At 47.7% G+C, this 576,716-nt stretch overlaps 1 protein-coding gene across 1 annotated transcript; it reads right to left on the bottom strand.

Annotated features, from left to right (window-relative positions):
• Positions 1–95,454: 95,454 nt before the first annotated feature.
• LOC138498205 (GTPase IMAP family member 6-like) lies at positions 95,455–414,481 on the bottom strand. Its single transcript, XM_069622087.1, has 7 exons — positions 414,077–414,481; positions 374,637–374,732; positions 334,489–334,719; positions 243,366–243,388; positions 225,809–225,861; positions 109,636–109,695; positions 95,455–100,203 (listed from the first exon to the last, which is right to left on the bottom strand). The coding sequence occupies exons 1-7, from the start codon at positions 414,248–414,250 to the stop codon at positions 99,548–99,550; spliced, it is 1,293 nt and encodes a 430-aa protein (XP_069478188.1). The 5' UTR covers positions 414,251–414,481; the 3' UTR covers positions 95,455–99,547.
• Positions 414,482–576,716: the final 162,235 nt, after the last annotated feature.

Raw genomic sequence — 576,716 nt, 5'->3', positions numbered from 1 at the left:
TTTGATTTATGTTGCACCCTATGTTGCACCCTATGGTCGCTAATTTGGACTACATTTGATTTATGTTGCACCCTATGGTCGCTAATGGACTACATTTGATTTATGTTGCACCCTATGTTGCACCCTATGGTCTCTAATGGACTACATTTGATTTATGTTGCACCCTATGTTGCACCCTATGGTCGCTAATTTGGACTACATTTGATTTATGTTGCACCCTATGGTCGCTAATGGACTACATTTGATTTATGTTGCACCCTATGTTGCACCCTATGGTCGCTAATGGACTACATTTGATTTATGTTGCACCCTATGTTGCACCCTATGGTCCATAATGGACTACATTTGATTTATGTTGCACCCTATGTTGCACCCTATGGTCGCTAATGGACTACATTTGATTTATGTTGCACCCTATGGTCTCTAATGGACTACATTTGATTTATGTTGCACCCTATGGTCGCTAATGGACTACATTTGATTTATGTTGCACCCTATGTTGCACCCTATGGTCGCTAATGGACTACATTTGATTTATGTTGCACCCTATGTTGCACCCTATGGTCGTTAATTTGGACTACATTTGATTTATGTTGCACCCTATGTTGCACCCTATGGTCGCTAATGGACTACATTTGATTTATGTTGCACCCTATGTTGCACCCTATGGTCGCTAATGGACTACATTTCATTTAAGTTGCACCCTATGTTGCACCCTATGGTCTCTAATGGACTACATTTGATTTATGTTGCACCCTATGTTGCACCCTATGGTCTCTAATGGACTACATTTGATTTATGTTGCACCCTATGTTGCACCCTATGGTCGCTAATGGACTACATTTGATTTATGTTGCACCCTTGTTGCACCCTATGGTCTCTAATGGACTACATTTGATTTATGTTGCACCCTATGTTGCACCCTATGGTCGCTAATGGACTACATTTGATTTATGTTGCACCCTATGTTGCACCCTATGGTCTCTAATGGACTACATTTGATTTATGTTGCACCCTATGGTCGCTAATTTGGACTACATTTGATTTATTTTGCACCCTATGTTGCACCCTATGGTCTCTAATGGACTACATTTGATTTATGTTGCACCCTATGTTGCACCCTATGGTCGCTAATGGACTACATTTGATTTATGTTGCACCCTATGGTCGCTAATGGACTACATTTGATTTATGTTGCACCCTATGTTGCACCCTATGGTCGCTAATGGACTACATTTGATTTATGTTGCACCCTATGTTGCACCCTATGGTCGCTAATTTGGACTACATTTGATTTATGTTGCACCCTATGTTGCACCCTATGGTCGCTAATGGACTACATTTGATTTATGTTGCACCCTATGTTGCACCCTATGGTCGCTAATGGACTACATTTCATTTAAGTTGCACCCTATGTTGCACCCTATGGTCTCTAATGGACTACATTTGATTTATGTTGCACCCTATGTTGCACCCTATGGTCGCTAATGGACTGCATTTGATTTATGTTGCACCCTATGTTGCACCCTATGGTCTCTAATGGACTACATTTGATTTATGTTGCACCCTATGTTGCACCCTATGGTCGCTAATGGACTACATTTGATTTATGTTGCACCCTATGTTGCACCCTATGGTCTCTAATGGACTACATTTGATTTATGTTGCACCCTATGGTCGCTAATTTGGACTACATTTGATTTATGTTGCACCCTATGTTGCACCCTATGGTCTCTAATGGACTACATTTGATTTATGTTGCACCCTATGTTGCACCCTATGGTCGCTAATGGACTACATTTGATTTATGTTGCACCCTATGTTGCACCCTATGGTCTCTAATGGACTACATTTGATTTATGTTGCACCCTATGGTCGCTAATTTGGACTACATTTGATTTATGTTGCACCCTATGTTGCACCATATGGTCTCTAATGGACTACATTTTATTTATGTTGCACCCTATGTTGCACCCTATGGTCGCTAATGGACTACATTTGATTTATGTTGCACCCTATGTTGCACCCTATGGTCTCTAATGGACTACATTTGATTTATGTTGCACCCTATGTTGCACCCTATGGTCGCTAATGGACTACATTTGATTTATGTTGCACCCTATGTTGCACCCTATGGTCGCTAATTTGGACTACATTTGATTTATGTTGCACCCTATGTTGCACCCTATGGTCGCTAATGGACTACATTTGATTTATGTTGCACCCTATGTTGCACCCTATGGTCGCTAATTTGGACTACATTTGATTAATGTTGCACCCTATGGTCGCTAATGGACTACATTTGATTTATGTTGCACCTTATGGTCGCTAATGGACTACATTTGATTTATGTTGCACCCTATGTTGCACCCTATGGTCGCTAATTTGGACTACATTTGATTTATGTTGCACCCTATGTTGCACCCTATGGTCGCTAATGGACTACATTTGATTTATGTTGCACCCTATGTTGCACCCTATGGTCTCTAATTTGGACTACATTTGATTAATGTTGCACCCTATGGTCGCTAATGGACTACATTTGATTTATGTTGCACCCTATGGTCGCTAATGGACTACATTTGATTTATGTTGCACCCTATGGTCGCTAATGGACTACATTTGATTTATGTTGCACCCTATGTTGCACCCTATGGTCTCTAATGGACTACATTTGATTTAATTTGCACCCTATGTTGCACCCTATGGTCTCTAATGGACAACATTTGATTTATGTTGCACCCTATGGTCGCTAATTTGTACTACATTTGATTTATGTTGCACCCTATGTTGCACCCTATGGTCTCTAATGGACTACATTTGATTTATGTTGCACCCTATGTTGCACCCTATTGTCTCTAATGGACTACATTTGATTTATGTTGCACCCTATGGTCGCTAATTTGGACTACATTTGATTTATGTTGCACCCTATGTTGCACACTATGGTCGCTAATTTGGACTACATTTGATTTATGTTGCACCCTATGTTGCACCCTATGGTCGCTAATTTGGACTACATTTGATTTATGTTGCACCCTATGTTGCACCCTATGGTCGCTAATTTGGACTACATTTGATTTATGTTGCACCCTATGTTGCACCCTATGGTCTCTAATGCACTACATTTGATTTATGTTGCACCCTATGTTGCACCCTATGGTCACTAATGGACTACATTTGATTTATGTTGCACCCTATGTTGCACCCTATGGTCGCTAATGGACTACATTTGATTTATGTTGCACCCTATGGTCGCTAATTTGGACTACATTTGATTTATGTTGCACCCTATGTTGCACCCTATGGTCTCTAATTTGGACTACATTTGATTAATGTTGCACCCTATGGTCGCTAATGGACTACATTTGATTTATGTTGCACCCTATGTTGCACCCTATGGTCTCTAATGGACTACATTTGATTTATGTTGCACCCTATGGTCGCTAATTTGGACTACATTTGATTTATGTTGCACCCTATGTTGCACCATATGGTCTCTAATGGACTACATTTTATTTATGTTGCACCCTATGTTGCACCCTATGGTCGCTAATGGACTACATTTGATTTATGTTGCACCCTATGTTGCACCCTATGGTCTCTAATGGACTACATTTGATTTATGTTGCACCCTATGTTGCACCCTATGGTCGCTAATGGACTACATTTGATTTATGTTGCACCCTATGTTGCACCCTATGGTCGCTAATTTGGACTACATTTGATTTATGTTGCACCCTATGTTGCACCCTATGGTCGCTAATGGACTACATTTGATTTATGTTGCACCCTATGTTGCACCCTATGGTCGCTAATTTGGACTACATTTGATTAATGTTGCACCCTATGGTCGCTAATGGACTACATTTGATTTATGTTGCACCCTATGGTCGCTAATGGACTACATTTGATTTATGTTGCACCCTATGTTGCACCCTATGGTCGCTAATTTGGACTACATTTGATTTATGTTGCACCCTATGTTGCACCCTATGGTCGCTAATGGACTACATTTGATTTATGTTGCACCCTATGTTGCACCCTATGGTCTCTAATTTGGACTACATTTGATTAATGTTGCACCCTATGGTCGCTAATGGACTACATTTGATTTATGTTGCACCCTATGGTCGCTAATGGACTACATTTGATTTATGTTGCACCCTATGTTGCACCCTATGGTCTCTAATGGACTACATTTGATTTATGTTGCACCCTATGTTGCACCCTATGGTCTCTAATGGACAACATTTGATTTATGTTGCACCCTATGGTCGCTAATTTGTACTACATTTGATTTATGTTGCACCCTATGTTGCACCCTATGGTCTCTAATGGACTACATTTGATTCATGTTGCACCCTATGTTGCACCCTATTGTCTCTAATGGACTACATTTGATTTATGTTGCACCCTATGGTCGCTAATTTGGACTACATTTGATTTATGTTGCACCCTATGTTGCACACTATGGTCGCTAATTTGGACTACATTTGATTTATGTTGCACCCTATGTTGCACCCTATGGTCGCTAATTTGGACTACATTTGATTTATGTTGCACCCTATGTTGCACCCTATGGTCGCTAATTTGGACTACATTTGATTTATGTTGCACCCTATGTTGCACCCTATGGTCTCTAATGCACTACATTTGATTTATGTTGCACCCTATGTTGCACCCTATGGTCACTAATGGACTACATTTGATTTATGTTGCACCCTATGTTGCACCCTATGGTCGCTAATGGACTACATTTGATTTATGTTGCACCCTATAGTCGCTAATGCACTACATTTGATTTATATTGCACCCTATAGTCGCTAATGGACTACATTGGATTTATGTTGCACCCTATGTTGCACCCTATGGTCTCTAATGGACTACATTTGATTTATGTTGCACCCTATGTTGCACCCTATGGTCGCTAATGGACTACATTTGATTTATGTTGCACCCTATAGTCGCGAATGGACTAAATTTGATCTATGTTGCACCCTATGGTCGCTAATGGACTACATTTGATTTATGTTGCACCCTATAGTCGCTAATGCACTACATTTGATTTATATTGCACCCTATAGTCGCTAATGGACTACATTTGATTTATGTTGCACCCTATGTTGCACCCTATGGTCCCTAATGGACTACATTTGATTTATGTTGCACCCTATGTTGCACCCTATGGTTGCTAATGGACTACATTTGATTTATGTTGCACCCTATGGTCTCTAATGGACTACATTTGATTTATGTTGCACCCTATGGTCTCTAATGGACTACATTTGATTTATGTTGCACCCTATGGTCTCTAATGGACTACATTTGATTTATGTTGCACCCTATGTTGCACCCTATGGTCGCTAATGGACTACATTTGATTTATGTTGCACCCTATGTTGCACCCTATGGTCGCTAATGGACTACATTTGATTTATGTTGCACCCTATGTTGCACCCTATGGTCGCTAATAGACTACATTTGATTTATGTTGCACCCTATGTTGCACCCTATGGTCGCTAATGGACTACATTTCATTTAAGTTGCACCCTATGTTGCACCCTATGGTCTCTAATGGACTACATTTGATTTATGTTGCACCCTATGTTGCACCCTATGGTCGCTAATGGACTACATTTGATTTATGTTGCACCCTATGTTGCACCCTATGGTCTCTAATGGACTACATTTGATTTATGTTGCACCCTATGTTTCACCCTATGGTCGCTAATGGACTACATTTGATTTATGTTGCACCCTATGTTGCACCCTATGGTCTCTAATGGACTACATTTGATTTATGTTGCACCCTATGTTGCACCCTATGGTCGCTAATGGACTACATTTGATTTATGTTGCACCCTATGGTCGCTAATGGACTACATTTGATTTATGTTGCACCCTATGTTGCACCCTATGGTCGCTAATGGACTACATTTGATTTATGTTGCACCCTATGTTGCACCCTATGGTCGCTAATTTGGACTACATTTGATTTATGTTGCACCCTATGTTGCACCCTATGGTCGCTAATGGGCTACATTTGATTTATGTTGCACCCTATGTTGCACCCTATGGTCGCTAATGGACTACATTTGATTTAAGTTGCACCCTATGTTGCACCCTATGGTCTCTAATGGACTACATTTGATTTATGTTGCACCCTATGTTGCACCCTATGGTCGCTAATGGACTACATTTGATTTATGTTGCACCCTATGTTGCACCCTATGGTCTCCAATGGACTACATTTGATTTATGTTGCGCCCTATGTTGCACCCTATGGTCGCTAATGGACTACATTTGATTTATGTTGCACCCTATGTGTCACCCTATGGTCTCTAATGGACTACATTTGATTTATGTTGCACCCTATGGTCGCTAATTTGGACTACATTTGATTTATGTTGCACCCTATGTTGCACCCTATGGTCTCTAATGGACTACATTTGATTTATGTTGCACCCTATGTTGCACCCTATGGTCGCTAATGGACTACATTTGATTTATGTTGCACCCTATGTTGCACCCTATGGTCTCTAATGGACTACATTTGATTTATGTTGCACCCTATGGTCGCTAATTTGGACTACATTTGATTTATGTTGCACCCTATGTTGCACCATATGGTCTCTAATGGACTACATTTTATTTATGTTGCACCCTATGTTGCACCCTATGGTCGCTAATGGACTAAATTTGATTTATGTTGCACCCTATGTTGCACCCTATGGTCTCTAATGGACTACATTTGATTTATGTTGCACCCTATGTTGCACTCTATGGTCGCTAATGGACTACATTTGATTTATGTTGCACCCTATGTTGCACCCTATGGTCGCTAATTTGGACTACATTTGATTAATGTTGCACCCTATGGTCGCTAATGGACTACATTTGATTTATGTTGCACCCTATGGTCGCTAATGGACTACATTTGATTTATGTTGCACCCTATGTTGCACCCTATGGTCGCTAATTTGGACTACATTTGATTTATGTTGCACCCTATGTTGCACCCTATGGTCGCTAATGGACTACATTTGATTTATGTTGCACCCTATGTTGCACCCTATGGTCGCTAATTTGGACTACATTTGATTAATGTTGCACCCTATGGTCGCTAATGGACTACATTTGATTTATGTTGCACCCTATGGTCGCTAATGGACTACATTTGATTTATGTTGCACCCTATGTTGCACCCTATGGTCGCTAATGGACTACATTTGATTTATGTTGCACCCTATGTTGCACCCTATGGTCGCTAATGGACTACATTTGATTTATGTTGCACCCTATGGTCGCTAATGGACTACATTTGATTTATGTTGCACCCTATGTTGCACCCTATGGTCGCTAATGGACTACATTTGATTTATGTTGCACCCTATGTTGCACCCTATGGTCTCTAATGGACTACATTTGATTTATGTTGCACCCTATGGTCGCTAATGGACTACATTTGATTTATGTTGCACCCTATGTTGCACCCTATGGTCGCTAATTTGGACTACATTTGATTTATGTTGCACCCTATGTTGCACCCTATGGTCGCTAATGGACTACATTTGATTTATGTTGCACCCTATGTTGCACCCTATGGTCGCTAATTTGGACTACATTTGATTAATGTTGCACCCTATGGTCGCTAATGGACTACATTTGATTTATGTTGCACCCTATGGTCGCTAATGGACTACATTTGATTTATGTTGCACCCTATGTTGCACCCTATGGTCGCTAATGGACTACATTTGATTTATGTTGCACCCTATGTTGCACCCTATGGTCGCTAATGGACTACATTTGATTTATGTTGCACCCTATGGTCGCTAATGGACTACATTTGATTTATGTTGCACCCTATGTTGCACCCTATGGTCGCTAATGGACTACATTTGATTTATGTTGCACCCTATGTTGCACCCTATGGTCTCTAATGGACTACATTTGATTCATGTTGCACCCTATGGTCGCTAATTTGTACTACATTTGATTTATGTTGCACCCTATGTTGCACCCTATGGTCTCTAATGGACTACATTTGATTTATGTTGCACCCTATGTTGCACCCTATGGTCTCTAATGGACTACATTTGATTTATGTTGCACCCTATGTTGCACCCTATGGTCGCTAATTTGGACTACATTTGATTTATGTTGCACCCTATGTTGCACCCTATGGTCGCTAATTTGGACTACATTTGATTTATGTTGCACCCTATGTTGCACCCTATGGTCGCTAATTTGGACTACATTTGATTTATTTTGCACCCTATGTTGCACCCTATGGTCTCTAATGGACTACATTTGATTTATGTTGCACCCTATGTTGCACCCTATGGTCGCTAATTTGGACTACATTTGATTTATGTTGCACCCTATGTTGCACCCTATGGTCGCTAATGGACTACATTAGATTTATGTTGCACCCTATGTTGCACCCTATGGTCTCTAATGGACTACATTTGATTTATGTTGCACCCTATGTTGCACCCTATGGTCTCTTATGGACTACATTTGATTTATGTTGCACCCTATGTTGCACCCTATGGTCTCTAATGGACTACATTTGATTGATGTTGCACCCTATGTTGCACCCTATGGTCTCTAATGCACTACATTTGATTTATGTTGCACCTATGTTGAACCCTATGGTCACTAATGGACTACATTTGATTTATGTTGCACCCTATGTTGCACCCTATGGTCGCTAATGGACTACATTTGATTTATGTTGCACCCTATAGTCGCTAATGCACTACATTTGATTTATATTGCACCCTATAGTCGCTAATGGACTACATTTGATTTATGTTGCACCCTATGTTGCACCCTATGGTCTCTAATGGACTACATTTGATTTATGTTGCACCCTATGTTGCACCCTATGGTCTCTAATGGACTACATTTGATTTATGTTGCACCCTATAGTCGCTAATGGACTAAATTTGATCTATGTTGCACCCTATGGTCGCTAATGGACTACATTTGATTTATGTTGCACCCTATAGTCGCTAATGGACTACATTTGATTTATATTGCACCCTATAGTCGCTAATGGACTACATTTGATTTATGTTGCACCCTATGGTCGCTAATTCACTACATTTGATTTATGTTGCACCCTATGTTGCACCCTATGGTCTGTAATGGACTACATTTGATTTATGTTGCACCCTATGGTCGCTAATTCACTACATTTGATTTATGTTGCACCCTATGTTGCACCCTATGGTCGCTAATGGACTACATTTGATTTATTTTGCACCCTATGTTGCACCCTATGGTCGCTAATTTGGACTACATTTGATTTATGTTGCACCCTATGTTGCACCCTATGGTCTCTAATGGACTACATTTGATTTATGTTGCACCCTATGGTCGCTAATGGACTACATTTGATTTATGTTGCACCCTATGTTGCACCCTATGGTCGCTAATTTGGACTACATTTGATTTATGTTGCACCCTATGGTCGCTAATGGACTACATTTGATTTATGTTGCACCCTATGGTCGCTAATGGACTACATTTGATTTATGTTGCACCCTATGGTCTCTAATGGACTACATTTGATTTATGTTGCACCCTATAGTCGCTAATGGACTACATTTGATTTATGTTGCACCCTATGTTGCACCCTATGGTCGCTAATGGACTACATTTGATTTATGTTGCACCCTATGTTGCACCCTATGGTCTCTAATGGACTACATTTGATTTATGTTGCACCCTATGTTGCACCCTATGGTCGCTAATTTGGACTACATTTGATTTATGTTGCACTCTATGGTCGCTAATTTGGACTACATTTGATTTATGTTGCACCCTATGTTGCACCCTATGGTCGCTAATGGACTACATTTGATTTATGTTGCACCCTATGTTGCACCCTATGGTCGCTAATGGACTACATTTGATTTATGTTGCACCCTATGTTGCACCCTATGGTCGCTAATTTGGACTACATTTGATTTATGTTGCACCCTATGGTCGCTAATGGACTACATTTGATTTATGTTGCACCCTATGTTGCACCCTATGGTCGCTAATTTGGACTACATTTGATTTATGTTGCACCCTATGTTGCACCCTATGGTCGCTAATGGACTACATTTGATTTATGTTGCACCCTATGTTGCACCCTATGGTCGCTAATGGACTACATTTGATTTATGTTGCACCCTATGTTGCACCCTATGGTCTCTAATGGACTACATTTGATTTATGTTGCACCCTATGTTGCACCCTATGGTCGCTAATGGACTACATTTGATTTATGTTGCACCCTATGGTCTCTAATGGACTACATTTGATTTATGTTGCACCCTATGTTGCACCCTATTGTCTCTAATGGACTACATTTGATTTATGTTGCACCCTATGTTGCACCCTATGGTCGCTAATTTGGACTACATTTGATTTATGTTGCACCCTATGTTGCACCCTATGGTCGCTAATTTGGACTACATTTGATTTATGTTGCACCCTATGGTCACTAACTTGGACTACATTTGATTTATGTTGCACCCTATGTTGCACCCTATGGTCGCTAATTTGGACTACATTTGATTTATGTTGCACCCTATGTTGCACCCTATCGTCTCTAATGGACTACATTTGATTTATGTTGCACCCTATGTTGCACCCTATGGTCGCTAATGGACTACATTTGATTTATGTTGCACCCTATGTTGCACCCTATGGTCTCTAATGGACTACATTTGATTTATGTTGCACCCTATGTTGCACCCTATGGTCTCTAATGGACTACATTTGATTTATGTTGCACCCTATGTTGCACCCTATGGTCTCTAATGGACTACATTTGATTTATGTTGCACCCTATGGTCTCTAATGCACTACATTTGATTTATGTTGCACCCTATGTTGCACCCTATGGTCGCTAATGGACTACATTTGATTTATGTTGCACCCTATGGTCGCTAATGGACTACATTTGATTTATGTTGCACCCTATGGTCGCTAATTCACTACATTTGATTTATGTTGCACCCTATGTTGCACCCTATGGTCTGTAATGGACTACATTTGATTTATGTTGCACCCTATGGTCGCTAATTCACTACATTTGATTTATGTTGCACCCTATGTTGCACCCTATGGTCGCTAATGGACTACATTTGATTTATTTTGCACCCTATGTTGCACCCTATGGTCGCTAATTTGGACTACATTTGATTTATGTTGCACCCTATGTTGCACCCTATGGTCTCTAATGGACTACATTTGATTTATGTTGCACCCTATGGTCGCTAATGGACTACATTTGATTTATGTTGCACCCTATGTTGCACCCTATGGTCGCTAATTTGGACTACATTTGATTTATGTTGCACCCTATGGTCGCTAATGGACTACATTTGATTTATGTTGCACCCTATGGTCGCTAATGGACTACATTTGATTTATGTTGCACCCTATGGTCTCTAATGGACTACATTTGATTTATGTTGCACCCTATAGTCGCTAATGGACTACATTTGATTTATGTTGCACCCTATGTTGCACCCTATGGTCGCTAATGGACTACATTTGATTTATGTTGCACCCTATGGTCGCTAATGGACTACATTTGATTTATGTTGCACCCTATGGTCTCTAATGGACTACATTTGATTTATGTTGCACCCTATAGTCGCTAATGGACTACATTTGATTTATGTTGCACCCTATGTTGCACCCTATGGTCGCTAATTTGGACTACATTTGATTTATGTTGCACTCTATGGTCGCTAATTTGGACTACATTTGATTTATGTTGCACCCTATGTTGCACCCTATGGTCGCTAATGGACTACATTTGATTTATGTTGCACCCTATGTTGCACCCTATGGTCGCTAATGGACTACATTTGATTTATGTTGCACCCTATGTTGCACCCTATGGTCGCTAATTTGGACTACATTTGATTTATGTTGCACCCTATGGTCGCTAATGGACTACATTTGATTTATGTTGCACCCTATGTTGCACCCTATGGTCGCTAATTTGGACTACATTTGATTTATGTTGCACCCTATGTTGCACCCTATGGTCGCTAATGGACTACATTTGATTTATGTTGCACCCTATGTTGCACCCTATGGTCGCTAATGGACTACATTTGATTTATGTTGCACCCTATGTTGCACCCTATGGTCTCTAATGGACTACATTTGATTTATGTTGCACCCTATGTTGCACCCTATGGTCGCTAATGGACTACATTTGATTTATGTTGCACCCTATGGTCTCTAATGGACTACATTTGATTTATGTTGCACCCTATGTTGCACCCTATGGTCTCTAATGGACTACATTTGATTTATGTTGCACCCTATGTTGCACCCTATGGTCGCTAATTTGGACTACATTTGATTTATGTTGCACCCTATGTTGCACCCTATGGTCGCTAATTTGGACTACATTTGATTTATGTTGCACCCTATGGTCACTAACTTGGACTACATTTGATTTATGTTGCACCCTATGTTGCACCCTATGGTCGCTAATTTGGACTACATTTGATTTATGTTGCACCCTATGTTGCACCCTATGGTCTCTAATGGACTACATTTGATTTATGTTGCACCCTATGTTGCACCCTATGGTCGCTAATGGACTACATTTGATTTATGTTGCACCCTATGTTGCACCCTATGGTCTCTAATGGACTACATTTGATTTATGTTGCACCCTATGTTGCACCCTATGGTCTCTAATGGACTACATTTGATTTATGTTGCACCCTATGTTGCACCCTATGGTCTCTAATGGACTACATTTGATTTATGTTGCACCCTATGGTCTCTAATGCACTACATTTGATTTATGTTGCACCCTATGTTGCACCCTATGGTCGCTAATGGACTACATTTGATTTATGTTGCACCCTATGGTCGCTAATGGACTACATTTGATTTATGTTGCACCCTATGTTGCACCCTATGGTCGCTAATGGACTACATTTGATTTATGTTGCACCCTATGGTCTTTAATGGACTACATTTGATTTATGTTGCACCCTATGTTGCACCCTATGGTCTCTAATGGACTACATTTGATTTATGTTGCACCCTATGTTGCACCCTATGGTCGCTAATGGACTACATTTGATTTATGTTGCACCCTATGTTGCACCCTATGGTCTCTAATGGACTAGATTTGATTTATGTTGCACCCTATGGTCGCTAATGGACTACATTTGATTTATGTTGCATCCTATGTTGCACCCTATGGTCGCTAATGGACTACATTTGATATATGTTTCACCCTATGTTGCACCCTATGGTCTCTAATGGACTACATTTGATTTATGTTGCACCCTATGTTGCACCCTATGGTCTCTAATGGACTACATTTGATTTATGTTGCACCCTATGTTGCACCCTATGGTCTCTAATGGACTACATTTGATTTATGTTGCACCCTATGTTGCACCCTATGGTCGCTAATGGACTACATTTGATTTATGTTGCACAATATGTTGCACCCTATGGTCTCTAATGGACTACATTTGATTTATGTTGCACCCTATGTTGCACCCTATGGTCGCTAATTTGGACTACATTTGATTTATGTTGCACCCTATGGTCGCTAATGGACTACATTTGATTTATGTTGCACCCTATGTTGCACCCTATGGTCGCTAATGGACTACATTTGATTTATGTTGCACCCTATGTTGCACCCTATGGTCGCTAATGGACTACATTTGATTTATGTTGCACCCTATGGTCGCTAATGGACTACATTTGATTTATGTAGCACCCTATGTTGCGCCCTATGGTCTCTAATGGACTACATTTGATTCATGTTGCACCCTATGTTGCACCCTATGGTCGCTAATTTGGACTACATTTGATTTATGTTGCACCCTATGTTGCACCCTATGGTCGCTAATGGACTACATTTGATTTATGTTGCACCCTATGTTGCACCCTATGGTCTCTAATGGACTACATTTGATTTATGTTGCACCCTATGTTGCACCCTATGGTCGCTAATGCACTACATTTGATTTATGTTGCACCCTATGTTGCACCCTATGGTCGCTAATTTGGACTACATTTGATTTATGTTGCACCCTATGTTGCACCCTATGGTCGCTAATGGACTACATTTGATTTATGTTGCACCCTATGTTGCACCCTATGGTCGCTAATTTGGACTACATTTGATTTATGTTGCACCCTATGTTGCACCCTATGGTCACTAATGGACTACATTTGATTTATGTTGCACCCTATGTTGCACCCTATGGTCTCCAATGGACTACATTTGATTTATGTTGCACCCTATGTTGCACCCTGTGGTCGCTAATGGACTACATTTGATTTATGTTGCACCCTATGTTGCACCCTATGGTCTCTAATGGACTACATTTGATTTATGTTGCACCCTATGGTCGCTAATTTGGACTACATTTGATTTATGTTGCACCCTATGTTGCACCCTATGGTCTCTAATGGACTACATTTGATTTATGTTGCACCCTATGTTGCACCCTATGGTCGCTAATGGACTACATTTGATTTATGTTGCACCCTATGTTGCACCCTATGGTCTCTAATGGACTACATTTGATTTATGTTGCACCCTATGGTCGCTAATTTGGACTACATTTGATTTATGTTGCACCCTATGTTGCACCATATGGTCTCTAATGGACTACATTTTATTTATGTTGCACCCTATGTTGCACCCTATGGTCGCTAATGGACTACATTTGATTTATGTTGCACCCTATGTTGCACCCTATGGTCTCTAATGGACTACATTTGATTTATGTTGCACCCTATGTTGCACCCTATGGTCGCTAATGGACTACATTTGATTTATGTTGCACCCTATGTTGCACCCTATGGTCTCTAATGGACTACATTTGATTTATGTTGCACCCTATGGTCGCTAATTTGGACTACATTTGATTTATGTTGCACCCTATGTTGCACCCTATGGTCGCTAATGGACTACATTTGATTTATGTTGCACCCTATGTTGCACCCTATGGCCGCTAATTTGGACTACATTTGATTAATGTTGCACCCTATGGTCGCTAATGGACTACATTTGATTTATGTTGCACCCTATGGTCGCTAATGGACTACATTTGATTTATGTTGCACCCTATGTTGCACCCTATGGTCGCTAATTTGGGCTACATTTGATTTATGTTGCACCCTATGTTGCACCCTATGGTCGCTAATGGACTACATTTGATTTATGTTGCACCCTATGTTGCACCCTATGGTCGCTAATTTGGACTACATTTGATTAATGTTGCACCCTATGGTCGCTAATGGACTACATTTGATTTATGTTGCACCCTATGGTCGCTACTGGACTACATTTGATTTATGTTGCACCCTATGGTCGCTAATGGACTACATTTGATTTATGTTGCACCCTATGTTGCACCCTATGGTCTCTAATGGACTACATTTGATTCATGTTGCACCCTATGGTCGCTAATTTGTACTACATTTGATTTATGTTGCACCCTATGTTGCACCCTATGGTCTCTAATGGACTACATTTGATTTATGTTGCACCCTATGTTGCACCATATGGTCTCTAATGGACTACATTTGATTTATGTTGCACCCTATGTTGCACCCTATGGTCGCTAATTTGGACTACATTTGATTTATGTTGCACCCTATGTTGCACCCTATGGTCGCTAATTTGGACTACATTTGATTTATGTTGCACCCTATGTTGCACCCTATGGTCGCTAATTTGGACTACATTTGATTTATGTTGCACCCTATGTTGCACCCTATGGTCGCTAATTTGGACTACATTTGATTTATTTTGCACCCTATGTTGCACCCTATGGTCTCTAATGGACTACATTTGATTTATGTTGCACCCTATGTTGCACCCTATGGTCGCTAATTTGGACTACATTTGATTTATGTTGCACCCTATGTTGCACCCTATGGTCGCTAATGGACTACATTAGATTTATGTTGCACCCTATGTTGCACCCTATGGTCTCTAATGGACTACATTTGATTTATGTTGCACCCTATGTTGCACCCTATGGTCTCTTATGGACTACATTTGATTTATGTTGCACCCTATGTTGCACCCTATGGTCTCTAATGGACTACATTTGATTTATGTTGCACCCTATGTTGCACCCTATGGTCTCTAATGCACTACATTTGATTTATGTTGCACCTATGTTGCACCCTATGGTCACTAATGGACTACATTTGATTTATGTTGCACCCTATGTTGCACCCTATGGTCGCTAATGGACTACATTTGATTTATGTTGCACCCTATAGTCGCTAATGCACTACATTTGATTTATATTGCACCCTATAGTCGCTAATGGACTACATTTGATTTATGTTGCACCCTATGTTGCACCCTATGGTCTCTAATGGACTACATTTGATTTATGTTGCACCCTATGTTGCACCCTATGGTCGCTAATGGACTACATTTGATTTATGTTGCACCCTATAGTCGCTAATGGACTAAATTTGATCTATGTTGCACCCTATGGTCGCTAATGGACTACATTTGATTTATGTTGCACCCTATAGTCGCTAATGGACTACATTTGATTTATATTGCACCCTATAGTCGCTAATGGACTACATTTGATTTATGTTGCACCCTATGTTGCACCCTATGGTCGCTAATTTGGACTACATTTGATTTATGTTGCACCCTATGTTGCACCCTATGGTAGCTAATGGACTACATTTGATTTATGTTGCACCCTATGTTGCACCCTATGGTCTCTAATGGACTACATTTGATTCATGTTGCACCCTATGGTCGCTAATTTGTACTACATTTGATTTATGTTGCACCCTATGTTGCACCCTATGGTCTCTAATGGACTACATTTGATTTATGTTGCACCCTATGTTGCACCCTATGGTCGCTAATTTGGACTACATTTGATTTATGTTGCACCCTATGTTGCACCCTATGGTCGCTAATTTGGACTACATTTGATTTATGTTGCACCCTATGTTGCACCCTATGGTCGCTAATTTGGACTACATTTGATTTATGTTGCACCCTATGTTGCACCCTATGGTCGCTAATTTGGACTACATTTGATTTATTTTGCACCCTATGTTGCACCCTATGGTCTCTAATGGACTACATTTGATTTATGTTGCACCCTATGTTGCACCCTATGGTCGCTAATTTGGACTACATTTGATTTATGTTGCACCCTATGTTGCACCCTATGGTCGCTAATGGACTACATTAGATTTATGTTGCACCCTATGTTGCACCCTATGGTCTCTAATGGACTACATTTGATTTATGTTGCACCCTATGTTGCACCCTATGGTCTCTTATGGACTACATTTGATTTATGTTGCACCCTATGTTGCACGCTATGGTCTCTAATGGACTACATTTGATTTATGTTGCACACTATGTTGCACCCTATGGTCTCTAATGCATTACATTTGATTTATGTTGCACCTATGTTGCACCCTATGGTCACTAATGGACTACATTTGAATTATTTTGCACCCTATGTTGCACCCTATGGTCGCTAATGGACTACATTTGATTTATGTTGCACCCTATAGTCGCTAATGCACTACATTTGATTTATATTGCACCCTATAGTCGCTAATGGACTACATTTGATTTATGTTGCACCCTATGTTGCACCCTATGGTCTCTAATGGACTACATTTGATTTATGTTGCACCCTATGTTGCACCCTATGGTCGCTAATGGACTACATTTGATTTATGTTGCACCCTATAGTCGCTAATGGACTAAATTTGATCTATGTTGCACCCTATGGTCGCTAATGGACTACATTTGATTTATGTTGCACCCTATAGTCGCTAATGGACTACATTTGATTTATATTGCACCCTATAGTCGCTAATGGACTACATTTGATTTATGTTGCACCCTATGTTGCACCCTATGGTCGCTAATTTGGACTACATTTGATTTATGTTGCACCCTATGTTGCACCCTATGGTCTGTAATGGACTACATTTGATTTATGTTGCACCCTATGGTCGCTAATTCACTACATTTGATTTATGTTGCACCCTATGTTGCACCCTATGGTCGCTAATGGACTACATTTGATTTATTTTGCACCCTATGTTGCACCCTATGGTTGCTAATTTGGACTACATTTGATTTATGTTGCACCCTATGTTGCACCCTATGGTCTCTAATGGACTACATTTGATTTATGTTGCACCCTATGGACGCTAATGGACTACATTTGATTTATGTTGCACCCTATGGTCGCTAATGGACTACATTTGATTTATGTTGCACCCTATGGTCTCTAATGGACTACATTTGATTTATGTTGCACCCTATGTTGCACCCTATGGTCGCTAATTTGGACTACATTTGATTTATGTTGCACCCTATGTTGCACCCTATGGTCGCTAATTTGGACTACATTTGATTTATGTTGCACCCTATGTTGCACCCTATGGTCGCTAATTTGGACTACATTTGATTTATGTTGCACCCTATGTTGTACCCTATGGTCGCTAATTTGGACTACATTTGATTTATTTTGCACCCTATGTTGCACCCTATGGTCTCTAATGGACTACATTTGATTTATGTTGCACCCTATGTTGCACCCTATGGTCGCTAATTTGGACTACATTTGATTTATGTTGCACCCTATGTTGCACCCTATGGTCGCTAATGGACTACATTAGATTTATGTTGCACCCTATGTTGCACCCTATGGTCTCTAATGGACTACATTTGATTTATGTTGCACCCTATGTTGCACCCTATGGTCTCTTATGGACTACATTTGATTTATGTTGCACCCTATGTTGCACCCTATGGTCTCTAATGGACTACATTTGATTTATGTTGCACCCTATGGTCTCTAATGCACTACATTTGATTTATGTTGCACCTATGTTGCACCCTATGGTCACTAATGGACTACATTTGATTTATGTTGCACCCTATGTTGCACCCTATGGTCGCTAATGGACTACATTTGATTTATGTTGCACCCTATAGTCGCTAATGCACTACATTTGATTTATATTGCACCCTATAGTCGCTAATGGACTACATTTGATTTATGTTGCACCCTATGTTGCACCCTATGGTCTCTAATGGACTACATTTGATTTATGTTGCACCCTATGTTGCACCCTATGGTCGCTAATGGACTACATTTGATTTATGTTGCACCCTATAGTCGCTAATGGACTAAATTTGATCTATGTTGCACCCTATGGTCGCTAATGGACTACATTTGATTTATGTTGCACCCTATAGTCGCTAATGGACTACATTTGATTTATATTGCACCCTATAGTCGCTAATGGACTACATTTGATTTATGTTGCACCCTATGTTGCACCCTATGGTCGCTAATTTGGACTACATTTGATTTATGTTGCACCCTATGTTGCACCCTATGGTCTGTAATGGACTACATTTGATTTATGTTGCACCCTATGGTCGCTAATTCACTACATTTGATTTATGTTGCACCCTATGTTGCACCCTATGGTCGCTAATGGACTACATTTGATTTATTTTGCACCCTATGTTGCACCCTATGGTCGCTAATTTGGACTACATTTGATTTATGTTGCACCCTATGTTGCACCCTATGGTCTCTAATGGACTACATTTGATTTATGTTGCACCCTATGGACGCTAATGGACTACATTTGATTTATGTTGCACCCTATGGTCGCTAATGGACTACATTTGATTTATGTTGCACCCTATGGTCTCTAATGGACTACATTTGATTTATGTTGCACCCTATAGTCGCTAATGGACTACATTTGATTTATGTTGCACCCTATGTTGCACCCTATGGTCGCTAATGGACTACATTTGATTTATGTTGCACCCTATGTTGCACCCTATGGTCTCTAATGGACTACATTTGATTTATGTTGCACCCTATGTTGCACCCTATGGTCGCTAATTTGCACTACATTTGATTTATGTTGCACCCTATGGTCGCTAATGGACTACATTTGATTTATGTTGCACCCTATGGTCGCTAATGGACTACATTTGATTTATGTTGCACCCTATGGTCGCTAATGGACTACATTTGATTTATGTTGCACCCTATGGTCTCTAATGGACTACATTTGATTTATGTTGCACCCTATAGTCGCTAATGGACTACATTTGATTTATGTTGCACCCTATGTTGCACCCTATGGTCGCTAATGGACTACATTTGATTTATGTTGCACCCTATGTTGCACCCTATGGTCTCTAATGGACTACATTTGATTTATGTTGCACCCTATGTTGCACCCTATGGTCGCTAATTTGGACTACATTTGATTTATGTTGCACCCTATGGTCGCTAATTTGGACTACATTTGATTTATGTTGCACCCTATGTTGCACCCTATGGTCGCTAATGGACTACATTTGATTTATGTTGCACCCTATGTTGCACCCTATGGTCGCTAATTTGGACTACATTTGATTTATGTTGCACCCTATGGTCGCTAATGGACTACATTTGATTTATGTTGCAACCTATGGTCGCTAATGGACTACATTTGATTTATGTTGCACCCTATGGTCGCTAATGGACTACATTTGATTTATGTTGCACCCTATGGTCTCTAATGGACTACATTTGATTTATGTTGCACCCTATGTTGCACCCTATGGTCGCTAATGGACTACATTTGATTTATGTTGCACCCTATGTTGCACCCTATGGTCTCTAATGGACTACATTTGATTTATGTTGCACCCTATGTTGCACCCTATGGTCGCTAATTTGGACTACATTTGATTTATGTTGCACCCTATGGTCGCTAATTTGGACTACATTTGATTTATGTTGCACCCTATGTTGCACCCTATGGTCGCTAATGGACTACATTTGATTTATGTTGCACCCTATGTTGCACCCTATGGTCGCTAATGGACTACATTTGATTTATGTTGCACCCTATGTTGCACCCTATGGTCGCTAATTTGGACAACATTTGATTTATGTTGCACCCTATGGTCGCTAATGGACTACATTTGATTTATGTTGCACCCTATGTTGCACCCTATGGTCGCTAATGGACTACATTTGATTTATGTTGCACCCTATGTTGCACCCTATGGTCTCTAATGGACTACATTTGATTTATGTTGCACCCTATGTTGCACCCTATGGTCGCTAATTTGGACTACATTTGATTTATGTTGCACCCTATGGTCGCTAATTTGGACTACATTTGATTTATGTTGCACCCTATGTTGCACCCTATGGTCGCTAATGGACTACATTTGATTTATGTTGCACCCTATGTTGCACCCTATGGTCGCTAATGGACTACATTTGATTTATGTTGCACCCTATGTTGCACCCTATGGTCGCTAATTTGGACAACATTTGATTTATGTTGCACCCTATGGTCGCTAATGGACTACATTTGATTTATGTTGCACCCTATGTTGCACCCTATGGTCGCTAATGGACTACATTTGATTTATGTTGCACCCTATGTTGCACCCTATGGTCTCTAATGGACTACATTTGATTTATGTTGCACCCTATGTTGCACCCTATGGTCGCTAATGGACTACATTTGATTTATGTTGCACCCTATGGTCTCTAATGGACTACATTTGATTTATGTTGCACCCTATGTTGCACCCTATGGTCTCTAATGGACTACATTTGATTTATGTTGCACCCTATGTTGCACCCTATGGTCTCTAATGGACTACATTTGATTTATGTTGCACCCTATGTTGCACCCTATGGTCGCTAATTTGGACTACATTTGATTTATGTTGCACCCTATGGTCGCTAATGGACTACATTTGATTTATGTTGCACCCTATGTTGCACCCTATGGTCGCTAATTTGGACTACATTTGATTTATGTTGCACCCTATGTTGCACCCTATGGTCGCTAATTTGGACTACATTTGATTTATGTTGCACCCTATGGTCACTAACTTGGACTACATTTGATTTATGTTGCACCCTATGTTGCACCCTATGGTCGCTAATTTGGACTACATTTGATTTATGTTGCACCCTATGTTGCACCCTATGGTCTCTAATGGACTACATTTGATTTATGTTGCACCCTATGTTGCACCCTATGGTCGCTAATGGACTACATTTGATTTATGTTGCACCCTATGTTGCACCCTATGGTCTCTAATGGACTACATTTGATTTATGTTGCACCCTATGTTGCACCCTATGGTCTCTAATGGACTACATTTGATTTATGTTGCACCCTATGTTGCACCCTATGGTCTCTAATGGACTACATTTGATTTATGTTGCACCCTATGGTCTCTAATGCACTACATTTGATTTATGTTGCACCCTATGTTGCACCCTATGGTCGCTAATGGACTACATTTGATTTATGTTGCACCCTATGTTGCACCCTATGGTCGCTAATGGACTACATTTGATTTATGTTGCACCCTATAGTCGCTAATGCACTACATTTGATTTATATTGCACCCTATAGTCGCTAATGGACTACATTTGATTTATGTTGCACCCTATGTTGCACCCTATGGTCTCTAATGGACTACATTTGATTTATGTTGCACCCTATGTTGCACCCTATGGTCGCTAATGGACTACATTTGATTTATGTTGCACCCTATAGTCGCTAATGGACTAAATTTGATCTATGTTGCACCCTATGGTCGCTAATGGACTACATTTGATTTATGTTGCACCCTATAGTCGCTAATGCACTACATTTGATTTATATTGCACCCTATAGTCGCTAATGGACTACATTATATTTATGTTGCACCCTATGTTGCACCCTATGGTCGCTAATTTGGACTACATTTGATTTATGTTGCACCCTATGTTGCACCCTATGGTCGCTAATGGACTACATTTGATTTATGTTGCACCCTATGTTGCACCCTATGGTCGCTAATGGACTACATTTGATTTATGTTGCACCCTATGTTGCACCCTATGGTCGCTAATGGACTACATTTGATTTATGTTGCACCCTATGTTGCACCCTATGGTCTCTAATGGACTACATTTGATTTATGTTGCACCCTATGTTGCACCCTATGGTCTCTAATGGACTACATTTGATTTATGTTGCACACTATGGTTGCTAATGGACTACATTTGATTTATGTTGCACCCTATGTTGCACCCTATGGTCTCTAATGGACTACATTCGATTTATGTGGCACCCTATGTTGCACCCTATGGTCTCTAATGGACTACATTTGATTTATGTTGCACCCTATGGTCTCTAATGGACTACATTTGATTTATGTTGCACCCTATGTTGCACACTATGGTCTCTAATGGACTACATTTGATTTATGTTGCACCCTATGTTGCACCCGATGGTCGCTAATGGACTACATTTGATTTATGTTGCACCCTATGTTGCACCCTATGGTCTCTAATGGACTACATTTGAGTTATGTTGCACCCTATGTTGCACCCTATGGTCTCTAATGGACTACATTTGATTTATGTTGCACCCTATGTTGCACACTATGGTCTCTAATGGACTACATTTGATTTATGTTGCACCCTATGTTGCACCCTATGGTCGCTAATGGACTACATTTGATTTATGTTGCACCCTATGTTGCACCCTATGGTCGCTAATTTGGACTACATTTGATTTATGTTGCAACCTATGGTCGCTAATGGACTACATTTGATTTATGTTGCACCCTATGTTGCACCCTATGGTCGCTAATGGACTACATTTGATTTATGTTGCACCCTATGGTCTTTAATGGACTACATTTGATTTATGTTGCACCCTATGTTGCACCCTATGGTCGCTAATGGACTACATTTGATTTATGTTGCACCCTATGTTGCACCCTATGGTCTCTAATGGACTACATTTGAGTTATGTTGCACCCTATGTTGCACCCTATGGTCTCTAATGGACTACATTTGATTTATGTTGCACCCTATGTTGCACACTATGGTCTCTAATGGACTACATTTGATTTATGTTGCACCCTATGTTGCACCCTATGGTCTCTAATGGACTACATTTGAGTTATGTTGCACCCTATGTTGCACCCTATGGTCGCTAATTTGGACTACATTTGATTTATGTTGCAACCTATGGTCGCTAATGGACTACATTTGATTTATGTTGCACCCTATGTTGCACCCTATGGTCGCTAATGGACTACATTTGATTTATGTTGCACCCTATGGTCTTTAATGGACTACATTTGATTTATGTTGCACCCTATGTTGCACCCTATGGTCGCTAATGGACTACATTTGATTTATGTTGCACCCTATGTTGCACCCTATGGTCTCTAATGGACTAGATTTGATTTATGTTGCACCCTATGGTCGCTAATGGACTACATTTGATTTATGTTGCACCCTATGGTCGCTAATGGACTACATTTGATTTATGTTGCACCCTATGTTGCACCCTATGGTCTCTAATGGACTAGATTTGATTTATGTTGCACCCTATGGTCGCTAATTTGGACTACATTTGATTTATGTTGCACCCTATGGTCGCTAATGGACTACATTTGATTTATGTTGCACCCTATGTTGCACCCTATGGTCTCTAATGGACTACATTTGATTTATGTTGCACCCTATGTTGCACCCTATGGTCTCTAATGGACTACATTTGATTTATGTTGCACCCTATGGTCGCTAATGGACTACATTTGATTTATGTTGCACCCTATGTTGCACCCTATGGTCTCTAATGGACTAGATTTGATTTATGTTGCACCCTATGGTCGCTAATTTGGACTACATTTGATTTATGTTGCACCCTATGTTGCACCCTATGGTCGCTAATGGACTACATTTGATTTATGTTGCACCCTATGGTCGCTAATGGACTACATTTGATTTATGTTGCACCCTATGTTGCACCCTATGGTCTCTAATGGACTAGATTTGATTTATGTTGCACCCTATGGTCGCTAATTTGGACTACATTTGATTTATGTTGCACCCTATGGTCGCTAATGGACTACATTTGATTTATGTTGCACCCTATGTTGCACCCGATGGTCGCTAATGGACTACATTTGATTTATGTTGCACCCTATGTTGCACCCTATGGTCTCTAATGGACTACATTTGATTTATGTTGCACCCTATGTTGCACCCTATGGTCTCTAATGGACTACATTTGATTTATGTTGCACCCTATGTTGCACCCTATGGTCTCTAATGGACTACATTTGATTTATGTTGCACCCTATGTTGCACCCTATGGTCGCTAATGGACTACATTTGATTTATGTTGCACCCTATGTTGCACCCTATGGTCTCTAATTTGGACTACATTTGATTTATGTTGCACCCTATAGTCGCTAATGGACTACATTTGATTTATGTTGCACCCTATGTTGCACCCTATGGTCGCTAATTTGGACTACATTTGATTTATGTTGTACCCTATGGTCGCTAATGGACTACATTTGATTTATGTTGCACCCTATGTTGCACCCTATGGTCGCTAATGGACTACATTTGATTTATGTTGCACCCTATGTTGCACCCTATGGTCTCTAATTTGGACTACATTTGATTTATGTTGCACCCTATGGTCGCTAATGGACTACATTTGATTTATGTTGCACCCTATGGTCGCTAATGGACTACATTTGATTTATGTTGCACCCTATGGTCGCTAATGGACTACATTTGATTTATGTTGCACCCTATGGTCGCTAATGGAGTACATTTGATTTATGTTGCACCCTATGTTGCGCCCTATGGTCTCTAATGGACTACATTTGATTCATGTTGCACCCTATGTTGCACCCTATGGTCGCTAATTTGGACTACATTTGATTTATGTTGCACCCTATGTTGCACCCTATGGTCGCTAATGGACTACATTTGATTTATGTTGCACCCTATGTTGCACCCTATGGTCTTTAATGGACTACATTTGATTTATGTTGCACCCTATGTTGCACCCTATGGTCGCTAATGGACTACATTTGATTTATGTTGCACCCTATGTTGCACCCTATGGTCGCTAATTTGGACTACATTTGATTTATGTTGCACCCTATGTTGCACCCTATGGTCGCTAATGGACTACATTTGATTTATGTTGCACCCTATGTTGCACCCTATGGTCGCTAATTTGGACTACATTTGATTTATGTTGCACCCTATGTTGCACCCTATGGTCGCTAATGGACTACATTTGATTTATGTTGCACATTATGTTGCACCCTATGGTCTTTAATGGACTACATTTGATTTACGTTGCACCCTATGGTCGCTAATTTGGACTACATTTGATTTATGTTGCACCCTATGGTCGCTAATGGACTACATTTGATTTATGTTGCACCCTATGTTGCACCCTATGGTCGCTAATGGACTACATTTGATTTATGTTGCACCCTATGTTGCACCCTATGGTCTTTAATGGACTACATTTGATTCACGTTGCACCCTATGGTCGCTAATTTGGACTACATTTGATTTATGTTGCACCCTAGGGTCGCTAATGGACTACATTTGATTTATGTTGCACCCTATGGTCTCTAATGGACTACATTTGATTTATGTTGCACCCTATGTTGCACCCTATGGTCTCTAATGGACTACATTTGATTTATGTTGCACCCTATGTTGCACCCTATGGTCGCTAATGGACTACATTTGATTTATGTTGCACCCTATGGTCGCTAATGGACTACATTTGATATATGTTGCACCCTATGTTGCACCCTATGGTCTCTAATGGACTACATTTGATTTATGTTGCACCCTATGTTGCACCCTATGGTCTCTAATGGACTACATTTGATTTATGTTGCACCCTATGGTCGCTAATGGACTACATTTGATTTATGTTGCACCCTATGGTCGCTAATGGACTACATTTGATTTATGTTGTACCCTATGTTGCACCCTATGGTCGCTAATTTGGACTACATTTCATTTATGTTGCACCCTATGTTGCACCCTATGGTCGCTAATGGACTACATTTGATTTATGTTGCACCCTATGTTGCACCCTATGGTCGCTAATGGACTACATTTGATTTATGTTGCACCCTATGTTGCACCCTATGGTCGCTAATTTGGACTACATTTGATTTATGTTGCACCCTATGTTGCACCCTATGGTCGCTAATGGACTACATTTGATTTATGTTGCACCCTATGTTGCACCCTATGGTCGCTAATTTGGACAACATTTGATTTATGTTGCACCCTATGTTGCACCCTATGGTCGCTAATTTGGACTACATTTGATTTATGTTGCACCCTATGTTGCACCCTATGGTCGCTAATGGACTACATTTGATTTATGTTGCACCCTATGTTGCACCCTATGGTCGCTAATGGACTACATTTGATTTATGTTGCACCCTATGTTGCACCCTATGGTCGCTAATGGACTACATTTGATTTATGTTGCACCCTATGTTGCACCCTATGGTCGCTAATTTGGACTACATTTGATTTATGTTGCACCCTATGTTGCACCCTATGGTCGCTAATGGACTACATTTGATTTATGTTGCACCCTATGTTGCACCCTATGGTCGCTAATTTGGACTACATTTGATTTATGTTGCACCCTATGTTGCACCCTATGGTCGCTAATGGACTACATTTGATTTATGTTGCACCCTATGTTGCACCCTATGGTCGCTAATGGACTACATTTGATTTATGTTGCACCCTATGTTGCACCCTATGGTCGCTAATGGACTACATTTGATTTATGTTGCACCCTATGGTCTTTAATGGACTACATTTGATTTACGTTGCACCCTATGGTCGCTAATTTGGACTACATTTGATTTATGTTGCACCCTATGTTGCACCCTATGGTCGCTAATGGACGACATTTGATTTATGTTGCACCCTATGTTGCACCCTATGGTCGCTAATTTGGACTACATTTGATTTATGTTGCACCCTATGTTGCACCCTATGGTCGCTAATGGACTACATTTGATTTATGTTGCACCCTATGTTGCACCCTATGGTCGCTAATGGACTACATTTGATTTATGTTGCACCCTATGTTGCACCCTATGGTCGCTAATGGACTACATTTGATTTATGTTGCACCCTATGGTCTTTAATGGACTACATTTGATTTACGTTGCACCCTATGGTCGCTAATGGACTACATTTGATTTATGTTGCACATTATGTTGCACCCTATGGTCTTTAATGGACTACATTTGATTTACGTTGCACCCTATGGTCGCTAATTTGGACTACATTTGATTTATGTTGCACCCTATGGTCGCTAATGGACTACATTTGATTTATGTTGCACCCTATGTTGCACCCTATGGTCACTAATGGACTACATTTGATTTATGTTGCACCCTATGTTGCACCCTATGGTCTTTAATGGACTACATTTGATTTACGTTGCACCCTATGGTCGCTAATTTGGACTACATTTGATTTATGTTGCACCCTATGGTCGCTAATGGACTACATTTGATTTATGTTGCACCCTATGGTCTCTAATGGACTACATTTGATTTATGTTGCACCCTATGTTGCACCCTATGGTCTCTAATGGACTACATTTGATTTATGTTGCACCCTATGTTGCACCCTATGGTCGCTAATGGACTACATTTGATTTATGTTGCACCCTATGGTCGCTAATGGACTACATTTGATTTATGTTGCACCCTATGTTGCACCCTATGGTCTCTAATGGACTACATTTGATTTATGTTGCACCCTATGTTGCACCCTATGGTCTCTAATGGACTACATTTGATTTATGTTGCACCCTATGGTCGCTAATGGACTACATTTGATTTATGTTGCACCCTATGGTCGCTAATGGACTACATTTGATTTATGTTGTACCCTATGTTGCACCCTATGGTCGCTAATTTGGACTACATTTCATGTATGTTGCACCCTATGTTGCACCCTATGGTCGCTAATGGACTACATTTGATTTATGTTGCACCCTATGTTGCACCCTATGGTCGCTAATGGACTACATTTGATTTATGTTGCACCCTATGTTGCACCCTATGGTCGCTAATTTGGACTACATTTGATTTATGTTGCACCCTATGTTGCACCCTATGGTCGCTAATGGACTACATTTGATTTATGTTGCACCCTATGTTGCACCCTATGGTCGCTAATTTGGACTACATTTGATTTATGTTGCACCCTATGTTGCACCCTATGGTCGCTAATTTGGACTACATTTGATTTATGTTGCACCCTATGTTGCACCCTATGGTCGCTAATGGACTACATTTGATTTATGTTGCACCCTATGTTGCACCCTATGGTCGCTAATGGACTACATTTGATTTATGTTGCACCCTATGTTGCACCCTATGGTCGCTAATTTGGACTACATTTGATTTATGTTGCACCCTATGTTGCACCCTATGGTCGCTAATGGACTACATTTGATTTATGTTGCACCCTATGTTGCACCCTATGGTCGCTAATTTGGACTACATTTGATTTATGTTGCACCCTATGTTGCACCCTATGGTCGCTAATGGACTACATTTGATTTATGTTGCACCCTCTGTTGCACCCTATGGTCGCTAATGGACTACATTTGATTTATGTTGCACCCTATGTTGCACCCTATGGTCGCTAATTTGGACTACATTTGATTTATGTTGCACCCTATGTTGCACCCTATGGTCGCTAATGGACTACATTTGATTTATGTTGCACCCTATGTTGCACCCTATGGTCGCTAATGGACTACATTTGATTTATGTTGCACCCTATGTTGCACCCTATGGTCGCTAATGGACTACATTTGATTTATGTTGCACCCTATGGTCTTTAATGGACTACATTTGATTTACGTTGCACCCTATGGTCGCTAATTTTCTACTACATTTGATTTATGTTGCACCCTATGGTCGCTAATGGACTACATTTGATTTATGTTGCACCCTATGTTGCACCCTATGGTCGCTAATGGACTACATTTGATTTATGTTGCACCCTATGGTCTCTAATGGACTACATTTGATTTATGTTGCACCCTATGTTGCACCCTATGGTCGCTAATGGACTACATTTGATTTATGTTGCACCCTATGGTCGCTAATGGACTACATTTGATTTATGTTGCACCCTATGTTGCACCCTATGGTCTCTAATGGACTACATTTGATTTATGTTGCACCCTATGTTGCACCCTATGGTCGCTAATGGACTACATTTGATTTATGTTGCACCCTATGTTGCACCCTATGGTCTCTAATGGACTACATTTGATTTATGTTGCACCCTATAGTCGCTAGTGGACTACATTTGATTTATGTTGCACCATATGGTCGCTAATTTGGACTACATTTGATTTAAGTTGCACCCTATGTTGCACCCTATGGTCGCTAATTTGGACTACATTTGATTTATGTTGCACCCTATGTTGCACCCTATGGTCGCTAATGGACTACATTTGATTTATGTTGCACCCTATGTTGCACCCTATGGTCGCTAATTTGGACTACATTTGATATATGTTGCACCCTATGTTGCACCCTATGGTCGCTAATGGACTACATTTGATTTATGTTGCACCCTATGTTGCACCATATGGTCTCTAATGGACTACATTTGATTTATGTTGCACCCTATGGTCGCTAATGGACTACATTTGATTTATGTTGCACCCTATGGTCGCTAATTTGGACTACATTTGATTTATGTTGCACCCTATGGTCGCTAATGGACTACATTTGATTTATGTTGCACCCTATGTTGCACCCTATGGTCGCTAATTTGGACTACATTTGATTTATGTTGCACCCTATGGTCGCTAATGGACTACATTTGATTTATGTTGCACTCTATGTTGCACCCTATGGTCGCTAATGGACTACATTTGATTTATGTTGCACCCTATGTTGCACCCTATGGTCGCTAATGGACTACATTTCATTTATGTTGCACCCTATGTTGCACCCTATGGTCGCTAATTTGGACTACATTTGATTTATGTTGCACCCTATAGTCGCTAATGGACTACATTTGATTTATGTTGCACCCTATGTTGCACCCTATGGTCGCTTATGGACTACATTTGATTTATGTTGCACCCTATGTTGCACCCTATGGTCGCTAATTTGGACTACATTTGATTTATGTTGCACCCTATGGTCGCTAATGGACTACATTTGATTCATGTTGCACCCTATGTTGCACCCTATGGTCGCTAATTTGGACTACATTTGATTTATGTTGCACCCTATGGTCGCTAATGGACTACATTTGATTTATGTTGCACCCTATGTTGCACCCTATGGTCGCTAATTTGGACTAAATTTGATTTATGTTGCACCCTATGGTCGCTAATGGACTAAATTTGATTTATGTTGCACCCTATGGTCGCTAATGGACTACATTTGATTTATGTTGCACCCTATGTTGCACCCTATGGTCGCTAATTTGGACTACATTTGATTTATGTTGCACCCTATGGTCGCTAATGGACTACATTTGATTTATGTTGCACCCTATGTTGCACCCTATGGTCGCTAATTTGGACTACATTTGATTTATGTTGCACCCTATGGTCGCTAATTTGCACTAAATTTGATTTATGTTGCACCCTATGGTCGCTAATGGACTACATTTGATTTATGTTGCACCCTATGTTGCACCCTATGGTCGCTAATGGACTACATTTGATTTATGTTGCACCCTATGTTGCACCCTATGGTCGCTAATGGACTACATTTGATTTATGTTGCACCCTATTTTGCACCCTATGGTCTCTAATGGACTACATTTGATTTATGTTGCACCCTATAGTCGCTAATGGACTACATTTGATATATGTTGCACCCTATGGTCGCTAATGGACTACATTTGATTTATGTTGCACCCTATGTTGCACCCTATGGTCGCTAATTGACTACATTTGATTTATGTTGCACCCTATGTTGCACCCTATGGTCTCTAATGGACTACATTTGATTTATGTTGCACCCTATGGTCTCTAATGGACTACATCTGATTTATGTTGCACCCTATGGTCGCTAATGGACTACATTTGATTTATGTTGCACCCTATGGTCGCTAATTTGGACTACATTTGATTTATGTTGCACCCTATGTTGCACCCTATGGTCGCTAATGGACTACATTTCATTTATGTTGCAACCTATGTTGCACCCTATGGTCGCTAATGGACTACATTTGATTTATGTTGCACCCTATGTTGCACCCTATGGTCTCTAATGGACTACATTTGATTTATGTTGCACCCTATGTTGCACCCTATGGTCGCTAATGGACTACATTTGATTTATGTTGCACCCTATGTTGCACCCTATGGTCTCTAATGGACTACATTTGATTTATGTTGCACCCTATGGTCGCTAATTTGGACTACATTTGATTCATGTTGCACCCTATGTTGCACCCTATGGTCGCTAATTTGGACTACATTTGATTTATGTTGCACCCTAGGTCGCTAATTTGAACTACATTTGATTTATGTTGCACCCTATGATCGCTAATGGACTACATTTGATTTATGTTGCACCCTATGTTGCACCCTATGGTCGATAATTTGGACTACATTTGATTTATGTTGCACCCTATGGTCGCTAATGGACTACATTTGATTTATGTTGCACCCTATGGTCTCTAATGGACTACATTTGATTTATGTTGCACCCTATGGTCTCTAATGGACTACATTTGATTTATGTTGCACCCTATGTTGCACCCTATGGTCGCTAATGGACTACATTTGATTTATGTTGCACCCTATGTTGCACCCTATGGTCGCTAATGGACTACATTTGATTTATGTTGCACCCTATGGTCTCTAATGGACTACATTTGATTTATGTTGCACCCTATGGTCGCTAATTTGGACTACATTTGATTCATGTTGCACCCTATGTTGCACCCTATGGTCGCTAATTTGGACTACATTTGATTTATGTTGCACCCTATGGTCGCTAATTTGAACTACATTTGATTTATGTTGCACCCTATGGTCGCTAATGGACTACATTTGATTTATGTTGCACCCTATGTTGCACCCTATGGTCGCTAATTTGGACTACATTTGATTTATGTTGCACCCTATGGTCGCTAATGGACTACATTTGATTTATGTTGCACCCTATGTTGCACCCTATGGTCGCTAATTTGGACTACATTTGATTTATGTTGCACCCTATGGTCGCTAATGGACTACATTTGATTTATGTTGCACCCTATGTTGCACCCTATGGTCGCTAATGGACTACATTTGATTTATGTTGCACCCTATTTTGCACCCTATGGTCTCTAATGGACTACATTTGATTTATGTTGCACCCTATAGTCGCTAATGGACTACATTTGATTTATGTTGCACCCTATGTTGCACCCTATGGTCGCTAATTTGGACTACATTTGATTTATGTTGCACCCTATGTTGCACCCTATGGTCGCTAATTTGGACTACATTTGATTTATGTTGCACCCTATGTTGCACCCTATGGTCTCTAATGGACTACATTTGATTTATGTTGCACCCTATGTTGCACCCTATGGTCTCTAATTTGGACTACATTTGATTTATGTTGCACCCTATGGTCTCTAATGGACTACATTTGATTTATGTTGCACCCTATAGTCGCGAATGGACTACATTTGATTTATGTTGCACCCTATGTTGCACCCTATGGTCTCTAATGGACTACATTTGATTTATGTTGCACCCTATGTTGCACCCTATGGTCTCTAATTTGGACTACATTTGATTTATGTTGCACCCTATGGTCGCTAATGGACTACATTTGATTTATGTTGCACCCTATGTTGCACCCTATGGTCGCTAATTTGGACTACATTTGATTTATGTTGCACCCTATGTTGCACCCTATGGTCTCTAATGGACTACATTTGATTTATGTTGCACCCTATGGTCTCTAATGGACTACATTTGATTTATGTTGCACCCTATGTTGCACCCTATGGTCGCTAATTTGGACTACATTTGATTTATGTTGCACCCTATGTTGCACCCTATGGTCGCTAATGGACTGCATTTGATTTATGTTGCACCCTATGGTCTCTAATGGACTACATTTGATTTATGTTGCACCCTATGTTGCACCCTATGGTCGCTAATTTGGACTACATTTGATTTATGTTGCACCCTATGTTGCACCCTATGGTCGCTAATGGACTACATTTGATTTATGTTGCACCCTATGTTGCACCCTATGGTCGCTAATTTGGACTACATTTGATTTATGTTGCACCCTATGTTGCACCCTATGGTCGCTAATGGACTACATTTGATTTATGTTGCACCCTATTTTGCACCCTATGGTCTCTAATGGACTACATTTGATTTATGTTGCACCCTATAGTCGCTAATGGACTACATTTGATTTATGTTGCACCCTATGGTGCACCCTATGGTCGCTAATTTGGACTACATTTGATTTATGTTGCACCCTATGTTGCACCCTATGGTCGCTAATTTGGACTACATTTGATTTATGTTGCACCCTATGTTGCACCCTATGGTCGCTAATGGACTACATTTCATTTATGTTGCACCCTATGTTGCACCCTAAGGTCGCTAATTTGGACTACATTTGATTTATGTTGCACCCTATGTTGCACCCTATGGTCTCTAATGGACTACATTTGATTTATGTTGCACCCTATGTTGCACCCTATGGTCTCTAATTTGGACTACATTTGATTTATGTTGCACCCTATGGTCTCTAATGGACTACATTTGATTTATGTTGCACCCTATAGTCGCGAATGGACTACATTTGATTTATGTTGCACCCTAAGGTCGCTAATGGACTACATTTGATTTATGTTGCACCCTATGTTGCACCCTATGGTCGCTAATTTGGACTACATTTGATTTATGTTGCACCCTATGTTGCACCCTATGGTCTCTAATGGACTACATTTGATTTATGTTGCACCCTATGGTCTCTAATGGACTACATTTGATTTATGTTGCACCCTATGTTGCACCCTATGGTCGCTAATTTGGACTACATTTGATTTATGTTGCACCCTATGTTGCACCCTATGGTCGCTAATGGACTACATTTGATTTATGTTGCACCCTATGGTCTCTAATGGACTACATTTGATTTATGTTGCACCCTATGTTGCACCCTATGGTCGCTAATTTGGACTACATTTGATTTATGTTGCACCCTATGTTGCACCCTATGGTCGCTAATGGACTACATTTGATTTATGTTGCACCCTATGTTGCACCCTATGGTCGCTAATTTGGACTACATTTGATTTATGTTGCACCCTATGGTCGCTAATGGACTACATTTGATTTATGTTGCACCCTATGTTGCACCCTATGGTCGCTAATGGACTATATTTGATTTATGTTGCACCCTATTTTGCACCCTATGGTCTCTAATGGACTACATTTGATTTATGTTGCACCCTATAGTCGCTAATGGACTACATTTGATTTATGTTGCACCCTATGTTGCACCCTATGGTCGCTAATTTGGACTACATTTGATTTATGTTGCACCCTATGTTGCACCCTATGGTCGCTAATTTGGACTACATTTGATTTATGTTGCACCCTATGTTGCACCCTATGGTCGCTAATGGACTACATTTCATTTATGTTGCACCCTATGTTGCACCCTATGGTCGCTAATTTGGACTACATTTGATTTATGTTGCACCCTATGTTGCACCCTATGGTCTCTAATGGACTACATTTGATTTATGTTGCACCCTATGTTGCACCCTATGGTCTCTAATTTGGACTACATTTGATTTATGTTGCACCCTATGGTCTCTAATGGACTACATTTGATTTATGTTGCACCCTATAGTCGCGAATGGACTACATTTGATTTATGTTGCACCCTATGGTCGCTAATGGACTACATTTGATTTATGTTGCACCCTATGTTGCACCCTATGGTCGCTAATTTGGACTACATTTGATTTATGTTGCACCCTATGTTGCACCCTATGGTCTCTAATGGACTACATTTGATTTATGTTGCACCCTATGGTCTCTAATGGACTACATTTGATTTATGTTGCACCCTATGGTCGCTAATGGACTACATTTGATTTATGTTGCACCCTATGTTGCACCCTATGGTCTCTAATGGACTACATTTGATTTATGTTGCACCCTATGTTGCACCCTATGGTCTCTAATGGACTACATTTGATTTATGTTGCACCCTATAGTCGCTAATGGACTACATTTGATTTATGTTGCACCCTATGTTGCACCCTATGGTCTCTAATGGACTACATTTGATTTATGTTGCACCCTATGTTGCACCCTATTGTCTCTAATGGACTACATTTGATTTATGTTGCACCCTATGGTCGCTAATGGACTACATTTGATTTATGTTGCACCCTATGGTCACTAATGGACTACATTTGATTTATGTTGTACCCTATGTTGCACCCTATGGTCGCTAATTTGGACTACATTTCATTTATGTTGCACCCTATGTTGCACCCTATGGTCGCTAATGGACTACATTTGATTTATGTTGCACCCTATGTTGCACCCTATGGTCGCTAATGGACTACATTTGATTTATGTTGCACCCTATGTTGCACCCTATGGTCGCTAATTTGGACTACATTTGATTTATGTTGCACCCTATGTTGCACCCTATGGTCGCTAATGGACTACATTTGATTTATGTTGCACCCTATGTTGCACCCTATGGTCGCTAATGGACTACATTTGATTTATGTTGCACCCTATGTTGCACCTTATGGTCGCTAATGGACTACATTTGATTTATGTTGCACCCTATGGTCTTTAATTGACTACATTTGATTTACGTTGCACCCTATGGTCGCTAATTTGGACTACATTTGATTTATGTTGCACCCTATGGTCGCTAATGGACTACATTTGATTTATGTTGCACCCTATGTTGCACCCTATGGTCGCTAATGGACTACATTTGATTTATGTTGCACCCTATGGTCTCTAATGGACTACATTTGATTTATGTTGCACCCTATGTTGCACCCTATGGTCGCTAATGGACTACATTTGATTTATGTTGCACCCTATGGTCGCTAATGGACTACATTTGATTTATGTTGCACCCTATGTTGCACCCTATGGTCTCTAATGGACTACATTTGATTTATGTTGCACCCTATGTTGCACCCTATGGTCGCTAATGGACTACATTTGATTTATGTTGCACCCTATGTTGCACCCTATGGTCTCTAATGGACTACATTTGATTTATGTTGCACCCTATAGTCGCTAATGGACTACATTTGATTTATGTTGCACCCTATGGTCGCTAATTTGGACTACATTTGATTTAAGTTGCACCCTATGTTGCACCCTATGGTCGCTAATTTGGACTACATTTGATTTATGTTGCACCCTATGTTGCACCCTATGGTCGCTAATGGACTACATTTGATTTATGTTGCACCCTATGTTGCACCCTATGGTCGCTAATTTGGACTACATTTGATATATGTTGCACCCTATGTTGCACCCTATGGTCGCTAATGGACTACATTTGATTTATGTTGCACCCTATGTTGCACCATATGGTCTCTAATGGACTACATTTGATTTATGTTGCACCCTATGGTCGCTAATGGACTACATTTGATTTATGTTGCACCCTATGGTCGCTAATTTGGACTACATTTGATTTATGTTGCACCCTATGGTCGCTAATGGACTACATTTGATTTATGTTGCACCCTATGTTGCACCCTATGGTCGCTAATTTGGACTACATTTGATTTATGTTGCACCCTATGGTCGCTAATGGACTACATTTGATTTATGTTGCACTCTATGTTGCACCCTATGGTCGCCAATGGACTACATTTGATTTATGTTGCACCCTATGTTGCACCCTATGGTCGCTAATGGACTACATTTCATTTATGTTGCACCCTATGTTGCACCCTATGGTCGCTAATTTGGACTACATTTGATTTATGTTGCACCCTATGGTCGCTAATGGACTACATTTGATTTATGTTGCACCCTATGTTGCACCCTATGGTCGCTTATGGACTACATTTGATTTATGTTGCACCCTATAGTCGCTAATGGACTACATTTGATTTATGTTGCACCCTATGTTGCACCCTATGGTCGCTTATGGACTACATTTGATTTATGTTGCACCCTATGTTGCACCCTATGGTCGCTAATTTGGACTACATTTGATTTATGTTGCACCCTATAGTCGCTAATGGACTACATTTGATTTATGTTGCACCCTATGTTGCACCCTATGGTCGCTTATGGACTACATTTGATTTATGTTGCACCCTATGTTGCACCCTATGGTCGCTAATTTGGACTACATTTGATTTATGTTGCACCCTATAGTCGCTAATGGACTACATTTGATTTATGTTGCACCCTATGTTGCACCCTATGGTCGCTTATGGACTACATTTGATTTATGTTGCACCCTATGTTGCACCCTATGGTCGCTAATGGACTACATTTGATTCATGTTGCACCCTATGTTGCACCCTATGGTCGCTAATTTGGACTACATTTGATTTATGTTGCACCCTATGGTCGCTAATGGACTACATTTGATTTATGTTGCACCCTATGTTGCACCCTATGGTCGCTAATTTGGACTAAATTTGATTTATGTTGCACCCTATGGTCGCTAATGGACTAAATTTGATTTATGTTGCACCCTATGGTCGCTAATGGACTACATTTGATTTATGTTGCACCCTATGTTGCACCCTATGGTCGCTAATTTGGACTACATTTGATTTATGTTGCACCCTATGGTCGCTAATGGACTACATTTGATTTATGTTGCACCCTATGTTGCACCCTATGGTCGCTAATTTGGACTACATTTGATTTATGTTGCACCCTATGGTCGCTAATTTGGACTAAATTTGATTTATGTTGCACCCTATGGTCGCTAATGGACTACATTTGATTTATGTTGCACCCTATGTTGCACCCTATGGTCGCTAATGGACTACATTTGATCTATGTTGCACCCTATGGTCTCTAATGGACTACATTTGATTTATGTTGCACCCTATAGTCGCTAATGGACTACATTTGATATATGTTGCACCCTATGGTCGCTAATGGACTACATTTGATTTATGTTGCACCCTATGTTGCACCCTATGGTCGCTAATTGACTACATTTGATTTATGTTGCACCCTATGTTGCACCCTATGGTCTCTAATGGACTACATTTGATTTATGTTGCACCCTATGGTCTCTAATGGACTACATCTGATTTATGTTGCACCCTATGGTCGCTAATGGACTACATTTGATTTATGTTGCACCCTATGGTCGCTAATTTGGACTACATTTGATTTATGTTGCACCCTATGTTGCACCCTATGGTCGCTAATGGACTACATTTCATTTATGTTGCAACCTATGTTGCACCCTATGGTCGCTAATGGACTACATTTGATTTATGTTGCACCCTATGTTGCACCCTATGGTCTCTAATGGACTACATTTGATTTATGTTGCACCCTATGTTGCACCCTATGGTCGCTAATGGACTACATTTGATTTATGTTGCACCCTATGTTGCACCCTATGGTCTCTAATGGACTACATTTGATTTATGTTGCACCCTATGGTCGCTAATTTGGACTACATTTGATTCATGTTGCACCCTATGTTGCACCCTATGGTCGCTAATTTGGACTACATTTGATTTATGTTGCACCCTAGGTCGCTAATTTGAACTACATTTGATTTATGTTGCACCCTATGATCGCTAATGGACTACATTTGATTTATGTTGCACCCTATGTTGCACCCTATGGTCGATAATTTGGACTACATTTGATTTATGTTGCACCCTATGGTCGCTAATGGACTACATTTGATTTATGTTGCACCCTATGTTGCACCCTATGGTCTCTAATGGACTACATTTGATTTATGTTGCACCCTATGTTGCACCCTATGGTCGCTAATGGACTACATTTGATTTATGTTGCACCCTATGTTGCACCCTATGGTCGCTAATGGACTACATTTGATTTATGTTGCACCCTATGGTCTCTAATGGACTACATTTGATTTATGTTGCACCCTATGGTCGCTAATTTGGACTACATTTGATTCATGTTGCACCCTATGTTGCACCCTATGGTCGCTAATTTGGACTACATTTGATTTATGTTGCACCCTATGGTCGCTAATTTGAACTACATTTGATTTATGTTGCACCCTATGGTCGCTAATGGACTACATTTGATTTATGTTGCACCCTATGTTGCACCCTATGGTCGCTAATTTGGACTACATTTGATTTATGTTGCACCCTATGGTCGCTAATGGACTACATTTGATTTATGTTGCACCCTATGTTGCACCCTATGGTCGCTAATGGACTACATTTGATTTATGTTGCACCCTATGTTGCACCCTATGGTCGCTAATGGACTACATTTGATTTATGTTGCACCCTATGTTGCACCCTATGGTCGCTAATTTGGACTACATTTGATTTATGTTGCACCCTATGGTCGCTAATGGACTACATTTGATTTATGTTGCACCCTATGTTGCACCCTATGGTCGCTAATTTGGACTACATTTGATTTATGTTGCACCCTATGGTCTCTAATGGACTACATTTGATTTATGTTGCACCCTATAGTCGCTAATGGACTACATTTGATTTATGTTGCACCCTATGTTGCACCCTATGGTCGCTAATTTGGACTACATTTGATTTATGTTGCACCCTATGTTGCACCCTATGGTCGCTAATTTGGACTACATTTGATTTATGTTGCACCCTATGTTGCACCCTATGGTCGCTAATGGACTACATTTCATTTATGTTGCACCCTATGTTGCACCCTATGGTCGCTAATTTGGACTACATTTGATTTATGTTGCACCCTATGTTGCACCCTATGGTCTCTAATGGACTACATTTGATTTATGTTGCACCCTATGTTGCACCCTATGGTCTCTAATTTGGACTACATTTGATTTATGTTGCACCCTATGGTCTCTAATGGACTACATTTGATTTATGTTGCACCCTATAGTCGCAAATGGACTACATTTGATTTATGTTGCACCCTATGGTCGCTAATGGACTACATTTGATTTATGTTGCACCCTATGTTGCACCCTATGGTCGCTAATTTGGACTACATTTGATTTATGTTGCACCCTATGGTCTCTAATGGACTACATTTGATTTATGTTGCACCCTATAGTCGCTAATGGACTACATTTGATTTATGTTGCACCCTATGTTGCACCCTATGGTCGCTAATTTGGACTACATTTGATTTATGTTGCACCCTATGTTGCACCCTATGGTCGCTAATTTGGACTACATTTGATTTATGTTGCACCCTATGTTGCACCCTATGGTCGCTAATGGACTACATTTCATTTATGTTGCACCCTATGTTGCACCCTATGGTCGCTAATTTGGACTACATTTGATTTATGTTGCACCCTATGTTGCACCCTATGGTCTCTAATGGACTACATTTGATTTATGTTGCACCCTATGTTGCACCCTATGGTCTCTAATTTGGACTACATTTGATTTATGTTGCACCCTATGGTCTCTAATGGACTACATTTGATTTATGTTGCACCCTATAGTCGCAAATGGACTACATTTGATTTATGTTGCACCCTATGGTCGCTAATGGACTACATTTGATTTATGTTGCACCCTATGTTGCACCCTATGGTCGCTAATTTGGACTACATTTGATTTATGTTGCACCCTATGTTGCACCCTATGGTCTCTAATGGACTACATTTGATTTATGTTGCACCCTATGGTCTCTAATGGACTACATTTGATTTATGTTGCACCCTATGGTCGCTAATGGACTACATTTGATTTATGTTGCACCCTATGGTCGCTAATTTGGACTACATTTGATTTATGTTGCACCCTATGTTGCACCCTATGGTCTCTAATGGACTACATTTGATTTATGTTGCACCCTATAGTCGCTAATGGACTACATTTGATTTATGTTGCACCCTATGTTGCACCCTATGGTCTCTAATGGACTACATTTGATTTATGTTGCACCCTATGGTCTCTAATGGACTACATTTGATTTATGTTGCACCCTATGGTCGCTAATGGACTACATTTGATTTATGTTGCACCCTATGGTCGCTAATTTGGACTACATTTGATTTATGTTGCACCCTATGTTGCACCCTATGGTCTCTAATGGACTACATTTGATTTATGTTGCACCCTATGGTCGCTAATGGACTACATTTGATTTATGTTGCACCCTATGTTGCTCCCTATGGTCTCTAATGTCCTACATTTGATTTATGTTGCACCCTATGGTCGCTAATTTGGACTACATTTGATTTATGTTGCACCCTATGTTGCACCCTATGGTCGCTAATGGACTACATTTGATTTATGTTGCACCCTATGTTGCACCCTATGGTCGCTAATTTGGACTACATTTGATTTATGTTGCACCCTATGTTGCACCCTATGGTCGCTAATTTGGACTACATTTGATTTATGTTGCACCCTATGTTGCACCCTATGGTCTCTAATGGACTACATTTGATTTATGTTGCACCCTATGTTGCACCCTATGGTCTCTAATGGACTACATTTGATTTATGTTGCACCCTATGGTCGCTAATTTGGACTACATTTGATTTATGTTGCACCCTATGTTGCACCCTATGGTCGCTAATGGACTACATTTGATTTATGTTGCACCCTATGTTGCACCCTATGGTCGCTAATTTGGACTACATTTGATTTATGTTGCACCCTATGTTGCACCCTATGGTCGCTAATTTGGACTACATTTGATTTATGTTGCACCCTATGTTGCACCCTATGGTCTCTAATGGACTACATTTGATTTATGTTGCACCCTATGTTGCACCCTATGGTCTCTAATGGACTACATTTGATTTATGTTGCACCCTATGGTCGCTAATTTGGACTACATTTGATTTATGTTGCACCCTATGTTGCACCCTATGGTCGCTAATGGACTACATTTGATTTATGTTGCACCCTATGTTGCACCCTATGGTCGCTAATTTGGACTACATTTGATTTATGTTGCACCCTATGTTGCACCCTATGGTCGCTAATTTGGACTACATTTGATTTATGTTGCACCCTATGTTGCACCCTATGGTCTCTAATGGACTACATTTGATTTATGTTGCACCCTATGTTGCACCCTATGGTCTCTAATGGACTACATTTGATTTATGTAGCACCCTATGGTCGCTAATGGACTACATTTGATTTATGTTGCACCCTATGTTGCACCCTATGGTCGCTAATGGACTACATTTGATTTTTGTTGCACCCTATGTTGCACCCTATGGTCTCTAATGGACTACATTTGATTTATGTTGCACCCTATGTTGCACCCTATGGTCTCTAATGGACTACATTTGATTTATGTTGCACCCTATGGTCGCTAATGGACTACATTTGATTTATGTTGCACCCTATGGTCGCTAATGGACTACATTTGATTTATGTTGCACCCTATGTTGCACCCTATGGTCGCTAATGGACTACATTTGATTTATGTTGCACCCTATGGTCGCTAATGGACAACATTTGATTTATATTGCACCCTATAGTCGCTAATGGACTACATTTGATTTATGTTGCACCCTATGTTGCACCCTATGGTCGCTAATTTGGACTACATTTGATTTTTGTTGCACCCTATGTTGCACCCTATGGTCTCTAATGGACTACATTTGATTTATGTTGCACCATATGTTGCACCCTATGGTCTCTAATGGACTACATTTGATTTATGTTGCACCCTATGGTCACTAATTTGGACTACATTTGATTTATGTTGCACCCTATGTTGCACCCTATGGTCGCTAATGGACTACATTTGATTTATGTTGCACCCTATGTTGCACCCTATGGTCTCTAATGGACAACATTTGATTTATGCTGCACCCTATGGTCACTAATTTGGACTACATTTGATTTATGTTGCACCCTATGTTGCACCCTATGGTCTCTAATGGACTACATTTGATTTATGTTGCACCCTATAGTCGCTAATGGACTACATTTGATTTATGTTGCACCCTATGTTGCACCCTATGGTCTCTAATGGACTACATTTGATTTATGTTGCACCCTATGGTCTCTAATGGACTACATTTGATTTATGTTGCACCCTATGGTCGCTAATGGACTACATTTGATTTATGTTGCACCCTATGGTCGCTAATTTGGACTACATTTGATTTATGTTGCACCCTATGTTGCACCCTATGGTCTCTAATGGACTACATTTGATTTATGTTGCACCCTATGGTCGCTAATGGACTACATTTGATTTATGTTGCACCCTATGTTGCACCCTATGGTCTCTAATGGACTACATTTGATTTATGTTGCACCCTATGGTCGCTAATGGACTACATTTGATTTATGTTGCACCCTATGTTGCACCCTATGGTCTCTAATGGACTACATTTGATTTATGTTGCACCCTATGGTCGCTAATTTGGACTACATTTGATTTATGTTGCACCCTATGTTGCACCCTATGGTCGCTAATGGACTACATTTGATTTATGTTGCACCCTATGTTGCACCCTATGGTCGCTAATTTGGACTACATTTGATTTATGTTGCACCCTATGTTGCACCCTATGGTCTCTAATGGACTACATTTGATTTATGTTGCACCCTATGGTCGCTAATGGACTACATTTGATTTATGTTGTACCCTATGTTGCACCCTATGGTGTCTAATGGACTACATTTGATTTATGTTGCACCCTATGTTGCACCCTATGGTCTCTAATGGACTACATTTGATTTATGTTGCACCCTCTGGTCACTAATTTGGACTACATTTGATTTATGTTGCACCCTATGGTCGCTAATGGACTACATTTGATTTATGTTGCACCCTATGTTGCACCCTATGGTCTCTAATGGACTACATTTGATTTATGTTGCACCCTATGGTCGCTAATGGACTACATTTGATTTATGTTGCACCCTATGTTGCACCCTATGGTCGCTAATGGACTACATTTGATTTTTGTTGCACCCTATGTTGCACCCTATGGTCTCTAATGGACTACATTTGATTTATGTTGCACCCTATGTTGCACCCTATGGTCTCTAATGGACTACATTTGATTTATGTTGCACCCTATGGTCACTAATTTGGACTACATTCGATTTATGTTGCACCCTATAGTTGCTAATGGACTACATTTGATTTATGTTGCACCCTATGTTGCACCCTATGGTCGCTAATGGACTACATTTGATTTATGTTGCACCCTATAGTTGCTAATGGACTACATTTCATTTATGTTGCACCCTATGTTGCACCCTATGGTCTCTAATGGACTACATTTGATTTATGTTGCACCCTATGTTGCACCCTATGGTCTCTAATGGACTACCTTTGATTTATGTTGCACCCTATGTTGCACCCTATGGTCTCTAATGGACTACATTTGCTCTATGTTGCACCCTATGGTCTCTAATGGACTACATTTGATCTATGTTGCACCCTATGGTCGCTAATTTGGACTACATTTGATTTATGTTGCACCCTATGGTCTCTAATGGACTACATTTGATTTATGTTGCACCCTATGTTGCACCCTATGGTCTCTAATGGACTACATTTGATTTATGTTGCACCCTATGGTCGCTAATGGACTACATTTGATTTATGTTGCACCCTATGTTGCACCCTATGGTCTCTAATGGACTACATTTGATTTATGTTGCACCCTATGGTCGCTAATTTGGACTACATTTGATTTATGTTGCACCCTATGGTCGCTAATGGACTACATTTGATTTATGTTGCACCCTATGTTGCACCCTATGGTCTCTAATGGACTACATTTGATTTATGTTGCACCCTATGGTCGCTAATTTGAACTACATTTGATTTATGTTGCACCCTATGGTCGCTAATGGACTACATTTGATTTATGTTGCACCCTATGTTGCACCCTATGGTCGCTAATGGACTACATTTGATTTATGTTGCACCCTATGTTGCACCCTATGGTCGCTAATGGACTACATTTGATTTATGTTGCACCCTATGTTGCACCCTATGGTCTCTAATGGACTACATTTGATTTATGTTGCACCCTATGTTGCACCCTATGGTCGCTAATTTGGACTACATTCGATTTATGTTGCACCCTATGGTCGCTAATGGACTACATTTGATTTATGTTGCACCCTATGTTGCACCCTATGGTCGCTAATGGACTACATTTGATTTATGTTGCACCCTATGTTGCACCCTATGGTCGCTAATGGACTACATTTGATTTATGTTGCACCCTATGTTGCACCCTATGGTCGCTAATTTGGACTACATTTGATTTATGTTGCACCCTATGGTCGCTAATGGACTACATTTGATTTATGTTGCACCCTATGTTGCACCCTATGGTCGCTAATGGACTACATTTGATTTATGTTGCACCCTATGGTCGCTAATGGACTACATTTGATTTATGTTGCACCCTATGGTCTCTAATGGACTACATTTGATTTATGTTGCACCCTATAGTCGCTAATGGACTACATTTGATTTATGTTGCACCCTATGGTCTCTAATGAACTACATTTGATTTATGTTGCACCCTATGTTGCACCCTATGGTCGCTAATTTGGACTACATTTGATTTATGTTGCACCCTATGTTGCACCCTATGGTCGCTAATGGACTATATTTCATTTATGTTGCACCCTATGTTGCACCCTATGGTCGCTAATGGACTACATTTGATTTATGTTGCACCCTATGTTGCACCCTATGGTCTCTAATGGACTACATTTGATTTATGTTGCACCCTATAGTCGCGAATGGACTACATTTGATTTATGTTGCACCCTATGTTGCACCCTATGGTCGCTAATGGACTACATTTGATTTATGTTGCACACTATGTTGCACCCTATGGTCGCTAATTTGGACTACATTTGATTTATGTTGCACCCTATGTTGCACCCTATGGTCTCTAATGGATTACATTTGATTTATGTTGCACCCTATGGTCGCTAATGGACTACATTTGATTTATGTTGCACCCTATGTTGCACCCTATGGTCTCTAATGGACTACATTTGATTTATGTTGCACCCTATGGTCTCTAATGGACTACATTTGATTTATGTTGCACCCTATGGTCGCTAATGGACTACATTTGATTTATGTTGCACCCTATGTTGCACCCTATGGTCTCTAATGGACTACATTTGATTTATGTTGCACCCTATGGTCGCTAATTTGGACTACATTTGATTTATGTTGCACCCTATGTTGCACCCTATGGTCGCTAATTTGGACTACATTTGATTTATGTTGCACCCTATGTTGCACCCTATGGTCTCTAATGGACTACCTTTGATTTATGTTGCACCCTATGTTGCACCCGATGGTCTCTAATGGACTACATTTGATCTATGTTGCACCCTATGGTCTCTAATGGACTACATTTGATCTATGTTGCACCCTATGGTCGCTAATGGACTACATTTGATTTATGTTGCACCCTATGGTCTCTAATGGACTACCTTTGATTTATGTTGCACCCTATGTTGCACCCGATGGTCTCTAATGGACTACATTTGATCTATGTTGCACCCTATGGTCTCTAATGGACTACATTTGATCTATGTTGCACCCTATGGTCGCTAATGGACTACATTTGATTTATGTTGCACCCTATGGTCGCTAATTTGGACTACATTTGATTTATGTTGCACCCTATGTTGCACCCTATGGTCTCTAATGGACTACATTTGATTTATGTTGCACCCTATGTTGCACCCTATGGTCTCTAATGGACTATATTTGATTTATGTCGCACCCTATGGTCGCTAATGGACTACATTTGATTTATGTTGCACCCTATGTTGCACCCTATGGTCTCTAATGGACTACATTTGATTTATGTTGCACCCTATGGTCGCTAATTTGGACTACATTTGATTTATGTTGCACCCTATGGTCGCTAATGGACTACATTTGATTTATGTTGCACCCTATGTTGCACCCTATGGTCTCTAATGGACTACATTTGATTTATGTTGCACCCTATGGTCGCTAATTTGAACTACATTTGATTTATGTTGCACCCTATGGTCGCTAATGGACTACATTTGATTTATGTTGCACCCTATGTTGCACCCTATGGTCGCTAATGGACTACATTTGATTTATGTTGCACCCTATGTTGCACCCTATGGTCGCTAATGGACTACATTTGATTTATGTTGCACCCTATGTTGCACCCTATGGTCGCTAATTTGGACTACATTTGATTTATGTTGCACCCTATGGTCGCTAATGGACTACATTTGATTTATGTTGCACCCTATGTTGCACCCTATGGTCGCTAATGGACTACATTTGATTTATGTTGCACCCTATGTTGCACCCTATGGTCGCTAATGGACTACATTTGATTTATGTTGCACCCTATTTTGCACCCTATGGTCTCTAATGGACTACATTTGATTTATGTTGCACCCTATAGTCTCTAATGGACTACATTTGATTTATGTTGCACCCTATGGTCGCTAATGGACTACATTTGATTTATGTTGCACCCTATGTTGCACCCTATGGTCGCTAATTTGGACTACATTTGATTTATGTTGCACCCTATGTTGCACCCTATGGTCGCTAATGGACTATATTTCATTTATGTTGCACCCTATGTTGCACCCTATGGTCGCTAATGGACTACATTTGATTTATGTTGCACCCTATGTTGCACCCTATGGTTGTGGAAACAATAAAATTGACATGAGGCCGGGAAGCCCAAAATGGAAACACACCAACACAGGTTACAAAGGACCATATAAAGCGCTTTATTTCAAAGATTCAAAGTTACCAAAGTATCAAAGTCAATTGACATGCGAATAGCTATTCGGCTCTCTGACTCACATACGAACCTCCAACGATAAGGTTCGTACCGCAAGTGGGAGAGACCGAATATCTGGATGCTCTGGCTTTTATACAGTTTATACCACATTGGCCAGCCCTCTTGCAGATTAATAATTCCTGGAACTGTGGCTAGGGTTCGTAGCCAGGTCGAACATACAATTTACATACATTAGATCAGTTCCGCTGATACAGTTACAGATTTACAAGAGGTTGAACAGAGGACAGGGTCTTAGTTCATGACCCTAACAAGTGGCCTACGGACATATTGTTTATTCACGTGTGCGGAGGTCAACATGGCCGAAGTCTTTTACTCGCAATGTCATTCGGCCTCCATTTTGTGGTTCGGGGTGACTTCCACACTGCAAGAATACCTAAAATGGCGGCTAGATCCAAGATGGCGGCTTACACGATACATTGAGGTCAAGACCTTGCCGCGGAACCTATGTTCACAATGTTCTTTTAGACAGCTTGGCGTAGGCCAACATACATTTAAACAATGCGATTGGGGTCACAATATTATATCGATTTCCACAGACCCTCCTTTTGGCCTATGCCAAGTGCTAAAACACAATTTTTCCAGTACTTTTGAAAATACTTAAAGGCATTATCTTTTATAGGTTCCGCATCATTGTCTGAAATATCAATAGCCATAAGGTCGTTCATAAGAACTTCTTGCAACATGAACTCTTTAGATGCTGTCTTCGGTGTGTATATTTTACGCCCTATTGCGCTCATTACCTGAGCACAACATCCCCCCATCATTCCGCATATACTTGGGAGGCATTGAAAACAACAACAAAGGAATAACAGAGTCCCTATAATACCTAAAATAACAGAAAGCACCTTCCACCCCCAAAATCGCAGAGAATCCCAAAACCAAGTACTAAGGCTCCAGTCTCCTACAGGGATATGGACTTCAGAACTGAGAATGTGTAAGTTCTGAATTGCTTTAAATATGGTTGGTGAAGAATCTGGTACGAAAACACAGCAAGCGGACCCCACTAATTTGCATACTCCACCTCGTTCAGCTAAAATGACATCTAATGCCATTCGATTTTGTAATGCTACCAATCTTATCGCCTTTTGCTCTAAGGTCATATTGTAGAGTATGTCCGTGGTCCGGTTGATCGTTTTCTCCAATACCCTCGCTAGTCCCCTAATGTTTTCCGAATTTGCTATTTGTCCCCAGAAAGGGACTACTGATTTGGCTATATCCCCGAACACTTGTCCGGGGGTATCTCCATCGCTATCTCGTCGTGGGCGAGCCTTAGATACCTCTAAGGTACTGGCTACAAATACACCTGGTAATAATATCCCTAAGTAACAAGTTCCCTGCCAATCTTTAGGCAACCAGGGAAAAGCTAAACTACCACAAACAAAATAAACGGGTCCCCCTACATACAAAGGCCTATTTTCCCCAGTCAAATTTACAATATTTACACAAGGCTCGAAATCTCCCATTGGCCTAGTGCCATTTCGTTGTACACAGAAAGAGACAGAATCAGGATTGTGATTTATAGAATAAGAAGGAGGCATGGCATCCTTATTGCCTATCGGAGCCATCTTGAAAGATACTAGATTTTGAAAAGGAAAAGAAAGTTTATCAGACGGCCTAATAGAAGCGATGTTAGGTCTACTCCTATTCGCAAAAAGCGAGCATCCCAGGGGAGTCAATTCACGTCTCTCAAATTCATTCAAATTAGTGCCATCGAAGTTCCCTGAGATGCTATCATTCCATCGGCCAAAGAAAAGTGCTCTAAGAGAAGCATAGCAGGAGGTCGTCAGAGGTAAGGGATGTATATACCATCCCAGTCCCTTGTTCCCATGTTGTGGCAAATGCGTGCAAACCCAACAATTACTCTTATTAAATATTGCATGCGTAGCATTCATCACTATCATCAGAGTGTTATTATGATATTTCTGTCTATGCCGAGAGTCCCTAGGGGACAGGGTATGAAGGTGTACAGAGGGAGTCAAAACAGTTGGTACAATTTCGGTCGGTAACAAAGGCTTCAAAGGATAAATGTCTTCAAAGTACCATAGTCCCACGGCAGCAGTTGCAAAACTAACAATTATTAAAACAAGAACACAACAGTACGTTTTCAGGGCCCAGGAGCATTGTCCATTGTTCGAATTGGTCACCTCTTTGTTTAAAGGTTCGATACGAGGAGCAGTGGTGAAAGCGGCAGGCATCATGCTTGTCCCGATCGACGGCCCCAAATGTTCGTTTGCTGGCGGCACTTCGGCCGAGCGACTTCTTAGTCCTTCCCAACCCTAGCCAACAGAACCCTCCCTTTCTTTGTTCACAAAAAAGGGAAAAGATAACAATATTTTCAATTCACTTCTTTTTCTTCCGATGCACGATGGTCGTGCAGCAATTTTTCCCGTGGTCGAAGGTTGTACCTGATGGTACTCAAGTTTGCTGAATCCAAAAGCAAAGTATCGTCGCTCCCTGAGGGGAGCGTCGCGTCGGTGGCGACGGAAGTCGCAGAACTCGAAACAAGATTTTCCGGAAGTGATTGATCAAGAGAGTGTGGAGACAAGATGGACGGTTCCCCGAGCTCCTCGGGCTCAGAGGACTTCTCCGATGCACTCACAGCGCTGCCTGCTACTCCGGGATCAGAGATCGTAGCATCAGCGAGGGGTTCTGTTTCTTCTGTAGCGTGTGGCGTCGGGTGAGGAATCTTCTTCACATGCGTTGCATGTATCCAGTGTTTCTTGCCTGCCACTCGTACTGCCGTTCTGGTGACCAATAGGACCTGGTAGGGTCCACGCCAGCGAGGCGCGAGACAGGAAGACCTTTCGTAGGCCTTGACCAAGACCCAACTTCCTGGCAATATATCGTGTCCTGGGCCCGTAAACCGTACAGGTAAGGCAGCATTCACCTGGTGGTAAATGAAATACAGGTTTTTAGTCAATTGATTACAGTAGTCTACGAATAATACATTCTCCACATCCCTTAGGGCTTTAGGTTTAGGGAGACCCCAAATATTGGCGGGTCTTCCCATCACTACTTCAAATGGAGAGAGCCCAGTTCTAGTCTGGGGTGTGGTGCGCATTGCTAACAAAACAATAGGTAAGGCATCTGGCCATTTCAATTTAGTATCGGCACATGTTTTTGCAAGCTTATTTTTCAGTATACCATTGTGTCTTTCTACCAACCCCGCACTTTGAGGGTGCCTAGCTGAATGAAAACGTTTCTCTATTCCTAAGGCAACACATATTTGCAACATTACGGCTGCGATGAAGTGGGGCCCGTTGTCCGACCAGATTATCCTCGGGAGCCCGAAACGAGGAAAATATTCTTTGACCAAGATCTTTGCGGTCGTCATGGCGGTAGCATCTTTGACGGGGAAAGCCTCGACCCATTTGCTAAAAGCACAAATAATAACAAGAACATATTTCAAGTTGTTACAACGCTCCATTTCAATAAAATCAAGGTGAATGGTTTCGAAGGGAACAGAGGGAGGTCCGAAACTTCCCCTTGGAGCCGCTGTCCCTTTACCCACATTGTGCTGTAAGGAGATTATACAATTCTGGACATATCTTTTTGCTGTTTCCAAAATCTTATCATTTACCCAAACCTGCTGTAGTATTTTTACAATCTGCTGGGCACACACATGTGTTGGGCCGTGTGCCATCGTAACCATTGCAATTACATAAGAATCTGGAAGCAACCATTTCCCGTTAGATGCGTCCACCCAACACCCTTCGTCATCCAATTTCCCCATGCCTTCAGCCCACTTCCTAGATTCATCAACAGTGGCATCAGTCTGAATATCCCGTACAGACCCAATGCCTTCATCTATTATACAACCATCTCTCACTTCCCTTGCGGTATACATGTCTGTACTAAGGTCTGTGGCTGTTTGTCTAGCTATCGAGTCTGCAAAAGCATTTCCTTTGCCCACATCGTCTATGACCTTACGATGAGCTGCACATTTCATAATCGCTAGCTGTTTAGGGAGTGAGAGTGCTGAAAGTTACTGTACTATTAGGGGACCATGCTGAATCTTGGTCCCATGTGAGGTCAGGAACCCTCTTTCCGACCACAATTTTCCGAAGTTGTGAGCCACCCCAAAGGCGTACTGACTATCCGTGTAAATATTAACTCTATGCCCTTGGGAGAGTTCACAAGCACGGGTCAATGCTATAATCTCTGCGGCCTGCGCAGAGTTATGCGGAATCCTTTTAGTCTCTATGACCTTATTCAAGGTCGTAACTGCATAGGCAGCTGTGGATGTGCCATTCGGAAGTTTAAAGCAGGAGCCATCACAAAACAGCTCCCCTTCCGCATTTTCCAAAGAAGTATCTGAGAGGTCTATTCTGCCCTTCGTTTCTTGTTCGGTGGCATACAGGCAGTCATGTGATCCATCATCACCGCAAGCAGTAGTTTGCGGGAAAGGCAAAAGTTCAGCCGGATTGAGAACACAACACCTTTTAATTTGGATATGAGGAGCAAATAGAACTAATTCGTACCTGGTCAACCGGGCAGAAGTAAGGTGTTGTGTTTGAGTTTTGTTCAATAGAATATCGACAGAGTGAGGTACCATCAAAATCAAATCGTGGCCTAGAACCATCCCCTCACTCTGTTTTACAGACGCAGCAGCAGCAGCAACAGCGCGCAGACATCGCGGCAAAGCACATGCAACAGGATCGAGGGCGGAGGAATAATAGCCGCATGGCCTATTCTTCCCTCCATGTTCCTGTGTTAACACAGACAAAGCACATCCATTACATTCATGCACAAACAAGACAAAGGCCTTATCGTAATTTGGTGTACCCAGAACCGGTGCTGAACACAGCGCGGCTTTGAGAAGCTCAAATGATCGTTGTTGTTCCGATTCCCATGGCAGTGGCAGAGAAATGCCCTTCTTCGTCAAAGCCAACATCGGTTTTACCACTAGGGCAAAGTTTGGGATCCACATTCTACAGTAGGACGCCATCCCTATCAGGGCTCTGACTTCCTTCTGCGTTTTTGGGACAGACATGCCAGAAATGTGTTTGATTCGTTCAGGTGTCAATCTTCTCCCCTCCTTTGACAGGAGGTAGCCTAAATAGGCGACTTCCTGGCAACAATATTGAAATTTTTTAAGTGAAGCTTTGTGACCATTTTCAGCTAAATGAACAAGCAACAATATAGTGCCTTCTCTACAAGCTTCCTCAGAGTCTGCAGCCAGGAGCAAGTCATCTACATATTGGAGCAGCGTACAAGTAGGTGGCAATTCAAGGGTGTCGAGCTGCTCTTTTAAAGCCCTACTATAGATACTAGGACTTTCAGTATACCCTTGAGGCGCCCTTGTGAATGTAAACGAGCGCCCCCCCAAGGTGAACGCGAACAAATACCTGCTCTCCTCATGTATCGGAATACTAAAGAAGGCGTTTTTTAGATCTACGACGCTAAAGTGCGTAGCCGTAGCAGGGATCATTGTTAAAATCGTCGTTACATCAGGCACGATTGGAAATTGTGGGGCCACTACCCGGTTAATAGCACGAAGATCTATTATAAACCGGTACGGAATTGCATTGTCGCCTTTCTTATATACCGGCAAGATCGGGCTGTTACATAAGCTACCTGTAATCTCTTCGATCACTCCACGATGTACAAAATCGGAGACAATGCATTTCAAAGCGCGCTCGCCTTCGATCGAAATTTTATATTGCGGAATGCGCGGTAGCTTGACCCCATGTTTTAATACTATCTTTACAGGGTCAATGTGCAAAATCCCGACATCATTGTCGTCTATTGCCCACAAGCATTCTGGGACAGTGTCAAATTCAGGAGGTAGAGGTCGGGTCAAGTATTGGGAGTTAAAGGGTTGCTGAGGTGAAACTGTCAATCTTATTCCGTCAGGGGAACAATGAATCACTGCATTCAGTTTCTTCAACAAATTCAACCCCAGCAAGTTTTCTCCACAGTTTGAAGTAAGAAGAAAAGGGCACTGGTCAGTAAAAGGACCCAAAGAGACAGACACCGGCGCAGAGACCGGACAAACAGTTGGTATGCCAGAAAACCCTATAGAAACGTTTGTTTGCCCTGACAGGGGAATGTTTGGAACCCGAGAATGGTCAATGGAGCACTTCTGTGCTCCAGTGTCAATCAAGAATTGGTGTTTCCTATTCCCTACCAACAGTTCAACATAGGGGCCCTTCTGAATAACGGGAATAGGTAGTGGTTCCAAACGCTGCTTTGGGCAATCCTAGTAAGGCAGGACTTCATCAAAGGGAAGTTCCTCAGAGAGATAGACGGCGGAAGGGTGATCAAATATATTTCTCGAGTCCATACTCGGAGTCTGATTTTCCTGCGAAAAAGGTTGCTGGGGATTTCGTAAGAGCTGACCCCTATCAGGGCCCCCCGCACCAGGGCGGCCCCGCGGTCGCCTACCCATACCTCCAAATGTGCCTCCTGACCTCTGACTGAGGGCAGGGCATTGTGCCCGCCAGTGACCTTCCTGGCGGCAATAAGCACACTGATTAATATTTATAGAATTTGGAGGAGTATTTCCTCTTGGAATGTACTGACCTCTGGTTTGCGTCGTACCTCCTCTAGGGTTTCTAACAATTTGTTGCAATAATACCTTAGTTTTCAGGTCACCTCTTCTTTTTTCGATTTTCTCTTTTTCGTTATTAACCCGATTCTCATAATACTGAGCCATATGCAAAACCTCTGACTGAGATTTTGCCTGCCAAGCGCTCTCTGAGGACATAATTTGTGACTGGATGTCAGGCAACAATCCACACACGAATTTGTCCACAAACAACCTCTTCCCCGACTCGGTACCCAAATCCTGTCCACTAAAGTCGGAGAATACTTGTTCAAACCTATTAAAGAACTCGGTGGTACCTTCGGTTTTCCCTTGGACACAGGCAGTAAGCTTGTCCCAAATAATCCTTTTCTCCGGAATTATGGTTTTTAATTTGGCAACTATTCTATCGGGTAAAGTGAGTATTACCTGGGGTGGTTTCTCACCAGCTGGTCGTTCCCCATCTAGTCTAGTTAGATTTACCCATGTATCCCCTAACCCCGGCACATCATCTACTGTCCGTATTTGTTTCCATACATCAATAGGCAAAAGTACTGGAAACAATAAATCCATGTCACTCAAGGTGAACACAGAAGACTGCAAAACGGATTCGATTTCTTTATAAAACCGAGTCGGGTTCTTCCTAATATCTGGTACCGATTGTCTGATCGTGTTCACTTCCTGTCGAGAGAACGGGACGTGAACAAACTGTGATACATAGTGTGCTGGGATATCCACCGCGGGAGCACCAGTCGCCGCGTTGGCGGGGATTTCTACTTTTGGGACAAGGGTCGGAGGGACCTCTCTCATAGGCAACTGAGATACCGGGACCTCCGACCGCTTACTGAGTAATAAGGCCAAATCGAGCGCTAAGGCAGCTGTAGAGGTGTCGGGCGAAAAAGCTCTTTTACAAATACCTATTAACTCTGTGGGGCAACCAACCTTCTTTCTTATACATTCTTCCTGTAAATGCTGTACCATCACTTGAATTACCTTCCTTTGCATTTCTACCGTATATTGGCTGTATGTATCGTATACCTCATCCGGCGGTATCGATGAATCCGAGATCCATCGGACCGCATCTCTAGTGCAAATCCGTACTTCCTCGGGTGCTGATCTTCGGCACGAAAGGAACCGTTTCTGTACATATATTCTATCGTCTTCATCATCCTCATTTCGCAATCTTTCAAAATCCTGTCTAAACTCAAACAGTCTATCGACATGCCCATGTACCTTCTGTTCGGTATCCCTCGAGAGTGCTAAATCGTTCAGATCTCTCACCCCTTGTGGGAGATCCGAAGTCTGCAATCTACCCCACATTACACCTAAGTGAATCCCCAGTCCTTCAATAAAAACGTTTTTCTCGGGAAAATCGTGCAAATTAGATAATGTTGAAAATGCATCGTTTTGATCACCCTTTTCCATGCAATGTTTAGCCCAAGCAAATAGTTCCTGTTTCCTGCCCGCAGGAACAGTACTACGAGTCACAATTTTCGACCTTGCACCAAGGTCTAATTCAACAGATACGGGACTCCCCGGAATCGAAAGTGTAGGGGAACCTAACAAAGGTGCAGAGAAAAGAGGTAGTGTAGCAGACGGAATAGACAGAGGAGCGGCGGCCAAAGAACTGGGAACAGCAGGCTGCGCAGGGGGAGTAAGAATAGCAACAGGAACAATAGCAGGAACGGGCAAAGCGCCCGCACCAGGAGCATATGGAGGTGGCGCTGAAGAGTCAGGCCTCCGTTCATTTAATATCTTTTCAATAAACTCCTCAGAAACGTGAAAATCTTTAGAGGGGTAAATTTTCTGGACTCCGAGCGAGAAGGCTCTATCCATTCTCTGGGTTTCATCTAATCGTTTTTCCTTGTCATATAACAATGCTTTTTCGGCATTCGTCTTATGACGTCGTGCGTGCTTATCCCTACTCTTAAGCTGCTGTAATGCTTCCTTTTTCCAATTTTGTAACACATCGAAGGCCGCTGGCCTAGCCTTCTTTTTAAGCAGAATCGACTCTAAGTATTCAATACGGGGGATCTCAAAACTACCATTGATTGGCCACTGAAATTCGGAGGCATTTCTGGTCTGTCTGTGCCAAATGTCATTAAATACAATACTACCAATGCCATACTTACAGTACATAGTACACGCCGGTGACCCCTCCTGTGGTGCCGGACGGCTAAATTCAAAGGATTGTCGATCGCTGCGGAATAGAGCCCTAAAGCAGCTAGACAATTTCCCAGGCATTTCTCAAAGACTTGGTGTTACCTGGTCCAATAATTGTGTCTGCAGATACAATACGCCAAATTCAAATGTCAGGGTTAAATTAAGAGCCGGGTCACGACTGCACCTGACCAAACCTAAGGAGGACCGTACGGTTTTCAAAGGACTTCAACTAACAAATTTTTACCTGTGTTTAGTGGTTTCGGCAAATCTGCCCGCCTCAGATTTGGACCCTCGTCAAGATGCCGTGTCAGACCGCACAACTATCGCCCAAGGATCGGATCGTGCAGCGCTGCCGAGGTATCGCGTCTCGATCGGTCGGGCCCGCAGAATCACACCGTCCGATCCCGATTCGATAGTCTGCGTCAACCTTCAATGATCCGGCATCAATCTTGAGGGTCCCTATTCGGGCGCCAACTGTGGAAACAATAAAATTGACATGAGGCCGGGAAGCCCAAAATGGAAACACACCAACACAGGTTACAAAGGACCATATAAAGCGCTTTATTTCAAAGATTCAAAGTTACCAAAGTATCAAAGTCAATTGACATGCGAATAGCTATTCGGCTCTCTGACTCACATACGAACCTCCAACGATAAGGTTCGTACCGCAAGTGGGAGAGACCGAATATCTGGATGCTCTGGCTTTTATACAGTTTATACCACATTGGCCAGCCCTCTTGCAGATTAATCATTCCTGGAACTGTGGCTAGGGTTCGTAGCCAGGTCGAACATACAATTTACATACATTAGATCAGTTCCGCTGATACAGTTACAGATTTACAAGAGGTTGAACAGAGGACAGGGTCTTAGTTCATGACCCTAACAAGTGGCCTACGGACATATTGTTTATTCACGTGTGCGGAGGTCAACATGGCCGAAGTCTTTTACTCGCAATGTCATTTGGCCTCCATTTTGTGGTTCGGGGTGACTTCCACACTGCAAGAATACCTAAAATGGCGGCTAGATCCAAGATGGCGGCTTACACGATACATTGAGGTCAAGACCTTGCCGCGGAACCTATGTTCACAATGTTCTTTTAGACAGCTTGGCGTAGGCCAACATACATTTAAACAATGCGATTGGGGTCACAATATTATATCGATTTCCACATGGTCTCTAATGGACTACATTTGCTTTATGTTGCACCCTATAGTCGCGAATGGACTACATTTGATTTATGTTGCACCCTATGTTGCACCCTATGGTCGCTAATGGACTACATTTGATTTATGTTGCACCCTATGTTGCACCCTATGGTCGCTAATTTGGACTACATTTGATTTATGTTGCACCCTATGTTGCACCCTATGGTCTCTAATGGATTACATTTGATTTATGTTGCACCCTATGGTCGCTAATGGACTACATTTGATTTATGTTGCACCCTATGTTGCACCCTATGGTCTCTAATGGACTACATTTGATTTATGTTGCACCCTATGGTCGCTAATGGACTACATTTGATTTATGTTGCACCCTATGTTGCACCCTATGGTCGCTAATTTGGACTACATTTGATTTATGTTGCACCCTATGTTGCACCCTATGGTCGCTAATTTGGACTACATTTGATTTATGTTGCACCCTATGTTGCACCCTATGGTCGCTAATGGACTACATTTCATTTATGTTGCACCCTATGTTGCACCCTATGGTCGCTAATTTGGACTACATTTGATTTATGTTGCACCCTATGTTGCACCCTATGGTCTCTAATGGACTACATTTGATTTATGTTGCACCCTATGGTCTCTAATTTGGACTACATTTGATTTATGTTGCACCCTATGGTCTCTAATGGACTACATTTGATTTATGTTGCACCCTATAGTCGCAAATGGACTACATTTGATTTATGTTGCACCCTATGGTCGCTAATGGACTACATTTGATTTATGTTGCACCCTATGTTGCACCCTATGGTCGCTAATTTGGACTACATTTGATTTATGTTGCACCCTATGTTGCACCCTATGGTCTCTAATGGACTACATTTGATTTATGTTGCACCCTATGGTCTCTAATGGACTACATTTGATTTATGTTGCACCCTATGGTCGCTAATGGACTACATTTGATTTATGTTGCACCCTATGGTCGCTAATTTGGACTACATTTGATTTATGTTGCACCCTATGTTGCACCCTATGGTCTCTAATGGACTACATTTGATTTATGTTGCACCCTATAGTCGCTAATGGACTACATTTGATTTATGTTGCACCCTATGTTGCACCCTATGGTCTCTAATGGACTACATTTGATTTATGTTGCACCCTATGGTCTCTAATGGACTACATTTGATTTATGTTGCACCCTATGGTCGCTAATGGACTACATTTGATTTATGTTGCACCCTATGGTCGCTAATTTGGACTACATTTGATTTATGTTGCACCCTATGTTGCACCCTATGGTCTCTAATGGACTACATTTGATTTATGTTGCACCCTATGGTCGCTAATGGACTACATTTGATTTATGTTGCACCCTATGTTGCACCCTATGGTCTCTAATGGACTACATTTGATTTATGTTGCACCCTATGGTCGCTAATTTGGACTACATTTGATTTATGTTGCACCCTATGTTGCACCCTATGGTCGCTAATGGACTACATTTGATTTATGTTGCACCCTATGTTGCACCCTATGGTCGCTAATTTGGACTACATTTGATTTATGTTGCACCCTATGTTGCACCCTATGGTCGCTAATTTGGACTACATTTGATTTATGTTGCACCCTATGTTGCACCCTATGGTCTCTAATGGACTACATTTGATTTATGTTGCACCCTATGTTGCACCCTATGGTCTCTAATGGACTACATTTGATTTATGTTGCACCCTATGGTCGCTAATTTGGACTACATTTGATTTATGTTGCACCCTATGTTGCACCCTATGGTCGCTAATGGACTACATTTGATTTATGTTGCACCCTATGTTGCACCCTATGGTCGCTAATTTGGACTACATTTGATTTATGTTGCACCCTATGTTGCACCCTATGGTCGCTAATTTGGACTACATTTGATTTATGTTGCACCCTATGTTGCACCCTATGGTCTCTAATGGACTACATTTGATTTATGTTGCACCCTATGTTGCACCCTATGGTCTCTAATGGACTACATTTGATTTATGTTGCACCCTATGGTCGCTAATGGACTACATTTGATTTATGTTGCACCCTATGTTGCACCCTATGGTTGCTAATGGACTACATTTGATTTTTGTTGCACCCTATGTTGCACCCTATGGTCTCTAATGGACTACATTTGATTTATGTTGCACCCTATGTTGCACCCTATGGTCTCTAATGGACTACATTTGATTTATGTTGCACCCTATGGTCGCTAATGGACTACATTTGATTTATGTTGCACCCTATGGTCGCTAATGGACTACATTTGATTTATGTTGCACCCTATGTTGCACCCTATGGTCGCTAATGGACTACATTTGATTTATGTTGCACCCTATGGTCGCTAATGGACAACATTTGATTTATATTGCACCCTATAGTCGCTAATGGACTACATTTGATTTATGTTGCACCCTATGTTGCACCCTATGGTCGCTAATGGACTACATTTGATTTTTGTTGCACCCTATGTTGCACCCTATGGTCTCTAATGGACTACATTTGATTTATGTTGCACCATATGTTGCACCCTATGGTCTCTAATGGACTACATTTGATTTATGTTGCACCCTATGGTCACTAATTTGGACTACATTTGATTTATGTTGCACCCTATGTTGCACCCTATGGTCGCTAATGGACTACATTTGATTTATGTTGCACCCTATGTTGCACCCTATGGTCTCTAATGGACTACATTTGATTTATGTTGCACCCTATGGTCACTAATTTGGACTACATTTGATTTATGTTGCACCCTATGTTGCACCCTATGGTCACTAATTTGGACTACATTTGATTTATGTTGCACCCTATGTTGCACCCTATGGTCTCTAATGGACTACATTTGATTTATGTTGCACCCTATAGTCGCTAATGGACTACATTTGATTTATGTTGCACCCTATGTTGCACCCTATGGTCTCTAATGGACTACATTTGATTTATGTTGCACCCTATGGTCTCTAATGGACTACATTTGATTTATGTTGCACCCTATGGTCGCTAATGGACTACATTTGATTTATGTTGCACCCTATGGTCGCTAATTTGGACTACATTTGATTTATGTTGCACCCTATGTTGCACCCTATGGTCTCTAATGGACTACATTTGATTTATGTTGCACCCTATGGTCGCTAATGGACTACATTTGATTTATGTTGCACCCTATGTTGCACCCTATGGTCTCTAATGGACTACATTTGATTTATGTTGCACCCTATGGTCGCTAATGGACTACATTTGATTTATGTTGCACCCTATGTTGCACCCTATGGTCTCTAATGGACTACATTTGATTTATGTTGCACCCTATGGTCACTAATTTGGACTACATTTGATTTATGTTGCACCCTATGTTGCACCCTATGGTCGCTAATTTGGACTACATTTGATTTATGTTGCACCCTATGTTGCACCCTATGGTCTCTAATGGACTACATTTGATTTATGTTGCACCCTATGGTCGCTAATGGACTACATTTGATTTATGTTGCACCCTATGTTGCACCCTATGGTCTCTAATGGACTACATTTGATTTATGTTGCACCCTATGTTGCACCCTATGGTCTCTAATGGACTACATTTGATTTATGTTGCACCCTATGGTCACTAATTTGGACTACATTTGATTTATGTTGCACCCTATGGTCGCTAATGGACTACATTTGATTTATGTTGCACCCTATGTTGCACCCTATGGTCTCTAATGGACTACATTTGATTTATGTTGCACCCTATGGTCGCTAATGGACTACATTTGATTTATGTTGCACCCTATGTTGCACCCTATGGTCGCTAATGGACTACATTTGATTTTTGTTGCACCCTATGTTGCACCCTATGGTCTCTAATGGACTACATTTGATTTATGTTGCACCCTATGTTGCACCCTATGGTCTCTAATGGACTACATTTGATTTATGTTGCACCCTATGGTCACTAATTTGGACTACATTCGATTTATGTTGCACCCTATAGTCGCTAATGGACTACATTTGATTTATGTTGCACCCTATGTTGCACCCTATGGTCTCTAATGGACTACATTTGATTTATGTTGCACCCTATGGTCGCTAATGGACTACATTTGATTTATGTTGCACCCTATGTTGCACCCTATGGTCGCTAATGGACTACATTTGATTTATGTTGCACCCTATGTTGCACCCTATGGTCGCTAATTTGGACTACATTTGATTTATGTTGCACCCTATGTTGCACCCTATGGTCTCTAATGGACTACATTTGATTTATGTTGCACCCTATGGTCGCTAATGGACTACATTTGATTTATGTTGCACCCTATGTTGCACCCTATGGTCTCTAATGGACTACATTTGATTTATGTTGCACCCTATGTTGCACCCTATGGTCTCTAATGGACTACATTTGATTTATGTTGCACCCTATGGTCACTAATTTGGACTACATTTGATTTATGTTGCACCCTATGGTCGCTAATGGACTACATTTGATTTATGTTGCACCCTATGTTGCACCCTATGGTCTCTAATGGACTACATTTGATTTATGTTGCACCCTATGGTCGCTAATGGACTACATTTGATTTATGTTGCACCCTATGTTGCACCCTATGGTCGCTAATGGACTACATTTGATTTTTGTTGCACCCTATGTTGCACCCTATGGTCTCTAATGGACTACATTTGATTTATGTTGCACCCTATGTTGCACCCTATGGTCTCTAATGGACTACATTTGATTTATGTTGCACCCTATGGTCACTAATTTGGACTACATTCGATTTATGTTGCACCCTATAGTTGCTAATGGACTACATTTGATTTATGTTGCACCCTATGTTGCACCCTATGGTCGCTAATGGACTACATTTGATTTATGTTGCACCCTATAGTTGCTAATGGACTACATTTCATTTATGTTGCACCCTATGTTGCACCCTATGGTCTCTAATGGACTACATTTGATTTATGTTGCACCCTATGTTGCACCCTATGGTCTCTAATGGACTACCTTTGATTTATGTTGCACCCTATGTTGCACCCTATGGTCTCTAATGGACTACATTTGATCTATGTTGCACCCTATGGTCTCTAATGGACTACATTTGATCTATGTTGCACCCTATGGTCGCTAATGGACTACATTTGATTTATGTTGCACCCTATGGTCGCTAATTTGGACTACATTTGATTTATGTTGCACCCTATGGTCTCTAATGGACTACATTTGATTTATGTTGCACCCTATGTTGCACCCTATGGTCTCTAATGGACTACATTTGATTTATGTTGCACCCTATGGTCGCTAATGGACTACATTTGATTTATGTTGCACCCTATGTTGCACCCTATGGTCTCTAATGGACTACATTTGATTTATGTTGCACCCTATGGTCGCTAATTTGGACTACATTTGATTTATGTTGCACCCTATGGTCGCTAATGGACTACATTTGATTTATGTTGCACCCTATGTTGCACCCTATGGTCTCTAATGGACTACATTTGATTTATGTTGCACCCTATGGTCGCTAATTTGAACTACATTTGATTTATGTTGCACCCTATGGTCGCTAATGGACTACATTTGATTTATGTTGCACCCTATGTTTCACCCTATGGTCGCTAATGGACTACATTTGATTTATGTTGCACCCTATGTTGCACCCTATGGTCGCTAATGGACTACATTTGATTTATGTTGCACCCTATGTTGCACCCTATGGTCTCTAATGGACTACATTTGATTTATGTTGCACCCTATGTTGCACCCTATGGTCGCTAATTTGGACTACATTCGATTTATGTTGCACCCTATGGTCGCTAATGGACTACATTTGATTTATGTTGCACCCTATGTTGCACCCTATGGTCGCTAATGGACTACATTTGATTTATGTTGCACCCTATGTTGCACCCTATGGTCGCTAATGGACTACATTTGATTTATGTTGCACCCTATGTTGCACCCTATGGTCGCTAATTTGGACTACATTTGATTTATGTTGCACCCTATGGTCGCTAATGGACTACATTTGATTTATGTTGCACCCTATGTTGCACCCTATGGTCGCTAATGGACTACATTTGATTTATGTTGCACCCTATGGTCGCTAATGGACTACATTTGATTTATGTTGCACCCTATTTTGCACCCTATGGTCTCTAATGGACTACATTTGATTTATGTTGCACCCTATAGTCGCTAATGGACTACATTTGATTTATGTTGCACCCTATGGTCTCTAATGAACTACATTTGATTTATGTTGCACCCTATGTTGCACCCTATGGTCGCTAATTTGGACTACATTTGATTTATGTTGCACCCTATGGTTGCTAATGGACTATATTTCATTTATGTTGCACCCTATGTTGCACCCTATGGTCGCTAATGGACTACATTTGATTTATGTTGCACCCTATGTTGCACCCTATGGTCTCTAAAGGACTACATTAGATTTATGTTGCACCCTATAGTCGCGAATGGACTACATTTGATTTATGTTGCACCCTATGTTGCACCCTATGGTCGCTAATGGACTACATTTGATTTATGTTGCACACTATGTTGCACCCTATGGTCGCTAATTTGGACTACATTTGATTTATGTTGCACCCTATGTTGCACCCTATGGTCTCTAATGGATTACATTTGATTTATGTTGCACCCTATGGTCGCTAATGGACTACATTTGATTTATGTTGCACCCTATGTTGCACCCTATGGTCTCTAATGGACTACATTTGATTTATGTTGCACCCTATGGTCTCTAATGGACTACATTTGATTTATGTTGCACCCTATGGTCGCTAATGGACTACATTTGATTTATGTTGCACCCTATGTTGCACCCTATGGTCTCTAATGGACTACATTTGATTTATGTTGCACCCTATGGTCGCTAATTTGGACTACATTTGATTTATGTTGCACCCTATGTTGCACCCTATGGTCGCTAATTTGGACTACATTTGATTTATGTTGCACCCTATGTTGCACCCTATGGTCTCTAATGGACTACCTTTGATTTATGTTGCACCCTATGTTGCACCCGATGGTCTCTAATGGACTACATTTGATCTATGTTGCACCCTATGGTCTCTAATGGACTACATTTGATCTATGTTGCACCCTATGGTCGCTAATGGACTACATTTGATTTATGTTGCACCCTATGGTCTCTAATGGACTACCTTTGATTTATGTTGCACCCTATGTTGCACCCGATGGTCTCTAATGGACTACATTTGATCTATGTTGCACCCTATGGTCTCTAATGGACTACATTTGATTTATGTTGCACCCTATGGTCGCTAATTTGGACTACATTTGATTTATGTTGCACCCTATGTTGCACCCTATGGTCGCTAATGGACTACATTTGATTTATGTTGCACCCTATGTTGCACCCTATTGTCGCTAATGGACTACATTTGATTTATGTTGCACCCTATGTTGCACCCTATGGTCTCTAATGGACTACATTTGATTTATGTTGCACCCTATGGTCGCTAATTTGGACTACATTTGATTTATGTTGCACCCTATGGTCGCTAATGGACTACATTTGATTTATGTTGCACCCTATGTTGCACCCTATGGTCTCTAATGGACTACATTTGATTTATGTTGCACCCTATGGTCGCTAATTTGAACTACATTTGATTTATGTTGCACCCTATGGTCGCTAATGGACTACATTTGATTTATGTTGCACCCTATGTTGCACCCTATGGTCGCTAATGGACTACATTTGATTTATGTTGCACCCTATGTTGCACCCTATTGTCGCTAATGGACTACATTTGATTTATGTTGCACCCTATGTTGCACCCTATGGTCTCTAATGGACTACATTTGATTTATGTTGCACCCTATATTGCACCCTATGGTCGCTAATTTGGACTACATTTGATTTATGTTGCACCCTATGGTCGCTAATGGACTACATTTGATTTATGTTGCACCCTATGTTGCACCCTATGGTCGCTAATGGACTACATTTGATTTATGTTGCACCCTATGTTGCACCCTATGGTCGCTAATGGACTACATTTGATTTATGTTGCACCCTATGTTGCACCCTATGGTCGCTAATTTGGACTACATTTGATTTATGTTGCACCCTATGGTCGCTAATGGACTACATTTGATTTATGTTGCACCCTATGTTGCACCCTATGGTCGCTAATGGACTACATTTGATTTATGTTGCACCCTATGTTGCACCCTATGGTCGCTAATGGACTACATTTGATTTATGTTGCACCCTATTTTGCACCCTATGGTCTCTAATGGACTACATTTGATTTATGTTGCACCATATAGTCTCTAATGGACTACATTTGATTTATGTTGCACCCTATGGTCGCTAATGGACTACATTTGATTTATGTTGCACCCTATGTTGCACCCTATGGTCGCTAATTTGGACTACATTTGATTTATGTTGCACCCTATGTTGCACCCTATGGTCGCTAATGGACTATATTTCATTTATGTTGCACCCTATGTTGCACCCTATGGTCGCTAATGGACTACATTTGATTTATGTTGCACCCTATGTTGCACCCTATGGTCTCTAATGGACTACATTTGCTTTATGTTGCACCCTATAGTCGCGAATGGACTACATTTGATTTATGTTGCACCCTATGTTGCACCCTATGGTCGCTAATGGACTACATTTGATTTATGTTGCACCCTATGTTGCACCCTATGGTCGCTAATTTGGACTACATTTGATTTATGTTGCACCCTATGTTGCACCCTATGGTCTCTAATGGATTACATTTGATTTATGTTGCACCCTATGGTCGCTAATGGACTACATTTGATTTATGTTGCACCCTATGTTGCACCCTATGGTCTCTAATGGACTACATTTGATTTATGTTGCACCCTATGGTCGCTAATGGACTACATTTGATTTATGTTGCACCCTATGTTGCACCCTATGGTCTCTAATGGACTACATTTGATTTATGTTGCACCCTATGGTTGCTATTTTGGACTACATTTGATTTATGTTGCACCCTATGTTGCACCCTATGGTCGCTAATTTGGACTACATTTGATTTATGTTGCACCCTATGTTGCACCCTATGGTCTCTAATGGACTACATTTGATTTATGTTGCACCCTATGGTCGCTAATGGACTACATTTGATTTATGTTGCACCCTATGTTGCACCCTATGGTCTCTAATGGACTACATTTGATTTATGTTGCACCCTATGGTCGCTAATTTGGATTACATTTGAAAGAAAAGGGGGGTTTTTGCTCTCCAGCTGCGCACTCACAAAAAGTAAATAAGCAATTGCAATTATATATGAATAGTTTTAATGCAGCCTGACACGTGTTTCGAGCTGAACGCTCTTCTACTGAGGCTTAGTCTTGGCTTGGGCTAGTTGTAATTACTAAATTTGAGGTATAATCATTCTGACAAAAAATTATTAAAATTGGTCAGGGGCTCCCATTAGTTTGCAAGTGCACGGATGAATTGTCAGTAAATTATTAGCTTGCAGTGTGTTCACTGCTAAGTGAGGAGAAGGAGCCTCCTATGGTCTCTAATGGACTACATTTGATTTATGTTGCACCCTATGTTGCACCCTATGGTCGCTAATGGACTACATTTGATTTATGTTGCACCCTATGTTGCACCTATGGTCGCTAATGGACTAAATTTGATCTATGTTGCACCCTATGGTCTCTAATGGACTACATTTGATCTATGTTGCACCCTATAGTCGCTAATGGACTACATTTGATTTATGTTGCACCCTATAGTCGCTAATGGACTACATTTGATCTATGTTGCACCCTATGGTCGCTAATGGACTACATTTGATTTATGCTGCACACTGTTTTTGTTCACTGTTTTTTGCCCCATTGCTGGATTTTCAAACCCAGGTAAGCCGCAATAGCTGCCTCAATCCACCTACACATTGCTCTGTACCCTTTTTATGACCTCCTCACTGAGTTAACAAAACGTTCCTGCCAGGCATCTATTCAATTCTGCTGAGAATCATTCTCCACCTCTTCAAATCTGCATGCCCGCATAGCTCTGCCCCCAGCACTGTCTGCCCAGACTACACCTTACCCCACCTCATAGAGCCCAGCAACACCTTCATGCCTCCACAATTCTTTCCTCCAAGCCTATCAGATAGGCTCACTAGATTACGGTCCAGACTACCTAGACTACACGAGCCCCGAGCCAGAGATTCCACCCAACCCAAACTCACCAACCGAAACACCATTAGCACATGCGCCAACCTCACACTAAAAAAACTCCAACCTCAGTCACTCAACACTATTACTAGCAAAAACAAAGCACGCATTACAGCGACTACCCCCACCCCTACAAAAACCACCACACCTCCGATTAAAGGGGCCCTCATCAATGCACGTTCCATAATTGCCCATGCAACGGACATCGCAGACCTCATCATAGCCGAAGACCTAGACTTCCTAGCCATAACAGAGTCCTGGCTCCATGCAGCCGCAGGCCCTGCCCTATCGCTAGCCATCCCCAATGACTATACCTTCATCCGAGCAGATAGAACTGAATCTAGAGGCGGAGGCCTGGCCATCATCGCCAAAACCTACCTCAACATCAGACTAGACTCCGCTACACACCTTCCATCATGCGAAGCACTCACAGCCAAGCTACCCACTGCTAACTCGCAAACAATATCCATTCACCTACTTTTTAGACCGCCTGGACCCCTGGGATCCTTCGGGGAAGACCTCAGTGCTATCCTCACCGATAATCTAAAAAATTCCTTGCAATGCCTCCTCCTAGGAGATTTTAACCTAGGCTACAAAGACCCCAAAGACCACCAGGCCACCCTCATTAACAACACCTTGTCCGAACTAGGTTTCACACAAAAAGTATCCAGCCCTACCCACAACAAAGGAAGAACCCTCGACTGGGTAGCTGTCATGATCTCTGCTTCCAAGAGGTCAGGACTTGCCCAACTCCCTTGGAAGCAGACCCATAACCCAGGTTCCGAGCGCCAGCCGGTCCCAATTGGGACCTTTTGGACTCTGTCCTGGCGCCGGTGGCGCCAGGCTCATAAATGTGCCCAGTCCCAGCGCTGGAAGCGCCGGGCTCATAATGCTTGGGTGGACTTACCTGCGGCAGACCATGCTGCTTACTTACCTGCCAGTTGAGCCTCTGATCCTCTTCTGTTTGGGACTACTTTTCCTGTTGGGTGGGGCAGGAGCCACTCCCTAGGTTCAGAACCCTGGAACTCTTCTGGAAAGCAGGGACTCTTTTCTTTCCTAGGCGTGGCTGTGGAAGGAGACATCTAAGCACTACAGGAGGCTATTTAAACCACACCCGATGGATGAATCTTGCTTTGTGTTATTCTGCATCCTCTGCAGCAGAACGCTCATCGTGTCTTCTGCATCTGATCCTGGGCCTAAGGAAAAAGGCTTACCATCCTGAATCCAGTCTTCAGCAACACCTATAAAGACATTTGAATTACTCGAAACTTACCGTGCGTGAAGAAAACGACGGACAGCAGTCCTCTGAAGTCAAGAGGCCTGCTTCCCTTATCCAGTGAGGAAACTGGTTTCAGCACCCTGCTCCGAAGCAGATGGAGAGCATGGCGTTCACTTACTTAAGGTGAGCGCGTTAACCTTTGGGGTCCTACAGGAGAAGAGAAAGGGAAGAAGAGAGAGACATTCAATAACCCAGTTCATTAATCCCATATTTTCTATCTGCAGACACCTTACCCTTCAAGTCAGACATACAGTGCACAGGGGTCCAGCCCAAAGAGCCAGCCGTGTGTTACACATCACCTTAGAAGATACGGTATACGCCCAGTCAAGACCGGCGCCTCTACGGGAATCAGGTGAGCGTTACAGAACACAAAGCCTACCACAAAACTCCCGTCCAGGTGCTATGGAAACCTCGGATACCGACCAGCTAGCCCAGTTGCTTGGGGAACTAAGGGCAGAAGTGCATGCAGCCCGTCAGGAAACCAACGCTCTAAAAAGGGAACTGATTATTTCCAAGGAGCGAACAGATGATCTCGCTAGGCAATTGCTACAGTCACAAGCCGGACAGACCCCGTTACCCGCATCTGGGGGAAATCTTCCTTCTACATCCTCTATGAGTCCAGTGCAGATCAACCTACATGGGAATGTACCTCTGGCTCCGCCCGAACGATTTTCTGGTGACCCAAAGAGGTTTGCAGTATTTATCAATCAGTGTCGGTTGCATTTCTTATGCCGGCCAGCAGCATTTCCAACTGATCAGGCTAAAGTAGCTTTCGTGCTTTCGTACCTTAGTGGTAATGCGGCAGACTGGTCGATCCCTCTAGTAAATTAAGATGATCCGGTCCTCCATGATTTTCAAGCTTTTCAGCTCAGTATGGAAAAACTTTTCGCAAGACATTCACAGGGGCAGGCTTTGGACAATGAGCTTCTTTCGTTGCGACAAGGTAATCAAGACCTTTTGGCTTATATTGCATCTTTCAACAGACTGATAGTGGAAACTCAATGGCCTGAGGACAAAAGGATTACGCTGTTTTATAGAGGTCTATGTGGAGAGCTCAAAGATGTGTTAGCCCAAGTAGTGAATCCCCCACAAGATTGTTCGGACTATATAGATTTAGTTGTTCAAATAGATCACAGACTGCAGAACAGGAAGGCTGATCGTTCCAAGTTTGATGCTCGAGTATTTTCCAAACCGCCAACTCCTTCCAAAGGAGTAGACTCTGGGGAACCCATGCAAATAGGGGGCCTTAAAGGTCCTCTAACACAAAAGGAGCGGGAAAGAAGAAAACAGTTGCAATTATGCCTCTATTGCGGAAACTCAGGGCACTTTCTTCGAGACTGTCCGGTGAAACCTGCCAAGAAGGCAGTAGGAGCTGCAGTTACCAAAGTTACAAACTCTGAGCAGGGAAACGACCTCGCCCGACAAGAATAGAGGTCCTCTTGCCGAGCGTGAAAACCAGTTCCGTGACCTCGCATTTCGTGATACCTATGGTCCTCATTAGCCCTGATAATCCGGATCGATTACATGCAATTGAAGCTTACGTCGACAGCGGTGCCATCGGCAATTATGTGGATCATGCTATGGTTTTGAGGATGAATCTAACTCTTTGTCCCAAGGCTGTAAAGGACGTCATTACTACGGTGGATGGAACGGCGATAGCCTCCGGACCAGTAACGCATACCACTCAAGAAGTGACGCTCGTAAGTCAAGGTGGACACCATGAGAAGATCGTGTTCGGTGTGATCAAGGCCCCTCAGTTTCAGGTTATTCTAGGAATTCCTTGGTAGAGAAACACAATCCTCTGATCGATTGGCGAGCAAGAACAGTCCAGTTTCCAGAATGTGTCTCTACTTGTCATCCTCCACCTGGTGTTGCACTGGCAACTACTTCTTCAGAGACGACTCCCCAGTTACCTCCCGAATACCAAGAATACCAAGATGTTTTCCGGAAGGATCAGGCTAACTCTCTACCTCCTCATAGGTCTTATGACTGCCAGATAGACCTGATACCTGGATCTACTCCTCCTTGTAGTAGAATTTATGCCCTCACCGAGCCTGAGAACCTTCACCTTCGTCAATACCTGGATCAATACCTGGCAAATGGGTTTATTCGTCCTTCCAAGTCCCCTGCTTCTTCAGCTTTGTTCTTCGTTCCAAAAAAGGAAGGAGACCTTAGAACTTGTATAGATTATCGCTCCCTGAACCAGATCACCGTCAAGAATAGATATCCGTTACCTTTGATCCCTGAACTCTTGGACCAGGTCAGAAAAGCATGCATATATACAAAGTTGGACCTTAGAGGAGCCTACCATTTGGTTCGAATAAAGGAGGGCGATGAATGGAAGACGGCCTTCCGCACCAAATATGGGCTATTTGAATATCAGGTCATGCCCTTTGGACTTTGCAATGCCCCGGCCGCCTTTCAATATTTTATGAACGATGTCCTCAGAGAGCTCATAGATGTGTGTGTTGTTGTTTACATTGACGACATCCTCGTTTATTCTTCATCGGAATCTGAACATTGGAAACACGTAAAAATGGTCCTCGAAAGATTGCGTCAACACAAACTTTTCGCTAAGTTGGAAAAATGTGTTTTCAACGTGACTGAAGTTGAATTCTTGGGATTCATATTATCACCTAGCGGAGTACGTATGGATTCAAAGAAGGTCGATGCAATTCTCAAATGGCCATCACCATCCTCCATAAAAGGTGAGCAAAGCATGTTAGGCTTCGCTAACTTTTACCGTAGGTTTATCCCCGAATTTTCTCGAACAGTCCAGCCCATCACTGCATTGTTAAAGAAAAACAAACGTTTTGAATGGTCTACCGAGGCGGAACAAGCTTTCCAGGATTTGAAGACTAAATTTATCTCTGCACCAATCTTAAAACACCCTCGCCCCGAACTCCCCTACATCGTGGAAACTGATGCTTCAAGCCTTGCCATGGGGGCAGTTCTATCACAAAAGGACCCGGTAACCAATCAGTTGCATCCTGTGGCATTTTGGTCCCGCAAATTCTCGCCTCCTGAAATCAATTACACGATTACTGACAAGGAACTTCTGGCTATCAAGTCTGCTTTTAAGGCTTGGCGGCATTATCTGCTGGGGGCCCGACACACCGTTACTGTGATTACGGATCACCGAAACCTGCAATATTTGAAAACTGCAAAAGCCCAATCCTCTAGACAACTTCGTTGGGCATTATTCTTTGCCGAATTTGATTTTATAATTACCTATCGACCCGGTACAAAAAACGGTAAAGCCTATGCCCTTTCTCGAATGGGAGTGGAAGAACACTTGATCAACCCTAAACCTGTACCTATCATTCCCGAACAAAGAATCCTGGGTGTAATCGCCACACAATCCATAGAGGAAGTTAAGGATAAAGCCAGGCAACTTGTAACTCCAGCAGACATACAGAATTGGCCTTTAAAGGGAAAGGACTTTGTAGTAAAGGACAACTTGTTGTATTTCCAAGAACGATTATACCTACCCAGCACAGATTTACAGAAAAAAGTAATCTCTTGTTATCACGATTCTTTAATGGAAGGACATCCCGGTATGACCAAGACTTCAGAAAAGATCAAGCGCTACTTCTGGTGGCCGTCTTGGAAAAAAGATATCAGAGACTTTATAATGTCCTGTGGAGTATGCGCCCAAAACAAGAGTCAAAAGGAAAGACCAGCAGGCCTCTTACGCCCTATTGACATCCCACCTCGCCCTTGGCATACGCTTTCTATGGACTTCATCACCGATCTACCTCCATGCTCCGGATACAATACGATTCTAGTAATCGTGGACTTATTCTCCAAGATGGCGCATTTCATTCCGCTCAAAGGCTTGCCAACAGCAGCAACTCTGGCCCGTGAATTTCTGGAAAACATCGTCCGACTGCACGGTTTTCCTTCGGTTCTAATATCGGATTGTGGTAGTCAATTTATTTCTCATTTTTGGCGAAGTTGCTGTCGGTCGGCTCAAATTGATGTGAGACTATCGACCAGTCACCACCCTCAGACCGACGGACAAACCGAGAGGACCAATCAAACTCTGGAACAGTATTTACGCTGCATGCTGCAACAAACTGAAAAAACTTGGAAAGACATACTTTGGATAGCCGAATATGCCTACAATACTCTGTCCATTCGGGAACTGGGAAAACCCCGTTTTTTCTTTTATACGGCAGTCACCCTCGAACCTCGGAGTTGGATCCCCTCCAAGATCTTGAAACACCAGCAGTAGAATACCTGCATGCTACAATCACCCAAGCCTTTAAGGAAGCTGTTTCTCACCTTCAAAGGGCTAAAGAACAATACAAGAAAGGAGCAGATCAACATCGGAAGGAAGCCCCTCAATATCAAGTAGGGGATCAAGTCTGGTTATCTACCAAATATCTACCTCTAAAAGGGCCACGTACATTCAACCCAAGATACCTTGGTCCCTATTCCATCACTACCATAGTAAACCCAGTAGCGGTCAAGTTGGACTTGCCCCCGCACATGAAGATTCATCCGGTCTTCCACGTCTCTCTATTAAAACCCGTGCAACCTCAAACCCGACTAACTAAATCTCCAAAACCTATCCTAGTTGATGGAGAACTCGAGTTTGAAGTCAAAAGCATTCTGGACTCCAAGATCTCCAAATCTAAACTATTTTACCTAATTGACTGGAAAGGCTACGGCCCCCAAGAGAGATCCTGGGAACCTGCTGAATATGTCCACGCTCCTCGCCTAATCAAACAATTTCATCGAACATTTCCTGACAAACCCAAACCCCCGGAGAAGCCCAGTTTGGGAGGGGCCTTGAGGGGGGGTACTGTCATGATCTCTGCTTCCAAGAGGTCAGGACTTGCCCAACTCCCTTGGAAGCAGACCCATAACCCAGGTTCCGAGCGCCAGCCGGTCCCAATTGGGACCTTTTGGACTCTGTGGCGCCAGGCTCATAAATGTGCCCAGTCCCAGTGCTGGAAGCGCCGGGCTCATAATGCTTGGGTGGACTTACCTGCGGCAGACCATGCTGCTTACTTACCTGCCAGTTGAGCCTCTGATCCTCTTCTGTTCGGGACTACTTTTCCTGTTGGGTGGGGCAAGAGCCACTCCCTAGGTTCAGAACCCTGGAACTCTTCTGGAAAGCAGGGACTCTTTTCTTTCCTAGGCGTGGCTGTGGAAAGAGACATCTAAGCACTACAGGAGGCTATTTAAACCACACCCGATGGATGAATCTTGCTTTGTGTTATTCTGCATCCTCTGCAGCAGAACGCTCATCGTGTCTTCTGCATCTGATCCTGGGCCTAAGGAAAAAGGCTTACCATCCTGAATCCAGTCTTCAGCAACACCTATAAAGACATTTGAATTACTCGAAACTTACCGTGCGTGAAGAAAACGACGGACAGCAGTCCTCTGAAGTCAAGAGGCCTGCTTCCCTTATCCAGTGAGGAAACTGGTTTCAGCACCCTGCTCCGAAGCAGATGGAGAGCACGGCGTTCACTTACTTAAGGTGAGCGCGTTAACCTTTGGGGTCCTACAGGAGAAGAGAAAGGGAAGAAGAGAGAGACATTCAATAACCCAGTTCATTAATCCCATATTTTCTATCTGCAGACACCTTACCCTTCAAGTCAGACATACAGTGCACAGGGGTCCAGCCCAAAGAGCCAGCCATGTGTTACACATCACCTTAGAAGATACGGTATACGCCCAGTCAAGACCGGCGCCTCTACGGGAATCAGGTGAGCGTTACAGTAGCAGACCATAACTGCGCGGCACTCATCACCAATAACTCACCTCAATTTTGGTCTGACCATCACCTCCTCTCCTTCTCGCTTGAAGCCTCAAGCCCCATAACCAACTTAACATTAGCCGAAGCCATCCTAACGAGAAGCAAGAAAAATATCACAGCGGAAAAACTGATCCCACTCATCCTCCCCACGCTCAACCGACTCCCTGCTTCCAACCCTTATGACCTCGTAGAAGGATACAATAATACCATGCGCACAGCCTTAGACTCCATCGCACCCCTTAAGCTCAGAAAAAGCAAACCAAAAAAGCACCTTAACCAATGGTTCTCCAGCCACCTTAAAGCGCTTCGACTAGAAAAAGTAAAATGGAACAAATCTGGAGACAGTCTCCCACTGACCACAACAAGTTATTATTAAAATCAAGGCCAATTACAAAAAAGAAATTATAGCTGCCAAACAAGAATCCTATAACCAGAGGATCGCACATTCCAACTCTAGTACCAAAGAATTGTTTACAATTATCAAAGAATTGGAAACACCAGTACCTGTCCCAGATACTTGCGTGAAGAACAAACAATGGTGCACTAGTGTCCAAAATGCACTAAACAACAAAGTCCTAGGCCTTCAAACCAAAATTAAAAATAAGAAAGATTCCCTCTCCAAATCAACCAACCCCAGTAATACCCCCCCTAGTACTCCACCCACTCACATCCCACCCAACAGTACTCGCTTTAGCTTCTCCAAAGTCACTACCCTAGAAGTGGAAAAAATCATTCTTAGCCTCAAACCTTCCAACTGTAAAGGCGACCTCTGTCCCCCACAAATCATTAAAGATGCGGCAAGAGACCTTTCGCCATTCATCACCAGACTCATCAACGCCTCATTCGCCTCAGGAACAGTCCCCAGCAACCTCAAAGAGTCTTGGGTCCTCCCCCTCCTTAAAAAACCTTCCCTTGACCCCTCTATCCCGACCAACTACAGACACATTACCACCGTCCCCTTCCTGCTTAAGATACTAGACAAGACAGCATACCAACAAATCCAAAAACACCTGGAAACTAACCACCTCCTAGGTACGCGACAATCAGGCTTTAGACCCCTACATGGGACTGAAACAGCCCTCATTGATCTGAAAGCCCAGATAGACACTATCAGAGACAACGGTAAAACTGCACTACTTCTCTTACTAGACCTCTCTGCGGCGTTCGACCTAGTTGACCACAAAATCCTTTGCAATCATCTAGATTCAGCCGCGCACTTCTCTCAAGAAGCCATCAGATGGATCGAGTCATTCCTCAGCAACAGATCCATGCGTGTCTTCTCCACCACTGCCGCTGCCGACCCCATCCCCATCACATGTGGAGTCCCTCAGGGCTCCTGCGTCTCCCCTACTCTGTACAACGTGTTCACAAAGCCCATGTTTGATGATCTAGATGGCCTGGGTATCACCTACACTAATTACGCCGATGATACCCAGATCCTCATCCCGCTGACGGGCGACTACAACCAGGATTTGGCCTTGGTGAACAAGGTGTACCTCATCATCCAGGCATGGATGGCTTTGCACAGTCTATGCCTGAATGATGACAAGACGGAACTCATCATCCTTGGGTCCTCTACAAACATAACCAAATTAGACCAAAACTATACCAACTTCATCATAGACGGGAACCCGATCAAGGTTGCCAAAGAAGTGAAAACTTTAGGAATATACCTCGACTCCGCCCTAACCTTCCATAAACAGGTTAGTTCCATGGCATCTTCCACGGTCTACACATTTAAGCTTATAAGAGCTGCCAAACCCTTCCTATCTTCCCAGAGTTGCATTACACTAGCCAGAGCCTTGGTATTATCCAAACTGGACTACTGTAATGCCCTCTACGTCGGAGCCAGCAAGCAAATCACAAACAAAATTCAGACGCTCCAAAACAACGCTCTCAGAGCTACGCTTAACATCCCCAAGAGAGCCCACATAGCCAACATCCGGAAATCCCATAACTGGCTCAACACCTCAGACAAAATCTTGCTCAAAGTAGCATCGCTAACGCACAAATGTCTGAACAACGCTGCCCCATGCTACCTTGCAGACAGAATATGCAAATACACCCCCAACAGACCCACCAGAACCTCTAACGCAAACCTACTCATAGTCCCTAGGTACAAACGCACTAAAATGGGCGGCAACAGCTTCCAGGTGAAGGCACCCCAACTTTGGAACGCCCTACCACCATCCCTTAGGTCACCTCAAACCTTTACTCACTTCAGACGCAATTATATCCAATGGATAAAGAACAAAGAGCTCTAATTCATCTAACCCAACACCACACGGCCGCCAACCTAGAACGAATGCTCATCTGCAAACTCCCTAATATATCTGCAATGTAGGTATATGATATGTATAAGCTGTAAGTGATATGTATATGATATGTATAAACTACCTCACTGTAACACTGCAAGTGATATGTATAAGATATGTATAAGCAACCTGTAACCAAGCTTTGAATAATCTGCTGCTCATGCGCCCTCATACTCTCGGGTCTGGCGCGCAATACAAATGAGTAAACTAAACTAAACTAAACTAATGCATCTGCTTAATGGATGGAATGTTCAAGGTTAATGCATTCTGCTAATGGATGGAATGTTCAAGGTTAATGCATCTGCTTAATGGATGGAATGTTCAAGGTTAATGCATCTGCTTAATGGATGGAATGTTCAAGGTTAATGCATCTGCTAACGGATGGAATGTTCAAGGTTAATGCATTCTGCTAATGGATGGAATGTTCAAGGTTAATGCATCTGCTTAATGGATGGAATGTTCAAGGTTAATGCATCTGCTTAATGGATGGAATGTTCAAGGTTAATGCATCTGCTAATGGGTGGAATGTTCAAGGTTAATGCATCTGCTTAATGGATGGAATGTTCAAGGTTAATGCATCTGCTTAATGGATGGAATGTTCAAGGTTAATGCATCTGCTTAATGGATGGAATGTTCAAGGTTAATGCATCTGCTTAATGGATGGAATGTTCAAGGTTAATGCATCTGCTAATGGATGGAATGTTCAAGGTTAATGCATCTGCTAATGGATGGAATGTTCAAGGTTAATGCATCTGCTTAATGGATGGAATGTTCAAGGTTAATGCATTCTGCTAATGGATGGAATGTTCAAGGTTAATGCATCTGCTTAATGGATGGAATGTTCAAGGTTAATGCATTCTGCTAATGGATGGAATGTTCAAGGTTAATGCATCTGCTAGTGGATGGAATGTTCAAGGTTAATGCATCTGCTTAATGGGTGGAATGTTCAAGGTTAATGCATCTGCTTAATGGATGGAATGTTCAAGGTTAATGCATTCTGCTAATGGATGGAATGTTCAAGGTTAATGCATCTGCTTAATGGATGGAATGTTCAAGGTTAATGCATCTGCTTAATGGATGGAATGTTCAAGGTTAATGCATCTGCTTAATGGATGGAATGTTCAAGGTTAATGCATTCTGCTAATGGAATGTTCAAGGTTAATGCATCTGCTTAATGGATGGAATGTTCAAGGTTAATGCATCTGCTTAATGGATGGAATGTTCAAGGTTAATGCATCTGCTTAATGGATGGAATGTTCAAGGTTAATGCATCTGCTTATGGATGGAATGTTCAAGGTTAATGCATTCTGCTAATGGATGGAATGTTCAAGGTTAATGCATCCTGCTTATGGATGGAATGTTCAAGGTTAATGCATTCTGCTAATGGATGGAATGTTCAAGGTTAATGCATCTGCTTAATGGATGGAATGTTCAAGGTTAATGCATCTGCTTAATGGATGGAATGTTCAAGGTTAATGCATCTGCTTAATGGATGGAATGTTCAAGGTTAATGCATCTGCTAATGGATGGAATGTTCAAGGTTAATGCATCTGCTTATTGGATGGAATGTTCAAGGTTAATGCATCCTGCTAATGGATGGAATGTTCAAGGTTAATGCATCTGCTTAATGGATGGAATGTTCAAGGTTAATGCATTCTGCTAATGGATGGAATGTTCAAGGTTAATGCATCTGCTTAATGGATGGAATGTTCAAGGTTAATGCATTCTGCTAATGGATGGAATGTTCAAGGTTAATGCATCTGCTAATGGATGGAATGTTCAAGCTTAATGCATCTGCTTAATGGATGGAATGTTCAAGGTTAATGCATCTGCTAATGGATGGAATGTTCAAGGTTAATTAATCTGCTTAATGGATGGAATGTTCAAGGTTAATGCATCTGCTTAATGGATGGAATGTTCAAGGTTAATGCATTCTGCTAATGGATGGAATGTTCAAGGTTAATGCATCTGCTTAATGGATGGAATGTTCAAGGTTAATGCATCTGCTTAATGGATGGAATGTTCAAGGTTAATGCATTCTGCTAATGGATGGAATGTTCAAGGTTAATGCATCTGCTAATGGATGGAATGTTCAAGGTTAATGCATCTGCTTAATGGCTGGAATGTTCAAGGTTAATGCATTCTGCTAATGGATGGAATGTTCAAGGTTAATGCATTCTGCTAATGGATGGAATGTTCAAGGTTAATGCATCTGCTTAATGGATGGAATGTTCAAGCTTAATGCATCTGCTTAATGGATGGAATGTTCAAGGTTAATGCATTCTGCTAATGGATGGAATGTTCAAGGTTAATGCATCTGCTAGTGGATGGAATGTTCAAGGTTAATGCATCTGCTTAATGGATGGAATGTTCAAGGTTAATGCATCTGCTTAATGGATGGAATGTTCAAGGTTAATGCATTCTGCTAATGGATGGAATGTTCAAGGTTAATGCATCTGCTTAATGGATGGAATGTTCAAGGTTAATGCATTCTGCTAATGGATGGAATGTTCAAGGTTAATGCATCTGCTTAATGGATGGAATGTTCAAGGTTAATGCATCTGCTAGTGGATGGAATGTTCAAGGTTAATGCATTCTGCTAATGGATGGAATGTTCAAGGTTAATGCATCTGCTTAATGGATGGAATGTTCAAGGTTAATGCATTCTGCTAATGGATGGAATGTTCAAGCTTAATGCATCTGCTTAATGGATGGAATGTTCAAGCTTAATGCATCTGCTTAATGGATGGAATGTTCAAGGTTAATGCATTCTGCTAATGGATGGAATGTTCAAGGTTAATGCATCTGCTTAATGGATGGAATGTTCAAGGTTAATGCATTGTGCTAATGGATGGAATGTTGAAGGTTAATGCATTCTGCTAATGGATGGAATGTTCAAGGTTAATGCATCTGCTAGTGGATGGAATGTTCAAGGTTAATGCATCTGCTATTGGATGGAATGTTCAAGGTTAATGCATCTGCTTAATGGATGGAATGTTCAAGGTTAATGCATCTGCTTAATGGATGGAATGTTCAAGGTTAATGCATCTGCTTAATGGATGGAATGTTCAAGGTTAATGCATCTGCTAATGGATGGAATGTTCAAGGTTAATGCATTCTGCTAATGGATGGAATGTTCAACGTTAATGCATCTGCTTAATGGATGGAATGTTCAAGGTTAATGCATCTGCTTAATGGATGGAATGTTCAAGGTTAATGCATTCTGCTAATGGATGGAATGTTCAAGGTTAATGCATCTGCTAGTGGATGGAATGTTCAAGGATAATGCATCTGCTAATGGATGGAATGTTCAAGGTTAATGCATCTGCTAGTGGATGGAATGTTCAAGGTTAATGCATCTGCTTAATGGGTGGAATGTTCAAGGTTAATGCATCTGCTTAATGGATGGAATGTTCAAGGTTAATGCATTCTGCTAATGGATGGAATGTTCAAGGTTAATGCATCTGCTAATGGATGGAATGTTCAAGGTTAATGCATCTGCTAATGGATGGAATGTTCAAGGTTAATGCATCTGCTTAATGGATGGAATGTTCAAGGTTAATGCATCTGCTTAATGGATGGAATGTTCAAGGTTAATGCATCTGCTAATGGATGGAATGTTCAAGGTTAATGCATCTGCTAGTGGATGGAATGTTCAAGGTTAATGCATCTGCTTAATGGATGGAATGTTCAAGGTTAATGCATCTGCTAATGGATGGAATGTTCAAGGTTAATACATCTGCTTAATGGATGGAATGTTCAAGGTTAATGCATTCTGCTAATGGATGGAATGTTCAAGGTTAATGCATCTGCTTAATGGATGGAATGTTCAAGGTTAATGCATCTGCTTAATGGATGGAATGTTCAAGGTTAATGCATCTGCTTAATGGATGGAATGTTCAAGGTTAATGCATCTGCTAATGGATGGAATGTTCAAGGTTAATGCATTCTGCTAATGGATGGAATGTTCAAGGTTAATGCATCTGCTTAATGGATGGAATGTTCAAGGTTAATGCATTCTGCTAATGGATGGAATGTTCAAGGTTAATGCATCTGCTTGATGGATGGAATGTTCAAGGTTAATGCATTCTGCTAATGGATGGAATGTTCAAGGTTAATGCATCTGCTTAATGGATGGAATGTTCAAGGTTAATGCATCTGCTTAATGGATGGAATGTTCAAGGTTAATGCATTCTGCTAATGGATGGAATGTTCAAGGTTAATGCATCTGCTTAATGGATGGAATGTTCAAGGTTAATGCATTCTGCTAATGGATGGAATGTTCAAGGTTAATGCATTCTGCTAATGGATGGAATGTTTAAGGGTAATGCATCTGCTTAATGGATGGAATGTTCAAGGTTAATGCATCTGCTTAATGGATGGAATGTTCAAGGTTAATGCATTCTGCTAATGGATGGAATGTTCAAGGTTAATGCATCTGCTAATGGATGGAATGTTCAAGGTTAATGCATATGCTTAATGGATGGAATGTTCAAGGTTAATGCATCTGCTTAATGGATGGAATGTTCAAGGTTAATGCATCTGCTTAATGGATGGAATGTTCAAGGTTAATGCATCTGCTAATGGATGGAATGTTCAAGGTTAATGCATCTGCTTAATGGATGGAATGTTCAAGGTTAATGCATCTGCTTAATGGATGGAATGTTCAAGGTTAATGTATCTGCTTAATGGATGGAATGTTCAAGGTTAATGCATCTGCTAGTGGATGGAATGTTCAAGGTTAATGCATCTGCTTAATGGATGGAATGTTCAAGGTTAATGCATTCTGCTAATGGATGGAATGTTCAAGGTTAATGCATCTGCTTAATGGATGGAATGTTCAAGGTTAATGCATTCTGCTAATGGATGGAATGTTCAAGGTTAATGCATTCTACTAATGGATGGAATGTTCAAGGGTAATGCATCTGCTTAATGGATGGAATGTACAAAGTTAATGCATCTGGAGTGCTATGTCCATAATAAAGGCTTTTGGTGTCAAATGGATGTTCTTGTTTATCTTTGTTCATGAGCCTGGCACCCAAGGCGCCAGAACAGTGTCCGCCCAGGTCTCCTGTGCATGCTACCCCTGCATGCTTGTGCCCCTGACTTCATGATCATGACAATTACCAAGCAAATTCCTATTTTGCATCTGTCCTATTAAACCTAAACCTATGTTCTGATTGAGAGCAACCCCTTTGCCTAGAAGTCTACCTTTTATGTGCCTCTGTCCTTGTCACTATTGTAAGTTATCGCAGTTATCCACCATTTGTAACATGCCATTGTATATATGACCTTGTATATATATGTAACTATGATCTGCTGAATAATCTGAGGTATTCAATGTGAACCTATACTATGTTAGATATGTGGACAGCTGCCTCAGGGCTACACGGTGCAATACAAATAAATAAATACAAAATACAAATACAAATACAAGTAAGCTAAACCCCCTCCCTGAAGCTGCCTGTCATTGTAAGCCCCAGTGTAAACAAATGTCCATTTGCTTCAGTCGGAGGTACGGCAGTGTGCCGTTGTCCACATCTCTTGGGCGTTATTGTTTGGGAATATTACCATAGGAGACAACGGCGTCCCTACCGGCGCTCAATCCTATAGCGGGCGCAGCCGGACCTGTGCTCGATCACCGCAGCCATAAACAGCCTGCGGGCCACCGTACATTTCGTTAGGATTTGACAGAGACAAAGAAGTGATGCCTATCTGGCACTCCTGCCAGTATGAAATGAAAAATGCAGAAATATCAGAATCTGCAGCAATTTATATGAATTATCACTAGAATAGACTTCAAGAAAAGGGCCCAGTACCGCAGAATAACCTGTGTGACGTTCTCAATGAAGTATCCTGTCCTTGCTTTGTCCAATGTAATAAGACTAGAAGCACACCTGGGTTTAGAAAACTAAAGACTCCACAAGCTCATTTTCCCTGTCCTGATGAAGGCTCGGCACTAATAATGAGAAGACCAAGGTTGGATGCGGTCTATCTCTACTGTATGAGCCGAAAAGCACTGTGTCGACATTATCCTTGCATGATCATCCATTACAAATGTATACTCTAAAGGTGACAAGTAGAAAGCAATTTACACAGGCAAGAATGAGAGTGAAGAAGAAAAGTCTAATAGATAGTCCGTAGACAACTACAGAGGGTACAGACTATAATAGAACAATCACCTATATATGCCCCTGTATATGAGATCCTCCTCATTGGCACACCATCACCTTCCTTTCCCCTCACTCTCTGTCCGGCCTCCCTTGGCCCTCCTCCTATCCCTACCTGCGAGGCCAAGAACCTTGGTGTCACCTTTGATGCAACACTCTCCTTCTCCGCCCACATCGCTGATGCATCAAAAAAGTTAAACTTCCTACAGCACCTCCTCAGAGGTATTCTTCCTTTCCTCTCATTCCCCCAGAAGCTCACTGTCTCCCAAGCTCTGGTTCTCTCTAAGCTGGACTATTGCAACAGCCTCTTTCTTAATCTACCTACCTCTACTCTCCGCCCTTTACAACTTATCCAGAACAGGACTGCAAGACTTGTCCTTGGCCTCAAGCCCTGGGATCGTATCTCTCCAGCTCTGAAATCTCTTCATTGGCTCCCAGTGGATGCAAGGATTAAATTCAAAACCCTCTGCATTGCCCACAAGGCTTTCTGGGGCCTGGGTCCAACATACCTTCAGCTATCCCTCCGCAAATACCTCCCATCTCGAGCACTCCGCTCCTCTACCTCTAACTCCCTCATGGTCAGTCGTTTCTCTAAGAAAAGAGCTGGGGTAGATCTCTGTCTTCGCCTGGGGCCTCCCTCTGGAACAGCCTCCCTGCCACTCTAAAACTTGAGGAGAACCATCTCCGGTTCTGGAAGCACCTCAAAACCTTCCTCTTTGCTTCTGCCTTCTCCTCCCCCCCTGTTGATTCTACTCTCCCTCAGCACCATGCACCTGGCCACCCTCTGTCCTCTGGGCCCAGGTACCTGCTCTTCTTGCCACCCTCAGGCACTGCCTCCGGGCCACCCCCTGTACTGGGGTCTGTATCTGTACCCATACAGCCCTCCCCTTTTCTTCCTGCACTTTCAGACCTACACGGCCTGCTGCCTTAAACCCAGCACTTGGAACTAGCTGGCTGCACTCCCATTGTTTGTTTCCTTTTTATTTATTATTTTATTATCATTTTTGTTTTTTTTTCTCCCTCTCGCTCCGCACTCTCCTTTTGTTCCCCCTTCATTGCACTTCTCCCCCTTCTCCCTCTACCCTGCACTTGCACATTCTCAATGTCACTGGGCCTAGTAAGATCGTTGTTTTTGTTCTTCCCTGTTCCCTTTCCCTGCCTGGTCGTGCTCTGAAACACTTGTGTATGAGCGCGATAGAAATAAAATATCAATCAATTAATCACTATGGCATATATGACTGTTTCTCCACTATTTTTGTGATTCCATTTTTTTGCGTTGTGTTAATCTGTGTAATCAGTTGGAGAAAGCTACATGAACTTACACACTCGATCAAAATCAGAGTAGTTGATACTCTTTGATACACTGTAACTGGTTTTTGGTAGATGAACCCAGAATATATGTATTTATGTATGTATAAGAAAATGTTTTAACGTGACTGTATTGTTTGGTACATGTTGTATGTGTTTTATAAAAAAGGAAAAATAAATGACGTGAAAAAACAGGCACCTAAATAGAGTAAAAGAATAAAATATGGGTTTTTGTTTAAAATTATCAAGACGTCAAGGTGTGGTTAATGAAAGGTTAATGGATCGTTAATCTCTGGATGATGACTAGGCTCTGATCATTAAGAATCAGGAGAAAGTCTGTCATGCCCCCTTTTCTTGTTTATCTAATGATACAAGCCCACGTTCCAAGTAACCTGATGGCCTTCTACGCCCTGGACCCTGCCACTCTCAGTCACTATTCCCTCCCCTCGCCACCCACCAACCCCACTCACTTTATTGTTTTGGCGGTGTCTCAACCACTGCTGATGCTCCAGACTCCTGAGCACCATGGAATGGAAGGGAGGCTCAGTGCTGTAATATTGACTCTGGGCTGTTAACACCAAATCCGGCCCACCTGATCAGATATCATTGCTTAAATACAAATCATACGTACACGCAAGCCAAAACTGTTGGCATTGCAATGGCTTGTTTTAGACAGGACTCCAGTGCAAGAAACAGATGCGAGGACACACATATTGCTTATAAATCAACTGGCTGAAGACACAAATTGTTAAGAGATTTTTATTACAAGAGGAGCTCATTTACAAAGGATGCATAGATGTAGCACAGGCAGTCACTATATAGCACAACATTTGGTGTTATAAAAGAAAAGAAAAGAATAATTATTATAAACTTTGTGATAGAGCTAGATTAAAGAGTTCCAAAGAGGGTATGTTTTGGAAGGTAGTTGACTGGCATGCCATAAGGAGTGTGATGGCAATGGGTGGGTACATTGCCAAGCACACCCATAGGATGGGTGCCCCACCTCACATCCCATCTCTGACCTATCTGTTTTCCAATGCAAGATTTCTGGGTTACACAACTGCCAAAATGTACACGCATTGGCGATGCTAGTAGTTTTGGCGTTTTGTGTTCTTTGCATTTTGCAAATATAGGCATCAGGGTGCAAGGAGGAGAGTGCAAAGTTTTAAAGGAAGGTGAAATAAGGGGTGCAGGTGTGCAAAGGAATGAGAAGGGGAAAAGAGCAAGGGAGGAAGCCAATGATATAGGGAGACATTGATGATGTGCAAGAAAATGAGACGGGAATAGAGCAATGGAGGAAGACATTGAGAGAGGGTGCTGATGATGATAAGCAAGGATTGAGAAGGGGAATAGTGCAAGGGAGGAAGTCATTGATGGAGAGTGACGATGATGATGAGCAAGAGAATGAGAAGGGGAATAGTGCAAGGGAGGAAGGCATCGATAGAGAGTGACGATGATGATGAGCAAGAGAATGAGAAGGGGAATAGTGCAAGGGAGGAAGGCATCGGTAGAGAGTGACGATGATGATGAGCATGGAATGAGAAGGGGAATAGGGCAAGGGAGGAAGCCATTGATGGAGAGTGTCGATGATGATGAGCAAGAAATGAGAAGGGGAATAGTGCAATGGAGGAAGCCATTGATGGAGAATGCCGATGATGATGAGCAAGAGAATGAGAAGGGGAAAAGTGCAAGGGAGGAAGTCATTGAGCAAGAGTGCCGATGATGATGAGCAAGAGAATGAGAAGGGGAATAGTGCAAGGGAGGAAGTCATTGAGCGAGAGTGCCGATGATGATGAGCAAGAAATGAGAAGGGGAATAGTGCAAGGGAGGAAGTCATTGAGCGAGAGTGCCGATGATGATGAGCAAGAGAATGAGAAGAGGAATAGTGCAAGGGAGGAAACTATTGATAGAGGGACGCTGATGATGATGAGCAAGGAATGAGAAGGGGAATACAGCAAGGGAGGAAGCACCAAATTAAATTTACTAACGTTGTGTGCCGGCGGCCACAGCGGCTTGCAATGTTGTTAAGCCTGCTGCTGGCAGCCGTCACATAATGTAGTAAAATGAATTCGGTGAAAGCAAGCCGCCGCCGACGGCAGCACCATTCATTTTACTAACATTGCAATTTATGTGCCGGCGGCGGCTTGCAATGTTAAGCTGCCGCCAGCACATACAAATATCCTGCCTCTTCTTCCTTTTCCAGTGTGGCCCTCATAGCTGGCTAGCCTGACCGGCATTCAGGAACTCTGTCCGCCTTGGAAAGCGCGGGCATTTAGCTTGCCCACAAATGAAGTTACTGTCATTAATTTTAAAATTCCCATTATTCAAGTAAGAAGTAAGTCTTACATTGAAGTAAGTGTTCGGGCACTTTTAGCATTACCAATTGTTGCAATTATTGAACTGGAACATAATGGGACTCATTTGGTGCAACTATTATCTCACACTTTTGTTAAGCGGGGAAGCCAGGCTTAACCCTCAGGCCTCTTGAAACCAAACACAGGTGCGAGCACCAAGCACAGCAGACGGCACAGCAGACGGCGTAGGTGGGTGCACCACTTCAGGGCAGTCTGGGGCTGCAGCCATTTCCCCCCACATCATTTGAGCCCCAAGACGCAAAGGCATAGGTTTCTGGAATAAGTGCGTCACAACTTCCGAGCAGCAGGTTATGTCTTTCTTGAGGTCAGCTGCGAATCTCTTCTACCCGGATCCATGAACGTTTGAGGACGGTGGCCTAGGCGGTTTGGAGGGTGGCACAAAGAATTTGCGAGTGTAACGTGGGTGTGTGGTGCTGCGATGCGGTGCACAGACAAAGAAAGCTTTTAGAGGATAATAAGGCGAAACGTTCACCACCTCACCCCTATCTCATATACTTGAACTGTCTCTTTTTGTCCATATAACGACGGAGGAATTGAGTAAATGAAAGTCAAAAATGGCAGCCATGCGGCACAGAGGAGAAACGCAATTTGTTTTTTAAAAAAGCCCTGTTGATTTATATGCTGCAAAAAGGGACAGATGACTTAGTTAATACAAGGCTGAAACTGGGTGGGTGTGGGGGCAAAGTTGACTTTGCTCTCTTTTTGTGGTCTACGTAATAACGGAACAAACCAGTTACACTACATATTTTAAATTTGAACGGTGCAATTTCTCGATTTTGCACCTAGTGCAAACTTTTTAAAATGCAACCTTTGAAGTCCAATGTCACATCAGCTCCTCTACAAACCACTGGATAAGATACCAAGTGTGCTCACCCCCTGTCTTCATCCTGTTGTGTTCACCCAAGCAAAGTCCGCGTATGTACTTGGTGCGTAAAACTATCCTGTACTAACTACTCTGTGCTGTGCAGAGGAAACTAGAGAGCCCTGCTGGGATTCCATTTCTGGTCCTCCCTACCTCATTGAGGGGGTCATGTCAGCACACATTGCTTTACATAGCTCTCTCCCTCAGAAACTCTTGTCCAGTCACATTCTCCCGAGGCATTGGGCTGAGCACCGTAGCAGAGTAGAGGATTCACACCACCCGCAGGAGGCATGCAGCTGACTAATGTCCGCTCTGCCTGACGCAAAAAGTTCCCCTTTTCAATGACCTACTTCTGGGCGGCATGTGGCAGAAATCTGTACATTCCCGGCATTGGTTAAAGTAAGAGCTCGACCTCACCGGAATTAGTGCGTGACACAGTTTGTTTATTTTAACTTGGAAATAGTGGCGTACTTTTTTTCCCTGGGCTCTGGTCCAACATCATGTCATGCTGGGTCTGCCAAGTAATGCTTCCAGGTTCCTGTTACAGAATCCTGCAAGGAAAACCGCCCCGAGGGGCACCCCATGGGAAGGCAGCCGCTGGGCTCCTTTGCTCGGCGGATGTCACATAAATCAGGGGCTGGGCTGGCTGCTGATTCATCCCAGTGCACTGAGGCTGAAAATCACATTTATTTTGAAGTCATTCCCTTTTGACTCGCTCTGCTGCAGCATAAAAAGAGCCTTGTGTTTCTGTCATTTTCTTGGCTTCTTTCCAAGTCTACTACATTCAGCTTCACTGATGGTGAAAAAATAGACTGTACGCAAAATGTCGGTTCTGAGTTTCCCTTACAATTCTCACTGGACTGGTGCCTTCCCAGCAACGCACAAACAGTGCCTTTTTTCGGCGATTCAGGGTGAGGGGCGGTGGCGGGTGATCTTCCATCAGCCGAAATTAGCACCTCAATGTGCAACAAATTAGCATAATTTTGCACCACGCAGGTACAATTTGCGCATGTCTAAAAAATCTCCCTTCTTAAAAATGTAAAAGAAGGTGGTTGAAGCAATGGCCGGAAGGGGTAGTCACATCAAACTTGCTCAACAAATTGCTGCACCCTGTCAGCAAGGCATAGTAATCATACCAAATGTCATACCATATTAATGGACATGTATAAAGCACACCTCTAACATTTACATGTAAATGACCTGGTGGCAAAGGGTATTATTTTTAAAATGTACCGGGGGTAAGGGAGTGGATAGCCTTACAGTACAGCCTCTGCCACAAGTGACATCATAATGTGTGACATCACAGGAACTTAAGTGCCATTGTAGGTATTTGGCTGAGGGCAGCACATTGACAAAGCCTTGTTTTTTTTCAAGGCAGTGATTACCGCCAAAACTAAAAAGTGATGGATGGAAGGGTTTTCATTAATCATAACAGCTGGCTTTGCTTTGGGCAGTCATTCATATGAGAATTATTTTAACTTATGTGAGCCATTACAGAGGTGGACCAGCCATTTTCAGACCTATCTTGACTCTGCTACCAACGCGATCAGTGCAGTCAGAACTGATATGGCATGTCTTTTTATGGAGAGCTAGATTAATTTCTGCATAGCTAGATACATTTATTAGATAGCCTGACAAAATATTGCAGAAGAAACTTTACTGGTGCATAGTCAGACTTATTATTGCATACTCTGATCATTTATTACCTGGGTAAATTAATTTGTGGCACAGCTATATTCATTTTAATGTATAGCCAGATACATTATTGCATACATAGATGAACTGCTTGTTGGTTTACCTACATTAATTGTTTCACCTCTCAATTAACTGTTGTATACAAAGATGTGCTGTACAACTGCATCTCAATCTTTGATAGCAAGATCAATTGTTTCACATCTAGACTAATTATTGCATAGCAATATTAATTTATTAGATCTCAAGATTAATTATTGCATTAGTAGAAGAATAGAGTAGGTACTGTTATGACAAACTGAATGAGCACATTGTGAATTCTTGACAGAATTGCATGCAGCCCAATTCAGACACACATGTCAGGAAAGCACGTAGCTCAGAAATTGGCAGCAATACAGCAATACAAAAGAAACCAACACTACAGTGGACAGTTTTCCCTCCAAAACCAGTTTGGCTGTGACTCAGATGGCGATGCGATAACGTTAGTACAGTTGCCAACATTCCGTAACTAAAAAGATGTAGAAATGTTCAAGTTTCAAAAATATTAATTTGCATAACAATGATGACATCACAGGAAACTACAAAACATACATTGTTGGCCCCATTGAAGCATTCTAAAATACAGTTCTTCAAATGTTAAAAATGTGTAATTTTGAATAGTAAGTTAACATTCACAGAAGGTAATCACACAGAGCTGGTACGTTATGTACGTAGCGTTTGCCACTGCTCTGTAGCAACAGCCCAGGCAGTACATATTTATTGCAAGTTGAACACTGAATGGCATGGCTAATGATACCCCCCTCAGTCTGATTACAGGCAGATGCTGTGTGATGGTGGTACGCTCTGCCGGCCAGAGTACAGGGCAGAGTCACATAGCTGTCAGGTCACTGGATTGGTCTGAGCCCATCACTCAAAGTAATCACCTACCAGCCCACCGCACAGACAGACTAATGTGTTGCATGCTTTGTCCTGCAGCCTGCCTTAGAGTCACATAAATCTGTAGGGTTGGCAAGTATGTTAGTATAATGAATATATGTTAGTATAATGAATACAGTGCTGGCACGGCAGCGGCTTTAAATTAGGGAAAGTAAGCAAGCCGCAGACAATATGTGCCGGCTTCCAAACCTGTGTGGTTTGTTTCATTTAAGTTCCCCTGTCGTTGACTGCTTGCAATTGACTTTTGATTTTATGTGGGGCGGGCCCGGCTGTATAACAATGAAAGACCAAGCAACAGTTAAAGCACCTCTTGACTGCCCCAACAGGTAGCAGATGATTTCTGTGTGTGTGTGTGTCTCCTTTATTGCGTGGGGGAGGGGCTTGGCTTCTGTGGAAAACTACCCACTGGTCTGTACTGCAGGGCAGCGAATAATACAGTGATTGTCACTGAATAATACACGTCCCGATATTTGCCTCTTTCCCCCTCTACTGTCTCTGTGGAGTCACCACACTGCACCATTACAGCATCCATTTTGTCCCCGCTTCACGAGACAAATCTGGGACCGGACCTGTGTGTGTTGTCAGGATAGATAAAATGTGAACCTGGGCTTTGTGGGACGAAGGGAGTGTTTTATAATCAACTATTTTATTACATTTTGTCTTTTATAGATCATGTGGGGGAGGGATTGAAGGCATTTTTACTTCCTGCTGTAAGATAAGTCATCACCGGTTCCATGTGCCCCCGACCCCAGCCAGTGTGTCCATGTGCCCCTCGTCACTGTGTCCATGTGCCCCTTGCCCCTCGCCACTGTGTTCATGTGCCCTCCTGAGCCCAGTTTACAGCAACAGCTTATGGAAATTAAACTGCTTAAATTAACCACAGGCAGATGAAACCAAGTCATTTGTGGCCTGCAGCCTATACATTTTCCAATGCATTTAACAAGGATTTTACATTGTGACACGACATCATGTAAACTGCTCCTTGCCCGAGCCTCACACTCAGCCTGGGCCTGCTGCGGCCTACAGAGCTAGTTCCTAGAGTACCTTGGGCCTGGGTCCAAATTACCTTCAACTCTCCCTTCCTAAATATCTTCCTTCTCGAGCACTTCGCTCTTCCGCCTCCAACTCCCTCAGGGTCAGCTGCTTCTCCAAGCAACGAGTTGGGGGGAGATCTCTCTCCGCAGCAGGGGCCTCCCTCTGGAACAGCCTTCCTGCCTCCCTGAAACTTGAGGAGAACCATCTCCGGTTCCGGAAGCACCTCAAAACCTTCCTCTTTGCTTCTGCTTTCTCTCTCCCTCTCCCCTGCTAAATCACTGAAACTGTACTGAATCAGCAACTGGGCCACTCACCAATCTCGGTCCTTGGCCCAGCCACTCTCCCCTGCACTGCCTTCCTGGCAACCCCTGCACTGCGGGACTGTCTCTGTATCCCTACAGCCCCCCTTCCCAGCACTTGTCCTGCACTTACCTCGCACTTGCCACCAGCTGGCCCTTATTATTTATCCTGTTCATTACTAACCCTGTACTGCACTTTCCCCTCTCCCTTTCCCCCTTGCACTTTTCCCGTCCCCCCTACCCATGCACTTGCGCGATCTGAATGACACCTGGCCTAATAGGCTCGTTGTATGTCTCCCCTTGTTCCCCCCTCCCCTCCCTGCCTCGTAACACTTGTGTATAGGCGCGTTACAAATGCCATATCATATCATACCTAGGGCAATGGTGCATAACATGCGTCCCTCTGAGTCACAGAAGGTTAATGATGAATCGTTGCCGGGCCTAAAGTCAGTCTCTAGGTCTGTCATGTGCAAAGCCTCTGTGGTCCAGTTAATCTTTGCATGATATGTGCACGCCAGAACTCTAAAACTCTATTAAAAATTAATATGGTCTGGTGTTGCACAAATGAATCTTTCTGACATTTTGTTATTATTTTCAGACCTGCATGTTCGTGTGGGAGTTCCTTCCTTTCTGTGTTCTCAACGCCAGCAAACAGTACCACCATTGGGCAGCTGACATCCAGCCTTATCTGTGACCGCTGTGAGAGGTAAATGAACGTGAAGGAACATATTGAAAATGTACAGCATATGTTAATGATCTGATCTGTTATTCCATATCTATTTATGCATTTCAGCCTTGTCCTAGTTGTTCCAACACTAAAGATGGCTGTTTCTCTTCCATTTAATCAGAGAATACCACAAAATTAACTTCAAACTGTATGACACTGAACGCATGCTTCACTTCAGTTTTTTGGGACCCACGGGTTTCCTTTTTTATTAGGGGCAGAATTTGAACAGGTTACAACTGTTAATCTCTCAAATGTAAAGTATTACCCTGACAGATAAATACTTGTAACCACTGCTTAGGTATGTACTCAGTGCTCCAGATAAGATTTTGAAGTGGGACTATTGTATTCCCTATTTTGTAAACTTGGAAGTAAAATGATTTTTAGGGAGTAAAAATGTAAATCTAGTTCCCCAAGGCAGTATTTTGTAAGCAAGTAAAAATGCTTTAACTGAAAAATGGAAAGGTTTTTCCAATAAGTATGTTGCACCTAGTTACTCATACACATTAAAGATCATGTGCATGTCTACCGATCGAGCAGTAATAATAGTACTTTCTTCCTTTGGAACTACGTGCACTACCTCTCCAAACATCCATGCAGCTGTGTGCGTGAAAGCAGGGGCTCAGGGTCCACAGTGCTTGTTTCCTATTTTTTGTTGGGAGTATTTGTAATCTGTTTTTCTTTTTGGGGAGTACTCGCTCATTTTCAGGGAGTACAGTGATAAACTTGTAAGCCAAAGCAATACATTTCAGATTTGTCTCCTCTTTGGTATTCAGCGGAAGTGGTCCTCCAAAGAAGTGTGAAGCACAAAAGAAGTCGGGAGGACACTGAGGAATCCATCATTTGCTTGAATAATAGCTTCTGATTTAGCAGTACTAAAAGAACGAACATGTCTATGTTAGGGAGAATTCTCTGTTTAGGCTGAATTTCCTAACCTAGTGAGTCCCCCAGCGGCTTTGCTGGATTTCTGGAGTTTGTTTTTTTCCATCCTGCCAAGAGTGAGACTCTTTTCTCCCACTCTTGGACATGAATGTGGTTAATTCCTTGTAATGTCAATGTGTTCTATGGGCTATGGGGTCTTTTACTCCATAGGGTCTCATATGTTTTGCTATGTGTGTTACAACGCACCCTCCGTGCCGTAACACAGGGGCATCCTAGCGGACCTCCACCATAGACTCCATACCCGGGGACTGACTACTGTCTCCCCGGGCATGTAAAGTCACCATTGGCTTTACTAGACCTAACTTTACTAACAGAACTAGTACAAACCATCCTATTGTGGACGTACTAGTAGGGGTAATTCAATTACTCCTGGGTCTGTTATTCGAGGGGGCACTGTCCCGTCCCCCCTCGTCGAGTTTTGGCTGGTGGCAGTGGAAACTACTTGTTATATTCGACCCCGAATATAACCTTATGGGATTCTTCCCATTGTTGGAGATTAATACTTTTTCTCGTTAATCTCTAACATACCACCGGTTTACTTATCTTAAATAAGTCTATCGGATGGTATTTTCTGCCAGAACTCGGTTTTTAAAATGGCGTCTGTGTTCGTCTCTGTGACTCCTAAACCAAAGGTTGAGCCCTTTGTTCCACTTTTGGCGGGCCTCTACACAGAGGCCCTCCAAAGTGGTGCCATTCTGTCTGGGTACCACAGGGGGTGTGGGAGGGGGTTTAGGCACCCTGGAATGAGTTGCCTTGCCAACTCGAGTCGCACTCTGGTGTGATTGGCCCAAGTGGTGAGCCACCCCGCTCACCACTTAGCGTGTTTTGATTGACAGCTAAGCTGAATGAATGGGGGTTTTCTGCATAAAAACAGGGCTTTTGGGACTGGATCTTCAGAAGTCGCCACAGGACCTAAGAATCCGATGAGGGTAAAGCTGAGCCGACCTGCAACGACGACACCTCCGGTGGAGCCCTGCTGAACCGACTCACCACTTCCCGACGACAGAGGGGATCTCCCTGCCGGAGAGTCTCTTCCCCTGACTGGTGGGAACAACCAGTCCCCCTTTGTTCTTTCTTCGCTCCAGGACGCAGTGGTCGAATTGCCCGTGCAGAGCACCTCGGCAACCGGATAGCCACTACCCCTGTACCGCGACCAAAAGGTGGTGCCTTGTGACGGAGCACTCCGCGGCTGGTCTCTTCCCTGGTGGTGCAACGATCTTCAACTTTCCTTCGACGACGAGATCATCTCTTCTCTTGGCAAAGCCCCGACGTGCATCCACCACCAGGAACAACTGACCCGCCGGAGCTGTCTCTCCACAAACAAGGTACTGTGTCCGCCTGGCTTCCCTTTCTGCCGGATAGAGTGAGGTGTCTTAATCCTCGCCTCTCTATTGGGTCGCCTCCAAGCTTTCTTAACTTTCTGTTCTGAACTGGTCCAATCTTTCCATAACAATTTGCGATAAAGACTCGAAGCGCATTTCCACTGAGACACTTTTTTTGGGACATATCGCCTTGCCTCTCTCCGAGTGGGCCTGGCCTCTGGACTTTGTGATCTGCAGTGGACCCTGCCTTACTTGCCTTGCATTTGTTCGTAAAAGTGTTGGTGCCGAGTGATTTCATAACCTGCTTTTTTCTCTCCCGTCCTAACGAATACTAGAGTGCCATCTAGGTTAAAGCATACACCTCTGTCTGCAAATAAGTGATGCCGTTGAACCTAGACTTGTCGAACTATTGTTAGGGGGATTGATCTTTTTCTTATAGTAATTGTGATTGAAGTTGTTTGCCGTATTAGTGCCCGAGTGTTTTTCATAGATGTGTTTTTATAAATAAATAACTATATATCTTTACACCGAAGCCTTGTTCCGTGTTTGCTTGTTCTACTGTGTAAATTGCCCTATTTTGTATACTCCACATACTGCCTAACTCTTCTTGAGGGAAGTCTGACTGCTCAGCCACAGCTACCAAGTGAATCTGTGTGGTACAGACTGCTACCAAGTGGGTTTACTGCCAAACACCTGTAGTCCTAAATCTTTTGCAGTGGTCCCAGAGGGCACTGCACAGGTTTCCGCCTAACAGTCTACACCTACAGGAAAACCCAAGGATCCAAAACAGAGGTCAATCGTTGATATGTTTTTTTCCAAAAGCAAGAGGAGCTGGCCCTACTCCAGGCTCTGATTCAAGCAAGTGCAAGAGGTCTGATGATACCTCAAGTGGCAGGTCAAACACAGCTGCACATGTTGTCCAACCATCGGCCAGCACATCAACTCTTGCTGGCAGCAAAGCTGCTTCTTCAGGTGCAGACAGTGCATCTACATGTGCTAACATTGGTTCACTATCTTCACATGCTGACTCTTTGTCTACAGCTCCATCTTCCTTGGCTGACATAGCATCTCCTTCATTTGTGGTGGCCACTGAAGGCACTTGTTCACGTGCAGACATTGCTGTGACGGTTTCACGTGATGCTGATGACCCAAGCAACACTCCAACGTTCCTGGATAGCCCTGAGTGCTCTTTCAACCCTGATGTTGAGGATTGTTCTTCCCGTATTGGCATGTTTGATGATCCTCCCACTGTTGCTTGCTCTCCCAACATTTCACTCCTCGGGGAGAGCACAAGCAGCTCTTGGTTGCATAGCGATAACAGTATGCAGATGTGTCTAGCTGAGCAGGGCATTCAAAGAAGATCTCCAGCTCCCAACTTAGATGACCGTGTGGTGACTGATCTGTCCCCAAATCCATGCAGTGACCCTGTACAGCCAAACCTTCCTACATACCCTGTAACTGGTTCCCGTAAGTTTAACAGAGACTACAAAACATATCCTTGGGTGGAGTATTCCGTTCTGAAAGATAAAGTATACTGCTTTGCATGCAGACATTTGTATGTTCTAGTGGAATTCATCTTGTGAATGTTATATTGTGTCACTGGGTGCATGGCAGGCCGGCTGAAGATGTGTGGGGGCCCAATTGAATTTTAAAGATACACCACCAGTCTTATGAAAGTTATAACAGAGTGTCAGCAATGGACTCTTGTGGTGTAGTAGTTTAGTGTTATCCCTCAGGGATTTAGGTTGTTTGACTGACGTACAATATCACGGTGGAATTAACCACAGTCATTAACCCCCTCCCACTTACCTTTTCTCCATCCGCTGCCTCTACTGTACCCGGCAGCGTCAGATCCATCCCGTTAACGCGGTTTGGATCTGACGCTGCAGGTTCCCTTTTCTTCTTTTTTTGGTTGGGTGCCCTGCCACCAATGCTGAGGAAGCGGGGGACACGCCTGCACCCGCAGAACCCAAAAATACTGAACTTGGGCTGAGGGGGCCACCCCTGCAACCACTGCTCTTCATGTTCGGTATCTTTGGCTTCAAACTAATGGTGGTGACCAAATTTGGTCAAATCTATAATTACAACAAATTTCTTTAAACAATTTGCCTGAAACGATCCCTCACAACCACTATTCACCCTCCCTTCCCCCCACCCCTTTCCTTCAGTTGTCATGTCCCCCCCAACATTTTCAGCAAAGTTACTCCACTGCTTCCGAAGCAGCGGTGCCACAGGGAGCACAATACTTTCAGCACAGAAAAGCTGCTGTATTACATCTGCCTAGCACTACAGGAATGAACACTTTGTGACTTGTCAATTGTGTGGCACAGCATGTCCAGTTGTCATGCCAACCACCAAGACTACTTTTTAGAACGCCTTTCTTATTGTAGGAATGATTTAGCAACATGTGGTGGCTTATGCCACCAAAAAGCACCAACACCAAAATGTATCAATCATAACCACTGGCATTGCTCAGGTCACTCTTCACTTGCTAACGTAAGCACACCTGCCCAAAACTGCTAGACCACAAGGCCTAACAGTGTCTAGTGTGGCTGGTATGTTTCTTGTTTGTTTATTCATTTATAATGTTTTGCAGTGCAGAGGGCGTCTGGTCTAGCAGCGAGATGGAACTGCACGGTTTGGTGGCAGAGCCAAGACTCGTGGCTGCTCTGCTTCTGTAATGGCACAGGCATAGTGAAGCATTCTGCCATGGAAAGCTGCCCAGAGCAATGATAGTAGTAACGTTTAATTGAATGCCCTCGATTCCCCTCCAGGATTACTTTCTTTTTGCTAGCATCTACACTCACATGCTTAATGGAGCAGAGTGTGCACTTTGAATGCACACTCTAAGGGCCCTGTGCTGGATGGTGCAGCTTCTGCAGAATTGGGTGTGAGAGCAGCACCCCCCGCCATGCCTGGGTGGGCAGAGGCTCCCATCTCCGCTAGGAATGATGGGAATAATGGTTACAGTCCCACAGATCATAAACATACTTTAGGTGACAGGAATCAGCGTGTGATCTTAGGCTTGTGATGTCAGCAAGGGGGGCAGGGCCGGGAAGATGGCAACGCGGGGTCTCCATGGCTGTATCGCCCTCAAGGTGCAGCTGCTATGTCTGAGCGAACTCCCCCCTGCCGCTGGCAAGGCGTCCTTTCCAGGGGTTTGAGGGCAGGGTGACCTTTGGTGGGCTAATTTCCACTGCTCCCCCCTGCTGGAGCCAGGCCTGCCATAATTTAAGTGCAGTGGTTACATGGTTATTCTTCATGGTGGAAGCCCGCCAGGAAACTGCTGCGGTGCTGCTGCACGGCCCAGACATGACACATTATAAGAGTGACACCAGTAGGGCCAGCATCGGGAAATAGGGCCCGTGATGGGGTGTCAGGCAAGGGGCGGGGCTGGAACTCTGGAGGTCAGACCGTGTAGGGTTACTTGAAGAAGCTGAGCATGGAGTTAGCGAAGCCTCGCCCAGGGCTCTCGTGCATCTGGGGGGCTGTGAAGCAGGATCCCCCATTCCCATGCACCATCCGGTCTATGACCCCCAGGAGCTCGGAGACCTGCCGCTCCTGCTCTGCCCCCTCTGCCTTGTTATTGAAGGCGCAGACGCGACCCCCAAAGGCCTCAATCAGACGCCTCAGCCTTTCTTCCTCCTGAACAAACTCCTGGATGGGCTGACCGTCCAAGTCCTGCTTCCGTGTAAAGAGCACCACTGTGTACTTTGCTGCCTCCTCCCCGAATGCATCCGGGATGATCTGCACGGCCTCCGCCTCTTCCTGTGTGAATCTTCCCACCTGCAGCACCAGCAGGATGGCGTGGGGGCCGGGGGGGCACAGCCCCACGCCCTTCCGTACTTCTCGGAGGGTCTCCTGAGGAGTGGCTCGTGTGTCGAATACACCGGGGATCTCCACTACCGTGAGCCGCCTGCCACCCCGGGAGGCGGTCGCTGCCGCACACACCTCTGTCACTGAGCGGCAACTTGCTCTGGGTACAAAGACCCTCCTGCCCAGGATGCTGTTCCCGGAGGCGCTTTTCCCGACTCCAGTTTTCCCCACGAGGACCAGGCGCAGGTCACCCTCCGGTGTCTCTGTGGAGAAAACAATGTGGCAATTAGCAATGCATGTAGGGCCCAGTCTCCAGCTCAGCCAATCACACCGGAGCGTGTGCTAAGCACTCTCTCGGAAGTGACGTCGCCGGTCACAGCACTTGCCATTCTATCTACGCTTTTTACATTTCTAGCTCCTCTGTAAAGTAGCAGAACACTGAAGAAACTCAAACATGTACTAATGTGTAGCCGGCTGGAAGGCACCGGATGAATAGAATATCCCCTCCTTCCAGCGCCTTTAAGACGCCCACACACCACACACAGTGCTTCAAGTGGGATTAGAAATCAAGGGGAGCTCTCGTAAGGGGGTGTGCCTATAAGCCAAGCCACTTACTGAGAGTCGGCCCCCTCGCCTTGCGGGGATGGGGTGGGCTGCTAAAAGAATTAGACCTGGGGCACACTGCCATTATTAAAAGGAGGGGTTGGGTGCACCAAAGGTGTGACACCAGTATGCCCCTGCTCACACGCAGCAGGCAGCCCTTTCATTCAAGGCACCGTAGGGTTAAAAAGCAAGGGCTCCTTCAGGAAAAAGGCCTGTCTGCTGCTGATGGCTCTGTACTCTAAAACAGGAGGAGGGCTGCACTTCCCAACTCTCCCCCTATTTCTAAGTAAATAATCATCACCCAGCATGAAGCAAAGGCAGCCTTTCCCCCCCTTCCTCTCACATCTTTCACCCCTTCGTTCTCTGACCTATTGTATTGTCACACCCTTGTGTAGTATATCCCTGGTCTTTCCATTGTTCTGTTTTCTCTACTTTACCTTTGCATTGCCTGCATTCCTCTCCTTCTAGGTTCCTGTACTGTTGGGTTGGGTTTCTGTACTGTACTTTGACACTGGCATTATTCTTTCTCTACTGTGTTGACATTGTGTTGTTCTCTACATTATTGGCATTCCATTGAATTGCCTGCCTTCCTCTATGTCTAGGTTCCTAGTTGTTTGCTGTGCATTTGTTGTGTTGGATTTCGGTACTGTACTTCGACACTGCTGTTGTTTTTTCACTATTGTATTGACATTGTGTTGTTCTCTACTGTTTTGGCATTCCGTTACAATGCCTGCATTCTTTACTTCTAGGTTTCATTGGTTGTGTATTGTGGTTTGTTGATGGGGTCTGTATTGCATCTGATTTTGTAGATCTGTTGTTTCTTCTTCTGTGCTGTGCTCCCCTCTCTGTTGTGCCCCCCCTTGTGCCTCCCTCCTGTCTGCCCCCAGCGTTATCCCCCTGCTTGAGCTCTCTCCCCTCTTTCCGCCATGCAGCCTCTATGGTGCTCTCTGTCTCTCCTATCTTCTCTAACTGCTATTTTATCGACTATCCTGTCCCTCTCATTAGGTCTAGCAGTAAGTAGCTCAAAAGGGACATGCTGGAACCAACCCAGGCCCCCCTATCGTTGATAACTACACCAGTGCTTCCTCCAGATTGACCCTTACCATATGATCTCTATTCTCTCTCCTTTATTCTCATCTCCCATTAATGGTGGCACCCGGTGGGCAGCCCTCTTGGCCCCCATCCACTCCTCTAAGACCACATTAACGTCTGCTTAAATGGCACTGTCATGGTTGAGGGCCCTCTGGCCAATCTCCTCCTTTTTGATATACGCTTCCCGCACCTTATTGACTTCCTTTCTTCTCCTGCTATCCCTACTTACCCCTCTCTGGTACCTCTGCTGCCCCCTTCCTCTCCCACCTCTCGGACACCCTCTCCTTCTTCTTTGGCCACCCTGTTGCCCCCTTCCACTGCCACCTCTCTGGCACTCTCTTCTTCCTCTCTGACTACCCTGCCATCTCTTCTTTCCTCCTCTGCCCATTCTCGGGCACCACCAACACTTCCGCAGGGCATACCTTTGGCTTGTACCCATCCATGGAAGTCCTTCAAAGGTGGCAACCTGTTCCACATTGATACTCTCAACTCTCGCTCCTCTGTCAAACACTCCTCTGACATCTGCCATCCCCTGGAAGAGCTTGATTTAAATGTACTCGGTCTCACAGAGACTTGGTTCATGGCCAGCTCTGTCATAAGTTTTGACACTCCCCTTCCTGATGGCTACAAGATCCTCTCCGAACCCAAAAACAACCATAACGGCCGGGGTGTAGCACTGATTTTCACGGAGTGGATCCCTGCTTCTGTCATTCCAATGCAGGACTCCTCCTCCTTTGAATGCCTGGCCTGCAGGCTCTCTATCTTCTCCTGGCCTCTCTCTCACTGTGGCCACTATCTACAGGCCCAGTCGCCCTCTTCCTCTCAGAGTGGGCTGACCTGTCCTCCTCCCTCGCCTCTACCTCTCAACTTCTACTGCTCAGAGACCTGAACATCCACCTGGATAACACCAGCCCTTCTTCAGGACTCTTTCGGAACCTCTGCGATTCTCTCTCTCTATTCTTCTCTCCTGCCTGACTCACTCTGCAGGGCACACCTTGAATGCTCTTATCTCTTCAGACCTCTCCCTCTCTAACCCTCTCGCCACTCCTCTCTTTTGGAGCGTAAACCTTCTTCATTCCTCCCACCTCTCTCTCTACCACTCAGGTCAGCCCACTCCAGCACTGCCGCCCACCTTCTCGGTCATCCGGCCCAGGAAGCGTGAGTCAGTTGATGATTTTCCTGCTACTTTCTCTCCTACACCTTTGGCTGACTCACACCCTGGCACAGCCCTCTCTAACATTCATCTCTCTATCTCTAACACTCTGGATGTCTTTGCCCCTGTCATGAGGATCCGCTTGAAACCCACATCCAAGTGCAACTCTTGGTATGAATCCAACCCTTAAACGCAAGTGTAGGGTGGCTGAGAGGAAGTGAAGGGCATCAGGCACACCCCCTGACAAACTGGCATGCTGCCTGCTCCAAAGGCAGTACTGTCCTCTCTAAGAAGAAAGCCTACAACCAAGCCCACGTCTCTGCAGCATCTAACAACTCGGCTGAACTTTTTAAAATCTGCAAGGAGCTGGCCAACCCAGCTGCAGTCTCTACCGCTCCTGTTCCCTCCCAGGCGCTCTGCATGGCTCTGGTTTCTCATTTAACCACTAAATATCAGGACTTCCTGTCCACTCACTCTTCCTCTGCCTCCTCTTCTTCCTCCTCTACCACCCCTGACCCCTCGTCGGCTATTTCTCTTTCTCCTCCTTTCCCCTGTTGACCCCTGATGATATTTCCAGACAAGTCGGATCTATGAACGTCTCGACACCCTTGCTCCAGCCTTGGCTGATTTCTGCAATCACTCTTTTGCAAGTGGAACCTTCCCTTCCCCCTTAAGCACTTCCTTGCGCACCCCCTTCTAAAGAAGCCCTTTGCCGATCCTTCCTCTGTGGCTAACGGCGCCCGATCTCCATCACTCCTTTCCTGGGCAAACTCCAAGAAAAGCTGGCCATCTCCCAGATTAATCTTCACGCTGAATCTGTTGTCTGTCTCCACGACCACCAGTCTAGCTTCAGAGCTGCCAGAAGCAGGGAAACTGTTTTCCTGAACACCTGTGAAGACTGGCTCTCTAATCTTAAATCTAACGTTCCTTCTGTCCTCATTCTCCTCAATCTATCCTCTGCTTTTGACACAGTCACCCACGCCATCCTGCTCAATCACCTTGGTAACAACCTGGGTATCACTGGTCAGGCCCTGGTCTGGTTGACCTCCTTTCTCACAGACCGACCCTCCAAGGTCCAACTTGGGTGTTTCCTGTCTTCTATCTCTCTCTCTACTTGTGGTGTTCCCCGGGAGTCTAACCTTTCTCCCTGGCTTTTCAACCACCATCTGGCACCTCTAGCCCACTGCATCTCTACATTCTATTCTAACTTTCAGTGTTATGCGGATGACACTTAGTTCTCCTTCAGGCTCCCCTCAGCCACCTCTACTCCTTCTCTCATACCAGACTGTGTGGCCGCAATTTAGGAATGGTGTGCCACCAATGATCTCTGCCTCAATGCCAGTAAAACTGAGATCCTCCTCATTGGGACGCCTGCTCCCTCCTTTCCTCTCTAACTCTGGCCCCTCACCCTGGGCCCTCTACCTGCTCCATCCTGTGAGGCTAAGAACCTTGGGGTCATCTTCAACGCCATCTCTTTCTCTCCTCACATCTCCGACGTCTCTAAGAAGTCACACTATCAACTTCACCTCCTCAGATGTATTCTGCCCTTTCTCACTTTCCCCCAGAAGCTCACTGTCTTCAGAGCTCTGGTCCTCTCTAGGCTGTAGTATTGCAAAAGCCTCTTTCTAAATCTGCCTGTCTCTACTCTTCAACCTTTACAACTTATCCAGCACAGGACTGGAAAGACTTGTCCTTGGCCTCAAGCCCAGGGATCGTATCTCTCCAGTTCTGAAATCTCTACACTGGCTCCCTGTTTCTGCAAGGATCAAATTCAAGACCCTTTGCATTGTCCACAGGAATTTATGGGGCCTGCGACCGCACTACCTCCAACTTTTCCTTCCTAAAAACCTTACTTTGCGAGCCCTCTGCTCATCCACCTCCAAATCTCTCAGGGTCAGACGCATCTCCAAGCAGTGACTGGGGGGTAGATCCCTTTCCTCTGCTGGGGCCTCTCTCTGGAACAGTCTCCCTGCCTCTCTCAAACTTGAGCAGAACCACATCCAGTTTCGGAAGCAACTCAAGGTCTTCTTTTCCGCTTCCGCTTTCTCTCTTCCTTGCCCCTGCTGATGTCCCTGACTGCTCCGCACACTGGTCACCTGGCCACCCTCTGAAACTTGGGTTAAGGCTCCTGCATGTCCAGTTGCCCTGGCACTGCCTCTGGGCTCCCCCAGCACTTAAGGGTCTGTATCTGCAACCCTACAGTCCCTTGTCTCTCTGCACTTATGAGCCACCCGCTGGCTGCACTTATTGAGTTACCTGAACTTCTCCCTCCCTCTCTCCCTGACACTTCTCCCCTCCCTCCTCCCTGCACTTGTGCGATTTGAATGACACAAGGCCTAGTAAGATTATTGTTTTGTCCTCCTTCTGCCCCCCCCTCCTTGTCTTGACTCACCTAGAAACACTTGTGTACAGGCACGTTATAAATGACTTACCATATCATATTCTTTACTCAGAAAGAACAGGAGAGTGAGGCAGTCCAACCCTCCTCCTGTTTGAGTGCATACACTTGCTTCTTGCACGTGCCAGTAGTTCAATTTATTTATTTTATTTATTGAGCATTTGTAGGGCCCCTACGTGTTTCTAGGAGCCACAAGACAACAGGGCAGGGGGGAACGAGAAGGATATACAAAAATAAACAGTCCTACTAGAACTTGTCAGATTCAGATTGTGCAAGTGCAGAAAACAGGAAGTGAAGGGAGGTCAGGGGGAAGGTAAGCGGAGTGGGGCTGCAGGAGGGAGGGGGCCCCAAGTGCTGGGTAATTGCTGGGGGGGGGGGGCAGAGAGGGAAAGTGCACAGTGGGCAGGATAAAGGTGCCAGAAGGCAAGTGCTGGAAGGGGGTGCTAAGGCTGATTGGATGCTGCATGGTTATTGCAGGGGGGGAGCCCAGAGGGTAAGTGTGTGAGGGGACCGGATAAGAGGGGACTAGTGTGAGGATGGTGTGAACCAGACTCAGTAGTCTAGTCAGGGAAGGGTTCCGCTAGAAGGGGGTGCTCAGGCTGAGTAGGTACTGGCTGGTAATTGCAGGGGGAGCCCAGAGGGTAAGTGTGTGAGGGGACCGGATAGGAGTGGTCTAGTGTGAGGATGGTGTGAACCAGACTCGGTAGTCTAGTCAGGGAATGGCGCCCAAAGGCAAGTGCTGGAAGGGGGCTGCTGAGGTTGACTGGTCGTGGGAGGGCCTGGACCCTGTATGACTCAGAAGGGACCAGGCAGTCAGTCTCAGCAGCAGGAGTGCTTTAGCAAGGAAGGGGCAGAGGAAAGGAGGAGGAAAAAAAGAAGGTCTTGAGAAGCGTCTGGAATTTAAGGAGATCCGGCTCAAGTCTGAGAGGGTCAAGGAGTTCATTCCAGAGGGAGGCTCCTGCCGAAGAAAGAGATCTACCCCTCACCCTCCACTGAGAAATGTCTCACTTGCAGAGAGTTTTAGAGCTAGAGGACCAAAGGACCGAAGGACACTAGCGGGGAGGTATTTAGGGAGAGAAAGTTGGATGGAGCATGATACCAGGCCCCAGAAAGCCTTGTGCACGATGCAGAGGGTCTTGAACTTGATCCTTGCATCCACTGGGAGCCAGTGGAGGGATTTTAGTGCTGCAGAGATATGGTCCCTGGGCTTGAGGCCAAGGATAAGTCGTGCAGTCCTGTTCTGGGTTAGTTGAAGAGGGCAGAGGGAGGAAAGAGGCAGATTGAGAAAGAGGCTGTTGCAGTAGTCCAGCCTGGAGAGAACCAGAGCTCTAGAGACGTTGAGCTTCTGGGGGAACGTGAGGACGGGGATAATGCCTCTGAGGAGGTGCAGCTTCTTGGCAAGGTCTGTGATATGAGATGAGAAGGAGATATATGAGTTGAAGATGATACCCATGTTTTTTGCCTCACTAGAAGGTGGTGGGAGGGGGCCCAAGAGGGGGCCAGAGAGTAGGGGGAGTAAAGGGGGGACAGAGATCATTAGCAGCACACAATTCCAGAATAGCAGTCAGACAATCGGGAATGAGAGAGGAAGGAGAGAAGGTAGAGGAGGGAAGCTTGAAGAAGAGCTGTGTGTTATCAGCGTAACACTGGAAGTGAGAAGAGAAGGCAGAAATCATGTAGGCAAGAGGGGCAAGGTAGATGTTGAAAATCCATGGCGAGTGGATAGAGCCCTCAGGAACGCCGCAAGTGGAGAGTGAGGTATAGGAGAGAAAAGGGCGCAGTTGAACCTGGGAGGACCGATTCGAAAGGAAAGTGGCCAACCAAGCCAGTGCCGGGTCGGTGATACCTAGATCATCAGGGAGTCAATTTAGGATGATGGCATGATTGACAGTGTCAAAGGTAGAGGACATATCAAGGAAGATGAGGACAGAAGGAGAGTTGGAGTTAAGGTTTGAGAGCGAGTCTTCACACGCCTTCAGGAGAGCAGTTTCCGTGCCTCTGGCAGCTCTGAAGTCAGACTGTTGGTCGAGGGGACAGCCATCAGATTCAATGTGGTTGATTAGTTGGGATGAAACACTTGTGTGTAGGCATGTTATAAATACCATATCATATCATATCATGTGACTAACGTCTCCAAACATTTGACCAAGAAGGGGGTAGTGGAGATAGAGCAGTAGTAAGCCAGGCAGGAAGGGTCCTTAGAAATCATTTTTAGGAGGGGGTTCACAAAGGAGTGCTTGAGAAGTAGTGGGAAGGAGTCAGTGGCAAATGAGTGATTGCAAAACTCAGCCAAAGAGGGAGTGAGGGCAGCAATATTGCCTTTGATAGTTCTAGAGGAGCAGGGAAGCACCTGTTTGGAGGAGACTTTCATAGAGTAAAAAGTCTTCCTCATCAGATGCCATGGGTGAGAAGAAGGAGAGTAGGAGGGAGAGGGGCCAAGGGAGGCCTAAGTGCAGGTGGAGGAGGGAGGGGAGTAGAGGAGAGTGACGACAGGATGTCCTGAGGTTTGGTTGTGAAGTGGGAGGCCAAAGCCATGCAGAGGGCCTGGACAGGAAGAGAAGCAGTAGAGACTGCAGTAGGATTGGCAAGTTCCTTACTGATGTTGAAAAGTTCAGCCGTGTTGTTGGTAGTCCCAGAGATGCAGGCTTGAATATGGGCCCGCTTCTTGGACCGGATGGAGAGTCTGTAATGCCTTTGGAGCAGGTGGCAGGCCTGTTAGTCAGAAGATGTGCGATAGGCCAACCACTTCCATTCTGCGACTCTGCTCCGGCATTTCAGCGAGGCTAGGTCGGGATCATACCAACTGTTGCACTTGGAGGCAGGCCTCATGCGGATCCTCGTGGCAGGGGCAAGGATGTGAAGGGTGTTGGAGATGGAGAGGTGAAGGTTAGCAAGGGCTGAGTCAGAGTGAGAGTCAATAGCAGGGGCGAAGGGGGGAATAAAAGTGGCAGCAAAAGCTGCTACTTTCACTCGCTTTATTGGCCGACTGGCAGCATGGGGAGAGGCTTAGTTGCGGAGCAAAGGAGCTCCAGGTGAGAGAAGAGGAGCGAATGATCAGACCAAGAGAGAGGAGTACTGAGAGGGGTAGAGAGAGAGAGAGGTCAGCTGAGATGAGCGCATCCAGAGTGTGCCCGGCTGAGTGAGACGGACCAGAGGGAAGAATGGTGAGGGTGAAAGAGTCACTAAGTTTGGGAAGGGTAAGGCCGCATCAGAAGAGTCGAGATGAATTTTGAAATCTCAGAGGAAGAGAAGCATAGAGGTAGAGGTCAGGAGAGAGGAATTAAGGTTGGCCCACTCTGACAGGAAGAGGGAGATCGGCCCCGGGGGCCTGTAGATAGTGGAGAGAGTGAGCGAGAGGGTAGGAGAGACACAAAGTTGCAGACAAGGTATTCAAAGGAGGCGTAGGGTTGAGTGGGTATGAAGGAAGCAGGGACCTATTCAGGGAAAATAAGGACCACTCCACCGCCAGAACGTTTAGGCTTGGGCATGGAGAGGATCTTATAGCCCTCTGGGAGTGTCAAAAGCAGTAACATAGCTGGCTTGAACCACGTCTCAGTTAGGGCGAGGATGTCGAGGTCAATGTCTTCACATGCCTTTTCTTTTTTTCTAATCCAAAGTGCTGACACCTGCAAGCAGCTCGTGCAACCGTGTAGCCACTATGTGGGCTGCCTGAGGTGTCTGAATGGCTGCGACTAGTCGGAGTGGGCCCTGGTAGGGCCCTGGCTCAGGAGCCCTTTCTGAAGACTGCCGGAACTCACTCTGGCAAGCCCCGGCCCACTTAAACCCCTGAGGACACATTCTAGGCTGGTTACCTAACAGACTACCCAGCAGGGCTTTAACTGGACCAGGGCCAAGCCCTAGCAAGTCTCCAGAAAGGGCTCCCGAGCTGGGCCCTGCCAAAGCCCACCGCGACTAGCACCAGCCACACCGACACCTCAGGCAACCATGTACCCAAAGATAACTCTGAACTCCGAAACAGGAGGAAGGCCCAGGCTCTCCTATTATTTCTGAGTAAAGCGCCATCAAGCAGCACAAAGGCCTTTAAACAAGGCTTCATGAAGCATGCTGACTATTTACTCAGAAACAAAAGGAGAGACTAGGCCCTCCAGCCCTCCTCCTGTTTCTGAGTACAGAGTCATCACACAGCAGGCAGCCCTGTCATTCAAGGAGTTCATGTTTTTTAACCACGCAGTACCTTGAATGAAGGGGCTGTCTGCTGCGTGTAAGAGATGGGGTACACTGATGTCACACCTTTGGTGCCCCCAGATAAGGTGATAATGCCAGTGTACCCCAGCCCTCCTCCTCCCATTGGCGAGGGGGGGGGGCTCTCATTCGGGGGTGTGGCCTAAGTACACACATACATAGGCCACACCCCCAATGAAAGCTGCGTCGATTTAGCATCCCACTTAATCCACTGCTCCCCACTTGCACGCCCCTTCCCTGACTTACCCCGCTGTCGGCAGTTATCTTCCATGGTCCGATTTAAGACGGTCTTGCTGATTTTTGACCCTGTTCAGGAAATAGATATAGACCCACATGAAACATCACAAAGGTAAAAATACTGCACACAACTCTACAGGTATTGGGGAAGGACAGCAGGTTTTATTTTGATCAATTTATATGCGATCAAAAGCGTATTCAGTGCTGACAGGATTTACGGATTCACACAATCTTTCAGAGGCGACTTGTGCATATTTTAACTGGAGAGGGGGGCATGAAGAATTACTACAAATACCGAACATAGCGAAGGAGCCTGAATCAACCATGGGGAATTCGATTGAGGCTTGTCCCCCTAGGAAACTAAAGGTACATTGGGTAAAATGTCGCACAGTATGCAGTCAGTTTTGCAAATCATCAAAAGTCCACAGGAGCATTTTCCGACACATTTTTTTGATGCCTTTCCACCACAATATATGCAAGTATAAAAACCAATTCTATCGCTTATTGTGTCCATGCATGTCCATGCTGGCTGCACAAATAGATGCTAGTATTGCCATATAGAAACATACTCGTGTTTCCTTTGAACATAATAGCAGTAATGATACTATAAGAAAACATGGCCATGTTAGTTCTGCCAATATAGCCCAGCATTCTCATGTCAGAAAACACTTCTTTTGGCTTTGCCAGTAAAAATACCATGTCATAGTAAGGAACCATGTCAAGACTGGCTGCACCCAAGTAGGCCAGTGTAGCCACTAAATAGCACTTAACATATTTGCTTTAAAATTGAAAAATCACGCCACAGTAATAATACATGGCCAAACTGGGTGTCCCAAATTAGGCAAGTCTAACCCCTTAATAACACTTATCATGATTGAGTCCCAGTAAAAGATACCTTGCTGCGGGGTTCAAAGGCAGCCCCCAGTCAAAAAGGAAACCACATTTGGCTATGTTGGGCCTAAAAATGCAGAAACACTATCTAGAAATGCAGAAACACTGTCTTAAAAGGCAGAAACACTGTCTATGAAATGGGAAAGCATAATTTTCCCTAGCCGACTGAAAGGATGGCAGTTCATTTCAATTGCAAAGTAGGACAACACTGTTTCCTTGGATAAAACAGAGAGGCCATAGAAATGTGGGCCTTATGCAGATTGAAAACCAGGAACATGGAATATGAAACTACACAGCAGAAGGGAATTCAACAGCCACATCAAAAGGCTGTGTCCAGAGAAATAACATTAAATGGGCTTCATATTTGAGTGACTAGGCTAAAGGCCTTAAACTACTTTCCATCACGTGTGACTGATGTTTAAAGTCTTGCTGACACAGAGAGCAAAGAATGTAGGGTAACTTTAAAAAAAATAAAAGCATTTACCATGGAAAGGTGTGCACTTGCAGCTTAGAACAACGAATCTCCAAGTGCCAGAGTCATGTGAATATATGTTAGGATGTAAAGATGAACATTGAAGGCATGATGCAAGATATTAAAAGGCCTCATGTGTAACAGAAATTGTAACCCGTAAAATCACCAGTTTCTATTCAGAAGAATTGGAATTAGTTTCTGTTCAGCACACTCAAACAGTGCCCTTCCCCCTATAATCTATCTATCTAAAACATATTTATGAAGCCACAGCAATGACCAGGAAGGAATGTATGGTGGTGAAGGCCAGCAACTGGGTAAATAAAGGCAGCCATTAAAGGGGAAGTTAGCTCAAAAATGTTATTGTCTCAATCGATCGGGCATGTATTTTTAGGCATACAGCAATCAATCTCAATTTCCTATGCATCTTACCTTAGTTTTTCTCACATTTACACATGCAAAAACAACGGCTTGTGTGTCACCATCTTGTGCTAATCTTATCCGTTGATAAATCGTCTTAAGTTCAAGTGCCCTCGCTGCAGTAATTCAGATCACCTGCCACTCAAGCTGACATCACGAGAAGCTTACACCTATTTTCACAACGCCAATGCACGTCTATTGTCAGCATCCTCTTTGCGCAATCTATTGACGTGTCTCAATGGAAATGCCAAGATGCCTCTTTCCTCGCAAGTGTAAACAAACCCTTTCTGATCACACAGTGTTGGAGTTTATTTTTCCTTTGTTTCAGCGTATTTCGTTTCAAGCCTCTGTAAATTGATTCTGTTCTGTTCAGCCATCGTCCTTTCTTATATTATGTACAAATGTCTTAACCAAACCATATTTAAATTCTACTGTTACAAGGCTTATTTTTCACATGGGTCAATGCAAAATTTCAAAGTTTGTGGCTATTCTTGGCTTTGCACTAAGGGTTTTTGTAACATGGCAGTAGATTCTCTTCTCCTTCTACAATTGTCGTTACTGCATACAAACAGAAACATTATTATTTTACTGTCTGTTGATTTTGTACTTCATTAATATTCAGCAACTATGGCAACAACTCAGCCCTACTAGTACAAGCCCGAATATTTAGAAGAGGAACTGCTTGAAAGAGAAAGCAGCCGAAATGATGGGGAATCGGATGAGAGTTGTGCTGATCAATCACCGGAGCCTGACTCCAGTCGCATGGAAGATGTTTCCACCTGGTGTACCTGCGATCGTTGTGAGGTTATGCCAACTGAGGTGGAAAACTGCTGTTGCAGAGAAAACTTTGGATGCTTGGCAAACATAGCCGAAGACCGAAGAAGACACACCACCGCTATGCGTTACCCTGCTGCATGACGTCAGGGCATCCTGCCTCGCAAGATCCGTGTTGCGGATGATGATGGTCCTTATTCACAAACTTCGAGCAACAGTTTGCCCTCGTTCGATGAGGAATACCTGCTAGTGTTGTTTGAGTCATTCGCAGGACATTTCCCAGCAACTCCAGGCAATACAAAGGATATTTACATAAAGTCCCTCCACCGTATTTATAAAATGTGTAGTTTGTTTGTGCAATTAGCATTACCAAACTAAATAAAAAATAAAACACTTAATATAAATAGTTGTGTTGGGATGGAGATGAGCCTATCCCACCCCCCTAGATGCTTCCAACTAAGGCAAACACCACATGACGTGATATGACATACAAGGGGGGAGTACTCCGCACTATCAGGCAACATGTAGAGGCTCTGTAGTGCATAGGAGTAGGTGCATGGCACTAGAAAGCTGACTCCCTCGAATCCATTTTATATTAGGCCCAGAAGGGATAAGCTGCAGGGCTTGCACTGTTCACATTCCTGTTTCACAAGAGCCCTGTTCCCACGGAACACTACTTCTCCTTCGTCCCTTTAGTGTTGCAAATATTTAGTATCTTCCAACGGAATGCGCACTGCAAGAGCGTGAGACAACACCAGGCTCCGCGCTGTGTCCATTCATCACCACTAAACTGCCATTAGGCCTCTAACCCCCACCCAGCCTGGCCAGAGCCAGCCCCGCACCACTGGCTCAACCCCCACACCTTTGCATTCCCCGATAAGCACACGACCCGTGAGTCCCAAACACAAATCAAGGGTACACAAAAGATCCAAGCATGCTCGGCTGTATTTCTTTCCAACATGAGCACATATCCCCTGTAACATGAGGTACCGGGAGGGATAAATTAAAGATCAAACCCCATTGTGGAGACCTTGGGTGCGGGAACTGTAGTATCAATGAAGTCTTCAATGTGTGGGTCAGCATGACTGCATTTTATCCTCCCTTAGCCCTGGCACCATTTCCCTTGCTGCCCAGGTGCCTACCTATTCCGGCTTAGCATGTTTAGTTTAGATAGGAACAATGTATTAATGTATTAATGTGTACCCCGACCTTCACCGTCAGGATGAGGCCAGGTGACCACATGGACCCACATCAACAGGGAAACACCAACCAATTACTGCCTGGCATCCCCTTTCGAGCAGGCTCATGTATATGGTGACTCAAATCAGTGGCACCCATTTTGTACTATACGTATGACGCATTTACGGTTTTAAAGCCCATGGTTGTGACTGTAATAGTTTGAGAGATCTCAAACAGCAGAGTCCTTTGCTGATATTTGTATCGTGTACAATTAAATCTGCTGGCCTATATCCCTAGCGGGTTGTTGTTATTCACATCCACACACCCTCCAGTATCAATAGCAGTTGGCACCTGTGGCCTTGCACACCCGAGGGGGCTGGGTAGATGGGAAAGCCAAAGATGCCGAACACCATGTACACTTCAAGGAGTTCCTTCACTCAGTGACCATTGTCCACATGACCACCCAGACCTAGTGTCTCCGGACTCCCCTTTGAAGAGACCGTCCCAGCAATCAACATATGTGTGTGTCCTTTGACTATGTTCCGGGCCTATTGCACTTGCCTCATCCCCCCTCCAGCATCAATGGCAGTTGGCACCTGTGGCGGTGCGCTCCCGAGGGGCCTGGGTGGATGGGAATGAAGATGTCAAACATTGGCATCGAGGCTGAGTGGGTGTGAATGAGCATGTCAGACATTCACACACACCCACTTTTGTAAGCATTTATAAACACCTTGATATTTACCAAGAGAACATCTCTGCAATCTACAAAGGATATCGTCATCCATCCACTTGTTACCTGGCTTGCTGAATCGGCTCATCTGTTCCGCCAAGTAAGGGTTGGTCAACTATTTGTTTCTGTAGTTTCATTGTTCGCTGCTCGGCAACATTCTATTGCTTTATACTCAATGTACACAGTATTCTCATTTTTATTTATCTCAAAGACCTCACCATTATCGAACATTTTATGAATTTTTATCTCTGTAATTGGCACATAACATTACAGAGCATTCTATCCGAATGTTTTGAACGCATGTTTTATTTTGGTGGTTCAAAGTTTGTTGAATATACTAGTAATACGTTACAGCTTGCGGTAGAACAATGTGTTCAGACTAATTTGATCACTGTAATGATTAGACCAGGTTACAGGGTGTTTAAAAGAAAAACGCAAAACAAAGTTCAGATGGATGCTTTACTCACAGTGATCATTTATGAACTGTAATATTTATTTATATTTTTTACAGACAATCTAACAATGCCTTCATGTATCGTTTTGGGCTGCTCTAATATCAGTCATGTCAAATCTCCAGGCACAGTGCTGCATTTATTCCCAAAGGATATCGATTTAATAAGAAGCTTGCTTTTAAATTGTGGATTTCCAGTGCCCGAGAGTGAAAGTAGAGCTAAGGAAGCACTTCTCAGATGAAATGTACAAACCATCAAAGTACACTAAAGAGTGTCGCCCCAGACTCCTTTGTAAATGAATTCCCAATGCAGTTCCAACTGAAATTCAGCACACGCTGGCTCTGGTATATAAAAAAGTGGTCTGTGTACATATGTCTTCTAAACTATCTTTCAATCTGGTGAAATAGTGGGTGGAAAAGGTAACATGATGAACGGTTTTGAGTTTTTGGGGAATATTTCCATTGATATTATATTACACAAGTTGCCTGTCATCTATACATTTTTCACTTTAGACTACCTTTCGTATCCACACTTTCGATACTCTCATAAATCAGTGCAATGGGAGCCTTTCTAAAAACTTACATAGTATCCTTTAAAAATGGGTTAATTTAATAATCTATTGGTTACCATGTCTTTCTTTCCGTAGAACTCACTGATGGAAGAGCGGACCGTTACCACCGAGGAAACCACAGACATGTTGAATATTCAAATGCCATGCACATAAACCTATTTCAGAGCATTCAATGTGGTCTAAACTTATAACTCTAATGCTCCTTTTCTATTGGACACTGTTATTAATATATAGATTCAACATCAAACACTTTTCCGGAGTCAACAGCAACCTCACTGACCTATCAAGTAATTTATTTATATTAATCCGTTGGATGCGACTGAACACCACATGCATGTGGCCTACTTTGAATTTAAACATAATAAAGGTTATTATGTATAATATTAGCTATTGATACAAAGTGGCATGTAGGATTGTATCTCAATATGTATCATCGTCTGAATCTTATGTTTTCAGTTTAATTTTGCTTTTACATCCTTATTATAACAATTGCTAGGTCACAGGGGGACGCTGGAACTTCAACGACATTCACTTCCTCGACTTCAACCAGTCTGCGGTATGAGGTATGAGAATTTGCGTTATATTAGTAGTTGTGCATTAACAATATTTTGTTTGAAATTAACATACGTGCTAATGTTCAAACAATTTACAATACTGTCAGTAAAGTGCAAAAAATCCAACAGCCTTTTATTAATTGCCTATAGACATACATCCATGAAATTAAACCTGTAAGGAAGCAGGGGCGATTGTCCCAGTCTCCTAAGAGGTTCAGGATGAGACAGAGGCTTCAGGGTGTGTTGTAGATGCTTGGGGATGCTGTAGGGGAAGGGAGGTGCCAATAAAAGCTGTAGTGTAGGCGAATTAGTGCATGCACAAGGACACATTGCTTAAGGGGTGAAACGTCATTTTAGAAGTAAGCAGCCATCTTGAAATTGAGACCTAGCGCTGCAAAGCATCCAGGATAGTGGGCCCAGGCAACAGACGCGGAGACAGGATTGTGCACACGAGAACAGATTACAACATGGGCAGTGGTAAGAAATACCAGAGCCCCAGAGATTCCATTGTTTCGTTCTGGCAGCACTCATACCCCAGGAGAAATGTGCCTTGAAAGGCCATGAGGGGGCTGGGAGCTCTGTACGGAGAGTTATCCAATGAAAATGAGGGCACAGGCCTCCAACCTTCCCCAGTCCCATATTTTAGTTATAGGGCTAGCATTCCCGTCCCAAGGCCCCAGCATTCCAAGGTACCAGCAGCCCCACACCACCAACCATAAAGCTGTTAAAACCCCCAATCGAACAGAAAATATCAAAACGATTAGGTCACGTGATTTGTGATGCGAGGTGCCGAGAGGGGCAAAACAACAAATCTGAACCGAGGGTGGGGAGATTTGGATGGGCGCTGATGCATCTTGCAATGGAGCTGGGGTTTGTAGAATGTGATGACCTTGAGAGTCTCCTCCTAGCCCGTGTCTGCAGTACCAGGTGCACTGTAGGTTAGAGATACCGAATGCATTGTCCTCTTTATTCCTAAACTGCCAATTATGTTTACGTGCCAGCTGACGTGCAAGGAGGAGCCCACGTGGAAGAAGATGAACAGAAGAGGCTGGGATCAACGGCCTGGCATCCCGTATGGAGCAGGTAGCCTATGTATAGGGGCACACCAACCAGCCATTTGGCATTTGTAACCTATGTAACTTACATCACTGATGACATTGTGTGCTCTCTTAAGGTACTGCTCATGCTTATTTTGACAGAACGTTTCGTAGCAGCAGAGTTCTTTGCTGGCACATTTTTATTTGTGTGGAATTAAACTTTGTTCTCCTTGCAAGAGGTGCGCCGGGCCTTTTTCCCTGGTGGGGCACATTTCTTCTGGTGTGAGCGCTGAGGGACTTCTCTACAAACCCTCCAAAAAAATACCATTAAACTGAAATTCATGTAATCTTTCACTATATGAAAATGTTCTGTTTTTGTTAATAACATTTACCTGCCTACCCAATGCCGGTTAACATGTGGATATTGTACCATGTGTAAATTTGCAAGTGAAGCTACACAAGAATTCAAGGATCGGAATGGGAAACCTGTGAAAATCAAACAAGCAATTAATTGCAGAACTAAGTATGTTGTGTATAGCATTTGTTGTGTTTGTACTAAAATATATATAGGCAGTACGAAACGAGAACTTAGAACAAGAATACGAGAACATCTCAGGAAAATAGGGAGTCAAGATCCTACCTTAGCATTGGCGGCCCATTGGCAGAACTCACACCAAATGGACGATAAGAAACTGATCAAATTTGTTGGGTTACAAGTCACACTGTCTAAAAGAGGCGGGGATAGACTAAGAGCCTTACGACAAGCAGAAGCCAGGCTCATCTGTTACTTTGACTCTACGGTAACAGGCCTGAACAAAGATACTGAAATGGCATCGTTTTTGTGAGTGTGGTTTATGATTGTACTAATATATGTGATGGATAAGACTCAACAAACATTCATGTTTAAATGATGTAATACGATTAATGTAGACAGCTAATAAGGAAATTATTACTTTGGAATCACACATAAAGTATTTAACAATATATGACCTTAATTACATATCTGACTATAATGTAACAAAGGTGAATTGCTTAGGAACTCATCAAATGGAGTGGTAGAAGGGGGAATACACATTCTTAGACATTCATTAAAGGGATAATAAATAAAGGGAACCTCGCCGTCATGGAAACCATCGCAAATAAGGTAGTATAAAATGGCACTCATGGCTCCAGTGACGGCACTTAGTTACGTCTGACACACAACACAACATTATATTATTGACAATCAACAGAAACCAGCATTAATTCGTGTAATTTTGATACTATTCAGTTCTTTAAAATTAATTAGATTAAGAATTTCGCATAACCAGTAGCATGGCATCTAGACCATAGAGACTACAAAATGACGAGAAGAGCACCGCGTCACTATGGAAACCGCTTTAAAAAGGATTTCCAAAATGGCGACGGCGTCCGTAGGAATGCCAACGCGAGTGAACTAGTTGCAGGAGGTAAGCGAAACGTACAGATTCGAAGTAAATAGGATTGAGATCTTTTGTTTAATAAGAGCAGTACAATAGTACAATTGAATTACAAAGACTTGAATAACTGTTAAGAATTTGGAGATCTGCTCACGCATTTTTAAGGAAATGTATGGATTTACATTACGGTAACATAGCAAGATAAAAATAAAAATGAGTAAACGATACAGGAAGCTCATTATATGGTCTGGATTAATATTCAAGTAGGAGTAAATATTTATCTTTCTGAAATGAATATAGTGGATTAAGCAGACCAATTATATGTAATTGACAGAGAAGGAGCTTGGGATTGAACCCAATTAAACCGAAGCAGAACAACTTAATCAGTGGACAAACTAATAGCAATTGGGTAAGTGAACATGTGGTTAAGAACATAACAGAGCTAATTATAATAGCACTAGCATTTGGCAACCAGTACTAACAATGTTGTATTTCTCTCTTTCTCCATTTAGTTTATTTACTTATGTATCATTTTTATTTTATTTACCTATTTGCTTTGTTGTGTATATGAAACTGAATCAAAATATCTTTTACTTTCGGTTTGTTTTCATCCCTTTTTACCCACCATTTCGCTTTTTTGTGTGTTGCACAATGTATTTGCACAAATGTGATTTTCTTTTATGACCTATACAATCCTCCCCGTTACCAACCCCGAATCTCTGTCTTTAAATATCAATTGGAATACTTTTGATTATATGTTTTTGCGGGGGGTTATTGTGATTGGGGGAACGTTTTGAACATATGTATATTTTGTTATATGTAAAAGACAAATCAGTAATGGAATGATAATATGCACCGAAGTAGCACACTTTTGAAAAAAGGCTTAATTAAGCCGAAACACGTGTCAACAGGGCAATTTTTTCTGATTGAACCTTTGATTGAATAAAACGTACAACTTCTGAAAATTAATCAGCGCAGAGTCACAGAGTTATTTCTTCATCCAATGTATTTTCAACGGTATAGGCTTGATACCGATAATTCAGAGGGATTGCGACATCATGAGGGAAGTGTAATCCTCAGATTATGTTAACAAGATTTATAACAATATAACCAAAAGAGATATTAAGGAGTCACCCACGTGACCAGCTGTAGAAAGTGCAAGCCAATATTATATCTTATATACAGGTGCACTGTAGGTTAGAGATACCAAATGTATTGTCCTCTTTATTCCTAAACTGCCAATTATGTTTATGTGCCAGCTGACGTGCAAGGAGGAGCCCACGTGGAAGAAGATGAACAGAAGAGGCTGGGATCAACGGCCTGGCATCTGGTAGGGAGCATGTAGCCTATGTATAGGGGCACACCAACCAGCCATTTGGCATTTGTAACCTATATAACATATGTCATTGATGGTTCTGTGTGCTCTCTTAAGGTACTGCTCATGCTTATTTTGGCAGAACGTTTCGTAGCAGCAGAGTTCTTTGCTGGCACATTTTTATTTGTGTGGAATTAAACTTTGTTCCCCTTGCAAGAGGTGTGCTGGACCTTTTTCCCTAGTGGGGCACATTTCTTCTGGTGTGAGCGCTGAGGGACTTCTCTACAAACCCTAAAAAAAAATACCATTAAACTGAAATTCATGTAATCTTTCACTATATGAAACTTTTCTGTTTTTGTTAATAACATTTACCTGTCTACCCAATGCTGGTTAACATGTTAATCGCAATGTTTTGTAGGATGATCTCACAACAACTCCATGTGACATCTTGGAAGGCTATAAGGTAAAATCTAAAATTAATAATTTTAAAACGCCACATGTACATAGTGTTCGACTTTATCTTGATAAGAATGTACAAATGGTATTACAATGACTAACCTTATCGTTTAAGGTCGGTGATCATTTAAAACAACTTTGTCAAGTAGTACTTTGTGAGATCAAAGATTGTAAAATTAAATCTGTTTGACAAAACATGTCCAAGGAATGTAGCACTGAAGGGGTCGAAATTGTAGAGACACATGGACCAGAGGTGTACATAACATATTGTAAAATTTCAGTTATCATCTCATTTGATTGGCATGTCATTTATAATATGTTTTAATGTTTTACGTACGTAAAGTAGGTTCTATTTGTAGATACGTATATATGTTTCTTTAAGTGGAAAAGAGAATTGCTTGGTTCATACATTGTCAAAATGCTGTTTTTCTGATCTTGTGGTTGTCAAATCGAAGTTGACTGTTTCAAGGCAAATTAAAAAACCAAGAGTGAAGGACCCATTGGTCCTTCACAACTCCACCATACCTGAGCTGGACCAGTAGGCAGGGTCTGTCTAACTCTGTAATTTCATGTATCTGCACACCTGAAGTAGCCCCCGTACCATGAGGTGCGGCTTTACCAGACTGAGTCCCTACGATTACTCTGACCCACTAAAGTGTTAATTTGCTCCAAGGTCCACCTGGATGTTGTAACCCGTATGCGTGGTCTTGCACTGTTGTAGAATGTCATTTCACACTTACTGTAACTAGCGCCTCGATGCCGCGGGTTTTGTGCGCTGCTATAAAAAATAAATCAAATAACAAACCTGTTATGATGTTGCTTGCTAAACCAATGTCACTTGGGAGCAACTACATTTTGTGGCACAGCATGGTCCACTCAAGTTTGAGAGTCGTGATGCATCTGCCAGTGGCCGGAATATGAATTGAATGTCACCAGTGAACAATGGAAAGTAACCATGGACCATTGCTACATTACAAAATGTCACCCTGATGAAACTGACAACACAGACGATATATGGACATTGCTTGCAGACCCATTGACACAATCACCACCGTCTAAAAAATGTCCATCGAAGAAACTTTCAATGTTCCCTTTTTCTCCAATTCAGGTGGAAAATCCCGAAAATCACAGCCCAAAATAACTGAAGCATCTTCGCAATTGATGGACGAATGTGCTCATGATCTTGACTTCTGTATTCCTATTGTGGAGTACTTGTCCACTTACCATCGAATCACAAACCACTCTGCTGCTGGATGATTGGCTATTAAAGGAGCCAAAATACATTGTATTCGACTGCTGCCTGCTAGAGTTTATACACATGATTAAATGTGATCATAAATTACATTGGAGGATATGTGGGGAGCCATTGGTGTATTTGACTTGTGTAGTCAAAGGCACTAACCTGAACATTCAGGCTAGATGTGTCCATCATCATAATGCATTTTCATGGTCAGCACAACCTATGCTTGGAAAGGTGCCTGCTGGAATTGTACTTTGTTCATCTGCTTTGCTGTTCAGCGGATCAATGTTCAGTAAAATGTCAAGTTTCTGTCAATTTGTGGGACTTGAGTTCCTTTCTAAAACTCAGTACTACAATTATCAGAAGGATTTCTTGTTCCCTGCTGTTAGCCAGGCCGGGGAACTCAAACACTTATCAATCGACAGAACACTTGCTGACAAAAGGGTCAGGCTTGCTGGCGATGTACAGTGCGACAGTCTAGGTTTTTCCGCTAAATACTGCACTTATCACTTTTAAGACATGGAAAGCAAAAAAATGGCTTCATTAAATCAGTCAAACCTCTGGAATTCAGGGGAATGCAAATAGACCTGTTAGCCATTGACAGGCACATCGGAATATCAAAGGCCATGCAAGACCAGTTCCCAGACGTACAGCATCAATTTGATGTATGGCACGTTGCAAAATCAATTCCTAAAATAATTGCAGCTGCTGCCAAAAAAAGGGCACAGAAAACATTTTAAAGTGGTTAAAGTCTATCAGTAACCATCTTTGGTGGAGCTCAAAATCTTGTGATGGATCTGTACAAATTCTACTTGAAAAATGCCATTCAATGCTGCATCATTGTTCAAACATACACTCGGTGAGAAAACAAACATTTCCATGAATGTGGACAAGGACCTTTGAGAAAGGAGCAGGAACGTAAGAAAAAGTGGTTGGTGTAAGGTTCCCCTCCTCATGCAGCACTCAGGCAAATTGTCTACGACAAAACACTTTCAAGAGACTTGAAGGGACTCACCGAATTCTGTCACACTGGAGATTTGGAGGTGTTCCATAATATGTGCCTAAAGTGCAGGCCAAAAAGGATGCATTTTGGCATAGACGGTATGGAGCCCAGAACAAGACTGGCTGTATTTGCACACAATGAGAACGGTGGTAGGGAACAAGAAAAAACTGCAGGAACTTTTGGGATGCTTCGTTACAACATAGCAAACAGTGGGTGGATAAGCCAATATTCCAGCAAATGGATTTTGAATTTGTGAAAGATCTGACATTGACTGACAATTACTGTGCTGGCCATGCATAGGCATGGAATGGCTCCAGACTTTGTTTCCAGGACCCTGTCATTGCCACAGAACATTGCAAAAGAGGTTTGTACTCCACAATGTGAACTTGTTTATTTATTTATTTGTAATTCTTATATAGCGTTACTCGTCTGTGGGCCTCAGAGTGCATGAAGAACAGAGACAGGAATTACAAACAAAAGCAAAAGGGAACATCAAGAGGTCCGGGGATCACAAAAAGTAGCAATGTGAAATATAAGTGTTTAGTCTGGGTATAAATTGAACAAATGGGTTTTAAGACGTTTCTTAAATTCCAGACAGGACTTTGAGTGCCTGAGTTCAAGCGGGAGTTTATTCCAGTGCAAAGGCACCTGTACATCAAAGGTAGAACCACCATATATTTTTAAATTGTACCTTGATTGAGTGAGTTTTAGGGGGTCCTAGGATCGCAGGTTACGACCCCCTGGGATAGTGGTAATAGTGGTAAAGCGGTTTAGGAGATATTGTGGGGCTTCATTGTGAACACATTTGTAGGTCAAAGAAAGCAACTTGTGCATGACCTGTTGTTTAAGGGGGAGGCAGTGTAGGCTACGGCTGGCATCTGTGATGTGTTCCCTACGAGATAGCCCATAAACGGCTCTGACGGCTCAGTTTTGGGCAACCTGCAGTGACTGAAAATTCACCTTGGAGGTCCCCACCAACAAGTTGTTACAATAATCAATGCGTGAGTTGATTATGGCAGTGGCGAGGAGAGACCTGTGATTCAGTAATTTTGAAATATAACCACAGGATGCCTGAACAGTAGCGACATGGGGTTTCATGGACAATGCTGCATCCAATGTCACTCCTAATGTTTTTACCTTGCTGGATACCTGAATTTGATTGCCTGCTATTAAGAAGGTTTTGTATTACAGAGACAATTTGTGTAGTCTTTGCTCTGAAGCTAGTATCAGGAGTTCCGTCTTTTCGGGATTAAGAGCCATAGAATTTATTATCATCCAGTCTTGGATGCTGTTGTAGATACGATTGATAGTGTCAGAATCCAAGCTATGGCAGCCGGTTAGCTCAAGTACAATGTGTGTGTCATTTGCATAATTCGCCAGCTGGACACCAAGGCTTTCCAGTAATGTAAGCAGTGACATAATATAAACATTGAACAATAAAGGGGAGATGCAAGACCCCTGGGGGACTCCATAGGTCATACGTGTTGGTACTGAACTGGCATGCTGTACTGTAACTCTGGTGCTCCTGGGGCCAAGCAAAGAAAGAATCCACTGAGCAGCCAGTTTAGAACACTGGGCCAGTTCTCTTAACCTGGTGATCAACCAGGTCAAAAACTGCTGAGAGATCCAGCATCAAACGAAGAGCAGGTTTTCCTTTATCAATGATACAGGCAATGTTATATTTAAGATCTGTCAGTGCTGTTTCTGTGCCATGCATATGCCTGAAGCCTGATTGCCGGTGGTTCAAGATACTATTATTTTCAATGAAATCTTGAAGTTGTAAATATGCCACACGGTCAAGAATTTGTAATAGAAAAGGCACGTTGGTGATAGGTCAATAATGTTCAAGTACATTAGGATCCAAGCTATTTCTTTTGAGGAGAGGGGTAATCCAGGAATCCTTTAAGATCAGGGGAACTGAGGATTCTGCAAAGGATAAGTTAATCAATGAGTTGTTAATGCATGCCTTAAAGATGGCCGAGGGACAACTATCACCTAGACAAGATGTTGCTTTCATGGAAGTCATTATTGTGCAGATTTCTGCTTCTGTGCAAGGTTGGAATTGAAAGGCTCAGTGAGAATTGGTTAATATGGGGGAAACCTTAGGCTGGGGATAGCGGGGAAGATCAATGCGCATATCCCTAGACTTTAGTTGCTGAGCTAATATAGATGGCTGGTGCATTGAAATCTTAGTATTCATTTCCTCATAGATAGATTGGCACCAAGCCTCATCCTTGGGAGCAGTTGTCACCTTGGGTATGTTCCCCTCGAACTATTTGAGAATAGTAAAAAGTTCAGGTGAGTTCTAGTGGGCCAAGGCAATTGTGTTGTTGTAGCTTTGGCATATAGCTGTAACAACTGTGGACTTCAAGGATTTAACTGAGTTTTCACAAAGCTCTAGTAAGAGGGGGGGATTTTTCCTCCAGGCTCTCTCAGCTTTACGCTTGGCTTGATGTAGAATAGTAATCGAGTCTCCAAACCAATCACTTTTATTAACATTGGTCTTTACAAGTTTCAGCTTTCTGGGAGCTAACATATCAATTATATCAATGATAGTGTTGGTAAAATGAGAGGCAAGGCTGTCGGCATACGAGAAGGTGTTAACTGGAGAACGATTAGCTAGCAGATGAATTGCCAAAGCTGCAGGAGTGACTTCTTTAAGGTTTCTCATGATGACAGAGTGTTTAGGATGAGACTCTGCAGGTGGAAGGTAAGCAGCCATAGAGAGTGTACCGTGCACTGAAAAGTGATCAGACCACGGACATGGTATAGTGTTGATATTTGACTAATTGATGGGTAAGAACCTCATCAATTCTGTGTCCATCTCTGTGGGTTGGAGCGAGTAGCCTCTGAGAAAAGCACATGGTATGAAGGGCTGAGAGCAACAAGATGGGCAATTTGTCATGTGCATCATTAGCCCAGAGATTAAAATCCCTGAGGACAATGATTGGGGTGGTTACCCCAGTCACTTCTATAAGTAGATTAGTAAACTGCTCCTAAAAGAGAGGAGTGACAGAGGGTGGTCGATAAATTACCACAACCGTAAGAACAGGGGAGGGATGGGTGTTCACATGAATATCAAGGGTGTTCCTGGCAATAATAGCTACCCCCCCCTCTGTGAACACCGCAATCTGCCCTGAAGATACAGTAACCAGGAGGAATTGCAAGGGTTTCAGCTGTGGAGATAGTGTTGTTTAGCCATGTTTTAGTAACAGCCAGAGGGGCCGATTCATGGAACAAACGTGCGCCGAAAATCTAGGCGCAAGCATGCGCAAGCGGAAAAAAACAGGCGCACACGCACGCGTGCGATTCATGGAAGTCCCTGCGCGTGTTCACCGCGGGATGTGCGCCAAACCCGTGCATGGCGCACAAGTCACTGCAACATCGCGAAAGGCGTGCGCGACGGTGCGCGACGCGCACAGTGAAAGCGCACGACCTCAGCGCACACACCAGAAAGTGGGCGGGACATGGGGCGTAACGCGCGGAATGGGGAACAACACGCGAAAATAAGGGCGTAACTGGGGATGTACTGCACGGAAGCAGTGGGAACGCCCACACGCACTCGAACCACACGTATTCATGGAATGGAATAGGGCAAACCCACGCACAGCCAAAGCCACGCACAAGCTGAAACACGGCCGCCACACGAAGGCAGGCGGTAGAGTCCCAGCGCATCAAAAAAGTGGCGCCGCGGGAAGTAAAATACGCGAATGAGCGGGGTACGTGTATTACGGGGGTGCGCGGGAAGTTCCACACGCGATTCGGCCGGGTACGTGGATTTCAGGGGTGCGCGGGAAGTTCCACACGCGATTTGGCCGGGCACGTGGATTTCAGGGGTGCGCGGGAAGTTCCACATGCGATTGAGCGAGGTACGTGTATTCCGGGGGTGCGCGGGAAGTTACACACGCGATTGAGCGGGGTACGTGTATTTCGGGGGTGCGCGGGAAGTCAAATATGCGATTGAGCGAGGTACGTGTATTCCGGGGGTGCGCGGGAAGTTACACACGCGAATGAGCGGGGTACGTGTATTTCGGGGGTGCGCGGGAAGTTACACACGGGTACGTGGATTTCAGGGGTGCGCGGGAAGTTCCACACGCGATTTGGCCGGGTACGTGGATTTCAGGGGTGCGCGGGAAGTTCCACACGCGATTGAGCGAGGTACGTGTATTCCGGGGGTTCGCGGGAAGTTACACACGCGATATTATCAGGGTATGTATATTACAGGGGTGCGCGGGGAGCAGCACACGTGAATTGCACGTGTGGGTCCTCCCAGGTGTACCCTCTACACCCTCCACGGCCCCTGCAGGTGGCTCACACCACAGGGGCCTACCCAGCACATGTCCTGCAGGCACCCCATCCACCATGTCCATGCCCACCTGCCAACCCACATATCAACTAGCACTACTGCCCACCAACGCATGTCCCCCTGCACCCCCAGCCACCAGGGGCAGCCTCCACCAGGCCCACACCCATGTCTCCCACCACCCCCATGCCCCCAGTCACCAGGGGCAGCCTCCAGCAGGCCCCCACCCATGTCTCCCAGCACCCCACCCCCCAGCCACCAGGGGCAGCCTCCACCAGGCCCCCACCCATGTCTCCCACCACCCCCACCCCCCAGCCACCAGGGGCACCCTCCACCAGGCCCCCACCCATGTCTCCCACCACCCCCACCCCCCAGCAGTGCAGGGGCAGCCTCCACCAGGCCCCCACCCATGTCTCCTAGCACCCCCAGCCACCAGAGGCACCCTCCACCAGGCCCCCACCCATGTCTCCCACCCCCCCACCCCCCAGCCACCAGGGGCACCCTCCACCAGGCCCCCACCCATGTCTCCCACCACCCCCACCCACCAGCCACCAGGGGCAGCCTCCACCAGGCCCCCACCCATGTCTCCCACCACCCCCACCCCCCCAGCCACCAGGGGCAGCCTCCACCAGGCCCCCACCCATGTCTACTAGCACCCCCAGCCACCAGGGGCACCCTCCACCAGGCCCCCACCCATGTCTCCCACCACCCCCACCCCCCAGCCACCAGGGGCACCCTCCACCAGGCCCCCACCCATGTCTCCCACCACCCCCCCCACCAGCCACCAGGTGCAGCCTCCAGCAGGCCCCCACCCATGTCTCCCACCACCCCCACCCCCCATCCACCAGGGGCACCCTCCACCAGGCCCCCACCCATGTCTCCCACCACCCCCACCCACCAGCCACCAGGGGCAGCCTCCACCAGGCCCCCACCCATGTCTGACTCATGTTCCCCACCACCCCCACCCCCCAGCCACCAGGGGCAGCCTCCACCAGGCCCCCACCCATGTCTCCCACCACCCCCACCCACCAGCCACCAGGGGCAGCCTCCACCAGGTCCTCCAGCCTCCACCAGGTCCGACTCATGTCTCCCACCACCCCCACACCCCAGCAGTGCAGGGGCAGCCTCCACCAGGCCCCCACCCATGTCCGACTCATGTCTCCCACCACCCCCACACCCCAGCAGTGCAGGGGCAGCCTCCACCAGGCCCCCACCCATGTCTCCCAGCACCCCCACCCCCCAGCCACCAGGGGCAGCCTCCACCAGGCCCCCACCCATGTCCGACTCATGTCTCCCACCACCCCCACACCCCAGCAGTGCAGGGGCAGCCTCCACCAGGCCCCCACCCATGTCTCCCAGCACCCCCACCCCCCCAGCCACCAGGGGCAGCCTCCACCAGGCCCCCACCCATGTCTCCCAGCACCCCCAGCCACCAGGGGCACCCTCCACCAGGCCCCCACCCATGTCTCCCACCACCCCCACCCACCAGCCACCAGGGGCAGCCTCCAGCAGGCCCCCACCCATGTCTCCCACCACCCCCACCCCCCAGCAGTGCAGGGGCAGCCTCCACCAGGCCCCCACCCATGTCCAACTCATGTCTCCCACCCCCCAGCACTGTGGGGCACCTGCCAGCAGGCCCCCACCCATGTCCAACTCATGTCTCCCACCCCCCAGCACTGTGGGGCACCTGCCAGCAGGCCCCCACCCATGTCCAACTCATGTTCCCCACCACCCCCACCCCCCAGCACTGTGGGGCACCTGCCAGCAGGCCCCCACCCATGTCCAACTCATGTTCCCCACCACCCCCACCCCCCAGCACTGTGGGGCACCTGCCAGCAGGCCCCCACCCATGTCCAACTCATGTTCCCCACCACCCCCACCCCCCAGCACTGTGGGGCACCTGCCAGCAGGCCCCCACCCATGTCCAACTCATGTTCCCCACCACCCCCACCCCCCAGCACTGTGGGGCACCTGCCAGCAGGCCCCCACCCATGTCCAACTCATGTTCCCCACCACCCCCACCCCCCAGCACTGTGGGGCACCTGCCAGCAGGCCCCCACCCATGTCCAACTCATGTTCCCCACCACCCCCACCCCCCAGCATTGTGGGGCACCTGCCAGCAGGCCCCCACCCATGTCCAACTCATGTCTCCCACCCCCCAGCACTGTGGGGCACCTGCCAGCAGGCCCCCACCCATGTCCAACTCATGTCTCCCACCACCCCCACCCCCCAGCACTGTGGGGCACCTGCCAGCAGGCCCCCACCCATGTCCAACTCATGTCTCCCACCCCCCAGCACTGTGGGGCACCTGCCAGCAGGCCCCCACCCATGTCCAACTCATGTCTCCCACCCCCCAGCACTGTGGGGCACCTGCCAGCAGGCCCCCACCCATGTCCAACTCATGTCTCCCACCACCCCCACCCCCCAGCACTGTGGGGCACCTGCCAGCAGGCTCCCACCCATGTCCAACTCATGTTCCCCACCCAACATGTCATCACAGTCCAGATCCCTGGTCTCTATGGTCAGCCCCCAAATGCAAAACACACACCCGAGTATTGCATCCACCCACTCATATTTTGCAATTACATCACAGAACACCAATTGCAAGTTCCAAAACAAACACATGTCCCTCACATACACCCAATGGGTGTCAGTGATTCTCAAAACACATAACATGAAATGCATGAAAACAATGAGATACCACACATTGAAGTTCAACAAAAAAATAATGTATTAAAGGAAAGATGAATAGAAACAAAAATGAAGAAACAGAAATGTGAATGTAAAAAAATGAAAAGAAGCATGTCCGTTCAAAACTTAAAAAAATAAATAATATAGAAATCCAAAGTAATGTAGTATAAAGTCAATGTCCACCAAACAAAATCCAATGTGAAATAAAAACAATAAGCCATTGATCCATGGAGAATGTGAAAAAAGAAAGTATGTACAAGTCCACAACTATGTACAATGCAAGAAGCCAGGGTCCATTATCCCAACAAAATAAAGGAAACCTAACTAACTACACTTACTAATAAAAAAAACTATATACAAAAATGTGGCCAATGTCCAAAAGGTCCAAATGAAATAAAAACAAAAATGAAACTTAACACTATCTACATAACTATGTACAAGGGCAGCGGGCTAGTTCCACGGCTCACTTCTGGCGTGGCCCAACCGCTGCCACACGGAAGACACTTTTTGTCCTAGGTCCTCCTGCCCTCCGGCCGATGCCTGCCCCTCCGATGTCGAAGGCCCCGAGCCTTCATGGCTCCCACCATGGTGCTGCTGCTGCTGTGCCTCTGCCCCTGCACTGCCTCCTGCTGCCTGCACATCCTCCGCCGGCTGGGGTGCAGTCGTTGACGTGGCCACCCCTGCTGGACGTCCGACTCCCGACTGTGGCAGGGATGCCTCCTCCACCAGCCTGGCCGCACCGTCAGAGGCAGCTCCACAGGGCACCCAGGTGACTGATGGGTGGGAAGATGGCACAGAGTACGACTGGTGCGTAGGGGGTCCAGCTGAGGAGGGGGTCATGGCAAGCCCCATCAGACAGAGGAATCCGGCCTGGGTGACCTGTCCCAGCAGGCTGACCTGGTCAACGAGCCATTCGAGATGACGTGCAGTCTCTTCATGAAAAGACTGCAGGTCACCTCGCATGGCCCGTTGACGCAACGCCACACCAGCCAGGACAGGCTCAACCCAGGCCTGGATAGCCACGTCCGCAGGCAGAGCAAGGCCAGTTGACGTCAGCTCATCCCCTGCCTGAAAACTGGTCTGGACATAGGCATCCCTGCTGGTGCAAGATGATGCAGGGACAGGATCAGGGACAGGATTGCACACAGGCACCTCCGCGGCGGCCTGTGCTGCCTCCTGTCCCTGGTCCTGCACTGCACCACTAGCACCAGTGGGATCCCCACCCCCAGACCCCGTCTCCTGTGCTTGCACGGCCTCCTTCTCCACCAAACCCCCCACCAACCTGGATGACTCTGTGCCATCTTCCCCCGTTGGGCCCTGTGGGGTCCCAGCTGCCCCTTCTGCTGCCGAGGAGTCCAACTGCAACCTCCGCCTCTTGGACCTCCCCCCGGCAGCTGCGGCCTGGGACGCGGCACCGGACTCCTCACTCCCCGACAAGATGACAACACGGGAGGGGAGCCGGGCCTTGCGTCTCCGGCTGGCGGTGGGATCCCCGCTGCTGTGCTCCACAGCACCTTCTCCGCCCTCTTCATCAGTTGACGCTGCAGACAGGGAGAAACAAAACACACGCATCAGGGCACTGTACAATGGACACATACACACATGATAGTTGTACATGAGTGGCATTGGCAAACCTCAGACATGTCATCACGATCCCCAACACACATGTCATTACAACTCGCACACACGAGCCATACCACAGCCATTTCGCAACTGCCAACACCATCCATACACATACAACAGCATGAGCAGGCAAAGGTGAGCCAGACATCACATGCAACACAGGAAGTGCACCACACATGTACACACACCACCACACTTGCATGCATGTGTACACATCTGCCAAGTGTCGCAGTGTTCAGACGGGCATCCATGTCACATCTGCCCATCAGGCTTCCACTTAAAGCTGTCACATGCATCCATGTTGCATCACTGTTGCACCCTTGTCAAATACACACACATGCACATGTACACAGCGCTGATACATGCAGCTGAAAACAACATACATGTGTGACATCACGGACATGTCTACTCACATACACATTCATACAAACTTGTGTGCCCACACAACTGCATTTGGCATGCAAGCCCACACACACAGGCACCATCCATGTCTCACACATTACAGCCCTCGCATGTGTCAGCCCCACGGCCCTGTACACCCGCACCCATACTCGACCCCATACAAACAGATGTGCAACCTGCACACTACTGAACAATCACCACACGCACTGCTCACAATCAGGATGCATGTACACTCACCGCTCGACTCCAGACGGGTCTGCCTCTCAAGGACCTGGACGTGGAGCGCTGGGGATATGCGTTCCAGGACCCTCATCTGTTCTTCCGACAAGTGGCCACGGCGCCCCTTGGCATCCGCTGCCTTCAAGAGGCGCCGGGCCTTGTTCAGGGTCCTGGACCTGAAGTCCTCCCAGCGCTTCTTGACATGTTGGAAGTCGCGGACTGCCACCCCCTCCGCGTTGATGGCAGTCACGATGTCAGTCCAGATCCGAGTCCGTCCTTCCTTGTCGGCACGGGAACTTCCGAAGAGGGCATCATACTGCCCCAGGACTTGCTCCACCAGGACACCAACTTCGGTGGCACTGAAGCTGGTGCCCCTCTGCCTCTCTGGCCGGGGGTTGTCAGTGGTCACAGATGGAGTTTGCCCCGACATGACAACCCCAGAGGCAGGAGTGGGTGGGCAACTGGGTCCTGGGGCTGGGCTGTGGAGCGATGGAATCCCAGTCGGGAGTCTTTGGTTCCAGCAGGGGTGGTCACACCAACAGCACCCCTGGCTGATGTGCAGGCAGCAAATGGCAGAGCACGTGGGCAGCAGGCAGTCAGGCAGCAGCAGATGGCAGGTGGGAGCGTGCTCGGGGCTCTGGGGGGCAGTAGTTCGGCTTTCTGGGCAGGAGCGTGGTCTTCCGTGTGCTTACGCGTGGCCAGCTTAATACGGAGTGATTTGGCACGTGAAAATTCTGCACGTCAGCGTGTAATTCGAGGAAAGGCCCTTAGCGCGTAAGCGCGTCTGCACGCATACGCAGTTTCATTGGACCAAAGGCCCTCAGCGCGTGAGCGCGTCTGTGACGTGACGTGCGAGGGAGTATCCCTCATTGCACGTGATGACAGTACACACGTGGATTCCAACCAATCGCGTGTGAAAGTTCACGGGACCCCGGAACACACGTACCCAGGCCAATGGCGTGTGGAACTACCCGCGCACCCTGAAACACACGTACCCAGGCCAATGGCGTGTGGAACTACCCTCGCACCCCGAAACACACGTACCCAGGCCAGGCCCCTCCGATCACACGCGATGACACCCGAATACGGGAAACCAACGAGTCCGCCCACACGGAGGCGTCCCGCGCCCGCGCACAGCATAAAAGTGCGCGCAAACAACAAACGCGTATATACAGCGACGATGAATGCCCCATTTGTCGCTGCACTGGTTGTGGGACACCGCAGGAGGAGGAGAATAGCCAGGGCACGCATTTTTGCACCACGGACAAGCCTTTTTGGGATGCCTGACGACCAGGTCTACGGCAGGTATAGGTTTCCACCCCATATCATCCTAGACCTGGTCAGGGAGTGGGAAGATGACCTCACATCCCCCACCCTTTGCTCCCAAGCATTGAGCCCCTTGGAGAAGCTGCTCAATGTCTTGCATTTTTTGGCCACTGGGTCGTTTCAGCGGACCACTGCCATAGTGGGGGGGGTCTCACAGGCCACGCAGTCACGCTGCCTACACCAGGTACTGGCAATCATGACAGCGCGCCCCTCAGTCCGCAGGCACATATACATGCCCAGAACACCCGCAGAAAGGCAGGCCGTTGTCCTGGATTTTTTCAGGGTGGCACACTTCCCCAAAGTGCTCGGTGCCATAGATTGCACCCATGTGGCCCTACGTCCACCTAGGGCCACTGAGCACATCTACCGAAACCGCAAGCACTGGCATTCCATCAATGTACAGGTGGTATGCGATGCAAAGGGAATCATCACCTCTGTCTATGCAAACTACCCTGGCTCCACCCATGACAGTTTCATATACAGAATGTCCGCCCTGAGCCGGGCCCTGGAAGCTGGGCAGCATGGTGACACATGGCTCCTAGGTGAGTACAAATGCCCTTGCACATGCATGCAAGTCACACACAGACAAATATACCAACCCTAATAATCTCAACAATTATCACCTCCCCAGGGGACAGTGCCTACCCTCTGAGCAACCACATGATGACGCCAATCCGCAACCCCACCACACCACCCCAGGTAAGATACAACGCTGCCCATATTGCAACCAGGGGCATAGTGGAGCGCACATTCGGAGTGCTCAAGTCACGTTTCCGCTCCCTTGACCGCTCTGGTGGGCAACTACTCTATGCACCACCAGTTGTGTGCAGGATCATTGTGGCAGCATGTGTCCTGCACAATGTTGCAACACGGCAGGGTGTCCCGGTGGACATGGTGGTGCCCCCACATCCCCAACCACAGGCACAGGCGCTGCCCATGGGAGGGGACAGGGCACGTGGCGAGGTAGCCCGGACCCAGCTTGTGGCCACATTTTTCACCTAAACTCCCACCCCTGCGGAGTGCACACAGGCCTGGCACATACCAGGTGACAATCGATGATGACAATGTGACAGTCAACTGTCACAACCCTACCACCCTGAGATAGTTGCCATGGAAGTGCCACATCGTCTGCATCCCTAGCTACTTAAACACAAGCTATCCTGTGCAACCAAAATGCACACATATGACATGTGACATGACATGAGCCATACACAAGTATTCAAAGGCACAATGAGGCAGTGGGGGGGAACAAGGGAACACAGAGAACGGTACTACTAGGCCAGGTGTCATTGAGATTGTGCAAGTGCAGGGGTAGGGGGAAGGGAAAAGTGCAAGGGGAAGGGTGGGGGGGAGTCCAGTACAGGGGAAGTAGGCCAAAAAAATAATACATAGGTCGCCTGGTGGCAACTGCAAAGGTAAGTGCAGACAAGTGCTGTGAAGGGAGGGCTGTAGGGATAGAGAGACAGTCCCGCAGTGCAGGGGTTGCCAGGGTGGCAGTGCAAGTGGACAGTGGCTGGCCCAGGGACCGAGGTTGGTGAGAGTGTCCCAGTTGCAGCTCCTGTGCAGTTCCAGTGAAGAATTCTGCAAGGGAGAGGCAGAGAGTAAGCAGAAGCAAAGAGGAAGGTCTTGAGGTGCTTCCAGAACTGGAGATGGTTCCCCTCAAGTTCAAGTCAGGCAGGAAGTCTGTTCGAGGGGGAGGGCCCTGCTGCGGAGAGAAACCTACCCCCAGCTAGTTGCTCTGAGAAGCGGATGACCTGGACATGCAAGGTGTGCATCACACACACCTGCAAAACAGGCCATGGCCATCACTGTCATGTCAGTCAAACCCTCCCAAACATCAATATGACATGGCAAGCAATACCCATACACCAACCCAGTAACGATAAGGTACACATTGCCATGTCCTAAATGTACAGTGGCATCGGACAATGATGCCTGACCCGGAATCCGATGAAATGACAGACCAACAAAAAGTCCCACCCAAAATACGTCGATTCAAAATGCATTACAACAGTCGTAGACGTAACATCACAATGAATGCCTGTCAATATGCACATTATGCATTGCAAAATCAACACTGCAGCTCATGTGTGCAGTGTCCTACTCCTGCATCACACTGCTCAGCGCACAGCACAGTGAACAGCCATTGCGTGTGATGCACACCCTGAGCATCACATCTAAGTGACAGACTACATCAAACATCAAATTAGGCATGTACTGGAACCATAATCGGTCACAGAACATGTGCTGCCGAAACACAGTGGGCACCAGAAGGCAAACAGTGTACACGTGGATATGCAAGGGGGGGGAGTACATGGAGTGCATCCGAGTGCAAGTGTGTGGTTCTGCAAGGACATGCACTCCACATATGCATGTGCACTCAAGTAAAAATCAGTGTTCCCTACACATCACATGTGAACATCCACCATGTGTACACCCCAGCATGTCAAACCACTACTATCCCCTCGCACCTGAAAGGAAAACACAACACATGAACAGGGATTGATCAGCAGAACACAACATGTACATAGGACAACAACATTACAATGTCAGAGTTCCCATCACACTGCAGGGCAACGCAACTATCAACAACAACCCCCCCCCCTCGCAAATGACCATGCCCACTGAACAACTGCACCTGGGTCATGGGGCCTCCAACCCTCATTCCCACCTGGCCACAGGATCACCTTTACCCTTCGTGTCCATCTCCCACCTTGTGTGTAAAGAGATGCCTGAACCCTCAGAATCCACACTCATTTCCAAAATCACATAATCCAAGGCATGAAAAGGAACCCAAACACCCTCCAGTAGATGACTTGACGTAGCAGTACGTCACAAAGGCCAAGTACTACCACAATGATGCAACAACCAAGGTAGCACAGCAAAACAATGTCACGACAGGATGTGAGACATGTGTGGTACATGACATAGGATGATGCACCATGAATGGATGTGTACTGTCACAGGTCCCCTGTACAGGCGCCGGAGTCTCATGAAACAACCACCCACACCATGTCCCGGGGGCCTGCAAGGTCAAACTCACACAGGCCCCTGAGATCCTGGTGGGGAATGAGGTTCAGGGATATGCAGTCGGGACAGGTGTAGACACACTGGATGACTGGAATGCGTGGCAGGTGAGGGGAGTAGGAATGAAACATGAAACCAGGGAATGCACGAAAATGTACAACCTGCATGAACACATGCACAATCCTAACAAACTTGGACATCATTGTCATGGCCTTCTGAAGTCCAGGCTCAGGAGTGGTACGAACCAACCACCCCCTCTAGGGTTTTGGCGCCTGCAAGTTCGGGTCTTACACAGGCATCCGCAACCCCAGTGGGGAAAGAGGGTCAGGGAACATTGCTTGGATAGGCATGGGAAGCAGGAACACACGTCGGTCTCCACGAAAGGCACGTACAGCGAACTGCTGGGCCCGCTCACCTTTAACCCGTGCTGAGGGAAAACGCACGCGCGCGTCACGTCACATGCGGACGTGCACTTTTTCACGTTTGATTACGCGCATTACACGCGGACGTGCAGTTTTTCACGCGCGCTTACGTGCATTACACGCTGCGTGCAGATTTTTCACGTGCCTAATCACTCCGTATCAAGCTGGCCACGCGAAAACACACGGAAGACCACGCTCCTGCCCAGAAGGCCAATTCACTGGCCCCCAGTGCCCCAAGCAGCCTCCCACATGCCATCTGCTGCTGCCTGCCTGCCTGCCTGCCTGCCTGCCTGCTGCCACCGTGCCCTGCCATTTGGTGCCTGCACATCAGCCATCTGCAGGGGTCCAGTTGCTGTGTCCACCCCTGCTGGTACAGAAGAGTCCCGACTCAAATGACATCGCTCCACAGCCCAGCCCCAGGACCCAGTTGGCCACCCACTCCTGCCCCTGGGGTTGCCATGTCGGGCACATCCACATCTGACACCAGTGGCAACCCCCGGCCAGAGGGGCAGAGGGGCACCAGCTTCACTGCCACCGAAGTTGGTGTCCTGGTGGAGCAAGTCCTGGGGCAGTATGATGCCCTCTTCGGATCGTCACGCGCCAACAGGGAAGGACGGGAGAGGACGCGGAGGGGGTGGCAACCTGCACCATCCAGAAGGTCAAGAAGCGCTGGGAGGACTTGAAGTCCAGGACCCTCATGAAGGCCCGGCGCCTTGTGGAGGGGGGCCGGGGCCGCATGAGTTCCATCCAGTTGAGGGTCCTGGAACGCGCACACCCAGCGCTCCACAGCCAGGTCCTTGAGAGGGAGACCCGTCTGGAGTTGAGCGGTAAGTGGCCAAGCATTGCTGTGTGAGACAGGGCGTGTTGCGGTGTGCTGGTTCTCTGATACTTGCCTGCATGTGTGACATAGGCCATGTACGCATGTATGTGTGCAGGAACATCATGGTAATGCATGTGCGACCTGTAATGTGTGAACCGCATGGTTGTTGCATGTGTTTGAATGCGACATGGGGAGCCCTGTGCAGATTGCACACATGACAGCATGGCAGTCTCTGTTCCTGGACATGGGTGGGGGCGAGGGATGGGTGCTGATGCCAGATACATATGTGGTATTCATGTCTGTGTGCCTGACCTGCGTGTCTGTGACTTGTGAGTGCCATGGATGCATGACACATGTCTGTGACAATGTACTGATTCACTGATGCAGCCTAGTCATCCCTGTATGCACTGTGATTGGGGTGTACGGGGCCAGATGGATGTGACTGAGGTGAAGTGTGTGCATGTGATAGGCATGACCCATGATGCATGTGAGTCCCATTACATTGTATGATTCGTGAGTCCATTGGACATGCATAGAAATGTCCATGGCACGCAGCATGACTGTCACTGTGTGTGTTTTGCCTGGACTGACACATGTGTTGTGGTGTGACATGATGGAAGTGTACTTTGACAGTGGCACTCATCTGCTATTGCTTCCTGTCTAGGGTACCATTGTACAGTACCCTGATGCTTGTGTTCTATGTCTCCCTCTACGCAGCGGCTAGTGAAGGAGAGGGTGTAGACGGCGCTGTGGAGCAAGGCGGCAGGGATGCCCCCACGGCTGCAGCGGAAGGGGTGGGTGAGCCCCCACAGGGGCTTGCTACGGCAGTAGACGGCAAGGTGCCATCCAGGCTGGTGGTTTCCACAGAGGAGGAGGAGTCCGCCACTGAGGCGCACATGGGGCCTGGTGGGGGCTGCCCCTGGTGGCTGGTGGGTGGGGGTGCTGGGAGACATGAGTCGGACATGGGTGGGGGCCTGCTGGAGGCTGCCCCTGCACTGCTGGGGGGTGGGGGTGGTGGGAGACATGGGTGGGGGCCTGGTGGAGGCTGCCCCTGGTGGCTGGGGGGTGGGGGTGGTGGGAGACATGGGTGGGGGCCTGGTGGAGGGTGCCCCTGGTGGCTGGGGGGTGGGGGTGCTGGGAGACATGAGTCGGACATGGGTGGGGGCCTGCTGGAGGCTGCCCCTGCACGGCTGGGGGGTGGGGGTGCTGGGAGACATGGGTGGGGGCCTGGTGGAGGCTGCCCCTGGTGGCTGGGGTGTGGGGGTGCTGGGAGACATGGGTGGGGGCCTGGTGGAGGCTGCCCCTGCACTGCTGGGGGGTGGGGGTGCTGGGAGACATGGGTGGGGGCCTGGTGGAGGCTGCCCCTGGTGGCTGGGGGGTGCTGGGAGACATGAGTCGGACATGGGTGGGGGCCTGCTGGAGGCTGCCCCTGCACTGCTGGGGTGTGGGGGTGGTGGGAGACATGAGTCGGACATGGGTGGGGGCCTGGTGGAGGCTGCCCCTGCACTGCTGGGGTGTGGGGGTGGTGGGAGACATGAGTCGGACATGGGTGGGGGCCTGGTGGAGGCTGCCCCTCGTAGCTGATGGGTGGGGGTGGTGGGAGACATGGGTGGGGGCCTGGTGGAGGGTGCCCCTGGTGGCTGGGGGGTGGGGGTGCTGGGAGACATGGGTGGGGGCCTGGTGGAGGCTGCCCCTGCACTGCTGGGGTGTGGGGTGGTGGGAGACATGAGTCGGACATGGGTGGGGGCCTGGTGGAGGCTGCCCCTGGTGGCTGGTGGGTGGGGGTGGTGGGAGACATGGGTGGGGGCCTGGTGGAGGGTGCCCCTGGTGGCTGGGGGGTGGGGGTGCTGGGAGACATGGGTGGGGGCCTGGTTGAGGCTGCCCCTGCACTGCTGGGGGGTGGGGGTGCTGGGAGACATGGGTGGGGGCCTGGTGGAGGGTGCCCCTGGTGGCTGGGGGGTGGGGGTGGTGGGAGACATGGGTGGGGGCCTGGTGGAGGGTGCCCCTGGTGCCTGGGGGGTGGGGGTGCTGGGAGACATGGGTGGGGGCCTGGTTGAGGCTGCCCCTGGTGGCTGGGGGGTGGGGGTGCTGGGAGACATGGGTGGGGGCCTGGTGGAGGGTGCCCCTGGTGGCTGGGGGGGTGGGGGTGGTGGGAGACATGGGTGGGGGCCTGGTGGAGGCTGCCCCTGGTGGCTGGGGGGTGGGGGTGCTGGGAGACATGGGTGGGGGCCTGGTGGAGGGTGCCCCTGGTGGCTGGGGGGGTGGGGGTGGTGGGAGACATGGGTGGGGGCCTGGTGGAGGCTGCCCCTGGTGGCTGGGGGGTGGGGGTGCTGGGAGACATGAGTCGGACATGGGTGGGGGCCTGCTGGAGGCTGCCCCTGCACTGCTGGGGTGTGGGGGTGGTGGGAGACATGAGTCGGACATGGGTGGGGGCCTGGTGGAGGCTGCCCCTGCACTGCTGGGGTGTGGGGGTGGTGGAAGACATGAGTCGGACATGGGTGGGGGCCTGGTGGAGGCTGCCCCTGGTGGCTGATGGGTGGGGGTGGTGGGAGACATGGGTGGGGGCCTGGTGGAGGGTGCCCCTGGTGGCTGGGGGGTGGGGGTGCTGGGAGACATGGGTGGGGGCCTGGTGGAGGCTGCCCCTGCACTGCTGGGGTGTGGGGGTGGTGGGAGACATGAGTCGGACATGGGTGGGAGCCTGGTGGAGGCTGCCCCTGGTGGCTGGTGGGTGGGGGTGGTGGGAGACATGGGTGGGGGCCTGGTGGAGGGTGCCCCTGGTGGCTGGGGGTGGGGGTGCTGGGAGACATGGGTGGGGGCCTGGTTGAGGCTGCCCCTGGTGGCTGGGGGGTGGGGGTGGTGGGAGACATGGGTGGGGGCCTGGTGGAGGCTGCCCCTGCACTGCTGGGGGGTGGGGGTGCTGGGAGACATGGGTGGGGGCCTGGTGGAGGGTGCCCCTGGTGGCTGGGGGGTGGGGGTGGTGGGAGACATGGGTGGGGGCCTGGTGGAGGGTGCCCCTGGTGGCTGGGGGTGGGGGTGCTGGGAGACATGGGTGGGGGCCTGGTTGAGGCTGCCCCTGGTGGCTGGGGGGTGGGGGTGCTGGGAGACATGGGTGGGGGCCTGGTGGAGGGTGCCCCTGGTGGCTGGGGGGGTGGGGGTGGTGGGAGACATGGGTGGGGGCCTGGTGGAGGCTGCCCCTGCACTGTCGGGGGGTGGGGGTGCTGGGAGACATGGGTGGGGGCCTGGTGGAGGGTGCCCCTGGTGGCTGGGGGGGTGGGGGTGGTGGGAGACATGGGTGGGGGCCTGGTGGAGGCTGCCCCTGGTGGCTGGGCGGTGGGGGTGCTGGGAGACATGGGTGGGGGCCTGGTGGAGGGTGCCCCTGGTGGCTGGGGGGGGTGGGGGTGGTGGGAGACATGGGTGGGGGCCTGGTGGAGGCTGCCCCTGCACTGCTGGGGGGTGGGGGTGCTGGGAGACATGGGTGGGGGCCTGGTGGAGGGTGCCCCTGGTGGCTGGGGGGGTGGGGGTGGTGGGAGACATGGGTGGGGGCCTGGTGGAGGCTGCCCCTGGTGGCTGGGGGGTGGGGGTGCTGGGAGACATGGGTGGGGGCCTGGTGGAGGCTGCCCCTGCACTGCTGGGGGGTGGGGGTGCTGGGAGACATGGGTGGGGGCCTGGTGGAGGGTGCCCCTGGTGGCTGGGGGGTGGGGGTGGTGGGAGACATGGGTGGGGGCCTGGTGGAGGGTGCCCCTGGTGGCTGGGGGGTGGGGGTGCTGGGAGACATGGGTGGGGGCCTGGTTGAGGCTGCCCCTGGTGGCTGGGGGGTGGGGGTGCTGGGAGACATGGGTGGGGGCCTGGTGGAGGGTGCCCCTAGTGGCTGGGGGGGTGGGGGTGGTGGGAGACATGGGTGGGGGCCTGGTGGAGGCTGCCCCTGGTGGCTGGGGGGTGGGGGTGCTGGGAGACATGGGTGGGGGCCTGGTGGAGGGTGCCCCTGGTGGCTGGGGGGGTGGGGGTGGTGGGAGACATGGGTGGGGGCCTGGTGGAGGCTGCCCCTGGTGGCTGGGGGGTGGGGGTGCTGGGAGACATGAGTCGGACATGGGTGGGGGCCTGCTGGAGGCTGCCCCTGCACTGCTGGGGTGTGGGGGTGGTGGGAGACATGAGTCGGACATGGGTGGGGGCCTGGTGGAGGCTGCCCCTGCACTGCTGGGGTGTGGGGGTGGTGGGAGACATGAGTCGGACATGGGTGGGGGCCTGGTGGAGGCTGCCCCTGGTGGCTGATGGGTGGGGGTGGTGGGAGACATGGGTGGGGGCCTGGTGGAGGGTGCCCCTGGTGGCTGGGGGGTGGGGGTGCTGGGAGACATGGGTGGGGGCCTGGTGGAGGCTGCCCCTGCACTGCTGGGGTGTGGGGGTGGTGGGAGACATGAGTCGGACATGGGTGGGGGCCTGGTGGAGGCTGCCCCTGGTGGCTGGTGGGTGGGGGTGGTGGGAGACATGGGTGGGGGCCTGGTGGAGGGTGCCCCTGGTGGCTGGGGGTGGGGGTGCTGGGAGACATGGGTGGGGGCCTGGTTGAGGCTGCCCCTGGTGGCTGGGGGGTGGGGGTGGTGGGAGACATGGGTGGGGGCCTGGTGGAGGCTGCCCCTGCACTGCTGGGGGGTGGGGGTGCTGGGAGACATGGGTGGGGGCCTGGTGGAGGGTGCCCCTGGTGGCTGGGGGGTGGGGGTGGTGGGAGACATGGGTGGGGGCCTGGTGGAGGGTGCCCCTGGTGGCTGGGGGTGGGGGTGCTGGGAGACATGGGTGGGGGCCTGGTTGAGGCTGCCCCTGGTGGCTGGGGGGTGGGGGTGCTGGGAGACATGGGTGGGAGCCTGGTGGAGGGTGCCCCTGGTGGCTGGGGGGGGTGGGGGTGGTGGGAGACATGGGTGGGGGCCTGGTGGAGGCTGCCCCTGCACTGCTGGGGGGTGGGGGTGCTGGGAGACATGGGTAGGGGCCTGGTGGAGGGTGCCCCTGGTGGCTGGGGGGGTGGGGGTGGTGGGAGACATGGGTGGGGGCCTGGTGGAGGCTGCCTCTGGTGGCTGGGGGGTGGGGGTGCTGGGAGACATGGGTGGGGGCCTGGTGGAGGGTGCCCCTGGTGGCTGGGGGGGTGGGGGTGGTGGGAGACATGGGTGGGGGCCTGGTGGAGGCTGCCCCTGCACTGCTGGGGGGTGGGGGTGCTGGGAGACATGGGTGGGGGCCTGGTGGAGGGTGCCCCTGGTGGCTGGGGGGGTGGGGGTGGTGGGAGACATGGGTGGGGGCCTGGTGGAGGCTGCCCCTGGTGGCTGGGGGGTGGGGGTGCTGGGAGACATGGGTGGGGGCCTGGTGGAGGCTGCCCCTGCACTGCTGGGGGGTGGGGGTGCTGGGAGACATGGGTGGGGGCCTGGTGGAGGGTGCCCCTGGTGGCTGGGGGGTGGGGGTGGTGGGAGACATGGGTGGGGGCCTGGTGGAGGCTGCCCCTGCACTGCTGGGGGGTGGGGGTGCTGGGAGACATGGGTGGGGGCCTGGTGGAGGGTGCCCCTGGTGGCTGGGGGGTGGGGGTGCTGGGAGACATGGGTGGGGGCCTGGTGGAGGGTGCCCCTGGTGGCTGGGGGGGTGGGGGTGGTGGGAGACATGGGTGGGGGCCTGGTGGAGGCTGCCCCTGGTGGCTGGGGGGTGGGGGTGCTGGGAGACATGGGTGGGGGCCTGGTGGAGGCTGCCCCTGCACTGCTGGGGGGTGGGGGTGCTGGGAGACATGGGTGGGGGCCTGGTGGAGGGTGCCCCTGGTGGCTGGGGGGTGGGGGTGGTGGGAGACATGGGTGGGGGCCTGGTGGAGGCTGCCCCTGCACTGCTGGGGGGTGGGGGTGGTGGGAGACATGAGTCGGACATGGGTGGGGGCCTGCTGGAGGCTGCCCCTGCACTGCTGGGGGGTGGGGGTGGTGGGAGACATGGGTGGGGGCCTGGTTGAGGCTGCCCCTGGTGGCTGGGGGGTGGGGGTGGTGGGAGACATGGGTGGGGGCCTGGTGGAGGCTGCCCCTGCACTGCTGGGGGGTGGGGGTGGTGGGAGACATGGGTGGGGGCCTGGTGGAGGGTGCCCCACAGTGCTGGGGGGTGGGGGTGGTGGGGAACAGGAGTTTGACATGGGTGGGGGCCTGCTGGCAGGTGCCCCACAGTGCTGGGGGGTGGGGGTGCAAGGGGACATGTGGCTTGGCTGGGGGGCATGGCCATGGTGGATGGGCTGCCTGCGGGACATGACATGGGGTGCAGGGTAGTCCCCTGTGGTGTGGGATGCCTGCAGAGGTCGTGGAGGGGGTAGAGGGGAGACCTGGGAGGACCCACACTGCCAATTCACGTCTTGAACTTCCCGCACACCCACGTAATACACTACCCCACTCGCACAGGCCCTTTCGCGTGTGGAAACACCGCGAGCCCCGGAAATCCACGTACCCAGGCCAATCGCGTGTAGACTTTCTCGCGCACCCCTGAAATCCACGTACCCAGGGCAATCGCGTGTAGACTTTCTCGCGCACCCCTGAAATCCACGTACCCAGGCCAATCGTGTGTAGACTTTTAGACTTTCTCGCGCACCCCTAAAATCCACGTACCCAGGCCAATCGCGTGTAGACTTTCTCGCGCACCCCTGAAATCCACGTACCCAGGGCAATCGCGTGTAGACTTTCTCACGCACCCCTGAAATCCACGTACCCAGGCCAATCGCGTGTAGACTTTCTCGCGCAGCCCTGAAATCCACGTACCCAGGGCAATCGCGTGTCGACTTTCTCGCGCACCCCTGAAATCCACGTACCCAGGCCAATCACGTGTAGACTTTCTCGCGCACCCCTAAAATCCACGTACCCAGGCCAATCGCGTGTAGACTTTCTCGCGCACCCCTGAAATCCACGTACCCAGGGCAATCGCGTGTAGACTTTCTCACGCACCCCTGAAATCCACGTACCCAGGCCAATCGCGTGTAGACTTTCTCGCGCAGCCCTGAAATCCACGTACCCAGGGCAATCGCGTGTCGACTTTCTCGCGCACCCCTGAAATCCACGTACCCAGGCCAATCGCGTGTAGACTTTCTCGCGCACCCCTGAAATCCACGTACCCAGGCCAATCGCGTGTCGACTTTCTCGCGCACCCCTGAAATCCACGTACCCAGGCCAATCGCGTGTAGACTTTCTCGCGCACCCCTGAAATCCACGTACCCAGGCCAATCGCATGTAGACTTTCTCGCGCACCCCTAATATCCACGTACCCAGGCCAATCGCGTGTTGACTTTCTCGCGCACCCCTGATATACATGTACCCAGCCCAGTCGTGTATGGAAACACCCGCACACCCCTGGAATACACGCTCCCAGCTCTGCGTTTGCTGCTGCCCTTTGTGCTGGGTTGGGGATTTTGATGGCTTTTCCCTGCGCGAGAGGCGTTCTTGGAGGCGTGACTGGCGCTGCTGCAGGGTCGCTGCGCCACTGTGCGCCACGGCTGGTTTTGGTGGCTGGAATCCATGAATACGCTGTGCGTGGAAATGGATTTTAGCGCACGCAGCTGGCGCAGGGATTCGCACGCGCACACTGTGCGCCAGCCGCTTGCGCCACTTGTGCGCTGGATTCTATGAATTGGCCCCTTAATATCACATGATGCCTTATTAAGATGATCAAAAATCTCAATCTCATGTTTGGGTAAGGAGTGAGTATTAAGGAGGCAAAACGGCATATTGAAGTCTAGCCATGGTGAACTAGATTTCCCTAAGCACGTGGGTGTGGTAATAACTACTATTTTCTGCATATGAGAACCCCAGTTCTTACCTACAAAACTGCAGGAGGCAGGGAGGGATGCCCAGACAACCCAGACACAAACCGGCACTCGAAAGGTGAAACATTGACTTCCAGATTTAAATAGTTTTTAGCTGTCTTCAAAAATGTATTTGTCTTCAATAAATGTATTTTTTTTGCTCATGTAATCTTGTGAACTATGCTTTCATGCTTTGATTTTACTGTTAATTGCTTTATATTACTTTTCCTCTATGTCATTTATATATATATTCAGTAAAAAAAACTTTGTTAAAGCGACGTTATGGTTAAGTTGTGCTGCTAAAAACCTATGAAATTAAGTGAAAAAAACTTTGTTAAATGGATGTTATGGTTCCAAGTAAAACCGAAAAACCCCTGAAATTCTCCAGCTATGCTAAGCTAAGCAACCATAACTCGCGCCAACACCGTGCACTACTAAGACTAACACCCAGGACATCAAAGATGACATCACTAATGTCATTGACTGTACCCACGCTGAGCTTGCGTCCTTGTTCGCGAACACTGTCTGAGCCCCCGGACATTTGCAAAGTGCTTTTTTGAGTAATCCAAGGTATTTCACTGTGAAACTGCTCCCTTGCTCAAGTCCCAGACAATGAACCCTTTTTGGGTGTTCGAAGTGTTCGAGGACAGCGCGGGTGTTTGCAATGCGCACACCAGCACCCCCCATAAAAGGCCACACCCTAGACCTGCACCTCATTCTGCTTTTGGATTTCCAAAACAGAGCATTGCTGGATTGCTCTTTCGTGTTCCTGCATTGCTAACTTCTTGATGCATCCTGAGAACTTTGGAGATGACATCCGTGGCTGCTCCTGCTGCTCTTGCTTCTGGCTCAGCACCACCCCCACCCCCTCCACCACGTCGCCAAGGGCCTGCAGAGGAGAACAGGCATGAGGATGTAGGGGAGAGTGATGAAGAGGATGAAGTGGATGAGGTAGTGGAAGTCCCTACTACTAGTTCTCACCTTGAGTCTTGGGTGTGAAGGTTGTTTACCACTCTTGATGGACTACCAAAAGCTTGTGCAAAGAAGGTTTGCAGCACTCATTGTGACTTAGTACTGAGTTGTGGCAGACCGGGTATTACAGCTACAGTACTACCTCAATGAAGCGACACCTAAAGTCATTCCACGGTGGGCCTATTTATAACGTTGTACCTTACGATAAATGTAGTAGGTTGAGTTCCTCTGCAGCATCCTCTGTTTCCGCTCCTGCCACCACAAGAAACACTCCTGTGGGGCAGCGTATCCCTCCAGCTACCTCCCAACTGCCTCGCAGGCCATACGTGACACTGTAGGCCCTTTCCTTTCAAGGGTCACAGTACTATGTATGTACTGCGACGCAGTACTCTGCAGGGGGGTGACCGTTCAAAGTGCTTTCGAGGCTGCGGTCAAGGAGCATGATAAGGTCTGCCAACTACCCGATTAAGGCCCACCGTACATCTTCCTCTCTCCACTTGCCCTTTCTTATGCCAGTGGTTGGTGCCCCTTCCTTACCCTCCTTTCCCTTCCCTTCCTTTCCTTGTGTGTCGTGTTTAAAAAAAAAATATATAAAACATACCACCCCAAAAAAGGCTCTTTTCAGAGCCACCTTTCACAGTTTAAAAATAGAAGTAGCAAATAAATAGTGCAGGGCCCTGTGAATTTGTTTTTAAAGTCTGTGGACAGTTCGCGGACATTGAGACATTTGGGGTGCTACACTATCAAAACCATTGCACTCCGGCAGTAAGAGGTGGCTCTGAAAAGAGCCTTTTTGTAGTGTTTGTTTTGTGTTTCAAAAACTTCAACACCTACTGGAAAAGGATTGCTATAATTTCAAAAAAGGTTGCAATGCATTTTGTATATTTTGCAGAAAAATCTGATTGCCAACATAAGTAAGATGACTCCATCTCTGTGAAAAATGTGTGTACTACGAAACATAATATTTTCATATTATGAGACATGCCAACAACTATCCAAAAGGCACAAACAGCCTTGTTGACATTGCGCCTTGCTTTCTCCATTTGTGGACCAAATGAAGAAGAACGCAGCCACATTTGTTTGTGCGCAATACGAGAAACAATTATTCTGGAGTTTGGAAACATGTCCATCACTTCCCCAAGTCCTTCTTTCATTGCAAATTGCAAAGAGATTCCAGACACATGTCCTAAACTGTTCCCTCCACAATGAATAATAATAATGGGCCTCATTCCGAGATTGGAGGTAGCTATGGCGCTATTTGCACCATGGCTGCCTCCAATAATGGGTCCGGCACTGGTCTTGTTCAATGGGGACTTACCGGTCCATTCCGACCCTGGAGGGACCGGTAAGTCCCCTTTGAACAAACCATTCCCCATTCCTATTTGAGCCACCATAGGGCTCAATGGGAATAAGGAGGGTGCTAATAACGGGCTCGCTAGCAGTAAGCCTGTTATTAGCGCCCTGGTCCCTTAGCGGGACCCGTAAAGGACATGTGGTCCGACCACACGTCCCTTACGGTTCCTGCTAAGGGACCTCGGAATTGGCCGGTAGGGGATTACCGGCACCGGTGTCCTTACCGGTGCCGGTAATCCCTTACCGCCCAACTCATAATGACCCCCAATGTCTGGATGACGCTGTGTCACCAAAGTAGCACAAAGAGGTACCAAATCTAGCCACTTTATTCCGCGCACTCCATGCCAGTGCACTTCCACATGAGGGAATCCAAGATGTGTAGCCACTCCACAGCGATCTGCATGCACGTACAACCAATTTATCCATGAGTCTCCCAAAATCCAGACAATCTGCCTTCTGAAAGACACAGCCATAACTATCTGCTCTCCTCTCAGGAAACAGACTTTCTGACAAAGTCTCTCCTTACACATCACACCCACTAAACCTTATTGACCAATCCCTTGCCCTGCTAAGTCTAATTTGCATTCGTCTCAACCTGAAAATCCCTGTATGTAATACACGTGCTCCGCAAACAGCCGCGGTGACCACTGACATATCGTAAAATCTGAGAGTGGGGAATGAAAATTTAAATAGTGTGCCCCCTTTCCCCTTCGAGGTTGGCTCTGAAAAAAGCCTTTTTTTTGTAAAGGTGCTTGTAAACAAACAACTTTATTTTTTTATTTTTTCATATTTGCATCTTATTCACATTCTCACAGACTTATAGGAATCATTTCAAAACATTCCTTAGATTCCACAACCAAATAGCATTTCCAATAGTGGAGAGAGAAATGCCATCTGCATTGAAAAAGTTAAAAATCTGAGGATTAATGTTGTCATTGTCAGAGGAGAACATTTCACAACTGCAAAGAAATGCCAACATTCCCCTGTTAACAACACACCTTCCAACATTTTTCTGGGGACATAGAACATTTGGATTTATTCCATAGTGCTCTAGGTGTTATATGAGAAAAAAAACACCTTCACATTAGGAAACAACATCATCAGTTGCTGCACCAACTTCTTTGAGTTTCGAAGCAAACTTCCCGCACTAATATATCCCAAAAACTCTCCTCCACAGTGCAGTATCAAAACATCAGGACTACCAACAGTAGCCATATCTCTGCACAAATCAAAAAAAGCCTGCAAATTACAATTTGGCACAAGATCTCCAGAAATGCCTCTTCCCGCAGCATACCTCTTCAGATAATGCACACAAATATCTCCCACTATCCACACAACGATACTCTGTCTCTCTTCAACACTAGCCATCTTCACTACACAGCAAACAAAGGAATGGAAAAAACAATAACCCTCCCTTCCTATACAACACAGTGTTAAAATGTGATTGGCTAATCCTCAATATACTCCCATTTTCATGCAATGCAATGCAGCCACCTAAGCCCCGGATGTGGCACGCCCTTTCTGCAGACAGCCGCGGTGTCCGCGGAGCACGTAACACTGGGGCAGCCATTCTTCCCTTTCCACTTCACTCCCTGCACCATTCACTCATTGGCTACTGTTAAGCAGTCACCCAACCATCCACCAATCACATCAAAGAACTCCTCATCTAACTCTGTCATCACAATCCAGCGCTTTAGATCACTCTCAGTACAAGTCTCTTGTCATTGGAAAGCACCTACAGCAAAAACTACTGTAAAACACCCCACGATTTCTGCTTTCAGTTTCATGTACAGCCATGCGCATGAACACAAACTACAGGTAGGAATACTTTCTGCACAGTACATATACAGCTCTTGTATAAATGCATATAAACAAGGTTGTGTAACCACTGCCACCTATTTAGCCACATTTCAACCATAATAGCATTTACTGCATTATAGTGCATAGGATGTACATACAATTTCCTTTCTATACATTCTGCATATTTAACATACATTCTATCATGTGTACTTCCTTTAGATATGATTATAATAGTAATCACACACAACACACACAGCTATCTAACAAAGGGTCATTTCATGTTAAAATATTGGACAAATAACAGTATAATTATAGGAGAAGGCTTTCTAGTGTATTATAAAACGACACGCAGCCAGGATGAGTACATGCATCTTTATTTATGCACACAGATAGCCAATATCATTTGAAAGGCTCCCAACTGAAACAACACCACTGCCTCTACAACTATTCTTCCAATCTAGACAGATATCTCATTCCAGCTGATTGTCCATTCCGTTTTAGTATTCACAACAGCATTCAACTATGCACAGGTGCAGTCTTGTCTATCACATCATGTACAGCTATGTCCAGTGTTATAAAGCAAGACAAACAACATCTCCCTCCTTCCCTTCAGTCTGCAACACAAGTACCAGATCCTTCATTGAAACCCTTACTTTATTTCAGACTCTCCCATCTGCAAGCACCACAGGATCACCCAATAGTTGCTGAGTAATAAGCTGCTGAACCCATCAAATCCTTCTGCTTTATTTCCCACACCTTCACAAATGCATACATTGCACACTTTTCCATACAGTTCCTGCCATTTACCCTGGAAAAATAGCAAAAAAAGCATACAATTATTGCTTCTATCTCCTAACATCAAATAACACTGCCTTAAGAAGCCAAGTGTGCTCTGTGCGCTTTCTGTTGTAATAATTTCTAAAGCACATTCAACTAACATATTCTAAGTAAAATTTACAGAATGCACATAAACAAAAGGAAAGTGCATGTACATGCAATGCACAGATATCTGAAGCTACTACTACTGCAAAAACAAAGAAATAAATGTCTACATTAACAATAGTGCTATTAACACACATATTTACTAACTTCTTTCTTTCCCAATTGCAGTGAACACCACTCTCCTGAAAAGCAGCAGGGTCTGAAGTACGAACGAGAACTTAGAAGAAACCTACTATTTCCATCCAAAAAAGTAAGTGCAATACTGCCATAATGTTCTGTCACTCAAACACTGTATAATGCTAGTATTCTAGAACAAACAATTGTATTAACCCTGTAACATTAGATTTAGTATTAGTGTTTCCCCTCACCAGCTGCATACTTTGTATTGTCATCTGAACACCAGTATAGTAACACACAAATACAATAATAGCCTTCCCAACCTGAAGTAGCAGCCCATTGCACAATCACACACCTCTACATACATCCTTACCATCATACTCAGACACTCATGCACAAAGCACACATACACTGCACAAGATCCCAACCCACACTTTCTTTTTTTCTCCAACAGACCCCAAAGAATGCCTACCAAAAAGCAACTTCGTAGAAAGCAACGCAAAAGTAAACAAAATCAAAATAAAAGTGTACAAAATAAACATCCACCTCTAGCAGAATGTATACAAAAAGTTCAAATAAGACAGCTAGTACAGTCACTAAGCGAAACGAAAGCAGCTTCCAGTAAAGAAACTTTGACTCCTCTTTCAAAATGTAAAACTAAACAGGAGGTTTTTAGAAAGACTGCAGCTACCACTAGTGCTAAGACTGCACCTATCAATCTCGATGTAACCACAAGTAAGCATACCAAAACAAATATTGTACCAAAAATGTTCCACCACAGAGTCCTTTAAAAACAGGAGAGAAATCACACACAATCCTTAAAACCTACCATAGAAAATGTAAACTAGAAGCTCTCATAGACAGTGCAATCCTTCTCAAAAGGAAATTATTTATTTTAGTTTTAAACAGAATGAAATCACTAACAAAACTAAGTACTAGACTATAAAAAAAACTTCTCAATAAACGGAATATCAACAAAGATAGCAGATCAAACACCTGTGGAGGTGACTGGAGTCACACCACGAGCACAGAACCATATTTCAATTAAGAAGCATACAAACCAAAAGCAAATAAACCCAATTGTCATACATAGCAGTGGACGAGGATATGAAACACTTAATAATACCATTATGGAACAAGAAACACTGCTCACAAAAATATCCCCAGAAAACTCAGTATCAACTCTCCATTCCACTCAACCAATATGTCCAGTCTACAAATGGCCGTGCACGTCAATGTGTAACATTGCCAAAACATCTTTAAAATCTTTACGCCAGTTCCTCAATCAGTATGTGAAAGGGAAAGACAAATTCAAAATGAAACTACTACAAAATATGGACTCCTGTCCAGTTCGCAAATATACAGGACTACAAAGACATTCATTAGCCTGCATTTCTGGACCTATTTGCAAAAGCACCTTCCACCATATCAAAATGATATCAACACATCATTCAACTATAAGAAATATTTTACAGCCAAAGAATTACTAAAAGAAATAGAGAATATATCCAGAGAAAATATTTTGGAAGTGAAAGCCACTTACAAAATGCAATAGCTTTACAACAGACTAGCAACAACTGTACAGATGGCAACCTTCTACTACACACATACAAAAAAGAAATACTAAAGTTTAAAAGTATATCAGTTGAAGTACCAAACCATGTGTGTGTGTGTTGCCACAGGACTTTTTTTAAAAATAGCACAAAACTGTAGACATAACGTACAAAATAGAAGACAATGAAGATTCCAATTGATTTGAATTAGCTCTCTATCTTATAGCAGACAACAAATTCAAAATGACTGACCCCTTTATACTTTAGAGTTACTGCACTGCAAAACTTGACAACAACCAAACAACTTCACGTGCTATCACAAATAACTTGGAATTATTCCCACTACCAAAACCCCAGCAACAACTCAACTTATATGAGAGCATCATAATTTAAACAGTTCACCCATTTCAAGCAATAATACGCCTTCAATAAAAAACAGCAAAAGGATCTCCCTCTGAATTAGTGAAAGGCATTTGTGGCAAAGTAGTTTATTTGCCATTAGACCTCAAAGAAAATGTACACACTCTGGGAGTACAACGTCCAATGGATCAATCTTTAATTATCTTAATAAATGGCATACCTACAAAAGACAAACAAATTTGGCAACAACTCGTGAACTTACATAAAGTTAGAGAAGCCCTGCAATATCTGGAAGACAACAATGAATACTACAAAGAAATTAATATTGAAGAAAACCTGAGGGAAACCATTGAATTAATTCAAGACTCATCAGAAACTGGTAAATTTCAGCTTCTAGATCCTGCTACAGAATCCAATATTTTAGACAATTATACAATTCACCCGTTACACTCTAAAGACACCATAGATGATGCACTGGAAATGTACCAAATGCGACAAGCCAAAGGATCTCCAATCAGCATATGGGAAAAAAGTATAGAAGCATGTACCTTTCCTCTACTCTTTCCTACTGGAAAAGGAGGAAGGTACGATTATAGACCAAACAAAATGTGGAATACTTATTCCATCTTCTCTTTGAAAGTGAACTTGCAACTCTATGCTACGGAGTTGCACACACATTGAAATCAGGTACCCATTTTCAAAATATGTCAGCTCCGCAATTACTACAAAAAGTGCAAGAAAAAGATGAGGTTTTACAGTCAAACATTACAAATCCTTTAGCAAACATGTGTGGTACAAAAGAATACTGGTTCTGACGTCACAGAGATATGCGCTTTATGATAAGAAACCTTGGCCCACCCCTTGGTTTGTGACATTAAGTTGTGCAGAATATGCATGGGACGATTTACACGATTTCCTACGCATAGCAAACAAAAACAAAACAAACATAGATATAAAAACACCAGGAGAACTATGCTCTCTAGATCCTGTAAATGTATCAAGATATTTCCATAATTGCTTCATTGCTATGCTACACTTCATTTGTAATACTACTGTTCCTCCCCTCGGATAAGTTCAACACTTCCTTTGGAGAAAAGAATCCAAGCCAGAGGAGCACCACACATCCACATGCTTTTGTGGATTAAAGATGCTCCTAAATTTGGTCAGGGCAGTGATGCCACTGTTTTGCAGTTCATCCAAAAATATGTCATTTGTGAAATCCCTTCACAAACAACACATAGTGACCTTCATGCACAAATTTTACAATTTCAAAGACACAAATGTGTGAAGTAATGTCGCAAATATAAAAACAAATTGAAATACTACACGAAATACTGCTTTGGTTTCCCTAGATCAGTTTCAACAACAGATCAAGTAAACAACTTCATGTCTTAAGTTAGTCATAGTGTCAAAGGTAAATCACCTAAGAACATGTATTACATAAAAAGAACAGAAGAATCAAAACACATCAGTGATTACAATGCAATCATTGCCCTCCTATGGAATGCAAATATAGATGTGTAGTACATTGCAGAAAATTCCACTACAGTTGCAGTATATGTCACAGCCTACTTAACCAAAGCAGAATAAACAGAGCTTCAAGCCCTCTGGGATGACATATCATCTGACAAAACACAGTCACAGAAATTGTACAGCTTAGGCATAACAATTCTCTCCCATAGAGAATGTGGCTGCTATGAAGCTGCAGACCATTTAACCGGTACTGCCTTGTATGAAAAATCTGAAAATATAGTACAGCTAAGTCTTGGTCCTGCTAAATCTAGAAAAAGAGTTCTCAAAACATATGATGACATAGAAACAATAGCCACAAATGATCCGAATAGCCAAGACATTTTGAAAAACAATTTACTAGACACATACTAACCAAACAGGACTACCACTTTGGAAATCATGTGTCTATACAACGTAGCCCAAAACTCCACATACAATTTTTTTTATATTAAACCAGATGAAAAGAAAGGTAGATACAGAGTAGCAAATTGTGAAGGCAGCTTAGTGAAACTTACCAAACGAAGTTTAATTAATCATATCAAATTGTCATTAAAAACTCCTCAACATAAAGAACTGTATTACATGTCCCTACTACAACTTTTTAAACCATGGAGAAAAGAAGATTTACAAGATACCTTTGACTTCTATGAAGACTCTTTCAAAGCAAATGAAAGCACTATAACAGACATAAAATTTACACAGTACAAAACAATGTTGCACAATGAACAGCAACATGAAGAAGAACTCCAGGCCCAACTAGACGTGGACACTCCTGACAGTAGTCAACCTTCTGTAACAGGAAGCCAAGAACCACTTGAACATCCACTAATAGCAAATGAGGCAGAAATAGCCATGACAGAAGCAGAAAACACCATGTGTCAGTATGAGCAATCGACTGAAGACTTTGCTGTACTGAACTCACAACTAAACAATGAGCAGCGTAGCATTTTCCAAGAAGTAAGAAAACAAATTGAACATGGTGTGCAACATGAAAGTAAAAACTGTACCTGCCGAGACTACAAACCTATACTGCTATATGTAAGTGGTCAAGCTGGTTCAGGCAAAACATTCTTAATCAAAATCATGAGCAAATTCCTCCAACAAATGACAAACAGCAAAGTGGCAGCTGTTGTAACTGCCCCTTCAGGTTTAGGTGCCAACAACATAGGCGGTGTCACTTTACACCGATTACTACTCCTTCCAAAAGAACACCAAAACAAATTAGACTATTACAAACTTTCTACAGAAGCTGCAATGGAACTACGCAGAGTTTTCAAACAAATGAAAATGCTGCTAATAGATGAGGTGAGCATGGTCTTGTAAGAGGATTCAATTCAACACTACAGCTAAGTCAATGCCTAGTCTAGAATACTGAATGAAAACCCTTATTGATATATCTTTATGTCCAGTTCATGCGTTCTGGATGACTACCCCTATATAACACCCCTCTCTTGGAATCCTCCTGACCCCACTGAGCCAAGAAGTAGTTCTGTTTTGCAAGTTAAAAGGTTTATTTGATAGATTAAACAATAGATATATATATCACACTTTATAATTTAATAATTGAATATCACACTTAATCTGATATGATAAAGATTAACAACGGAGAATCTGGCACTAGCACACTTTTTATAATCACTAAGGAGTTGACATGAAATGGATAAGGTAGCACACTGGTAAATAGGTACAGAAGTATAATGTGGTGGAGAATGCTTTATAGGGTTCAAGGAAATGCAAGGTTGAATGAATGAAATGCAGTATAGAAAATACTCAATATGATTTCAACAAAACAATGTAATCACTTTTCTCTGGCAATCCCCTCCCCCCTTTGATGCAAGGCAAGGAAATGGAAGGAAGCACACAGTTCTCAGAAATGCAATCAACTGTAATTCAGTTCCCCCAGCAAGCTTAGACTACAGAAGTTTGAAAACACAGGCAAAATGCTTTTATATGTGCTGGCAATGATGTGAAAAATATATGCTAAAAATGCTTTTAATTCCCTCTAAAGGTTCAGGGTGAGTGGTATATACTTAATACTAGTCCAGGCTCACTCTTGCAATGATTCAGGAATGACTGGCAGGTTAAACAAATTTCTGGCAAATGGAAGGCAAGCAGCAGCAGATTTTTACACGTGAAGAAATTAGCAAATCGCGGCAAAATTCGCGAATGCGCCGGGCGCTATTACAGAGGAACTACAAGGACTATCACTATCATTTTGGGGTCCTAGGAAAGCCTAGGATCTCAGCTTCCAAATGAAAGTTACTGCAAGTCTCTAAGACAAACGGTCGCGGAGATATGAGCGATTTTGTAAAGGTTGTTTTTCAGATTTGAAATTTTAAAAGCTCAAAATGACAAGTGACAGATTTTGCAGCTAGAATGACAGGTGACAGATTTGGAAATGACAGGTGACAGTTAGGTGGCAGTTCTACTTAGATTAAAATAGATTGAATTATATTATTTTAACTAAGAGATTGGTTCTGCACAGTTCTACTATGTACTCACACTATATTCTTGAATTAAATGGGCCTCATCACGGATCTGGTCAGGTTTTGGACTGGACTCCGGTTCAGCTCTCTGGTTCAGCTCTCATTGGCCTGGGTCAGCTCTGCTCTCTCTCTCTGGGTACAGCACTGCTTCTGGATTCTGGAGATTGAAGTCTCTAGTTTGGCTTTCTGGAGGTTGATGGAGGTAGAGTATGGATTTTTCCGGCAGAGCTTCCAGCTGCAGATGGAAATGAAGGTCTCTACCTAAGTTTCAGTGGTCCATTTATATGTTCTGCAAGTGGGTGTGTGTGTTGGTCATAACTAAACTTGCCCCTCTCACTTGTCATTGGTCAAATTTCCATTTCTCCCCTGATTGGGGGAGCTAAGTTGTGTCAGAGTGATGTCAGCCATTTATGATCTCTTGAAAAAACTCCCCTGTCATCTGTGCACCCAAATCTATATATGATCAAAATACATATTTCACAGTTACACAGTTGTTTGAAATTACATACCCATGTCACATATCACATGAGGTATACTCTGTCCCAAATCTGCTGTTTCTAAGAGCTTGCATTCAAAAATGGCAACTTTTAGCACTTTTTAATGTGCTAAACAACATTGGATCTTCATTAAATTTTATACAACTGTTCCTCACATATCTACCCACATACCAATGCATTTTCGTTTGTCTAGCTGAAACAGGGAGTCTGTAATATTAATAAACAGCAGGGTTTTGCCCCAGAAAATCACACAAATTGGAGTTTGGGCTTGAATTAAAGGTACATTTTTTAAATTAAGGCTCTCAAAGTTATAAATGTCTGTCATTTGATTACAAAGAGTTATCAGTGTTTTTGTAAAATATATATTTTACTTTCAATTCAGTCCTCAGAGTGTTGGAGTCCGCCCCCAAGACTTGGGTGGGTCAGTCACATGCCTTCTGGCAGGCAGGCCTTTGTTGACAGTAAAACAGTCAAAATCAACATATTCCTTTCAGAGGAAAGGGTCCTTTGTGTGGTGTCCGGCAAGCTGACATCAGGAGGCCAGGGAGCCACTTTGCATTTAATTAACAGAACCCTGTGATTTCCTGGCTTCTTGTGTTGAGTTCTGAAGTGTCAAGAGTTCTCAGGACAGGCAACCCCTTTGAACCTTTGATGAAATAAGACCCCTTTCTTTGCACTAGACAGTTTTGCAAGACAGCTCTCCTGTCAGAGTTTAGACCGCTAGCGCCACCATCAGGATTTTGTGGTTACTGCATCCATCCTTGGGATTTTTTTTTTTTTATTGATTCATTTCAGCAAGTGATATTACATGGAGTATATCGTCCATGTTCAGGACATGGCATTGGTGTGTTTCTGCAGTAAAGTAATTCTGTGCCCATGATTTTGCCATATTTGACATTCAAGAAAAATGAATTCCCAACAGTATGGGTTTGCTTTTGGCAATCAGCATTGCCTCTCTGAGCTCACAACATAGGCGAAATGGGATTTTCCTGTGCATTTTCTGGGAAGCTCTGGCCATCATGATGTTTTCCATGTCAGTACTGCACAGTTTTGAGGTAGGGCTCGGATGCATGGGTAAATACATCCCACAAGCCCCCCTTCTTGCGGTGGCCATCTGATCGTTCACTGGTGGGACCCGCAAGATCTGGGATGTAGTTCTCATCTTCTTCCGGTAGATGGCACAGTTCAGCATATTTTCCTCCATCCGGTACTGGTCGATCGGTTCTCCTCGCCGGTCCTGATGGGAATATTGGGCGGTACCCCGGGCCCATTGGATCTTCGTCCCTGGGTCATCCACCTTGTCTCCGGTTCATCCTCCTTGGCCCGTCTCCAGGTTTTCTTTCTCCTAGGACGACAAAGGAAGAGCGGCAATACCTATTCATGGACATTTCCACCACTGTTGAGATAGTGGGGCAGCATATGCATTTCATCATAACGAAACATTACATTCTTATTTTGAAAAAAAACAGTATAACTAAGAGACAGTTTCATGCAAATCACAATATTTTAGAGACTAGATGTGGTATGTTTTATGGTTGGAACTGAATTAGTCTGAGACAGTACCCGCTAGGATTCCAGAGGATTCCTCCAGTTGTTGCAGAGTGTGCCTGGGATGGCAACATTTCAACTGGTTTATGTGGACCCACTTGTCTTCGCCCGCTGCCAAAGGACCTTTGGGGATGTGGATTTTGTAGGCCACAGGGGAGATTTTGTCTATGATCTCAAAGGGTCCCTTCCATGTAGGCAAAAATTTGCGCTGCTTGGCCTGGTTCCTTTGGAAGTTGTATAGATAGACCCGGTCTCCCACCTGATATTCCTTCCTGGAAGTTTTCAGGTCATAATGGGTCTTCATGCTATCAGCTGATCTTTCTAGATTCCGCTGAGCATAAGCAAAAGCATGTTGAAGGTGTTTCCTTAAATTCTCCACATACTCATGAGTTGTGGAGGCATTTATCAGTGTCTGCTCTTGGGTCCTGTAGAGCAAATGCTGAGGAAGCACCATCTTGCGTCCAGTCATCAACTCAAATGGTGACATTTTGGTTGCAGATGAAGGGGTAGATCTGATAGCCATTAGGACCAGAGGTAATCGGATATCCCAACTTGGCCCAGAATCTGCCACAAACTTCTTTAATATGCTCACAATTGTCCGGTTATATCTCTCTACTGCCCCAGAAGAAGCTGGTCTATAAGCAATATGCAGCTTTCTCTTGACCCCCAGTATCTCCCACATCTTTGTCATTACTTCACTGGTGAAGTGGCTACCTCTGTCTGACTCAATCCTTTGAGGTAGACCAAAACGGGAAAAGATGTGGTTAATCATCAAGGCAGCTGCAGTTTCTGCCTTGCAATTTGGGGCTGGGAGACATTCCACCCACTTGGTAAACAAGCATGTCACAGTCAACATGTACTTATTCCCCCTAGCCGAGCGAATCACAGGGCCTACAAAGTCGATTTGTAAATCTGACCCTGGCAGTGTCATTCCCCTCTTTTGTAAAGGCGCCCGGTGGGTGAGGGATGTCGGCTGAAATTGTGCACACACAAGACAAGACCCTTCAAATATTGGTTGAGGTCCTGGCCCATGTGTGGCCAGTATGCAACCTCTCTTAAGATTTCCAGTGTTGTGTGAAACCCCCTATGACCGGTGGTGGCCGCATCATGGGCGTGACTTAACATCAGGCTTCGGAATGAGGTAGGAACCACCCACTGATCGTGGCCAGCTTTGGATTTCCTTACCAACAAACTGTCTTGGATCCGGAACATTTCTGGACATTTCATCAACACTCTTAGGTCCTCTTTCCCAATGTAATCGGTATCCGTCAGGGGAAAGTTCTCAGGGTCCTCAAGGTGCTGGTAAAATTTACCAATAATTGGATCCCCCTTCTGAGCGGTAATCAAATCAGCATCAGGGGTCTCCTTACTCCATTGTACAATTGAAAGGTCGTTGTGAGCATTTGTCTGGGACCTAGTGATAGCAGTGACCTGGATTTCCCCCAACAGGGACTCAATCTCAATTAGATCCCCTTGGATGGCCCCGGTTTTGGCCAGCTGATCAGCTAAGTCATTTCCAGTTTTGTCTGGTCCCTCTACTTTGGAATGACCCTTGATCTTCTTCCAATAGATGGTCATTCCTTTCGAGGTGACCAGATCATCAATGTTTTGGATCAACTTCCCATGTTTCAAGGGTTTGTTGTTAGCACATAACATGCCTCTGGTTTTCCAATTAACCAGGTGCTCCACGAACCCGTTCCGTACATAATCCGAATCTGTGATTATGACCAGTTCGTGGAGTTGATGCTGGACAGCAGTGAGGATGGCCTGATGCACAGCCATCAATTCTGCCACCTGACTACTTCGGGGACCAATTTTGTATCCAGCGGAGGATTCTGGGGATTCATTCACCCATGCATTCCCTACGCCGGCCACCAATTCTTTCTCCCCGTTGTTGTCAACATGGTAAGAGCATCCATCCACATACACAGTGGGCATTCCCTCACACTTGTCTTCTTCAAAGACTTTGTGGGGGGAATTAAGGTATGCCTCCATGTTGTCCTTTATTTTTAGACTTTCGTCCTCGAGACAGCTTTCTCTGGCACAATCATGCAAGTCAGCCAGACCTTACGCGAGGGGACTCTTCTTGTTTTGGCCATATTGGACCTCCACAGGAAAGCCTTGCATTGACAGAATCCAGGAAGTAATTCGGGAATTACTCACATTTCCGGCCCGGATTCTGTCACTTTGGAGATATTGCAGAGGCTGGTGTGGAGTCTCCACTATGATGTGTTCCCCCTGGATAAACGGGCGGTAATTCTTCAATGCCCACACCGTTGCCAGGAGTGCCTTCTCACAATCGTTGAATTTTTCCTCCACAGAGGATAAAGTTTTGCTCGCATAGGAGATTACTTTATTGACCTTGTCATGCTTTTGGTATAATACTGCCGTCAAGCACGTATTAGAGAACCATGTCTCCAGGAAGAACTCCTTGTTTCTGACAGGTTAAGCTAGGCAAGGCGCTTGTGAGAGGCTTCTCTTGAGTTGTCTTACTGCCTCGGATTGTTCTGGACCCCATTCCCACTTGACCCCCCCTTCAGGAGATGAATTAGGGGTCTGGTGATCTCTGCGTAGCCCTCAATGAACTTTCTGCTGTAATTAGTCAGTCCAAGGAGGCTCCTTAGTTCCCGCAGAGTTGTGGGGTCTTTCAGTTTCTGAAGTGCTTCCACTTTCTTTTCCTGGGGACAGAGACCCTGAGGAGTAATCTCATGCCCCAAGAAATTAACACGGGTTCTACACCACTGTGCTTTCTGAAAGGAAAGTTTTGCTCCGGCGGCCCTCAACTGTGTCAGAACATAACGGATCTCCGCTATGTGTTCCTCCACAGATGAACTTTTGATGAGGACATCATCTACATAAGCCAGGTTACCCCTCGCACCCAGGTCGGGCATGGCCTTATGTAGGAAAATGTTGAATTCATTGCCGGAGTTGAGGTATCCGAAGGGAGTCCGGGTCCATGTGTACTGCTGGCCCCCAAAGGTAAAAGCCAGTGTGTATTGGTCATCCCTGCTGACAGGCACGGTCCAGTATCCATTGGTCAGGTCTATTGCAGTGAATACCTGTGACCCCTGAATCTGGGCCAGCCCTTGGTCAATGTAGGGAAGAGGCCATCGGGAAGTATGGACCCGTTTGTTGAGCTCCCTGAGGTCGGCGCAGAGTCTCCACTGCCCGTTTGTCTTCAATATTCCCAGCACCGGATTATTGAAGGTGCTGTGGACTGGACGGATTATTCCCCGGGACTCAAGGTTCTTAATTATTTCAGTAAGGGACTCCATTGATGCGAGAGGCAAGCGATATTGCTTCACAAACATAGGAGTCATGCCAGGGTCCGTGGGGATTGTTGTTGTGTGGATGTCAGTGCGACCACAGTCATATGAGTCTACCGCAAAGAGATCTTGGAAATCCAAGAAAACTTGTTTCAACTTTTGCTTTTGTTCCAGAGTCACACAGGCATCAGCTAGGTTGACTCTCTCTTCCACCATCTGCCTGAAGCCTGGAAAGACTTCTGGTTTGGCTATCTCCGCGGCCTCCTCCAGCTGGGTGGAGAAGTCCCTGGTCAGAGTGCTGATTTGGACCGGAGGCTTCAGGTGGGAAAGGCAGCCCTCATGCACCTGGAAAATCACCTCATCCCTCCTGAAGTCACAAGTCACATCTTCCTTACCATAGGGGCAGGAAGTGTACACCAGGAAGTTCCCCCCATGCCGGGTAAAAATCCTGTCTGGTGTTGTATGATCCTCACTGTCACTGTCAACGCAGTCCTTGGGGATTGGCCCTAACAGTTCGTTACCTAAATCAATGGAAAAATGTCGGTCATCAACCGCCATTCCAATAATGGTGCCTGCGGCTAGAGTAATACCCTTTAAGTCGCTGTTATCCACCTCTATTAGAATGGTGTCATGTTCTATGTTGACTAATGGAGTTGGGTTTACCCCAACCCTTGCTGTTGGAGAGAAGCATTTAGATGTATGTAAGCATCAGGGTTTTTCAACTCTTGTCCCCTTTTAACTTTCACTTCCAGGGAGAATTGTCGGGTCCTTTCTGGGATGGTGACTTCCTCTTTAACCTGAATTTCAACTGCATAAGGTAGCAATTGAGCTGACCTAAATGCTTTTTCTGGATCATCAAAGCTCATGGGATTATCCGCTAATCGGGACCAAGCTTTGAAGTTTATTAGGTCCAAACTAATGGCAAAGCGATTGAGAATGTCACTGCCTAAGTAAAAGGCGGCAGGGACGTCTCGCACGACCCAACAATTGTGGACTATGCTCTTGTTGCCAATGGAGATTTTGAGCATACACCTGCTTGGCAGGAGATGTTTGGAATTAGGTGCTTCCAGGTCCATTTCCCATTTGTCTATCAGTTTGAAGGTGGGAATGGCTGGATCCTTTGGGAGTTGGCGAAACATGGCTTCGCTGATGAAGCTCTTACCGTTGTTCACACACACTCGAGCGAGAACAGAGTCCTTCCCATCATTTAACTGAACAGGGATGAACAACTGCTCTCCAATTTGCTGAATATCAGCCAGGCTTTGAGCTGATTTCACATCTTTCTGGACTATAGGAGTGGGAGTTTCTGATTGTGGATTAGTATAGAATTTCAGGGTGTTTCCTTCCAGTGTGGAATACCACCTTAAACTGGAAGGAAGGTTGATTTTCAGAAATAGAGAGGACCCCCCATCACCAGTCTGTTGTCCTACTGCTATTACTGTCACGTCTGGAATTTGGTTGTTCTGGAAGTGAAATTCTACTTGGTCAGATTTTTGTTCAACCATGTGGCATGTGTCGTTTAAACTAACATGGTTAACGCTCTGTTTTAATTTTATGGGTCGGCTAGTCTGGGTCCAGAGGACCTTGTTTACGCAATCTATTAGGGGTGACAACCTTCTCAGGAGGTCATTCCCTAGTAAACAAGGGGTGCCCTCTGGGGTCACAACTATGACCGGGTGTTTCAACTTGTGTCGCCCGATCTTAATGTCCAAGTCTGCAGTCCCCTCAACGGGAATTTCCTTCCCCGTCAAAGTTCTGCAGTTGTCCAGGAAGAGAGGTGAGAGGAATTTGGTAATTCTCTCCCCTTCCTGCATTCAGTTCGTCAAGGGCCCTTCTGGACAGAAGGGTAGCTTGAGATCCAGTGTCCACCAGTGCCGAGATTGTACCCTGCCCCTGTACTTGTACCGGGGCATAATATCTTCCCTCCTTCTCCTCAAGGGGACACAGATAATGTACATTTTTGGACAACTGGTGGGCTAATTTTCTGGTTTTGGACATTGCAAGAGAAGAATTTTGGGCAGAAGTCGGTGGAGAGCCTTGGGAATCTGAAAGAAAAATTTGGCAACTAGAGATCAGAGCCATTGTGGGTTCCCCTGGTTCCTGTTCTGGGCCGCCCACCCCTTTTTGGAGGCAGTCCCCAGGATGGGTTTGAACCAGGGGATTTTCTTGCTGTTGGTTCTGGGATGAGATGGTGGGCAGCGGTAGCTCAGTCTCCACATCTCCCCAGTCTGGATTTGCATCCCTAGGGACCCATTTTTCTTTGGGAGGAGTTCCCCCCCTCTCTGAAGGAGAAGATCCTTTTCCCAGGATCCTCTGAGGATCCCTCTCCCTCAAATTGGAAGATCTGTACCTCCTCCTCAAACTGAGTCTGTTTGGGTCTTTTGTTTCTCCTACCCCCCCTCTGCTCCTTAGGAGGCAGACTTTCAGGGGCAAGAGATTTTGTTTCCGGTTCCTGGGTTTCCAGGGGCTGTTTACAAGTGAGGAAGGAAGCTTCCTCCAAGGCTTTACGCCCCCCTTCCCCTTGTGCCTCCTCCCTGGGAACCGGTGTGTTATCGGGGTGCTGTCCCCGTCATTGTTCTGGAGCACCAGGTCCAGAGTTGGGTGAGTTCTGTGCTGGCATGCTGATCTGAGGGTTCTGCTGAGCCCTCAGTATGTGACCCAGATCCCGCGCCATGTTTTGAACCTGGCGCTCTAACTGGGAAACCCGCTCAGGCTGATACGGGGCCCTGTTTTCTCCCCTGGGCTGATCCCGGGAAGGGTAGCTATCCCTTCTTTGGTAGTACCCCTGGTTGGGAAGATTTTGGTACCCCTCCACCCTTGGTCTCCCCTCTCCCGGATTCAGTGGTCTGGGCTCAGGGAATTGGGGAAAGAAGGATGGATGGTTTTGGGGCTGAAAGCCAGGTGGATATCTGGGGAAGAAGTTCTGCCCAGGGTTTGGTACATTTCTGCCCTCCTGTGGGAAGTTTGGAGGGAAGTTCCCTGGGTTCGGTGCTCGGTTGGATCCCCCCCCTTGGGCTGGGGGAGTCCACACATAACCCAGGATTGGACTGTTACCTTTGTAGCGAGGACTTACATAGTCAGGAGAGCAAGGGACCCCATTGGGGGGACTACCTCTTTCACTCCCTGCCTGTGACTGTCCCGAGGGATTTCTGGGCTTAGGATTATTAGGTGCAGGTAGGTTTTTAGGCCCCCCCATCTCCAAATCCAAAACGCTGGTGACCTTTACCTCTGCCACCTTAGCAGCAGCAGGGATGCTGTTGGCTTTGGGGTTTTTCTGGGCATTACTTTTGCTATCTACCGGTTTCTGCACCTCATAGATCCGGGTAGCCTGTTCAATGACCCAGTCTAAAGATCTTTTCTCGTGAAAATCCCTCACGAGCTGGGTCATGATATATTTGGGCAAGGCATGGAAAAACGTATTAATAAATTCTCTGCTATCCGTGCGCACCCTTCTTGTGGTCTGTGCAAAAGCACGCTTTAACTCCTGCACAAATTCTTGTGGGGCCTGATCCTCCCCACATTGTAAATTGTAGGCTGCCTTGCGAGCCTCTTGAGGATTTCTATGAATGGAAAAATGTTTCAAGATGGCCGCCTTATAGGTGGACCATCTTAAATGATTTTGGTCCTCCAGCCCCGCAAAGAAACTGGAGTATTCCGGGGAGAAGGTCCACTTTACATATTGAATACAGCTTTGGCTGTCCTTCAAATGGAAAGTCTCCATCATTTGCTCAAACAACTCTAAGTGCTCCCAAACAGAATACTTAGCGTTCTTATGGTAAGGTGTGATGACGCTCCTGATCGCCTTAATCTGCTTTAAGGGGTCCTTAAGCAAGGCCCTTTTTGCCTTATTGGCCTTTTTGGTTCGGGTAACCCTTGTCCATTCGTCCTCGGACTCAGAAGCACTGCTCCCAGAGGTTCCTGTCTGATCTTCCAGGTTTTCCCGGATTCTGCGAGCCTAGGAATGGCTGGCAGAATGTGGGGACCTGGTCTCCTGTGTCCTGCGCAGTTCAAAGGAATCTTCAGATTCCTCCTTGCTGCCAGGATTTGCTGGGTACCCCCCCCCCCACTGACCTAACTGGGCAGAGGTTTTCAGGATGCCCTTAATGGGCCTATTCTCCCGGGGTTCCCCACTGAATTGCACCATGCTTGGGTGCCCATGCCCAGATGCCCGCCCATCCATTCCTGGGAGGTACTGGCCTATGAGCCCTATGCTTCTGGCTGGATAGTAATCTGCTATCCCTGTGGCCCGGTGCTCATGTGCGCCAGGGGACATGGGGGTGACAGAGTCCAGGGACTGAGAGAGATAAAGGCCTCTGGTATTAGGGCTCCTGAGGTTATGCTCAGGAGTTTCCCTTTCCCAGCGAACCTGGTCTCTATCCGCCTCTGCTCCCTGTTGCAATGCAAGAGCCTGCGCTTTCAGTTCCTCAGTTAAGGCCTTACTCGACTCTATCAGTCTCTCCTGCATCGCTACCTGTTGCTGGAGCCTCTCATTGTGCTGGCAGAGAGCCTCATTTTCCCTCTGTGCTTCCTGGTTGGTCCTGGAGAACTGGGCCAGTCTTTGCTGCAGGAGGTTTATCTCCTGAGCTGTGTCCCTATTGGCCTGCTCCTTTCTTGCTAGAGCATCCTCCACCCTCCTGGTGTGCTCTGACAAGTTCTGGTTTTCTTTTTGGAGGTCACCCGGCCCTTGGAGGGCCAGGTGATTTTCTTCCATTTTCCTTTTTAAATGGCAGACTTCCTGGCCTAAGGCGTCTCTTTCCTGACTAAGAGCCTGCATTTGTGCCGCCAGGTCATCCCTCTGCCTTTGAAAGGCACCAGCTTTCTGGCGCTCCTGGTCAAACTCTGTCTGGGTATCCAGGTCTTTCAAAATCAGTTTATTGCTCTCTGCCTTCTCCCTATCTAGGTGGCTTTGCAGGGTGACTACCTGCTCAGCACATGCCCTATTTAAGTCTAGCTGTTGCTCCAGCTTTTTCTGGCTTTGCAGTAGGGAGTCCAAACCTTCTTGGTGTTCCTTCTGCAAGGCCAGAAATCTGGTATCCTGTTCTGACTTTTCCTTTTGCAGCACATCCATATCCTCCTTTATTTTAGTGATGTACTGTCTGGTCTCATTTTCTGACTCCTGGCTTCTGTGCAGCCTTTGCTCAGAAGAGTCCAGATCAGATTGGGCCTTCTCTAACGCCATCTGTTGCCTTTTTGCCAGATCATGGCCTTCAGCACATTTATTCTGTATGGCTCCCATATATAAATATAAATATGCCGCTATCCTAACAATCTTGTCATGTTCATCTTTGGCCTTAGGAGCCATATATAGTTCACTCAGGGCCACATGTAATGGACCCTGATCTCTCCATGAGTCTGACCCTGTTTCAGTGACCTGTCGCGTGATGGCCTGCAACCAGGCATCCTGGCCCTGCTCAGCCCATTCACCTCTCACAAATAGTTTATGTAAGAAGTGCTCTCTGGCTATTTTCATATCTACCAAGGTCGTCATTCTAGAGATTGGTCTCTGTCCTGACTTACAGAAGTTAGTATTTTATTTTTGCAGAACAGAACTTTTCTTGGAGTGTCCCTTTTGAGGAATGCTTCACAGCGTAATGCAGCGTGGTGATCCGACTGGATGTATGTATCCCGTCAGTTAGCACACTGTATTAAGCTGCACACGTGGTATTCTAACCCAGACGTCCGGCCCGAGCTCCCAATTTGTAAGAGGATTCAACTCAACACTACAGCTAAGTCAACGCCTAGTCTAGAATACTGAATGAAAACCCTTATTGATATATCTTTATGTCCAGTTCATGCGTTCTGGATGACTACCCCTATATAACACCCCTCTCTTGGAATCCTCCTGACCCCACTGAGCCAAGAAGTAGTTCTGTTTTGCAAGTTAAAAGGTTTATTTGATAGATTAAACAATAGATATATATATCACACTTTATAATTTAATAATTGAATATCACACTTAATCTGATATGATAAAGATTAACAACGGAGAATCTGGCACTAGCACACTTTTTATAATCACTAAGGAGTTGACATGAAATGGATAAGGTAGCACACTGGTAAATAGGTACAGAAGTATAATGTGGTGGAGAATGCTTTATAGGGTTCAAGGAAATGCAAGGTTGAATGAATGAAATGCAGTATAGAAAATACTCAATATGATTTCAACAAAACAATGTAATCACTTTTCTCTGGCAATCCCCTCCCCCCTTTGATGCAAGGCAAGGAAATGGAAGGAAGCACACAGTTCTCAGAAATGCAATCAACTGTAATTCAGTTCCCCCAGCAAGCTTAGACTACAGAAGTTTGAAAACACAGGCAAAATGCTTTTATATGTGCTGGCAATGATGTGAAAAATATATGCTAAAAATGCTTTTAATTCCCTCTAAAGGTTCAGGGTGAGTGGTATATACTTAATATTAGTCCAGGCTCACTCTTGCAATGATTCAGGAATGACTGGCAGGTTAAACAAATTTCTGGCAAATGGAAGGCAAGCAGCAGCAGATTTTTACACGTGAAGAAATTAGCAAATCGCGGCAAAATTCACGAATGCGCCGGGCGCTATTACAGAGGAACTACAAGGACTATCACTATCATTTTGGGGTCCTAGGAAAGCCTAGGATCTCAGCTTCCAAATGAAAGTTACTGCAAGTCTCTAAGACAAACGGTCGCGGAGATATGAGCGATTTTGTAAAGGTTGTTTTTCAGATTTGAAATTTTAAAAGCTCAAAATGACAAGTGACAGATTTTGCAGCTAGAATGACAGGTGACAGATTTGGAAATGACAGGTGACAGTTAGGTGGCAGTTCTACTTAGATTAAAATAGATTGAATTATATTATTTTAACTAAGAGATTGGTTCTGCACAGTTCTACTATGTACTCACACTATATTCTTGAATTAAATGGGCCTCATCACGGATCTGGTCAGGTTTTGGACTGGACTCCGGTTCAGCTCTCTGGTTCAGCTCTCATTGGCCTGGGTCAGCTCTGCTCTCTCTCTCTGGGTACAGCACTGCTTCTGGATTCTGGAGATTGAAGTCTCTAGTTTGGCTTTCTGGAGGTTGATGGAGGTAGAGTATGGATTTTTCCGGCAGAGCTTCCAGCTGCAGATGGAAATGAAGGTCTCTACCTAAGTTTCAGTGGTCCATTTATATGTTCTGCAAGTGGGTGTGTGTGTTGGTCATAACTAAACTTGCCCCTCTCACTTGTCATTGGTCAAATTTCCATTTCTCCCCTGATTGGGGGAGCTAAGTTGTGTCAGAGTGATGTCAGCCATTTATGATGTCTTGAAAAAACTCCCCTGTCATCTGTGCACCCAAATCTATATATGATCAAAATACATATTTCACAGTTACACAGTTGTTTGAAATTACATACCCATGTCACATATCACATGAGGTATACTCTGTCCCAAATCTGCTGTTTCTAAGAGCTTGCATTCAAAAATGGCAACTTTTAGCACTTTTTAATGTGCTAAACAACATTGGATCTTCATTAAATTTTATACAACTGCTCCTCACATATCTACCCACATACCAATTCATTTTCGTTTGTCTAGCTGAAACAGGGAGTCTGTAATATTAATAAACAGCAGGGTTTTGCCCCAGAACATCACACAAATTGGAGTTTGGGCTTGAATTAAAGGTACATTTTTTAAATTAAGGCTCTCAAAGTTATAAATTTCTGTCATTTGATTACAAAGAGTTATCAGTGTTTTTGTAAAATATATATTTTACTTTCAATTCAGTCCTCAGAGTGTTGGAGTCCGCCCCCAAGACTTGGGTGGGTCAGTCACATGCCTTCTGGCAGGCAGGCCTTTGTTGACAGTAAAACAGTCAAAATCAACATATTCCTTTCAGAGGAAAGGGTCCTTTGTGTGGTGTCCGGCAAGCTGACATCAGGAGGCCAGGGAGCCACTTTGCATTTAATTAACAGCACCCTGTGATTTCCTGGCTTCTTGTGTTGAGTTCTGAAGTGTCAAGAGTTCTCAGGACAGGCAACCCCTTTGAACTTTTGATGAAATGAGACCCCTTTCTTTGCACTAGACAGTTTTGCAAGACAGCTCTCCTGTCAGAGTTTAGACCGCTAGCGCCACCATCAGGATTTTGTGGTCACTGCATCCATCCTTGGGATTTTTTTTTTTTATTGATTCATTTCAGCAAGTGATATTACATGGAGTATATTGTCCATGTTCAGGACATGGCATTGGTGTGTTTCTGCAGTAAAGTAATTCTGTGCCCATGATTTTGCCATATTTGACATTCAAGAAAAATGAATTCCCAACAGTATGGGTTTGCTTTTGGCAATCAGCATTGCCTCTCTGAGCTCACAACATAGGCGAAATGGGATTTTCCTGTGCATTTTCTGGGAAGCTCTGGCCATCATGATGTTTTCCATGTCAGTACTGCACAGTTTTGAGGTAGGGCTCGGATGCATGGGTAAATACATCCCACAGTCTCCAACCTAATTTTGCCTTTGATTCACCCCAGATTACAAGAGGTCCTCAAAACAGACTATGAAGGGCTCTTTGGAGGAAAATACATTATTGTTTTCGGAGATCTTCTTCAATTGACACCAGTGAAAGGTGAACCTATTTTTAAAACCTTAGGGCACAAACTGTGCCATAAAACTCTCGGCAGCATAGGAAATGTCAACCTTTGGCAACATTTCCATTACAGAAAATTAACTGAAGACTTGTGTCAGTCTGCAGACCTCACTATCAAATTCAGAAAGAGTACAATCAAATGGCTCACAGAGAAAGATATGTAACCCTCACCCTCCAACTGTTCTAACTCAGCCCTGCCTGCTTGCAATGTATTTTTGATACAGTTTTGACAATATGTAAATATCTGTAAATTACAATATATTGTCTACACTTATATGCTGTTATACATGTTCTATGTCTTACTTTCATCCTGTACGCGCAGGGAAACCTGTCTCTACCTTGGCTTCCGTAACTTCTGTAACCAAGCTGTAAGCTCTCTTTTCTCTTGCGCCCTGATACCTCAGGGTCCGGCACGCACAATAAATAAATAAACAAACAAACAAAACAAAACAAACAAACATACGCCAACATTTTAAAAAGTATTGGAATTGGTATGCTATCTCAAGCACAATCTATATTAAAAACCAGGCACATCCATGCACTCTATGGCCATAACACATGTGCTACTGATGTCATGGAACAATTAGCACACAAAAATGTAAACTGTATGTCCTTGATGCCAACTCTTACAAGCTGTGCACAATTCAATGAAACAATGGTGAAAAAAGAAATACAACCAATACTTCAAATTAGCTCCACAGACAAACTGGACGTACATGGTATGACACTACCCATGTGTCAACAAGCCACACAAGACTAAATACCTTGGAAAACTCTATCTCTAACACAGCTGGGTTGGAGAAAATATTAAAATTATCTCTAAACTGTAGACTAATGCTTAAACGTAACCTAGACGTGGACCAAAGACTAGTTAATGGAGCAGTTGGTACAGTTGTTGGTTTTCAAACATACCCACGTGACAACAACATTCAGTTTGTCAATATTCTCTTTGACAAACTATCAGAAGTTAAAAGGATAGTACTCTCAACAGCCCGCTTCCTTCTTTTCAAAGACATGTATGTACGCAGAGAACAATTTTCGCTGACTCTAGCATACAGAGTCACCATTCACAAATCACAAGGTCTTACCCTAGATAAAGCATTGATAGATATTGGTAGCACAGTCTTTAAAGAAGGCATGCATAGCACTATCACGCTTACGGACACTTGACAGACTATTTCTTATCAACTTTGATGCAAGTAAAGTAAATGCTGATATTCCTTGCATTCTAGAATACAATAGACTGCGTTCACTCTACATCCCCATCTAAAAACCTATCCTGTTCCACAAAAAGCAAAACGCTGTAAAAGAAACTAATTCAGACTGAAACGATGCAGGATCTCACAGCAATTCCTCCAAAGAAAGTAAAAGAAGCTAATATTTCATCAATGACCACAACTAAAGAAGAATCTACTACTCTAAGTAACTCAACTCAACTACCTCTTCAAAGAAGCAACGCACACTCCGAACAAATGACTTGGACACCGAACTGTCAGGTCCATTCAAATTTTCAAATACAACTCATGTAAATTGCTATGCAAATGTAGCAATAAATATTCTATTCCAATTGCCACCAATTTCTGACAACATTTACTTACACTGTACAGACCAATTGTGTTTGCAAATGTTAGTCCTTCATAGAAATGCAACCAACATTCCTGACAACACTTACAGTGTTTTTGGAATAAGGCAGGAATTGGACTACTGTGCTGGAATGGTCAAATTTACTATAAACACACAAGAAGATCCACAAGAATTTCTAATGTACATACTGCATGTACTAGGAAACAAAAACATACCTATTAATGAAATCTTCCAGATTTCATACATGTGGAAACATACATGCACTCTTTGCAGCCATGTAGTACAAGGAGACGTTCCTAATGAACGCTTTGTACATGTATCCATACCTAACTGTAAATCAATTCCATTTCAGCAACTTGTACAAAATGCAAACCATAGCAGATTATGTGCTACCTAAAATTCATATAATCGCTCCACCTTACAAATACAGACACATAGTAAATACGTAATAGTAATGCTTTTACGTTACAATGCAGATGGTACCAAAAACAACTGCAAGCTGACTGGATTCACACATGGTCAAGTATCACTTGGTAAGAAAACCTTCACAACAATAGGTATAATCTACCATTCAGGAACCACAATCAATGCAGGTCACTACACTGCATATATAAAAAAGAAATGTGGATGGTTTGAATGTAATGATACTACCATTAATCTAAAACAGAGATTACCAGAAAATCTTGTAAACGCTTACTTAATATTCTTAAAACCAAAATTTAATAAATAATCTGTCTATGAAAATAAACAAAACTTCAACTTCAAAACTATGAACAGTTAGAATACACCAACAGGTATCTAACTGCCCCGAGATTCTTCAACAAGCAAACCGATAAATTAATGCCACTAAAATAAAACAAGAAATAAACAGAATACACCAACAGGTATCTAACTGCCCCGAGATTCTTCAACAAGCAAACCGATAAATTAATGCCACTAAAATAAAACAAGAAATAAACAGAATACACCAACAGGTATCTATCTGCCCCAAGATTCTGCAACAAGCAAACCGATAAATGAATACCACTAAAATCAAACAAGAAATATACAGTTAGAATACGCCAACAGGTATCTAACTGCCCAAAAAATCTGCAACAAGCCAACAGATAGATGAATACCACTAAAATGGAAAAACAAATAAACAAAAAGAATACACCAACTGCTATCTAATTGCAAGAATACTACCACCACTTCCACATCAAAAACCATACACCTATTCAATTCCTCCTACTGAAAATAATGAAAGAAATATATTGTACCACAACATAGAAAGTTTTTTTTAAATTTCAGCAGACCCAATGATTTAATAAACAAACAAAGGAACTGAGCAAATTACAGAGTACACTGGTTTGAACTATAGTACTTCTAAAGTACTAACTATGAGAGTTCACAAAATACAGAAATGTCTATTATGCAATGCAATAACTCATTATGAACCAGCTACACTAACATATGATCTTTTCTTTTATCACAGAGATTGAAAAAGAATGTCTGCTCCAATTATCCATGTCATGAAAAAATTGCATACGGCCACCAAAACTCAAACAGTAAGAATATAATGATTGGACTCACAAACACCACAGCATAACAAACCCATTCAAGCAAACACCTGACCAGAGACCACAATCCAAAATGTTTGCTTCCATGGGTATCTTATGCTGCAGTGCTTGTTGCCAAACCCTTCAATCTTGACTGCATGGCCTAGCAAAAATTCTACATACAGCCTCTACAAAGGAAACAGTAAGTATATAATAATTAGACTCACAAACACTGCAACATAACACAGCCATGCAAACAAAGACCACACCAATAAATACAACCCAAAATGCCTAGAGTCTTCAATACCAACATTCTAAACACAACCCAACAAACAAACTAACACACATCATCTCACTATTCTATAAACACGATTACACTACTGCCAATCAGTACACACATTTTGGAAACATATTCCCTAAGCAGCCCACACACGACAGTCAAAATGTTTGGTAGCATGGGTGTGTTATGCTGCAGTGGTTGTGGCTGGGGCCCAGAGTCTTGGGTGCTTGGCCGTAGTGTCTACTGGGCCCGCGAATAACTGCGGTGACATCAAGGCCTTCTCCCACCTAAACAAAGACAGCATTTGACCCATCCCTCACTCCCCCACCCTGTCCAGCCACTCCTACACACCAACACACTCCCCAAAATTGGATTTATGATCAGTTCCATGTCGCACTGCTCGCATGGATCCAATATGGCGGGTGCATCGAAACAATGTGACGTACCTCACGCTTCACCCCAGCCAATCAGCGAACACGTCACATGTCCGCGGACATGACGCAAACAGAATACCAATTGATGTCCGCAGAGCGAACAAGGAAGTGTGTCCATGGAGCGGACATAGATATCAGACATTTTTTTAGACCTATTTTGTGGTTGTTTTAAAAAAAACTACTGGATGGATTTTCACCAAACTTACAAAAGCACGCTTTCGGACCAAGGCGCTGCTCCTACCGCAAATTTGGTGAAAATCCGTCCAGCATTTTGGACTGTAGGCGCAAAAGAATTTTTTCTCCATTCAGTCTATGGGAAAAAAAGAAATTTTGGGACCCCCCCTGGACCGAACCTCACCAAACTTTGCAAAAAGATTCATAGTGGACCATATACTTTTTCTTAGTTTGGTAAGGAATCATCCAGGGGGAGCGAAGTTCTAAGCCGCTCAAAAAGTGTTCTTCCTATTGGTTTAACAACTTAACCATAACTACAGAGCCACTGCCGTGGCCGTGTAATATATATATATATATATATATATATATATATATATATATATATATATATTACACTGCCACGATAGTGGCAGTGTAGTTATGGTTAAGGTGGTGTTTCCATAGGAAGAGCACTTTATGGGCAGCTTATAACTTCGCCCCTCTGGACGAATCCTCACCAAACTTGGCAAAAAATTATATGGCCCACTCTGAATTTTTATGCAAAGTTTGGTGAGGATTCGTCCAGGGGGGAAAAGTTATAGGGGGGGTGCCAAAATTTCTGTTTTTCCCCCCAAAAAATGTGCTTGCGCCTAAAGCCCAAACCGCTGGACGAATTTTCACCAAATTTGGACCAGGAGCAGCGGCTTGGTCCCAAAAGCGTGCTTTTGCAAATTTGGTGAAAATCCGTCCAGTAGTTTTTTTTAAAATGACCAAAAGATTAGTGATATCTGTGTTCGCTTCGCGGACACACTTCATTGTTCGCTCCGCGGACAGGACGGTGATTGGGCAAGCAGCTTGCGTGATGTCCACGGACATCTGACGTGCTCTCTCATTGGATGCGGTGAAAGCGTGCAGTGCGTCTGGCTTTAAAGACGCCCGCCATCTTTCTTTCCCGCATGAGAGGCTTTGTCAGGTCAGCAGGAGCATGTCTGTCTCCTGTTCCTCCCACCTCCCGCTCATGCCCCATGTCTGCCCCACTGCCCGCTCATGCCCTGTATGTCCTTTCTGTCCCTCCCACCCCGCTCATGCCCCGTGTGTCTCTCCCCTCCCCCCACACCCCGCTCATGTCCCGTGTGTCTCTCTCCCTCCCCCACCTGCCGCTCATGCACCATGTGTCTCTCTCCCTCCCCCCACAACCCGCTCATACCCCGTGTGTCTCTCTCCCTCCCCCCACCCCCCACAAATGCCTCATGTGTCTCTCCCCTCCCCCCCACCCCCCGCTCATGCCCAGTGTGTCTCTCTCCCTCCCCCACCCCAGCTCATGCCCCGTGTGTCTCTCTCCCTCCCCCCACCCCCCGCTCATGCCCCGTGTGTCTCTCTCCCTCCCCCCACCCCCTGCTCATGCCCCGTGTGTCTCTTTCCCTCCCCCCCACCCCCGCTCATGCCCTGTGTGTTTCTGCCCTCCCCCCACCCCCCACTCATGCCCCGTGTGTCTCTCCCTCCCCCCCATCCCCCGCTCATGACCTGTGTGTCTCTCCCCTCCCCCCACCCGCATTCATGCCCCGTGTGTCTCTCCCCTCCCCCCCACCCCCCGCTCATGCCTCGTGTGTCTCTCTCCCTCCCCCCACCCCCCGCTCATGCCACGTGTGTCTCTCTCCCTCCCCCCCACCCCCCGCTCATGCCCCGTGTGTCTCTCCCCTCCCCCCACTCCCCGCTCATGCCCCTGTGTCTCTCCCCTCCCCCCACCCCCGCTCATGCCCCGGGTCTCTCACACCTCCCCCCACCCCCCGCTCATGCCCCATGTGTCTCTCCTCTCCCCCCCACCCCCGCTCATGCCCCGTGTGTCTCTCGCCTCGCCCCCACCCCCAGCTCATGCCCCGTGTGTCTCTCTACCTCCCCCCACCCCCCGCTCATGCCCCGTGTGTCTCTCTCCCTCCCCCCACACACCGCTCATACCCCGTGTGTCTCTCTCCCTCCCCCCACCCCCCACAAATGCCTCATGTGTCTCTCCCCTCCCCCACACCCCCCGCTCATGCCCAGTGTGTCTCTCTCCCTCCCCCACCCCCGCTCATGCCCCGTGTGTCTCTCTCCCTCCCCCCACCCCCCGCTCATGCCCCGTGTGTCTCTCTCCCTCCCCCCACCCCCTGCTCATGCCCCGTGTGTCTCTCTCCCTCCCCCCCACCCCCGCTCATGCCCTGTGTGTCTCTCCCCTCCCCCCACCCCCCACTCATGCCCCGTGTGTCTCTCCCTCCCCCCATCCCCCGCTCATGACTTGTGTGTCTCTCCCCTCCCCCCACCCGCATTCATGCCCCGTGTGTCTCTCCCCTCCCCCCCACCCCCCGCTCATGCCCCGTGTGTCTCTCTCCCTCCCCCCACCCCCCGCTCATGCCACGTGTGTCTCTCTACCTCTCCCCCACCCCCCGTTCATGCCCCGTGTGTCTCTCCCCTCCCCCCACTCCCCACTTATGCCCCTGTGTCTCTCCCCTCCCCCCACTCCCCGCTCATGCCCCTGTGTCTCTCCCTCCCCCCACCCCCCACTCATGCCCCGTGTGTCTCTCCCTCCCCCCCATCCCCCGCTCATGACTTGTGTGTCTCTCCCCTCCCCCCACCCGCATTCATGCCCCGTGTGTCTCTCCCCTCCCCCCACCCCCCGCTCATGCCCCGTGTGTCTCTCTCCCTCCCACCACCCCCGCTCATGCCACGTGTGTCTCTCTCCCTCCCCCCCACCCCCGTTCATGCCCCGTGTGTCTCTCCCCTCCCCCCACTCCCCGCTCATGCCCCTGTGTCTCTCCCCTCCCCCCCACCCCCGCTCATGCCCCGGGTCTCTCACACCTCCCCCCACCCCCCGCCCCATGTGTCTCTCCTCTCCCCCCCACCCCCGCTCATGCCCCGTGTGTCTCTCGCCTCGCCCCCACCCCCAGCTCATGCGCCGTGTGTCTCTCTACCCCCACCCCCCGCTCATGCCCCGTGTGTCTCTCTCCCTCCCCCCCATCCCCCACTCATGCCCCGTGTGTCTCTCCCCTCTCCCCCACCCCCCGCTCATGCCCCGTGTGTCTCTCTCCCTCCCCCCCACCCCCCGCTCATGCCCCATGTGTCTCTTCCCTCCCCCGACCCCCCGCTCATGCCCCGTGTGTCTCTCCCCTCCCCCACCCCCCGCTCATGCCCTGTGTGTCTCTCTCTGTCCCCCCCACCCCCCGCTCATGCCCCTTGTGTCTTTGCCCTCCCCCCACCCCTGCTCATGCCCCGTGTGTCTCTCTCCCTCTCCCCCACCCCCCGCTCATGCCCCGTGTGTCTCTCCCCTCCCCCCAACCCCCGCTCATGCCCCGTGTGTCTCGCTAACTCCCCCCACCCACCGCTCATGCCCCATGTGTCTCTTCCCTCCCCCCCACTCCCCGCTCATGACCCGTGTGTCTCTCTCAAACCCCCCCACCCCCCGCTCATGCCCCATGTGTCTCTCCCCTCCCCCCACCCCCGCTCATGCCCCGAGTGTCCCTCCCCTCCCCCCACACCCCACTCATGCCCTGTGTGTCTCTCTCCCTCCCACCACCCCCGCTCATGCCCTGTGTGTCTCTCCGCCTCCCCCCACCCCCCACTCATGCCCCATGTGTCTCTCTCCCTCCCCCCACCCCCCGCTCATTCCCGTGTGTCTCTCTCCCTCCCCCCACTCATGCCCCATGTGTCTCTCTCCCTCCCCCCACTCCCACTCATGCCCCATGTGTCTCTCCCCTCCCCCCACCCCCCGCTCAAGCCCCGTGTGTCTCTCTCCCTCCCCCCACCCTCACTCATGCCCTGTGTGTGTCTCCCCCTCCCCCCACCCCCCGCTCATGCCCCGTGTGTCTCTCTCCCTCCCCCCACCCCCCGCTCATGCCCCGTGTGTCTCTCTCTCTCCCACCCACCCCGCGCTCATGCCCCTTGTGTCTATCTCCCTCCACATCCCCCACTCATGGCCTGTGTGTCTCTCCCCTCCCCCCACCCCCCGCTCAATGCCACGTGTGTCTCTCTCCCTCCCCACCACCCCCCGCTCATGCCCCGTGTGTCTCTCATCTCCCGCCCACCCCCCGCTCATGCCCCGTGTGTCTCTCCCCTCTCCCCCACCCCCCCGCTCATGCCCCGTGTGTCTCTCTCCCTCCCCCACCCCCCGCTCATGCCCCGTGTGTCTCTCTCCCTCCCCCACCTCCGCTCATGCCCCGTGTGTCTCTCTCCAAACCCCCACCCCCCGCTCATGCCCCGTGTGTCTCTCCCCTCCCCTCACCGCTCCGTTCATGCCCCGTGTGTCTCTCCCCTCCCCCCCACCCCCGCTCATGCCCCGTGTATCTTCCCTCCACCCACCCCCCGATCATGCCCCGTGTCTCTCCCCTACCCCCCACCCCCCACTCATGCGCCGTGTGTCTCTCCCCTCCCTCCCACCCCCCGCTCATGCCCCGTGTATCTCTCTCCCTCCCCCCACCCCCGTCCATGCCCCGTGTGTCTCTCTCCATCCCCCACACCCCCCGCTCATGCCGTGTGTGTCTCTCTCCCTCCCCCCAAACCCCTCTCACGCCCGGTGTGTCTCTCTCCCTCCCCCCACCCCCCGCTCATGCCCCATGTGTCTCTCCCCTCCCCCCCACCCCCGCTCATGCCCCGTGCGTCTCTCCCCTCCCCCCCACCCCCCGCTCATGCCCCGTGTGTCTCTCTCCCTCCCCCCACCCCCCGCTCATGCCCCGTGTGTCTCTCTCCCTCCCCCACCCCCGCTCATGCCCTGTGTGTCTCTCTCCAACCCCCCCACCCCCCGCTCATGCCCCGTGTGTCTCTCCCCTCCCCCCACCCCTCCGTTCATGCCCCGTGTGTCTCTCCCCTCCCCCCCACCCCCGCTCATGCCCCATGTATCTCTCCCCTCCCCCCACCCCTGATCATGCCCTGTGTCTCTCCCCTACCCCCACCCCCCACTCATCCCACCCCCCACTCATGTCCCATGTGTCCCTCCCCTCACACCCGCCCCCCGCTCATGCCCCATGTGTCTCTCCCCGCCCGCCCACCCCCGCTCATGCCCGTGTGTCTCTCTCCCTCTCCCCCACCCCCCACTCATGCCCCGTGTGTCTCTCCCTTCCCCCCCACCCCCCGCTCATGCCCCGTGTCTCTCTCCCTCCCCCCACCCCCCCGCTCGTCCCCCGTGTGTCTCTTCCCTCCCCCACCCCCCGCTCATGACCCGTGTGTCTCTCTCAAACCCCCCCACCCCCGCTCATGCCCCATGTGTCTCTCCCCTCCCCCCACCCCCGCTCATGCCCCGCGTGTCCCTCCCCTCGCCCCACACCCTGCTCATGCCCCGTGTGTCTCTCTCCCCACCCCCCACTCATGCCCTGTGTGTCTCTCCCCTCCCCCCACCCCTCCGCTCATGCCCTGTGTGTCTCTCCCCCCCACCCCTGCTCATTCCCTGTGTGTCTCTCCCCTCCCCCCACCCCCGCTCATGCCCCGTGTGTCTCTCTCCAACCCCCCCACCCCACCCCACGCTCATGACCCGTGTTTCTCTCTCCAACCCCCCCACCCCCGCTCATGCCCCGTGTGTCTCTCCCCTCCCCCCACCCCCCGCTCATGCCCCGTGTGTCTCTCCCCTCCCCCACCCCCGCTCATTCACCGTGTGTCTCTCTCCCTCTCCCCCACCCCCTGCTCATGCCCCGTGTGTCTCTCAACTCCCCCACACCCCCCGCACATGCCCCGTGTGTCTCTCTCCCTCCCCCCACCCCCGCTCATGCCCCGTGTGTCTCTCTCCCTCCCCCCGCTCATGCCCCGTGTGTCTCTCTCCAACCCCCCACCCCCCGCTCATGCCCAGTGTGTCTCTCCCTTCCCCCCACCCCTCCGTTCATGCCCCGTGTGTCTCTCCCCTCCCCCACACCCCCGCTCATGCCCCGTGTGTCTCCCCCCTCCCCCCACCCCCGCTCATGCCCCGTGTATCTCCCCTACCCCCACCCCCCGCTCAGGCGCCGTGTGTCTCTCCCCTCCCCCCTACCCCCTGCTCATGCCCCGTGTGTCTCTCTCCCTCCCCCCACCCCTCCGCTCATGCCCTGTGTGTCTCTCGACCCTCCCCCCACCCCTGCTCATGCCCCGTGTGTCTCTCCCCTCCCCCCACCCCGCTCATGCCCCGTGTGTCTCTCCCCTCCCCCTACCCCCCGCTCATGCCCCGTGTGTCTCTCTCCCTCCCCCCACCCCTCCGCTCATGCCCTGTGTGTCTCTCGACCCTCCCCCCACCCCTGCTCATGCCCCGTGTGTCTCTCCCCTCCCCCCACCCCGCTCATGCCCCGTGTGTCTCTCCCCTCCCCCCACCCCCCGCTCATGCCCTGTGTGTCTCTCTCCCTCCCCCCACCCCCCACTCATGCCCTGTGTGTCTCTCTCCCTCCCCCCACCCCCCGCTCATGCCCCGTGTGTCTCTCCCCTCCCCCCACACCCCGCTCATGTCCTGTGTGTCTCTCTCCCTCCCCACCTGCCGCTCATGCCCCATGTGTCTCTCTCCCTCCCCCCACACACCGCTCATACCCCGTGTGTCTCTCTCCCTCCCCCCACCCCCCACAAATGCCTCATGTGTCTCTCCCCTCCCCCCACCCCCCGCTCATGCCCAGTGTGTCTCTCTCCCTCCCCCACCCCCGCTCATGCCCCGTGTGTCTCTCTCCCTCCCCCCCACCCCCCGCTCATGCCCCGTGTGTCTCTCTCCCTCCCCCCACCCCCTGCTCATGCCCCGTGTGTCTCTCTCCCTCCCCCCCACCCCCGCTCATGCCCTGTGTGTCTCTCCCCTCCCCCCACCCCCCACTCATGCCCCGTGTGTCTCTCCCTCCCCCCATCCCCCGCTCATGACTTGTGTGTCTCTCCCCTCCCCCACCCCGCATTCATGCCCCGTGTGTCTCTCCCCTCTCCCCCCCACCCCCCGCTCATGCCCCGTGTGTCTCTCCCCCTCCCCCCACCCCCCGCTCATGCCACGTGTGTCTCTCTCCCTCCCCCCACCCCCTCTCTCCCTCCCCCCACCCCCCGTTCATGCCCCGTGTGTCTCTCCCCTCCCCCCACTCCCCGCTTATGCCCCTGTGTCTCTCCCCTCCCCCCACTCCCCGCTCATGCCCCTGTGTCTCTCCCCTCCCCCCACCCCCCACTCATGCCCCGTGTGTCTCTCCCTCCCCCCATCCCCCGCTCATGACTTGTGTGTCTCTCCCCTCCCCCCACCCGCATTCATGCCCCGTGTGTCTCTCCCCTCCCCCCACCCCCCGCTCATGCCCCGTGTGTCTCTCTCCCTCCCCCCACCCCCCGCTCATGCCACGTGTGTCTCTCTCCCTCCCCCCCACCCCCCGTTCATGCCCCGTGTGTCTCTCCCCTCCCCCCACTCCCCGCTCATGCCCCTGAGTCTCTCCCCTCCCCCCCACCCCCGCTCATGCCCCGGGTCTCTCACACCTCCCCCCACCCCCCGCTCATGCCCCATGTGTCTCTCCTCTCCCCCCCACCCCCGCTCATGCCCCGTGTGTCTCTCGCCTCGCCCCCACCCCCAGCTCATGCGCCGTGTGTCTCTCTACCCCCACCCCCCGCTCATGCCCCGTGTGTCTCTCTCCCTCCCCCCCAGCCCCCACTCATGCCCCGTGTGTCTCTCCCCTCTCCCCCACCGCCCGCTCATGCCCCGTGTGTCTCTCTCCCTCCCCCCACCCCCCGCTCATGCCCCATGTGTCTCTTCCCTCCCCCGACCCCCCGCTCATGCCCCGTGTGTCTCTCCCCTCCCCCACCCCCCGCTCATGCCCTGTGTGTCTCTCTCTGTCCCCCCCACCCCCCGCTCATGCCCCTTGTGTCTCTGCCCTCCCCCCACCCCTGCTCATGCCCCGTGTGTCTCTCTCCCTCTCCCCCACCCCCCGCTCATGCCCCGTGTGTCTCTCCCCTCCCCCCCAACCCCCGCTCATGCCCCGTGTGTCTCGCTAACTCCCCCCACCCACCGCTCATGCCCCATGTGTCTCTTCCCTCCCCCCCACCCCCGCTCATGACCCGTGTGTCTCTCTCAAACCCCCCCACCCCCCGCTCATGCCCCATGTGTCTCTCCCCTCCCCCCACCCCCGCTCATGCCCCGAGTGTCCCTCCCCTCCCCCCACACCCCACTCATGCCCTGTGTGTCTCTCTCCCTCCCCCCACCCCCGCTCATGCCCTGTGTGTCTCTCCGCCTCCCCCCACCCCCCACTCATGCCCCATGTGTCTCTCTCCCTCCCCCCACCCCCCGCTCATGCCCGTGTGTCTCTCTCCCTCCCCCCACTCATGCCCCATGTGTCTCTCTCCCTCCCCCCACCCCCACTCATGCCCCGTGTGTCTCTCCCCTCCCCCCACCCCCCGCTCAAGCCCCGTGTGTCTCTCTCCCTCCCCCCACCCTCACTCATGCCCTGTGTGTGTCTCCCCCTCCCCCCACCCCCGCTCATGCCCCGTGTGTCTCTCTCCCTCCCCCCACCCCCCGCTCATGCCCCGTGTGTCTCTCTCTCTCCCACCCACCCCGCGCTCATGCCCCTTGTGTCTATCTCCCTCCACATCCCCCACTCATGGCCTGTGTGTCTCTCCCCTCCCCCCACCCCCCGCTCAATGCCACGTGTGTCTCTCTCCCTCCCCCCCACCCCCCGCTCATGCCCCGTGTGTCTCTCACCTCCCGCCCACCCCCCGCTCATGCCCCGTGTGTCTCTCCCCTCTCCCCCACCCCCCGCTCATGCCCCGTGTGTCTCTCTCCCTCCCCCACCCCCCGCTCATGCCCCGTGTGTCTCTCTCCCTCCCCCACCTCCGCTCATGCCCCGTGTGTCTCTCTCCAAACCCCCACCCCCCGCTCATGCCCCGTGTGTCTCTCCCCTCCCCCCACCGCTCCGTTCATGCCCCATGTGTCTCTCCCCTCCCCCCCACCCCCGCTCATGCCCCGTGTATCTCTCCCCTCCCCCCACCCCCGATCATGCCCCGTGTCTCTCCCCTACCCCCACCCCCCACTCATGCGCCGTGTGTCTCTCCCCTCCCTCCCACCCCCCGCTTATGCCCCGTGTGTCTCTCTCCCTCCCCCCACCCCCGTCCATGCCCCGTGTGTCTCTCTCCATCCCCCACACCCCCCGCTCATGCCGTGTGTGTCTCTCTCCCTCCCCCCAAACCCCTCTCAAGCCCGGTGTGTCTCTCTCCCTCCCCCCACCCCCCGCTCATGCCCCATGTGTCTCTCCCCTCCCCCCCACCCCCGCTCATGCCCCGTGTGTCTCTCCCCTCCCCCCCACCCCCCGCTCATGCCCCGTGTGTCTCTCTCCCTCCCCCCACCCCCCGCTCATGCCCCGTGTGTCTCTCTCCCTCCCCCACCCCCGCTCATGCCCTGTGTGTCTCTCTCCAACCCCCCCACCCCCCGCTCATGCCCCGTGTGTCTCTCCCCTCCCCCCACCCCTCCGTTCATGCCCCGTGTGTCTCTCCCCTCCCCCCCACCCCCGCTCATGCCCCATGTATCTCTCCCCTCCCCCCACCCCTGATCATGCCCTGTGTCTCTCCCCTACCCCCACCCCCCACTCATGCGCCGTGTGTCTCTCCCCTCCCCCCACCCCCCACTCATGTCCCATGTGTCCCTCCCCTCACACCCGCCCCCCGCTCATGCCCCATGTGTCTCTCCCCGCCCGCCCACCCCTGCTCATGCCCGTGTGTCTCTCTCCCTCTCCCCCACCCCCCACTCATGCCCCGTGTGTCTCTCCCTTCCCCCCCACCCCCCGCTCATGCCCCGTGTGTCTCTCTCCCTCCCCCCACCCCCCCGCTCACCCCCGTGTGTCTCTTCCCTCCCCCACCCCCCGCTCATGACCCGTGTGTCTCTCTCAAACCCCCCCACCCCCGCTCATGCCCCATGTGTCTCTCCCCTCCCCCCACCCCCGCTCATGCCCCGCGTGTCCCTCCCCTCGCCCCACACCCCGCTCATGCCCCGTGTGTCTCTCTCCCCACCCCCCACTCATGCCCTGTGTGTCTCTCCCCTCCCCCCACCCCTCCGCTCATGCCCTGTGTGTCTCTCCCCCCCACCCCTGCTCATTCCCTGTGTGTCTCTCCCCTCCCCCCACCCCCGCTCATGCCCCGTGTGTCTCTCTCCAACCCCCCCACCCCACCCCACGCTCATGACCCGTGTTTCTCTCTCCAACCCCCCCACCCCCGCTCATGCCCCGTGTGTCTCTCCCCTCCCCCCACCCCCCGCTCATGCCCCGTGTGTCTCTCCCCTCCCCCACCCCCGCTCATTCCCCGTGTGTCTCTCTCCCTCTCCCCCACCCCCTGCTCATGCCCCGTGTGTCTCTCACCTCCCCCCCACCCCCCGCACATGCCCCGTGTGTCTCTCTCCCTCCCCCCACCCCCGCTCATGCCCCGTGTGTCTCTCTCCCTCCCCCCGCTCATGCCCCGTGTGTCTCTCTCCAACCCCCCACCCCCCGCTCATGCCCAGTGTGTCTCTCCCTTCCCCCCACCCCTCCGTTCATGCCCCGTGTGTCTCTCCCCTCCCCCACACCCCCGCTCATGCCCCGTGTGTCTCCCCCCTCCCCCCACCCCCGCTCATGCCCCGTGTATCTCCCCTACCCCCACCCCCCGCTCAGGCGCCGTGTGTCTCTCCCCTCCCCCCTACCCCCCGCTCATGCCCCGTGTGTCTCTCTCCCTCCCCCCCACCCCTCCGCTCATGCCCTGTGTGTCTCTCGACCCTCCCCCCACCCCTGCTCATGCCCCGTTTGTCTCTCCCCTCCCCCCACCCCGCTCATGCCCCGTGTGTCTCTCCCCTCCCCCCACCCCCCGCTCATGCCCTGTGTGTCTCTCTCCCTCCCCCCACCCCCCACTCCCCACTCATGCCCTGTGTGTCTCTCTCCCTCCCCCCAACCCCCGCTCATGCCCTGTGTGTCTCTCTCCCTCCCCCCACCCCTGCTCATGCCCCGTGTGTCTCTCCCCTCCCCCCCACCCCCACTCATGCCCTCATGCCCCGTGTGTCCCTCCCCTCCCCCCCACCCCCCGCTCATGTCCATGTGTCTCTCCCTTCCCGCCCACCCCTGTTCATGACCCGTGTGTCTCTCTCCCTCTCCCCCACCCCCGCTCATGCCCCATGTGTCTCTCTCCCTCCCCCCACCCCCCGCTCATGCCCCGTGTGTCTCTCTCCAACCTCCCCACCCCCGCTCATGCCCGTGTGTCTCTCCCCTCCCCCCACCCTTCCGCTCATGCCCCATGTGTCTCTACCCTCCCCCCCACCCCTGCTTATCCCCTGAGTGTCTCTCCCCTCCCCCCACCCCCGCTCATGCCCCGTGTGTCTCTCCCCTCCCCCCACCCCCCGCTCATGTGCCGTGTGTCTCTCCCCTCCCCCCACCCCCGCTCATGCCCCGTGTGTCTCTCTCCCTCCCCCCCACCCCCCCGCTCATGCCCCATGTGTCTCTCTCCATCCCCCCCACCCCCCGCTCATGCCCCGTGTGTCTCTCTCCCTCCCCCCAACCCCCGCTCATGCCCCGTGTGTCTCTCCCCTCCCCCCACCCCCGCTCCTGCCCTCATGCCCCGTGTGTCCCTCCCCTCCCCCCCACCCCCGCTCATGACCCATGTGTCTCTCGACCCTCCCCCATCCCCGCTCATGCCCCGTGTGTCTCTCTCCCTCCGCCTCACCCCCGCTCATACCCCGTGGGTGTCTCCCCCTCCCCCACCCCCCGCTCATGCCCCGTGTGTCTCTCTCCCTCCACCCACCCCCCCGCTCATGCCCTGTGTGTCTCTCTCCCTCCCCCCACCCCCCGCTCATGCCCCGTGTGTCTCTCTCCCTCCCCCCACCCCCCGCTTATGCCCCGTGTCTGTCTCCTGTTGCCCCCCACGCCCCGCTCATGCCCCGTCTCCTGTTTCCCCCACCCCCTGCCCCGTGTCTGTCTCTGTTTTTCCCCCACCCCCCGCTCATGCGCCGTGTCTGTCTCCTGTTCCCCCCAACCCCCCGCTCATACGTCGTGTCTGTCTCCTGTTCCCCCCAACCCCTGCTCATGCCACGTGTCTGTCTCCTGTCGCCCCCCCACCGCCCGCTCATGCCCGTGTCTGTCTCCTGTTCTCCCCACCCCCCGCTCATGCCCTGTGTCTGTCTCCTGTTGCCCCCCGCTCATGCCCCGTGTCTGTCTCCCCCCACCCCCCGCTCATGCCCCTTGTCTGTCTTCTGTTCCCCCGCTCATGCCCCGTGTCTGTCTCCTGTTCTCCCCACCCCCGCTCATGACCGTATCTGTCTCCTCTTCCCCCACCCCCTGCTCATGCCCCGTGTCTGTCTCCTGTTGCCCCCCACACCCCCTGCTCATGCCCCGTGTCTGTTTCCTGTTCTCCCCAGCCCCCACTCATGCCCCGTGTCTGTCTCCTGTTCCCCCACACCCCACTTATGCCCCGTGTCTCTCTCCTGTTGCCCCCACCCCCCCACTCATGCCCCGTATCTCTCTCCATCCCCCCCACCCCCCGCTCATGCCCCGTGTGTCTCTCTCCCTCCCCCCAACCCCCGCTCATGCCCCGTGTGTCTCTCCCCTCCCCCCACCCCCGCTCCTGCCCTCATGCCCCGTGTGTCCCTCCCCTCCCCCCCACCCCCGCTCATGACCCATGTGTCTCTCGACCCTCCCCCATCCCCGCTCATGCCCCGTGTGTCTCTCTCCCTCCGCCTCACCCCCGCTCATACCCCGTGGGTGTCTCCCCCTCCCCCACCCCCCGCTCATGCCCCGTGTGTCTCTCTCCCTCCACCCACCCCCCCGCTCATGCCCTGTGTGTCTCTCTCCCTCCCCCCACCCCCCGCTCATGCCCCGTGTGTCTCTCTCCCTCCCCCCACCACCCGCTTATGCCCCGTGTCTGTCTCCTGTTGCCCCCCACGCCCCGCTCATGCCCCGTCTCCTGTTTCCCCCACCCCCTGCCCCGTGTCTGTCTCTGTTTTTCCCCCACCCCCCGCTCATGCGCCGTGTCTGTCTCCTGTTCCCCCCAACCCCCCGCTCATACGTCGTGTCTGTCTCCTGTTCCCCCCAACCCCTGCTCATGCCACGTGTCTGTCTCCTGTCGCCCCCCCACCGCCCGCTCATGCCCGTGTCTGTCTCCTGTTCTCCCCACCCCCCGCTCATGCCCTGTGTCTGTCTCCTGTTGCCCCCCGCTCATGCCCCGTGTCTGTCTCCCCCCACCCCCCGCTCATGCCCCTTGTCTGTCTTCTGTTCCCCCGCTCATGCCCCGTGTCTGTCTCCTGTTCTCCCCACCCCCGCTCATGACCGTATCTGTCTCCTCTTCCCCCACCCCCTGCTCATGCCCCGTGTCTGTCTCCTGTTGCCCCCCACACCCCCTGCTCATGCCCCGTGTCTGTTTCCTGTTCTCCCCAGCCCCCACTCATGCCCCGTGTCTGTCTCCTGTTCCCCCACACCCCACTTATGCCCCGTGTCTCTCTCCTGTTGCCCCCACCCCCCCACTCATGCCCCGTATCTGTCTCCTGTTCCCCCCACCCGCTCATGCCCCGTGTCTGTCTCTTGATGCCCCCCACACCCCTGCTCATGCCCCTTGTCTGTCTCCTGTTCTCTTCACCCCCTCTCATGCCCCGTGTCTGTTGTTCCCTCTGCCCCCCGCTCATGCCCCGTGTCTGTCTCCTGTTCCCCCCACCCCCCGCTCATGCCCCGTGTCTGTCTCCTGTTCCCCCCACCCCCCGCTCATGCCCCGTGTCTCTCCTGTTGCCCCCCACCCCCGCTCATGCCCCGTGTCTGTCTCCTGTTGCCCCCCTCTCATGCCCCGTGTCTGTCTCCTGTTCTCCCCACCCCGCTCATGCCCTGTGTCTGTCTCCTGTTGCCCCCCATACCCCCTCATGCCCCATGTCTGTCTCCTGTGCCCCCCTACCCCACGCTCATGCCCTGTGTCTGTCTCCTGTTGCCCCCCACCCCCGCTCATGCCCCGTGTCTGTCTCTGTTGTTCCCCCCACCCCCCGCGAATGCCCCGTGCCTGTCTCCTGTTCCCTCCACCCCCCGCTCATGTCCTGTGTCTCTCTCCTGTTGCCCCCCACCCCCCACTCATGCCCTGTGTCTGTCTCCTGGACCCCCCCACCCCCCGCTCATGCCTCGTGTCTGTCTCCTGTTCCCCCCACCCGCTCATGCCCCATGTCTCTCTCCTGTTGCTCCCCCGCTCATGCCCCGTGTCTCTCTCCTGTTTCCCCCACCCCCACTCATGCCCAGTGTCTGTCTCCTGTACCTCCCACCCCCTGCTCATGCCCCGTGTCTCTCTCCTGTTGCCCCCCACCCCCTGCTCATGCCCCGTGTCTGTCTCCTGTACCCCCCACCCCCCGCTCATGCCCCGTGTCTCTCTCCTGTTGCCCCCCACCCCCCTGCTCATGCCCTGTGTCTGTCTTCTGTTCTCCCAACCCCCCGCTCATGCCCCGTGTCTGTCTCCTGTTCCCCCCACCCCCGCTCATGCCCCGTGTCTGTCTCCTGTTGCCCCCCACCCATGCCCCGTGTCTGTATCCTGTACCCCCCACCCCCCGCTCATGCCCCGTGTCTCTCTCCTGTTGCCCCCACCCCCCGCTCATGCCCCGTGTCTGTCTCCTGTTGCCCCCCACCCCTCCGCTTATGCCCCGTATCTGTCTCCTGTTCCCCCCACCCCCCGCTCATGCCCCGTCTCTGTCTCCTGTACCCCCCACCCCCTGCTCATGCCCCGTGTCTCTCTCCTGTTGCCCCCCACCCCCTGCTCATGCCCCGTGTCTGTCTCCTGTACCCCCCACCCCCTGCTCATGCCCCGTGTCTCTCTCCTGTTGCCCCCCACCCCCCTGCTCATGCCCCGTGTCTCTCTCCTGTTGCCCCCACCCCCTGCTCATGCCCCGTGTCTGTCTTCTGTTCCCCCAACCCCCCGCTCATGCCCCGTGTCTGTCTCCTGTTCCCCCACCCATGTCCCGTGTCTGTATCCTGTACCCCCCAACCCCCGCTCATGCCCCGTTCTCTCTCCTGTTGCCCCCACCCCCCGCTCATGCCCCGTGTCTGTCTCCTGTTGCTCCCCACCCCTCCGCTCATGCCCCGTGTCTGTCTCCTCTTCCCCCCACCCCCCGCTCATGCCCCGCCTCTCTCTCCTCTTCTCCCCACCCCCCCACTCATGCCCTGTGTCTTTCTCCTGTTGGCCCCACCCCCCGCTCATGCCCCGTGTCTGTCTCCTGTTGGCCCCACCCCCCGCTCATGCCCCGTGTCTGTCTCCTGTTGCCCCCAACACCCGCTCATGCCGTGTCTCTCTGTTGTTCCCCCCACCCCTCTGCTCATGCCCCGTGTCTGTCTCCTGTTCCCCCCACCCCCACTCATGCCCCGTGTCTGTCTCCTGTTCCCCCCACCCCCCGCTCATGCCCCGTGTCTGTCTCCTCTTCCCCCCACCCCCCGCTCATGCCCCGCCTCTCTCTCCTCTTCTCCCCACCCCCCCACTCATGCCCTGTGTCTTTCTCCTGTTGGCCCCACCCCCCGCTCATGCCCCGTGTCTGTCTCCTGTTGGCCCCACCCCCACTCATGCCCCGTGTCTGTCTCCTGTTCCCCCCACCCCCCGCTCATGCCCCGTGTCTGTCTCCTGTACCCCCCACCCCCACTCATGCCCTGTGTCTTTCTCCTGTTGGCCCCACCCCCCGCTCATGCCCCGTGTCTGTCTCCTGTTGGCCCCACCCCCACTCATGCCCCGTGTCTGTCTCCTGTTCCCCCCACCCCCCGCTCATACCCCGTGTCTGTCTCCTGTTCCCCCCACCCCCCGCTCATGCCCCGCCTCTCTCTCCTCTTCTCCCCACCCCCCCACTCATGCCCTGTGTCTTTCTCCTGTTGGCCCCACCCCCCGCTCATGCCCCGTGTCTGTCTCCTGTTGGCCCCACCCCCACTCATGCCCCGTGTCTGTCTCCTGTTCCCCCCACCCCCCGCTCATGCCCCGTGTCTGTCTCCTGTTGGCCCCACCCCCCGCTCATGCCCCGTGTCTGTCTCCTGTTCCCCCCACCCCCACTCATGCCCCGCCTCTCTCTCCTCTTCTCCCCACCCCCCCACTCATGCCCTGTGTCTTTCTCCTGTTGGCCCCACCCCCCGCTCATGCCCCGTGTCTGTCTCCTGTTGGCCCCACCCCCCGCTCATGCCCCGTGTCTGTCTCCTGTTGCCCCCAACACCCGCTCATGCCGTGTCTCTCTGTTGTTCCCCCCACCCCTCTGCTCATGCCCCGTGTCTGTCTCCTGTTCCCCCCACCCCCACTCATGCCCCGTGTCTGTCTCCTGTTCCCCCCACCCCCCGCTCATGCCCCGTGTCTGTCTCCTGTACCCCCCACCCCCCCGCTCATGCCCCGTGTCTTCCTCTTGTCCCCCCTCCTTTGATGCCCCTTGTTGACCTCTTGTTCCCCCCACCCCCTGCTCATGCCCCGTGTCTTCCTCCTGTCCCCCCACTCCTCGCTGATGCCGTGTTTTCCTCCTGTTCCCTCCCACCCCCTGCTCATGCCCCGTGTCTTCCTCTTGTCCCCCCCTATGATGCCCCTTGTTGACATCTTGTTCCACCCACCCCCCGCTCATGCCCCGTGTCTCCCTTCTTCCCCCCCACCCCCACTCATGCCCTGTGTCTTCCTTTCCCCCCCACTCCCCGCTCATGCCCCGTGTCTCCCTTCTTTCCCCCTCTACCCCCCGCTCATGCCCCGTGTCTCCCTTCTTTCCCCCCCAACCCCCCGCTCATGCCCCGTGTCTGCACTGTTGGAACAGGGCAGACACGGGGCATGAGCGGGGGGTGGGGGCCCCACCTTGCCCTACCCCCACTCATGCCCCGTGTCTCTCCTGTTCACCCCCACCCCCACTCATGCTCCGTGTCTGTCTCCCTCCTTTCCCCCGCTCATGGCCCGTGTCTCCCTTCTCCCCCCCACCCCCCGCTCATGCCCCATGTCTCCCTTCTCCCCCCCACCCCCCGCTCATGCCCCATGTCACCCTTCTTTCCCTCTCATGCCCCGTGTCTCCCTTCTTCCCCCCACCCCCTGCTCATGCCTGTGTCACCCTTCTTTCCCGCTCATGCCCCGTGTCTCCCTTCTTTCCACCCCCCGCTCATGCCCCGTGTCTCTCTCCTTGTCCCACACCCCCCGCTCATGCCCCGTGTTTCTCTCCTTGTCCCCCACCCCCCGCTCATGCCCCCTGTCTCTCTCCTTGTCCCCCCACCCGCCGCTCATGCCCTGTTGTGTTCTCTTCATACACCCTGCCTTCCCTTTCCCTGGTGTCCATCTTGGAAAAAGATTTTCCTTCCTAAACCGGGACGCCTGCCTGCAGCGTCCCGGTTTGGGAAGAAAAATCTTTTTTTTTACCACCCCGGGTTCCCACTTTGAGAACCTAGGATGCTAGTGGTCTTCCTCCATTGAAAAGGACGTTATGGTTACGTTGCACTAATAAAAAACTATAACATTCAGTAATAAAAAAAATGTGTTAAAGTGACTTTATGGTTAAGTTGCACTAATAAAAACCTATGAAATTCAGTAAAACAACTTTGTTAAAGGGACATTATGGATAAATTGCACTACTAAAAACCTATGAAATTCAGTAAAAAAACTTTGTTAAAGGGACGTTATGGTTAAGTTGCGCTACTAAAAACCTATGAAATTCAGTGAAAAAAACTTTGTTAAAGGGACGTTATGGTTCCAAGTAAAACCGAAAAACCCTTGAAATTCGCCATTTATGGTAAACTAAGCAACCATAACTCGCACCACCACCGTGCACTGCTAAGACTAACACCCACGACATCAAAGATGACATCACAAATGTCATTGATGACATCACATGTGTATGTACCTTTCATGAAATATGTGTACAAGGGATTCCTATTATAATGTTGTGAAAAAAGTGTCAAGGATCATTGCAATAAATATCATACCCTAATTAGTGCATTGAACGATGCATTGATATAAATAGCATTCTATTACGGGGTTCTATCTAGTATACTAAGCTACTGATACAGAAACATAACATGGTGTGCAGTGTACAAGATGAAGGTATAATATTCGTAATGTTAATATGTTGAATAATGAAATGATAATTGTTTTCTTAATAGATTTTTGTGTACTGTGAAATATGTAATATGTAGCTAATAAAACCCATATATTACATAATTGCATTACTGTAGACAAAACCCAAAGAGACAAGAACACATACCAATATACATATACATAGGGTAAATAGCAGCTTTGAAACAGAGCAATCATTTATTTGCATGAAAATAATGCTGTCTTTAAATCCTGTGTCTTCCCCTATGTATATGTTTCATATGATGTGACTGGACTCTAAGGGAATCACTATAAGAACCTACTTGTAGGATACGTCTACTAATAAAATACAATTTTTAGTTTCTGACTGTTACTGAAGAAAACCATGTGGCCTAGATATGTCAGCAAAAGAAAAAAGAGTGAGCCAGACATGTGATGTCATCAGTGATGTCATCAATGACATTTGTGATGTCATCTTTGATGTCCTGGGTGTTAGTCTTAGCAGTGCGCGGTGGTGGCGCGAGTTATGGTTGCTTAGCTTACTATACCTGGCGAATTTCAAGGGTTTTTCGGTTTTACTTGGAACCATAACGTCCCTTTAACAAAGTTTTTTCACTGAATATATATATATATATATATATATATATATATATATATATATATATATATATATATATGTACATATATATATATATATATATACACTAAAAAAAAACTTTGTTAAGGGTACATTATGGTTAAGTTGCCCTACCAAAAACCAGTGCACTTCACTAAAAAAACTTTTCAAACATGCCATTATGGTTCAAAGTAAAACCGAAAAACCCCTGAAATTCGCCAGTTATGGTAGGCTAAGCAACCATACCTGCCCTCACCACTGTGCACTGCTAACACTAACACCCAGGACATGAAAGATGGTATCACAAATGTCATTTATGACATCACTGACGACATCACACGTTTAGCCCCTTTGTTTTTGTTCACTACCATACATATATATATATATATATATATATATATATATATATATATATATGTATATTCAGTAAAAAAAACTTTGTTAAAGGGATGTTACACTTCACACTAAAACCGAAAAACACTTGACATTTGCTAATTATGATAAGCTAAGCAACCATAACTCGCGCCACCTACGTGCATTGCTAAAACTAACACCCAGGACATCAAAGATGACATCACAAATGAACCCGTAAAATTCACAGTGAATTTTACCCGTAAAATTCACAGTGAATTTTACGGGTTTTTAGTAGGGCAACTTAACCATAATGTTCCTTTAACAAAGTTTTTTTTTACTGACTTTCACAGGTTTTTTTGAAGGGGAACTTAATCATAACATCGCGTTAATAACGTTTTTTTGCTGAATATACACTATCATCATGTGATCTTGGGAGATATGTAGTATAATTTACTTACTTTACAGACATGTAACATAGGACATACAGAACCCCCCGCTATTTATATTTGAAAGGCACGGACTGAGCGCCTGTTTGCGGAAGGACGCGGACGAGATCAACAGCACCCAAACAGTTAGGGGGTATCTGAAATTGCACTATTGTCTTACACAAAAAATGCTCAACTTTGAAAAAGGACACATAAAGACATTATAAGTACTAATAAATAAATAGGGAAACCTAAACAAAAACAAGTATGCCTCCAACATAATTAACTCACCGAAAACTGTGCAGCCAGGACCGACAGTAGACGCACACAGTACAGTATAGGCAAATTACAACAAAATAGTAAGTGAACTTCATATTTCTTATATGTGTGTGTATTTTTTTTGGTATGTGGGAGAGAAAAAATAATTTCTTTCTGTTGTTTTGACACAGAAATGTGCAGAAGTTTGGAGTGGCTGGAGGAGAATTTTCTGATTGGGGAAATGTCCGAAGATAGCGATAATAATGGTACACATTGCTCTGCATAAGCAAAATAATGGGCAGTATTTTATGGGCATTTAACACATATATATTTATTTTTAACAGACCAGGAAAAAAAAGAACAAAGGCCAACAAATGACACAGAGGAAGACAGGCTGAAAAGGATAGAACTGGAAATGGACACACTAAATGACAATTTTAACAGTTTAAGGCAATTTGTGGAGGAATTTGTGAGAGGAAAAATATGTTATCACTGTCCCGCCTGTACCTGCCCCCTTCTCCATTCCCTAGTGAACCATCCCCAAACCTTCAAGAAGAAAATAGACGTTTTGATGAAACATCCATCCTTTCTTCCCCTCACAAATCATCCCCTCACAACCAGCCCGTGTTGAATCCTAATTCCCCTATATTCGTGTCAGTATCTGCTTCCCCCTCTATTACTGTTGATTGAAAGTGTGTGTGTTTTTAGAAAGTTTTTGTATATTAGTTGTAGTTGAACTGTTTGAGGATTTTTTTTTTTTTTAAAGACTGTTCGCAATAGAATATGGATGTTCTAACGGCAATACACCTACCCGTACCAATGCCAACCAAGACGAAATTGATCTTAGAATGCACCATCTGTGCAAGTTGTGCGTAAGTAAACAGAATGGGGCGTCCTAAGGACATTATACCTCTCCGTACCACTCACAAACGAGATAAAACATGTTCTTAGAACACACCAGGTGTCCGGGATGTCTGTAAATGAGCAAAATGGAACCGTCCGTAGAACCGGCGCGGTGGCCGGCATGTTCGTAGTCAAACAAAATGGATGTGTCCAAAGGACACTGGACCTGTCCGTACAGTCATCAGATCATGTATGCACATGTGCAGTACACCCATAAGTAAAGCGAAGATCGCGCCTGTCCCTAACTGTCCATCTCACTTGTGTCGCACTTTTAATTAGTTTCACTGACCATAGGACACTTGCGCGCATTAACACGTTTGTTAGTCTGCATTTGCTGTCCAGCATGCACCCATTTCCCTCGCGGATGTGTTCAGGACGTCATCATGTGACCACACCCACGCTGAGTGTGTGGACTAATTTGCGCAATTTGTCTGCTTCCGCTACATTGCAAAAGAACTTATATGCACAAGGGAAATTATTTCACAGCATAAAATCACCATTTGACATGTCCCATACAATAGCTGTACCTATGGAGGTATTGTTTAACATTTTTGGAACGCTTTTGTGTGATGAAGATGGTCATGAGCCGCACCCCTCCACCCCTAAAAATGGCCACACCCCCGAGCTCATCTTCATTGTGCTTCTGGCTATAGCAGATTGAGTTGTGCTGCCTTTACTGCTGTAGTGACCAATAGGAAACTAATTTTTATGGCATCCATGGCTACTGTTGCTTCATTAGTCTCAGCACCACCCCCAAACCCTCCACCGCCACCACCTCCCCAAGGTCCTGCAGAGGGATATACGGGTGAGGATGTAGAGATAGAGGAACAAGAGGATGAAGAGAATGAGGTGGAGGAACTCCGCACTACAAGCACTCGCCGGGAGTTGTGGGTGTGGCGGTTGTTTTCCGTTTTTGGGAAGGTACTAAAAGCACGTGCGAACCTGGTCAGGTGTCACCAGTGCCAGGTGGTGCTGATTCGCGGGAGACCTGGTGCGTACAGATTTGGTACAACAACCATGAAGCGACACCTAACTTCGTTCCACAGTGCAGACAATCGCAAGGTGGTACCATGTTGAGAACGTAGTAGATTGAGTTCCTCCACAGCATCCTCCGTGTCCGATCCTCTCACCACAAGAGACACTCCAGTGGGGGAGCGCATCCCTCTAGGTGCCTCACAAGACATTCGCAATGCTTTTGACCCTTACCTTTCGAAGGTGACAATAGTGTGTATGTATTGCGATGCAGTACTCTGCAGGGGGGAGAGTTTTTGAAGTGCTTTTGAGGCTACCGTCATGGAGCACCAGAAGAACTGCCTCCTACCTAAGTAAAGCTCACCCTATATCTTTCTCTCTCCACCTGCCCCTTCTTATCCCCGTGGTTGGTGTCCCTTCCCAACCCTCCTTTGCCCTCCTCTCCTAGTGTGTCGTGTGCTCAAAAGCAGTAAAGTGGAAAACAACAGAAATTACAAAAAAGCATCTTTTCAGAGCTGCCTTTCTCAGTTTAACAATCGAAATAGGAATTAACCGTTGTAGGCTTCTGCGCATTTTTTGAAAAGTCTGCAGACAGTCGTAGGACACACAAAAATGGAGGGTGCAAGCAGAGCAAAACCAATGGATTATACGCTGGGAGTAAGTGGTGGCTCTGAAAAGAGCCTTTCGGTGGTGATGTGTGTGCCTCAAAAACTGTAGATTGGGAAAAACGGATTGTCATATAGGTTACTATTAATCCAAAAAAGGTTGCAATGGATTTTGTGCATTGCGAAGAAAAATCTGATTGCCAGCATATGTGAGATGGACTCCATCTCTGCGAAAAAATGAAAGAGCTGCAAAACAAAATGTTTTCATTGTGGAATAAGGACATGCCAACATCTCTTAGAAAGGCACAAACAGCCTTATTCACATTGTGCCTCACTTTCTACATTTGTGGACCAAATGCAGAAGAACGCAGCCATATTTGTCTTTGTGCAATACGGGAAAAAACTATTTGTCAATTTGGAAACATGTCCATGACCTTCGCAAGTCCCTCCTTCATTGCAAATTGCAAAGAAATTTCAGAGACATGGCCTAAACTGTTTCCTCCACAATTAATGATAAATATATCAGGATGACTGTGATGCTGGAAATGTATCAGAGGGACAGGGCCTCTGAATCCTTGTCCTTTTCTGCCTTTTATCGTGTGTTCTGTTATGTTTTCTGCCCAGGAATCCATTTGGGACTCCTGGCAGTGCAGCTCTCTCTTTTGGTTTGGTGAACAGACCCATGGGATACCCTTATGGCACCCCTGGGTGGGGGTACAACCCTGTGCCCCTAGTGTATGTTTTTGGGCACCTGTGGGTGGCCCACAGAGCAGGGTATGGGCTGGTGGCAGCTCCATGCTGAATTCGACAGGTGCTCGGGGTGTCCTCCATTTTGGGATACCCAGGCCTTGCCATTGGGATCAGTTGATTCCTGATAGAAAACAAGATGGCCCCTGTGGCCTCTTGCTTTCTATTGCCTGTTGTCTTGTTTTTCCCAAAGTCCTGGGAAGCCCTGACTCTGTCCCTTCCCCCTGACCTGCTGTTGGGTGGAAGTTCCATATATGGTGTTGTTGTGAAGGCCCAGCTAGACTGACTGGAGCCTTCCCTTTGACTGTATGTTGTGGGTACCTCCTGTGGGTGGGACCTGGGTGAATGGAGTGTGTGACCAATATACACTCCTTGTTGTGGTTGTCTGGTTTCTGGCATGTGAGACAAAGACTGAGACAGCCCTGCCCGAAACTGGCCTGAATGCAGTGTGTAGTGTTGAATGGCTGGGTACTTGTCCCAATCCACATTCCTTGTTGTGAGTGTCTGAAAGGGAGGAGTGTGGCCTGAATGCACTGTGTGCCTGATTGGCTGACTGACTGCATGAATGCCCTTCTGTGTGATTGGCTGCTGTGTGTGTGCCAGCAGTGTGGATGAGAGACAGAATAGTATATCTGGGGACCTCTCACCACTGGAAATTGTTCAGAAGCATTCAGAAGCTGAGTCTCCACTCAAGAGTAACTGGATTTGCTGATCCTCGACGTCCAGCTGGAAGAAGAAGACTTGCTGTGGCATTTGCTTCGACGGAACTGAAGGTTGTCGAAATCGTCGAGGACTGACCCGAGAGAGGACCTGGCTAGGCGCCCTCTTCCCGTGCTCCGAGGGACCATCGAGCACCGCTGAATCTTCGCCGAAGCTCCCTGGACGCCAGACCATCGAAAGGCTGCCGACCGGAGAAGGGGACTGCCGAGGAGACCGAAGTAAAGCACCCGGACATCGACGCCGTCGAAGTCCATTGCCGTCGACCAGGGTTCGCAGGTCTGTGCAACCGCTGGAGGCCCGTCGAAGTTGTGTTGCCCAGCCGTGGGAACCACTCGACGCCGAGCCACCGACGACCGGAGCCGTCCGCTCCTTGCCTAAGAACATTTGACTCGAAGGACTCCCTCGTCCGCACCGTCGACCGCTTTTGTCCTGCCGGAGAAAGTCGAGGACGACCAACGCGCCGAGGAGAATCCGCCGGTGGGTTTCCCGCCACCTCACGACCCCAAAGACCCGAGCGACTCGACGCCCTTGCTGGGCCACCGTCATTCACAATCTTTGCGGTCCAGAACTAGTGTCGCCGAGGTGCCCCGCACGCCTCCTCCTCGCAGGACGCCGACGTCTCGACGCTGACGAGCAGCGCTCGGATCGAAGCCTGCCGCCTCATCGACGCCGTTCTACCTTGTTTGTTGTCGGACGTTCGACGCCCCGTGTCTCCCGCTTGAAAGGGAAGGCATTCAAGAAGGGCCGTCGATTCCCCGACACCGAACACCGAGTTCCTCGACGCTTCTCGACGCCTCTCGACGATCCGTGACTCCTGCTTTAAAGGGGGTCATTCAAGAAGGATCTGTTGACGCCTCTTCGAAGAACTCGACTCCACCAGGTACATTGGGGGGGTAAAAACATTATAGGAGAGAAATAGACTATTGAACAATATATGGACTGGGCTGGTGTTATATCTCTTTATTTTGCAGGTTGCCCAGGTGGGGGGATCTCCACACAGAACTGTGTCCAGTAGCCAGGGCCAGTATTCTGCCTATTGTTTCAACCATCTGTTATCTCTCCTCTCTCTATTGCTGGTTTCCTGCTTATTGATCTGTGTGCCATTTTTACAGTATTGTGAATGCACTTTAATGAGGTCTAATATTAGTGGTACCACTTTAGAATTGTAGATATTTACCATTGCTGATTTTCCTGAGCACAAAGTGCGTTATTGTGATAAGTGTACATAACCCTTGAATATTAATTATATAAAGACTGTGTTTTCAGTAATACAGTGTGTGGACATTCCTTTGTGGGGGCTTGGGGATACACTGTACTTAAGAACCAGCCTGCATCACCTCCTGAGAAGCTAGGCCTTGATTGCTCGTCCATCGTTACCATAATAGAGAATCTTGGCTGGGGTCCTCTGTGCCTCTCCTCTACCATATAGAGAGCGGAAGTACAGACCCCCCCACCGGTCTTTACAATGACGCTCTGTCCGTAATGTAGCACAGAGAGGTACCAAGTCCAGCCACCTGATTCCACGCACGCCATGCCATCCTCGATCTGCACATAGACCGCAACTTTCTGCATGCACCTTCAACCAATGTATCCATGAGTCTCCCAAAATCCAGATAATCTGGTTTCGAGCACACAGAGCCATGGCTGTCTGGTCTCCTGTCAGGGAGAAGACGGTCTCACTAAATCTCTCTGTTCAGAACACACCCACTGAACTTTACTGACCAATCCCTTCCTCCGCTCATTCTCATTTGCATGCGTCTCCACCCCAGAATCCCCGTTAGTAATATGCGCTGCCTGCAAACTACTGGCATGTACGCGGACACGTACAGGATCAGAGCGTGATGACTGTACATTTAAATATTATTCCCCTTTTCCCCTTTAAGGAGGGCTCTGAATAGAGCGGTTTTTTTGGGGGGTTTTGGGCAGATGCCTTACAGACACCTGTTATTTTGTTTTTTTAAAATATTTTTTGTTCTTAGTTTACTCCTACAACCATTACAGAACCTTATCTAAAGCAAGCCTTACATTCCAAAAGAACATGGCATTTCCCAAAGAAGATAACGCAACACCATCTGCTTCAATATAAGACGCATTACTGGGAACAATGTTCTCGTGGCTGCAGAAAAACATACCAGCGCGTAACATGAAAGCACGCATGCCACGATTGATGTTACACCTACCAATACTTTGATCAGCACAGAAAACGGAACTGTTGTCCCATTTGCCTCTAGGGAGTAACCCAGAAAAAATTACTTTTGCAGTTGGAAAGATGTTAATGACTGCTTGAACCAACTGTTCCAAATCTTCCAACAAAGTACGTGAACTCACATAGCCCAAATGGCAAGCACCGTAGTGCAAAAGTACTACATGAGGAGTGGTCATCGTATGCATGTCTCTGCAAACTTGGAGAATTGCCGCAACATTGCAATCACTCTCAGCGCTCCACACCACCTCCACTCCTCTCACATCGAAATGGTGTGCCACATGCCTACTCTCGGCCTAGTGCTGTAAACCATGGACAAAAATATCTCCAAGCACCAAAACCCTGACCCTCTCCACCTCTGCCATCTTCAGTATACGCACCATCTTTCGACACAAAAGAGTAATGTGAACATCTAATTGGCTGATGCCTACAGTCCCCTTTCCATGCTGGATTTGCTGTAGAAACCTGTATGTTACACGCCCTACCCGCAGACAAGCGTTGTCTATGTGCGGCACGTAACTCTTACCCAGTCCTTCTACCCTTTCCACATCACTCGCAAATCCATTCCCTCATTGGACACAACGAAGCAGGCACACAACCATCCACCAATCACATTCAACATCGCTAAATCTAACTCCGTCATCAAAATTTCGCACTTCAAATATACTATTGATGACTCTGAATGGAAGTCGCATATCACTGCAAAGCACCTACTTCACAGTCTTCTGTGCAAGTGTCACGGATTTCTACGTACAGCTCCATGCATTCGCACATGCATGAGTATAAAGTACAGGTATGCATATTTTAATCAGAGAACGTGTGCAACCATTATGATTTTATTTATACAAATTAATTCCACTAAATCTTCATAGCCAATGCATACCAACCCTCCCCCTTTAAGTGCAAGATGTTCGATTTTTCATTGACAAACTGCACTACTTCTTACTGTCTCCCGCATAACCTATACATACGTTACAACCATCCCTATTTAGCATGAAACTCAATTTTCCATTAGAAAATGTCTGAATTTTGTACTGTGTACCGCCTACATTAATGCTACTTGCAATGCGATCGTATGAGAAAAATAAACGCTCCTGATTGCTGTGGTGACATCTCCCTCCGAGGGTCTCCCGATTTTTCGGAATCGTACTTATAATATGAAAGTAGAGACATTTTTTCTATCTACTATAATGACGTATCGCTTACAAACCTCTCTTCTATAGATAATACAGCTTTAAAAAAACAAGGCATTTTCATAACCTAAAAATTGTACTAATTTCTGAAGCACGTGCAACTAACATACTACAAATACCATAAAAGGCAGCACATAGTGAAGTGAAATGCACACATGCACTGTGTTGAAATATCAAAGGACAAATACTCTGACGAAAGATGCAAAATTAACATGTACAGTAACATCACTGCTTTAAACACACAAAGTTACTAACTTGTTTTTTTTTACAATCGCAGTGAAGACCACTCTCCTGAAAATCAACAGCATCTACATTGCAAACGACATATCCGAAGAAACCTGGTCATTTCGCAAAAAAAGTAAGTACAGTACTACTTTTATATTCTACCTATTCCTCAAAGAGACTGTGTGGGTTATTTATTTAATTGGCGCACCAAAGCAAACATTGATTTCTGAACCATTCTACCCACAAATCCCCATTTATTAAACAAAGAATAACAGGCAGAATGGCTCACAAATCCCTGTGTGTTTGGAACTCAAATAACATACAGAATCCTTAGAATGTTAGTACTAGAAAATAAATAGCTGTTTTAATTTTATGCCATTACGTTTACTATTAATGCTTCTCCTCACCACTAGCCCACTTTGTACTCTCATCTGAAGTACATTGTAGTAGTATACAAACAGAATAATAGCCTTCCCAAATCATTGTAATAGGCCAATGCACATTCACACACCACCACAAAGAGCTTCCCCATCAAACTCATGCATGCATGCACACAGCACACATACATTGTACAACAGACCAAACCATGCCTTCTTTTTTCAACAGACCCCAAAGAATGCCTATCAAAAAGCAAGTCCGTAGAAAGGAACACAGAAGTAGAGCAAATAAAAATAAAAGGGTCCAACCTAAGCATCCATATGTAGCAGAGTTTGTAGAGAACGTTGGAACAAAACAGCTAATACAGTCGTTTAGCGAAACAAAGGAAGCTTCAACTACCAAAACTTTACCTCCTCCATCAAAATGTGGCATGAAACACAAAAGTCTTCACAAAAAATTGGCCACCAGTACTGCTAACAATGCTCCTATTAATCCTGATATAGTAACAAGAACCCATAGTAAAAAAAGTATTTTAGCAAAAATGTTTCACCACAGAGTCCTTCAGAATCTAATAAGAAGAGGACCGAAATCATTCTCAACCCTTAAAACCTACCGTAGAAAATTAATCCTACAAGCTCTCGTGGACAGTGCAATCCTTCTCAAAAGGAAGTTGTTTATATTAGTGTTAAATAGGATGAAATCACTAACAAAACTAAGTACCAAATTACAAAAGAAACTCATCAATAAACGGAATGTGAACAAAAATAACTTCTTACATATTTGTGGAGGTGAATGGAGTCACACGACAACCACAGCACCATATTTTAATGAAGAAGCATACAAACAAAATCAAACAAACACAATTGCCATCCATAGCAGTGGACGAGGGTATGAAAAAATCAATAATACCATCATGGAACAAGAAACACTGCTTAGAAAAGTATCCCATGAAAATTCAGAATTACTTCTCAATTCGACTGAAGCAGACCGTCCAGTATACAAATGGCCGTGCACATCAATATGTGCGATTCCTAACAAATCTTTCAAATCTTTACATCAATTCCTCAATCAGTATGTAAAAGGTAAAGACAAAATTAAAATGAAAGTGCTGCAAAATATGGATATCTGTCCAGTGCCCAAATACACAGGACTACAAGGATGAGCATTTGACTCACCTGGATAAGGTGTTGCAGGCCTTGAAAAGGGCTAACCTCAGTAACAAGGCCAGCAAGTGCCAGATAGCTCAGGGGAAAGTCACTTATCTTGGTCATGAGGTAGGAGGGGGTCAAATCAAACCTCTCCCCAGTAAGGTACATGATTTACATGACTGGGACACTCCCACTACTCAAACCCAGGTTTGAGCTTTTTTGGGTCTCACTGGGTATTACCGTACATAACTTCATGGCAGACTATGGATCAATAGCTGCCGCTCTAACAGCTCTGACTTCGCCCAAACAACCAAGAAAAGTTAATTGGACCGAAGACTCTCAGAAGGCCTTTACTTGCTTGAAGGAAAGTCTGTGTAGGGTACCTGTGTTGTGTGTGCCTGACTACAGCAACCCTTTAAACTGATGCCTGCGATACCAGAATTGGAGAAGTCTTGTCCCAGTTAGATGACAAAGGGAGGGAACATCCAATCGTATTCATCAGTAGACAAATAAAGGGTAGGGAACTTAGGTGGGCTATGTTAGGGAGAATTATCTTCTAAGGCTAATTTACCTTACCTATAGAGTCCCCCAGTAGCTTTGCTTGATTTGAAGGGTTTATTTTTTTCTCCTGCTAAGAGTGAGACCCTTTTTCCACTCTTAGACAGATTGCTGATGTGTGTTTTAGGCTATTTTTGTGCTTATGGTCTATGGGGTTTGTCTCACAGCAGTGACACAGGGGTGTCATAGCGACCACCAAACATAAACTCCATACCCTGGGACTGACTACTTTCTCCCATGGCATGTAAAGTTACCATAGACTTTACTAGTCAATAGTTATGAACAAAACCAGTACAACCCATCTTACTATGGAAGTACTGGAAAGGGTTAGCAATCTTTCCCTGGTGTTCATTTCGAGGGGGTACCGTACAGTCCCTCTATCTATAGTTTCTGGCTGGTGGGATTGGTTACTACTGTAAATATTCTACCGCAAATATTTTCCTATGGGATTTTCCCATTGTTCGAGGCTACCACTTTTACTGACAGCCTCTAACATATCGCTGGTTTATTTTAATATTAACTTTACTCCGGTAGGTTTATATTGCCAGATCTTTAGTAATATTCCTTTCTCGTGTCTTTTTCTGAAAGCCTAACCCAGGTCGGGGATCGTTTGTTCGTCCTTTTGGCGGGCTTCTGCACAGAAGCCCTCCTTTCGGCGCCACTGAGTCTGGGGTAGACAGAATGTGTGGGAGGGGGAATAGGTACCCTGGACAGGGTTACCTAGGCAACCCAAGTCGCACTCTGCCCTGATAGGCTGGGGGGTTATCCCGACAGGATAGCCCCCCCCACTGTGTGAGTGACAGCTAGGTTGTATTAATGGGGGGTTTTCTGCATAAAAGCAGGGACCTGAGGCCTGGAGGACAAGACGTCACCACTGGAACTAAGAAGCCGAAGATGAGAGAAGCCAAAGACATCTGCAACGACTGAACCACCGGTGAAGCCCTGCTGCAGATCCTCACCACTTTTCTTCAACGACTCGAGAAGATCTTCACCTGCAAGAGTCTTCTTCCGTTGTGCTGGTGGGGTCAACCAGTTCGCCAATCGCCTTCCAGGACCTGTCTTGGTCGAATCACCAGTGCCAAGCACTAGGAGACCGGATAGCCAGGCACCCGTCCACCACGACCGTGATTTAAAGGAGCGTACCTTTTATTTTGTTTTGCCAGCACTGCGGCTGGTTTCATCCCTGGGCAGTGCAATAACGCGAACCTTCCTCCACGACAAGAGCCTCTCTTCCTCTGCTGGATCTCCTGTACTGCAAGAACTGCCAGGAACAACCGCCACCGCAGGAGCCTCTTCCACTTTTAAGGTACATTGTTCTGCCAGGCCTCCCGTTTCATTGGGTACTGCTAAAGGTGTTTTAAATACTTTACTTACCTTCTGGGCTGGCCGCCTTTTCGTCTAACATTATCTTTCTACGTCCTGCAACCACCTTTTCAATCGTTTAACAAATACTTGACTGCAGCTACTAGAACATTTTGAACCTAGGCACTTTGCCTTGTACCATTGACTCTGGCACAGGCCTATTGACTGGGTAAATCTGTTACGACTGCCTTCTCTAGATTGTTTCTCATCAAGAAATGTGTTGGTGCACCTAAACTCTTATAACCACCTATCCTTCCCATTTATATATTGCTGAAGGAACAAGTTACTTACCTGTAACTGTTGTTCTCCAGCATGGGTCTGGCATGGATTCACATGCTCATGAATATTCCCTGTCGTCAGGCTGGGAATCCTCGGTAAAGAAAAAAATCAGTATCAGTTTCATTTCTGATCTGTCTTTCTTAGTAGTAACCAATCACTGATCTCTGGGTCATACTGCCCCCAGCCAATGACTGCCCTCTACCTAAGCCCCGCCTCTGGCAGCCATCCTCAGATTTGGTAGCACGCAAAGTGGCAGTATGACCAAGTGAAGAGCCGCAGAGGGGTAGGCGGGAGGGTTCGCATGTGAATCCATGCCAGCCCATGCTGGAGAACAACAGTTACAGGTAAATAACTTGTTCCTTCTCCAGCATGGGGTCTGGCATGGATTCACATGCTCATGAATAAAATAATACATAGCAGTACACACATGCACAACCATGGGAGGTGGCAAAGGCTCAACATTAAGCATTACATCCAAAACTCAACAGTAAGCAATTCTTACCTAATCACCATGCTCACCTTAGGCGAACAGGTTGCGCAGCACTGCTTGGCCGACCCTGGACTCCTCCCTGGAGTCCCGATCGACACAGTAGAATCTTGTGAAGGTGTGCGTCGACCTCCACGTAGCAGCCCTGCAGATGTCCAGCAGGGGCACACCAGACAGGAACGCTGTGGTAGCAGTGATCGCTCTGGTCGAGTGGGCTCTCGGATGGCCGGGCAGTGGTCGGTTTGCCAACCGGTGACAGTGCATGATGCAGCTGGAGAGCCATCTGGAAATGGAAGTCTTCGAGAGAGCCTTCCCTTGGTTCACAGACCCAAAGTTCACAAACAGCTGTGACGTCGTCCGAAAACTCTTTGTGCGGTCCACGTAGAACTTCAGCGCTCTAGCTACATCCAGCGAGTGCAAAGTCCTCTAGGCCGGCGTCGAAGGCGACGGAAGAAAACTGGTGACACCAAGGGCTCGTTAAGGTGGAAGTCCGACGGCACCATGGGCATGAAGGAGGGGTGCGTCCTCAGCACCACCCTCGTGTCATGAAAAGTCAAGTATGTAGGCTTGCAAGATAGGGCCTGGATCTCTCCCACTCTTCGTGCGGAGGTGATGGCCACGAGGAACGCTGTCTTCCATGACAGGAACTTCAAAGGCGCCGAATGCATAGGCTCGAATGGGGCCCACATGAGCCTGGTCAGCACCACATTAAGCTCCCACGCCAGGGCAGGAGTCTTCACTGGCGGGAACGATCGGAATAGTCCCTTCATAAATTCCTTCACCAGGCGATGAGACCACAAGGACGCCCGTCCCGTAGTCCTGGTATATCGGGAGATGGCAGCCAGATGTATTTTGATGGAGGCGTGAGCCAGTCCAGCTTTGGCCAGTGACAGTAGGTACGGCAGTACTTGAGGGGCCGTAATCGGCAGAGGGTTAATCTTCTGTGCACGGCACCAGACAGAGAACTTCTTCCACTTATGACCGTAACACTTGAGAGTTGAGGACGCCCTGGCTTTTGCAAGAACCTCTCTGCAGTCAGTCGGGATATCGTACCCTCCAAACTCTAGTGCAGCAGGAGCCAGGCCTGCAAGTTCAGCGACTCCGGGTCGTGATGAAGAATTGCGCCTCCTTCTCTGGAGAGAAGATCCGCGTCCACCAGCAGCTTGACTGGTGAGGACGTTGACAAATCCAGAAGGTCCGGGAACCAGATCTGCCTCGGCCACGCCGGTGCGACGAGGATCATTCTCCACCTGGACTTCTTGAGCTGGTTGATGAGGTGGAGCAGCAACGGCAACGGAGGGAACGCGTATAGAAACAGGCCGTCCCAAGGGAACGAGAAAGCATCGCCCATGCTCCTCGAGCGGTGGGAACCTGCTGGCGAACCTCTGGCACTTGGAGTTGTCACCATCGCGAAAAGGTCGAAACGGGGTTTGGCGCATCGTCGAAAGAGCCGATCCACCTGGTCCTGATGTAGTTCCCACTCGTGGCATGAGCGCATCTCCCTGCTGAGTGAGTAGGCGATGGTGTTTTCTATTCCTGCCAAGTGGAAGGGAACCATCCCCTGGGCGACGGCCCAGTGCCACAGATCCTGGGCCTCTTTGGATAGGGCTGGGGATCTGGTGCCTCCCTGCTTCCGTATTTAGAACATTATGCCTTTTGGTCGCTTTCAGACCACATTTGAACTGTGTTGTGCCTTTTGGTCGCTTTCAGACCACATTTGAACTGTGTTGTGCCTTATGGTTGCCTTTTCAGACCACATTTGAACTGTGTTGTGCCTTATGGTCGCTCACTCCTGCCGCCTCAGGCTAGGTCCACCCAACTTGACTGTGTCCTCCTCCTCACACAGCCCCGCCCAGCATACAATCATGCCCACAGTGTCCTGCAAGCCCACCACTGCCACCACCACACTGCTCACTCTCCCCGCTACACTCACTGCTCTACAACTCTATACTCCCACCCATCCCCACATGCCTACAACACTAAGCCCACTCCCCTACCCATGCATCCCGCTACCCCGGATACCACTCTAACCATGCCACCTCGCACACCCTCTGGCGCAATTATGCACAGACGAGATAGGCTTAGAGCTTGCACACAGACCACAGAACTTAGCGCACTACCCCTTCCCCACAGAACACAGAAACTATAGATTGAGCTCCTGCACAACTTCCAATCGCTGCTCCCGCATGGGACCCCCACTCTCCCACAGCCCACCATCCACTAACCACGCCACACCCCACAATACCACCTCACTTAACATATCAGCTACGACCACCACTCACACTCCCACAAACAAACCACACACACCCAACATCAAATGTGCCCTGCTCAATGTCCGATCACTCCCAGCTCACGCATCTGATATTCATGACCTCATAACCAACAATAACATTGACCTATTAGCCATCACTGAAACATGGTTACATGAAGCATCAGGCCCCGCCGTTGCTCTTGCACTACCACCTGGCTTCACCATACTCAGACAAGACAGGCCAGATCGAATAGGAGGCAGAGTAGCCTTCATCTAAAAGGGAAACCTCCAGCTCCGACCTGTCAGTCACCCCTCGACCAACAACTCTGACCTCTTATCGACCAAACTCACACTGTCACCCAACAGCACCATTAACATTCACCTACTATACCGCCCCCCAGGCAACACCCTAGACTCCCAGGACAACATCATCCATATCCTCAGCAATAATATCAAAAGCTCCACCAAAACCCTTCTACTAGGAGACCTCAATCTCAGATTCAACGATACCAAGGACAAATCTGCAGCCACTCTCAGGAACTTAATGACCTGGGCTTCACACAAAAAGTAGAAAGTCCTACTCACGCCAAAGGCCGCATCCTTGATTGGATTGCGGACCATAACTGCCTCTCCACTATCACCTCTAACTCCTCATTGCCCTGGACTGACCACAACTGCATCGAGTTCTCTATTCCTATCACCAAAAACCACAAAACTCTGACCCCTGCTAGCGCTGCACAAGTCAGAAGCTCAAAAAAACTCACAGAGGATAACCTGCACCCATACCTCAATACCCCTGAGTTAGCTCCCCCATTCGCTAATGACCCCAATATCCTAGCAGACATATACAAAGATGTCATCACCAAAGCTATCAATGAAATAGCACCACTCGAATGGAAAAAAGAGAAGAAATCTCTACACTCCAACTCCTGGTTCACCGAAGAACTTCACTCAATGCGATCCCACAAAAGAGCAGCTCTAAAGAACTGGCAATCCAACCCATGCAACAATACCAAAAACAAATTCAATTTAATCTCCCACCAATACAAGATAGCTAACAACGATGCCAAAGCCAACGCTTTCAACACACGAATCTCCAATGCCAATTCACACTCTAAAGAGATCTTTGCCATTTTCAATGAGCTTATCCCCCCCCCCCCAATACTCCAGACGAAATAATCAAAGATGAAGCCTGGTGTACCAGCATTCAAGCTGCCATGCTACACAAAATTGACCTTCTCCAAAAGAAAATCAAAGACCACTGCAAAGCACTTCCCCAACAGACAGGAACAAAACCCACCAACACCCCACCCATCTCGTCCAAGCCCCCCATACTTGACTTCTCCTTCAGATACGTCACTGTATCAGAAGTCATCAACCTACTGAAAAATCTCAAACCTTCCCCATGTAAAGGCGATATTTGCCCACCAAAACTTGTAAAAGACTGTGCAGACTGCTTTGCGCCGCTCTTTACGGCATTCATCAATGCGTCCTTTAAAACCGCCATCATCCCAGCTAACCTCAAAGAGGCCTGGGTCCGGCCTCTCCTAAAATAACCTACTCTCGACCCCTTACAACGAAACAACTATAGACCAATAACCACGGTGCCATTCCTCCTGAAATTACTGGACAAAGCGGCACATTGCCAAATCCAACACTTTCTGGAAACCCACTCCATCCTCGGGACTAGGCAATCAGGCTTCCGGAAAGGACATGGCACAGAAACAGCCCTGGTGGATCTTAAGAGTCAGATCACCCAAATCATGGACACAGGCAAGCCTGCTCTTCTGCTCCTTCTAGATCTCTCAGCCGCTTTCGATCTGGTTGATCACAAGACCCTCACATCACACCTCACACACTCAGCCAACTTCTCTAAAGAGTCAGCTCTCTGGATCACCTCTTTCCTAGAGGGAGAGGGAAGAGCCATGAAAGTCTTCTCGGATATCCCCAATGCCACCCCCACAACAATCCACTGCGGGGTCCCTCAAGGATCATGCACTGCACCCACACTCTACAACTTGTTCACCAAGCCCCTCTTTGACAAACTCGACTCATACGGCATCACATACACAAACTATGCAGATAACACACAAGTACTTCTACCCCTTTCAGGATCATACAATGAAGACGCCACGGCTCTCCACACAATCTACTCCACCATCAAGGCATGGATGGCAGTTAATGGCCTTTGGCTTAATGGAGACAAGACTGAAATCATGATATTAGGTCAACAGAACACCCTAGACAAACTTGACAAACTGTACGCCAACTTCTCCATTGACAACTCCATCATCCCCGTATCCACTACCGTAAAGACTCTGGGAGTATACCTTGACTCCTCACTATCTATGACTAGACAAGTCAGCGCAATCACTTCCTCATCTGCGCACACCACCAAACTCATAAACGCCATCAAGCTGTAACGCTCACCTGATTCCCACGGAGGCGCAGGTCTGGCTTCGAGTGCTGATGCTTCTTCAATGGTGAAGCGCAGGGCTCTGAAGATGGACAGGAAGGGCCCTCTACTCTGGCTTCTCCGGCTCGCAGGAATATTCCCCTGTGCGTGAAAAGGGAGTATTACCTACTGACTGAGTTATGCTCGAGCCTCCCACTCTCTCCACGATACCCTTCCACGATTCCCCGTGAAGTCTCATCTTAGGGTCAGGAAGGATGAGCTCTCCATCCTGCTTCTGATGCAGGGGCGCGTTGAAACCCAGTTACTTCACTGGATTGAGGATTTGTGGGAGTTCAGGTAAGCTTGACTATTCAGGTAAGGCTTTGTAAAAGTTCTGTTGCAAGTTCAAAAGTCCAAGCTTAATAATAATGTTCATTGTCTTTTGCAGCAAGCGCTAATGCTTATGTTTTTTTTCCCCTTAGGGGCCGGGGTTCGGAATGCCGGAGATATGGCACCGACCCGAAGTGAAACGTGCAGTTCCAGTTCCAGTAAATGGCAGGTTAGATCTGGATGAGCGCTCGGGAACTGTCTTTGCTTACGCTCATTCTATGTCTTTGTCTTTTTTCTCCATAGGGGCCGGGGTCCGGAAAATGCCTGGAAGCGGCAAGACCCGAAATGAAATGGGAATGACCCAACAGGTAAGTCTTATTCCCTTCCTTCTCTCACCTCTTATTCTTGTCTTTTTCTCTAGCCTCTGGGAAGTGGCTGTGTATCCGGATGATCGCTGCTGAAGATGGAGGAACCCAGGAAAGGTGAGTGAAATGCAGCGCTGCAGCGATCGTAACGAAATGCTTTTAAAAAATAATGTCTTCCCTTTCAGGATCGTCGGTGATGTCTCTGTGGTGCAGATTCAGCTGGTAAGGTCTCTTGTCTCCCTTTGCAGGTGATCCAGGATGCTTTTCCTTCTTCTGTTCTCTTGTTCCCTTCCTTTGCAGGTGATTCAGGATGCTGACAGGCGTGGCTGAAGTCCAGATGCAGGAGCTGACACGGTGAGCGTCCAGCTGCGAGGAGCAGAACAACGCAAAGCATGAGTTGCTGATTGGGTGTGGTTTAAATAGCTTTGAAAGAAGTTCCCAGTGTGTATCCTTCCACCGATCAGGTATGTATCTTTACCCGACCACACCCGGGTGGAAAGTAGTCCCACAGGTAAAGTAGTTCCATTCAGGCCTCAAGAGGGCCTGGATGTAGCAGCATGGTCTGCATCAGGTAAGTGCACATTAAAACACTTGAACACATGCCTAGCTTTATGAGCCTGGCACCTAAGGCGCCAGGACAGGGGTCCAACGTGAGCCTGGCGCCTAAGGCGCCAGGACTGCGTCCAAAGGGCCCCAGTTTGGGCCCGCTGGCACTCTCCTGGGGGAAATGATGCCTGCCTCTGGGGTTGCTGGGTGGGACCTGGCTCCTTGGAGGTAGGCATCATGACAGTACCCCCCCTCAAGGCCCCTCCCAAGGTTCTTCCCTCCGGGGGTTTGGGCTTGTTCGGAAATCTCCGGTGAAACCTTTGCACTAATCGAGGTGCGTGGACATGGTTAATAGGCTCCCACTATCTCTCCTGAGGTCCATATCCCTTCCAGTCAACAAGATAGAAGAGTTTCGACTTTACCACCTTGGAGTCTAAAATGTCTTTAACTTCGAATTCTAATTCCCCTTCAATATGAACTGGATCTGGAGGCTTGGACAATCGGGTTCCTGGTTGTACTGGCTTCAAAAGTGATGCATGAAAAACTGGATGAATACGCATGTTGGACGGTAGATCCAGTTTAAAGGCCACTTGGTTGATTATAGCTTTGATGGGATAAGGTCCTATGAATCTGGGATTGAAGGTTCGCGGGCCCTTGAGGGGTAAATGTTTAGTTGCTAGCCATGCCTGGTCTCCTACTTGGTAAGGAGGAGTTTTACTTCGGTGCAAATCAGCGTTTTCTTTATACTTTTTCTTGGCTTGCTGTAAATGAGTTGCAGCTTCTTTGAAGGCTCGGGTTATTGTGGAATGCAGATGATTTACTGCAGGCATTTCCAGGGTCAGAGGTGGATCTAGGTCAGAGGTCCGTGGATGGTGACCATACAAAGTATAAAAGGGGGTTTGTCCGGTTCCCGAATGCACTGAATTGTTGTATGCATATTCTGCGATCCAAAGGATGTATTTCCAATTTAACTCGGATTGGTGTAACATGCACCGAAGATATTGCTCGAGAGTCTGATTGGTTCTCTCGGTTTGTCCGTCGGTCTGGGGGTGGTGGCTGGTGGATAACCGCACATCTATTTGTGCTAGTTGGCAACACTTCTTCCAAAAATGTGAGATAAACTGACTTCCACGATCCGAGACTAATATGGAAGGGAAACCATGTATGCGAACTATATTCTCCAGGAATTCCTTGGCCAAGGTGGAAGCTGAAGGCAAACCCTTTAAAGGGATAAAGTGGGCCATTTTGGAGAATAGGTCCACAATTACAAGGATTGTGTTGTAACCAGCACAAGGAGGCAGATCAGTTATAAAGTCCATTTGACAGGGTGTGCCATGGCGCCGGTGGAATATCCAAGGGTTGAAGTAGGCCGGCTGGCCTTTTCTTTTGAGCCTTGTTTTGGGCGCAAATTCCACAAGACAGTACAAAAGACTTTATGTCTTTTCTCCAAGAAGGCCACCAGAAGTGGCGTTTGATTTATTCCTCCGTTTTAGCGATACCAGGGTGTCCTTCCATTAAAGATTCATGATGATGGGCAATAACAAGTTCTTGCAATTCTTTACTTGGCAGAAACAACCGCTCCTGGAAGTAGGGTAAGTCATCCTTAACGGTGTAATGAGGACCCTTTTGACTCCATTCCAGTAAGGTTGAAGAGTCTAGAAGTTGTTTTACTTGCATTTGGATATCCTCAATAGTTTGCAATGAAGTTAAGCCTAAGATTCTTTGCTCAGGTATGATGGGCACAGGTTCTAAGCTCGAATTAGGTTCTTCCATGCCAATCCGGGATAAGGCGTCCGCTTTTCCATTCTTGCAGCCAGGGCGATAGGTAATTACAAAATCAATTCCGCAAAGAATAGAGCCCATCGGAGTTGTCGTGAAGATTGAGCTTTGGCCGTTTTTAAATACTGTAAGTTTCTGTGGTCCGTAATTACGGTGATGGTGTGTCTTGCCCCGAGAAGGTAGTGACGCCAAGCCTTGAAAGCAGATTTGATGGCCAGTAACTCTTTATCGGTAATTGCGTAGTTGATTTCAGGAGGAGAACATTTTCTGGACCAAAAGGCCACTGGGTGTAGTTGGTTAGTTTTTGGGTCTCTTTGCGACAGGACAGCTCCCATGGCCGAACTGGATGCATCGGTTTCCACTATGTACGGGAGATCTGGGTGCGGGTGCTTCAATACAGGTGCAGAGGTGAATTTGGTTTTCAGGTCCTGGAAGGCTTGTTCGGCCTCAAGAGTCCATTCGAAGCGTTTGTTTTTCTTTAGGAGAGCGGTGATGGGTTGGACTGTTCGTGAAAATTCCGGGATGAATCTTCGATAGAAATTGGCAAAGCCGAGCATGCTCTGAACTCCCTTCACCGAACTTGGAGATGGCCATTTGAGGATGGCGTCCACCTTTCGCGAGTCCATTCGGACTCCTTGAGGTGTCAGGATGAATCCGAGAAACTCAACTTCTGTGGTATGAAAAACGCATTTTTCGAGTTTTGCAAATAATCTGTGCTGGCGCAGTTTCTCAAGAACTGCCCTAACATGTTTTCTGTGATCAGATTCTGAAGAAGAGTACACCAGGATGTCGTCAATGTAAACAATGACACAGACATCGATAAGTTCCCGAAGAACATCATTCATAAAGTACTGAAAGGCAGCAGGTGCATTGCACAAACCGAAGGGCATCACCTGATATTCGAAGAGCCCAAACTTGGTGCGGAATGCAGTCTTCCATTCGTCGCCTTCTTTTATGCGCACCAGGTGATAAGCTCCTCGGAGATCTAACTTGGTGTACACACAAGCGTCTTTCACCTGGTCGATAAGCTCAGGGATCAAGGGCAGGGGATAACGATTCTTAATCGTTATTTGATTTAGGGCGCGATAGTCTATACACGTTCTAAGGTCGCCTTCTTTTTTCGGCACGAAGAACAGAGCTGAAGAGACAGGAGACTTGGACGGGCGAATAAAACCATTGGCTAGGTACTGATCTAAATACTGACGCAAATGCAGGTTCTCAGGTTCCGTAAGAGCATAAATCCTACTACAAGGTAGTTGAGCTATGGGTACCAGATCGATTTGGCAATCATAAAACCGATGGGGAGGTAACGTGTTAGCCTGTTCTTTCTGAAAAACGTCTTGGAATTCTTGATATTCTGACGGTAGCTGTACAGGGGTGGAAGTTGCTGAGGCTAAACCCATAGCTGGATTTCTTGGATAACAAGTTGGTTCACAATCAGGAAAACTTATCTTCTTTGGTCGCCAGTCAATTCTGGGATTATGTGTTTCTAACCAAGGAATTCCAAGAATTACTTGAAATTGTGGGGCCTTGATCACATCAAACACGATTGCTTCCCAATGTCCATCCTGACCCACCAGTGTCACTTCAACAGTGGAATGCGTTACAGGCCCTGAGGCTATTTCGGTTCCATCTACTGTAGTAATGACATCTTGGGTTACTTTCGGGCAGAGAGGAAGCTTAATCCTGGAAGCCAATTCACGGTCTATGTAATTTCCAATAGCTCCACTGTCGATGTATGCTTTTATAGCATGCAACTGCTGAGGCTGTTTTGGGTCCACGAGCACCATTGGCATGACAAAATGCGAGGTCAAAGAGTTAGTTTTCAAGCTCGGCAAGCGGACCCCTACGCTTGCCGGGCTACGTCGTTTCTCGAATCAGGTGTCACTAATTCGTTATCAGTAGCTCCAACCACCTTCTTAAGTGGTTTAACTGGACAATTTCGAAGAAAGTAACCGGAAGTCCCGCAATACAGACAAAGTTGCATTTGCCGCCTTCTCTCTCTTTCTTTCTGCGTTAATGGACCTTTAACACCACCGATTTGCATAGGTTCAGATACGTCGGTACTCTTGGAGTTAGCGTGGGTTTTGATCGGTGCTCGGTTTTCATACTTGAACCGATCTGCTTTTCCATTTTGAAGTCTGTGATCAAGTTGAACCACCAAGTCAATGTAGTCTGCGCAGACCTGGGGTGGGTTTACTATCAGAGCTAGAACATCCTTAAGCTCTCCGCGCAGGCCTCGATGAAACAATGTGATCCTTTTGCTTTCTGGCCATCCAGTTTCCACAACCAGTCTGTTAAAGGTGGCTATGTAGGACAGAAGATCCTGATTACCTTGTCGTAAGGATAGCAGTTCGTTATCAAGGGCCTGTCCTTGAGAGTGTCGAGCGAACAATCTTTCCATGCTGGCCTGGAAGCCCAGAAAATTCCGGAGAATGGGATCATCCTGATTTACCAATGGAATAGACCAATCGGCAGCACTGCCACTGAGGTAAGATAGTATAAAGGCTACCTTGGTCTGGTCATTAGGGAAGGCTCCGGGTCTGCATAGAAAGTGTAAACGACATTGGTTCATAAAGACGGCATATTTCTTGGGATCCCCCGCAAAACGTTCAGGCGGGGCCAAAGGCATGTGTCCAGGTAGATTAATTTGTACCGGGTTACTCAAACCCATTGATGTGGAAATGTCTCCGGAATTAGGTAAAGGAGTGTGCCCTGCCTGGGCCTGTAATAACCTTTTGGCTAGGTCATCTGTTCTTTCCTTGGATAAGATCAGTTCTCTTTTGAGAGCGTTAGTCTCCTGGCGGGCTGAGTGCACCTCTGCCCGTAATTCCCCCAAAAGCTGGGCCAGCTGGTCAGTCTCGGAAGTCTCCATAGCGCCCGGGTGGGAAATTGTGGGTAGGCTTCGCGTTCTGTAACGCTCACCTGATTCCCACGGAGGCGCAGGTCTGGCTTCGAGTGCTGATGCTTCTTAAATGGTGAAGCGCAGGGCTCTGAAGATGGACAGGAAGGGCCCTCTACTCTGGCTTCTCCGGCTCGCAGGAATATTCCCCTGTGCGTGAAAAGGGAGTATTACCTACTGACTGAGTTATGCTCGAGCCTCCCACTCTCTTCCAACCCTCCACGATACCCTTCCACGATTCCCCGTGAAGTCTCATCTTAGGGTCAGGAAGGATGAGCTCTCCATCCTGCTTCTAATGCAGGGGCGCATTGAAACCCAGTTACTTCACTGGATTGAGGATTTGTGGGAGTTCAGGTAAGCTTGACTATTCAGGTAAGGCTTTGTAAAAGTTCTGTTGCAAGTTCAAAAGTCCAAGCGTAATAATAATGTTCATTGTCTTTTGCAGCAAGCGCTAATGCTTATGTCTTTTTTCCCCTTAGAGGCCGGGGTTCGGAATGCCGGAGATATGGCGCTGACCCGAAGGGAAACGTGCAGTTCCAGTTCCAGTAAATGGCAGGTTAGTTCTGGATGAGCGCTCGGGAACTGTCTTTGCTTACGCTCATTCTATGTCTTTGTCTTTTTTCCCCATAGGGGCCGGGGTCCAGAAAATGCCTGGAAGCGGCAAGACCCGAAATGAAATGGGAATGACCCAACAGGTAAGTCTTATTCCCTTCCTTCTCTCACCTCTTATTCTTGTCTTTTTCTCTAGGCTCTGGGAAGTGGCTGTGTATCCGGATGATCGCTGCTGAAGATGGAGGAACCCAGGAAAGGTGAGTGAAATGCAGCGCTGCAGCGATCGTAACGAAATGCTTTTAAAAAATAATGTCTTCCCTTTCAGGATCGTCGGTGATGTCTCTGTGGTGCAGATTCAGCTGGTAAGGTCTCTTGTCTCCCTTTGCAGGTGATCAAGGATGCTTTTCCTTCTTCTGTTCTCTTGTTCCCTTCCTTTGCAGGTGATTCAGGATGCTGACAGGCGTGGCTGAAGTCCAGATGCAGGAGCTGACACGGTGAGCATCCAGCTGCGAGGAGCAGAACAACGCAAAGCATGAGTTGCTGATCGGGTGTGGTTTAAATAGCTTTGGAAGAAGTTTCCAGTGTGTATCCTTCCACCGATCAGGTATGTATCCTTCCCCGACCACACCCGGGTGGAAAGTAGTCCCACAGGTAAAGTAGTTCCATTCAGGCCTCAAGAGGGCCTGGATGTAGCAGCATGGTCTGCATCAGGTAAGTGCACATTAAAACACTTGAACACATGCCTAGCTTTATGAGCCTGGCGCCTAAGGCGCCAGGACAGGGGTCCAACATGAGCCTGGCGCCTAGGGCGCCAGGACTGCGTCCAAAGGGCCCCAGCTTGGGCCCGCTGGCGCTCCCCTGGGGGAAATGATGCCTGCCTCTGGGGTTGCTGGGTGGGACCTGGCTCCTTGGAGGTAGGCATCATGACACAAGCCTTACCTCTCCAAACCTAACTGCCTCTCTATAGCGAGAGCAACCATTGGAGCCAAACTGGACTACTGTAATGCTCTCCTAGCAGGAACATCAGCCAAAAACCTAAACAGACTACAAGTCACGCAGAACAATGCTTTCTGGGCCGCTCTCAGTATCCCAAGAAGAGAACATATCACCCAGGCCAGGCACTCAGCACAATGGCTCCCGGTCAAAGAGCAGATCACTCTCAAAATCCTCAGACTCACACACAAATGCCTTTCTCTCTCCACCCCCTCCTATCTATCAGAAACCATCTTCAAACCATCCTCCTCCCGTCCCACCAGGACGCAATACTCCAACCTACTCTGCATCCCACGCATCAAAAAAGCCAAAGCCGGAGGCCTAAGTTACCCCTACATCGCAGCCAAGACTTGGAACGCTCTCCCTGCAGACATTAGAGCAGAAAACTCACTCCCTATTTTTCACAGGAAACTGAAAACCTCATTCCTTGCAAAATAATAGGAAACCATCAGGAATCCTTGTAAATATACTGCATTGCTAATGTGTACATGTCTTCTGTAAATATTTTTATTTGTATGTAAATATTGTATCCTATGTAACTAAGATATTGTCTGTAACACTGTAACAAGCACCACGATGCCCCTGGGCTGATGTGCGCTCTACAAATCTGAATAAAAAAAAAAAAAAGGATATCGTGGTGGTGTTGTCGGTGAAGATCCTCACCACTTTGTCCTTTAGGGACGGGAGGAACGACTTGAGCACCCAGAACACTGCTCGGAGCTCCAGAATGTTGATGTGGAGAGACCTCTCCTCCGGGAGCCAAAGGCCTCTTGCGTGGAGATCTCCGGTGTGGGCCCCCCAACCCTCCAGAGAGGCGTCCATCGTCACCGTCTCCTGAAACGCCGGGGTCTGAAAGTCCGTGACTGTAGTGAGGTGCGCACGGGTACCACACCATAGGATCGCCTGACGGAACTCCTCGTCGAGAAGGATCCTGTCTTCGAAGCAACCCGTCGCCTGAAACCAGCGGGCATCGAGGAACTCCTGTAGCAGACGCATCCGAAGTCTGCAAAGAGGTACAAGATAGATGCATGAGGACATCATCCCGAGGAGGGACTTGATGGACCTCACCCTGGCCACATCCGTGGCTAGCAGGCGCCGCACCTTGCCCAGAATGGCCTTCGTCCTCTCCTCCGACGGGGAGGCCAATTGCCCCACTGTATCGAGCTTCGCTCCCAGAAACAGTGCTACTTGCGACAGAACCAGGTGGGATTTGGGGTAGTTGATGGCGAATCCCAGTTCCGTGAGCAGCCAGACGGTCCTCGTTGTGTGTTCGACGGCAAGTTCTCTTGTCCCTGCCCGGATTAGCCAGTCGTCCAGGTAGGGGTAGACGTGGATCCCCTGCAGGCGGAGCCGCACCGCCACTGGTGCCAGGCACTTGGTGAATACCCTGGGCGCCGACTTTAATCCGAACGGCAGGGCTCTGAATTGGTAGTGGCGTCCCTGAACCACAAACCTGAGAAACTTTCTGTGTCCTTTTAGAATGGGGATGTGGAAGTAAGCATCCTCCAGGTCCAATGACGATAGGAAGTCGCCGTCCTCCAGCTGTCCCAGCACGTGCTGGAGGGTGACCATCCTGAATTTCTGCACCTTGATGTACTTGTTTAACTGACGCAGGTCCAGGATGGGGCTCCAACTGCCTGTCTTCTTTCTGACGAGGAAGTACCTTGAGTACACTCCGGAGCCCCAGAGCCTCCTGGGGACGAGCTCGATGGCACCTTTCTTGAGCATTGCCCTTACCTCCAACAGCAGTTGAGGGACATGATTCTCCTTCCTGGCCACGGGAGGAATGCGAGGACACTTCTTTTGGAATTCCAGCGAGTGCCCGTTGGCCCGGGTGTCCAGCACCCAACAGTCGGTGGAGATGCACTCCCACACACTGACGAACTTTGTCAGTCGGCTTCCCACCGGGGAGCTTTGGTGGGGGCCCGACGCCACGGGCGGTTCAGTCTTGCATGGAGGAGGCCTTGCCGCCTTGGCCTCCTTGACGACGATGGCGGGATCCCCCTTGCTTGCCGCGACCTCTGTAGGCCTCCTGGGATGAGGAGCGGGCCGCCTGGCGGTATGTAGAAGAGCCACCGCTGGATCCCTTGGAGGCACCCTGTCTGCCTCCGGAGCTCCGAAAGGGCCGTCGTTGTTTAAGTACCCCTAGGGCCCGGGCTGTCTCCGAGTCAGTCTTGATGGCCTGGAGCGACTCGTCCACCGTCTTCCCAAAAAGGTTGTTGCCGTCGAACGGCATATCCAACACTCTGGTCTGGACGTCCTGGCGAAAGTCCATCACCTTGAGCCATCCTCGTCGTCGGAGGCAAACCCTGTTGCCCAGTTGGCGAAATCCGGTATCGGCAATGTCCGTTGCCACCGTTATGGCGTGATCCGACGCCACCACTCCTTCCTGTAGAATTTGAAGGGCCTCCGCCCTCTTGTCGTCCGGTAGGAAGTCTAGCAGGGTAGCTATCTTGAACCAAAGCTCCCTGTCGTAGCAGGCCACGATCGCTAAGGCATTGGCCGCCTTAATCGTCATCGCCGCCGACGAGATGACTCGTCGTCCCATGGAGTCCAACTTCTTGCCCTCGCTGTCGGGCGGGGAAGTGGAAGTTGAAGCCGCCACACCTGCTGCTTTCTTCTTGGCTGCTGCCGAGACGACAGAGTCCGGCGTGGGCTGGGCCCTGAGACACAAGGGGGCAGCATCGGGGACTTGGTACTTCTTCTCGTACCTGTCCCTCTTGGCGGGTGTCGTGGAAGGGTTCTTGAGGATAGCCAGCCCCTCGTCCCAGATGTCGTCGAGCAACGGCACCGCGAGGACCGTCTTCCTCTTGGCCTCTTGTCATTGGTAAAGAAACCCTTCCTTTTTCTGTTCTTCAAGGCAGAGCTGGAAGAGCTCGGATGCCGTGGTTATCATGGCGCGAAAGGAGCCAATTTCGTTGGGTGGAGAAGCCCGAGGGGGGGTGATGACGGGATGTCCGATGTGTCATCGCCACCGTCATCGTCTGTCCCTGTCGCTGTATCCGTCGCCGTATCCTCTCTAGGGTCCAGCGAGGGGGATGAGCGGTCCACCGGCCTCGCAGGCATGAAGGGAGGAGCGGGGTGGACTCTCCTCCGCTTGTTCAGAGGGCTTCCCGACGGGCCTGGTTCTGGATCCTCCATCGGGGTCCGTGGTAACCTTGTCCTTATCTCAGTACATAAGGATTGGATCACCAACAAAATGGCCGCCGAGCTATCCTGGGGCTCGGGTAATGGCTGGGACGGACGGGATGGCCGCTCCACTGGGCCCTCTTCGTCGCCATCGTCGCTATCTTCGATCACCTCAGCGGGAACCGTCCCCTGGGATTGAACCTTCTCGAACTCATTGAGGCCTATGAACCACTCGTTGAGGCCCTTCCCGGTTTCCACCAGATCCTCCTCAGAGGCTGATTCCAAGTCTGTAATGGCCACGGGCCCACCCCCTCTTTTTCCGCTGGGGACTTCACGGGGGTCTTAACGATGGGCTGGAAAGAGGATTCCCTCCGCGGTGGCAGGGATACTTTGGGCCCAGAGGCCGTTTCCACTGGCGTAGTCTCAGCCGGCTTCGCCAGGGTCGCAGCGACCACTTCGATAGAGGCCTTTGCCGGCTGGATCAAATCCCTCACCACCTTAGGTGCGTCCTGGGCTTTCGCCTTCGGGGGAGGGTCAGCGCCTCGCTCCCCTTCGGGTCCCTTCGAGATCGACCGGGGCCACTCCAGCAGCTTACCCAGGTTCTCAGACTTCCTCTTCCCTGAACCAGGGCGCTGGCTCATGGTTGAAAGTGCCGAAGAAGTCGCGCCCTGCCTGGCAGCCGAAGAGCCTGACCTTTCGGCGCTCCCGGTGCCCGCGGACTCGCGATGCTTGGCCTTCTGTTGGGCCCCCGTCGCCGGGGCACCCTCACAGGACTTAGAAGCCCGCTCAGACTTTTTCTTCGCCTTCTCACCTGCTGTGCCCTATTCCAGCCAGACGGCGAGGCGGGAACAACGATCTTGTCTGGTCTGTTCCGAAAGGTTCTTGCAGAACGCACAGTCCTTCTCCACGTGCGTCTTGTCCTCATGAAGGCAGTAGAGACATCGCAAATGCTCGTCCTCCTTGAAAACATTTTGTAATCCGCATCCAGGGCAGCACCTGATCAGATTGGATCTGGGCGTCGAGCTTCCCTTGTCCTGGACCATGTCCGTTGAGGTAGGCCGCAGATCTTCCGGAATCCTCCAAGAAGCGTAAACTCGATGAAAACTTCACCCTTGAGGGGCGTAGAAGAATTCCGAAACGGGTCCCCGTTATCAGAAGTAGAAACGGTGGAGCTTGAGGCTCGGTTAAACCGAAAAAATGAGAAAATCTCCTGAAAAAGCGCGAAAACGCAGCAAAAACTCGAGAGCTAAAGCACGAGGACTCCCAACACTTGAACGTGCGGTAAAAATCTGAGGATGGCTGCCAGAGGCGGGGCTTAGAGAGAGGGCAGTCATTGGCTGGGGGCAGTATGACCCAGAGATCAGTGATTGGTTACTACTTAGAAAGACAGATCAGAAACGAAACTGATACTGATTTTTTCTTTACCGAGGATTCCCAGCCTGACGACAGGGAATATTCATGAGCATGTGAATCCATTCCAGACCCCATGCTGGAGAAGTGCCATTTTGCTCGGTTATCACCAAAGTACTGTTGATACTAAAGTCCTACCTTGATTATCTTGTTCACAATCCAATTGGGAAGTGTTGCTGGTGTGTTTAGGAGTCTAAACCTGTATAACTTGTTGTTTCCCTCCCTCTGAAGAAATTGTTAGAGTGCCATTTCTGCTTGGTTTACGCTGTGCCATTTTGCTCAGTTTTCACTCTTGCTCAAACTTGTCTACAATTTAAATAGGGAGTTGTGTATAATTTTCATGACTGTTTTAACTTGTGTGTGAACTTAAGAGTGTGTAAAATAAATATATATATTCTTTTTGATCCAAAGCTTTGGTCAGTGTTTCCTTGTTCCATAGTATTGTAGTCCTATTGTATAAACCCTGAACACTGCTCATCTCCCTCTTGAGATAAGTCTGACTGCTTAGCCACAGCTACCAACTAAATCTTTGTGGTACAGACTGATACCAACGGGGATTTATTGCATATACATGTAGTCTTAATCTTCTGTAGTGCTCCCTAAGGGCACTGCACAGGATTCTGCCTAACAGGCTACTGTTGAAAAGGAATGTTTCAGCATAGTTTGGAGCCTTAGGTGTTTTAGGATCTACCTTACATCTTCAAGGTCCAAACAGACCATAAACCCCAGAAGTGGTTTATGCAGATGAAGGGTAAAAACCAGAAATTGGTCAGATGGTCCATTAGACTGCAAGGGCTAGACTTCACCATTGAGCATAGGCCAGGGAAGAGTCATGATAATGCAGATGGCCTTTCCAGAAGGTATGTTGACCGTCTGGAAGAGGGTGTCAATCTCGTGGGAGATTAGACCACATTAACCTCAGTCTGGGGGGTAACTGTGATGCTGAAAATGCATTGATGGGAAAGGGCCTCCATGTCCTTGTTCTGTATTCCTTTATCATGTGTGTTCTGTGATATTTTATGACCATGAGTCCATATGGTACTCCTGGCAGTGAAGCTCTTCCTCTTTTTGATTTTGTGTACAGACCCTTGGGATACCCTTATGGCACCCATGGGTGGGGCTACAACCCTGTACCCTTAGTGAATGTTTTTGAGCACCTGTGTGTGGCCCACAGAGCAGGGTATGGGCTGGTGGCTGCTCCATGCTGCATTTGACAGGTGCTCTGAGTATCTTCCATTTTGAGATACCCAGGCCCTGCCATTGGAATCAGTTGATTCCCGATAGGAGACAGGATGGCCCCGGTGGCCTCTTGCTTTCTATTGCCTGTCACCTTGTTTTCCCAAAGTCCTGGCAAACCCTGACTCTGTCCCTTCCCCCTGACTAGCTGTTGGGTAGAAGTTCCATATATGGTATTGTGGGGAAGTCCATGCCAGACTGGATGGAGCCTTCCCAGTGACTGTATGTTGTGGGCACACCCTTGGGGTGGGTCCTGGGTGAATGGAGTGTGTGACCAATATGCACTTCATGTTATGGGTGTCCGGTTTCTGGTATGTAACACAATGAATGAGACAGCCCTGCCCGAAGCTGGCATGAATGCAGTGTTGAGTGCTGAATGGCTGAGTACTTGTCCCAATACACATTCCTTGTTGTGAGTATCTGGAGGGAAGTGAATGGCCTGAATGCACTGTGAGCCTGCTTGGCCGCCTGCCTGCTGAATGCCCTTCTGGATGACTGGTTGTCCGAGTGTGACCCAGCAGAATGAATAAGAGATCAAACAGTATATCTGGGGACATCTCACTGATGAAAATCGTTAAGAAGCTGAAGTTGAAACTTGATGCTTGATCTTGAAGCCGGGCCGGAAGAGGAAGGTTAACAGCTGTTTCCCTTAGATACAATCTGAAAGCTGCTGTGCCTTCGAGAAACTGATCTGAGAGAGGACCTGGCTAGGAGACCTCTTCTTGAGCTAAGAGGGAACATCGTGCAGACCGCTAACCTTCGGCGAAGTGCCCTGGAAGCCAGCCTTCGAAAGACTGTTGACCGAGAAGGGGACCTCAAAGTAAAGCACCCGGATATCGAGGCCATCAAAGACCATTGCCGTCGACCAGGGTTCGGAGGATTTGCTGTTAACGATGTAAGCCTGTCGAAGCCATGAAGCCCAGAAGCGGGGACAGCTTGACACTGTGCTGCCGAGAACCGGAGCGCAACGCTGCATTGCCTACTAACACTTTGAATCAAGGACTCCCTTGCTCATCACCGTCGACAGCTTTGTCCTGCTGGAGAAAGTCAAGGTAGCTGACGAACTGAGGAGAATGCTCAGGTGGGTTTCCTGCCACACGAAGACCACAAAGACGCTGATGACTCAACGCCCTTGCTGGGCCAAAGTTCTTCATTGACTCTTTGCTGCAACAAACTATCGCCGTGGAGGTGCACAGCATGCCTCTTCTTCGGGAGGATAGCTCAGGGGCAACATGCTCGCCTTGGAAACAAGACGACATGAAGCACCACATGTTGGATCGCCGGGTCCGCGCTTAGAAACCTCTGGGTATTAAGCACGTTATAGATAACCTATCATATCCTATCATATCATATCTTAACAGGACGCCCACGACCGATCGTCGATGAGAACCGTCAGGACCGAAGGTGCGGCCTCAACGCCATTGTTGACCTTTTTTTCAAGCGATCTCAACGATCCGTGGCTCCTGTTTTAAAGGGAGTTCACTCAAGAAGGATCCGTCGACGACCCGACGTCGAACTCTGCTAAACCAGGTATATTGGGGTGGTAGAACTTTATAGTAGGAAATAAGACTCTCATTTGCAATATATAGACTGGACTGGGCTTGTTTTATTATCTTATTTACAGGTTGCCGAGGTGTGGGGATCCTCACACAGAACTGTGCCTAGTTGTAGGGGCCCAGTATTCTGCCAATTACTTTACCAGCTTGTTTTCCTCCTCGAGTCTATTGTTGGTTCACTTTATTAATTGATTTGTATGCCATTTGAAACTGTCCTCAGTTGATGCATTTTAATGGAATCAAAGAAGTAATTGTGCTACCACATAGAGACTGTATATATTTATCATTTTAGAATTGCCTGAGCACAAAGTGTGTTATTGTATATGTACATAATCAAAACTTTATTGATATAAAGAACTGTGTTATCACTAAAATAGTGTGTGGACATTCCTTTGTGGGGGCTTGTAGACTAAACTGTACTTAAGAACCAGCCTGCATCACCTCCTGAGAGCCTAAGATTTGATTGCTCATGCTATGCAGAAGGGCAGCCATGATGAGGAAGAGACACCTATAAATATAAATGAAAAGTGATGGTTGCTGGGAGCCTTTGTCGGTCATCCTTCAGTACGTAAATGAGACGTGGAAATGGGACGAGATGCAAAGGTTTAGAACACATCCTTAAATGAGAGCTGCAGGCCTGTATCATCTTTAAAGATGGAAATAGTAGCCGGCTTCTAGTCGCCCAGAGCCATCCAATCGGAAGGAGAAGACGACTGATGAAACCGGGCAGGCAGCCTTGAGACCTGTCTGCCTTGAGAAGCTGTGTGTAACCTAGTACTGACCTGTAAGGAAAGGAATATTCTGGAGCTAAAGGCAGGCGTTTAAGGTAATGTGCATTCCCACAACGTGTTGTCATTGTTGCTCTGAACTGGGGGGAGGGGACTTCCTGTGATGACCCCTGGGGGCACTGTGCGGTCTGGCTCAAATGACTTATTCTGTTTGTAGGACGCGCATTAATGATGTACTTGGCGTTGTACATGTTCTAATTGTTTTTAGAAAATTATTCTTGTCCTGATATTAACTGTATGGCTTACTGTAAAACAGACACTTATAAATGAATTTGAAAATATGACCACATTACTATAAGAAAATAAGCCTAAAAATGCCCTATTCACCATGTTTGTATATTGGATGTTCCAACGCATGTGGAACATAGAATGTTACTGAAGAGGTGCTGTAAAGTCAGGAGCTTCATATGGCATGGCCAAATGGACAACAGTCCAATAATAGTTCAATAAAGGCCCACTATGCTCAGTACATGCTTACCTTTGTCCACCGTCACACACTTCTCTCGCCTCTGAAATGTCACATTTTCACATCTGAAAAGAACAGAAGCGGTTTTACTAAAAACTAAGGAAAACCACAAGTCAACAAACACTTGTAGAGTGGCAACTCACTAAGTGACACATGCAATATTTCCAAGAACATGCTAACAGACAGCCTTCCCCTCCTCCCCTGAAACACATGCCTCCAGTGGCAACTCACTAAGTGACACATGCAATATTGCCAGGCCATGTTAACAGACAGCCTTCCCATCCTCCCCTGAGACCCATGCCCCCAGTGACAACTCACTAAGTGACACATGCAATATTGCCAGGGCCATGTTAACGGACAGCCTTCCCCTCCTCCCCTGAAACCCATGCCCCCAGTGACAACTCACTAAGTTACACATGCAATATTTCCAAGAACATGCTAACAGACAGCCTTCCCCTCCTCCCCTGAAACCCATGCCTCCAGTGGCAACTCACTAAGTGGCACATGCAATATTGCCAGGGCCATGCTAACAGACAGCCTTCCCCTCCTCCGCTGAAACCCATGCCCCCAGTAGCAACTTACTAAGTGACACATGCAATATTGCCAGGGCCATGTTAACAGACAGCCTTCCCCTCCTCCCCTGAAACCCATGCCCCCAGTGGCAACTCACTAAGTGACACATGCAATATTTCCAAGAACATGCTAACAGACAGCCTTCCCCTCCTCCCCTGAAACCCATGCCTCCAGTGGCAACTCACTAAGTGGCACATGCAATATTGCCAGGGCCATGCTAACAGACAGCCTTCCCCTCCTCCGCTGAAACCCATGCCCCCAGTGGCAACTCACTAAGTGACACATGCAATATTGCCAGGGCCATGTTAACAGACAGCCTTTCCATCCTCCCCTGAGTCCCATGCCCCAAGTGGCAACTCACTAAGTGACACATGCAATATTGCCAGGGCCATGTTAACGGACAGCCTTCCCCTCCTCCCCTGAAACCCATGCCCCCAGTGACAACTCACTAAGTTACACATGCAATATTGCCAAGTGCATGCTAACAGACAGCCTTCCCTTCCTCCACTAAAACCCATGCCCCAGTGGCAACTCACTAAGTGACACATGCAATATTGCCAAGTACATGCTAACAGACAGCCTTCCCCTCCTCCCCTGAAACCCATGCCCCCAGTGGCAACTCACTAAGTGACACATGCAATATTGCCAAGTACATGCTAACAGACAGCCTTCCCCTCCTCCACTGAAATCCATGCCCCCAGTGGCAACTCACTAAGTGGCACATGCAATATTGCCAGGGCCATGTTAACGGACAGCCTTCCCCTCCTCCCATGAAACCCATGCCCCCAGTGACAACTCACTAAGTTACACATGCAATATTGCCAAGTGCATGCTAACAGACAGCCTTCCCTTCCTCCACTGAAACCCATGCCCCCAGTGGCAACTCACTAAGTGACACATGCAATATTGCCAAGTACATGCTAACAGACAGCCTTCCCCTCCTCCACTGAAATCCATGCCCCCAGTGGCAACTCACTAAGTGGCACATGCAATATTGCCAGGGCCATGCTAACAGACAGCCTTCCCCTCCTCCACTGAAACCCCTGCCCCCAGTGACAACTCACTAAGTTACACATGCAATATTGCCAAGTGCATGCTAACAGACAGCCTTCCCTTCCTCCACTGAAACCCATGCCCCCATTGGCAACTCACTAAGTGACACAAGCAATATTGCCAAGTACATGCTAACAGACAGCCTTCCCCTCCTCCACTGAAATCCTTGCCCCCAGTGGCAACTCACTAAGTGGCACATGCAATATTGCCAGGCCCATGCTAACAGACAGCCTTCCCCTCCTGCCATGAAACCCATGCCCCCAGTGGCAACTCACTAAGTGACACATGCAATACTGCCAGGGCCATGTTAACAGACAGCATTCCCTTCCTCCCCTGAAACCCATGTCCCCCCGCGTACGCTCCCAAAACCCATGCCTCCCCAAAAACCATGTCCCCCCTGAAAAATAAAGGGATTACATACCTGCTATCCCATGACCACTCCCAACGCGTTCCTGCCCCACCCCATCCAAAACACCTCCTCACGGGAACTCTGAGCTGGCTTTACTGAAGCCTTACCCTCAAACTTTGCACTCAAAGTGCCTACCAGTGTTTTTTCAAAGCAGTCTTTTGAGAGTTAATGGGCCTCATTATAAATTGTATGCACCCGGTAAATCCGGTGGGATATCGGCAAACGGAATTAGCGTTTTCACCACTTGGTCTTTCGAATTACCAGCAGATTCCAAGTGGCGGAAAAACTGGTAAATCCCCATTCCATGGCGTCCAATCCATGGGGGTATTTGCCGGTATTTCTGGCACTGGTAATGCCAGATTTATTTGAGGTAGCGTGCGGTAATTACTGGCAGCTCAGAGCTGCCAGTCATTCCATGCACCCCACCACCAAACGTGTACTCTGCCAGTCTGGAACAGTGCCAGTATACGGAAATACCAGCACTTTTTTCCCAAGACTGGCAGGGTTATAAGCAGGCCCAATGACTTGTAAACACATTGGCAGCATTAAATGCACTGATGGTCTAATAAAAAATGTCTTAACCAGGTCTGCCTTCAGCCAATCTATAAGCAGTATGTCTGTCCTTTACAGAAGTCCTGTTAAAACAAGGATTGGCAAAGCCAACAGTTTTGGCTTGTGTATACGTATTAGGAATTTGCCAGGTTCTGCTATTAAACGCACAGGTACTCACACTATTTTGCACCTGCTACCCTGAATGAATGGATAGTTAAGAGCACTAGGGCAGCGACTGGCAAGTCCCTTTCCCATGCCGACACAAAAGCACAGACTGTTGGCATTGCCAGTGCTTGTATTTGTGATCTTCTGGAAGTGTTGGCTTTTAGCTCCTATGTTTTACCATTCTTATCTTTGCACACAGGACTGAGTGCAAACTGATCTTAAACTCCAGCCCTGGCTGAATAACATGGACCCGACAAAGGGAATGGAGAGCTCCACATTCCAGCATCTTTAGTCATGAAATCCCATGAAGTTATAGATGCTGAGTTCTCATAACAAATACACTTCCGTCCCACTGCCAAACAAGTGGTCAGCATGTGGGAAATAGAAAAGGCAACTGGACCATTCCTGTCTTTGCCCTCCCCCTGCGCCCTTTAATCAGGTGGTCAATATTAAAGAGCAAGCCGGGCTCTGCACGCTTTCACTTGCGAATTGTGCACCAAATGGGTGTCAGGAAACAGTGCCAGAATGCAGACCTAGCTTATCAACGGACACCCCGATCTTCCTGAGTAACCCCACTACCCAACCCAAACCACACATGATGACTAAGAGACATGATATGATATCAGTTGGTCGTGATGTGCTTTAAAACTTATAATGTGTCTCCAGGTACCACTCACACAGTTTACTTTGAAAAGGTCGGATTAGGGAATCTGGGTTGCGTTCTGTTTTTTTTTTTCTTTTGGCAGCCCTTTCTATTTTTTGTACCAGTTGTGCCCTGTCAGAGGTTTATGCGCTGCACCATTATGCCATATTATTTCCAGTTATCCAAAATCTGGATCATTGAAGATCTGGGGTAACAGTGCCAAACCATTTTCTGCACATTGCACCAAGCCCCAGAATGGAGAGGGCCAACCCATAATCCAACGCTGTCTACTTCTTATAACACGTTCCCACTTCTTTTTCTCCAAAAAGATGATAAAATGCTGCATGCGATTCTAATCAGCCAGTCAGGGATATCACCCCACTGTGACGGATTAACTTCCTGGGCACCTGTGATCCAGGGATAAATATCAGTTTCTAAACCATCAATCAGTCCCCCACACCTCTAGCACACCAGAAGGGATACGAACAGATTGGAAACACAAACAATTATAAACCTCCTTGTCCAATTTTGGTAACGTGGCAAAACGGCAGGCTTATCTCCGAAAAGACATAGATCGTTCGTTAGTTGCAACACAGTGAAAATACAGTTATTACCCAATGATAAAAGGGACTGTCCAGTCGAGGTTGTATAAAAATATCTACTATATTATCACAACAGACAGTTCTAGCACACTACAAAATACAAACCACCCTGTAAAGGAATGCAGAAGACAGACTGGAGAAAAGTTGGTATGGTAAATAACCGCAACAGTTCAGGAATAAAGGCAGCAATGAGTCTTAAAATGTCTCTAAGGGCCTTTGGAGAAGGACCAGGTGGACAGATCTGCAATGTACCTTGTGCTTGTAGGTGTTCTTAGTGCTCGACAAGGTCGAATCAGTTTCAGGACGCTTTGCATCTTCTGCAACAAAGTTCAAGATGGGAGACAGCTGTGGGTATCAGGTGGCAGGCAGTTCGGCGAGCGAAACTGGACGAACGACTGCTGTCGGCTTACACTGTGGCTCAGGGTCAGGAATTGTTGTCTCAGGGCTGGTCGATGGTTCTGAAGCACTGGTTGAGGCGTCTCGGAAGTCTTTAAGTAATTGCAGAGTTGCAGTCGGTTACAGCGCGAGGGACTCAACTGGCTTGAAAATGTTCTTTAAGGCAGACGTTGGTAGATGCTTGTTGAGGCCTTTCTCCTAGCTTCTTCACTGGGATTTTGTCGTCCTTTGCAGCAGACGGCCCAAAGCTGATTAGTGTGTTGCAGGTAACTGCCTTCTCCTTGGTTTGGTTCAGAGACTCTCTGGCACTTCCCTACCTAGGAAGCTTGCTGCACAATCTAGCAGGGCATGCTGTGTTATGGCTGGGTACTGGTTCTGGAGCCGCTCGAGGGTGCTCTGGATTCGGTATCTCCCTCTGTTCGCTGGGAGATTTTTAGGGGAGGGATATTGCTTCCCTCTTGGAGGTCCTGGCCTTCCTTCACTGGTGGAAGATGTAAGGCAGACTGCACCTTCAGTCAGGGTCCAATGATGGGTTCTTCCTTCTGCTTCTGGTGAAGTGTTCAGATGATCTGCCAAAAGAGGGGCTTAGTCCTCTTAACTGCCATGGGATTTCCCCCCCAGTGCCAAGGTCTTTTTTGATGATTGTTGTACTTTGCCATTCAATGCCTTCTAACGTTTTCTGTTTCATTAACCCCTTAGGTGCCAAGGACGAGGTATCTCGTCCTTGCCAACGGGGAGGTAATCCCAAGGACGAGATACCTCGCCCTTGGCACTTAAGAGGTTAAAGCCAAATGGACCACAGTGATTGATGTAGGCTAAACCTACCTTAATGAACCAGTCCTGGGTCCCCAGCAAAAATCTCCTGCATGCGTGAGGTCATAACCAGAGTGCTTTGAAACAGAAAAGGTAAAGGGGTGAAAACATGTCATAAAAAGTCCCACCCATCTTCCTGTCTGTTGTGGATCTTTGTGGTGAGCATAGAAAAATGTGTATGGATTAGCCCCACACATTTTCTGAAGATTGATCTACCATCATTCAATATTATTTAAAATTTCAAAAACCCCAGGCGAGCACACACCCACCGTGCAGATGGTCAAATTCCTCACATGCCCCCCCCGCCTCAACATGTGAATCACCACCCTACCGAGGGACTGGTTTGTCATCAATGTGAATGTACCGGTTAAGGCCATCTGCATTTCCATGCTGGGAGCCCGGGTTGTGCTGGATGTCCATATCTCATCCGTGTAGGGATATGGCCCAATGCAAGATCTTAGGGTTCTCCCTTTGCATGGCCATTAACCATAGAAGAGGCAGGTGGTCTGTCTGGATCGTAAATTAGTACCCGGCGAGGGCGCAATCAGAATGAAAGAGCCATTCTGATTGGCCCTCGCCGAGTCAATACCAGGACGGGAATCCCTCTGTCGGGATTCCACGGCCTTTGTCCCCAGCGGGGGGCGGGGCAGCCCCTCAGCCAATGAGGAGGCTCAAAGCGGGGCCATCCCCACTCCGAGCCTCCCCGCAGCTGAGAGGCTGCCTTCGCCCCCCGGCGGGGACTTGGGTAAATCTTTTTTTATTGTATTCCCTTACACCCCCCCAACTTACCTTCTTGTTCCTGCATCCTCGGCGGGGGATGAGGGAATCCTCCAGCCGTCTGGAGACTCGGAGCGATGTCATCCCCGCTCTGCGCCTCCACACGGCTGGAGGCTTCCCTCGTCGCTCGCCGGGGACGCAGGTAGGTTTTTATTATTATTTCTTTTTCTTCCTCCTTACCCCACTTACCTTCTTTTTGATCCATTTTCGGGAGCGGACGCGCTGGGAACACTTAGGTTCCCAGTGTGTCCGCTCCCCATGGCTGCCATGGAAAGGGAAAACGGACTCTGTTTTCCCGTTCCATGGCGGCGGCCATTTTCTTTGTCATCTTTTTTTTTTCTCCCGAAACGCTGCAGCATTTCAGGACAAAAAAAAAGGTTTTAGTGCCCCGGTCACGCAATTTTTGCGTGCTGGGTTACTAATAGCTATATGCCCCTCGCGGCGGGGGCATTACCGACTCAGGTAATGCCCCAGGAACTGCAAGACCTGCTCGGATCTGCCAGGAACAACTGCCTCTGCTACAGCCGTCTTCATTTAAAAGGGCACTGTGCAAACGCGGTCCGGAAATATTTGCGGCCATCGAGAAAGTGCTAGAAACTTTCCTCAACTTCCAAGGTACGTCCTTCTGTAAACATTCGTCAACCTCTTCGCCTAGCCAAATCCTTTGAAAATCTGTGGCAAAGACTTAACCGTTATATACCAGAATTATGCTATCCTATACAAAAGACTCTGAACCATTGACTTTGGCCCAGGCCTGTTGAGAAGAATTGCTGGTTGTATTTAGCTGAAACCCTTTGCCCTGCCTATGAATGTATTTGGGCTGTCTATTCTTATAACCTTGTCTTTTCCTCCCTTTTCTAAGTATCTGAAGTGCCATTTTGCTCCCACTTCATTTTGGAGCTAAACTTGTTCATTTACTTTCCGGTTGGATTTGTGGGGTGTATTAGTGTGTGATATTGAGCTGCTTGTGCCAGTGTAATGTTTTCTAACTGACTGAGTAAATAAATGTATATTCTTTTATCAAGAAACCTTGACTAAGTGTATATTTGAATCACTGTAATTGTTGGTCCTTTGTGTAACTTGTTCTACTGCTCACTGAACTCTTGAGGTAAGTCTGGCTGCTCAGCCACTGCTACCACTTTACTGTGTAGTACAGGCTTGTTCCAAAGGTGACATTGTACTGACACTTGTAGTCTTAATTGCATGTAACGTTCCCAAAGGGTACTGCATGTGATTCTGCCTAACACTGGTGTAAAGCAGTGAGGATAAAGTATACTTGTTACATTTGGAGTGCTACTTTTACCTTTGCTCAAATAATCCTCCCAAGGCAAAGCAACACTAGTAAAGCAATTGTTTTATCATGACTGATATGGAAAGCTACAGACAGGAGACCCTAGTGACTTTAACTGCTGATCAGTTGAGAGATAGGTGTAAAGCTAGGAATCTCACTGTAAAAGACAAAAAGGTTGCATTGATAGAAAAGTTGTTAGAATACCAGCATCTGAAGAGTGGGTCTGAAAACCCCACCACTGCACCAAATGAGGAAAATGTTGATGAGGATGATAATATGTCAGAGCCCAGCTCTAATATTGTGGATGAGCTAGATGAGCCAGAAGAGCCTCAGAATGCAGGCCCTGTTTTACCTCTACCTGCTCATAGGCCTCAACCTCTGACCACAGGGACCCGACCATGATCTATTGAAACTGGTTCTCTCCCAGAGTCCTCTAGGTTTTCTAGTCCTAAGAGGCCTCTCATGCCCAAAGATGCAGTAAGTATGTATGAGGCTAACTTGATATTTTGGATTGGTTGGCTGCTTTTGACTATAACCAGGGGATTCAAGACATTACAGGGAATCAGCTGGATCCTTGGCTTTTTTTCTGGGCTACCCCCTGTTGCAACTGATGTGGTAATGGAGTTGGGGGATATAGACAGAAAGGAGTATGAAACCGTGAAGCTAGCTTTGATAGCTATATTTGGGAAGACCCCTTCTCAGTATCTTAAGAGGTTTAGAACCCCCAAAAAGCATAATGGTACCCCTTGGGCTACCTGGGTGACTGAATGTTTGAAACACTTAGATGGTTGGGTTAAGGGTTACAACGTGAACACTTATGAAGGTATGAGGAATCTGTTTATGTTGGAAACTATTTGTGTTGCCTGCTCTCCTGAGCTGAGACAGCACTTGGCTGACTCTAAGGAATCGGATCCAAAAAAGTTAGCTAGAGCGGCTGTGATGCTGGAAATGCATCGGAGGGACAGGGCCTCCGTATCCTTGTCCTTTTTCTGTTCTTATCGTGTGTTCTGTCGTGTTTTCCGCGCAGAAGTCCATGCGGGACTCCTGGCGGTGCAGCTCTCTTTTTGGTTTGGTGAACAGACCCATGGGATACCCTTAGGGCACCCGTGGGCAGGGGTACAACCTTGTGCCCCTAGTGTATGTTTTTGGGCACCCGTGGGTGGCCCGCAGATCAGGGTATGGGCTGGTGGCAGCTACATGCTGAATTCGACAGGTGCGCTGGGTATCCGCCATTTTGGGGTACCCCGGCCCTGCCATTGGAATCTGTTGATTCCTGATAGGAAACAAGATGGCCCCGGTGGCCTCTTGCTTTCTATCGCCTGATACCTTGTTTTCCCAAAGTCCTGGGAAGCCCTGACTCTGTCCCTTCCCCCTGACTGGCTGTTGGGTGGAAGTTCCGTATATGGTGTTGTTGTGAAGGCCCAGCTAGACTTGCTGGAGCCTTCCCGCTGACTGTATGTTGTGGGTACCTCCTGTGGGTGGGACCTGGGTGAATGGGGAGTATGACCAATATGCACTCCGTGTTGTGGCTGTCTGGTTTTCGCCATGAGAGACAAAGACTGAGACAGCCCTGCCCGAAACCGGACTGAATGCAGTGTGTAGAGTTGAATGGCTGAGTACTTGTCTCAATCCACATTCCGTGTTGTGAGTGTCTGAGCGGGAGAAGAGTGGCCTGAATGCCCTGCGTGCCTGATTGGCTGACCGACTGCATGAATGGCCTGCTGTACGATTGGCTGCTGAGTGTGTGCCAGCAGTGTGGATGAGAGACCGAATAGTATATCTGGGGACCTCTCACCACTGGAAATTGTTCAGAAGCTGAAGTCCACTACGACGAGTAACTGGAGTAACTGACGCTTGACCTTGAGGCCCTGCTGGAAGAGAAGGTTTGCCGTGGCTCTCCTTCACGATCTAAAGGCTGCCGTGTCTCCAAGGACTGACCCAGAGAGGACCTGGTAAGGCGCCCTCTTCCCGAGCTACGAGGGACCATCGTGCACAGCTGACCTTTGCCAACGCTCCCTGGTAGACAGACCTACGACAGGCTGCCGACCCGATACGGGGACTGCTGAGGAATCCCAAAGTGAAGCGCCCGGACTGTTGTCCGCCACTGTCGACGACTGCTGTCGCCGACCGGAGCCGCCGTGCTCCCGTTGCCTAAGAACTTTCAATTGATCAACGGACGCTCTCGTCTGCATCGCCGTGTCATCTCCTGTGGGAGAAGGCCTGACCGTCGCCGCGCCGAGGAGTATCCACCGGTGGGTTTCCCGCCACCCAAAGACCGCAGAGACGCCGACGACTCGACGCCCTTGCTGGGCCACAGTTCTTCTTCATCTCTTTGCGGTCCAGAACTATCGTCACCGAGGTGCCCCGCACGCCTCATCCTTGCAGGACGCCAGCGCTCTGTCGTCGACGAGCACCGCTCGGATCAAAGCCTGCTGCCTCATCGACGTCGTTCTACCCGGTTCACGGTCGGACGTTCGGCGCCCCGTGTCTCCCGCCTGAAAGGGGCGACATTCAAGAAGGGCCGCCGATTCCCCGACACCGAACCACGAGTCCGCGACGCCTCTCGACGATCCGTGGCTCCTGCCTTAAAGGGAGTCACTCCAGAAGGATCGGTCGACGCCTCGCCGACGAACTCTACTCCACCAGGTACATTGGGGGGGTAAAAACATTGTGGGAGAGAACGAGACTCTGGAACAATATATGGACTGGGCTTGTTTTATATATCGTTATTTTACAGGTTGCCCAGGTGGGGGGATCTCCACTCAGAACCGTGTCCAGTGGTAGGGACCGGTATTCTGCCTATTGTTTCATCCGCCTGCTTTCTCTCTCTTCTCTATTGCTGGTCTCATTTCAATCGAATATTAGTGGTACCACTCTAGAACTGTAAATATTTATCATTGTTGATTCTCCGGAGCACAAAGTGCGTTATTGTGATAAGTGTACATAACCTTGAATATTAATTATATAAAGACTGTGTTTTCGTTAATACAGTGTGTGGACATTCCTTCGTGGGGGCTTGGGGATACACTGTACTTAAGAACCAGCCTGCATCACCTCCTGAGAAGCTAGGCCTTGATTGCTCGTCCAACGTTACCAATTTGAGAATCTTGGCAGGGGTCTTCTGTGCCTTTCCTCTACCATATAGAGAGCGAAAGTACAGACCCCCCCACCTCGTCTTGACAGCGGCTGACTCATGGGTAGCCAACAGGGCCACTCACAAGGATTCTGAGGCAACTCCCAAAAAGGATGGGGGCAAGCAGCACAAAGGTGAGAACACAGATACACCTAAATCCCTCCAACCATAAGAGGCCCCCAAACATAACCAGGGAAAATCCCATGGGAAACCAAATAGATCCAGTGAATCCTCTGGTGCCCAACCAGAGGGAGGTCAGCAGAGGCCCCCATTCCAGAGAGCATTTGGTAAATGCTATGTTTGTGGGTGAACTGACCATGTGAAAGGAGATCCCAGATGCAAGGGTAAACCTGCAGGGATCAGCACTGCCTCCTTAGCCTTCTCCCCAGAGGAAGAGGTACAAATGGCTAGTTCCCACTTTCAACTATTTTCTGAAGCACCCTTGGGTCTTCAGGCAACTGTAACCTTAGAGTCCATGGGTCTGGGTAAGAAACAGAATATGGATGTATATGATTCCATTCCAGAAAACTCTAGAGTGTATTATATGGACGGTGTTCTTGGCAATGGCCAGGATACTCCTGCCAGGAGAGACACTGGGGCCAGCAGAACAGTAGTGGATGAAAGCTTTTACAAGCCTGAGGATGTTGCTAAGGCACCCAAAGGTCCCACTACATCTTCTGGAGGGCCTGTCCAGTTGGTTCCAATTCTACCAGCTCTCATTCAGTGTAATAACATGACAGTGAGGATTCCTGTCACTGTCCAGAATGAGGTGCCTGGGAAAGTCCTGTTTGGGAATGATTTAAAAACTCTAGGAGTAGTATCCAGTACCCCCAGGCCTCCCAGTGAGAAGAAACAGAACCAAACTAAATTGGCTAGGGAGGCAACCTTAAGAGACCACTCTGAGCCTGTGGGAACCTCTACAGAGAACCCCACTACAACCCCTGGTGTTAGTAATCTGACCTCTAACCCAGGAAAGAGGCTAGTATAGTAGGAGAATGGGAGCCCCAATCAAGCTCTGTCATTGCTCATCCAATTGTAAAGTCTTTGACTCCCCTGCTTCTGAGGAAGAGGTGGATAGACAAATTGGACCCCTCTCTAGGCCTGTGAGAACTGGTAATTCTCCATGCTGGTGGAAAACCAGGAAAAATAGGTCTAAGGCTAAACCCCTTAAGACTGTTGGAACTTCTACTGAAGACTCCAATGTAAATCCTAGTATTAGGAGGGAAACTTCTAAAATGGGTAAGGTCAGATCTCAGAGGAAGTGGCAGCATGTACCTTGCTTGACCACAGCCCCTCCAACCAAGATACCTGAGCCCCAACCTGCTCTTGTGATAGAGGTGGTGAGGAACCATGGAGGCCCCTCTGGATCTAAGGGATTCCTTTCTAAGGACCCCTTGAAAAAGCCTATTGTAGTTTCAGAGGTTCTCACAACGTCTGAGGCACTGTTAGAACAGATCCCCTATACATTAAAAAAGAGAGATGTACCACAATAGGTTTGTAGGTCATATAGTTTACAAATGAAAACCACTGATAAAAAGTTTCATAGCAAGGGTTACAAAAGGTTACTGGTGTACTCAGAGGCCATTTAACCGACTTGCATCCTGGTGGGGATTAGATCCTCCTGTCTCTTAATCTATGGGGGGATGAGTGTTAGGGAGAATTCTAAATTCCCTCTACCTTAGAGCCCTCCAGCTCTTTTGCTATATTTTGGGGCTTTGAATGTTTCATTTTCAATGTGTTTTACTTTTGTGTTCTTTGGTTATGGAGTTTTTAAACAACTCCAGTGGCATCATATTTTTCTGTGCCTCACACAGCACCTTCAGTGCAGTGGCACAGGGGTGTCTTTTAGACTCCCCAAGGTTTAAATACCTTCTCTGGGACTGACTACCATCTCCCAGACCATGTAAAGTTAAATTGGCTTTACTAGTCTTCAAAGATTTACTGACCCAGCACACACTATCTTCATATAGAGTGCTGGAGGGGTTGCTTAGCTTCCCCTGAGTCAAAACACTAATGTAACAGTAAAATGTTACCTTTTCCTATTTTAAATGGCTGGTGGCAGTGGTTTAGATCAACTACCAAGATTTTTTGCGACCGCTAACAACGGTAGCTCAAAATCAAGGGTTTTTTAATATGGCGCCCAAGACCTATCTGTAAAAACAGACTCTGGTCAACTTTTTTTGCCATTTCTTTGAGGAAAAGTCCTTCTTGTGTTTAGCTCTGCGTGCCAAACCAGGTTTGGTCCCTTGGTTTGTGACCTTTGGGGTGCTTCTGTGCTGAAGCCCTCCTCTGATGCCAGATTGTCTGGGGTGGACAGGATGTGAGGGAGGGGCCCATAACTCCCTATAATTAGTCTCCTAGGAGACCCAAATGCACTCTGTGGTGATTGGCTGTCTAACTGTCCAGTAAGGACAGCCACCCTGCTGTGTGAGTGACAGCAAGGCTGGAATGAATGGGAGAGATCTGAATAAAAGGCGAGTCTTTTGGCTCGGAAGGCAGAGTCGACCACTGGACGAAGGAACCGAAGAAGAGCTTGAAGAGGACGGCTGCTGCAACGCCTGTACCGTTGGTTTGCCCGGTTAAGCCCTGCTGCAGTGCTGAAACACCAAGTTTGCATCGACAGATAAGCCCCTGCAAGGATGACTTCTCCCTTTGATTTGGTGGGAACTATCAACTCCAAAGTAAGCCACATGGACACCCATCTCGGAGCTGGTTGAATTTCCTCAGAGTTGCTGCAGGAAACCGTATAGCAAGGGAGAGGGACACCAGATTGTGTGAATTACTTTTAAGCTGGCCTAAAGCTTTTGTAACATCCTCCAGGCTAGAACAAAGTAGGACCGACCAAGCCTGATCCCCCTCTGCCCAGTGTGGGACCCCAGAAGCCAGTAAAGTTCACCTTGACAGCCAGGAACTGCATTGTTACCAGTGCAGTAGCTGAAACGCGGACCAGCCACTGAAATTACGTCATGACTAATTACGTCATCGCGGACATCTAAGAACGCCGACTCGATGATGTCACAACGCTCAATTAACTAGCGTATAAATTTGCTTAGAAAATGCAACTGGTTGTAGCGGTAGGACAATCGCATCCATCGCTATCAACCGCATCTTGTAGGATTTACAAGTAAATAAGGTAAGGGAACAAAATCCTTTGGTTTACCCGCTCTAAAACTGTTAGTCAATGTAAATCACAGAATTGATTTACTATCTAAGGACCTCTAAATAACCAACTAAGGAGGTCTAAAATGTGTTTGCTTTATTTTCAGTTTTGGTTAGATTGAACCCCTTGAAACTGAAACCCTCATTGGAGAAAAACAAATGCAAAACATATAACAGAATGGAGTACCAATGTAAGACAAAATTGGTGAGTGCCATATTGCTAAAAAACGTATCTTTTCCTTTTTCCACCCTCTGTTTCAACTCTTTCTATTATTTAACCAAAAAGAGAAATCTGAATTTCTTTGCATCGCCGAGCTATGTGATTTGAACAATTGTTTTGTTTACTGTATTAAAATTTTAAATTTTTTTTTTTCTAGAAACACTCTCCTGATGATCCGTTTTGGAATGGAATATAAAGGGTGAAACACGTGTAGAGAGACACGTTAAATAACCGTGAAAAACGTTAAACTATTCTGTAATTAAAGAACACATTTATGCAAAAATAAAAGTGTGGAAACAAATGCTTTGGCGCTCACAACTACAAGACAATACAACTAAAGCTGGCACTCATTACCTCATCTATCTGAGATCACTGGGTGTGGTTTCTCCACTCCCTCAGCATGGACATAGTTCCTCTCTTTTGCGCTCCAACATCTTACCTCCTCTTGTCTTACCTCTTGCCCTCTGTTTACTCCACAATACACTATCCGTTTTCATCCTTCTTAGACACGCCTCTGCACTAAGACCTCTACGTTGGTGATGGGAACAGTATAAATACTTTATAACCTTACACTTCCAGCCAAACTCAAGGGGCACTGGTGGTCCTTTTTTGTCACCAGAGTGGTGTCTCACTCAGCAAATGTAGCAGATAAGATCCTGCTCTCCTTCCCTTTCTGTGGCATGACTTTCCTGGTCCTTGGTGAATCACAGATTCAGTGCCTTTTGCCTCAGTGTGCACTGGTGAGCTGAGGCAGTTAAGCAGAGTCTACATTCTGCATTAATCCCTTTCATCACCGGCAGAAACATGTCCTGTACCACACATATAAGCCAACATGCCTCATTGCACTGGAGATAAACTGGTACACTGTACTTGTCTACTCTGAGTCTTTGACAAATAGAATGAGCCATGTTGGAAGGCATGGTACACACACATAGTGCAAGGGATGTTTCCCCACAAGGCATTACCAACAAACACAGTGAAAGCCAGCCATTGCTTACAGAAGTCTTTTCACTGGGTTGTTGGTAACATATTTATTTATTTAATTGCATTTATTGCAGCGCACCAAACCCTCAGGCATCAGGGCGCTAGTTAGAGTATGTGTGAAGTGGAATATCTAACAGTGCAAGCTCACATATATAGGTTACTGCAAGTGGTTCTTAGTAGCCTAATCTGTCAAAGTCACGCCTCATGGTGCGGGGGGCTCCATCAGGAATACAGATACATGAGAGACAACATTAAGGTAAGTGCACAAACGGGCAAAGTCATGCCTCATGGTGCGGGGGCTCCATCAGGAATACAGATGCATGAGAGACAAAATTAAGGTAAGTGCACAAACGGGCAAAGTCACGCCTCATGGTGCGGGGGGCTCCATCAGGAATACAGATGCATGAGAGGCAACATTAAGGTAAATGCACAAACTGGCAAAGCCACACCTCATGGTGCGGGGGCTACATCAGGTATACAGATGCATGAGAGGCAACATTAAGGTAAATGCACAAACGGGCAAAGCCACGCCTCATGGTGCGGGGGCTACATCAGGTATACAGATGCATGAGAGACAACATTAAGGTAAATGCACAAACTGGCAAAGCCCCGCCTCATGGTGTGGGGGGCTACATCAGGTATACATCTACATGAGAAGCAAATTTAAGGTAAATGTGCAAACGGGCAAAGCCATGCCTCATGGTGTGGGGGGCTACATCAGGTATACAGATGCATGAGAGACAACATTAAGGTAAATGCACAAACGGGCAAAGCCACGCCTCATGGTGTGGGGGGCTACATCAGGTATACATCTACATGAGAAACAACATTAAGGTAAATGCAAAACTGGCAATGCCACACCTCATGGTGCAGGGGGCTACATCAGGTATACAGATGCATGAGAGACAGCATTAAGGTAAATGCACAAACTGGCAAAACCACGCCTCATGGTGCGGGGGCTACATCAGAAAATGAGATGAGGGTGCACACCAGGTGTGGATTTGGCTTTTAAATCAGGCAAATGTCAGCCAGGTCAGTAGCATTAAAGCCTCCAGGGCCACTCCCCTGCTGGCATGGAGCTGCACCACTGTTTGTGATCACTACCACTCAGCGGTTCCCCATCATTCCAAAGGTGGTCTCAGCAAAGACTAGAAACATGGATTGGCTGTTAGAAGACATGTGATATATAGATAAGCCAAAGACAATCCTATTTAAGAACGCTCTGAAGGGGGACCTAAAAAGAGAGCTTGTGAACTTCCAGCGAGCAGACTCCATGCAAAGCAGAGCTTTCAGAACTCCTGGCAGGCAGTTCCCATGTGAAGCCGAGTCCTACAAGATTACTGACTACTAGGAAGAGAGCAGATGTTTTTGCAGATGTTTTCTCCCTCAGCACCCTGGCTCTAAAAAAAGATGACATTCAGCCAATGTCTTCGAATGTTAATGTTATTTTTGCTTTTGTATTTTTAAAGTTTAATTTGACTTTTTAAATACGGTTTATTTTCCCTGGCCTGAAAACCAGGAGTGGCTATCATGAATTGAGGTTAGCACCTGAGCACTGAGGTTTGGAGACACTCAGCCGTCGTGTGGGATACGTCTGGGAAAAGCATATTTCAAAAGCTCTGCTCCTTCCTGAACCTCTTCTGGCCAGAATAAATGGATTCTTACATGCACGGGAGGGGGGCTTGAAGAGAGAAATAAAATGGGACAATTGTTACTGTTTTCCCTTTATTGATTGCCCAGAGCTTTAGACTGTTTTTAGGTAATTGCCCTAAGGCGCCATGGGTTTCTGATAGAGTTTTGCCAGCCCCTTCCATTTAATGGATGTACAGTGTCTGTAATACCACCAAATGATTACTGACGTCCCTATCTATCCTGACGGCACTGCTGCCACTAGATCTTTCCTTTTACTGTGCAATATTTAGATGGCTGTACACATGATTGTCTCTAGGATTTAGATGAATAGAAGTGAATAGGGCTATATGCAATTACTATATTCAATTACATTATTGCTAATAATGGGGACTGCTTATTGTTTGACTATACTATTTTTATTTCTATTTAATGAGGTTCATTATGAGTTTGCCGGTAAAGGAATTACGGCCAGGCTCTATATGCATTACTGCCCCGTGTAATCAGGCTAAATCTGCCCGAGTGCAAGTGGCAGAATGGCAGGGCTAATCCCCAGTTAGAGAGTCCATAGGGCCTTTGGCTGAATTACCAAGCAAGTACTTGCTAAATGCTGTGTACTTTAGGTTTGTATGTCCCACTGCTTATCACATCTCCCCTCTCTAAGTACCACTGCCTTGCACTAAGAAACTAATTTTATAGTCACCGTAATTGTACAGAGGGGGCACCAAACATATGCAATTCTTTGTGTGCAGTCACCTCTTTGTTGCCTTCTGCTTGTTCGTGTCAATGAAATGCAAATAATATTCTGTGCAAAATGCGTTTTCTGTGCATATTTACTGTTCATAATGCATGCCATTGTAAATGCCTGCCACCGTGCATGTTAGTGGCAGGAGGCATTTACATGGCTTCCTATGGCTTCCAGTAATTCAATGCATTTATGCCAGCATCACAATCAGATACTGGAGCAAGTGTATTTGGATCTGACAGGCAGAGCAGATGGGGTGGTGGAAAATACTCGAACATTCTCAAGCGAGTGTAATGCCAACTATGCTCACACCACTGGGGCTTGCATTGTATAGTTGCTCAATGACTCCAGGGACTAGGAACATGTGCTGTTTAGAAGCCTCATCATATTCAGATTTGCTGTTTGAAAAAAAAATCTTGTCTTACCTTCTTAGAATGCTCCTGATGTCCTGCAAAAGATGGAGAAATGAAAGGACACAGTTACTACTCATGCTGTACAAACACTTACAGCTCGTCCACCATAAATAAGGCACAGAAAGGGATTGCATGTTACAGAAACTACGTGCTAACCTTAAATGCAGCAATACGTGTTCAGTCTGGATGGATCATGCATTGTGAAGAGGAAATGATGCCCTGACATCAGAAAAATGTTAAAATGCAACATCTTTTCCTACTATTTTACATGGACATATACAAAAGTGTGGGGTAAATAACGGCCCCACAAAATGTCAGAGGTAAAGAGGCCATGCTAGGCCTCTATTGTGAGAGTGAAGCTGGATTATGTTAAGACCCATTGGAAAATGCAGGCCAGTTCAAAACATTTCTTTCTGATACAAGGCCTAGTGAATGAACAAAAATGGGCCTATTTCAACTTTAGTAAAATACAAAGACACTGGGCCTCATTATAAGCTTGCCGGTCCCATAACAACGGTTCCGGTAAGCTTGCCGGTACCATGGTTACCGGACTGGCTAACTACGAATCTGCGAGCTGGTGCTCTTCTGCCCGCCAGGTCTGACTTGGCGGGCAGAAAGGCACCCGCTACCAGACCCTGACGGTAGCACCGGCACCATTCTGAATGGTGCCAGTGCTACCGTCCTCCCCATTCCCATTAAGCCCTGTAGGGCTCAAATGGGAATGGGGAGTGAATATTAACAGCACCCGGCAAAGGGGAGTTACCGGGTCCGCCAGGGCTGGAATGCCTCGATAAGTCCCCATTGCCGGGTGCCGGTAATAAAATGATTTACCAGCGTGGCTACCGCCAGGGTCGTAATGACCCCCACTGAGTTGAAGGAGAGTGTGGGGGCCATTACGAGTTTCTGCACAGAAGCCCTCCTTAGACGCCTGAAAGTCTGGATAGGCAGGATGTGAGGGAGGGGTTTAAGGACCCCTTCCATGGGTTCCCTTGGTAACCCAAGTCGCACTGCTGTTTGATTGGCTAGGTGACTGTCCTGCCGGACTGAAACCCTGCTGTGTGATTGACAGCCAGGCTTTGTGAATGGGGGAAAACTGCATAAAAAGCAGTTCTTTGGGTCTGGAAAGGCAGAGTCACCACTGGAACTAAAGAACCCATGAGGAGCTGTGTTAGGGAGAATTCTCTGTTTAGGCTGAATTTCCTGACCTAGTGAGTCCCCCAGCAGCTTTGCTGGATTTCTGGAGTTTGTTTTTTTCATCCTGCCAAGAGTGAGACTCTTTTTCTCCCACTCTTGGACATGAATGTGTGTAATTCCTTTGAATGTAAATGTGTTCTATGGGCTATGGGGTCTTTTACTCCATAGGGCCTCATGTGTTTTGCTATGTGTGTTACACCGCACTCTCTGTGCCGTAACACTGGGGTGTCCTAGAGGATCCCCACCATAGACTCCATACCCTGGGACTGACTACTGTCTCCCAGGGCATGTAAAGTCACCATTGGCTTTACTAGACCTACATTTACTAACAGAACTAGTACAAACCATCCTATTGTGGACTTACTGGTAGGGGTAATTCGATTACCCCTGGGGCTGTTGTTCGAGGGGGCACTGTCCCGTCCCCCTCGTCGAGTTTTGGCTGGTGGCAGTGGATACTACTTTTTATATTCGACCGTGAATATATTCCTATGGGATCCTTCCCATTGTTGGAGGCTAATACTTTTTCACATTAGTCTCTAACATACCGCCGGTTTATTTGTCTTAAATAAATCCACCGGTTGGTATTTTCTGCCAGAACTCAGTTTTTAAAATGGCGTATGTGTTCGCCTCTGTAACTCCGAACCAAAGGTTGAGCCCTTTGTTCCACCTTTGGCGGGCTTCTGCACAGAAGCCCTCCAGAGTGGTGCCATTCTGTCTGGGTACCACAGAGGGTGTGGGAGGGGGTTTAGGCACCCTGGACTGAGTTGCCTTGTCAAATCAGGTCTCACTCTTGTGTGATTGGCCCGAGTGGTGAGACGCCCCGCTCACCACTCAGCATGTTTGATTGACAGCTAGGCTGAATGAATGGGGGTTTTCTGCATAAAAGCAGGGCTTTTGGGACTGGAACTTCAGAAGTCGCCACAGGACCTAAGAATCCGACGAGGGTAAAGCTGAGCTGACCTGCAACGACGACACCTCCGGTGGAGCCCTGCTGAACCGACTCACCACTTCCCGACGACAGAGGAGATCTCCCTGCTGGAAAGTCTTCTTCCCCTGACTGGTGGGAACAACGAGTCCCTTGCTTTTTCTTCGCTTCCAGGACGTCTAGTGGTCGAATTGCCCGTGCTGAGCACCCCGGCAACCGGATAGCCACTAACCACTGTACCGCGACCAAAAGGTGGTGCCTTTTGACTGAGCACTCCGCGGCTGGTCTCTTCCCTGGTGGTGCAACGATCTTCAACTTTTCCTTGATGACGAGATCCTCTCATCTTCCGGCAAAGCCCCGACTTGCATCCACCACCAGGAACAACTGCCCCCGCCGGAGCTGTCTCTTCACTTTCAAGGTACTGTGTCCGCCTGGCTTCCCTTGAACCAGTTAGCGTGAGGTGTCTTAAATCCTTACCTTTCCACTGGGTCGCCTCCAGACTTTCTTAACTTTTGTTCTAAAACTGGTCCAACCTTTCTGTGACATTTTGCTACAAAGACTTGAAGTGCATTTCCACTGTGGTATTTTTGGGACATACCGCCTTGCCTCTCTCCGAGTGGGCCTGGCCTCTGAACTTTGTGATTTACAGTAGACCCTGCCTTGCTTGCCTTGCATTTGTTTCGTAAAAGTGTTGGTACTGAGTTGGTTTCATACCCTGCCTTTTTCTCTCCCTTTCTAACGAATACTAGAGTGCCATCTAGGTTAAAGCACTCACCTCTGTCTGCAAATAAGTGGTGTATTTAAACCTAGACTTGTCGAAATATTGTTAGGGGATTGATATATATTTATAGTAACTGTGATTGAAGTTGTTTGCCATATTAGTGCCAGTGTGTTTTCCATAGATGGGTTTTTAAATAAATAATTATATATCTTTACACCCAAGCTCTGATCAGTGTCTGCTTGTTCTACTGTGTAAATTGCCCTATCCTGTATACTCCAAATACGGCCTAACTTGTCTTGAGAGAAGTCTGACTGCTCAGCCACAGCTACCAGATACATTTGGGTGGTACAGACCGCTACCAATTGGGTTTACTGCTAACTCCTGTAGACTTAAACTTTTTGCAGTGGTCCCAGAGGGAACTGCACAGGTTTCTGCTTAACAAGCTGACGGAAGAGGACCCCTACCACGACTGAACCGCCCGGTGAAGCCCTGCTGCAGGTCTGAATCTTCCAACTCCAACAACAGAGAAGATCCTCCAGGAATCTTCTTCCCCTGTGCTGGTGGGACCAACTAGTTCGCCCAAACTGCAAGCCAGGACCCCTCCTCTGGTCGAATTCGCTGTACAGAGCTACAGTGGGCCGGATAGCCAGGAAGGTCGGACCCTGCTTGGGTTTTAAGGAGCGCACCTTTTATTCATTGCTTTGCTCAGCTGCTGGTTTCTTCCCTGGGCAGTGCAGGACCCTTCAGTCTTCCTACTTCATGTCAGTCCGACAGTCGCTTCAGGAACCGTGAGCCTGCAGGACCTGCCAGGGACATCTGCCTCAGCTACAGCTTCTTCTCCATTGAAAGGTACTGTGCAAATCCAGTGGTTTGTTTCGTCCAGCCGTGGTGAAAGTGTGTGAAATCTTTTTCCAATCCGAGGGCTTGTCCTTCTGTACTCTTTAAATTAACCTTTCTGCCGACCAACTTCGTCCGGAACTACTGGCAAAGAATTAACCGCAAACTACCCTGAACTGTGTGATCTTGAGCAAAAGACTTTTGTCCTACTGACGTTGGCCCTAGGCCTTTTTTATTTTATTCCATCACTGTAGTTCCTCTTTCTAGATTGCCCTGCTTATTTACCTGTTGGTGCTGCTCAATTTCTGCCTAACTTTGTCTTTCCCTCCCTTTTTAAATTACTAGAGTGCCATTTTGCTCTCACTTCATTTTGTGAGCTTAACTTGACTGGAAACTATTGGGAGTGGTGTGGTGTATTAAGAGTTTGATTTTTTAACTGCTTTACTTTAGTGAAATGTTATACAACTGATGTGTAAATAAATGTATATTCTTTTACTCAGAAACCTGAGTCAGTGTTTGTTTGAATCATAGTAATTGCTGTTCTTTGTGTAACTATTGATACTACTCACTTCCTCTTGAGATAAGTCTGGCTGCTCAGCCACCGCTACCACTTTACTGTGTAGTACAGGCTTGTTTCAAAGGTGAATTTGTTCTGTCACTTTTAGTCTTAATTGTGTGCGGTGTTCCCAAAGGAAACTGCATATAATTCTGCCTAACAACGCGTATTCAGGGGAACGCGAGAACGCTTTTCATGCGATTTGCCTCCCTTGCACTATTCCCCTTCTCATTCTGTTGCTCATCATCATCAGCACTCTCCATCAATGACTTCCTCCCTTGCACTATTCCCCTTCTCGTTCTCTTGCTCATCATCATCAGCACTCTCCATCAATGACTTCCTCCCTTGCACTATTCCCCTTCTCGTTCTCTTGCTCATCATCATCAGCACTCTCCATCAATGCCTTCCTCCCTTGCACTATTCCCCTTCTTATTCCTTGCTCATCATCGTCACTCTCCATCAATGACTTTCTCCCTTGCACTATTCCCCTTCTCATTCCTTGCTCATCATCATCGGTACTCTCCATCAATGGCTTCCGCCCTGGCACTATTCCCCTTCTCATTCTCTTGCTCATCATCATCGGCACTCTCGATCAATGCTTTCCTCCCTTGCACTATTCCCCTTCTCATTCCTTGCTCATCATCGATGGCTCCCTCTCTCAATGGCTTCCTCCCCTGCTCTATTCCCCTTCTCATTCCTTTCTCATCATTAATGGCACTCTCCATCAATGGCTTCATCCCTTGCACTATTCCCCTTCTCATTCCTTGCTCATCATCATCGTCACTCTCCATCAATGACTTCCTCCCTTGCACTATTCCCATCTCATTCCTTGCTCAACATCGATGGCTCCCTCTCTCAATGGCTTCCTCCCCTGCTCTATTCCCCTTCTCATTCCTTTCTCATCATTAATGGCACTCTCCATCAATGGCTTCCTCCCTTGCACTATTTTCCTTCTCATTCCTTGCTCATCATCATCGTCACTCTCCATCAATGACTTCCTCCCTTGCACTATTCCTTTCTCATTCCTTGCTCATCATCACCGGCACTCTCCATCAATGCCTTCCTCCCTTACTATTCCCCTGCTCAATCCGTGATCATCATCATCGGCACTCTCCATCAATGGCTTCCTCCCTTGCACTATTCCCCTTCTCATTCTCTTGCTCATCATCATCAGCACTCTCTATCAATGGCTTCTTCCCTTGCACTATTCCCCTTCTCATTCTCTTGCTCATCATCATCGTCACTCTTCATCAATGACTTCCTCCCTTGCACTATTCCCATCTCATTCCTTGCTCATCATCGATGGCTCCCTTTCTCAATGGCTTCCTCCCCTGCTCTATTCCCCTTCTCATTCCTTTCTCATCATTAATGGCACTCTCCATCAATGGCTTCCTCCCTTGCACTATTCCCCTTCTCATTCCTTGCTCATCATCATCGTCACTCTCCATCAATGACTTCCTCCCTTGCGCTATTCCTTTTTCATTCCTTGCTCATCATCACCGGCACACTCCATCAATGCCTTCCTCCCTTACTATTCCCCTTCTCAATCCGTGATCATCATCATCGGCACTCTCTATCAATGGCTTCTTCCCTTGCACTATTCCCCTTCTCATTCTCTTGCTCATCATCATCGGCACTCTCTATCAATGACTTCCTTCCTTGCACTATTCCCCTTCTCATTCCTTGCTCATCATCATTGTCACTCTCTCTCAATGCCTTCCTCCCTTGCAATCAGGGACGTCATTTTACAAAAATGCCAGGGGTAGCAGAAGTGACATCACACGACCTTTGACCCCCTGATGATATCACAGGAAGTGATGTCATTTGACCCCACCCCAAAGTGGTATCACATATCATTGTACACTGCAAAAAATATGGTTACGATATCACTATAATGTGATGTACATTTTCATACAAGAATGGATCGCTATATATATCGTTAAGATCAGTCTGTATATGCCCATATTACCAAATTACTGTGAATACAAGCAGACATCCAAGGCCAAATGATAATGATGTGTTATTATATAGCACTTACGCTTAAGTCTCTTTATAAAGAAAAAATATACATCCAGTATCACCCAACCTGTGGTGGTACTCATTTATCGACCAAAGAAGGATGAAAGGCTGAGTTCAGGTGTTTAAGAACAGACTAAATCAGTGACTCACCCCCTGAAGTGTGCCTGAAATAAACCTTTAATGAGTCTAGCAATTATTGTAGAATTCCAGAAAGACACATTATTTAGTATCCCTGTTCTTTCTTATTTAGAGTCAGTGCTGAAAGTGTTAGACTTGTGGCACTCCTGTTCTTATTTTTCTTCTTTTTTTAAGGGGCCTGAACATGAAAGCCAGCCACTCCAGAAGTAAAGAGCCACATGTTGCTGACCACAGCCCAGGAGCTTGCATTACAAAAAAAAATAAAAAATGAAGAAAAAAAGAAGGTTTTTAAATGTTTTAAATATTTTTTAGAGGTCACAGGGGAGACTTCAGAGATCGCAGCTGCGACCTCTGGCGACCCCTAAATGACGTCCCTGCTTCCACTATTCCCCTTCTCATTCCTTGCTCATCATCATCAGCGACACTCTCTTAATGGCTCCTCCCTTGCACTATTCCCCTTCTCATTCCTTGCTTATCATCATCAGCGTCCCCTATCAATGGCTTCCTCCCTTGCACTATTACCTTCTCATTCCTTGCTCATCATCATCGGCACTCTCTCAATGGCTTCCTCCTTTACTGTTCCCATCTCATTCCTTGCTCATCATCGATGGCTCCCTCTCTCAATGGCTTCCTCCCCTGCTCTATTCCCCTTCTCATTCCTTGCTCATCATCATCAGCGTCCCCTATCAATGGCTTCCTCCCTTGCACTATTACCTTCTCATTCCTTGCTCATCATCATCGGCACTCTCTCAATGGCTTCCTCCTTTACTGTTCCCATCTCATTCCTTGCTCATCATCGATGGCTCCCTCTCTCAATGGCTTCCTCCCTTGCACTATTCCCCTTCTCATTCTCTTGCTCATCATCATCGGCACTCTCGATCAATGCCTTCCTCCCTTGCACTATTCCCCTTCTCATTCCTTGCTCATCATCATCGTCACTCTCATCAATGACTTCCTCCCTTGCACTATTTCCCTTCTCATTCCTTGCTCATCATCATCGTCACTCTCCATCAATGACTTCCTCCCTTGCACTATTCCCCTTCTCATTCCTTGCTCATCATCATCGTCACTCTCTATCAATACCTTCCTCCCTTGCACTATTCCCCTTCTCATTCCTTGCTCATCATCGATGGCTAACTCTCTCAATGGTTTCCTCCCCTGCTCTATTCCCCTTCTCATTCCTTGCTCATCATCGATGGCTCCCTCTCTCATTGGCTTCCTCCCCTGCTCTATTCCCCTTCTCATTCCTTGCTCATCATCGATGGCTCCCTCTCCCAATTACTTCCTCCCTTGCACTATTCCCCTTCTCATTCCTCCAGGCTGAAGGTAATTTATAAAGGAAAAGCAATATTTCTCGAGACACCAGCCGCGGCTAACATGTGGATGGAACACAATAACCTGGCCGAGGTTCCTATCGAATCCTTCCAAGGGAAACTTAATGAAGGTACCCAAGGATGAGGGCTGTACGCCCCGACACAGGTGCTTGCACCCTTCCACGAAATACCCGAGAGCTCAGGAAATTCCCATCTCCGAAGCAAAACTACAATGTGAGAAGCTAAAGGACTGCGGGGCTCACCCGATCTCCCACGCATGGACACAGACCACGACCCCACGAAAGACCAGTGCAGGCTAGTTGCCAGCACACACCTACTCGCGCCAGACACCCGGATTGGGACAGGCAGCGCAAGAGCACCTGAGCACTCCACCTTGGTGTCAGTTGCTGGGTGCACCAGTTATAATTGTTCCACACTAACTCTGAGGACCTTTGACCAAACGGAAACAAACCCAATACTAACCACTGGAGTTGACCACTCCGCACAACCAGAACCAAACATGGCTCACAATAACACACGATCAAGCCCCAGAGAGGACATAGACCCCTCCGCGACAATTAATGCAACCATGCAATGGCGTCAAAACTTAAGGTAATCACATGGAACGTCAGAGGGATGGGGTCCTACCTCCGGAGAAACCGAATACACTCTTACCTGAAGAGGAGGAAGGTATCAGTTGCCCTCCTACAAGAAACACACCTCTCCGCTGACTCTGCAGATAAGTTATCAAATTACTGGGGGGGTCAAGGCAACGGCATCCTACTCGAAGTACGCAAGAGGAGTGTACACATGGGTGAGCCCAGACACACCATTTCAACAGTTGGGGGTAGAATCGGATAATGAAGGCAGGTACTTGCTGGTGTGGGGAATGCTGGAGAGCACTCGAATATACATAATGAACTCATACTTCCCACAACATGGCATACCTTCTTACCTCAAGAAGCTATGCGCCAAAGTCATGCTCCATAGGGACTACACCCTGTTGTGGGGAGGCGATTTCAATTGCGTCATTTATGTGGAAATGGACAGATCCACCACACCATGAATGCACAATAACCTCCCCGCTCTGGCCCTCCACAGAGCAATCGAGGACTTGCATTTAGTCGACATCTGCGAGACCTCCACCCCACTGATAGATCCTATTCATTATACTCGGCCCCTCACAACCTGCACACCAGGATCGATTACCTCTTTATAAATGATGAGCTGACCCCTCAGGTCGAGTCCGCAGAGTACCTGGGCAGATCAATTTCGGATCATTCCCCACTAATAATACAACTCTGCCTGCGACCCCCCCTACCTCCTATCCCAATGTGGCGTATGCCAGTGGAGACATTAACTGACCCCGCATTCAGGGAGTCCCTGGCCGAGAAACTAGAAGATTATATAGAGATCAATAAGGGATCAGTTGAAAAATGGAGCACTCTCTGGGAAGCAATGAAGGTGGTGACAAGGGGAGAGGTGATTGCCGAGGCAGGTGGACTAAGGAAGCAATTGAGAAAGGAACTAGAGGCCGAGGAGGAAAAGATCAGGCACCTCGAAAACAATTCCCCTCCCACAACTGAGACAGAAACCAAGCTGAGGGAGATCAGGGAGGAATGCAGAACCGCATGGGAGAGGCTCTCGAAATTTGACTTCTCAACTCGCACTATGAAAGCTCATAAAGAAGCGGATAAACCAGGCAGGATACTAGCCTGACTGTGCAGGAAGGAACACCCGAAGCGGGCCCTCACGGCGATCAGAGACGATAATGGCATAGTCCACAGAACACAACAAGCAATAAACGATGTCTTCTCCGACTTCTATGCGGAACTATATGCCCATAGTGACCAAATTCCCAAAGCAGACATAAGAGACACCCTGGCAGAAGTTGGCCTACCTAAACTGAACCAGGAGCAAAGAAATATGCTGGGAGAGAACATCACGATCGAAGACATTATCGAGGCGATTAATTCCTCTCCACGAGTAAGACCCCTGGAACCGACGGCCTTACCCCAGAGTTTTACAAGGCATATGAAGAGATCCTCTCCCCCATACTGCATGAAGTCTATGCGGAGGCATTCGAGACTGGCATGCTGCCAGGCACCATGAAAGAAACCCTCATAGTGCCAATGCTCAAGCCTGGCAAACCACCTGAAAAATGTGACTCGTATCGCCCGCTAGCGCTTCTGAACTACGATAGCAAAATACTTACAACCATATTGGCTAAGAGGCTCTCAAAGGTGATAGGTTCCCTGGTACACGTAGACCAGTGCGGCTTTGTCCCCGGACGCAACACTACAGCCAACCTGAGGAGGCTCCAGCACATAATGGCACAAACGGAGGAATGCAAAGAAGAACTAGCGGTACTCTCGCTTGATGCCATCAAGGCTTTTGATTCAATTTTCTGGGAGTGGCTGATCGAAACCTTGAGAGAGTTTGGAATGGGCGAATACTTTATCCGATGGGTCAAGGTACTCTATAATAACCCAGTTGCAAGAGTTAAGACAGGGGGCTTGGTGTCAGGGGCCTGGGCTATTCAGAGGGGGACCAGACAGGGATGCCCGCTCTCGCCAATGTTATATATCCTAGGTCTGGAACCAGTAGCAATTTATTTCAGGAAACAGCTTTTCGACGCAGGCATAAGTATTGGTGGTACAGACAATATCATCTCCCTGTATGCAGATGATGTTCTTTTATATCTTCGTGATCCCCAGGAGAATGCCCCGACAGCTCTGGACATCCTAGATAACTTTTCGAAATACTCAGGCATAAAGTTCAGTCGGCAGAAATCATCCGCCTTCCCTCTGGCTGGTCTCAAGGGAAGAAGCACAGAAGAACTCCCCGAGATCGGGATTCAATGGCAAGTGGAGGCCTTCCGCTACCTGGGCCTTACCATCAAGCACACACCAATCTCCACCCACGAGTGCAACACTGAGGCCGCATTATCGGGGGTACGAAGATCCATTAAATTTTGGTCGAAACTACCGCTTTCGGTGATGGGCAGAGCTGCAATATCTAAAATGATAATATTACCTAGATTCCTCTATTACTTCATCAATATGACATTCTACATTCCCCCATCCTTCTTCAGGAAGCTGGAATCCTTGATCAGAGACTTTCTTTGGGGACAAGCCAGGCACAGGCTCACACTGAACATCCTCACACTTCCCTACTCTACAGGTGGTATCCAGCTACCCGATTTCCAAAGATACTATCTAGCGGCACAATTAACACATGTCGCCAAGTGGCTTTGCGACGAGCCCTCAGCAGAGACGAACCTTCTCTGCCAACTAACCTCACCCTTGCATCCTAAAGAACTAATATGGAACACCAGATTGGGGCCTCCTGACCCGCCCATAATCGTGCAGGTGGGTCGACAGGTATGGAAAAAGGTTAGCTCTATGCTGGGGCTGCAGCACCCGTACTCACCTGAGATTCCCATCTTAGCCAACGTATGTAAAGTCCCCGGCGACTTACCAATAATGAGGAGATGGGAGAACTTTGGCATCTACACGTGGGGAGATTTGTTCGATGAAGGGCTATTCAGAGACTTTGAATCACTGCAAGGGAAAGACGGGCTCACCCCGAGCCACTTCTTATGGTACCAAACGGTGAAACTTATCGCCAAGGAGAAATGGAATGTGTGGCCCGAGCAGCCTGAAACACACGCCCTGGTACAGGAGATATACGGAGTTAGCGATGGTTGGAAACCGACATCAAGGTTATACACCCAAATAAATGACAGGCCTAACCCAAGAAGTACACGTTTGAAAGAGAGATGGGAATCCAACTTGGGGACCGAAATTACAGAGGGAGAATGGTCGAGAGCCCTAGCATACCCGAAGGAGATATCTAGGAACGCTAGATTCAGGCTAATACAACTCAATGTCCTCTATAGGACCTACATGTCCCCACATAGAGTATCCACCTTCAATGATAGAGTCAGCCCGACATGCCCATGGTGCCCCTCTGACCATGCTGACATGATCCACATGTTTTGGACTTGCCCTAAGTCTCAGAAACTATGGTTCGCCGCTGAACAGACCTGCAGGAAAGCTGGCCTGGAGGTATATGAATGGACACCAAAAGAGTGCCTCCTAGTCACCTACCCGAGGCTGAGCAAAATCAAGCACTTGGTGAAGCTAATGGACATAGCATGTGTGCTTACAAAAAGAACGATCGCAATGGCCTGGAAATCCTCTGCAGGCCCCAGGTACGAACCTTGGATCAAGGAGATGGAAAGATGGACGGCAGCAGAAACTAGAGCATGGGAGGAAGGGAATAACCGGGGTGGGGAAGACTCGAGCACCACACTGGAGGCCTGGAAGACTCTTCTGAGAGACATGATCTTCTCAACGAGCTACAAACCCCCCTGAATCAACCCCTCGCACTTTGCATAACGGCCTAATCCATGTACTGCAACATCCATCCTACACACACTCCCCCCCCCCCACGTTCAATGAACACCAGCCAGAGCCCAATGGAGTAGAGGCTGGGGTTCGACTACGAAAACAAGGATCGCAATAACTCAGAGCCTAAAGGACAGTCACTGTTACCACTGTTACTTGTTTATTTGTTTATTGTTGAATGTTATCCATGCCCTATAAGGCATAAGTGATTTGTAACTCAAGCATTGACACAAACCATGACTGTAATGGTTCGAAGTATAACTGTATATGCCAAATGCCAATAAAAACATTTAAAATAAACTCATTCTCTTGCTCATCATCATCAGCACTCTCCATCATTGGCTTCCTCCCTTGCACTATTCCCCTTCTCATCTCTTGCTCATCATCATCAGCACTCTCTCTCAATGGCTTCCTCCCTTGCGTTATTCCCCTTCTCATTCCTTGCTCATCATCACCGGCACTCTCTATCAATGCCTTCCTCCCTTGCACTATTCCCCTTCTCATACCTTGCTCATCATCAGCAACACTCTCTCTCAATGGCTTCCTCCCTTGCTCTACTCCCCTTCTCATTCCTTGCTCATCATCACCATCACTCTCTCTCAATGACTTCCTCCATTGCAGTATTCCCCTTCTCATTCCTTGCTCATCATCATTGTCACTCTCTATCAATGCCTTCCTGCCTTGCACTATTCTCCTTCCTTGCTCATCATCATTGTCACTCTCTATCAATGCCTTCCTCCCTTGCACTATTCCCCTTCTCATTCTCTTGCTCATCATCATCAGCACTCTCCATCAATGGCTTCGGCCCTTGCACTATTCCCCTTCTCATTCCTTGCTCATCATCATCAGCACTTCTCTCAATGGCTTCTTCCCTTGCACTATTTCCCTTCTCATTCTCTTGCTCATCATCACGGGCACTCTCCATCAATAACTTCCTCCCTTGCACTATTCCCCTTCTCATTCCTTGCTCATCATCATCAACACTCTCCATCAATGGCTTCCTCCCTTGCACTATTCCCCTTCTCATTATTTTGCTCATCATCATCAGCACCCTCTATCAATGGCTTCTTCCCTTTCTCTATTCCCCTTCTCATTCCTTGCTCATCATCAATGGCTCCCTCTCTCAATGACTTCCTCCCTTGCACTATTCCCCTTCTCATTCTCTTGCTCATCATCATCAGCACTCTCCATCAATGCCTTCCTCCCTTGCACTATTCCCCTTCTCATTCTCTTGCTCATCATCATTGGCACTCTCCATCAATGCCTTCCTCCCTTGCACTATTCCCCTTCTCATTCTTTTGCTCATCATCATCAGCACTCTCCATCAATGCCTTCCTCCCTTGCACTATTCCCCTTCTCATTCTTTGCTCATCATCATCAGCACTTCTCTCAATGGCTTCTTCCCTTGCACTATTCCCTTTCTCATTCTCTTGCTCATCATCATCAGCACTCTCCATCAATGGCTTCGGCCCTTGCACTATTCCCCTTCTCATTCTTTGCTCATCATCATCAGCACTTCTCTCAATGGCTTCTTCCCTTGCACTATTCCCTTTCTCATTCTCTTGCTCATCATCACGGGCACTCTCCATCAATGACTTCCTCCCTTGCACTATTCCCCTTCTCATTCCTTGCTCATCATCATCAACACTCTCCATCAATGGCTTCCTCCCTTGCACTATTCCCCTTCTCATTATTTTGCTCATCATCATCAGCACCCTCTATCAATGGCTTCTTCCCTTTCTCTATTCCCCTTCTCATTCCTTGCTCATCATCATTGTCACTCTCTATCAATGCCTTCCTCCCTTGCACTATTCCCCTTCTCATTCTCGTGCTCATCATCATCGTCACTCTCTCTCAGTGGCTTCCTCACTTGCACTATTCCCCTTCTCATTCTCTCGCTCATCATCAGCACCCTCTATCAATGGCTTCTTCCCTTGCACTATTCCGCTTCTCATTCTCTTGCTCATCATCATCAGCACTCTCCATCAATGGCTTCCTCCCTTGCACTATTCCCCTTCTCATTCCTTGCTCATCATCATCGGCACTCTCTATCAATGCCTTCCTCCCTTGCACTATTCCACTTCTCATTCCTTGCTCATCATCATTGTCACTCTCTATCAATGCCTTCCTCCCTTGCACTATTCCCCTTCTCATTCTCTTGCTCATCATCATCGTCACTCTCTCTCAATGGCTTCCTCCCTTGCACTATTCCCCTTCTCATTCCTTGCTCATCATCATCGTCACTCTCCATCAATGACTTCCTCCCTTGCACTATTCCCCTTCTCATTCCTTGCTCATCATCATCGTCACTCTCCATCAATGACTTCCTCCCTTGCACTATTCCCCTTCTCATTCCTTGCTCATCATCATCGTCACTCTCTATCAAGGCTTTCCTCCCTTGCACTATTCCCCTTCTCATTCTCTTGCTCATCACCATGGGCAATCTCCATCAATGCCTTCCTTCCTTGCACTATTCCCCTTCTCATTCCTTGCTCATCATCATTGTCACTCCCTATCAATGCCTTCCTCCCTTGCACTGTTCCCCTTCTCATTCCTTGCTCATCATCATCGTCACTCTCTATCAATGGCTTCCTCCCTTGCACTATTCCCCTTCTCATTCTCTTGCTCATCATCATCAGCACTCTCCATAAATGGCTTCCTCCCTTGCACTATTCCCCTTCTCATTCTCTTGCTCATCATCATCAGAACTCTCCATCATTGGCTTCCTCCCTTGCACTATTCCCCTTCTCATTCTCTTGCTCATCATCATCAGCAATCTCTCTCAATAGCTTCCTCCCTTGTTTCATTCCCTTCTCATTCCTTGCTCATCATCACCGGCACTCTCTATCAATGCCTTCCTCCCTTGCAATATTCCACTTCTCATTCTCTTTCTCATCATCATCAGCACCCTCTCTCGATGGCTTCTTCTCCTGCACTATTCCCCTTCTCATTCCTTGCTCATTATCAGCGACACTCTCTCTCAATGGCTTCCTCCCTTGCACTATTCCCCTTCTCATTCCTTGCTCATCATCAGTGACACTCTCTCTCAATGGCTTCCTCCCTTGCTCTATTCCTCTTCTCATTCCTTGATCATCATCATCATCACTCTCTCTCAATGGCTTCCTCCCTTGCACTACTCCCATTCTCATTCCTTGCTCATCATCATTGTCACTCTCTATCAATGCCTTCCTCCATTGCACTATTCCCCTTCTCATTCTCTTGCTCATCATCATGGGCACTCTCCATCAATGCCTTCCTCCCTTGCACTATTCCCCTTCTCATTCCTTGCTCATCATCAGCGACACTCTCTCTCAATGGCTTCCTTACTTGCTCTACTCCCCTTCTTATTCCTTGCTCATCACCACCATCACTCTCTCTCAAAGACTTCCTCCCTTGCAGTATTCCCCTTCTCATATCATTGTCACTCTCTATCAATGCCTTCCTGCCTTGCACTATACTCCTTCCTTGCTCATCATCATTGTCACTCTCTATCAATGGGTTTCTCCCTTGCACTATTCCCCTTCTCATTCTCTTGCTCATCATCATAAGCACTCTCCATCAATGGCTTCATCGCTTGCTCTATTCCCCTTCTCATTCCTTGCTCATCATCATCAGCACTCTCTCTCAATGGCTTCTTCCCTTGCACTATTCCCCTTCTCATTCTCTTGCTCATCATCACGGGCAATCTCCATCAATGACTTCCTCCCTTGCACTATTCCCCTTCTCATTCCTTGCTCATCATCATCAACACTCTCCATCAACAGCTTCCTCCCTTGCACTATTCCCCTTCTTATTCCTTGCTCATCATCACCGGCAATCTCTCTCAATGGCTTCCTCACTTGCACTATTCCCCTTCCCATTCTCTTGCTCATCATCACCGGCATCTCTCCATCAATGGCTTCCTCCCTTGCACTATTCCCCTTCTCATTCTCTTGCTCATAATCACCGGCACTCTCCATCAATGGCTTCCTCCCTTGCACTATTCCCCTTCTCATTCTCTTGCTCATCATCATCAGCACTCTCCATCAATGGCTTCCTCCCTTGCACTATTCCCCTTCTCATTCTCTTGCTCATCATCATCAGCACTCTCTCTGAATGTCTTCCTCCCTTGCACTATTCCCCTTCTCATTCTCTTGCTCTTCATCATCAGCACCCTCTCTCAATGGCTTCTTCCCTTGCACTATTCCCCTTCTCATTCCTTGCTCATCATCGGCACCATATCTCAATGGCTTCCTCCCTTGCACTATTCCACTTCTCATTCTCTTGCTCTTCATCATCAGCACCCTCTCTCAATGGATTCCTCCCATGCACTATTCCCCTTTCGATTCCTTGCTGATCATCATCAGAACTCTCCATCAATGCCTTCCTCCCTTGCTCTATCCCCCTTCTCATTCTCTTGCTCATCATCATCGGCACCCACTCTCAATGGCTTCCTCCCTTGCATTATTCCCCTTCTCATTCCTTGCTCATCATCATCAGCACTCTCTCTCAATGGCTTCTTTCCTTGCACTATTCCCCTTCTCATTCTCTTGCTCATCATCACCGGCACTCTCCATCAATGGCTTCCTCCCTTGCACTATTCCCCTTCTCATTCTCTTGCCCATCATCATCAGCACTCTCTCTCAATGCCTTCCTCCCTTGCACTATTCCCCTACTCATTCTTTTGCTCATCATCATTGGCACTCTCCATCAATGCCTTCCTCCCTTGCTCTATCCCCTTTCTCATTCTCTTGCTCATCATCATCGGCACTCTCCATTAATGGCTTCTTCCCTTGCACTACTCCCTTTCTCATTCCTTGATCATCATCATCAGCACTCTCTATCAATGGCTTCCTCCATTGCACTAATCCCCTTCTCAGTCTCTTGCTCATCATCATCAGCACCCTCTCTCAATGGCTTCTTCCCTTGCACTATTCCCCTTCTCATTCTCTTGCTCATCATCATCAGCACCCTCTCTCAATAGCTTCCTCCCTTGCACTATTCCCCTTCTCATTCCTTGCTCATCATCATCGGCACTCTCTCTCAATGGCTTCTTCCCTTGCACTATTCCCCTTCTCATTCTCTTGCTCATCATCACCGGCACTCTCCATCAATGGCTTCCTCCCTTGCACGATTCCCCTTCTCATTCCTTGCTCATCATCATCGGCACTCTCCATCAATGGCTTCCTCCCTTGCACTATTCCCCTTCTCATTCCTTGCTCATCATCACTGGCACTCTCCATCAATGGCTTCCTCCCTTGCACTATTCCCCTTCTCATTCTCTTGCTCATCATCATCAGCACTCTCCATCAATGGCTTCCTCCCCTTGCACTATTCCCCTTCTCATTCTCTTGCTCATCATCATCAGCACCATCTCTCAATGGCTTCTTCCCTTGCACTATTCCCCTTCTCATTCCTTGCTCATCATCATCGGCATGCTCTCTCAATGGCTTCCTCACTTGCACTATTCCCCTTCTCATTGTCTTGCTCATCATCACCGGCACTCTCCATAAATGGCTTCCTCCCGTGCACTATTCCCCTTCTCATTCCTTGCTCATCATCATCAGCACTCTCCATGAATGGCTTCCTCCCTTGCACTATTCCCCTTCTCATTCCTTGCTCATCATCACTGGCACTCTCCATCAATGGCTTCCTCCCTTGCACTATTCCCCTTCTCATTCTCTTGCTCATCATCACTGGCACTCTCCATCAATGGCTTCCTCCCTTGCACTATTCCCCTTCTCATTCTCTTGCTCATCATCACCGGCACTCTCCATCAATGGCTTCCTCCCTTGCACTATTCCCCTTCTCATTCTCTTGCTCATCATCATCAGCACTCTCCATCAGTGGCTTCCTCCCTTGCACTATTCCCCTTCTCATTCTCTTGCTCATCATCATCAGCACTCTCTCTGAATACCTTCTTCCCTTGCACTATTCCCCTTCTCATCCTCTAGCTCATCATCATCAGCACCCTCTCTCAATGGCTTCTTCCCTTGCACTATTCCCCTTCTCATTCCTTGCTCATCATCATCAGCACGCTCTCTCAATGGCTTCCTCACTTGCACTATTCCCGTTCTCATTCTCTTGCTCATCATCACCGGCACTCTCCATCAATGGCTTCCTCCCTTGCACTATTCCCCTTCTCATTCTCTTGTTCATCATCATCAGCACTCTCCATCAATGGCTTCCTCCTTGCACTATTCCCCTTCTCATTCTCTTGCTCATCATCATCAGCACTCTCCATCAGTGGCTTCCTCCCTTGCACTATTCCCCTTCTCATTCTCTTGCTCATCATCATCAGCACTCTCTCTGAATACCTTCTTCCCTTGCACTATTCCCCTTCTCATCCTCTAGCTCATCATCATTAGCACCCTCTCTCAATGGCTTCTTCCCTTGCACTATTCCCCTTCTCATTCCTTGCTCATCATCATCAGCACGCTCTCTCAATGGCTTCCTCACTTGCACTATTCCCGTTCTCATTCTCTTGCTCATCATCACCGGCACTCTCCATCAATGGCTTCCTCCCTTGCACTATTCCCCTTCTCATTCTCTTGCTCATCATCATCAGCACTCTCCATCAATGGCTTCCTCCTTTGCACTATTCCCCTTCTCATTATCTTGCTCATCATCAGCACTCTCTCTCAATGCCTTCCTCCCTTGCACTATTCCCCTTCTCATTCCTTGCTCATCATCATCAGCACTCTCCATCAATGGCTTCCTCCCTTGCTCTATTCCCCTTCTCATTCCTTGCTCATCATCACCGGCACTCTCCATCAATGCCTTCCTCCCTTACTATTCCCCTTCTCATTCCTTGCTCATTATCAGCAACACTCTCTCTCAATGGCTTCCTCCATTGCACTATTCCCCTTCTCATTCCTTGATCATCATCACGACACTCTCTCTCAATGGGTTTCTCCCTTGCACTATTCCCCTTCTCATTCCTTGCTCATCATCATTAGCACTCTCCATCAATGGCTTTGTCGCTTGCTCTATTCCCCTTCTCATTCCTTGCTCATAATCACCGGCACTCTCCATCAATGCCTTCCTCCCTTGCACTATTCCCCTTGTCATTCCTTGATCATCATAAGCGACACTCTCAATGGCTTCCTCCCTTGCACTATTCCCCTTCTCATTCCTTGCTCATCATCATCATCACTCTCTCTCAATGGCTTCCTCGCTTGCACTATTCCCTTTCTCATTCCTTGCTATTTATCAGTGACACTCTCTCTCAATGGCTTCCTCCCTTGCACTATTCCCCTTCTCATTCATTGCTCATTATCAGCAACATTCTCTCTCAATGGCTTCCTCCCTTGCACTATTCCCCTTCTCATTCTATTGCTCATCATCACCGGCACTCTCCATCAATGGCTTCCTCCCTTGCACTATTCCCCTTCTCATTCTCTTGCTTCTCATCATCATTGGCACCCTCTCTCAATGGCTTCCTCCCTTGCACTATTCCCCTTCTCATTCCGTGCTCATCATCATCATCACTCTCTCTCAATGGCTTCCTCGCTTGCACTATTCCCCTTCTCATTCCTTGCTTATTATCAGCGACACTCTCTCTCAATGGCTTCCTCCCTTGCACTATTCCCCTTATCATTCCTTGCTCATTATCATCAACATTCTCTCTCAATGGCTTCCTCCCTTGCACTATTCCCCTTCTCATTCTCTTGCTCTTCATCATCAGCACCCTCTCTCAATGGATTCCTCCCATGCACTATTCCCCTTTCGATTCCTTGCTCATCATCATCAGAACTCTCCATCAATGCCTTCCTCCCTTGCTCTATCCCCCTTCTCATTCTCTTGCTCATCATCATCGGCACCCACTCTCAATGGCTTCCTCCCTTGCATTATTCCCCTTCTCATTCCTTGCTCATCATCATCAGCACTCTCTCTCAATGGCTTCTTTCCTTGCACTATTCCCCTTCTCATTCTCTTGCTCATCATCACCGGCATTCTCCATCAATGGCTTCCTCCCTTGCACTATTCCCCTTCTCATTCTCTTGCCCATCATCATCAGCACTCTCTCTCAATGCCTTCCTCCCTTGCACTATTCCCCTACTCATTCTTTTGCTCATCATCATTGGCACTCTCCATCAATGCCTTCCTCCCTTGCTCTATCCCCTTTCTCATTCTCTTGCTCATCATCATCGGCACTCTCCATTAATGGCTTCTTCCCTTGCACTACTCCCCTTCTCATTCCTTGCTCATCATCATCAGCACTCTCTCTGAATACCTTCTTCCCTTGCACTATTCCCCTTCTCATCCTCTAGCTCATCATCATCAGCACCCTCTCTCAATGGCTTCTTCCCTTGCACTATTCCCCTTCTCATTCCTTGCTCATCATCATCAGCACGCTCTCTCAATGGCTTCCTCACTTGCACTATTCCCGTTCTCATTCTCTTGCTCATCATCACCGGCACTCTCCATCAATGGCTTCCTCCCTTGCACTATTCCCCTTCTCATTCTCTTGTTCATCATCATCAGCACTCTCCATCAATGGCTTCCTCCTTGCACTATTCCCCTTCTCATTCTCTTGCTCATCATCATCAGCACTCTCCATCAGTGGCTTCCTCCCTTGCACTATTCCCCTTCTCATTCTCTTGCTCATCATCATCAGCACTCTCTCTGAATACCTTCTTCCCTTGCACTATTCCCCTTCTCATTCTCTTGCTCATCATTATCAGCACTCTCCATCAATGGCTTCCTCCTTTGCACTATTCCCCTTCTCATTATCTTCCTCATCATCAGCACTCTCTCTCAATGCCTTCCTCCCTTGCACTATTCCCCTTCTCATTCCTTGCTCATCATCATCAGCACTCTCCATCAATGGCTTCCTCCCTTGCTCTATTCCCCTTCTCATTCCTTGCTCATCATCACCGGCACTCTCCATCAATGCCTTCCTCCCTTACTATTCCCCTTCTCATTCCTTGCTCATTATCAGCAACACTCTCTCTCAATGGCTTCCTCCCTTGCACTATTCCCCTTCTCATTCCTTGCTCATCATCACGACACTCTCTCTCAATGGGTTCCTCCCTTGCACTATTCCCCTTCTCATTCCTTGCTCATCATCATTAGCACTCTCCATCAATGGCTTCGTCGCTTGCTCTAGTCCCCTTCTCATTCCTTGCTCATAATCACCGGCACTCTCCATCAATGCCTTCCTCCCTTGCACTATTCCCCTTGTCATTCCTTGATCATCATAAGCGACACTCTCAATGGCTTCCTCCCTTGCACTATTCCCCTTCTCATTCCTTGCTCATCATCATCATCACTCTCTCTCAATGGCTTCCTCGCTTGCACTATTCCCTTTCTCATTCCTTGCTCATTATCAGTGACACTCTCTCTCAATGGCTTCCTCCCTTGCACTATTCCCCTTCTCATTCATTGCTCATTATCAGCAACATTCTCTCTCAATGGCTTCCTCCCTTGCACTATTCCCCTTCTCATTCTATTGCTCATCATCACCGGCACTCTCCATCAATGGCTTCCTCCCTTGCACTTTTCCCCTTCTCATTCTCTTGCTTCTCATCATCATTGGCACCCTCTCTCAATGGCTTCCTCCCTTGCACTATTCCCCTTCTCATTCCGTGCTCATCATCATCATCACTCTCTCTCAATGGCTTCCTCGCTTGCACTATTCCCCTTCTCATTCCTTGCTTATTATCAGCGACACTCTCTCTCAATCGCTTCCTCCCTTGCACTATTCCCCTTCTCATTCCTTGCTCATTATCATCAACATTCTCTCTCAATGGCTTCCTCCCTTGCACTATTCCCCTTCTCATTCTCTTGCTCTTCATCATCAGCACCCTCTCTCAATGGATTCCTCCCATGCACTATTCCCCTTTCGATTCCTTGCTCATCATCATCAGAACTCTCCATCAATGCCTTCCTCCCTTGCTCTATCCCCCTTCTCATTCTCTTGCTCATCATCATCGGCACCCACTCTCAATGGCTTCCTCCCTTGCATTATTCCCCTTCTCATTCCTTGCTCATCATCATCAGCACTCTCTCTCAATGGCTTCTTTCCTTGCACTATTCCCCTTCTCATTCTCTTGCTCATCATCACCGGCACTCTCCATCAATGGCTTCCTCCCTTGCACTATTCCCCTTCTCATTCTCTTGCCCATCATCATCAGCACTCTCTCTCAATGCCTTCCTCCCTTGCACTATTCCCCTACTCATTCTTTTGCTCATCATCATTGGCACTCTCCATCAATGCCTTCCTCCCTTGCTCTATCCCCTTTCTCATTCTCTTGCTCATCATCACCGGCACTCTCCATCAATGGCTTCCTCCCTTGCACGATTCCCCTTCTCATTCCTTGCTCATCATCATCAGCACTCTCTATCAATGGCTTCCTCCCTTGCACTATTCCCCTTCTCATTCTCTTGCTCATCATCATCAGCACCCTCTATCAATAGCTTCCTCCCTTGCACTATTCCCCTTCTCATTCCTTGCTCATCATCATCGGCACTCTCTCTCAATGGCTTCTTCCCTTGCACTATTCCCCTTCTCATTCTCTTGCTCATCATCACCGGCACTCTCCATCAATGGCTTCCTCCCTTGCACGATTCCCCTTCTCATTCCTTGCTCATCATCATCGGCACTCTCCATCAATGGCTTCCTCCCTTGCACTATTCCCCTTCTCATTCCTTGCTCATCATCACTGGCACTCTCCATCAATGGCTTCCTCCCTTGCACTATTCCCCTTCTCATTCTCTTGCTCATCATCATCAGCACTCTCCATCAATGGCTTCTTCCCTTGCATTATTCCCCTTCTCATTTTCTTGCTCATTATCATCAGCACTCTCTCTCAATGGCTTTCTCTCTTGCGTTATTCCCCTTCTCATTCCCTGCTCATCATCACCGGCACTCTCTATCAATGCCTTCCTCCCTTGCACTATTCACCTTCTCATTCTCTTGCTCATCATCACCGGCACTCTCCATCAATGACTTCCTCCCTTGCACTATTCTCCTTCTCATTCCTTGCTCATCATCATCGGCACCCTCTATCAATGGCTTCCTCCCTTGCATTATTCCCCTTCTCATTCCTTGCTCATCATCACCGGCACTCTCCATCAATGGCTTCCTCCCTTGCACTATTCCCCTTCTCATTCCTTGCTCATCATCACCGGCACTCTCCATCAATGGCTTCCTCCTTTGCTCTATTCCCCTTCTCATTCTCTTGCTCATCATCACCGGCACTCTCCATCAATGGCTTCCTCCCTTGCACTATTCCCCTACTCATTCTCTTGCTTATCATCACCGGCACTCTCCATCAATGGCTTCCTCCCTTGCACTATTTCCCTTCTCATTCTCTTGCTCATCATCATCAGCACTCTCCATCAATGGCTTCCTCCCCTTGCACTGTTCCCCTTCTCATTCTCTTGCTCATCATCATCAGCACTCTCTCTCAATGCCTTCCTCCCTTGCACTATTCCCCTTCTCATTCTCTTGCTCATCATCATCAGCACCATCTCTCAATGGCTTCTTCCCTTGCACTATTCCCCTTCTCATTCCTTGCTCATCATCATCAGCATGCTCTCTCAATGGCTTCCTCACTTGCACTATTCCCCTTCTCATTGTCTTGCTCATCATCACCGGCACTCTCCATAAATGGCTTCCTCCCGTGCACTATTCCCCTTCTCATTCCTTGCTCATCATCATCAGCACTCTCCATGAATGGCTTCCTCCCTTGCACTATTCCCCTTCTCATTCCTTGCTCATCATCACTGTCACTCTCCATCAATGGCTTCCTCCCTTGCACTATTCCCCTTCTCATTCTCTTGCTCATCATCACTGGCACTCTCCATCAATGGCTTCCTCCCTTGCACTATTCCCCTTCTGATTCTCTTGCTCATCATCACCGGCACTCTCCATCAATGGCTTCCTCCCTTGCACTATTCCCCTTCTCATTCTCTTGCTCATCATCATCAGCACTCTCCATCAGTGGCTTCCTCCCTTGCACTATTCCCCTTCTCATTCTCTTGCACATCATCATCAGCACTCTCTCTGAATACTTTCTTCCCTTGCACTATTCCCCTTCTCATCCTCTAGCTCATCATCATCAGCACCCTCTCTCAATGGCCTCTTCCCTTGCACTATTCCCCTTCTCATTCCTTGCTCATCATCATCAGCACGCTCTCTCAATGGCTTCCTCACTTGCACTATTCCCGTTCTCATTTTCTTGCTCATCATCACCGGCACTCTCCATCAATGGCTTCCTCCCTTGCACTATTCCCCTTCTCATTCTTTTGTTCATCATCATCAGCACTCTCCATCAATGGCTTCCTCCTTGCACTATTCCCCTTCTCATTCTCTTGCTCATCATCATCAGCACTCTCCATCAGTGGCTTCCTCCCTTGCACTATTCCCCTTCTCATTCTCTTGCTCATCATCATCAGCACTCTCTCTGAATACCTTCTTCCCTTGCACTATTCCCCTTCTCATCCTCTAGCTCATCATCATTAGCACCCTCTCTCAATGGCTTCTTCCCTTGCACTATTCCCCTTCTCATTCCTTGCTCATCATCATCAGCACGCTCTCTCAATGGCTTCCTCACTTGCACTATTCCCGTTCTCATTCTCTTGCTCATCATCACCGGCACTCTCCATCAATGGCTTCCTCCCTTGCACTATTCCCCTTCTCATTATCTTGCTCATCATCAGCACTCTCTCTCAATCCTTCCTCCCTTGCACTATTCCCCTTCTCATTCCTTGCTCATCATCATCAGCACTCTCCATCAATGGCTTCCTCCCTTGCTCTATTCCCCTTCTCATTCCTTGCTCATCATCACCGGCACTCTCCATCAATGCTTTCCTCCCTTACTATTCCCCTTCTCATTCCTTGCTCATTATCAGCAACACTCTCTCTCAATGGCTTCCTCCCTTGCACTATTCCCCTTCTCATTCCTTGCTCATCATCACAACACTCTCTCTCAATGGGTTCCTCCCTTGCACTATTCCCCTTCTCATTCCTTGCTCATCATCATTAGCACTCTCCATCAATGGCTTCGTCGCTTGCTCTATTCCCCTTCTCATTCCTTGCTCATAATCACCGGCACTCTCCATCAATGCCTTCCTCCCTTGCACTATTCCCCTTGTCATTCCTTGATCATCATAAGCGACACTCTCAATGGCTTCCTCCCTTGCACTATTCCCCTTCTCATTCCTTGCTCATCATCATCATCACTCTCTCTCAATGGCTTCCTCGCTTGCACTATTCCCTTTCTCATTCCTTGCTCATTATCAGTGACACTCTCTCTCAATGGCTTCCTCCCTTGCACTATTCCCCTTCTCATTCATTGCTCATTATCAGCAACATTCTCTCTCAATGGCTTCCTCCCTTGCACTATTCCCCTTCTCATTCTATTGCTCATCATCACCGGCACTCTCCATCAATGGCTTCCTCCCTTGCACTATTCCCCTTCTCATTCTCTTGCTTCTCATCATCATTGGCACCCTCTCTCAATGGCTTCCTCCCTTGCACTATTCCCCTTCTCATTCCGTGCTCATCATCATCAGCACTCTCTCTCAATGCCTTCCTCCCTTGCACTATTCCCCTTCTCATTCTCTTGCTCATCATCATCAGCACCATCTCTCAATGGCTTCTTCCCTTGCACTATTCCCCTTCTCATTCCTTGCTCATCATCATCGGCATGCTCTCTCAATGGCTTCCTCACTTGCACTATTCCCCTTCTCATTGTCTTGCTCATCATCACTGGCACTCTCCATAAATGGCTTCCTCCCGTGCACTATTCCCCTTCTCATTCCTTGCTCATCATCATCAGCACTCTCCATGAATGGCTTCCTCCCTTGCACTATTCCCCTTCTCATTCCTTGCTCATCATCACTGGCACTCTCCATCAATGGCTTCCTCCCTTGCACTATTCCCCTTCTCATTCTCTTGCTCATCATCACTGGCACTCTCCATCAATGGCTTCCTCCCTTGCACTATTCCCCTTCTCATTCTCTTGCTCATCATCACCGGCACTCTCCATCAATGGCTTCCTCCATTGCACTATTCCCCTTCTCATTCTCTTGCTCATCATCATCAGCACTCTCCATCAGTGGCTTCCTCCCTTGCACTATTCCCCTTCTCATTCTCTTGCTCATCATCATCAGCACTCTCTCTGAATACCTTCTTCCCTTGCACTATTCCCCTTCTCATCCTCTAGCTCATCATCATCAGCACCCTCTATCAATGGCTTCTTCCCTTGCACTATTCCCCTTCTCATTCCTTGCTCATCATCATCAGCACGCTCTCTCAATGGCTTCCTCACTTGCACTATTCCCGTTCTCATTCTCTTGCTCATCATCACCGGCACTCTCCATCAATGGCTTCCTCCCTTGCACTATTCCCCTTCTCATTCTCTTGTTCATCATCATCAGCACTCTCCATCAATGGCTTCCTCCTTGCACTATTCCCGTTCTCATTCTCTTGCTCATCATCATCAGCACTCTCCATCAGTACCTTCTTCCCTTGCACTATTCCCCTTCTCATCCTCTAGCTCATCATCATTAGCACCCTCCCTCAATGGCTTCTTCCCTTGCACTATTCCCCTTCTCATTCCTTGCTCATCATCATCAGCACGCTCTCTCAATGGCTTCCTCACTTGCACTATTCCCGTTCTCATTCTCTTGCTCATCATCACCGGCACTCTCCATCAATGGCTTCCTCCCTTGCACTATTCCCCTTCTCATTCTCTTGCTCATCATCATCAGCACTCTCCATCAATGGATTCCTCCTTTGCACTATTCCCCTTCTCATTATCTTGCTCATCATCAGCACTCTCTCTCAATGCCTTCCTCCCTTGCACTATTCCCCTTCTCATTCCTTGCTCATCATCATCAGCACTCTCCATCAATGGCTTCCTCCCTTGCTCTATTCCCCTTCTCATTCCTTGCTCATCATCACCGGCACTCTCCATCAATGCCTTCCTCCCTTACTATTCCCCTTCTCATTCCTTGCTCATTATCAGCAACACTCTCTCTCAATGGCTTCCTCCCTTGCACTATTCCCCTTCTCATTCCTTGCTCATCATCACGACACTCTCTCTCAATGGGTTCCTCCCTTGCACTATTCCCCTTCTCATTCCTTGCTCATCATCATTAGCACTCTCCATCAATGGCTTCGTCGCTTGCTCTATTCCCCTTCTCATTCCTTGCTCATAATCACCGGCACTCTCCATCAATGGCTTCCTCCCTTGCACTATTCCCCTTCTCATTCCTCGCTCATCATCATCATCACTCTCTCTCAATGGCTTCCTCCCTTGCACTATTCCCCTTCTCATTCATTGCTCATTATCAGCAACATTCTCTCTCAATGGCTTCCTCCCTTGCACTATTCCCCTTCTCATTCTATTGCTCATCATCACCGGCACTCTCCATCAATGGCTTCCTCCCTTGCACTATTCCCCTTCTCATTCTCTTGCTTCTCATCATCATTGGCACCCTCTCTCAATGGCTTCCTCCCTTGCACTATTCCCCTTCTCATTCCGTGCTCATCATCATCATCACTCTCTCTCAATGGCTTCCTCGCTTGCACTATTCCCCTTCTCATTCCTTGCTCATCATCATCATCACTCTCTCTCAATGGCTTCCTCCCTTGCACTATTCCCCTTCTCATTCCTTGCTCATCATCATCATCACTCTCTCTCAATGGCTTCCTCCCTTGAACTATTCCCCTTCTCATTCATTGCTCATTATCAGCAACATTCTCTCTCAATGGCTTCCTCCCTTGCACTATTCCCCTTCTCATTCTATTGCTCATCATCACCGGCACTCTCCATCAATGGCTTCCTCCCTTGCACTATTCCCCTTCTCATTCTCTTGCTTCTCATCATCATTGGCACCCTCTCTCAATGGCTTCCTCCCTTGCACTATTCCCCTTCTCATTCCGTGCTCATCATCATCATCACTCTCTCTCAATGGCTTCCTCGCTTGCACTATTCCCCTTCTCATTCCTTGCTTATTATCAGCGACACTCTCTCTCAATGGCTTCCTCCCTTGCACTATTCCCCTTCTCATTCTTGCTCATTATCATCAACATTCTCTCTCAATGGCTTCCTCCCTTGCACTATTCCCGTTCTCATTCTCTTGCTCATCATCATCAGCGCTCTCCATCAATGGCTTCCTCCCTTGCACTATTCCCCTTCTCATTCTCTTGATCATCATCATCAGCGCTCTCCATCAATGGCTTCCTCCCTTGCACTATTCCCTTTCTCATTCTCTTGCTCATCATCATCATCACCCTCTCTCAATGGCTTCCTCCCTTGCATTGTTCCCCTTCTCATTCCTTGCTCATCATCAGCGACACTCTCTCTCAATGGCTTCCTCCCTTGCACTATTCCCCTTCTCATTCTCTTGCTCATCATCATCAGCACTCTCTCTGAATACCTTCTTCCCTTGCACTATTCCCCTTCTCATCCTCTAGCTCATCATCATTAGCACCCTCTCTCAATGGCTTCTTCCCTTGCACTATTCCCCTTCTCATTCCTTGCTCATCATCATCAGCACGCTCTCTCAATGGCTTCCTCCCTTGCACTATTCCCCTTCTCATTCTCTTGCTCATCATCATCAGCACCATCTCTCAATGGCTTCTTCCCTTGCACTATTCCCCTTCTCATTCCTTGCTCATCATCATCGGCATGCTCTCTCAATGGCTTCCTCACTTGCACTATTCCCCTTCTCATTGTCTTGCTCATCATCACTGGCACTCTCCATAAATGGCTTCCTCCCGTGCACTATTCCCCTTCTCATTCCTTGCTCATCATCATCAGCACTCTCCATGAATGGCTTCCTCCCTTGCACTATTCCCCTTCTCATTCCTTGCTCATCATCACTGGCACTCTCCATCAATGGCTTCCTCCCTTGCACTATTCCCCTTCTCATTCTCTTGCTCATCATCACTGGCACTCTCCATCAATGGCTTCCTCCCTTGCACTATTCCCCTTCTCATTCTCTTGCTCATCATCACCGGCACTCTCCATCAATGGCTTCCTCCATTGCACTATTCCCCTTCTCATTCTCTTGCTCATCATCATCAGCACTCTCCATCAGTGGCTTCCTCCCTTGCACTATTCCCCTTCTCATTCTCTTGCTCATCATCATCAGCACTCTCTCTGAATACCTTCTTCCCTTGCACTATTCCCCTTCTCATCCTCTAGCTCATCATCATCAGCACCCTCTCTCAATGGCTTCTTCCCTTGCACTATTCCCCTTCTCATTCCTTGCTCATCATCATCAGCACGCTCTCTCAATGGCTTCCTCACTTGCACTATTCCCGTTCTCATTCTCTTGCTCATCATCACCGGCACTCTCCATCAATGGCTTCCTCCCTTGCACTATTCCCCTTCTCATTCTCTTGTTCATCATCATCAGCACTCTCCATCAATGGCTTCCTCCTTGCACTATTCCCGTTCTCATTCTCTTGCTCATCATCATCAGCACTCTCCATCAGTACCTTCTTCCCTTGCACTATTCCCCTTCTCATCCTCTAGCTCATCATCATTAGCACCCTCTCTCAATGGCTTCCTCCCTTGCACTATTCCCCTTCTCATTCATTGCTCATTATCAGCAACATTCTCTCTCAATGGCTTCCTCCCTTGCACTATTCCCCTTCTCATTCTATTGCTCATCATCACCGGCACTCTCCATCAATGGCTTCCTCCCTTGCACTATTCCCCTTCTCATTCTCTTGCTTCTCATCATCATTGGCACCCTCTCTCAATGGCTTCCTCCCTTGCACTATTCCCCTTCTCATTCCGTGCTCATCATCATCATCACTCTCTCTCAATGGCTTCCTCGCTTGCACTATTCCCCTTCTCATTCCTTGCTTATTATCAGCGACACTCTCTCTCAATGGCTTCCTCCCTTGCACTATTCCCCTTCTCATTCCTTGCTCATTATCATCAACATTCTCTCTCAATGGCTTCCTCCCTTGCACTATTCCCCTTCTCATTCTCTTGCTCATCATCATCAGCGCTCTCCATCAATGGCTTCCTCCCTTGCACTATTCCCCTTCTCATTCTCTTGCTCATCATCATCAGCGCTCTCCATCAATGGCTTCCTCCCTTGCACTATTCCCTTTCTCATTCTCTTGCTCATCATCATCATCACCCTCTCTCAATGGCTTCCTCCCTTGCGTTATTTCCCTTCTCATTCTCTTGCTCATCATCACCGGCACTCTCCATCAATGACTTCCTCACTTGTACTATTCCCCTTCTCATTCTATTGCTTCTCATCATCATTGGCACCCTCTCCCAATGGCTTCCTCACTTGCACTATTCCCCTTCTCATTCTCTTGCTCATCATCATCAGCACTCTCCATCAATGGCTTCCTCCCTTGCACTATTCCCCTTCTCATTCTCTTTCTGATCATCATCAGCACCCTCTCTCAATGGCTTCCTCCCTTGCATTGTTCCACTTCTCATTCCTTGCTCATCATCAGCGACACTCTCTCTCAATGGCTTCCTCCCTTGCACCATTCCCCTTCTCATTCCTTGCTCATTATCAGCAACACTCTCTCTCAATGGCTTCCTCCCTTGCATTGTTCCCCTTCTCATTCCTTGCTCATTATCAGCAACACTCTCTCTCAATGGCTTCCTCCCTTGCACCATTCCCCTTCTCATTCCTTGCCCATTATCAGCGACACTCTCTCTCAATGCCTTCCTCCCTTGCTCTATTCCCCTTCTCATTCTCTTGCTCATCATCATTGGCACCCTCTCTCAATGGCTTCCTCCCTTGCATTGTTCCCCTTCTCATTCCTTGCTCATCATCAGCGACACTCTCTCTCAATGGCTTCCTCCCTTGCACCATTCCCCTTCTCATTCCTTGCTCATTATCAGCAACACTCTCTCTCAATGCCTTCCTCCCTTGCTCTATTCCCCTTCTCATTCTCTTGCTCATCATCATCAGCACCCTCTCTCAATGGCTTCTTCCCTTGCACTATTCCCCTTCTCATTCTCTTGCTCATCATCAGCGACACTCTCTATCAATGCCTTCCTCCCTTGCACTATTCCCCTTCTCATTCTCTTGCTCATCATCATCAGCACTCTCTCTGAATACCTTCTTCCCTTGCACTATTCCCCTTCTCATCCTCTAGCTCATCATCATTAGCACCCTCTCTCAATGGCTTCTTCCCTTGCACTATTCCCCTTCTCATTCCTTGCTCATCATCATCAGCACGCTCTCTCAATGGCTTCCTCACTTGCACTATTCCCGTTCTCATTCTCTTGCTCATCATCACCGGCACTCTCCATCAATGGCTTCCTCCCTTGCACTATTCCCCTTCTCATTATCTTGCTCATCATCAGCACTCTCTCTCAATCCTTCCTCCCTTGCACTATTCCCCTTCTCATTCCTTGCTCATCATCATCAGCACTCTCCATCAATGGCTTCCTCCCTTGCTCTATTCCCCTTCTCATTCCTTGCTCATCATCACCGGCACTCTCCATCAATGCCTTCCTCCCTTACTATTCCCCTTCTCATTCCTTGCTCATTATCAGCAACACTCTCTCTCAATGGCTTCCTCCCTTGCACTATTCCCCTTCTCATTCCTTGCTCATCATCACGACACTCTCTCTCAATGGGTTCCTCCCTTGCACTATTCCCCTTCTCATTCCTTGCTCATCATCATTAGCACTCTCCATCAATGGCTTCGTCGCTTGCTCTATTCCCCTTCTCATTCCTTGCTCATAATCACCGGCACTCTCCATCAATGCCTTCCTCCCTTGCACTATTCCCCTTGTCATTCCTTGATCATCATAAGCGACACTCTCAATGGCTTCCTCCCTTGCACTATTCCCCTTCTCATTCCTTGCTCATCATCATCATCACTCTCTCTCAATGGCTTCCTCGCTTGCACTATTCCCTTTCTCATTCCTTGCTCATTATCAGTGACACTCTCTCTCAATGGCTTCCTCCCTTGCACTATTCCCCTTCTCATTCATTGCTCATTATCAGCAACATTCTCTCTCAATGGCTTCCTCCCTTGCACTATTCCCCTTCTCATTCTATTGCTCATCATCACCGGCACTCTCCATCAATGGCTTCCTCCCTTGCACTATTCCCCTTCTCATTCTCTTGCTTCTCATCATCATTGGCACCCTCTCTCAATGGCTTCCTCCCTTGCACTATTCCCCTTCTCATTCCGTGCTCATCATCATCAGCACTCTCTCTCAATGCCTTCCTCCCTTGCACTATTCCCCTTCTCATTCTCTTGCTCATCATCATCAGCACCATCTCTCAATGGCTTCTTCCCTTGCACTATTCCCCTTCTCATTCCTTGCTCATCATCATCGGCATGCTCTCTCAATGGCTTCCTCACTTGCACTATTCCCCTTCTCATTGTCTTGCTCATCATCACTGGCACTCTCCATAAATGGCTTCCTCCCGTGCACTATTCCCCTTCTCATTCCTTGCTCATCATCATCAGCACTCTCCATGAATGGCTTCCTCCCTTGCACTATTCCCCTTCTCATTCCTTGCTCATCATCACTGGCACTCTCCATCAATGGCTTCCTCCCTTGCACTATTCCCCTTCTCATTCTCTTGCTCATCATCACTGGCACTCTCCATCAATGGCTTCCTCCCTTGCACTATTCCCCTTCTCATTCTCTTGCTCATCATCACCGGCACTCTCCATCAATGGCTTCCTCCATTGCACTATTCCCCTTCTCATTCTCTTGCTCATCATCATCAGCACTCTCCATCAGTGGCTTCCTCCCTTGCACTATTCCCCTTCTCATTCTCTTGCTCATCATCATCAGCACTCTCTCTGAATACCTTCTTCCCTTGCACTATTCCCCTTCTCATCCTCTAGCTCATCATCATCAGCACCCTCTCTCAATGGCTTCTTCCCTTGCACTATTCCCCTTCTCATTCCTTGCTCATCATCATCAGCACGCTCTCTCAATGGCTTCCTCACTTGCACTATTCCCGTTCTCATTCTCTTGCTCATCATCACCGGCACTCTCCATCAATGGCTTCCTCCCTTGCACTATTCCCCTTCTCATTCTCTTGTTCATCATCATCAGCACTCTCCATCAATGGCTTCCTCCTTGCACTATTCCCGTTCTCATTCTCTTGCTCATCATCATCAGCACTCTCCATCAGTACCTTCTTCCCTTGCACTATTCCCCTTCTCATCCTCTAGCTCATCATCATTAGCACCCTCCCTCAATGGCTTCTTCCCTTGCACTATTCCCCTTCTCATTCCTTGCTCATCATCATCAGCACGCTCTCTCAATGGCTTCCTCACTTGCACTATTCCCGTTCTCATTCTCTTGCTCATCATCACCGGCACTCTCCATCAATGGCTTCCTCCCTTGCACTATTCCCCTTCTCATTCTCTTGCTCATCATCATCAGCACTCTCCATCAATGGATTCCTCCTTTGCACTATTCCCCTTCTCATTATCTTGCTCATCATCAGCACTCTCTCTCAATGCCTTCCTCCCTTGCACTATTCCCCTTCTCATTCCTTGCTCATCATCATCAGCACTCTCCATCAATGGCTTCCTCCCTTGCTCTATTCCCCTTCTCATTCCTTGCTCATCATCACCAGCACTCTCCATCAATGCCTTCCTCCCTTACTATTCCCCTTCTCATTCCTTGCTCATTATCAGCAACACTCTCTCTCAATGGCTTCCTCCCTTGCACTAGTCCCCTTCTCATTCCTTGCTCATCATCACGACACTCTCTCTCAATGGGTTCCTCCCTTGCACGATTCCCCTTCTCATTCCTTGCTCATCATCATTAGCACTCTCCATCATTGGCTTCGTCGCTTGCTCTATTCCCCTTCTCATTCCTTGCTCATAATCACCGGCACTCTCCATCAATGGCTTCCTCCCTTGCACTATTCCCCTTCTCATTCCTTGCTCATAATCATCATCACTCTCTCTCAATGGCTTCCTCCCTTGCACTATTCCCCTTCTCATTCATTGCTCATTATCAGCAACATTCTCTCTCAATGGCTTCCTCCCTTGCACTATTCCCCTTCTCATTCTCTTGCTTCTCATCATCATTGGCACCCTCTCTCAATGGCTTCCTCCCTTGCACTATTCCCCTTCTCATTCCGTGCTCATCATCATCATCACTCTCTCTCAATGGCTTCCTCGCTTGCACTATTCCCCTTCTCATTCCTTGCTCATCATCATCATCACTCTCTCTCAATGGCTTCCTCCCTTGCACTATTCCCCTTCTCATTCCTTGCTCATCATCATCATCACTCTCTCTCAATGGCTTCCTCCCTTGCACTATTCCCCTTCTCATTCATTGCTCATTATCAGCAACATTCTCTCTCAATGGCTTCCTCCCTTGCACTATTCCCCTTCTCATTCTATTGCTCATCATCACCGGCACTCTCCATCAATGGCTTCCTCCCTTGCACTATTCCCCTTCTCATTCTCTTGCTTCTCATCATCATTGGCACCCTCTCTCAATGGCTTCCTCTCTTGCACTATTCCCCTTCTCATTCCGTGCTCATCATCATCATCACTCTCTCTCAATGGCTTCCTCGCTTGCACTATTCCCCTTCTCATTCCTTGCTTATTATCAGCGACACTCTCTCTCAATGGCTTCCTCCCTTGCACTATTCCCCTTCTCATTCCTTGCTCATTATCATCAACATTCTCTCTCAATGGCTTCCTCCCTTGCACTATTCCCCTTCTCATTCTCTTGCTCATCATCATAAGCGCTCTCCATCAATGGCTTCCTCCCTTGCACTATTCCCCTTCTCATTCTCTTGCTCATCATCATCAGCGCTCTCCATCAATGGCTTTTTCCCTTGCACTATTCCCTTTCTCATTCTCTTGCTCATCATCATCATCACCCTCTCTCAATGGCTTCCTCCCTTGCGTTATTTCCCTTCTCATTCTCTTGCTCATCATCACCGGCACTCTCCATCAATGACTTCCTCACTTGTACTATTCCCCTTCTCATTCTATTGCTTCTCATCATCATTGGCACCCTCTCCCAATGGCTTCCTCACTTGCACTATTCCCCTTCTCATTCTCTTGCTCATCATCATCAGCACTCTCCATCAATGGCTTCCTCCCTTGCACTATTCCCCTTCTCATTCTCTTTCTGATCATCATCAGCACCCTCTCTCAATGGCTTCCTCCCTTGCATTGTTCCACTTCTCATTCCTTGCTCATCATCAGCGACACTCTCTCTCAATGGCTTCCTCCCTTGCACCATTCCCCTTCTCATTCCTTGCTCATTATCAGCGACACACTCTCTCAATGCCTTCCTCCCTTGCTCTATTCCCCTTCTCATTCTCTTGCTCATCATCATCAGCACCCTCCCTCAATGGCTTCCTCCCTTGCATTGTTCCCCTTCTCATTCCTTGCTCATTATCAGCAACACTCTCTCTCAATGGCTTCCTCCCTTGCACCATTCCCCTTCTCATTCCTTGCCCATTATCAGCGACACTCTCTCTCAATGCCTTCCTCCCTTGCTCTATTCCCCTTCTCATTCTCTTGCTCATCATCATTGGCACCCTCTCTCAATGGCTTCCTCCCTTGCATTGTTCCCCTTCTCATTCCTTTCTCATCATCAGCGACACTCTCTCTCAATGGCTTCCTCCCTTGCACCATTCCCCTTCCCATTCCTTGCTCATTATCAGCAACACTCTCTCTCAATGCCTTCCTCCCTTGCTCTATTCCCCTTCTCATTCTCTTGCTCATCATCATCAGCACCCTCTCTCAATGGCTTCTTCCCTTGCACTATTCCCCTTCTCATTCTCTTGCTCATCATCAGCGACACTCTCTATCAATGCCTTCCTCCCTTGCACTATTCCCCTTCTCATTATCTTGCTGATCATCATCAGCACCCTCTCTCAATGGCTTCCTCCCTTGCATTGTTCCCCTTCTCATTCCTTGCTCATCATCAGCGACACTCTCTCTCAATGGCTTCCTCCCTTGCACCATTCCCCTTCTCATTCCTTGCTCATTATCAGCGACACTCTCTCTCAATGCCTTCGTCCCTTGCTCTATTCCCCTTGTCATTCTCTTGCTCATCATCATCAGCACCATCTCTCAATGGCTTCTTCCCTTGCACTATTCCCCTTCTCATTCTCTTGCTCATCATCAGCGACACTCTCTCTCAATGGCTTCCTCCCTTGCACTATTCCCCTTCTCATTCCTTGCTCATTATCAGCGACACTCTTTCTCAATGCCTTCCTCCCTTGCACTATTCCCCTTCTCATTCCTTGCTCATTATCAGCGACACTCTCTCTCAATGGCTTCCTCGCTTGCACTATTCCCCTTCTCATTCCTTGCTTATTATCAGCGACACTCTCGCTCAATGGCTTCCTCCCTTGCACTATTCCCCTTCTCATTCCTTGCTCATTATCATCAACATTCTCTCTCAATGGCTTCCTCCCTTGCACTATTCCCCTTCTCATTCTCTTGCTCATCATCATCAGCGCTCTCCATCAATGGCTTCCTCCCTTGCACTATTCCCCTTCTCATTCTCTTGCTCATCATCATCAGCGCTCTCCATCAATGGCTTCCTCCCTTGCACTATTCCCCTTCTCATTCTCTTGCTCATCATCATCATCACCCTCTCTCAATGGCTTCCTCCCTTGCGTTATTTCCCTTCTCATTCTCTTGCTCATCATCACCGGCACTCTCCATCAATGACTTCCTCACTTGCACTATTCCCCTTCTCATTCTCTTGCTCATCATCATCAGCACTCTCCATCACTGGCTTCCTCCCTTGCACTATTCCCCTTCTCATTCTCTTGCTGATCATCATCAGCACCCTCTCTCAATGGCTTCCTCCCTTGCATTGTTCCCCTTCTCATTCCTTGCTCATCATCAGCGACACTCTCTCTCAATGGCTTCCTCCCTTGCACCATTCCCCTTCTCATTCCTTGCTCATTATCAGCGACACTCTCTCTCAATGCCTTCCTCCCTTGCTCTATTCCCCTTCTCATTCTCTTGCTCATCATCATCAGCACCCTCCCTCAATGGCTTCCTCCCTTGCATTGTTCCCCTTCTCATTCCTTGCTCATTATCAGCGACACTCTCTCTCAATGGCTTCCTCCCTTGCACCATTCCCCTTCTCATTCCTTGCTCATTATCAGCGACACTCTCTCTCAATGCCTTCCTCCTTTGCTCTATTCCCCTTCTCATTCTCTTGCTCATCATCATTGGCACCCTCTCTCAATGGCTTCCTCCCTTGCATTGTTCCCCTTCTCATTCCTTGCTTATTATCAGCGACACTCTCTCTCAATGGCTTCCTCCCTTGCACTATTCCCCTTCTCATTCCTTGCTCATTATCATCAACATTCTCTCTCAATGGCTTCCTCCCTTGCACTATTCCCCTTCTCATTCTCTTGCTCATCATCATCAGCGCTCTCCATCAATGGCTTCCTCCCTTGCACTATTCCCCTTCTCATTCTCTTGCTCATCATCATCAGCGCTCTCCATCAATGGCTTCCTCCCTTGCACTATTCCCCTTCTCATTCTCTTGCCCATCAACATCATCACCCTCTCTCAATGGCTTCCTCCCTTGCGTTATTTCCCTTCTCATTCTATTGCTCATCATCACCGGCACTCTCCATCAATGACTTCCTCACTTGCACTATTCCCCTTCTCATTCTCTTGCTCATCATCATCAGCACTCTCCATCACTGGCTTCCTCCCTTGCACTATTCCCCTTCTCATTCTCTTGCTGATCATCATCAGCACCCTCTCTCAATGGCTTCCTCCCTTGCATTGTTCCCCTTCTCATTCCTTGCTCATCATCAGCGACACTCTCTCTCAATGGCTTCCTCCCTTGCACCATTCCCCTTCTCATTCCTTGCTCATTATCAGCGACACTCTCTCTCAATGCCTTCCTCCCTTGCTCTATTTCCCTTCTCATTCTCTTGCTCATCATCATCAGCACCCTCCCTCAATGGCTTCCTCCCTTGCATTGTTCCCCTTCTCATTCCATGCTCATTATCAGCGACACTCTCTCTCAATGGCTTCCTCCCTTGCACCATTCCCCTTCTCATTCCTTGCTCATTATCAGCGACACTCTCTCTCAATGCCTTCCTCCTTTGCTCTATTCCCCTTCTCATTCCTTGCTCATTATCAGCGACACTCTTTCTCAATGCCTTCCTCCCTTTCACTATTCCCCTTCTCATTCCTTGCTCATTATCAGCGACACTCTCTCTCAATGGCTTCCTCGCTTGCACTATTCCCCTTCTCATTCCTTGCTTATTATCAGCGACACTCTCGCTCAATGGCTTCCTCCCTTGCACTATTCCCCTTCTCATTCCTTGCTCATTATCATCAACATTCTCTCTCAATGCCTTCGTCCCTTGCTCTATTCCCCTTGTCATTCTCTTGCTCATCATCATCAGCACCATCTCTCAATGGCTTCTTCCCTTGCACTATTCCCCTTCTCATTCTCTTGCTCATCATCAGCGACACTCTCTCTCAATGGCTTCCTCCCTTGCACTATTCCCCTTCTCATTCCTTGCTCATTATCAGCGACACTCTTTCTCAATGCCTTCCTCCCTTGCACTATTCCCCTTCTCATTCCTTGCTCATTATCAGCGACACTCTCTCTCAATGGCTTCCTCGCTTGCACTATTCCCCTTCTCATTCCTTGCTTATTATCAGCGACACTCTCGCTCAATGGCTTCCTCCCTTGCACTATTCCCCTTCTCATTCCTTGCTCATTATCATCAACATTCTCTCTCAATGGCTTCCTCCCTTGCACTATTCCCCTTCTCATTCTCTTGCTCATCATCATCAGCGCTCTCCATCAATGGCTTCCTCCCTTGCACTATTCCCCTTCTCATTCTCTTGCTCATCATCATCAGCGCTCTCCATCAATGGCTTCCTCCCTTGCACTATTCCCCTTCTCATTCTCTTGCTCATCATCATCATCACCCTCTCTCAATGGCTTCCTCCCTTGCGTTATTTCCCTTCTCATTCTCTTGCTCATCATCACCGGCACTCTCCATCAATGACTTCCTCACTTGCACTATTCCCCTTCTCATTCTCTTGCTCATCATCATCAGCACTCTCCATCACTGGCTTCCTCCCTTGCACTATTCCCCTTCTCATTCTCTTGCTGATCATCATCAGCACCCTCTCTCAATGGCTTCCTCCCTTGCATTGTTCCCCTTCTCATTCCTTGCTCATCATCAGCGACACTCTCTCTCAATGGCTTCCTCCCTTGCACCATTCCCCTTCTCATTCCTTGCTCATTATCAGCGACACTCTCTCTCAATGCCTTCCTCCCTTGCTCTATTCCCCTTCTCATTCTCTTGCTCATCATCATCAGCACCCTCCCTCAATGGCTTCCTCCCTTGCATTGTTCCCCTTCTCATTCCTTGCTCATTATCAGCGACACTCTCTCTCAATGGCTTCCTCCCTTGCACCATTCCCCTTCTCATTCCTTGCTCATTATCAGCGACACTCTCTCTCAATGCCTTCCTCCTTTGCTCTATTCCCCTTCTCATTCTCTTGCTCATCATCATTGGCACCCTCTCTCAATGGCTTCCTCCCTTGCATTGTTCCCCTTCTCATTCCTTGCTTATTATCAGCGACACTCTCTCTCAATGGCTTCCTCCCTTGCACTATTCCCCTTCTCATTCCTTGCTCATTATCATCAACATTCTCTCTCAATGGCTTCCTCCCTTGCACTATTCCCCTTCTCATTCTCTTGCTCATCATCATCAGCGCTCTCCATCAATGGCTTCCTCCCTTGCACTATTCCCCTTCTCATTCTCTTGCTCATCATCATCAGCGCTCTCCATCAATGGCTTCCTCCCTTGCACTATTCCCCTTCTCATTCTCTTGCCCATCATCATCATCACCCTCTCTCAATGGCTTCCTCCCTTGCGTTATTTCCCTTCTCATTCTATTGCTCATCATCACCGGCACTCTCCATCAATGACTTCCTCACTTGCACTATTCCCCTTCTCATTCTCTTGCTCATCATCATCAGCACTCTCCATCACTGGCTTCCTCCCTTGCACTATTCCCCTTCTCATTCTCTTGCTGATCATCATCAGCACCCTCTCTCAATGGCTTCCTCCCTTGCATTGTTCCCCTTCTCATTCCTTGCTCATCATCAGCGACACTCTCTCTCAATGGCTTCCTCCCTTGCACCATTCCCCTTCTCATTCCTTGCTCATTATCAGCGACACTCTCTCTCAATGCCTTCCTCCCTTGCTCTATTTCCCTTCTCATTCTCTTGCTCATCATCATCAGCACCCTCCCTCAATGGCTTCCTCCCTTGCATTGTTCCCCTTCTCATTCCATGCTCATTATCAGCGACACTCTCTCTCAATGGCTTCCTCCCTTGCACCATTCCCCTTCTCATTCCTTGCTCATTATCAGCGACACTCTCTCTCAATGCCTTCCTCCTTTGCTCTATTCCCCTTCTCATTCTCTTGCTCATCATCATTGGCACCCTCTCTCAATGGCTTCCTCCCTTGCATTGTTCCCCTTCTCATTCCTTGCTCATCATCAGCGACACTCTCTCTCAATGGCTTCCTCCCTTGCACCATTCCCCTTCTCATTCCTTGCTCATTATCAGCAACACTCTCTCTCAATGCCTTCCTCCCTTGCTCTATTCCCCTTCTCATTCTCTTGCTCATCATCATCAGCACCCTCTCTCAATGGCTTCTTCCCTTGCACTATTCCCCTTCTCATTCTCTTGCTCATCATCAGCGACACTCTCTATCAATGCCTTCCTCCCTTGCACTATTCCCCTTCTCATTCTCTTGCTGATCATCATCAGCACCCTCTCTCAATGGCTTCCTCCCTTGCATTGTTCCCCTTCTCATTCCTTGCTCATCATCAGCGACACTCTCTCTCAATGGCTTCCTCCCTTGCACCATTCCCCTTCTCATTCCTTGCTCATTATCAGCGACACTCTCTCTCAATGCCTTCGTCCCTTGCTCTATTCCCCTTGTCATTCTCTTGCTCATCATCATCAGCACCATCTCTCAATGGCTTCTTCCCTTGCACTATTCCCCTTCTCATTCTCTTGCTCATCATCACCGGCACTCTCCATCAATGGATTCTTCCCTTACACTATTCCCCTTCTCATTCCTTGCTCATCATCATCAGTACTCTCTCTCAATGGCTTCTTCCCTTGCACTATTCCCCTTCTCATTCCTTGCTCATCATCACCAGCACTGTCCATCAATGGCTTCCTCCCTTGCACTATTCCCCTTCTCATTCCTTGCTCATTATCATCAGCACTCTCCATCAATGGCTTCTTCCCTTGCACTATTCCCCTTCTCATTCTCTTGCTCATCATCATCAGCACTCTCTCTCAATGGCTTCCTCTCTTGCGTTATTCCCCTTCTCATTCTCTTGCTGATCATCATCAGCACCCTCTCTCAATGGCTTCCTCCCTTGCACCATTCCCCTTCTCATTCCTTGCTCATTATCAGCGACACTCTCTCTCAATGCCTTCCTCCCTTGCTCTATTCCCCTTCACATTCTCTTGCTCATCATCATCAGCACCCTCTCTCAATGGCTTCCTCCCTTGCATTGTTCCCCTTCTCATTCCTTGCTCAACATCAGCGACACTCTCTCTCAATGGCTTCCTCCCTTGCACTATTCCCCTTCTCATTCCTGGCTCATTATCAGCGACACTCTCTCTCAATGGCTTCCTCCCTTGCACTATTCCCCTTCTCATTCCTTGCTCATTATCAGCAACATTCTCTCTCAGTGGCTTCCTCCCTTGCACTATTCCCCTTCTCATTCTCTTGCTCAGCATCACTGGCACTCTCCATCAATGGCTTCCTCCCTTGCACTATTCCCCTTCTCATTCTCTTGCTCATCATCACCGGCACTCTCCATCAATGACTTCCTCCCTTGCACTATTCCCCTTCATATTCTCTTGCTTCTCATCATCATTAGCACCCTCTCTCAATGGCTTCCTCACTTGCACTATTCCCCTTCTCATTCTCTTGCTCATCATCATCAGCACTCTCTATCAATGCCTTCCTCCCTTGCACTATTCCCCTTCTCATTCTCTTGCTGATCATCATCAGCACCCTCTCTCAATGACTTCCTCCCTTGCATTGTTCCCCTTCTCATTCCTTGCTCATTATCAGCAACATTCTCTCTCAATGGCTTCCTCCCTTGCACTATTCCCCTTCTCATTCTCTTGCTCATCATCACTGGCACTCTCCATCAATGGCTTCCTCCCTTGCACTATTCCCCTTCTCATTCTCTTGCTCATCATCATCAGCACTCTCCATCAATGGCTTCCTCCCTTGCACTATTCCCCTTCTAATTCTCTTGCTCATCATCATCAGCACCCTCTCTCAATGGCTTCCTCCCTTGCGTTATTTCCCTTCTCATTCTCTTGCTCATCATCACCGGCACTCTCCATGAATGACTTCCTCCCTTGCACTATTCCCCTTCTCATTCTCTTGCTTCTCATCATCACTGGCACCCTCTCTCAATGGCTTCCTCACTTGCACTATTCCCCTTCTCATTCTCTTGCTGATCATCATCAGCACCCTCTCTCAATGGCTTCCTCCCTTGCATTGTTCTCCTTCTCATTCCTTGCTCATCATCAGCGACACTCTCTCTCAATGCCTTCCTCCCTTGCACAATTCCACTTCTCATTCTCTTGCTCATCATCATCAGCACCCTCTCTCAATGGCTTCCTCCCTTGCATTGTTCCCCTTCTCATTCCTTGCTCATCATCCGTGACACTCTCTCTCAATGGCTTCCTCCCTTGCACTATTCCCCTTCTCATTCCTTGCTCATTATCAGCGACACTCTCTCTCAATGCCTTCCTCTCTTGCACTCTTCCCCTTCTCATTCCTTGCTCATTATCAGCGACACTCTTTCTCAATGCCTTCCTCCCTTGCACTATTCCCCTTCTCATTCCTTGCTCATTATCAGCGACACTCTCTCTCAATGGCTTCCTCCCTTGCACTATTCCCCTTCTCATTCTCTTGCTCATCATCACTGGCACTCTCCATCAATGGCTTCCTCCATTGCACTATTCCCCTTCTCATTCCTTGCTCATTATCAGCGACACTCTCTCTCAATGCCTTCCTCTCTTGCACTATTCCCCTTCTCATTCCTTGCTCATTATCAGCGACACTCTTTCTCAATGCCTTCCTCCCTTGCACTATTCCCCTTCTCATTCCTTGCTCATCATCATCAGCACGCTCTCAATGGCTTCCTCCCCTGCACTATTCCCCTTCTCATTCTCTTGCTCATCATCACCGGCACTCTCCATCAATGGCTTCCTCCCTTGCACTATTCCCCTTCTCATTCCTTGCTCATTATCATCAACATTCTCTCTCAATGGCTTCCTCCCCTGCACTATTCCCCTTCTCATTCTCTTGCTCATCATCATCAGCGCTCTCCATCAATGGCTTCCTCCCTTGCACTATTCCCCTTCTCATTCTCTTGCTCATCATCATCAGCGCTCTCCATCAATGGCTTCCTCCCTTGCACTATTCCCCTTCTCATTCTCTTGCTCATCATCATCATCACCCTCTCTCAATGGCTTCCTCCCTTGCGTTATTTCCCTTCTCATTCTCTTGCTCATCATCACCGGCACTCTCCATCAATGACTTCCTCACTTGCACTATTCCCCTTCTCATTCTCTTGCTCATCATCATCAGCACTCTCCATCAATGGCTTCCTCCCTTGCACTATTCCCCTTCTCATTCTCTTGCTGATCATCATCAGCACCCTCTCTCAATGGCTTCCTCCCTTGCATTGTTCCCCTTCTCATTCCTTGCTCATCATCAGCGACACTCTCTCTCAATGGCTTCCTCCCTTGCACCATTCCCCTTCTCATTCCTTGCTCATTATCAGCGACACACTCTCTCAATGCCTTCCTCCCTTGCTCTATTCCCCTTCTCATTCTCTTGCTCATCATCATCAGCACCCTCCCTCAATGGCTTCCTCCCTTGCATTGTTCCCCTTCTCATTCCTTGCTCATTATCAGTGACACTCTCTCTCAATGGCTTCCTCCCTTGCACCATTCCCCTTCTCATTCCTTGCTCATTATCAGCGACACTCTCTCTCAATGCCTTCCTCCCTTGCTCTATTCCCCTTCTCATTCTCTTGCTCATCATCATTGGCACCCTCTCGCAATGGCTTCCTCCCTTGCATTGTTCCCCTTCTCATTCCTTGCTCATCATCAGCGACACTCTCTCTCAATGGCTTCCTCCCTTGCACCATTCCCCTTCTCATTCCTTGCTCATTATCAGCAACACTCTCTCTCAATGCCTTCCTCCCTTGCTCTATTCCCCTTCTCATTCTCTTGCTCATCATCATCAGCACCCTCTCTCAATGGCTTCTTCCCTTGCACTATTCCCCTTCTCATTCTCTTGCTCATCATCAGCGACACTCTCTATCAATGCCTTCCTCCCTTGCACTATTCCCCTTCTCATTCTCTTGCTGATCATCATCAGCACCCTCTCTCAATGGCTTCCTCCCTTGCATTGTTCCCCTTCTCATTCCTTGCTCATCATCAGCGACACTCTCTCTCAATGGCTTCCTCCCTTGCACCATTCCCCTTCTCATTCCTTGCTCATTATCAGCGACACTCTCTCTCAATGCCTTCGTCCCTTGCTCTATTCCCCTTCTCATTCTCTTGCTCATCATCATCAGCACCATCTCTCAATGGCTTCTTCCCTTGCACTATTCCCCTTCTCATTCTCTTGCTCATCATCAGCGACACTCTCTCTCAATGGCTTCCTCCCTTGCACTATTCCCCTTTTCATTCCTTGCTCATTATCAGCGACACTCTTTCTCAATGCCTTCCTCCCTTGCACTATTCCCCTTCTCATTCCTTGCTCATTATCAGCGACACTCTCTCTCAATGCCTTCATCCCTTGCACTATTCCCCTTCTCATTCTCTTGCTCATCATCATTGGCACTCTCCATCAATGGCTTCCTCCCTTGCACTATTCCCCTTCTCATTCCTTGCTCATCATCATCAGCACTCTCCATCAATGGCTTCTTCCCTTGCACTATTCCCCTTCTCATTCTCTTGCTCATCATCATCAGCACTCTCTCTCAATGGCTTCCTCTCTTGCGTTATTCCCCTTCTCATTCTCTTGCTGATCATCAGCAGCACCCTCTCTCAATGGCTTCCTCCCTTGCACCATTCCCCTTCTCATTCCTTGCTCATTATCAGCGACACTCTCTCTCAATGCCTTCCTCCCTTGCTCTATTCCCCTTCACATTCTCTTGCTCATCATCATCAGCACCCTCTCTCAATGGCTTCCTCCCTTGCATTGTTCCCCTTCTCATTCCTTGCTCAACATCAGCGACACTCTCTCTCAATGGCTTCCTCCCTTGCACTATTCCCCTTCTCATTCCTTGCTCATTATCAGTGACACTCTCTCTCAATGGCTTCCTCCCTTGCACTATTCCCCTTCTCATTCCTTGCTCATTATCAGCAACATTCTCTCTCAGTGGCTTCCTCCCTTGCACTATTCCCCTTCTCATTCTCTTGCTCAGCATCACTGGCACTCTCCATCAATGGATTCCTCCCTTGCACTATTCCCCTTTTCATTCCTTGCTTATCATCATCAGCACTCTCCATCAATGGCTTCTTCCCTTGCACTATTCCCCTTCTCATTCTCTTGCTCATCATCATCAGCACTCTCTCTCAATGGCTTCCTCTCTTGCGTTATTCCCCTTCTCATTCTCTTGCTGATCATCATCAGCACCCTCTCTCAATGGCTTCCTCCCTTGCACCATTCCCCTTCTCATTCCTTGCTCATTATCAGCGACACTCTCTCTCAATGCCTTCCTCCCTTGCTCTATTCCCCTTCACATTCTCTTGCTCATCATCATCAGCACCCTCTCTCAATGGCTTCCTCCCTTGCATTGTTCCCCTTCTCATTCCTTGCTCAACATCAGCGACACTCTCTCTCAATGGCTTCCTCCCTTGCACTATTCCCCTTCTCATTCCTTGCTCATCATCATCAGCACTCTCCATCAATGGCTTCTTCCCTTGCACTATTCCCCTTCTCATTCTCTTGCTCATCATCATCAGCACTCTCTCTCAATGGCTTCCTCTCTTGCGTTATTCCCCTTCTCATTCTCTTGCTGATCATCATCAGCACCCTCTCTCAATGGCTTCCTCCCTTGCACCATTCCCCTTCTCATTCCTTGCTCATTATCAGCGACACTCTCTCTCAATGCCTTCCTCCCTTGCTCTATTCCCCTTCACATTCTCTTGCTCATCATCATCAGCACCCTCTCTCAATGGCTTCCTCCCTTGCATTGTTCCCCTTCTCATTCCTTGCTCAACATCAGCGACACTCTCTCCCAATGGCTTCCTCGCTTGCACTATTCCCCTTCTCATTCCTTGCTCATTATCATCAACATTCTCTCTCAATGGCTTCCTCCCTTGCACTATTCCCCTTCTCATTCTCTTGCTCATCATCATCAGCGCTCTCCATCAATGGCTTCCTCCCTTGCACTATTCCCCTTCTCATTCTCTTGCTCATCATCATCATCACCCTCTCTCAATGGCTTCCTCCCTTGCGTTATTTCCCTTCTCATTCTCTTGCTCATCATCACCGGCACTCTCCATCAATGACTTCCTCACTTGTACTATTCCCCTTCTCATTCTATTGCTTCTCATCATCATTGGCACCCTCTCTCAATGGCTTCCTCACTTGCACTATTCCCCTTCTCATTCTCTTGCTCATCATCATCAGCACTCTCCATCAATGGCTTCCTCCCTTGCACTATTCCCCTTCTCATTCTCTTTCTGATCATCATCAGCACCCTCTCTCAATGGCTTCCTCCCTTGCATTGTTCCACTTCTCATTCCTTGCTCATCATCAGCGACACTCTCTCTCAATGGCTTCCTCCCTTGCACCATTCCCCTTCTCATTCCTTGCTCATTATCAGCGACACACTCTCTCAATGCCTTCCTCCCTTGCTCTATTCCCCTTCTCATTCTCTTGCTCATCATCATCAGCACCCTCCCTCAATGGCTTCCTCCCTTGCATTGTTCCCCTTCTCATTCCTTGCTCATTATCAGCGACACTCTCTCTCAATGGCTTCCTCCCTTGCACCATTCCCCTTCTCATTCCTTGCTCATTATCAGCGACACTCTCTCTCAATGCCTTCCTCCCTTGCTCTATTCCCCTTCTCATTCTCTTGCTCATCATCATTGGCACCCTCTCTCAATGGCTTCCTCCCTTGCATTGTTCCCCTTCTCATTCCTTGCTCATCATCAGCGACACTCTCTCTCAATGGCTTCCTCCCTTGCACCATTCCCCTTCTCATTCCTTGCTCATTATCAGCAACACTCTCTCTCAATGCCTTCCTCCCTTGCTCTATTCCCCTTCTCATTCTCTTGCTCATCATCATCAGCACCCTCTCTCAATGGCTTCTTCCCTTGCACTATTCCCCTTCTCATTCTCTTGCTCATCATCAGCGACACTCTCTATCAATGCCTTCCTCCCTTGCACTATTCCCCTTCTCATTCTCTTGCTGATCATCATCAGCACCCTCTCTCAATGGCTTCCTCCCTTGCATTGTTCCCCTTCTCATTCCTTGCTCATCATCAGCGACACTCTCTCTCAATGGCTTCCTCCCTTGCACCATTCCCCTTCTCATTCCTTGCTCATTATCAGCGACACTCTCTCTCAATGCCTTCGTCCCTTGCTCTATTCCCCTTGTCATTCTCTTGCTCATCATCATCAGCACCATCTCTCAATGGCTTCTTCCCTTGCACTATTCCCCTTCTCATTCTCTTGCATCATCATCAGCGACACTCTCTCTCAATGGCTTCCTCCCTTGCACTATTCCCCTTCTCATTCCTTGCTCATTATCAGCGACACTCTTTCTCAATGCCTTCCTCCCTTGCACTATTCCTCTTCTCATTCCTTGCTCATTATCAGCGACACTCTCTCTCAATGGCTTCCTTGCTTGCACTATTCCCCTTCTCATTCCTTGCTTATTATCAGCGACACTCTCTCTCAATGGCTTCCTCCCTTGCACTATTCCCCTTCTCATTCCTTGCTCATTATCATCAACATTCTCTCTCAATGGCTTCCTCCCTTGCACTATTCCCCTTCTCATTCTCTTGCTCATCATCATCAGCGCTCTCCATCAATGGCTTCCTCCCTTGCACTATTCCCCTTCTCATTCTCTTGCTCATCATCATCAGCGCTCTCCATCAATGGCTTCCTCCCTTGCACTATTCCCCTTCTCATTCTCTTGCTCATCATCATCATCACCCTCTCTCAATGGCTTCCTCCCTTGCGTTATTTCCCTTCTCATTCTCTTGCTCATCATCACCGGCACTCTCCATCAATGACTTCCTCACTTGCACTATTCCCCTTCTCATTCTCTTGCTCATCATCATCAGCACTCTCCATCACTGGCTTCCTCCCTTGCACTATTCCCCTTCTCATTCTCTTGCTGATCATCATCAGCACCCTCTCTCAATGGCTTCCTCCCTTGCATTGTTCCCCTTCTCATTCCTTGCTCATCATCAGCGACACTCTCTCTCAATGGCTTCCTCCCTTGCACCATTCCCCTTTACATTTCTTGCTCATTATCAGCGACACTCTCTCTCAATGCCTTCCTCCCTTGCTCTATTCCCCTTCTCATTCTCTTGCTCATCATCATCAGCACCCTCCCTCAATGGCTTCCTCCCTTGCATTGTTCCCCTTCTCATTCCTTGCTCATTATCAGCGACACTCTCTCTCAATGGCTTCCTCCCTTGCACCATTCCCCTTCTCATTCCTTGCTCATTATCAGCGACACTCTCTCTCAATGCCTTCCTCCCTTGCTCTATTCCCCTTCTCATTCTCTTGCTCATCATCATTGGCACCCTCTCTCAATGGCTTCCTCCCTTGCATTGTTCCCCTTCTCATTCCTTGCTCATCATCAGCGACACTCTCTCTCAATGGCTTCCTCCCTTGCACCATTCCCCTTCTCATTCCTTGCTCATTATCAGCAACACTCTCTCTCAATGCCTTCCTCCCTTGCTCTATTCCCCTTCTCATTCTCTTGCTCATCATCATCAGCACCCTCTCTCAATGGCTTCTTCCCTTGCACTATTCCCCTTCTCATTCTCTTGCTCATCATCAGCGACACTCTCTATCAATGCCTTCCTCCCTTGCACTATTCCCCTTCTCATTCTCTTGCTGATCATCATCAGCACCCTCTCTCAATGGCTTCCTCCCTTGCATTGTTCCCCTTCTCATTCCTTGCTCATCATCAGCGACACTCTCTCTCAATGGCTTCCTCCCTTGCACCATTCCCCTTCTCATTCCTTGCTCATTATCAGCGACACTCTCTCTCAATGCCTTCGTCCCTTGCTCTATTCCCCTTCTCATTCTCTTGCTCATCATCATCAGCACCATCTCTCAATGGCTTCTTCCCTTGCACTATTCCCCTTCTCATTCTCTTGCTCATCATCAGCGACACTCTCTCTCAATGGCTTCCTCCCTTGCACTATTCCCCTTCTCATTCCTTGCTCATTATCAGCGACACTCTTTCTCAATGCCTTCCTCCCTTGCACTATTCCCCTTCTCATTCCTTGCTCATTATAAGCGACACTCTCTCTCAATGCCTTCCTCCCTTGCACTATTCCCCTTCTCATTCTCTTGCTCATCATCACCGGCACTCTCCATCAATGGCTTCTTCCCTTACACTATTCCCCTTCTCATTCCTTGCTCATCATCATCAGTACTCTCTCTCAATGGCTTCTTCCCTTGCACTATTCCCCTTCTCATTCCTTGTTCATCATCACCAGCACTGTCCATCAATGGCTTCCTCCCTTGCACTATTTCCCTTCTCATTCTCTTGCTCATCATCATTGGCACTCTCCATCAATGGCTTCCTCCCTTGCACTATTCCCCTTCTCATTCCTTGCTCATCATCATCAGCACTCTCCATCAATGGCTTCTTCCCTTGCACTATTCCCCTTCTCATTCTCTTGCTCATCATCATCAGCACTCTCTCTCAATGGCTTCCTCTCTTGCGTTATTCCCCTTCTCATTCTCTTGCTGATCATCATCAGCACCCTCTCTCAATGGCTTCCTCCCTTGCAACATTCCCCTTCTCATTCCTTGCTCATTATCAGCGACACTCTCTCTCAATGCCTTCCTCCCTTGCTCTATTCCCCTTCACATTCTCTTGCTCATCATCATCAGCACCCTCTCTCAATGGCTTCCTCCCTTGCATTGTTCCCCTTCTCATTCCTTGCTCAACATCAGCGACACTCTCTCTCAATGGCTTCCTCCCTTGCACTATTCCCCTTCTCATTCCTTGCTCATTATCAGCGACACTCTCTCTCAATGGCTTCCTCCCTTGCACTATTCCCCTTCTCATTCCTTGCTCATTATCAGCAACATTCTCTCTCAGTGGCTTCCTCCCTTGCACTATTCCCCTTCTCATTCTCTTGCTCAGCATCACTGGCACTCTCCATCAATGGCTTCCTCCCTTGCACTATTCCCCTTCTCATTCTCTTGCTCATCATCACCAGCACTCTCCATCAATGACTTCCTCCCTTGCACTATTCCCCTTCATATTCTCTTGCTTCTCATCATCATTAGCACCCTCTCTCAATGGCTTCCTCACTTGCACTATTCCCCTTCTCATTCTCTTGCTCATCATCATCAGCACCCTCTCTCAATGGCTTCTTCCCTTGCACTATTCCCCTTCTCATTCTCTTGCTCATCATCAGCGACACTCTCTATCAATGCCTTCCTCCCTTGCACTATTCCCCTTCTCATTCTCTTGCTGATCATCATCAGCACCCTCTCTCAATGGCTTCCTCCCTTGCATTGTTCCCCTTCTCATTCCTTGCTCATCATCAGCGACACTCTCTCTCAATGGCTTCCTCCCTTGCACCATTCCCCTTCTCATTCCTTGCTCATTATCAGCAACACTCTCTCTCAATGCCTTCCTCCCTTGCTCTATTCCCCTTCTCATTCTCTTGCTCATCATCATCAGCACCCTCTCTCAATGGCTTCTTCCCTTGCACTATTCCCCTTCTCATTCTCTTGCTCATCATCAGCGACACTCTCTATCAATGCCTTCCTCCCTTGCACTATTCCCCTTCTCATTCTCTTGCTGATCATCATCAGCACCCTCTCTCAATGGCTTCCTCCCTTGCATTGTTCCCCTTCTCATTCCTTGCTCATCATCAGCGACACTCTCTCTCAATGGCTTCCTCCCTTGCACCATTCCCCTTCTCATTCCTTGCTCATTATCAGCAACACTCTCTCTCAATGCCTTCCTCCCTTGCTCTATTCCCCTTCTCATTCTCTTGCTCATCATCATCAGCACCCTCTCTTAATGGCTTCTTCCCTTGCACTATTCCCCTTCGCATTCTCTTGCTCATCATCAGCGACACTCTCTATCAATGCCTTCCTCCCTTGCACTATTCCCCTTCTCATTCTCTTGCTGATCATCATCAGCACCCTCTGTCAATGGCTTCCTCCCTTGCATTGTTCCCCTTCTCATTCCTTGCTCATCATCAGCGACACTCTCTCTCAATGGCTTCCTCCCTTGCACCATTCCCCTTCTCATTCCTTGCTCATTATCAGCGACACTCTCTCTCAATGCCTTCGTCCCTTGCTCTATTCCCCTTGTCATTCTCTTGCTCATCATCATCAGCACCATCTCTCAATGGCTTCTTCCCTTGCACTATTCCCCTTCTCATTCTCTTGCTCATCATCAGCGACACTCTCTCTCAATGGCTTCCTCCCTTGCACTATTCCCCTTCTCATTCCTTGCTCATTATCAGCGACACTCTTTCTCAATGCCTTCCTCCCTTGCACTATTCCCCTTCTCATTCCTTGCTCATTATAAGCGACACTCTCTCTCAATGCCTTCCTCCCTTGCACTATTCCCCTTCTCATTCTCTTGCTCATCATCACCGGCACTCTCCATCAATGGCTTCTTCCCTTACACTATTCCCCTTCTCATTCCTTGCTCATCATCATCAGTACTCTCTCTCAATGGCTTCTTCCCTTGCACTATTCCCCTTCTCATTCCTTGTTCATCATCACCAGCACTGTCCATCAATGGCTTCCTCCCTTGCACTATTTCCCTTCTCATTCTCTTGCTCATCATCATTGGCACTCTCCATCAATGGCTTCCTCCCTTGCACTATTCCCCTTCTCATTCCTTGCTCATCATCATCAGCACTCTCCATCAATGGCTTCTTCCCTTGCACTATTCCCCTTCTCATTCTCTTGCTCATCATCATCAGCACTCTCTCTCAATGGCTTCCTCTCTTGCGTTATTCCCCTTCTCATTCTCTTGCTGATCATCATCAGCACCCTCTCTCAATGGCTTCCTCCCTTGCAACATTCCCCTTCTCATTCCTTGCTCATTATCAGCGACACTCTCTCTCAATGCCTTCCTCCCTTGCTCTATTCCCCTTCACATTCTCTTGCTCATCATCATCAGCACCCTCTCTCAATGGCTTCCTCCCTTGCATTGTTCCCCTTCTCATTCCTTGCTCAACATCAGCGACACTCTCTCTCAATGGCTTCCTCCCTTGCACTATTCCCCTTCTCATTCCTTGCTCATTATCAGCGACACTCTCTCTCAATGGCTTCCTCCCTTGCACTATTCCCCTTCTCATTCCTTGCTCATTATCAGCAACATTCTCTCTCAGTGGCTTCCTCCCTTGCACTATTCCCCTTCTCATTCTCTTGCTCAGCATCACTGGCACTCTCCATCAATGGCTTCCTCCCTTGCACTATTCCCCTTCTCATTCTCTTGCTCATCATCACCAGCACTCTCCATCAATGACTTCCTCCCTTGCACTATTCCCCTTCATATTCTCTTGCTTCTCATCATCATTAGCACCCTCTCTCAATGGCTTCCTCACTTGCACTATTCCCCTTCTCATTCTCTTGCTCATCATCATCAGCACTCTCTATCAATGCCTTCCTCCCTTGCACTATTCCCCTTCTCATTCTCTTGCTGATCATCATCAGCACCCTCTCTCAATGACTTCCTCCCTTGCATTGTTCCCCTTCTCATTCCTTGCTCATTATCAGCAACATTCTCTCTCAATGGCTTCCTCCCTTGCACTATTCCCCTTCTCATTCGCTTGCTCATCATCACTGGCACTCTCCATCAATGGCTTCCTCCCTTGCACTATTCCCCTTCTCATTCTCTTGCTCATCATCATCAGCACTCTCCATCAATGGCTTCCTCCCTTGCACTATTCCCCTTCTAATTCTCTTGCTCATCATCATCAGCACCCTCTCTCAATGGCATCCTCCCTTGCGTTATTTCCCTTCTCATTCTCTTGCTCATCATCACCGGCACTCTCCATGAATGACTTCCTCCCTTGCACTATTCCCCTTCTCATTCTCTTGCTTCTCATCATCACTGGCACCCTCTCTCAATGGCTTCCTCACTTGCACTATTCCCCTTCTCATTCTCTTGCTGATCATCATCAGCACCCTCTCTCAATGGCTTCCTCCCTTGCATTGTTCTCCTTCTCATTCCTTGCTCATCATCAGCGACACTCTCTCTCAATGCCTTCCTCCCTTGCACAATTCCACTTCTCATTCTCTTGCTCATCATCATCAGCACCCTCTCTCAATGGCTTCCTCCCTTGCATTGTTCCCCTTCTCATTCCTTGCTCATCATCAGTGACACTCTCTCTCAATGGCTTCCTCCCTTGCACTATTCCCCTTCTCATTCCTTACTCATTATCAGCGACACTCTCTCTCAATGCCTTCCTCTCTTGCACTCTTCCCCTTCTCATTCCTTGCTCATTATCAGCGACACTCTTTCTCAATGCCTTCCTCCCTTGCACTATTCCCCTTCTCATTCCTTGCTCATTATCAGCGACACTCTCTCTCAATGGCTTCCTCCCTTGCACTATTCCCCTTCTCATTCTCTTGCTCATCATCACTGGCACTCTCCATCAATGGCTTCCTCCATTGCACTATTCCCCTTCTCATTCCTTGCTCATTATCAGCGACACTCTCTCTCAATGCCTTCCTCTCTTGCACTATTCCCCTTCTCATTCCTTGCTCATTATCAGTGACACTCTTTCTCAATGCCTTCCTCCCTTGCACTATTCCCCTTCTCATTCCTTGCTCATCATCATCAGCACGCTCTCTCAATGGCTTCCTCACTTGCACTATTCCCGTTCTCATTCTCTTGCTCATCATCACCGGCACTCTCCATCAATGGCTTCCTCCCTTGCACTATTCCCCTTCTCATTCCTTGCTCATTATCATCAACATTCTCTCTCAATGGCTTCCTCCCTTGCACTATTCCCCTTCTCATTCTCTTGCTCATCATCATCAGCGCTCTCCATCAATGGCTTCCTCCCTTGCACTATTCCCCTTCTCATTCTCTTGCTCATCATCATCAGCGCTCTCCATCAATGGCTTCCTCCCTTGCACTATTCCCCTTCTCATTCTCTTGCTCATCATCATCATCACCCTCTCTCAATGGCTTCCTCCCTTGCGTTATTTCCCTTCTCATTCTCTTGCTCATCATCACCGGCACTCTCCATCAATGACTTCCTCACTTGCACTATTCCCCTTCTCATTCTCTTGCTCATCATCATCAGCACTCTCCATCAATGGCTTCCTCCCTTGCACTATTCCCCTTCTCATTCTCTTGCTGATCATCACCAGCACCCTCTCTCAATGGCTTCCTCCCTTGCATTGTTCCCCTTCTCATTCCTTGCTCATCATCAGCGACACTCTCTCTCAATGGCTTCCTCCCTTGCACCATTCCCCTTCTCATTCCTTGCTCATTATCAGCGACACTCTCTCTCAATGCCTTCCTCCCTTGCTCTATTCCCCTTCTCATTCTCTTGCTCATCATCATCAGCACCCTCCCTCAATGGCTTCCTCCCTTGCATTGTTCCCCTTCTCATTCCTTGCTCATTATCAGCGACACTCTCTCTCAATGGCTTCCTCCCTTGCACCATTCCCCTTCTCATTCCTTGCTCATTATCAGCGACACTCTCTCTCAATGCCTTCCTCCCTTGCTCTATTCCCCTTCTCATTCTCTTGCTCATCATCATTGGCACCCTCTCTCAATGGCTTCCTCCCTTGCATTGTTCCCCTTCTCATTCCTTGCTCATCATCAGCGACACTCTCTCTCAATGGCTTCCTCCCTTGCACCATTCCCCTTCTCATTCCTTGCTCATTATCAGCAAAACTCTCTCTCAATGCCTTCCTCCCTTGCTCTATTCCCCTTCTCATTCTCTTGCTCATCATCATCAGCACCCTCTCTCAATGGCTTCTTCCCTTGCACTATTCCCCTTCTCATTCTCTTGCTCATCATCAGCGACACTCTCTATCAATGCCTTCCTCCCTTGCACTGTTCCCCTTCTCATTCTCTTGCTGATCATCATCAGCACCCTCTCTCAATGGCTTCCTCCCTTGCATTGTTCCCCTTCTCATTCCTTGCTCATCATCAGCGACACTCTCTCTCAATGGCTTCCTCCCTTGCACCATTCCCCTTCTCATTCCTTGCTCCTTATCAGCGACACTCTCTCTCAATGCCTTCGTCCCTTGCTCTATTCCCCTTGTCATTCTCTTGCTCATCATCATCAGCACCATCTCTCAATGGCTTCTTCCCTTGCACTATTCCCCTTCTCATTCTCTTGCTCATCATCAGCGACACTCTCTCTCAATGGCTTCCTCCCTTGCACTATTCCCCTTCTCATTCCTTGCTCATTATCAGCGACACTCTTTCTCAATGCCTTCCTCCCTTGCACTATTCCCCTTCTCATTCCTTGCTCATTATCAGCGGCACTCTCTCTCAATGCCTTCCTCCCTTGCACTATTCCCCTTCTCATTCTCTTGCTCATCATCACTGGCACTCTCCATCAATGGCTTCTTCCCTTACACTATTCCCCTTCTCATTCCTTGCTCATCATCATCAGCACTCTCCATCAATGGCTTCTTCCCTTGCACTATTCTCCTTCTCATTCTCTTGCTCATCATCATCAGCACTCTCTCTCAATGGCTTCCTCTCTTGCGTTATTCCCCTTCTCATTCTCTTGCTGATCATCATCAGCACCCTCTCTCAATGCAATCCTCCCTTGCATTGTTCCCCTTCTCATTCCTTGCTCAACATCAGCGACACTCTCTCTCAATGGCTTCCTCCCTTGCACTATTCCCCTTCTCATTCCTTGCTCATTATCAGCGACACTCTCTCTCAATGGCTTCCTCCCTTGCACTATTCCCCTTCTCATTCCTTGCTCATTATCAGCAACATTCTCTCTCAGTGGCTTCCTCCCTTGCACTATTCCCCTTCTCATTCTCTTGCTCATCATCTTCAGCACTCTCCATCAATGTCTTCCTCCCTTGCACTATTCCCCTTCTCATTCTCTTGCTCATCATCATCAGGGCTTCCTCCCTTGCGTTATTATCCTTCTCATTCTCTTGCTCATCATCACCGGCACTCTCCATCAATGACTTCCTCCCTTGCACTATTCCCCTTCATATTCTCTTGCTTCTCATCATCATTAGCACCCTCTCTCAATGGCTTCCTCACTTGCACTATTCCCCTTCTCATTCTCTTGCTCATCATCATCAGCACTCTCTATCAATGCCTTCCTCCCTTGCACTATTCCCCTTCTCATTTGCAATGCTGATCATCATCAGCACCCTCTCTCAATGACTTCCTCCCTTGCATTGTTCCCCTTCTCATTCCTTGCTCATTATCAGCAACATTCTCTCTCAATGGCTTCCTCCCTTGCACTATTCCCCTTCTCATTCTCTTGCTCATCATCACTGGCACTCTCCATCAATGGCTTCCTCCCTTGCACTATTCCCCTTCTCATTCTCTTGCTCATCATCATCAGCACTCTCTCTCAATGGCTTCCCCCCTTGCGTTATTTCCCTTCTCATTCTCTTGCTCATCATCACCGGCACTCTCCATGAATGACTTCCTCCCTTGCACTATTCCCCTTCTCATTCTCTTGCTTCTCATCATCACTGGCACCCTCTCTCAATGGCTTCCTCACTTGCACTATTCCCCTTCTCATTCTCTTGCTGATCATCATCAGCACCCTCTCTCAATGGCTTCCTCCCTTGCATTGTTCTCCTTCTCATTCCTTGCTCATCATCAGCGACACTCTCTCTCAATGCCTTCCTCCCTTGCACTATTCCCCTTCTCATTCTCTTGCTCATCATCAGCGACACTCTCTCTCAATGGCTTCCTCCCTTGCACTATTCCCCTTCTCATTCTCTTGCTCATCATCATCAGCACCCTCTCTCAATGGCTTCCTCCCTTGCATTGTTCCCCTTCTCATTCCTTGCTCAACATCAGCGACACTCTCTCTCAATGGCTTCCTCCCTTGCACTATTCCCCTTCTCATTCCTTGCTCATTATCAGCGACACTCTCTCTCAATGGCTTCCTCCCTTGCACTATTCCCCTTCTCATTCCTTGCTCATTATCAGCAACATTCTCTCTCAGTGGCTTCCTCCCTTGCACTATTCCCCTTCTCATTCTCTTGCTCATCATCTTCAGCACTCTCCATCAATGTCTTCCTCCCTTGCACTATTCCCCTTCTCATTCTCTTGCTCATCATCATCAGGGCTTCCTCCCTTGCGTTATTATCCTTCTCATTCTCTTGCTCATCATCACCGGCACTCTCCATCAATGACTTCCTCCCTTGCACTATTCCCCTTCATATTCTCTTGCTTCTCATCATCATTAGCACCCTCTCTCAATGGCTTCCTCACTTGCACTATTCCCCTTCTCATTCTCTTGCTCATCATCATCAGCACTCTCTATCAATGCCTTCCTCCCTTGCACTATTCCCCTTCTCATTTGCAATGCTGATCATCATCAGCACCCTCTCTCAATGACTTCCTCCCTTGCATTGTTCCCCTTCTCATTCCTTGCTCATTATCAGCAACATTCTCTCTCAATGGCTTCCTCCCTTGCACTATTCCCCTTCTCATTCTCTTGCTCATCATCACTGGCACTCTCCATCAATGGCTTCCTCCCTTGCACTATTCCCCTTCTCATTCTCTTGCTCATCATCATCAGGGCTTCCTCCCTTGCGTTATTATCCTTCTCATTCTCTTGCTCATCATCACCGGCACTCTCCATCAATGACTTCCTCCCTTGCACTATTCCCCTTCATATTCTCTTGCTTCTCATCATCATTAGCACCCTCTCTCAATGGCTTCCTCACTTGCACTATTCCCCTTCTCATTCTCTTGCTCATCATCATCAGCACTCTCTATCAATGCCTTCCTCCCTTGCACTATTCCCCTTCTCATTTGCAATGCTGATCATCATCAGCACCCTCTCTCAATGACTTCCTCCCTTGCATTGTTCCCCTTCTCATTCCTTGCTCATCATCATCAGCACTCTCTCTCAATGGCTTCCTCCCTTGCGTTATTTCCCTTCTCATTCTCTTGCTCATCATCACCGGCACTCTCCATGAATGACTTCCTCCCTTGCACTATTCCCCTTCTCATTCTCTTGCTTCTCATCATCACTGGCACCCTCTCTCAATGGCTTCCTCACTTGCACTATTCCCCTTCTCATTCTCTTGCTGATCATCATCAGCACCCTCTCTCAATGGCTTCCTCCCTTGCATTGTTCTCCTTCTCATTCCTTGCTCATCATCAGCGACACTCTCTCTCAATGCCTTCCTCCCTTGCACTATTCCCCTTCTCATTCTCTTGCTCATCATCAGTGACACTCTCTCTCAATGGCTTCCTCCCTTGCACTATTCCCCTTCTCATTCCTTGCTCATCATCAGCGACACTCTCTCTCAATGGCTTCCTCCCTTGCACTATTCCCCTTCTCATTCCTTGCTCATTATCAGCGACACTCTCTCTCAATGCCTTCCTCTCTTGCACTATTCCCCTTCTCATTCCTTGCTCATTATCAGTGACACTCTCTCTCAATGGCTTCCTCCCTTGCATTGTTCCCCTTCTCATTCCTTGCTCATTATCAGCGACACTCTCTCTCAATGGCTTCCTCCCTTGCACTATTCCCCTTCTCATTCTCTTGCTCATCATCACTGGCACTCTCCATCAATGGCTTCCTCCATTGCACTATTCCCCTTCTCATTCTCTTGCTCATCATCTCAGCACTCTCCATCAATGGCTTCCTCCCTTGCACTATTCCCCTTCTCATTCTCTTGCTCATCATCATCAGGGCTTCCTACCTTGCGTTATTTCCCGTCTCATTCTCTTGCTCATCATCACCGGCACTCTAAATCAATGACTTCCTCCCTTGCACTATTCCACTTCTCATTCTCTTGCTTCTCATCATCATTGGCACACTCTCTCAATGGCTTCCTCACTTGCACTATTCCCCTTCTCATTCTCTTGCTCATCATCATCAGCACTCTCTATCAATGCCTTCCTCCCTTGCACTATTCCACTTCTCATTCTCTTGCTCATCATCTTCAGCACTCTCCATCAATGGCTTCCTCCCTTGCACTATTCCCCTTCTCATTCTCTTGCTCATCATCATCAGGGCTTGCTCCCTTGCGTTATTTCCCTTCTCATTCTCTTGCTCATCATCACCGGCACTCTCCATCAATGACTTCCTCCCTTGCACTATTCCCCTTTTCATTCTCTTGCTTCTCATCATCATTGGCACCCTCTCTCAATGGCTTCCTCACTTGCACTATTCCCCTTCTCATTCTCTTGCTCATCATCATCAGCACCCTCTCTCAATGGCTTCCTCCCTTGCATTGTTCCCCTTCTCATTCCTCGCTCATTATCAGCAACATTCTCTCTCAATTGCTTCCTCCCTTGCACTATTCCCCTTCTCATTCTCTTGCTCATCATCACTGGCACTCTCCATCAATGGCTTCCTCCCTAGCACTATTCCCCTTCTCATTCTCTTGCTCATCATCATCGGCACTCTCCATCAATGGCTTCCTCCCTTGCACTATTCCCCTTCTCATTCTCTTGCTCATCATCATCAGAATCCTCTCTCAGTGGCTTCCTCCCTTGCGTTATTTCCCTTCTCATTCTCTTGCTCATCATCACCGGCACTCTCCATGAATGACTTCCTCCCTTGCACTATTCCCCTTCTCATTCTCTTGCTTCTCATCATCATTGGCACCCTCTCTCAATGGCTTCCTCACTTGCAATATTCCCCTTCTCATTCTCTTGATCATCATCATCAGCACTCTCTATCAATGCCTTCCTCCCTTGCACTATTCCCCTTCTCATTCTCTTGCTGATCATCATCAGCACCCTCTCTCATTGGCTTCCTGCCTTGCATTGTTCCCCTTCTCATTCCTTGCTCATCATCAGCGACACTCTCTCTCAATGGCTTCCTCCCTTGCACCATTCCCCTTCTCATTCTCTTGCTCATCATCATCAGCACCCTCTCTCATTGGCTTCCTCCCTTGCATTGTTCCCCTTCTCATTCCTTGCTCATCATCAGCGACAATCTCTCTCAATGGCTTCCTCCCTTGCACTATTCCCCTTCTCATTCCTTGCTCATCATCATCAGCACCCTCTCTCATTGGCTTCCTCCCTTGCATTGTTCCCCTTCTCATTCCTTGCTCATCATCAGCGACACTTTCTCTCAATGGCTTCCTCCCTTGCACCATTCCCCTTCTCATTCTCTTGCTCATCATCATCAGCACCCTCTCTCATTGGCTTCCTCCCTAGCATTGTTCCCCTTCTCATTCCTTGCTCATCATCAGCGACACTCTCTCTCAATGGCTTCCTCCCTTGCACTATTCCCCTTCTCATTCCTTGCTCATTATCAGCGACACTATCTCTCAATGCCTTCCTCTCTTGCACTATTCCCCTTCTCATTCCTTGCTCATTATCAGCGACACTCTTTCTCAATGCCTTCCTCCCTTGCACTATTCCCCTTCTCATTCCTTGCTCATTATCAGCGACACTCTCTCTCAATGCCTTCCTCCCTTGCACTATTCCCCTTCTCATTCTCTTCCTCATCATCACTGGCACTCTCCATCAATGGCCTCCTCCCTTGCACGATTCCCCTTCTCATTCCTTGCTCATCATCATCAGCACTCTCCATCAATGGCTTCCTCCCTTGCACTATTCCCCTTCTCATTCTCTTGCTCATCATCATCAGCACCATCTCTCAATGGCTTCTTCCCTTGCACTATTCCCCTTCTCATTCTCTTGCTCATCATCAGCGACACTCTCTCTCAATGGCTTCCTCCCTTGCACTATTCCCCTTCTCATTCCTTGCTCATTATCAGCGACACTCTCTCTCAATGCCTTCCTCTCTTGCACTATTCCCCTTCTCATTCCTTGCTCATTATCAGTGACACTCTTTCTCAATGCCTTCCTCCCTTGCACTATTCCCCTTCTCATTCCTTGCTCATTATCAGCGACACTCTCTCTCAATGGCTTCCTCCCTTGCACTATTCCCCTTCTCATTCTCTTGCTCATCATCACTGGCACTCTCCATCAATGGCTTCCTCCATTGCACTATTCCCCTTCTCATTCTCTTGCTCATCATCTTCAGCACTCTCCATCAATGGCTTCCTCCCTTGCACTATTCCCCTTCTCATTCTCTTGCTCATCATCATCAGGGCTTCCTCCCTTGCGTTATTTCCCTTCTCATTCTCTTGCTCATCATCACTGGCACTCTAAATCAATGACTTCCTCCCTTGCACTATTCCCCTTCTCATTCTCTTGCTTCTCATCATCATTGGCACCCTCTCTCAATGGCTTCCTCACTTGCACTATTCCCCTTCTCATTCTCTTGCTCATCATCATCAGCACTCTCTATCAATGCCTTCCTCCCTTGCACTATTCCACTTCTCATTCTCTTGCTCATCATCTTCAGCACTCTCCATCAATGGCTTCCTCCCTTGCACTATTCCCCTTCTCATTCTCTTGCTCATCATCATCAGGGCTTGCTCCCTTGCGTTATTTCCCTTCTCATTCTCTTGCTCATCATCACCGGCACTCTCCATCAATGACTTCCTCCCTTGCACTATTCCCCTTCTCATTCTCTTGCTTCTCATCATCATTGGCACCCTCTCTCAATGGCTTCCTCACTTGCACTATTCCCCTTCTCATTCTCTTGCTCATCATCATCAGAACCCTCTCTCAGTGGCTTCCTCCCTTGCGTTATTTCCCTTCTCATTCTCTTGCTCATCATCACCGGCACTCTCCATGAATGACTTCCTCCCTTGCACTATTCCCCTTCTCATTCTCTTGCTCATCATCACTGGCACTCTCCATCAATGGCTTCCTCCCTTGCACTATTCCCCTTCTCATTCTCTTGCTCATCATCATCGGCACTCTCCATCAATGGCTTCCTCCCTTGCACTATTCCCCTTCTCATTCTCTTGCTCATCATCATCAGAACCCTCTCTCAGTGGCTTTCTCCCTTGCGTTATTTCCTTTCTCATTCTCTTGCTCATCATCACCGGCACTCTCCATGAATGACTTCCTCCCTTGCACTATTCCCCTTCTCATTCTCTTGCTTCTCATCATCATTGGCACCCTCTCTCAATGGCTTCCTCACTTGCAATATTCCCCTTCTCATTCTCTTGCTCATCATCATCAGCACTCTCTATCAATGCCTTCCTCCCTTGCACTATTCCCCTTCTCATTCTCTTGCTGATCATCATCAGCACCCTCTCTCATTGGCTTCCTGCCTTGCATTGTTCCCCTTCTCATTCCTTGCTCATCATCAGCGACACTCTCTCTCAATGGCTTCCTCCCTTGCACCATTCCCCTTCTCATTCTCTTGCTCATCATCTTCAGCACCCTCTCTCATTGGCTTCCTCCCTTGCATTGTTCCCCTTCTCATTCCTTGCTCATCATCAGCGACACTTTCTCTCAATGGCTTCCTCCCTTGCACCATTCCCCTTCTCATTCTCTTGCTCATCATCATCAGCACCCTCTCTCATTGGCTTCCTCCCTTGCATTGTTCCCCTTCTCATTCCTTGCTCATCATCAGCGACACTCTCTCTCAATGGCTTTCTCCCTTGCACTATTCCCCTTCTCATTCCTTGCTCATTATCAGCGACACTATCTCTCAATGCCTTCCTCTCTTGCACTATTCCCCTTCTCATTCCTTGCTCATTATCAGCGACACTCTTTCTCAATGCCTTCCTCCCTTGCACTATTCCCCTTCTCATTCCTTGCTCATTATCAGCGACACTCTCTCTCAATGCCTTCCTCCCTTGCACTATTCCCCTTCTCATTCTCTTCCTCATCATCACCGGCACTCTCCATCAATGGCTTCCTCCCTTGCACGATTCCCCTTCTCATTCCTTGCTCATCATCATCAGCACTCTCCATCAATGGCTTCCTCCCTTGCACTATTCCCCTTCTCATTCTCTTGCTCATCATCATCAGCACTCTCCATCAATGGCTTTTTCCCTTGCACTGTTCCCCTTCTCATTCTCTTGCTCATCATCATAAGCACTCTCTCTCAATGGCTTCCTCTCTTGCGTTATTCCCCTTCTCATTCCTTGCTCATCATCACTGGCACTCTCTATCAATGCCTTCCTCCCTTGCACTATTCCCCTTCTCATTCTCTTGCTCATCATCACCGGCACTCTCCATCAATGACTTCCTCCCTTGCAGTATTCTCCTTCTCATTCCTTGCTTATCATCATCAGCACCCTCTACCAATGGCTTCCTCCATTGCATTATTCCCCTTCTCATTCCTTGCTCATCATCACCGGCACTCTCCATCAATGGCTTCCTCCCTTGCACTATTCCCCTTCTCATTCCTTGCTTATAATCACTGGCACTCTCCATCAATGGCTTCCTCCCTTGCACTATTCCCCTTCTCATTCCCTTGCTCATCATCACCGGCACTCTCCATCAATGGCTTTCTCCCTTGCACTATTTCCCTTCTCATTCTCTTGCTCATCATCATCAGCACTCTCCATCAGTGGCTTCCTCCCTTGCACTATTCCCCTTCTCATTCTATTGCTCATCATCATCGGCACCCTCTCTCAATGGCTTCTTCCCTTGCACTATTCCCCTTCTCATTCCTTGCTCATCATCATCGGCACGCTCTCTCAATGGCTTCCTCACTTGCACTATTCCCCTTCTCATTGTCTTGCTCATCATCACCGGCACTCTCCATCAATGGCTTCCTCCCTTGCAACATTCCCCTTCTCATTCCTTGCTCATCATCATCAGCACTCTCCATCAATGGCTTGCTCCCTTGCACTATTCCCCTTCTCATTCCTTGCTCATCATCACTGGCACTCTCCATCAATGGCTTCCTCCCTTGCACTATTCCCCTGCTCATTCTCTTGCTCATCATCACTGGCACTCTCCATCAATGGCTTCCTCCCTTGCACTATTCCCCTTCTCATTCTCTTGCTCATCATCACCGGCACTCTCCATCAATGGCTTCTCCCTTGCACTATTCCCCTTCTCATTCTCTTGCTCATCATCATCAGCACTCTCCATCAATGGCTTCCTCCCTTGCACTATTCCCCTTCTCATTCTCTTGCTCATCATCATCAGCACTCTCTCTGAATACCTTCTTCCCTTGCACTATTCCCCTTCTCATCCTCTTGCTCATCATCATCAGCACCCTCTCTCAATGGCTTCTTCCCTTGCACTATTCCCCTTCTCATTCCTTGCTCATCATCATCAGCACGCTCTCTCAATGGCTTCCTCACTTGCACTATTCCCCTTCTCATTCTCTTGCTCATCATCACCGGCACTCTCCATCAATGGCTTCCTCCCTTGCACTATTCCCCTTCTCATTATCTTATTCATCATCAGCACTCTCTCTCAATGCCTTCATCCCTTGCACTATTCCCCTTCTCATTCCTTGCTCATCATCATCAGCACCCTCCATCAATGGCTTCCTCCCTTGCTCTATTCCCCTTCTCATTCCTTGCCCATCATCACCGGCACTCTCCATCAATGCCTTCCTCCCTTACTATTCCCCTTCTCATTCCTTGCTCATTATCAGCGACACTCTCTCTCAATGGCTTCCTCCCTTGCACTATTCCCCTTCTCATTCCTTGCTCATCATCACGACACTCTCTCTCAATGGCTTCCTCCCTTGCACTATTCCCCTTCTCATTCCTTGCTCATCATCATCAGCACTCTCTCTCAATGGCTTCCTCCCTTGCACTATTCCCCTTCTCATTCCTTGCTCATTATCAGCGACACTCTCTATCAATGGCTTCCTCCCTTGCTCTATTCCCCTTCTCATTCCTTGCTCATCATCATCAGCACTCACCATCAATGGCTTCGTCGCTTGCTCTATTCCCCTTCTCATTCCTTGCTCATCATCACCGGCACTCTCCATCAATGCCTTTCTCCCTTGTACTATTCCCCTTGTCATTCCTTGATCATCATCAGTGAAACTCTCAATGGCTTCCTCCCTTGCACTATTCCCCTTCTCATTCCTTGCTCATCATCATCATCACTCTCTCTCAATGGCTTCCTCGCTTGCACTATTCCCCTTCTCATTCCTTGCTCATTATCAGCGACACTCTCTCTCAATGACTTCCTCCCTTGCACTATTCCCCTTCTCATTCCTTGCTCATTATCAGCGACACTCTCTCTCAATGGCCTCCTCCCTTGCACTATTCCCCTTCTCATTCTGTTGCTCATCATCATCAGCACTCTCCATCAATGGCTTCCTCCCTTGCTCTATTCCCCTTCTCATTCCTTGCTCATCATCATCAGCACTCACCATCAATGGCTTCGTCGCTTGCTCTATTCCCCTTCTCATTCCTTGCTCATCATCACCGGCACTCTCCATCAATGCCTTTCTCCCTTGTACTATTCCCCTTGTCATTCCTTGATCATCATCAGTGAAACTCTCAATGGCTTCCTCCCTTGCACTATTCCCCTTCTCATTCCTTGCTCATCATCATCATCACTCTCTCTCAATGGCTTCCTCGCTTGCACTATTCCCCTTCTCATTCCTTGCTCATTATCAGCGACACTCTCTCTCAATGACTTCCTCCCTTGCACTATTCCCCTTCTCATTCCTTGCTCATTATCAGCGACACTCTCTCTCAATGGCCTCCTCCCTTGCACTATTCCCCTTCTCATTCTCTTGCTCATCATCACTGGCACTCTCCATCAATGGCTTCCTCCCTTGCCCTATTCCCCTTCTCATTCTCTTGCTCATCATCACCGGCACTCTCCATCAAAGGCTTCCTCCCTTGCACTATTCCCCTTCTCATTCTCTTGCTTCTCATCATCATTGGCACCCTCTCTCAATGGCTTCCTCCCTTGCACTATTCCCCTTCTCATTCCTTGCTCATCATCATCAGCACCCTCTCTCAATGGCTTCCTCCCTTGCGTTATTTCCCTTCTCATTCTCTTGCTCATCATCACTGGCACTCTCCATCAATTGCTTCCTCCCTTGCACTATTCCCCTTCTCATTCTCTTGCTCATCATCACCAGCACTCTCCATCAATGGCTTCCTCCCTTGCACTATTCCCCTTCTCATTCTCTTGCTTCTCATCATCATTGGCACCCTCTCTCAATGGCTTCCTCCCTTGCACTATTCCCCTTCTCATTCCTTGCTCATCATCATCAGCACCCTCTCTCAATGGCTTCCTCCCTTGCACTATTCCCCATCTCATTCTCTTGCTTCTCATCATCATTGGCACCCTCTCTCAATGGTTCCTCACTTGCACTATTCCCCTTCTCATTCTCTTGCTCATCATCATCAGCACTCTCCATCAATGGCTTCCTCCCTTGCACTATTCCCCTTCTCATTCTCTTGCTCATCATCATTGGCACCCTCTCTCAATGGCTTCCTCCCTTGCGTTATTTCCCTTCTCATTCTCTTGCTCATCATCACCGGCACCCTCTCTCAATGGCTTCCTCCCTTGCATTGTTCCCCTTCTCATTCCTTGCTCATCATCATCAGGGCTTGCTCCCTTGCGTTATTTCCCTTCTCATTCTCTTGCTCATCATCACCGGCACTCTCCATCAATGACTTCCTCCCTTGCACTATTCCCCTTCTCATTCTCTTGCTTCTCATCATCATTGGCACCCTCTCTCAATGGCTTCCTCACTTGCGCTATTCCCCTTCTCATTCTCTTGCTCATCATCATCAGAACCCTCTCTCAGTGGCTTCCTCCCTTGCGTTATTTCCCTTCTCATTCTCTTGCTCATCATCACCGGCACCCTCTCTCAATGGCTTCCTCCCTTGCATTGTTCCCCTTCTCATTCTCTTGCTCATCATCATCAGGGCTTGCTCCCTTGCGTTATTTCCCTTCTCATTCTCTTGCTCATCATCACCGGCACTCTCCATCAATGCCTTCCTCTCTTGCACTATTCCCCTTCTCATTCCTTGCTCATTATCAGCGACACTCTTTCTCAATGCCTTCCTCCCTTGCACTATTCCCCTTCTCATTCCTTGCTCATTATCAGCGACACTCTCTCTCAATGCCTTCCTCCCTTGCACTATTCCCCTTCTCATTCTCTTCCTCATCATCACCGGCACTCTCCATCAATGGCTTCCTCCCTTGCACGATTCCCCTTCTCATTCCTTGCTCATCATCATCAGCACTCTCCATCAATGGCTTCCTCCCTTGCACTATTCCCCTTCTCATTCTCTTGCTCATCATCATCAGCACTCTCCATCAATGGCTTTTTCCCTTGCACTGTTCCCCTTCTCATTCTCTTGCTCATCATCATAAGCACTCTCCCTCAATGGCTTCCTCTCTTGCGTTATTCCCCTTCTCATTCCTTGCTCATCATCACCGGCACTCTCTATCAATGCCTTCCTCCCTTGCACTATTCCCCTTCTCATTCTCTTGCTCATCATCACCGGCACTCTCCATCAATGACTTCCTCCCTTGCAGTATTCTCCTTCTCATTCCTTGCTTATCATCATCAGCACCCTCTACCAATGGCTTCCTCCATTGCATTATTCCCCTTCTCATTCCTTGCTCATCATTACCGGCACTCTCCATCAATGGCTTCCTCCCTTGCACTATTCCCCTTCTCATTCCTTGCTTATAATCACCGGCACTCTCCATCAATGGCTTCCTCCCTTGCACTATTCCCCTTCTCATTCTCTTGCTCATCATCAACGGCACTCTCCATCAATGGCTTTCTCCCTTGCACTATTTCCCTTCTCATTCTCTTGCTCATCATCATCAGCACTCTCCATCAGTGGCTTCCTCCCTTGCACTATTCCCCTTCTCATTCTATTGCTCATCATCATCGGCACCCTCTCTCAATGGCTTCTTTCCTTGCACTATTCCCCTTCTCATTCCTTGCTCATCATCATCGGCACGCTCTCTCAATGGCTTCCTCACTTGCACTATTCCCCTTCTCATTGTCTTGCTCATCATCACCGGCACTCTCCATCAATGGCTTCCTCCCTTGCAACATTCCCCTTCTCATTCCTTGCTCATCATCATCAGCACTCTCCATCAATGGCTTCCTCCCTTGCACTATTCCCCTTCTCATTCCTTGCTCATCATCACTGGCACTCTCCATCAATGGCTTCCTCCCTTGCACTATTCCCCTGCTCATTCTCTTGCTCATCATCACTGGCACTCTCCATCAATGGCTTCCTCCCTTGCACTATTCCCCTTCTCATTCTCTTGCTCATCATCACCGGCACTCTCCATCAATGGCTTCTCCCTTGCACTATTCCCCTTCTCATTCTCTTGCTCATCATCATCGGCACTCTCCATCAATGGCTTCCTCCCTTGCACTATTCCCCTTCTCATTCTCTTGCTCATCATCATCAGCACTCTCTCTGAATACCTTCTTCCCTTGCACTATTCCCCTTCTCATCCTCTTGCTCATCATCATCAGCACCCTCTCTCAATGGCTTCTTCCCTTGCACTATTCCCCTTCTCATTCCTTGCTCATCATCATCAGCACGCTCTCTCAATGGCTTCCTCACTTGCACTATTCCCCTTCTCATTCTCTTGCTCATCATCACCGGCACTCTCCATCAATGGCTTCCTCCCTTGCACTATTCCCCTTCTCATTATCTTACTCATCATCAGCACTCTCTCTCAATGCCTTCATCCCTTGCACTATTCCCCTTCTCATTCCTTGCTCATCATCATCAGCACTCTCCATCAATGGCTTCCTCCCTTGCTCTATTCCCCTTCTCATTCCTTGCCCATCATCACCGGCACTCTCCATCAATGCCTTCCTCCCTTACTATTCCCCTTCTCATTCCTTGCTCATTATCAGCGACACTCTCTCTCAATGGCTTCCTCCCTTGCACTATTCCCCTTCTCATTCCTTGCTCATCATCACGACACTCTCTCTCAATGGCTTCCTCCCTTGCACTATTCCCCTTCTCATTCCTTGCTCATCATCATCAGCACTCTCCATCAATGGCTTCCTCCCTTGCTCTATTCCCCTTCTCATTCCTTGCTCATCATCATCAGCACTCACCATCAATGGCTTCGTCGCTTGCTCTATTCCCCTTCTCATACCTTGCTCATCATCACCGGCACTCTCCATCAATGCCTTTCTCCCTTGTACTATTCCCCTTGTCATTCCTTGATCATCATCAGTGAAACTCTCAATGGCTTCCTCCCTTGCACTATTCCCCTTCTCATTCCTTGCTCATCATCATCATCACTCTCTCTCAATGGCTTCCTCGCTTGCACTATTCCCCTTCTCATTCCTTGCTCATTATCAGCGACACTCTCTCTCAATGACTTCCTCCCTTGCACTATTCCCCTTCTCATTCCTTGCTCATTATCAGCGACACTCTCTCTCAATGGCCTCCTCCCTTGCACTATTCCCCTTCTCATTCTCTTGCTCATCATCACTGGCACTCTCCATCAATGGCTTCCTCCCTTGCCCTATTCCCCTTCTCATTCTCTTGCTCATCATCACCGGCACTCTCCATCAATGGCTTCCTCCCTTGCACTATTCCCCTTCTCATTCTCTTGCTTCTCATCATCATTGGCACCCTCTCTCAATGGCTTCCTCCCTTGCACTATTCCCCTTCTCATTCCTTGCTCATCATCATCAGCACCCTCTCTCAATGGCTTCCTCCCTTGCGTTATTTCCCTTCTCATTCTCTTGCTCATCATCACTGGCACTCTCCATCAATTGCTTCCTCCCTTGCACTATTCCCCTTCTCATTCTCTTGCTCATCATCACCAGCACTCTCCATCAATGGCTTCCTCCCTTGCACTATTCCCCTTCTCATTCTCTTGCTTCTCATCATCATTGGCACCCTCTCTCAATGGTTTCCTCCCTTGCACTATTCCCCTTCTCATTCCTTGCTCATCATCATCAGCACCCTCTCTCAATGGCTTCCTCCCTTGCACTATTCCCCATCTCATTCTCTTGCTTCTCATCATCATTGGCACCCTCTCTCAATGGTTCCTCACTTGCACTATTCCCCTTCTCATTCTCTTGCTCATCATCATCAGCACTCTCCATCAATGGCTTCCTCCCTTGCACTATTCCCCTTCTCATTCTCTTGCTCATCATCATTGGCACCCTCTCTCAATGGCTTCCTCCCTTGCGTTATTTCCCTTCTCATTCTCTTGCTCATCATCACCGGCACCCTCTCTCAATGGCTTCCTCCCTTGCATTGTTCCCCTTCTCATTCCTTGCTCATCATCAGCGACACTCTCTCTCAATGACTTCCTCCCTTGCACTATTCCCCTTCTCATTCCTTGCTCATCATCACCGGCACTCTCTATCAATGCCTTCCTCCCTTGCCCTTTTCCCCTTCTCATTCTCTTGCTCATCATCACCTGCACTCTCCATCAATGACTTCCTCCCTTGCACTATTCCCCTTCTCATTCTCTTGCTCATCATCACCGGCACTCTCCATCAATGACTTCCTCCCTTGCATTATTCCCCTTCTCATTCCTTGCTTATAATCACCGGCACTCTCCATCAATGGCTTCCTCACTTGCATTATTCCCCTTCTCATTCCTTGCTCATCATCACCGGCACTCTCCATCAATGGCTTCCTCCCTTGCACTATTCCCCTTCTCATTCCTTGCTAATCATCACCGGCACTCTATCTCAATGGCTTCCTCCCTTACACTATTCCCCTTCTTATTCTCTTGCTCATCATCATCGGCACTCTCCATCAATGGCTTCCTCCCTTGCTCTATTCCCCTTCTCATTCTCTTGCTCATCATCATCAGCACCCTCTCTCAATGGCTTCTTCCCTTGCACTATTCCCCTTCTCATTCCTTGCTCATCATCATCGGCACGCTCTCTCAATGGCTTCCTCACTTGCACTATTCCCCTTCTCATTGTCTTGCTCATCATCACCGGCACTCTCCATCAATGGCTTCCTCCCTTGCACTATTCCCCTTATCATTCCTTGCTCATCATCATCAGCACTCTCCATCAATGGCTTCCTCCCTTGCACTATTCCCCTTCTCATTTCTTGCTCATCATCACTGGCACTCTCCATCAATGGCTTCCTCCCTTGCACTATTCCCCTTCTCATTCTCTTGCTCATCATCACCGGCACTCTCCATCAATGGCTTCTCCCTTGCACTATTCCCCTTCTCATTCTCTTGCTCATCATCATCAGCACTCTCCATCAATGGCTTCCTCCCTTGCACTATTCCCCTTCTCATTCTCTTGCTCATCATCATCAGCACTCTCTCTGAATACCTTCTTCCCTTGCACTATTCCCCTTCTCATCCTCTTGCTCACCATCATCAGCACCCTCTCTCAATGGCTTCTTCCCTTACACTATTCCCCTTCTCATTCCTTGGTCATCATCATCAGCACGCTCTCTCAATGGCTTCCTCACTTGCACTATTCCCCTTCTCATTCTCTTGCTCATCATCACTGGCACTCTCCATCAATGGCTTCCTCCCTTGCACTATTCCCCTTCTCATTCTCTTGCTCATCATCATCAGCACTCTCCATCAATGGCTCCCTCCCTTGCACTATTCCCCTTCTCATTATCTTGCTCATCATCAGCACTCTCTCTCAATGCCTTCCTCCCTTGCACTATTCCCCTTCTCATTCCTTGCAAATCATCATCAGCACTCTCCATCAATGGCTTCCTCCCTTGCACTATTCCCCTTCTCATTATCTTGCTCATCATCAGCACTCTCTCTCAAAGCCTTCCTCCCTTACACTATTCCCCTTCTCATTCCTTGCTCATCATCATCAGCACGCTCTCTCAATGGCTTCCTCACTTGCACTATTCCCCTTCTCATTCTCTTGCTCATCCACATTGGCACTCTCTCTTAATGGCTTCTTCCCTTGCACTATTCCCCTTCTCATTCCTTGCTCATCATCACCGGCACTCTCCATCAATGCCTTCCTCCCTTACTATTCCCCTTCTCATTCCTTGCTCATTATCAGCGACACTCTCTCTCAATGGCTTCCTCCCTTGCACTATTCCCCTTATCATTCCTTGATCATCATCACGAAACTCTCTCTAAATGGCTTCCTCCCTTGCACTATTCTCCTTCACATTCCTTGCTCATCATCATCAGCACTCTCCATCAATGGCTTCCTCCCTTGCTCTATTCCCCTTCTCATTCCTTGCTCATCATCATCAGCACTCACCATCAATGGCTTCATCGCTTGCTCTATTCCCCTTCTCATTCCTTGCTCATCATCACCGGCACTCTCCATCAATGCCTTTCTCCCTTGCACTATTCCCCTTGTCATTCCTTGATCATCATCAGCGACACTCTCAATGGCTTCCTCCCTTGCACTATTCCCCTTCTCATTCCTTGCTCATCATCCTCATCACTCTCTCTCAATGGCTTCCTCGCTTGCACTATTCCCCTTCTCATTCATTGCTCATTATCAGCGACACTCTCTCTCAATGGCTTCCTCCCTTGCACTATTCCCCTTCTCATCCTCTTTCTCATCATCATCAGCACCCTCTCTCAATGGCTTCCTCCCTTTCATTGTTCCCCTTCTCATTCCTTGCTCATCATCAGCGACACTCTCTATCAATGGCTTCCTCCCTTGCACCATTCCCCTTCTCATTCCTTGCTCATTCTCAGTGACACTCTCTCTCAATGCCTTCCTCCCTTGCTCTATTCCCCTTCTCATTCTCTTGCTCATCATCATCAGCACCCTCTCTCAATGGCTTCCTCCCTTGCATTGTTCCCCTTCTCATTCCTTGCTCATCATCAGCGACACTCTCTCTCAATGGCTTCCTCCCTTGCACTCTTCCCCTTCTCATTCCTTGCTCATTATCAGCAACACTCTCTCTCAATGCCTTCTTCCCTTGCACTATTCCCCTTCTCATTCCTTGCTCATTATCAGCGACACTCTCTCTCAATGCCTTCCTCCCTTCCACTATTCCCCTTCTCATTCCTTGCTCATCATCATCATCACTCTCTCTCAATGGCTTCCTCCCTTGCACTATTCCCCTTCGCATTCCTTGCTCATCATCATTGTCACTCTCTATCAATGCCTCCCTCCCTTGCACTATTCCCCTTCTCATTCTATTGCTCATCATCGATGGCACCCTCTCTCAATGGCTTCTTCCATTGCACTATTCCCCTTCTCATTCCTTGCTCATCATCATCGGCACGCTCTCTCAATGGCTTCCTCACTTGCACTATTCCCCTTCTCATTGTCTTGCTCATCATCACCGGCACTCTCCATCAATGGCTTCCTCCCTTGCACTATTCCCCTTCTCATTGTCTTGCTCATCATCACCGGCACTCTCCATCAATGGCTTCCTCCTTTGCACTATTCCCCTTCTCATTATCTTCCTCATCATCAGCACTCTCTCTCAATGCCTTCCTCCCTTGCTCTATTCCCCTTATCATTCCTTGCTCATCATCATCAGCACTCTCCATCAATGGCTTCCTCCCTTGCACTATTCCCCTTCTCATTTCTTGCTCATCATCACTGGCACTCTCCATCAATGCTTCCTCCCTTGCACTATTCCCCTTCTCATTCTCTTGCTCATCATCACCGGCACGCTCCATCAATGGCTTCTCCCTTGCACTATTCCCCTTCTCATTCTCTTGCTCATCATCATCAGCACTCTCTCTGAATACCTTCTTCCCTTGCACTATTCCCCTTCTCATCCTCTTGCTCATCATCATCAGCACCCTCTCTCAATGGCTTCTTCCCTTACACTATTCCCCTTCTCATTCCTTGGTCATCATCATCAGCACGCTCTCTCAATGGCTTCCTCACTTGCACTATTCCCCTTCTCATTCTCTTGCTCATCATCACCGGCACTCTCCATCAATGGCTTCCTCCCTTGCACTATTCCCCTTCTCATTCTCTTGCTCATCATCATCAGCACTCTCCATCAATGGCTTCCTCCCTTGCACTATTCCCCTTCTCATTATCTTGCTCATCATCAGCACTCTCTCTCAATGCCTTCCTCCCTTGCACTATTCCCCTTCTCATTCCTTGCAAATCATCATCAGCACTCTCCATCAATGGCTTCCTCCCTTGCACTATTCCCCTTCTCATTATCTTGCTCATCATCAGCACTCTCTCTCAAAGCCTTCCTCCCTTACACTATTCCCCTTCTCATTCCTTGCTCATCATCATCAGCACGCTCTCTCAATGGCTTCCTCACTTGCACTATTCCCCTTCTCATTCTCTTGCTCATCCTCATCGGCACTCTCTCTCAATGGCTTCTTCCCTTGCACTATTCCCCTTCTCATTCCTTGCTCATCATCACCGGCACTCTCCATCAATGCCTTCCTCCCTTACTATTCCCCTTCTCATTCCTTGCTCATTATCAGCGACACTCTCTCTCAATGGCTTCCTCCCTTGCACTATTCCCCTTATCATTCCTTGATCATCATCACGAAACTCTCTCAAAATGGCTTCCTCCCTTGCACTATTCCCCTTCTCATTCCTTGCTCATCATCATCAGCACTCTCCATCAATGGCTTCCTCCCTTGCTCTATTCCCCTTCTCATTCCTTGCTCATCATCATCAGCACTCACCATCAATGGCTTCATCGCTTGCTCTATTCCCCTTCTCATTCCTTGCTCATCATCACCGGCACTCTCCATCAATGCCTTTCTCCCTTGCACTATTCCCCTTGTCATTCCTTGATCATCATCAGCGACACTCTCAATGGCTTCCTCCCTTGCACTATTCCCCTTCTCATTCCTTGCTCATCATCCTCATCACTCTCTCTCAATGGCTTCCTCGCTTGCACTATTCCCCTTCTCATTCATTGCTCATTATCAGCGACACTCTCTCTCAATGGCTTCCTCCCTTGCACTATTCCCCTTCTCATCCTCTTTCTCATCATCATCAGCACCCTCTCTCAATGGCTTCCTCCCTTTCATTGTTCCCCTTCTCATTCCTTGCTCATCATCAGCGACACTCTCTCTCAATGGCTTCCTCCCTTGCACCATTCCCCTTCTCATTCCTTGCTCATTATCAGCGACACTCTCTCTCAATGCCTTCCTCCCTTGCTCTATTCCCCTTCTCATTCTCTTGCTCATCATCATCAGCACCCTCTCTCAATGGCTTCCTCCCTTGCATTGTTCCCCTTCTCATTCCTTGCTCATCATCAGCGACACTCTCTCTCAATGGCTTCCTCCCTTGCACTCTTCCCCTTCTCATTCCTTGCTCATTATCAGCAACACTCTCTCTCAATGCCTTCTTCCCTTGCACTATTCCCCTTCTCATTCCTTGCTCATTATCAGCGACACTCTCTCTCAATGCCTTCCTCCCTTCCACTATTCCCCTTCTCATTCCTTGCTCATCATCATCATCACTCTCTCTCAATGGCTTCCTCCCTTGCACTATTCCCCTTCGCATTCCTTGCTCATCATCATTGTCACTCTCTATCAATGCCTCCCTCCCTTGCACTATTCCCCTTCTCATTTTATTGCTCATCATCGATGGCACCCTCTCTCAATGGCTTCCTCCCTTGCTCTATTCCCTTTCTCATTCTCTTGCTCATCATCGATGGCTCCCTCTCTCAATGGCTTCCTCCCCTGCTCTATTCCCCTTCTCATTCCTTGCTCATTATCAGCGACACTCTCTCTCAATGCCTTCCTCCCTTGCACTATTCCCCTTCTCATTCCTTGCTCATTATCAGCGACACTCTCTCTCAATGCCTTCCTCCCTTGCACTATTCCCCTTCTCATTCCTTGCTCATTATCAGTGACACTCTTTCTCAATGCCTTCCTCCCTTGCACTATTCCCCTTCTCATTCCTTGCTCATTATCAGCGACTCTCTCAATGCCTTCCTCCCTTGCTCTATTCCCCTTCTCATTCCTTGCTCATCATCATCATCACTCTCTCTCAATGGCTTCCTCCCTTGCTCTATTCCCTTTCTCATTCCTTGCTCATCATCATCATCACTCTCTCTCAATGGCTTCCTCCCTTGCTCTATTCCCCTTCTCATTCCTTGCTCATCATCATTGTCACTCTCTCTCAATGGCTTCCTCCCTTGCTCTATTCCCCTTCTCATTCCTTGCTCATCATCATCATCACTCTCTCTCAATGGCTTTCTCCCTTGCTCTATTCCCTTTCTCATTCCTTGCTCATCATCATCATCACTCTCTATCAATGCCTCCCTCCCTTGCACTATTCCCCTTCTCATTCTATTGCTCATCATCGATGGCTCACTCTCTCAATGGCTTCCTCCCTTGCTCTATTCCCTTTCTCATTCTCTTGCTCATTATCGATGGCTCCCTCTCTCAATGGCTTCCTCCCCTGCTCTATTCCCCTTCTCATTCCTTGCTCATCATCGATGGCTCCCTCTATCAATGGCTTCCTCCCCTGCTCTATTCCCCTTCTCATTCCTTGCTCATCATCGATGGCTCCCTCTATCAATGGCTTCCTCCCTTGCTCTATTCCCCTTCTCATTCCTTGCTCATTATCAGCGACACTCTCCATCAATGCCTTCCTCCCTTGCACTATTCCCCTTCTCATTCCTTGCTCATCATCGATGGCTCCCTCTATCAATGGCTTTCTCCCTTGCTCTATTCCCTCTTCTCATTCTTTTGCAGACCTGCTCCCCTTATTACATCCTCCTTTGAAACGCTGCACTCTCCTCCTTGCACCTTGGTGCCAATAACTGCAAAATGCAAACAACAGTAAACGCCAATGTTTTTGACATGGTCAGTGCTTGAGTTCATAGCCACTTTGATTCACTGCTCTTCAAAAAGTATGGGAGATTGAAGACACTGCATAACTGATCCTGCGTGACTACAATTCCCGATCAGCCCAGTGTGTGGCTGTGGCATGGAAACATTGATGGTATGCGTGCTTGTGTGCTTACTAGCAGGGTATGTGGCCCTGCCTGGACCAGTCTGCCTGTCACGTTACTCCTGCGGGAGAAGGCTCTGAGGATGTGCATGGCTTTGCTTTCTCTTGGTACCGGAGTGTCTTGCTTAGTGGAAGCAACACAATTAAAGTGCAGAGTGTGACTATAATTGACGTCCTGCCATGCATATCCCACAGACATGTGACTGCACTTTCTCCCGGGGTAGTACAAGGCTGTCACAGGGTTCAGTGAGGCCCAGGGCAGGACATATGCCCCAGCTGCACCACCAATATGTGTCACTAGAACTCTACTTTCATTTTGAGGATGGCGGAACCCAAATTTGGTTTGTTATCATGTTCGAGGAATAATCAAGGGGTAGGCTACAAGTTGCAAAGAAACGTCAAGCAATCAACAGCTTTAGATACCATGAAACACCAATAGCAAGTTCCTGGGTGGAACTGGAATCACGTCTTTGTGTCTCCATGGTAGTGGCGATGACCAAAGTACCAAATGGCACCAAATGGACAGAGTAAAAACCATTTGTAACAGATTGGCTGGAATTACCACCAAGATAAAATGACTGCCAGTCTCTCTCATTGTATTCAACTTGAGAGCCATGCATATGTAACTTGCCAGTGGCCTCACTGTGTGAAGTGAGTGCCATGCACCCGTGCCCAGTCTACAAATCTTGTATCCGGTAAAATCTATTGTGCATCAAATCAGGGTACGCGTGGAGCACAGCCTTCTATACTCAAGTCCTCTGTCACCTTTCAGTGGTTTGTAAACAGGGTTTTCAGGGGGTATTGAAAGACATTCATGGTCATCTTTCTGGATATCATCTTGATCTACAGCCCCACATGCCAGGAAGGCCTTGAAACTGTTAAGGAACATTATCCCTACTCCATACTGTTGAAATGTCCTTTCCACTCTACCTCTGTGGAATTCAGAGGGTACGTCCCATCTCCAAAAAGAATGACGGTGGCTCCCAGAATATTGGGACTATCCAGTACTGGCCGATCCCCAGGTGCATGGGTCAGGGTGGCTATTCCACTGCAGACATGTGTTGTCTACTTTCTCTTTGATGCAACGTGACATGTACATGCTTTTCTCTACTCCTCTCCCTGCCAGACCCCCTACTGAGGAGTCTAGCAGCTTCTATTCGTACTTTGAAACACTTGTGTATAGGCGTGTTATAAATGCCATTTCATATATCATATCAACCATCTCAGGTCCAATTCGGGTCTTTCCTCTCATCTGTCTCTCTCTCTCTCTCTACTTGTGGTGCTCCCCAGGGGTATAACCTCTCTCCCTGGCTCTTCAACCACTACCTGGCACCTCTTGCCCACCACATTGCTACTTTCTGCTCCAATGTGCAATATTATGCGGATGGCACTCAGCTCTCTTCCAGGCTCACCTTAGCCACCTTTGCTTCTTCTCTCATACCAGACTGTCTGGCCGCAGTTCAAAAATGGTGTGGCGCCAATGATTTCTGCCTTAATGGCAGTAAGACTGTGATCCTCCTCATTGGGACACCCACTCCCTCCTTTCCTCTCTCTCTAGCTGCCCACTCTGGGCCTTCTTCCTGCTTCTTCCTGTGAGGCTAAGAATCTTGGTGTCATCTTCAACTCAACCCTTTCCTTCTCTCTTCACATCTCTGACGTCTCTAAGAAGTCAAACTATCAGCTGCACCTCCTCAGAGGTATTCTTCCTTTTCTCACTTTCCCCCAGAAGCTCACTGTCTCCAGAGCTCTGGTCCTCTCTAGGCTGGACTATTGCAAGAGCCTCTTTCTAAATCTTCCTGCCTCTACTCTTTGACCTTTACAACTTTTCCAGAACAGGACTGCAAGACTTGTCCTTGATCTCAAGCCCAGGGATTGTATCTCTCCAGCTCTGATATCTCATCACTGGCTCCCCGTGGCTGCAAGGATCAAGTTCAAGATCGTCTGCTTGCTCCATAAGGTTTTGTGTAGCCTAGGACTGCTCTACCTCCAACTTTCTCCTCCAAAGCATCTTCTTTCTCGAGCTCTCCGCTCATCCACCTCCAGCTCTCTGAGGGTTAGACGCTTCTCCAAACAGTTAGTTGAGGGCAGATCTATCTCCTCGGCTGGGGCCTCCCTCTGGAACAGCCTCCCTGCCTCTCTTAAAGTTCAGCAGAACCACCTCCAGTTTCGGAAGCAACTCAAGACCTTCCTTTTCGCTTCCACTTTCTATCTTCCTCTCCCCTACTGATGCACCCGACTGCTATGCGCACTGATCACCCACCCTCTGAACTCGGGCCAAGGCTCCTGAATGTCCAGTTACCCTCTCACTGGCTCCGGGTTCCACAGCACTAAAGGGTCTGTATCTGCAACCCTACAGTGCCCTCTCTCTGCACGTAAGAGCCACCCGCTGGCTGCACCTGTGAGTTAACTGTACTTCCCCCTTCCCCTTCCCCCTGGCCGTTCTCCCTCTTCCCTGCACTTGCATGATCTGAAGACACAAGGCCTAGTAAGATTGTTATTTTGTCCTCTCTTTGTTTGCACCTCCTTGTCTTGTCGTGCCTAAAAACACTTGTGTACAAGTGCGTTATAAATGCCACCTCATATCATTTCATATCCTCTCTGCTCACACTCATTCTCTATCCCTGTTTCAATATGTCACTGTAGACTATGTATCATACAGCGCCTCACTTCATGAGTTCCTCTCCTCTCTGCTCACACTCATTCTCTATCCCTGTTTCAATATGTCACTGTAGACTATGTATCATACAGCGCCTCACTTCATGAGTTCCTCTCCTCTCTGCTCACACTCTTCTCTATCCCAGTTTCAATGTGTCACTGTAGACTGTATCATGCTGAGTCTCACCACATGACTTCCTCTCTGCTCACACTCATTCTCTACTCCTGTTTCAAGGTGTGAGTGTACACTGTGTATCATGCAGCATCTCACTCCATGAGTTCCTCTCCTCTCTGCTCACACTCATTCTCCATCTCTGTTTCAATGTGTCACTGTAGAATATGTATCATGCAGCATCTCACTCCATGAGTTCCTCTCTACTCTGCTTACACTCCTCTATCCCGGTATGAACCTGTCAATGTACAGCATGTATCATGCAGCGTCTCACTCCACAAGTTCCTCTTATCTCTGCTCACACTCCTCTCTCCCTGTTTGAAGGTATCAGTGTTTCATGCAGCGTCGCACTCCATGAGTTCCGTTCCTCTCTGCTCACACTCATTCTCCATCTCTGTTTCAATGTGTCACTGTAGAATATGTATCATGCAGCATCTCACTCCATGAGTTCCTCTCTACTCTGCTTACACTCCTCTATCCCTGTATGAACCTGTCAATGTACAGCATGTATCATGCAGCGTCTCACTCCACAAGTTCCTCTTATCTCTGCTCACACTCCTCTCTCCCTGTTTGAAGGTATCAGTGTTTCATGCAGCGTCTCACTCCATGAGTTCCGTTCCTCTCTGCTCACACTCATTCTCCATCTCTGTTTCAATGTGTCACTGTAGAATATGCATCATGCAGCATCTCACTCCATGAGTTCCTCTCTACTCTGCTTACACTCCTCTATCCCTGTATGAACCTGTCAATGTACAGCATGTATCATGCAGCATCTCACTGCAGAAGTTCCTCTTCTCTCTGCTCACATTCCTCTCTCCCTGTTTGAAGGTATCAGTGTTTCATGCAGTGTCTCACTCCATGAGTTCCTCTCCTCTCTGCTCACACTCATTCTCCATCTCTGTTTCAATGTGTCACTGTAGAATATGTATCATACAGCATCTCACTCCATGAGTTCCTCTCCTCTCTGCTCACACTCCTCTCTACCTGTTTGAAGGTGTCAGTGTACACTATGGGCCTCATTACACGGTAGGTGGTAAATTCCGGCCATTACCGGCATGGCGCTATAAACGTGTCCACCTTGGCCTGATGCCGCTAATAGCGTGGCATTACGAGTACGCGGACACGAGCGCAGCACCATACCGGTAATGACCCTACCACCATTCCGCAAAAGACCCCAAAAAGCATCTTATTGCCATCGACGAAAGTGCTGATAGCACTTCCGCCCTCCCGCTACATGCAAATAGCAGTCACCGCTAATAGCGGTGACCGCTATTAGCGGTGACCGTAAAATTGCGGAAACGGAAATAGCGTCATCGCACAGGAACGGGAAAGAGCACGGGGGCCATCTTTAAAAAAACAATCCATTGCCATCCTCTGCATCCAGGACCTGTTTCCACACGATTCCAACACCAAATCATCCCGGATACCCAGAAGATGCCAGTGGCCGCTAAGAAAGGCGCAGATCGGCAGCGCAAAGAAAAATTCACCAGCGAGGAGCTGATCATGCTAACAGAGACCCTAGCGGCAAATACCAATGTAGTATTCGCCAATGACATGCGGCGTGAGACCCTCGTCAAGAAAAATGCCATCTGGGCAGAGGTTGCACACAAAGTCAGTGTGTTGGGCACCACCACCCGCACTGTCAAGGACTGCAGAAAGCGGTGAGATGACCTACGGCTCCGGGTCCGCAGCATTCTGGCTGCTAATCGCAATTTAGCTATGGCCACAGGAGGTGGCGCTGATTCCCTAATAAAACTCTGGGAGTGGGAGGAGACCTGCGCCAGCACAATTGGCATGGAATCGATTGAGGGAGTCGGAGACATGGAGCATGGTGCGCCCACTTCATCAGATGGAGGTGAGTGTACACATGAAACAATGCACTGTGAAGGGTGAGGGGCCCCCCAAATCTGAGTCCACAATCAGCCCATGGAACCAGCCACAAACATACATGCACACATCACCACATACACGTGCAACACAGACCCATTCATGCATGACCCACCCGACATCCCCATTACTGGATTCCCAACTAAAGAGGTCCCAATGCATAGAGCGGCATGACGTAAACATTCTGCATAAGGCTCGTAGAACCATAACCGATGATAATCCCTATTTTTGTCCCCTACAGGATCACAGACAGACAGTGATGAACCGGGCACTGTGACACCTGCTCCCCCAGCAAAGAAAAAGGCCAGGACACATGAGACAGGGGACACGGCCACCACCTCAAGGGGCACCGGGAGGAGTGAGCAGCAGCAGAGGGGTAAAGGCAGCAAGAGCGCCAGTGCAACACGGCCTGAAGCCACGGCTGCCCCTATTGCTGCACCCACGGCAGTGTTCCCCCTGTCATTGGAAACAAGCATGGAGGCCCTGCACTCTGCTGCCACCAGTTCCACTGGTGAGACAGCAGCCACCGCGCCGCTGTCAGATGTGGAGGAGGCAATTGACGTTGAAATGCAAAGACAGACCCCCAGCCCCCGCAATCCATTGAGCCAAGCCCACGGCCACCATCACAATCGAGTAGCCATGGACAATCAGGCAACAACACCGTGGAAGGGCGCTGGAGCCCTCAGGTGTCCTCACCTGATGCCAGAGGCATGGACCAAGGCACAGCAGCCACCACAAGAGCTGGACGCAGTCAACATGACCTGGCAACCATCAGCCAGAGGCAGGTTGAAATCACTGCGCTGGTTGGCCAGCATGTGGAAGAGGAAGCCCGTCTGAGGGAGGAGTTTAGGTCGTATGCAAGCCAGACAAGAGAGGGCATGGAGGCCTGCACAAAACGGATGTGTGAGGAAATGGCCCAACTGAGGCAGGTCCTCACATGCATTGCGGATGCCATGGAGCAACAATATCCCCCCCACCACAGGATCAACCGGGCACCTCCTCCTCTGCGAGTTCTCGCCAGACAAGCTCCTGCCGCCGCTCCCTGCGCACAATGATGCGCATGCCATCCCAACCTCCCAATGGCGGTGGAGGGCAGGAGAAGTAGGGCCAGCAAGAACTAGCTGGCACATGTGCACCAGGACACCTGTGCACTACAAGCCACACATGGGGGTGTTGTGGGGGGAGGGGGGAAAGGGTGTTTTTGGAAGTGTTTGGGGGGAAGGGGGGAAAGGGTGTTTTTGGGAGTGTATTGGGGGAGGGGGGAACGTGTGTTTTTGGGAGTGTATTGGGGGGAGGAGGGAAAGGGTGTTTTTGGGAGTGTATTGGGGGAGGCGGGAAAGGGTGTTTTTGGGAGTGTATTGTGTTGGAGGGGGGAAAGGGTGTTTTTGGGAGTGTATTGGGGGGAAAGGGTGTTTGCACAGTTGGGGCCAAACCCTTTTTGTTCACAAATTATTCACAATACACTGTTGACAAGTTGACACACAGGCTTCATCTTCATCATTGTGTATGTGTACTTTTTTGGGGACAGGGTCCATTTGCGCCTCACCACATACAGTAGGGCAACAATGCCCATCTCCATCCAAAATTGTTGGCCCTTGTCTCTCAAAATATTCGATATATCAAATGCTGATGCACATCGTATCCCCCCTGGACATCGCCTCTTGCATGTCCTGGCGGCCCATTTCCCCCACCCTCATCCCCATCAACATCATCTTCATCAGGTGGTTGCATGTCAATGTCAGGGGGCATAGGCACATTCCGACTGATACACATTGTGCTGCATGACACATGCCATGGTTATCTTCGTCACTTTTGTCCTGGCCGTACAGGAGGGCCTCACCCGGCCAGATTAGGCACCAGAGCCGTGTCTTCAGAAGGCCAAATGCCTGCGCAGTCACGATGCGGGTACGGTTATGTGCAAGGTTCTATTCCTCTTTGTGCCAATCTGTGGGTTCCGTATAGGGGTAGGGAGCCAAATCTTCAGGGGATTGGCAGCATCACCTGCATGGCTGGGACAACGGGGCCTTGTAACTCGTCACCTCAATTGCAACCGGGACATGTTAGCATTCTGATTGCCATCCACAAATCCCAACATGCATGGAGACGATCAGTGTAACTGCAATGTGAGAAGGTAAGCTAGTCCCTGCAGTGGACGTGCACCATGCATGCCTCAGGCAGTATTTCCCATGTCCTGGGTGTGGACAGGTCCTAGGTGTTCATGGGTGCAGACAACCTTTGTACGACACTACTAGTGTACTGCCATTAGGATTCCAATATCCCATGCTGTGAAGCGGCACATCAGTAGTGGTGTACGGGTGTAGTTCTGTACAATGGCTACAGGTGATCCATTTGCATGCACTCAAGGGCGCATATCTGTTGTGATGTTGTTCAACGCACATAGCAGCTTTGTGTCATGTAGGGTATGGTATGATGTGCAATGTGCATGTGGATAGATGTGTCATGTATTGGGTTATGGATTGATGTCTCTGTTGTGCAGTTTGCTGCTTGCATGTGGTTTCGTGTCCTCTACATTGTGTGCTGCGTTGGTGGACATTGGCGTACATCTGTATGTCCCTTTATTGTACGGACGACAGTCCACAACCAGTTGGAGTATGCATCTCTACCCCCCTAAACACAACCCACATCACACTGCCATGTGCCTGCCCTGCTACTCAACAAGTAGGCACAAATTTTGCCCAGCATGGCGCTCCATCTTGCGTGGTATCATTGAGTTCCGCAGGACCATTGATTCATGGGTTGATCAGGGGTATCGGTCACGGCAATGTGTTATTCTCGTATTTGAGTCACATGCCATTTGGACATTGATGGAGTGGTAATGCTTTCTGTTTCGTTAGACAGCCTCATTGTGATGTGGGGGCACCATTTCCACATGGGTACAGTCGATTGCTCCGATGCTACGTGGGATGCATGCCAGTGAATAGATGCCAAGTTTGTCGTTGGAGATCTCCTGGGCTGTCCGTGGCAGGGATATGTGTTCACTTGTGTGCTTCAGGGGGGCATCGGGCACCTGGGTCCACGTGCGTGTGAATACTGGTTGTGAAATGCCATGCATCTGCCCTACCGTGTGCTGGTAGGTGCCTGTGGCCAGGTAGTGGAGCACAGTTACCACCTTCAGTGGAGGGGGGATGGCAGTACGGATGTCTATGAGGCTGACAATGTCATTGTGTATCATGTCCACAATGTTGGTGATGGTATCCCGGTCCAGGCGGTACAGGGTGTGTCTCTGCTCAGGGGTTGCATTGAATGGACTGGCTCGAATCCTGGGGATTGGTGGCTGCCTCTGTGGTATGAATGGGTGCACTGGTGTGGCCTTGCTGGGCCTGTCTCGCCACCCCCCCCCCCTTCGTCTCCTCTGTGCTGCCTGTTGTTGTTGGTGCTGCAATGCAATCATGTCCTCCAGTCCATGTAATGCTGAAAGTATTGCAACCATCTTGGTGTGGGAAGGGGTGTGGGAAGGGGTGTGGTGTGCTCCTTTTGTGCTGCCCCAGTCCCCATTGCCTCCACCTGTGCGGTTGTGGCCACCTGTGGCAGGTGGGATCACTACTCAGGTCTCTTAACGTGTGGTTAGCGATGCCGGTATTTCCTCCATGCCGGTATGGGCTTTTTCAGCCAATACCATGCTGCTATTTGCATGCCTGCATGCCTTGTAATAGCGTGCTAATAGCGCCTTGCTGCTATTTCTGAACTGAGGGGTTGCGCGCCCACGGACTGGCCGCTATTAGTGGCCCCGTTCTTAGCGGTGCCGCTAATAGCGGGCACTCAGAGTCGTGATTAGCTAGGGAATTTAGCGATACCGGTAAACCATTACCGGTACCGCTATTCCCTTACCGCCTACCGTGTAATGAGGCCCTATGTATCATGCAGTGTCTCACTCCATGAGTTCCTCTTCTCTCTGCTCACACTGATTCTCTATCTCTGTTTGAAAGTGTCAGTGTACTCCATGTATCATGAGGCATCTCACTTCATGAGTACCTCTCCTCTCTGCTCACACTCATTCTCTATTCCTGTTTCAAGGTGTCGGTGTACACTATGTATCGTGCAGCATCTCACTCCATGAGAGCCTCTCTACTCTGCTTACACTCCTCTATCCATGTATCAACCTGTCAGTGAACATCATGTATCATGCAGTGGCTCTCTCCATGAGTTCCTCTCCTCTATGCTGACATTCATTCTCTATCTCTGTTTGAAGGTGTCAGTGGGCCTCATTACAAGTTTGGAGGTAGCCATGCCTCTAATACAGGCAGGCTACCTCCAAACTTGCAAAAATATCTGGTACCCGCGAAAGGGCAATTACCAGGTTATGTCGCGTTTGGCGGACCCAGTAATTGCCCATTCACGGGTGCCGGTAAAAGGGACTCCCCATCCCCATTTGGCGCCATAGTGCTGAATGGGAATGGGTAGGGTAGTAGCACCGGTACCGTTAATAACAGTACCGGTGCTACCATCATGTTCTGTTCGTGGGTGCCGGTACGGTAACCAGGTCAGACCTGGTAGCTGCAACGGCACCCGCAAGCAGAACTCGTAGTATGGCGGTACGGTAGCAACAGTGTCGCTAGCGATACCGGCACTGTTGTTGCCTTACCGCCATACCTTAATGAGGCCCAGTGTATGTCATGTATCATGCATCATCTTACTTCATGAGTTCCTCTCCTCTCTGTTCACACTCATTCTGTATATCTGTTTCAAGGTGTCAGTGTACAGCATGTATCATGCAGTGTCTCACTCCATGAGTTCCTCTCCTCTCTGCTCACACTCATTCTCTATCCATGTATCACTCTGTCAGTGTACACCATTTATCGTTTGTTAGTCTAAAAAATAAACCTAATCGCATATAACCTGTACATTAGGTTGGCCAGAAGCCAAAAGCATCATGTGACAAACAAAGCAAACATAGAATCGCCGGTATAACTAGACGGTGTCCATTTTGCGCAATATCTGCCATTTTGCTTCCTCTTTCTTCTGTCAAACGTTTTGCAAAAGTTATGTTATTCTGAAAGCTCATACACGGTGCGAGGCCACAGCCTGCATTTTGAAAGATCAACCCAGACAGGAATGCCAAACAGTACAGAAATACATAGTTTTCCTCCCTCACAAAGTCCTTGGAGTCAAGCAGAAACGGTATTTAATCAGCGGCCCAGGTGCCGGCCTGTCTCACCAAAGCTGTAGCAATAGGCAGTTAAAGCATGAATTATATTCCCCTAGCGGTCCTCCTTCACGGTCTGCCTCAGAGCAGGCTGACCCCAGTTCGCGAATAGAAACGGGTAGATAACATACTAGGGAATGTGTCTCCCCTACGAACATGATATCTTTGCTAAACAAGAACTTTATGTTATCCATAACAAAGAACTGTCTCTGCAACTGTTGCTAAAATAAGTATAATTAGATTGTATAAGAAGCTTGTCATAATGTGTCATATTTGTCATGATTGTCAATCACCGAACCCTAGCTCTAGAAGATATATAATGGGCGGCCTGATTTGCCTTCAAAGATTGTATGTTTGTATATATGTTACCGCTTGAGCGATGCTCGCTCTCTTGCATCTCACGAGGTCTGGGTGACACATGTTGCAAGACGTTAGACCCAGTTGGCTGACTGAGCATATTTTGAAATAAACCAGACTTGTTTGGAAAACGAACCTCGTGTCTGTTGTATCACTAGTATATGCTGATTGTGCCTAGTTTCCATATGCGGGGGGTCTTTACGGCCTAGCACATGCAGCGTCTCACTCCATTAGTTCCCCTCCTCTCTGCTCACACTTCTCTCCCCCTGTATCAATCTGTATGTATTCACTATGTACCATGCAGTGTCTCTCTCCATGAGTTCTTCTCTGCTCTACTCACAGTCTTCTCTCTCCCTGTATCACTCTTTCAGTGTACAGCATTTATTATGCGTCTCACTCCAAAAGTTCCTCTCCTCTCTGCTAATACTCTTCTCTCTCCTTGTTTGAAGGTGTCAGTGTACACTATGTATCATGCAGTGCCTCACTCCATGAGTTCCTCTCCTCTCCTGCTCACACTCCTCTCTCCCTGTTTGAAGTTGTCAGTGTACACCATGTATCATGCAGTGTCTCCCTCCATGAGTTCCTCTCCTCTCTGCCCACACTCCTCTATCCCTGTATCACTCTGTCATTGTACATTATTTTTAGGCAGAATCATATGCAGTACCCTTTGGGAACACCATACATAATTAAGACTTCAAATGCAAGTACAAATTCACCTTTGGTACAAGCCTGTACTACACAGTTAAAGTGGTAGCGATGGCTGAGCAGCCAGACTTATGTCAAGAGTAAAGTGAGCAGTATCAATAGTTACACAAAGGACAGCAATTACTATGGTTCAAGCAAACACTGACTCAAGGTTTCTGAGTAAATGAATATACATTTATTTACACATCAGTTGTAAAATAGTTGACTAAGTGAAGCAGCAGAAAAATCACACTCTTAATATACTACACAACACCTGATGAATTCTGGACAAGTTAAGCTCAAAATGAAGTGTGAGCAAAATGGCACTCCAGCAATTTAAAAGGGAGGGAAAGACAAGGTTAGACAAAATTAAGCAGCACCAACAAGTAAGCAAGCAGGGCAATCTAGAAAAGGCTTGCTACAATGAGGATTCAAATCAATAGGCATGGGCCAATATTAATGGTTCAGAGTCTTTGCAGAGGATCACACAGTTCAGAGTAGTTTGCGGTCAAGTCTTTGCCAAGAGTTCGAAACGAAGTTGGTCGGAAGACAAGTTACTTAAAAGAGTAGAGAAGGACAAGCCCTTGGATTGGCAAAAGATTTCAAACACTTTCACCGCGGTCGAACGGAACAAACAACCGGGTTTGAACGGTACCTTAAATGAAGAAGAAGGCTGTAGCTGAGGCAGAAGTTCCTGGCAGATCCTGCAGGCTCATGGTTCCTGAAGCGACTGTTGGACTGACACGAAGTAGGAAGACTGGAGGGTCCTGCACTGCCCAAGGAAGAAACCATCAGCAGAGCAAACCAATGAAAAGAAAGGTGTGCTCCTTAAAACCCGAGCAGGGTCCGATCCTCCTGGCTATCCGGTTCACTGTAGCTGTGCACAGCAAATTTGACCAGAGGAGGGAGGCCTGGCTTGCAGTTTGGCAAGCTGGTTGTTCCCACCAGCTCAAGGGGAGAAGATTCCTTGCAGATCTTCCCTGTTGTCGAAGTTTGGAGAGTCAGACCCGCAGCAGGGCTTCACCGGGAGGTTCAGTTGTGGTAGAGGTCCTCTTCTGTCAGCTTTTCTTCGGTTCTCTCGATCCAGTGGCGACTCTGCCTTCCTAGTCCCGAGACCTGCTTTTTATGCAGTTTTCCCCCATTCACACAGCCTGGCTGTCAATCACACAGCAGGGTGGCTGTCCTGGCGGGACAGTCACCACAGCCAAACATACAGAGTGCGACATGGGTCTCCAAGGAGACCCTGTGCAGGGAGTCTCAAACCCCTTCTCACATCCTGCCACCCTCAGACATTCAGGCACCTAAGGAGGGCTTCTGTGCAGAAGCCTGCCAAAGGACGGGGAACAGAGGAACCAAACCTGGTTTGGCGCGCAGAGTAAAACACGAGAAAGACCTTTACAAAAAGAATGGGCGAATAAACCCAGCCGGAACCAAATAGAAGTAAATGGGGTCCAGCGGATTGAAGTTGGAAGCTACTAACTTAGCCTAAAACAGTACCAAGGCTATTTAAATAAAACTGCGGTAGGAAATATATGGTAGATACCACTGCCACCAGCCAAATCTTAAAGAAAGGGGAACGAAATAATGTTCTGTGAGAGACAGACAAAAAGGGATAACTATTAACCCTTTTCAGTACTCTATGTAAGATAGGTTGTACTGAGTCTGTGAATTTAAAAAGACTAATAAAGTCAATGGTAACTTCACATGTTCAAAGAGACAGTAGTCAGTCCGAGAAAATGGAATTTAAAGTGGGAAGTCTGAAAAAGACAACCCTGTGTCACTGCACTAAAGGTGCTGTGTAACACACAGTAAAAAGATGATGCCTATGGAGTAGGTGAGACTCCACAGTCTATGAACACAAAAATGTTAAACACACACAGCAAAACACATGTAAAAGTGGATAAAAAGGCTCACACTCTTACCAGCTGAAAAAAAGAAATCCTAGAAATCCAGCAAAGCTGCTGAGGGACAGGTAAGGGAAATTAGCCATTCTGGGGAATTCTCCCTAACAATGATGTATCGTGCAGCATCTCACTCCATGAGTTCCTCTCCTCTCCAATCACACACTATCCCTGTTTCAAGGTGTCAGTGTACACTATGTATCATGCATCGTTTTAATCCATGAGTTCCTCTCCTGTCTGCTCACTTTCATTCTCTCTCTCTGTTTCAAGGTGTCAGTGTACAAAATGTATCATGCAGTGTCTCTCTCCGTGAGTTCCTCTCCTCTTTGCTCACACTTCTTCTCTCTCCCTGTTTCAAGGTGTCGTGGCATACTATGTATCATGCATCATCTCACTCCATGAGTTCCTCTCCTCTCTGCTCACACTCCTCTATCCCTGTATCAATCTGTCATTGTATCCTATGTACGATGCAGTGTCTCTCTCCATGAGTTCCACTCCTCTCTGCTCACACTCCTTTCCTCACCCTGTTTCAAGGTATCAGTGTATACTTTTTATCATGTTGTGTCTTTTTTCCAAGAGTTTCTCAGGTGGAGCCTCACACTCATTCTCTTTCCCAGCATCAGTGCTCTCTGTGCCATGTATTGTCTCACCTCCAGGAGTTACTTCACTGCTTCTCTCACTCAATCTTTGCACCAAGCTGGTAAAATAGCTCAGTGGGTTCAACACTCGCAGCTGTGATCTGTGTGATATGCAGGTTGCAATGCCAACTCAGCCTTTCAATCTTCCGAATTTCAATAAATGAGTATCAATTTTGGTTGGGTGATATTGTATGTACATATGTTCTATTTAAAGTGCTTTGGAGAAAGCGCTATATAAATAACACATAATTATCTCTGTGGCAGTGTGCAATATGTAACCAAAAAAGTGATGGGTGAAAGGTAATGAATACATCTGAACCACTGGCAATGCTCTGGACACCCTTCCACACCTCTGTTTTTTAGCCCGTCTGTGCCATTGCAAAAGGGGTCCAGCCATATGAAAATCTGTCAGGTACTGCCACCAATGGGAGCAGTTCAGCCCGAACTGCTAGGCCAGGCCCCCTCTGAGTCTCAATAAGTGTCATGTCTTGCAGTGTCTTCTTACCTCTAAGAGTTCCTCCGCTGGATGCTCAGACTTCATTTCTACCTCATTAATGAGGGCATTGAGTGAGCAGATTTGATTGGATAATTTGGTTATGTTGCTGTTTTCAGCCTCAGTGATTTTCCGCCTCATCTCCTCCAGTCTCCTGTGCATGCTCTCTTCTTGTTCTTTCAGAATATGCCGTAGTTTCTCAAAGTCCTCCACTGTCTTCAGCCTTTCCTTTTCCAACATGTTCTGTAATGACAAGAAAAGCACATGAACCAGGTCCCAGTACTATGGGTGTGCATTTTAGGTCAGTGTCCTAAAGACAGTCCGCACCAAGGTTATGTATGGGGGTCCTGCAGCCAAGGTCTGGGCCTAATTGTATATAGGTAAGAGGAGGACAGAAAAGGGAACCAGAGATTGTAACCAACCAGCAAAATACTTGTAAATGTGTCTAAGGCCAACACTGACACAGCACATTAATTCTTGTTCCCTAGGACAGAGTATTATAATACTACAAACCTACACATGAGACGTATTATCCATCTAGAGGGTGGAGACTAATGTCTACACAAAGCACAATGCTTCCAAGAAATCAGGATACATTTCAGAAACACTTACCAATAGATTTTTTCCCCAGAAAAGAATAGTTACACATTTCCAGTTGCTGTGTGCAGTTATTCATTTTACTGGAGCGAAGAGCTGTACATTAAACATCCCTAATAATTACCAAAAAAACAGGTTATTGGCCTAAACCTTCCGGAAGCCCATGAGGGACAGGATCAATGTCCGGGGACAGGTAAGTACCAGTCACTTTAGGAGAGTTACTGGGCAGGTAGAAAATGGAATGAAGCCAAAGGTTAATCCGTGTGAAATCTGTCTGACCCCATAGGTGAACATTCTGTGGCAGACAAACCCATGGAGGACCAGAGGGGAACCCGGTCAGGAGATTCATAGATCGAAGGAAGAAGTAGAGGTCCCAGAGGAGGAAGCAGCAGAGCAGGAGGAGACAAACCCATGGCGGACCAGAGGGGAACCCAGTCAGGAGACTCACAGATCGAATGAAAAACCAGAGGTCCCAGAGAAGGAAGCAGCAGAGCAGGAGGAGACAAACCCATGGAGGACCAGAGGGGAACCCGGTCAGAAGATTCACAGATCGAAGGAAGAACCAGAGGTCCCAGAGAAGGAAGCAGCCGAGCAGGAGGAGACAAACCCATGGAGGACCAGAGGGGAACTCGGTCAGGAGATTCATAGATCGGAGGAAGAACTAGAGGTCCCAGAGGACGAAGCAGCAGAGCAGGAGGACCCTCCATGGTGGACCAGAGGGGAACCCAGTCAGGAGATTCACAGATCGAAGGAAGAACCAGAGGTCCCGGAGAAGGAAGCAGCAGAGCAGGAGGAGACAAACCCATGGAGGACCAGAGGGGAACCCGGTCAGGATATTCACAGATCGAAGGAAGAACCAGAGGTCCCGGAGGAGAAAGCAGCAGAGCAGGAGGAGACAAACCCATGGAGGACCAGAGGGGAACCCGGTCAGAAGATTCACAGATCGAAGGAAGAACCAGAGGTCCCAGAGGGGGAAGCAGCAGAGCAGGAGGACCCTCCATGGTGGACCAGAAGGGAACCCGGTCAGGAGATTCACAGATCGAAGGAAGAACCAGAGGTCCCAGAGGAGGAAGCAGCAGAGCAGGAGGACCCTTCATGGACACCAGAACAGCGACTCTTGCGGGTTTCTTTAATAATTGCTCACCACAGGACACACAGGTAAGTATTCACACTGGCAGTTTCAGCAAAAACAGCTCCAGCATGGTAAAACCACACATGCAAATGAATCCAGTAGGAGGTGCTTCTTCGGATCCCAGACACGCAGGTCCCTCCGTCATGCCTCCTCAGTACTGACCTAAATTTGTTGGCATCACCCCATTGAGCTCATAGTAGAATTCACAGGGCATCCTACTCTGAGCCCTCCTACCCCCTTGGTGTCTGCCCCTCCCCGGGCCTTCACTTGGGCCCCTCCAGGACCACACTAATCAGTCAATATTGATGGAGTTTGGAGTTCTATTGATGGGCATCGGGCCGTGCAAATAGAGTGACCAGTATCCTGGTGGGCCCTAGTGCCCTAAATCTGGATTGGGCTATTTTAGCAGCTGGGGCCACTGCCCAGGCTCCTAAGAGAGTGTCCTTCAAAGACGGGCACAGCCATGCACTGGGCTGTTCACATTCCTTTCTGATTGCACAGGCCTGCAACATGAGACAATGGAGGATTTATATATCTGGCCTTGAGGCCTTCCACCTGCGGTCTGGGCTGGGAACAGGGATGGGAACGTGTGTTAGTACTGGATGCCAGAATATGCTATTACTGTTACCATGGCCAGGACCTTGCTTTAGGCTGCACATTCAACATGGCAGGATTTCAGTGGTTGCTACCGTAGGGTGGGGTGTTCTGGCCGTTACCTGGCTCATTCCTTTTACTTGCTACTATATTCTGTAACCGCACCGATTCACCCCCTCCCACTAGCCCCTCTCATGACACTAGCCCCACTACACCCATACCTCACATACTACCTTTATGTCATTGTGGCTTAAACCCCTCCCCCTACAGCGTACCCTTTGTTTCGTTGAGTTCTTAATATATTTTCCTCAACCTGAATCGTTTTGGGGGGGGCAGGGGATCTGGACATGCATCCCAACAAATCCTAGGAATAAAGTGTATGGCCCTTGGAATTCCCTTTCAGTGCTTAGAAATGTGACTTATTTTTAGGATAGTTTACCTAACTATGGGGATCTGGGGCCACATTATAGGGCCCCCTCTATATATTGCTTTTTGGATGACTGACCTACTTTTGGTTGCCAGAAGACTTCTTCTAAAGTCCCTGTGTCAGTGCAATCCTGTGTATAGCAATACATTGCCCTTAAGAAACCTAGCCACAGAGGTGCCTCTCAGGCCCCCCACCCCCGCCCATTTTGTGCCCTAGGGTGGCAGGGCTGGACTGGGAACTAAAATAGGCCATGGAAATAATTACTGGGGACCAAAAGAGGCCCTGGAAATAAAGTTCAAAGTGGCCCAAAATTACACATTTTCAGCAAGCCCAATGCTTTTCCTATGAGAACATTTGGAAATACCACAGAAAAGAGGCCCAGGGTGCAGAGGCCCACCGGGAAAACTCCAGAGTTCCGTATAGGCCAGTCCACCCATGTAGGGTGGTACTACATTGGTTTTAGGGAGTAGGTAGGAGGCATCTGTACTTTAGTTTTAGCTTTATAAGGAGCACAAACCATTTTACCCCACAGGTAGCACAATGTATCTTTGCTGTAGCCAATGGGCCACCAATCCAGGAGAGTATCCACTGAGCTAGGTGCACATCATGTGAGGGGTCCATGAGGAGAGAAACCTTCCCAAGCTGGCCGGCAATCATGTCTCTAGAACCTAAGGTGGCAATGCCAAAGACCATGTGGAAGGAGATTGGCACACAGGACCCATAGCCAAGCATCTAGCAGCCCATAAGGAGGGGGTGGTATGTACATAGGGGTGGCCAATGGGTGTGGGGGATGAGTACCTTATACTGTGTGCATCATAGGTGACAACAATATTGTTTATAATCTGTTGCTTTGCCTTGAAGTAACCAGTGCACTCCGGGGCAGTCGTGTTGGAATGCCCTTACTGGCATGTACCTTTTCTCTATGTATGAGAAAGAAAACCTTGTTTTCCTTGCAAGAGGTGTGCCAAGCCTTTGTCCTTGGAGGATTGTTTGTTATTCGACTGGTTGTCTGGTGGTGTGCCCTACAGATTCATCAGGACAAAGAAAAGGAGAAATGCAGCCACCTAGCCGGAGAGTCAGGAGGACCCCACAGAAGTGTCCTATGCACAGGCACTATGAGAAAGGCAAGGGAGGGCTGCAAAGACAGGACACAAGCTCTACAGCCAATGATGCCTTTGAAGGGGTTATCTTAGCACAGCCCAGTAGCCCAACTTTGGATGACCAGTGAATGCATTAGGGACCAAGAACCCAAGGCAAACTACTCGCACTGAAGGCTGCTTCTGAGAAGGCCCACGGGGCACGGTTCCAAAGGGACGTCAGCATTGGCTCTGGCTGGGCATCAGGTCAGGTCTCTTCTTGTGGACTCTGAGTCTTGGGTGGTGACAAGGCCAGCACAACAGGATCCAAAATGATGCACCAACTCTTTCACACAACCCTCAACGAAGAAGGGCATATCAAATGATGTCTTAGGGTGAACAGCACAAAAGGTCAGAGGTTACCCAGGAGAGTGCAAAGGATTGAGCACTAGCGGCCAGCTTGCTCCACTAACAAAGAGCAGCAGAAGCAGAACCAGGAAACAAGAAGACCCTTGAAGGCCTCAGCTCGGGTACATTGACAACAGGAGCCCCCTGAGGGGTCCAACTCGGTTCCAGAAGATTCAGCAAAGCCCCAGAAAGCTCTGGAGGATGGTGAACTGATTATGCCATCGGTGTAAGGGGCCTGTTACCTTCAGCTGGCTTCTCCCGTCAATGACAGGCAGAGCTTTGCCATAAGGAGGACTGCAGGCAGTAACCACGATTCCAGCTGGAGTCCTCAGCATGAATGGTGGTGTTCTTGGCTTAATCAGAATCATATCCTGTAGTCGACTAAAGAATGACTTCAGACTCCTGTCACGTGCAGTGCAACATTCATAGACTGGCAGCCATCCAATCCTTGATGGCCTCCAGCTTCCTTGGGTGACATCAGCTCTCAGGAATGTGGATTAGGGGGGTCTGGCAGGCCACTAACCAATCCATACTGGGTCCCATTAATACAACCTTCCTTTGTTGGATCTGTGCAGAGGCTGTGCATGGTATTGCATATGTAGGGTCATTTGTACTGCAAAGGCAGATGGCTCAGTGAAGTGGGCTTTTCAATGTGGCTGAAAGGTTGATGTCGGGAGGGTGGGGGTGACCACATTTCTCATATTGTGAACCACTGGCTTCTATGTATTGGATCCTAGAATAACACTTAACGTAGCCTGAGTAGCTCGTACAGCATCTCATTACCCCCCCCCACCCCCAGTTATCTCATGAGGTGGAGGGGGCTTCGCAGACTGGCCATTCTCTGGCTTGAAATTCCGGACTTTTGTGGATTTTTCTTCTTGAAAAGTGAGGATCTGGAATGTTTTGCCTCCAATCAATCTCTTCTTTTGCAGATTTGGAAATTATTGAAAATATAATTGATGAATAGTAGTCTTTATTATTTCAATGGTAGAATATGATTATATTATTATTATTATTATTATTATTATTATTATTATTATTATTATTATTATTATTATTATATTCTTTGAGCATGGACCTAGCTTTGAGAAGCATGGAAACATACATGCAGTCTCTGCAATCATGTCATTCAGGAACACGCCCCTAACAAACGCGTTCTCTCTGTATCTATACCTAACTGTGATTCCATTTCAACAGGTGGTACAAAATGCAAACCATAGCATATTGTGTAGACCTTCCAATTCCGATAATCGACCCACCTTAGATATACAATACCATAGGCAACACATAATATGAATGCTATCAACGTACAATGCGGATGGGAAAAAAAGTAACTGCTACCTTACTACCGTCACTCACGGACATGTGCCATGTGGCAACAAAACATTCACACCTATAGCCGTAATGTACCACACAGGCGACCCAACCAGGTCAGGTCACTATGCTTCGTACCTTGGAAAGCACGTACAATCCTTGAAGAAGCTGTGAAGGAATTTGTTTCCTTTCATGAAGGAGAGGCCCAAAAATCTGCTTCCTCAATGGCACTAAAGTCCATAAGAGGGCCCTGACCCCCACGTATGCACACCCTTTGCACACAGAGTCTGCCAACACATACTGTTGATTCGTAACTCACTGCACATATAAATAGTAGATAGGGGCCGTACATGTACTTGTATATATTGTGTCAGCTGTACGTTCAGTGGACCAACATGTCTCCATGTGCGTAAAAAGCAGTTCTACGTAAGTGGAGTACTTAGCATTGGAAATGCATGATGAAATAGTAACACTTTGCCGCCTAATTTTGTCTTTGTAGCCGCGTGGTTAGCTGAAAATGGAAACCTGTCATATCTCTCTATCAACAGGGGAAAACTCAGTGTAAAATAGGCTTCAGTGCAAAGCATGAATTGTGCCAAAAGTACAGGCTCTGTACAATTCAAAAACATAATCCATATACAATTATCACATTGTTGGCATGCATGGCTGCATAACGTTGCAATGTTATGGAGCCATGCATGCAAACATGTGGCCAGGTACCAGAACCCACAAACGTAATGCAGCCACCGGCACTCCCACCCAACCCCCACACCATAACGCAGCCATGCATGAAACCATGAAGGTAGATAGGAACATCCACAAACGTAACACAGCCTCCGGCACCTCTACCCACTTCCACTCACATAGTATTCTTGTACTGCCAAGCAAACCACAAAATCTTCAGAACATTGCCCCTGCTCCCAGCAGTCTATTAAGTACACACACACATAATACAGCATAGTACTGTGCAGTACTCTATAATCTGCACAATAGCCACAATACACACAATATTCCAACACATCACCCAGTGGACACACTGCAGCACTGTGGACTCCATCATGTCCAGGCATGGACCAAAAACTGTAGGATGGAACAACAATCACCACACCCATGTTACCAACAATATGTACAATGGTGACAGACCACACATACAAGGCGACAATGTGAAACCTACATGCAACTAGTGCACACTGGAGTAGTTTGCATCGGAAATGCACAATGACATGGTAACACGTTGCCGCCTGACTTTCTTTTTGTAGCCACACGGTGGCAGGAAATAAAACCCTGCCACACCTCTCTATCAATAGGGGGAGAGCTCATTGTAAAATAGGCTTCAGTGGAACGCATGAATTGCGCCAAATTTAGAGCTTCTTGACAATTGGAAAAGAAAATCCATACAGCAGTATCAGAGGATTGCCATTCATGGCTGCAACCTTATGCAGCCATGCATGTCAACATGTGGCCAGGTACCAGCATCCGCAAACGTTATAGAACCACCAGCACTGCTATGGCCTACGGCCTTTGGCCATGCACCCAAGCGCCTACGCCTTGGCCACACCCACAGCAACGTTATGCAGCCATGCATGTGAACATGTGGCGAGATACCACAACCCACAAACGTAATACAGCCACCACCACTACTACCCAAACCGCGCACCATAATACTGCCATGCATTGAAACATTTAGGTAGTTAGCAAAATCCACAAACATAACACAGCCTCCAGCACCTCTACCCACTTCCACGCACATAGTATCTTTCTACTGCCAACCAAACCCCAACATCTTCAGAACATTGCCCCTGCTTACAGCAGTATACTAAGTACACAGAACCAATACATCATAGTACAGTACTGTAGTCAGTAATGGGCGCAATGGCCACAATATCAGAAATGCACGATCACATGTCCAGCCATACATCGAAGGCGCCAGGGGCTTCCCACACACAAGCCTACTACACACTATGCCATAATGCTCATGTCATGTGCAATCCAGTCATTATCTTGAATTGAGCCTGCCAGCACTCACCGCACAAACAGGTCTCCTCAGGACATATTGTGCCGTAATAGAGGCTGTTTGCAGTCACCATACAAGCTAGTCACCTCAGGGCTTACAGGCAAATTGGTGCCGTATGCACGGATAAACTCCTCCTCCCTTTCCATCCCCTCTTCCCTCCACCATATGCCGGAACACATGTTTTCCAGCCCCCTTCACCGCCGCAATGTCCTCGGCTACAACATGGCGGCATTACAAAAAATTCTGACACACATCACGCTTCCCTCTAGCCAACCACCGGGCGCGTCCAATGTCTGCCAACATCACACTACACTCCAGTCCAATCAGACTTTTGACCACGGAGTGAACAAGGAAATGGGACTGTGGAGTGGATCCAGATAGCACTCATTTTTTGAGACGTGCATTTTGACTAATTTTAAAAAAACGACAGGACTGATTATCACAAAATTTACGAAAGCTTTCCGGATCAAGCCGCTGCTCCTGCTACAAATTTCATGAAAATCCGTCCAACGGTTTGACCTGTACGTGTGCGCAAAGTTTTTGTCCATTCAGTTTATGGAAGAAAAGAAATTGAGACCCCCCTATAACTTTGGCCCCCCTGGACGAAACCTCACCAAGTCAGGCATCAAGAGCATCTAGTTGTTGGCAGTCTATTCTAGTCTATTCTAGTTTTCTTTGGGTGTTTCAGGTTCTGTAACAGGATTCTACTTCACTTGACATTGTATACCTTCCCCCACTTTTTTCTGACTGCTGTTTGCTGAAAATAGGATATGTTTTTGTCTATTTCTCCCGTCATCCAGAGAGCCCTTTGACACACCATTCTGTATTTATCAATGATTGTATTCCCCAAACTTGATAGAGACTCCCCCCACATGAAGGACTGCAGGAGGATTTCACTCATGAGCTACGAGTTCAGATATTTTGCAGAGATTCTCACTATCCTGTGATGATGTCCACTGTTTGATCCTTAATGTGGGTGGTAGGTAACCCTACCAGGCCAGGGACCACTGTTGGAGATATTTATGCAGCAACAATCAATCCAGGGAATTCTTTCCCTCCCCAATCAAAACGCGCCACACCAATGTTCCTTTTATTTTCAATCTTGCCCTGTTTGTGATCCATGTAGACCCACATAGGTCCTTCACCCTTTATCAATAGGTAAACCAAGAACCAGGCAGGCGTGCACTCGTGGGCTAAGTACCGTGGTGGAGTGCCGGTTGGCTGCTTAGCTGCGCAGCCGGCGGCTAGTGCCTACCGCCCAGGGTGCACAGTTGTATTTCACCCATTTCCCTGGTGCCTTGTTGTTCAGTGAGTCTTGCACGTTTTAACAATAATTCTCGTGTGGTTTGCTGTCAAGTGTGTTTAATACGCTGGTTTATTCACATGTCATATACGTTAAGAACTAGCATGCCTCAGGCTACCAATGTGTTTAATAACTCTGTAACAACCGCGTCGGGTCGCGCACTATGCGCCCCCCACAAAATCATCACGCTAACACCCTTCAACACAGCTCCTTCTACAAATGGGGCTCCGGTGCCGTTAAACAGTTTGAATTTGCCATCGGTGGGACTTTGCCCCCGGTGGAACAATTCACAATCCGAACTCAACTCGATAAATAGCTTTTCGTGCAGCACAAAAGCCACCTTTCGTCCTCTTTAGGACCATACCATGCTTCATACCCCTCTCCCGTGACTCTCACTCCCGTTGACTGGACCCATGAATTCTCCAGGCCACAGGTCCTTGCCATGCTGCGAAGAGCCGGACTTCTCCATCTATGCGAGTCAGTGCGAGTCACCAACTTCTATGTTTGCTGACACGCCTCTTCATCATAATAGAACTGCAACTTCCGACCCCTCTGCGAGCACCCCTTCAGTTTCGTTTGTTTATCCTACCCCACGGAGGGCGCGAGCCCCTGTTCCCGATGTTTCCTCTTTCCCATCACCACCATGGTCCCCTATGCTCGATGTGGCCTTGACTGCAATGAATCTCACATTACAGAGCCTTTTTAAATTGTTTGAAGGGCTGGATGCCAAAGTTCCCAAACAATCCGCCCAAACGAAACAATTATTTTGATGGCTTGAAGCTCATGCATTGCGTATCAGCTCCATTTCTAATCATGATGTCAATGAGGGCTGTGCGCCAATGGACAATGCTGTAATAATTACTTTAGGCTCTCCGACGACTCCACAATCCTTTAATGCAGCTGCCCTACACTTATTCAAAGAAATCATTACTACATGACTGAGGATGAATTCACTACCCATGTTCCACAAATCCATGACTCCTGGATAAGTCTTCCAAATACACCCATTGTTACCGAGTCCATCATGTCCACTCCCCCATCTGCCCCAGCACTTGTGAAAAAGGTGGGGGCCTCTTCTATATCTCAAAATGTAAGATCCAAAAGAGCTAAAAAAGCGTCTAACCTACCGCACACGAAAACTAAAAACATCGCAAACATCAGGACAATGCAAAAAAACTGTGAAGTCCTTTTTCAAACCCTAAAACCCAGCTCACAAAAAGATAGGACCTTGAAAGATCCAGTCCCTGCTCTCCAAATTATCAACGAGGAAGCACCATCTCTTCCATCATCTGCAGTGAGCGTGGTGGAACCTGTTGCCCCCTTCCCAGGTCCTCTAGTGGGTAACACAGTGGCACCCATCTTACCAACTTCATATCCACCTTTGGATGCTTTAATTCGGGAGCTTGATCGGTCAGAAAAGTGCCAGCCCTCTAAGCTGCCTGACAAACAAATCATACCGGACTTTCAGTCCATCAAACCTGCCAATCCCCCAGTGGTGGGCGAAAATGGGGTCTCTAGTATCACATTTGACTATCTATGCAAAGCGGTAGACACCTATCTAACTCAACAGAGTCAGCCGGTACTGGAGGCACAAATTTCTACCCCAACCAGGGTAGACTCCCAATTACATCACTGGCTCCTTCCTAATGGTGGCCAGTCGTGTCTGCCTACATCATACCAACCTCTACCCACTGCCTGAGCCGGTAGTCTACCTCCACCAATGTATCTGGATAGCATCTAATCTTCCTTAAAATTTATTAACTCAAATCACAACACCAAACCACAAGGTGTGCCTACGAACTTGTCATGGCATACTATCCCAAGCTATTCAAATTATCATTCCCTGATTTTAAAATGCCGAGACGGATCCTTTAAGACGTATGATCTGAATAGGTGCAGTGTGCTCAACATCTTCTCTGAGTTAGTTGAATTAGAAGACATCACTTCCCGTGACATTGAACAGATAGAATTGTTATCCAATGCCACATGTTCAGTGGTTCGGCTATGGATTCCTTCTGGGGTAGTCCTGAATACGATATGGAAGGCCAAAATGCAGCTCTTCAACATGGGCTTCCTGCTGGCACAAGATCCGGCCCGTACGATTGTAAGAAGTGAACCAGCACACATAATCACCAACACTTACATGAGCAGCGCAAATATGACAACAATCAATTTACAAAATCCTGTCATGTCATAACCATTAGTAAAACCTCAATGTTGCTCTTTCACCATTGCGAGCTGGAATACACGTGGACACTCACACTTACGTTCATCAATTTGCAATTTTCCTATTGAATATGATGTCATAGCACTACAGGAAACCTGGCTCACAACCATTCCAGCATGGAACAACTATGAAGTTGCACTGTTGCCAGCCATTGCGGGTACCAAAGGCAGACCGTCATCAGGCCTTTTAGTGGGTGTCAACATGAACAAAGGTCTTTCTGTCTTGCATTGGACTCAGTGACTGCCTATATACAGCTTGTTAAAATGATGTACCTACCTCATAGGATTGCACTAATCAACATCTATCGTAATCCTCTTTGGTTGACAGATGATGCGTTCTACTCAGGTCTGACAAGACTACTTGAACTTGTGATGATTGCTCCAGACATCACAGACACAATTATAGTTGGAGATCTTAACCTTGATTGTTTACATCCCAAAGGCAAACTTAACTTCCTCAAAGTTAACCGTTGGTCTACCTTCATGCTAGAAAGAACTGTTCACATGGTTAACGGTTCTAAGCAAGGCGATATCCCAGCTCTACCAACTTGGCAAAGGGAAACGGTGAGTAGAACTATTGACTATATTTGTACCCACTCTAACCTGAGTGGCCTAATATAATCATTCGAAGTCATTTCTCAACCGCATAGCGATCATAATTTGCTAGCATGGAAGATCGATTGGGCTTGTGATCCATCTAATAAAATGAGGCTCTCTCAAGATCTACTAGTCAATAATGCGAAAACCCATATCCGCTGGTCTCAGCCTAATTTAATGGCCCTAAACAGATTGGTTGACCGAAATAATAAAGCATTAGTTCCCACTCACTATTTAAATCTATTAATACCATTAAGAAACCCAACTAAGTCTTCAGGTCGAGTGTAGTCTTCACACAGGCACACATTCAACCTTGAAGTAAAAACAAGGAAAACGCAATATCAACAAGAAAAATAACTCATTCTCTTGTTGAATCATCCATCGCAGATCCAACAGCTGAAAACTGCTAAATGTAAGTAAAACAATTGGCTACGACAACACTGAGCCCAGATTATTCAAAATGACAGTGAGCAAATGTTGAGAATAATAGCGAACAAAAATTCAGCAGAAACTTGGGCTATTTTCAATCGATGTGCCCGACAGACCCAGCCTTTGGTACAGTCCCATAATGTCACTGAGACACAATGGATTTTGTACTACTCCGAATTATATGCAGAGCCTAACTTTCCACATTCTGCTTAAGTCTCGGAGAGCCAAGAAAGGTGGACAGTAGAATGCTTGCCTTCTATTATTGAAGATTACATTAGGAAGATCAGTCCTTCCAGGGCCATGGTCCCCGACAGACTTATTAACTTCATGTTCAAAATGAACCCATCTGGATGGGTTGCAATTTTGAACAGATTATTCCAGCAGGTCATCTCATCACGTTTCATTCCTTCTTCCTGGAAAACATCTATAATTGTGCCGATCCATAAAAAGCCGATTGTACACAACCACACAATTATAGACCAATTGTGCTCCTAGACACACCCGGTAAGATCTTTGCCAAATTGATCCTCCGTGATTTTAACGAATGGACAAAGACCACCAATAGAAGAGACCCTTTTCAGACGGGGTTCTTGGCAGACACCAACATAAATCTGCTCTGCCTTAATGCCATAAAAACCCAATCTAAAGCACTAGAACAAGCGATATATTTTGCATTTGTAGATCTGCATACCACCTTTGTTGCTATCTCCAGGCCTCTTCTTATTGCCAAATTAAAATGAGAGATCTGCCCTCATACCTTATTAGACATAATCTATTTGCTCCATTCTCAAACTTCGATCCGTATTAGATTAACTTTAGAGGGTCTGCTGTCCACAGCAACTCCCACTGCGCGTGGCCTTAAGCAAGGTTGTCTACTCGCTTCTGCTATTTTTAACTACTTTTTGCATGATGTCAGACACATTTTTGAAGCACTGCCTTCAGATTCCCCTAAATAGAACAACATTCCCATTCAAACTCTTATGTACGTGTCCCGACCCTCGCCCAAAACCCCCTCTGGCAAACCCATTGGCCAGGTGGAGTCAGGACTTGGGCCTCTAGAGCATGGCATCCTCTTCAAAAGCCCTCAGGGGGCCAGTCCTGGCGCCTATGGCGCCAGGCTCATACACCATGAACAACAATGTGCTTGGGAACTACTTTATCGTATTGTCAGTCAACATGGAGGCATCCACATAGCTTGGTTCCTAAGAACCCAGCTATGTGGTCTAGTGTTTTGGGTGTGGCAGGCCTGGAACTACTTTCCCTGGTACTACTTTACCTGGGCTATATAAACCACACCCTGACTGCAGAACATGCTTCGTGTTACTTTGCAGCTTGCAACGTGACTTTCACCGTGTCCAGCTATTCCCTCGAACCTCGGAGAAGCAGAACCTGCAAGGAGACAAAAGGAACATCATTAGCAGCAGCATCTTACTTGCAGTCTTCATCTTTAAACACTCGCAGCTACTGAGAACAGCTTCCTCGAATCTGCACGCCTCCCAGACAGAACGACCTGAAAGAGGACGATAGACGCAAGAGACATTTACAAATTACAAACTGCTCAAAAGGCTTACCTGGCTGGTCGCCTCTCGGCTGGCACCACTCCGGACATTCCACTCACGCTGAAGAACACTGCGACCTACAAGGAAGGAAAACACAGGTTAGCAAAGGCAAGACTTTGCAGCGCTGCGCATAGCGCTTACTTACCGCATCATAGCGCTCTTAATGTGCCATCATTTACCAGCGGGGCTCAACCAAGCCAGTTTGCCGCGCTGAAGCTCGGCATATCTAAGGGAGAAAAAAGAGACATTTTAAACAAAGAAAGGCATGCAGGATAGCAACAAAACTAAAGAACAGCAATAAGACCTACCTGAACAATATCAAACGGGCCAGCGTCAGTGAAGTAACTGGACAGCACTCGCCCATGAAAGACAACGCACCCCTGCAAAGAAGGCAGAACGGAGAGCATGCCTAATTCTACCACAAGGCAGAACCTTTCCCGCAGACCACATCAGGGCAAAGCTGAGAAGCATACCAGCGAGCAACCCAGCTGGGTGGTGTCCCTGTGGATACCAGGTGAGCGTAACAGAACGTTGATGACCTAGTTCTTATCTCGAATACCCCAAGTGGTCTACAAAAACTGCTTGAAGTCTTTAACATCTACATTGAGAGAAATGAGTTAAGAATCAATACAAAGAAAACACTAAGGGGGGAATTCATAGAATTCAGCGCACAAGTGGCGCACGCGGCTGGCGCACAGTGTGCGCGTGAGGCAGTCTGCGTGAGCCGCGTGCGCCAAAATCCATTTCCGCACACAGCGTATTCATGGATTTTAACATCCATAACCAGTCGTGGCACAGAGTGGCGCAGCGACCCTGCAGCAGTGCCAGTTATGCCCCAACCCCTCCCCGTGTACCATGAACAGCGCACAAATCCCATACATGGCGCACAGGCCAGTGGACCAGCATACAGCCCCCCCAACCATGAAAACGTCAGTAAAAATCCCTGCGCACCCCTCCGAATAAATGTACCCTGCTGCGTGGGAAGTGTTACACGCGATTGTCCCTGTGCGAGCGGGGTACGTGTATTTCGGTGGTGCGCGGGAAGTTTGCGAGCGGGGTATGTGTATTTCGGGGGTGCGTGGGAAGCATCACACGCGATTGGCCCTGTGCGAGCAGGGTACGTATATTTCGGGGGTGTGCAGGATGTTTGCGAGCGGGGTACGTGTATTTCGGGGGTGTGCGGGAAGTTTCACATGCGATTGGCCCTGTGCGAGTGGGGTACGTGTATTTTGGGGGTGCGCGGGAAGTTTGCGAGCGGGGTACGTGTATTTCAGGGGTGTGCAGGAAGTTTCACATGCGATTGGCCCTGTGTGAGCGGGGTACGTGTATTTCGGGGGTCCGCGGGGAGCTTCACATGCGATAGGCCTTGGGCGAGCGGTGTACGTGTATTCCAGGGGTGCGCGGGAGGTTTGCGAGTGGGGTATGTGTATTTCGGGGGTGCGCAGGAAGTTTCACACGCAATTGGCCCTGTGCAAGTGGGGTATGTGTATTTCGGGGGAGCGCGGGAAGTTTCACACCCGATAGGCCTTGGGCGAGCGGGGTACGTGTATTTCGGGGGTGCATGGGGAGTTTCACACGCGATAGGCCTTGGGCGAGCGGGGTACGTGTATTCCTGGGGTGCGTGGGAACTTTCACAAGCGATTTCGCTGTCTGAGCGGGGTACGTGCATTCTGTGGGGTGCGTGGTAACTTTCACACGTGAATTTGCTTTCAGAGCGGGGTACGTGTATCCAGTGGGGTGCGTGGGGTGTTACACACGTGAATTGCCAGTGTGTGTCCTCCCAGGTGTGCCCTCTACCCCCTCCCCAGCCCGTGTAAGTAGCCCACATCACAGGGGACTACCCTGCACCCCTGGTCATGTCCCGCAGGCAGCCCATCCACCATGGGCATGCCCCCCAGCCAGCCCACATGTCACCTTGCACTAGTGATCACCGACTCATGTCCCTCAGCACCCCCACTCACCCAGCATTGAGGGGCACCTGCCAGCAGGCCCCGACTCATGTCCCTCAGCACCCCCACCCAACCAGCATTGAGGGGCACCTGCCAGCAGGCCCCGATTCATGTCCCTCAGCACCCCCACCCACCCAGCATTGAGGGGCACCTGCCAGCAGGCCCGACTCATGTCCCTCAGCACCCCCACCCACCCAGCATTGAGGGGCACCTGCCAGCGGGCCCCGACTCATGTCCCTCAGCACCCCCACCCACCCAGCATTGAGGGGCACCTGCCAGCAGGCCCCGATTCATGTCCCTCAGCACCCCCACCCACCCAGCATTGAGGGGCACCTGCCAGCAGGCCCGACTCATGTCCCTCAGCACCCCCACCCACCCAGCATTGAGGGGCACCTGCCAGCAGGCCCGACTCATGTCCCTCAGCACCCCCACCCACCCAGCAATGAGGGGCACCTGCCAGCAGGCCCCGACTCATGTCCCCCCCAACACGTCATAAAGATGCACAATCATGTCCCTCACACACACACACTGGGTGCAAGTGATTGTCTAAATCTACTTTTTCACATGCAGTAACCCAATGAGCGAATACCACACATGGAAGTAAGAAACAAAAATGTATTAGGAACAAAATGAATTAAATGAAATGAAAGCATAAAACATATTTCAAACGATGAAATGAAATGTATGTCCGAAACAGAATAAAAAAACATATGAAGAACCAATCCAAAGTGATGAAAAAAAAACATGTGTCCAATCTCACGGTCGACCAAATGAAATCCAAAGGAAACGTAAATTGAAAAATCCATTGATCCATGGTGATAAAATAAAATAAAATCCTCACATGATCCACTGTAAACTATGTACACAGAGTTCATCCAGGGTCCATGAGCCAAACAAAAGAAATGAAACCTATCCAAAAAACTACCTAAGAAAAGAACTATATACAAAAGTGTGGGGCATAGTCCAACCACCCCAAAATAAATGAAAATGAAAATGAAACCTAACTCTAAAAACTATATACAATGGCGGCGGGCTAGTCCGACGGCTCACTTTACGATTTCCCGGGCCAGGGCATTATCGAACTCCTGCTTAATGTCCTGGAGGCGGTCCTCTTCCATGGCCCCCAGGGTTCGCAAGGATGATGCCATGTTGACCTCCAACTCCCTGCGAATTGCCTCGAGGCACTTGGCCCGCCTCAGTGCCCTCCGCATGGAGTTCTCTGCCCTGACCATTGTGAGCCGTGCCTCTTCCACCCGCCGCCGCTCCACATCTATGGCCTGGCCCAACCGCTGCCACACGGAAGACACTTCCAATCCTGGGTCCTCCTGCCCTTAGGCCGATGCCTGCCCCTTGGATGTTGAAGGCCCCGAGCCATCATTGCTCCCACCTTGTTGCTGCTGCTGCTGCTGTGCCTGTGCCTGTGCCCTGGCTCTTGCTGCCTGCACATCCTCTTCCGGCTGGGGTGCAGTTGTTGTGGTGGCCACCCCTGCTGGACGTCCGACTCCCGACTGTGGCAGGGATGTGTCCTCACCAGCCTGGCCGCTGAGTCAGAGGCAGCTCCACAGGGTACCCAGGTGATACATGGGTGGGAAGATGGCATGGAGGACGACTGGTGCATAGGGGGTTCAGGTGAGGAGGGGGTCGGAAGAAGGTCCAGCATACAGAGGAATCCAGGCCTGGTGACCCGTCCCAGTAGGTCAACGTGGTCAAAGATGCATCCGAGATGACCTGCAGTGTCTTCACGAAAACACTGCAGGTCACCTCACATGCCCCGTTGACGCAACGCTATCCCAGCCAGGACAGGCTCAACCCGGTCCCGGATTGCCACGTCTGCAGGGAGAGGAAGGCCAGTTGTTGTGCACTCATCCCCTCCCTGAAAACGGGTCTGGATGTAGGCATCCCTGCTGGTGCGGCATAATGCAGTCACAGGATCGGGGACAGGATTACACACAGGCACCTCAGCAGTGGCCTGTGCTGCCTCCTGTCCCTGCCCCTGCACTGTACCGCTAGCACCCGTGGAATCCCCACCTCCAGACCCCGTGTGTGTCCCTTCCACTGCCTCCTCCTCCACCAAAACCCCCACCAACCTGGATGACTCCGTGCCATCTTCCTCCGTTGGACCCTGTGGGGTCTCAGCTGTCCCTTCTGCTGCCGAGGAGTCCACCTCCGACCTCCGCCTCTTGGACCTACCCTCGGCAGCTGCGGCCTGGGACGCGGCACCAGACTCCTCACTCCCCGACGAGATGACAATCTGGGAGGGGAGCCGGGCCTTGCATCTCCGGCTGGTGGTGCGATCCCTGCCGCTGTGCTCCACAGCAAACTCTCCGCCCTCTTCATCAGTTGACGCTGCAGACAGGGAGAGATAAAACACAGGCATCAGGGCACTGTACAATGGACTGATACACACATGACAGTTGTACATGAGTGGCAGTGTCAAACTTCAGACATGGCATCACACTCCACAACACACATGTCATTTGTACCCCCACACATGAGCAATTCCACAGCAATATTGCACCAGGCAGCACCATCCATACACATACAACAGCATGAGCATCCGAAGCTAAGCCTGACGTCACATGAAACACGGGGAGTGCACAACACATGCATACATGCCACCACACTTACATGCATGTGAACATGTCAACAACTGTCACAGTGATGAGATCACCATACATGTCACAGCTGGCATTCAGCCTTCTACATGTCAGTGCCACATGCATTCATGTTGCATCACGGTTGCACACTTGTCAAATACACACACATGCACATGTACACAGTGCAGATAAATGCAGCTGGAACCACCATCCATGTGTGACACCACAACCATGGCAACATACATACACAGTAATGCAAAGTTTTGTGCTCCCACTCCGGCATTTGGCCTGCATGCTTACCAACACATACACCATCCATGTGTCTCACAAATGAGAGGACTCACATGTCTCAGCCTCACGCCCCTGTACATACACATCCATACATGGCCGTACAAAAACACATGTGTAACCTGCATACTATTGGCACACCACAACACGCACAGCGTCCAATCAGTATGCAGGTACAATTACCGACGAATTCAGACGGGTCTGCCTCTCATGGACCTGGAGGTGGAGCGCTGGGCGTGTGCGTTACAGGACCCTCATTTGGTGGTCTGACAGCTGGTCCTGGCACCCCTTGGCATCCGCTGCCTTCAAGAGGCGCTGGGCCTTGTCGAGGGTCCTGGACCTGAAGTCCTCCCAGCGCTTCCGGACATGCTTGACGTCACGGACTGCCACCCCCTCCGCGTTGATGGCAGTCACAATGTCCATCCAGATCATGGTCCGTCCTTCAATGTCGGCCAGCAAACTTCCAAAGAGGGCATTATACTGCCCCAGGACATGCTCCACCAGGACACCAACTTCCCGGGCACTGAAGCTGGTGGCCCTCTGCCTCTCTGGCTGGGGGTTGCCAGTGGTGCCAGATGGTGTAGACATGGCAACCCCAGAGGCAGGTGTGGGTGGGCAACTGGGTCCTGGGGCTGGGCTGTGGAGCGATGGTATCCCAGTCGGAGTCTTCAGTTCCAGCAGGCGTGGTCACAGCAACTGCACACCTGGCTGACGTGCAGGCACCAAATAGCAGGGCACGTGGGCAGAAGGCAGGCAGCAGCAGATGGCAGGTGGGAGCGTGCTCAGGGTTCTGGGGGGCAGGAATATGGCTTTCTGGGCAGGAGTGTGGTCTACCATGTGTTGTTGAGTGGCCAGCTTGATACGGAGTGATTTGGCACGTGAAAAAATTGCACGTCAGCGTGAAATTCGAGGAAGGGCCCTTAGCGCGTAAGCGCGTCTGTGACGTTACGCGCGCGGGTGTTTCCAACAACACGGGTGCATAGTGGATCAGCGTGTGAAAAAACCACACGTCCGTGTTGAAATGCGTGTAATTCGAGGAAAGGGCCTAAGCGCGTAAGTGACGTGATGCGCCCGGGCGTTTCCCTCAGCACGGGTTAAAGGTGAGCAGGGCCAGCAGTTCGCTGTACATGCCTTTCGTGGAGAACAACGTGTGTGTTGCTACTTCGTGTTGTTTTCGCGTGTCATCACTACTTCACAGCGGATCAAGGACGTATCTCTTCTTTTGGCGGGGGTATTGGCTACGCGTGTTTTTCATCATCGCGCTAGTCTGACGGTGAGTCGGGCAGCTATTTTTCCCACTGCGGGTGCCCCTGTGTATCGCACCTGTTTTTGAGGTCATAGTAGCCTGCGTGTCCCACGTGTATGTTTTTTTCATGTTACTGGGTGCCACCGCGTACTGCGGGAGGTTATTTCCACGCATGTAGGCTGCAGGGGTTGTATGCACGGTTTTACTGCAGTTTTGGGGTGCCTGAGTGTTGCGTGACCCGTCACTACATCACCGGGGTCACATACAGCCTTGCAGGTGCAGGGGTGCTGTTAACATCTTGCATCCCACCCCCTTCACCCCAATTGCCCAGGACAATTGTGGTATACACCTCCCATTGGCACTCCTCCATCTGTGCCGGCACTACTCCATCTGTGCCATGGTTGGGAGGCCACCAAAGGTGAGAGGCGCCTCAGCTGGGCGTCCTCCTTGTGGCGGTCGTGGTCAGGGACGTGGCCAGGGTGACCAGGGAGTAGGGGGACTCCAGGGTGTCCAGGGTGGCCGCATAGTGGGAAGAGGCAGGGGTGTGCCACTTGTGCACGATGTTGTGCCATGTGTCGGTGCAGTCATGCCACCACCCCCTGTGGTTCCGGGAGATGCAGCTTCTGCATCTGGCACTGACGCCCGTGTGGCCCAGCAGTCTGTTTCATCGACTGCAATGGGTCCAAGTGTAGTGGTAGCTGCAGGTGCAGCTGTGGACACCACCACCCAGGCTCAGGGTCTGACAGCGCAGGCTGCGTTGGCATTTGAAAAGTCCTTGGAAGATTTCCAACAGGGCAGGATGGAAATCGTAGGTGCACGCAGGGCTGCCCTGACCAAGACACGTGTCCCTGGGGCAGTAATGTCATCTGCTGCCCCGACCAGCCGGGTGTTGGCAAGTGCAGGGGCAGATGCAGCCAACTACACCCCGGTTGTGAGTATGCCAACCAGGACAGTCGCGGTCAATGACCCAGGCACAGCGGATGTTGCTGCGCAGGGTCAACTAGAGGGCACCCAGCTGCCACTGACACAAGTCAGGCCTTTGGTCGTCCCTCCACCTGCCACTCCCTTGGCTCAATCCACCTGTGCCACTGGCCATACTGATCAGGTCGGCATTTGCCAGCCAGGGTCTGCACCACAATCCAAGAGGTGGAAGGTTGCACCTGCAGCACAGGCTGGGACCCCACACACAGCCACGACCTCCTGCATGTCGAGGAAGAAGCCTTTCTGCAACCAGGAACTGGACTTCCTCGTGGACTACGTGTGGGACCACAGCCGTGACATGCTAGCGGGGCCTAATTGTCAGACTACGGCTGCCCACCGTGATACCCACTGGAAGCAAGTTGCGGAACATGTGAGTGCATTCGGCCAGGGCCGGTCTTACACCAGATTGCACCCCAGGCAGGAAGCATCATTGGCGCCCCCCCCGCATCCCAACCCCTCAAAATGACAACCAGAAAAATGTGTTACAATGTTGTAAAGAGGACCATTGTCCCTACACTTATTAAAACTGCCCTATTGTAATGGTGTACACGTAATAACTTATAAGCACTCCAATTTTTGCCGTTGATGTCAGGGTGACATTATGTTATTTGCCCAGGATCACACACACGCTAAACAGTGAAGCAGGGATTTTAACCCACTCTGCAATTTAGGCATGGCGAATTTCTTCCACGCTTTACTTATAACAAATTTAAGTTTTGATTGTCAAGGCCTACAAAAATACTTTCCTATAGAGTTTACTTGTAAAATACAAAAATTGCATAGTAAATCATCATGACAACATGTAAATCCTAAGAGCAGCATGTTGAGCCAAAATAATATCCGTGTACCTTTATTTTCCACATCCTGAATGAACAACTATAAGATGCAAAATATCTTTTTAAGCACTTTATTTTCAGCGCTTGAAGACACACAATAAAAGAAGTTGTGTAATAAACTCACTTAGGTTTGGAGGTTCATCACACACCTCCAGTGTGCTGTTATGTATGGTTTTAAGAACATGCAACTAAGGACATCATAGCAAACTTTACTTTTTAGCATATGAAGCTCTTAGACATTATGCGTGTGAAGACATATTTCAAAGGGTACTTTATTTTGTTCCACGCTTTAACTGTCACAGATTTGCAAGGTGACTCCCTGATGACAAAAGAAACATGTTGTTGAGTTCATTACGGCACTGACTCCAGGGGGATGTAGCCTGTGCCACGGCAGCAAAAATTGGATTTTTCTAAAGATTTTACTGAATGGTATGTGTTATCATTTGGCTAGACTGGCATTTTAATGCCGCCGGTCCAGCTGTTTTTGTATTGTGGCATGACATCTTATTCTGGGCCTACTATCTACACACGAACCAGAATGCATACTTGCCAACCCTACCGATTTAGGCAGTAGGATACCACTTTTTAAGCAGTCCTACCGCCTACCGATTTATTGGCAACAAATACCGATTTCTTTGTAAAAATATGTATTTATTAAATATTTTTGTTTTGTTTTTTTGAAAAAATGTTTCCCCACGCCAGCTCGGGGGAGTCTTTCAAGGGCTCCCCCGAGCTGGCGTAACGGGAGAAGTTGCGGCAATCAGGCTTTTGATGTAAAAGGCACCCACGGCGGTGGGCTAAATGCGCCCCTCCGCCGCGGGTGCCTTTGACAAAAAGCTCCATTAGCCCCCACCACGCCTGCTCGGGGAAGTCTTTCAAGGACTTCCCTGAGCTGGCGTAGCAGGAGAAGGCGCAGCATGCAGGCTTTTGATGTAAAAGGCGCCCACGGCGGTGGGCTAAATGTGCCCCTCCGCCGTGGGTATCTTTGACAAAAGGTGACATTAGCCCCCACAACGCCAGCTCGGGGGAGTCTTTCAAGGAATTCCCAGAGCTGGCATAGCGGGAGAAGGCGGAGCATGCAGGCTTTTTATGTAAAAGACACTCACGGTGGTGGGCTAAATGCGCCCCTCGACGCGGGTGACTTTGACAAAAGGCACCATTAGCCCCCCACCACTCCAGCTCTGGGGAGTCTTTCAAGGGCTCCCCCGAGCTGGCGTAGTGGGAGAAGGCATGGAATGCAGGCTTTTGATGTAAAAGGCACCCACGGTGGTGGGCTAAATGCGCCTCTCCACCGCGGGTGCCTTTTACAAAAGGTGCCATTACCCCCCACCACGTCAGCTCGGGGGAGTCTTTCAAGACCTCCCCGAGCTGGCGTAGCGGGAGAAGGTGCGGCATGCAGGTTTTTGATGTAAAAGGCACCCACGGCAGTGGGATAAATGTGCCCCTCCACCGCGGATGCCTCTGACAAAAGGCGACATTAGCCCCCCACCACGCCAGCTCGGGGGAGTCTTTCAAGGAATTCCACGAGCTGGCGTAGCGGGAGAAGGCGGAGCATGCAGGCTTTTTAATGTAAAAGGCACCCACGGCGGTGGGCTAAATGTGCCTCTCCACCGTGGGTGCCTTTGAAAAAAGGCACCATTAGCCCCCCACCACGTCAGCTCGGGGGGAGCCTTTCAAGAGCTCCCCGAGCTAGCGTAGCGGGAGAAGGTGCAGCATATGGCTTTTGATGTAAAAGGCACCCACGGCAGTGGGATAATTGCACCACTCCGCCGCGGGTGCTTTTGACAAAAGGCGCCATTAGCCCCCCAATATGCCAGCTCGGGGGAGTCTTTCAAGGGCTCCTCTGAGCTGGCATAGCGGGAGAAGGCGCGGCATGCAGGCTTTTGATGTAAAAGGCATCGACGGTGGTGGGCTAAATGCGCCCCTCCCCGCGGGTGCTTTTGACAAAATGCAGCATTAGCCCCCCACCACGCCAGCTTGGGGAGTCTTTCAAGGGCTCCCCCCGAGGTGGCGTGATGGCAGAAGGCGTGGCAGGCGCCTCATTGTCATTGAATGCACCCGCGGCGGCAGGCTCATTTAATGACAATGGGCTGCTGACGCGCCCTATTCTTATCATTACCTCCTCGCCTGACTATTTTTGAAACTTTAAGATTCCTACAGATTTTTGGTCACAGAATGTTGGTATGTATGAGAACGTTGTGGAGTGGAGTAAACCCAAAAATCTCGCACAGTGTGCTGGGAGACATGGGGCCAGCATGGATTCCAGGTCCTGTTGAGCTGATGAATCAAAGAACACTGGTTGCAGGTGGTGGCAACCGGAGCTACATAAGCAACAAAATACAAGTGTTGGAGTGCAAATCATGCCCGAGAGGCGGCTGTGGATAAAAAACGGTCTAATTGGTAAGAATTGGATGTTGCAGGCTCCTACCTATGAACCTTGGCCCTGATAGGAATGCCAGCTCCTCCCTACATGCACAGAACACCATTTCTTGGTCTTCTAAAGTGAATTCTCACTCACTAGTGGAGTGGGCAAATTGTGGTCTGCATATGTGGTCTTCCCTTTGCTCACTTCCCTTTTGCTCCCATCTACACTTGGTGCTCACAGACCATTGTGTCGTATTAGACAAGCAACCAAGTTAACATTGGTACACAGTCCTGTATCAGCTCTTCAGTGCTGGCAATTGTATTTTACCGACAGCTACTAGTATATAGATTGCCCTCTAGTAAACGGACAAAAACAAAAATTCTAGTGTAAACCAGTTTGGACATGCAACTGGTGATAGCTTTTAAAGCTTAGTAGTTTGTTATTAACTTAGAGCGTTTTGGCAGGACATTACTGGAGTTCCCAAAAGCACAAGCCAAAACTGGATTTTCCAGCTAATCACCTCACTGGGCTATTTTCTACAGCCCCAAAACCTTGATGGGGGTTAACATTTTCAAACTTTGGAATCAGAAAATTTGACTGGAGTTCTACGTGGCTGTCCAATAGAAAATATAGCTACTCGGTTCCGAGTCGCCTCAGCCAATTCAAGGTCTCTCTGGATTCACAGGTTCCGAGTAACAATCGGATAAGCATTTGCATGTAGTTCAGTCACCCATGCATAACTACATAGTTCCATCTATTTTTACTAGAGAGATACGAGTCAACCAAGAGGAAAGTTGCCTAGTTCTGAGTCACACTTGATAGATCAAGCTTCACACTGGTTTATGAGGAGACTCGGAAGCAAGGTGGACAATTTCCTGTAAATTGCTAGTGAGCAATGCATTAAAATTGTATATGGTTTGAAGTAAGGAATATAATAAATTGCTTTGTGAAACAGAGCTTCTGGAAGGGGAAAGCCTTTAATCGGAGCCGCTTTCCATGCTAGCGCCGGCAGAGGCATGCTGTTGGCATGAAGCTGTGACAGAAGCAATGTTGTGGGCAGCTTGCAGTCATTGACGGGTTGTGCCCATGCAGCTACTTTGTTGGAGGCAGATTTTGACGTCTTCTGTGAAGCAGCACTGGTCCGTGTTTACGTTTGTATTGGGCAGAGTGGCGCGGGTCAGCTGAATGTGGTTTCAAGGGTCAAACCCTTTGCAAAACCCTCTCAATATAGTGATTCCGCTCCAAACCGGAGCCTTAGAAATATTTATGGCCTTCAAACAAAATGGCCGCCGGCCGCGTGTGCGTCCTCGCGACCCGGCCTTGATCGGAGCGAATCTTCGATCCGCTCCCACGAGAAAATTGTGGTGAAATCATTCACCGCCGGGCCCGGGTCTCCTCTACACCTCGTCGCCACTGTTGGGGGTCGCCATCTGCGCCCCCGATGCGGTCCCGCAAGCCCCACAACAGACAGCACACGGAGACACGGTGTTGTTCGTTCGGGCTTCCCGGTCGCTCTGCCGCGGCCGGGAACGCCCCCTTTATTTAAACACCACGCGGCGGGATGTTGCAATGACGTGTGCGCCCGTGTGTGCCACGCACGGGTTTGGCGCACATTAAGGGAAAAACACGCACAGGGACTTCCATGAATCGCACACGCTTCCTTTTTCACGCTTGCTTCCTGCTTGCACCACTTTTTTCGGCGCACGTTTGTTCCATGAATCGGCCCCAAATTGTCATCTATGCGGCTAAGAATTCCAGTACGAACAAATTTGTATGGACAATTATTCAAAATAAATTGGTAATAGTCCCAAACTACACCTATTTAGGAATGATATTTGAGGGCAGTGCCTTGGCTGATGGCCATCTAGAGACTATGATCCATAAATTGGATACATCTATCTCTCAAACTAAGGTCATATTACATCACTTTGGTAATTTCACCCTCAAACCAGCTGTAATCTACTGGAATCAAAAAGCAATCCCCTGTATTTTATATGGTTTGGAAGCTCAATCATTGTGGTGCACTAAGGTCCTAGACAAACTGGAGGCTAAGTACTGGAAAACAGTGCTTCATCTCACCCAGTGTATCCCGGGGCCATGGGTACGCTATTAAATGGGCCTAATTTCCTGGCATGCACAACATCATTGGAAGATCTGTGCGTTATTTCGCAAATGTCTGATGTCTACTCGTGATAACAATATTTTGAAACATCTGTCAGATTACGTGTTCATGACTAATCACAACTTTGTTAAATGTTGGATGTAAGGTATCTATTCCATCTTGATACAAGCTGAAGTAACCATTGATGTCCTAGTTTCCAATCCTGACAAAGCTAAGCTCTTGATCTATCGTAATGATTGGATTAGTACATGAACTGAATGTTTACGATACAAAGATGCCACCTTCCAAAGATTCAAACCCAAAGGTGTTGGATCATTGGAACCTTACCTTCTCAAATTTACATCCCCAAAAATTTGCTCTGGAATTTTACGGATGCGTTTAAATTTGTGGCACGCCCGCAAGATTCTATTGAGGTGCAAAATAATCTCGGAGGAATTGAACTTTTGTCGTTTTTATCTAAACAAAGAGACAAGCGAACCTTTACAACATATATTGTCATTATGTCCATCATTGACTCATGAGCACTTAAAGTATGTTGCGCACCATTGCGCCCATTTGGGAATGCTAGACACTGTGCAAAGATGGTCGACTCTGTTATGGACTACTAACGTGTCTATGCAAATAGCAATTGTTAACTTTCTGTTTTCATTGAAATTAGCTCCTTAGGACACATGTCATACAGTTACTTCAAAATTTGTGTCATTCTTTTATATTTTCATCCTCATCCATATTTAAGATCCATGCATATTAATTATGATGTAACTGTTTTATACTTTCTTTTGTCCAAAGGTTGAAGTGTTATAATTGTTAACTTTTCTCTCTTTCCTTTTTAATGTCATGGTTTGTATATTGAAAAGTTGATTTAATTCAGCTGAATCAATACAAATAAAAAAAAAACTGAAAACACTAGTTGGTTTAGGATCACAGACTCCTTACCCACACATGTACAGTCACAATACTGTGCATGATGTTCAATATTAATAACTTCTAGCGCCTTGAAACATGACCAGATCATGCACTTAGCAATGCACTTTCCATGAAGTTGGATTTAAATTCTTTCCTACTGGCAAAAGCAGTTTCACACATGAGTGCTCTGTATGTTTAATCTCCCTGAACACTTATAAAGGCTAGCAGTGTTGGGCTTTTAAAAACAGAACACTTTTTATTTATATAGAACCCTTCTACCTTCACCGGACTACAATGAAGAATTGTTCTTCTATCAGGAGTCACACTTCTGAGACTTCACTTCATTTAACTTTGCAAGACACTTTTCTGCCCCAGTACAAACCTCAGATATTCAGTTTACATTCAGCACCCCTCTGCTTTAGGCAGGGTCTAAGGAATGGTGAAGAGTTAAGAATTTCATTTTGACAAGTACACCCCTTCCTTTTAGGGATTTTTTTGTTGGTTGCCAATGAGAAATAGGAGTACCAATTACATTTACATACTATATTTTTAATCACACTGGAAGCGATGCTGAGTCTGAATTTTAAAGAAATTACTCTGTGTTAGTAGTCTATAGGGGAATTAATTACATTATTATATAGTAAAAATACTAATGGTCTACTTAGTCTGCCCACTCCATCAATAATGGGAAGATCTACATAAAAACTGATCCCCAAAAGGCTTGGTTTGGTAGGACAAGTTTACTTACATAGAGTCTCTGGGTTTTTTGCACTCAGGGAAAAGACACCAGCTCCGAACTCCTGGATAGCTCACAGGGAACGGACATCAGGACTGGGTGGGTACCCTCTCTAGGTTCAGTCAAGAATGGCCTCCGACATTAATCCCCTTTTGATTTGCCTCTCCTTGTATGGATACCAGCCAGATTTTAGTCCCCTGGTTTCCTCCAGCAATTTTGGTCAGCAGTTCCAACTCAGATGATATCAGACCACTCTCCCCAAAAGTCATTGTGCGTCACATTATACAGCAATATAATCACACCCCCAAATTATAAAAATTAGGATGTGCCGGCTTGGCTCGTGATTTGGATTGGACCTTTATTGTGACTCCAATTGCAGTGATTGCTTCCTAAAGTTATAATACATCATCACTGTGCATTTGTGACCCCAATCATCTGGTATGGCCGTTTCATACATTTCAGTTTTGCACCTAAACACTATCAAGTGGCGAAAAAAGGCAATTTCTAAATAAACAACACAAAATATATTTTTTGAATTCTTATCATGCCTGGCTCATTGAGTTTCGAGGTGCGATTGGTGATTTTCATGATATATTAACACACTATAACAGTTATCAACACAAACATTCCTAAACAGATGTCTAATTTATCAAGCTATCATCTCCTCGAATCTCTGCTTCGTGACATTTCCTGGGGAGCTAGAAACAACTTTTGGGTTATAGTTCTCAAGGTCAAACATTTATGAGAGTTAAATCATTGGATGGAGCTTTCCATATGCTTTTGTTTTAAAGATATTTGAATTGTTTCTGTGCACCTTATGGCTCTAGAGAAAATGAAAAATGTATGATCCTCTATGTAATCCAATGGGATTCTATGAATTACCTACATATTATTATTGCAAGCAAACAGCACATTGCTTTTCTCTAAACTTCACATGTGATCTGGGCCATTTGCTTCCTCTGTTGGTTTTGGCCTGGTGTAAAACCATTAACATTCTTGCAAACCCAATGGACTGACCCTGGGTCTGCTCATCTCCAGATGCAGATGAAGAGAACTCTAGCCCTGACTCATGAAGCACCTTCCGTGTCCTTCAAATGTCATGATGGTCTTGTCCCATGCCACAAATCAAATGAAAATCCATGTATTTTTAAGAGTTGAACTAACTTAGGGCTGAACTCTCTGTTTTAACAATTGTTTAGCACCCCCTCCCCATACATTCCTTCCTGGTCTTTGCTGTGGCTTCAAAGAGATTGACTTTTAGATAAAGAGATGAGCAGAGCGTTTAGCCTTGCCAATGATGGAGGGAAGGTGAAAATGTGTTATGGTCTAACCCAGCATTTCTGTAGATCAATATTTGAGCTAAGCACAGCTCTTCATCCAGTTCCTATAAACGACAAAATAAGGTGGCTTTTACATTGTAATATTTTCTACATTGGACTTCTACCAATGTCTTGAAATCCAAAATATATTTGGTTTTTCCATCTTCATTATCTCAATTTCTTTTTAAACTGTTTTGACAAGCCACCCATTAATATATGCCTTTACATTTATTTCCTGGCTTCAAGCTGCAGAATGCACACAATTCCATGGTCTCTGTTTCTTCTTTTGTTAAGCTGCCCTTTAGGTCTCAGTCACATGTAATTGAAATGAGTTTCAGGGCTTTGGACGAGTCACACAAATATGAATTCGATTTGATTTTGAAAATGTATAACATGCTTGAAACGGAGAAAACCGTATAATGGCGCAGATGACTTTTGCTGAAGCGGATATCCAAAATTGTAGTCGTATCATATTCCATCCATGAGTGCAGCGCAATTGGATCCAGAGGACAGGACAATTGCAATTAGACTGACTGGACTTTATTTAAATGAAAATGTTTTCAGGGCTTTACGAAACTGGCACAGGGAATCCAGAGTCCTAATTTCCCTGGGTAAACTGTTCCAGAGTCTAGGTCCGAACACCGAAAATCTTCTGTCCCCTCTAAAGACAAATGTAGATGGGGGAATAACTAACAGAGCCTGGTCCTTTGAACGTAGACATGTGGACAGTTGATACTGTTCGAGATTATCCTTCAGGTAATCTGGTGCTAAATTGTTCAGACACTTGAATACCAAGCATGCTATCTTGAATTTAATGCGGTCCTCAACCAATAACCAGTGGAGCAAACGGCGTGAGGGTGATACATGGGAGGTTTTATTTAGCCCACAAACCAGCCTAACCGCCGCATTCTGTGCCGTTTGCAGTCTGCTAAATTGTTTTTTTGGAATGCCCACCATTTGACTATTGCAATAGTCTAAGTGGGCATTTGTGAGTGCTCCCCCCACCATAGCATTAACCCTATTTCGGAATATAAGGCCCATTTAATTTTATTTCTCTGGAAACAGCATTTCGGTGTTGCAGTTAAGAATGAAATGCTGCCCTTTCAGTTTGGGAGTCATATCTGTGTGTTTTCAAATTCCAGGAAATTATTTCTGCACTTTTAGGCACCAGTCAACCAAATTCAGTTTGTTTTGGGGCTGCGTATGAACCGCACACCACAAAATGCTACATAATGCTGGACTCAAACGTATGGGGATGAGCCACTATCTATACCATCACGCCAACCACACAAGACTGGAAAGCAGTGCAAAGGACTACTGTAAGGACCTGCACCATTACAACGTCACTGTCCATGATAAGGTACCTCAGAAGAACAACAGACATTAGCCTCAATCTATAGAACCACAAGCTATAGCTATTGTTAGAAGCTGTTTTTCCTGCTTGGAATGCCCCCACAATTCTCCACTTTCACAAACCTCTTACAATGTGGCATTTGCAGCAACTCCTGACCAAGCACTAGTCCCAATAGATGCACAGACGACAAACAGACCACAACTCACAGTACTGCGCCACTGTTAAATGATGGCACCCAAACTGTGGCTGCCTTCACTCTGTAGAGCGCTCCACTGTTCCCAAGCTAAGTCTGCACTTTAAACAGTAAAATAAAATAAATGATCACTACAGCCAGACTACTCCTTAGGATGAAAGGTTGAAACACATCACCCAGCACTGCGCATGATGTATTGGCTCAATGTAAAATATAATAGATCCAGTAACCCTCTGCATTGCCCACCGTGCTTACAATAGAAACATCCATGCTTGCTCGACAACAATGTGTATACATTACACACCCTTTGGACACTTAGGTCATGTAATGCTGCTTTAGTCCTTGTTCCCAACTTCCAAATCAAAAGAAATGTAGGTTGATCTTTCTCGATACTGGCCACCAAGTTCTGGAATTCCATATCCAAATAATCTGAACACTACCTCCAGAAACAAAGCAAGCTTACCACAAACACACCTGAAGAAATCATGAACACTTACCCCATTCCTCCCCCACCTTCACATCCCTCCCATATTAATCTCTCACTGCTAAATCTCTTTTTTTCAAGCATGTCCACAATCCATCAAATGACCCACAAGGTCTACCACACAGAAAGCAGACTCCTATCCTTCCTTATTCAACCCGCCACTCTGTGCCACTCCAATACATCCATGGCTACAACAAACTGAAAAAGAATTAGCATTCTCAAGTGATGAAGCAACGAGAATCCTGTCTTTAATTAGTCAACTTGATAAATCAACCCTTCCTAATGAGCATCCATCGAAGATCATTTCACAACTACAATTTATCATCAGAAAAGAAGCTTCTCAGAAACTACACATATTCATTTTAGCTCAAAATATCAGATCCCATAGAATTCCTGGTGGCCTTGGGTTTAATTTACAACCTACTCTATGCAAATAAATATCGTATTTTGTTAAGAAGTGGGAACAGATCCAATGCTCATTAAATTTGATACAATCGAAGAACTATCTAAATCTCTTACCATCACAGATTTTAAAATACAGTTGGCATTATTTCAATCAGAAGCTGAGATCCAACAGATTTAGGATGATATTAATAAAACGTTACACTCATATCAAAAAGACATTGAATAAAGACAAATACGCACATTTCAAACAAATACTTTGGATCACTTCCATGATGTAGTTTACAGTTGGAAAGAACACTATCAAACTAACAAACACAGCTTTAATCAAGCTGATGCTGAGAAACAGGACCATAGTGATTCATCCAGTGATGTTGGCACAGTTGGTAGTGATACTCCAATAAACAGAAAGATAGACGTTGCAGGTCCACACCAGTACCACATATCAGTGAGGCTACTCAACCTACCACTTCGCTAATTCCAGCAGTCTCACTTTTGGGAGGATAGCTCAGGGGCAATGTGCTCGCCTTGGAAGCAAGACGACACAGAGCAACACAGGTTCGATCCCCGGGTCCGTGCTTAGAAATCTATGGGTATTAAGCGCGTTATAAATAACCTCTTTTAGTTTGGAAAAAAAAGAAAACCTGAAGAAAAAAGAAAGGTATGGTCCAATACGAACATATTTATAAGGCTAAGATAGTGGTGAATATCAATAGTAAATTTATGAACACCAAACAATCTATGGATTTCAATAGAGGTTTATCATTTGTTCCATCATGCAAAACAAATGTGTTTTCTGCAAAGAGAATTTTGAGACTGCTTTGCAAAATGCGCTTGCAGATTTTTTTTACATGAATCCAATTGAGCCTGATCAAGCAATCACTATGGATTATCTAGAACTACGTCCAAAGAGCACTTTTAATCCTCACATTAATAAAACTGCACTTGATATGTTGGAGTTGAATGTTCTAAACCATCTGCCTCACATAAATTATAATAAAAAATGTGATCTAATCCGAAGAAACAGCAACTCTCAGAGATAAATAATCTAGTCAATGATCCCACCTTGACATTTAAACCAGCTGATAAAGGGGGTGAAAGCTGATGGTAACCAGTGGACCCATGTGCAGGCAGAAACATACATTGTTCAACTGGGGTGACTAACCGCTGCTTTCCTCCCACCCCAAGTATCACACAACACATTGCTTTGGTGTTGGCAAATAAAAGGCTGTGGGATTTTATTTGTACAGATATGGTCATAACAAGAACATAATCACATATCATATTATACTGTACCTTTGGGCACCAGGTTCTGAGGCTACCCCCTCTGGCCCGTGCCGCCATACCTGGGCTGGTTGCCGGCTGCCCAAGTTCCCCCAAAATCTTGGTTAGTGACAGACTCTGGTAGCTAGGGAATCTGTTATTTGTCTATGAAAAAGCTCCATTCCTAAACCAGATAGATAGGTCCCGTCCTTGTGGAAAAGGTCGGGGTTGCCCAGTGTTAAGGCAGTGTGCTTTATGAACCGAGGTCCCTATTTGGATTTCTTCTGGCTGTTTCCACTGATTTGTAACAATTGGCCCCGAGCCATATTTTTCTGGGTAAGATTGCCGAGTAGAACATTTCTGTGTCCCTCCAATTGTGGGCAATGCCGGCCAGTGAGGCGAATATTTCCTCGCACAGCCTTTTCCTCCCCATGTCTACCAGATCATTTCCCCCTAAGTGAATGATTAGAAATTCCGGCGGATCCCTGTATGCCACTAGGTCGGCTAGTATGTCATGAATTTCTGGCCAGCGGAGGCCTCTGTAGCCCCACCATGATGAAATTGTGTTCCTAAAAGCCGACCCATCTTTAGACTCTTCGGCCCATCGCCTGGTTCTGAACACGAAAGAGTGCCCCACTATCCAGGCAGATTTTAGTGGAGCGCCCTGATCTGTTTGGGTGGTGGGGGGGAGGAAAAGAAAATCTATATTGGTTTAGGCCTGATATATTTTTTAAAACAGTCTGATTTCCACCCTCCTATGTTTTTCACCTGTTGGGACCCCATGCCTCCCTGCCATGCAGTGGTTGCTGCACCAGTTTTGAAGGAATGGGTGCCAAACTCTGTGGGGTCCCAGCCTGTTAAGATGGATTTCTGAACTCTGTCCTGGAGGGGCAGAGGTCCAGAAGGCCAACCTAGTTTCTTGGAACAGGGTAACCTCTGGACAAGCCAGACCAATCAGGGTAGCAATGGCGGCGGTCAAGACTAGGTCTCAAGAGGGGTGAGGGAGACTGAAAGCCCGCAATGAGCACACAAAGCAAGGGCACTTACAAATTACTCCAGGCAGGTGTTAGATTAAAAATATAGACACATTTATTACAAGGCCTTTGTAACATCGACCATAGCAAAGAATCACAATAATACTAAAGTAAACCAACACATCACAATCAATACAATATATATACAAGACTGAGGGCTCTAAAGAGTTAAGCGCACGAAATATGTAGACCACCTAGATGGGGAGGAAAACAGGCAGTGCAAGTAATCGTTAGACCCAGTTCGATATCAGCGGCCGCCTAACTAAAAGGAAGTCTGAGCCCTACGAAGAGTAGAGCCTTATGCTCAAAAGTACCTGCACACGCGGGTGCCAAGGGACAAGGGAGAGTCTCTTCATAAGCTTCAGGCAGTAAAGGAAGGTGAACCAAGCGATGCCGAACAAATCCCTGTGACTCAGGGCGTGAGTGCGGGAAAGGGTTGCTGTTACAACAGCGATGGAAAGCCACAGGCTCCTGCGCGAGGGGCGACCGGTTAGGGTATTGACTACTCACCGGTCCCCGATGCAGGCAGACCCAGACTTCTCCGGTTCAGTTTCGATACTGGCAGGTTCAGATGCAATCAGCAGGACGTTTTGACGCCGTGTAGATTTTGCGACAGCAGGAGTCAGGGTCAAGGGTGTCCCAAATGCAGCGAACACGCACAGGTTGTTACCACAGCAGGGCAACTCGGCAACCGCGTGTATTCCGGTCCCAATGCACACGTCTCACTTCAGACCTGGGAACGCCAAGTGTACGAATCGCATGAGAGTGCCGAGGACACGGAATTAGCAGTAGGCCAGGCAGCGGTGACAGAGCAAAGTTCCTGTGTAGGCTGGTCAGTCCACTGGTTGGTCCAGGGACACTTCCGAAGGCTTGCGTACAGGATTTGGTGAAGGTGCCGAGAATAGTTGTTCCCACTTTTCTAAAGAGTTGAAGCGCCTTTGCAGACCTTCTTGTACGATCAGAGGAAGAGTGGTCTTGCAGGATGACAGCAATGCAGGGTGCCAAACCTACAGCGGGTCACCAGCGGTTCCTCGACTCGGCTTCTTAGTTGCAGGATACTTGGCTCCTTATCCTTCATTCGTGAGAACTCAGGAGATCGACATAGTAGTGGTCTTTTCAGCCTCCTCTTATCCAGAGTTCCCTTTGCGCCAAAACGGAGAGGACCCAATGGGAGATCTGCTCATAAAACACTCACACCATACGTGGACCTATCACAGACCACAGTGGTCCCAGGCATTCAAGACACACCAGACTCTCTGGCACCCAGGAAGTGTATTGGGAACAGACATCCCAGCCCACATCCTGGAGGCACACACAAGGCATGCAGAAGCCCGCGAAAGCATCTGTGTTTCGCGGGAAAGTGCATGACCAAATAAGGACGGCCCCGGGTCGGCTCGACCTGGGGAAGGTGAAGGGGCAAGACGGTCAGCGGACAGGACAAAGAACCCGGTGGCATGGCCATTTTGGAAGCCAGGCCACCTATTTGTGCCAAACGCGGGAAGCGCGGATAACATGGCAATAAGGGGTTCAAAACACAAAAGAAACGATAGCTGCCACCAGTCCCATCCGTGACACACTTGCACAGTTCATTATAAGTCCTGCGAGAGTTGCTAAGATCTTTGGAATGACTGGAGACCCAAGAGCGCGGTAAATTAGGTTACAGTGCCTTACTCTTAGGTTACTGTGGCTTACTCTTGGGTGCCATGGTTCTCCTGTGTTGTGCCCCGTGTGCAGGGTACTGCTGACTTGTACCCCGTGTTCAGGCTGCAGCTATGTTGTGCCCCGTGTTCAGAGTATGGTTTACGGTAGGTTTCTACTATTCTTTGTGCCCCATATGCAGGGTACTGTTTTTTGTGTGTGAAGTTTTAACTTGAAAACTTTGTGTTGTTTTCATAAACAGCCGTGTGTTGCTCGATTTGCTACGTGTTAACTCCAGCAAATATCTGGTCTCTTGTCTTGCTCTTTGTGCCTTGCAGCTTTCATTTCGTGCTGCCCAAAGATTTTATGTAGGTGAGAGGAGTTAGCGGCGTTTGCTAGCTTTGACTTCAAAAGCGCTTTGGAAAAAGTTCAGGTCTGGCTTCGTTTTAAAAAGTACCTCCTTAAACTCCACTCGTAAGGTTTACGCAGTCAAACCCACTAGTTTCTTGATTCTATTGTCTTAAATAAGCTCAAAATGCATTTTTTGTAAATCTCTCTGGGGGGCTCTCTGTGTCATCCTGCTTCCAAACGTGCTTTTTGGATTTCGCAAGCCTGCAACCCTGGCAACCCTGGCTGGGGCTTTGAAACTATTACTGCAGCTGGAAAAGGTTTGCTCGTGCTTTGTTTTTGAAAATTGCCTCCGCTCTCCCTCTTTCCCAGTGCTTCCTTCAATCAAACATACGTTGTCCTGAATAATGTTGAAAAGTGTGTTGCAAAGCTTTCCCCCAGAGACGCTCTGTGTCATCTTGTTTCCAAAGTGCTATTTCGTATGCCCGTTGCTTGGCAACCCTGGTTTTGTGATAGCTGCGAGTGTGCTCGGTGTAATACTCTGCCTACCCTCCTTTGCAAGCTTCCCCGACCCTTCGATGCTGTGCAGGCTTTTACCTGGTCCTGTGGTGTTGAGGGGTCTCCCGGCTCGTCACGCCTCCTTCGCTCGCACTCCCCGGGACTTCGCAGTTGCTTCTCCTGCAGACGTCTTGCAGGTTGGTGTGGATTTCTTCCGCCCCGTTAATACCTCTTGCTGAACCTTCAGTCGGTGTTGGAGCTTATTACCACAGGGGACCAGGGTTTGGGTTGACAGTGCCTCGCCTCAGCTCTCTTAACAGGAAAAGAAAAGATGATTTCATCGCAGTCCTCCTGGGACAGAGAAAGTTAAAACTCCAGTGCTAGGGCTGTGCAGCTGGAACAGAGCAATGTTCCAAAAGAAAAAGGATGGGACTCTGTGTTCGCAGTGCACTCATTTGTTTGGGTCCCTGTGCAGGGTCCCAAACTGATGTGTGTCTTTCTGCAGAAATGCAGCTCCTTATATTGAACCCTGGGGCAGGCCCTGGGTCCTTGTTGTGTCATGTGTGGGGGCTGTGGTGGAAGCCCCCAGGCCGGCAGACGCTGAATGTCTCCGCACCCGGGGGTGCTTCTCTTTGTAGTCCTGCCTTCCTGCTTCCTGTGCATCCTGGGTGCTTGGCGCCTATTAGGAAGGAAGGGCACCGTGTTGTTTCACACCTCGCCCTTCCTTCTTGTCATCCTGTCCGGCGACTGCGTGCCGCTGTGTGGCAGTGTTGAGGGAGAGGGGGAGCACGGCCCGTTTGTTGGGCTGCTTCCCACCCCTCTCCCCAGCCTGGCTGCCATGGGGCACAGGTTACCAGGCCTCGCTTTTGTGCCTGGCAGCATTGCCCAACATTACTTCCATTGCATTCATCAACACCACAGTCTTTCTGCCCATGCTGTCCCGGCCTCCCCAATAACACCACCCACACCCTTATTACAAAGCCATGCACAGAGAGGCCAACTTTACTTGGCAGAAGGGCTCTTTACAAGATCACTTTACCTTCCCTTACCATTAAGGGACAATGGCATGCAACTCAGTTGGAATTACTTGGAGATACAGAGCAGTCATACCACCCCTGTAAGAGGCTTTTAACATCAGAGAATGGGGCTGCTCTCTCAGAGCACACAGTGGGCCTCATTACGACCCAGGCGGTAGGGGGTTAACGGCGTTGGTAGAGCTGCCGTGCCGTTAACCCCCTACCGCCTCATTACAAGGGGTGTGCTAACAGGTCCCGCTAAGGATACCTGGTAAAACCAGGCGTCCTTAGCAGGTCCCGCGTTCAGACCAGAATGCTAACAACAGGCCCATCATTAACGGGCCCGTTGTTAGCATCCTCCCCATTCCCATTGAGCCCTATGGGGGCTCAAATGGGAATGGGGATGGGGGATGTACCGGGTCCGGGTTCCTTGAACGGGGAAATACCGGGCCCTCCAAGGTTGGAATGGCCCGGTATTTCCTCATTCAGGGAACCCAGACCCGGTACCCGGTATGGGGGTAGCCATGCCGCTAAAAGCGGCATGGCTACCTCCATACTAGTAATGAGGCCCAGTATATATTATGTCTTTGCCCCATGTCTTGGGGGCCAAAGGTCATATGGGAGGAATAAGATTAGGGGTTAAAGAGGTGTTCATAAATCTTACATAGGTAGCCTTTTGGTAGTGCAGTAAAAGCACTCGAGTAACAATGAAACATGTATCTTATGTGTTTGTGTAACTAAATGATGACAAAAGTTACTGACCAAGCTTTAGGGCCTCATAACGTTTGCCGGTCCAGAATAAGACAACTGGCACCTTTTTCAGATCGGAAACTACAAGTCTGCCGGGAGGGGCTGTGAACTACCGGCAGGCCTGACCTGTCGGTAGTTCTAGCCCCTACCGGCAGACTTTTCACTGAAGCAGTGGCGCCGTTACTAACAGTGCCAGTTATTCAGGGTTCCCATTTCCATATCGGACTCAATGGGAATGGGAACTTATTGTTACTCTGCCACCTATAATATCCCAGAAACACTGGGATATCGGGCGGCAAAAACGGTAAGGTGAGTCTGCCGGTAAACCGCCGGTAGCACCAACGGGTTAGCAGCAGACTCCTAATGAGGGCCATTAGTCTTTCTGGTGTTTACACCTGTTTAGAATCATATGTTGTGCATTTTCTACCATCTAGCAGGTCTGGAATATTTTAAGTTTCTTTACTAAAGTAAAAGGTGGCAATGGCACAGACTATCCTATCTCACTATCTCTAACCTACATGTGCAGATACCCACAATACCCCTTGATGCCTAGGCCCTTAGATTGTTTTCTCAGTGTAATTGGGAGCTGTGAGAAAACTGGCGTGGTGTAATATATGTGCCCAACTCTAGGGATGATGGGAGGGTGCATGGAATTCAAACAGATACAAGCACAAGAAATACTATTGGTATGGTATGGTCTTGTTTATTTGTATAGCGCCTATACACTATTTTACAGGTGTTTCAAAGCGGTCAGGGAGGAAGGGAACAGTGGGAAAAACACAGTCATTCGGAGCCCTTGAATTTCCTGAATGATTACAAGTCTGCTCAGGGGCAGTGAGGTACAGGAAACAGGTGCATTTGTAACATATAACTGTGTAGATAACTTTCAGGTCTGACGACGAACCTTAGCTTTTCAAAGTGCCTTACACAAAATAGGGTAAAAAGGTGGGGGGTATCAGGGTGGGAAGGTAGCACAGACAGGCCACTGCACAATACGAGGTTTGAGCGGGCCATACAGTTCTTGTATAGCAGCACAACATGAAGACATGGAGGGAGGGAGGGTGGAAGAGGGGTAAGGGGTTAGGGTAGGGAGGGAAAGGGTGAGGCAGGAAGAGGAGGCGGAACAGGTGGAGTACAGGGCACTACTACGCTCAAAGATACTCAAGCAGTTCACAAGTAGCAGTCTAATACAGGGATGTGATGGTAAGGGGGAGGAGGGTGGAAAACAGAGGGGGGACAGAACAAACAATACATGAGGATAGAAGAAGATGGGAGTGCGGAAAGGGAGGAGGGGGCATGGGAGGGGGGACAGAGCTATTATCTGTGGAAGGCTCGAGATGGCTCTTGCACTTTACAGGGAGCAGTGAAGGGAAAAAGCAAGGAGGGGGCAGGGAATGGAGGTGAAGTAGGGGGAGGGGAGCAGATAATGCAGTCAGGGCTCATGACCAATGCGCTTTAAGATGGCACAAGAACATACTGGGCGCACAGGACTAGTGCAACAGCGAATGCAGGGCTGCATATACAGGTATAAATACAGGCAAAGCATGGGTGCACACGGCCGTAGGTTGGAAACGCAAATGAGCAGTGTGACGCGGCCCAGTGGAACGTGTTATGGGTTATTGTCAATACATCTGTGTGAAGAGAAAACACGTAATGAGTCCAAGGAGCAATCGGAGATCAAGGATAGTATTGAAAACAAAGCAGGGTTACAAGCCAAGCAGGAGCCATCTCTGTACTATGATACTGTAGAACAGGCTACTCAGACTAGTAGTAGGACAACTGCTATCTATCTATATTCTAACTATGTTATTTTTTATATAGTGCCATTTCGCCCGTAGGCCTCAAGGCGCTCTATGCTTTATGTTAAGACATATATAAAGTGCGATATCAGCATCCAGGTGGCTCCTGGCACTCAAAAACCAGCTACATCCCAAGAAATAGTCTGTAAATAATCATCATTCGTAAGCAAGTTGTTGAAAAGAGGCAGGTTTTCAATTGTTTTCTAAAACTGAGCTGAAATGTACTAGTGTGTTCGCTAATATGACATGTGTGTTAGCAGGGTGTGGCATATACCGTCTCTGGCATCCCTCATGTGCTGAATGTCATCCCTGCCTGGCACACAGAAAACATCAGCGCCTTTCCAGAAAGCTTCTGCTTACCCTCATGGTTCGATATTCCTCCTCTTCTTTCCTTTTACTTTCCAGGAAACCATCTGCCTCTTTCCTTAATAGTGTCAGCCAGTCCTGGAGCTCACCCTGCAGAGAGGAAACATAACCAATTAGAAGAGTTCACACCTGCAGGATCAAGCTTGCCATCTCCCAGTGCCTAGATCACGTGGCATCCTCGGTATCCCACTCTTCGCCATTTATTGTGTTCTAGTTCATTATGAACTTTTCACAAATTGCATAAACGGTTTATAGTCATAAAACCGAAAACAAAAATCCCGAATACAATAATGTCGAATCCAAAATCTCGAGAAAAAAAAAAGTCGAATTTTTTTTTAATGACGTTTTTTGTTCGAAATGGGGGGGTTCCCCCCCCAACCCCCCTTTTTTCTATTTTTTTTTATTTTAACCCATTTTTTTTTACTTACCTGACCCCAAAAAAGCATATAATTAAATAAATAAAAAATTCGACTTTTTTTTTCTTCGAGATTTCGGATTCGAGATTATTGTATTTCGAGATTTTTTTTTCGGTCTTTTGACCGACCACCTGCATTGCATAAACCATTATAAAATCAAATGAATGAGAAACAAGAAAATAGAAAAACAGAAAAAAGAAAAAAGAAAAAGGTAACAGTATAACATACAAAAAAAAGAAAAAGGTACATATACACATGTAAATCCTTGGTAAACACAAGATGGAATTCGTCAAACAAAGAAGAATGTTAAGTCATGACTCGGCAAAGAGCTCCATTGTTATTCAATAACCTAAATACCACTGGCGCGCTACCCCAAGGCTCCTTCCCAAAGGGAACTACTGAGTCCCCAGGGACCTTCCAAGGCACTTATACAGAAGCATCAGTTCCCAACCTGGAGATTTCAGGCTCAAAAGCCCTCCAAACCTTGGCCAAGGCCAGGGATCGAGTTACACTGTGACCACGTTAGGCTATTTAGCCAAAACACGCCCCCCTGCACACCCTGTAGACCTCCTGCAAAAAGAATCTAATATCTGACATAATACTTAACCATTCGGCAGCAGGAAGTGGATTCAGCGCCTGACAGCCTCTTCCTTTTGGCAGATTCAGCCATAACCGGAAGTTTGTGAAACCTCATTTGCGTGAGGATCCGCCTCGCTGCGGGACTGGGGCATTGCTCAATATGTGTGTGGGCCTTCAGATAAGGAAAATATCCTTTTGAATAAGTACATAATGAGGTTAGCCTCCCAATATGGTCGTGGGAACATGCCCAGTCCCATTTCCATTTTTTTACATTTTAAAGACAGCCAGGCAGCACCCAAGCCCTCATTCCAGTCCGGAGACCGTGCTAGCTGCAGAAAAAAATCCCTGTTCATTGCTCCACTCATCAAAAGGATCTACTCAACCTTCTAAACAATTCCAACCTTAGGAGGCCCAAGAGGGACGATGACTCATTACACATTATAAAAAGGACCCCTCTGTTCACTTTTATGATGGCATATTCACGCTTCTGCAAAGCCCGATCGAGAAGGCCTGTACTGGTACTTCAACCTTTGGAATAGTGGGAACAACTATTCTCGGCATCTTCACCATCTCCTGCACGTAAGCCTTCGGAAGTGTCTCTGGGCCATCCAGTTGACTGACCAGCCTACACAGGAGTCTTGCTCTGTAACCGCCGTCAGCTTGCTGCTGTATTATGAGTCCTTGACACTCTCACAAGATTCGTACAATTAGCGTTCCCAGGTCCGAAATGAGAAGTGTACTTTGGGCTGAAATACACACAGCCGCTCCATTGCCCTGCTGTGGTAACAACCTGTGCGGGTTCCTTACGTTTGGGACATTATCCACTCCAACTTCTGCTGCTGCGGAATCTACACGAGGACGAGACCTCCCCTGCTCGTATCTGAACCTGCCAGCACTGAAACTGACGCGGAGAAGCCTGGGTCTGCCTGCATCGGGGTCCGGTGAGTAGCAACGCTAGGAACTGGTCACCCACCTGCAGTAGCCCATAGATCCCATAGCTTTTCCCCGCTGTGTCAAACAGCACCCTTTCGGTACTCACGCTCTGCTTCTGTCCACAGTGGAGGCTGCGCTTGAGTCACAGAAGCTTTGTCCTTCTTCATTTGTTCACCGATCTGAACTGTCTGACTTCCTCGAAGAGACCTCCTTTTGCCTGTTGGCACCAGCGTGTGCAGGTACTTTTGAGCACAAGGCTCCACTCCTCGTAGGGCTCGGACTTCCTTCTAGTTAGGTGCCTCTGAAGGCGGACTGGGTCTAACTGATATTCGCACTGCCTTTTTTCCTCCCCATCTAGGTGGTCTACACATTTCGTGCGTCTAACTCGTTAGACCTTTTGTTATTGTATATATATTGTATTTTGATTGTGATGTGTTGGTTTACGAGAGTATTATTGTGATTCTTTCCTATAGTCAGTATTACAAAGGCCTTGTAATAAATGTGTCTATATTTTTGATATAACACCTGTTTGAAGTAATTTGTACGTGTCCTTGCTTCGTGTGCTCATTGCGGGCTTTCAGTCACCCTCACCCCTCTTGAGACCTAGTCTTGACCGCCGCGATCGCTACCTTGATTGGTCTGGCTTATCCAGAGGTTACCCTGTTCCAAGAAACTAGGCTGGCCTTCTGAACCTCTGCGCCTCCAGGACAGAGTTCAGAAATCCGTCTTAACAATACGAAATGAACAATGTCAAGGCATTGAATGTTTTTTCACACAACGGGTGTATTCATTCAAACTGCAAAAATGTGACAACCCCCCCAAGCCCTCAATGAACTCCCAAACCTTCCCAGTAAACTCCCAAAACCCCCCAGTGAACTCCCAAAACCCCCCAGTGAACTCCCCCTAATGCTCCCATTCACCCCCAACACCATCTGAGCCAGTCCCAAAGTTCTCCCACACTATTTGCGGGACTTCTTGCTGTCTGGGGGCAGCATTTCAGTGTGCCTCGCAATCCTTTTCGTAGGACGCACAGGACTCATGTAACAGTCAAATGTTACCTTTCCTACTTTAAATGGCTGGTGGCAGTGGTTTAGATCAAACTACCATGATTTTTCCCGACCGCTAACAACAGTAGAAAAAAAATCGGGTCAGCCATGTTTTCCAATATGGTATCCAAGACCTATCTGTAAAAACAGACTCTGGTCAACTTTGTTCGGCATTTCTTTTAGGAAAGGTCGTTCTTGTGTTTGTCTCTGCGCGCCAAACCAGGTTTGGTCCCTTTGTTCATTGGCCTTTCGCAGGCTTCAGTGCTAAAGCCCTCCTCTGGTGCCAGGGTGTCTGGGGTGGACAGGATGTGAGGGAGGTGCCCGAAACTCCCTGTGCTTAGTCTCCTAGGAGACCTGAATGCACTCTGGCGTGATTGGCTGGCTGTCCGGCAAGGACAGCCACCCTGTTGTGTGAGTGACAGCCAGGCTGGAATGGATGGGGGAAAACTGTTTAAAAGCAGGCCTCTGGGACTTAAAAAGCAGAGTCGACCACTGAAACGAGAGAACCAAAGACGAGCTGAAGGAAGACGACTGCTGCAACTCCTGGTCCACCAGTGAAGCCCTGCTGCAGGTCAGAATTGCCTGAAACTCCCTCAACAGAGAAGCCCTTCAAGGACGACTTCTTCCCTTGAGTTTGGTGGGAACAACCAACTCGCAAGCCACCTGGATCCCGTCCCCATCCTGGTAACATTTTCTTCAGAGTGCTGTTGAAAACCAGATAGCCAGAGGGAAGGAAACCAGCTTGTGGACTTTAAGGCACTCACACCTTAAACCAATGTTTTGCCAAGCTTGTGGCCTCATCCCTGTGCAGTGCAGGAACCTCCTGACGTCCTCCTTCTTGTCCCCACGACTGAAGCTCAGGAACAGCGAAATCTGCTCGAACTGCCAGGAACAACGGCCTCAGCTACAGCTCTTCTTCACTTTAAAGGTACTGTGCAAACGCGGTCCGGAAATCTTTTCGGCCACGGCAAAAGTTTGTGAAACTTTCCGGACTTCGACGGCTTGTCCTTCCCTAATCATTCGTCTAACTTTTCGTCTGACCAAATTCTTCTAAGATCTGTGGCAAAGACTAAACCGTTTATTACCAGAACTGTGCAATCCTATACAAAGACTCTGAACCATTGACTTTGGCCCAGGCCTATGAACTGAATTGCTGGATGTAGTTTACTGAAACCCTTTGCCCTGCCTATGCAAGTATTTGTGCTGTTAATTCTTAGAACCGTGTCTTTTTACCCCTTTTTAAAGTTTCTGAAGTGCCATTTTGCTGCCACTTCAGGGGAGCTGAACTTCTTCAGTAACTTATTTGGTTGTGTATCTGTGATTTATTAGTATATGATATTGAGCTGCTCTTGCTAGTGTCATGTTTTCAAACTGACTGTGTAAATAAATGGATATTCTTTTACTGAGAAACCTTGAGTAAGTGTATATTTGAATCACTGTATTTGTTGGTCCTTCGTGCAACTTGTTCTACTGCTCACTTTACTCTTGAGATAGGTCTGGCTGCTCAGCCATCTCTACCCCTTTACTGTGTAGTACAGGCTTGTACCAAAGGTGAAATTGTACTGACACTTGTAGTCTTAATTGCATGTAGTGTTACCCAGGGGTCCTGCATGTGATTCTGCCTAACAGTATGCACCCCGCTTCACTCCCCTGGCAATATCGATAGATACTTATAGATCACCCCTGTTATTCAATTTCACCCTTGCAAAGTTATTTCCATGGAGAATTTTTCACTCCACCAATAGATCCTCAGAGATCTTCATCTTCATTAGTGAACAATCAATAGTATTGAATGCAGAGGCGAAGTCTACAAATAGTACATAAAGGGGGGGGGGCTGACCCTTTCACACAAGCTTGAGAGATCAACGCATCAAAAGTAAACTGTAAAGACTGGAGGGGAGTATAGGTGATAACACAGCTTCTCTATATAAAATAAGGTTTTTACCAACATATATACACATAAATAATAACACTGTGTACTTGGAATACTTATTCAAAAATGATAAATATATACACTCTATGTGGTACCACACATTACTTAAATTCAGTAATAGATACACTAACTGCTTGCAGTTTTAAATAGGCATGTGAATTCTTAAGTGAGGTGTGTACCCTTAGAGGTACTTGGAAAGCAATTAGAAGCAAGATGGAATTTCGAGAGAAATAACTCTTGGCCTAAATAACTGGACAAACTCAAGCTGGCAAAGAGATATTGTTTTATTATCCAGAGGGGCACAGTTCTGGAGCAAAGCCCTGCAGGCCCTCTGCTGCTCTGGTGTCAGATCTGGAGAGAGTTGCACTTCCACCACTCAGCCATTCTGAGGGTTGTTATGCAGCAAGTCAGGAAGGGGCTCACTCTCATCCTCTCCTTGCCCTGAAGCTAGCAAGAGACATGTGACTCCTGCTCACCTATGGAAAGGCTTGAGCCTGTTGACGTGGAATACATGAGGGGTTACCCCAGGGACTCCCATTTCAACCAGATAATTGACTTTGCCCATCTTGGAGATTATCCTGAAGGGTCCAGTCCACTTATCTTCCAAAGATTGAGGCTTGGTAGGCTCCATCACAAGGATCTCCAGACCTGGAGTGCAATCCACTTGCGATGCTTTGAGGTCATGCCAGTTATTTGTTCAATTCCTGGCTGGCCTAAGGGTCACTGTCACCTGGTCCATCATCTGTCATCCTCCGTCTGTGGCCTAACACATAGTTCCACACTTGCATAGCAGGACTTGGAGGGGTGGCTTCCAAACTTTCTCTGATCAAGGCAAGGGGCCTCCGCACGGGATGTCTAAAGAGCATCTCAAAGGGCTGAAACTAACACCCTCTTGAGGTACCTGTCTGTAAGCAAACCTCCAAATAGAAGCTGGATAACACTATCCAGCTAAGTCTGGTGCTCTGACGGGTGCTCAATGACTGAGCTGTATGTTCATACACCTCCTGTTAGGAATCGGTGTAGTTAAGGTTTACATTAAGCGTCAAAGAATTAAGACTGTATTCTGTTCACTATTGTAAACTTAAAAATTTTACTTCAGTAAGTAGTTTAAGTATAACCATTTTCTTCAGGTGATACATAGTTATACTGGGAAGTATTTCCTGGGACACAATTTAGACACATTCTCTCTTTTCTTAAATTCCCAGAACCTTTTAAGGTATTGGGTAGGTGTCTTGCCAAACTTGGAAATCAGAGCAGACTTCATGCACTCATACTGACCCCTTTCTTCCAAACTCAGTTTCAGAATACAGTCATATCCAGTCTGAGGTACTCTGCTTAACAAACACTTAGCCCAATCTCTCTTAACATCATGAATTGCACAAGTCATTTCAAATGCTTCAATCCATTGGAGGATATTAGAACCCTCCACATACACACCAACCAAATCTTTCATAAACTTGGTGGCTGGGGACCTGCCACTCTCAACGGGTTTAGCTGAAGTCTCCACTCTAGCGTTCTCTAGCTGGATTCTCTGACATTCAGTGTCCTTGTTTTTAAGTTCAAGATCCCTATTCTTGAGTATAACTTGCTGTGCCAACTCCTCTTTCTTAAGTTCAGCTTCAGTTTCCAACTTTTTATATTCAAAGGCCAATTTCATCCTCGGGATTCCCTGAAGAAACATTGCTGGAATGGAGGCATCAGGGGTGGTGGCATTCCCAGAAACAGATTCAATAACAACCCCAGGGCCAGGGGCATCAGTGGTTGCATCCCACTCTTCAAGAGTATCACCATCAGTCGGGTAGTCCACCAAGGCAGCTATCAGATCAGTCCTAGACTTATCCTCAAAGTCTAACTCCCTGGCTTCACAAGCACTCTGGAGTGCCTCTAAACTCATCCTAGTCAATTTACTGTTTGCAATACACTCCATTGCTTGTAATGTGGTTATCTGATACACAACTAAACTTCAGTTTAACAAAGTGTGAGTATTTTGTAAGTGGGAAGGTTACACACTCATTCTTAAAACCATAAGCATCCCACCGCTGCCACCAGTGTAAAGACTGGGGGGGGGAGTCTGTACACCTGCTCTCTATATTGCAGAGGAGCAGCACAGATGACCCCAACAAAAATTCTCTATATGATAAACGTGGACTATGTTATGCCTGGGGCAATAATCAATCAATATTCAATATATGCACACCTTATCGAACTGTCAATATACGAAAGGTCGCCTACCTGAATCCGCAGACCGGAGCTATGAGAATCCACCTGTTGACCCCTCTGTGATGCAGCCTAAGGCAAGCCCAGAGAGGGGCCGCCAGGGAAACACTCTTGGGGGAGAAAACCTTGTGCTGTGGTGTGTAGCTTGGGAATGCTGGTTCCAGTCTTTTACTTCAGCATACTGTAAGGCGCCAATAATACCCAGTGTGTTTCCTACCAGCTGATAGGATCCTGCTAATGGACAAGAGACAAGGGTTAATGGCGATCCGATGTCGGAGATCCTTCGTGTAATGTCTACCCTTATATCTTACCCTCACTATGGAAATATGGCTCCCTCAACCCGGGCAGTAGTACGAATGGTGGAAATGAAACTGAGGTGGGGAGCACTGCGTAACAGACCTGGATATAACCCCTAAGAGGTAGGGGTAGAGGAACAATTGATTAACCCCAATGTTAAGACTGATTTCCTATATTCTGGCCTGGTGGACTGATGTATAGAAGGCCAACCTATATTGTGACAGGGGCAACTCTGGGAAGCTGTAGCCAAACCAGTTTAAGGTAGCAGTGACAGGTAGTCTAGGCTAAGTTCTTCAGAGGGGTGAGAGTGTAAAGGGTCCATCCACAATGAGGTCACACAATGGGAGTCACAAATTACACTTAGACAGGATGTATAAAAATACAGTTATTTAATTATGGCCAAATACACTATAAGAAAAATGAACACACACATGTAGTCTTATCAACCAATACCATCAAACTAAAATACATATATACAATCACAGGTTCAAGTGCATAATACAACTCAAGATACTCCTGCAAGGGAATGAATAGGCAAGTATCATACACAAAAGGTCCACAGAGAATTAACCCCTAACTAAAATTGTCCAACCCTAAATTGCCTGGGGCCTTGTGCCCTAATGTTCAGGATACAAAGAGACAGCACACAGGAGGCAGGAGAAATGTAGGTAGGGTCTCTGGGGTCCTGTGGTGAATTTTTAGAGCCAGGGTGCAAGATAGACAATGTCCAAAATTTCCCCCAACAGTTAGAAGTCTTGCCAAAGCAAGTATTGGCAAAGCCAATAGGTTTAAAATAAAGAGTGTTGTAAGTCCATTGACTTACAATGGGAGGGTAGGGGTATGTTAAAACCACAATAACTTACCCCCTCACTCCGAATCTTCCCAAGACTTTCCAGAACAAAGGAAGGGTGTCCTGGCTTGCTTTTCCCACCGAATTCCGCGGTCCACGATTTTCACGGGTTGCAGGTTCGAGTGATTCTCCGATTAGGATCTTTTGCTGGTGCAAGGACTCTTGGTGAAGAAATGCAGAAATAAACAATGCAGCCCCCTTCTCGGGACTCGAGACGGGTCAGAAAAGCAGGTTTCGGACCGTGCACGTGCGCACAGCGATGCAGCAGGACTCAGTAGCTGCCGTCGGACTTTCCGGTCTTTCTCGGGTCCCCTTAGTGCTAGGACGCCGAAATTTCGCAGAGGATGTCGTTGCAGTGGCAGCTGAGGGTGTACCAAGTTTCAGGCAGAAACGGAACGGCAAACGAAGATAACCTGGTATCCCAATAACAAAGCTGGTCAGCCACAGGACGATTCCCGGGCACTTCCAAAGGCGGTTTTTGCGTTGGGCATCGAGTAGGCTTTGGGAATGGATGGTCCCTCCAATCCAGGGGTCGTAGCACCTTCGCAGGCCTACTGGAGATCAAGAGACAGACAGGGCTCCACCAGGACTGCAGCAGAAGTTGGTTGCCGGGCCTCCTTCAGACAGGTTACAGGTTTCTTTGCGGGTCTTCTCAGCTGGACGGATTCTTGGCTCCTTCAGGTTCTTCCAGGATGTCTGAGAATTGCATGCAGGGGCCCTCTTCTTATCCTAAAAGCCAAGTAGGAGTCGAAACTCCCACTAGCCAATGGCAGAACTAGCCCACACACACACCCCACAGTGGTCCAATCAGGACCACTGGCTGGAACAATCATGCATACCACTCAGACACACAGAAACCAGGATGTGTATTAGGGTCAGACTGACCCAGCCCACATCCTGGCTGCAAACACACACAGCCCTCCAGTAGCCCGCCAAAAGCTGCTGCTTTCCCGGGCACTGGAAGTCCTTATAAGGATCTTTCTGGCCTCTGAGGCCAGGAAGAAGGCTAAACAACAAGATGCAAAAAGAATGGGCGAAAAACCTCGTGGCACGGCCATGTTTGGCCAGTAGCCACAGTAAGTAGCCCAACGCGGTAAACGAGGTTAAGCTAAAACGAAATTCCCCAAAAAGTGGGGAAAAGTCACTACTGCCACCAGCCCACCTTTTAAGCACCTCAGAATAACCAAAACATCCTTTGAGTGTTAGTCTAGAGCAAAACAAAAAATGAACCCATTGCACTGAGTGTAAGCTGCTGTGTGCAATGATAAAAAGTTACAACATGTGATACAAAAGTAACCACAAGTAGCAACACAGTCACAAGACTAAGGGAAACACTGTTTCCCAGTACTGATAGCCTTAAGGACATATCAGTTTCCCCATAACATGTGAGCAAAGGCAAAAGTACAGGTCAGATTGAAAAATAAAAGCAAAAAGTTTGGGGGTTCCATAAAGATGGAAGGAAAGGTGCAGTAAAGAGAATCTTTCCTAACACCCAAGAAGAAAAATAGGTGAAAAAGAGATAGATGTATGAGATCAGATAAAGGATCTGCCAGATGATCCTTCCCTGCACGTACCGAACGGGGGATTGACTCGTGTCTGTGTGCATACCAGTCTGCAGGCTGCTGGGAAATGTAGTCCTGTGTAGTCCTGTGAGGGCGAGTGCGGCGGATCCTGCTGCCAACTGAAGAGTCAAAAGAGATTTGAGTATACTGCTCTCAATTGACCCCCCGAGTACCTTACTGTCCTAGTTCCTACCTGACTGGGTCTGAGCGGTTTCTGTACTTGTGTCCGAGTGAACAGGAAGAATGTCGTGGGTACAATCCCAGGAAGCGCAGGAAGGCACGGAGAGAAACTATAGAAAGGGAAAGTCACAGGATAGATAGAAAGGTATGTGGAGGCAGAGGTTGCCTAGCTGGTCACAGGATAATCCTTGAGAAAAGAGGAGACAAACTCACGGAGCGTATGTGTACTCTTAGGAGAATAGCAACGCAACGTCCTGCAGACATCGGGTCTGGATATACTGTTTCCACTGCTTCCTGCTTTGGGGGCATGGTCAGGACCGGCTGGGAGGCTTCGTAGGCTAGTCCGCTACTGTGACTTCCCACGGCCATACTGGGAGAATGCCCAATCGTCCCTACAATGGGTTTCTGAGACTAGGAGCGTCGTCGTTTGAGACGGCCCATTACAGACGAACAATCAAGGCTTAAGCTCTCGGAGGGTGATGCAAGCTGGTTCTTAAGTACAGTGTAATCCACAAGACCCCACAAAGGAATGTCCACACACTATGTTAGTGATAACACAATTCTTTATATAAATAAGGTTCAAGTTATATACAGATACAATAACACACTTTGTGCTCAGGCAATACTATAATGATACATTTACAGTTTCTATGTGGTACCACAATTACTCTTTGACTCCATTAAAATGCACCAACTGCTGACAGTTTCAAATGGCAAACAAATAAATAGCAAGAGGTATCAACCATAGACTTAGGAGGAAAACAAGTTGATTAAACAATTGGCAGAATGCTGGGCCCCTACCACTAGGCACAGTTCTGTGTGAGGTCCCCCCACCTCGGCAACCTGTAAATATGATGTATAAACAAGCCCAGTCCAAATATTGTTTAGCAGAGTCTTATTTCCTTCTACAAATGTTCTACTACCGCAATGTACTTGGTTTAGCAGAGTTCGACGATGGGTCGTCGACGGATCCTACTTGGGTGAACTCCGTTTAAGGCAGGAGCCATGGATCGTCGAGATTCCTCGAAGAACAGGTGAACAATGTTGCTGAGGCAGCTGCTTCGGTCCTCGTGGTGCTCGTCGACGAACGGTCTGGAACATCCTGCAAAGATGAGGCATGCAGTACACCTCGGGGATGATAGTTTGTTGCCGCAAAGAATCAATGAAGAACGTAGGCCCAGCAAGGGCATCTGGTTAGCGGTGTTGGCGATTGGGACACGACCACAGCTGTCTTCCAGATCATCGTCAGCGTCTTTGAGGACTTCAGGTGGTGGGAAACCCATCAGCGGATTGTCCTTGGTTCGGCGGCGACCTTGACTTCCTCCGGCGAGACAAAGTGGTCGGCGGTGATGAGCAAGGGAGTTCTGGTTTCAAATGCCTTAGGCAATGGAGCATTGTAGCTCCGGTCGGCGATGATGGTCGTCGATGGTGATGGGCTTCAATGTCTGGGTGCTTTGCTTCAGATTCCTCGGCGGTCCCCATCTCCGGTTGGCAGTCTTTCGAGGACTGACTTCCACGGAGCCTTGGTGAAGGCTAGCTAGTGCACAATGTTCCGTCGTAGCTCGGGAAGATGTCTCCTAGCCAGGTCCTCTCTTGGATCAGTTCCTTGAAGGCACAGCAGCTTTCAGATTCGCGAAGGACAGCAGCAGCAATTCTTCTTCTTCTAGCGGGTTTCAAGGTTAATCAACAAGTTTCGACGTCAGCCTCGGAAGGATTTCCATCAGTGAGAGGTCCCCAGATATATTGTTTGGTCTCTCATTCACTCTGCTGGGTCACATTCTCATCCAACCAATCACTCAGAAGGGTATTCAGGCAGGCAGGCAGGCAGGCAGCCAAACAGGCATACAGTGCATTCAGGCCATTCTCCTCCCTCCAGACACTCACAACACGGAATGTGTATTGGGACAAGTACCCAGCCATTCAACACTCCACACTGCATTCATACCAGTTTCCGGCAGGGCTGTCTCAGTCTTTGTGTTACATACCAGAAACCAGACACCCATAACATGAAATGCATATTGGTCACACACTCCATTCACCCAGGTCCCACCCTAATGGCATACCCACAACATACAGTCATTGGGAAGGCTCCAGCCAGTCTGGCCTGGAATTCACCACAATACCATATATGGAACTTCCACCCAACAGCCAGTCAGGGGGAAGGGACAGAGTCGGGGCTTCCCAGAAATTTGGGGAAACAAGGTACCAGGCAATAGAAAGCAAGAGGCCAGAGGGGCCACCTTGTCTCCTATCAGGAATCAACTGAGTATCCCAAAATGGAGGATACTCAGAGCACCTGTCAAATTCAGCATAGAGCTGCCACCAGCCCATACCCTTCTCTGTGGCCCACACACAGGTGCCCAAAAAAATACACTAGGGGCCCAGGGTTATAGCCCCACCCACAAGTGCTGTAAGGGTATCCCAAGGGTCTGTTCACCACAACCAAAAAGAGGAAGAGCTGCACTGCCAGGCGTACTGCATGGACTCCTGTGCAGAAAATAACACAGAACACACATGATAAAAGGAGTACAGGACAAGGACATGGAGGCCCTGTCACTCCAATGTATTTCCAGTATCACATGGAGCAAGATCAAAGTAGCCGTAAAAAAGTGATCACACAGACTAGACTATTCTCCCTTCTGTGCAATGAACGTAAGATGAAGGGGGTGTTAAATTGTTAACTTAATATCTATTATATTTTATCCCTAAGCTGTGTCTATGGCTCAGTGGACTAATACATCCACTACAGGGGCCTGTGTTGGACCTCATGGTCACAGGTTCGAATCCCGGCAGGTCCCCTCAGCCCTTCATCCTTTCGAGGTTGATAAAATGAGTACCAATAATTTGGGTACCAAAAGACAACTAAAAGAAATGGTGAAAAGGTAACATTTGACTGTTACATGAGTGTTTTGTCTCAGGGGAAGCTAGACAACCCCTCCAGCGCTCTATGATATGATATGATATGATATGATATGATATGATATGATATGGCATTTGTAACGCACCTATACACAGGTGTTTCAAGGCGCGACGAGGCAGGGAGGGGGGGACAAGGGGAGACAGACAACGATCTTACTAGGCCAGGTGTCATTCAGACCGCGCAAGTGCAGGGGTGGGGGAGGGGGAAAGGTGCAAGGGGAAGGGGAGGGGGGGAAGTGCAGTACAAGGTAAGTGGCGTAAAGTAATAAATAAATATGGCCAGCTGGTGGCAAGTGCAAGGTAAGTGCAGAACAAGTGCTGGGGAGGGGGGGGCTGTAGGGATACAGAGACAGTTCCGCAGTGCAGAGGGGTTCCAGGGCATCAGTGCAAGTGGAGAGTGGCTGGGCCCAGGACCGAGGCCGTTAAGAGAGCTCCAGTTGCAGGATCAGTGCAGGTTCAGTGAAGAATATTAGCTGTTCAGCAGGGGAGAGGGAGAGAGAAAGCAGAAGCAAAGAGGAAGGTTTTGAGGTGCTTCCGGAACCGGAGATGGTTCTCCTCGAGTTTCAGGGAGGCAGGAAGGCTGTTCCAGAGGGAGGCCCCTGCCGCGGAGAGAGATCTACCCCCAGCTCGTTGCTTCGAGAAGCAACGAGCTTCGAGAAGCAACGAGCTATAGGAAGATAGTGTGTGCTGGGTCTGTACATTTAAAGAGACTAGTAAAGTCAATTTAACTTTACATGCTCTGGCAGATGGTAGTCAGTCCCAGAGAAGGTATTTGAACATTGGGAAGTCTGAAAGACATCCCTGTGCCACTGCACTGAAGGTCCTGTGTGACACACAAGAAAAAGAGGATGCCCATGGAGTTGTCTAAAACTCCATATCCAAAGAACACAAAAGTAAAACACACATCAAAATACATGAAAGAGTGGGAAAAAAGGCTCACACTCTTCCCTGGTAAAAAATCAAATCCTAGAAATCCAGAAAAGTTGCCGGGGGTCTCAAAAGGTAAGGGAAATTAGCACATTTTGAGAATTATCCCTAAAAATGGCCATTCCATTGGAACCAGAATTATTTGCATATGGTGTGCGTATACTAATGGCAGGGCTACAAGGCCGTCCAGACAAAACTATGAGAACCCCCGAATGAGTTTCTATTCAGGCAAAGAATACCTATGCATGAGGAAAAGGGGAAAGTGTTTCCAGCTATAGTACGAGGAAAAGTGGCTTTGATCGATGGTTGTGATGACAAAGGCAAACAATGGTGTGCAGTGATCACCATTGAAGAAGGATACAGATTGATTGACGTCACTGATGACAATCTGTTTGAAGAGCGAACAGGTATAGATGAAACACCAGTTGAGGTTAATCTTGTTTTTTGGGTGAAAATGATCAAAAGAGAGGTGCCCTAGAGAATTATGCTTGCACAAAAACGTCCTGAATATTTTGATAACGACATGGCTATGTAATGTGAGTATCGTTCGATTTTCAACAGAGTCCTACAGATGGACTTAAGCAATATTGCATTAGAAAGTGTTGTGTTGCAATATGTGGACATCTTAATTTGCAGAACGATAGAGGAAACGTGCAGACACGATTCTATTCAGCTATTGACTAAACTGGCTAAGAAAGGATATAAAGTTGTCAAAGAGAAGTTCACATATTGTCAGTAAGAAGTGCTATACATAGGCCAGCTAATCTCACATGAGGGGAAAAGGGTTACCCCTGAAAGAGCTTAGGCCATATTAAACACTGCCAAGCCACACGCAATGAAACAGATGCAGAGTTTTCTAGGATTATGCAATTATGTCAGGGAATGGGTCTTTGAATACAGCTCTTATACCAAGCCCTTGTTACAAGCCCTAAAGAAAGCACAGGTGACTAAAGAAAAAATGGAATGGACCACAAACATCGAAGAAAGGTTTGTTGAATTCAAAAAAGGCCATTTGCAACGCACCCGTTCTAGGAATTCCCAATTATGCAGAGGAATTCTACCTGTTTTCAAACATGAATGGCAGTGTTATGACAGCAGTACTCACACAGAGGACAACTTTGGGGTGTAAACCCCTGGCATAATACAGTGGGAACTTGGACCCAGTGATGAGCAGTCACTTCTCATGTGAACAAAGTTTAGCTGCCGCAGCGTTCGCCATAGAGAAGGCTACAACCATTGTGATGGGATGCTCAATGACGTTGTTCATCGAGCATGCACTATTTGCCATTCTAGAGAAACCGAAAGGCACATTGACATTTCATAGAGCTTCTGATTATGAAGTGATCATATCAAATCCATCGATTAAGATAATTTGATGTAAGATAGTGAACCCAGCTATGTTTATAGCAGAGCCAGTCACGGATTGAGAGCCAATCCATGACTGTGTGAACTATGAAGAATTCTATGATGAGATTCACAGAGTGAAAGAAAATGCATTGCAGAAGCTGAAATTGTCTTTGTTGACGGTTCTTCGAGAATCGATCAAAATGACGGGCAAAGATATACAGGCACCGCTGTGATCAAGCACACAGCAAATGGAGAATTTCGAGTACTCATTAGTGTATGATTACCATTTCATTATTCAGCGCAAGCTGCAGAATTATTGGCATTTATCCTCGCTATCGAGAATCACGCAGGCCAGGAAGTGACAGTGCACAGTGACTCTGCCTATGTGAGGTCAACAGTGCACGCAGGCCTAGCACGCTGGAAAAGGAGGAACTACCCCCGAGCTGATGGCCCACCAGTGCAGCACACAGCCTTATTGGATAGGCTCATTAAGGGACTACAACTCCCAGTGGGCAAGGACGAAATAATAATGAATGTGGAAATAACTGATGTGTATGAGGGAATGATTGTTGCATGAAGCGAACCTGAAGGTTATAGTAAGATGGGGCAAACCCAGTTAATGGAGAGGCACCACAGGAAGAGAAACATCTTTGGAAGCGGCGAGGGTGTTCTTTAAACCCCTCAGAGAGCTTGTGGTGACAAGACAGCACTGGTAAACTGGTGATGCCTATAGCCCTATTGAAAATAGCATTGGAACAGTTGCATTATCCAGTGCACATGACATAAGAGAATCTAGCAGCAACCATTGCTGAAGACAGGTTTATACCAAATTTAGCAGAGCATGTTGCATTTTTTATAGTGAACTGTTTAATATGCCAACAGTTCATGGCTGGGCATACACTACGAGTAATTAGAGGAGTCATCCCAAGGCCCAATGGACCTTTTCAGCACTTGCATGTCGATTATGTTGATATGATTCAAGTATGTAATGGGTACAGGTATCTAATTGCTGTGGTGTGTCCATTCTCTAGATGGGTAGAAGCAGGTCCATGTACACACCCAGACTCTACCTGTGCAGCAAAATTTCTGGTGAGGGAGGTATTTCCCAGATGGGGAGTATGTGAGGTCATGAGGTCAGATAATGGTCCCCACTTTGTTAATGCAGTATTCGAACAGATCAGCTTGCTGCTTGGTATAAAGAACAAGTTCTCTTCGGCGTATCATCCCCAAGGAAATGGAATTTGTGAGAAGCTCAACGGCTTGTTAAAGGAAATGATAGCCAAGTTGAAGCTTACTCTAAAGAAGGGATGGCTGCACTGCCTTCCCTTGGCACTGTATGCGCTCAGAAACCAGCCTGGTTCTGACCACCATCTCACGCTGCATGAATTTGCGACAGGCAGAAGGATGCACACGCCACTGACACTCTGAGATATAGCTAGATATGATGCTCAGCCAACAGGGGAAGTGTTAGGATCAGAAATGCTAAATTACTTGAATTGCATGACATCTTGTCTTACTGTAATTTCAGGACAGCTGCAGCAATGACAAAATGGGTGCAGGGCAGCACAGAACACAGAAGGAGATACTTCAACAGACCAAATTCAATGTTTACATCTTCCACAACTATTCCCTGGGGACACGGTCCTGGTGAGAAACAACACAAGGAAAAAGTGGGACGAGCCAATGTTCAACGGACCATTCAGAGTAGAGGACATCACTCCCTCTGCAGTCAGGCTACAAGGAAGAAGAGCTTGGATATTCCTGGGTGACATTAAGCCATACAACGGAGAAGGCCCTTTGCCCACACCTCAATGCGTAGAGACTACAGACGACAGGGAAGAACCACAGCACGTGCAGACGAGATCCTTGACGGGGTAGAAGGACGCATGACCAGCAAAGCAAAGGCAAAGAATGTTTGTGCAAAGTTGTGGCTTCAATTTGGACATTTCTTCTGAGCAAAATAAGGGGATAAGGACATACACACAGACACTCTGTGCATCCTAGTTGCAGGGTGAGGAAGACAAATTGCACGTAGAAGCCACAACATAGTTTATTGACTTTGAACTTTGGACTGAGGCACACTGAAGCCTTGATAAGAAAATAATATTCCAAATTTTGATTGAGGACACATAAATTGGAAGAAAATACAGTATCCAGTCTCTTTTCATACAAAAGCCTTATTTGGACTCACTTATGGTGTCATGCAGTAGTGACATCACTAAGGACATTTAGACCTACTTCGAGTTAGTATTGAGATCATACCCATCGTTAGTGGGAAGGCTCACTAACCTCACCGAATTTCTTCAAGATCCTGAAAACGAAAAAACAATAAAGAGGCTGCTCATTGTGATTGGCAAGCAGTTTCTTTTGCTTCAGGAATACAGCGAGGACAAGACAAATGTCCTCAGCAGAAGAAGCAGCGAATAGGCTTGTCAGGGTGCCATTCTTTCACTTAATTGAAGACTGTCCAGATCTTGTTGGGAGACACACTGATGTCTTGATATTTCTTCGAGATCCTGCAAACACAGAACATTTGAGTATAATCCTGAACGGAATCATAATTCAGGTTGCTCTTGAAGCTCATCGAAATCACAGAAGCTGCTCACCGTGATTGCCGAGCAGTTCCTTTTTATAGGGAAGACAAGACGAATGTCCCTGTCACCAGAAGATAGCAGACTAGCAAGCAATGTGTTTTTCCGCCTGATTGAGGACTTTCCATAGCTTGTGGGGAGGACTGCCGGTGTTGACATCCTCGCTTTCATCAGAGACCCAGCAAACGCTATACAGATGAGCATGCTCCTGCATGGTATTGTGATGCAGCTCGAACTTTCTAATCATAATCAGAATTTCCGAAGAAGATTGTAAGCATTCGGCCGAGGGACAGATCGAGCAAATGTTGCCAGAAAGTTTCACTCTTGTTGATTCTGAAAAGCACACAACATGTCTTGTGGAGTGAAACAGATAAGAGGCATTGACTGGGAGCTTGTTTATTTTGAACACGCAAACTAGAGACTTGCTGAACTCATTACCTTATTTTCACATTTTCATATACGGAAAAGAGAACTGTGTCCAGAGACAAGAGAGAATCAATTATTCAGGCAAAGAAGGACAATCAGTCCGGTACCTGCAAACTACGAGCAGAGACATCAGAATCCAGAGATAACGATATTACCTAGAATGTATTAAAGAGTTAGTTTTCTTTCCTTAAATGATCGAGATGGGCATCCAAAGTAGTAATGTTGTCATCCCTCAGGAGGAGAGACGCACGCATTATCCCGGAACTAAGTGTTGTAGGTTAACATATAGAGGCATAATGTACCTGTGCATTGTATTCATCGTAGTTTTACTGTCACTGACGATTCGAACTGCATTTTTTATTGGTGCACAAAGGGTTCCAATTCCAGTGCACCCACCTAATGATGTACGCATGACACCCACGAAGGCACCCAGACCTTACATAATCATTCCAGTCCCTAGAAGGTATGACAGAGGAGTGAGTGAACTTCAAATGGATGTGATTAACAATGACGCACACAGATATTTGGTTAGAAGCGAGTTGAAAAGCCGGAGAAAAGGTTGGCAGAGTAAGCATAAGAAAAAAATAATGAAAGACACACACACACAAACGATGAGTGCACATATACCAGGTCTAGTGTCAATAACTGCAGAACCAGAATCCAAAGAATGGGAGAAGGTTGGATAATCAACAATGAGATGTTCCACCACAAATGAAGTGAAAAGACAAATGGAGAAAGCTGAACTTTTAAAGAACCAAAAGGAGTTGGAAAATAAACAAACAGAGACAGCATTGATAAGCATGCCTGATCCGATGAAGAGAACAAGTACAAGTCCTACAAAACTATCACGTGCAGAGATGATAGCAGAATCAATATGGCCATTCATAACCAGAGCTAGGAAAAGACAAGAGGACAAGGAAAGAATTGCCAGACTTTCTCCTACTCAAATGGTACAGATGAAGATGCCTGGACAATGGGTGGAGTTGCCTGAGAATCCTCCAGCAAGAAGAAGCTATTTGGATACGATTAAGGATGTGATGATGGCCAACTACATAAAAACCTTGAGAATCAAGAGAAGCATACAAGAAGACAACAACTAACTAAGCGACTACCTGGACAGCACCGCACACTTGTTAAATAACATCTGGTACCAACATATGAAAGAAGTTGGAAGACGGAATTCCAAGGAAGAATGCTTTGTTTGTGCACTCCTACCTTACAGCATGGGGAAGTCAAAGATCTTTATAGCTGTTGAAATAGATGTGCAGATGGTGCACTGTCTATCACATGTAGCAATGTGCAAGACCAGAGGCCAGTTCATGGGAAGTGATGCCTCACTGAAATGGGCAACTGAAGCAACTGATCCAAATGAAGACGATTATGTCCAGGCCATAAAGACAAGAAACAATGGAAAAACAAAGAACATTGTGATCAGATATGAGACGCCTGGAGTTAAACGAGCAGAGATCAGAAGAGAGACAAACCAAAAACTGAACGTTCAAGGAAAAACTCCAGAAGGAGCTTGAAGTTGGAAGAACAGAGGCCAAATGCAAATCTGTGGAACAGTGCTTTCACCAGACAGATTGGAGAAAACAGTAGTGATCTGCAGAGCGTGGATGGTCATCGGTTCTTACCAGCCTACCATTGGCATAGTGCGAATTGGATGCAAGCCACTATGGCCAAGACTTGCAAAACTATTGACATGGGTCGAGGACAGAGGGGGACCCTTACAGATAGTGCCATTGGAGAGTCCAAAATTCTGCTTCAGGAATAATGGCACAAGAAAAATGGGAGAGAACCAGAACTGTGGACGAGTTTTTGACGCCCCAGGAATGGTACATGATACTGCAGTGATCATGGATCATTATTGGGCATGTGGATCCAAAGCGTATATCAGGCTGCCCAAGAACTGGGGAGGTATATGCACACTGGTGAAAGTCCATGTTCCAGCACTGATTCCAAAAAGTGATCTGAATATTGACATTTTCCCGAAAGCAGATGCTCACCTGAGGAAAAAGAGATCTATGGAGCTTTCAAACCGAATGAAGAGAGAGAATTACTTTTCTGCCAATTCAGAAGCTTTTCATGCAATCCCGTATGAACACAGGCTTTTCAGCTTGACCTCATCAGTGTTCACGACAATTCTGATGCCAAGAGCTCAGGTGGGAGAAAATACTAAATAGTTGCAGATAACCAGATGGGAGTTACTGCAGACCGTCAACACGACCATAAAAGGATTCAATGCAATCAAGGAAGAGTTAAGGGCGATTCGACTAATGACTCTCCAGAACAGATATGTCCTCGACATGATCACAGCTATGGATGGAAGTGTTTGTGCAAAAATCAGAGAATCATGTTGCACATTAATACCATCTCACGATGACGAAAATGGAACCTTAACAGAGGCCATAGGTATGCTGACGAAACTACAGAAACAAATGATTGATGAAACTGACGAAGTGGACAATGACAGTTGGTTTGGATCACTGTTCTCATGGGTTCCACAATGGAAGGCAGATGCATTCAAATTCCTAGGAGCCCGATAAGTGATGATATTGCTTGGATTCTGTGTTATCAAGATAATAATCTCTCAGTGCCAGAAAACTGTAATAAAAAGGCCATAGGGATGAAGATTATGATTAATGTCGAATCAGGATGGAAACCCAAGGACCTGACTGATGAAGAAATAAGAGACTTTGTAAATGCCAGCATTTATGCACCAGAAGGAATAAAGTTTCGATATGAAAGGAAACATAGAAATTATGTGGGAAAATCGATCTATTGTAGTCCAAGTGGACAATGTCAACTAATGACTTGGAACAAAGATGAGCATGTAAGAACAGCAGGAAGCCTGAAAGGAGTAATAAAGATATGGACCCCAAAGATATATTTCTTCAAACCTCTATGTGTGGATCCAGAGGATGAAGTAAACGTGGATCCAGAGGATGAAGTAAAAGTGGATCCAAAGGATGAAGTAAAGGTGGATACCAAGGAAGAAGTGAAAGTGGTTTATTGAATCGCCCAGAGAGGGGAGTGTAGAGGAGGTGCCAAGCTCGATTCACACTCCAACCACCCATTTTGAAATACCAGGAACGTTCACGCCGAAATATGTGACGTATAATGAGCAAATAAACCAGCAGAGAGCCGCAGTTGGGCTCTGTCCAGTACCTATCAGAAGAACAGCACCTGTTGAAGTACCAACATCTAAGACAGTAAGGTACCCATTGAGGAAACCATATCGACACATGAGACAGAATGATGGCTGTCAGAATGCAATCCCTGAAGAAGCTAAAAAGATACTGAAGGAAGACGAATGGTGACGTCACAAGAACCCGGACTGACTCACATATAGAAGATACGATGACCTGTGAATGATGAAAAGAGACGAAACACCATGGAAAAGTGACACCCTGAGCCTAAAGTGAAACAATTGATGTCAAGTTGTCAGACAATTACGCCATATGCGTGATGAAGATATTCAGTTAGTTTAAACGTGTACATATGCAAGGAACCGCAAGCACCAAGACTTTGTGAGGCTTGCTTATGCTTAGTAGTAAGATAGATTGCAGCAAGCGCCACCTATAAATATCTACCTTAAAAGGAGCACTGTATATAAGTATACTTCCACTATGCACAAGAGCAGAAACAACCAACGGCTACTAATGGTCTCAAGAGAAGAGCTTTGCAGCAAACAAATCGAGAATTAAAGAAGGCAAATTGTGCCAAGAAGCCATGGTCGTATAAGCTGAAATAGACCCACAGTGGATACAATTAATGAAAAGAAAAAAACACTATCCTGTTCAGAAAGGTCAAGATAAGCCACGGATTGCAGATGGCTGGCAGAATTAAATCAAATACACGAAATTGCATGAAGAATAAGACAATTTTACAGTGTCGAAATCATGTGACCAGACTCGCAAGAAGGGATGAAACTTTCAAACCTATGCACGGACCTGTGCCATGCACAGACACCTTAACTTTTCCAGACCAAGAAGCAGTCTCAAGGCCAACCACAAAGAAATAATTGACACATGACCACTGAAGTGAGGATTGATTGTAGCAATAATTGGAGGGAAGCTGGGGTTGCAGACGAACTCCCTGCACCTGGCCGGCTATTCTGCACGCTGCTAGGCAAGTGGAAAAGTATGAGTGGGGTCGATGCCAACCCAATCATAGTGGACCAAGTAATCTAGGGTCCTATAGTTAGTAGAACCAATGAGACGTTGTACTTTTAATGACGTCAACAGTAGCCAATTTGAAGGAAGAGCTTAGATGCCCCACCTGACAGTGTTTATCCAATCCTCACTCCCCGTTACCAAATACAGATCTAGTACCTATATTAAATTTACCTTCCTAGAACCAATCAAGTTGCATGCTAGGTTTTAAGCGTTACACGTCAGTTATGATGAGTTTTTGGTATAAATAATGTGTTTTTTTCTGAAATTAATTAGAGTTGAAGCGAGAAGGAAGATCGAGCGATTGCTGATATTCATGAACTCCCCGTTTTTTGTACTTTTCATTAAATGGACTCCCTTTGCCAAACTATCGAGTTGTCATTATTGATTTGATGGGAGAGTATTAATCTGCATTCCCATCCATCTCAAGGGTGCTGCTGCTCATTTTAAAGTGCTGTTGGGACCCCCCCAGTCCTATGGGCCGGCTGGGGTCCTACTGCACACATTCTTTCAGGATGGGGGAGGCATCGGAAGGTAGGAGGATGGGTCTATCAGAGAAGGAGGTTAAAAGGCTGGGCGCTGGAGTTCGGGAAAGTACAAGGGGTACATCTGAGAGCTTGGGAAAGGGGCCGGTTAGGAACGTGGACAATAGCAGGGGGCATTTGGGGGGTTTGGCAGTGGCCGAGAGAAACTCATAACATTTATTCTTTTGCAGATGTGGCACGGAGGAGTGGTGAGTTGCCGCAGATATGAATTTGGGGACATTCAATTGTAAACTGGGCAGAGAAAGAGGCGGGAAAAAGGATTTTTGGGACACAACTGGGGTGCAGCTACAACATTGCGATAGTGAGATGGACGGGGATATGGGGGCTCAGGTGGGACCAATTGCTGCCCATGTTGGCAGGATTGAGGGGGCGCCATGGGGTTCTGGAGGGAATAATTATGCACACAGGGGAGAATGACCTAGTTAGAGACACAGGGGTATCATTGTTAAGGAAGATGAAAAGGGACCTAAGCTGCGTAAGGCTGGTCTGGACAAAGTTATTGCCGATGAGACTATGGAGGGGAGCAGTGAATGAAGGGGCAGTGGAAAGGACAAGGAAGAAAATTAACAAGGAGATGGGGAGGTTTTATAATTCTTTGGGGGTGCAAGCGCTGGAGCATCGGGAAATAATTTATGAGGACTTTTTCAGTTTTCCGGGAGGACAGAGTGCCTCTCTCGGTATACGGGAACAGTTATTACCTGGTGGACGTTAGGTTTGCGGTGGAAGCCATAATGAAGAGTTGGAAATAGAAGGAAACCTAGGGTAGGAGGAGGTGGGGCAGAAAGAACATCTCAGGGGAGGGTTTTTCTGGTGCCGGGGACATGGCGCTTTGGAAGAGGGGTGGGTGAAGCACAATGGGGTACTAGCGTGGTAAAGGAGGGGGTGCTGTTTGCATGAACGAGCTACCCCGGGGTACAATGAGGGGGAAGAGGTATTGAAGAAGGAGTAGATGGGAGAAAGCGGGAATGAAGGTTGAGAGGATTTCAAGGAGACGGAAGGGAGCAAGGGATTGAAAGGGAAGCATTTTAAATGATTTAATTATGTAATTGTGGGGGAATGGAAATTGTTATTTATTTAATTGTTTGGCAATTTGTTAAAATGGATATCTTAGTCTGTAAGGCCAGGGACCCAGGTTAGTTTTTTTGTGTGCTGTGGCCTGTCACATTAAAGCAACCCTTTACACTTAAAAGCGAGTATGGGTATTTTTGTGCGGTAAACCCAATGGTGGGTCATGGGGGAACGCGCAAGTGTTTCCCCACAGGGTGATTTTGGGTGCTGCACAGGCAAGCGAGCTGACCTGCGCATAGAGCGCTGCAGGGTATATTTAAGGGGGCAGGGAAGGTTCGGGAGCAGGCGACGGTTAGGATGAGCGTTTGTCCCCACCCTCCCACCCCGGTTTTTGGGTAATGAAGTGGGGGGCAGACCTTATTTGACAATTTTTCCCCCTATTTGGTGGGTCCAGGGTTTGAGAAGTGTTAAAAGGGGGATAGAATGGCTGGTAGTTTTCGTGTGACAGGCCGGGGCATTAGAATGGGCGATTGTGATGTAAGGTTCATTGTTGCTGATGTGGCAGGGCAGCACGGCTGCAGGTCATAGGATGGAGGGGATTGGGGTCGAGGGGAGGTTTTAGAGGTAAGACGTTGCTTGATGCTGGGGACATGGCCCTTTGGAGGTGCGGTGGGGGAAGCACAATGGGATACTAGCTTGCTAAAGGAGGGGGGTGGTGCTGTTTGCACAAAGGGGCTACCCCAGAGGTACAAAGAGGGGGAAGAGGTATTGAAGAAGGAGTAGATAGGAGAAAGCGGGAATGAAGGTTGAGAGGGTTTCAAGGAGACGGAAGTGAGCAAGGGAAAGAAAGGGTAGAATTTTAAATGATTTCATTGTTTAATTATGAGGGTATGGAAATTGTTTATTTAATTGTTTGGCAATTTGTTAACACGGATATGTTAGTCTGTAAGGCCAGGGAGCCAGGTTAGTTTTTTTGTAAGCTGTGGCCTGTCATATTAAAGTGACCTTTTCCACTTAAAAGCGAGTATGGGTATTTGTGTGCAGTAAGCCCAAAAGCCAGCGGACTCTGTCTCAATCTCCTTAATGTGTGAAAATGAGAGCTCATCCCAGACAGTTTCACCCCCTCAGTGAGCGAAGATGTAAATGTGCTGCTGTTACCCGGGTAATAAGGAAGCGCTTTACTCATATTGCAACTGGCCACGAGCGCCAGACATGTTTGCCTCATCAAAGCTTCAATCAGTGAGAACCGGGTTTCCCATTAGAAAGCGCTTTGAAAAGCACTGTGTATAGGCGCTATATAAATAAACTATCATATCATATCAGAGCTGCAGGAACTCTGTTTTGTCCGGATTCAGTTTTTAAAAAAATGGGAAGTCATACAACTTTCAGTCTCACGCAGATACTGGCTACAGGAAACGAAATACATAAAAGGTGTGAAATGCCTCACTAATGTGATCTCATCTCACCTTGTACTCTGAGCTCAGTGGGCGGGGATGTTAGTGCAGTGGGTTTGTGCACTCACTAATGTGATATGATATGATATGATATATGATATGGCATTTGTAATGCGCCTATACACAAGTGTTTCAAGGAGCGACGAGGCAGGGAGGGGGGAACAAGGGGAAGACAGACAACGATCCTACTAGGCCAGGTGTCATTCAGACCGTGCAAGTGCAGGGGTAGGGGGAAGGGAAAAGTGCAAGGGGGAGGGGGGAGTGCAGTACAAATAGTAGAATAGAAATAAAATAATAAATAAATAGGGTCAGCTGGTGGCAAGTGCAAGGTAAGTGCAGACAAGTGCTGGGGGGGTGTGGGGGGGCTGTAGTGATACAGAGACAGTCCCGCAGTGCAGGGGTTGCCAGGGAGGCAGTGCAAGTGAAGAGCGACTGGGTCCAGGACCGAGGTCGGTGAGAGTGGCCCAGTTGCAGAATCAGTGCAGTTTTGGTGAAGAATTTAGCAGGGGAGAGGGAGAGAGAAAGCAGAAGTGAAGAGGAAGGTTTTGAGGTGCTTCCGGAACAGGAGATGGTTCTCCTCAAGTTTCAGGGAGGCAGGAAGGCTGTTCCAGAGGGAGGCACCTGCCGCGGAAAGAGATCTACCCCCAGCTCATTGCTTCGAGAAGCGGCTGACCCTGAGGGAGTTGGAGACGGATGAGCGTAAGGCTCGGGAAGGAAGATATTTAGGAAGAGACAGTTGAAGGTATTTAGGCCCCAGGCCCCAGAAGGTCTTGTGGACAATGCAGAGGGTTTCGAACTTAATCCTCGCAGCCACTGGGAGCCAGTGTAGAGATTTCAGTCCTGGAGAGATACGGTCCCTGGGCTTGAGGCCAAGGACAAGTCTCGCAGTTCTGTTCTGGATGAGTTGCAGAGGGCGGAGAGTGGAGGCAGGCAGATTAAGATAGAGGCTGTTACAGTAGTCCAGCTTCGAGAGAACCAGGGCTCGGGAGACAGTGAGCTTCTGGGGGAAGGAGAGGAAGGGAAGAATACCTCTGAGGAGGTGCAGCTGGTAATGTGACTTCTTAGAGACGTCAGATATATGAGGAGAGAAGGAGAGTGTGGAGTTGAAGATGACCCCGAGGTTTTTTGCCTTGCAGGTAGGAGCAGGAAGAGGGCCAAGAGAGGCCGGCCAGAGAGCTGCAGGGAAGGAGGGAGTGGGTGTGCCGATGAGTAGGATCTCAGTCTTACTAGCATTAAGGCAGAGGTCATTGGCAGCACACCATTCCTGGATAGCAGACAGACAGTCAGAGATGAGGGAGGGAGAGGAGGAGGCCGTGGGTAGCCTGAAAATGAGCTGGGTATCGTCCGCATAGCACTGAAAGTTGGGGCAGAGGGCGGCGATGCGGTGGGCAAGGAGTGCCAGATACTGGTTGAACAGCCAGGGAGAGAGATTAGATCCCTGGGGAACGCCACAGGTGGAGAAAAATATGTCAGAGAGAAAGGACCCAAGTTGGACCTGGGAGGGTCGATTGGAAAGGAAAGAGGTCAGCCACGCCAGAGCCTGACCAGTGATACCCAGGTTATCAAGGAGACGGTTGAGCAGGATGGCATGGTTGACAGTGCCAAAGGCAGAAGAGAGATCGAGCAGAATGAGAACACACGGAGTGTTGGAGTCGAGGTTCAAGAGCAGGTCCTCACGGATGTTCAGGAGAGCATTTTCCGTGCTTCTGGCCGCTCTGAAGCCAGATTGATGGTCATGGAGACTGTCAACAGCTTCAGCATGGAGGTTAAGCTGGGAGATGGCCAGTTTCTCCAGGAGCTTGCCCAGGAAGGGAGTGATGGAGATTGGGCGATAGTTAGCTGGATAGGAGGGGTCGGCAGAGGGTTTCTTAAGGAGAGGGTGCACAAGGGAGTGCTTGAGGGGGGATGGGAAGACTCCAGAGGCGACAGAGTGGTTGCAAAAGTCAGCCAGGGCAGGAGCCAGGGAGTCGATGTGGTCCTTGATAGTTTTGGAGGAACAGGGGTGAATCTGTTTAGACAAGACTTTCATAGATCGGACTTGTCTGGAAACCTCGTCAGCAGAAAAAAGGGGAAAGGCAGAGAAGGAGGGATGAGGGGTGGCTGCAGAAGGGCCAGAGGAGGAGCAGGGAAGAGAGGGGTTGAGGTGATAGGAGGAGAGTGAGGACAGGATGTCCTGAGTTTTAGAGATGAAGTGAGAGGCCAGTGCAGTGCAGAGGGCCTGGGAAGGGACAGGAGAGGTAGAGACTGCAGCAGGGTTGGCAAGCTCCTTGCAGATTTTAAAGAGCTCAGCCGAGTTGTTAGATGCCGCAGAGATGCGGGCTTGGATAAGGGCTCTCTTCTTGGTGAGAACAGAGAGACGGTATTGCCTTTGGAGCAGGCGGCAGGCCAGTTTGTCAGAGGATGAACATGAAGCACGCCATTTCCTCTCTGCCACCCTGCACTTGTGTTTTAGGGTGACGAGATCCGAATCATACCAGGAGTTACATTTGGCTTTGGGCTTCAGGCGGATTTTCATGACAGGGGCAAGGATATCAAGAGTATCAGATATAGCAGAGTGGAGCAAGGAGAGGGCTGTGTCAGGGTGGGAGTCAGCCGAAGGGGGAGGGGGGGGCGAGTAGGTGGCAGCGAAAGCCGCAACTGACACGCGCTTCATGGGTCGAATGACCGAGAAGGTGGGTGGCAATGATGAAGGTGGCTTTGCCTGTGGGGTAGGGAGGGTGAGGTTGGTGGATAGGAGAAAGTGATCACTCCAGGAGAGAGGAGTGGAGAGAGGGACAGAGAGGGGAAGGTCAGAAGAGATCAGAGCATCAAGAGTGTGCCCTGCAGAATGAGTAGGCCCAGACGGGAGAATAGAGAGTGAGAGAGAGTCGCAGAGGTCACGAAAGAGTCCAGTGGGGGGACAGGAGGCATCTAGGTGGATGTTGAAGTCACCAAGAAAGAGGAGTTGAGTGGTAGAGGACAGGAGTGAGGAGGAGAGGTCAGCCCACTCAGAGAGGAAGGAGGAAAGTTGACCAGGTGGCCGATAGATAGTAGCCACGGTAAGGGAATGGCTAGGAGAGAGAGAGAGTCGGCAGACAAGACATTCAAATGAGGAGTAGGTCTGCGTAGGAGTGACAGTGGCAGGAATCCACTCAGGGAAGATAAGGGCTACCCCCCCTGCACGGTTGGGTCTGGGCAGGGAGAGGATCTTGTAGCCATCAGGTAGGAGTGTGTCAAAGCTGGTGACAGAGCTGGCCGTGAACCATGTCTCAGTAAGACCGAGGAAGTCAAGGTCCAGTTCCTCAAGAAGGCGGCAGATATCAGAGGAATGCCTGATGGCAGAGCGAGCGTTGAGTGTGGCAATGTGGAGAAGGTTGCCCTCCTTGAAGGATTTCCGGGAAGTGGTACAGATCAGAGGTACGCCCTGCGGCGGTGTAGAAGAGGGAGGTGAAGAAGGAGCAAGAGAGGGGGCAGGGAGGGAGGGAGGGTAGAGGCAAGGTAGCCGAGGACAGATGAGGGGGGACAGCAGGAGAGGAAAGGAAGTTGATGAGGCGTGGGAAGCGTCTATCAAAGAGGTGAAGGTTGGCCTGAGGACCTTGGACCAGGACAATCCCATTAGCGTAGACATTAATGATGGCCTTAGAGGAGAGGAAGGAGGCCAAGAGGACATCCCAACGGGTGCCACCATTAATGGGAGAAGAGGAGAAAGGAGAGAGCACAGAGACCATATGAAGGGTCCATAGGTCAGGTGAAGGCACGAAAAAGAGGATGTCAGTGAGAGTTTCCTTAGAGGAGGCACTGGTGTAGGTGTCAGCGATAGGGAGGCCTGGGTTGGAGACCAGGATGTCCTTTTTAAACTTTTTCCTACCAGATTTAGTGAGGAGAGCAGGATAGTCAATAGAGAAGCAGTTAGAGAAGATGGGCGAGATATAGAGCACCATGGAGTAGGGGGGAAAAGGGGGGGGGAGACAGACGCGACAAGAGCTCGCAGGGAGGAAGTGAGCGGCAGATCTCGTCTCACCTTGTACTCTGGGCTGTGTGGGCAGGGATGTTAGTGGGGTGGGTTTGTGCACTCACTATTGTGATCTCGTGTCACCTTGTATTCTAGGCTCTGTGAGCAGGGATGTTAGTGGGGTGGGTTTTTGCACTTTTTCATTCCAAACCTCTTCCTGCGGCAGATGCTGGAGCTGTACCAGAATCCGAACCCTGTCAACAATGACCAGGCCTGGAAAATCAACGGTGTTACTGCAACCTGGAATCGCCTCATGCTACTTGTGAGTGTTGTGGGTTATTGTTGTTTCCAGCTGTCATCGCTGATCTTGAAGGCAGGCTTAGATTGTGTTTTTGCGCTACATGCAACGGCCAGGAATGGGCTTCTACTTTGGATGCAGCCTACGAGCACTGGGCAACTGTTGTGAGAGTATCAGGAGTTCTGAGGGGAGCCTTTGGTGGCTGTAGTGTCGGTGTGCATTGATTGTAGAGGTGGGCCCTGAAGAGGTTTCCCTTGGGAAAGTTGGTCAATTGAGAATGCTTAAGTTGGTAGGTCTAACCTAAGGTAGTCCTTGAATATCTTGATGCTTCAAAGGCTACCCATCTGGTGAGGCTTTGCAGATGTTTTGTTGTTGCACTTTGGGGCAGGGTGAGGTGGGGCACCCTGGAATGGGCAGTAAATTTCATGAACCTGAAGCTCCAGGTATCTGCTGCCAACTACAACAGCAGCTAGTCGCGAGCACCACACACCCATGAGCAGAATCTTAGTGTTGCCTGGGTGCAGTGTAGGAGAAGGGGATCGGGTTAGTGATGCACCAAGCCATGAGATGAGAACAAAGTGTCAAGTCGGAGGTATAAGAATTAAACCGTCCCTGCCGACACCTCCATTTTCAGTCTCGTGATAAATGGGTGTGCATTGCAACCAGGAGCTTCGGTGAGTGTGCACCTGCAGCAGCGCGTGTAGTTTAGCGGGCATTTGTTTGTAGCAGATTTGCAATCCGCCTAGTGAGCCCCGTGCTCTCCGTCCCCGCCGCTCCCGCTTCCTGATCCACCTCCCTCCCACCTCCCGACCCGCCCACCACCCTTCCAATTGGCCATCCTCCAACCTGCTCCGAGTCTACCGACTCGCGTGCCCCACCGGTTCCCCTTCCATCCAGGAGCTTCGGTGAGTGTGCACCTGCAGCAGCGCGTGTAGTTTAGCAGGCATTTGTTTGTAGCAGATTTGCAATCCGCCTAGTGAGCCCCCTGCTCTCCCTCCCTGCCGCTCCTGCTTCCTGGTCCACCTCCCTCCCGCCTCCCGACCCGCCCACCACCCTTCCAATTGGCCATCCTCCAACCTGCTCCGAGTCTACCGACTCGCGTGCCCCACCGGCTCCCCTTCCATCCAGGAGCTTCGGTGAGTGTGCACCTGCAGCAGCGCGTGTAGTTTAGCGGGCATTTGTTTGTAGCAGATTTGCAATCCGCCTAGTGAGCCCCGTGCTCTCCCTCCCTGCCGCTCCCGCTTCCTGGTCCACCTCCCTCTCGCCTCCCGACCCGCCCACCACCCTTCCAATTGGCCATCCTCCATCCTGCTCCGAGTCTACCGACTCGCCTGCCCCACCGGCTCCCCTTCAACCAAGGAGCTTCAGTGAGTGTGCACCTGCAGCAGCGCGTGTAGTTTAGCGGGCATTTGTTTGTAGCAGATTTGCAATCCGCCTAGTGAGCCCCGTGCTCTCCTTCCCTGCCGCTTCCTGATCCACCTCCCTCCCGCCTCCCGACCCGCCCACCACCCTTCCAATTGGCCATCCTCCATCTAACCCAGACCATTACCGACCGTCCCCAGGGCAGCCCTCTGCCCGTGAAGCCTCTGCAGCTAAGGACCCGAGGCAAAGGACGGCTCATACAGTGGACGGCTCCTGATCGTATCTGCAGGTATCCGCAGGAGAAGCAAGAAGCCAACAACATGTAAATGTGGCAAGGGCGGGGCCAGAAGCAACTACTTCAGGCCATACTGTCCTACCACTCATCTAACAAAGCATCACCACCGTAAATTCATTATATTTGCATTCAGTAACTCTGTCCTTTGCATGTTAAAGTTGCATTCACAAGTGTACCCAATAGCCTATGTGTGTATTTAGAAGTTGTGCCCAATAGCCTATCTGAGAAAAGTTGCATTTAGAAGTTGTGCCCAATAGCTTATGTGTGTATTTAGAAGTTGTGCCCAATAGCCTCTCTGAGAAAAGTTGCATTTAGAAGTTGTGCCCAATAGCCTCTCTGAGAAAAGTTGCATTTAGAAGTGTACCCAATAGCCTATGTGTGTATTTAGAAGTTGTGCCCAATAGCCTCTCTGAGAAAGTTGCGTTTAGAAGTTGTGCCCAATAGCATCTCTGAGAAAAGTCCAATTTAGAAGTGTACCCAATAGCCTCTCTGAGAAAAGTTGCATTTAGAAGTTGTGCCCAATAGCCTATGTGTGTATTTAGAAGTTGTGCCCAATAGCCTCTCCGAGAAAAATTGCATTTAGAAGTGTACCCAATAGCCTCTCTGAGAAAAGTTGCATTTAGAAGTGTACCCAATAGCCTATGTGTGTATTTAGAAGTTGTGCCCAATAGCCTCTCTGAGAAAGTTGCATTTAGAAGTTGTGCCCAATAGCATCTCTGAGAAAAGTCCAATTTAGAAGTGTACCCAATAGCCTCTCTGAGAAAAGTTGCATTTAGAAGTTGTGCCCAATAGCCTATGTGTGTATTTAGAAGTTGTGCCCAATAGCCTCTCCGAGAAAAATTGCATTTAGAAGTGTACCCAATAGCCTATGTGTGTATTTAGAAGTTGTGCCCAATAGCCTCTCTGAGAAAAACTGCATTTAGAAGTTGCGCCCAATAGCCTCTCTGAGAAAAGTCCAGATGTTCCGAGAAATGTTGCATTTAGAAGTTGGGCCCAATAGCCTCTCTGAGAAAGTCCAATTTAGAAGTGTACCCAATAGCCTCTCTGAGAAAAGTTGCATTTAGAAGTTGTGCCCAATAGCCTATGTGTGTATTTAGAAGTTGTGCTCAATAGCCTCTCTGAGAAAAGTTCCATTTAGAAGTTGTACCCAATTGCCTATGTGTGTATTTAGAAGTTGTGCCCAATAGCCTCTCTGAGAAAAGTCCAATTTAGAAGTGTTCCCAATAGCCTATGTGTGTATTTAGAAGTTGTGCCCAATAGCCTCTCTGAGAAAAGTCCAATTTAGAAGCGTTCCCAATAGCCTATGTGTGTATTTAGAAGTTGTGCCCAATAGCCTCTCTGTGAAAAGTCCAATTTAGAAGCGTTCCCAATAGCCTATGTGTGTATTTAGAAGTTGTGCCCAATAGCCTCTCTGTGAAAAGTCCAATTTAGAAGTGTTCCCAATAACCTGTGTGTATTTAGAAGTTGTGCCCAATAGCCTCTCTGTGAAAAGTCCAATTTAGAAGTGTTCCCAATAGCCTATGTGTGTATTTAGAAGTTGTGCCCAATAGCCTCTCTGAGAAAGTCCCATTTAGAAGTTGTACCCAATAGCCTATGTGTGTATTTAGAAGTTGTACCCAATAGCCTTTCTGAGAAAAGTCCAATTTAGAAGTGTTCCCAATAGCCTATGTGTGTATTTAGAAGTTGTGCCCAATAGCCTCTCTGAGAAAAGTTGCATTTACTAATGTACCCAATAGCCTATGTGTGCATTTAGGAGATGTTCCCAATAGCCTCTCCGAGAAATGTTGCATTTAGAAGTTGCGCCCAATAGCCTCTCTGTGAAAAGTCCAATTTAGAAGTGTTCCCAATAGCCTATGTGTGTATTTAGAAGTTGTGCCCAATAGCCTCTCTGAGAAAAGTTCTATTTAGAAGTTGTACCCAATAGCCTATGTGTGTATTTAGAAGTTGTACCCAATAGCCTCTCTGAGAAAAGTCCAATTTAGAAGTGTTCCCAATAGCGTATGTGTGTATTTAGAAGTTGTGCCCAATAGCCTCTCTGAGAAAAGTTGCATTTACAAATGTACCCAATAGCCTATGTGTGCATTTAGGAGATGTTCCCAATAGCCTCTCCGAGAAATGTTGCATTTAGAAGTTGCGCCCAATAGCCTCTCTGTGAAAAGTCCAATTTAGAAGTGTTCCCAATAGCCTATGTGTGTATTTAGAAGTTGTGCCCAATAGCCTCTCTGAAAAAGTTGCATTTAGAAGTTGTGCCCAATAGCATCTCTGAGAAAAGTCCAATTTAGAAGTGTTCCCAATAGCCTATGTGTGTATTTAGAAGTTGTGCCCAATAGCCTCTCTGAGAAAAGTTGCATTTACTAATGTACCCAATAGCCTATGTGTGCATTTAGGAGATGTTCCCAATAGCCTCTCCGAGAAATGTTGCATTTAGAAGTTGCGCCCAATAGCCTCTCTGTGAAAAGTCCAATTTAGAAGTGTTCCCAATAGCCTATGTGTGTATTTAGAAGTTGTGCCCAATAGCCTCTCTGAAAAAGTTGCATTTAGAAGTTGTGCCCAATAGCCTATGTGTGTATTTAGAAGTTGTGCCCAATAGCATCTCTGAGAAAAGTCCAATTTAGAAGTGTTCCCAATAGCCTATGTGTGTATTTAGAAGTTGTGCCCAATAGCCTCTCTGAGAAATGTTGCATTTAGAAGTTGCGCCCAATAGCCTCTCTGAGAAAGTCCAATTTAGAAGTTGTGCCCAATAGCCTCTCTGAGAAAAGTCCAATTTAGAAGTTGTACCCAATAGCCTATGTGTGTATTTAGAAGTTGTGCCCAATAGCCTCTCTGTGAAAAGTCCAATTTAGAAGTGTTCCCAATAGCCTATGTGTGTATTTAGAAGTTGTACCCAATAGCCTCTCTGAGAAAGTCCAATTTAGAAGTTGTGCCCAATAGCCTCTCTGAGAAAAGTCCAATTTAGAAGTTGTACCCAATAGCCTATGTGTGTATTTAGAAGTTGTGCCCAATAGCCTCTCTGTGAAAAGTCCAATTTAGAAGTGTTCCCAATAGCCTATGTGTGTATTTAGAAGTTGTGCCCAATAGCCTCTCTGAGAAAAGTCCAATTTAGAAGTTGTACCCAATAGCCTATGTGTGTATTTAGAAGTTGTGCCCAATAGCCTCTCTGTGAAAAGTCCAATTTAGAAGTGTTCCCAATAGCCTATGTGTGTATTTAGAAGTTGTACCCAATAGCCTCTCTGAGAAAAGTCCAATTTAGAAGTGTTCCCAATAACCTGTGTGTATTTAGAAGTTGTGCCCAATAGCCTCTCTGAAAAAGTTGCATTTAGAAGTTGTGCCCAATAGCCTCTCTGAGAAAGTCCAATTTAGAAGTTGTGCCCAATAGCCTATGTGTGTATTTAGAAGTTGTGCCCAATAGCCTCTCTGTGAAAAGTCCAATTTAGAAGTGTTCCCAATAGCCTATGTGTGTATTTAGAAGTTGTGCCCAATAGCCTCTCTGAGAAAGGTTCCATTTAGAAGTTGTACCCAATAGCCTATGTGTGTATTTAGAAGTTGTGCCCAATAGCCTATCTGTGAAAAGTCCAATTTAGAAGTGTTCCCAATAGCCTATGTGTGTATTTAGAAGTTGTGCCCAATAGCCTCTCTGAGAAAAGTTCCATTTAGAAGTTGTACCCAATAGCCTATGTGTGTATTTAGAAGTTGTGCCCAATAGCCTCTCTGAGAAAGGTTCCATTTAGAAGTTGTACCCAATAGCCTATGTGTGTATTTAGAAGTTGTGCCCAATAGCCTCTCTGAGAAAGGTTCAATTTAGAAGTTGTACCCAATAGCCTATGTGTGTATTTAGAAGTTGTGCCCAATAGCCTATGTGTGTATTTAGAAGTTGTACCCAATAGCCTCTCTGAGAAAAGTCCAATTTAGAAGTGTTCCCAATAACCTGTGTGTATTTAGAAGTTGTGCCCAATAGCCTCTCTGAAAAAGTTGCATTTAGAAGTTGTGCCCAATAGCATCTCTGAGAAAAGTCCAATTTAGAAGTGTTCCCAATAGCCTATGTGTGTATTGAGAAGTTGTACCCAATAGCCTCTCTGAGAAAAGTTGCATTTACTAATGTACCCAATAGCCTATGTGTGCATTTAGGAGATGTTCCCAATAGCCTCTCCAAGAAATGTTGCATTTAGAAGTTGTGCCCAATAGCCTCTCTGTGAAAAGTCCAATTTAGAAGTTGTACCCAATAGCCTATGTGTGTATTTAGAAGTTGTGCCCAATAACCTCTCTGAGAAAAGTTCCATTTAGAAGTTGTACCCAATAGCCTATGTGTGTATTTAGAAGTTGTGCCCAATAGCCTCTCTGAGAAAAGTTGCATTTACTAATGTACCCAACAGCCTATGTGTGCATTTAGGAGATGTTCCCAATAGCCTCTCCGAGAAATGTTGCATTTAGAAGTTGTGCCCAATAGCCTCTCTGTGAAAAGTCCAATTTAGAAGTGTTCCCAATAGCCTATGTGTGTATTTAGAAGTTGTGCCCAATAGCATCTCTGAGAAAAGTTCCATTTAGAAGTTGTACCCTATAGCCTATGTGTGTTTTTAGAAGTTGTACCCAATAGCCTCTCTGAGAAAAATCCAATTTAGAAGTGTGCCCAACAGCCTCTCTGAGAAAAGTTGCATTTACAAATGTACCCAATAGCCTATGTGTGTATTTAGGAGATGTGCCCAATAACCTCTCTGAGAAAGTTGCATCTAGAAGTTAGGCCCAATAGCCTCTCTGAGAAAGTTGAATCTAGAAGTGTTCCCGATAGCCTATGTGTGTATTTAGAATTTGTGCCCAATAGCCTCTCTGAGAAAAGTCCAATTTAGAAGTGTTCCCAATAACCTGTGTGTATTTAGAAGTTGTGCCCAATAGCCTCTCTGAGAAAAGTTCCATTTAGAAGTTGTACCCAATAGCCTATGTGTGTATTTAGAAGTTGTGCCCAATAGCCTCTCTGAGAAAAGTCCAATTTAGAAGCGTTCCCAATAGCCTATGTGTGTATTTAGAAGTTGTGCCCAATAGCCTCTCTGAGAAAAGTTCCATTTAGAAGTTGTACCCAATAGCCTATGTGTGTATTTAGAAGTTGTGCCCAATAGCCTCTCTGAGAAAAGTCCAATTTAGAAGCGTTCCCAATAGCCTATGTGTGTATTTAGAAGTTGTGCCCAATAGCCTCTCTGAGAAAAGTTCCATTTAGAAGTTGTACCCAATAGCCTATGTGTGTATTTAGAAGTTGTGCCCAATAGCCTCTCTGAGAAAAGTCCAATTTAGAAGCGTTCCCAATAGCCTATGTGTGTATTTAGAAGTTGTACCCAATAGCCTCTCTGAGAAAAGTCCAATTTAGAAGCGTTCCCAATAGCCTATGTGTGTATTTAGAAGTTGTGCCCAATAGCCTCTCTGAGAAAAGTTCCATTTAGAAGTTGTACCCAATAGCCTATGTGTGTATTTAGAAGTTGTGCCCAATAGCCTCTCTGAGAAAAGTCCAATTTAGAAGCGTTCCCAATAGCCTATGTGTGTATTTAGAAGTTGTACCCAATAGCCTCTCTGAGAAAGTTGAATCTAGAAGTGTTCCCGATAGCCTATGTGTGAATGAAGGTATAGAATGGATGTACATAAGCGGATGAGCATGTAGAGTGGTTGGGTACGTAGATCAGACGAGCGCGGATGGCGGACGAGGGCATAAAAACAGAGAAGCGAATATAAAACTGATAATTGCACAGAACGTATGAGCGTGTAGAGTGGAGGAGCGTGTAGAGTGGGGCAATGTGTAGAGTGGGGCAATGTGTAGAGTGGGGCAATGTGTAGAGTGGGGCAATGTGTAGAGTGGGGCAGCGTGTAGAGTGGGGCAGATCAGAGAGCGGATGAGGCCATAGAGCGGATGAGGCCATAGAGCGGATGAGGTTAGAGAGCGGATGAGGTTAGAGAGCAAATGAATTTATAGAACAGGATTACTGCAAACTAACGAATGACTCTAGGGGACGGATGAGTGCATATACTAATGTTGAATGCATGGAAAGCATGAGCACATAGAGCGGATGAGTGTGCGGAGCTGGTGAGTGCCGGGAACGGGTGAATGCGGGGAGTGGATGACTGCGCACGGTGGGTAAATGCGAAGTACAGGTGCAGACAGGGTTGGCGGGCTGTCAGGAGCGCGCGGGGCGGACTGGAATGCATGAGTACGTCGAGCAGACCAGAGTGTGTAGCACTGACGGAGACGCATGGAATGAATAAAAGTTCATAGAACGTATGAAAGAGCATGTACCCCATCATATCACACCCCACGCTTACTCTCTTCTTTACACCACCAGTCAACTAGAACACAGGGATACTATGACACCATTCGGTATAACTGTTCTCATACCAACATCCGCCGCTCACTCCCCATCACTCTAAGTAAACACTGCCGGTTACACACCCCCCAGCCAGGCGTTCTCCTCAGCCCTAACGCAGCCACATTCGGTCTGGATAAATCCTGCCAGAACGAACACATACCCCTGATCGCTAAGAAGCAGCTATTTAACGAAAACCGCACCAGCTGCACACATACCCGGTGCGCACACGCGCCGTTGACTCTCCCTACTCTCTCTACTGACCTGAACTTCGGTTCCCAAGGGCGTTCAACCTACCAGCGCCTTCAGACCATACCAATGGTATATAAGGCGCAATATAAGTGCAAAATAACATAACATAACTTACTAATGTGGTCTCGTCTCACCTTGTGATCTGGGCTCTGTGGGCAGGGATGTTAGCACGGTGGGTTTGTGCACTCACTAGAGTGATCTGGTCTCACCTTGTACTCTAGGCTCTGTGGGCAGGAATGTTAGCGCGGTGGGTTTGTGCACTCACTAGAGTGATCTGATCTCACCTTGTGCTCTGGCTCTGTAGGCAGGGATGTTAGCACGGTGGGTTTGTGCACTCACTAGAGTGATCTGGTCTCACCTTGTACTCTAGGCTCTGTGGGCAGGAATGTTAGCGCGGTGGGTTTGTGCACTCACTAGAGTGATCTGATCTCACCTTGTGCTCTGGCTCTGTAGGCAGGGATGTTAGCACGGTGGGTTTGTGCACTCACTAGAGTGATCTGGTCTCACCATGTGCTCTGGGCTCTGTGGGCAGGAATGTTAGCGCGGTGGGATTGTGCACTCACTAGAGTGATCTGATCTCACCTTGTGCTCTGGCTCTGTAGGCAGGGATGTTAGCACGGTGGGTTTGTGCACTCACTAGAGTGATCTGGTCTCACCTTGTACTCTGTGCTCTGTGGGCAGGAATGTTAGCGCGGTGGGTTTGTGCACTCACTAGAGTGATCTGATCTCACCTTGTGCTCTGGGCTCTGTGGGCAGGAATGTTAGCGCGGTGGGTTTGTGCACTCACTAGAGTGATCTGATCTCACCTTGTGCTCTGGCTCTGTAGGCAGGGATGTTAGCACGGTGGGTTTGTGCACTCACTAGAGTGATCTGGTCTCACCTTGTGCTCTGGGCTCTGTGGGCAGGAATGTTAGCGCGGTGGGTTTGTGCACTCACTAGAGTGATCTGATCTCACCTTGTGCTCTGGCTCTGTAGGCAGGGATGTTAGCACGGTGGGTTTGTGCACTCACTAGAGTGATCTGGTCTCACCTTGTACTCTGTGCTCTGTGGGCAGGAATGTTAGCGCGGTGGGTTTGTGCACTCACTAGAGTGATCTGATCTCACCTTGTGCTCTGGGCTCTGTAGGCAGGGATGTTAGCACGGTGGGTTTGTGCACTCACTAGAGTGATCTGGTCTGACCTTGTACTCTGGGCTCTGTGGGCAGGAATGTTAGCGCGGTGGGTTTGTGCACTCACTAATGTGGTCTCGTCTCACCTTGTGATCTGGGCTCTGTGGGCAGGGATGTTAGCACGGTGGGTTTGTGCACTCACTAGAGTGATCTGGTCTCACCTTGTACTCTGGGCTCTGTGGGCAGGAATGTTAGCGCGGTGGGTTTGTGCACTCACTAGAGTGATCTGGTCTTACCTTGTACTCTGGGCTCTGTGGGCAGGAATGTTAGCGCGGTGGGTTTGTGCACTCACTAGAGTGATCTGGTCTTACCTTGTACTCTGGGCTCTGTGGGCAGGAATGTTAGCGCGGTGGGCTTGTGCACTCACTACTGCTTTCTTCCATACCTTGTACTCCAGGGCTGCCTCCTCTATGGGGACCATCGTGTGGGATCTGTGATCTGCGGAGAAGCTGCACACCGTGCAGATGGCTCTCTGCTCCTCCTTGCAGAAGACTTTCAGTTTCTCGTCGTGTTTCTCACACTTGCGCTTCTCCAGGGCTCGCTCCGCCTGCATCTGCATCACCTGCTCCACTATGCTGCGCAGCTGCCGGTTGGGCCTCAGGTTTTTCAGTGAGCAGACGGCCCTGCACTGAGGGCATTGTGGTGGGGGGTATGTGCTCTCCCAGCACTGGGTGATGCAGGTGTGGCAGAAGTTGTGGCCACACTCGGTGGTCACCGGGTCCTCGTAGAACTCCAGGCAGACGGAGCAGGTGGCGTCCTGCACAAGGGTCCCCAGGGGCCCTGCAGCCGCCATCGCGTCGAAGTGGAGAAGAACGAACTTCACTTTCGCTTCCCTTTACATTGCTCCGGGGGAGGGCGGGGCGGGGATTGGACTTTGTAGCGTCTTGAGGCCGGGCTCGGCTGCGTTCCTCCCACTCCGCCCCCACATGCAGAGTCTGGGTGCAGAGCAGCTGCTCACGCCATGCTCGCCCAAGATTCCATTCCCAGCGGATAGTAGATTAGCAGCAGCCGTCGTGAGCTGCGGTTTCAGCGGAGAGGCCCTGGTGTGAATGGGCATGCAATAGGGCAGCCCTACCTCCCCCTTGTGGGCAGGTTTTAGATCCTTAGGCTTCCCTGTTGCTCTAATACACGGCATATTGTGGTCTCGGACCCCACTATGGATGAATGCATCAGATGTGAGCTGTGGTGAGAGGACACGTGCAGGGAAGGGTGGGGGTCACAGGGGTCGTTTGGGTTTGAGATGTGTTCTTTAATTGGGACATTTTACAGCACATGTCTTATGGAGGAGACCCACTGCAGCCCCGCATGTCCCGCCTCCCTTTATTACCCTAAACCGACCACCCCCACCCCCCACCCCTCCCAGCCTCCTCCCATCTCCTGACTTTGCTGGACTGGACGTGTTTCACATTCAGACGCAAGGCCTTATTTAATGCCCCCTTGCAACAGGACCCCCGCTTCAGCACAGATTACAAGGCATTTACAACCGGGTGCAAACCCTGCCAACTTTTGCAGCATTAAGTTTACGGATTCGACCTGGCCCCCGCAGAGAAGATGAAAAGCCATCCCCCGTGAAGGCTCCGCATTTCTGCAGCTTCTCGCCCGCCTCCCCCCACTCTTGCTAGATGCCAGCGCGCTTTCTTCTGCAGTGCGCCGACTTTCATCGCGAGCTCTTCCGCACTGCGCCGCCTTTCATCCCCATTGAGACTTACTTTGACGGGCACCGCAGGGGTTCTCCTCCGCTAAGAGCAGATGGGGGGCGTGGGGGTCCCGCGGCTGGCGCTACTGGCGGGGACGGGAGCTGTGTGCACTCTAGAGGCTGCCTCGCGCCCTGCCCCTCGCAGCATTCGGGGGTGGAGTGGGCATTCCCTTGGGCAAGCCTTAATCCCTGCTGTATATATCCTACTTCTCTGCTCCACCTCTTATCCTGTTCATGTCTCTGCTGCTGGCGCCTGAGGTAAGATGGCTTGACCCCTCTCCCTAGCACTCATACCCCAGCACGGCCTCACATGGCAGTCAAGCACCCTGCACCCTGACTCCCACCCATAGCCCCCCCTCTCTTGCCATTACCTCTCTGATCATATGAGCGCCCTGTATTCGCCTCCCGGGAGTGGGACAGTTCTCTATATCCCCCGAGATCTCCTGCACCCTTCCTGCCCCATCGCTCCCTCTCCTTCTGCCCCACACACTAATGGGGCGACTGTGCCCGTACCTTGTCTCCAGCGGGCGCCTTCCATACCCCTCTCTACCTCGCAACTTGTCATCCTCACTCCTCTGCATTTCTTGTAACTAGCGCCCTGATGCCCGGCTCCGCCGCTGCAATTGCACTTCACCCGCTTGTAAGCATCCATTTGGACTCTTTGCGGTCGGTGCTGCTCTTAACCTACTTGTAACTACCTGGTTTGATTGGGTGTAACCTGCACTGCTCAGGTCCTTAAACCTTAACCCGTGTGTAACCGCCTGATTGACATTTGCATTTAACTACAATAACCGTAACTAAGCACCAAGAGTAGCATGTATGTAACAGCGCCCTGATGCCTAAGGGCTTGGTGTGCTCTATACATGTGAAAATAAATATATAAAGGTGGTGGCCAGCGCTCCATTCATCTCTAGCCATTCTGCCATGGAGCAGGCATGGCCCCTCTTGCAGTGCAATCCTTCAGCACGCCAGCTCCCTAATACCACATCTCTATCTCTCCGTGCCGGGGTTCACTTTGGACAAGTTATGATATGATATGATAAGATAAGGCATTTGTAACGCGCCTATACACAAGTGTTTCAAGGCGCGACGAGGCGGGGGAGGGGGGCAGAACACAGGGAGACAGACAACGATCCTACTAGGCCAGGTGTCATTCAGATCGCGCAAGTGCAGGGGAGGAGGGGAAGGGAAAAGTGCAAGGGGAAGGGGAGAGGGGAAAGTGCAGTACAGAGTTAGTAGAATACACAATAAATAATAAGGGCCAGCTGGTAGCAAGTGCAAGATAAGTGCAGACAAGTGCTGGGGAGGAGGGGCTGTAGGGATACAGAGACAGTCCCGGAGTGCAGGGGTTGCCAGGGAGGCAGTGCAGGGGAGAGTGGCTGGGCCCAGGACCGAGGTCGGTGAGGGTGGCCCAGTTGCAGATTCAGTGCAATTTCAGTAAGGAATTTAGCAGGGGAGAGAGGGAGAGAATGCGGAGGCAAAGAGGAAGGTTTTGAGGTGCTTCCGGAACCGGAGATGGTTCTCCTCAAGTTTCAGGTAGGCAGGAAGGCTATTCCAGAAGGAGGCCCCTGCAGCGGAGAGAGATCTACCCCCAACTCGTGGTTTGGAGAAACGGCTGACCCTGAGGGAGTTGGAGGTGGATGAGCAAAGAGCTTGAGAAGGAAGATATTTAGGAAGAGAGAGTTGAAGGTATTTTGGCCCAAGGACTCAGAAGGCCTTGTGGACAATGCAGAGGGTTTTGAACTTAATCCTCGCAGCCACTGGGAGCCAGTGCAGAGATTTCAGTCCTGGAGAGATACAGTCCCTGAGCTTGAGGCCAACGACAAGTCTCGCAGTCCTGTTCTGGATGAGTTGCAGAGGACGGAGAGTAGAGGCAGGCAGATTTAGATAGAGGCTGTTACAGTAGTCCAGCTTCAAGAGAACCAGGGCTCTGGAGACAGTGAGCTTCTGGGGGAAGGAGAGGAAGGGAAGAATACCTCTGAGGAGGTTTAGCTGGTAGTGTCACTTCTTAGAAACGTCAGAAATGTGAGGAGAGAAGGAGCGTGTGGAGTCGAAGATGACCCCGAGGTTTTTTGCCTTACAGGTAGGAGCAGGAAGAGGGCCAAGAGAGGCTGGCCAGAGAGCTGCAGGCAAGGAGGGAGTGGGTGAGCCGATGAGTAGAATCTCAGTCTTACTGGCATTAAGGCAGAGGTCATTGGCGGCACACCATTCCTGGATAGCAGACAGACAGTCAGAGATGAGGGAAGGAGAGGAGGAGGCCGAGGGTAGCCTGAAAATGAGCTGGGTATCATCTGCATAGCACTGAAAGTAGGGGCAGAGAGCGGCGATGTGGTGCGCAAGGAGTGCCAGATACTGGTTGAACAGCCAGGGAGAGAGGTTAGATCCCTGGGGGACACCACAGGTAAAGAAAAAGATGTCACAGAGGAAGGACCACAGTTGGACCTGGGAGGGTCGATTGGAGAGGAAAGAGGTCAGCCACGCCAGAGCCTGACCAGTGATACCCAGGTTATCACGGAGACGGTTGAGCAGGATGGTATGGTTGACAGTGTCAAAGGCAGAAGAGAGATCGAGCAAAATGAGAACACATGGAATGTTCGAGTCAAGGTTGGAGAGCAGGTCTTCACGGATGTTCAGGAGAGCAGTTTCTGTGCTTCTGGCAGCTCTGAAGCCAGACTGATGGTCATGAAGACTACCAATAGAATCAGCATGGAGATTAAGCTGGGAGATGGCCAGCTTCTCCAGGAGCTTGCCCAGGAAGGGAGTGATAGAGATTGGGCGATAGTTAGCCGGGCAGGAGGGGTCGGAAGAGGGTTTCTTAAGAAGAGGGTGCACAAGGGAATGCTTAAGGGGGGATGGGAAGACTCCGGAGGCGAAGGAGTGATTGCAGAAGTCAGCCAGGGCAGGAGCCAGGGAGTCGATGTGGTCCTTGATAGTTTTGGAGGAACAGGGGTGGATCTGTTTTGACGAGACTTTCATAGATCGGACTTGTCTGGAAACCTCGTCCGCAGAGAAAAGGGGAAAGGCAGAGAAGGAGGGAGGAGGGGTGGCTGCAGAAGGGCCAGAGGAAGAGCAGGGGATAGAGGGGGGGGAGGTGATAGGAGGAGAGTGAGGACAGGATGTCCTGAGTTTTTGAAATGAAGTGAGAGGCCAGTGCAGTGCAGAGGGCCTGGGAGGGGACAGGAGAGGTAGAGACTGCGGCAGGATTAGCCAGTTCCTTGCAGATTTTAAAGAGTTCAGCCGAGTTGTTAATTGCCACAGAGATGCGGGCTTGGATATGGGCTCTTTTCTTGGTGAGAACGGAGAGCCGGTATTGCCTTTGGAGCAGGCGGCAGGCCAGTTTGTCAGAGGATGAACATGAAGCACGCCATTTCCTCTCTGCCACCTTGCACTTGCGTTTTAGGGTGACGAGATCCGAGTCATACCAGGAGTTACATTTGGCTTTGGGCTTCAGGCGGATTCTCATGACAGGGGCAAGGATATCAAGAGTATCAGATATAGCAGAGTGGAGAGTGGAGAGGCTGTGTCAGGGTGGGAGTCAGCCGAAGGGGGAGGGGTGGATGAGAAGGTGGCGGTGAAAGCCTCAACAGACACGCGCTTCATGGGTCGGATGACCGCGAAGGTGGGTGGCAGTGATGAAGGTGGCTTAGCCTGAGGGGTAGGGAGGGCCAGGTGGGAGGATAGGAGAAAGTGATCACTCCAGGAGAGAGGAGTGGAGAGAGTGACAGAGAGGGGAAGGTCAGAAGAGATCAGAGCATCAAGAGTGTGCCCTGCAGAATGAATCGGCCCAGACGGGAGAATAGAGAGTGAGACAGTCGCAGAGGTTGCGAAAGAGTCCACAGGGGGGACAGAAGGCATCCAGGTGGATGTTGAAGTCCCCAAGAAAGAGGAGTTGAGTGGTTGAGGACAAGAGAGAGGAGGAGAGGTCCGCCCACTCGCAGAGGAAGGAGGAACTTCGACCAGGTGGTCGATAGATAGTAGCCACGGTAAGGGACTGGCTAGGAGAGAGAGAGAGTCGGCAGACAAGGCATTCAAATGAGGAGTAGGTCTGCGTAGGAGTGACAGTGGCAGGAATCCACTCAGGGAAGATAAGGGCTACATCCCCCCCAGCACGGTTGGGCCTGGGCACGGAGAGGATCTTGTAGTCGTCAGGTAGGAGTGTGTCAAAGCTGGTGACAGAAGTGGCCGTGAACCATGTCTCAGTGAGACCGAGGATGTCAAGATCCAGTTCCTCAAGAAGGCGGCAGATATCAGAGGAATGTTTGACAGCAGAGCGAGAGTTAAGAGTGGCAATGTGGAGAAGGTTGCCATCCTTGAAGGACTTCCGGGGAGGGGTACAGATCAGAGGTACGCCCTGTGGAGGTGAAGGAGCATGAGAGGGGGCAGGGTGGGAGGGTGGAGACAAGGTAGCCAAGGACAGAGGAGGGGGGACAGCAGGAGAGGAAAGGAAGTTCATGAGGCACGGGAAGCGTCTATCAAAGAGGTGAAGGTTGGCCTGAGGGCCTTGGACCAAGACGGTCCCATTAGCGTAGACATTAATGATGACTATGTTCGATCTAGAAGAGAGACTCATAGGGCCTCATCACGAGGTTGGTGATAGCGTAAATCCGGCGGAAATGCTATTACCACTGCATTTAAAGGCTGGCCCTATCATGATTTGGGCGGAAAGTATGGAGTAATACCGCTGGGATACCGCCCAACTCGTGACGAGGCCCATAGTGTCTAACCCAGACAGCTTCCTCCACCGCATCTGACTGTAACACTGATTGACAGCCCTTACCTACTGAGTCCCTCCACAGCTTTGATGGATTTCTAGGATTTATTTGTTTCACCTGGTAAGAGTGTGAGCCTTTGTTCCCACTCTTACATGTGTTTTGCTGTGTGTTTTACGTTTTTTGTGTTCATAGACTGTGGAGCCTCACCTACTCTATAGGCATCATCTTTTTACTGTGTGTTTCACAGCACCTTCAGTGCAGTGACACAGGGTTGTCTTTTTCAGACTTTCCAACTCCGACTCCATTTCCTGGGACTGACTACTGTCCCCCCAGAACATGTAAAGTTGCCATTGACTTTATTAGACTTTTTAAACTCACAGACCAAGTACAAACTATCTTACATAGAGTCCTGGAAATGGTTAATACTTATCCCTTTTTGTCTGTTTCTCATGGAACATTGTTTTGTTCCCTTTTGATTAAAGGGATAGTCCAGTAAACATTTTTATTTAAAAAATAGATAGGCAACATTAAAAAAAAAATACTAGCACTTTTTTTTAAAAACTTCCTATGTAAAATTTTGAGCTATTCAAGCTCAAAATTCGCAAAAGCAAGCACATGGGCGCATCCATTTTGTGAAATGGATGCCCGCCGCTGTGCTCGCTTTGGCTTTTGCGGCACTAATGAAGGAACAGCCAGCCAGCTGTAGTAAACAAAAGCTACCGCTGGGTGGCTTTTCCTTCATTGGTGCCGGGACTCGGAGGACGCGGACCGGAGACCAGAGCAGGAAAGCTGCAGCTGAATCTTGGTAAGTGCTATTTATTTTTTTTTAAAATAAGCACTAGCTGCGTTTTTTTTTCTAAGCTTTCCGGGCTGGAGGAGCCCGGAAAACTTAGAAATAAAACCGCAGCTTTAAAACGTTGTATTTATGTTTGCGGTCGCTTTTGAAGTGACCGCAAACATAAATACAACGTTGTGTTTGAAAACACTGCAGTTTTTCTTTCCAAGTTTCTCAGGCTCCTCCAGGTCGGAGGAGCCTGAGAAACTCAGAAAGAAAAACCGCAGCGTTTTCAAACACAACCGCGTTGTGTTTCTGCCTGCTGTGGCTATCACTTTGGGTCTCCGGTGCTCCCCCAGGGGAGCACTGGAGACCCAAAGTGAAAGCCAAGGCAGGCAGAAACACAACGCGGTTGTGTTTACATGCCGCAGTGTTTCTGCCTACAGGTGATTTCCCATTTGGGGCTCTCAGGCTCCCCATGGGGGGCCCGAGAGCCCCAAATGGGAAATGCTAAATGCTGCAGTGTTTCTGCCTAAATCTGCCTTCCCATTTGGGGCTCTCGGGCCCCGGGGAGCCCGAGAGCCCCAAATGGGAAAGCAGATTTAGGCAGAAACACAACCACGTTGTGTTTCTGCCTGCCTTGGCTTTCACTCACGTTTTTAAAGCTGCGGTTTTATTTCTAAGTTTTCCGGGCTCCTCCAGCCCAGGAAAACTTAGAAAAAAAAACGCAGCTAGTGCTTATTTTTAAAAAAAATAAATAGCACTTACCGAGATTCAGCTGCAGCTTTCCTGCTCTGGTCTCCATTCCGCGTCCTCCAAGTCCCGGCACCAAGGAAGGAAAAGCCACCCAGCGGTAGCATTTTTTTACTACAGCTGGCTGGCTTTTCCTTCAAAGCGAGCACAGCGGCGGGCATCCATTTCACAAAATGGATGCGCCCATGTGCTTGCTTTTGCGAATTTTGAGCTTGAATAGCTCAACATTTTACATAGGAAGTTAAAAAAAAAAAGTGCTAGTATTTTTTTTTTAATGTTGCCTATCTATTATTTAAAACATTTTTTTTACTGGACTATCCCTTTAAGATTTGGCTGGTGGCAGTGGTAACTACCCTATTTTTCCTACCACAATCTATTTAAATAGCCTTGGTATTGTTTTAGGCTATCTTAGTAGCCCCGAACTTAAACCCGCTGGCCCATATATGTTTTTACACGGTTCCGGCTGGGTTTATTCGCCATTTCTTTTTGTAAAAGTCTTTCTCGTGTTTTACTCTGTGCGCCAAACCAGGTTTGGTTCCTTTGTTTGCGGTTCTTTGGCGGGCTTCTGCACAGAAGCCCTCCTTAGGCGTCTGAATGTCTGAGGGGGATAGGATGTGAGGGAGGGGTTTGAGACTCCCTGCACAGGGTCTCCTTGGAGACCCATGTCGCACTCTGTATGTTTCGCTGTGGTGACTATCCCGCCGGGACAGCCTGGCTGTGTGAATGGGGGAAAACTGCATAAAAAGTAGGTCTCTGGGACTGAGAAGGCAGAGTCGCCACTGGATTGAGAGAACCGAAGAGGAGCTGACAGAAGAGGACCCCTACCATGACTGAACCTCCCGGTGAAGCCCTGCTGCGGGTCCGAATCTCCAAACTTTGACGACAGAGAAGATCTGCAAGAATCTTTTCCCCTTGAGGTGGTGGGACCAACCAGTTGGCCAAACTGCAAGCCAGTCCCCCCTCCTCTGGTCGAATTTGCTGTGCACAGCTACAGTGAACCAGATAGCCAGGAGGAATGGACCCTGCTTGGGTTTTAAGGAGCGCACATTTTATTTGTTGCTTTGCTCTGCGGCTGGTTTCTTCCCTGGGCAGTGCAGGACCCTCCAGTCTTCCTACTTCTGATCAGTCCGACAGTAGCGTCAGGAACCGTGAGCCTGCAGGACCTGCCAGAACGTCCGCCTCAGCTTCAGCCCTCTTCTCCATTTAAGGTACTCAAATCCGGTCGCCCGTTTTGTCCGACGGCGGTAAAAGTGTTTGAAATCTTTTGCCAATCCGAGGGCTTGTCCTTCTCTATTCTTTAAAGTAACTTTTCATCCGACCAACTTCATTCTGAACTCTTGGAAAAGACTTAACTGCGTACTACTCTGAACTGTGTGATCCTCTGCAAAGACTTTTGGTCCATTGACTTTGGGCCAGGACCCTTGAATTTAATTTCCTTACTGTAGTTCTTTTTTCTAGATTGCTTACTTATTTGTTGGTGCTGCTCAATTTCTGTCTAACTTTGTTTTTCCTTCACTTTTAAATTGCTGGAGTGCCATATTGCTCACACTTCATTTTGAGCTTAACTTGTCCAGAATGTATTGGGAGTGGTGTGGTGTATTAAGAGTGTGATTTCTCAACTGCTTTACTTTAGTGAAATGTTATACAACTGATGTGTAAATAAATGTATATTCTTTTACTCAGAAACCTTGAGTCAGTGTTTGTTTGAATCATAGTCATTGCTGTCCTTTGTGTAACTATTGATAGTGCTCACTTACTCTTGAGATAAGTCTGGCTGCTCAGCCATGAATTTGTTCTGTCACTTGTAGTCTTAATTGTGTGTGGTGTACCCAAAGGGTACTGCATATAATTCTGCCTAACAGTGTTTATCCAGCGTCTTTCTGCTCCGAAACGCCACATCTGTACCTCTCTTTGCCGGGGTTCACTTTGGGCAAGTTCTGTTTATCCAGCGTCTTTCTGCTCCCTAACCCCACATCTGTATCTCTCCATGCCGGGGTTCACTTTGGGCAAGTTGGGTTTATCCATCGTCTTTCTGCTCCCTAACCCCACATCTGTATCTCTCCATGCCGGGGTTCACTTTGGGCAAGTTGTGTTTATCCAGCGTCTTTCTGCTCCCTAACCCACATTTGGATCTCTCAATGCCGGGGTTCACTTTGGGCATGTTGGGTTTATCCATCATCTTTCTGCTCCCTAACCCCATATCTGTATCTCTCCATGCCGGGATTCACTGTGGGCAAGTTGTGGTTATCCAGCTTCTTTCTGCTCCTTAACCCCACATCTGTATCTCTCCATGCCGGGGTTCACTTTGGGCAAGTTGTGGTTATCCAGCTTCTTTCTTCTCCCTAACCCCACATCTGTATCACTCCATGCCAGGGTAAATTGTGTTTATCCAGGAAGTGGTTATCAGCTTCTTTCCTGCTCCCTAACCCCACATCTGTCCAGCTTCTTTCTGCTCCCTAACACCACATTTGTATCTCCATGGGCGGGGGTTCACTTTGGGCAAGTTGGGTTTATCCAGCGTCTTTCTGCTCCCTAACCCCACATCTGTATCTCTCCATGCCGGGGTTCACTTTGGGCAAGTTGGGTTTATCCAGCATCTTTCTGCTCCCTAACCCCATATCTGTATCTCTCCATGCCGGGGTTCATTTTGGGCAAGTTGTGTTTATCCAGCTTCGTTCTGCTCCCTAACCCCACATCTGTATCTCTCCATGCCGGGGTTCACTTTGGGCAAGTTGTGTTTATCCAACTTCTTTCTGCTCCCTAACTCACATCTGTATCTCTCCATGGGGGAGCACCGGAGACCCAAAGTGATAGCCACAGCAGGCAGAAACACAACGCGGTTGTGTTTGAAAACGCTGCGGTTTTTCTTTCCGAGTTTCTCAGGCTCCTCCGAGCCGGAGGAGCCTGAGAAACATGGAAAGAAAAACCGCAGCGTTTTCAAACACAACTTTGTATTTATGTTTGCGGTCACTTCAAAAGCGACCGCAAACATAAATACAACGTTTTTAAAGCTGCTGTTTTATTTCTAAGTTTTCCGGGCTCCTCCAGCCCGGAAAACTTAGAAAAAAAAACGCAGCTAGTGCTTATTTTAAAAATAAATAAATAGCACTTACCGAGATTCAGCTGCAGCTTTCCTGCTCTGGTCTCTGGTCCGCGTCTTCCGAGTCCCGGCACCAATAAAGGAAAAGCCACCCAGCGGTAGCTTTTCTTTACTACAGCTGGCTGGCTTTTCCTTCATTAGTGCCGCAAAAGCCAAAGCGAGCACAGCGGCGGGCATCCATTTCACAAAATGGATGCGCCCATGTGCTTGCTTTTGCGAATTTTGAGCTTGAATAGCTCAAAATTTTACATAGGAAGTTTAAAAAAAAAGTGCTAGTATTTTTTTTTTAATGTTGCTTATCTATTTTTTAAAACATTTTTTTTACTGGACTATCCCTTTAAGATTTGGCTGGTGGCAGTGGTAACTACCCTATTTTTCCTACCGCAATCTATTTAAATAGCCTTGGTATTGTTTTAGGCTATCTTAGTAGCCCCGAACTTAAACCCGCTGGACCATATATGTTTTTACACGGTCCCGGATGGGTTTATTCGCCATTTCTTTTTGTAAAAGTCTTTCTGATGTTTTACTCTGTGCGCCAGACCAGGTTTGGTTCCTTTGTTCGCGGTCCTTTCGCGGGCTTCTGCACATCCAACTTCTTTCTACTCCCTAACTCACATCTGTATCGCTCCATGCCGGGGTTCACTTTGGGCAAGTTGTGGTTATCCAGCTTCTTTCTGCTTACTAACCCTAAATCTGTATCGCTCCATGCCAGGGTAAATTGTGTTTATCCAGGAAGTGGTTAACCAGCTTCTTTCCTGCTCCCTAACCCCACATCTGTCCAGCTTCTTTCTGCTCCCTAACCCCACATCTATATCTCTTCATGCCGGGGTTCACTTTGGGCAAGTTGTCGTTATCCAGCTTCTTTCTGCTGCCCAACCCCACATCTGGATCTCTCCATGCCAGGGTTCACTTTGGGCAAGTTGTGATTATCCAGCGTCTTTCTGCTCCCTAACCCCACATCTGTATTGCTCCATGCCAGGGTAAATTGTGTTTATCCAGGAAGTGGTTATCCAGCTTCTTTCCTGCTCTCTAACCCCACATCTGTCCAGCTTCTTTCTGCTCCCTAACCCCACATTTGTATCTTCACGTGCCGGGTTTCACTGTGGGCAAGTTGTGTTTATCCAGAGTCTTTCTGCTCCCGAACCCCACATCTGTATCACTCGATGCCGGGGGTTCACTTTAGGCAAGTTGTGTTATCCAACTTCATTCTACTCCCTAACCCCACATCTGTATCTCTCCGTGTCAGGGTTCATTTTGGGCAAGTTGTTTTTATCCAGCTTCTTTCTGCTCCCTATCCCCACAACTGTATCTCTCCGTACCGGGGTCCACTTTGGGCAAGTTTTGGTTATCCAGTGTATTTTTTGCTACCTAACCCCACTTCTGTATCTCTCCATGCCAGGGTTCACTTTGGGCAAGTTGTGGTTATCCATCTTCTTTCTGCTCCTTAACCCCACATCTGTATCTCTCCATTCCGGGTTCACTTTAGGCAAGTTGTCGTTATCCAGCTTCTTTCTGCTGCCTAACCCCACATCTGTATCTCTCCATGCCAGGGTTCACTTTGGGCAAGTTGTGGTTATCCATCTTCTTTCTGCTCCTTAACCCCACATCTGTATCTCTCCATGCTGGGGTTCACTTTGGGCAAGTTGTGTATATCCAGCGTCTTTCTGATCCCTACCCCCACATCTGTATCTCTCCATGCCGGGGTTCTCTTTGGGGAAGTTGGGTTTGTCCAGCGTATATCTGCTCCCTAACCCCAAATCTGTATCTCTCCATGCCAGGGTTCACTTTGAGCAAGTTGGGTTTATCCAGCGTCTTTCTGCTCCCTAACCCCACATCTGTATCTCTCCATGCCAGGGTTCATTTTGGGAAAGTTGTGTTTATCCAGCTTCGTTCTACTCCCTAACACCACATCTGTATCTCTCCATGCCGGGGTTCACTTTGGGGAAGTTGTGTTTATCCAACTTCTTTCTGCTCCCTAACCCACATCTGTATCTCTCCATGCAGGGGTTCACCTTGGGCAAGTTGGGTTTATCCATCGGCTTTCTGCTCCCTAACCCCACATCTGTATCTCTCCATGCTGGGTTTAACTTTGGGCAAGTTGTGGTTATCCAGCTTCTTTTTGCTCCCTAACCCCACATCTGTATCTCTCCATTCCAGGGTTCACTTTGGGCAAGTTGTGGTTATCCAGCTTCTTTCTGCTCCCTAACCCCACATCTGTATTGCTCCATGCCAGGGTAAATTGTGTTTATCTAGGAAGTGGTTATCCAGCTTCATTCCTGCTTCCTAACCCCACATCTGTCCAGTTTCTTTCCGCTCCCTAACCCCACATTTGTATCTCCACGTGCCGGAGTTCACTTTAGGCAAGTTGTGTTTATCCAGAGTCTTTCTGCTTCCAAACCCCACATCTGTATCACTCCATGCCGGGGTTCACTTTAGGCAAGTTGTGTTTATCCAACTTCATTCTACTCCCTAACCCCACATCTGTATCTCTCCGTATCAGGGTTCACTTTGGGCAAGTTTTGGTTATCCAGCGTCTTTCTGCTCCCTAACCCCACTTCTGTATCTGTCCATGCCGGGGTTCACTTTGGGCAAGTTGTGTTTATCCAGTGTCTTTCTGCTCCCTAACCCCACATCTATATCTCTCGATGCTGGGGTTCACTTTGGGCAAGTTGGGTTTTTCCAGCGTCTTTCTGCTCCTTAACCCCACATCTGTATCCCTCCATGTCAGGGTTCACTTTGGCCAAGTTGTATTTATCCAGCTTCTTCCTGATCCCTCACCCCACATCTGTATCTCTCCATGCCGGGGTTCACTTTGTGTAAATTGTGGTTATACATTTAATTTCTGCTCCCTAAACCCACATCTCTATCTCTCCATGCCGGGGGTCACTTTGGGCAAGTTGTGTTTACCCAGTTTCTTTCTGTTCACTAACCCCACATCTCTGTCTCTCCATGCCGGGGTTAACTTTGGGCAAGTTGTGGTTATGCAGCTTCTTTCTGATCCCTAACCCCACATATGTATCTCTCCATGCCGGGGTACATTTTGGGCAAGTTGGGTTTATCTGGCGTCTTTCTGCTCCCTAACCCACATCTGTATCCCTCCATGCCGGGGTTAACTCTGGGAAGTTTTGTTTATCCAGCTTCTTTCTGCTCCCTAACCCCACATCTGTATCTCTACATGCCGGGTTCACTTTGGGCAAGTTGGGTTTTTCCAGTGTCTTTCTGCTCCCTAACCCCACAGCTGTATCCCTCCATGCCAGGGTTCACTTTGGGCAAGTTGTGTTTATCCAGCTTCTTTCTGATCCCTAACCCCACATCTGTATCTCTCAATGCCGGGGTTCACTTTGGGCAAATTGTGGTTATACAACTTTTTTTTGCTCCCTAACCCCACATCTCTATCTCTCCATGCCGGGGGTCACCTTGGGCAAGTTGTGTTTACCCATTTTATTTCTGCTCCCTAACCCCGCATCTGTATCTCTCCATGCCGGGGTTAACCTTGGGCAAGTTGTGTGTATCCAGCTTCTTTCTGCTCCGTAACCCACATCTGTATCTCTCCATGCTGGGTTCACTTTAAGCAAGTTGTGGTTATGCAGCTTCTTTCTGCTCCCTAAACCCATATAAGTATCTCTATAAGTATCTCTCCATGCCGGGGTACATTTTGGGCAAGTTGGGTTTATCCAGCGTCTTTCTGCTCCCTAACACCACATCTGTATCTCTCCATGCCGGGTTCACTTTGGGCAAGTTGTGATTATCCAGCTTCTTTCTGCTCCCGAACCCCACATCTGTATCTCTCCATGCCGGGGTTCACTTTGGGGAATTTGGGTTTGTCCAGCGTCTTTCTGCTCCCTAACCCCACATTTGTCCAGCTTCTTTCCGCTCCCTAACCCCACATTTGTATCCCCATGTGCCGGGGTTCACTTTGGGCAAGTTGTGTTTATCCAAAGTCTTTCTGCTCCCGAACCCCACATCTGTATCTCTCCATGCCGGGGCTCACTTTGGGCAAGTTGGGTTTATCCAGCGTCATTCTGCTCCCTAACCCCACAACTCTATCTCTCCATGACGGGATCCACTTTGGGCAAGTTGGGTTTATCTAGCGTCTTTCTGCTCCCTAACCCCACATCTGTATCTCTCCATGCCAGGGTTCACTTTGGACAAGTTGTGTTTATCCAGCATTTTTCTGGTCCCTAACCCCACATCTGTATCTCTCCATGCCGGGGTTCACTTTGGGGAAGTTGGGTTTGCCCAGTGTCTTTCTGCTCCCTAACCCCACATCTGTATCTCTCGATGCTGGGGTTCACTTTGGGCAAGTTGGGTTTTTCCAGCGTCTTTCTGCTCCTTAACCCCACATATATATCCCTCCATGTCAGGGTTCACTTTGGCCAAGTTGTGTTTATCCAGCTTCTTTCTGATCCCTAACCCCACATCTGTATCTCTGCATGCCGGGGTTCACTTTGGGCAAATTGTGGTTATACAATTAATTTCTGCTCCCTAAACCCACATCTCTATCTCTCCATGCCGGGGTACATTTTGGACAAGTTGGGTTTATCCGGCGTCTTTCTGCTCCCTAACCCCACATCTGTATCCCTCCATGCCGGGGTTAACTCTGGGAAGTTTTGTTTATCCAGCTTTTTTCTGCTCCCTAACCCCACATCTGTATCTCTCCATGCCGGGTTCACTTTGGGCAAATTGGGTTTTCCAGTGTCTTTCTGCTCCCTAACCCCACAGCTGTATCCCTCCATGCCAGGGTTCACTTTGGGCAAGTTTTGTTTATCCAGCTTCTTTCTGATCCCTAACCCCACATCTGTATCTCTCCATGCAGGGGTTCACTTTGGGCAAATTGTGGTTATACAACTTTTTTTTGCTCCCTAACCCCACATTTCTATCTCTCCATGCCGGGGGTCACCTTGGGCAAGTTGTGTTTACCCATTTTATTTCTGCTCCCTAACCCTGCATCTGTATCTCTCCATGCCGGGGTTAACTTTGGGCAAGTTGTGTTTATCCAGCTTCTTTCTGCTCCATAACCCACATCTGTATCTCTCCATGCCGGGTTCACTTTGAGCAAGTTGTGGTTATGCAGCTTCTTTCTGCTCCCTAAACCCATATAAGTATCTCTCCATGCCGGGTTCACTTTGGGCAAGTTGTGATTATCCAGCTTCTTTCTGCTCCCTAACCCCACATCTGTATCACTCCATGCCAGGGTAAATTGTGTTTATCCACGAAGTGTTTATCCAGCTTCTTTCTGCTCCCTAACCCCCCATTTGTATCTCCATGTGCCGGGGTTCACTTTGGGCAAGTTGTGTTTACCAGAGTCTTTCTGCTCCCGAACCCCACATCTGTATCTCTCCATGCCAGGGTTCACTTTGGGGAATTTGGGTTTGTCCAGCGTCTTTCTGCTCCCTAACCCCACATTTGTCCAGCTTCTTTCCGCTCCCTAACCCCACATTTGTATCCCCATGTGCCGGGGTTCACTTTGGGCAAGTTGTGTTTATCCAGAGTCTTTCTGCTCCCGAACCCCACATCTGTATCTCTCCATGCCGGGGCTCACTTTGGGCAAGTTGGGTTTATCCAGCATCATTCTGCTCCCTAACCCCACAACTGTATCTCTCCATGACAGGATTCACTTTGGGCAAGTTGGGTTTATCTAGCGTCTTTCTGCTCCCTAACCCCACATCTGTATCTCTCCATGCCGGGGTTCACTTTGGGCAAGTTGTGTTTATCCAGCATTTTTCTGCTCCCTAACCCCACATCTGTATCTCTCCATGCCGGGGTTCAATTTGGGCAAGTTGTGTTTATCCAACTTCTTTCTGCTCCCTAACCCCACATCTGTATCCCTCCATGCCGGGGTTCACTTTGGGCAAGTTGTGTTTATCCAACTTCTTTCTGCTCCCTAACCCCACATCTGTATCCCTCCATGCTGGGTTTAACTTTGGGCAAGTTTTGGTTATCCAGCTTCTTTCTGCTCCCTAACCCCACATCTGTATCTCTTCATACTGGGGTTCACTTTTGGCAACTTGTTGTTATCCAGCTTCTTTCTGCTGCCTAACCCCACATCTGTATCTCTCCATGCCAGGTTTCACTTTGGGCAAGTTGTGGTTATCCAGCTTGTTTCTGCTCCTTAACCCCACATCTGTATCTCTTCATGCTGGGGTTCACTTTGGGCAAGTTGTGGTTATCCAGCTTCTTTCTGCTCCCTAACCCCACATCTGTATTGAGATAATGTGAGGAATCTATTTGAGGTACTTCTCACTTAGAACTCTGCGCCCTCTTTATTTAGTACTTCAGTTTGAATGGTCGCATGAAGCTGGGGTAACAATGGAGTCTTGGATTCCTCTACTCCATTAGAAAAAGACAAAATGAAAGTTGGTTACCCTTGAGATGTGCTTATGCTCCCTTTATTGAGAAATCCTTTGATTGGAAAAAATCACACGACTCCAATTTAAGATTAATGTTTGTCAGTTTATCTTGAAAGATGTTGCCCTATGGTGATAACACGTGTTTCGACGTATCCAACGTCTTTTTCAAATCAGGGCTTCATAATTCATGTAAAATCAATTTAAAGAACAATTTACAAGACACAAAATAAATATTCATATTGAACCGTTAAATTCAAACAATTTTAAGTCATTGTTGATTCATTCATAAATTAAGGAAAAATGAAAAAACATTTTATAAAATGGCCATGTTCGGGAGGGGGAGAGGGGTAGGAGGTTTGTGGGAATCAGAGAAAGAACACAAAGAAAGGAAAAAAGAAGAAAAAACATATATTATGAAATCATTGGTGAAAATCATGTGTCGGTTAGGTGTAAATGGCTATGATCATGTACCCATAATAATTAGATATCTTACCCATTGTGTAACGTGGATATGCATATAATTGTCAGCTTTCGTGTCTAGTCATGGGATAATCCCTGCTACCTGAGGGGAAAATGCCCATGTGTAATCAATAGGTTAACCAAGTCACAATATAACTCGCAAAAAATTATAGTGCAAAGAATCGTTAAAATTCGTCTTGTTCCTACCGCCTGAACTACTCTGAGAATTCCAATGTTCCCTTCATATCATGGTGGTTGTTAATTCCCAAACCTGGGCATGGGCAAAGTTATTCCCATGCCCGGCTGTGACATTGGACGCTTGTGATATTAACATATGGTGGGGGTGTCCACTTCCTTGATTCAAAACACGGGAAACGACGCTACATCTATATATTTTTTCACAATTGGTATACTGTAATTACGTTCTCAGGTTAACTCGCATTGCTGTTTGTTTGCGTAGACTGAAAATCCACGTCAAAATCATGCCGTGACTTTAAAACAATACGGTCGCCGTAGGGCTGCACCGTGATACTCCCGTCAAGTGTCGAAGGTATATTTGGCAAATGCAGAAAGCACGAGGGTCCGCATGTCTGCATTGCATATCCTGTGCCTGGGTGGGCTACTCTGACTGTTAGACTCACCTTGGTTACTCCGTTGTTTCTTTCCGTCCGCGTACCGGCGTGTCCACCCGAACCCTGTCTGTTGTATAGACTGGTTGCTAGGCAACCTCAGTCCTACTACTGTTTCTGGCTTTGGGTGCCATCTTTTGGGCTAAGGTTCTAGTTTCCCAATGCTACGTACGTAATCTTGTTCCCTCTCATGTCGATTGTCACTGTCTTAAGCGCCATCTTGTGGACTAAGTTACTGGTTTCCCAATATTACGTACTTAATCTAATTCCCAAATAAAATAGAAATAGAATAAATATAACATAATTTAAAGATTCTTTTTCGTAAAAGTGTACGATATACTCTGTCATGTGAAAACACGTGCCCTTGTGGTTATCGGCCTGGCTTATTAGACATGATAGCTAATATACAGGGAAGATGTTAGATTAATTAATAATTGCTGTAATAGAAACGGGTCTCGCTGTATGTTCTTTGCTGGTCATTTAACATACAGTGCTATTGAACAGTTGTATATTTAGCCTCCATAAAAAAAATGGCGTCCCTTGTCTTGGAGATACCCTGTTTGTTGGGAAAGAGTGAGAGTCTCCTGATGGGTTTATGTTTGTCAATAGTTTGATGTGTACTAACTCTCCTTGAACCCCGATTGGCAGGTTCGAGCAATGTTGATATTTTATAAAAAAAGAATACATTTCATTGTCTGAATTCAGACCTCTTTCAACTGTACGAAATTTACAGATCAATTTATCTTCCTCTTGTCGTAATTTCAACTCTTGGTTCCCTCCTCTTGGTCCTAAGGTCACTCTCTTAAGTCCAACAAATGTTAAAGTTTTTTTAGTGTCACATTGGTGTTCCTTTTGCCAGTGCTGGGCCAATGGTGAATTTGTGTTAGGATTCCCTATGGATGAGAAATGTTCTCTGATCCTGATCCTTAGTTCTCTAATGGTGCTCCCTATGTAAATTTTATTACATTCACAAATGATGGTATATACAACGTGTTTGGTTCGGCAGTTGATATGTTCAACAATGTTAAAGTTGGTGCCATGTTGGTCTTCAAAACTTGTCAAATTCTCCATCGCATGTTTGCACATTGTGCAGGTCCCACATTTCCTGAAGCCCTTCGTTTGTTTCGGTAACCAAGTAATGGTGCTCTCCGGTCTGAGTTCTGGAAGTAGAGATGGGCTCAATATGTTTTTGATAGTTCGTGCCCGTTTGTAGATGATCAGTGGGTCGTTTTTAATGTAGTTCCTGACATGTGGGTCCAAATGTAAAAGATGCCAATTTCTTTTGAGGATACTTCTCAAAGTTCCATTGTTTTTGCAAAATGTAGTAATGAAGCTGACTTCTTCCTTTCGGTTATTGGTTTTGGGTTTCGTGATTAAAGTCTCTTTCCTGTTCAGTGCTTTGGCTTGTGTCTGTGCCTTCAAAATAGTCTTGGAGCCATATCCCCTAACCCTAAATCTTCTTGAAAGCAAATGGCATTCTTGTTCAAATACCTCTTGTTCAGAACAGTTACGACGGGCCCTGATGTATTCACCACTTGGAATATTCCTGATAACCGAGTTCTGATGGCAGCTAGTTGCAAATAAAGTTGAGTTGGCCTCTGTTGCCTTCCTATAAATTCTGGTCATCAATCGATCATTTTTCACATAAATGTTGAGGTCTAGAAAATCTATTGATGATTTACTGAAGTTTCCAGTAAATTCTATCCCCATGTGATTGCTGTTGGCTCTGTTCCTGAATTTTTCCAAATCGTCCAGTTCTCCTTGCCATATCAGTAGAACATCATCTATGTATTGAGTCCATAGGACCACGTGTTCTTGATATGCTTCGTCTTTGTAGACATGCTTATCCTCGTACATTGCCATAGTCAGATTGGCGAGGGCGGGGGCAAATTTAACTCCCATCGCCACACCTCTTGTTTGTCGGTAAAATTCCCCATTGAAAATGAATACATTGTTTTGCAAAGTCAAAAGAACCATTTCCTTGAGCATGTTAACTGATTGGAATTTGGATGCGGTTTGTATGGAAAATATATAGTCTATTGTTTCAATTGCCGTTTCATGTCTAATGGATGTGTACAATGACTTCACGTCCCAAGTGGCTAGGACGTAATCAGGTTCCCATTTGATCAAAGCTAATTTGTTGATTACAGAAGTTGTGTCCTTCAGATATGCTTTGGTTTGGTTTACCAGCAGGCTAAGTATACTGTCAATGAACTCTGCCATATTCATGGTTGCCCAGTTAATCCCACTTTGAATTGGTCTTCCTTCTGGTATTCTCTTAAAAGCCTTGTGAATCTTGGGTAAGAAATATATTGTTGGTAACGTTGGTTGTTGCATGTCCAAAAAAGCTTTTTCTTCATCTGTTATTAGACCTTGCCTGTACCAATTTGTTATAGCATCTCTTAGTTCAGTTGAAATGTCCTGTTTTGGATTTCCCTCAAGTTTTTTGTAACATGAGGGAGTGTTCAGGTGGTTCATAGCCATTGTTACATAATCTTGCCAGTTCATAACCACAATTTTTCCTCCTTTATCCGCTGCTTTTATAGTCAAGTTTTGATTTCGTTTGAGGTCCAACAGTGCTGTTCTTTCTGCTTTGGTCAAATTATCATAATCATGTTTGATATCATTTCTATTGCTCTTTTTCTTTTTCGTATTGTTGTCCATGAGGTCATTAAGATCTTTGGTGACTGCTTTGTAGAAGGTGTCCACAAGGTTATCTGGCGTTAAATTTGGGGTGAACTTGGATTTCACTTTCAGGTCCCTTGCTTGAAGGCTGGTTTGTTGTATCTTCAAATCATGTATGGTTTCATGAATGGGTGGCTCTACTGTATCTTGTAGTGAGCTCAAAATATGGGCAATCCAGACGCTCTAGAAGATTTCAGGTGGTTAACAAGAGCAGGAGCGAAAGAGGCAGCAAGGAAGAACCAACAAATGACTTAGTTCTCAATTTGTCTGATTATCACTTAAAAATGGAAGACATTACCTTGCTGAATAAAGGTTTCTCTTTTGCCCCTTCCGCCAATTTTGACCCAATAGATGTACACATAGATTTGTTCAAGTTCATTAGGAAACTGAAACTTAAGAAGTTTTTCGCAACACAAGTCCCAATGTTCCATGCTAAAGAACCAGACATTGAAGACAGTGATTATACAATCAAATATATAAGAAATATCCATCTTTTGAGCTCACTACAAGATACAGTAGAGCGACCCATTCATGAAACCATACATGATTTGAAGATACAACAAACCAGCCTTCAAGCAAGGGACCTGAAAGTGAAATCCAAGTTCACCCCAAATTTAACGCCAGATAACCTTGTGGACACCTTCTACAAAGCAGTCACCAAAGATCTTAATGACCTCATGGACAACAATACGAAAAAGAAATAGAGCAATAGAAATGATATCAAACATGATTATGATAATTTGACCAAAGCAGAAAGAACAGCACTGTTGGACCTCAAACGAAATCAAAACTTGACTATAAAAGCAGCGGATAAAGGAGGAAAAATTGTGGTTATGAACCGGCAAGATTATGTAACAATGGCTATGAACCACCTGAACACTCCCTCATGTTACAAAAAACTTGAGGGAAATCCAAAACAGGACATTTCAACTGAACTAAGAGATGCTATAACAAATTGGTACAGGCAAGGTCTAATAACAGATGAAGAAAAAGCTTTTTTGGACATGCAACAACCAACGTTACCAACAATATATTTCTTACCCAAGATTCACAAGGCTTTTGAGAGAATACCAGAAGGAAGACCAATTCTAAGTGGGATTAACTGGGCAACCATGAATATGGCAGAGTTCATTGACAGTATACTTAGCCCGCTGGTAAACCAAACCAAAACACATCTGAAGGACACAACTTCTGTAATCAACAAATTAGCTTTGATCAAATGGGAACCTGATTACGTCCTAGCCACTTGGGACGTGAAGTCATTGTACACATCCATTAGACATGAAACGGCAATTGAAACAATAGACTATATATTTTCCATACAAACCGCATCCAAATTCCAATCAGTTAACATGCTCAAGGAAATGGTTCTTTTGACTTTGCAAAACAATGTATTCATTTTCAATGGGGAATTTTACCGACAAACAAGAGGTGTGGCGATGGGAGTTAAATTTGCCCCTGCCCTCGCCAATCTGACTATGGCAATGTACGAGGATAAGCATGTCTACAAAGACGAAGCATATCAAGAACACGTGGTCCTATGGACTCGATACATAGATGATGTTCTACTGATATGGCAAGGAAAACTGGACGATTTGGAAAAATTCAGGAACAGAGCCAACAGCAATCACATGGGGATAGAATTTACCGGAAACTTCAGTAAATCATCAATAGATTTTCTAGACCTCAACATTTATGTGAAAAATGATCGATTGATGACCAGAACTTATAGGAAGGCAACAGAGGCCAACTCAACTTTATTTGCAACTAGCTGCCATCAGAACTCGGTTATCAGGAATATTCCAAGTGGTGAATACATCAGGGCCCGTCGTAACTGTTCTGAACAAGAGGTATTTGAACAAGAATGCCATTTGCTTTCAAGAAGATTTAAGGTTAGGGGATATGGCTCCAAGACTATTTTGAAGGCACAGACACAAGCCAAAGCACTGAACAGGAAAGAGACTTTAATCACGAAACCCAAAACCAATAACCGAAAGGAAGAAGTCAGCTTCATTACTACATTTTGCAAAAACAATGGAACTTTGAGAAGTATCCTCAAAAGAAATTGGCATCTTTTACATTTGGACCCACATGTCAGGAACTACATTAAAAACGACCCACTGATCATCTACAAACGGGCACGAACTATCAAAAACATATTGAGCCCATCTCTACTTCCAGAACTCAGACCGGAGAGCACCATTGCTTGGTTACCGAAACAAACGAAGGGCTTCAGGAAATGTGGGACCTGCACAATGTGCAAACATGCGATGGAGAATTTGACAAGTTTTGAAGACCAACATGGCACCAACTTTAACATTGTTGAACATATCAACTACCGAACCAAATACGTTGTATATACCATCATTTGTGAATGTAATAAGATTTACATAGGGAGCACCATTAGAGAACTAAGGATCAGGATCAGAGAACATTTCTCATCCATAGGGAATCCTAACACACATTCACCATTGGCCCAGCACTGGCAAAAGGAACACCAATGTGACACTAAAAAAACTTTAAAATTTGTTGGACTTAAGAGAGTGACCTTAGGACCAAGAGGAGGGAACCAAGAGTTGAAATTACGACAAGAGGAAGCTAAATTGATCTGTAAATTTCGTACAGTTGAAAGAGGTCTGAATTCAGACAATGAAATGTATTCTTTTTTATAAAATATCAACATTGCTCGAACCTGCCAATCGGGGTTCAAGGAGAGTTAGTACACATCAAACTATTGACAAACATAAACCCATCAGGAGACTCTCCCTCTTTCCCAACAAACAGGGTATCTCCAAGACAAGGGACGCCATTTTTTTATGGAGGCTAAATATACAACTGTTCAATAGCACTGTATGTTAAATGACCAGCAAAGAACATACAGCGAGACCCGTTTCTATTACAGCAATTATTAATTAATCTATCATCTTCCCTGTATACTAGCTATCATGTCTAATAAGCCAGGCCGATAACCACAAGGGCACGTGTTTTCACATGACAGAGTATATCGTACACTTTTACGAAAAAGAATCTTTAAATTATGTTATATTTATTCTATTTCTATTTTATTTGGGAATTAGATTAAGTACGTAATATTGGGAAACCAGTAACTTAGTCCACAAGATGGCGCTTAAGGACAGTGACAATCGACATGAGAGGGAACAAGATTACGTACGTAGCATTGGGAAACTAGAAACTTAGCCCAAAAGATGGCACCCAAAGCCAGAAACAGTAGTAGGACTGAGGTCGCCTAGCAACCAGTCTATACAACAGACAGGGTTCGGGTGGACACGCCGGTACGCGGACGGAAAGAAACAACGGAGTAACCAAGGTGAGTCTAACAGTCAGAGTAGCTCACCCAGGCACAGGATATGCAATGCAGACATGCGGACCCTCGTGCTTTCTGCCTTTGCCAAATATACCTTCGACACTTGACGGGAGTATCACGGTGCAGCCCTACGGCGACCGTATTGTTTTAAAGTCACGGCATGATTTTGACGTGGATTTTCAGTCCACGCAAACAAACAGCAATCCGAGTTAACCTGAGAACGTAATTACAGTATACCAATTGTCAAACAATATATAGATGTAGCGTCGTTTCCCGTGTTTTGAATCAAGGAAGTTGACACCCCCACCATATGTTAATATCACAAGCGTCCAATGTCACAGTCGGGCATGGGAATAACTTTGCCCATGCCCAGGTTTGGGAATTAACAACCACCATGATATGAAGGGAACATTGGAATTCTTAGAGTAGTTCAGGCGGTAGGAACAAGACGAATTTTAACGATTCTTTGCACTATAATTTTTTGCGAGTTATATTGTGGCTTGGTTAACCTATTGATTACACATGGGCATTTTCCCCTCATGTAGCAGGGATTATCCCATGACTGGACACGAAAGCTGACAATTATATGCATATCCACGTTACACAATGGGTAAGATATCTAATTATTATGGGTACATGATCATAGCCATTTACACCTAACCGACACATGATTTTCACCAATGATTTCATAATATATGTTTTTTCTTCTTTTTTCCTTTCTTTGTGTTCTTTCTCTGATTCCCACAAACCTCCTACCCCTCTCCCCCTCCCGAACATGGCCATTTTTTAAAATGCTTTTTCCTTTTTCTTTAATTTATGAATTAATCAACAATGACTTAAAATTGTTTGAATTTAACAGTTCAATATGAATATTTATTTTGTGTCTTCTTGTTTACCACGCTTTTGTACTTGTAAATTGTTCTTTAAATTGATTTTACATGAATTATGAAGCCCTGATTTGAAAAAGACGTTTGATACGTCGAAACACGTGTTATCACCATAGGGGCATCATCTTTCAAGATAAACTGACAAACATTAATCTTAAATTGGAGTCGTGTGATTTTTTCCAATCAAAGGATTTCTCAATAAAGGGCGCATATGCACATCTCAAGGGTAACCAACTTTCATTTTATTTCCACATCTGTATTGCTCCATGCAAGGGTAAATTGTGTTTATCCGGGAAGTGGTTATAAAGCTATTTTTTGCTCCCTAACCCCACATCTGTCCAGCTTCTTTCTGCTCCCTAACCCCACATTTGTATCTCCATGTGCCGGGGTTCACTTTGGGCAAGTTGTGTCTATCCAGAGTCTTTCTGGTCCCGAACCCCACGTCTGTATCACTCCATGCCGGGGTTCACTTTAGGCAAGTTGTGTTTAAACAACTTCATTCTACTCCTTAACCCCACATCTATATCTGTCCGTGTCAGGGTTCACTTTGGGCAAGTTGTGTTTATCCAGCTTCTTTCTGCTCCCTATCCCCACATCTGTATCTCTCCATGCCGGGGTCCACTTTGGGCAAGATTTGGTTATCCAGCGTCTTTCTGCCCGCTAACCCCACTTCTGTATCTGTCCATGCCGGGGTTCACTTTGGGCAAGTTCTGTTTTCCAGAGTCGTTCTGCTCCCGAACCCCACTACTGTATCTCTCCATGCCGGGGTTCACTTTGGGGAAGTTGTGTTTATCCAGCATCTTTCTTCTCCCTAACCCCACATCTGTATCTCTCCATACCAGGGTTCACTTTGGGGAAGTTGTGTTTATCCAGCATCTTTCTTCTTCGAATCCCCACATCTGTATCTCTCCATGCCGGGGTCAACTTTGGGCAAGATTTGGTTATCCAGCGTCTTTCTGCCCGCTAACCCCACTTCTGTATCTGTCCATGCCGGGGTTCACTTTGGGCAAGTTCTGTTTTCCAGAGTCGTTCTGCTCCCGAACCCCACATCTGTATCTCTCCATGCCGGGGTTCACTTTGGGGAAGTTGTGCTTATCCAGCATCTTTCTTCTCCCTAACCCCACATCTGTATCTCTCCATGACGGGATTCAATTTGGGCAAGTTGTGTTTATCCAGCTTCTTTCTGCTCCCTAACCCGACATCTGTATCCCTCCATGCCAGGGTTAACTCTGGGAAGTTTTGTTTATCCAGCTTCTTTCTGCTCCCTAATTCCACATCTGTATCTCTCCATGCCAGGTTCACTTTGGGCAAGTTGGGTTTTTCCAGCGTCTTTCTGCTTCCGAACCCCACATCTGTATCTCTCCATGCCAGGGTTCACTTTGGGCAAGTTGGGTTTATCCAGCGTCTTTCTGCTCCCTAACCCCACATCTGTATCTCTCCATGCCAGGGTTCACTTTGGGGAAGTTGGGTTTGTCCAGCGTCTTTCTGCTCCCTAACCCCACATCTGTATCTCTCCATGCCGGGGTTCACTTTGGGCAAGGCGGGTTTATCCAGCGTCTTTCTGCTCCCTAAGCCCACATCTGTATCTCTCCATGCCGGGGTTCATTTTGGGCAAGTTGTGTTTATCCAGCTTCATTCTGCTCCCTAACCCTACATTTGTATCTCTCCATGCCGGGGTTCACTTTGGGCAAGTTGTGTTTATCCAACTTCTTTCTGCTCCCTAACTCACATCTGTATCTCTCCATGGGGGAGCACCGGAGACCCAAAGTGATAGCCACAGCAGGCAGAAACACAACGCGGTTGTCTTTGAAAACGCTGCAGTTTTTCTTTCCGAGTTTCTCAGGCTCCTCCGAGCCGGAGGAGCCTGAGAAACTTGGAAAGAAAAACCACAGCGTTTTCAAACACAACGTTGTATTTATGTTTGCGGTCACTTCAAAAGCGACCGCAAACATAAATACAACGTTTTTAAAGCTGCGGTTTTATTTCTAAGTTTTCCGGGCTCCTCCAGCCTGGAAAACTTAGAAAAAAAACTGCAGCTAGTGCTTATTTTTAAAAAAAATAAATAGCACTTACCGAGATTCAGCTGCAGCTTTCCTGCTCTGGTCGCTGGTCCGCGTCTTCCGAGTCCCGGCACCATTGAAGGAAAAGCCACCCAGCGGTAGCTTTTGTTTACTACAGCTGGCTGGCTTTTCCTTCATTAGTGCCGCAAAAGCCAAAGCGAGCACAGCGGCGGGCATCCATTTCACAAAATGGATGCGCCCATGTGCTTGCTTTTGCGAATTTTGAGCTTGAATAGTTCAAAATTTTACATAGGAAGTTTAAAAAAAAAATACTAGCACTTTTTTTTTTTAATGTTGCCTATCTATTTTTTAAAACATTTTTTTTACTGGACTATCCCTTTAAGATTTGGCTGGTGGCAGTGGTAACTACCCTATTTTTCCTACCGCAATCTATTAAAATAGCCTTGGTATTGTTTTAGGCATTAGGTATTCTTAGTAGCCCCGAACTTAAACCCGCTGCACCATATATGTTTTTACACGGTCCCGGCTGGGTTTATTCGCCATTTCTTTTTGTAAAAGTCTTTCTCATGTTTTACTCTGTGCGCCAAACCAGGTTTGGTTCCTTTGTTCGCGGTCTTTTCGCGGGCTTCTGCACAGAAGCCCTCCTTAGGCATCTGAATGTCTGAGGGGGATAGGATGTGAGGGAGCGGTTTGAGACTCCCTGCACAGGGTCTCCATGCCAGGGTTCACTTTGGGCAAGTTGGGTTTATCCATCGTCTTTCTGCTCCCTAACCCCACATCTGTATCTCTCCATGCCGGGGTTCACTTTGGGCAAGTTGTGTTTATCCAACGTCTTTCTACTCCCTAACCCACATTTGTATCTCTCAATGCCGGGGTTCACTTTGGGCAAGTTGGGTTTATCCATCATCTTTCTGCTCCCTAACCCCACATCTGTATCTCTCCATGCCGGGATTCACTGTGGGCAAGTTGTGGTTATCCAGCTTCTTTCTGCTCCCTAACCCTACATCTGTATCTCTCCATGCCAGGGTTCACTTTGAGCAAGTTGTGGTTATCCAGCTTCTTTCTGTTCCTTAACCCCACATCTGTATCTCTCTATGCCAGGGTTCACTTTGAGCAAGTTGTGGTTATCCAGCTTCTTTCTGCTCCTTAACCCCACATCTGTATCGCTCCATACCGGGGTTCACTTTGGGCAAGTTGTGGTTATCCAGCTTCTTTCTGCTCACTAATCCGAAATTGGTATCGCTCCATGCCAGGGTAAATTGTGTTTATCCAGGAAGTGGTTATCCAGCTTCTTTCCTGCTCCCTAACGCCACATCTGTCCAGCTCCTTTCTGCTCCCTAACCCCACATTTGTATCTCCATGGGCCGGGGTTCACTTTGGGCAAGTTGTGTTTATCCAGAGTCTTTCTGCTTCCGAACCCCACATCTGCATCTCTCCATGCCAGGGTTCACTTTGGGCAAGTTGGGTTTATCCAGCGTCTTTCTGCTCCCTAACCCCACATCTGTATCTCTCCATGCCAGGGTTCACTTTGGGCAAGTTGTGTTTATCCAGCGTTTTTCTGCTCCCTCACCCCACATCTGTATCTCTCCATGCCAGGGTTCACTTTGGGGAAGTTGGGTTTGTCCAGCGTCTTTCTGCTCCCTAACCCCACATCTGTATCTCTCCATGCCGGGGTTCACTTTGGTCAAGTTGGGTTTATCCAGCGTCTTTCTTCTCCCTAACCCCACATCTGTATCTCTCCATTACCAGTGTTCACTTTGGGCAAGTTGGGTTTATCCAGCGTCTTTCTGCTCGCTAACCCCACATCTGTATCTCTCAATGCCGGGGTTCACTTTGGGCAAGTTGTGGTTATCCAGCCTCTTTCTGGTCCCTAACCCACATTTGTATCTCTCAATGCCGGGGTTCACTTTGGGCAAGTTGGGTTTATCCATCATCTTTCTGCTCCCTAACCCCACATCTGTATCTCTCCATGCCGGGATTCACTGTGGGCAAGTTGTGGTTATCCAGCTTCTTTCTGCTCCCTAACCCTACATCTGTATCTTTCCATGCCAGGGTTCACTTTGAGAAAGTTGTGGTTATCCAGCTTCTTTCTGCTCCTTAACCCCACATCTGTATCGCTCCATGCCGGGGTTCACTTTGGGCAAGTTGTGGTTATCCAGCTTCTTTCTGCTTACTAACCCTAAATCTGTATCGCTCCATGCCATGGTAAATTGTGTTTATCCAGGAAGTGGTTATCCAGCTTCTTTCCTGCTCCCTAACCCCACATCTGTGCAGCTTCTTTCTGCTCCCTAACCCCACATCTGTATCTCTCCATGCCGGGGTTCATTTTGGGCAAGTTGTGTTTATCCAGCTTTGTTCTGCTCCCCAACCCCACATCGGTATCTCTCCATGCCGGGGTTCACTTTGGGCAAGTTGTGTTTATCCAACTTCTTTCTACTCCCTAACTCACATCTGTATCTCTCCATGCCGGGGTTCACCTTGGGCAAGTTGGGTTTATCCATCGTCTTTCTGCTCCCTAACCCCACATCTGTATTTCTCCATGCCGGGTTTAACTTTGGGCAAGTTGGGTTTATCCAGCGTCTTTCTTCTCCCTAACCCCACATCTGTATCTCTCCATTACCAGTGTTCACTTTGGGCAAGTTGGGTTTATCCAGCGTCTTTCTGCTCGCTAACCCTACATCTGTATCTCTCAATGCCGGGGTTCACTTTGGGCAAGTTGTGTTTATCCAACTTCTTTCTGCTCCCTAACTCAAATCTGTATCCCTCCATGCCGGGGTTCACCTTGGGCAAGTTGTGTTTATCCATTGTCTTTCTACTCCCTAACCCCACATCTGTATCTCTCCATGCCGGGGTTCACTTTGGGCAAGTTGTGGTTATCCAGCCTCTTTCTGGTCCCTAACCCACATTTGTATCTCTCAATGCCGGGGTTCACTTTGGGCAAGTTGGGTTTATCCATCATCTTTCTGCTCCCTAACCCCACATCTGTATCTCTCCATGCCGGGATTCACTGTGGGCAAGTTGTGGTTATCCAGCTTCTTTCTGCTCCCTAACCCTACATCTGTATCTTTCCATGCCAGGGTTCACTTTGAGCAAGTTGTGGTTATCCAGCTTCTTTCTGCTCCTTAACCCCACATCTGTATCGCTCCATGCCGGGGTTCACTTTGGGCAAGTTGTGGTTATCCAGCTTCTTTCTGCTTACTAACCCTAAATCTGTATCGCTCCATGCCATGGTAAATTGTGTTTATCCAGGATGTGGTAATCCAGCTTCTTTCCTGCTCCCTAACCCCACATCTGTGCAGCTTTTTTCTGCTCCCTAACCCCACATCTGTATCTCTCCATGCCGGGGTTCATTTTGGGCAAGTTGTGTTTATCCAGCTTTGTTCTGCTCCCCAACCCCACATCTGTATCTCTCCATGCCGGGGTTCACTTTGGGCAAGTTGTGTTTATCCAACTTCTTTCTACTCCCTAACTCACATCTGTATCTCTCCATGCCGGGGTTCACCTTGGGCAAGTTGGGTTTATCCATCGTCTTTCTGCTCCCTAACCCCACATCTGTATTTCTCCATGCTGGGTTTAACTTTGGGCAAGTTGTGGTTATCCAGCTTCTTTCTGCTCCCTAACCCCACATCTGTATCTCTCCATGCCGAGGTTCACTTTTGGCAGGTTGTCGCTATCCAGCTTCTTTCTGCTGCCTAACCCCACATCTGTATCTATCCATGCCAGTGTTCACTTTGGGCAGGTTGTGGTTATCCAGCTTCTTTCTGCTCCTTAACCCCACATCTGTATTGTTCCATGCAAGGGTAAAATGTGTTTATCTGGGAAGTGGTTATCCAGCTTCTTTCCTGCTCCCAAACCCAACATCTGTCCAGCTTCTTTCTGCTCCCTAACCCCACATTTGTTTCTCCACATGCCGGGGTTCACTTTGGGCAAGTTGTGTTTATCCAGAGTCTTTCTGCTCCCGAAACCCACATCTGTATCACTCCATGCCGGGGTTCACTTTAGGCAAGTTGTGTTTATCCAACTTCATTCTACTCCCTAAACCCACATCTGTATCTGTCCGTGTCAGGGTTCACTTTGGGCAAGGTGTGTTTATCCAGCTTCTTTCTGCTCCCTATCCCCACATCTGTATCTCTGCGTGCCGCGGTGCACTCTGGGCAAGTTTTGGTTATCCAGCATCTTTCTGCTCCCTAACTCCACATCTGTATCTCTCGATGCCAGGGTTCACTTTGGGCAAATTGTGTTTATCCAGCTTATTCTGCTTCCTAACCCCACATCTGTATCTCTCCATGCCGGGGTTCACTTTGGGCAAGTTGTGGTTATACAACTTTTTTCTGCTCCCCAACCCCACATCTCTATCTCTCCACGCCGGGGGTCACTTTGGGCAAGTTGTGTTTACCCAGTTTCTTTCTGCTCACTAACCCCACATCTGTATCTCTCCATGCCGGGGTTAACTTTGGGCAAGTTGTGAACATGCAGCTTCTTTCTGCTCCCTAAACCCACATATGTATCTCTACATGCCAGGGTACATTTTGGGCAAGTTGGGTTTATCCAGCGTCTTTCGGCTCCCTAACTTCACATCTGTATCTCTCCACGCCGGGGGTCACTTTGGGCAAGTTGTGTTTACCCAGTTTCTTTCTGCTCACTAACCCCACATCTGTATCTCTCCATGCCGGGGTTCACTTTGGGCAAGTTGTGGTTATACAACTTTTTTCTGCTCCCCAACCCCACATCTCTATCTCTCCACGCCGGGGGTCACTTTGGGCAAGTTGTGTTTACCCAGTTTCTTTCTGCTCACTAACCCCACATCTGTATCTCTCCATGCCGGGGTTAACTCTGGGCAAGTTGTGTTTATCCAGCTTCTTTCTGCTCCCTAACACCACATCTGTATCTCTGCATGCTGGGGTTCACTTTGGGGAAGTTGGGTTTATTCAGCATCTTTCTGCTCCATAACCCCATATCTGTATCTCTCCATGCCGGGGTTCACTTTGGGCAAGTTGTGTTTATCCAGCGTCTTTCTGCTCCCTAACCCCACATCTGTATCTCTCCATACCAGGGTTCACTTTGCGGAAGTTGGGTTTATCGAGCGTCTTTCTGCTCCCTAACCCCACATCTGTATCTCTCCATGCCGGGGTTCACTTTGGGCAAGTTGTGTTTATCCAGCGTCTTTCTGCTCCTTAACCCCACATCTGTATCTCTCCATACCAGGGTTCACTTTGGGCAAGTTGTGTTTATCCAGCGTCTTTCTGCTCCCTAACCCCACATCTGTATCTCGCCATGCCGGGGGTCACTTTGGGCAAGTTGTGTTTATCCAGCGTCTTTCTGCTCCCTAACCCCACATCTGTATCTCTCCATGCCGGGGTTCACTTTGGGAAAGTTATGTTTATCCAGCTTCATTCTGCTCCCTAACCCCACATCATTATCTCTCCATGCCGGGGTTCACTTTGGGCAAGTTGTGTTTATCCATCGTCTTTCTGCTCCAGAATCCACATCTGTATCTCTCCATGCCAGGGTTCACTTTGGGCAAGTTGGGTTTATCCATTGTCTTTCTGCTCCCTAACCCCACATCAGTATCTCGCCATGCCGGGGTTCACTTTGGGCAAGTTGTCGTTATCCAGCTTCTTTCTGCTGCCCAACTCCACATCTGGATCTCTCCATGCCAGGGTTCACTTTGGGCAAGTTGTGATTATCCAGCTTCTTTCTGTTCCCTAACCCCACATCTGTCCAGCTTCTTTCTGCTCCCTAACCCCACATTTGTATCTTCACATGCCGGGGTTCACTGTGGGCAAGTTGTGTTTATCCAGAGTCTTTCTGCTCCCGAACCCCACATCTGTGTCACTCCATGCCGGGGTTCACTTTAGGCAAGTTGTGTTTATCCAACTTCATTCTACTCCCTAACCCCACATGTGTATCTCTCCGTGTCAGTGTTCATTTTGGGCAAGTTGTGTTTATCCAGCTTCTTTCTGCTCCCTAACCCCACATCTGTATCTCTTAATGCTGGGGTTCACTTTGGGCAAGTTTTCGTTATCCAGCTTCTTTCTGCTGCCTAACCTCACATCTGTATCTCTCCATGCCAGGGTTCACTTTGGGCAAGTTGTGGTTATCCAGCTTCTTTCTGCTCCCTAATCCCACATCTGTCCAGCTTCTTTATGATATGATATGATATGATATGATATGATAGCTTTTTTATATAGCGCCTATACACAATGTGTTTCAAAGCGCTTCAAGGCAAGTGAGGGAACAAGGGAAAATACAATGACATTCTTACAGGCTTTAAACAGTAAGGATGTGAAATTAACTATCGTACTCGGCCTGACGAGATTTCAGATAGTGCAAGAGCTAAGACATTGATAGGGAAGGGAGGGAGAGAGTGGGAAGGAAATGGAAAAAGACAGGCGACTACCATACTAGGCCTGACGACATTTCTGGTAGAGCCTCAGAAAAACAAAAGGTGAGGGAGAGGGGTGCAGGAAGGGAGGGGAGGAACAAAACAAGCAACTATGATACTAGGCCTGGCGACATTTCAGATACTGCTGGAGGGGACCTAGGGAGGAAAAAACAGTAATGGGAGGGTGGAGGAAACAGACGAGGTTGCTATCATATTAGGTCCAGGGACAATTCTGACAGAGTGAGTGCATAGAAGAAAGTAAGGGGAGGAGATAGGAAAAGGGAGAAGGGAAAGGAGGAGAGAACAGAGAGTAAGCAGTGAAAAAGAGTGGAGAAGCAAGAGTGGCGAGCGAATACAATTGCAGAAGTCAGTAGTAACACATAATGTTGAAAGCCAGAATACAAGATGAAGATGGGAACAGCATGATTCAGGAAGGCACCAGGTGGGCGGGGCTTGCTAAGTGGTGAAAAAGAGCAGCAGGCAGGAAGGCACCAAGTGGGCGGGGCTTAGGACAGGTGACCTAGATCCACTTGCACCTACTCCTCATCTGCAAAGGAAAAAAGGCTGGAGGGCTCCTTAAGTAGGGAAACAGAGAGGCAAGCAGAAAGCCACCAGGTGGGCGAGGCTTGCTAAGTGGTGAAAAAGAGCAGCAAACAGGAAGGCACCAGGTGGGCGGGGCTTGCTAAGTGGTGAAAAATAGCAGCAGAAAGGAAGGCACCAGGTGGGCGGGGCTTAGGCCAGGTGACCTAGATCTACTTGCACCTGTGCCCCATCTGCCTTTCTGCTCCCTAACCCCACATTTGTATCTCCACGTGCCGGGGTTCACTTTGGGCAAGTTTTGTTTATCCAGAGTCTTTCTGCTTCCGAACCCCACATCCTTATCTCTCCGTGCCGGAGTTCACTTTAGGCAAGTTGTGTTTATCCAGCTTCATTCTGCTCCCTAACCCCACATCTGCATCTGTCCGTGTCAGGGTTCACTTTGGGCAAGTTGTGTTTATCCAGCTTCTTTCTGCTCCCTATCCCCACATCTGTATCTCTCCGTGCCGGGGTGCACTCTGGACAAGTTTTGGTTATCCAGCATCTTTCCTCTCCCTAACCCCACTTCTGTATCTGTCCATGCCGAGGTTCACTTTGGGCAAGTTGTGTTTATCCAGCGTCTTTCTGCTCCCTAACCCCACATCTGTATCTCTCGATGCCAGGGTTCGCTTTGGGCAAGTTGTGTTTATCCAGCGTCTTTCTGCTCCCTAACCCCACATCTGTATCTCTCGATGCCAGGGTTCACTTTGGGCAAGTTGTGTGTATCCAGCTTATTCTGCTTCCTAACCCCACATCTGTATCTCTCCATGCCGGGGTTCACTTTGGGCAAGTTGTGGTTATACAACTTTTTTCTGCTCCCTAACCCCACATCTCTATCTCTCCACGCCGGGGGTCACTTTGGGCAAGTTGTGTTTACCCAGTTTCTTTCTGCTCACTAACCCCACATCTGTATCTCTCCATGCCGGGGTTAACTTTGGGCAAGTTGTGGTTATGCAGCTTCTTTCTGCTCCCTAACCCCACATATGTATCTCTCCATGCTGGGGTACATTTTGGGCAAGTTGGGTTTATCCAGCGTCTTTCGGCTCCCTAACTTCACATCTGTATCTCTCCATGCCTGGGCAAGTTGTGTTTATCCAGCTTCTTTCTGCTCCCTAACACCACATCTGTATCTCTCCATGCCGGGGTTCACTTTGGGCAAGTTGGGTTTATCCAGTGTCTTTCTGCTCCCTAACCCCACATCTGTATGTCTCCATGCCAGGGTTCACTTTGGGGAAGTTGGGTTTTGTCCAGCGTCTTTCTGCTCCCTAACTCCACATCTGTATCTCTCCATGCCGGGGTTCACTTTGGGGAAGTTGGGTTTATCCAGCATCTTTCTGCTCCCTAACCCCACATCTGTATCTCTCCATGCCGGGGTTCACTTTGGGCAAGTTGTGTTTATACAGCGTCTTTCTGCTCCCTAACCCCACATCTGTATCTCTCCATACCGGGGTTCACTTTGGGGAAGTTGGGTTTATCCAGCATCTTTCTGCTCCCTAACCCCACATCTGTATCTCTCCATGCCGGGGTTCACTTTGGGCAAGTTGGGTTTATCCAGTGTCTTTCTGCTCCCTAACCCCACATCTGTATGTCTCCATGCCAGGGTTCACTTTGGGGAAGTTGGGTTTTGTCCAGCGTCTTTCTGCTCCCTAACCCCACATCTGTATCTCTTCATGCCGGGGTTCACTTTGGGGAATTGGGTTTGTCGAGCGTCTTTCTTCTCCCTAACCCCACATCTGTATCTCTCCATGCCGGGGTTCACCTTGGGCAAGTTAGGTTTATCCAGCGTCTTTCTGCTCCCTAACCCCACATTTGCATCTCTCCATGCCGGGGTTCACTTTGGGGAAGTTGGGTTTGTCCAGCGTCTTTCTTCTCCCTAACCCCACATCTGTATCTCTCCATGCCGGGGTTCACTTTGGGCAAGTAGTGTTTATCCATCGTCTTTCTGCTCCCTAACCCCACATCTGTATCTCTCCATGCCGGGGTTTAACTTTGGGCAAGTTGTGGTTATCCAGCGTCTTTCTTCTCCCTAACCCCACATCTATATCTCTCCATGCCGGGGTTCACTTTGGGCAAGTTGTGTTTATCCAGCGTCTTTCTGCTCCCTAACCCTACATCTGTATCTCTCCATGCCGGGGTTCACATTGGGGAAGATGGGTTTGTCCAGCGTTTTTCTGCTCCCTAACCCCACATCTGTATCTCTCCATGCCGGGGTTCACTTTGGGGAAGTTATGTTTAGCCAGCTTCATTCTGCTCCCTAACCCCACATCTTTATCTCTCCATGCCGGGGTTCACTTTGGGCAAGTTGTGTTTATCCATCGTCTTTCTGCTCCATAATCCACATCTGTATCTCTCCATGCCAGGGTTCACCTTGGGCAAGTTGGGTTTATCCATTGTCTTTCTGCTCCTTAACCCCACATCTGTATCTCTCCATGATGGGTTTAACTTTGCGCAAGTTGTGGTTATCCAGCTTCTTTCTGCTCCCTAACCCCACATATGTATCTCGCCATGCCGGGGTTCACTTTGGGCAAGTTGTCGTTATCCAGCTTCTTTCTGCTGCCCAACCCCACATCTGGATCTCTCCATGCCAGGGTTCACTTTGGGCAAGTTGTGATTATCCAGCTTCTTTCTGCTCCCTAACCCCTCATCTGTATTGCTCCATGCCAGGGTAAATTGTGTTTATCCAGGAAGTGGGTATCCAGCTTCATTTCTGCTCCCTAACCCCACATCGGTCCAGCTTCTTTCTGCTCCCTAACCCCACATTTGTATCTCCACGTGCCGGGGTTCACTATGGCAAATTGTGTTTATCCAGAGTCTATCTGCTCCCGAACCCCACATCTGTATCACTCCATGCCTGGGTTCACTTTAGGCAAGTTGTGTTTATCCAACTTCATTCTACTCCCTAACCCCACATCTGTATCTCTCTGTGTCAGGGTTCATTTTGGGCAGGTTGTGTGCTCCCTTCCCCCACATCTGTATCTCTCCGTGCCGGGGTCCACTCTGGGCAGGTTTTGGTTATCCAGTGACTTTCTGCTCCCTAACCCCACTTCTGTATCTGTCCATGCTGGGGTTCACTTTGGGCAAGTTGGGTTTTTCCAGTGTATTTCTGCTCCCTAACCCCACATCTGTATCCGTCCATGCCGGGGTTCACTTTGGGCAAGTTGTGGTTATACAACTTTTTTCTGCTCCCTAACCCCACATCTCTATATCTCCATGCCCAGGTTCACTTTGGGCAAGTTGTGGTTATCCATCTTTTTTCTGCTCCTTAACCCCCCATCAGTATCTCTTCATGCTGGGGTTCACTTTGGGCAAGTTGTCGTTATCCAGCTTCTTTCTGCTGCCTAACCCCACATCTGTATCTCTCCATGCCAGGGTTCACTTTGGGTTATCCATCTTCTTTCTGCTCCTTAACCCCACATCTGTATCTCTCAGTGCCGGGTTCACTTTGGTCAAGTTGTCGTTATCCAGCTTCTTTCTGCTGCCTAACCCCACATCTGTATCTCTCCATGCCAGGGTTCACTTTGGGTTATCCATCTTTTTTCTGCTCCTTAACCCCCCATCAGTATCTCTTCATGCTGGGGTTCACTTTGGGCAAGTTGTCGTTATCCAACTTCTTTCTGCTGCCTAACCCCACATCTGTATCTCTCCATGCTAGGGTTCACTTTGGGCAAGTTGTGGTTATCCATCTTCTTTCTGCTCCTTAACCCCACATCTGTATCTCTTCATGCTGGGGTTCACTTTGGGCAAGTTGTGGTTATCCATCTTCTTTCTGCTCCTTTACATCTGTATCTCTCCATGCCAGGGTTCACTTTGGGCAAGTTGGGCTTATCCAGCGTCTTTCTGCTCCCTAACCCCATATCTGTATCCCTCCATGCCGGGGTTAACTCTGGGAAGTTTTGGTTATCCAGCTTCTTTCTGCTCCCTAAACCTACATCTGTATCTCTCCATGCCGGGTTCACTTTGGACAAGTTGTCGTTATCCAGCTTCTTTCTGCTGCCTAACCCCACATCTGTATCTCTCCATGCCAGGGTTCACTTTGGGTTATCCATCTTTTTTCTGCTCCTTAACCCCCCATCAGTATCTCTTCATGCTGGGTTCACTTTGGGCAAGTTGTCGTTATCCAGCTTCTTTCTGCTGCCTAACCCCACATCTGTATCTCTCAATGCCAGGGTTCAGTTTGGGAAAGTTGTTGTTATCCATCGTCTTTCTGCTCCATAATCCACATCTGTATCTCTCCATGCCAGGGTTCACCTTGGGCAAGTTGGGTTTATCCATTGTCTTTCTGCTGCCCAACCCCACATCTGGATCTCTCCATGCCAGGGTTCACTTTGGGCAAGTTGTGATTATCCAGCTTCTTTATGCTCCCTAACCCCACATCTGTATTGCTCCATGCCAGGGTAAATTGTGTTTATCCAGGAAGTGGTTATCCAGCTTCATTTCTGCTCCCTAACCCCACATCGGTCCAGCTTCTTTCTGCTCCCTAACCCCACATTTGTATCTCCACGTGCCGGGGTTCACTTTGGGCAAGTTGTGTTTATGCAGAATCTTTCTGCTCCCGAAACCCACATCTGTATCACTCCATGCCAGGGTTCACTTTAGGCAAGTTGTGTTTATCCAACTTCATTCTACTCCCTAACCCCACATCTGTATCTCTCTGTGTCAGGGTTCATTTTGGGCAGGTTGTGTGCTCCCTACCCCCACATCTGTATCTGTCCGTGCCGGGGTCCACTCTGGGCAGGTTTTGGTTATCCAGTGACTTTCTGCTCCCTAACCCCACTTCTGTATCTGTCCATGCTGGGGTTCACTTTGGGCAAGTTGGGTTTTTCCAGCGTATTTCTGCTCCCTAACCCCACATCTGTATCCCTCCATGCCGGGGTTCACTTTGGGCAAGTTGTGGTTATACAACTTTTTTCTGCTCCCTAACCCCACATCTCTATATCTCAATGCCTGGGTTCACTTTGGGCAAGTTGTGGTTATCCATCTTTTTTCTGCTCCTTAACCCCCCATCAGTATCTCTTCATGCTGGGGTTCACTTTGGGCAAGTTGTCGTTATCCAGCTTCTTTCTGCTGCCTAACCCCACATCTGTATCTCTCCATGCCAGGGTTCACTTTGGGTTATTCATCTTCTTTCTGCTCCTTAACCCCACATCTGTATCTCTCCATGCGGGGTTCACTTTTGACAAGCTGTCATTATCCAGCTTCTTTCTGCTGCCTAACCCCACATCTGTATCTCTCCATGCCAGGGTTCACTTTGGGTTATCCAACTTCTTTCTGCTGCCTAACCCCACATCTGTATCTCTCAGTGCCGGGTTCACTTTGGACAAGTTGTCGTTATCCAGCTTCTTTCTGCTGCCTAACCCCACATCTGTATCTCTCCATGCCAGGGTTCACTTTGGGTTATCCAACTTCTTTCTGCTGCCTAACCCCACATCTGTATCTCTCCATGCCAGGGTTCACTTTGGGCAAGTTGTGGTTATCCATCTTCTTTCTGCTCCTTAACCCCACATCTGTATCTCTTCATGCTGGGGTTCACTTTGGGCAATTTGTGGTTATCCATCTTCTTTCTGCTCCCTAACCCTACATCTGTATCTCTCCATGCCAGGGTTCACTTTGGGCAAGTTGGGTTTATCCATCGTCTTTCTTCTCCCTAACCCCACATCTGTATCTCTCCATGCCGGGGTTCACTTTGGGCAAGTTGTTTTTATCCAGCGTCTTTCTACTCCCTAACCCACATTTGTATCTCTCAATGCCGGGGTTCACTTTGGGCAAGTTGGGTTTATCCATCATCTTTCTGCTCCCTAACCCACATCTGTATCTCTCCATGCCGGGATTCACTGTGGGCAAGTTGTGGTTATCCAGCTTCTTTCTGCTCCCTAACCCTACATCTGTATCTCTCCATGCCAGGGTTCACTTTGAGCAAGTTGTGGTTATCCAGCTTCTTTCTGCTCCTTAACCCCACATCTGTATCTCTCTATGCCAGGGTTCACTTTGAGCAAGTTGTGGTTATCCAGCTTCTTTCTGCTCCTTAACCCCACATCTGTATCGCTCCATACCGGGGTTCACTTTGGGCAAGTTGTGGTTATCCAGCTTCTTTCTGCTCGCTAATCCGAAATTGGTATCGCTCCATGCCAGGGTAAATTGTGTTTATCCAGGAAGTGGTTATCCAGCTTCTTTCCTGCTCCCTAACGCCACATCTGTCCAGCTCCTTTCTGCTCCCTAACCCCACATTTGTATCTCCATGGGCGGGGGTTCACTTTGGGCAAGTTGTGTTTATCCAGAGTCTTTCTGCTTCCGAACCCCACATCTGCATCTCTCCATGCCAGGGTTCACTTTGGGCAAGTTGGGTTTATCCAGCGTCTTTCTGCTCCCTAACCCCACATCTGTATCTCTCCATGCCAGGGTTCACTTTGGGCAAGTTGTGTTTATCCAGCGTTTTTCTGCTCCCCAACCCCACATCTGTATCTCTCCATGCCAGGGTTCACTTGGGGAAGTTGGGTTTGTCCAGCGTCTTTCTGCTCCCTAAAACCACATCTGTATCTCTCCATGCCGGGGTTCACTTTGGGCAAGTTGGGTTTATCCAGCGTCTTTCTTCTCCCTAACCCCACATCTGTATCTCTCCATTACCAGTGTTCACTTTGGGCAAGTTGTGTTTATCCAACTTCTTTCTTCTCCCTAACTCAAATCTGTATCCCTCCATGCCGGGGTTCACCTTGGGCAAGTTGGGTTTATCCATTGTCTTTCTACTCCCTAACCCCACATCTGTATCTCTCCATGCCGGGGTTCACTTTGGGCAAGTTGTGTTTATCCAGCCTCTTTCTGGTCCCTAACCCACATTTGTATCTCTCAATGCCGGGGTTCACTTTGGGCAAGTTGTGGTTATCCAGCTTCTTTCTGCTCCCTAACCCTACATCTGTATCTTTCCATGCCAGGGTTCACTTTGAGCAAGTTGTGGTTATCCAGCTTCTTTCTGCTCCTTAACCCCACATCTGTATCGCTCCATGCCGGGGTTCACTTTGGGCAAGTTGTGGTTATCCAGCTTCTTTCTGCTTACTAACCCTAAATCTGTATCGCTCCATGCCATGGTAAATTGTGTTTATCCAGGAAGTGGTTATCCAGCATCTTTCCTGCTCCCTAACCCCACATCTGTGCAGCTTCTTTCTGCTCCCTAACCCCACATCTGTATCTCTCCATGCCGGGGTTCTTTTTGGGCAAGTTGTGTTTATCCAGCTTCGTTCTGCTCCCCAACCCCACATCTGTATCTCTCCATGCCGATGTTCACTTTTGGCAAGTTGTCGCTATCCAGCTTCTTTCTGCTGCCTAACCCCACATCTGTATCTATCCATGCCAGGGTTCACTTTGGGCAGGTTGTGGTTATCCAGCTTCTTTCTGCTCCTTAACCCCACATCTGTATTGTTCCATGCAAGGGTAAATTGTGTTTATCTGGGAAGTGGTTATCCAGCTTCTTTCCTGCTCCCAAACCCAACATTTGTCCAGCTTCTTTCTGCTCCCTAACCCCACATTTGTTTCTCCACATGCCGGGGTTCACTTTGGGCAAGTTGTGTTTATCCAGAGTCTTTCTGCTCCCGAAACCCACATCTGTATCACTCCATGCCTGGGTTCACTTTAGGCAAGTTGTGTTTATCCAGAGTCTTTCTACTCCCTAAACCCACATCTGTATCTGTCCGTGTCAGGGTTCACTTTGGGCAAGGTGTGTTTATCCAGCTTCTTTCTGCTCCCTATCCCCACATCTGTATCTCTGCGTGCCGCGGTGCACTCTGGGCAAGTTTTGGTTATCCAGCATCTTTCTGCTCCCTAACTCCACATCTGTATCTCTCGATGCCAGGGTTCACTTTGGGCAAATTGTGTTTATCCAGCTTATTCTGCTTCCTAACCCCACATCTGTATCTCTCCATGCCGGGGTTCACTTTGGGCAAGTTGTGGTTATACAACTTTTTTCTGCTCCCCAACCCCACATCTCTATCTCTCCACGCCGGGGGTCACTTTGGGCAAGTTGTGTTTACCCAGTTTCTTTCTGCTCACTAACCCCACATCTGTATCTCTCCATGCCGGGGTTAACTTGGGCAAGTTGTGAACATGCAGCTTCTTTCTGCTCCCTAAACCCACATATGTATCTCTACATGCCAGGGTACATTTTGGGCAAGTTGGGTTTATCCAGCGTCTTTCGGCTCCCTAACTTCACATCTGTATCTCTCCACGCCGGGGGTCACTTTGGGCAAGTTGTGTTTACCCAGTTTCTTTCTGCTCACTAACCCCACATCTGTATCTCTCCATGCCGGGGTTCACTTTGGGCAAGTTGTGGTTATACAACTTTTTTCTGCTCCCCAACCCCACATCTCTATCTCTCCACGCCGGGGGTCACTTTGGGCAAGTTGTGTTTACCCAGTTTCTTTCTGCTCACTAACCCCACATCTGTATCTCTCCATGCCGGGGTTAACTCTGGGCAAGTTGTGTTTATCCAGCTTCTTTCTGCTCCCTAACACCACATCTGTATCTCTGCATGCTGGGGTTCACTTTGGGGAAGTTGGGTTTATTCAGCGTCTTTCTGCTCCATAACCCCATATCTGTATCTCTCCATGCCGGGGTTCACTTTGGGCAAGTTGTGTTTGTCCAGCGTCTTTCTGCTCCCTAACCCCACATCTGTATCTCTCCATACCAGGGTTCACTTTGCGGAAGTTGGGTTTATCGAGCGTCTTTCTGCTCCCTAACCCCACATCTGTATCTCTCCATGCCGGGGTTCACTTTGGGCAAGTTGTGTTTATCCAGCGTCTTTCTGCTCCTTAACCCCACATCTGTATCTCTCCATACCAGGGTTCACTTTGGGCAAGTTGTGTTTATCCAGCGTCTTTCTGCTCCCTAACCCCACATCTGTATCTCGCCATGCCGGGGGTCACTTTGGGCAAGTTGTGTTTATCCAGCTTCTTTCTGCTCCCTAACACCACATCTGTATCTCTGCATGCTGGGGTTCACTTTGGGGAAGTTGGGTTTATCCAGCGTCTTTCTGCTCCATAACCCCATATCTGTATCTCTCCATGCCGGGGTTCACTTTGGGCAAGTTGTGTTTATCCAGCGTCTTTCTGCTCCCTAACCAAACATCTGTATCTCTCCATACCAGGGTTCACTTTGCGGAAGTTGGGTTTATCGAGCGTCTTTCTGCTCCCTAACCCCACATCTGTATCTCTCCATCCCAGGGTTCACTTTGCGGAAGTTGGGTTTATCGAGTGTCTTTCTGCTCCCTAACCCCACATCTGTATCTCTCCATGCCGGGGTTCACTTTGGGAAAGTTATGTTTATCCAGCTTCATTCTGCTCCCTAACCCCACATCATTATCTCTCCATGCCGGGGTTCACTTTGGGCAAGTTGTGTTTATCCATCGTCTTTCTGCTCCAGAATCCACATCTGTATCTCTCCATGCCAGGGTTCACTTTGGGCAAGTTGGGTTTATCCATTGTCTTTCTGCTCCCTAACCCCACATCAGTATCTCGCCATGCCGGGGTTCACTTTGGGCAAGTTGTCGTTATCCAGCTTCTTTCTGCTGCCCAACTCCACATCTGGATCTCTCCATGCCAGGGTTCACTTTGGGCAAGTTGTGATTATCCAGCTTCTTTCTGTTCCCTAACCCCACATCTGTCCAGCTTCTTTCTGCTCCCTAACCCCACATTTGTATCTTCACATGCCGGGGTTCACTGTGGGCAAGTTGTGTTTATCCAGAGTCTTTCTGCTCCCGAACCCCACATCTGTGTCACTCCATGCCGGGGTTCACTTTAGGCAAGTTGTGTTTATCCAACTTCATTCTACTCCCTAACCCCACATGTGTATCTCTCTGTGTCAGTGTTCATTTTGGGCAAGTTGTGTTTATCCAGCTTCTTTCTGCTCCCTAACCCCACATCTGTATCTCTTAATGCTGGGGTTCACTTTGGGCAAGTTTTCGTTATCCAGCTTCTTTCTGCTGCCTAACCTCACATCTGTATCTCTCCATGCCAGGGTTCACTTTGGGCAAGTTGTGGTTATCCAGCTTCTTTCTGCTGCCTAACCTCACATCTGTATCTCTCCATGCCAGGGTTCACTTTGGGCAAGTTGTGGTTATCCAGCTTCTTTCTGCTCCCTAACCCCACATCTGTCCAGCTTCTTTATGATATGATATGATATGATAGCTTTTTTATATAGCGCCTATACACAATGTGTTTCAAAGCGCTTCAAGGCAAGTGAGGGAACAAGGGAAAATACAATGACATTCTTACAGGCTTTAAACAGTAAGGATGTGAAATTAACTATCGTACTCGGCCTGACGACATTTCAGATAGTGCAAGAGCTAAGACATTGATAGGGAAGGGAGGGAGAGAGTGGGAAGGAAATGGAAAAAGACAGGCGACTACCATACTAGGCCTGACGACATTTCTGGTAGAGCCTCAGAAAAACAAAAGGTGAGGGAGAGGGGTGCAGGAAGGGAGGGGAGGAACAAAACAAGCAACTATGATACTAGGCCTGGCGACATTTCAGATACTGCTGGAGGGGACCTAGGGAGGAAAAAACAGTAATGGGAGGGTGGAGGAAACAGACGAGGTTGCTATCATATTAGGTCCAGGGACAATTCTGACAGAGTGAGTGCATAGAAGAAAGTAAGGGGAGGAGATAGGAAAAGGGAGAAGGGAAAGGAGGAGAGAACAGAGAGTAAGCAGTGAAAAAGAGTGGAGAAGCAAGAGTGGCGAGCGAATACAATTGCAGAAGTCAGTAGTAACACATAATGTTGAAAGCCAGAATACAAGATGAAGATGGGAACAGCATGATTCAGGAAGGCACCAGGTGGGCGGGGCTTGCTAAGTGGTGAAAAAGAGCAGCAGGCAGGAAGGCACCAAGTGGGCGGGGCTTAGGACAGGTGACCTAGATCCACTTGCACCTACTCCTCATCTGCAAAGGAAAAAAGGCTGGAGGGCTCCTTAAGTAGGGAAACAGAGAGGCAAGCAGAAAGCCACCAGGTGGGCGAGGCTTGCTAAGTGGTCAAAAAGAGCAGCAAACAGGAAGGCACCAGGTGGGCGGGGCTTGCTAAGTGGTGAAAAAGAGCAGCAGACAGGAAGGCACCAGGTGGGCGGGGCTTAGGCCAGGTGACCTAGTTCTACTTGCACCTGTGCCCCATCTGCCTTTCTGCTCCCTAACCCCACATTTGTATCTCCACGTGCCGGGGTTCACTTTGGGCAAGTTTTGTTTATCCAGAGTCTTTCTGCTTCCGAACCCCACATCCTTATCTCTCCGTGCCGGAGTTCACTTTAGGCAAGTTGTGTTTATCCAGCTTCATTCTGCTCCCTAACCCCACATCTGCATCTGTCCGTGTCAGGGTTCACTTTGGGCAAGTTGTGTTTATCCAGCTTCTTTCTGCTCCCTATCCCCACATCTGTATCTCTCCGTGCCGGGGTGCACTCTGGACAAGTTTTGGTTATCCAGCATCTTTCCTCTCCCTAACCCCACTTCTGTATCTGTCCATGCCGAGGTTCACTTTGGGCAAGTTGTGTTTATCCAGCGTCTTTCTGCTCCCTAACCCCACATCTGTATCTCTCGATGTCAGGGTTCGCTTTGGGCAAGTTGTGTTTATCCAGCGTCTTTCTGCTCCCTAACCCCACATCTGTATCTCTCGATGCCAGGGTTCACTTTGGGCAAGTTGTGTGTATCCAGCTTATTCTGCTTCCTAACCCCACATCTGTATCTCTCCATGCCGGGGTTCACTTTGGGCAAGTTGTGGTTATACAACTTTTTTCTGCTCCCTAACCCCACATCTCTATCTCTCCACGCCGGGGGTCACTTTGGGCAAGTTGTGTTTACCCAGTTTCTTTCTGCTCACTAACCCCACATCTGTATCTCTCCATGCCGGGGTTAACTTTGGGCAAGTTGTGGTTATGCAGCTTCTTTCTGCTCCCTAACCCCACATATGTATCTCTCCATGCTGGGGTACATTTTGGGCAAGTTGGGTTTATCCAGCGTCTTTCGGCTCCCTAACTTCACATCTGTATCTCTCTATGCCTGGGCAAGTTGTGTTTATCCAGCTTCTTTCTGCTCCCTAACACCACATCTGTATCTCTCCATGCCAGGATTCACTTTGGGCAAGTTGTGTTTACCAGAGTCTTTCTGCTCCCAAACCCCACATCTGTATCTCTCCATGCCGGGGTTCACTTTGGGCAAGTTGGGTTTATCCAGTGTCTTTCTGCTCCCTAACCCCACATCTGTATGTCTCCATGCCAGGGTTCACTTTGGGGAAGTTGGGTTTTGTCCAGCGTCTTTCTGCTCCCTAACCCCATATCTGTATCTCTCCATGCCGGGGTTCACTTTGGGGAAGTTGGGTTTATCCAGCATCTTTCTGCTCCCTAACCCCACATCTGTATCTCTCCATGCCGGGGTTCACTTTGGGCAAGTTGTGTTTATCCAGCGTCTTTCTGCTCCCTAACCCCACATCTGTATCTCTCCATACCGGGGTTCACTTTGGGGAAGTTGGGTTTATCCAGCATCTTTCTGCTCCCTAACCCCACATCTGTATCTCTCCATGCCGGGGTTCACTTTGGGCAAGTTGGGTTTATCCAGTGTCTTTCTGCTCCCTAACCCCACATCTGTATGTCTCCATGCCAGGGTTCACTTTGGGGAAGTTGGGTTTTGTCCAGCGTCTTTCTGCTCCCTAACCCCACATCTGTATCTCTCCATGCCGGGGTTCACTTTGGGGAATTGGGTTTGTCCAGCGTCTTTCTTCTCCCTAACCCCACATCTGTATCTCTCCATGCCGGGGTTCACCTTGGGCAAGTTAGGTTTATCCAGCGTCTTTCTGCTCCCTAACCCCACATTTGTATCTCTCCATGCCGGGGTTCACTTTGGGGAAGTTGGGTTTGTCCAGCGTCTTTCTTCTCCCTAACCCCACATCTGTATCTCTCCATGCCGGGGTTCACTTTGGGCAAGTAGTGTTTATCCATCGTCTTTCTGCTCCCTAACCCCACATCTGTATCTCTCCATGCCGGGGTTTAACTTTGGGCAAGTTGTGGTTATCCAGCGTCTTTCTTCTCCCTAACCCCACATCTGTATCTCTCCATGCCGGGGTTCACTTTGGGCAAGTTGTGTTTATCCAGCGTCTTTCTGCTCCCTAACCCCACATCTGTATCTCTCCATACCGGGGTTCACTTTGGGGAAGTTATGTTTAGCCAGCTTCATTCTGCTCCCTAACCCCACATCTTTATCTCTCCATGCCGGGGTTCACTTTGGGCAAGTTGTGTTTATCCATCGTCTTTCTGCTCCATAATCCACATCTGTATCTCTCCATGCCAGGGTTCACCTTGGGCAAGTTGGGTTTATCCATTGTCTTTCTGCTCCCTAACCCCACATCTGTATCTCTCCATGATGGGTTTAACTTTGCGCAAGTTGTGGTTATCCAGCTTCTTTCTGCTCCCTAACCCCACATATGTATCTCGCCATGCCGGGGTTCACTTTGGGCAAGTTGTCGTTATCCAGCTTCTTTCTGCTGCCCAACCCCACATCTGGATCTCTCCATGCCAGGGTTCACTTTGGGCAAGTTGTGATTATCCAGTTTCTTTCTGCTCCCTAACCCCTCATCTGTATTGCTCCATGCCAGGGTAAATTGTGTTTATCCAGGAAGTGGGTATCCAGCTTCATTTCTGCTCCCTAACCCCACATCGTTCCAGCTTCTTTCTGCTCCCTAACCCCACATTTGTATCTCCACGTGCCGGGGTTCACTATGGCAAATTGTGTTTATCCAGAGTCTATCTGCTCCCGAACCCCACATCTGTATCACTCCATGCCGGGGTTCACTTTAGGCAAGTTGTGTTTATCCAACTTCATTCTACTCCCTAACCCCACATCTGTATCTCTCTGTGTCAGGGTTCATTTTGGGCAGGTTGTGTGCTCCCTACCCCCACATCTGTATCTCTCCGTGCCGGGGTCCACTCTGGGCAGGTTTTGGTTATCCAGTGACTTTCTGCTCCCTAACCCCACTTCTGTATCTGTCCATGCTGGGGTTCACTTTGGGCAAGTTGGGTTTTTCCAGTGTATTTCTGCTCCCTAACCCCACATCTGTATCCGTCCATGCCGGGGTTCACTTTGGGCAAGTTGTGGTTATACAACTTTTTTCTGCTCCCTAGCCCCACATCTCTATATCTCCATGCCCAGGTTCTCTTTGGGCAAGTTGTGTTTATCCATCTTTTTTCTGCTCCTTAACCCCCCATCAGTATCTCTTCATGCTGGGGTTCACTTTGGGCAAGTTGTTGTTATCCAGCTTCTTTCTGCTGCCTAACCCCACATCTGTAACTCTCCATGCCAGGGTTCACTTTGGGTTATCCATCTTCTTTCTGCTCCTTAACCCCACATCTGTATCTCTCAGTGCCGGGTTCACTTTGGACAAGTTGTCGTTATCCAGCTTCTTTCTGCTGCCTAACCCCACATCTGTATCTCTCCATGCCAGGGTTCACTTTGGGTTATCCATCTTTTTTCTGCTCCTTAACCCCCCATCAGTATCTCTTTATGCTGGGGTTCACTTTGGGCAAGTTGTCGTTATCCAACTTCTTTCTGCTGCCTAACCCCACATCTGTATCTCTCCATGGCAGGGTTCACTTTGGGCAAGTTGTGGTTATCCATCTTCTTTCTGCTCCTTAACCCCACATCTGTATCTCTTCATGCTGGGGTTCACTTTGGGCAAGTTGTGGTTATCCATCTTCTTTCTGCTCCCTAACCCTACATCTGTATCTCTCCATGCCAGGGTTCACTTTGGGCAAGTTGGGCTTATCCAGCGTCTTTCTGCTCCCTAACCCCATATCTGTATCCCTCCATGCCGGGGTTAACTCTGGGAAGTTTTGGTTATCCAGCTTCTTTCTGCTCCCTAAACCTACATCTGTATCTCTCCATGGCGGGTTCACTTTGGACAAGTTGTCGTTATCCAGCTTCTTTCTGCTGCCTAACCCCACATCTGTATCTCTCCATGCCAGGGTTCACTTTGGGTTATCCATCTTTTTTCTGCTCCTTAACCCCCCATCAGTATCTCTTCATGCTGGGTTCACTTTGGGCAAGTTGTCGTTATCCAGCTTCTTTCTGCTGCCTAACCCCACATCGGTATCTCTCAATGCCAGGGTTCAGTTTGGGAAAGTTGTTGTTATCCATCGTCTTTCTGCTCCATAATCCACATCTGTATCTCTCCATGCCAGGGTTCACCTTGGGCAAGTTGGGTTTATCCATTGTCTTTCTGCTGCCCAACCCCACATCTGGATCTCTCCATGCCAGGGTTCACTTTGGGCAAGTTGTGATTATCCAGCTTCTTTATGCTCCCTAACCCCACATCTGTATTGCTCCATGCCAGGGTAAATTGTGTTTATCCAGGAAGTGGTTATCCAGCTTCATTTCTGCTCCCTAACCCCACATCGGTCCAGCTTCTTTCTGCTCCCTAACCCCACATTTGTATCTCCACGTGCCGGGGTTCACTTTGGACAAGTTGTGTTTATGCAGAATCTTTCTGCTCCCGAACCCCACATCTGTATCACTCCATGCCAGGGTTCACTTTAGGCAAGTTGTGTTTATCCAACTTCATTATACTCCCTAACCCCACATCTGTATCTCTCTGTGTCAGGGTTCATTTTGGGCAGGTTGTGTGCTCCCTACCCCCACATCTGTATCTGTCCGTGCCGGGGTCCACTCTGGGCAGGTTTTGGTTATCCAGTGACTTTCTGCTCCCTAACCCCACTTCTGTATCTGTCCATGCTGGGGTTCACTTTGGGCAAGTTGGGTTTTTCCAGCGTATTTCTGCTCCCTAACCCCACATCTGTATCCCTCCATGCCGGGGTTCACTTTGGGCAAGTTGTGGTTATACAACTTTTTTCTGCTCCCTAACCCCACATCTCTATATCTCCATGCCCGGGTTCACTTTGGGCAAGTTGTGGTTATCCATCTTTTTTCTGCTCCTTAACCCCCCATCAGTATCTCTTCATGCTGGGGTTCACTTTGGGCAAGTTGTCGTTATCCAGCTTCTTTCTGCTGCCTAACCCCACATCTGTATCTCTCCATGCCAGGGTTCACTTTGGGTTATTCATCTTCTTTCTGCTCCTTAACCCCACATCTGTATCTCTCCATGCCAGGGTTCACTTTGGGTTATCCAACTTCTTTCTGCTGCCTAACCCCACATCTGTATCTCTCAGTGCCGGGTTCACTTTGGACAAGTTGTCGTTATCCAGCTTCTTTCTGCTGCCTAACCCCACATCTGTATCTCTCCATGCCAGGGTTCACTTTGGGTTATCCAACTTCTTTCTGCTGCCTAACCCCACATCTGTATCTCTCCATGCCAGGGTTCACTTTGGGCAAGTTGTGGTTATCCATCTTCTTTCTGCTCCTTAACCCCACATCTGTATCTCTTCATGCTGGAGTTCACTTTGGGCAAGTTGTGGTTATCCATCTTCTTTCTGCTCCCTAACCCTACATCTGTATCTCTCCATGCCAGGGTTCACTTTGGGCAAGTTGGGTTTATCCATCGTCTTTCTTCTCCCTAACCCCACATCTGTATCTCTCCATGCCGGGGTTCACTTTGGGCAAGTTGTGTTTATCCAGCGTCTTTCTACTCCCTAACCCACATTTGTATCTCTCAATGCCGGGGTTCACTTTGGGCAAGTTGGGTTTATCCATCATCTTTCTGCTCCCTAACCCACATCTGTATCTCTCCATGCCGGGATTCACTGTGGGCAAGTTGTGGTTATCCAGCTTCTTTCTGCTCCCTAACCCTACATCTGTATCTCTCCATGCCAGGGTTCACTTTGAGCAAGTTGTGGTTATCCAGCTTCTTTCTGCTCCTTAACCCCACATCTGTATCGCTCCATACCGGGGTTCACTTTGGGCAAGTTGTGGTTATCCAGCTTCTTTCTGCTCACTAATCCGAAATTGTATCGCTCCATGCCAGGGTAAATTGTGTTTATCCAGGAAGTGGTTATCCAGCTTCTTTCCTGCTCCCTAACGCCACATCTGTCCAGCTCCTTTCTGCTCCCTAACCCCACATTTGTATCTCCATGGGCGGGGGTTCACTTTGGGCAAGTTGTGTTTATCCAGAGTCTTTCTGCTTCCGAACCCCACATCTGCATCTCTCCATGCCAGGGTTCACTTTGGGCAAGTTGGGTTTATCCAGCGTCTTTCTGCTCCCTAACCCCACATCTGTATCTCTCCATGCCAGGGTTCACTTTGGGCAAGTTGTGTTTATCCAGCGTTTTTCTGCTCCCTAACCCCACATCTGTATCTCTCCATGCCAGGGTTCACTTGGGGAAGTTGGGTTTGTCCAGCGTCTTTCTGCTCCCTAACCCCACATCTGTATCTCTCCATGCCGGGGTTCACCTTGGGCAAGTTGGGTTTATCCATTGTCTTTCTACTCCCTAACCCCACATCTGTATCTCTCCATGCCGGGTTCACTTTGGGCAAGTTGTGTTTATCCAGCCTCTTTCTGGTCCCTAACCCACATTTGTATCTCTCAATGCCGGGGTTCACTTTGGGCAAGTTGGGTTTATCCATCATCTTTCTGCTCCCTAACCCCACATCTGTATCTCTCCATGCAGGGATTCACTGTGGGCAAGTTGTGGTTATCCAGCTTCTTTCTGCTCCCTAACCCTACATCTGTATCTTTCCATGCCAGGGTTCACTTTGAGCAAGTTGTGGTTATCCAGCTTCTTTCTGCTCCTTAACCCCACATCTGTATCGCTCCATGCCGGGGTTCACTTTGGGCAAGTTGTGGTTATCCAGCTTCTTTCTGCTTACTAACCCTAAATCTGTATCGCTCCATGCCATGGTAAATTGTGTTTATCCAGGAAGTGGTTATCCAGCATCTTTCCTGCTCCCTAACCCCACATCTGTGCAGCTTCTTTCTGCTCCCTAACCCCACATCTGTATCTCTCCATGCCAGGGTTCTTTTTGGGCAAGTTGTGTTTATCCAGCTTCGTTCTGCTCCCCAACCCCACATCTGTATCTCTCCATGCCGGGGTTCACTTTGGGCAAGTTGTGTTTATCCAACTTCTTTCTACTCCCTAACTCACATCTGTATCTCTCCATGCCGGGGTTCACCTTGGGCAAGTTGGGTTTATCCATCGTCTTTCTGCTCCCTAACCCCACATCTGTATTTCTCCATGCTGGGTTTAACTTTGGGCAAGTTGTGGTTATCCAGCTTCTTTCTGCTGCCTAACCCCACATCTGTATATCTCCATGCCGGGGTTCTCTTTGGGGAAGTTGGGTTTGTCCAGCGTATATCTGCTCCCTAACCCCATATCTGTATCTCTCCATGCCAGGGTTCACTTTGAGCAAGTTGGGTTTATCCAGCGTCTTTCTGCTCCCTAACCCCACATCTGTATCTCTCCATGCCGAGGTTCACTTTTGGCAAGTTGTCGCTATCCAGCTTCTTTCTGCTGCCTAACCCCACATCTGTATCTATCCATGCCATGGTTCACTTTGTGCAAGTTGTGGTTATCCAGCTTCTTTCTGCTCCTAACCCCACATCTGTATTGTTCCATGCAAGGGTAAATTGTGTTTATCTGGGAAGTGGTTATCCAGCTTCTTTCCTGCTCCCAAACCCAACATCTGTCCAGCTTCTTTCTGCTCCCTAACCCCACATTTGTTTCTCCACATGCCGGGGTTCACTTTGGGCAAGTTGTGTTTATCCAGAGTCTTTCTGCTCCCGAAACCCACATCTGTATCACTCCATGCCGGGGTTCAATTTAGGCAAGTTGTGTTTATCCAACTTCATTCTACTCCCTAAACCCACATCTGTATCTGTCCGTGTCAGGGTTCACTTTGGGCAAGGTGTGTTTATCCAGCTTCTTTCTGCTCCCTATCCCCACATCTGTATCTCTGCGTGCCGCGGTGCACTCTGGGCAAGTTTTGGTTATCCAGCATCTTTCTGCTCCCTAACTCCACATCTGTATCTCTCGATGCCAGTGTTCACTTTGGGCAAGTTGTGTTTATCCAGCTTATTCTGCTTCCTAACCCCACATCTGTATCTCTCCATGCCGGGGTTCACTTTGGGCAAGTTGTGGTTATACAACTTTTTTCTGCTCCCCAACCCCACATCTCTATCTCTCCACGCCGGGGGTCACTTTGGGCAAGTTGTGTTTACCCAGTTTCTTTCTGCTCATTAACCCCACATCTGTATCTCTCCATGCCGGGGTTAACTTTGGGCAAGTTGTGGTTATGCAGCTTCTTTCTGCTCCCTAAACCCACATATGTATCTCTACATGCCAGGGTACATTTTGGGCAAGTTGGGTTTATCCAGCGTCTTTCGGCTCCCTAACTTCACATCTGTATCTCTCCATGCCGGTGTTAACTCTGGGCAAGTTGTGTTTATCCAGCTTCTTTCTGCTCCCTACCACCACATCTGTATCTCTGCATGCCGGGGTTCACTTTGGGGAAGTTGGGTTTATCCAGCATCTTTCTGCTCCATAACCCCATATCTGTATCTCTCCATGCCGGGGTTCACTTTGGGCAAGTTGTGTTTATCCAGCGTCTTTCTGCTCCCTAACCCCACATCTGTATCTCTCCATACCAGGGTTCACTTTGCGGAAGTTGGGTTTATCGAGCGTAATTCTGCTCCCTAACCCCACATCTGTATCTCTCCATGCCGGGGTTCACTTTGGGCAAGTTGTGTTTATCCAGCGTCTTTCTGCTCCTTAACCCCACATCTGTATCTCTCCATACCAGGGTTCACTTTGGGCAAGTTGTGTTTATCCAGCGTCTTTCTGCTCCCTAACCCCACATCTGTATCTCGCCATGCCGGGGTTCACTTTAGGCAAGTTGTGTTTATCCAGCTTCTTTCTGCTCCCTAAAGCCACATATGTATCTCTCCATGCCGGGGTTCACTTTGGGCAAGTTGTGTTTATCCAGCATCTTTCTGCTTCCTAACCCCACATCTGTATCTCTCCATGCCGGGGTTCACTTTGGGAAAGTTATGTTTATCCAGCTTCATTCTGCTCCCTAACCCCACATCATTATCTCTCCATGCCGGGGTTCACTTTGGGCAAGTTGTGTTTATCCATCGTCTTTCTGCTCCAGAATCCACATCTGTATCTCTCCATGCCAGGGTTCACTTTGGGCAAGTTGGGTTTATCCATTGTCTTTCTGCTCCCTAACCCCACATCTGTATCTCTGCATGCTGGGTTTAACTTTGGGCAGTTGTGGTTATCCAGCTTCTTTCTGCTGCCTAACCCCACATCTGTATCTCTCCATGCCGGGGTTCTCTTTGGGGAAGTTGGGTTTGTCCAGTGTATATCTGCTCCCTAACCCCATATCTGTATCTCTCCATGCCAGGGTTCACTTTGAGCAAGTTGGGTTTATCCAGCGTCTTTCTGCTCCCTAACCCCACATCTGTATCTCTCCATGCCGAGGTTCACTTTTGGCAAGTTGTCGCTATCCAGCTTCTTTCTGCTGCCTAACCCCACATCTGTATCTATCCATGCCAGGGTTCACTATGGGCAAGTTGTGGTTACCCAGCTTCTTTCTGCTCCTTAACCCCACATCTGTATTGTTCCATGCAAGGGTAAATTGTGTTTATCTGGGAAGTGGTTATCCAGCTTCTTTCCTGCTCCCAAACCCAACATCTGTCCAGCTTCTTTCTGCTCCCTAACCCCACATTTGTTTCTCCACATGCCGGGGTTCACTTTGGGCAAGTTGTGTTTATCCAGAGCCTTTCTGCTCCCGAAACCCACATCTGTATCACTCCATGCCAGGGTTCACTTTAGGCAAGTTGTGTTTATCCAACTTCATTCTACTCCCTAAACCCACATCTGTATCTGTCCGTGTCAGGGTTCGCTTTGGGCAAGGTGTGTTTATCCAGCTTCTTTCTGCTCCCTATCCCCACATCTGTATCTCTGCGTGCCGCGGTGCACTCTGGGCAAGTTTTGGTTATCCAGCATCTTTCTGCTCCCTAACTCCACATCTGTATCTCTCGATGCCAGGGTTCACTTTGGGCAAGTTGTGTTTATCCAGCTTATTCTGCTTCCTAACCCCACATCTGTATCTCTCCATGCCGGGGTTCACTTTGGGCAAGTTGTGGTTATACAACTTTTTTCTGCACCCAACCCAACATCTCTATCTCTCCACGCCGGGGGTCACTTTGGGCAAGTTGTGTTTACCCAGTTTCTTTCTGCTCACTAACCCCACATCTGTATCTCTCCATGCCGGGGTTAACTTTGGGCAAGTTGTGGTTATGCAGCTTCTTTCTGCTCCCTAAACCCACATATGTATCTCTACATGCCAGGGTACATTTTGGGCAAGTTGGGTTTATCCAGTGTCTTTCGGCTCCCTAACTTCACATCTGTATCTCTCCATGCCGGGGTTAACTCTGGGCAAGTTGTGTTTATCCAGCTTCTTTCTGCTCCCTAACACCACATCTGTATCTCTGCATGCTGGGGTTCACTTTGGGGAAGTTGGGTTTATCCAGCGTCTTTCTGCTCCATAACCCCATATCTGTATCTCTCCATGCCGGGGTTCACTTTGGGCAAGTTGTGTTTATCCAGCGTCTTTCTGCTCCCTAACCCCACATCTGTATCTCTCCATACCAGGGTTCACTTTGCGGAAGTTGGGTTTATCGAGCGTCTTTCTGCTCCCTAACCCCACATCTGTATCTCTCCATGCCGGGGTTCACTTTGGGCAAGTTGTGTTTATCCAGCGTCTTTCTGCTCCTTAACCCCACATCTGTATCTCTCCATACCGGGGTTCACTTTGGGCAAGTTGTGTTTATCCAGCGTCTTTCTGCTCCCTAACCCCACATCTGTATCTCGCCATGCTGGGGTTCACTTTAGGCAAGTTGTGTTTATCCAGCTTCTTTCTGCTCCCTAACCCCACATCTGTATCTCTCCATGCCGGGGTTCACTTTGGGCAAGTTGTGTTTATCCAGCATCTTTCTGCTCCCTAACCCCACATCTGTATCTCTCCATGCCGGGGTTCACTTTGGGAAAGTTATGTTTATCCAGCTTCATTCTGCTCCCTAACCCCACATCATTATCTCTCCATGCCGGGGTTCACTTTGGGCAAGTTGTGTTTATCCATCGTCTTTCTGCTCCAGAATCCACATCTGTATCTCTCCATGCCAGGGTTCACTTTGGGCAAGTTGGGTTTATCCATTGTCTTTCTGCTCCCTAACCCCACATCTGTATCTCGCCATGCCGGGGTTCACTTTGGGCAAGTTGTCGTTATCCAGCTTCTTTCTGCTGCCCAACTCCACATCTGCATCTCTCCATGCCAGTGTTCACTTTGGGCAAGTTGTGATTATCCAGCTTCTTTCTGTTCCCTAACCCCACATCTGTCCAGCTTCTTTCTGCTCCCTAACCCCACATTTGTATCTTCACATGCCGGGGTTCACTGTGGGCAAGTTGTGTTTATCCAGAGTCTTTCTGCTCCCGAACCCCACATCTGTGTCACTCCATGCCGGGGTTCACTTTAGGCAAGTTGTGTTTATCCAACTTCATTCTACTCCCTAACCCCACATGTGTATCTCTCCGTGTCAGGGTTCATTTTGGGCAAGTTGTGTTTATCCATCTTCTTTCTGCTCCCTAACCCCACATCTGTATCTCTTAATGCTGGGGTTCACTTTGGGCAAGATTTCGTTATCCAGCTTCTTTCTGCTGCCTAACCTCACATCTGTAACTCTCCATGTCAGGGTTCACTTTGGGCAAGTTGTGGTTATCCAGCTTCTTTCTGCTGCCTAACCTCACATCTGTATCTCTCCATGCCAGGGTTCACTTTGGGCAAGTTGTGGTTATCCAGCTTCTTTCTGCTCCCTAACCCCACATCTGTCCAGCTTCTTTATGATATGATATGATATGATAGCTTTTTTATATAGCGCCTATACACAATGTGTTTCAAAGCCCTTCAAGGCAAGTGAGGGAACAAGGGAAAATACAATGACATTCTTACAGGCTTTAAACAGTAAGGATGTGAAATTAACTATCGTACTCGGCCTGACGAGATTTCAGATAGTGCAAGAGCTAAGACATTGATAGGGAAGGGAGGGAGAGAGTGGGAAGGAAATGGAAAAAGAGAGGCGACTACCATACTAGGCCTGACGACATTTCTGGTAGAGCCTCAGACAAACAAAAGGTGAGGGAGAGGGGTGCAGGAAGGGAGGGGAGGAACAAAACAAGCAACTATGATACTAGGCCTGGCGACATTTCAGATACTGCTGGAGGGGACCTAGGGAGGAAAAAACAGTAATGGGAGGGTGGAGGAAACAGACGAGGTTGCTATCATATTAGGTCCAGGGACAATTCTGACAGAGTGAGTGCATAGAAGAAAGTAAGGGGAGGAGATAGGAAAAGGGAGAAGGGAAAGGAGGAGAGAACAGAGAGTAAGCAGTCAAAAAGAGTGGAGAAGCAAGAGTGGGGAGCGAATACAATTGCAGAAGTCAGTAGTAACACATAATGTTGAAAGCCAGAATACAAGATGAAGATGGGAACAGCATGATTCAGGAAGGCACCAGGTGGGCGGTGCTTGCTAAGTGGTGAAAAAGAGCAGCAGGCAGGAAGGCACCAAGTGGGCGGGGCTTAGGACAGGTGACCTAGATCCACTTGCACCTACTCCTCATCTGCAAAGGAAAAAAGGCTGGAGGGCTCCTTAAGTAGGGAAACAGAGAGGCAAGCAGAAAGCCACCAGGTGGGCGAGGTTTGCTAAGTGGTGAAAAAGAGCAGCAAACAGGAAGGAACCAGGTGGGCGGGGCTTGCTAAGTGGTGAAAAAGAGCAGCAGACAGGAAGGCACCAGGTGGGCGGGGCTTAGGCCAGGTGACCTAGATCCACTTGCACCTGTGCCCCATCTGCCTTTCTGCTCCCTAACCCCACATTTGTATCTCCACGTGCCGGGGTTCACTTTGGGCAAGTTTTGTTTATCCAGAGTCTTTCTGCTTCCGAACCCCACATCCTTATCTCTCTGTGCCGGAGTTCACTTTAGGCAAGTTGTGTTTATCCAGCTTCATTCTGCTCCCTAACCCCACATCTGCATCTGTCCGTGTCAGGGTTCACTTTGGGCAAGTTGTGTTTATCCAGCTTCTTTCTGCTCCCTATCCCCACATCTGTATCTCTCCGTGCCGGGGTGCACTCTGGACAAGTTTTGGTTATCCAGCATCTTTCCTCTCCCTAACCCCACTTCTGTATCTGTCCATGCCGAGGTTCACTTTGGTCAAGTTGTGTTTATCCAGCGTCTTTCTGCTCCCTAACCCCACATCTGTATCTCTCGATGCCAGGGTTCGCTTTGGGCAAGTTGTGCTTATCCAGCGTCTTTCTGCTCCCTAACCCCACATCTGTATCTCTCGATGCCAGGGTTCACTTTGGGCAAGTTGTGTGTATCCAGCTTATTCTGCTTCCTAACCCCACATCTGTATCTCTCCATGCCGGGGTTCACTTTGGGCAAGTTGTGGTTATACAACTTTTTTCTGCTCCCTAACCCCACATCTGTATCTCTCCACGCCGGGGGTCACTTTGGGCAAGTTGTGTTTACCCAGTTTCTTTCTGCTCACTAACCCCACATCTGTATCTCTCCATGCCGGGGTTAACTTTGGGCAAGTTGTGGTTATGCAGCTTCTTTCTGCTCCCTAACCCCACATATGTATCTCTCCATGCTGGGGTACATTTTGGGCAAGTTGGGTTTATCCAGCGTCTTTCGGCTCCCTAACTTCACATCTGTATCTCTCCATGCCTGGGCAAGTTGTGTTTATCCAGCTTCTTTCTGCTCCCTAACACCACATCTGTATCTCTCCATGCCGGGATTCACTTTGGGCAAGTTGTGTTTACCAGAGTCTTTCTGCTCCCAAACCTCACATCTGTATCTCTCCATGCCGGGGTTCACTTTGGCCAAGTTGGGTTTATCCAGTGTCTTTCTGCTCCCTAACCCCACATTTGTATGTCCCCATGCCAGGGTTCACTTTGGGGAAGTTGGGTTTTGTCCAGCGTCTTTCTGCTCCCTAACCCCACATCTGTATCTCTCCATGCCGGGGTTCACTTTGGGGAAGTTGGGTTTATCCAGCATTTTTCTGCTCCCTAACCCCACATCTGTATCTCTCCATGCCGGGGCTCACTTTGGGCAAGTTGTGTTTATCCAGCGTCTTTCTGCTCCCTAACCCCACATCTGTATCTCTCCATACCGGGGTTCACTTTGGGGAAGTTGGGTTTATCCAGCATCTTTCTGCTCCCTAACCCCACATCTGTATCTCTCCATGCCGGGGTTCACTTTGGGCAAGTTGGGTTTATCCAGTGTCTTTCTGCTCCCTAACCCCACATCTGCATGTCTCCATGCCAGGGTTCACTTTGGGGAAGTTGGGTTTTGTCCAGCCTCTTTCTGCTCCCTAACCCCACATCTGTATCTCTCCATGCCGGGGTTCACTTTGGGGAATTGGGTTTGTCCAGCGTCTTTCTTCTCCCTAACCCCACATCTGTATCTCTCCATGCCGGGGTTCACTTTGGGCAAATTGTGTTTATCCAGTGTCTTTCTGCTCCCTAACCCCACATCTGTATCTCTCCATACCGGGGTTCACTTTGAACAAGTAGTGTTTATCCAGTGTCTTTCTGCTCCCTAACCCCACATCTGTATGTGTCCATGCCAGGGTTCACTTTGGGGAAGTTGGGTTTTGTCCAGCGTCTTTCTGCTCCCTAACCCCACATCTGTATCTCTCCATGCCGGGGTTCACTTTGGGCAAGTTGTGTTTATCCAGCGTCTTTCTGCTCCCTAACCCCACATCTGTATCTCTCCATGCCGGGGTTTAACTTTGGGCAAGTTGTGGTTATCCAGCGTCTTTCTTCTCCCTAACCCCACATCTATATCTCTCCATGCCGGGGTTCACTTTGGGCAAATTGTGTTTATCCAGCGTCTTTCTGCTCCCTAACCCCACATCTGTATCTCTCCATACCGGGGTTCACTTTGAACAAGTAGTGTTTATCCAGCGTCTTTCTGCTCCCTAACCCCACATTTGTATCTCTCCATGCCGGGGTTCACTTTGGGGAATTGGGTTTGTCCAGCGTCTTTCTTCTCCCTAACCCCACATCTGTATCTCTCCATGCCGGGGTTCACCTTGGGCAAGTTAGGTTTATCCAGCGTCTTTCTGCTCCCTAACCCCACATTTGTATCTCTCCATGCCGGGGTTCACTTTGGGGAAGTTGGGTTTGTCCAGCATCTTTCTTCTCCCTAACCCCACATCTGTATCTCTCCATGCCGGGGTTTAACTTTGGGCAAGTTGTGGTTATCCAGCGTCTTTCTTCTCCCTAACCCCACATCTATATCTCTCCATGCCGGGGTTCACTTTGGGCAAGTTGTGTTTATCCAACGTCTTTCTGCTCCCTAACCCCACATCTGTATCTCTCCATGCCGGGGTTCACATTGGGGAAGATGGGTTTGTCCAGCGTTTTTCTGCTCCCTAACCCCACATCTGTATCTCTCCATGCCGGGGTTCACTTTGGGAAAGTTATGTTTAGCCAGCTTCATTCTGCTCCCTAACCCCACATCTTTATCTCTCCATGCCGGGGTTCACTTTGGGCAAGTTGTGTTTATCCATCGTCTTTCTGCTCCATAATCCACATCTGTATCTCTCCATGCCAGGGTTCACCTTGGGCAAGTTGGGTTTATCCATTGTCTTTCTGCTCCCTAACCCCACATCTGTATCTCTCCATGATGGGTTTAACTTTGCGCAAGTTGTGGTTATCCAGCTTCTTTCTGCTCCCTAACCCCACATATGTATCTCGCCATGCCGGGGTTCACTTTGGGCAAGTTGTCGTTATCCAGCTTCTTTCTGCTGCCCAACCCCACATCTGGATCTCTCCATGACAGGGTTCACTTTGGGCAAGTTGTGATTATCCAGCTTCTTTCTGCTCCCTAACCCCTCATCTGTATTGCTCCATTCCAGGTTAAATTGTGTTTATCCAGGAAGTGGGTATCCAGCTTCATTTCTGCTCCCTAACCCCACATCGGTCCAGCTTCTTTCTGCTCCCTAACCCCACATTTGTATCTCCACGTGCCGGGGTTCACTTTGGGCAAGTTGTGTTTATCCAGAGTCTTCTGCTCCCGAACCCCACATCTGTATCACTCCTTGCCGGGGTTCACTTTAGGCAAGTTGTGTTTATCCAACTTCATTCTACTCCCTAACCCCACATCTGTATCTCTCTGTGTCAGGGTTCATTTTGGGCAGGTTGTGTGCTCCCTACCCCCACATCTGTATCTCTCCGTGCCGGGGTCCACTCTGGGCAGGTTTTGGTTATCCAGTGACTTTCTGCTCCCTAACCCCACTTCTGTATCTGTCCATGCTGGGGTTCACTTTGGGCAAGTTGGGTTCTTCCAGTGTATTTCTGCTCCCTAACCCCACATCTGTATCCCTCCATGCCGGGGTTCACTTTGGGCAAGTTGTGGTTATACAACTTTTTTCTGCTCCCTAACCCCACATCTCTATATCTCCATGCCCAGGTTCACTTTGGGCAAGTTGTGGTTATCCATCTTTTTTCTGCTCCTTAACCCCCCATCAGTATCTCTTCATGCCGGGGTTCACTTTGGGCAAGTTGTCGTTATCCAGCTTCTTTCTGCTGCCTAACCCCACATCTGTATCTCTCCATGCCAGGGTTCACTTTGGGTTATCCATCTTTTTTTTGCTCCTTAACCCCCCATCAGTATCTCTTCATGCTGGGGTTCACTTTGGGCAAGTTGTCGTTATCCAACTTCTTTCTGCTGCCTAAACCCACATCTGTATCTCTCCATGCCAGGGTTCACTTTGGGCAAGTTGTGGTTATCCATCTTCTTTCTGCTCCTTAACCCCACATCTGTATCTCTTCATGCTGGGGTTCACTTTGGGCAAGTTGTGGTTATCCATCTTCTTTCTGCTCCCTAACCCTACATCTGTATCTCTCCATGCCAGGGTTCACTTTGGGCAAGTTGGGCTTATCCAGCGTCTTTCTGCTCCCTAACCCCATATCTGTATCCCTCCATGCCGGGGTTAACTCTGGGAAGTTTTGGTTATCCAGCTTCTTTCTGCTCCCTAAACCTACATCTGTATCTCTCCATGCCGGGTTCACTTTGGACAAGTTGTCGTTATCCAGCTTCTTTCTGCTGCCTAACCCCACATCTGTATCTCTCCATGCCAGGGTTCACTTTGGGTTATCCATCTTTTTTCTGCTCCTTAACCCCCATCAGTATCTCTTCATGCTGGGTTCACTTTGGGCAAGTTGTCATTATCCAGCTTCTTTCTGCTGCCTAACTCCACATCTGTATCTCTCAATGCCAGGGTTCAGTTTGGGAAAGTTGTGGTTATCCATCGTCTTTCTGCTCCATAATCCACATCTGTATCTCTCCATGCGAGGGTTCACCTTGGGCAAGTTGGGTTTATCCATTGTCTTTCTGCTGCCCAACCCCACATCTGGATCTCTCCATGCCAGGGTTCACTTTGGGCAAGTTGTGATTATCCAGCTTCTTTCTGCTCCCTAACCCCACATCTGTATTGCTCCATGCCAGGGTAAATTGTGTTTATCCAGGAAGTGGTTATCCAGCTTCATTTCTGCTCCCTAACCCCACATTGGTCCAGCTTCTTTCAGCTCCCTAACCCCACATTTGTATCTCCACGTGCCGGGGTTCACTTTGGGCAAGTTGTGTTTATCCAGAATCTTTCTGCTCCCGAACCCCACATCTGTATCACTCCATGCCGGGGTTCACTTTAGGCAAGTTGTGTTTATCCAACTTCATTCTACTCCCTAACCCCACATCTGTATCTCTCTGTGTCTGGGTTCATTTTGGGCAGGTTGTGTGCTCCCTAACCCCACATATGTATCTCTCCATGCCGGGGTTCACTTTGGGCAAGTTGTGTTTATCCAGCATCTTTCTGCTCCCTAACCCCACATCTGTATCTCTCCATGCCGGGGTTCACTTTGGGAAAGTTATGTTTATCCAGCTTCATTCTGCTCCCTAACCCCACATCATTATCTCTCCATGCCGGGGTTCACTTTGGGCAAGTTGTGTTTATCCATCGTCTTTCTGCTCCAGAATCCACATCTGTATCTCTCCATGCCAGGGTTCACTTTGGGCAAGTTGGGTTTATCCATTGTCTTTCTGCTCCCTAACCCCACATCTGTATCTCTGCATGCTGGGTTTAACTTTGGGCAAGTTGTGGTTATCCAGCTTCTTTCTGCTGCCTAACCCCACATCTGTATCTCTCCATGCCGGGGTTCTCTTTGGGGAAGTTGGGTTTGTCCAGCGTATATCTGCTCCCTAACCCCATATCTGTATCTCTCCATGCCAGGGTTCACTTTGAGCAAGTTGGGTTTATCCAGCGTCTTTCTGCTCCCTAACCCCACATCTGTATCTCTCCATGCCGAGGTTCACTTTTGGCAAGTTGTCGCTATCCAGCTTCTTTCTGCTGCCTAACCCCACATCTGTATCTATCCATGCCAGGGTTCACTATGGGCAAGTTGTGGTTATCCAGCTTCTTTCTGCTCCTTAACCCCACATCTGTATTGTTCCATGCAAGGGTAAATTGTGTTTATCTGGGAAGTGGTTATCCAGCTTCTTTCCTGCTCCCAAACCCAACATCTGTCCAGCTTCTTTCTGCTCCCTAACCCCACATTTGTTTCTCCACATGCCGGGGTTCACTTTGGGCAAGTTGTGTTTATCCAGAGTCTTTCTGCTCCCGAAACCCACATCTGCATCACTCCATGCCAGGGTTCACTTTAGGCAAGTTGTGTTTATCCAACTTCATTCTACTCCCTAAACCCACATCTGTATCTGTCCGTGTCAGGGTTCGCTTTGGGCAAGGTGTGTTTATCCAGCTTCTTTCTGCTCCCTATCCCCACATCTGTATCTCTGCGTGCCGCGGTGCACTCTGGGCAAGTTTTGGTTATCCAGTATCTTTCTGCTCCCTAACTCCACATCTGTATCTCTCGATGCCAGGGTTCACTTTGGGCAAGTTGTGTTTATCCAGCTTATTCTGCTTCCTAACCCCACATCTGTATCTCTCCATGCCGGGGTTCACTTTGGGCAAGTTGTGGTTATACAACTTTTTTCTGCACCCAACCCCACATCTCTATCTCTCCACGCCGGGGGTCACTTTGGGCAAGTTGTGTTTACCCAGTTTCTTTCTGCTCACTAACCCCACATCTGTATCTCTCCATGCCGGGGTTAACTTTGGGCAAGTTGTGGTTATGCAGCTTCTTTCTGCTCCCTAAACCCACATATGTATCTCTACATGCCAGGGTACATTTTGGGCAAGTTGGGTTTATCCAGTGTCTTTCGGCTCCCTAACTTCACATCTGTATCTCTCCATGCCGGGGTTCACTTTGGGAAAGTTATGTTTATCCAGCTCCATTCTGCTCCCTAACCCCACATCATTATCTCTCCATGCCGGGGTTCACTTTGGGCAAGTTGTGTTTATCCATCGTCTTTCTGCTCCAGAATCCACATCTGTATCTCTCCATGCCAGGGTTCACTTTGGGCAAGTTGGGTTTATCCATTGTCTTTCTGCTCCCTAACCCCACATCTGTATCTCTGCATGCTGGGTTTAACTTTGGGCAAGTTGTGGTTATCCAGCTTCTTTCTGCTGCCTAACCCCACATCTGTATCTCTCCATGCCGGGGTTCTCTTTGGGGAAGTTGGGTTTGTCCAGCGTATATCTGCTCCCTAACCCCATATCTGTATCTCTCCATGCCAGGGTTCACTTTGAGCAAGTTGGGTTTATCCAGCGTCTTTCTGCTCCCTAACCCCACATCTGTATCTCTCCATGCCGAGGTTCACTTTTGGCAAGTTGTCGCTATCCAGCTTCTTTCTGCTGCCTAACCCCACATCTGTATCTATCCATGCCAGGGTTCACTATGGGCAAGTTGTGGTTATCCAGCTTCTTTCTGCTCCTTAACCCCACATCTGTATTGTTCCATGCAAGGGTAAATTGTGTTTATCTGGGAAGTGGTTATCCAGCTTCTTTCCTGCTCCCAAACCCAACATCTGTCCAGCTTCTTTCTGCTCCCTAACCCCACATTTGTTTCTCCACATGCCGGGGTTCACTTTGGGCAAGTTGTGTTTATCCAGAGTCTTTCTGCTCCCGAAACCCACATCTGTATCACTCCATGCCAGGGTTCACTTTAGGCAAGTTGTGTTTATCCAACTTCATTCTACTCCCTAAACCCACATCTGTATCTGTCCGTGTCAGGGTTCGCTTTGGGCAAGGTGTGTTTATCCAGCTTCTTTCTGCTCCCTATCCCCACATCTGTATCTCTGCGTGCCGCGGTGCACTCTGGGCAAGTTTTGGTTATCCAGCATCTTTCTGCTCCCTAACTCCACATCTGTATCTCTCGATGCCAGGGTTCACTTTGGGCAAGTTGTGTTTATCCAGCTTATTCTGCTTCCTAACCCCACATCTGTATCTCTCCATGCCGGGGTTCACTTTGGGCAAGTTGTGGTTATACAACTTTTTTCTGCACCCAACCCCACATCTCTATCTCTCCACGCCGGGGGTCACTTTGGGCAAGTTGTGTTTACCCAGTTTCTTTCTGCTCACTAACCCCACATCTGTATCTCTCCATGCCGGGGTTAACTTTGGGCAAGTTGTGGTTATGCAGCTTCTTTCTGCTCCCTAAACCCACATATGTATCTCTACATGCCAGGGTACATTTTGGGCAAGTTGGGTTTATCCAGTGTCTTTCGGCTCCCTAACTTCACATCTGTATCTCTCCATGCCGGGGTTCACTTTGGGAAAGTTATGTTTATCCAGCTTCATTCTGCTCCCTAACCCCACATCATTATCTCTCCATGCCGGGGTTCACTTTGGGCAAGTTGTGTTTATCCATCGTCTTTCTGCTCCAGAATCCACATCTGTATCTCTCCATGCCAGGGTTCACTTTGGGCAAGTTGGGTTTATCCATTGTCTTTCTGCTCCCTAACCCCACATCTGTATCTCTGCATGCTGGGTTTAACTTTGGGCAAGTTGTGGTTATCCAGCTTCTTTCTGCTGCCTAACCCCACATCTGTATCTCTCCATGCCGGGGTTCTCTTTGGGGAAGTTGGGTTTGTCCAGCGTATATCTGCTCCCTAACCCCATATCTGTATCTCTCCATGCCAGGGTTCACTTTGAGCAAGTTGGGTTTATCCAGCGTCTTTCTGCTCCCTAACCCCACATCTGTATCTCTCCATGCCGAGGTTCACTTTTGGCAAGTTGTCGCTATCCAGCTTCTTTCTGCTGCCTAACCCCACATCTGTATCTATCCATGCCAGGGTTCACTATGGGCAAGTTGTGGTTATCCAGCTTCTTTCTGCTCCTTAACCCCACATCTGTATTGTTCCATGCAAGGGTAAATTGTGTTTATCTGGGAAGTGGTTATCCAGCTTCTTTCCTGCTCCCAAACCCAACATCTGTCCAGCTTCTTTCTGCTCCCTAACCCCACATTTGTTTCTCCACATGCCGGGGTTCACTTTGGGCAAGTTGTGTTTATCCAGAGTCTTTCTGCTCCCGAAACCCACATCTGTATCACTCCATGCCAGGGTTCACTTTAGGCAAGTTGTGTTTATCCAACTTCATTCTACTCCCTAAACCCACATCTGTATCTGTCCGTGTCAGGGTTCGCTTTGGGCAAGGTGTGTTTATCCAGCTTCTTTCTGCTCCCTATCCCCACATCTGTATCTCTGCGTGCCGCGGTGCACTCTGGGCAAGTTTTGGTTATCCAGCATCTTTCTGCTCCCTAACTCCACATCTGTATCTCTCGATGCCAGGGTTCACTTTGGGCAAGTTGTGTTTATCCAGCTTATTCTGCTTCCTAACCCCACATCTGTATCTCTCCATGCCGGGGTTCACTTTGGGCAAGTTGTGGTTATACAACTTTTTTCTGCACCCAACCCCACATCTCTATCTTTCCACGCCGGGGGTCACTTTGGGCAAGTTGTGTTTACCCAGTTTCTTTCTGCTCACTAACCCCACATCTGTATCTCTCCATGCCGGGGTTAACTTTGGGCAAGTTGTGGTTATGCAGCTTCTTTCTGCTCCCTAAACCCACATATGTATCTCTACATGCCAGGGTACATTTTGGGCAAGTTGGGTTTATCCAGTGTCTTTCGGCTCCCTAACTTCACATCTGTATCTCTCCATGCCGGGGTTAACTCTGGGCAAGTTGTGTTTATCCAGCTTCTTTCTGCTCCCTAACACCACATCTGTATCTCTGCATGCTGGGGTTCACTTTGGGGAAGTTGGGTTTATCCAGCGTCTTTCTGCTCCATAACCCCATATCTGTATCTCTCCATGCCGGGGTTCACTTTGGGCAAGTTGTGTTTATCCAGCGTCTTTCTGCTCCCTAACCCCACATCTGTATCTCTCCATACCAGGGTTCACTTTGCGGAAGTTGGGTTTATCGAGCGTCTTTCTGCTCCCTAACCCCACATCTGTATCTCTCCATGCCGGGGTTCACTTTGGGCAAGTTGTGTTTATCCAGCGTCTTTCTGCTCCTTAACCCCACATCTGTATCTCTCCATACCAGGGTTCACTTTGGGCAAGTTGTGTTTATCCAGCGTCTTTCTGCTCCCTAACCCCACATCTGTATCTCGCCATGCCGGGGTTCACTTTAGGCAAATTGTGTTTATCCAGCTTCTTTCTGCTCCCTAACCCCACATCTGTATCTCCCCATGCCGGGGTTCACTTTGGGCAAGTTGTGTTTATCCAGCATCTTTCTGCTCCCTAACCCCACATCTGTATCTCTCCATGCCGGGGTTCACTTTGGGAAAGTTTTTTTTTTTTTTTTTTTTTTTTTTTTAAACTTCTTTTTATTGGTTTTACAACAAGGGAAAAGAAGAACTGGTAAAGAAAGGCTAGAAAGAAACAACACCATTACCCCGCTCCCCCCCCCACCCCCCTCTCTCCCTCGAAGGCAGCTGCAGTATGTCCATGATCCATTGTCTCCTCGCCGGTACACAACAGTTGTCAAGTGTTTGGTGGGGTGACCGCCCTCTCGGCCGCTCCCTTCTCTTCCCTGGGGGCGTCCTATCCTTTGTCCATGAGTATATGGGAAGGCGCTTTCAGGTGAGATCTGCGTTGTCCATTGACCGCGCCTGTCGCTACTGGGCCTTTTCTCCTGTCCGGTTGTCTGCCCTTCACTGATCCATACATATATTCCCCCCGGGCTCCAGCGGGTCAACTCCTTCTTCTCCAGGGTCGTCACGGTCGCTCATACTGTCTTCATCTCTGTTTTGGAACAGGTCCTGCACCAGGGTGTTCCACGCCAGCAGTCTGGCCCCGCTATTGCCTTCTCCCTTCTGCGTGGCTCTCGTCCAGACTGCTGTTTCTGCTATCGACCATTTTTGCAGGTCCGCCCACCAACCCTCCTTCGAGGGGCCTTCGCTCTTGTTCCATGCCATCGCTATGCGGCGCTTCGCTAATATTGTCATCAGGTCTTTCATTTTAGCCACATGCGACTCCTGTCGGTCTCCCCTCGGGAACAGGCCCAGGATATAAGACGCCGGCGACCCGGCCGGCATGTGGATTTCTGCCGCCATCGCCCTTTCCTTTACCGCATTCCAGAAGTCTATTATTTTCGGGCACGACCAGAACATGTGTAGCATGTCGGCTTGTTCTTCTTTGCAACGCGGGCAGCACCGGGTCTGCCCGTCTCCCATCCTCGACATTCTCTTGGGGGTTAGGTATGCTCTGTGTACTATATAGATTTGCAGCTGCCTGAACCTGGCGTTTCTGGAGACTTTTTTCGTGTACAGGAGGATCCTGTTCCATTCTCCATCTGTGAAGGGTTGTCGGAGTTCCTCCTCCCACTTCCCTCGCGCTTTCAGTGTCTTTTTGTTGGTGGTCTCCAGTAGTTGCTCATAGAGTCTGGACACGGTGTGTCCCCCTTCAGAAACGTCGTACCATGCATCCAACGCTCCTACGGTGTCCTCTGTCTCTGGCGTGATGTCCCACCTTTTCTTTATTGCTTGCACTAGGCTATTGTATAGGATGAATTGTCCTTTGTGTACATCCTGTTCGTCCACCAGGGTCTGAAATTCGACCCATTGTCCTTCGTGCCACAAATCCCCTATTTGAGCTATTCCTTTGTCCTCCCACTGTGTCCTGTACGTGGTCAGGCTCGCCACTCGGGCATCTACTAATCCCGCCAGGGGGATCTGTCTTGAGCAGGGGTCTTGCGTGCCTTGCATCTTCCAGGCTCTTTTCCACAGTGTTCGGCCCAGCTGGATCATGTTGGGGAGTTCTTTGACTTGGGCAACTTTTAGCCATAACAGTTCTCTCAAGTAGTATTGCCGGAGTGTTGGCTGGAAGAGTATTGCATCTATGGAGGTCTCTTCTCCCAGCCATCGTACTACGAATTGAAGCTGTGCTGCCAGGTAGTAGTACTCGAAGTCCGGGACCTTGATGCCCCCCCACTCGTAGCCCCTTTGCAATGTGTGTAGTGCCACCCTGTTTCTCCCCCCTCCCCACAGGAAGGTTCTCGCCATGGTGTGTAGGTGTTTGAAGAAAGTCTCTGGTATGTTGTAAGGGACGTTTGTGAAATAGTATAGTAGTCGAGGCAGGACCGTCATCTTTAATAAGGCTGCTCGGCCTATCATGCCCAGCGGTAGGGTCTGCCAGAATTTCATGGCGTTCCCAATTTTGTTTAGGGCCGCTTGTGTGTTGCCTATATGAGTTTCCGTGGTGTCGTGGTAAATATCCACTCCCAGGTATTTGAAAGTGGACGGGGACCATTTGATGCCCAGGCGTGGCAGTTGGTCTGCTGGTATTGTGCGCAGGCCGGCCAGGGGGAACAATAGGGATTTTTCTCTGTTGATCACAATTCCTGACAACCTTCCGAATGCGCTCAGCGCTTCTAGTAGGTCCTGTAGGTGGGTGCGTGGGTCTTGTACGTAAAGCAATATGTCGTCCGCGTATATCGATATCTGGTGTGTTTCCCCGTCTATCTCTATGCCCGTGTCTTTGTAGTCCGTCCTTAGGAATGCCCCGAACGGCTCCAAAGCCAAGATATATAGCATTGGGGACAGGGGGCACCCCTGCTTTGTACCTCTCTCTATGCCCCATTCCTTGGATAGATGTCTACCCGTTTTGACCCTTGCTCTCGGGTCTTTATAAAGTATCTTTATCCAGCGTAGGAAGCCCTGTCCTATCCCAAAATGGGCAAGTGCCCCCAGGAGCCAATCCCAGCCCACCGAATCGAAGCTTTAATTGCGTCTAACGAAACTACAGCGCACTCCCCCTTCGCCTGATTCGTCCTGTCGATGACATAGTGGAGTCTTCGAAGATTCCATGACGTGTTTCGTTCCGGTACGTACCCTGTCTGGTCCGTGTGGATCAGGGTGGGTATCACCCTCTTAAGGCGGTTAGCTAGCGCCGCTGTCAAAATCTTAGAGTCTTGATTTATCAGGGAGATCGGTCTATAAGACCCGCATTCGAGAGGTGGTTTACCTGGTTTAAGGATCGGGACTATTATGGATTCCGACATACTGTCCGGGAGCCTACCCGTCTCATATGCCTCGTCCAATGTTTCCAGCAATCTCGGGGCCAGGACTTCCCTGTACTGTTTGTAAAATTCCCCCGGCAGCCCGTCGGGCCCTGGGGACTTCCCTGTCGGCAGCTGGGCGATCACCCCCGCCAGTTCCTCCGCAGTGAGGGGGGCATCTAGCATTCGGGCCTGCTCCTCCGTTAGTTGTGGGAGCCTAATTTCCGCAAGGGCCTCTTCCAGGTCCCCCTCCTCCGCTTCCTGGACCCTGGAGTATAAGTCCTCGTAAAATTGCGCGAACACCTCATTTATACCCTCCTGGGTTCTTATCACCTCTCCCTCCCTGTTCCGAATCGCGTTGATCGGTTCCCGCTTCGTCTCCTGTCTGGTGAGCCAGGCCAGGAGTCTACTGGGCTTATCCCCTTCGGCATGCAGCTTCTGTATGTATTTCCCATAATCAAATCTCCCCAGTCTCTCCCAGGTCGCTGTGCATTGTTGTCGCAGCGTGGTAAGATTGCCCTGTTCCGCTCCTCTCGCCCCCGCCTGCCCCTCAGCCTTTTCAATTTTCCTTTCTAGTTCGTCTAGTTGTGCTAGGGTTTCCCGCCTGAGTCCTCCCATCTTCCCCATTGCTTCCCCCCTGATCACCACCTTGAAGGCCTCCCAGACCGTCCCCGTGCTGTCCACGCTGCCCATGTTGTGTTCAAAATAGTCGTCTATTGTGTTTTGGATGTGTTCCTGGAAGTCCCCATCAAGTAGTGCTTCTGCCCTTAGCCTCCATGTGGGTATGGGGGCTCCCCTGTGTGTATGTGCCCATGTGACACCCAAGGGGGCGTGGTCTGACAAGGTCCGTGCGTGTATATGTGCCTTCGTAAACTCCCCCAGTGTTTCTGTGCCCGTGACAAGGTAATCTATTCGTGTGAATGTCTTGTGTGGGGCACTGTAATGCGTATATCCCCTTTCTTCCCCATGTACCTTTCTCCAGATGTCCTCGAGCTCGAGCTGGTCCAACAACTGCCGTAGCGCCCTTGCTGGTGGCGCTGCTCTCTTATGCTTGTCGTCTGATCTGTCCAGCCGGGGGTCCAGTGTGCAGTTGTGGTCTCCGCCCCAGATTATCGTAGCGTTCCTGTACGGGGCCAGCCGGGGTGGGAGCAACCTGAAGAAGGCCGTCGCGTCGTGGTTGGGGGCGTAGGTATTCACTAGGCACACCTCCCGGTTTTCCAACATCCCATGGACAATCAGGACCCGACCTTCGGCGTCCTTTTCTTGGTTGATGAGCTGGAATGGGACGCCGGGGGCAATCCAGGTCATCACCCCTCTTGCGTAGTTGGAGTATGTTGAGCTATACATCTGGCCTCCCCATTTCTTTGTTATCTTGGCCTGTTTTTCTGCCGTTAGGTGTGTCTCTTGTAACATTGCGATGTGGGCTCTCGCTTTGTTCAGCCAGGTATAGATCCTCAGCCTCTTGACGTATGCGTTCAGCCCTCTTACGTTCCATGTGATGATCCCTAGGTCATCCCGGATTTTGTGGGGTTTACCGCTAGCGGCCTGCTCTTTCCCATGGGCTCGCTTGTTGTCGTATTCTCCTGGTATGTCGCTGTCGGGGATTTGTGTCCTGTCCCCAGTTTGTCGGGATTTAGGTGATTGGTTTGTTTTCCTTCCCAAGTTGCTCCTGCTGCCATTAGTTTCGTTTCGCTATCAACTGTCTTTTTCCGTGCTCTCTGCCGTTCCCCTGCGTTTGGGGTCTGTCCCATATAATTTTCCATCGTGCCGTCTCCCTGTTTGCGCCGACTGTTGTGTCCGTTTCTTTCTGTGCCTTCTTCCTGCAAGCTTAACCTTAACCTTAACTTTCGAACTTCAACTGTTAACCACAACAACAACAACGAACGCCCAGCCACCCACCTCCCGCTCGGGCTCCGCCGCACTCCAGGTACTTCCTTCCTCCCCTCCAGTGTACTTGTCGCGGCGTAGTGTCTCAAAACTGACACTGCAAACCTTGTTTCTGCTGGGGTTTCTTACGTGGGTCTTGGCGGTTCCACTTCCCAGAGTCTATGCCCCCATTATGAAACTCTAGTTTAGGCCTTTGAATTTCTCGGCTGTTGACTTTCCTGCCCTGACGCGTTCCAGCAGGGTGTCTCTGTTGTCTTTTGCTGCTGTTTCGGGCGTGCGTATCATGCTTAGTCTCACTCTCTGCCACGCCGGGGGCTGTTCCTGTTTCGCTCGTTTCCCTCTCCCAGCTGTGGGATCCCCCGTTGGTCCATCCACTCTTGGGCCTCAGTCGTTGTCTCGAAGATCTGTGTCTTCCCGTCTTGTAGGACTTTAAGCTTGGCTGGGTACAGCAGCATAAATTTTACACCTGCTGCCCGGAGGCGCTCTTTGGTCTGCCAGAACTGGGCTCTCTGTCTTTGTACCAGTGCCGTGTAGTCTGGGTATATTGTTATCCTGGCCCCGTTTCGCGTTATGTTTCCACCTTCTCTTGAGAACTTCAGGATTTTTTCCCGGTCTTTAAAGTTCATGATCTTTGCGATCATTGGTCTCGGTGGCGCCCCTGGACGGGGCTTCTTGGTTAGCGCTCGGTGAGCTCTCTCGACTGTGAAGCCCTGAGTCAGGGTCCCTGCTCCAACTTCTTGGATCAGGAGGTTTTCTACATAGTTCGTGGGGTCCCTGCCTTCCTCACCTTCCGGCAGCCCCACTATGCGCACATTGTTGCGCCGAGCCCTGCCCTCCGCGTCCTCGGCTCTGCGTTCTAGTGTGCTGATTCTCTCCAGCGCCTCTGACATTTGCGATCGAGAGGTGGTCATGTCCGCCGTATTGCTCTGTACTTGTTGTTCCACTGTTGTTATCCTCTCCGCTAAGTTCCTCGTGTCCTGTCTGAGGAGCCCTACGTCCACGATCACTGCGTCCAGCTTTCCCTCGATCGACGTCTTCAGCGCTTCTATAGCTTCTAGTATGCTGCCTTCCACCTGTTTGATCTCTCCCTGCGTGGCGTATGGCTCTGGCGCATCTTTCTCTTCTATTCCGGGCTGTTGATCTTCGCCTTTGCGAGCGAAGGACTCCATGATTGTCTGTCTTCCCCTGCCGCCTTTTTGCTTGTCTGGCATGTCGGCGCCGGCTGTCCCGTGCCCGCGAGTGGTTCTTGCTCGATCTGGGTCTGCTTCGGGCGGCTATGGGTTTGTTCGCAGGTTCTCCCTTATTTTGTTTTGTTGTGCTCCCTTTCTCTGTTGCGTGCTGTGGGCGTCCTCCCCCAGCGTTGTCCAACCTTGTGGTCCTGCGACACTACAGTCGTACGCGCCCGTGGGTGCGTTGCTGTCTGCCTCGCTGTGGGGCAGTGTTCCCCCTAGCTGTCGCTTCCACCTTGTAGTAGTAGGAGGCTGGGCGGGGGGGGTATTGGCCGCCCCCGGGGCGATGTTGTCCCCCGCGGTGCGGTCCGTGGGTTCCCTTGCTTGGCGGTCGGCGCAGGCCGTCCGGGCGCGGCTCTGGTTTAGTTGTATTTTGCCTCCCGTGGATCTCCGCCCTGTCTCCGGGTCCGGGGCCCAACGCCCCCTCGGTCTCGGGGTCCCCCGCTGCTCCGCCACGTTCTCGCGGCGCTCTGGTCTCTGGCCTCCACTCCGGTGTATCTGCTCACGATCTCTCTGGCGGGAGGGAGGCCCCAGGCCGATCCGCGCCGTTGCCCGCTCGGCGTGACACCGTCTCAGCTTCGCTCTTCTCTTTTGCTGGAGCCAACTCCCCTCCCCTCTGCCCCCAGGGTGGTTTCACAGCCCTGCCTGGGCTTGGTGCTGAGTGCTAGTCCTCCCAAGCTCTGTCGTCCGCCGTTAGGGCTTCTGCGCGTCACAGGGTGCGGGCGGCGGTCTCAGTGAGGCGCGCCCCCCATTTTGTGGACGGCGCGGCGAATCTCGGATTCTTGGCTTTCTCCGTTTTCACCCTTCCGGCTTCCGATTTCTCTCGGGTCTTCTCCTATACGTGCTCTGGGTTCTCCGGTGCCTCTTCCCAGTGTTTGTTCGGCCTGCCGGTGATTATTTCAGCCGTATATCAGGATCAGTTGTCGGATCGAGTGGGAGCTCCTCTGGATCAGCTCACGCTCGCATGGCCGCCAAGCCACGCCCCCCCCACTTTGGGAAAGTTATGTTTATCCAGCTTCATTCTGCTCCCTAACCCCACATCATTATCTCTCCATGCCGGGGTTCACTTTGGGCAAGTTGTGTTTATCCATCGTCTTTCTGCTCCAGAATCCACATCTGTATCTCTCCATGCCAGGGTTCACTTTGGGCAAGTTGGGTTTATCCATTGTCTTTCTGCTCCCTAACCCCACATCTGTATCTCGCCATGCCGGGGTTCACTTTGGGCAAGTTGTCGTTATCCAGCTTCTTTCTGCTGCCCAACTCCACATCTGCATCTCTCCATGCCAGTGTTCACTTTGGGCAATTTGTGATTATCCAGCTTCTTTCTGTTCCCTAACCCCACATCTGTCCAGCTTCTTTCTGCTCCCTAACCCCACATTTGTATCTTCACATGCCGGGGATCACTGTGGGCAAGTTGTGTTTATCCAGAGTCTTTCTGCTCCCGAACCCCACATCTGTGTCACTCCATGCCGGGGTTCACTTTAGGCAAGTTGTGTTTATCCAACTTCATTCTACTCCCTAACCCCACATGTGTATCTCTCCGTGTCAGGGTTCATTTTGGGTAAGTTGTGTTTATCCAGCTTCTTTCTGCTCCCTAACCCCACATCTGTATCTCTTAATGCTGGGGTTCACTTTGGGCAAGATTTCGTTATCCAGCTTCTTTCTGCTGCCTAACCTCACATCTGTAACTCTCCATGTCAGGGTTCACTTTGGGCAAGTTGTGGTTATCCAGCTTCTTTCTGCTGCCTAACCTCACATCTGTATCTCTCCATGCCAGGGTTCACTTTGGGCAAGTTGTGCTTATCCAGCTTCTTTCTGCTCCCTAACCCCACATCTGTCCAGCTTCTTTATGATATGATATGATATGATAGCTTTTTTATATAGCGCCTATACACAATGTGTTTCAAAGCGCTTCAAGGCAAGTGAGGGAACAAGGGAAAATACAATGACATTCTTACAGGCTTTAAACAGTAAGGATGTGAAATTAACTATCGTACTCGGCCTGACGACATTTCAGATAGTGCAAGAGCTAAGACATTGATAGGGAAGGAAGGGAGAGAGTGGGAAGGAAATGGAAAAAGACAGGCGACTACCATACTAGGCCTGACGACATTTCTGGTAGAGCCTCAGACAAACAAAAGGTGAGGGAGAGGGGTGCAGGAAGGGAGGGGAGGAACAAAACAAGCAACTATGATACTAGGCCTGGCGACATTTCAGATACTGCTGGAGGGGACCTAGGGAGGAAAAAACAGTAATGGGAGGGTGGAGGAAACAGACGAGGTTGCTATCATATTAGGTCCAGGGACAATTCTGACAGAGTGAGTGCATAGAAGAAAGTAAGGGGAGGAGATAGGAAAAGGGAGAAGGGAAAGGAGGAGAGAACAGAGAGTAAGCAGTCAAAAAGAGTGGAGAAGCAAGAGTGGGGAGCGAATACAATTGCAGAAGTCAGTAGTAACACATAATGTTGAAAGCCAGAATACAAGATGAAGATGGGAACAGCATGATTCAGGAAGGCACCAGGTGGGCGGGGCTTGCTAAGTGGTGAAAAAGAGCAGCAGGCAGGAAGGCACCAAGTGGGCGGGGCTTAGGACAGGTGACCTAGATCCACTTGCACCTACTCCTCATCTGCAAAGGAAAAAAGGCTGGAGGGCTCCTTAAGTAGGGAAACAGAGAGGCAAGCAGAAAGCCACCAGGTGGGCGAGGCTTGCTAAGTGGTGAAAAAGAGCAGCAAACAGGAAGGAACCAGGTGGGCGGGGCTTGCTAAGTGGTGAAAAAGAGCAGCAAACAGGAAGGAACCAGGTGGGCGGGGCTTGCTAAGTGGTGAAAAAGAGCAGCAGACAGGAAGGCACCAGGTGGGCGGGGCTTAGGCCAGGTGACCTAGATCCACTTGCACCTGTGCCCCATCTGCCTTTCTGCTCCCTAACCCCAAATTTGTATCTCCACTTGCCGGGGTTCACTTTGGGCAAGTTTTGTTTATCCAGAGTCTTTCTGCTTCCGAACCCCACATCCTTATCTCTCCGTGCCGGAGTTCACTTTAGGCAAGTTGTGTTTATCCAGCTTCATTCTGCTCCCTAACCCCACATCTGCATCTGTCCGTGTCAGGGTTCACTTTGGGCAAGTTGTGTTTATCCAGCTTCTTTCTGCTCCCTATCCCCACATCTGTATCTCTCCGTGCCGGGGTGCACTCTGGACAAGTTTTGGTTATCCAGCATCTTTCCTCTCCCTAACCCCACTTCTGTATCTGTCCATGCCGAGGTTCACTTTGGGCAAGTTGTGTTTATCCAGCGTCTTTCTGCTCCCTAACCCCACATATGTATCTCTCGATGCCAGGGTTCGCTTTGGGCAAGTTGTGTTTATCCAGCGTCTTTCTGCTCCCTAACCCCACATCTGTATCTCTCGATGCCAGGGTTCAATTTGGGCAAGTTGTGTGTATCCAGCTTATTCTGCTTCCTAACCCCACATCTGTATCTCTCCATGCCGGGGTTCACTTTGGGCAAGTTGTGGTTATACAACTTTTTTCTGCTCCCTAACCCCACATCTCTATCTCTCCACGCCGGGGGTCACTTTGGGCAAGTTGTGTTTACCCAGTTTCTTTCTGCTCACTAACCCCACATCTGTATCTCTCCATGCCGGGGTTAACTTTGGGCAAGTTGTGGTTATGCAGCTTCTTTCTGCTCCCTAACCCCACATATGTATCTCTCCATGCTGGGGTACATTTTGGGCAAGTTGGGTTTATCCAGCGTCTTTCGGCTCCCTAACTTCACATCTGTATCTCTCCATGCCTGGGCAAGTTGTGTTTATCCAGCTTCTTTCTGCTCCCTAACACCACATCTGTATCTCTCCATGCCGGGATTCACTTTGGGCAAGTTGTGTTTACCAGAGTCTTTCTGCTCCCAAACCCCACATCTGTATCTCTCCATGCCGGGGTTCACTTTGGGCAAGTTGGGTTTATCCAGTGTCTTTCTGCTCCCTAACCCCACATCTGTATGTCCCCATGCCAGGAATCACTTTGGGGAAGTTGGGTTTTGTCCAGCGTCTTTCTGCTCCCTAACCCCACATCTGTATCTCTCCATGCCGGGGTTCACTTTGGGGAAGTTGGGTTTATCCAGCTTCTTTCTGCTCCCTAACACCACATCTGTATCTCTCTATGCCGGGATTCACTTTGGGCAAGTTGTGTTTACCAGAGTCTTTCTGCTCCCAAACCCCACATCTGTATCTCTCCATGCCGGGGTTCACTTTGGGCAAGTTGGGTTTATCCAGTGTCTTTCTGCTCCCTAACCCCACATCTGTATGTCCCCATGCCAGGGTTCACTTTGGGGAAGTTGGGTTTTGTCCAGCGTCTTTCTGCTCCCTAACCCCACATCTGTATCTCTCCATGCCGGGGTTCACTTTGGGGAAGTTGGGTTTATCCAGCATCTTTCTGCTCCCTAACTTCACATCTGTATCTCTCCATGCCGGGGTTAACTCTGGGCAAGTTGTGTTTATCCAGCTTCTTTCTGCTCCCTAACACCACATCTGTATCTCTGCATGCTGGGGTTCACTTTGGGGAAGTTGGGTTTATCCAGCGTCTTTCTGCTCCATAACCCCATATCTGTATCTCTCCATGCCGGGGTTCACTTTGGGCAAGTTGTGTTTATCCAGCGTCTTTCTGCTCCCTAACCCCACATCTGTATCTCTCCATACCAGGGTTCACTTTGGGCAAGTTGTGTTTATCCAGCGTCTTTCTGCTCCCTAACCCCACATCTGTATCTCTCCATGCCGGGGTTCACTTTAGGCAAGTTGTGTTTATCCAGCTTCTTTCTGCTCCCTAACCCCACATCTGTATCTCTCCATGCCGGGGTTCACTTTGGGCAAGTTGTGTTTATCCAGCATCTTTCTGCTCCCTAACCCCACATCTGTATCTCTCCATGCCGGGGTTCACTTTGGGAAAGTTATGTTTATCCAGCTTCATTCTGCTCCCTAACCCCACATCATTATCCCTCCATGCCGGGGTTCACTTTGGGCAAGTTGTGTTTATCCATCGTCTTTCTGCTCCAGAATCCACATCTGTATCTCTCCATGCCAGGGTTCACTTTGGGCAAGTTGGGTTTATCCATTGTCTTTCTGCTCCCTAACCCCACATCTGTATCTCGCCATGCCGGGGTTCACTTTGGGCAAGTTGTCGTTATCCAGCTTCTTTCTGCTGCCCAACTCCACATCTGCATCTCTCCATGCCAGTGTTCACTTTGGGCAAGTTGTGATTATCCAGCTTCTTTCTGTTCCCTAACCCCACATCTGTCCAGCTTCTTTCTGCTCCCTAACCCCACATTTGTATCTTCACATGCCGGGGTTCACTGTGGGCAAGTTGTGTTTATCCAGAGTCTTTCTGCTCCCGAACCCCACATCTGTGTCACTCCATGCCGGGGTTCACTTTAGGCAAGTTGTGTTTATCCAACTTCATTCTACTCCCTAACCCCACATGTGTATCTCTCCGTGTCAGGGTTTATTTTGGGTAAGTTGTGTTTATCCAGCTTCTTTCTGCTCCCTAACCCCACATCTGTATCTCTTAATGCTGGGGTTCACTTTAGGCAAGATTTCGTTATCCAGCTTCTTTCTGCTGCCTAACCTCACATCTGTAACTCTCCATGTCAGGGTTCACTTTGGGCAAGTTGTGGTTATCCAGCTTCTTTCTGCTGCCTAACCTCACATCTGTATCTCTCCATGCCAGGGTTCACTTTGGGCAAGTTGTGGTTATCCAGCTTCTTTCTGCTCCCTAAACCCACATCTGTCCAGCTTCTTTATGATATGATATGATATGATAGCTTTTTTATATAGCGCCTATACACAATGTGTTTCAAAGCGCTTCAAGGCAAGTGAGGGAACAAGGGAAAATACAATGACATTCTTACAGGCTTTAAACAGTAAGGATGTGAAATTAACTATCGTACTCGGCCTGACGACATTTCAGATAGTGCAAGAGCTAAGACATTGATAGGGAAGGGAGGGAGAGAGTGGGAAGGAAATGGAAAAAGACAGGCGACTACCATACTAGGCCTGACGACATTTCTGGTAGAGCCTCAGACAAACAAAAGGTGAGGGAGAGGGATGCAGGAAGGGAGGGGAGGAACAAAACAAGCAACTATGATACTAGGCCTGGCGACATTTCAGATACTGCTGGAGGGGACCTAGGGAGGAAAAAACAGTAATGGGAGGGTGGAGGAAACAGACGAGGTTGCTATCATATTAGGTCCAGGGACAATTCTGACAGAGTGAGTGCATAGAAGAAAGTAAGGGGAGGAGATAGGAAAAGGGAGAAGGGAAAGGAGGAGAGAACAGAGAGTAAGCAGTCAAAAAGAGTGGAGAAGCAAGAGTGGGGAGCGAATACAATTGCAGAAGTCAGTAGTAACACATAATGTTGAAAGCCAGAATACAAGATGAAGATGGGAACAGCATGATTCAGGAAGGCACCAGGTGGGCGGGGCTTGCTAAGTGGTGAAAAAGAGCAGCAGGCAGGAAGGCACCAAGTGGGCGGGGCTTAGGACAGGTGACCTAGATCCACTTGCACCTACTCCTCATCTGCAAAGGAAAAAAGGCTGGAGGGCTCCTTAAGAAGTAGGGAAACAGAGAGGCAAGCAGAAAGCCACCAGGTGGGCGAGGCTTGCTAAGTGGTGAAAAAGAGCAGCAAACAGGAAGGAACCAGGTGGGCGGGGCTTGCTAAGTGGTGAAAAAGAGCAGCAGACAGGAAGGCACCAGGTGGGCGGGGCTTAGGCCAGGTGACCTAGATCCACTTGCACCTGTGCCCCATCTGCCTTTCTGCTCCCTAACCCCACATTTGTATCTCCACGTGCCGGGGTTCACTTTGGGCAAGTTTTGTTTATCCAGAGTCTTTCTGCTTCCGAACCCCACATCCTTATCTCTCCATGCCGGAGTTCACTTTAGTCAAGTTGTGTTTATCCAGCTTCATTCTGCTCCCTAACCCCACATCTGCATCTGTCCGTGTCAGGGTTCACTTTGGGCAAGTTGTGTTTATCCAGCTTCTTTCTGCTCCCTATCCCCACATCTGTATCTCTCCGTGCCGGGGTGCACTCTGGACAAGTTTTGGTTATCCAGCATCTTTCCTCTCCCTAACCCCACTTCTGTATCTGTCCATGCCGAGGTTCACTTTGGGCAAGTTGTGTTTATCCAGCGTCTTTCTGCTCCCTAACCCCACATCTGTATCTCTCGATGCCAGGGTTCGCTTTGGGCAAGTTGTGTTTATCCAGCGTCTTTCTGCTCCCTAACCCCACATCTGTATCTCTCGATGCCAGGGTTCACTTTGGGCAAGTTGTGTGTATCCAGCTTATTCTGCTTCCTAACCCCACATCTGTATCTCTCCATGCCGGGGTTCACTTTGGGCAAGTTGTGGTTATACAACTTTTTTCTGCTCCCTAACCCCACATCTCTATCTCTCCACGCCGGGGGTCACTTTGGGCAAGTTGTGTTTACCCAGTTTCTTTCTGCTCACTAACCCCACATCTGTATCTCTCCATGCCGGGGTTAACTTTGGGCAAGTTGTGGTTATGCAGCTTCTTTCTGCTCCCTAACCCCACATATGTATCTCTCCATGCTGGGGTACATTTTGGGCAAGTTGGGTTTATCCAGCGTCTTTCGGCTCCCTAACTTCACATCTGTATCTCTCCATGCCTGGGCAAGTTGTGTTTATCCAGCTTCTTTCTGCTCCCTAACACCACATCTGTATCTCTCCATGCCGGGATTCACTTTGGGCAAGTTGTGTTTACCAGAGTCTTTCTGCTCCCAAACCCCACATCTGTATCTCTCCATGCCGGGGTTCACTTTGGGCAAGTTGGGTTTATCCAGTGTCTTTTTGCTCCCTAACCCCACATCTGTATGTCCCCATGCCAGGGTTCACTTTGGGGAAGTTGGGTTTTGTCCAGCGTCTTTCTGCTCCCTAACCCCACATCTGTATCTCTCCATGCCGGGGTTCACTTTGGGGAAGTTGGGTTTATCCAGCATCTTTCTGCTCCCTAACACCACATCTGTATCTCTCCATGCCGGGGTTCACTTTGGGCAAGTTGTGTTTATCCAGCGTCTTTCTGCTCCCTAACCCCACATCTGTATCTCTCCATACCGGGGTTCACTTTGGGGAAGTTGGGTTTATCCAGCATCTTTCTGCTCCCTAACCCCACATCTGTATCTCTCCATGCCGGAGTACACTTTGGGCAAGTTGGGTTTATTAGTGTCTTTCTGCTCCCTAACCCCACATCTGTATGTCTCCATGCCAGGGTTCACTTTGGGGAAGTTGGGTTTTGTCCAGCGTCTTTCTGCTCCCTAACCCCACATCTGTATCTCTCCATGCCGGGGTTCACTTTGGGGAATTGGGTTTGTCCAGCGTCTTTCTTCTCCCTAACCCCACATCTGTATCTCTCCATGCCGGGGTTCACTTTGGGCAAATTGTGTTTATCCAGCGTCTTTCTGCTCCCTAACCCCACATCTGTATCTCTCCATACCGGGGTTCACTTTGAACAAGTAGTGTTTATCCAGTGTCTTTCTGCTCCCTAACCCCACATCTGTATCTGTCCATGCCAGGGTTCACTTTGGGGAAGTTGGGTTTTGTCCAGCGTCTTTCTGCTCCCTAACCCCACATCTGTATCTCTCCATGCCGGGGTTCACTTTGGGCAAGTTGTGTTTATCCAGCGTCTTTCTGCTCCCTAACCCCACATCTGTATCTCTCCATGCCGGGGTTTAACTTTGGGCAAGTTGTGGTTATCCAGCGTCTTTCTTCTCCCTAACCCCACATCTATATCTCTCCATGCCGGGGTTCACTTTGGGCAAATTGTGTTTATCCAGCGTCTTTCTGCTCCCTAACCCCACATCTGTATCTCTCCATACCGGGGTTCACTTTGAACAAGTAGTGTTTATCCAGCGTCTTTCTGCTCCCTAACCCCACATTTGTATCTCTCCATGCCGGGGTTCACTTTGGGGAATTGGGTTTGTCCAGCGTCTTTCTTCTCCCTAACCCCACATCTGTATCTCTCCATGCCGGGGTTCACCTTGGGCAAGTTAGGTTTATCCAGCGTCTTTCTGCTCCCTAACCCCACATTTGTATCTCTCCATGCCGGGGTTCACTTTGGGAAAGTTGGGTTTGTCCAGCATCTTTCTTCTCCCTAACCCCACATCTGTATCTCTCCATGCCGGGATTCACTTTGGGCAAGTAGCGTTTATCCATCGTCTTTCTGCTCCCTAACCCCACATCTGTATCTCTCCATGCCGGGGTTTAACTTTGGGCAAGTTGTGGTTATCCAGCGTCTTTCTTCTCCCTAACCCCACATCTATATCTCTCCATGCCGGGGTTCACTTTGGGCAAGTTGTGTTTATCCAACGTCTTTCTGCTCCCTAACCCCACATCTGTATCTCTCCATGCCGGGGTTCACATTGGGGAAGATGGGTTTGTCCAGCGTTTTTCTGCTCCCTAACCCCACATCTGTATCTCTCCATGCCGGGGTTCACTTTGGGAAAGTTATGTTTAGCCAGCTTCATTCTGCTCCCTAACCCCACATCTTTATCTCTCCATGCCGGGGTTCACTTTGGGCAAGTTGTGTTTATCCATCGTCTTTCGGCTCCATAATCCACATCTGTATCTCTCCATGCCAGGGTTCACCTTGGGCAAGTTGGGTTTATCCATTGTCTTTCTGCTCCCTAACCCCACATCTGTATCTCTCCATGATGGGTTTAACTTTGCGCAAGTTGTGGTTATCCAGCTTCTTTCTGCTCCCTAACCCCACATATGTATCTCGCCATGCCGGGGTTCACTTTGGGCAAGTTGTGGTTATCCATCTTCTTTCTGCTCCCTAACCCTACATCTGTATCTCTCCATGCCAGGGTTCACTTTGGGCAAGTTGGGCTTATCCAGCGTCTTTCTGCTCCCTAACCCCATATCTGTATCCCTCCATGCCGGGGTTAACTCTGTGAAGTTTTGGTTATCCAGCTTCTTTCTGCTCCCTAAACCTACATCTGTATCTCTCCATGCCGGGTTCACTTTGGACAAGTTGTCGTTATCCAGCTTCTTTCTGCTGCCTAACCCCACATCTGTATCTCTCCATGCCAGGGTTCACTTTGGGTTATCCATCTTTTTTCTGCTCCTTAACCCCCCATCAGTATCTCTTCATGCTGGGTTCACTTTGGGCAAGTTGTCATTATCCAGCTTCTTTCTGCTGCCTAACCCCACATCTGTATCTCTCAATGCCAGGGTTCAGTTTGGGAAAGTTGTGGTTATCCATCGTCTTTCTGCTCCATAATCCACATCTGTATCTCTCCATGCCAGGGTTCACCTTGGGCAAGTTGGGTTTATCCATTGTCTTTCTGCTGCCCAACCCCACATCTGGATCTCTCCATGCCAGGGTTCACTTTGGGCAAGTTGTGATTATCCAGCTTCTTTCTGCTCCCTAACCCCACATCTGTATTGCTCCATGCCAGGGTAAATTGTGTTTATCCAGGAAGTGGTTATCCAGCTTCATTTCTGCTCCCTAACCCCACATCGGTCCAGCTTCTTTCTGCTCCCTAACCCCACATTTGTATCTCCACGTGCCGGGGTTCACTTTGGGCAAGTTGTGTTTATCCAGAATCTTTCTGCTCCCGAACCCCACATCTGTATCACTCCATGCCGGGGTTCACTTTAGGCAAGTTGTGTTTATCCAACTTCATTCTACTCCCTAACCCCACATCTGTATCTCTCTGTGTCAGGGTTCATTTTGGGCAGGTTGTGTGCTCCCTACCCCCACATCTGTATCTGTCCGTGCCGGGGTCCACTCTGGGCAGGTTTTGGTTATCCAGTGACTTTCTGCTCTCTAACCCCACTTCTGTATCTGTCCATGCTGGGGTTCACTTTGGGCAAGTTGGGTTTTTCCAGCGTATTTCTGCTCCCTAACCCCACATCTGTATCCCTCCATGACGGGGTTCACTTTGGGCAAGTTGTGGTTATACAACTTTTTTCTGCTCCCTAACCCCACATCTCTATATCTCCATGCCCGGGTTCACTTTGGGCAAGTTGTGGTTATCCATCTTTTTTCTGCTCCTTAACCCCCCATCAGTATCTCTTCATGCTGGGGTTCACTTTGGGCAAGTTGTCGTTATCCAGCTTCTTTCTGCTGCCTAACCCCACATCTGTATCTCTCCATGCCAGGGTTCACTTTGGGTTAATCATCTTCTTTCTGCTCCTTAACCCAACATCTGTATCTCTCAGTGCCGGGTTCACTTTGGACAAGTTGTCGTTATCCAGCTTCTTTCTGCTGCCTAACCCCACATCTGTATCTCTCCATGCCAGGGTTCACTTTGGGTTATCCATCTTTTTTCTGCTCCTTAACCTCCCATCAGTATCCCTTCATGCTGGGGGTCACTTTGGGCAAGTTGTCGTTATCCAGCTTCTTTCTGCTGCCTAACCCCACATCTGTATCTCTCCATGCCAGGGTTCACTTTGGGCAAGTTGTGGTTATCCAGCTTCTTTCTGCTCCCTAACCCCACATCTGTCCAGCTTCTTTATGATATGATATGATATGATAGCTTTTTTATATAGCGCCTATACACAATGTGTTTCAAAGCGCTTCAAGGCAAGTGAGGGAACAAGGGAAAATACAATGACATTCTTACAGGCTTTAAACAGTAAGGATGTGAAATTAACTATCGTACTCGGCCTGACGACATTTCAGATAGTGCAAGAGCTAAGACATTGATAGGGAAGGGAGGGAGAGAGTGGGAAGGAAATGGAAAAAGACAGGCGACTACCATACTAGGCCTGACGACATTTCTGGTAGAGCCTCAGAAAAACAAAAGGTGAGGGAGAGGGGTGCAGGAAGGGAGGGGAGGAACAAAACAAGCAACTATGATACTAGGCCTGGCGACATTTCAGATACTGCTGGAGGGGACCTAGGGAGGAAAAAACAGTAATGGGAGGGTGGAGGAAACAGACGAGGTTGCTATCATATTAGGTCCAGAGACAATTCTGACAGAGTGAGTGCATAGAAGAAAGTAAGGGGAGGAGATAGGAAAAGGGAGAAGGGAAAGGAGGAGAGAACAGAGAGTAAGCAGTCAAAAAGAGTGGAGAAGCAAGAGTGGGGAGCGAATACAATTGCAGAAGTCAGTAGTAACACATGATGTTGAAAGCCAGAATACAAGATGAAGATGGGAACAGCATGATTCAGGAAGGCACCAGGTGGGCGGGGCTTGCTAAGTGGTGAAAAAGAGCAGCAGGCAGGAAGGCACCAAGTGGGCGGGGCTTAGGACAGGTGACCTAGATCCACTTGCACCTACTCCTCATCTGCAAAGGAAAAAAGGCTGGAGGGCTCCTTAAGTAGGGAAACAGAGAGGCAAGCAGAAAGCCACCAGGTGGGCGAGGCTTGCTAAGTGGTGAAAAAGAGCAGCAAACAGGAAGGCACCAGGTGGGCGGGGCTTGCTAAGTGGTGAAAAAGAGCAGAAGACAGGAAGGCACCAGGTGGGCGGGGCTTAGGCCAGGTGACCTAGATCCACTTGCACCTGTGCCCCATCTGCCTTTCTGCTCCCTAACCCCACATTTGTATCTCCACTTGCCGGGGTTCACTTTGGGCAAGTTTTGTTTATCCAGAGTCTTTCTGCTTCCGAACCCCACATCCTTATCTCTCCGTGCCGGAGTTCACTTTAGGCAAGTTGTGTTTATCCAGCTTCATTCTGCTCCCTAACCCCACATCTGCATCTGTCCGTGTCAGGGTTCACTTTGGGCAAGTTGTGTTTATCCAGCTTCTTTCTGCTCCCTATCCCCACATCTGTATCTCTCTGTGCCGGGGTGCACTCTGGACAAGTTTTGGTTATCCAGCATCTTTCCTCTCCCTAACCCCACTTCTGTATCTGTCCATGCCGAGGTTCACTTTGGGCAAGTTGTGTTTATCCAGCGTCTTTCTGCTCCCTAACCCCACATCTGTATCTCTCGATGCCAGGGTTCGCTTTGGGCAAGTTGTGTTTATCCAGCGTCTTTCTGCTCCCTAACCCCACATCTGTATCTCTCGATGCCAGGGTTCACTTTGGGCAAGTTGTGTGTATCCAGCTTATTCTGCTTCCTAACCCCACATCTGTATCTCTCCATGCCGGGGTTCACTTTGGGCAAGTTGTGGTTATACAACTTTTTTCTGCTCCCTAACCCCACATCTCTATCTCTCCACGCCGGGGGTCACTTAGGGCAAGTTGTGTTTACCCAGTTTCTTTCTGCTCACTAACCCCACATCTGTATCTCTCCATGCTGGGGTACATTTTGGGCAAGTTAGGTTTATCCAGAGTCTTTCGGCTCCCTAACTTCACATCTGTATCTCTCCATGCCTGGGCAAGTTGTGTTTATCCAGCTTCTTTCTGCTCCCTAACACCACATCTGTATCTCTCCATGCCGGGATTCACTTTGGGCAAGTTGTGTTTACCAGAGTCTTTCTGCTCCCAAACCCCACATCTGTATCTATCCATGCCGGGGTTCACTTTGGGAAAGTTGGGTTTATCCAGTGTCTTTCTGCTCCCTAACCCCACATCTGTATGTCTCCATGCCAGGGTTCACTTTGGGGAAGTTGGGTTTTGTCCAGCGTCTTTCTGCTCCCTAACCCCACATCTGTATCTCTCCATGCCGGGGTTCACTTTGGGGAAGTTGGGTTTATCCAGCATCTTTCTGCTCCCTAACCCCACATCTGTATCTCTCCATACCGGGGTTCACTTTGAACAAGTAGTGTTTATCCAGCGTCTTTCTGCTCCCTAACCCCACATTTGTATCTCTCCATGCCGGGGTTCACTTTGGGGAATTGGGTTTGTCCAGCGTCTTTCTTCTCCCTAACCCCACATCTGTATCTCTCCATGCCGGGGTTCACCTTGGGCAAGTTAGGTTTATCCAGCGTCTTTCTGCTCCCTAACCCCACATTTGTATCTCTCCATGCCGGGGTTCACTTTCGGGAAGTTGGGTTTGTCCAGCGTCTTTCTTCTCCCTAACCCCACATCTGTATCTCTCCATGCCGGGGTTCACTTTGGGCAAGTAGTGTTTATCCATCGTCTTTCTGCTCCCTAACCCCACATCTGTATCTCTCCATGCCGGGGTTTAACTTTGGGCAAGTTGTGGTTATCCAGCGTCTTTCTTCTCCCTAACCCCACATCTATATCTCTCCATGCCGGGGTTCACTTTGGGCAAGTTGTGTTTATCCAGCGTCTTTCTGCTCCCTAACCCCACATCTGTATCTCTCCATGCCGGGGTTCACATTGGGGAAGATGGGTTTGTCCAGCGTTTTTCTGCTCCCTAAACCCACATCTGTATCTCTCCATGCCGGGGTTCACTTTGGGAAAGTTATGTTTAGCCAGCTTCATTCTGCTCCCTAACCCCACATCTTTATCTCTCCATGCCGGGGTTCACTTTGGGCAAGTTGTGTTTATCCATCGTCTTTCTGCTCCATAATCCACATCTGTATCTCTCCATGCCAGGGTTCACCTTGGGCAAGTTGGGTTTATCCATTGTCTTTCTGCTCCCTAACCCCACATCTGTATCTCTCCATGATGGGTTTAACTTTGCGCAAGTTGTGGTTATCCAGCTTCTTTCTGCTCCCTAACCCCACATATGTATCTCGCCATGCCGGGGTTCACTTTGGGCAAGTTGTCGTTATCCAGCTTCTTTCTGCTGCCCAACCCCACATCTGGATCTCTCCATGCCATGGTTCACTTTGGGCAAGTTTTGATTATCCAGCTTCTTTCTGCTCCCTAACCCCTCATCTGTATTGCTCCATTCCAGGGTAAATTGTGTTTATCTAGGAAGTGGGTATCCAGCTTCATTTCTGCTCCCTAACCCCACATCGGTCCAGCTTCTTTCTGCTCCCTAACCCCACATTTGTATCTCCACGTGCCGGGGTTCACTTTGGGCAAGTTGTGGTTATACAACTTTTTTCTGCTCCCTAACCCCACATCTCTATATCTCCATGCCCAGGTTCACTTTGGGCAAGTTGTGGTTATCCATCTTTTTTCTGCTCCTTAACCCCACATCTGTATCTCTCCATGCTGGGGTTCACTTTGGGCAAGTTGTCGTTATCCAGCTTCTTTCTGCTGCCTAACCCCACATCTGTATCTCTCCATGCCAGGGTTCACTTTGGGTTATCCATCTTCTTTCTGCTCCTTAACCCCACATCTGTATCTCTCAGTGCCGGGTTCACTTTGGACAAGTTGTCGTTATCCAGCTTCTTTCTGCTGCCTAACCCCACATCTGTATCTCTCCATGCCAGGGTTCACTTTGGGTTATCCATCTTTTTTCTGCTCCTTAACCCCCCATCAGTATCTCTTCATGCTGGGGTTCACTTTGGGCAAGTTGTCGTTATCCAACTTCTTTCTGCTGCCTAACCCCACATCTGTATCTCTCCATGCCAGGGTTCACTTTGGGCAAGTTGTGGTTATCCATCTTCTTTCTGCTCCTTAACCCCACATCTGTATCTCTTCATGCTGGGGTTCACTTTGGGCAAGTTGTGGTTATCCATCTTCTTTCTGCTCCCTAACCCTACATCTGTATCTCTCCATGCCAGGGTTCACTTTGGGCAAGTTGGGCTTATCCAGCGTCTTTCTTCTCCCTAACCCCATATCTGTATCCCTCCATGCCGGGGTTAACTCTGGGAAGTTTTGGTTATCCAGCTTCTTTCTGCTCCCTAAACCTACATTTGTATCTCTCCATGCCGGGTTCACTTTGGACAAGTTGTCGTTATCCAGCTTCTTTCTGCTCCCTAAACCTACATCTGTATCTCTCCATGCCGGGGTTCACTTTGGGCAAGTTTTCATTATCCATCTTCTTTTTGCTGCCTAACCCCACATCTGTATCTCTCCATGCCGTGGTTCACTTTGGGCAAGTTGTGGTTATCCATCGTCTTTCTGCTCCATAATCCACATCTGTATCTCTCCATGCCAGGGTTCACCTTGGGCAAGTTGGGTTTATCCATCGTCTTTCTGCTGCCCAACCCCACATCTGGATCTCTCCATGCCAGGGTTCACTTTGGGCAAGTTGTGATTATCCAGCTTCTTTCTGCTCCCTAACCCCACATCTGTATTGCTCCATGCCAGGGTAAATTGTGTTTATCCAGGAAGTGGTTATCCAGCTTCATTTCTGCTCCCTAACCCCACATCGGTCCAGCTTCTTTCTGCTCCCTAACCCCACATTTGTATCTCCACGTGCCGGGGTTCACTTTGGGCAAGTTGTGTTTATCCCGAATCTTTCTGCTCCCGAACCCCACATCTGTATCACTCCATGCCGGGGTTCACTTTAGGCAAGTTGTGTTTATCCAACTTCATTCTACTCCCTAACCCCACATCTGTATCTCTCTGTGTCAGGGTTCATTTTGAGCAGGTTGTGTGCTCCCTAACCCCACATCTGTATCTGTCCGTGCCGGGGTCCGCTCTGGGCAGGTTTTGCTTATCCAGTGACTTTCTGCTCCCTAACCCCACTTCTGTATCTGTCCATGCTGGGGTTCACTTTGGGCAAGTTGGGTTTTTCCAGCGTATTTCTGCTCCCTAACCCCACATCTGTATCCCTCCATGCCGGGGTTCACTTTGGGCAAGTTGTGGTTATACAACTTTTTTCTGCTCCCTAACCCCACATCTCTATATCTCCATGCCCGGGTTCACTTTGGGCAAGTTGTGGTTATCCATCTTTTTTCTGCTCCTTAACCCCCCATCAGTATCTCTTCATGCTGGGGTTCACTTTGGGCAAGTTGTCGTTATCCAGCTTCTTTCTGCTGCCTAACCCCACATCTGTATCTCTCCATGCCAGGGTTCACTTTGGGTTATTCATCTTCTTTCTGCTCCTTAACCCCACATCTGTATCTCTCCATGCGGGGTTCACTTTTGACAAGCTGTCATTATCCAGCTTCTTTCTGCTGCCGAACCCCACATCTGTATCTCTCCATGCCAGGGTTCACTTTGGGTTAATCATCTTCTTTCTGCTCCTTAACCCCACATCTGTATCCCTTCATGCTGGGGTTCACTTTGGGCAAGTTGTCGTTATACAGCTTCTTGCTGCTGCCTAACCCCACATCTGTATCTCTCCATGCCAGGGTTCACTTTGGGTTATCCATCTTTTTTTTGCTCCTTAACCCCCCATCAGTATCTCTTCATGCTGGGGTTCACTTTGGGCAAGTTGTCGTTATCCAACTTCTTTCTGCTGCCTAAACCCACATCTGTATCTCTCCATGCCAGGGTTCACTTTGGGCCAGTTGTGGTTATCCATCTTCTTTCTGCTCCTTAACACCACATCTGTATCTCTTCATGCTGGGGTTCACTTTGGGCAAGTTGTGGTTATCCATCTTCTTTCTGCTCCCTAACCCTACATCTGTATCTGTCCATGCCAGGGTTCACTTTGGGCAAGTTGGGCTTATCCAGCGTCTTTCTGCTCCCTAACCCCATATCTGTATCCCACCATGCCGGGGTTAACTCTGGGAAGTTTTGGTTATCCAGCTTCTTTCTGCTCCCTAAACCTACATCTGTATCTCTCCATGCCAGGTTCACTTTGGACAAGTTGTCGTTATCCAGCTTCTTTCTGCTGCCTAACCCCACATCTGTATCTCTCCATGCCAGGGTTCACTTTGGGTTATCCATCTTTTTTCTGCTCCTTAACCCCCCATCAGTATCTCTTCATGCTGGGTTCACTTTGGGCAAGTTGTCATTATCCAGCTTCTTTCTGCTGCCTAACCCCACATCTGTATCTCTCAATGCCAGGGTTCAGTTTGGGAAAGTTGTGGTTATCCATCGTCTTTCTGCTCCATAATCCACATCTGTATCTCTCCATGCCAGGGTTCACCTTGGGCAAGTTGGGTTTATCCATTGTCTTTCTGCTGCCCAACCCCACATCTGGATCTCTCCATGCCAGGGTTCACTTTGGGCAAGTTGTGATTATCCAGCTTCTTTCTGCTCCCTAACCCCACATCTGTATTGCTCCATGCCAGGGTAAATTGTGTTTATCCAGGAAGTGGTTATCCAGCTTCATTTCTGCTCCCTAACCCCACATCGTTCCAGCTTCTTTCTGCTCCCTAACCCCACATTTGTATCTCCACGTGCCGGGGTTCACTTTGGGCAAGTTGTGTTTATCCAGAATCTTTCTGCTCCCGAACCCCACATCTGTATCACTCCATGCCGGGGTTCACTTTAGGCATGTTGTGTTTATCCAACTTCATTCTACTCCCTAACCCCACATCTGTATCTCTCTGTGTCAGGGTTCATTTTGGGCAGGTTGTGTGCTCCCTACCCCCACATCTGTATCTGTCCGTGCCGGGGTCCACTCTGGGCAGGTTTTGGTTATCCAGTGACTTTCTGCTCTCTAACCCCACTTCTGTATCTGTCCATGCTGGGGTTCACTTTGGGCAAGTTGGGTTTTTCCAGCGTATTTCTGCTCCCTAACCCCACATCTGTATCCCTCCATGACGGGGTTCACTTTGGGCAAGTTGTGGTTATACAACTTTTTTCTGCTCCCTAACCCCACATCTCTATATCTCCATGCCCGGGTTCACTTTGGGCAAGTTGTGGTTATCCATCTTTTTTCCGCTCCTTAACCCCCCATCAGTATCTCTTCATGCTGGGGTTCACTTTGGGCAAGTTGTCGTTATCCAGCTTCTTTCTGCTGCCTAACCCCACATCTGTATCTCTCCATGCCAGGGTTCACTTTGGGTTATTCATCTTCTTTCTGCTCCTTAACCCCACATCTGTATCTCTCCATGCGGGGTTCACTTTTGACAAGCTGTCATTATCCAGCTTCTTTCTGCTGCCTAACCCCACATCTGTATCTCTCCATGCCAGGGTTCACTTTGGGTTAATCATCTTCTTTCTGCTCCTTAACCCCACATCTGTATCTCTCAGTGCCGGGTTCACTTTGGACAAGTTGTCGTTATCCAGCTTCTTTCTGCTGCCTAACCCCACATCTGTATCTCTCCATGCCAGGGTTCACTTTGGGTTATCCATCTTTTTTCTGCTCCTTAACCTCCCATCAGTATCCCTTCATGCTGGGGGTCACTTTGGGCAAGTTGTCGTTATCCAGCTTCTTTCTGCTGCCTAACCCCACATCTGTATCTCTCCATGCCAGGGTTCACTTTGGGCAAGTTGTGGTTATCCAGCTTCTTTCTGCTCCCTAACCCCACATCTGTCCAGCTTCTTTATGATATGATATGATATGATAGCTTTTTTATATAGCGCCTATACACAATGTGTTTCAAAGCACTTCAAGGCAAGTGAGGGAACAAGGGAAAATACAATGACATTCTTACAGGCTTTAAACAGTAAGGATGTGAAATTAACTATCGTACTCGGCCTGACGACATTTCAGATAGTGCAAGAGCTAAGACATTGATAGGGAAGGGAGGGAGAGAGTGGGAAGGAAATGGAAAAAGACAGGCGACTACCATACTAGGCCTGATGACATTTCTGGTAGAGCCTCAGAAAAACAAAAGGTGAGGGAGAGGGGTGCAGGAAGGGAGGGGAGGAACAAAACAAGCAACTATGATACTAGGCCTGGCGACATTTCAGATACTGCTGGAGGGGACCTAGGGAGGAAAAAACAGTAATGGGAGGGTGGAGGAAACAGACGAGGTTGCTATCATATTAGGTCCAGAGACAATTCTGACAGAGTGAGTGCATAGAAGAAAGTAAGGGGAGGAGATAGGAAAAGGGAGAAGGGAAAGGAGGAGAGAACAGAGAGTAAGCAGTCAAAAAGAGTGGAGAAGCAAGAGTGGGGAGCGAATACAATTGCAGAAGTCAGTAGTAACACATGATGTTGAAAGCCAGAATACAAGATGAAGATGGGAACAGCATGATTCAGGAAGGCACCAGGTGGGCGGGGCTTGCTAAGTGGTGAAAAAGAGCAGCAGGCAGGAAGTCACCAAGTGGGCGGGGCTTAGGACAGGTGACCTAGATCCACTTGCACCTACTCCTCATCTGCAAAGGAAAAAAGGCTGGAGGGCTCCTTAAGTAGGGAAACAGAGAGGCAAGCAGAAAGCCACCAGGTGGGCGAGGCTTGCTAAGTGGTGAAAAAGAGCAGCAAACAGGAAGGCACCAGGTGGGCGGGGCTTGCTAAGTGGTGAAAAAGAGCAGCAGACAGGAAGGCACCAGGTGGGCGGGGCTTAGGCCAGGTGACCTAGATCCACTTGCACCTGTGCCCCATCTGCCTTTCTGCTCCCTAACCCCACATTTGTATCTCCACTTGCCGGGGTTCACTTTGGGCAAGTTTTGTTTATCCAGAGTCTTTCTGCTTCCGAACCCCACATCCTTATCTCTCCGTGCCGGAGTTCACTTTAGGCAAGTTGTGTTTATCCAGCTTCATTCTGCTCCCTAGCCCCACATCTGCATCTGTCCGTGTCAGGGTTCACTTTGGGCAAGTTGTGTTTATCCAGCTTCTTTCTGCTCCCTATCCCCACATCTGTATCTCTCTGTGCCGGGGTGCATTCTGGACAAGTTTTGGTTATCCAGCATCTTTCCTCTCCCTAACCCCACTTCTGTATCTGTCCATGCCGAGGTTCACTTTGGGCAAGTTGTGTTTATCCAGCGTCTTTCTGCTCCCTAACCCCACATCTGTATCTCTCGATGCCAGGGTTCGCTTTGGGCAAGTTGTGTTTATCCAGCGTCTTTCTGCTCCCTAACCCCACATCTGTATCTCTCGATGCCAGGGTTCACTTTGGGCAAGTTGTGTGTATCCAGCTTATTCTGCTTCCTAACCCCACATCTGTATCTCTCCATGCCGGGTTCACTTTGGGCAAGTTGTGGTTATACAACTTTTTTCTGCTCCCTAACCCCACATCTCTATCTCTCCACTCCGGGGGTCACTTAGGGCAAGTTGTGTTTACCCAGTTTCTTTCTGCTCACTAACCCCACATCTGTATCTCTCCATGCTGGGGTACATTTTGGGCAAGTTGGGTTTATCCAGCGTCTTTCGGCTCCCTAACTTCACATCTGTATCTCTCCATGCCTGGGCAAGGTGTGTTTATCCAGCTTCTTTCTGCTCCCTAACACCACATCTGTATCTCTCCATGCCGGGATTCACTTTGGGCAAGTTGTGTTTACCAGAGTCTTTCTGCTCCCAAACCCCACATCTGTATCTATCCATGCTGGGGTTCACTTTGGGCAAGTTGGGTTTATCCAGTGTCTTTCTGCTCCCTAACCCCACATCTGTATCTCTCCATGCCGGGGTTCACTTTGGGGAAGTTGGGTTTATCCAGCATCTTTCTGCTCCCTAACCCCACATCTGTATCTCTCCATGCCGTGGGTTCACTTTGGGCAAGTTGTGTTTATCCAGCGTCTTTCTGCTCCCTAACCCCACATCTGTATCTCTCCATACCGGGGTTCACTTTGAACAAGTAGTGTTTATCCAGCGTCTTTCTGCTCCCTAACCCCACATTTGTATCTCTCCATGCCGGGGTTCACTTTGGGGAATTGGGTTCGTCCAGCGTCTTTCTTCTCCCTAACCCCACATCTGTATCTCTCCATGCCGGGGTTCACCTTGGGCAAGTTAGGTTTATCCAGCGTCTTTCTGCTCCCTAACCCCACATTTGTATCTCTCCATGCCGGGGTTCACTTTGGGGAAGTTGGGTTTGTCCAGCATCTTTCTTCTCCCTAACCCCACATCTGTATCTCTCCATGCCGGGGTTCACCTTGGGCAAGTTAGGTTTATCCATCGTCTTTCTGCTCCCTAACCCCACATCTGTATCTCTCCATGCCGGGGTTTAACTTTGGGCAAGTTGTGGTTATCCAGCGTCTTTCTTCTCCCTAACCCCACATCTATATCTCTCCATGCCGGGGTTCACTTTGGGCAAGTTGTGTTTATCCAGCGTCTTTCTGCTCCCTAACCCCACATCTGTATCTCTCCATGCCGGGGTTCACATTGGGGAAGATGGGTTTGTCCAGCGTTTTTCTGCTCCCTAAACCCACATCTGTATCTCTCCATGCCGGGGTTCACTTTGGGAAAGTTATGTTTAGCCAGCTTCATTCTGCTCCCTAACCCCACATCTTTATCTCTCCATGCCGGGGTTCACTTTGGGCAAGTTGTGTTTATCCATCGTCTTTCTGCTCCATAAGCCACATCTGTATCTCTCCATGCCAGGGTTCACCTTGGGCAAGTTGGGTTTATCCATTGTCTTTCTGCTCCCTAACCCCACATCTGTATCTCTCCATGATGGGTTTAACTTTGCGCAAGTTGTGGTTATCCAGCTTCTTTCTGCTCCCTAACCCCACATATGTATCTCGCCATGCCGGGGTTCACTTTGGGCAAGTTGTCGTTATCCAGCTTCTTTCTGCTGCCCAACCCCACATCTGGATCTCTCCATGCCAGGGTTCAATTTGGGCAAGTTTTTATTATCCAGCCTCTTTCTGCTCCCTAACCCCTCATCTGTATTGCTCCATTCCAGGGTAAATTGTGTTTATCTAGTAAGTGGGTATCCAGCTTCATTTCTGCTCCCTAACCCCACATCGGTCCAGCTTCTTTCTGCTCCCTAACCCCACATTTTTATCTCCACGTGCCGGGGTTCACTTTGGGCAAGTTGTGGTTATACAACTTTTTTCTGCTCCCTAACCCCACATCTCTATATCTCCATGCCCAGGTTCACTTTGGGCAAGTTGTGGTTATCCATCTTTTTTCTGCTCCTTAACCCCACATCTGTATCTCTCCATGCTGGGGTTCACTTTGGGCAAGTTGTCGTTATCCAGCTTCTTTCTGCTGCCTAACCCCACATCTGTATCTCTCCATGCCAGGGTTCACTTTGGGTTATCCATCTTCTTTCTGCTCCTTAACCCCATATCTGTATCTCTCAGTGCCGGGTTCACTTTGGACAAGTTGTCGTTATCCAGCTTCTTTCTGCTGCCTAACCCCACATCTGTATCTCTCCATGCCAGGGTTCACTTTGGGTTATCCATCTTTTTTCTGCTCCTTAACCCCCCATCAGTATCTCTTCATGCTGGGGTTCACTTTGGGCAAGTTGTTGTTATTCAACTTCATTCTGCTGCCTAACCCCAAATCTGTATCTCTCCATGCCAGGGTTCACTTTGGGCAAGTTGTGGTTATCCATCTTCTTTCTGCTCCCTAACCCTACATCTGTATCTCTCCATGCCAGGGTTCACTTTGGGCAAGTTGGGCTTATCCAGCGTCTTTCTGCTCCCTAACCCCATATCTGTATCCCTCCATGCCGGGGTTAACTCTGGGAAGTTTTGGTTATCCAGCTTCTTTCTGCTCCCTAAACCTACATCTGTATCTCTCCATGCCGGGTTCACTTTGGACAAGATGTCGTTATCCAGCTTCTTTCTGCTCCCTAAACCTACATCTGTATCTCTCCATGCCGGGGTTCACTTTGGGCAAGTTTTCATTATCCATCTTCTTTCTGCTGCCTAACCCCACATCTGTATCTCTCCATGTCGGGGTTCACTTTGGGCAAGTTGTGGTTATCCATCGTCTTTCTGCTCCATAATCCACATCTGTATCTCTCCATGCCAGGGTTCACCTTGGGCAAGATGGGTTTATCCATCGTCTTTCTGCTGCCCAACCCCACATCTGGATCTCTCCATGCCAGGGTTCACTTTGGGCAAGTTGTGATTATCCAGCTTCTTTCTGCTCCCTAACCCCACATCTGTATTGCTCCATGCCAGGGTAAATTGTGTTTATCCAGGAAGTGGTTATCCAGCTTCATTTCTGCTCCCTAACCCCACATCGGTCCAGCTTCTTTCTGCTCCCTAACCCCACATTTGTATCTCCACGTGCCGGGGTTCACTTTGGGCAAGCTGTGTTTATACCGAATCTTTCTGCTCCCGAACCACACATCTGTATCACTCCATGCCGGGGTTCACTTTAGGCAAGTTGTGTTTATCCAACTTCATTCTACTCCCTAACCCCACATCTGTATCTCTCTGTGTCAGGGTTCATTTTGGGCAGGTTGTGTGCTCCCTAACCCCACATCTGTATCTGTCCGTGCCGGGGTCCACTCTGGGCAGGTTTTACTTATCCAGTGACTTTCTGCTCCCTAACCCCACATCTCTATATCTCAATGCCAGGGTTCACTTTGGGCAAGTTGTGGTTATCCATCTTCTTTCTGCTCCTTAACCCCACATCTGTATCTCTTCATTCTGGGGTTCACTTTGGGCAAGTTGTCGTTATCCAGCTTCTTTCTGCTGCCTAACCCCACATCTGTATCTCTCCATGCCGGGGTTCACTTTGGGCAAGTTGTGTTTATCCAGCATCTTTCTGCTCCCTAACCCCACATCTGTATCTCTCCATGCCGGGGTTCACTTTGGGAAAGTTATGTTTATCCAGCTTCATTCTGCTCCCTAACCCCACATCATTATCCCTCCATGCCGGGGTTCACTTTGGGCAAGTTGTGTTTATCCATCGTCTTTCTGCTCCAGAATCCACATCTGTATCTCTCCATGCCAGGGTTCACTTTGGGCAAGTTGGGTTTATCCATTGTCTTTCTGCTCCCTAACCCCACATCTGTATCTCGCCATGCCGGGGTTCACTTTGGGCAAGTTGTCGTTATCCAGCTTCTTTCTGCTGCCCAACTCCACATCTGCATCTCTCCATGCCAGTGTTCACTTTGGGCAAGTTGTGATTATCCAGCTTCTTTCTGTTCCCTAACCCCACATCTGTCCAGCTTCTTTCTGCTCCCTAACCCCACATTTGTATCTTCACATGCCGGGGTTCACTGTGGGCAAGTTGTGTTTATCCAGAGTCTTTCTGCTCCCGAACCCCACATCTGTGTCACTCCATGCCGGGGTTCACTTTAGGCAAGTTGTGTTTATCCAACTTCATTCTACTCCCTAACCCCACATGTGTATCTCTCCGTGTCAGGGTTTATTTTGGGTAAGTTGTGTTTATCCAGCTTCTTTCTGCTCCCTAACCCCACATCTGTATCTCTTAATGCTGGGGTTCACTTTAGGCAAGATTTCGTTATCCAGCTTCTTTCTGCTGCCTAACCTCACATCTGTAACTCTCCATGTCAGGGTTCACTTTGGGCAAGTTGTGGTTATCCAGCTTCTTTCTGCTGCCTAACCTCACATCTGTATCTCTCCATGCCAGGGTTCACTTTGGGCAAGTTGTGGTTATCCAGCTTCTTTCTGCTCCCTAAACCCACATCTGTCCAGCTTCTTTATGATATGATATGATATGATAGCTTTTTTATATAGCGCCTATACACAATGTGTTTCAAAGCGCTTCAAGGCAAGTGAGGGAACAAGGGAAAATACAATGACATTCTTACAGGCTTTAAACAGTAAGGATGTGAAATTAACTATCGTACTCGGCCTGACGACATTTCAGATAGTGCAAGAGCTAAGACATTGATAGGGAAGGGAGGGAGAGAGTGGGAAGGAAATGGAAAAAGACAGGCGACTACCATACTAGGCCTGACGACATTTCTGGTAGAGCCTCAGACAAACAAAAGGTGAGGGAGAGGGATGCAGGAAGGGAGGGGAGGAACAAAACAAGCAACTATGATACTAGGCCTGGCGACATTTCAGATACTGCTGGAGGGGACCTAGGGAGGAAAAAACAGTAATGGGAGGGTGGAGGAAACAGACGAGGTTGCTATCATATTAGGTCCAGGGACAATTCTGACAGAGTGAGTGCATAGAAGAAAGTAAGGGGAGGAGATAGGAAAAGGGAGAAGGGAAAGGAGGAGAGAACAGAGAGTAAGCAGTCAAAAAGAGTGGAGAAGCAAGAGTGGGGAGCGAATACAATTGCAGAAGTCAGTAGTAACACATAATGTTGAAAGCCAGAATACAAGATGAAGATGGGAACAGCATGATTCAGGAAGGCACCAGGTGGGCGGGGCTTGCTAAGTGGTGAAAAAGAGCAGCAGGCAGGAAGGCACCAAGTGGGCGGGGCTTAGGACAGGTGACCTAGATCCACTTGCACCTACTCCTCATCTGCAAAGGAAAAAAGGCTGGAGGGCTCCTTAAGAAGTAGGGAAACAGAGAGGCAAGCAGAAAGCCACCAGGTGGGCGAGGCTTGCTAAGTGGTGAAAAAGAGCAGCAAACAGGAAGGAACCAGGTGGGCGGGGCTTGCTAAGTGGTGAAAAAGAGCAGCAGACAGGAAGGCACCAGGTGGGCGGGGCTTAGGCCAGGTGACCTAGATCCACTTGCACCTGTGCCCCATCTGCCTTTCTGCTCCCTAACCCCACATTTGTATCTCCACGTGCCGGGGTTCACTTTGGGCAAGTTTTGTTTATCCAGAGTCTTTCTGCTTCCGAACCCCACATCCTTATCTCTCCATGCCGGAGTTCACTTTAGTCAAGTTGTGTTTATCCAGCTTCATTCTGCTCCCTAACCCCACATCTGCATCTGTCCGTGTCAGGGTTCACTTTGGGCAAGTTGTGTTTATCCAGCTTCTTTCTGCTCCCTATCCCCACATCTGTATCTCTCCGTGCCGGGGTGCACTCTGGACAAGTTTTGGTTATCCAGCATCTTTCCTCTCCCTAACCCCACTTCTGTATCTGTCCATGCCGAGGTTCACTTTGGGCAAGTTGTGTTTATCCAGCGTCTTTCTGCTCCCTAACCCCACATCTGTATCTCTCGATGCCAGGGTTCGCTTTGGGCAAGTTGTGTTTATCCAGCGTCTTTCTGCTCCCTAACCCCACATCTGTATCTCTCGATGCCAGGGTTCACTTTGGGCAAGTTGTGTGTATCCAGCTTATTCTGCTTCCTAACCCCACATCTGTATCTCTCCATGCCGGGGTTCACTTTGGGCAAGTTGTGGTTATACAACTTTTTTCTGCTCCCTAACCCCACATCTCTATCTCTCCACGCCGGGGGTCACTTTGGGCAAGTTGTGTTTACCCAGTTTCTTTCTGCTCACTAACCCCACATCTGTATCTCTCCATGCCGGGGTTAACTTTGGGCAAGTTGTGGTTATGCAGCTTCTTTCTGCTCCCTAACCCCACATATGTATCTCTCCATGCTGGGGTACATTTTGGGCAAGTTGGGTTTATCCAGCGTCTTTCGGCTCCCTAACTTCACATCTGTATCTCTCCATGCCTGGGCAAGTTGTGTTTATCCAGCTTCTTTCTGCTCCCTAACACCACATCTGTATCTCTCCATGCCGGGATTCACTTTGGGCAAGTTGTGTTTACCAGAGTCTTTCTGCTCCCAAACCCCACATCTGTATCTCTCCATGCCGGGGTTCACTTTGGGCAAGTTGGGTTTATCCAGTGTCTTTTTGCTCCCTAACCCCACATCTGTATGTCCCCATGCCAGGGTTCACTTTGGGGAAGTTGGGTTTTGTCCAGCGTCTTTCTGCTCCCTAACCCCACATCTGTATCTCTCCATGCCGGGGTTCACTTTGGGGAAGTTGGGTTTATCCAGCATCTTTCTGCTCCCTAACACCACATCTGTATCTCTCCATGCCGGGGTTCACTTTGGGCAAGTTGTGTTTATCCAGCGTCTTTCTGCTCCCTAACCCCACATCTGTATCTCTCCATACCGGGGTTCACTTTGGGGAAGTTGGGTTTATCCAGCATCTTTCTGCTCCCTAACCCCACATCTGTATCTCTCCATGCCGGGGTACACTTTGGGCAAGTTGGGTTTATTAGTGTCTTTCTGCTCCCTAACCCCACATCTGTATGTCTCCATGCCAGGGTTCACTTTGGGGAAGTTGGGTTTTGTCCAGCGTCTTTCTGCTCCCTAACCCCACATCTGTATCTCTCCATGCCGGGGTTCACTTTGGGGAATTGGGTTTGTCCAGCGTCTTTCTTCTCCCTAACCCCACATCTGTATCTCTCCATGCCGGGGTTCACTTTGGGCAAATTGTGTTTATCCAGCGTCTTTCTGCTCCCTAACCCCACATCTGTATCTCTCCATACCGGGGTTCACTTTGAACAAGTAGTGTTTATCCAGTGTCTTTCTGCTCCCTAACCCCACATCTGTATCTGTCCATGCCAGGGTTCACTTTGGGGAAGTTGGGTTTTGTCCAGCGTCTTTCTGCTCCCTAACCCCACATCTGTATCTCTCCATGCCGGGGTTCACTTTGGGCAAGTTGTGTTTATCCAGCGTCTTTCTGCTCCCTAACCCCACATCTGTATCTCTCCATGCCGGGGTTTAACTTTGGGCAAGTTGTGGTTATCCAGCGTCTTTCTTCTCCCTAACCCCACATCTATATCTCTCCATGCCGGGGTTCACTTTGGGCAAATTGTGTTTATCCAGCGTCTTTCTGCTCCCTAACCCCACATCTGTATCTCTCCATACCGGGGTTCACTTTGAACAAGTAGTGTTTATCCAGCGTCTTTCTGCTCCCTAACCCCACATTTGTATCTCTCCATGCCGGGGTTCACTTTGGGGAATTGGGTTTGTCCAGCGTCTTTCTTCTCCCTAACCCCACATCTGTATCTCTCCATGCCGGGGTTCACCTTGGGCAAGTTAGGTTTATCCAGCGTCTTTCTGCTCCCTAACCCCACATTTGTATCTCTCCATGCCGGGGTTCACTTTGGGAAAGTTGGGTTTGTCCAGCATCTTTCTTCTCCCTAACCCCACATCTGTATCTCTCCATGCCGGGATTCACTTTGGGCAAGTAGCGTTTATCCATCGTCTTTCTGCTCCCTAACCCCACATCTGTATCTCTCCATGCCGGGGTTTAACTTTGGGCAAGTTGTGGTTATCCAGCGTCTTTCTTCTCCCTAACCCCACATCTATATCTCTCCATGCCGGGGTTCACTTTGGGCAAGTTGTGTTTATCCAACGTCTTTCTGCTCCCTAACCCCACATCTGTATCTCTCCATGCCGGGGTTCACATTGGGGAAGATGGGTTTGTCCAGCGTTTTTCTGCTCCCTAACCCCACATCTGTATCTCTCCATGCCGGGGTTCACTTTGGGAAAGTTATGTTTAGCCAGCTTCATTCTGCTCCCTAACCCCACATCTTTATCTCTCCATGCCGGGGTTCACTTTGGGCAAGTTGTGTTTATCCATCGTCTTTCGGCTCCATAATCCACATCTGTATCTCTCCATGCCAGGGTTCACCTTGGGCAAGTTGGGTTTATCCATTGTCTTTCTGCTCCCTAACCCCACATCTGTATCTCTCCATGATGGGTTTAACTTTGCGCAAGTTGTGGTTATCCAGCTTCTTTCTGCTCCCTAACCCCACATATGTATCTCGCCATGCCGGGGTTCACTTTGGGCAAGTTGTGGTTATCCATCTTCTTTCTGCTCCCTAACCCTACATCTGTATCTCTCCATGCCAGGGTTCACTTTGGGCAAGTTGGGCTTATCCAGCGTCTTTCTGCTCCCTAACCCCATATCTGTATCCCTCCATGCCGGGGTTAACTCTGTGAAGTTTTGGTTATCCAGCTTCTTTCTGCTCCCTAAACCTACATCTGTATCTCTCCATGCCGGGTTCACTTTGGACAAGTTGTCGTTATCCAGCTTCTTTCTGCTGCCTAACCCCACATCTGTATCTCTCCATGCCAGGGTTCACTTTGGGTTATCCATCTTTTTTCTGCTCCTTAACCCCCCATCAGTATCTCTTCATGCTGGGTTCACTTTGGGCAAGTTGTCATTATCCAGCTTCTTTCTGCTGCCTAACCCCACATCTGTATCTCTCAATGCCAGGGTTCAGTTTGGGAAAGTTGTGGTTATCCATCGTCTTTCTGCTCCATAATCCACATCTGTATCTCTCCATGCCAGGGTTCACCTTGGGCAAGTTGGGTTTATCCATTGTCTTTCTGCTGCCCAACCCCACATCTGGATCTCTCCATGCCAGGGTTCACTTTGGGCAAGTTGTGATTATCCAGCTTCTTTCTGCTCCCTAACCCCACATCTGTATTGCTCCATGCCAGGGTAAATTGTGTTTATCCAGGAAGTGGTTATCCAGCTTCATTTCTGCTCCCTAACCCCACATCGGTCCAGCTTCTTTCTGCTCCCTAACCCCACATTTGTATCTCCACGTGCCGGGGTTCACTTTGGGCAAGTTGTGTTTATCCAGAATCTTTCTGCTCCCGAACCCCACATCTGTATCACTCCATGCCGGGGTTCACTTTAGGCAAGTTGTGTTTATCCAACTTCATTCTACTCCCTAACCCCACATCTGTATCTCTCTGTGTCAGGGTTCATTTTGGGCAGGTTGTGTGCTCCCTACCCCCACATCTGTATCTGTCCGTGCCGGGGTCCACTCTGGGCAGGTTTTGGTTATCCAGTGACTTTCTGCTCTCTAACCCCACTTCTGTATCTGTCCATGCTGGGGTTCACTTTGGGCAAGTTGGGTTTTTCCAGCGTATTTCTGCTCCCTAACCCCACATCTGTATCCCTCCATGACGGGGTTCACTTTGGGCAAGTTGTGGTTATACAACTTTTTTCTGCTCCCTAACCCCACATCTCTATATCTCCATGCCCGGGTTCACTTTGGGCAAGTTGTGGTTATCCATCTTTTTTCTGCTCCTTAACCCCCCATCAGTATCTCTTCATGCTGGGGTTCACTTTGGGCAAGTTGTCGTTATCCAGCTTCTTTCTGCTGCCTAACCCCACATCTGTATCTCTCCATGCCAGGGTTCACTTTGGGTTAATCATCTTCTTTCTGCTCCTTAACCCAACATCTGTATCTCTCAGTGCCGGGTTCACTTTGGACAAGTTGTCGTTATCCAGCTTCTTTCTGCTGCCTAACCCCACATCTGTATCTCTCCATGCCAGGGTTCACTTTGGGTTATCCATCTTTTTTCTGCTCCTTAACCTCCCATCAGTATCCCTTCATGCTGGGGGTCACTTTGGGCAAGTTGTCGTTATCCAGCTTCTTTCTGCTGCCTAACCCCACATCTGTATCTCTCCATGCCAGGGTTCACTTTGGGCAAGTTGTGGTTATCCAGCTTCTTTCTGCTCCCTAACCCCACATCTGTCCAGCTTCTTTATGATATGATATGATATGATAGCTTTTTTATATAGCGCCTATACACAATGTGTTTCAAAGCGCTTCAAGGCAAGTGAGGGAACAAGGGAAAATACAATGACATTCTTACAGGCTTTAAACAGTAAGGATGTGAAATTAACTATCGTACTCGGCCTGACGACATTTCAGATAGTGCAAGAGCTAAGACATTGATAGGGAAGGGAGGGAGAGAGTGGGAAGGAAATGGAAAAAGACAGGCGACTACCATACTAGGCCTGACGACATTTCTGGTAGAGCCTCAGAAAAACAAAAGGTGAGGGAGAGGGGTGCAGGAAGGGAGGGGAGGAACAAAACAAGCAACTATGATACTAGGCCTGGCGACATTTCAGATACTGCTGGAGGGGACCTAGGGAGGAAAAAACAGTAATGGGAGGGTGGAGGAAACAGACGAGGTTGCTATCATATTAGGTCCAGAGACAATTCTGACAGAGTGAGTGCATAGAAGAAAGTAAGGGGAGGAGATAGGAAAAGGGAGAAGGGAAAGGAGGAGAGAACAGAGAGTAAGCAGTCAAAAAGAGTGGAGAAGCAAGAGTGGGGAGCGAATACAATTGCAGAAGTCAGTAGTAACACATGATGTTGAAAGCCAGAATACAAGATGAAGATGGGAACAGCATGATTCAGGAAGGCACCAGGTGGGCGGGGCTTGCTAAGTGGTGAAAAAGAGCAGCAGGCAGGAAGGCACCAAGTGGGCGGGGCTTAGGACAGGTGACCTAGATCCACTTGCACCTACTCCTCATCTGCAAAGGAAAAAAGGCTGGAGGGCTCCTTAAGTAGGGAAACAGAGAGGCAAGCAGAAAGCCACCAGGTGGGCGAGGCTTGCTAAGTGGTGAAAAAGAGCAGCAAACAGGAAGGCACCAGGTGGGCGGGGCTTGCTAAGTGGTGAAAAAGAGCAGAAGACAGGAAGGCACCAGGTGGGCGGGGCTTAGGCCAGGTGACCTAGATCCACTTGCACCTGTGCCCCATCTGCCTTTCTGCTCCCTAACCCCACATTTGTATCTCCACTTGCCGGGGTTCACTTTGGGCAAGTTTTGTTTATCCAGAGTCTTTCTGCTTCCGAACCCCACATCCTTATCTCTCCGTGCCGGAGTTCACTTTAGGCAAGTTGTGTTTATCCAGCTTCATTCTGCTCCCTAACCCCACATCTGCATCTGTCCGTGTCAGGGTTCACTTTGGGCAAGTTGTGTTTATCCAGCTTCTTTCTGCTCCCTATCCCCACATCTGTATCTCTCTGTGCCGGGGTGCACTCTGGACAAGTTTTGGTTATCCAGCATCTTTCCTCTCCCTAACCCCACTTCTGTATCTGTCCATGCCGAGGTTCACTTTGGGCAAGTTGTGTTTATCCAGCGTCTTTCTGCTCCCTAACCCCACATCTGTATCTCTCGATGCCAGGGTTCGCTTTGGGCAAGTTGTGTTTATCCAGCGTCTTTCTGCTCCCTAACCCCACATCTGTATCTCTCGATGCCAGGGTTCACTTTGGGCAAGTTGTGTGTATCCAGCTTATTCTGCTTCCTAACCCCACATCTGTATCTCTCCATGCCGGGGTTCACTTTGGGCAAGTTGTGGTTATACAACTTTTTTCTGCTCCCTAACCCCACATCTCTATCTCTCCACGCCGGGGGTCACTTAGGGCAAGTTGTGTTTACCCAGTTTCTTTCTGCTCACTAACCCCACATCTGTATCTCTCCATGCTGGGGTACATTTTGGGCAAGTTGTGGTTATCCATCTTCTTTCTGCTCCCTAACCCTACATCTGTATCTCTCCATGCCAGGGTTCACTTTGGGCAAGTTGGGCTTATCCAGCGTCTTTCTTCTCCCTAACCCCATATCTGTATCCCTCCATGCCGGGGTTAACTCTGGGAAGTTTTGGTTATCCAGCTTCTTTCTGCTCCCTAAACCTACATTTGTATCTCTCCATGCCGGGTTCACTTTGGACAAGTTGTCGTTATCCAGCTTCTTTCTGCTCCCTAAACCTACATCTGTATCTCTCCATGCCGGGGTTCACTTTGGGCAAGTTTTCATTATCCATCTTCTTTTTGCTGCCTAACCCCACATCTGTATCTCTCCATGCCGTGGTTCACTTTGGGCAAGTTGTGGTTATCCATCGTCTTTCTGCTCCATAATCCACATCTGTATCTCTCCATGCCAGGGTTCACCTTGGGCAAGTTGGGTTTATCCATCGTCTTTCTGCTGCCCAACCCCACATCTGGATCTCTCCATGCCAGGGTTCACTTTGGGCAAGTTGTGATTATCCAGCTTCTTTCTGCTCCCTAACCCCACATCTGTATTGCTCCATGCCAGGGTAAATTGTGTTTATCCAGGAAGTGGTTATCCAGCTTCATTTCTGCTCCCTAACCCCACATCGGTCCAGCTTCTTTCTGCTCCCTAACCCCACATTTGTATCTCCACGTGCCGGGGTTCACTTTGGGCAAGTTGTGTTTATCCCGAATCTTTCTGCTCCCGAACCCCACATCTGTATCACTCCATGCCGGGGTTCACTTTAGGCAAGTTGTGTTTATCCAACTTCATTCTACTCCCTAACCCCACATCTGTATCTCTCTGTGTCAGGGTTCATTTTGAGCAGGTTGTGTGCTCCCTAACCCCACATCTGTATCTGTCCGTGCCGGGGTCCGCTCTGGGCAGGTTTTGCTTATCCAGTGACTTTCTGCTCCCTAACCCCACTTCTGTATCTGTCCATGCTGGGGTTCACTTTGGGCAAGTTGGGTTTTTCCAGCGTATTTCTGCTCCCTAACCCCACATCTGTATCCCTCCATGCCGGGGTTCACTTTGGGCAAGTTGTGGTTATACAACTTTTTTCTGCTCCCTAACCCCACATCTCTATATCTCCATGCCCGGGTTCACTTTGGGCAAGTTGTGGTTATCCATCTTTTTTCTGCTCCTTAACCCCCCATCAGTATCTCTTCATGCTGGGGTTCACTTTGGGCAAGTTGTCGTTATCCAGCTTCTTTCTGCTGCCTAACCCCACATCTGTATCTCTCCATGCCAGGGTTCACTTTGGGTTATTCATCTTCTTTCTGCTCCTTAACCCCACATCTGTATCTCTCCATGCGGGGTTCACTTTTGACAAGCTGTCATTATCCAGCTTCTTTCTGCTGCCGAACCCCACATCTGTATCTCTCCATGCCAGGGTTCACTTTGGGTTAATCATCTTCTTTCTGCTCCTTAACCCCACATCTGTATCCCTTCATGCTGGGGTTCACTTTGGGCAAGTTGTCGTTATACAGCTTCTTGCTGCTGCCTAACCCCACATCTGTATCTCTCCATGCCAGGGTTCACTTTGGGTTATCCATCTTTTTTTTGCTCCTTAACCCCCCATCAGTATCTCTTCATGCTGGGGTTCACTTTGGGCAAGTTGTCGTTATCCAACTTCTTTCTGCTGCCTAAACCCACATCTGTATCTCTCCATGCCAGGGTTCACTTTGGGCCAGTTGTGGTTATCCATCTTCTTTCTGCTCCTTAACACCACATCTGTATCTCTTCATGCTGGGGTTCACTTTGGGCAAGTTGTGGTTATCCATCTTCTTTCTGCTCCCTAACCCTACATCTGTATCTGTCCATGCCAGGGTTCACTTTGGGCAAGTTGGGCTTATCCAGCGTCTTTCTGCTCCCTAACCCCATATCTGTATCCCACCATGCCGGGGTTAACTCTGGGAAGTTTTGGTTATCCAGCTTCTTTCTGCTCCCTAAACCTACATCTGTATCTCTCCATGCCAGGTTCACTTTGGACAAGTTGTCGTTATCCAGCTTCTTTCTGCTGCCTAACCCCACATCTGTATCTCTCCATGCCAGGGTTCACTTTGGGTTATCCATCTTTTTTCTGCTCCTTAACCCCCCATCAGTATCTCTTCATGCTGGGTTCACTTTGGGCAAGTTGTCATTATCCAGCTTCTTTCTGCTGCCTAACCCCACATCTGTATCTCTCAATGCCAGGGTTCAGTTTGGGAAAGTTGTGGTTATCCATCGTCTTTCTGCTCCATAATCCACATCTGTATCTCTCCATGCCAGGGTTCACCTTGGGCAAGTTGGGTTTATCCATTGTCTTTCTGCTGCCCAACCCCACATCTGGATCTCTCCATGCCAGGGTTCACTTTGGGCAAGTTGTGATTATCCAGCTTCTTTCTGCTCCCTAACCCCACATCTGTATTGCTCCATGCCAGGGTAAATTGTGTTTATCCAGGAAGTGGTTATCCAGCTTCATTTCTGCTCCCTAACCCCACATCGTTCCAGCTTCTTTCTGCTCCCTAACCCCACATTTGTATCTCCACGTGCCGGGGTTCACTTTGGGCAAGTTGTGTTTATCCAGAATCTTTCTGCTCCCGAACCCCACATCTGTATCACTCCATGCCGGGGTTCACTTTAGGCAAGTTGTGTTTATCCAACTTCATTCTACTCCCTAACCCCACATCTGTATCTCTCTGTGTCAGGGTTCATTTTGGGCAGGTTGTGTGCTCCCTACCCCCACATCTGTATCTGTCCGTGCCGGGGTCCACTCTGGGCAGGTTTTGGTTATCCAGTGACTTTCTGCTCTCTAACCCCACTTCTGTATCTGTCCATGCTGGGGTTCACTTTGGGCAAGTTGGGTTTTTCCAGCGTATTTCTGCTCCCTAACCCCACATCTGTATCCCTCCATGACGGGGTTCACTTTGGGCAAGTTGTGGTTATACAACTTTTTTCTGCTCCCTAACCCCACATCTCTATATCTCCATGCCCGGGTTCACTTTGGGCAAGTTGTGGTTATCCATCTTTTTTCCGCTCCTTAACCCCCCATCAGTATCTCTTCATGCTGGGGTTCACTTTGGGCAAGTTGTCGTTATCCAGCTTCTTTCTGCTGCCTAACCCCACATCTGTATCTCTCCATGCCAGGGTTCACTTTGGGTTATTCATCTTCTTTCTGCTCCTTAACCCCACATCTGTATCTCTCCATGCGGGGTTCACTTTTGACAAGCTGTCATTATCCAGCTTCTTTCTGCTGCCTAACCCCACATCTGTATCTCTCCATGCCAGGGTTCACTTTGGGTTAATCATCTTCTTTCTGCTCCTTAACCCCACATCTGTATCTCTCAGTGCCGGGTTCACTTTGGACAAGTTGTCGTTATCCAGCTTCTTTCTGCTGCCTAACCCCACATCTGTATCTCTCCATGCCAGGGTTCACTTTGGGTTATCCATCTTTTTTCTGCTCCTTAACCTCCCATCAGTATCCCTTCATGCTGGGGGTCACTTTGGGCAAGTTGTCGTTATCCAGCTTCTTTCTGCTGCCTAACCCCACATCTGTATCTCTCCATGCCAGGGTTCACTTTGGGCAAGTTGTGGTTATCCAGCTTCTTTCTGCTCCCTAACCCCACATCTGTCCAGCTTCTTTATGATATTATATGATATGATAGCTTTTTTATATAGCGCCTATACACAATGTGTTTCAAAGCACTTCAAGGCAAGTGAGGGAACAAGGGAAAATACAATGACATTCTTACAGGCTTTAAACAGTAAGGATGTGAAATTAACTATCGTACTCGGCCTGACGACATTTCAGATAGTGCAAGAGCTAAGACATTGATAGGGAAGGGAGGGAGAGAGTGGGAAGGAAATGGAAAAAGACAGGCGACTACCATACTAGGCCTGATGACATTTCTGGTAGAGCCTCAGAAAAACAAAAGGTGAGGGAGAGGGGTGCAGGAAGGGAGGGGAGGAACAAAACAAGCAACTATGATACTAGGCCTGGCGACATTTCAGATACTGCTGGAGGGGACCTAGGGAGGAAAAAACAGTAATGGGAGGGTGGAGGAAACAGACGAGGTTGCTATCATATTAGGTCCAGAGACAATTCTGACAGAGTGAGTGCATAGAAGAAAGTAAGGGGAGGAGATAGGAAAAGGGAGAAGGGAAAGGAGGAGAGAACAGAGAGTAAGCAGTCAAAAAGAGTGGAGAAGCAAGAGTGGGGAGCGAATACAATTGCAGAAGTCAGTAGTAACACATGATGTTGAAAGCCAGAATACAAGATGAAGATGGGAACAGCATGATTCAGGAAGGCACCAGGTGGGCGGGGCTTGCTAAGTGGTGAAAAAGAGCAGCAGGCAGGAAGTCACCAAGTGGGCGGGGCTTAGGACAGGTGACCTAGATCCACTTGCACCTACTCCTCATCTGCAAAGGAAAAAAGGCTGGAGGGCTCCTTAAGTAGGGAAACAGAGAGGCAAGCAGAAAGCCACCAGGTGGGCAAGGCTTGCTAAGTGGTGAAAAAGAGCAGCAAACAGGAAGGCACCAGGTGGGCGGGGCTTGCTAAGTGGTGAAAAAGAGCAGCAGACAGGAAGGCACCAGGTGGGCGGGGCTTAGGCCAGGTGACCTAGATCCACTTGCACCTGTGCCCCATCTGCCTTTCTGCTCCCTAACCCCACATTTGTATCTCCACTTGCCGGGGTTCACTTTGGGCAAGTTTTGTTTATCCAGAGTCTTTCTGCTTCCGAACCCCACATCCTTATCTCTCCGTGCCGGAGTTCACTTTAGGCAAGTTGTGTTTATCCAGCTTCATTCTGCTCCCTAGCCCCACATCTGCATCTGTCCGTGTCAGGGTTCACTTTGGGCAAGTTGTGTTTATCCAGCTTCTTTCTGCTCCCTATCCCCACATCTGTATCTCTCTGTGCCGGGGTGCATTCTGGACAAGTTTTGGTTATCCAGCATCTTTCCTCTCCCTAACCCCACTTCTGTATCTGTCCATGCCGAGGTTCACTTTGGGCAAGTTGTGTTTATCCAGCGTCTTTCTGCTCCCTAACCCCACATCTGTATCTCTCGATGCCAGGGTTCGCTTTGGGCAAGTTGTGTTTATCCAGCGTCTTTCTGCTCCCTAACCCCACATCTGTATCTCTCGATGCCAGGGTTCACTTTGGGCAAGTTGTGTGTATCCAGCTTATTCTGCTTCCTAACCCCACATCTGTATCTCTCCATGCCGGGTTCACTTTGGGCAAGTTGTGGTTATACAACTTTTTTCTGCTCCCTAACCCCACATCTCTATCTCTCCACTCCGGGGGTCACTTAGGGCAAGTTGTGTTTACCCAGTTTCTTTCTGCTCACTAACCCCACATCTGTATCTCTCCATGCTGGGGTACATTTTGGGCAAGTTGGGTTTATCCAGCGTCTTTCGGCTCCCTAACTTCACATCTGTATCTCTCCATGCCTGGGCAAGGTGTGTTTATCCAGCTTCTTTCTGCTCCCTAACACCACATCTGTATCTCTCCATGCCGGGATTCACTTTGGGCAAGTTGTGTTTACCAGAGTCTTTCTGCTCCCAAACCCCACATCTGTATCTATCCATGCTGGGGTTCACTTTGGGCAAGTTGGGTTTATCCAGTGTCTTTCTGCTCCCTAACCCCACATCTGTATCTCTCCATGCCGGGGTTCACTTTGGGGAAGTTGGGTTTATCCAGCATCTTTCTGCTCCCTAACCCCACATCTGTATCTCTCCATGCCGTGGGTTCACTTTGGGCAAGTTGTGTTTATCCAGCGTCTTTCTGCTCCCTAACCCCACATCTGTATCTCTCCATACCGGGGTTCACTTTGAACAAGTAGTGTTTATCCAGCGTCTTTCTGCTCCCTAACCCCACATTTGTATCTCTCCATGCCGGGGTTCACTTTGGGGAATTGGGTTCGTCCAGCGTCTTTCTTCTCCCTAACCCCACATCTGTATCTCTCCATGCCGGGGTTCACCTTGGGCAAGTTAGGTTTATCCAGCGTCTTTCTGCTCCCTAACCCCACATTTGTATCTCTCCATGCCGGGGTTCACTTTGGGGAAGTTGGGTTTGTCCAGCATCTTTCTTCTCCCTAACCCCACATCTGTATCTCTCCATGCCGGGGTTCACCTTGGGCAAGTTAGGTTTATCCATCGTCTTTCTGCTCCCTAACCCCACATCTGTATCTCTCCATGCCGGGGTTTAACTTTGGGCAAGTTGTGGTTATCCAGCGTCTTTCTTCTCCCTAACCCCACATCTATATCTCTCCATGCCGGGGTTCACTTTGGGCAAGTTGTGTTTATCCAGCGTCTTTCTGCTCCCTAACCCCACATCTGTATCTCTCCATGCCGGGGTTCACATTGGGGAAGATGGGTTTGTCCAGCGTTTTTCTGCTCCCTAAACCCACATCTGTATCTCTCCATGCCGGGGTTCACTTTGGGAAAGTTATGTTTAGCCAGCTTCATTCTGCTCCCTAACCCCACATCTTTATCTCTCCATGCCGGGGTTCACTTTGGGCAAGTTGTGTTTATCCATCGTCTTTCTGCTCCATAAGCCACATCTGTATCTCTCCATGCCAGGGTTCACCTTGGGCAAGTTGGGTTTATCCATTGTCTTTCTGCTCCCTAACCCCACATCTGTATCTCTCCATGATGGGTTTAACTTTGCGCAAGTTGTGGTTATCCAGCTTCTTTCTGCTCCCTAACCCCACATATGTATCTCGCCATGCCGGGGTTCACTTTGGGCAAGTTGTCGTTATCCAGCTTCTTTCTGCTGCCCAACCCCACATCTGGATCTCTCCATGCCAGGGTTCAATTTGGGCAAGTTTTTATTATCCAGCCTCTTTCTGCTCCCTAACCCCTCATCTGTATTGCTCCATTCCAGGGTAAATTGTGTTTATCTAGTAAGTGGGTATCCAGCTTCATTTCTGCTCCCTAACCCCACATCGGTCCAGCTTCTTTCTGCTCCCTAACCCCACATTTTTATCTCCACGTGCCGGGGTTCACTTTGGGCAAGTTGTGGTTATACAACTTTTTTCTGCTCCCTAACCCCACATCTCTATATCTCCATGCCCAGGTTCACTTTGGGCAAGTTGTGGTTATCCATCTTTTTTCTGCTCCTTAACCCCACATCTGTATCTCTCCATGCTGGGGTTCACTTTGGGCAAGTTGTCGTTATCCAGCTTCTTTCTGCTGCCTAACCCCACATCTGTATCTCTCCATGCCAGGGTTCACTTTGGGTTATCCATCTTCTTTCTGCTCCTTAACCCCATATCTGTATCTCTCAGTGCCGGGTTCACTTTGGACAAGTTGTCGTTATCCAGCTTCTTTCTGCTGCCTAACCCCACATCTGTATCTCTCCATGCCAGGGTTCACTTTGGGTTATCCATCTTTTTTCTGCTCCTTAACCCCCCATCAGTATCTCTTCATGCTGGGGTTCACTTTGGGCAAGTTGTTGTTATTCAACTTCATTCTGCTGCCTAACCCCAAATCTGTATCTCTCCATGCCAGGGTTCACTTTGGGCAAGTTGTGGTTATCCATCTTCTTTCTGCTCCCTAACCCTACATCTGTATCTCTCCATGCCAGGGTTCACTTTGGGCAAGTTGGGCTTATCCAGCGTCTTTCTGCTCCCTAACCCCATATCTGTATCCCTCCATGCCGGGGTTAACTCTGGGAAGTTTTGGTTATCCAGCTTCTTTCTGCTCCCTAAACCTACATCTGTATCTCTCCATGCCGGGTTCACTTTGGACAAGTTGTCGTTATCCAGCTTCTTTCTGCTCCCTAAACCTACATCTGTATCTCTCCATGCCGGGGTTCACTTTGGGCAAGTTTTCATTATCCATCTTCTTTCTGCTGCCTAACCCCACATCTGTATCTCTCCATGTCGGGGTTCACTTTGGGCAAGTTGTGGTTATCCATCGTCTTTCTGCTCCATAATCCACATCTGTATCTCTCCATGCCAGGGTTCACCTTGGGCAAGATGGGTTTATCCATCGTCTTTCTGCTGCCCAACCCCACATCTGGATCTCTCCATGCCAGGGTTCACTTTGGGCAAGTTGTGATTATCCAGCTTCTTTCTGCTCCCTAACCCCACATCTGTATTGCTCCATGCCAGGGTAAATTGTGTTTATCCAGGAAGTGGTTATCCAGCTTCATTTCTGCTCCCTAACCCCACATCGGTCCAGCTTCTTTCTGCTCCCTAACCCCACATTTGTATCTCCACGTGCCGGGGTTCACTTTGGGCAAGCTGTGTTTATACCGAATCTTTCTGCTCCCGAACCACACATCTGTATCACTCCATGCCGGGGTTCACTTTAGGCAAGTTGTGTTTATCCAACTTCATTCTACTCCCTAACCCCACATCTGTATCTCTCTGTGTCAGGGTTCATTTTGGGCAGGTTGTGTGCTCCCTAACCCCACATCTGTATCTGTCCGTGCCGGGGTCCACTCTGGGCAGGTTTTACTTATCCAGTGACTTTCTGCTCCCTAACCCCACATCTCTATATCTCAATGCCAGGGTTCACTTTGGGCAAGTTGTGGTTATCCATCTTCTTTCTGCTCCTTAACCCCACATCTGTATCTCTTCATTCTGGGGTTCACTTTGGGCAAGTTGTCGTTATCCAGCTTCTTTCTGCTGCCTAACCCCACATCTGTATCTCTCCATGCCAGGGTTCACTTTGGGCAAGTTGTGGTTATCCAGCTTCTTTCTGCTCCCTAACCCCACATATGTCCAGCTTCTTTATGATATGATATGATAGCTTTTTTATATAGCGCCTATACACAATGTGTTTCAAAGTGCTTCAAGGCAAGTGAGGGAACAAGGGAAAATACAATGACATTCTTACAAGCTTTATACAGTAAGGATGTGAAATTAACTATCGTACTCGGCCTGACGACATGTCAGATAGTGCAAGAGTTAAGACATAAATATCGAAGGGAGGGAGAGAGTGGGAAGGAAATGGAAACAGACAGGCGACTACCGTACTAGGCCTGATGACATTTCTGGTAGAGCCGGAGAAAAACAAAAGTGAGGGAGAGGGGTGCAGAAAGGGAGGGAAGGAACAAAACAAGCGACTATGATACTAGGCCTGACGAGATTTCAGATAGTGCTGGAGGGGTCCTGGGGAGGAAAAACAGTAATGGGAGGGTGGAGGAAACAGACAAGGTTGCTATCATACTAGGTCCAGGGACAATTCTGATAGAGTAAGTGCATAGAAGAAAGTAAGGGGAGGAGATAGGAAAAGGGAGAAGGGAAAGGAGGAAAGAACAGAGAGTAAACAGTCAAAAAGAGTGGAGAAGCAAGAGTGGGGAGCGAATACAATTGCAGAAGTCAGTAGTAACACATAATGTTGAAAGCCAGAATACAAGATGAGATGGGAACAGCATTATTCAGGAAGGCACCAGGTGGGCGGGGCTTGCTAAGTGGTGAAAAAGAGAGGCATGCAGGAAGGCACCAGGTGGGCGGGGCTTAGGCCAGGTGACCTAGATCCACTTGCACCTGCTCCCCATCTGCCTTTCTGCTACCTAAACCTACATTTGTATCTCCACGTGCCGGGGTTCACTTGGGGCAAGTTGTGTTTACCAGAGTCTTTCTGCTCCCAAACCCCACATCTGTTTCTCTCCATGCCGGGGTTCACTTTGGGCAAGTTATGTTTATCCAGCGTCTTTCTGCTCCCTAACCCCACATCTGTATCTCCATGCCGGGGTTCACTTTGGGCAAGTTGGGTTTATCCAGCGTCTTTCTGCTCCCTAACCCACATCTGTATCTCTCCATGCTGGGGTTCACCTTGGGCAAGTTGGGTTTATCCATCGTCTATCTGCTCGCCAACCCCACATCTGTATCTATCCATGCTGGGTTTAAGTGCATAGAAGAAAGTAAGGGGAGGAGATAGGAAAAGGGAGAAGGGAAAGGAGGAGAGAACAGAGAGTAAGCAGTCAAAAAGAGTGGAGAAGCAAGAGTGGGGAGCGAATACAATTACAGAAGTCAGTAGTAACACATAATGTTGAAAGCCAGAAAACAAGATGAAGATGGGAACAGCATGTTTCAGGAAGGCACCAGGTGGGCGGGGCTTGCTAAGTGGTGAAAAAGAGAGGCAGGCAGGAAGGCACCAGGTGGGCGGGGCTTAGGCCAGGTGACCTAGATCCACTTGCACCTGCTCCCCATCTGCCTTTCTGCTACCTAACCCCACATTTGTATCTCCACGTGCCGGGGTTCACTTTGGGCAAGGTGTGTTTACCAGAGTCTTTCTGCTCCCAAACCCCACATCTGTATCTCTCCATGCCGGGGTTCACTTTGGGCAAGTTTTGTTTATCCAGCGTCATTCTGCTCCCTAAACACACATCTGTATCTCTCCATGCCGGGGTTCACTTTGGGCAAGTTGGGTTTATCCAGCGTCTTGCTGCTCCCTAACCCACATGTGTATCTCTCCATGCTGGGGTTCACCTTGGGGAAGTTGGGTTTATCCATCGTCTTTCTGCTCCCTAACCCCACATCTGTATCTATCTGTGTCAGGGTTCATTTTGGGCAGGTTGTTCGCTCCCTACCCCCACATCTGTATCTCTCCGTGCCGGGGTCCACTTTGGGCAGGTTTTGGTTATCCAGTGACTTTCTGCTCCCTAACCCCACTTCTGTATCTGTCCATGCCGGGGTTCACTTTGGGCAAGTTGTGTTTATCCAGTGTCTTTCATCTCCCCAACCCCACATCTGTATCTCTCTATGCTGGGGTTCACTTTGGGCAAGTTGTGGTTATACAACTTTTTTCTGCTCCCTAACCCCACATCTCTATAGCTCCATGCCGGGGGTCACTTTGGGCAAGTTGTGCTTACCCAGTTTCTTTCTGCTCCCTAACCCCACATCTGTATCTCTCCATGCCGGGTTCACTTAGGACAAGTTGTCGTTGTCCAGCTTCTTTGTGCTGCCTAACCCCACATCTGTGTCTCTCCATGCCAGGGTTCACTTTGGGTTATCCATCTTTTTTCTGCTCCTTAACCCCCCATCAGTATCTCTTCATGCTGGGGTTCACTTTGGGCAAGTTGTCGTTATCCAGCTTCTTTCTGCTGCCTAACCCCACATCTGTATCTCTCCATGCCAGGGTTCACTTTGGGCAAGTTGTGGTTATCCATCTTCTTTCTGCTCTTTAACCCCACATCTGTATCTCTTCATGCTGGGGTCCACTTTGGGCAAGTTGTGGTTATCCATCTTCTTTCTGCTCCCTAACCCCACATATGTACAGCTTCTTTATGATATGATATTATAGGATAGCTTTTTTATATAGCGCCTATACACAATATGTTTCAAAGCGCTTCAAGGCAAGTGAGGGAACAAGGGAAAATACAATGACATTCTTACAGGCTTTAAACAGTAAGGATGTGAAATTAACTATCGTACTCGGCCTGACGACATTTCAGATAGTGCAAGAGCTAAGACATTGATAGGGAAGGGAGGGAGAGAGTGGGAAGGAAATGGAAAAAGACAGGCGACTACCATACTAGGCCTGACGACATTTCTGGTAGAGCCTCAGACAAACAAAAGGTGAGGGAGAGGGGTGCAGGAAGGGAGGGGAGGAACAAAACAAGCGACTATGATACTAGGCCTGACGACATTGCAGATAGTGCTGGAGGGGTCCTGGGGAGGAAAAAACAGTAATGGGAGGGTGGAGGAAACAGACGAGGTTGCTATCATACTAGGTCCAGGGACAATTCTGATAGAGTAAGTGCATAGAAGAAAGTAAGGGGAGGAGATAGGAAAAGGGAGAAGGGAAAGGAGGAGAGAACAGAGAGTAAGCAGTCAAAAAGAGTGGAGAAGCAAGAGTGGGGCGTGAATACAATTACAGAAGTCAGTAGTAACACATAATGTTGAAAGCCAGAATACAAGATGAAGATGGGAACAGCATGTTTCAGGAAGGCACCAGGTGGGCGGGGCTTGCTAAGTGGTGAAAAAGAGAGGCAGGCAGGAAGGCACCAGGTGGGCGGGGCTTAGGCCAGGTGACCTAGATCCACTTGCACCTGCTCCCCATCTGCCTTTCTGCTACCAAACCCCACATTTGTATCTCCACGTGCCGGGGTTCACTTTGGGCAAGTTGTGTTTACCAGAGTCTTTCTGCTCCCAAACCCCACATCTGTATCTCTCCATGCTGGGGTTCACTTTCTGCAAGTTGTGTTTATCCAGAGTCTTTCTGCTCCCTAACCCCACATCTGTATCTCTCCATGCCGGGTTCACTTTGGGCAAGTTGTGGTTATCCAGCTTCTTTCTGCTCCCTAACCCCACATCTGTATCTCTCCATGCCGGGGGTTCACTTTGGGCAAGTTGTGATTATCCAGTTTCTTTCTGCTCCCTAACACCACATCTGTATCACTCCATGCCAGGGTAAATTGTGTTTATCCACGAAGTGGTTATGCAGCTTCTTTCCTGCTCCCTAACCCCACATCTGTCCAGCTTCTTTCTGCTCCCTAACACCACATTTGTATCTCCATGTGCCGGGGTTCACTTTGGGCAAGTTGCGTTTACCAGAGTCTTTCTGCTCCCGAACCCCACATCTGTATCTCTCCATGCCGGGGTTCACTTTGGGGAATGTGGGTTTGTCCAGTGTCTTTCTGCTACCTAACCCCACATTTGTATCCACATGTGCCAGGGTTCACTTTGGGCAAGTTGTGTTTATCCAGAGTCTTTCTGCTCCCGAACCCCACATCTGTATCTCTCCATGCCGGGGTTCACTTTGTTCAAGTTGGGTTTATCCAGCGTCATTCTGCTCCCTAACCCCACAACTGTATCTCTCCATGACGGGATTCACTTTGGGCAAGTTGGGTTTATCTAGCGTCTTTCTGCTCCCTAACCCCAAATCTGTATCTCTCCATGCTGGGGTTCACTTTGGCAAGTTGTGTTTATCCAGCATTTTTCTGCTCCCTAACCCCACATCTGTATCTCCCCATGCCGGGGTTCACTTTGGCGAAGTTGGGTTTGTCTAGCATCTTTCTGCTCCCTAACCCCACTTCTGTATCTCTCCATGCCGGGGTTCACTTTGGGCAAGTTGTGTTTATCCAGCTTTGTTCTGCTCCCTAACCCCACATATGTATCTCTCCATGCAGGAGTTCACTCTGGGCAAGTTGTGATTATCCAACTTCTTTCTGCTCCCTAACTCACATCTGTATCTCTCCATGCCGGGGTTCACCTTGGGCAAGTTGGGTATATCCATCGTCTTTCTGCTCCCTAACCCCACATCTGTATCTCTCCATGCTGGGTTTAACTTTGGGCAAGTTGTGGTTATCCAGCTTCTTTCTGCTCCCTAACCCCACATCTGTATCTCTCCATACTGTGGTTCACGTTTGGCAAGTTGTCGTTATCCAGCTTCTTTCTGCTGCCTAACCCCACATCTGTATCTCTCCATGCCAGGTTTCGCTTTGGGCAAGTTGAGGTTATCCAGCTTGTTTCTGCTCCTTAACCCCACACCTGTATCTCTTCATGCTGGGGTTCACTTTGGGTGAGTTGTGGTTATCCAGCTTCTTTCTGCTTCCTAACCCCACATCTGTATTGCTCCATGCAAGGGTAAATTGTGTTTATCCGGGAAGTGGTTATCCAGCTTCTTTCCTGCTCCCTAACGCCACATCTGTCCAGCTTCTTTCTGCTCCCTAACCCCACATTTGTATCTCAATGTGCCGGGGTTCACTTTGGGCAATTTTTGTTTATCCTGAGTCTTTCTGTTCCCGGACCCCACATCTGTATCACTCCATGCCGGGGTTCACGTTAGGCAAGTTGTGTTTATCCAGCTTCTTTCTGCTCCCTATCCCTACATCTGTATCTCTCCATGCCGGGCTCCACTTTGGGCAAGATTTGGTTATCCAGCGTCTTTCTGCCCCCTAACCCCACTTCTGTATCTGTCCATGCCGGGGTTCACTTTGGGCAAGTTCTGGTTTCCAGAGTCGTTCTGCTCCCGAACCCCACATCTCTATCTCTCCATGCCGGGGTTCACTTTGGGGAAGTTGTGTTTATCCAGCGTCTTTCTGCTCCCTAACCCCACATCTGTATCTCTCCATGACGGGATTCACTTTGGGCAAGTTGTGTTTATCCAGCTTCTTCTGCTCCCTAACCCGACATCTGTATCCCTCCATGCCGGGGTTCACTTTGGGCAAGTTGTGGTTATCCAGCTTCTTTCTACTCGCTAACCCACATCTGTATCTCTCCATGCCGGGATCACTTTGGGCAAGTTGTGGTTATGCAGCTTCTTTCTGCTCCCAAACCCCACATATGTTTATCTCCATGCCGGGGTACATTTTGGGCAAGTTGGGTTTATCCAGCGTCTTTCTGCTCCCTAACCCCACATCTGTATCTCTCCATGCCGGGTTCACTTTGGGCAAGTTGTGGTTATCCAGCTTCTTTCTGCTCCCTAACCCCACAAATTTATCTCTCAATGCAGGGGTACATTTTGGGCAAGTTGGGTTTATCCAGCGTCTTTCTGCTCCCTAACCCCACATCTGTATCCTTCCATGCCAGGGTTAACTCTGGGAAGTTTTGTTTATCCAGCTTCTTTCTGCTCCCTAATTCCACATCTGTATCTCTCCATGCCGGGTCCACTTTGGGCAATTTGTGTTTATCCAGAGTCTTTCTGGTCCCGAACCCCACATCTGTATCACTCCATGCCGGAGTTCACTTTAAGCAAGTTGTGTTTATCCAGCCTCTTTCTGCTCCCTATCCCCACATCTGTATCTCTCCATCCCGGGGTCCACTTTGGGCAAGATTTGGTTATCCAGTGTCTTTCTGCCCCCTAACCCCACTTCTGTATCTGTCCATGCCGGGGTTCACTTTGGGCAAGTTCTGTTTTCCAGAGTCGTTCTGCTCCCGAACCCCACATCTGTATCTCTCCATGCCGGGGTTCACTTTGGGGAAGTTGTGTTTATCCAGCGTCTTTCTGCTCCCTAACCCCACATCTGTATCTCTCCATGACGGGATTCACTTTGGGCAAGTTGTGTTTATCCAGCTTCTTTCTGCTCCCGAACCCCACATCTGTATCTCTCCATGCCGGGGTTCACTTTGGGGAATGTGGGTTTGTCCAGTGTCTTTCTGCTCCCTAACCCCACATTTGTATCCACATGTGCCAGGGTTCACTTTGGGCAAGTTGTGTTTATCCAGAGTCTTTCTGCTCCCGAACCCCACATCTGTATCTCTCCATGCCGGGGTTCACTTTGGGGAAGTTGTGTTTATCCAGCGTCTTTCTGCTCCCTAACCCCACATCTGTATCTCTCCATGACGGGATTCACTTTGGGCAAGTTGTGTTTATCCAGCTTCTTTCTGCTCCCGAACCCCACATCTGTATCTCTCCATGCCAGGGTTCACTTTGGGGAATGTGGGTTTGTCCAGTGTCTTTCTGCTCCCTAACCCCACATTTGTATCCACATGTGCCAGGGTTCACTTTGGGCAAGTTGTGTTTATCCAGAGTCTTTCTGCTCCCGAACCCCACATCTGTATCTCTCCATGCCGGGGTTCACTTTGGGCAAGTTGGGTTTATCCAGCGTCATTCTGCTCCCTAACCCCACAACTGTATCTCTCCATGACGTGATTCACTTTGGGCAAGTTGGGTTTATCTAGCGTCTTTCTGCTCCCTAACCCCAAATCTGTATCTCTCCATGCTGGGGTTCACTTTGGCAAGTTGTGTTTATCCAGCATTTTTCTGCTCCCTAACCCCACATCTGTATCTCCCCATGCCGGGGTTCACTTTGGGGAAGTTGGGTTTGTCCAGCGTCTTTCTGCTCCCTAACCCCACTTCTGTATCTCTCCATGCCGGGGTTCACTTTGGGCAAGTTGTGTTTATCCAGCTTTGTTCTGCTCCCTAACCCCACATATGTATCTCTCCATGCAGGAGTTCACTCTGGGCAAGTTGTGATTATCCAACTTCTTTCTGCTCCCTAACTCACATCTGTATCTCCCCATGCCGGGGTTCACCTTGGGCAAGTTGGGTATATCCATCGTCTTTCTGCTCCCTAACCCCACATCTGTATCTCTCCATGCTGGGTTTAACTTTGGGCAAGTTGTGGTTATCCAGCTTCTTTCTGTTCCCTAACCCCACATCTGTATCTCTCCATACTGTGGTTCACGTTTGGCAAGTTGTCGTTATCCAGCTTCTTTCTGCTGCCTAACCCCACATCTGTATTGCTCCATGCAAGGGTAAATTGTGTTTATCCGGGAAGTGGTTATCCAGCTTCTTTCCTGCTCCCTAACGCCACATCTGTCCAGCTTCTTTCTGCTCCCTAACCCCATATTTGTATCTCCATGTGCCGGGGTTCACTTTGGGCAATTTGTGTTTATCCTGAGTCTTTCTGGTCCCGAACCCCACATCTGTATCACTCCATGCCGGGGTTCACGTTAGGCAAGTTGTGTTTATCCAGCTTCTTTCTGCTCCCTATCCCCACATCTGAATCTCTCCATGCCGGGGTCCATTTTGGGCAAGATTTGGTTATCCAGCGTCTTTCTGCCACCTAACCCCACTTCTGTATCTGTCCATGCCAGGGTTCACTTTGGGCAAGTTCTGTTTTCCAGAGTCGTTCTGCTCCCGAACCCCACATCTGTATCTCTCCATGCCGGGGTTCACTTTGGGGAAGTTGTGTTTATCCAGCGTCTTTCTGCTCCCTAACCCCACATCTGTATCTCTCCATGACGGGATTCACTTTGGGCAAGTTGTGTTTATCCAGCTTCTTTCTGCTCCCTAACCCGACATCTGTATCCCTCCATGCCGGGGTTCACTTTGGGCAAGTTGTGGTTATCCAGCTTCTTTCTACTCGCTAACCCACATCTGTATCTCTCCATGCCGTGTTCACTTTTGGCAAGTTGTGGTTATGCAGCTTCTTTCTGCTCCCAAACCCCACATATGTTTATCTCCATGCCGGGGTACATTTTGGGCAAGTTGGGTTTATCCAGCGTCTTTCTGCTCCCTAACCCCACATCTGTATCTCTCCATGCCGGGTTCACTTTGGGCAATTTGTGGTTATCCAGCTTCTTTCTGCTCCCTAACCCCACAAATGTATCTCTCCATGCAGGGGTACATTTTGGGCAAGTTGGGTTTATCCAGCGTCTTTCTGGTCCCGAACCCCACATCTGTATTACTCCATGCCGGGGTTCACTTTAGGCAAGTTGTGTTTATCCAGCCTCTTTCTGCTCCCTATCCCCACATCTGTATCTCTCCATGCCGGGGTCCACTTTGGGCAAGATCTGTTTTCCAGAGTTGTTCTGCTCCCGAACCCCACATCTGTATCTCTCCATGCCGGGGTTCACTTTGGGGAAGTTGTGTTTATCCAGCGTCTTTCTGCTCCCTAACCCCACATCTGTATCTCTCCATGACGGGATTCACTTTGGGCAAGTTGTGTTTATTCAGCTTCTTTCTGCTCCCGAACCCCACATCTGTATCTCTCCATGCCGGGGTTCACTTTGGGGAATGTGGGTTTGTCCAGTGTCTTTCTGCTCCCTAACCCCACATTTGTATCCACATGTGCCAGTATTCACTTTGGGCAAGTTGTGTTTATCCAGAGTCTTTCTGCTCCCGAACCCCACATCTGTATCTCTCCATGCCGGGGTTCACTTTGGGCAAGTTGGGTTTATCCAGCGTCATTCTGCTCCCTAACCCCACAACTGTATCTCTCCATGCTGGGGTTCACTTTGGCAAGTTGTGTTTATTTAGCATTTTTCTGTTCCCTAACCCCACATCTGTATCTCCCCATGCCGGGGTTCACTTTGGGGAAGTTGGGTTTGTCCAGCGTCTTTCTGCTCCCTAACCCCACTTCTGTATCTCTCCATGACGGGATTCACTTTGGGCAAGTTGTGTTTATCCAGCGTCTTTCTGCTCCCTAACCCCACATCTGTATCTCTCCATGACGGGATTCACTTTGTGCAAGTTGTGTTTATCCAGCTTCTTTCTGCTCCCGAACCCCACATCTGTATCTCTCCATGCCGGGGTTCACTTTGGGGAATGTGGGTTTGTCCAGTGTCTTTCTGCTCCCTAACCCCACATTTGTATCCACATGTGCCAGGGTTCACTTTGGGCAAGTTGTGTTTATCCAGAGTCTTTCTGCTCCCGAACCCCACATCTGTATCTCTCCATGCCGGGGTTCACTTTGGGCAAGTTGGGTTTATCCAGCATCATTCTGCTCCCTAACCCCACAACTGTATCTCTCCATGACGTGATTCACTTTGGGCAAGTTGGGTTTATCTAGCGTCTTTCTGCTCCCTAACCCCAAATCTGTATCTCTCCATGCTGGGGTTCACTTTGGCAAGTTGTGTTTATCCAGCATTTTTCTGCTCCCTAACCCCACATCTGTATCTCCCCATGCCGGGGTTCACTTTGGGGATGTTGGGTTTGTCCAGCGTCTTTCTGCTCCCTAACCCCACTTCTGTATCTCTCCATGCCGGGGTTCACTTTGGGCAAGTTGTGTTTATCCAGCTTTGTTCTGCTCCCTAACCCCACATATGTATCTCTCCATGCAGGAGTTCACTCTGGGCAAGTTGTGATTATCCAACTTCTTTCTGCTCCCTAACTCACATCTGTATCTCCCCATGCCGGGGTTCACCTTGGGCAAGTTGGGTATATCCATCGTCTTTCTGCTCCCTAACCCCACATCTGTATCTCTCCATGCTGGGTTTAACTTTGGGCAAGTTGTGGTTATCCAGCTTCTTTCTGCTCCCTAACCCCACATCTGTATCTCTCAATACTGTGGTTCACGTTTGGCAAGTTGTCGTTATCCAGCTTCTTTCTGCTGCCTAACCCCACATCTGTATTGCTCCATGCAAGGGTAAATTGTGTTTATCGGGGAAGTGGTTATCCAGCTTCTTTCCTGCTCCCTAACGCCACATCTGTCCAGCTTCTTTCTGCTCCCTAACCCCACATTTGTATCTCCATGTGCCGGGGTTCACTTTGGGCAATTTGTGTTTATCCTGAGTCTTTCTGGTCCCGAACCCCACATCTGTATCACTCCATGCCGGGGTTCACGTTAGGCAAGTTGTGTTTATCCAGCTTCTTTCTGCTCCCTATCCCCACATCTGAATCTCTCCATGCCGGGGTCCATTTTGGGCAAGATATGGTTATCCAGCGTCTTTCTGCCCCCTAACCCCACTTCTGTATCTGTCCATGCCGGGGTTCACTTTGGGCAAGTTCTGTTTTCCAGAGTCGTTCTGCTCCCAAACCCCACATCTGTATCTCTCCATGCCGGGGTTCACTTTGGGGAAGTTGTGTTTATCAAGCGTCTTTCTGCTCCCTAACCCCACATCTGTATCTCTCCATGACGGGATTCACTTTGGGCAAGTTGTGTTTATCCAGCTTCTTTCTGCTCCCTAACCCGACATCTGTATCCCTCCATGCCGGGGTTCACTTTGGGCAAGTTGTGGTTATCCAGCTTCTTTCTACTCGCTAACCCACATCTGTATCTCTCCATGCCGTGTTCACTTTGGGCAAGTTGTGGTTATGCAGCTTCTTTCTGCTCCCAAACCCCACATATGTTTATCTCCATGCCGGGGTACATTTTGGGCAAGTTGGGTTTATCCAGCGTCTTTCTGCTCCCTAACCCCACATCTGTATCTCTCCATGCCGGGTTCACTTTGGGCAAGTTGTGGTTATCCAGCTTCTTTCTGCTCCCTAACCCCACAAATGTATCTCTCCATGCAGGGGTACATTTTGGGCAAGTTGGGTTTATACAGCGTCTTTCTGGTCCTGAACCCCACATCTGTATCACTCCATGCCGGGGTTCACTTTAGGCAAGTTGTGTTTATCCAGCCTCTTTCTGCTCCATATCCCCACATCTGTATCTCTCTATGCCGGGGTCCACTTTGGGCAAGATTTGGTTATCCAGTGTCTTTCTGCCCCATAACTCCACTTCTGTATCTGTCCATGCCGGGGTTCACTTTGGGCAAGTTCTGTTTTCCAGAGTCGTTGTGCTCCCGAACCCCACATCTGTATCTCTCCATGCCGGGGTTCACTTTGGGGAAGTTGTGTTTATCCAGCCTCTTTCTGCTCCCGAACCCCACATCTGTATCTCTCCATGCCGGGGTTCACTTTGGGGAATGTGGGTTTGTCCAGTGTCTTTCTGCTCCCTAACCCCACATTTGTATCCACATGTGCCAGGGTTCACTTTGGGCAAGTTGTGTTTATCCAGAGTCTTTCTGCTCCCGAACCCCACATCTGTATCTCTCCATGCCGGGGTTCACTTTGGGCAAGTTGGGTTTATCCAGCGTCATTCTGCTCCCTAACCCCACAACTGTATCTCTCCATGCTGGGGTTCACTTTGGCAAGTTGTGTTTATCCAGCATTTTTCTGTTCCCTAACCCCACATCTGTATCTCCCCATGCCGGGGTTCACATTGGGGAAGTAGGGTTTGTCCAGCGTCTTTCTGCTCCCTAACCCCACTTCTGTATCTCTCCAGGCCGGGGTTCACTTTGGGCAAGTTGTGTTTATGCAGCTTTGTTCTGCTCCCTAACCCCACATATGTATCTCTCCATGCAGGAGTTCACTCTGGGCAAGTTGTGATTATCCAACTTCTTTCTGCTCCCTAACTCACATCTGTATCTCTCCATGCCGGGGTTCACCTTGGGCAAGTTGGGTATATCCATCGTCTTTCTGCTCCCTAACCCCACATTGGTATCTCTCCATGCTGTGGTTCACGTTTGGCAAGTTGTCGTTATCCAGCTTCTTTCTGCTGCCTAACCCCACATCTGTATCTATCCATGCCAGGTTTCACTTTGGGCAAGTTGTGGTTATCCAGCTTCTTTCTGCTCCCTAACCCCACATCTGTATCTCTCCATACTGTGGTTCACGTTTGGCAAGTTGTCGTTATCCAGCTTCTTTCTGCTGCCTAACCCCACATCTGTATCTATCCATGCCAGGTTTCACTTTGGGCAAGTTTTGGTTATCCAGCTTGTTTCTGCTCCTTAACCCCACACCTGTATCTCTTCATGCTGGGGTTCACTTTGGGTGAGTTGTGGTTATCCAGCTTCTTTCTGCTTCCTAACCCCACATCTGTGTTGCTCCATGCAAGTGTAAATTGTGTTTATCCGGGAAGTGGTTATCCAGCTTCTTTCCTGCTCCCTAACGCCACATCTGTCCAGCTTCTTTCTGCTCCCTAACCCCACATTTGTATCTCCATGTGCCGGGGTTCACTTTGGGCAATTTGTGTTTATCCTGAGTCTTTCTGGTCCTGAACCCCACATCTGTATCACTCCATGCAGGGGTTCAAGTTAGGCAAGTTGTGTTTATCCAGCTTCTTTCTGCTCCCTATCCCCACATCTGTATCTCTCCATGCCGGTGTCCACTTTGGGCAAGATTTGGTTATCCAGCGTCTTTCTGCCCCCTAACCCCACTTCTGTATCTGTCCATGCCGGGGTTCACTTTGGGCAAGTTCTGTTTTCCAGAGTCGTTCTGCTCCCGAACCCCACATCTGTATCTCTCCATGCCGGGGTTCACTTTGGGGAAGTTGTGTTTATCCAGCGTCTTTCTGCTCCCTAACCCCACATCTGTATCTCTCCATGACGGGATTCACTTTGGGCAAGTTGTGTTTATCCAGCTTCTTTCTGCTCCCTAACCCGACATCTGTATCCCTCCATGCCGGGGTTCACTTTGGGCAAGTTGTGGTTATCCAGCTTCTTTCTACTCGCTAACCCACATCTGTATCTCTCCATGCCGGGTTCACTTTGGGCAAGTTGTGGTTATGCAGCTTCTTTCTGCTCCCAAACCCCACATATGTTTATCTCCATGCCGGGGTACATTTTGGGCAAGTTGGGTTTATCCAGCGTCTTTCTGCTCCTTAACCCCACATCTGTATCTCTCCATGCCGGGTTCACTTTGGGCAAGTTGTGGTTATCCAGCTTCTTTCTGCTCCCTAACCCCACAAATGTATCTCTCCATGCCGGGGTACATTTTGGGCAAGTTGGGTTTATCCAGCGTCTTTCTGCTCCCTAACCCCACATCTGTATCCTTCCATGCCAGGGTTAACTCTGGGAAGTTTTGTTTATCCAGCTTCTTTCTGCTCCCTAATTCCACATCTGTATCTCTCCATGCCGGGTCCACTTTGGGCAATTTGTGTTTATCCAGAGTCTTTCTGGTCCCGAACTCCACATCTGTATCACTCCATGCCGGGGTTCACTTTAGGCAAGTTGTGTTTATCCAGCCTCTTTCTGCTCCCTATCCCCACATCTGTATCTCTCCATGCCGGGGTCCACTTTGGGCAAGATTTGGTTATCCAGTGTCTTTCTGCCCCCTAACCCCACTTCTGTATCTGTCCATGCCGGAGTTCACTTTGGGCAAGTTCTGTTTTCCAGAGTCGTTCTGCTCCCGAACCCCACATCTGTATCTCTCCATGCCGGGGTTCACTTTGGGGAAGTTGTGTTTATCCAGCGTCTTTCTGCTCCCTAACCCCACATCTGTATCTCTCCATGACGGGATTCACTTTGGGCAATTTGTGTTTATCCAGCTTCTTTCTGATCTCTAACCCCACATCTCTATCTCTCCATGCCGGGGTTCACTTTGGACAAATTGAGGTTATACAACTTTTTTCTGCTCCCTAAACCCACATCTCTATCTTTCCATGCCGGGGGTCACTTTGGGCAAGTTGTGTTTACCCATTTCATTTCTGCACCCTAACCCCACATCTGTATCTCTCCATGCCGGGGTTAACTTTGGGCAAGTTGTGGTTATGCAGCTTCTTTCTGCTCCCTAACCCCATATATGTATCTCTCCATGCAGGGGTACATTTTGGGCAAGATGTGGTTATCCAGCTTCTTTCTGCTCCCTAACCCCACATCTGTATCTCTCCATGCCGGGGGTTCACTTTGGGCAAGTTGTGATTATCCAGCTTCTTTCTGCTCCCTAACCCCACATCTGTTTCACTCCATGCCAGGGTAAATTGTGTTTATCCAGGAAGTAGTTATCCAGCTTCTTTCCTGCTCCCTAACCCCACATCTGTCCAGCTTCTTTCTGCTCCCTAACCCCACATTTGTATCTCCATGTGCCGGGGTTCACTTTGGGCAAGTTGTGTTTACCAGAGTCTTTCTGCTCCCGAACCCCACATCTGTATCTCTCCATGCCGGGGTTCACTTTGGGGAATTTGGGTTTGTCCAGCGTCTTTCTGCTCCCTAACCCCACATTTGTATCTCCATGTGCCGGGGTTCACTTTGGGCAAGTTGTGTTTATCCAGAGTCTTTCTGCTCCCGAACCCCACATCTGTATCTCTCCATGCCGGGGTTCACTTTGGGCAAGTTGGGTTTATCCAGCGTCATTCTGCTCCCTAACCCCACAACTGTATCTCTCCATGCCGGGGTTCACTTTGGGCAAGTTGGGTTCATCCAGCGTCTTTCTGCTACCTAACCCCACATCTGTATTGCTAAATGCCAGGGTTCACTTTGGGAAAGTTGTGTTTATCCAGCTTCGTTCTGCTCCCTAACCCCACATCTGTAGCTCTCCAATCAGGGGATCACTGTGGGCAAGTTGTGTTTATCCAACTTCTCCCTAACTCACATCTGTATCTCTCCATGCCGGGGTTCACCTTGGGCAAGTTGGGTATATCCATCGTCTTTCTGCTCCCTAACCCCACATCTGTATCTCTCCATGCTGGGTTTAACTTTGGGCAAGTTGTGGTTATCCAGCTTCTTTCTGCTCCCTAACCCCACATCTGTAACTCTCCATACCAGGGTTCACTTTTGGCAAGTTGTCGTTATCCAGCTTCTTTCTGCTGCCTAACCCCACATCTGTATCTCACCATGCCAGGGTTCAATTTGGGCAAGTTGTAGTTATCCAGCTTGTTTCTGCTCCCTAACCCCACATCTGTCCAGCTTCTTTCTGCTCCCTAACCCCACATTTGTATCTCCATGTGCCGGGGTTCACTTTGGGCAAGTTGTGTTTACAAGTGTCTTTCTGCTCCCGAACCCCACATCTGTATCTCTCCATGCCGGGGTTCACTTTGGGGAATTTGGGTTTGTCCAGCATGTTTCTGCTCCCTAACACCACATTTGTCCAGCTTCTTTCTCCTCCCTAACCCCCACATTTGTATCTCCATGTGCTGGGGTTCACTTTGGGCAAGTTGTGTTTATCCAGCATTTATCTGCTCCCTAACCCCACATCTGTATCTCTCCATGACGGGGTTCACATTGTGCAAGTTGGGTTTATCCAGCGTCTTTCTGCTCCCTAACCCCACATCTGTATCTCTCCATGCCGGGGTTCACTTTGGGCAAGTTGTGTTTATCCAGTTTCGTTCTGCTGCCTAACCCCACATCTGTATCTCTCCAATCAGGGGTTCACTTTGGGCAAGTTGTGTTTATCCAACTTCTTTCTGCTCCCTAACCCCACATCTGTATCTCTCCATGCTGGGTTTAAGTTTGGGCAAGTTGTGGTTATCCAGCTTCTTTCTGCTCCCTAACCCCACATCTGTATCTCTCCATACCGGGGTTCACTTTTGGCAAGTTGTCGTTATCCAGCTTCTTTCTGCTGCTTAACCCCACATCTGTATCTCTCCATGCCAGGGTTCACTTTGGGCAAGTTGTGTTTATCCAGCTTCTTTCTGCTCCCTAACCCCACATATGTATTGCTCCATGCAAGGGTAAATTGTGTTTATCCGTGAAGTGGTTATCCAGCTTCTTTCCTGCTCCCTAACCCCACATCTGTCCAGCTTCTTTCTGCTCCCTAACCCCTCATTTGTATCTCCACGTGCCGGGGTTTACTTTGGGCAAGTTGTGTTTATCCAGAGTCTTTCTGGTCCCGAACCCCACATCTGTATCACTCCATGCCGGGGTTCACTTTAGGTAAGTTGTGTTTAAACAACTTCATTCTACTCCCTAACCCCACATCTGTATCTGTCCGTGTCAGGGTTTACTTTGGGCAAGTTGTGTTTATCCAGCTTCTGTCTGCTCCCTATCTCCACATCTGTATCTCTCCATGCCGGGGTCCATTTTGGGCAAGATTTTGTTATCCAGCGTCTTTCTGCCCTCTAACCCCACTTCTGTATCTGTCCCTGCCGGGGTTCACTTTGGGCAAGTTGTATTTATCCAGGGTCTTTCTGCTCCCTAACCCCACATCTGTATCTCTCGATGCCGGGGTTCACTTTGGGCAAGTTGTGTTTATCCCGCTTCTTTCTGCTCCCTAACCCCACATCTGTATCTCTCCATGCCGGGGTTCACTTTGGGCAAGTTGTGGTTATACAATTAATATCTGCTCCCTAACCCCACATCTCTATCTCTCCATGCCGGGGGTCACTTTGGGCAAGTTGTGTTTACCCAGTTTCTTTCTGCTCACTAACCCCACATCTGTATCTCTCCATGCCGGGGTTCACTTTGGGCAAGTTGTGGTTATACAATTAATATCTGCTCCCTAACCCCACATCTCAATCTCTCCATGCCGGGGGTCACTTTGGGCAAGTTGTGTTTACCCAGTTTCTTTCTGCTCTCTAACCTCACATCTGTATCTCACCATGCCGGGGTTAACTTTGGGCAAGTTGTGGTTATGCAGCTACTTTCTGCTCCCTAACCCCACATATGTATCTCTCCATGCCGGGGTACATTTTGGGCAAGTTGGGTTTATCCAGCGTCTTTCTGCTCCCTAACCCCATATCTGTATCCCTCCATGACGGGGTTAACTCTGGGAAGTTTTGTTTATCCAGCTTCTTTCTGCTCCCTAACCCCACATCTGTATCTCTCCATGCCGGGTTCACTTTGGGCAAGTTGTGGTTATCCAGCTTCTTTCTGCTCCCTAACCCTACATCTGTATCTCTCCATGCTGGGGTTCACTTTGGGCAAGTTGTCGTTATCCAGCTTTTTTCTGCTGCCTAACCCCACATCTGTATCTCTCCATGCCAGGGTTCACTTTTGGCAAGTTGTGGTTATCTATCTTCTTTCTGCTCCTTAACCCCACATCTGTATATCTTCATTCTGGGGTTCACTTCGGGCAAGTTGTTGTTATCCAGCTTCTTTCTGCTGCCTAACCCCACATCTGTATCTCTCCATGCCAGGGTTCACTTTGGGCAAGTTGTGGTTATCCATCTTCTTTCTGCTCCTTAACCCCACATCTGTATCTCTTCATTCTGGGGTTCACTTTGGGCAAGTGTCGTTATCCAGCTTCTTTCTGCTGCCTAACCCCACATCTGTATCTCTCCATGCCAGGGTTCACTTTGGGCAAGTTGTGGTTATCCATCTTCTTTCTGCTCTTTAACCCCACATCTGTATCCCTCCATGCCAGGGTTCACCTTGGGCAAGTTGTGTTTCTCCAGCTTCTTTCTTCTCCCTAACCCCACATCTGTATCACTCCATGCCAGGGTAAATAGTGTTTATCCAGGAAGTGGTTATCCAGCCTCTTTCCTGCTCCCTAACCCCACATCTGTACAGCTTCTTTCTGCTCACTAACCCCACATTTATATCTCCACGTGTCGGGTTTACTTTGGCCAAGTTGTGTTTATCCAGAGTCTTTCTGCTTCCGAACCCCACATCTGTATCACTCCATGCCGGGATTCACTTTAGGCAAGTTGTGTTTATCCAACTTCATTCTACACCCTAACCCCACATCTGTATCTCTCCGTGTCAGGGTTCACTTTGGCCAAGTTTTGGTTATCCAGTGTCTTTCTGCTCCCTAACCCCACTTCTGTATCTTTCCATGCCAGGGTTTACTTTAGGCAAGTTGTGTTTATCCAGCGTCTTTCTGCTCCCTAACCCCATATCTGCATCTCTCGATGCCGGGGTTCACGTTGGGCAAGTTGGGTTTTTTCAGCGTCTTTCAGCTCCCTAACCCCACATCTGTATCCCTCCATGCCAGGGTTGACTTTGGGCAAGTTGTGTTTATCCAGTTTCTTTCTGCTCACTAACCCCACATCTGTATCTCTCCATGCCGGGGTTAACTTTGGGCAAGTTGTGGTTATGCAGCTACTTTCTGCTCCCTAACCCCACATATGTATCTCTCCATGCCGGGGTAACTTTTGGGCAAGTTGGGTTTATCCAGCGTCTTTCTGCTCCCTAACCCCACATCTGTATCTCTCCATGCCGGGTTCACTTTGGGCAAGTTATGCTTATCCAGCTTCTTTCTGCTCCCTAACCCCAGATCTGTATCTCTCCATGCCGGGTTCACTTTGGGCAAGTTGTGGTTATGCAGCTTCTTTCTGCTCCCTAACCCCACATATGTATCTCTCCATGCCGGGGTACATTTTGGGCAAGTTGGGTTTATCCAGCGTCTTTCTGCTCCCTAACCCCACATCTGTATCTCTCCATGTAGGGTTCACTTTGGGCAAGTTGTGGTTATCCAGCTTCTTTCTGCTCCCTAACCCCACATCAGTATCTCTCCATGCTGGGTTCACTTTGGGCAAGTTGTGTTTATCCAGCTTCTTTCTGCTCCCTAACCCCACATATGTATCTCTCCATGCCGGGGTACATTTTGGGCAAGTTGGGGTTATCCAGCGTCTTTCTGCTCCCTAACCCCACATCTGTATCTCTCCATGCCGGGGTTCACTTTGGGCAAGTTGTGTTTATCCAGTGTCTTTCTGCTCCATAACCCCACATATGTATCTCTCCATGCCGGGGTTCACTTTGGGGAAGTTGGGTTTGTCCAGCGTCTTTCTGCTCCCTAACCCCACATCTGTATCTCTCCATGCCAGGGTTCACTTTGGGAAAGTTATGTTTATCCGGCTTCGTTCTGCTCCCTAACCCCACTTCTTTATCTCTCCATGCCTGGGTTCACTTTGGGCAAGTTGTGTTTATCCAACCTCTTTCTGCTCCCTAACCCACATCTGTATCTCTCCATGCTGGGGTTCACCTTGGGCAAGTTGGGTTTATCCATCGTCTTTCTGCTCCCTAACCTCACATCTGTATCTCTCCATGCTGGGTTTAACTTTGGGCAAGTTGTGGTTATCCAGCTTTTTTTCTGCTCCCTAACCCCACATCTGTATCTCTCCATGCCGGGGTTCACTTTGGGCAAGTTGTCATTAACCAGCTTCTTTCTGCTGCCTAACCCCACATCTGTATCTCTCCATTCCAGGGTTCACTTTGGGCAAGTTGTGGTTATCCAGCTTCTTTCTGCTCCCTATCCCCACATCTGTATTGCTCCATGCAAGGGTAAATTGTGTTTATCCAGGAAGTGGTTATCCAGCTTCTTTTCTGCTCCCTAACCCAACATCTGTCCAGCTTCTTTGTGCTCCCTAACCCGACATTTGTATCTCCACGTGCCGGGGTTCACTTTGGGCAAGTTGTGTTTATCCAGAGTCTTTCTGTTCCCGAACCCCACATCTGTATCCCTCCCTGCGGGGGTTCACTTTAGGCAAGTTGTGTTTATCCAACTTCATTCTACTCCCTAAGCCCACATCGGTATCTCTCTGTGTCAGGGTTCATTTTGGGCAGGTTGTGTGCTCCCTACCCCCACATCTGTATCTCTCCGTGCCGGGGTCCACTTTGGGCAGGTTTTGGTTATCCAGTGACTTTCTGCTCCCTAACCCCACTTCTGTATCTGTCCATGCCGGGGTTCACTTTGGGCAAGTTGTGTTTATCCAGTGTCTTTCATCTCCCTAACCCCACATCTGTATGTCTCTATGCTGGGGTTCACTTTGGGCAAGTTGGGTTTTTCCAGCGTATTTCTGCTCCCTAGCCCCACATCTGTATCCCTCCATGCCGGTGTTCATTTTGGGCAAGGTGTGGTTATACAACTTTTTTCTGCTCCCTAACCCCACATCTCTATATCTCCATGCCGGGGTTCACTTTGGGCAAGTTGTGCTTACCCAGTTTCCTTCTGCTCCCTAACCCCACATCTGTATCTCTCCATGCCAGGTTCACTTTGGACAAGTTGTCGTTATCCAGCTTCTTTCTGCTGCCTAACCCCACATCTGTATCTCTCCATGCCAGGGTTCACTTTGGGTTATCCATCTTTTTTCTGCTCCTTAACCCCCAATCAGTATCTCTTCATGCTGGGGTTCACTTTGGGAAAGTTGTCGTTATCCAGCTTCTTTCTGCTGCCTAACCCCACATCTGTATCTCTCCATGCCAGGGTTCACTTTGGGCAAGTTGTGGTTATCCATCTTCTTTCTGCTCCTTAACCCCACATCTGTATCTCTCCATGCCAGGGTTCACTTTGGGAAAGTTGTGGTTATCCAGCTTCTTTCTTCTTCCTAACCCCACATATGTCCAGCTTCTTTATGATATGATATGATATGATATGATAACTTTTTTATATAGCGCCTATACACAATGTGTTTCAAAGTGCTTCAAGGCAAGTGAGGGAACAAGGGAAAAAACAATGACATTCTTACAAGCTTTATACAGTAAGGATGTGAAATTAACTATCGTACTCGGCCTGATGACATTTCAGATAGTGCAAGAGCTAAGACATAAATAGGGAAGGGAGGGAGAGAGTGGGAAGGAAATGGAAACAGACAGGCGACTACCGTACTAGGCCTGACAACATTTCTGGTAGAGCCAGAGAAAAACAAAAGGTGAGGGAGAGGGGTGCAGAAAGGGAGGGGGGGAACAAAACAAGCGACTATGATACTAGGCCTGACGACATTTCAGATAGTGCTGGAGGGGTCCTGGGGAGGAAAAAACAGAAATGGGAAGGTGGAGGAAACAGACGAGGTTGCTATCATACTAGGTCCAGGGACAATTCTGATAGAGTAAGTGCATAGAAGAAAGTAAGGGGAGGAGATAGGAAAAGGGAGAAGGGAAAGGAGGAGAGAACAGAGAGTAAGCAGTAAAAAAGAGTGGAGAAGCAAGAGTGGGGAGCGAATACAATTGCAGAAGTCAGTAGTAACACATAATGTTGAAAGCCGCAATACAAGATGAAGATGGGAACAGCATGATTCAGGAAGGCACCAGGTGGGCAGGGCTTGCTAAGTGGTGAAAAAGAGATGCAGGCAGGAAGGCACCAGGTGGGCGGGGCTTAGGCCAGGTGACCTAGATCCACTTGCACCTGCTCCCCATCTGCCTTTCTGCTACCTAACCCCACATTTGTATCTCCACTTGCCGGGGTTCACTTTGGGCAAGTTGTGTTTACCAGAGTCTTTCTGCTCCCAGATCCCACATCTGTATCTCTCCATGCCGGGGTTCACTTTGGGCAAGTTGTGTTTATCCAGCGTCTTTCTGCTCCCTAACCCCACATCTGTATATCTCCATGCCGGGGTTCACTTTGGGCAAGTTGGGTTTATCCAGCGTCTTTCTGCTCCCTAACCCACATCTGTATCTCTCCATGCTGGGGTTCACTTTGGGCAAGTTGGGTTTATCCAGCGTCTTTCTGGTCCATAACCCCACATCTGTATCTCTCCATGCTGGGTTTAACTTTGGGCAAGTTGTGGTTATCCAGCTTTTTTCTGCTCCCTATCCCCACATCTGTATTGCTCCATGCCAGGGTAAATTGTGTTTATCCAGGAAGTGGTTATCCAGCTTCTTTTCTGCTCCCTAACACCCCATCTGTCCAGCTTCTTTCTGCACCCTAACCCCACATTTGTATCTCCATGTGCCGGGGTTCACTTTGGGCAAGTTGTGTTTCTCCAGAGTCTTTCTGCTCCCGAACCCCACATCTGTATCACTCCATGCCGGGGTTCACTTTAGGCAAGTTGTGTTTATCCAACTTCATTCTACTCCCTAACCCCACATCTGTATCTCTCTGTGTCAGGGTTCATTATGGGCAGGTTGTGTGCTCCCTACCCCCACCTCTGTATCTCTCCGTGCCGGGGTCCACTTTGGGCAGGTTTTGGTTATACAGTGACTTTCTGCTCCCTAACCCCACTTCTGTATCTGTCCATGCCGGGGTTCACTTTGGGCAAGTTGTGTTTATCCAGTGTCTTTCATCTCCCTAACCCCACATCTGTATCTCTCTATGCTGGGGTTCACTTTGGGCAAGTTGGGTTTTTCAAGCGTATTTCTGCTCCCTAACCCCACATCTGTATCCCTCCATGCCGGGGTTCACTTTGGGCAAGTTGTGGTTATACAACTTTTTTCTGCTCCCTAACCCCACATCTCTATATCTCCATGCCGGGGGTCACTTTGGGCAAGTTGTGCTTACCCAGTTTCTTTCTGCTCCCTAACACCACATCTGTATCTCTCCATGCCGGGTTCACTTTGGACAAGTTGTCGTTATCCAGCTTCTTTCTGCTGCCTAACCCCACATCTGTATCTCTCCAGGCCAGGGTTCACTTTGGGCAAGTTGTGGTTATCCATCTTCTTTCTGCTCCTTAACCCCACATCTGTATCTCTCCATGCCGGGGTTCACTTTGGGCAAGTTGTGTATATCCAGCGTCTTTCTGCTCCCTACCCCCACATCTGTATCTCTCCATGCCGGGGTTCTCTTTGGGGAAGTTGGGTTTGTCCAGCGTATATCTGCTCACAAACCCCACATCTGTATCTATCCATGCCAGGGTTCACTTTGAGCAAGTTGGGTTTATCCAGCGTCTTTCTGCTCCCTAACCCCACATCTGTATCTCTCCATGCCAGGGTTCATTTTGGGAAAGTTGTGTTTATCCAGCTTCATTCTGCTCCCTAACCCCACATCTGTATCTCTCCATGCTGGGGTTCACTTTGGGCAAGTTGTGTTTATCCAACTTCTTTCTGCTCCCTAACCCACATCTGTATCTCTCCATGCAGGGGTTCACCTTGGGCAAGTTGGGTTTATCCATCGGCTTTCTGCTCCCTAACCCCACATCTGTATCTCTCCATGCTGGGTTTAACATTGGGCAAGTTGTGGTTATCCAGCTTCTTTTTGCTCCCTAACCCCACATCTGTATCTCTCCGTGCCGGGGTTCACTTTGGGCAAGTTGTCGTTATCCAGCTTCTTTCTGCTTCCTAACCCCACATCTCTATCTCTCCATGCCAGGGTTCACTTTGGGCAAGTTGTGGTTATCCAGCTTCTTTCTGCTCCCTAACCCCACATCTGTATTGCTACATGCCAGGGTAAATTGTGTTTATCTAGGAAGTGGTTATCCAGCTTCATTCCTGCTCCCTAACCCCACATGTGTCCAGCTTCTTTCTGCTCCCTAACCCCACATTTGTATCTCCACGTGCCGGGGTTCACTTTGGGCAAGTTGTGTTTATCCAGAGTCTTTCTGCTTCCGAACCCCACATCTGTATCACTCCATGCCGAGGTTCACTTTAGGCAAGTTGTGTTTATCCAACTTCATTCTACTCCCTAACCCCAGATCTGTATCTCTCCATACCGGGGTTCACTTTTGGCAAGTTGTCGTTATCCAGCTTCTTTCTGCTGCCTAACCCCACATCTGTATCTCTCCATGCCAGGGTTCACTTTGGGCAAGTTGTGTTTATCCAGCTTCTTTCTGCTCCCTAACCCCACATATGTATTGCTCCATGCAAGGGTAAATTGTGTTTATCCGGGAAGTGGTTATCCAGCTTCTTTCCTGCTCCCTAACCCCACATCTATCCAGCTTCATTCTGCTCCATAACCCCTCGTTTGTATCTCCACGTGCCGGGGTTTACTTTGGGCAAGTTGTGTTTATCCAGAGTCTTTCTGGTCCCGAACCCCACATCTGTATCACTCCATGCCGGGGTATACTTTAGGTAAGTTGTGTTTAAACAACTTCATTCTACTCCCTAACCCCACATCTGTATCTGTCCGTGTCAGTGTTTACTTTGGGCAAGTTGTGTTTATCCAGCTTCTTTCTGCTCCCTATCCCCACATCTGTATCTCTCATTGCTGGGGTCTATTTTGGGCAAGATTTGGTTATCCAGCGTCTTTCTGCCCCCTAACCCCACTTCTGTATCTGTCCCTGCCGGGGTTCACTTTGGGCAAGTTGTATTTATCCAGAATCTTTCTGCTCCCTAACCCCACATCTGTATCTCTCGATGCCGGGGTTCACTTTGGGCAAGTTGGGTTTATCCAGCGTCTTTCTGCTCCCTAACCCCACATCTGTATCCCTCCATGCCAGGGTTCACTTTGGGCAAGTTTTGTTATCCCTCTTCTTTCTGCTCCCTAACCCCACATCTGTATCTCTCCATGCCGGGGTTCACTTTGGGCAAGTTGTGGTTATACAATTAATATCTGCTCCCAAACCCCACATCTCTATCTCTCCATGCCGGGGGTCACTTTGGGCAAGTTGTGTTTACCCAGTTTCTTTTTGCTCACTAACCCCACATCTGTATCTCTCCATGCCGGGGTTCACTTTGGGAAAGTTGTGGTTATACAATTAATATCTGCTCCCTAACCCCACATCTCTATCTCTCCATGCCGGGGGTCACTTTGGGCAAGTTGTGTTTACCCAGTTTCTTTCAGTACCCTAACCCCACATTTGTATCTCCACGTGCTGGGGTTCACTTTGGGCAAGTTGTGTTTCTCCAGAGTCTTTCTGCTCCCGAACCCAACATCTGTATCACTCCATGCCGGGGTTCACTTTAGGCAAGTTGTGTTTATCCAACTTCATTCTACTCCCTAACCCCACATCAGTATCTCTGTGTGTCAGGGTTCATTCTGGGCAGGTTGTGTGCTCCCTACCCCCACATCTGTATCTCTCCGTGCCGGGGTCCACTTTGGGCAGGTTTTGGTTATCCAGTGACTTTCTGCTCCCTAACCCCACTTCTGCATCTGTCCATGCTGGGGTTCACTTTGGGCAAGTTGTGTTTATCCAGTGTCTTTCATCTCCCTAACCCCACATCTGTATCTCTCTATGCTGGGGTTCACTTTGGGCAAGTTGGGTTTTTCAAGCGTATTGCTGCTCCCTAACCACACATCTGTATCCCTCCATGCCGGGGTTCACTTTGGGCAAGTTGTGGTTATACCACTTTTTTCTGCTCCCTAACCCCACATCTCTATATCTCCATGCCGGGGGTCACTTTGGGCAAGTTGTGCTTACCCAGTTTCTTTCTGCTCCCTAACCCCACATCTGTATCTCTCCATGCCGGGTTCACTTTGGACAAGTTGTCGTTATCCAGCTTCTTTCTGCTGCCTAACCCCACATCTGTATCTCTCCATGCCAGGGTTCACTTTGGGCAAGTTGTGGTTATCCATCTTCTTTCTGCTCCTTAACCCCACATCTGTATCTCTCCATGCCGGGGTTCACTTTGGGCAAGTTGTGTCTATCCAGCGTCTTTCTGCTCCCTACCCCCACATCTGTATCTCTCCATGCCGGGGTTCTCTTTGGGGAAGTTGGGTTTGTCCAGTGTATATCTGCTCCCTAACCCCACATCTGTATCTCTCCATGCCAGGGTTCACTTTGAGCAAGTTGGGTTTATCCAGCATCTTTCTGCTCCCTAACCCCACATCTGTATCTCTCCATGCAGGGGTTCACCTTGGGCAAGTTGGGTTTATCCATCGGCTTTCTGCTCCCTAACCCCACATCTGTATCTCTCCATGCTGGGTTTAACATTGGGAAAGTTGTGGTTATCCAGCTTCTTTTTGCTCCCTAACCCCACATCTGTATCTCTCCATGCCGGGAATCACTTTGGGCAAGTTGTCGTTATCCAGCTTCTTTCTGCTGCCTAACCCCACATCTGTATCTCTCCATGCCAGGGTTCACTTTGGGCAAGTTGTCGTTATCCAGCTTCTTTCTGCTCACTAACCTCACATCTGTATCTCTCCATGCCGGGGTTTACTTTGGGCAAGTTGTGGTTATGCAGCTACTTTCTGCTCCCTAACCCCACATATGTATCTCTCCATTCCGGGGTACATTTTGGGCAAGTTGGGTTTATCCAGCGTCTTTCTGCTCCCTAACCCCATATCTGTATCCCTCCATGCCGGGGGTAACTCTGGGAAGTTTTGTTTATCCAGCTTCTTTCTGCTCCCTAACCCCACATCTGTATCTCTCCATGCCGGGTTCACTTTGGGCAAGTTGTGGTTATCCAGCTTCTTTCTGCTCCCTAACCCTACATCTGTATCTCTCCATGCTGGGGTTCACGCTGGGCAAGTTGTCGTTATCCAGCTTCTTTCTGCTGCCTAACCCCACATCTGTATCTCTCCATGCCAGGGTTCACTTTGGGCAAGTTGTGGTTATCCATCTTCTTTCTGCTCCTTAACCCCACATCTGTATCTCCTCATTCTGGGGTTCACTTCGGGCAAGTTGTCGTTATCCAGCTTCTTTCTGCTGCCTAACCCCACATCTGTATCTCTCCATGCCAGGGTTCACTTTGGGCAAGTTGTGGTTATCCATCTTCTTTCTGCTCCTTAACCCCACATCTGTATCTCTTCATTCTGGGGTTCACTTTGGGCAAGTGTCGTTATCCAGCTTCTTTCTGCTGCCTAACCCCACATCTGTATCTCTCCATGCCAGGGTTCACTTTGGGCAAGTTGTGGTTATCCATCTTCTTTCTGCTCCTTAACCCCACATCTGTATCCCTCCATGCCAGGGTTCACCTTGGGCAAGTTGTGTTTCTCCAGCTTCTTTCTTCTCCCTAACTCCACATCTGTATCACTCCATGCCAGGGTAAATAGTGTTTATCCAGGAAGTGGTTATCCAGCTTCTTTCCTGCTCCAAAACCCCACATCTGTACAGCTTCTTTCTGCTCACTAACCCCACATTTGTATCTCCACGTGTCAGGGTTCACTTTGGCCAAGTTTTGGTTATCCAGTGTCTTGCTGCTCCCTAACCCCACTTCTGTATCTTTCCATGCCAGGGTTTACTTTAGGCAAGTTGTGTTTATCCAGCGTCTTTCTGCTCTCTAACCCCACATCTGCATCTCTCCATGCCGGGGTTCACTTTGGGCAAGTTGTGGTTATCCAGCTTCTTTCTGCTCACTAACCTCACATCTGTATCTCTCCATGCCGGGGTTTACTTTGGGCAAGTTGTGGTTATGCAGCTACTTTCTGCTCCCTAACCCCACATATGTATCTCTCCATGCCGGGGTACATTTTGGGCAAGTTCGGTTTATCCAGCGTCTTTCTGCTCCCTAACCCCATATCTGTATCCCTCCATGCCGGGGGTAACTCTGGGAAGTTTTGTTTATCCAGCTTCTTTCTGCTCCCTAACCCCACATCTGTATCTCTCCATGCCGGGTTCACTTTGGGCAAGTTGTGGTTATCCAGCTTCTTTCTGCTCCCTAACCCTACATCTGTATCTCTCCATGCTGGGGTTCACGCTGGGCAAGTTGTCGTTATCCAGCTTCTTTCTGCTGCCTAACCCCACATCTGTATCTCTCCATGCCAGGGTTCACTTTGGGCAAGTTGTGGTTATCCATCTTCTTTCTGCTCCTTAACCCCACATCTGTATCTCCTCATTCTGGGGTTCACTTCGGGCAAGTTGTCGTTATCCAGCTTCTTTCTGCTGCCTAACCCCACATCTGTATCTCTCCATGCCAGGGTTCACTTTGGGCAAGTTGTGGTTATCCATCTTCTTTCTGCTCCTTAACCCCACATCTGTATCTCTTCATTCTGGGGTTCACTTTGGGCAAGTGTCGTTATCCAGCTTCTTTCTGCTGCCTAACCCCACATCTGTATCTCTCCATGCCAGGGTTCACTTTGGGCAAGTTGTTAGTTATCCATCTTCTTTCTGCTCCTTAACCCCACATCTGTATCCCTCCATGCCAGGGTTCACCTTGGGCAAGTTGTGTTTCTCCAGCTTCTTTCTTCTCCCTAACTCCACATCTGTATCACTCCATGCCAGGGTAAATAGTGTTTATCCAGGAAGTGGTTATCCAGCTTCTTTCCTGCTCCAAAACCCCACATCTGTACAGCTTCTTTCTGCTCACTAACCCCACATTTGTATCTCCACGTGTCAGGGTTCACTTTGGCCAAGTTTTGGTTATCCAGTGTCTTGCTGCTCCCTAACCCCACTTCTGTATCTTTCCATGCCAGGGTTTACTTTAGGCAAGTTGTGTTTATCCAGCGTCTTTCTGCTCCCTAACCCCACATCTGCATCTCTCGATGCCGGGGTTCACTTTGGGCAAGTTGGGTTTTTTCAGCGTCTTTCTGCTCCCCAACCCCACATCTGTATCCCTCCATTTCAGGGTTGACTTTGGGCAAGTTGTGTTTATCCAGCTTCTTTCTGCTCCCTAACCCCACATCTGTATCTCTCCATGCCGGGGGTCACTTTACTGCAAGTTGTGTTTACCCAGTTTCTTTCTGCTCACTAACCCCACATCTGTATCTCTCTATGCCGGGGTTAACTTTGGGCAAGTTGTGGTTATGCAGCTACTTTCTGCTCCTTAACCCCACATATGTATCTCTCCATGCCGGGGTAACTTTTGGGCAAGTTGTGTTTATCCGGCGTCTTTCTGCTCCCTAACCCCAGATCTGTATCTCTCCATGCCGGGTTCACTTTGGGCAAGTTATGCTTATCCAGCTTCTTTCTGCTCCCTAATCCCACATCTGTATCTCTCCATGCCGGGTTCACTTTGGGCAAGTTGTGGTTATGCAGCTTCTTTCTGCTCCCTAACCCCACATATGTATCTCTCCATGCCGGGGTACATTTTGGGCAAGTTGGGTTTATCCAGCGTCTTTCTGCTCCCTAACCCCACATCTGTATCTCTCCATGTAGGGTTCACTTTGGGCAAGTTGTGGTTATCCAGCTTCTTTCTGCTCCCTAACCCCACATCTGTATCTCTCCATGCTGGGTTCACTTTGGGCAAGTTGTGTTTATCCAGCTTCTTTCTGCTCCCTAACCCCACATATGTATCTCTCCATGCCGGGGTACATTTTGGGCAAGTTGGGTTTATCCAGCGTCTTTCTGCTCCCTAACCCCACATCTGTATCTCTCCATGTAGGGTTCACTTTGGGCAAGTTGTGGTTATCCAGCTTCTTTCTGCTCCCTAACCCCACATCTGTATCCCTCCATGCCAGGGTTGACTTTGGGCAAGTTGTGTTTATCCAGCTTCTTTCTGCTCCCTAACCCCACATCTGTATCTCTCCATGCCAGTGGTCACTTTACTGCAAGTTGTGTTTACCCAGTTTCTTTCTGCTCACTAACCGCACATCTGTATCTCTCTATGCCGGGGTTAACTTTGGGCAAGTTGTGGTTATGCAGCTACTTTCTGCTCCTTAACCCCACATATGTATCTCTCCATGCCGGGGTAACTTTTGGGCAAGTTGTGTTTATCCGGCGTCTTTCTGCTCCCTAACCCCAGATCTGTATCTCTCCATGCCGGGTTCACTTTGGGCAAGTTATGCTTATCCAGCTTCTTTCTGCTCCCTAACCCCACATCTGTATCTCTCCATGCCGGGTTCACTTTGGGCAAGTTGTGGTTATGCAGCTTCTTTCTGCTCCCTAACCCCACATATGTATCTCTCCATGCCGGGGTACATTTTGGGCAAGTTGGGTTTATCCAGCGTCTTTCTGCTCCCTAACCCCACATCTGTATCTCCTCATTCTGGGGTTCACTTCGGGCAAGTTGTCGTTATCCAGCTTCTTTCTGCTGCCTAACCCCACATCTGTATCTCTCCATGCCAGGGTTCACTTTGGGCAAGTTGTGGTTATCCATCTTCTTTCTGCTCCTTAACCCCACATCTGTATCTCTTCATTCTGGGGTTCACTTTGGGCAAGTGTCGTTATCCAGCTTCTTTCTGCTGCCTAACCCCACATCTGTATCTCTCCATGCCAGGGTTCACTTTGGGCAAGTTGTGGTTATCCATCTTCTTTCTGCTCCTTAACCCCACATCTGTATCCCTCCATGCCAGGGTTCACCTTGGGCAAGTTGTGTTTCTCCAGCTTCTTACTTCTCCCTAACTCCACATCTGTATCACTCCATGCCAGGGTAAATAGTGTTTATCCAGGAAGTGGTTATCCAGCTTCTTTCCTGCTCCAAAACCCCACATCTGTACAGCTTCTTTCTGCTCACTAACCCCACATTTGTATCTCCACGTGTCAGGGTTCACTTTGGCCAAGTTTTGGTTATCCAGTGTCTTGCTGCTCCCTAACCCCACTTCTGTATCTTTCCATGCCAGGGTTTACTTTAGGCAAGTTGTGTTTATCCAGCGTCTTTCTGCTCTCTAACCCCACATCTGCATCTCTCGATGCCGGGGTTCACTTTGGGCTAGTTGGGTTTTTTCAGCGTCTTTCTGCTCCCTAACCCCACATCTGTATCCCTCCATTTCAGGGTTGACTTTGGGCAAGTTGTGGTTATCCAGCTTCTTTCTGCTCACTAACCTCACATCTGTATCTCTCCATGCCGGGGTTTACTTTGGGCAAGTTGTGGTTATGCAGCTACTTTCTGCTCCCTAACCCCACATATGTATCTCTCCATGCCGGGGTACATTTTGGGCAAGTTGGGTTTATCCAGCGTCTTTCTGCTCCCTAACCCCATATCTGTATCCCTCCATGCCGGGGGTAACTCTGGGAAGTTTTGTTTATCCAGCTTCTTTCTGCTCCCTAACCCCACATCTGTATCTCTCCATGCCGGGTTCACTTTGGGCAAGTTGTGGTTATCCAGCTTCTTTCTGCTCCCTAACCCTACATCTGTATCTCTCCATGCTGGGGTTCACGCTGGGCAAGTTGTCGTTATCCAGCTTCTTTCTGCTGCCTAACCCCACATCTGTATCTCTCCATGCCAGGGTTCACTTTGGGCAAGTTGTGGTTATCCATCTTCTTTTTGCTCCTTAACCCCACATCTGTATTTCCTCATTCTGGGGTTCACTTCGGGCAAGTTGTCGTTATCCAGCTTCTTTCTGCTGCCTAACCCCACATCTGTATCTCTCCATGCCAGGGTTCACTTTGGGCAAGTTGTGGTTATCCATCTTCTTTCTGCTCCTTAACCCCACATCTGTATCCCTCCATGCCAGGGTTCACCTTGGGCAAGTTGTGTTTCTCCAGCTTCTTTCTTCTCCCTAACTCCACATCTGTATCACTCCATGCCAGGGTAAATAGTGTTTATCCAGGAAGTGGTTATCCAGCTTCTTTCCTGCTCCAAAACCCCACATCTGTACAGCTTCTTTCTGCTCACTAACCCCACATTTGTATCTCCACGTGTCAGGGTTCACTTTGGCCAAGTTTTGGTTATCCAGTGTCTTGCTGCTCCCTAACCCCACTTCTGTATCTTTCCATGCCAGGGTTTACTTTAGGCAAGTTGTGTTTATCCAGCGTCTTTATGCTCCCTAACCCCACATCTGCATCTCTCGATGCCGGGGTTCACTTTGGGCAAGTTGGGTTTTTTCAGCGTCTTTCTGCTCCCCAACCCCACATCTGTATCCCTCCATTTCAGGGTTGACTTTGGGCAAGTTGTGTTTATCCAGCTTCTTTCTGCTCCCTAACCCCACATCTGTATCTCTCCATGCCGGGGGTCACTTTACTGCAAGTTGTGTTTACCCAGTTTCTTTCTGCTCACTAACCCCACATCTGTATCTCTCTATGCCGGGGTTAACTTTGGGCAAGTTGTGGTTATGCAGCTACTTTCTGCTCCTTAACCCCACATATGTATCTCTCCATGCCGGGGTAACTTTTGGGCAAGTTGTGTTTATCCGGCGTCTTTCTGCTCCCTAACCCCAGATCTGTATCTCTCCATGCCGGGTTCACTTTGGGCAAGTTATGCTTATCCAGCTTCTTTCTGCTCCCTAATCCCACATCTGTATCTCTCCATGCCGGGTTCACTTTGGGCAAGTTGTGGTTATGCAGCTTCTTTCTGCTCCCTAACCCCACATATGTATCTCTCCATGCCGGGGTACATTTTGGGCAAGTTGGGTTTATCCAGCGTCTTTCTGCTCCCTAACCCCACATCTGTATCTCTCCATGTAGGGTTCACTTTGGGCAAGTTGTGGTTATCCAGCTTCTTTCTGCTCCCTAACCCCACATCTGTATCTCTCCATGCTGGGTTCACTTTGGGCAAGTTGTGTTTATCCAGCTTCTTTCTGCTCCCTAACCCCACATATGTATCTCTCCATGCCGGGTACATTTTGGGCAAGTTGGGTTTATCCAGCGTCTTTCTGCTCCCTAACCCCACATCTGTATCTCTCCATGTAGGGTTCACTTTGGGCAAGTTGTGGTTATCCAGCTTCTTTCTGCTCCCTAACCCCACATCTGTATCCCTCCATGCCAGGGTTGACTTTGGGCAAGTTGTGTTTATCCAGCTTCTTTCTGCTCCCTAACCCCACATCTGTATCTCTCCATGCCAGGGGTCACTTTACTGCAAGTTGTGTTTACCCAGTTTCTTTCTGCTCACTAACCCCACATCTGTATCTCTCTATGCCGGGGTTAACTTTGGGCAAGTTGTGGTTATGCAGCTACTTTCTGCTCCTTAACCCCACATATGTATCTCTCCATGCCGGGGTAACTTTTGGGCAAGTTGTGTTTATCCGGCGTCTTTCTGCTCCCTAACCCCAGATCTGTATCTCTCCATGCCGGGTTCACTTTGGGCAAGTTATGCTTATCCAGCTTCTTTCTGCTCCCTAACCCCACATCTGTATCTCTCCATGCCGGGTTCACTTTGGGCAAGTTGTGGTTATGCAGCTTCTTTCTGCTCCCTAACCCCACATATGTATCTCTCCATGCCGGGGTACATTTTGGGCAAGTTGGGTTTATCCAGCGTCTTTCTGCTCCCTAACCCCACATCTGTATCTCTCCATGTAGGGTTCACTTTGGGCAAGTTGTGGTTATCCAGCTTCTTTCTGCTCCCTAACCCCACATCTGTATCTCTCCATGCTGGGTTCACTTTGGGCAAGTTGTGTTTATCCAGCTTCTTTCTGCTCCCTAAACCCACATATGTATCTCTCCATGCCGGGGTACATTTTGGGCAAGTTGGGGTTATCCAGCGTCTTTCTGCTCCCTAACCCCACATTTGTATCTCTCCATGCCGGGGTTCACTTTGGGCAAGTTGTGTTTATCCAGCGTCTTTCTGCTCCCTAACCCCACATCTGTATCTCTCCATGCCAGGGTTCACTTTGGGAAAGTTATGTTTATCCAGCTTCGTTCTGCTCCCTAACCCCACTTCTTTATCTCTCCATGCCGTGGTTCACTTTGGGCAAGTTGTGTTTATCCAACCTCTTTCTGCTCCCTAACCCACATCTGTATCTCTCCATGCTGGGGTTCACCTTGGGCAAGTTGGGTTTATCCATCGTCTTTCTGCTCCCTAACCCCACATCTGTATCTCTCCATGCTGGGTTTAACTTTGGGCAAGTTGTGGTTATCGAGCTTCTTTCTGCTCCCTAACCCCACATCTGTATCTCTCCATGCCGGGGTTCACTTTGGGCAAGTTGTCATTATCCAGCTTCTTTCTGCTGCCTAACTGTCAGGAATAAGGGCAAACATGTGTACACTGGGCTCAGAGGGCTCAAACACTGAATAAGTCCAACAAAACTACAATCCCCGGCAGTACTTGGGAGGCTGGGTAGTTTACTGCCGGCGCGCGCGTGGAGCCAGCTGATCCTGATTGCTAACGGTTTATGAGCGGCTCACGGCGTGCGGCAGGTGTGGCTTATTTTGTTTGGAGGTCGAAGCTGCGTCGGTCGGAGCAGCATCGGAAGAGTCAGGAGACGCCCGCTATGAAATTGGCATGAACGCGGAGGCAGCAGACGGGAGCACTTGCAGCAGAGAGATCTTCACGACTGCTACGGGCAACAGTATTCAGCGTCCGGGAAGGCTCAGGAGCTTCCCGGACACAAGATAAGTGCGGGAAGGGCTTATTGGTCATTGATTAAATGCACCTGTGATTATGAGCGTGCTCACACAAGTACTCAGTGTATGGGGACAACAACCTACTTAGAGACTGTGGATATTCTTCTGTTGTGCTGCAAGAAAGCATTTGACAAATCTTTATGTTCTACACGTTATGTACCTGTTGTGCTCGTTGTACTTGTTAGTTGCTGTTGCATATACCAGCCCAAGGGGCCATGTGTCATGTCTTCATCTTGGGAGTATTCCCATTGTATGTTTCATTTGCTAATCATGCTTGTTGTTTCATGTCCATGACATATAGTGTTTGAGTTACATGTATTAAGATGTTCTCAAGGTAGGGGTTCAGGTAACAGGCATACTTACATATGAAATCAAGAAAGCAAGGTAATGCAGAATATGGTGTTACAAGTATTATTAGGATTTTTCCCTGTACTTCCCCAGTCCTATCCAAACTAGGTTTCTCCTTTATCCTCTTTCCGGTGATCCTAAAATCCCTCACCCTCTCCACAACCTCTCCCTAACCCTCTTCCCCCCACTGGCTGCCACGTGGTGTCCTGTCTATATATATATCAGGTACCTGTGCCAACCACGGTGGGAGGGTCGACTTCAATCGGCTTCTGTGGTTCGGGGGAGAGTGTCGACCTCTCCTCCTATTATTGTGTATTGTGACACTAACCCCACATCTGTATCTCTCCATTCCAGGGTTCACTTTGGGCAAGTTGTGGTTATCCAGCTTCTTTCTGCTCCCTATCCCCACATCTGTATTGCTCCATGCCAGGGTAAATTGTGTTTATCCAGGAAGTGGTTATCCAGCTTCTTTTCTGCTCCCTAACCCCCCATCTGTCCAGCTTCTTTGTGCTCCCTAACCCCACATTTGTATCTCCACTTGCCGGGGTTCACTTTGGGCAAGTTGTGTTTGTCCAGAGTCTTTCTGCTCCCGAACCCCACATCTGTATCACTCCCTGCGGGGTTCACTTTAGGCAAGTTGTGTTTATCCAACTTCATTGTACTCCCTAAGCCCACATCTGTATCTCTCTGTGTCAGGGTTCATTTTGGGCAGGTTGTGTGCTCCCTACCCCCACATCTGTATCTTTCCGTGCCGGGGTCCACTTTGGGCAGGTTTTGGTTATCCAGTGACTTTCTGCTCCCTAACCCCACTTCTGTATCTGTCCATGCCGGGGTTCACTTTGGCCAAGTTGTGTTTATCCAGTGTCTTTCATCTCCCTAACCCCACATCTGTATCTCTCTATGCTGGGGTTCACTTTGGGCAAGTTGGGTTTTTCAAGCGTATTTCTGCTCCCTAGCCCCACATCTGTATCCCTCCATGCCGGGGTTCACTTTGGGCAAGTTGTGGTTATACAACTTTTTTCTGCTCCCTAACCCCACATCTCTATATCTCCATGCCGGGGGTCACTTTGGGCAAGTTGTGCTTACCCAGTTTCTTTCTGCTCCCTAACCCCACATCTGTATCTCTCCATGCCAGGTTCACTTTGGGCAAGTTGTGGTTATCCATCTTCTTTCTGCTCCTTAACCCCACATCTGTATCTCTCCATGCCGGGGTTCACTTTGGGCAAGTTGTGTATATCCAGCGTCTTTCTGCTCACTATCCCCACATATGTATCGCTCCATGCCGGGGTTCTCTTTGGGGAATTTGGGTTTGTCCAGCGTATATCTGCTCCATAACCCCACATCTGTATCTCTCCATGCCAGGGTTCACTTTGAGCAAGTTGGGTTTATCCAGCGTCTTTCTGCTCCCTAACCCCACATCTGTATCTCTCCATGCCGGCGTTCATTTTGGGAAAGTTGTGTTTATCCAGCTTCGTTCTGCTCCCTAACCCCACATCTGTATCTCTCCATGCTGGGGTTCACTTTGGGCAAGTTGTGTTTATCCAACTTCTTTCTGCTCCCTAACCCACATCTGTATCTCTCCATGCAGGGGTTCACCTTGGGCAAGTTGGGTTTATCCATCGGCTTTCTGCTCCCTAACCCCACATCTGTATCTCTCCATTCTGGGTTTAACATTGGGCAAGTTGTGGTTATCCAGCTTCTTTTTGCTCCCTAACCCCACATCTGTATCTCTCCATGCCGGGGTTCACTTTGGTCAAGTTGTCGTTATCCAGCTTCTTTCTGCTCCCTAACCCCACATCTGTATCTCTCCATGCCGGGTTCACTTTGGGCAAGTTGTGGTTATCCAGCGTCTTTCTGCTCCCTAACCCTACATCTGTATCTCTCCATGCTGGGGTTCACTTTGGGCAAGTTGTCGTTATCCAGCTTCTTTCTGCTGCCTAACCCCACATCTGTATCTCTCCATGCCAGGGTTCACTTTGGGCAAGTTGTGGTTATCCATCTTCTTTCTGCTCCTTAACCCCACATCTGTATCTCCTCATTCTGGGGTTCACTTCGGGCAAGTTGTCGTTATCCAGCTTCTTTCTGCTGCCTAACCCCACATCTGTATCTCTCCATGCCAGGGTTCACTTTGGGCACGTTGTGGTTATCCATCTTCTTTCTGCTCCTTAACCCCACATCTGTATCTCTTCATTCTGGGGTTCACTTTGGGCAAGTGTCGTTATCCAGCTTCTTTCTGCTGCCTAACCTCACATCTGTATCTCTCCATGCCAGGGTTCACTTTGGGCAAGTTGTGGTTATCCATCTTCTTTCTGCTCCTTAACCCCACATCTGTATCCCTCCATGCCAGGGTTCACCTTGGGCAAGTTGTGTTTCTCCAGCTTCTTTCTTCTCCCTAACCCCACATCTGTATCACTCCATGCCAGGGTAAATAGTGTTTATCCAGGAAGTGGTTATCCAGCTTCTTTCCTGCTCCCTAACCCCACATCTGTACAGCTTCTTTCTGCTCACTAACCCCACATTTGTATCTCCACGTGTCGGGGTTTACTTTAGCCAAGTTGTGTTTATCCAGAGTCTTTCTGCTCCCGAACCCCACATCTGTATCACTCCATGCCGGGATTCACTTTAGGCAAGATGTGTTTATCCAACTTCATTCTACTCCCTAACCCCACATCTGTATCTCTTCGTGTCAGGGTTCACTTTGGCCAAGTTTTGGTTATCCAGTGTCTTGCTGCTCCCTAACCCCACTTCTGTATCATTCCATGCCAGGGTTTACTTTAGGCAAGTTGTGTTTATCCAGCGTCTTTCTGCTCCCTAACCCCACATCTGCATCTCTCGATGCCAGGGTTCACTTTGGGCAAGTTGGGTTTTTTCAGCGTCTTTCTGCTCCCTAACTCCACATCTGTATCCCTCCATGCCAGGGTTGACTTTGGGCAAGTTGTGTTTATCCAGCTTCTTTCTGCTCCCTAACCCCACATCTGTATCTCTCCATGCCGGGGTCACTTTACTGCAAGTTGTGTTTACCCAGTTTCTTTCTGCTCACTAACCCCACATCTGTATCTCTCCATGCCGAGGTTAACTTTGGGCAAGTTGTGGTTATGCAGCTACTTTCTGCTCCCTAACCCCACATATGTATCTCTCCATGCCGGGGTAACTTTTGGGCAAGTTGGGTTTATCCAGCGTCTTTCTGCTCCCTAACCCCACATCTGTATCTCTCCATGCCGGGTTCACTTTGGGCAAGTTGTGGTTATGCAGCTTCTTTCTGCTCCCTAACCCCACATATGTATCTCTCCATGCCGGGGTACATTTTGGGCAAGTTGGGTTTATCCAGCGTCTTTCTGCTCCCTAACCCCACATCTGTATCTCTCCATGCCGGGTTCACTTTGGGCAAGTTGTGGTTATGCAGCTTCTTTCTGCTCCCTAACCCCACATCTGTATCTCTCTATGTAGGGTTCACTTTGGGCAAGTTGTGGTTATCCAGCTTCTTTCTGCTCCCTAACCCCACATCTGTATCTCTCCATGCTGGGTTCACTTTGGGCAAGTTGTGTTTATCCAGCTTCGTTCTGCTCCCTAACCCCACATCTGTATCTCTCCATGCTGGGGTTCACTTTGGGCAAGTTGTGTTTTTCCAACTTCTTTCTGCTCCCTAACCCACATCTGTATCTCTCCATGCAGGGGTTCACCTTGGGCAAGTTGGGTTTATCCATCGTCTTTCTGCTCCCTAACCCCACATCTGTATCTCTCCATTCTGGGTTTAACATTGGGCAAGTTGTGGTTATCCAGCTTCTTTTTGCTCCCTAACCCACATCTGTATCTCTCCATGCCGGGGTTCACTTTGGGCAAGTTGTCGTTATCCAGCTTCTTTCTGCTCCCTAACCCCACATCTGTATCTCTCCATGCCGGGTTCACTTTGGGCAAGTTGTGGTTATCCAGCTTCTTTCTGCTCCCTAACCCTACATCTGTATCTCTCCATGCTGGGGTTCACTTTGGGCAAGTTGTCGTTATCCAGCTTCTTTCTGCTGCCTAACCCCACATCTGTATCTCTCCATGCTAGGGTTCACTTTGGGCAAGTTGTGGTTATCCATCTTCTTTCTGCTCCTTAACCCCACATCTGTATCTCCTCATTCTGGGGTTCACTTCGGGCAAGTTGTCGTTATCCAGCTTCTTTCTGCTGCCTAACCCCACATCTGTATCTCTCCATGCCAGGGTTCACTTTGGGCAAGTTGTGGTTATCCATCTTCTTTCTGCTCCTTAACCCCACATCTGTATCTCTTCATTCTGGGGTTCACTTTGGGCAAGTGTCGTTATCCAGCTTCTTTCTGCTGCCTAACCCCACATCTGTATCTCTCCATGCCAGGGTTCACTTTGGGCAAGTTGTGGTTATCCATCTTCTTTCTGCTCCTTAACCCCACATCTGTATCCCTCCATGCCAGGGTTCACCTTGGGCAAGTTGTGTTTCTCCAGCTTCTTTCTTCTCCCTAACCCCATATCTGTATCATTCCATGCCAGGGTAAATAGTGTTTATCCAGGAAGTGGTTATCCAGCTTCTTTCCTGCTCCCTAACCCCACATCTGTACAGCTTCTTTCTGCTCACTAACCCCACATTTGTATCTCCACGTGTCGGGGTTTACTTTAGCCAAGTTGTGTTTATTCAGAGTCTTTCTGCTCCCGAACCCCACATCTGTATCACTCCATGCCGGGATTCACTTTAGGCAAGTTGTGTTTATCCAACTTCATTCTACTCCCTAACCCCACATCTGTATCTCTCCGTGTCAGGGTTCACTTTGGCCAAGTTTTGGTTATCCAGTGTTTTGCTGCTCCCTAACCCCACTTCTGTATCTTTCCATGCCAGGGTTTACTTTAGGCAAGTTGTTTTTATCCAGCGTCTTTCTGCTCCCTAACCCCACATCTGCCTCTCTCGATGCCGGGGTTCACTTTGGGCAAGTTGGGTTTTTTCAGCCTCTTTCTGCTCCCTAACCCCACATCTGTATTCCTCCATGCCAGGGTTGACTTTGGGCAAGTTGTGTTTATCCAGCTTCTTTCTGCTCCCTAACCCCACATCTGTATCTCTCCATGCCGGGGGTCACTTTACTGCAAGTTGTGTTTACCCAGTTTCTTTCTGCTCACTAACCCCACATCTGTATCTCTCCATGCCGGGGTTAACTTTGGGCAAGTTGTGGTTATGCATCTAATTTCTGCTCCCTAACCCCACATATGTATCTCTCCATGCCGCGGTAACTTTTGGGCAAGTTGGGTTTATCCAGCGTCTTTCTGCCCCCTAACCCCACATCTGTATCTCTCCATGCCGGGTTCACTTTGGGCAAGTTGTGGTTATGCAGCTTCTTTCTGCTCCCTAACCCCACATATGTATCTCTCCATGCCGGGGTACATTTTGGGCAAGTTGGGTTTATCCAGCGTCTTTCTGCTCCCTAACCCCACATCTGTATATCTCCATGTAGGGTTCACTTTGGGCAAGTTGTGGTTATCCAGCTTCTTTCTGCTCCCTAACCCCACATCTGTATCTCTCCATGCTGGGTTCACTTTGGGCAAGTTGTGTTTATCCAGCTTCTTTCTGCTCCCTAACCCCACATATGTATCTCTCCATGCCGGGGTACATTTTGGGCAAGTTGGGGTTATCCAGCGTCTTTCTGCTCCCTAACCCCACATCTGTATCTCTCCATGCCGGGGTTCACTTTGGGCAAGTTGTGTTTATCCAGCGTCTTTCTGCTCCCTAACCCCAAATATGTATCTCTCCATGCCGGGGTTCACTTTGAGGAAGTTGGGTTTGTCCAGCGTCTTTCTGCTCCCTAACCCCACATCTGTATCTCTCCATGCCAGGGTTCACTTTGGGAAAGTTATGTTTATCCAGCTTCGTTCTGCTCCCTAACCCCACTTCTTTATCTCTCCATGCCGGGGTTCACTTTGGGCAAGTTGTGTTTATCCAACCTCTTTCTGCTCCCTAACCCACATCTGTATCTCTCCATGCTGGGGTTCACCTTGGGCAAGTTGGGTTTATCCATCGTCTTTCTGCTCCCTAACACCACATCTGTGTATCTCCATGCTGGGTTTAACTTTGGGCATGTTGTGGTTATCCAGCTTCTTTCTGCTCCCTAACCCCACATCTGTATCTCTCCATGCCGGGGTTCACTTTGGGCAAGTTGTCATTATCCAGCTTCTTTCTGCTGCCTAACCCCACATCTGTATCTCTCCATTCCAGGGTTCACTTTGTGCAAGTTGTGGTTATCCAGCTTCTTTCTGCTCCCTATCCCCACATCTGTATTGCTCCATGCCAGGGTAAATTGTGTTTATCCAGGAAGTGGTTATCCAGCTTCTTTTCTGCTCCCTAACCCCCCATCTGTCCAGCTTCTTTGTGCTCCCTAACCCCACATTTGTATCTCCACGTGCCGGGGTTCACTTTGGGCAAGTTGTGTTTGTCCAGAGTCTTTCTGCTCCCAAACCCCACATCTGTATCACTCCCTGCGGGGTTCACTTTAGGCAAGTTGTGTTTATCCAACTTCATTCTACTCCCTAAGCCCACATCTGTATCTCTCTGTGTCAGGGTTCATTTTGGGCAGGTTGTGTTTATCCAACTTCATTCTACTCCCTAAGCCCACATCTGTATCTCTCTGTGTCAGGGTTCATTTTGGGCAGGTTGTGTGCTCCCTACCCCCACATCTGTATCTCTCCGTGCCGGGGTCCACTTTGGGCAGGTTTTGGTTATCCAGTGACTTTCTGCTCCCTAACCCCACTTCTGTATCTGTCCATGCCAGGGTCCACTTTGGGCAAGTTGTGTTTATCCAGTGTCTTTCATCTCCCTAACCCCACATCTGTATCTCTCCATGTAGGGTTCACTTTGGGCAAGTTGTGGTTATCCAGCTTCTTTCTGCTCCCTAACCCCACATCTGTATCCCTCCATGCCAGGGTTGACTTTGGGCAAGTTGTGTTTATCCAGCTTCTTTCTGCTCCCTAACCCCACATCTGTATCTCTCCATGCCAGGGGTCACTTTACTGCAAGTTGTGTTTACCCAGTTTCTTTCTGCTCACTAACCCCACATCTGTATCTCTCTATGCCGGGGTTAACTTTGGGCAAGTTGTGGTTATGCAGCTACTTTCTGCTCCTTAACCCCACATATGTATCTCTCCATGCCGGGGTAACTTTTGGGCAAGTTGTGTTTATCCGGCGTCTTTCTGCTCCCTAACCCCAGATCTGTATCTCTCCATGCCGGGTTCACTTTGGGCAAGTTATGCTTATCCAGCTTCTTTCTGCTCCCTAACCCCACATCTGTATCTCTCCATGCCGGGTTCACTTTGGGCAAGTTGTGGTTATGCAGCTTCTTTCTGCTCCCTAACCCCACATATGTATCTCTCCATGCCGGGGTACATTTTGGGCAAGTTGGGTTTATCCAGCGTCTTTCTGCTCCCTAACCCCACATCTGTATCTCTCCATGTAGGGTTCACTTTGGGCAAGTTGTGGTTATCCAGCTTCTTTCTGCTCCCTAACCCCACATCTGTATCTCTCCATGCTGGGTTCACTTTGGGCAAGTTGTGTTTATCCAGCTTCTTTCTGCTCCCTAAACCCACATATGTATCTCTCCATGCCGGGGTACATTTTGGGCAAGTTGGGGTTATCCAGCGTCTTTCTGCTCCCTAACCCCACATTTGTATCTCTCCATGCCGGGGTTCACTTTGGGCAAGTTGTGTTTATCCAGCGTCTTTCTGCTCCCTAACCCCACATCTGTATCTCTCCATGCCAGGGTTCACTTTGGGAAAGTTATGTTTATCCAGCTTCGTTCTGCTCCCTAACCCCACTTCTTTATCTCTCCATGCCGTGGTTCACTTTGGGCAAGTTGTGTTTATCCAACCTCTTTCTGCTCCCTAACCCACATCTGTATCTCTCCATGCTGGGGTTCACCTTGGGCAAGTTGGGTTTATCCATCGTCTTTCTGCTCCCTAACCCCACATCTGTATCTCTCCATGCTAGGTTTAACTTTGGGCAAGTTGTGGTTATCGAGCTTCTTTCTGCTCCCTAACCCCACATCTGTATCTCTCCATGCCGGGGTTCACTTTGGGCAAGTTGTCATTATCCAGCTTCTTTCTGCTGCCTAACTGTCAGGAATAAGGGCAAACATGTGTACACTGGGCTCAGAGGGCTCAAACACTGAATAAGTCCAACAAAACTACAATCCCCGGCAGTACTTGGGAGGCTGGGTAGTTTACTGCCGGCGCGCGCGTGGAGCCAGCTGATCCTGATTGCTAACGGTTTATGAGCGGCTCACGGCGTGCGGCAGGTGTGGCTTATTTTGTTTGGAGGTCGAAGCTGCGTCGGTCGGAGCAGCATCGGAAGAGTCAGGAGACGCCCGCTATGAAATTGGCATGAACGCGGAGGCAGCAGACGGGAGCACTTGCAGCAGAGAGATCTTCACAACTGCTACGGGCAACAGTATTCAGCGTCCGGGAAGGCTCAGGAGCTTCCCGGACACAAGATAAGTGCGGGAAGGGCTTATTGGTCATTGATTAAATGCACCTGTGATTATGAGCGTGCTCACACAAGTACTCAGTGTATGGGGACAACAACCTACTTAGAGACTGTGGATATTCTTCTGTTGTGCTGCAAGAAAGCATTTGACAAATCTTTATGTTCTACACGTTATGTACCTGTTGTGCTCGTTGTACTTGTTAGTTGCTGTTGCATATACCAGCCCAAGGGGCCATGTGTCATGTCTTCATCTTGGGAGTATTCCCATTGTATGTTTCATTTGCTAATCATGCTTGTTGTTTCATGTCCATGACATATAGTGTTTGAGTTACATGTATTAAGATGTTCTCAAGGTAGGGGTTCAGGTAACAGGCATACTTACATATGAAATCAAGAAAGCAAGGTAATGCAGAATATGGTGTTACAAGTATTATTAGGATTTTTCCCTGTACTTCCCCAGTCCTATCCAAACTAGGTTTCTCCTTTATCCTCTTTCCGGTGATCCTAAAATCCCTCACCCTCTCCACAACCTCTCCCTAACCCTCTTCCCCCCACTGGCTGCCACTTGGTGTCCTGTCTATATATATATCAGGTACCTGTGCCAACCACGGTGGGAGGGTCGACTTCATTCGGCTTCTGTGGTTCGGGGGAGAGTGTCGACCTCTCCTCCTATTATTGTGTATTGTGACACTAACCCCACATCTGTATCTCTCCATTCCAGGGTTCACTTTGGGCAAGTTGTGGTTATCCAGCTTCTTTCTGCTCCCTATCCCCACATCTGTATTGCTCCATGCCAGGGTAAATTGTGTTTATCCAGGAAGTGGTTATCCAGCTTCTTTTCTGCTCCCTAACCCCCCCATCTGTCCAGCTTCTTTGTGCTCCCTAACCCCACATTTGTATCTCCACTTGCCGGGGTTCACTTTGGGCAAGTTGTGTTTGTCCAGAGTCTTTCTGCTCCCGAACCCCACATCTGTATCACTCCCTGCGGGGTTCACTTTAGGCAAGTTGTGTTTATCCAACTTCATTGTACTCCCTAAGCCCACATCTGTATCTCTCTGTGTCAGGGTTCATTTTGGGCAGGTTGTGTGCTCCCTACCCCCACATCTGTATCTTTCCGTGCCGGGGTCCACTTTGGGCAGGTTTTGGTTATCCAGTGACTTTCTGCTCCCTAACCCCACTTCTGTATCTGTCCATGCCGGGGTTCACTTTGGCCAAGTTGTGTTTATCCAGTGTCTTTCATCTCCCTAACCCCACATCTGTATCTCTCTATGCTGGGGTTCACTTTGGGCAAGTTGGGTTTTTCAAGCGTATTTCTGCTCCCTAGCCCCACATCTGTATCCCTCCATGCCGGGGTTCACTTTGGGCAAGTTGTGGTTATACAACTTTTTTCTGCTCCCTAACCCCACATCTCTATATCTCCATGCCGGGGGTCACTTTGGGCAAGTTGTGCTTACCCAGTTTCTTTCTGCTCCCTAACCCCACATCTGTATCTCTCCATGCCAGGTTCACTTTGGGCAAGTTGTGGTTATCCATCTTCTTTCTGCTCCTTAACCCCACATCTGTATCTCTCCATGCCGTGGTTCACTTTGGGCAAGTTGTGTATATCCAGCGTCTTTCTGCTCACTATCCCCACATATGTATCGCTCCATGCCGGGGTTCTCTTTGGGGAATTTGGGTTTGTCCAGCGTATATCTGCTCCATAACCCCACATCTGTATCTCTCCATGCCAGGGTTCACTTTGAGCAAGTTGGGTTTCTCCAGCGTCTTTCTGCTCCCTAACCCCACATCTGTATCTCTCCATGCCGGCGTTCATTTTGGGAAAGTTGTGTTTATCCAGCTTCGTTCTGCTCCCTAACCCCACATCTGTATCTCTCCATGCTGGGGTTCACTTTGGGCAAGTTGTGTTTATCCAACTTCTTTCTGCTCCCTAACCCACATCTGTATCTCTCCATGCAGGGGTTCACCTTGGGCAAGTTGGGTTTATCCATCGGCTTTCTGCTCCCTAACCCCACATCTGTATCTCTCCATTCTGGGTTTAACATTGGGCAAGTTGTGGTTATCCAGCTTCTTTTTGCTCCCTAACCCCGCATCTGTATCTCTCCATGCCGGGGTTCACTTTGGTCAAGTTGTCGTTATCCAGCTTCTTTCTGCTCCCTAACCCCACATCTGTATCTCTCCATGCCGGGTTCACTTTGGGCAAGTTGTGGTTATCCAGCGTCTTTCTGCTCCCTAACCCTACATCTGTATCTCTCCATGCTGGGGTTCACTTTGGGCAAGTTGTCGTTATCCAGCTTCTTTCTGCTGCCTAACCCCACATCTGTATCTCTCCATGCCAGGGTTCACTTTGGGCAAGTTGTGGTTATCCATCTTCTTTCTGCTCCTTAACCCCACATCTGTATCTCCTCATTCTGGGGTTCACTTCGGGCAAGTTGTCGTTATCCAGCTTCTTTCTGCTGCCTAACCCCACATCTGTATCTCTCCATGCCAGGGTTCACTTTGGGCAAGTTGTGGTTATCCATCTTCTTTCTGCTCCTTAACCCCACATCTGTATCTCTTCATTCTGGGGTTCACTTTGGGCAAGTGTCGTTATCCAGCTTCTTTCTGCTGCCTAACCTCACATCTGTATCTCTCCATGCCAGGGTTCACTTTGGGCAAGTTGTGGTTATCCATCTTCTTTCTGCTCCTTAACCCCACATCTGTATCCCTCCATGCCAGGGTTCACCTTGGGCAAGTTGTGTTTCTCCAGCTTCTTTCTTCTCCCTAACCCCACATCTGTATCACTCCATGCCAGGGTAAATAGTGTTTATCCAGGAAGTGGTTATCCAGCTTCTTTCCTGCTCCCTAACCCCACATCTGTACAGCTTCTTTCTGCTCACTAACCCCACATTTGTATCTCCACGTGTCGGGGTTTACTTTAGCCAAGTTGTGTTTATCCAGAGTCTTTCTGCTCCCGAACCCCACATCTGTATCACTCCATGCCGGGATTCACTTTAGGCAAGATGTGTTTATCCAACTTCATTCTACTCCCTAACCCCACATCTGTATCTCTTCGTGTCAGGGTTCACTTTGGCCAAGTTTTGGTTATCCAGTGTCTTGCTGCTCCCTAACCCCACTTCTGTATCATTCCATGCCAGGGTTTACTTTAGGCAAGTTGTGTTTATCCAGCGTCTTTCTGCTCCCTAACCCCACATCTGCATCTCTCGATGCCAGGGTTCACTTTGGGCAAGTTGGGTTTTTTCAGTGTCTTTCTGCTCCCTAACTCCACATCTGTATCCCTCCATGCCAGGGTTGACTTTGGGCAAGTTGTGTTTATCCAGCTTCTTTCTGCTCCCTAACCCCACATCTGTATCTCTCCATGCCGGGGTCACTTTACTGCAAGTTGTGTTTACCCAGTTTCTTTCTGCACACTAACCCCACATCTGTATCTCTCCATGCCGAGGTTAACTTTGGGCAAGTTGTGGTTATGCAGCTACTTTCTGCTCCCTAACCCCACATATGTATCTCTCCATGCCGGGGTAACTTTTGGGCAAGTTGGGTTTATCCAGCGTCTTTCTGCTCCCTAACCCCACATCTGTATCTCTCCATGCCGGGTTCACTTTGGGCAAGTTGTGGTTATGCAGCTTCTTTCTGCTCCCTAACCCCACATATGTATCTCTCCATGCCGGGGTACATTTTGGGCAAGTTGGGTTTATCCAGCGTCTTTCTGCTCCCTAACCCCACATCTGTATCTCTCCATGCCGGGTTCACTTTGGGCAAGTTGTGGTTATGCAGCTTCTTTCTGCTCCCTAACCCCACATCTGTATCTCTCTATGTAGGGTTCACTTTGGGCAAGTTGTGGTTATCCAGCTTCTTTCTGCTCCCTAACCCCACATCTGTATCTCTCCATGCTGGGTTCACTTTGGGCAAGTTGTGTTTATCCAGCTTCGTTCTGCTCCCTAACCCCACATCTGTATCTCTCCATGCTGGGGTTCACTTTGGGCAAGTTGTGTTTATCCAACTTCTTTCTGCTCCCTAACCCACATCTGTATCTCTCCATGCAGGGGTTCACCTTGGGCAAGTTGGGTTTATCCATCGTCTTTCTGCTCCCTAACCCCACATCTGTATCTCTCCATTCTGGGTTTAACATTGGGCAAGTTGTGGTTATCCAGCTTCTTTTTGCTCCCTAACCCACATCTGTATCTCTCCATGCCGGGGTTCACTTTGGGCAAGTTGTCGTTATCCAGCTTCTTTCTGCTCCCTAACCCCACATCTGTATCTCTCCATGCCGGGTTCACTTTGGGCAAGTTGTGGTTATCCAGCTTCTTTCTGCTCCCTAACAATACATCTGTATCTCTTCATGCTGGGGTTCACTTTGGGCAAGTTGTCGTTATCCAGATTCTTTCTGCTGCCTAACCCCACATCTGTATCTCTCCATGCTAGGGTTCACTTTGGGCAAGTTGTGGTTATCCATCTTCTTTCTGCTCCTTAACCCCACATCTGTATCTCCTCATTCTGGGGTTCACTTCGGGCAAGTTGTCGTTATCCAGCTTCTTTCTGCTGCCTAACCCCACATCTGTATCTCTCCATGCCAGGGTTCACTTTGGGCAAGTTGTGGTTATCCATCTTCTTTCTGCTCCTTAACCCCACATCTGTATCTCTTCATTCTGGGGTTCACTTTGGGCAAGTGTCGTTATCCACCTTCTTTCTGCTGCCTAACCCCACATCTGTATCTCTCCATGCCAGGGTTCACTTTGGGCAAGTTGTGGTTATCCATCTTCTTTCTGCTCCTTAACCCCACATCTGTATCCCTCCATGCCAGGGTTCACCTTGGGCAAGTTGTGTTTCTCCAGCTTCTTTCTTCTCCCTAACCCCATATCTGTATCACTCCATGCCAGGGTAAATAGTGTTTATCCAGGAAGTGGTTATCCAGCTTCTTTCCTGCTCCCTAACCCCACATCTGTACAGCTTCTTTCTGCTCACTAACCCCACATTTGTATCTCCACGTGTCGGGGTTTACTTTAGCCAAGTTGTGTTTATTCAGAGTCTTTCTGCTCCCGAACCCCACATCTGTATCACTCCATGCCGGGTTTCACTTTAGGCAAGTTGTGTTTATCCAACTTCATTCTACTCCCTAACCCCACATCTGTATCTCTCCGTGTCAGGGTTCACTTTGGCCAAGTTTTGGTTATCCAGTGTTTTGCTGCTCCCTAACCCCACTTCTGTATCTTTCCATGCCAGGGTTTACTTTAGGCAAGTTGTTTTTATCCAGCGTCTTT

This window comes from Ambystoma mexicanum, chromosome 5q, assembly GCF_040938575.1.
Source record: "Ambystoma mexicanum isolate Mex_15411 chromosome 5q, UKY_AmexF1_1, whole genome shotgun sequence".
NCBI lineage: Eukaryota > Metazoa > Chordata > Amphibia > Caudata > Ambystomatidae > Ambystoma > Ambystoma mexicanum.
Note: the sequence above shows the minus strand (reverse complement) of the source record. Positions and strands in the feature narration are given on the sequence as shown.

Bases quoted from the DNA above. Each gene is read 5' to 3' on its own strand.
- LOC138498205 (XM_069622087.1), bottom strand. From the start codon at position 414,250: ATGCAGATGCAGGCGGAGCGAGCCCTGGAGAAGCGCAAGTGTGAGAAA. The intron at 109,696-225,808 runs GTAAGCATGTAC...TTTCCTGAACAG, and splicing joins GTGTGTGACGGTGGACAAAG to GGTCAAAAATCAGCAAGACC. The intron at 100,204-109,635 runs GTAAGTCAGGGA...TTTTCTCCACAG, and splicing joins AGATAACTGCCGACAGCGGG to AGACACCGGAGGGTGACCTG.